General features: G+C 44.0%; 3 protein-coding genes across 5 annotated transcripts; all 3 read right to left on the reverse strand.

Moving 5' to 3' along the window:
• Positions 1-3,154: 3,154 nt before the first annotated feature.
• OTULIN (OTU deubiquitinase with linear linkage specificity) lies at positions 3,155-34,381 on the reverse strand. Its single transcript, XM_087815340.1, has 7 exons — positions 34,100-34,381; positions 25,770-25,846; positions 21,190-21,284; positions 16,850-16,993; positions 10,659-10,784; positions 7,936-8,205; positions 3,155-5,365 (listed from the first exon to the last, which is right to left on the reverse strand). The coding sequence occupies exons 1-7, from the start codon at positions 34,273-34,275 to the stop codon at positions 5,171-5,173; spliced, it is 1,083 nt and encodes a 360-aa protein (XP_087671466.1). The 5' UTR covers positions 34,276-34,381; the 3' UTR covers positions 3,155-5,170.
• A 25,638-nt stretch (positions 34,382-60,019) lies between these two features.
• Positions 60,020-83,120, reverse strand: OTULINL (OTU deubiquitinase with linear linkage specificity like). The gene is made up of 8 exons (XM_087815341.1): positions 83,055-83,120; positions 66,948-67,107; positions 66,830-66,861; positions 66,632-66,723; positions 65,648-65,797; positions 63,573-63,701; positions 62,384-62,653; positions 60,020-61,602 (listed from the first exon to the last, which is right to left on the reverse strand). Exons 1-8 carry the CDS (start codon positions 83,116-83,118, stop codon positions 61,429-61,431), a joined length of 1,071 nt encoding a protein of 356 aa, XP_087671467.1. The 5' UTR covers positions 83,119-83,120; the 3' UTR covers positions 60,020-61,428.
• A 29,251-nt stretch (positions 83,121-112,371) lies between these two features.
• On the reverse strand, positions 112,372-413,864 carry TRIO (trio Rho guanine nucleotide exchange factor). Of its 3 annotated transcripts, XM_087815342.1 has the most exons (57): positions 413,708-413,864; positions 314,203-314,277; positions 304,521-304,635; positions 298,290-298,482; positions 295,174-295,686; positions 293,564-293,686; positions 291,412-291,603; positions 282,232-282,363; positions 271,977-272,207; positions 260,600-260,722; positions 246,121-246,312; positions 238,107-238,276; positions 236,923-237,097; positions 232,838-233,033; positions 231,892-232,058; positions 229,517-229,636; positions 228,028-228,219; positions 227,424-227,573; positions 223,118-223,232; positions 221,069-221,184; positions 218,439-218,561; positions 214,562-214,756; positions 214,351-214,466; positions 213,504-213,570; positions 212,732-212,841; positions 211,715-211,784; positions 211,015-211,104; positions 208,095-208,187; positions 205,669-205,780; positions 203,812-204,002; positions 201,736-201,837; positions 198,168-198,310; positions 197,482-197,581; positions 185,463-185,706; positions 149,246-149,538; positions 147,654-147,824; positions 145,098-145,193; positions 139,592-139,740; positions 138,472-138,538; positions 136,556-136,659; positions 134,462-134,531; positions 133,454-133,543; positions 132,800-132,892; positions 132,010-132,060; positions 131,676-131,753; positions 130,597-130,788; positions 128,609-128,786; positions 125,998-126,809; positions 122,004-122,251; positions 120,546-120,684; positions 119,437-119,464; positions 119,072-119,234; positions 118,683-118,804; positions 118,087-118,165; positions 117,651-117,851; positions 115,249-115,387; positions 112,372-114,695 (listed from the first exon to the last, which is right to left on the reverse strand). In XM_087815342.1, the coding sequence occupies exons 1-57, from the start codon at positions 413,862-413,864 to the stop codon at positions 114,147-114,149; spliced, it is 9,315 nt and encodes a 3,104-aa protein (XP_087671468.1). In that variant the 3' UTR covers positions 112,372-114,146. The 3 variants fall into 3 exon arrangements, with proteins under 3 accessions (XP_087671468.1, XP_087671469.1, XP_087671470.1); XM_087815343.1 differs by lacking the exon at positions 145,098-145,193 and having other exon boundaries at positions 413,708-413,782; XM_087815344.1 differs by lacking the exons at positions 112,372-114,695; positions 115,249-115,387; positions 117,651-117,851; ... (3 more) ...; positions 119,437-119,464; positions 120,546-120,684 and having other exon boundaries at positions 122,239-125,456; positions 413,708-413,782.
• Positions 413,865-527,840: the final 113,976 nt, after the last annotated feature.

The following is a 527,840-nucleotide window of genomic DNA, read 5'->3' on the forward strand; positions in this document are numbered from 1 at the left end:
GGAGCACTTCCTATGGGTTTGGCATGTAAAGGCACTGGGCATCACAGGCCTGTCTTGGGGGTGCTGGAAAGTTAAAGCATTGGACCCCAAACTCCCCAAGTCCTCAAAGGCAAGCACTGAACCACAGCAACACAGCCAGCCTTCTGAGTTTTTATTTTCTGTTTATTTTTAGTTGTTTTTACAATCCTTAGTGGCCAGGGTTGCTAAAGGGGATCTACAGCGAAGCCACAGGTCATCTGGGCCTCTGTGAAGAAGAGATTCAGCAAGTCACAGAGGAAACTCTCACCCCGACCCAGGTGTCTCTCCACAGATGCAGGTGGGAGGCAAGGCCCCAAACTGACCAGAGCCTGGGGCCATGTTTTTCAGAGCAGGAGAATTTTTGACAAATGTTGACATTTTACAGTGTAAACAGAGACTTGGCTAAACAAGCCAAGACAAGCATGCCCAGGTTCACACCACATGTTCCTGCACTTTTCTCTCCCTTCCCAGTCCAGCCTGCAGAGGGGGAACCACCCCCTGGGCATCAGTCCCAGGGTTTCCTTTCCAAATTCGCATTATAGAAAGTTAGAAGCTGCTAAAGTGCAGGTGACAATACCAAAACATTTTAATAAAAGCAATGGAAACAAGCAGATAACTCATTAAATACATTCATTTTGGCTTTGTTCCCGTATCTAAATGCTCAGAAAAATCAAAGTGAACCGTGGACTGCTGTGCTCCTGAAAAGGAGGGGTACCATATTTTAGCACCATTTATGTGAAGGCATTGTTCAATATATAAAACCCTTAAATATGAAATTACTTTAAAGTTCATAATTAAGTTCAATCACAGGGAAACGACTATCAACTGACATTCCAAGCCCGACCGTTTCCTTGTATTACCCAGGCTTTGGCAATTTCATCCCTGACCCAGACTTACACCCAAGAAATCAACAGGACTGAGATAAAACTCCAGTCAGTGTTCTCCATTAATCGTCTGGCTATTAATGAGCGCTCAAAATATTTAAATATACAGGTGGCATAAGGCCCAGGAACAGACACATACACAACAAATGGTTTGTTGATATGACATTTCAATACAATTAATGTATTTCCAGACTTAATGGCCACTCTGTATAGTTTAATTATACAGGCTAATCCATTCCACCCTTCCCAGTCATAAATTTCAATTTACCATTAAAAAAATACAAATGGGACAGCTTCCCTCCACCATACCTAAGTCTGCTGGGCCCCCTGCTGTGAGGCCTCCTGCGCATAACACAGTCACAATGGGAGTGCAGACCAGCACAAGCACTTGCATACACGCACGTGCATGCATGCACATACAACACACACGCCCCTCCTGGGCATGGTGAGCCCACATTGCCCCCAATGCTACTGCCAACAGGGTGCTGGGCAGTCAAACCAGTTTAGTTCTGTGCTTTTCACAGCTCCAGCTTATAAATGGAATTACACAAGCATTAAAAAGAGGTGCCCACCTTTATTCTCCGTACAGCTCAGCACTGACTCCCTGGTCTCTCCATCCCCTCAGGAAAGATCAACAATGAGGTTTCCCTAAAGCATTAAATGTTACACTTCTGTTACATGGGGACTTATTAACTTTAGAAAAAAGGAATTTGCAGAACCCACGCATATAAGTCCCTCCACTCTCAGACTTTTATCCGTTTCTAACTGAAGCTCAGGTCTGTTGGGCATCTGCTGCTTTGTTTCTAAGCGGGATTTCTCATCTAAAATCAGTCCTTCTTCAGTTTACCTCTTACAGTTCCTTGGACCCTGCTTCTGCTGAACTATTTGGGGACTCCAGGTGTTTCTCACATTTCAGATTCACTTCACAGTAGTCACAGATCTTTTTTAAAAGGCATTTATTTTTATGTATGCCTGCAAGTGAGATGCCCTGGAGGTATATACTTCTGAAAATACTTTCTGGCTTTCCAGGGGAAGTATCTGCAAAGTGTTGCTTAAGAGAGAAAATAATTTAACTTTATTTTAACATCAGAAAAGTGACACAGCCAGGGAGACTACTGGAGTCCTACATATATGCCATGGTAAGGGCGGGAACTAGATCATTAAATGCAATACAGCAGCACTTCACAGTCATTATCTGGAAGATCTTTAAAAACTAAACTACGAGCTCACAAGGAAAACAACACCTTGGGGTGAGGGTGAGAGCAGGAGAATAACACAGTCTCTTAAAAAAAACCAAACCACACAACCACAAAGGTCGTTTCGTCGCAAAGGTCGCTTCTCTGTCAGAGGTGTTAGACTCATGTGGCCTCAGATTTTACCTGATAAGCTCTAGAATTGGAGGGGAAACAACTAATGAAAGAATGCAAAGGCAATGTCTGTTTCCCTTAATCAAAGAAAAATTTCATCAGGCATTAAGTGAATATATAACAGTATAATAGAAGTGTAAATGGCTATATAAAGAAAACAGGGTCAGTCTTGTTCTGTGCATTTAAAACATTTTCAGATATGCTGTATCCAAAGGAAGAGAAACTGCAAACATTTCAGATCAAATTCCCCCTACACCTAGATGGTAAGTGAAAGACCACACACTGGCCTTTTGTTCTCAACCGCTGCCATCACTGCTCCATGTGTATGAATGAAATGAATGGACGCTGTATATGTAGGTGAGGAGGGGGACCGGGAAGGAGTTCCGAAGGAGCAATGTTAATTCCATGGAACTTGTTAGATGGAAATTCTTTTAGGTTTAAATGCACCTTAAATGAGCTCAAAGGTGTAAGTCATGCCTGCTTAAGGGAGAGATCATCTTTCTGTTAAAATCATAGGGTCCAAAACTCTTGCAATAAACTCTTGGACTGAAAATAAGCACAGGGTAGTTCCCACTACCTTCCTTTTAGATAGTTTAATCATTTTAGAGATCCCTCTAAGTAATTATCCTCCTGAATCCATTTTGATCTGAATTTAATTTCCATTCTGCTCCTGTCACCTGACCAGCCCAAGACCAGGAACAAGAAATGGAATTAGGACTCTGGGTAACTGAAGTTGCATGGTGCAACAAAGAAATGTTAAAGTTGGCCAACCATCTATATTTCCTGAGGTTCTGTTTCATTGCAGCTTTGCTTCTCTCATGCCATGATCCCGCTAAGCCTGGACAACAGTCTGAGAGCAGTACAATAAGGCCTTGAGACAGAAAATAAGTTAAACTCATCCTTTTGAATTTTTATCAGTGTGGTGGTGAAGACCACAATTTCTGCACACACTCTAACAATATCATACACAGGAACAAGAAAAAAGTATAAAATGTAAACAATTAAGTTGCCCAGAAGTCCAGTTCAAGTTCACTGAGATTATTTTCAAAACTCAAAGACAAATGATCGTGTTATTATCATGAGTATCATTAAATTCAACAGTGGGTATGAACAAAGTCAGAGGAACACAGATCCCTACTGCTTTGTTCAACCTAAACATTAAAGCTTTTAAAAATATTCAAGAATGAATGGTACCTATTTCCTGTGTTACAACTACTAAAATGAAACATCAAAACCAACAAGAAGTCATTATTATTACTTGAACTTGGCTTCTAGGCACCTCCTATCCGAGGCACCATTGCATTTCACAGTGAAAAACACAAGCCTCTCTAATCCACACACATTTAGAGAATTTGATTCAGTGAATTAGCATCTACCAAAATGTGGTGACTATTACTGATGAGGTAATGGGGAACATACTAATGTAACAGTCTGCATAGTTCTGTGTGGCCTCTGAGTTTTCTGAACCAAGAATTTGAATTTTTAAGTGAAAGCAAAACTTAGATTTTTAAAAAAGGTTTGCCCCTCTGGAGAAAAAAACAGATTAGAAAGATTATAAACTTTATTAAATTGGACCAAATAAAAAGATTTAAGTTATTCTAAAGTAAAGCTCAGTACTTCAAGGAAACACCACCCCACAAATGCTGAGCCAATTCAGGAGCTGCTGATACAACCCTAAAGAGCGACATGTCTGGTTACTGGGAACAGTGTCCACAGTCCATGCCTCACATGGACAATTCAGGCCCTCATGCTGACCATGCTCAGCTAGGCTGCCCTATAACCACTATCTGGTCACCATGCTAGCCTGTGACCACGCAGGCAATCACTCACGGCCAGGAACACTGCCTCCCTCAGGCTTTCCATACCAAATCAAGGACAGATGTGGCTCAGCCATACTTTTGCACTCAGTTTTAGTCACTTCTGCTTATACTAACTCATGAAAAACCTTAGACACTGTGCTGCTACTCATCCCCTACCTGCAGATGAATTTGGCAATAGAAACACCCTAAAAAAACAGCATGAAAAGGGAACAGGAAGACCTGGATCCAGCTCATCCCACCCTGAACTCAAGTGCCTGAGCTCATTTGGCCTTGGCTTTCTCCTCTAAAAACGCAGGTAGGTCTCAGCACTGTTCTGACTATAATGGTGAATCTATGAGCACAGTAATAAAAGCTCCCGACACTAGAACTCAACTACAAGCAGCTACAGAGCACCACTTGCACCCAGCATCAGACCCGGTGTGGCTGTGGCCTCAACACCTGTCAAGTACTGGACTAGCAAGAATTTCCAGGTACTACCGCCTCCCTCCTGCTCCAGCTCCTGCTTCAGCCTCTGAATAACTCATTTTTGGACCCAATTCTTAATCTTCTATTAAATAATCTGTTTAGAACATCTTTAATTATTATGTAAATCCAAACCACTGCTTGACGAGACTATCAGAGGATGTTCAGACTGTGCCATTAACAGATCCCAGAAATACACTGCGTAAGCAGACTGCATAGGAAGGGCACAAGAGAGACCCATTACCACCAAAACAAAAAAAATTACTGTTCAAAAAGAAAAACTGAAAGCCAGTTTACTATTAGAGAAAGTTTGATTTGAGATATAAAGAATATTCCTCCCAAAATGAGTCTCCTGATACGAAAGTATTTATGAAAAAAAATGTAGTTTGCACCTTCCAACAGGTGTGCTCTGAAGGGCCCCACTAAAACATATTGCATCATGAGGGAAAAGCCTGGTTAACTCTTATTATCAAAAGTTAGTCTTCAGAATATCCCAGGCCACTTGACAGGGTCCAAGAGTTCGTGTAATTCATTCTAAGAGACCAGCAGGCCGAGGGTGGCGCCAAGGAACTGCGTGCACACCTTGGCCCCACTGCCAGGCTGTCCAGGTGCACGTCTCTCACAGACTAGTCTCCTCGCACACTCTCACGGGGATATTGTAGTGCCGATCGTCCTCGGCGATCAGGGTCACCACTGGCCAGTCCTTGGGTGGGTCTGTGGGGTAGACTGTAATGAACTCTTCAGTGCCGTACTTGGAGAGCCGGTACACCTGGATGGTGTGGCACACAGCATAGGCGAGAAGGAACATTTCAATCTGGGGGGAGACCAAACGAGTAAGTAGGGGGCAGCAACCATGAAAGATGCCACTTACCACCAGCTCCATCCCAGGTATCCCAGGCTATGACAGCTAAGCAAAAACCTTTCTTCTTCCCTGTGGGTCCAGCCCCAGTCCTCTTACATGTGGCCATTATAAACAAGCAAATCGCCAAGAATGGATCACATCATGTCTGATGAGGGACTTGTAACCAGAATTTATAAAGAGCTCTTACAACTCAACAACAAAAAAAATGACCAGTTTAAAAATTGAGCAAAGGATCTGAATAGCTAGTTCTCCAAAGAAGATAGGCAAATGGCCAATATGCACATGAAGAGTCATCAGGGGAATGGAAATACAAACCACAGTGAGACACCACTGCACAGCCTCTAGAATGGCTATGATCAAAAAGACAGATGTGGGGGAGTAACTGCTTACCACATATGTGTTTTTCTTTTGGGGCGATGAAATATTTTGGAATTTGATACAGGTGGTGGCCACACAGTGTAAATGTACTAAAGGTCACTGAGCTGTACACTTTAAAATGGCTATTTGGCCCCGCCAGGCATGGCTCAGCAGTTGAGCATCGACCTAGGATCCAGGAGATCACAGTTCAATTCCCGGTCAGGGCACATGCCCGGGTTGCAGGATCAATCCCCAGTTAGGGGCATGCATGAGGCAGCCGATCAATGACGACTCTCTCATCATTGATGTTTCTCTCTCTCTCCCTCTCCCTTCCTCTCTCTGAAATCAATAAAGATATATTTAAAAAAATAAAAAGGCTATTTGTATGTTATGTGAGCTTCACCTCAATAAAAAAGAAGCATGTGAGGATGTGGAGAAATGGGACTCTGAAACTCTGCTGGTAGAAAGGACAAATGATACAGCTGCTTTAGAAAATTGTGGCAGTTCCTCAAATCTCTAAACAAAGAACTGCCATATGATCCCACAATTCCACTCCTAGGCCTATACTCAAGAGAACTGAAAACATGTCCACACAAAAGACTTGTACATGAATGTTCATAGCAGGATTATTCATAATAACTAAAAACGGAAATGACCCATATACCCATCAACTGATGAGTGGGTGAATAAAACATAATATATCCATACAATGGAATAGTATTTGTCAATAAACAGGAATGAAGAACTGACGCATGATACAATATGCATGAGCCTTAAAAACATTAGGCTGTAAAAGAAGCCAGTCACAAAAGACCATGTATTATATGATTCCATTTATATGAAATGTCTATAACAGGCAAATCTATTGTGATGGAAAATAGGTTAGTGGCTGCCTAGGACTGGGAAGAATGGGGGATGAGTACTAATGGGTATGAGGTTTCTTCTAGGGGTGATAAAATGGCCTAAAATTAGACTGTTGTAATGGCTGCAAAACTCTGTAAACATAGTAAAAACCACTGAGCTGCACACTTTTAAAGGGTAAACTTTATGGTAGGTAAATTATATCTCAATAAAGCTGTTTTTTAAAAATTGGACTCTCCATAACAGCAGACCTTGTGGAGACCCAGAAAGGACTAACTTAGTCTGATATGCAAAACACACTTTACTACAAGTTATTAGCTACGTTCAGGAGACGTAGGTCATCTACATTACAAGTACAGATAAATTTTTAAATAATTATCTTCAATCCTGCCTGACCATCTCTTTGCTCTTTCCTACAGAACCAGGAATAGGCAAGCCAAAGAGTCAGCCATGGAAGTAGGAAGGTAGCACTTTGGAAGGATAACCTTAAGGCTACTTTAGTGGTTGGCTATTCCGCTAAAAAAAGACTAAAGCTTTTTAGGGCAACGTAATGAACTCACCAACGATAGAAAGTGCAAAGTGAGTCAACTGCTGGCTCACGGGACAGTACTACACTGGGTCTCTGTGTAAACTCCAAACTTAGCACATCTGTAAAAGGTCCAAGAGCAGGCTGCGCTCTACTGGCTAAGGTGACTCCATTTCTATATTTGTAGCTAATACAGCTACAGCTGCCAAGATTAAAAGAGGCCCTTTAGATGACTTTTTTTTTTTTTTTTGTAGACTACCAGAACCAAAGATACTGATCCCATCCACCGCCCTGCAGAAGAAAGCCCAGGCTGAGATAACCATGGTGGTTCTAAAATAGGTTCACAATTTTTTAAGTGTGGGGCAGACTTGCTAAAAAATATAATATGGTGTAAGTAATGGGGTATGACTTCCAAGAATAGATCATAAAAGACATTGTGGCTTCTTCCTGTCTTCTTGAACTACTTTCTGAGAGAAGCCAGTTGTCATGTTGTGAGGACACTCACGCAGCCCTATCTATAAAAAGCCCCACACGGCAAGGTATTATCACCTACCAGTGAGGGGCTGAGGCTTCCTTCCAATAGCCAGGTGAGTGAGCCATGTTGGACATGGATCCTCTAGCCCCACTCGAGTCCTCATATTGCAACCACCTGAGACCCCAAGCTAGAACCACCCAACTAAGCTGCTCCTGAATTCCTGACCCCAAAAAGCTGTGAGATAATGTTTGATGCTTAATGCTGGTATTTTGGGATAATATACTCCCAAAGGTAGTAACTCACCTGTTCGAGGCCACCAGTGTTTCCCACCTGGTTTAGATGGTTCCTCAGTAGCTGTCCAGGGTCACTGGATGTGTCCCGAGCAAACAGAAGCACAGAGAAAAATGGTACTTCCTTTCCCTTCTCTTTATCATCATATAGTTCAATGGCTCTGTGTAGCATTAAAAATTTTACAGCTTCATAAAGGCTATATTCTTCCTCTTCATTTGTGAACAGTTCATCACAAGCTGTCTGCCTTGCCTCAGCAGTCCTCAGGTCAGCCAAGCCTGCCCACTGCAATAAAAAAAAGTTACGTAATAATTACATTTTTGTTCTAAAAGTTCCTGGTATACTTCCATACTAGGAGCACAAAATCATTTTCAAAAGTAGGCAACCATGGGTCACGTACCAATGATCACAACGTTCAACTTTCCAATTCAAACAATGGTACTACTCTTCAGACCACACAAATTCCTCATTCAGCTTTTGCCCCATTAATTTGAAACAAAAGAACAATGTACTAAGGAGAAACACTGGGACTGTGGAATGGCAATTATGAACCCTAACTTCCCAGGCAATGTGACTGAATCAGTCAATCAGAAATATTCATGGAAGACCTAACGTGCGTGTGACCTAACGTGCGTGTGAGGCCTGGGGGTGAAGCTGTGAAGGGTAGCTGAAATTACTCCTCTCTGTAAGGGGCTTACAGGTACAGTTACCCAGAAACTCCAAGCCAACCTTCAAAAATGAAGATGGGCAAGGAAGACTGTGGGGTCTCCTGAGTATTAGTGTACTAAACTTAACCTTCTAACCTCTTAAAAATCTGCAGGTCTAGAAAATGAAAATTTTAAGGGCGCAGCTTATTGTTAAGGGCCTCCATTTACTCTTAGTGATCATCTAATAAATGCTTTACATTTCGTTTGAAAAATATATATATCTATATGTGAGTTTCAAATGAATAAATCCACTCAGGAAATTCTTATTAACTGCTGATTAAGAATAGAGAAGTGTTAGGTATTCAATCAAAACAGGCAAGCTCTGTATGTGGACGAGAAGACCCCATGTGCACGTCACTTTAAGCTAAAGGAAATGAGGACGAAAGGTGCCAACAGAACACTAGTCCTTACGAATCACCAGTAACCGCTGTTCCTCTGATACCCATTGAAATTTTAAATTCAAGAGTAAATTTTAATGGTAATCACTACACCACAGGACTCTCCAACATCTGGGTTGAAAGCTGGAACTTATTTTCCAGAAGTAGATAAGTTGCCAGTCAAGAGCACGGCTCTAGAGTCAGAGTCAGCATGGAATGAAGCCCTCGCCAGAGCAGCTGGTGGCTTTTGCAAGGCATTAACCAATTGCTGGGCCTTAGTCTTCTCATGGGATAACCATAGCAACAATACCTTGGTAGCTGTAATAATTAAATACATAAAACTTTTAGTCATGGCCTGGCCAATAGGAAGTGCTACTAATGTGGCTCAGATTATTAATGAATCATTTTTGTATTATTGTAAATTGAAATCACTTAAACATTCCCCAAAATGAGGATCTAGTTACAGCAGACACACTAAAAAAAGCAAAACTTGCAATTTCACAAGAACTTAAAAAGAGATAAAAAGGAACTCATCATCAGTGGCTGAGCTGTAGAGCCTTCCCACTCACTCACTCCCCCAGGGTCAGAGCCCTGCCCTCAACCCTCCACTGACCCAGAGACAGGGCAGCACAGGCCTTCAGCCCCCATGAATCCTATGCTCTGCTTAACAGGCAAGAACAATAAAATCCCTGTCCTTCTCTTCCTCCCATTTCCTTATCACTAGTGTTCCTTGGACAGTGTATTTTCCAGTAAATACTTCTTATGATTGTAAATACAAACTAGGTTCCAAGAAGTCAGGGTCCTTAGTTCATTCATCAACAAGGTATTTACCAAATGCCTATTATGTGTCAGGCTCAGGTCTAGGCACTGGTTATAAAGCAATAGTCTTTCATGGAGCTAAAAGTCTAATGGAGGTGGCATGGAGCTTACGGTACACGAATTCATGATCACTGAAAATACTGTAAGAAATATGGGCCAGCCCTGGCTGGTGTGGTTCAGCTGGTTGAGTGTTGTCCTGGATACTGAAAGGTCACCGGTTCAGTTACTAGTCAGGGCACATGCCCAGTTTACGGGCTCAATCCCTGGTCGGGGAGCATGAGGAAGGCAGCCGATCAATGTTTCTCTCAGATTGATGTTTCTCTCTCTCCCCAAAATCAATAAAAGCATTTTCTTTAAAAAAAAAGAAATGTGGACTAGAGTATTGCTGAAACTTGTTAGTATGACTTAGCACAAAGACTACATTTGTTACAGTTTCCTTTTAAGAAAGTTAAACAATTCATTAAATATATCTCCTCTGAGAATACAAGATGTTGATATTTCTCAATTTTGCCAAAGACCTCACTGGAAGAGTTTGTGTTCATCCAAAATTATTTTGCCTAAAAACCAGCCAAGGATGCTTGATAGTCCACTAGTGAGGACTAAGACGTGGTCTGCTGAGAGGGACAAGTGGTGATGGAAAGAGACTTGACTTGGTGTGGTGAGCACACAATATACAGATGATGTATTATAGAATTGTACACCTGAATCCTACATAATTTTATTAACCAATGTCACCCCAATAAATTCAAGAAAAAACAAAACAAGAAATGGTGTGCTGGGGCCATTAGGAGCAGGAGTTTGCGCTTCTCAGAGAAAGGAAAATCCATGTCCAAACCTTCTTCCTTAGCAGAGTGAGAGACTCCTTAATTTTATCAGCCAGGTCCTCGCTTTTCCCCTCAAATTTCAATCCAAGTTTCCACTGCTTGATCCAGCTGTATTTACTTATGAGTTTTTCTGGTAACTGCAGTATCAAAAAACAGAGAAGAAGAACGTTAACCTTCCAAAAAGTCCATCACACGTTCCAAGCTGTAAGAAACCACAAAGCCTACAAAACAGACCTTCATTTCCAGAATTCATCCTGCAAACCTGTCATGTGGTTTAGGATGGATCACCTAAATCTGGAGGTCAGGAACTCAGAAAGTACCACTGTAAGGAGGACAGCTAGCGTGAAATGGTAGTTCAGGTTGAGATACAGGGGCATAATCTACCTTGTGCAATGACCCCAGCCAAGAGCCCTACACAGCAATTTGTGAGAGTATGTAAAGGAACGTCTTCACAGAAACCTTCCGGTAGCCACTGGACTCGCTGGCAAACTCCCTAGCCCTCCCTAATGCCTGACTCTAAAAGGCATTTTGGAGCATGTGAGGTGGTTTAGGATTGAGTAAAAATCTGGTCCCTTCCTGATTAGAAAAATAAAACCTAATTTTGATATTAACACATATACTCAAAGTTTTAATATTCAATGAAGCAATATTGTATCTAGTTCAACTGCTTAGTATAGTAAGATTAAAAATACCACTGAGAGTAAGAAGCAGGGGTTAGGGGAGCTGTGACTGATGGCCTAGCTCATTAAAGAAGTGACAGCTAGCCCAGCTGGGCGTGGCTCAGCGGTTGAGCGTGGACCTGGGATCCAGGCGATCGGGGTTCGATTCCCGGTCAGGGCACATGCCCGGGTTGTGGGCTCAATCCATGATTCTCTCATCATTGATGTTTCTATCTGTCTCTCCCTCAAATCAATAAAGATATATTTAAAAAAAAAAAAAAAGAATGAGGACAAGTGGCATATAGTATGCTCTCAATAAATATTAAAAAAAAAAAAAGAAGAAATTACAGCTAAATTAATACTTCGCCTGTTTCCCTTTTTTCCTGGAGCATTTGATATTTTCCCCCAATCATGAGTGGAATCTGGAGTCTGAAAGGCAAGCTGCGACAAAACTTGATGGATGACAGCATGGGAACTCAGACTCTCCTAACAGTTTTGGGTGTGTCGGGAGAAAAATCCATATAATTAGGTTGGGCATAGGCATGTCATGTCACTGCTATAAAATTTATAAAGGAAACAAATATTCACCTCCAAGTAAAACATCACTAAAGAATAATTAATTCCTACAATATCCTATGTGGAACCTGAGCTTGTTTAACAGTTGTAAATAGTTTTAAATGAGATCATCTGTTCAGTTCTTCTGGAATCTAAGACCCTGATGACCCTTCCATAAATGATAATCCCAGTTTTACCTTCTCAATCTATAGCAATCACGTAAAACAAAGGTCCTTTCATCTCTAAAAAAACAAAACCACAATAGGAATGCAAATTCCTCTTGGGGTTACCACAGTGATGCTGATCCACATTCACTCACTAAGTGGTGGTGGTGGGGGGGGGAAGGCTCATCGTGACGACAAATGACCACCCACCCAAGAGCCACCCAGCTCCGTCGCCACACTGTCCTGCATTTCAGAATGTGGGGAACTGCTGCAAACCTTCAATTAGGTTCTCAGGTTTATCCAGAACCTAAAATGCCCTCAAGTGGCAACAAGCTGAAATCACAACTGGGCACAGAGAACTGCAAGTGAGCAGAATTCTGGCTACACAGATGTGAGCTAGGAACCCAGTAAAGGGAAGCCCAGAAGCCCACCTTAGCATCACAGGACACTGTGCAGGTATCTAAAGCATGCACAACACTCAAATGAATTACTCAGGAGACCCCAAAGATCTAATTACGCAGAGAGAAACCCAATAAAAGTCTGTCTCCTCGTTCCTTCCATGTATTGCCCAAAGTGTCGCTAGAGTAACTCTCCAGCACAGGTTGCATACTTCTGGGAGACAGTGGAGAAAGTCCAAAAAATAAGGTGTGAAAAAGAAACTACAAAAAGAAAAATAATTGAGGTGGAATTATTTATTCAGAAGAAAGCAGTGAATGAAACTTTAGCCATTCTTTTCTCCTACGCATAGAAAGTCTGGACTTCTGTTATAATAAGAGAAATCTGAGCAAGAAACAAAACTTAAACAAGAAATAATGATAGGAAATATTTAAGAATAAAGTAGGTAATTAGCTTAAGTATAATTTCATTTGTGACTGAACTATAAAAACAGCCTGTTTTTTCTAACAAGTGTCTATAACTCTTGAAATCAACACCATGATTAAAAGGATAGCAAATAAAAATGTGCCATCCCTAAAACTAACTCATAAAATGAGTTTCAACATACTGTACAGTCTAACCCACTCTAAGAAAACACTGTCACAGGTCCCACCCACTCAGAGACATTCTAAAACTTAGAAAACTTGGAAACCAAAGGAATCTACCTGAAGGACACCACCTCTCAGGGACCCAGGCACTGTTCCAAGAACAACCACACCAAGCACCTCCAAGGTTGGGGTCAGGATAGATAATCTGACTGCTGTCAAACACCAAAACTGGGATCTAACAGATGCAGAAACACATAGGGAGCCCAGGCAAGATGAAAGGAGGTGAGGGGCAGCTGAACTGTCCTGGGGCAAGGAGGACAAAGCCCAACGTTCCAGGCGGAGAAGGGAGTAAGGCAGAGGAGCAGAGCACGGGCAGAAAGCCAAGTGCAGGCCCTCTTCCACTGAGATCAGACTTGGGGGAGGGCCTCCTCGCCCAGCTCTCCCACATCCCTTTCATGCCCTGTTCTATGAGCGACGAAAGAGGGCAAAATGCTACAGAGAACACTTTTAAATACAGCTAGCTAAAGAGTGCGTGTTCCTGGGCAACAAAATACGGCTCCACTGGGATCACATGAATCCTTGATGGAATGTACACTGAAGTCAAGGGATGTTTAGCATAGATGTGGCCATGGGCGGAAGCTAGTTCTGGCTCTACAGATTCATGCAAAAACTTAGGTGTCCCAAGACCTGTCCAGCCCCAAAAGCTGAAGAGGTGGGTTACTTAAGCCAGCGCAGTTCAGTAGACCCTAACAACGCTGAAACTAGATTCCCTCCAACCTGCCTGCTGGAGCAACCTTTTTGTGTCCCCACAACTGGCCAGGTCTTCTAAAAGACCCATGGACACACAATAACCAGAGGTGTTGTGCCATGATCCGGCCAGGGCATATGACTGTCACTAGACACAGGGTTGTGGTCAAAAGAGGCCCTCAGCATTTCAGAAAGACTAAGGATCAGGGTAAACTGAGATAGATCCATTGTCATACTTATTGTGGGTCTAATCCAAGTAGTTAATATACCAAACCAACCCCACTATAACAAACAATTTATGCCAAGTTCTAACAGCAAGCAGGGTTTTACTTAATATGACACAACACAAGTTATTCTGCTATAGCAGAAGATGGGTAGGAAATAGCAACACTGACTTTCATACCAAGACCCCTGGAAAATTTTGTTTTGTAGCCATAGAATTATTTAAGTTTCACTAGATTTGCTTGTCTTAAGCATCTGTGTTAACAAATAAATATTAAGATGTTTACTTATTCCAGAGTTACACAAGTAATACCTGGAAATAGAGAGACTCCACTTCTGGGGTGAGTTGGTCCAGGTACCCCAAAACCCTTGGGCGAACTGCCAGCCTCAGTAGGCCACACCAACCCCTCCATCTATGCACTTAGTTCCTTCCACCCCAATGTCTATGGTCACGCTGCACTACCCACTCGCACTCAACCTGGCCCTTGTCAGTGAGGACAGGAGTGCAATGGCGTCCACAGAGGGCACGAGGGGGGGCAGGGAGGTGCTTAGAAACAGTTTGGTCAAGTGCAACCAAGTCTGGTACCCCTTCCTGCACTGGCATTTCATGTGAAGTATGTGGAGCATCTGTCACCTGCTCAAGTGATACAGCAAAACTGGCCCTGTAAAACAAAAAAAGGCTCAAACCAAGGCAAGCTGCTGAGGGCTGGAAGCCAACAGGAGCACAAGTCTTCTAGTAAGAGTAGAACAAGAAAAGAACAGTCATTTCTTCAGCTGACATTTAACAGAACTAACGTTTAATAAACTTAAATACTAAAGTCACAGGCAGGCATGAGGCACTTTCTGTGGCAAAGGCTTCTTGGCATTCAAATAAAGGTTAGATGACAAAAATAATACCACTGTGACCAATCAATCAGCTTATGCTCCCAAGAGAGAAACTCTATTTGTTGGCTGATATACACAGAAAAGGGAAGAAATTGGAAAGAGCACTTGAGAATTTAAAAGCTATTTCCACGTGACTCAAATCAGGAAAACCACCTTAAAGCCCCATTGCTCATACACACAACATATTTTAACAATGATCAGAAAGCAAGTACAGTTCACCTTGATTTTTAATACCCAAAGGCATCCTGTTAATAAAATAAAAGGGACATTGTGCTTTGCTTTTATGGGGCATATTTTATATGTTTAATTATGTAAAGCACTACTTGTACCAGAGTTTCTTGGAAAATATAAAAATTCAAATTCATTATGTCAAATCCATAAATCTAAACAGCCCCTTGGGGAAAAAAAGGCTTAAAGGAAAACTCAGCCTAAAATTGAGAAGGATTTTATATCATAATCTATTAAATTATGATTGTCAAACACTGAAGTTAATACAAAAAAGAGTGAAATCACTCATGTTTGCTTCCCTAACTGTGTCTTACAGGCACGGGCAGGTTTTGCCAAGTAATCAGCAAGTCTGAAGTTTTTCATTACTGAAATATGTCAGGATTTGCAAAGGATAAAACAGTCTAGTGGATCAACTGCTTCTGCTTCTATGTCAAAAAAAACCAGTAAGCTAATACTGAGTAACCTGCTTAAGATGACAAATATCTTTGCTTAGGAAAAAATAGCTTTCACAGTTTGTACAGGTGTGCTGATTTTATACCAGTTTATAAAATTGATAATCACAGGATGGGCAAGCAGTATCCTCCACTCACTGGTCCTGGTTTTGCCCACTGAGGGTGTGTGATCCCTCATCCACCTAACAGACTTCTAGTTAGCTTAGCTGGCTACCAGTTTTCTCTAAAAGTCCTCTTTATTCTAGGCCCTTTCAACTCCAAATACCCCAGCTCCTTCAATTGTTCCCAAAACGAGATGAATCATTTTGGTCACACTCCCATCTGTCCTGAGGATATAGGCACAGAGCTGCACTTGCTCCTTGAGATGGGAGCTGACCAGCCAGTTCAAGATGGGGCTGTCACTGTTTTAGAAGCTCTCCTTTTAAAGCAGGGCTTCCCTATCACTGCCAGCCATGCCGTCACGTGGGCTCATATGGGGCTTGCAACCAATTAAGATCCTCATGTCTTTTTTCCCCCCCCTCATAAGTTGCTGGTAAGGTAGATTTCCCACAGCTAGCACTCTGAGTTTTGTTTTTGCCTTTTTAAAAAATATAAGCACAAGATTTTCTTCTTATAGTTAATGTCATATTGTCAGTTCTGCTCAGTCATTCCTGTACAACAAACTCTCTTGGGATATCCTATCATCCAACCTATTATGTGACCTCATCTGATATGTGTCATGGACACATGACACAATGATATATGACTTCCTGGGGTGTCACTACCACATTTCAGATTTAAACCACTGAAAAGGGCCTAGCATGGGACACAGCCCCTGACCTTCACCTCTGCAGGAAGCCTCTCCCAGGGTGACATTAATCATCACTCTTTGAGTGCTGCTGTTCAACTACCTACTAAGCCAATCTTCCTAACACCACACAGAGGATGCTAGTTTCTTGAACTGGAGCTAGAATTACAGAAATGTGCATTCTAAAACCTCAGCAGGCTCTCAGAGTACAATGTACACCCCATTTAATTCAGACACCAAAACTGAAGTCAAACTGCTCCTAAGAGCTTTTTACAAACTCTAAACACCTGCTAATTCAGTTCAACTGTTCAAATAAATTTTATCATTTTTTTCTTCTGGGAAGTACTATTTTTGGTTGCTTTACTATGCAAAACCATCCCAACCACACAAAACCCAATGAACCTACATGCTGACGTCATACTGCAGGCATTTCTAGCACAGAGCACGGGCAAAAAAGGGAAGTTTTTCTCACAAAAACGATTTGAAACATTACAGACGCAAACCTGCAGCAGCAGCGTACCAGCGTGAGCTCCGGGTCCTGCAGCCAGGAGGGCAGCACCGCTGGCTGGCTCATCGCCTGGAACAGTGTGGCCCTCAGCGCACAGTAATTATCTCCGCGGACTCGCCTTATGGAAGTGAATTTCTGAGATACCTCTTCATAGCCCTAGGTGAAAGCATCAAAGAATTTAAAATGGTTGTTACTGACTTCAGGGAGAGTTTTATTCCTGTGGAAAAATGTGCCCCTGAAAGACTGGAATCAAGACTGGCTGAGTCCTATATGTAAAACAGTCTAATTCCTTTTTAATTAATCAAAAGATATTAACAAATGTTAGTACTGTACAAAATATTGGCATGTTAACAGATGTAACACACTAAAACATATAAATAATACACCAAGTATTATTATTATTATTTTTTAAATATATCTTTATTGATTTCAGAGAGAGGAAAGGAGAGGGAGAGAGAGAGAGAGAGAAACATCAATGATGAGAGTGTCATTGATTGAGCCCACAACCTGGGCATGTGCTCTGACCGGGAATCGAACCCCGATCGCCTGGATCCTAGGTCAACGCTCAACTGCTGAGCCACACCCGGCCGGGCTACACCAAGTATTATTAAAACACTAACCACTCCCAAAGTTGGAGTTATATATCTCTTTCTAAGCAACTGTTGCAACACATGTATTGATAACTGATTTCTGAAGGGTTTAATCTGTATTTAAATTGACCCTGAATTCTTTAATGAAGAGATAGGAAAGGAGAGAGAGGTATACTAACTTTGTATCTCCATATTAACACACACACACACACACACACACACACACCCTGCCCCCCCTTGAATTCTTTAATGAAGAGATAGGAGAGAGAGGTATACTAACTTTGTATCTCCATATTAACACACACACACACACACACCCCAAAATTCCAAATTTCCATGGTACATTTTAAAAAGTCTACATGCTTGGAAGTATCTGGATAATTCTGTTAGACTTGTTAAAAAGTGGATTTGTCATTCTTGTTCAGTCTGGAAGTGAAAAGAGGAAATGAAATGTTCAGTGACACGCTCATCACTCAAACACAGCCACTGAAATGGAACATTTTGAGGCATACTCCAAAAAAGAACACCATAAAATCCTAGTGACCTGGTCCATAGACACCTGCTCACCTGATTTCCCTGGGTGGGCACTGCTCAGGCATCAGTATCAACTTCAGTGCTCCCCGACCTCACTCACTTCCATCCTGTCCATCCTTTGTCCTGCTCTTCCTAGACAGTCACTAGAAACCTGCTTCCTACCCTGTACTCACACAAAGGAAGGAATATCACTCTCACTACACAGACTGTCATGCTGGACTCTCATTATTAGTTTTCAAGGTTCAAGTCACAGGACAATGTTCTCAGTGGATATGAAAGAACTTCTTTATAATAATAAAATTTTAAGAATCCCATTTTTTTAAAGTATATCTTTATTGATTTCAGAGAGAGGAAGGGAGATAGAGAGAGAGAGATAGAAGCATCAATGATGACAGAGTCATTGATTGGCTGCCTCCTGCAGGCCCCTGACTGGGGATCAAGCCCGCAATCCTGGTATATGCCCTGACCAGGAATCGAACCACGATCTCCTGGATCCTAGGTCGACGATGTTCAACAGCTGAGCCACACCCGGCCGGGCAAGGGTCCCATTTTTATGTAGTGGTTCAATCACTGTGACAAATAAGGGTCCATCAAGCAGACTCATGTCTACTAATGTGCATCTCTTCCCTACTGTGGAACCCCAATTGCCTTGAATATTCACAATGGCTAGTTCAAAAGCAACTGCACCTCTCCAAATGCATAAATTACTCAAGCTATTTCAGAGGTGAATCAAACTTTTAAAATTAAATTTGGATTTATATACACCTCCAAACGAATATCCAAAACAGCCTGGCCGGTGTGGCCCAATGGTTGAGTGCTGACCCAAGAACCAAGAGGTCACCTGTCTGATTCCCAGTCAGGGCACATGTCGGGGTTGTGGGATCAGTCACCAGTATGGGGCATGCAGGAGGCAGCTGATCGATGTTTCTACCTCTCTATCCCTCTCCCTTCCTCCCTAAAATCAATAAAAACATATTTGGAAGGAAAAAAAAAGAAGATCCAAAACAAAAATAGACAAATGAGGACTAAACAAAGAACAAAGACCCAATCTCTTATCCAGCTCTGAGATGCTCTAATTACTGCCATGGGTCCTGATATGACATTTTCTGAACTGATGTGCCTTTGATTATTTGGTCACTGAAAAGTCCAACGACAGGGTCAAATCTTTCTCTTGAAATAAAATGAGAGAGGAATGATTTTAGCATGAATTCCAAAATACGGAATATTTGGATAACTTAGGAGTCATCTTCAATTAAGGAACCTCAGGTGCCAGTTGTTAGAACAGATCCTTAAAGAGGCTGAGGTCATAAAATAAAATTTCAAGTCAGTGAAAGCATTTCCGGGGAAGATGAAAAAAATATAGGCACACCTCAGAGATATTGCAGGTTCAGTTCCAGACCACTGCAACAAAGCAACTATCTCAATAAAGTGAGTCACATGAATGTTTGGGTTTCCCAGTGCAGATAAAAGTTATGTTTACACTCTACTGTAGTCTATTAAGTATGCAAAGAGCATTATGTCTAAAAAAGCAATATATATACCTTAATTTAAAAAACCAAACTGGTAATTACCAGTCACGGGGATGTAAAGTACAGCATAGGGGATATAGTTAATAATATTGTAATAACTACGGATGGTGCCAGCTGGGTACTGGAAATATCGGGGGAACATTTTGTAAAGTATATAATTATCTAAACACTATGCCGTATACCTGAAACTAATACAAAATAATATTAAATGTAAACTGTAATTGAAAGCTAAAATTTTTTAAAAAGAATGAAAAAAAACCCCACCAGTTTATTGCTAAAAAAAAAAAAGCTAACCATCATCTGAGCCTGCAGGAAAAATCACATCAATACATCTGCTCAATGCAGGGCTGCCATAAACCTTCAATTTGTAAAAAAGGCAACAAAGCAAAGCACAGTAAAATGAAGTATGTCTGTATAGTTTAGATACCTGGCCTACTGGTTATCTAGTTTGATACCAGGCTGGAAGGTTGTTACGAAATCTGTGAGTGGCAGATATGCATATTCAGCAGATGGCCTCACAAATCTAAATGTTCTTCACCTCTGGCAGGAACTGAGAGTCCCTGTTATTTCATGATTGAGTTCTCTTACAAGGGACTGAGACACGAAGAGCCTACAGTCCAGACTTGCAGGGAGCAAAGATGACATTTGCTCTGAGCTTGAATAGCAGCAGCTACACTCTGAGTAAGATCAGCCCATTTCCGGGCAGCCTGGGCAGCTGAGGTTCCTGCTGAAAGAAGTGCAACACTTTGTACAAAAACAAGTTCTGAGGATAAGAACAAATGTATTCAAATATTTATAAATTTAAAATCCTAAACAATACAGTTATAAACAAAAAACATGTATTAGAAAAATTCCTACCAAATATGACAGATCAATATCTTTAATATACATGAATTGCACTCAAATTTATAATGTAAATACACCCAAGGGCAAAATGAGCAAAGGTTTCGAGAGGTGGTGGAAGTGTTAGATGGAAAGTGTCATTTCTGCAGCTCAGAAAGGTCGAATGGTAGCAGTTTCACACAGTTCACACTACTAAGGAATGTTTGAATCAGGATGCATTCATGGGCAACCAATAGGATGTGCTGCTCAGCTGGCTGTGCAATGGGAGTGAGTCAAGGGATGGGGGCCTGAGCAATGATCCAGACCAGTCAAAAGAGGACCACGGCATGGGAATCCCTAATGTCCCGCAGCCTTGGAGACTACCTTAGGGTCACCATCTATGCAATGCTGTTGGGAGGGAGCAGCTCCTGGGACACCCTAATGAGGGGAGTAGTTCCAGATTCTTGTGCATAGGGAGTGCAGGCCCATAAGACTGGAAGGCATGAAATCAAACCCAGGTGGGGGCAGTAGGGGATAGGACATCTTTTACCTCACCAGGCCAGAAGGGCATTCCCAAATGACCCTAAGAGAAAAAGCAATGGCTGGACCAATTCTAAACAGCACAGAGTCATTTCTGTGTTTTTCAAAGAAATCATTTTACTTAAATACTGATGCTGATTCTATTTTAATACTGTGACTCAAAAAAGTTCCTTATCTTTGGGGTCTGTTTTCTTATTTCTAAAATCAAACACCAGTATTTATATAGTGTAACAGCAGTTGTCATAATAAATGTCTAAAAATATAAAAGGACACACTAAATAATTACCTATGATAGACTATTTGAAAGGCTTGAAATATGTGCATCTAGGTGTCATACCTTTTTCATACATGTAGCTTTTTGCGTATTTCCCCTCCATTCTTTTTTGCAGTAGTCCATGATATCCATTTCAGGAGCCACACTTAATTTAGGTTCTGTTAAAGAGTCAAACAAAAGTGGGGAGGGGGAAATAATGAAACAAAGCATAATCAGAACAATGGTACTGCTTTATGTGGGGATTACTTTCTCTTTCACTTCATTTCAAAAAATCCAGAATCCCACCATTGTCCACCACCTGGTCTAGACCACTATCCCCTCATTCCTAGATAACCACAGAGGTCTCCCAATGGATCTGCCTTATCACCACACTCTACTAACTAGTCTCCACAGGGCAGCCAGAGTGATGCATTTTAACAATATCCATCACTCCTGGGTTCTGAGAGCTCCCAGGTATCTCATTCCAGGTACCTGTTCCCACATTCCAAGCAGGTCTCTGCTCACCTCTGAGCATATCATAATGTCTGTCACATACCTTCATTCTATATTTCTCTTACACTGTTCTGTTTTACTTCCTGGCACTAACACCCAACATATTTCTTTTTCTGTATTCCTCATCCTGCTTCACACCCACATCTACACTCACACCCAAAAAGAGCATAACAGGAGCTCCTTGAGGGCAGGGGCTTGTTTTATTTCTTGGCTGTGTCCTCAGCACCTGCAACTGCTTGAACGCAGGTGTCCATGAATACTGTTCTGAATCAATAACATGCAAAAATCTGAGCTATGAGAAAATACATCTAATGATTTGTAATAAGTTTTTTTCACCCATTATACAAAGAGATAACATTTCTATAACAAAACGTACATTTAACTGATTTTATTAATTTATATCCTGCCCTGGTCCCCAAAGACTACAAGTTATTGATAATAAGCCAGAAACTAATGGGGCTCTCAACATTAGTTGAACCACAGACCTCATTAGACTCTAACAAAACAAAATTAAAAGTACAACTTATGGTGATATAGTAAGAAAATGGCCTTTAGTTTTCTTTGTTGCCTGAGGTTTGATTTTGTGGTCTACGCATACGCATGCACACACGTATGTCTGTGTATGTTTTAGGAAAAAAGGGAAGTAAATAATCAGGCATATCTTGATTTCCTTTTTTTAAAATTATTGAAGAAGTAAATGTTAGAAAAAAATGAGGATATAGACACATAAGTACCTTACAACATATTCACTCCAGAGGAAGTTGTATGTAAAATTAAAATATTAGATTCGGCTCAACTCAACATTTACTGAGTGTCTAACACACATCAAGCATTGAGCTAGGAATATGAAGGCTTAAGACCAAGATTCTGCCCTGAATGGGTTTAAAGTCCACTGAAGAAAAAGACAACAGGCATTCACAAGCCAGGGTGTGATGGATGCTGAGATGACTGATTAGGAGCACAAAAGAGGAACCCCTAAGCCCTTCCTGCAGTTCAAGTAAATCATTTTTTTTAATGCAAAACATTAAGAACTGCCTATTTTTTAAAAATCTCATGTTGAATTCCTTTATAAAGAAAATAAACCTTGTATGTAAAAGGAGAAATAACACATATACAGACAATATAGATGCATGTATCTGTGGCATAAGTCAGGATTGGCTTACAAGTGAATCAGACCCCTGAACCATTATGTAGAGACCACAAATACCAATGCTGCACAGTCAATCTTCAAATAAAGAACTATCACTGTTGAAATTCAAGAACCACTTTTTGAATGTCTACTTATTAGAGGGAAGGGATGCCTTGTATCTACCCCTCCACTGTCCTCCCCACAAACCACGAGGAACTGCTAATGTCCAGAATCGAGGACATTTACTGGGCCATATTCTCCCACCAGGAGCACGCTTCCTGCTCAGGAGGGGCCTCCTCCATTGGAGCCCTCATTCCTGCACATGCCACGATGACACCTGCTCCCTGGGCAGGGTGGATAGGGCCAGGGGACCTCACCTAGCCAAAAAGCCAGCCACAGGCCACAATCCAGTGCTAAGTCAGATTCAGGTATGAGGCAGTGAGGGTGAGGAAATGGGGTACTGGCACAGCTGCTAGCATCAAAATGGTACTTTAATGCCCATCCTGCTGCTGTTTTTTGAGAGGAGGGCACCAACAGCCACTGCATGCCATCCTCTAGGCCAGGGGCTGGAGGTGCAAGACAGGCAGTGCCTGACCTCAATCAAGCAGCTTAGAGAGTACAATAGCTCCTTTCTTTGTTTAACTGCAGACTACATAGACTCCACCAGGGAAGAACATTCTAATGGAGAAAAAGGGAGGGGGGCTGAAACACAGATGGTAACCAGGAGATGAAGTAAACAAAGGTCTGGTCCTTCACCACCATGCACTGACAAAGACAAAGATCAGACTCTTGGAAGATGGGAAGTTAAAAGTTCTGTCACAACTACTCAAATTTACCATGCATAAAAGCCACCATGGACAATATGTAGACTAAGATGTTCTAATAAAACTTTATTTACAAAACCAGGTGAAACATCAAATTTGGCTAGGGAGCCACAGTACGCTCATCCTTGGAGAAGGTGAAAGAAACCTTTTCACTAACTTTAAAAGAGAACTTTAAGAAAACTTTGTCTTGACCTGGGCTCTGACATGGGGGAGAGGAAATCTCTCCTGAGAATTCATAACCACAGGCCGGCTCTCATACAGACACAGGGCATGGATTCAGATTTTCCACAAGACCCTGAAATCCAAGTCTAGAAATTCAGATAAGGTGGCCCAAGGCAGCTGACACCCTGGGTGCCTGGCAAAAATAAGGTCAAATTTTCTCACACTCAAGCCAAGTTGCACAAACTCTGTACACAGATACATGTAAGAGCTGAACTTACAATTCAAACTTTGAAGAAACAAGAAATAAGCAAAAATAGCAATTGGCATAATTAGACTTACAACCATGCAAATTAGGGGGGTGGGGGACAGAACTTTTCCAAAAAAGAAAGAAAAAGAAAAGAGATCTGAATAAACTATCCAGAATGCAACAGAGGCTACAAGATCAAAAATATGTGTGAAAGCCTGTGCAACTGGGAGCCTCGGATGAGTGAATGGGAGCTGGCAAATATCTAATTGGAGTTCTGGAAGGAGTAAATACAGAGAAATGGAAAAAGGCAATATTCATAAAGATAATGGCTGAGAATTCTCCCAAACTGATGAAAACTAGGTACCCAGGGATACAAACAAAAATCTCAAGCAATATGTTAAAAAAAATCCACACTTAAGAGTTATCAAGGGAAAACACCTAAGACAAAGAAAGAAGGAAAAGGCAAATTATCTACCAAGGGTTAGTATGGCCGCAGTGTTTTAACTACAACAGAAACCAGAAGACAAAGCAATAAAACCTTCAAAAAGATTAGAGAAAACATTAGTCATCTGGAGTTATTCAAGAAAGGAAATGAAATAAAAATTTTTTCAAACATACAGAGCTTCCCACCAACAGACCCTTACACAGCCACTTTCAAAGGAGGTTATTTCAAGAAGGCAATGAATAAACCTGGAGGGCTAAAATGCAAGAAAGAATATAAAGGGGTCCATTTTAATCTCAGACTAAAGCTGGAAATGACAAGGCCCACTGAAAAGCTAAACGGACTACAAAGGGCCATACGAGCGGAGGGCTATACTGGCAGACAGAAAGGAATCACAACAGAACCTTCACAATGAAGGACAAAGTAAGAAGTCTCTGCAAATGTAGCAGGAATACACAATAGCCAAAAATCACCTCCTCCTCAGAGATATGACTAATAAGGACTCTGTATGAGGAGTGAATTTTGTGCAACCATAGGAGAAGAAATCAAGCGTCCTCAGCAATTTCAAGGAGGACCAGAACAGTGTGGTCCAGGAACACATGTCACTGGACCCCTACAAAAACATCTCCTATGGCCATCAGTGAGGAGTTCCACCAATTCCTTGTTGAGCGAGACTTGAAAATTATCAACAAAACGTCACTTTGTATCATTTCTTCATAATTACACATATGGTAATACTTTTGTTAACCATAAAGTAAACAGAAGCTAGTTCTCAAGACAAACCAGTAGAACACACACATTACACTACATTAAGAGAGAAAATGCCACTTGAGCATCCCCACTTGGCTCCTGCACAAGGCTAGCCAGAGAAGTAAGGAGGTACTTCACACACAGCCCTACCTGCCATGCCCACAGTGGAGGAGGCCAGGATGTAATGTCTCACCCTAGCAGCAATGATGGGTCAAAGGGCCCTGGTTGAGGTGAGAAGAGCAGGTATGACTGAGAAGAAACATGGACACAAAATCATGAAACAATGAAAGAATTAGTGCTACTGATCCCATGACCATTCTTTCTTTGGTGTGAAGAGATTCAACAAATCCTCACAGGTGCAAAAATGACATAAATGTAAAGGACATAGAGAGAATACTTTCATTAAAATGTTAAAACCTCAGGAAATAGTACTCTCCAAACAGACTTTAGTAAGTGAATAATTGCATGCAAGTGAGACCTTATACATATTTTCTGGGAAGTACATCTTAATATTTTATGAAAATGGACAGACTGATTTAATAGCATTTTCTGCTATAAACAGTAAGAACTCTATAAGTAAAACAACTCCCAACATACCTGATAACCCTCTTTCATGTATAAGTAACTCTTTCTCCTTTTCTATTTCATCCGCGGCACGATACATGTCCTCCTCGCTGAAATCATACCAAATGAGACATTTCAAAAATTTGTTACACTGACATTTGCCCTCTTATCACAAATGCAGGTGTTTAAAAAATTAATAAGACATTTAAAGTTTAATTTTTTTCATATTACACAATAACAATTGGATAAAATACGGGTTTTTCATCTTAGATGCTCATGTTTCTATCATTCCACTTAAGAGACTTTTACTTTAAATGAGACATTTTAAATCATTCCATTTCCCACGTGACTCTGAGGTCACTTTAATGGTAATGTCTATTAATGCCTCTTCTACACATGTAAGCATGTTAGCATGTGTCTTATCAATGAAGCACTGTCAGATTCTATCAAGTTCCAAGAATAGGTATAGTGCTATTATAAGTATTTATACAGGAATGCAGGCCGATGGCCACTTCAAATGTCACAAGCAAACTTTACAATAGCTACTTTGAAAACAACAGGTGAGCATCAATTATTACAAATCCCCAAAGCTAAAAAAAATATTTCCCAAGGTTCCCCCTGCTCCCTGACCCTCACATTCAAGCAGCCACCTATGTTCCACTGAGCTTATCCCTTCTGTCCCACATACGCTTGCTGCTGCCACTGCTACTAACTTGGTGCTTATATAATCGCCTCCTAAAGAGTCTCTAGTCTCAGTTAGTGAACTAAAAAGAGCCTACTAAATACCAGAAAGGGAGATAACACTATTGGGTGCTAGACAAGGATGAACAATGGGACCTCTGGTTTTAGGATGCCTTCTCTTCCCCTCAACATCCACCACATGACAATGATGGGAAACAGAAACGCTATCCTTTGCTGAAACCACAAAACATGTGAAAGTACAAAAGTGGATGAAGGAGTAGAAAATGATGGAGGACAGAGCGCCTCATTGCCTGTGGAAGGGCATCTGCTGAAGGGAAGACCAGTAAACCCTGCAGAATCCCAGAAAGGCTTGGGATCTGGAGGTGCCAAGTACTTCAGAAAGCACAGGAGACACCCAGAGCTAAAAAGAAGGAAATTGGCTGATGTACACAAAACGAGTAATCAGACCTTCAATTCCCTATACTGCCTCCTGATGACAGCACACCACAACCCTCACACAAGATGGGAGGCTCAAAGCACAATGGAACACAGGAAGGGGGAGTTAATAAGGTCAATAAACAATATGGAATTAAGTGAACCACTGAAACACTCCCATCCCCAATTCCCTTAGTCGTCCCATCCCGTGTCCCATCTCCGTCCCCGTGTCGTTCCCCCCCCCATCCACAGCCTACTACAGCCGAATCTAACATACCTGCCTCTCTCCACCCCACTGAAACCTTCAATGCTCCCAAATAAGCAGCAAAGTCTAAAATCTGGACCTAACCCACCAGTCTAGCCAGTATTCCAGGATTCACTACACACACCCACACCTGTCCAAGGTTTCAGCCTTCTGCTTTCACACCTGTGACTGGCTCTGCCTATTCCCTCTGCCCGATAGACACACAGCCTAACACATCAGGACGTGTGCTTTGTGGTGACCCTGCTAGAGAGCCATGGATGGAACAGAAACCCAAAGTTAGAAGGCCAGGGTTTAACCACTCCTCACTAAAGCCCTTATTAGCCATATGTATAACCATGGAACTGAAGTAACTACACCTCTCAGCGCCTAAATTTAACCACTGTAAAGGACAATAAAAGTATCCACCTCAAAAGACTGCTGTGAGAAGAGACATGTAAAATACTCAGCACTCAAAAAAGTTAGCTATTCTTATAAATTCTCATACTATATCCATTGGTGCAAAAAGTGTTAATAAACATTTTGCCCAATGACCATTTCTCATCCCTTTTTTCTCTCTAAAATAAAGGTGATGGTGTATGTGTGCCTATTTTTTTAATGTTCTGGGGGTAAGGGGTCATATTAAGGAAAAGGTACTTTCCATGTACTCTGGCTCCAGTCAGATTTCAAGTAAAAGGTGTGATGTCACCCACAGAGCCTGTGCCAGAGTTCAAAGCAAACAGAAACCACATTCCCAGAGACTATACATCAAACACCTAAAATAAAAAGTGACTAAATATGTTAGTTCTTCTTTCACTAATTTAATGATACCTTTCAGCCACCTTCCTAGCTTTATCAAACATAAAACATTCTGATCCTATAAAACAGGCACTCAAGTGAATCACTTCAAAATATTATCAGAAGCATGTCTTTGGGCAAGCACTTCCCTAATTTTGGCCTCAGTTCTCTCATCTTCACAATGAGAAGACTGGACAAGATCTACATGATCTACATCAGCGATTTTCAACCTTTTTCATCTCTGGCACACATAAACTAATTACTAAAATTCTGTGGCACATCAAAAAATATATTTTTTGCCAATCTGACAAAAATAGGTATAATTTTGATTCATTCATACCAAACAGCTACTGTTGCGTTGGCTGTTGTCATTTTTTTTCTTTGATAACCTAAGGGAAAAGAGGTCTGTGCCCCTGGCTAAATAGGCAGGTATTGCATGTTTTAAAATTCCTTCGGCACACCGGTTGAACGTCGCTGATCTACATGTTCCTCTTCCAGTTCTTACTTCTAACAGACGAGGACTCTATGAGTTGCTACACATTCTACTTCGTACAAAGTACATTTGGCTCTACTTTGTCCTCTCCCTTTTCAATCTACAAAATAACCAAAGTGCAATCACAACACCAGTGTCCAGATGGGGTTCTCTGAACAAACATTTCTCAGTACAGCCACAATTACAAGCTCCCACAAAGGCCAACAGGAGAGGAACAGAAAGAAATCAAAGGGAAGACAGAAAGAGAAAGCGAGATTACTGAAAATAAAAAGGAGCGTTTCATGATATACAAAAGCAGCAAAGCAGGAATTGATGAATGAGGTCTAGAGTATATTCAAATACTTAGGCCACAACTAGATTTCATTCAGATCTTATGCACAAATGTTTCCTAACTTCCATAGCCATCAAGGACATTTGCTAGCTTTTCAAGGTCATCAAGGAAATTGTAATATGGCCTTTAAAGGCCACCTTAAAAATTATCCTAAAGTTGTATTGCCTTGGAGAGAAGGTAAATTTTAAATTTAAGCAATAAAGCTCAATCAATATGGTCAAAAAAGAAGACACTTAACAGTCAAAATGAGATATTTATCCAACATAAGGACAACCAACTGGAGAGAGCTAAGAGCAAGAAAAACTAATTTTATTTAAGAAGATACTTCACTCAATAAACATTTGCTTTTACTTTTTTAAGCATCAAAATATTAAAACTGAAAATAACAACAAAATGAAATTATATTTAAACCCATGAATCTGAAATAACTAAAGGTTTGAATTTTTGTTATGGGAAAGGAAAATAGTGAAACAATGATAGGAAAGGGATATTAAATGATAAGATAAAACACTGCAGTTTCGAAATTTGGCAATCTTTTGTAAGTGCCAAGTTGAGGCGGGGTGGGGAATGTCTACCATTTGGCACAAAAGAGGTCACTGAAGCCCACAGACTTAAACGATCACCACACCAGAGTTTCCTTCTAGAAAGCATACAGATACCCAGAAAAGTAGTAAAGAAAAGTAAGACAAAGTCGTAAATGTGACTTGATTTCATGGGGACCATGGCATGCAAGTCACAATTATACAGTTGAGTTAAATTTTAAATCCAAAATGTTAGCAATTCCTCCTTAGAAAATTTTTAGTTTAGCACCATAATGTTATTTTAAAGTGTATGTATTCAAGCTCCCATTTTCTCTTAAGCTAGAGGTAACATATTTCTTCTTAATATATACATATTTATTCTTAATATACATCATTAAGTTACATGACGTTGCATTCTAAATTATAACCTTCCTTTTGCTCTGTTCAAAGACTGCATAACAGTAAATTTTGAAAACTTAACTTAAAAATGCTTACTACATACATATAAAAAAAATACACTATTCCTAAGAACAAAAGCTATAAGCCAAAAAACAGCTCAGTGAAGCAGACAACCTTTCTGTGAAGCCAATTTTTCAATTTCTAATATCAGTAAAGATGTAATATAAAAAAAGTCAATGTTGACATATATGCAAAGCTAACAAGACAAGATTTTAATCACTCACCATTATGAACACTTGCATCAACTTCCCCTTACTTGTCTAAAAAAGCCAAACTGAGTATGACTTTGTTCAGCTCTCTGCACTTGAACACTGCAGTTCATGCTTAACGTGGCCTGCACTAGGAGACTAATGGCGCAGGCAGTGTTGGTGAGACAGTGTCAACCACTGTGACACCAATGCACCTTCCTACACAGGAAAAGCAAAGACCACTCAACCCAGCCTTCCTCCACCGCTTACCGGTTGTAGAGATGGGTGAACAACACATCAAATGCAGGAAAGTACCAGCACCCAGGCCAAAATTCCACCTCCCTTCTGCAACTGTACTTTCCATGACTGGCTCATGTGACTTCCAGAGGTATATGGGGACAACCCAGAACGCACAATGAGGTGTGAATCTCAGAGACATCTAAACTCTAAATCCTGAATCACGTTCTACATTCAGGTGGGGGAAGGGGCGGGAGGGAGTAGCTGTTATCCCATCAAATACAACCTCTAGGAGCTCCTAAGGTGTGAGGTGGGTGGGAAAACACATTGGCACAATAGTACATTTAGCAACACCCAAGAATAATAGTTTAACAATCTGTTGTTACTCATCGACACACTGGCACAATAGTATATTTAGCAACACCCAAAAACAATAGTTTAACAATCTGTTGTTACTCATAGACCCTTTGAGAAGCCACAGCTTTCATCAGAACCTCAGCCCAGAAAAACATACACAAAAAATTTTGCCTTCAATTTCAGAGCAGTTCATAGACATGCTCCCCCCAACCCGCCTATCACCACTCTGTGGACCCCAGATTCAAACCCTGTCCCACCATCAGGCAAGCAGGCAGAAGAGCCATGCAGTCTCACTTCTCAATTCTCTAAGCATGTCTGGCCTGGCCACCAACCATGTCCCAGGAGCATCTTGGTCCTCAAGGACTACAGTATGGATTAGCTTAGCTAAAGGCAAGAAGCAGACATAGCTTAAGTTTCAAATGCAGGAGTGGGGTGAGCGGGGGATAAAGCATAATAGACCTGCTGGTAAAGCAATGAGGAAGCATCAAAAAAAGCCAACTGAATCTGATCTGACCTGAGATGTCTTTAAATGGGACCCTAAGTCATCTTGTGAGCCATCCTCAGGGCTTTGAGGGGGGTGAGGGGGTGGAGATACCAGTCAACCACAGCTCTCAAAGGAGCTAAGAAGTAAAGAAGGAAGGGGGAGAGGGATGGAGGGAGAGATTTAGAATGTAGCTTATCTGTGTGGTGTTTATATCCCTCTCCCACCATTTCTCTCCCTTGTGAAATGCAGTGAGCTTAGTCTACAGCAGCAATTTCCAATCTTTTTCATCTCATAGCACACATAAACTAATTTTGCTGATCGGACCAAAAATAATAGGTTTAATTTTGATTCATTCACACCAGACAGCTATTGTTGTGTTGGCTGTTGTCATTTTTTTTTTAAACCTCACCCAAGGATATGCTTACTGATTTTAGAGAGAGGGGAAGGGGGGCTGGGGAGAGAGAAACATCGATGTTAGAAAGAACATCAAATGGATGCCTTCTGTACATGCCTTGACAGGGAATCAAACCTGCAACCTAGATATACAAGTCAACAATCCAACCAAGCCACACAGACCAGGGTGGTGGTTGTAATTTTTTTAACAATCTAAGGGAAAAGAGGTCAGTAGCCCTGACTAAATAGTCAGGCATTGCATGTTTTAAAAATTCCTGTAGCACACTAGTTGAAAATCACTGGTCTAAAGGAATCAGTATCTTACAATACTACCTAGGAAATGATCCAATGCTCCCATTCACATCACTGCAACCTTCAAAGAGTCATATCCCAAATGATTAATGGCTGCAAAGCTGGGCTATGGTTCATATTCCTAATTACTGTCTACTGATTGCATTAAAAATGACTGCAGGGTATCACAAAATACCTGCAGTTTTATGGTGTTTCATATACTCATCAGGTGCAAATATTTTACTCAATTCCTGTACAGGGCAAACCTGATTCTTTCGTTGAGAACAGTCTTGGCTCCAATGACAGAAAAACACAGTTTAAAAAGTATTTTAGGTTGTAATCCAGGCATTACACTATTTATTTAAATCTATACCCAAGTATTAGGCTACATATTCATCATGTAAGAACTGATATGCACACATTATATTGCAAACTATAAAATAAGCAGTTTATATGACGCAGTACAGTTTCTCTAGTCCTTAAGAAAGTATCACAAAGCAAACAGAAATAGCTTCACTGCCTATATAATAGGCAAGAAAGCTCAAAATATAAGATGTGATGTTCAGAAGTTGCTGACACCTGAAGTTATCTTCACCTCCTTTCCCTCGCTCCCCCTTGTTCTCTTATGAGAGTTAAAAGAGAGTAAGATCATCAAAGACAACAAAAGCAGGAAGAAAAAGAAATGAAGCTCTAAATAAACTGCAAATTGAAACATCTATTCCAGAAGAAAAATCTGAAGTTTGCTGTCATAAACCATGTCCCTCTGCTTGCTTTGCTGAGGGAGCCAGAAAGAGATGGGAGGAGGTTCCCACCCAGGCATAGGCTGGGTTTCTTAGATTCCTTTCCGCTCTAGGTCTATAATTCTACTGACAGGAGCCAGAATATGGCACAAAACCTTTTCATCAGGAAGGAGTGCTACTTCCACACCGTGGCACACTTCCCCAGGTACTCAGACTCAAAACCAAATCCATCAGGAAAAGTTGCCAAATAACTATGTATTCTTTCGGGAAGTCAGTCTCGCTTCACAGTTTCTGCATCACCCCAAGCTGCATGATGCTCAGTCCAATGCTGAGGAGCAGCATCTGAGAACCAGGGCCATTAAGCCGGGGCAGAAGTGTAGTAGTAGCAATTAGGAATCCCCATGGGCTGTGGAGGGAGAGGGGCAGAAGACCCTCTTCCTATTTTATCAGCTTAGGAGTGAGTCTGAGGTAGGTCTCCAATTCAGGCAGCAAAACTGAAGCCACAGGCCACATCAGCTCACACATGGGCCTGCTAGGTGCTTTCAACTAAAATATAAAATAAAATGCTACTATTTAAAAATCAGGCCATTTCATACAAAAGCCGGGATAGCTGGATTTTTTAAATACAGAAAAGCCAGCCACTATAGACTGAAATTTAACAGACTACCTCCAACAGAGATGCCCCCAGCTTTCCAGAACACCTACCTGGCCAGCTTTACTCAGGTTACCTGCCTCACTCCTGGGGGCAGGACTTTGAGACCTCCTACTCCAAATACTTCCCAGTGGCCATTAAGTGTGGATAATTACAACCCAAGGCGTTTGGGTGCTCAATAAATGAGAAACGTCATAGCCCATGGTAAAGAACTACGCAAAGGAGAGTTATTATAATACACTAGCTGCATAACAGGCCTGCAATGGACCCCTTTTTAGGAAATGCAAAACTATAGGAGAAAAAAGCATTTGAACACACTTTACAATTTAACTTTACAGTCACGCTATCTGTCAAACTGGTTATACGAGTGCTTTCCTCAATTTGGGAATTCAAAGACATTTATATGTGCGTAGAGCTTGGAAAGTGTGGGGAAAGTTTCAGTCTTCAAGTCTATATTCTGCTCCCACCCCCCTGCAGAAAGTATAAACGCTTCCGACTTACACGGCCTTCTTCACAGTTCTGTAGGGAACTGGCCTGACCGGCACTGCCTTCAGTATTTAAAAATAAAGGGGGAGCGGGGATATTCGGCGAAGCCGTTAAGGAGCAAACAGAACTGGGTCAGACTCCTTCCAAAGTCTACCCAACAGGTGGGACGCTCGTCAAGCAGCGACTTGCCTTCAAGAACACACATGTCGCGCGGCTCCACTTTCCCACCGAGTGAAGGAAAAATCCACTGGGTGCTGGTTTTAACATAATACGCTTCTCGGGTTCGTTTCCCAAGTTTCTGGAGCTTTCTTTAACTTTAGAGTTATGGAGATAGTCAAAGGGGGGAGGGAGGAGGCACTAGGTGACCATAACTGTGAGAGGGACCCTCCGGAAAACCATCTCTACTGAGACACTGGACACAAGTGTCTTTAAACGCCTCTGTCCCCGACCGCCTCACTTAGAGCCGAGGGTACCAAGGGCCCTCCGCCCGCCAGCCCCTAGCCCACCCCACGCCCGGCGCTCCCGAGGGGACCGAGCCCGGTGCCCCCTCCCACCCCGCCGCGCCCCGCGACTCACTGCTCGGCCGGGCACCCCACCGGGGCCCGCGGCTGCCCGCCGGCCGCCGCCTTCCCGCCCTCCCGCGCCGCTGCTCCGACCGGGCCCGGAGACACGGCCCCCGCCTCCCGCGCCAGCTTCTCGGCGCAGCTCGCGCCGGACCACGCGCCAGGCTGGGGCATGGTCCCCCGACTCATAGGGTTGCCGACCACGGCGGCGGCCGCGCCGCAGAGGGTCAGCTCCTCCGAGCGATCGGGGCGCCTCCCGTCGGGGCGCCCGGCCGTGGCCGCCGCCGCCGCTCTGCTGTCGGCGGGCTGGCTTCCGACGGTGCGCACGGCGCTTCCGCGCGCGTCACCGCCGCCCGCCCCGCGGCCTCTGACCCTTACGGAGGGGGCGCGGCCCGCGGGGGCGGAGAGTCGGAGGACGCGGGGCCTGCGCATGCGCCTCCTGGGGTCAGACGCGGCGTGGCCACTGCGCATGCTCTGCCCCCTCGAGCGGTCGCCGGGCCCCAGAGCTTGTGCGCGCGGCGCCTCCCTGGTCCTGGGTGCCGCCGGCAGCCCGCGGCTTAAGAGGAGGGAACGCTGGACGCGTAACCGGCCGCGTCCTCGGGCGGCAGGAGGACACCGGCCCGAGGTGTGAAGGGCGCTGCGTGTTCGCGCACCTTGCAGTCACCCCGGGCCTCCAGGTGTCGCCCTGCGCCGACCCGGTCTCCTCGGCCGTAGAGGGAGGTGGGCGACCGAGCGACGCCGGCCTTCCCTGAGCGACGGCCCGTCGCGCCCGGCCCGAGCCTGGAGAACCTCGGCCGTCGGTGTCGTCAGCGGGCTGGCAGTTGCGGTCCGTCCCCGGCGCGAGGGCGGGAAGGGCGAGCCTGTTCCCCGGACAGTTGAGCAAACAGCAGTGTGTGTTCTTGGGCTGTATTCTTTCAGGTAGAACATTTCATTTTAGAGGAACCGGAACAAAAGGGAAAGATGAACAGACGTCAAAGATCAGAAGGCGAAACGTTTCATCTCTGGGGAGGGAACAGGAGTAGCCTCTGAAGATGAGCAGCAGGCAGGGGTGCAAGGGGCGTCGTCAAGCAAGAGGCGCAGAACCGGGGTGCAGGCGGAGGCCCGGCGCAGAACCGGGGTGCAGGCGGGGGCCCGGCGCAGAACCGGGGTGCAGGCGGGGGCCCGGCGCAGCAGCCGGGGAACCTGCGCGCGTGGGGGCAGAGGTGGGGGGCGGTTCTACTCGGGTGAAACGGAAGGAGGATGCTGGGAACCAGGTCATGAAAACCACCTTGGGCTAACTAGGGAACTTGTGCTTAATCGCGGCTGAAAGACAGGAAGGATATTACTTTGGAAGATAACTTTGCCTGCAGTTAGAGGAAAGACTGGCGAAGGGCAAGCCTGGGAGACCAGCGTAGGGAGACTAAGTGGTAGCGGGCACCGAAGGGAGAAAACTGGATGGAAAGAATATTTGCATTTTAAGGCAAAGAATTATGGGTTTTTTTCTCTTTAATTTTATTTGAAATAGTAATAAATACACATGCTTAAAAATCAGAGCAAATAAAAGAATATGTGAATTATACATCTTCCGGATATTGAAGGATTATATTGGGTTGAATAATGTCCCCCAAATTCATGTCCACTTGGAACCTCAATGTGACCTTATTTGGAAATAGGGTCTTAGCAGATTGAATCAGTTAAGATGAGGTAATGCTGGAATAGACTGGGCCTTAAATCTAATGACTGGTGTCCTTATAAGAGGAGAGGATGCCGAGATATATAGACACAGAGGACTAAGGATGTGTGAAGATGGAACCAGAGACTAGAGTGATGTAGTCAAGAAATACTGGGAGCCAGTAGGAGCTAGGAAAAGGCAAGGAAAGTTTATTCCAAAGAGCCTTTGGAAGAAGCATAACCCTGCCAACAACTTGGTTTCAGATATCTAACCTCCAGAACTGTGAGAGAATAATTTTCTGTTGTTTTAAGCGACTCAGTGTGTGGTACTTGGCTATAGCACCCCCAGGAATCTAATACAGGGATCGAGATGAAGAATTACAAAGTGCTGTCAGGCCAAATTTATTGATATGGGCCCACTAAGATATTCTAGATACAACATTTTCCCCCAAAGAGTTAGGAAAGCTTAACTGTTTGATTGTCTTTTCCTGTCATGCATAATGTGAAACTGAGAAGTTAACCACAAGATGGCTTTGGGGACCCACTGGGCCCACTGTGAGAAGAACCTGAGTGAAAACTCCTTTCATCACTTGACTTCCATCCACCCAAAAGTGTCTACACTAAAGTGCCAGAACTGCCTAGGATACTGTAGAGGAAGCTATCAAAAGTCATAGGAAGATTGCAATATTGGAGTGGATTTTTCATGTTAAGACCTGCTCACTCACCTCAGGAGGGTCCCGAGGACATTACCCTTCACCATGACTATGAGAAATGAATTTGTTATGGGAGCCTTAGCATCCTTGAAGAAATACACAACTGCTTTTCTCTCTAGTCAGATATATCTTAAAATGGAAACTGCTATCATCAAACTGGGATTCCTAAAAGCAGTGAGAATTATGGGATCCCACAGTGTCAGGAACCAAGGGTTGCACTTAATTGCCAAAATCTAGGTGGATGTGGTTACTGTAACGGACAGTTGAACTAAAGCAGTAATCAGAAATGTCTGACAATTCACAGACTTGAGCCAGTTTATACCCCAGCATTCTCTGAATGAAGGGGAGGCAGGTCCTCTTGAGGAAGTACCCTGCTACATTGCCAAAAATGTATATTGTCAATCTCTTCCCCAGCCTTCCCTAAAATGTCCTATGGCCATCTACCAGGGCAACTGTGCATTGGGGGAAAGGAAATCAGACTTTGGGGGGATTAGTAGACACTACTAATTCGTGGAAACCCAAAACATCACTGTATCTACCTAACAGTAGGAACTTAGGGAGGTCAAGAGATCAATGGTATTTTAGCTCAGGTTCATCTCACAGTAGGCCCAGTGGGTTTCTGGAACACATCCTGTGGTTATTTCCCCAGTTCGAGGATGCATGATTAAAATAGGCATGCTCAGCAACTAGCAGAATCCCCACATTGGTACCTGACCTGTAAAGTGAAGGCTGTTATGATAGGAAAGACTGAATGGAAGGCACTAGAACTGTTTCTACCTGTAAAAATGTAAACCAAAAGCAATACCACATTCTTGGAGGAACTGTAAAGAGTAGCGCCACCACCAAGGATCTGAACGTTGCAGGGGTTGTGGTATCAACCACATACCTTTTCAGCTCACCTATTTGGCATGTGCATAGGACAGCTGGATCTTGGATAATGACAGTAGATTTTTATAAATCTGATTATGTGGTGACTCCAGTTACACTGCTTTCCCAGATGTGGTTTTGTTGCTTGAGTAAATCAATACATTTCCTAGTACCTGGTATACAGCTATTGATCTGGCAAATGCCTTTTCCCTCTACACTTGTTGAAAAAGACTGCCAGAAGGAATTTAATTCAACCGGCAAAGCAAGCAATACATTCTCACTGTCCAAACACAGGATAGAGCAACTCTTCAGCCCTATGTCATAATTTAGGCTGCAGGGATTTTCATCCCTCTCCCCCTTCCACAGAACATCACACGGGTCTGTTATATTGATGATGGTATGCTGATTTGTCCTGGCAAACGGGAAATAGCAATTACTGTACACATACTGGTAAGATATTTGCATACTAGAGGATGAGAACCAAATCCGCTCAAATTCAAGGGCCTTCTAATTCAGTGAAATTTCTGGGAACCCAGTAGTGTGGAGTATGTCAAGGAAAGGGGTAAGTTGTTCCATCTGGCCCCTCCTACTACTTAAAAAGAGGCACAACAGCTAGTGAGAGAAGAGAAAATTATAACAGGTCCAGCTGCTCTGCCACTTGGGTCATACAATCCAACAGATTTAATGGTGCTTGAAGTGGCAGTGGTGCAAAGAGCTGCTATTTGTAGTCTTTGACAAGCCCCAATAGGGAATCACACTGCACACCCTCAGGATTTTGAAGCAAAGTCCTGCCGTCCTCTGTGGGTAACGACTCTACTTTTGAGAAACAGCTTTTGGTTTCTCAAAAGAGACTGAACGTTTATCCATTTGCCCCCAACTCAACATGAGACCTGAGTACAGTGAAAAGTCATGTTAATAGATTGTAACCTTGATGTAATCTGATGAAAATGGCACTGCCCTTCTTTGATCTTCCCCCAAACCGTAGCCCCAGTATAATTATGAGAAAAACATCAGACAAATTACACATTCCATTAGAGAGGCATCCTACATAATAATTGACTAGCACTCTTCAAAACTGCCAAGGTCATCAAAAACAAAAAAAGTCTGAGAAATTCTCACAGTCAAGAGGAGCCTAAGGAGACATGAGAGCTGAATGTAAGGTAATGTCCTGGATGGGATCCTGGAACTGAAAAAGACATTAGAGTAAAGGAGGTCTGAATAACCTTGACTTTAGTTAATAATGTCTCAATATTGGTTATTAAGTGTAAAAATGTACCATATTAATGTAAGATGTTAAAAATAGGGAAAACTGGGTGCAGGGTATATAAGAACTCTTTACTATCTCCTCCATTTTTCTGTAAGTCTAACCACACTATTTAAAAAAAATAAAGCCTATTAAGAAAATATCAAACTCAATGGCCATGTTACAGTGTTAAACCAAGACAGTCCCAAATAACAAATAACTAGTTACATTGTCCTTATTTTGAACTTCAATGGAAAATTTTAAATTTAATTACTTCATCTTTTTAAAATTTCTATTGTGTATATGTTTTATAGTTTATAGCATACATAATACATAAAAACACAGGTACATGTGTGTACATATATATGTGTATATATATTGGGATATGCCAACAGTTTTTATTAACATTATAGAAATAAATTATTACAGAGCAAGTATATTGAACTAAGTAAGTAAAAACCTAAATTAGAATTTCTTAGAGGAAATTGTGAGAAGCCTATGAACTGTAATGTAATTATAACAATTAGCTTATTCTTATATCAATATCAATAAATAACAAAAATCTATAAGCTAAAGTAAAAGCCTATATAATAAAATTGCTAGAGACAATAACATTTAGTTTCCAGCTTCCCCTTACAATCAAACATTCCTAAATTAGATAACTAAAAGTTTTATAATGATATTATAACTTTTAAGTCCTTAGACTTGGTAACTTTTTTAAAAAATTTATCTTTATTGTTGAAAGTATTACAGGTGTCCCATTTTTCCCCCCAATTGACCCCCTCCACTTCGCTCCCACCCCCTCCCCAGGCCTTCATCCCGTTATTGACTGTGTCCATGGGTTATGCATATATGCATATAACTTCTTTGGTTAACCTCTTCCCACCCTCCAACCCCCTTCCCTCTTTCCTCTGAAATATGATCATCTGTTGCATGCGTCAGTGTCTCTGGACCTATTTATTTCATCAGATTCTTTTGTTCATTAGCTTCTTCTTAAAGAAGACCCTTCAACTTTTCCTGTAGTGCTGGTCTGGTGGTGATGAACTCCTTTAGTTTTTTCTTATCTGTGAAGCTCTATCTGACCTTCAATTGTAAATGATAGCTTTGCTGGGTAGAGCAATCTTGGTTATAGTTCCATGTTTTTCATCAGTTTGAATATTTCTTGCCACTCCCTTCTGGCTTGCAAAGCTTCTGTTGAGAAATCAGCTGACAGTCGTATGGGTGCTCCCTTGTAGGTAACTAATTGCTTTTCTCTTGCTGCTTTTAAGATTCTCTCTATGTCTTTAACCTTTGGCATTTTAATGATGTGTCTTGCTGTGGGCCTCTTTGGGTTCCTCTTCTTTGGGACCTCTGTGCTTCCTGGACTTGTAAGTCGATTTCTTTCCCCAGGTAGGGGAAGTGTTCTGTAATTATTTTTTCAAATAGGTTTTCAATTTCTTGATCTCCATCTTCCCCTTCTGGCACCCCAATAATACTAATGTTGAGCCTTTTGAAGTTTTCCCAGAGGCTCCTTATACTATCTTCATATTTCTGGATTCTTTTTTCTTTTTGCTCTTCTGGTTGGGTGTTTTTTGTTTCCTCATGTACCAAATTGCTGATTTGATTCTCAGCGTCCTCTACTCTACTGTTGATTCCCTGTAGATTATTCTTCATATCAGTTCCTGTAGCCTTCATTTCAAATTGGTACTTTATTATGTTATCGATTTTCTCCCTTATTTCCCTAATAGTCTGTTTAAACATCCTTATAACCAAAATTCTGAACTCTCTGTTAGCGTGCTTGCATCTATTTCATTTAGTTCCTCTTCTACAGATTTCTTCTGTTCTTTCCTTTGTGACATGTTTCTTTGCCTCCACATTTTGGCTGCTTCCAGGTGTTTCTATGTTTTAGGTAGAGCTGCCATGTCTCCTGGAATTGGTAGAGTGGCTTTGTGTAGTAGGTGTTCTGTAGGGACCAGTGGCTCAGCCTCCCCAGTCCCGAGCTGGGTCTTCTAGATGCTCCCCTGTGTGGGCTGTGTGCACTGTCCTGTTGTAGCTGAGCCTTGGTTGCTGTTGGCATCACTGGGAGGAACTGACCCCCAGGCCAATCAGCTGTGAGGACCAGCTGCAACTACAGCTGAAGAGCTGCTGTGCTGGAGACACCCCTAGGGAGCAGGGTTTCCTTCAGTGGGGCTTTGGTGGTCACCAAGCGTGCCCCTTGAGTATCACTCGTGGATGTGGTAGGGTTGTAATCTAGTGTGGTCGAGTCTGACCACCAGGTGCACTGCCTCTGGGGCCTCCCAGGAGGTGCAAAGTCAGCCTGTGCCAGTGCCTTGCCCAGGGCCACCCAGCATGAGCTACACAGCAAACCGTAGTTGGCTGCTCCTTGTGCTGGGCTTGGAGGTTCCCAGGAGAGGCCAAGCTATGAATCAATGCAGGCTGCCGCTAGTGCCAGGCCTGGGGCCACTTATCGAGAGGTATGGGGCACACTGAGGCCAGCTGCTGCTTGTTTGAGAGCTTTTAGGAAAGTCCTAAGCATGAGGCTCTAGAGGCCTTTTGCACAGAAAAGCCCCTGGAAATGGCCTGGATGAGTTGCAGGTGGGGAGGGGCGGGGCCTCCGGGAATCACGGGGCGGGGCCAAAGGTGTGAGTCAGGTGCTGGCGATTCAAACATGGCGCCTGCCTGCCGGCTGTGTGCGGGGAGGACTTGCCAAAGGAGCAACGGCCTCTGCCAGCCCTTCTGCGTGGGAGGAAGCCGCCCTCCACCTCTCGCCCGGATTTCAGGCAGGTTAGTTCCTCCCCGAGTGTCCCGGGTCCTTTCCGGCTGCTGCTCGGCGCTGGGCTCAGAGGGAGCGCATCTGAGGGAGTCCGTGCCGGGCCCTTTAGAGGAGCTGCTGGGGCTCCCGCAGCCTCCGCGACCCTCAGGGACAGTCCCCTCTGGTTTCACAGCCCCAAGGTGTGGGGATGTCTCTTCCCGGCCCTGGAGCCCTGGGCTGGGGGCCTGCTCTGTGGCTCCGGGAATCCTCCACCGCCAAGATTCCCTCCCGGGTTTAAATGGAGGCCCTGGGTGCGGGCCCACGGCCGCGTCTCCATGATTCAGCCCGATCCACGTGCGTCTCCGCCCCTCCTACTGGTCTCGGTGCTTGTTCAGCCAGATTTCAGGAGGTTCTGAGTGATGGTGGTTCTGTATTTTAGTTGTGATTTTGATGTGGTTGCGGGAGGCAGGTGCAGCTGTGACCTACGCGCCATCTTGTTCGGCACCGGTAACTTACATTTTTAATCATCTCAAATTGATATCGCTATTTCAGTCGCCTTACCTAGAATAGATAAAGCATGAAAGACTCATGGGTTCCTCTTTCTTGAACACGCTAACCCTTACTTACAGTAATTGTTCAGGAAGAACACTGCTGAGCCATTAGAGGGTTTATTTTGTTTGATTGACTTTTTAATTCTCTGTAAGGAACTTAGTACAAGTTGGATGCATATCTCCATTTTCAATACCATAAATATCATATTTTATGACAAAATCAAAACACCCTACATTATTACTTTATGGAATTCCCCACTGTCACAGAAATAAAAAATAGATTTCAATGGTATTCTGTACACCAATTTCAAGGTATTTACAGGAAAGGTACTTTTTGGTTTATTCTAGTTTCACAGGTTCACCTACTGCACTCAAGCTTGGAAGGAAGTATTGCTAGTTTCACACAGAAATTACTCCAGAAATACCCCCACTTATATGACGACCCTCTTTTGCTCTTGATTGTGGAATGCTCATTATTTTTTAATAGGATGGGAAGGGGGGACCTACTATGTCTTTGCAGTTCTGAGACTAGAAAAAATAAATTTATAGAGGAAAAAAATAGAAATAGTTCATTAGAAAACATATTTTACCGTAATATTAGTTTACCTGGAAACCCCCAAAACTGTCCCCAAGAGTTTTTCTTGGGAGAAGTACGGGTCATAATGAAATTTACTTTATCTTGAAAATGAAACCATTTTGTACACAAGCAGATGACAGAGAATGGAGTTATACAAAGACTTGGAATTCTGGAAAATATTAAACTAGTCATTGACCTCCAGCTAAACAGAAGTCCATCCTAAGGAAATCATCCAGGCATATGATAATCTTAATTTATTTGGAGAGCATCTGAAATGGAATTTCATACTCTTAAGAACCTCAATATCTGCTCTGGACTGAATTGTATCCCCCCCCAAAATTCTTATGTTGAAGTCCTAACCCCCGAGTAATGAACTATACTCAGCGTTAAGGACTGAATGTTTGTGCCCTCTTCCCCAAATTCATATGTTGAAATCTTACTCCCTAGTGGGATAGTATTAGGAGGTGGGGCCTTTGGGAGGTAATTAGGATTAAATAGGATGAAGAGGGTGGAGCCCTCATGAATGAGATTAGTGCCCTTATAAGAGTCAGGAAAAACCTTGCTTCCCTCTCCACTTTGTGGCAGATGAAGGTACAAGAAGTCAGCAGTCTGCAAAACAGAAGAGAACCTCACCAGAACTTGACCACGCTGGCACCCTAACCTAAGACTCCCAGCCTCCCGAACTGCAAGACATAAATTTCTGTTGTTTAAGCCATCCAGTATATGATGCTTTGTTACAGTAAACTGAACTAAGACATCTGGAGATAGGGTCTGTGAGGAGGCAATAAAGATTACATGAGGTCATAAGGGTGGACCCTAATCTGATAGGGCCAGGGTCCTTATAAGAATAGGAAAAGGCACCAGACTTCACTTTCCACCACAGGAGGACACAGAAGGCAACCATCTGCAAGCCGGGAAGAGAGCTCTCACCAGAGACCAAATCAGCTGGCACCTTGATCTTGGACTTCTCAGCCCCAGAACTGGAAGAAATGAATTTATGTTGTTTTAAGCCACCCAGTGTATGATATTTCGTCATGGGAGCCCAGGCGGCCTAGGGCAGTATCACAAAGTACTTTTTTACACTTACCTTTTAGGACAAGTATCTGGGTTACTTTGGAAAGGAAACCCACCATTCATACTGCACCCTGAAATTTAGAGATAGGGGGACAAATCATAGGAGACTGCTAAGAAAATAAAAGTAAGAAAGATTCTTTGTCAAGTCTGTGCCATAACATAGGAAATGTTCATCTCCCTAAGTAATCTGATGTTAGGTTGATAATTATTATATAATTCCATGTTATCTCCATCATACTCAAGGGGAAAGCATCACCCTATTACCAAAAACTCCCTCCTTGTGATAAGATAGTTGTCAACCTCATCTTTAAAAATTATATTGGGGGCTTTCTGGATCTTCTGCTAATCTTTTGCCTTGTGAATTTTTCTTTTCACTTGGTTCAGAATTTTAGGATAGTTCACTAGGTCTTCTTCAGGAGACAAAGATGTATAATTTCATTGTTATTGCATCATTGCCAAAGACCTTGGCAGCCAGAATCCACCTTAAAATAGTGGTCTCCACACTGAAGTGCTCTGTCTCTTGGGGTACACTAGAGCCACTTTATACAGCTGTGCAGTGGAGGCCATGGGGTAAAAGATACCTTTCACAGCTGTACGAGGGCATGGATAGGCCTGTTCTCCTTTCCAACCACTGCCTTCATCTTCACCATACTCTTATTTCACAAATGCAGAAGTCTTATTTCTCACCCATTCCAAATATCATTATGTAGTGTGTGTCTCAAGGATTGTATTATCCAATACTGAGCACCTGAAACGTAGCTGGTCAGAATTAAGATTTGCTGTTTGTGTAAAATACTACAGGATTGCAAGGACTTAGTAACAAAAAACAAAAAGAATATTACATATGTCATTTTTAATTTTTATATTGATTGAATATTGAAATAACATTTAGTAAATATCACATTATATACAATATGAATTTCACCTGCTTTTAGCTTTTTAAATATAATACTAGAAAATTTATTATCATCTATGTGGTTTACATTATAATTCTATTAAGGCTGTTTTAGAGCCTCAAAACAAGGGGACAATTTAAATCTTGCTTTCAGAGGCTTCCAACATAAAGCAACAAAAACTTGCACCCTGACCGGAGATCGAACCTGGGACCCCGGTGTATTGGGACAATTCAACCAAAGGAGCTACCCAGCCAGAGCTTTTTTTTCTCTCTTAAGAGAGGAAATTTTTGTATTTAGATTATTTGGCCAATGTATAAATTCAGATATATTGTAGAGTTGGGTTATAAAAATGATAACTTCACTCAAAGAAAGCACCTCTGTATATACCATCCCACTGAGTCAACACCTGAATGCCTTAGACACTTCTGGTGCCAACCCTAGCAATCTTCTCACTATGCCAAGTGATCCAAGATCCTACAGAAAGTGTTGATTTTAAGATAACCATGAGTGTCAGTCACTAGGTCCTAATTTCTCTTTTGTAGAATAAAGTAATTCACTGAATTGGTCTACCCTCAAGGCAATTAAGAGGCCAGGTAAAGAAACCTGCCTGGTAGGGAGAGGAAGATATGCACTTTAATAGCTATTTTCTTGCAAAATTAAGCAGTTAGTTGCAATTTACATAAATTGCTTTTCAGAATATTTATAGCCAAAGCTTTGTGGATAAGTCCAGTCATGGACACTAGGTGGCACCATAAGAACCTCTCCTGAACCAGTTCCTGGCAGCCCAGCAGCTCTTCCCCACCAGCTACAGCCTGAAGATTTTTAGCACAGTCTGGGAAGAAGAAAACTTAGAGAATGTTCTTCCTTTTCTGTGTAGAATCTATGTGTTTTCTTTCTAAGAGGTTGATCTTCTACCGTGAATAGTACATGGAAGAACAAAGACTCTCACAGCAAACTACAGCCAGCTTGGGTCAAACCAGGAGACTTGACCTGGTTTGCTCACACGAGATGACTGGTTTTCTTTTAGCAAGTCTGTTGCCCTCCACATGTGCATCTCATCAAGTGCCGGGGAGGACCATGCGAAGTCATGTATGAGAACCGCCGTGTGATAATTAAAAACCAAGTTTCTTCCACCTCCGCTGCCCTCCTTTCCCTACGAGGCTCACGTGCCCTGCTAACCCAGCCCCTGCCCACTCTACCAACTCCAAGACGACTCTCAGCAATTATAAAGGACCCTGACACCAGATGTATCCATTTCAACCTTCACTCAAACTGAAACTCTCAGTCTTTGTGTCCTCCACACCAATGATGTTCACCTTCTCTTCAGAGTTTAGTCCAATGGCTGCACCCAGGCCTTGTCATCATCTGGAATTAACCCCCCTTAAATCATCAGCTTTACATCCCACTCTGTGTCAGAAGTCACCTCCCTTTCCCCTCTCCCACTTGCTCCTCAAGCTCATTGAAGTTCATTGGGACTCCCAGCTCCTTCACTTCTTCCTTCTTTCCTGTTCATCAGCCCTCAGTTTGCACAAAGAGCCCCCCTTCTGGCCTATGCTGTTAACAGTAAGCAGCTGCTCTTTCATCAGCACCCACAGCTCCCTCATGGTCTAGTCGTCCAGTGCTACATCCCTGAGCACCCCCCGCCCCTTGCCAGCCAGGGACCAGTGCAGCCCTTTGTTTGAGGCAATGCAGAGTACTGAGGGGGTGGAGCACAGGCACAGAACTGAACTAATCCCTCTGAGCTTTGGGGCTTCTAAGTGATATGCATAACCCAGCCCAGAAGTTCTTAAACTTTTTGGTCTCTGAAAAACCTCTAGACTCTTCACACTCTTAAAAACTATTAAGGATCTGTCTTAACTATATTTTCTCACTTTCTGTATTCTTGATGCTGTAGCATCTAGGACCTTGCTGGCCCTGGACAGAATGCCCCTCCAAGGGCTAGCTAATTCCTGGAGATAAGAAACTATACCCCTGTGAGCTCACCTTCATATGCACACTAACCTATCTTCTAAAAACCGCAGTGGCATAAAAAATAGAACATAGGTCTTATGACTCCCCCCGCACAGGAATCATTTGGATAAAATATAAAAAGCACTCCAGATGACCTTAACTTATGACTTGAAGATACTAGGGTGAAACACATCAAAAGCTATATAAACTGGGTGGGAATCTGATATTTGTAAATGAAACTATTATATCACTCTCATTTCTGTCCAACAAAATAAGCATTAAAAATAAATATTAATAAATGTCATCTACCATTATCAACAAATTAAAATTTAAATGTTGGAATGGTTTTTCAGTTATATTGATAGCAATTATTGATTTTAGAGGGAGAAAGAGCATCCCCTTAAACTTAAGCACATAGTGGGAAACTGCAAATATAGAGGAGATGTATTTTCAGCTCAGGACTATGAGAGTTAGGAGATATTTTTTCAACTCAGTGAAGGTGTTGGATAAATACTGTATTTGGATCTTTTTAAGGGAATAAAACTGATCTCAGTTAACATACTAGATTCTTTTTCTTACTCTGCTTTTCACCAAGAGGAAAAACACTCTGGCAGAGGTAATACTTTCCAATTAAAAAATAGTTTCATCTCTTTCTGATCATATAAAAGGGATTATTTTCTTGCCAAGGAACAGAATTAGAAGACAGGAGCTTAACAGTTATTAGGCTAGAAAGTAGCTCTATGCTTCCACTTATTTTTTTTCTGGCTATCACTTTCAAGCAGTATAGTGAGAAAAGTACAGTAGTTGAGGCATATCTCTTCTCCTGCAGGGGAGAGATGTATATTCTGCATCATTCAGTTTTACAAGCAAGTCTTTTACCAGAGAACCTCTAAAATTTTTCTTTCATATGATATTTTCCAACAATTATGTTGTAAATGAGTCCTGCTTCATAATGAGCTACTCAGAGATAGATATTGGAATTCTTATTACATTCTATTAAACCCTTGGAGAGCTGCTGAGGGAAGAACTGGGAAGAATCAGAGAAGGATTGCAGTTTTGAAAATAGTCCTTTACATCATCAAGAAAGTGGAAAGATAACCCACAGAGCGAGAGAAAATATTTGCAAATGATATATTTGATAATGGACTTGCATCTGGAATGCAAAAAGAACTCTTTTACCATAACAATAAAAATCACCCAACTTTTAAAAAATGAGCAAAATATTTAAATAGGCCTTTTTCCAAAGAAGATAACAAGTGGCCAATAAGTACAGGAAAAGATTCTCAACATTATTAGGCATTAGGGAAATGCTAGTGCAAGTCAAAACCACAAGATACAATTTAACACCCACTAGGGTGACTAAAATCAAGAAGACAGATAATAACAAATGTTGACAAAGATATGGAGAAATTTGAATCTTGCTGGTGGAAATGCAAAATAGTGCAGCTGCTTTGGAGATGTATTTAGCAGTTCCTCAAATATTAAAAAGATTATGTAGCCTGGCTGGTACAGCTCAGTTGGCTGTTGACCTATGCACCAAGAGGTCGCTGGTTTGATTCCCGGTCAGGGCACATGTCCGGGTTATGGGCTTGATGTGATGTTTCTTTCTCATTGATGTTTCTATCTCTATCTCCCTCTCCCTTACTCTCTTCCTCTCTCTCTAAAAAATCAATAAAAACATTTTAAAAAAATATTATGTAGCCCAGCAATTCTACTAGGTATATACTGAAGAGAATTGAAAGCAAATGTCCACAGGAAAAAAAATGCATGTTCCTAGCAGCATAGCCAAAAATAGAAAGAATTTAAGTATTCACTGACTGATGAATTAATGAACATAATGTGGTATATCCATACAATGGATTATTGTTTATCAATAAAAATTAATAAAGTACTGATACATGTTACAACTTGGATAATTCTCAGAAACATTATGCTACATGAAAGAAGCCAATCCCAAAAGGCCACACATTGTATGATTCCATTTATATGAAAGTCCAGAATTGGCAAATCTGTAACGTCAGAAAGTAGATTCCTGGTTGCCAGAGGCTGAGGGGATGGGTTTCTCTCTTCAGTAATAAAAACGTTCTAAAGTTACATAGTGGTGATAATTCCACAACTTTGTGGATATACTAAAATCTGCTGAACTGCATACTTTAAAAAGGTAAATTTAGTGGTACATCAATAATAACTCAACAAAGCTATAATTTAAAAAATAGTCCTTAAAGCCAGTAGGAATAGTCCATGGCTCAGCAGCTGAGTATCAACCTAGGATCCAGAAGATCACTTTTCGATTCCCAGTCAGTTCACATGCCCAGGTTGAGGGCTCAATCTCCAGTTGGGGGCATGCAGGAGGCAGCCGATCAATGATAACTTTCTCATCATTGATGTTTCAGCTCTCTCTCTTCTTCTCCCTTCCTCCCTCTCTGAAATCAATAAAGATATATTTTAAAAACAAACAAAAAACTTGCCTTCCCTTTAAAAAAAACCTATAAAATAAAAAATAGTCCTTAAAATGTTTGAAAAGAAAAATGTTTTACAAATATAGCTCTTATTAATAATATTACCACTGGTAGTAGAAGTTTAAAAGAAAATGTGTGTAAAAATTGGTGAATGTTACCCTCTGACCTATTAGCAGCATGGCAGGTTCAGCACCAGGGACAGCTCCCCTGCAAGGGCGGTCTTTTAAAAGGTAGCATTCCAAACACTCCCAGGTCCTGCAGAAGTTTTCTAAAAGTGACATTTCTAGTATATACTTTTCTTCTCTTCAACACTGTCATGTACTATGTCAGCCATGGTTGTACATTTTGTGAGAATTTGACTAGGAGACAAAAGATCTACTACATTAATCTATTTAGCAAATTACATGGATTGTTAGGTGCAAGAAGCTACTCAGCATGAGGTATTAGGCAAGTCGCTTCTCTTAGCTTCATTTTCTTATCCAAAACGTGTGAATAATTACGCATGCATGATAAACCAAGACAATGTTTGTGAAACAACTCATGGCTTGCATGCAGGGTATTATTATTGAATTCTTAATATTGTCTTTGGTAATAGAAGCCTAGAAGAAAATATGTACAAAAATTGGTGAAGGAGATCCTCTGACCTATTTGCAGCATGCCAAGTTCAGCACCAGGGACAGTTGAAGTTACCTCATTGCATTATCAAGAAATTTATTTTATTCTGGGACATATAATACCTTTTGAAACCTAGACTAGTATCCTGGATATAATCAGATGTAAGATTAATTCTGTTAAGATGGGTGGAAATTTCTAAGAAACAACCTTGGATCTGACCTGATGATGGGCCCATTTCTAAGGATGAGGAAAGGATTAAAAGCTATTTATCTAGCCCTGGATGGGTGGCTGGGTTGGCTGGAGTGTCATCCCGTACACCAAAAGGTGGCAGGTTCAATTCCCGGTCGGGGCACTTAGCTGAGTGGCAGGTTTGACCCCCGGTTGGGGCGCATATGGGAGGCAACAGATGGATGTTTCTCTCTCACATCAATGTTTCCCTCTCTCTCTCTTCTCTCTCTAAAAATCAATAAAAACATATCCTCAGGTGAGGATTTTAAAAAGAAAAGAATAAAAGAATAAAAGCTGTTTACCCAATAAAAAATAAATAAATTCAAAGATGAACTTCAGCTAATGCATGACCCCTACACATATTTCTATATGATCAATCCTGTCATAACAATTTACCTGTAAGGTAGATGTTGATTCTAACCCCATAAAACACTTTTATAAAGGAATTCTATAAGATGTAGCATTCAAAATAAGAAACTATATAGAAAAGTGCCACAAATGTTTGAGCAGCAAAATTGTGTCAAATCATGTGACCTCATGAATTCATCTGTATGACTCTGATGGGGGAGGTAGACCAGATGATCTACAAAAATCGAACTAAATATGTATGGTTCAGTTTCACTGTTTTTTATTACTCTTCCTTACTCAAATGGTTCCATTTTAATTGTCATTTACCAATCTTACTCATATTTAAATATAAATATAACTAGCACAGGATGCTCTGAACTCTGCCAAATTCCATAAAGCCAGATGCCACTTACTTAAGAAGAAAAGAACCATAAAAAATAATTATTGATTTTTAAAGGGAACCAAGTGGAAGGCAGCCCTTTGATCTCTGGATGTCCATTATTTCCTTTGCTCTGGCTTAAGTAAAATGTTGTGTAAGAGGTCAAGTACATTTCCGTAGGAACCCTGGGGTTCTTTTACGCAAAAGTCATAAATAGTACTTCTCTCCCTGAGGAAAGGAAATGGTGTATCGTTTTGAGCAGCACAAACAGGATGATCTCCTGACATTCTGAGAAGTTGGGAGATGGATCTAGAGTCCAAATGTTTCAAAAAACAAAAGCTTCCCATTTTCATTCCGTAATGATTCTTTAATTTAATCTTTACCTTTTCCTTCAGCCCTCCTGCTACTGAGACCCTTAGGGGTCCTGAGCACCTCCCAGGAGGTCCTAGTGAATCCAGAGAGTGGGCAGGTGATGAGCCAGGTGCCCTCTTCCAGGACTTAGGTGAACGAATGATGTAGGTTCAAAGTAAGACTGGAGTCCATTGATTCCAGTGGAAGCCCCTGACCAGACCGCTCCTGCTATGGACCATCCCTGGAGTTCCTGCTCCTCCCTGCGGGAGCTGCCTCGATTCTGAGACTAATTTTCTGGTCTTCACAAGAATTTCTTCCCTTTAAGTCAGCCAAAGTCAGCTGCTGCTACTTGCAACCAAAGAACCTCGACCAGCTCATCTTTGGCTTCCAGTGGAGCTTCTTGCAGTGTTTAATGACTACTTAGAACACTGGCCGGTGCTGCATGCTATAACCAGATAAAATGCTAAAGCATTTCCAGGCCGAACTGTCTTGGGAGAATTATTGCACAACATGTCTTTGCTTTTCCTCCACAGAATGAGAGATTCAAAGAACACTATAAAACACTATATAAAAGGAAAATACCAACACTATTGTCATAGATCCTATTTAACACTTTTGTTAACATCTGTCATGCGTATGTTTCCATTTTGCCAGTCTCCTTCTATTTTTCCTCACCTTCCCCTCCTACTGCCCATAAATAAACAAATGTTAGCAGCCCAATATTTACTCTTCCACACTTTCTCCATTCTCAAACGATCATGAATGCATGTATCATAGAGATGGAGAGAGGTTTTAGTGGCTGTTTTCTATCCATTGAATCAAACTGAATCATGCTCTTATTATTACAAGTCTGCATGTGCTGTTTCAACTTCACAACACATCATGAAATTCCCTCCATCAGCTGAATCTAATTCATTCTTTTAAATTGGAGGGTTTATAACCATATATATTTAATGGTTGGGATTAAATCTATCATATTGCGGTTTGTTCTCTCTTCACCCCATCTGTCCTCTGCTTACTTTCCCCTTATTTCCTGCAATTAATCTGTTAGCTATAGATCTAGTATTAGTGGTTGTGCTAATGTTTACAACATATATCCTGAGCTCACCAGGTCTACTTTGAATACTAATATTGAATGTTTTCTAATAATCTTCTAACAGTATACTTCCATTGCTCCTCCCTCTGCGTAAATGTTGTTATACATGTCATTTATGCATAAGTTATGAACCCCAAAACATGTTTGTTATTTTTGCTCTCTAGAGGTAATTACTTTGAGAAGAAATTTAAAAATAAAATATTTTCATATTTACCCACATATTTACCATTTTTTATGTTTTTCATTCCTTTGTGTAGATCCAAGTTTCCATCTGGTTTTACTTTCTCTGCTTAAAGAACTTCCTTTACTATTACTTCTAGTGCATAAAAGGCAAATTCTCTCAGCTTTTGTTTGTCTTTAAAAGCCTTTATTTCACCCTAACTTTTAAAGGAGATTTTTGCTGGATGTAGAATTCTCTATTGACAGCATTTGTTTTTGTTTTGTTCTGTAACTTAGAGATGCCATACTATTGTCTTCTGACTTGTATCATTTTGGAAAAGAAACCTGCTCTCGTTTAAAATATATATATATCTTTGATTTCAGGGAGAGGAAGGGAGAGGGAGAGATAGAAACATCAATGATGAGAGTCATTGATCGGCTGCCTCCTGCACGCCCCCTGCTGGGGATCGAGCCCACAACCCAGATCCTAGGTCAATGCTCAGCCACTGAGCCATGCCTGGCCAGGCAAAACCTGCTCTCATTTTTATCTTTGTTCCTCTGTACATCATATGTCTTTTTTCTCTGGCAGATTTTAAGATTTTCTCTTTATCACTGTTTTCCAGCAATTTGATTATGATGTGCTTTGATTTTGTGTGTGTGTATGTTTATACTGCTTGGGATTCATTAAGGTTCTTAGATATGTGGGTTCATAGTTTTTATTAAATGTGAAATTTTTTTCAGTCATTATTCCTTCAAATATTTTTTTGTTTCCCTCTCCTCCCCTCCTGCCAACACACACTTTTCTGGGACTCTAATTACGCTTACAAGTATAATAAATCACTTGCATTTATTCCCAGGTCACTGAGGCCTCACTTATTCTTTTCTATCTTTTTTTCTGTTAGATTGAATAGTTTGCATTGCTGCATCTTCAAGCTAACTGATCTTTTCTCTTCCCAAGTCTGAACTGCAGTTAATCCCATCCAGTGTATTTTTCCGTTTCAGAAATTTTCATTTTCATCTCCAGACATTACGTTTGGTTCTTTTTTATAGCTTCACTCTCTCTCCTGATTTTATTTATATTACTTAAAGACCCTTAAATATATTACACATTTGTAATAGCTATATCAAAGACTTTGCATACTAATTCTATCATTTCTGTCACTGGTGGCTCATCTTCTATTGACTTTTTTTACTCTGGGTTATGAGTCACCTTTTGCTGATTCTTGGCATGTCTAGTAATTTTTTATTGGATGCTGAACATCTAATTAGGTTATGGAGTATCTGAATTTTGCTATCTTCCTTTAAAGAGCATTGGCTTTGTTCTATTAGGCAGTCACATTACTGGAAGATCAGGTTGGTTTGATTCTTTCAAGGTTTCTTTTTAAATTGTTTAGGGCTAGGTCTGGAGTAGCCTCTATTCTGGGCTAGTTTAGCCCAAGTACTAAGGTGTAACCCCTTGGGTCTCTTGAACAGTCACTTTGGAAATTGGTTCTTTTAAAGGCATAATGTGGAAGATCCCTGGCTTGACCTTGGCAAGAGATTCATAAAATCTTCTCTACATGATGGTGCAGCTTGAGACCAAAGAGTTGCTGTGAGGGAATGTGGAATGTGAGGGTGGCTGCAGCTGTATACAAGGATCAAACATATGGCTCATGCTGAGAAACAGAATACTCCTGTAAAGAAAAGCAGCTGTCAGACAGTCGGTCGTTAATCACAAGGTCAGTAATTCATGTGATACCCGATCCTCTGCATACATAAGGATTTGTCAGTTTTCTGGCCTGCCACATAAGTGATGCTGAACTCCCTGGTCCCTGTTGGGTTACACTGGCACTAAAGACTGCATTAATCTGACTATGCATCTCCTTGAGAGCCATCAGCCCAGAAATAGGAACTCGGAAGCATTGTTCTGCTTCTGAGGAGTTGTCCCTCATCAAGTGTCTTTGCATAGCTTCCTTTACTGTATAAACCTCTTTACATAGTTTTATGGAGAGATATTCCTTTCTAGTTCAGATTTAAAACTAAACTTTTTTCCCCATTTATTTGAAAAAAAAAACACCAACCCTTTGGTTAGTTTTTCATCACTGCTCCTTGTTCAACACAATTGATTTTGAAAATATCAGTATCTGGAGGTGGTTTAGGTATAAAGTGAGGGAGATGGCTTTGGAACCACTTGAAATTATTTCACTATATTTATTTACTTTCCCCCCCCCCAAGTTGGAGTAAGTCACTGTGGGTACAGCACCAACACTATTTTATAAAGCACTTGCATCTTTCCATGTTGATATTCAACTGAGGTTAGAATGAAGCTTTACATCTGCTTGCCTTGTTACTGTCATTTTTATAGCACCATTTAACACATTTACCCATTTGCTAGGTCATTAACTTGCAAGAAATATTTTATCTTCCCTGTATTTATTTTTTAAGCCCAAACTGCTGTTGGCTTAGCTTAGTTACATTGATAACCTTTAAACATAGGAGTTTAATATTAGTCTCCAACACAGGTTGGTCCAGAAATAAATGTAATGTATTATTCATTTATAATTCCAAGTTATCTTTTCTGGTATCCATGAGGTCTTCCAAAGGTTTCCCATTGTTTTTATTTACTTAATGTCTAGAAAACCACAAATGCAATCTGACCGATGATAGCCACCACCAGGTTTAACCTTCTAAGGGTTTGGGCACTCTGCTCTGTTCCTTGGCCCCATGCTGTATTTTAACAAATATAATATCCTGTAGAAATCATAATAGGCATGGGGAAAACAATATCTCATTACAGTAAACATAAAACTAACCCGTAATGGAGCTGTTGGGAATTCTGGGCAGGAGGTTCCAGACAATCAGATTTGACCTTTGTGCCTATTATGCTACTGAGTGGAGGAGCCAATTTCCACTGCCGGTCAGAACTTACCACCCATGGCACAAAGAGAACAACACATTAAGGAAGCCGTCATGGAACCTGGAGGAAGCAGACAATACCAAATCCACCTTTGCCACAGGAAGTTTGAGGACTGGAGCCAGAATGCTTTACGGAGCTGACCAACTGCAGGCCAAAAGCGTGGCTGAAAACGCACCTAGGTAAGATTTAGAGGACAAGGGGGAACTGTAATTCCCTTTCTATCAAAACGCTGCGGGAAAACTCACAGAACTTCGGTCTGCATTGTAAAAACAGCATAGGTGTACCTTTTTGGCTATTCAGTTGACCAACGGCAACAAACCTGCACACGAAGGGAATTAATCTGGGCACCTGTAACTTTTCTCCGAGGGCAACTTCGTGGGACGGCAACCTCGTGGGACTGCTACCTCAATGCCATCTGGCACTTGCCTTTGCTCTTCTCCAGTGAACCCATTAACATTTCCATCAGCGGGGGTGCTGCCTGGATGATGGCTAACCTTAATTAGGAACTAGACTCTTCATCCATCGCTGAAGGTCACTGGCGTGTGCACTTGAGCTATAAAAATCTCCACGCGCGTTATGTGTGGTCTGAGGCATGTCTTGCTCATGTCCGCTTCCCAGAAACTTTGAATCTGTGCTGCAGGCCCCCAGACCCTGACCACAGACGGTTGGCTAGAGTTGAGCACGTAGTTCAAGGGCCATGGGAGGGCTGAGCCAATGAGAGTCTACTTCTCAGAAATCTGAGCAGGGGAACTAAGGTGCAGTTTCCTTCAATGGTAGGAGCTGCCTTGTGTGCCAGGAAGGAGACAAGTAGGGGCTACAGGAGGAGAGAGACAAAGAGAGGAAAGGAGAGAGAGAACATGTACAGAGGGAGGCAGGGAACTGAGCAGTGAGTCCATCTCTCACGTGGATCATAGGGGAAACAGCTAGAAACCTTAATTCTTGGCTCTCTAGGTCTCAGGCAACTTCCGGACCTGGCCATACTTCCCACCCTGTCACTTTGTGGGGTTCTCCCTCGCAAACTCACTTAAGTGGTTTTCTCTCCTTACAACTCAAACTGCTTGAACAGAACCCAAAGTATGTTAGGAACTCTTATTTCTTGCATCTCTGGCAAGACTGATTTACACTCAGGCAATATTTCATACTAATCATAAAATAGCCACTTAAGCTTGTAAACATTTGTCTTTCACAATAAAAACCCACACAGGATTGGAATTAATGGATTTGCTCAAAACTTTTCCTTATTATAGACATTTAGCTTGTGCCTGTCTTCAGCCCATTTATGAGGCCGGCAAAGGCCAAGCACGGCGTTTGCCTTTCACAGGTGTGAAGACTGACAGGAACCGAGGTGTGATGGATGTGTCTGGGTTAATGGTCTGGTGGAGAAGAGACCATTACATGCCGCCTGTTCTTTACGAACTCCCTCCTATCCTACCTCCTGCCAAAATGTATTTTCCTGTGTTGGTGATAATCTTATGTAGGACTTCGTTTTTCCTGATTTCAGCTGTGCACCTTGGGCGTGTCCTTCTGTTTCTAACCTTGATAAACATCTGAGGTGGACTCAAGTGCTCCTGCAGTGGCTTTTCCTATTCAGGCTGCCCATGCCCTTGTTTCCTGTTTGCCACACCGGCCTGATGTTGGGTCCTGCGTTGCTGTCTCCAACTTGGGGCCTGCAAGGAGGCTCTGCAGTGTCCAGATTGGGGTCAGGCCTCTTCCCCAGGCAGCGGAACACGGCACGTGTGTTCCCTAAACATCCTAAGATTCTGTTCATTCTTAGGAGTTCGTGAACCCATAAATAATTTTTCATGAGCCATATTTGTTTAAGAACCTGTTTCTGGGTGAACTCAATGTCCTTGGTTAATTGTAACCTCACTAGATATACAGTGTTAGCAAAACTTGGTTTGACCGCTAACATTTGTTATGTCAGGGTATCATGAATTTCAGGAAGCTCCTCTTCCAGGACTACATCTAAAAACTTGCTCCCTTCACCCTGGCTAGGGTCATGGGTTCAATCCCAAATCAAGGGCGTGTACCTGGGTTGCAATTTGATCCCTGGCGCTGGTTGGGGTGCTTGCAGGAGGCAACCAATCATTGTGTCTCTCTCAAATTGATGTTTCCCTTTCTCTCTCCCCCACCCCTTCCATTCTCTCTAAAAGAAACCAATAGAAAAAAATGTCCTCCAGTGCGGATTAACGAAAACAAACAAAAACTTGCTCTCTTCAAGTCCTAGATCAATAAAAATAAATTTCAGGGGGAAATAAATCACATTATTAGATTTTTTGTTTCTTCAAGAAGTAACAGCTGAACTTGGCTCTCATTATAAACTTGCAGTTCAGAACTCGATATTTGTAGGAACAGTTATAGTTACAATGATATAAGGACCTACATCTCTTCTTCCCACAGCAGCTTGAAATCTAGTAAAGAAATAAAATGTGATGACGAAGATTTTTGCTAAGCACAAAGAACTGATATAAAAATGAGATCTTTGCTGATTTCTGCTAAGAGAATGTAGAAATCTGGGAAAGCCTCCTCAAATAAGTAGCATCCTACTGCAAATGTAAACTGATCCACGACCTCTCTGCTGAGCAGACCTTTTATGCAAGTGTTGACCTTAAACAAATAGACAGCCAAATATTCCCAGTAAAATGAATTTATTCAGGAACAACAAAGAATTACAATTCAGGACACACTTCTAATGGTGAGCCGTGTGCAAGTCCAGAGAAACAAAGGAGAGGAACGCTCTTTTTTGAACTTGGGAGGGGCTGCTGTAATTGAAGGTTTCACTGAAGGAAGCTGTAAGTTGGAACTATAGTGACTTCTAGCTTAGTCTAGATGGGTTGTAAACCCATTTCTGTATAAGTAGTTTATTTAAACCAGAACTGTGTTCTAAGAAGCATTCCTGAAGTACAGAAATATTTTTCCATTGAAATAGACTATTTGTAAACAAAGAATATTTGTTCCTAACTTGTAAGACCTCAGGCAGAACATCTAGATGGAACCATATAGAGGTCAGTAGTTAAAACTTTCAGCAGAGCATTTTAGTTTTGTTTTGCTCACCCACATGTTTGAAAAGGTGGGGTGAGGGTGAAATCAGCATTGCCAGAATGCTTCACGGACAGTGCATAACTTTCCTCCATTGCGCCTTATCACACATCAACAAATTTATAAGGGCGAGCACAAAAGTCTGAGACTTTCCTGGCCCCATTTCTTGTTATCACTGCCATCCCCAAAGACAAAATCTGGGAAGCAACTTGGGAACTACTACTAGTAGCCATCAAGTCCTGGCCTTTGTCCACTGTACACAGACTTCCTCTGGGGGCTGGCTCGTCTGTTGGACTGAGCTTCATGGGAAAGGACTCCAAGGATAGGTGAAGAGAAGCAGCTGGTGCAGACTAACAACTGGGGCGGGGACCTGAATGGCTGCTTGAATGCCCTGGAACTTTCATTATGTGACTCCAAGTAGACACATTTATGACTCCCTTAAAAAAGGAGCAGAGATGAGGTGACAGACACTGAAAGTGATGTTTGTTGTGAAATAGTTGTATCGTTGTAGGTAAGTAGGAAAGATAAAGATTTTTATCTCTTATCAGAAGCTACCTTTAGCTATGATTAAACATGTTGGACAGCCCTGGCCAGGCAGTTCAGTTGGTTAGAGCATTGTCTATGCACCAAGGTTGCAGGTTTGATCCCTGGTCAGGGCACATAAAGAATCAACCAGTGAATGAAAAAATAAGTGGAACAACAAATTGATCTGTCTCTTTCTCTCCCCCCCCCCCCCCAAAAAAAAGCAATTAAAAAAAATTTTTAAAGAGAAAAAATTCAGGTACCAGGTAGGAGAATTAAAAGTGCCTCGTATCAAAGAAGTCAGTCTTGAAGATAACCAAAGTTCTGAGGTGGGCGATGGTGACGGGTGCATGACAATGTGAAGGTACTTAATGCCACATCACTGTATATTTAAAAATGGTTAAAATGGTAAATTTTCCGTTATGCATATTTTACCACAATAAGAAAACTCAGTCTTGTACTAATATTCATATAACCCCTCAGTATGGACACACATGCCCAAAATTTGAGAGAAACATTCTAAAATCAGAAAAAGACAAGGGGATATGTTTTAATTTTTGCTATAATTCTCTCATCATTTAACACAAATAAGGTTAGAAAGACACTAAATGTTGGCATCACACAGGCAGTTCACCTCCAATTTATTGCTGGCATTTAAAAGTGGTGCTAATCTGTATGCAGTTCCTTCTAATTAGTTTGTTACATTCAATTTACAACAGAATTAGAAACAAAACACAACAAAAACACCCAGTATCTCCTCCCTTAAAATCCTCTGTTTTGATGCCTTTCCCAAAATAGCAACTATTTATAGGTCTTCTTTACTTTTTCCTTTCATTGTATTGAAATGTCCTGTTTTCACAATTTGGTCTTGCCCCTCTATCTAAAGAATTCTTGCCCCACTCTGCCCTGCCCCCCAACACAAGGATAGACATAATGGGTTGCTATGTCACAGAGCCATAGGTTGCGAGTCCCTGTGAAAGAGTTCTTCCTTTCAACCCTGGATGGACGTGGGAACAATTACATTGGGTAAGGAGATGCAAGGCGAGTGGTAACATACAAAGCCAGGTACGTCCCTGAACAGCTCCACTGGAGCCAGAAGTCTGGAGCAGAAATTCTAGGAGTATCAGTCACAGCCTGCTGCAGGCTCTCATCATGTCTGCTTGTCAACACAAAGGGCAGAGTTCATTTTTCTAGGTCACTGTAATGCTTCAAGGGGATAACTTTCAATAGTGTCAATTAAATGACAGGGGTTCTGCAAAACCATAGGAACTTCCAAGCAGGAAAGGACTGTAGAGATCAACTAAGAACTGCTGTTTTGTTTGTGTGGCTCTCAACGTAATGCAAAAAGCCCCTTGATCTGAGTTCTTACTCTCCAACTAGAAAACAAAATGACAACAGGCAGAACACAATGTACGATTAGACGTCTGGCTTATGTAATACATACAGGTGATTATCCCCATAAAGAGTCAATGTTATTTTCATACAAAGCAGCATTTGCCATACCTCTTTTTCATTTACGGTAGAAATTATATGAAAATGTGAGAAAATGTCATCCTCAAACACATTAAGGAAGCCGGTAGATCATTAGCCAAGATTTGAAAAGTTATTTTGTATTTATTGAAATTCACGACAGACTAGTAAAGTACCTCCAAAATAAAAATTACCAAAATAAACTAGAAAAGTATTTACAAAATAAAGATGAACCAAAAGTTAGTTTGCCCGAGTATTGTCTATTGTTGCTGTAACACAGTCCCCAAAACAGCAATTTCAACAACACAAATTTAGTATCTTACAGTTCTGGAGGTCGGAGGTCTGGCCCAGGTCTCAATAGGCTAAAATCACGGTGTTGGCAGGGCCGCGTTCCTTCTTGGAGGCTCCAGGGGGGATCCATTTCCTTGCCTTTCCAGCTTCCAGAGGCCACCTGCATTCCTTGGTTTGTGGCTCCTTCCTGCATCTTCAACACCAGCATGTCGCAGCTCTCTCAAGTGTCCTGCATTTATCATTTCCCCTGACTCTGACACTCTTCCAAGTCCCTCTTCCACTTTTAAGGACCCTTGTGATTACACTGGATTCACCCAAACCCAGAATAATCTCCCTGTCACCAGGTCAACAGATTAGTACCTTAATTCCACCTGCAACTTTGCTCTCCTCTGCCATTTAACCCAACATAGTCACAGGTTCTGGGATCAGGATGTGACATCTTTCTGGGAAAACAGGAGAAAGGGGGGCGTGATTCTATCTACCACACATTAAATACACTTGTCAATACACCACAGTTTAATGTTTTCATGACAGTTCAATAACTGTCATTCAGTTCCATAATCTACAGAATTTATCTTTTTTATCTATATAAAATGTATTAAACTGGCCAGATGCAACAATTAAAAAAATGTAAAGAGATGTAAAACAAATTGTACAAAATTACAAAGTAGTGGTTGTGTGTATGTGTTTCTATGTACACATGTGGGTATGTGTGTGTATATACATACACCCATAATTTTGCAGTTAATCAAGTGATTCTAGAAAGTTAATATGCCACAGGCCCTGGGAAGGTAATGCTCACAAAATAAAGCCATGTTTATAAGGATCCAAAACCAACTGAAGACAAGACCCTTGAAGAGCGTAAGCATTAGAAACAAATGCATTCTTTCCAGGTTAGTCTTTTTTCCTACCCATCTTCTTTTCTCCTTTTGCCTGTTGTTGTTCTTGTCCAAATTAAACGTTTTCATGCTCTTCAAGGCCCACTATGTGTGAAGTGACCACAAGCCCTTACGAACAAGGTCAAACCACAACCCACAAATATATTACTGCAGCTCCTTTGGAGAAAATCACCGAAAAACAAAGAAAAGCTACTTGTGCACTCTTGCATACTGTGTACCTGTAATCCTGGAGAAGGTCCTAATTCCTTCGTGACTGCAACACTAGTTTTAGTTTTCCAGAAACACTTTATTGGCAAGTGTGACCACTGTCATTGGCAGGTGCCCGGTCCTTGCTAGACTTAAAAGACGGGAATGTGGTAGTGGCGGTCATTCTCGGTCAGCAGGGAGATCTCCGGCCACTCCCTGAGTGGCTCCTCTGGGTAGCAGACTTCAAAGTCCCTGGAGTTAAACTTGAACAGTCTAAACACTTTTATCTTGACTTCAAGGGCATATCCAAGTATAAACATATCAATCTGGGGAAGAGATGAAAGAGAGGTCACAAATACGCATTTCCAAATTCCTGCCCTCCCACGAGCGTGGGGAGCCTGTTTTCCTGCAGCTTGTGAAACAACGTACTTGTTTACGGACCCACAAGAAGAGCCACTGCGTGGGCACAGAGTTAGGGACAAATGTCCACTACATGGAAGGCAGGGGAAAAGCAAGGGAGCATCTCTCTAGACTAGTATGAGGAAATCACAGGAAAAGCTGTTTGGAAAAAAATAAAGGAATGCTCATAATAAAATTACACTGTTTTCAAACCATTTTTATATGTTTTAAATCAGTTTGTGTAAAAAGTTCAGATGATTTTGTGCACCTCCTGGGAAAGCAAAACAAAACCTCTTTTATATGGGGATATAAAAGCATTTTCTGGGTTTAGAAAAAATTTAATAATTTCTACTTATCTGTGTAAGAACCAAATGCTTTCCCAAACCTTATCTCATTTTCCAACTGGAATTTCTCCTGGTTAACTTGTGTCGTGGGAAAACCTGTTAGCTACTGAGAGGCAGTGTCAAGGTCAGAAAGGCTCCCCAGCACTGCTGTTCTGCAGCCACAGGACTGGAAAGACACATAGCAGCCAGCCTAGCAGTGAGGCTTATTACTCTTCTTTTCCGCATTTCAGGGGCAGGAATACCAACTGACCACTCTGAGTAGCTGGTCTTATCACTGCTGCAAGCAAACACCAACTGCCTACGTGTTCAAGTATTGCCAATATCCTCTTTGATCAAACACACATGATTCTCTTGCCCCATGTACCTGTTCTAATCCACATGTGTCGCCTACAGAATTCAGGTGATTCATCATGAAGCTCAAAGGATCTGATGATGTTTCCCGGGAAAACAGGAGTCTGAAAAGGCTAGGAATGACCTTTTTCATCTTCATTTGTTCATAAACTTCAGTGACCTGATAGAGCATGATGAACTTTAAAGCTTCATAAAGCTTGTACTCCAGAATGGCATCGGAGAAAAGGATGTTGCACATGCTTCCTCTCTTGTGATAATCTTTAATTCCACTGAATTCGGCCCACTAAAAACAAAGACATAAAAATGAAACTTGGAAGGGTCAGGGCCAATATACACAACACTGCATGACTTATAAAGTACTTATAAAATAAAACAAAGATTAGCAGAAGGGAATGGAACTTACCTTTTCATTTTAGATCTTCTGACATGGATTTTTGAAACCATAAGTGCGTATTACTTTTACAATAACAAACTCATTTCAATGAGATATTTTTTTCACAAAAGCACCACCCGCTAGGCAAAGCACTAAGCAAGTCGGTTTCCTAGAACTGCTGAAGATGGCTGGGTTCCACAGAGGCAGGTCCGGCGGCCAGCAGCGCTGGCTGGCATTCCTTCACACAGTGGTGCCAGGCACAGTTGAAGGCCCTCCACGTGTATTATCTCCTGAAACCTCACCAGAACTGTACAGGGTAGATACTATTTCTATTCCACTTTTACAGATAAGAAAACTATGGCCCAGAAAGGTTATGGTGTTTCCCAAGGAGAATTCATTCCAACAGTTCAGAATCTGTTCTTAGTCAAAGACTGGAAAAACTATGAGTCACACTGTAACATCTTTGCTGTTGCCATGTTGTAAACAGGGCGCATTCCAGAAGGGCATTTCTGAGCACCTTGTCTGGAACTTCACCTCATTTTTCTGGGGAAACAAAGGTCCATGACTATTGAGGTTTCCTGGATGCCCACAAAAGGCTCCTTAGCCCATAAAGGGCCTAACTGTCACATAGAACAACACTGCTCTCTCGTTTGTCACGCGGAGAATGAAGATTAAGGAGAAGGAGCCATCAGTTACCAGCAGCAGGGTTCCTGCCCGCATTTCCTACCTAACTGACACGAGGCGATCTGCCTGACATCAGAGGAAAGCGGCTACATTTGGGATGGATGCTTGCATTCCTAGCCTTTTACCCCAGCTACCAAACACTCACCTGTGTTTTCAATAATTCCACACATTTGCGCAATTTTCCAAACACATTTGAACCTGTATAGTTCTCGGGACCAAAACTGTATTGCTGGATCCAATTACAACCTTGTGAAAAAAGCAGTTTTTCAGGAAGCTTGAAAAAGAAGATGCCAACAATGATTAGTATCTCAACATTTATTATACAATTTGGAATATGTCACAGCACTTAATCTCATCTCATTTAGCAATTCTCATTTAAAAAGACTACCACCACGGGTAAGGAGAAACATAGAGTTATTTTTAGATTTGTGGACTCTGTGATTTGGATCATATCCACAATTCACAATTTCACAATTGATGAAAACTTAAATATAAGATTAAGTCTATACAAATAATCTTTTTGGATAAAACATTTCCAAACTACCAAGATATATCCCTTTAAAACTTAATTTTAATCACTGTTAGAGCAACACAGTATGTCTGGGAAGATGTGGATTTTAGAAGGATGCCCATTGGGTCTCAAACCCAGCCCTGTCACTCACCAGCTGGGAGGTTACTCAACCAGCAGGTTATTTAATGGCTCAGCCTCATCCTCCACTGTAAATCAAGGAAAATTTTACAGGACTAGTTGGGGTTAAATAAGATTATGCGATACCCCAGAATCTGATCCATTGTAGGCACCCTATGCATTTCCCACCCAGCTCAGCTTGTACAGGCCAGGTCTCAGTTGTGGTCTCTGTGCTCAGCAAGAGCAGCAAGGCTAGCATATACCTGTCAAGTATTTGCTATAGAAAATGAAACTAATATAAACAACTCGAAATTTAAAATGTAAAGGAAATAGAACGTGTGTGTGTGTGTGTGTGTGTGTATGCATATACTTTATCTTGCTTTACTCAAATGTACATCTCAGATTAGGCATACTGCATTGAAAATAAAAATTCAGGTTATCACCAAGAAGGTACTGTCTTATGCTGTTAAGAAAATGAAAAAACAAGGCACAGACTGGGAGAAAATATCTGCAAATCACATATATGACAAAGCATTTGCATTCAGAATATGTAAAGAATTCTCAAAACTCAATAACAAAAACAATAAAAAATGGTCAAAAGATTTGAACAGACATTTCTCCAAAAAAATAATATGAATGGCAAATAAGCATAGTAAAAGATGTTCAATCTCGTAACTCATCAGCAAGTGCAAACTAAAAGCACAATGATACTAATGCACACCTATTAGAATGGCTGGAACAAAACAAAAACAAATAAACAAAACCCCCTGACACTACCAAGTGCTGGTAAGGATGTGGAGCAACTGGAACTCCGACACATTTGTGGTGGGAGTGCATCATGGCAGAGCAACTCTGGAAAACTGTTGGGCAGGTTCTAATAAAGTAAGCATACACCTACTATAAGACCCAGCAATCCCACCCTAAAGGAATGAAAACTTATGTTCATACAAAATCCTGTACGGGAATATTTATAACAGCTCTCTTCACAGTATCAAACACTGGAAACAATACAGATGTCTTTCAGCTGGTGAATGGATAAACAGTGACATTCATGTCAACCTACACCACTCAACAATAAAAATGAACCAACAACATATTCACGAAACCATCTGGATGAACTGCAAATGCACTATGCTAAGTGAAAGACCTTGATTCAAAAGGCTACACACAGGATGATTCCATTTATATCACATTCTAGAAAAGGCACTACAGGACAGAAGACCTATTAGTGGTTACTAGAGGCTGGGAGTGAGAGAGGAACCAACTATGAAGGAAAACAAGGGAATCTTTGGGGTAGTGGTTAAACACTGTATGTATTTGTAAAAAGTGAATTTTAGTAGACCACCTTACTTATAAAGGACAGATGCCCTTCTCAAGAAAAGATGAGGGCATTAAAAACAAACAAGTAAAACTGAGATGGTCTATTTGCAAACTGATGTGAGAGACAGAGGACCTGGTTAAAGGACCTCTCAGAGTCCCTTCAATCTCAGTACGCCCTGTGTACAGAGCCTCCCACTCACAGGAGACCCAGAGCAGCTATGTTACAGTTGTCATCAAGGTGACTCTCACATGTTTCTGGTGTGAGGACATACCTTAACAATGTCTTTTTCTTTCATCCAGGATGGAAAAGAGAGGCCCTGGCTGAATATCTGAAATAACACTGATCGTAGAGCATCGTAGTTATCTCTCTTTACTTGTCGAACACATTTAATATGACGCCGCCAAAACAGCTCCTCATAAGCCTATTAGCACAAGAAGAGAAAGTTTTTTAAGTCCACTGGATAAGAAATTAAGGAAAGTGGCCTGGCCGGGCGTGGCTCAGCAGTTGAGCATAGACCTAGGATCTAGGAGATCGAGGTTCAATTCCTGGTAGGGCACATGCCCGGGTTGTGGGCTTAATCTCTGGTTGGGGCCATGCAGGAGGCAGCTGATCAATGACTCTCATCATTGATGTTTCTATCTCTCTCCCTCTCCCTTCCTCTCTCTCTGAAATCAATAAAGATATACTGATTTCAGAGAGAGAGAGAGCTGTGTCTATGACCTCCCCTCTCACTGTGGGGAGGTCATGGACACAGCTTCATCAGTGAAAAATACTGTGTACTTTAAAACCATGCTAAGAACTACTTTAAATGTACCATTTTTTTTTTTCTTCTTTTGCTAGTGACAAGGTTGGGCAGCTTTGCTGGGGATATTTACCAAGACTTTACCAAGACTGATCCAATGGAAAATTCTAAAAATTCTCACAATATTTTTGCCAAGGGGCCTGATCCCTTCAAGGGCAGGAGTCTCCCCTGCTTGTGCAGAGGTTTCACAGGCCTGGCCAGGAGAGCTGAAAAGAGTTGACTTCAAGATTTCTGAAATCACAGGCTGAGTTTACCCCCATCCTCAAAGGCACTGGCTCTATGTAAAAGGCCCAAAACCAATATCTAGCAGCTGTTTGGCTTTTAAATTAGAGCCACAGTTGTCCCTCGTGTCACATTTGGTATCTCTGGATCCATAAAGCAGGATGGAATGTTTGTTTCCTGACTTTTTCACACACATTCTCCATCTTCCAGGACCTTTACAGACAGACACACCTTCCTCATCAGCTTGGCACGGGGAGTGTCCCCTTTCCATTCTCTTGCACAATAGCTGAGTAAATCAACTTCCGCCTCCACACTGAGGTTCCCTGAACCAAACAAATAATAAAAGGTAGTTAATTTTCCCTTTCCTCTTTCTTCGTGAACCCTCTCTGTACCTTAAAAATAAGGAAAGATACGTGTGAAAATACTTACTTTTGAATTTTCTTTGCAGATATCCACTCCACCTAAAAGATGAAGGAAACAATAATACCAAAATTCTACCTTCATGACAGGGATATTTTAGAAATTTGAAGATGATACAACCACCTACCATTTCAACCGGTGCCCTAAATGTAAGTGCAGCCTCCTGAAGTAGCAGAGGGTGGCCACCAGGAATGACACTGCCAACATCACGGACCCCTTTGCTATTCCCCACGCCATGTCTAAGGCTTGGCTTGTGACTAGTGTCCAGGAGTGAACTTGGTCATTGCCTACAAAAATTTAATTGAAAAAAATCACATCACAATGACACAGGTCAGCTTTAAGGGGGAAAAAGATACATTGGATAATTTTATTGTATCTGCAAAGTGTCTATGATTGATTTACATAAACATTTTTTTAAAACATTCAAAAATTCAACCTGAAAAATTAAAGAAATGCCTAGTTCTCCTATCATCAGTGTTGTATACAAGAATATCTGTTCCCAAAATTCAAGAGAAAGAGTGAACAGAAAGACTGTGGGTTTCAGAACCACTCAAACCTGAACTCACAGCCTGCTTCTCCCACTTACCTAGCTGTGTGACTGAGAAACCTGCCTTCTCTTACCTTGCCTTGCCTTAACTGTACAATAGGGGTAAACTATTGACCTCCCTGGGGAAAGAAGGAATGAAATGATTTAAGAGCCAGCACAGTGCACTATGCCCTGTGCTGAATATCTGTTGAATCCAAGGGCGATGCCAGGGATTCTGCAGGGCAGCGAGCACATGGGGGACAATCATACCAGGGGCGACCAGTGATGCCACCACCATCCACTTCTGCACACTTTGATATTCTTAAATCAGTACCAGCCATAACATGTGGCATCACCTTACCACTCAGAACTGGTGACTCAATCAGCAGGCACACAGACGTCATTTCCAGCAAGCAGCCCCTTAAAGAAGAGGCGAGAGGTAGAGAGAGATGTGCTGCTCATGGTACACGCTCCCATTCCTGATTTGACGAGAGGGAAACTTGACAGGCCTAGAGAGCTCAAACGGGGTACTTGCAATATTTTACTAAGTGCAGGAGATTCCTTATGACATTATGCTTGAGCATGCACAAATGAGGAAGAGGACTTCTGAACGACGGCCAAACATCCTGGGGTTTGTTGTGAAAGAGTTTCCTCCACAGTATGGGGTTGAGGAGAATTCCAGTGATTAACACAGTAAAAGCCTCATCAGTTTGGAATCTACACTTTCAGCATTTTTTTTCATCTTTGATGGTCATTTACACTCTCAATAAAGAATTTACCAGGAGATAAAGAAATGAAAAAAGTTACCTGGAAATAAAAATACATATTATTTCTATTATGTTACTTAACAGGACATTTTCAAACACAGGTGTTTATTGTTTAGAACTGATTTACTATTCATTATAGACTTATTCCCACACAGAAATTTAGTAAAAATTTTTATGGATTGTTTAAAAATGTAGAGCCATACTGCCTTTACATCTATAATTTAGACTTTTCATTAACTCAGGCTGATTTCCCAACTTTGAAAATTCTGATATATGCTAATATTTTAGTAAGTCCTTAAATTCATGTAAGAACTAGAATATTATCTGTGATACATAGTTTCTCCTATTGTAGTCATAAACATTTTCTAGAAGTGAATATTGCACAAGATTTTAGTTTTTTCTCTTCATATCAACATATCAAGCTATAAGCTGAACACCTTTTTATATCACTACATATAGTTCTACATTATTCTTTTAAAAAATCCTCACCCAAGGATATGTTTTTCACTGATTCCAGAGAGAAAGGAAGGAAGAGGGGGGAGAGAGAGAGAAACATCGATGTGAGAGAGACACATCAATTGGTTGTCTCCTGCACCCACCCCGACTAGGGCCGGGGATGGAACTCGAGACCCTTTGGTACACTGACCACTGTGCCGCACCAGCCAGGGTTCATGCTTATTTTTTAAAAGAGAAAACTCTGAGGGGGAGAAATGAAACGAGTGGTCAAGCCAGAATTTAGAGATGCCAGAAGCTGCATGCCTCATCACCAGGTTATCCTGACTTTGAAATATGTGGCTGAGGAAATCTTCAAAGCAGCTTTGCCACAGCAAGTAAAATAAAGCCATTAAAAAGAGAACTTAAAAAAATTTTCCTGCAGGTGTCAATAACAGGATGACAACTCATAAAAAGCAGACTGAGAGCATCATACATTAGGGGCCTAGCAAACACTTTCACGATCCCAACTTTGATGATCCCCTGAGTCAAATCTCATTTCCCCAAGTAGAGCTGAGAGTGAATCAAATTTTCCACGTCAGGGTCTTCGCCAGGGTCCCCCTTCTGCCAGCTGCCATGGAGAATTCGGCAACTGTTTGCTCATTTCCCCTCCCCCGCCCTGCGGAAGCCCTCTGCTCAACAGGGAACTGGCCTCGAGGGATGCCGACTGGACTAGCAGCAAGGGAGAAAAGGTTCCACCACCAGGGATTCAGCCATTCGACATAATAAAAAGAGGAGCCAGAATAAGGGCAAGAAACAAAGGGAGTGTGGGTGGCAGGAGGCTTTGGCAATGGGGACTCTCCAGGAAGTGAGGGCTGGTGACGCAGGAAACAGCATTGCCAGGAGTTACGGATTTGATCATTTTGAATGTTTGTCAAGTGACAAAATTGAAATTTCTTTTGGACTAGACCACGTGGGTGGTGGGTGAAATGAGGTGCTATACAAGCACCATGCGTTTCTATTATATTAGAAAGTGGATTAAGTAGGTCTCATACATTCCCCTCATCAGCAGCACCAAAACATGCCCAGAGATCCCCACCGCACTATCAGAAGTAACACTTAAATAAAGACAACCTGAGTAATTCCCAGAACCATCTGAAATCAACAAGGTGGCTATCTGAGACTAAAATCTAAGCTGTGACCTCAGACTATATATGGCAGATGAGACCACTGACTAGAACTGGGGGAAAAAAAAAAAAAGCCACCATTTCTTGTGGTAAAATTCTACTTAGAATTTTTTCCGTTCTCTATAATGTACCAAAGCTGAAATAATTCAAACATTCAAACAGGAAACCAAAAAGAAAAAAAACCCCTGAAAACAAAACTAAAGACACCGAAGAGCCGGAAACTGGGTGAGCATGTAGACAGCAGATCCAGGGGAGCCCTAGGCTCGCCCTCATGGAAACTCATCAACGTCTGGTTGACCTCCGAACTTCCACTGCTGTTCCAGGTCCTTTACCACCTCTCCTTCCCCAGGTCCGCCACACTGTGGCCCCTGCTGCTTCTCCCGATCTCAGGCAGCACAGCAGTGCATGGGGCTCTCTGCACAGCGACACTGTCACCTGCATCTAGCCCGGGGACCTTCTCCTGAAGCAGAGATGGTGGGTCAAGGGCTACCGAGGGGGCCACAGAGGGGAAAATTGGGCCTGAGCTAAAGGGCAACTTAATTTCAATGTCTAAGACAGCAGAGGGAATGAAGATATATGTATACATTAAAATCACCTTGTTAAGGAAATTTAAGGTAAAAAATACTAAATTTAATTTAATATACACAACAGATATTTCTTTCTACTGCAATGCCATGTTATGGTTAATTACCAGGAGATGGAAGAAAGAGTGGCCAAGAGACACGAGTGGATTAGGAAGCAGAGAGAGGGGGTGGGGAACGCGGCCATCCCCCAACAGCTGTAACTCTCCGTGGCCAGACAGTGGAAGGATGGAGGTGCGGGGGAGGTGGCGCGAATGCATCAAGGGAGTTGGGTAAACTCACACGTCTGTGGGCTGTGTCGTTGAGCACTGCTCCCTTTGAAAAACACTACTCCTTCTGGGTAATTCTGATCAAGGGAGGGAGGTGTTGCAGAGAGGAGTAAACTGAGGCCAAGTGGGCAGGGAAGGGCCTGCAAAGACCAACACACACACACACCCCCCCGCCCCCCCCCCCCCGCTCTTGCCCCTCCCCCTCTGCTTATACTTCTTCCCATGTGGGCTGGACGCTGGGCTGGCAGGCAGTGAGGTGACGTGAAAGACACACAGCCTGCCCTCAGGGAGCTCTGGGTTTGGTGGCATGATGCCTTCCCATCAGGAAAGGCTACCGGTCAGCTCCCTGGGGTCAGCACATCCTGGTGTCGGGGTCTGGCCAGGACACAGAGTAACACAAGGCCCTGTGATGCCCAGGTGGCAGGCAGACCTCCATTCCCCAGTGGGCCACCTCTCTCAGAGGTCAGTGTGAGACACTCAGAGGCTCGAGAATAAAGCGTATCACCCAATTAGTCCAAACAAATAAACTAAGCAATACGCCAACAGGATGACAGACCTGTGAAACAAATCCTGTTAGGTCATCAAGTTTCTAGATAATTTAGAGCACCGGAGGACTATTAGAGATTTTTAAAGGGTCAGCAGGGCAGTGTGAAAGACTGAGTTTAAATCCTCTTGGTTCTTGCAAAACCACAGGTCAATAGTGTTTATATCAGTTATGGGAGGAATATTCAGAAAAATATCCTCTTAATAAACCTTTGAAATGGTGAAGTCAAAAGACTTTCTATGCTTTTGTACTTCAGGTATTAGTTCTGCTCAATTAAGAAACAACAGTTTTCGCCTGGCCGGGCATGGTTCAGCAGTTGAGCGTCAATCTAGGATCCAGGCAATCGGGGTTCGATTTCCAATCAGGGCACATGCCCGGGTTGTGGGCTCGATCAATGACTCATCACTGATGTTTCTACGTCTCTCTCTCCCTCTCCTCTCTCTGAAATCAATAAAGATATATTTAAAAAAAATAAAAATAAAAAATAATAAAAGAAACAAGTTTTCTACTTAGTGAAGAACTATAACCAACTATAAGATCAGTATCACTGAGAAAGAGAACCAACCACCAAGTGAAAGGTTTTTATCTTGAAAGTCACCACCAATAAGTCATTCGGTGGCCCTGTCATGCCACCTACTTAAGCATGTAGCACAACCCCCACAGGACTGGGCTTGTTTTACCCAAGACTCCTGTGAAACTAGAAGTGTCCGTACTACAACAGAAAACTGCTCCTTGCCAAACACTGAGAGAAGTGTGTGTGTGTGTTTAATAAAATCATAAACTAAGTTTTTTTTCATTTACTGGGCACATCTTTAGGAGTGTTAAATGAAACCATCGTGTTAAAAGGTATAAGTTTGTCTAATCATGCGGAGGGATTTTAAAACCCACCCAACTATTAAAACAAAAGCTGTAGGTGGGATAAGCTTCATTTAAAGCAAGGTAATTCCTCCCTGGGAAATCCCAGAACTCCAGGATCACGTCAGCTGGCCAGGCAGGCTCCCTGGCTGGGCAGAGATAACTGGTTTGACAAAACAGGCCCGGGACTCTGTCTTCACTCTGTCACTTTCTAGCTGTGGGACCTCAAATTACTTAACCTCAGTGATCCCCCAAAGTCTCCCCAATGGTGGAGACTAACAGTGATGACCCAAAGTTGGAACAAAATGAAACACAGTAAGCCACGAGAGCGTGCTTGTCATTGCAAAGGTACCAAGCAGATGCAAACTCTCCAGAGTCCCTGCTACAATCTCCCCTCCATCTTGTCCTGGACCAGTGTTTACATGCCTCTCTGTGTGGACAGTCACTCCCTTCTGTGGGAGTCTATTTCCTTTTCTGGAATGTTTCCCTCTTTCCTAATCAAAATCTATCATTATTCTATGAATATAGATTAAGCTCCTCTTGCAGGCCAGGCACTATGCCAAGAGCTGATACTATAGTTGTGAACGCAACATACTGGACTCTTCTGGTGTCAGTTCACAGATGGACCCTACAGGTGTGTTTGGAGCACAATCAGGCCATGGCCCAGAGGAAAGGAATGAGCTCTGTCAGCAGAGGTAACATGGGAACCTGAGCTAGACCTGCATGGGACAAGGGACAGAGCTGAGACCCAGAGAATGGACAAGAGTTCACAAGGCCAGCAAAACGAGGAGAGGCTGGCCAGGCTCAGATCAGCAGGGCCTTTAGATGCTGTGAGAGAAGCTGATGTTTAACTGAAGAGCAAGGAAAGCCCCACAAGCGTTTTAAGCAAGAGGCTGATGTGATCAGATCTGTAACCACAATTTAAATCGTTATTGCTTGAGGTCATGAGACATGTCTGATTCCTCTTCTATAGGACAACCTTCTAAATCTTTCAGAGAATCACAGAATGCTTTGGGCTGCAGGCACTGGAATTCCACTTGTTCTCTAAGGCCTGGCTCTCACCAGCCCCTCAGCAGAACAACTCCCTCCCCCAGGTGCTCCCTCTGTGCTCCATCCACACTGCGGGTAGGTGTATTCATGACGTGTCCCCTACTGGCCTCAAAGCACCTCTAAGGTGAAAGCTGACTCTTCATTCACGGTGTACCTGGTCACATGCATCTTTGAGGTGAAGCAACTGAAGCCCAGAGAAAGCAAGAAGTCTGAACTTGAACCCACATGTTCTGACTTAAGGGCAGTGTGCCCTTTGATCTAACTATAAACATCACTGCCTTCGCTGAGTGACTCTCTTCCAAGAGTGCAAAACAATGAACAAGCACAACCTTAGAAGGCAGCTATCATTTCCACTGTGCCTTTTCTTCCCCTAGATTCAACATGCTATCAACCAGGTCCCACACGACATGGTTTAAACTATCCAAGACACTCTTCATTTCTCTTGTCCTAGTCACTGGTCTCTGAACTCATTCCACACTTAAATTAGACCCCAGAATACAATGTCCCAATGGCCCAACCAGAAGAGCATTCGGTAACGTGACCACTTCCTCACTCTCAGCAAGTCCTCTGTACAGGGTCAGGGGGTAAGAATTTTAGGTGTTGCCAACCATCTGGTCTTGGTTCTAACTACTCAAATCTGCTCTGACAGAGTGAAAGCAGCCATCAGACAATACACAGCCGGGCTGTGATCCAAGAGAACTTTATTTATGGACACTGTGATTTGAATTTCATATAAGTTGCACACGTCAGGAAATGGTATTCTTCTTTTGATTTTTTTCCAACCATTAAAATATGTAAATCCATTCTTAGGTCATAGGCCATATATTAACGCGCGCGCGCACACACACACACACACACACACACACACACACACACGAGTGGGACAGACGGGGCCTAGAGACTGTGGTTTGCAGAAGCTCCTTCCAGATGATACATTCCAGTCCACACAGCCTGTGACTGGATTAGTACTGTATAGCTGAGAAACAAAAACACACCATCAACCCACACTCAGCCTGCCCTCAACTTAAAAGAAAGCCTTTAGACCTTTTGCTGGAGTGTCTCCTCCTCTTCTGAAGCAGGGGAGAGGGCCGGGCTTTCATCCCAGCACCCTCACATTTCCAGGTGGAAGGGCTTTCCTGGAGCTCTGGCGCTGGCCTCCGCCCGGCCACTCTCTCACTTTACTCCTTCCCCAGGGAGAGCCACGATGGGCACATTTAGGAGAATCTGCTCATCTCAGCCCCCTCTTCCCAGATCTGCTTGCCTGTAGAGAGGTGCCCTTGGGCCTGGTGTCTCCCTAGGAGAGAGGCCTGGCCTTTTATGGGTAACTTTCGCTAGAGCGCTGCTAGCAAGCTAGTCTGGCCACACAACTAAGGCATGGATTTTATCAATGAGCTGACATTTAAAAATCTGACTCCTGTATCTACATTTCAGTTCATTCAGAACCTGGGAAGGGAAGCAAGGGATACCCGGGTCATGTGGGCAAGTTCCGTGCCTTTGGGACCCAGGAGCTGACTTATCTCCCTGCTAAATTTCATGTCACTGGATTGGGTTCACTGCTTCAACCCACTATGGCATTTGTGGCTCTCTCGCTCTTGTGCTCTCCTGCTTTCTTGCTCTCTTAGATGTTTAAGATTAAGCTTGTCTTCCACACCCTAATACAAATCATTTATGAACAATTCACTTATGAATTAGTTCTCTTTAGGAGAGAACTAAAGGGACACTCTGAGACAAGCCACTCTCCACTTTCACCCTGTGGTGATTTTTCCATTAATCAGAATCATTTGGGCTCTGTTGCTAATGGTTACTAATACCTCCCATTGGCTTTCCTTCTTCGATGCCATTTTCCACTTGTAGCCAGTGGTGATTCTTTGGGGCGGGGGGGGGGGGGGGCGGAAATGGGGTTGTTTTGTTTTGTTTTTATATTCAACAGATGTGTCATCTCCTATTTAACAATCTTTGTGGCCCTAGCCGGTTTGGCTCAGTGGTTTGAGCATCAGTCCGTGGACTGAAGGGTCTCAGGTTCAATTTCTGTCAAGGGCACATATCTCGGTTGTGGGCTCGATCCCCAGCCTGGTTGGGCATGTGTAGGAGGCAACCAATTGATGTGTCCGTCTCACATCGATGTTTTTCTCTCTCTCCCTTCTACTCTCTCTGAAAAGCAATGGAAAAAATATCCTCGGATGAGGGTTTAAAAAATAATAATAAAAATTTAAAAAAATAAAAATCTTCATGGCTTTTCTTACTTGTAGCAAAATCCCAAATCCTGGGAGCCAGTGAAGTGAGCTGGAGGCTCTGCACGAGGTAGGAGAGGGGCAACGGCACACTGCCTATTGCACCATTCTAGCCAGAAGCCTCAGGAGCTGGTACTTCTGGAACCAGGACCATTCCTCAGAACCATATGGGATGTCAGAATGGGCCTACCACTGTGGAAGCACATGGCAGAAGCTTCCCTACTCTACCCTCATCTTTACCTCTCTCCCCTCTCACGAAACCATCTACCTTTACGTGATCCTTTAGGTCTGCTCTCCTAAAGAGAAACTGGGGCTTCAAAACAAACTCATCAAACAGGAGTGCTTTTTACTCAAAGTCTATGAACCAGCAGCATCAATATCACCTGGGCACTGAGATGTACAGATCCTCAGGCAGAGTCGGTGTCTACCAAGATCCCCAGTGACTCACATGCACACGGAGTCTGAGAGGCACTGTCATGGAGCAGAGAATCACCTTGCCTGGCTCCCTCTGTGCATTTTCTGATGTACTGGGCTGAGGCCTAGGCACCCATTCCTTTTTAAGTTCCTGGTGATTCCAATGTATTGCTGGTGCCGAGAGACGCTGCTCTAGGGTAGGGTTTTCTCCACCCTTGGCCGTTTCTGTTATCTCCAATATGTTATCACATGTCAATTCTTTTGCAAAATTACAGTTCAGAGAAATCAGGCCAGATAAAGGAAAGTCTCACTGGTCATGTCATCCAACTGCACGTAAGTGTGGCCTGTGCTTTGTGCCCCTCTCCCTGTGGACCATGTGAGGGGTGACTTTTACAAGTCAATGGTTGTTTTTCCATGGCTGGGAGCCATGCTTATCTACAAAGGAACTTTGTTGAAATTAATAATAAAGAAACCCAACTATTAATGTGACCTCAGGGAGGGTGACTGAATCATCCTGGCTGGTCTGGGACTCCCCAGTTTTAGCACTAAAAGCTTCATGTTCTGGGACAGCCCTCAGTTCCAGGCAAACTGGGACAGGTGGTCACCATACTTCCAGGGCCCTCGGGGTCTGACCCAGACTTCCCAGTATCCTCTCACCCCTTCCTCTTCCCAGCTGCCTTCCTCCCTTACTCCTGCTACCTCCCATTCTCCACCTCTCAGCTCAAATGTCACTTCCTTGGGCAAAGCTTCTATGGGCCATTCCCAACCCCCAGACTTGGTCAAATCCCCGTTACATTCTTCTATAGCACATGGTGTCCTTTCCCCCCACAGCACTTGTCACAGTTTACACAAGTGAGTTTGTGTTTGATTAGTGTCTGTCTCAAGGACTAGAACTGTGTCTGTTCTCTCTCTGCTTTCTTGGTGCCTAAGTACACTATAGACTGTTAATAAATATTTGTTGAATAAATAAAATGAATACATGTAATCAGGATCTAGTCCATGTCTCCATATGGAGTAGAGATTGCCAGTGTCCATTCTCTCTGATACATAGGTACTTAGAATAAAGTATGTTCCCTCCTCCCTAGGTGCTGGATATAGCGATGTGAGTGAATTCTGACTAAGAAGTGTTGTGTGCAATTTTCAGAAGGCTCTGTTGAGAGAGGTGCATTCCTTGCCCTTGCTCCTCCAGATTAGCTGGAATGTAAGTGTGATGACTGATGTTCAGCAGCCATTTTGGGCTAGGAAGTAGCTGTGGGCATGGAAACATTGCATGGTAGAAACAAAGTGGAAGGAGTCTGGGTCCCTGATACCATGGAGCCCATTCCAGCCCTGGGAAGCCACCTCTAAGCTTTGTCATGGGAGAAACCCATTCACTTATTTGGAATTGTTTTTTATTCTACCATACCTAATCCTAGCTAATAGCCTTGATCTTGGTGGTCCCTTCTGAATTTTAACATGTATGTCAGAAACAGTGAGCCACCAGTATGTTTTCTCTTCCCTTAATTACACACACATCAATATAAAGCAGGAAGTGAGAATGTGAAGTGGTCTCCTAGTGGGATGGTTTCAAGGTAGTGGAACAAGCAGGCAACAGGGAGTCGGGAACTCTGGGTCTCGTCCTAGAGAGCTGAGCAACTCTGGACCTCAGCTTCCTCCCGTAGGAGCAAACATCAGGAGGCCAGGCCATTAACCACTATTTCCCTTCACCCTCTAAAGGCCTCTTCATGTTAACATGTCTCAGAGTTACACTGGAGGAGGTAGTCACGTTGGGGCACAAGGACCGGACTATAAGTAGCTGTGACACAACTGAAGTTCAACTAAACTCAAAACATTACTCAAAACTTGCACCACAGGAAAGATGCCCTGAGCACATACAATAGATAATAGAGACCTTGACAAATACCCCAACCTTTAGAAGTACATGCCTCGTTTTACAGATCTATTATGCCAGTTGACCTGAACCACAGTTTTGATAAGAGCCTTTTCTACAAGCATTTCCATGGAGGTGACCAGTTTCTAAAAAATAGCAAAAATAAAACGAAGATTGAGAAGCCTGGGTCAGAGGCAAGAGGGAGAACTGTACCTTCACATTTTGAATGAATCAGTCAACGAGGAAGACACTGGAATATTAAAGCATGACAAAATGACAGTACAAGGTAGGTCAGCAAGCACTGGCTATACAAGTCCTATCATGACAACCAGCTAAGCACCCAGAACTGAGTACTGGGATATACCATGGATAAAACTGGTCTAATAAACTCTCTCAGTTCAAGTGGTTCTTCTCTCTGCTTCAGAGTTCAGAGGAAGGAATCACTATGCCTCAGGCCTGCACTGCTTCAGGTGCAAAACTGAGACCGAACATTATACTAATAATCCATTAACTATGTTTGTTTCAAGGTGAGCAGTCAAACTAATCCTTAGCTACAAACTGAACTCCAAGTTCAGTTTTTAAATACCAAATAAAACGACAGAGCTGATCTCGTCCTTTGACATCAGTGCCATCCAGCCCTTCATGTCTAGATGGGCACTGATTATGTTCAGCCCACGCTGGCACTGGCTTGCCATCTCTTCCACTTCCCCTTTCCTATCAGCCGTTCTGCTTCCTCCACGGCATTTCAACCTGTCCTAGCAGTAGATCTGGACGGCACAGAACATTCAGTTCTTGTGTCACTTCAGAGACCACACAGGAAAGCTGAGGCCTTCTAGTCACAGGCATATTAAGTCAACAAATATGCCTATGATGTGCCAGGTGTGTTCTAAGACCTAGGGAAAGACTCTCTACCAGACAAGGAAGAATTTAGTTCACTTCTTTTAAATTTGGGATACTAAATGCTCCAAGGCACACTCCCTGCCTTGGCTTAGAGGAGACAGAAAATGTCCAAAGCATGTACCCTGATGAGCTTCCACCACCAGCTCCCCCGCCCACCTCGTTCCTGAGTCCCTCAGGAACTGGTCTGTATGTACTGAAGCTATCCCAGAACTACAGAGCACGGAGCTCATGTCCACTGCTTCTCTTTTCTTGACAGTCAACCCCTGACACTGAATGAGATTCTGCTTCTCTCTGAATTGGGGCAGGTCTCTCCTGAGAAACTGACTTCTAATTACTTTATTACGCACTCCTGCTAGAAGACTAACCTTAATATTCATTAAAAAACCAGTAACAGGGCAAGCACAGAAAGACTGAATAAGTTATTTTAAGTTACTGTGCATATATCATCCAACAATTCCACATAAACTCAAAGTCACAGTCACCTGGTTAAATCAACAACAAAAGACTTTCTATTCAATTCTGAATTGAGGCGTTAAGAGAGCATAGTGTTTTATGTGCTACAGATTCTGTGATTTGGGTCTAATACCTGGGCATCCCAGCAACAGTACTAACAGACAGTAGTCCTTGGTCTTCTAGAAATGGACATACAACATTTTACCATCCTCTGTTTTTAAACATGATGCCACCTGTCTATTCAATTAAATGTGAATGTAGAAAAATGGAGCATGGCTAGAAAAAAAGATTATCGGCAAAATGAGTGCATAAACAAAAGCTTTTCTCTGTTGATTTATTGTGAAGTGACATCTAAAAGTTCTTCCATTAAGTTCATTACAAATCAATAAATGTGTATACAACCTCAATTTTCAAAAATGGATTGTCCTAAGCAACTGAACATTACCACACGGTTCAAGTGGACAGGAGAGAAAGGCCAAATACACCGGTCCAATAACTCCTCTAAAAGTTATAGAGGCTCAAAGAGCCATGTATAAGGAGCTGCACACGAAGGAAGCCTTAGCTTGATAATGATAACTTTTTCGTAATCTCTCTTCTCCTGTTCCTCAGACCTGTTACCTTGAGCAACAATGGTATAAAGATGATAACCCAACTTTAATTTAGAACCGCTTAAATGTGATGCGGTAACCTTGGAAACTAGAGTGCTCTCAGGTATAAGCCTGCCCTGTTTCAGGAGACAGAAGCAGGCGGAGGCTAAGAACCTGTTGTGGGTGGGGTCACACCACCAGGGTTTGAATCCTGGCCACCACTTACTTACTAGCTGGAAACTCTGAGCAAATTCCATAACCATTCCGAGCGCCACAGAGTGGTGCTTTCAAAGACTACACAAGACTATCTGTGGGCAGTGTCTCCTTACCCAGTGCAAGAGAACTAAATGCCCAGTTATTGTGGCGGGGCCAACCCTGGTGCTAAAGGTGCATAGGACAGCACCCACCCACTTCAGGGAGCCAGGTAAAAGGTCATTTTCAATTTAATAATTGTGCCAATCAAGAATTTCAGCTTAGCGAAATCACATGGTACCAAAAGGTACATTTTATTCAGTATTTAATCCATCTAACAGAAATGCTAAGAGTAGAAGCATAAAGTGGGGCAAACAAGCTGCAAAAATATAAAACTAAGGACCATTTGTCTTTAAGCATTCTGCTGTGAGTGTGTGTGTTTTTAATTGCAGTGTTTGTTTTTTTCCTAAGCCCTCAAAATATTTTTTAAGGGAGGAAAATATTTCTCCTTAAAGTTATAACTAGCACACAAAGAACCACAGCTACACACCCCTCTCCCCCTTGGCACACATTGCTCACTGCCAGCGCCCCCTCTGCTCCTTGTTCAGCTCCTTAACAGTGAAGGCCTTGAGAGCACTAGAACAGGGTTCTAGACTAAGGGCACAATTCTACGCACCCCTTTGCAGTCTGTGTTGAGGAAGGAATGTTTGCGCCCCACCATCCTCATCACTCCGCTTGCTGCTGACTAGCCAGTAGGTTCCAGTTTGCCCTCTCCCTTTAACACAGAAGTGCTCACCAGGTAAACTCACCTGCCTGCCTAGTGCGGTACCTGTGATTCCACATGGGAACAGGCCAGACTGCTTATGGCAGGTCAGGAACAACTGCTTCATACATAGACAGTCATCCTTGAATGGCTTTGGAATAACAGAATTTGTGATATTAAGGAATACACCTTTTAATTAGCAGAGAAGTCTAGGTAAGAAGTGTGTGTGTATTTGTGGGGGGAGGAGGGTCTTGTACCAGTTTGTATGTGACTCAGTTTCCTAAAATGGGGATTAAAAATTACAACTACCTCATGTATACAGTAACGATAATAACAGCAGCTAACTCTGGGGTACTTACTGAGGGCCATGCACGGTTTTAAGCACTTTATAGGCAATAAAGGAGCTAACATACAAGCAGCACTCAAAAACATGTCATTACCATTATTTCTAAATTTTTGTTTAGCATTAGTCTTCTCTCCAAACAAAATCTTACCCAGAACAGCATATAAAACAGAAGGGTGGGGAGCAGAGCTGCTGGAGTGGAGGGATCTGGCTGTTGGGTCCCCCACTCCACACTGGGCATTCCTGCCCCTGCCTGCCAGCCAGCCCCTAGAGATCACCATGGAGTCCTGAGGCTTTCAAGAACACCACTTTTTGAAAACTCAGAGTCTCAGGTCTCCTCTCACGTTTCTACGAAATAAATGGACCGACAGTGGCAAAGAACCACAACTCACATAAAAACATTAAGAATGGCTACCAAAACCTGTCCATGCCTGCCCATTTTGTGAGTTTTCTTCTGCTATTGTTCGTTTGCTTTTTATTGTCAAGTATTCCTTGTTATCATTTGCTTTTATATCAAAAGCAAATCTTGGTTCCTCTCTTACCAAAAGAATTAGGGGTAGGTTAAAAAGCTGTGGCATCCTAGCTTTGACAAGTAATTTTAACACCCCCCCCACCCCCCCCAAATATCAGCAAAGAAAGGAAACTATGTTCTTAAGTTGTTGGAGGTTACGTTTGGGAGAAAAAAGTTTTCCATAACCTGATCCTTGATTCACATGCTTCCACTGCCACACACCAGCTGCAGACCCCACAGGCTGGAGCAGAGGAAAGAATTCTTGCTGGGTTCACAGTGCTGGCACACCTTGAACTTGGTACTTCGGAAGGAAAAATTCCTGGCAATTATGTTAAACCCAGAATAGGCACCGTTCCGCCTCCCAAAGCAGCTTTTCCCAGCTGTGACCCTACCTCCATTTCCAACTTTGCTTTCTCTGCCAAAATAAGGCAGGGAGAAGGGAAGAAAATAACATAATAAAAAGTTGAAATGAATACACCCACAGGAAATATTTCGCTAATTCTATAATAACCCAAGGTGCAGAAAGGTTGGAAAATGAGTTCATTCTCCAAACTTTTGAGAGTGGGAGGTAAGTCAATCACAGAATTCTAGACTGGGAAGGCCTTAGAGATCAGCTAGCCCAAGGCCCTCATTTTATAGGTGAGGACAGGGAAGTCCAGAGCCGTTGTGGCTTCTAGGCACACAGTCCTGGGCAAAATGATGCCTAAAACTCATGTCCTGACTCTCAGAAGGGTGCTGTTTCTACTTCACCCAAGAGCAAAACCCCAGCTGTTTGCTGTGTGAATCAAAAGCTCCTGCTGGGACCAAGAGCAGCAATTAATAAACAGACCTGACACCTGCCAATTTCCCCAAAACGCTGCAGTTCCTGGAGCCCAAACTCTGTGTTTGTGAACAGGCATTTTCCCAAAATTCACCAGTGGACTAACACCCCTGGAGTGGTCACCAGAGAATTACACAGAAAGGGAATGTGCCCAAAACTGAGCAGTCACGCTCATCTTCTCGGAGCTGGACTAGAACGATGGCAAGGAAAACAATCCCTCACTTCCAAGGTGAGGGCCCAGCCGCCACCGCGGAGGGCGGGCGCGCGGGCGGAGCCGCAGACTCGGGGGGCGCGCCCGAGCCCAGCAGCCCGACGCGCTCGCAACCTGCGCGCTGTGCTGCTGCTCTTGTCCTTCGTGACATTTCTGTTAAAAAAGCCAGTTTTCTGTTGCTCAGCGAGTCTCGACTGCCGCAAAGGTGTGGGCCACATCCTCTGCCAGCAAAGCGCGAAACTCATCCACTTCCCTCCGACGACAGTCAAGTTCTCAGAGGGGAAACTGAAGGGGAAACCGAAGGGGACACCGCCGCTCCTCGGAGACAGGGCCGGACCCCAACCGCTGCGCGGACCCTGCCCCCGCCCCCCCCCCACACACACGGCGGCTCTGTCTTTCGAGGAACCCGCCCTCCCCGCCTAGGCGGGCCGCTCGCAGCCCGGACCCAACAGCTCTGCCTCCCGGGGACGCTGTTCCGACTCGGGTGCGGCCCGGGCCCCCCACGGCCGCGCAAACCCTGCAGGGGCTGTGCGGACGCGCCCGCCTCCGCCGCGCTCGGGGCCCCGGGTCGCCCAGCCCTCCGAGCGCGGGCCTCGGACCCCAAACCCGCGGCTGCGCCCACGCAGAAGAGCGCGTCCCAGGCTCCCCGCGGTCCCCCGCCCGGCCCCGCCCCGCCTCGCCTCGCCTCGCCCTTCCCGACCCGACCCACCGCCCTGCCCGGGGCCCACCTGCGGCGAGAGTGCGAGGCCGTTCCCGCGCCTGAGCCCGCGGGGGGCTCCTCTGCGCCGCCATGCCGGCCGCGCGCTGCGGACGGGCGCGGAGCCTCGGCCGGTGGGTCAGTCAGCCGCGGCGGCCGCCCGCCGGCGCCGGGGATCGCTTCCCGGCGGCGGGCGGGCGCGGGAGGCACGGGAGGTGGACGGCTGTCGGCGCTCCCACCCCAGGCGCCTAGCGGCCGACGGGCGCGCCGCCCCACCAATGGCAGGCCGTGGTTGGGCCTGGGGGCGGGGCTAGAGGCGGGGGTGGGCGGGACCTCAGGTCGGCGTCTGGGTCTGGAGCCCCAGCTGCGAGGGGGCGTTGGATGCTCCGGAGTCGCGCGGCGGCGGCGGCTCCCGGGATGCAGGCGCTGCTCCAAGGGAAACAGCGTGGGAATTCCACCTGGGCGGATCCCGCCGTCTCCTGGGCACTTACCCCGATGGCCCACTGAGTGGGAAGGGAAGGAAGTAAACTCGGAGGGTGGAATGACTGCGGAGAGGAACCAGTGCCTTTTTTTTTCCTCCACTAAAAACAGCAGGATTCCCTTTTCTGACCCTTAGGTCAAGCCGCCGGTCCGTCTACGCCAAGGGAGGGCGAGACTGGAATCCAGATATAGCTGCTGGCCCGGGGCCTGTCCACTAGATTGGGCAAATTTTCTGATCTTCATGTCCCTCTGGGTCAGCAGAATGGGGTTATGCTTACTTAGAACGCGCGGTTTACTTTAGGAGCGGGAATGTGTGCGTTATTGGCAAAATTAATACTCTGATAAAAATGATTTAAAAAGGAAAAAATATGGGAGTAAGAAACGGTAAAAATAAACAGCCCAACAATAAAAAGACTCTCACAAAAAGGTTCTTTCGCCCCCAATTTCCTAGTCAGATGAATAACTCCTCTTTTTTTTTTCAAACAAAAAGGGAAGAAAATAGAACTCCAGTGAACACTTCCTTTTTTTCCCAATATACGCAAGTCCAGAGACAGACTTTCTTGTGCATGTTTTGGAATCTTTTTAAACAGAAATTTCATAACCAAAGAAAGATGTGGAAAATTCCCTATAATTGTAGGTGGCTCCAGTGCACTTAGGACAATGTCTACAAGTAACAGAATCACTTTCCGCCCTTTCAGGATCTCAGAGCAAATGATTAGCAGATCACAGGGCTTTTCGAATCCAGTAAATTTCTGAATCAGAGCAACAGCAATTAATATAACACTAGGCATTTACTGACAGCTGACATCAGGCCAGACACTTTGGTAATCCTTTTATGTATTATTTTACATATAATTTCACTTGATCCTCACACTTGCCCATGAGGTAGGTACTGTTATCATCTTCAGTTTATAAATAAGGAAACTCAAGCTCAGTAAATGTTAGTGCAGTGTTTGAACCTAGATCTGATATCTCAAACAACCTACCATTCTGCAACCATGACTCACAGAAGGTAATAAAAATGTTCCCAAACTCTGCTGCATGTTTAGGAAAAAAATCCCTTTTATCCAAATCAGATTTTAACATAGAGAGTAGTTTTCTACAGCCATAAACTGTGACTTTTGTGTATAGAGCCATGTTACTCACACAAAATGAATGACTTTAAATTGCTGTGCCTAATTAAAGCTAAACAAGGTTATGAGCAATGATGAGAACAATTGTCTGTTTTAGAAGCTGAAAATAGTAGGACTAATTTCTTGTGGTATAATAAAATTTACTTAAACTTAAGTCTTTAAACCACAACACAAATTAGCCAATAACTTCCCTCCTCCGCCCACAAGATAATATTTATGAACCCTATTGTTTGGACTCAGCCTAAAACTTTTTCCATTAATTCATGCTCAGGATTTCATGGTTTGCTGTTCATCGTCACTCCCAAAGCTGAGTGGGAGGCCTCTTAGTGTGGTACTTAAAGATCTAGACCTTGATGCCAGACTGCCTGGCTGGGCTGCATATTAGCCACCATCTTATGCAATTATTTAACCTTTTGTGCCTCAGTTTCCTCATTTGTAAAAAGGGTCACATAAGAGTATTTTCCTCATGGGGTTGTTATGGGGATAAAGATAAAGTGATTAAATATATGCAAGATCTTTAGAGTAATGCTTGGCATTACACTAAAGGGTGTTTATAGGGAGTTATTACATAATAAACACCCTATAAATATTAGCCAAATAAAGAGAATGTGACTACACATAGACATTTGTGATTGACTTTCTGAACTACCCATGTGTTAAAGATTTACCAAATGTCTTAACAATTACGAGGTTGATGATTTTTTTATAAAATACCTAGATTGTGAATGTTTTGAGGGCAAAAACTCTGATCTAGTGTCTAGGTTAGAGTTTGAATAGTGGTGAATGGTTAATTGAGAATATGGTGTGAGGCCAGCTAAAGATCACCTCAGACTCAGCAAAGACCTCTGTAGCAGTGGTCTCAGCTAAAATGTTGACACAAATAATTGCATTCACCAAACTGTTGACCTTACAACAACTGAAAACAAAGGCAGTGCCCAGCATTGTGCCTGGAAGCCACTTGATTGTGATGCTGGAGGGTTGAGAATGTGTGGCCGGGGCAATGGCTACTTCAGGAGTCACAAGAAGGATCCTGATATGGGTCAAATCTGAATAAAGAAAAAAAAAGGGGGGGGGGGCAAACAAACGAAAAGAAAGCCTGGTCAATAGTTCTTTGCAAATATTTTCTTAGAATTTTTGTTTTCACAAAGTTTCAGCCATTTGAACTCTCAAATTGGAACGTCAACCTCCAGAACCTTTGAAGACATTGCAAAATGTATTTTCTATTGCCATGCCAAACCCTTCATTTTACTCCAGGGTCACTCACGCATATCTGGGTCAGCCTCAGGCTAGGACAAGTTGACATGGGGAACCCTCTAGACCTCTGGGCAGTAATTGCAAGCTTCATTCCTCTTGAGAGTCTCCTTGGTTGACTGACCTCCACTTAAACATTGTCCTCTGATAGTGAGGTTGCCAGGAAGCTACTGGTCAGTTGCTACAATTCCTGTACCAAGAATGGTGCCTGGCACTTGGAAGTTACTTACTCAACATTCATTGAATAAAAATACGAGTAAACATCTGAGTGAAGGTAATGACTGGACTTAACTGCTAAGATCAGACATGGCTTTTCCCACCTGTCCTCTCTTCCAATTGTCCTTATCCAAATTCATTGTCCTTTTTGGTGTGTGGTGAAATATATATAATATAAATTTTACCATTTTAAGCATCTTTAAGTGTACAGTTGAGTGGTATTAAGTATATTCACACTGTTGTGCAACTGTCACCAACCACCCATCTCCAGAGCTCTTTTCACCTTCCCAAACTGACACTCTGTACCCACTAAACCGTAAGTCCATTCCTCCTCCCTCACCGCAGCCCCGAGCAGCCATCATTCTACTTTCTGTCTTTGACTACTTTCTGAATTTGACTACTCTAGGTACTTCATGAAAGTGGAATCATAAGGTATTTGTCATTTTGTGACTGGCTTATTTCACTTGGTATAATAATGTTTTCAAGATTATCCTATGCTGTGGCACATGTCAGAATTTCCTTCCTTTTTAAGGCTGAATAATATTCCATTGTATGTATGTGTCACATTTTGCTTATCTATTCATCCATCAATGGGCACTTGGGTTGTTTCCACCTTTTGGCTTCTGTAAATAATGCTGCTATGAACATAGTTGTACAAAAATTTCTTTGAGTCTCTGCTTTCAGTTCTTTTGGGTATAAACCCAGAAATGGCACTGCTGGATCATATGGTAAGTCTAAGTTTAACTTTTTGAGAAACAGCCATACTGTTTTCCATAGCAGAAAAGACTCTCACCAACAATGCACAAGGGTTTCAATTTCTCCACATCCTTCCAACATTTGCTATTTTCTATTTTTTAAGCTCTGTAATAGCCGTGCTAATGGGTGTGAGGCAGCATCTCGCTGTGGTTTTGACGTGCACTTTCCTAATGATTAGTGATGCTGAGCATCCTTTTACGTGCTTATTAGACATGTGTATATTCTCTTTGGAAAACTGTCATTTAAGTCCTTTAATTATTCATTGTCCTTGAAAACATTATGCCACAACTGTTGATATTCATAAAAATTAAAATTTGAGAAACCCTTATCTTTCTAGTTTCATTCTACATGGTCTCTAACCTATGTTGCTTCTTAATTACATGAAGTACCTGAATAACTACAAAACCTTTTATTCCAAAATCAATTAGGGGTAGTTTTTCTAATAAAGGACAATGTGGAGAGGTTAGTAGGTGATGAGAATGAAGATGAAGAAAATGCTGATGCTGGTGATGACAGAGTATAATTGAGCACTTATGTGGTGCCAGCCTCTGTTAAGTGCTCTACATGTATTAAGTAGTTCAACCCCCGCCCCCGCCCACTTGAGATATATACCATTATTATTCCTGCTGTACAAACAAAAACCCCCCCAAGGCACAAAGGGTTTAAAGCATCTGGTGCTAGGTCTTTCAGCTATTAAATGGGATTTGAACCCAGCTTCCAGGGCCATATGGAAAGTATCCTCTAAAAAAAAAAAATTACTTCTCAGGAACTCAATGATTTCCCAAAAGCCATGTCTGATCTTTTTCCTGGGTGAGCAGAGGCTAGGAAAACCAGTCCAGCTTGCAACATGCCAGCCCAGGGCACAGGTGAGGTGCCCCATGCCCCCATCACAGCATGAGGGTGGGCCAATGCTGCAATGGTGAACCTAGTGTGAGGCCGAGACCCATGCTGGCATTTCCCAACCAATGCTGAGAAATCCAGGCCAAGGCAGAGGCAGGGAAGCCAAGATGTGAAGCCTATCCAGACAGGGGAACCAGGAGAGTCCTTGAGGGGCCCACAGCGCAGGAGCAGAAGCAAGCCTAAGGAACCCCGAAGCTGCCCAGCAGGCACTGTCAGAAGCTCCCGTGACTCCTTCACACTGGGTCCTTTAAGCTGTTCAAGCTGGGGCCTCATGCTACAATTCAAAATGTGTTCCTTGGTGTGGGATTTAGTCTGCTATAGATATCATATCCATCACCTAAATGACAGCACTATCCTATTAGTCATTTACACCTTAGTGTCAACAAGCTGGGCTCTCCCTAAGAGCAGATGTTCATAAGGAGAGTGTGAAAAGAGCTCAGATGCTGGCTAGAGGGATAAAGGAGGCCAGCTGAGAGCCCTAAAGGGAACTGAAAGATGCAGGGTGGTGTGTGTGGAAAAGAACTTCATGATTTTGTGTAAGGGCAGACCAGAACTTAGCATTTCCTTAATTTTTTTTTTTTTTAAGAAAAGTAGACAGCTTCGCTGTTTCCCAAATTTCTCATGTCTGTCCTGCCTACAGTTTGCATAGAGCGGTGCTCACTCCGTCTTTGGCCTTTGACCTTGGTGTTTTCACTACCTGGGTCCTGGCTGACTCCCAGGGTTTTTCCAGACTCTGCTCAAACCAGCTCTCCTTTGGGAAGCATTTCTGGACCACCCACGATGAGTCAGCAATGCAGCTCCGCCACTGTTGCGTGTGTTCCCTGTCCCCACTGCATGCACGGAGGGTGCTGGGAGCTACTTGTCCAAGCCCTCCTCTCTCCCACACTTGGCTGTGAGGCCCTGAGGCCAGAGACAAAGATCTCTGTTTCCCCTGAGCGGCCTGCTCAGGGTCTGGTGGACACTCACGGGCACTTGCAAGTACAGAATGTACCCATTATTCCTCTCATCAAGGTGCGCTGCCCACTTTCCTCCTTGTCACCAGCTTCAGTGAGTCTGCAGGTAGAGCCCTTTCCTTTCTCTACAGATGGGCTCCGAGTACTCCAGACGTCCTTGGCAACGAATTCTCCTTCCGAAGGATGGCACTTCCTCCTTCAGCCTGGTAAGCTTTTTAAGATTGTAGGGACAGCAGGCCCTGCCTCATGAAATACACAAATGGAAAGACAAGTTTGTCGTATAATCTGAAGATCAAGTAAAAATATACGGAAAACTACAACCTCTAAGACTTTGAGACACCTCCCTGAGCTGGCAGTTCTGATTAACCAACAAAGCACATTTTGAAAATATATTTAGTTAAAAGAGGAACAAGCAAACAGCAGCCTTTGTGGCTTTGTCTATCCCCACCCTACCTCCATTTTTAGAAGTAAATCCAAAAGTAGGAAAGAAAACCAGATTACTCTTTTTTTCCGACTCACTGATTTCTCAGAATCCCCAGGCAGGTACACTTAGTTGACTGCTCTTCTAGCCTAAAATTTTGCTGCAGGTTGAAAATTTAAGAAAAAAGAGCTGGCAGAAGAAAGTGAATCTAGGAACCATCTTGATCTGGCTCCCCACCATCAATTACTTGAACAAAATTGGGAAATAACTTATCCGTTAAGCAAATAAAACCCATAGTGTCAAAACTATTGACTGAAACTGGAAAGACTCATTTTTGGGTTCTTTCAGGGGTTGGGGGATTTCTTTCCTCCTGTAGGGGTTGTTGCTGTGTCAATGGGGTCTTCTGCAGCCCTTTTGTCACTATAAGGAAAGAACCTGCCTGATGTTGACATGTGTATGAAGTGAACCAAGAGATGGAGAAAGAACCCTAGGACATTGTTTGAGCTCCTGGATTCAGCCATACCTGAAACTGTAATATTCCTATATCTTGCAGTTAGATGAGCCAAAAACTGCTCCTCCCCTATTTTTTTTTTTTTTTTTTTAGCTTAAGCCTATTTAAGATAGTTTTCTATCAGTTGCAACTAAAATAATAATAATACAGTGTATGCATTTATGTACAGGAAAATACTGGAAGAATAAACCCCAAAATATTAATGGTTGTTAGCATGGGTGATAAGATTAAAGGCTATTTTTATTTTCTTCTGCATACTTTTCAGTATTTTCCAAACTTCCCAAAATACATATCACTGGTATAATTTTTTATGTTACTGTAACACACAATCCCCTATGATACTAGGGAACTTTTCTGTGTTATAATCTTGCCTCATTTGTTGGTCCTTTTATCTGAGTAATAGTTGAGATTTGATATACCTTTTGATGTTTCTTGTGGAATGGGTCATTGCTCAGGCCCAAAATTCTATAATGGGGTGAGCAAACTTTCTGTAAAGAGCCAAACAGTAAATATTTGAGGCTTTGTGAGCCGTGGAAACCACTCAACTCTGCCATTAAGGCATGAAAGCAGCCCTAGATAATTCGTAAATGAATGAGCTTGGCTGTATCCCAATAAAACATTATGTAGGAACACCAAAATTCAAATTTCATATAATATTCACATATCACAAAATATCCTCCTTCTCTTGATTAATTTTCAACCCTTTATAAATGTAAAAAACCATCTCAGCTCACAAGTCATTCAAGGACAGGCCCACGTTTGGCCCGAGGAATGTAGTTGGTTGACCTCTGCTCTACTAATATCAGGATATCTGTCGTCACGTTCGCTTTTGGTGCAACTTGAATTTCTGTGGCTTTCTGGTTGAGTTTCCCTTAGGAATGATAATCCTACAATGTCTGGTGTGGTCTGGGTGTTCTTGAGGTTCGTGTCTTTGCGGGCATTTGTGTTCTTTCCTTCACTGTGATGTCCAGAGGGGTCCTCTTGCCCTTTCCACTCCTCTCGTTAGAGGAAGCAGTCCCACACCTCTGCTCAGGAGAGCGGCCATGTGGCGGTTCTAGGGCTTCTCAAGCCCTCTTTTGGAATCTGAGCTTGAAGCTAACGGACCTTAAAAGGATCTTTTTTTATTCGCTGCCAGATTGGCTTTTCACTCCACAATGATCCCTAAGTGGGAAAAGTTTATTGCTCTATCAAAAATATTAAACGATCAGCCAATGGTGATTTAAATCTTGGAAACACTATTCAATTTGGAGACATTTTTGAAATTTCATTTTAAGAAGGAAGAGAAAAATAGGATTTGCATTGATGGCTGCTTTGATGTACCAGTTAAGACTGGTTCCAGCTATGATTAACAACAAACCTAAATTATGGTGGACAAAATGAATAAAAGTCTCAGGTTGCAGGAAGCCCAGAAGTAGGAGTTGTTGTTGGTTCTACTTCTCTATCCTGTGTCTTTCTTGGTTCTTTTCTTTTTTTTTTTTTTTAAATACATTTTTATTGATTTCAGAGAGAGGGGGAGAGAGGGAGAGAAACATCAACAATGAGAGTCATTGATCGGCTGCCTCCTGCACGGCCCCTGCTGGGGATTGAGCCCTCAACCCGGGCATGTGTCCTGACCGGGAACCGAACCGTGATCTCCTGGGTCATAGGTTGATGCTCAACCGCTGAGCCACGTCAGCTGGGCTCTCTAGGTTCTTCCAACATGAAGGCTGCTGTCTAAGCACTGTTTTCAAATTCAGCAAAGGAAGAAAGAGAAGAGACAGCACCAGCTACATGTGTCCTTCGCAGAAGCCCTGGCAGATAGCAGCCTGTAAGCAACACTGACAGAAGGGCGTCATGTGGCGACCCAACTGCAGGGGAGGCTGGGAAGCAAGGGCTAGTCTTTTCCGTCTCTGTGGTGGGGGTGGCAGAAGAGACGCGAGTTAGGAAGAGCTGCTGGGTTGGCATAGCACTTATGTGATGCTCAATAATAAATCCCCATGGCAGGCAAAGCTGTTTTACCCGAGGCCAGGGGAATGGGCCACTCAAGGCAGCACAGACTTCATCTGTCTTGTGCAATGAGGAATCCCTAGCTCCTAGCACATTGCAATCACTCAAGGAATATTTGCAGAGTGAATGGATGCAGGAGTCAATGTCAAGAGCTCTTGGGAACTCCTTGTTGGTATGACCTGTTCTTTTTTGGACAAGGCACCAACAGAGAATCCTTTGGTTCTCTCATGCCCCTCTGATCTTCAAACACGGTTTAATCTGTACTATGTGACAGAAGGCCCTCACTCACAGCTCCGCCAGCTGTCTCTGCCCATAATTAAGCCTACTGAAATCCTACCTGTCCCTGAACGTCTTTCTTGACTGGTAAGGCAAGATGCACTGTTTCCATCATCTTGCCCAATTCGTAATGAAGCTTACTGAGTGGCTACCTAGAGCAAGAAATCCTAAGCCGCGTGAAGACAAAGAGGGTGAAGATAAAGGGGGGCTGGTACCGCAAATCTTCATGCAGCTCTTCCTATGTTACAGACACAATGCTGGGGATTTTACATAGGGTTATTGACACTTTGCTTATGAGTAAGAAAAAGGTCACACAATTAAGTATGAGCCTTTGAGGAACTCCATGAGTTAAATGAAACAAGATTTAAAAAAGGAAAAATTAAAATTACCAAATGCTGGAAATTGGTCAACAGCGGTTAACAGGGGTAGGTTGCCTGAGTACATTAGTCCCTTCTGCTCTAAAGTGACCAGAGGAATTAAAAGAGAAGGACACAGAAGATCAGAAGAAACACCCCCAGGCAAAAGCTGCAACACATTTTTGGAGGAGGAGAGGTAGATGGAACAGAGTCCCTGAGTTAGCAAAGAGAGAAAGCTGTCCCCTAAGATGCCCACTATGGAGACAACCAACAAGAATAACTGATAATAACCTTGATAATATGCAATGAATGATTGTTATAGTCCTGGTACTTCTCTGTGCTTTACATGCATCTTCTCACTTAATACTCACCAAGACCTCACAAAGTAGGTAAGATTATTATCCCCATTTTACAGATGAGGAAATGGAGGCACAGAGATATAACAAGATGCTTTGAAATTTGATCAGAGAACAAGAAAGAATTCTTGGAAATTAAAAATATGATAATCCAAATAAAGCGTTCAACAATGCCTCGCCTACAGTAAAAGTTTAATCAATGTTAATTATTGTTTTGGACACCTTACTTTCTGATTCCACTTTTCTCTTCCATTATTGCTTTGTTATGTACACCTAGGTCTAAGCCAGAGCACCCTTTATATTATAAGCTCTCATTGGACAGAGGGTAAGATGTTAGAATCTTGGATTATATCACAAACTCTAGTCTAGATCCCTCCTTTGAAGGGAATGGACACTGAGGTGAGGAGAAGCCCATCAATTTTCCTAAGGTCATGTAACAATTAGTGGGTACAACCAAGAATAGAGCCTTGGTCCCCTGGCTCCCCAGTTACTGCCTCTCCGCCTAATGACTTTTCTCGGTTCAGCAAAGCAGCGGATATGCAGGGTGTGTCGGCTCAGCCCCCTTCTTTCAGGGAACACCCACCACTCCCTGGTTCCATGATGTCTTAAAGGGAATGCTAATCACAGGGTCCATTAGAGCATCTTCATTGCTTCTGGTCAAGAAGGGGCCAATGTCTATATCCCAAACCCAAGGAGCCTTCCCTGGGTTTGGGATATAGACATTAAAATAAAGAAGTCACTTTTTACTGGGGTTGCTAGTATAGAGAAGGGAAAATAATCTTTTTCCTTTACTCATCTTAGGTTCCCTAGCTGGGGTCCTCTAAATCAGACTGGCCAAAGACAGATCAACAGGAAAGAACAAACAAGTTTATTAACAAGCACATTACTCACATACATGGGAAAACCCAGCAATGAGCGACCCAAAGTGGTGGCTAGAATTTGGGATTATATACAATCTGAGGCTAAACAAAGAAAGGGGTTTGGGGCCTCTGGGCCAGGGAGGTAAGTTACGGAAAGGTGGCCAGGGAAAGTTAGTGAACAGGGTTGTTTAGAAGGTTGTCATGCAGATTTCGGTCAGTGCCTTCTCCACTGAGAAGAGTTAAGAGTTCTCCTCTTCCAGGTACAGGGGCGGGAGGCATCTTGACAAATGGACATTTATAAATATAAATTTCCTTTACAAAAGGACAATTTGTGCCTTGTCTTTAGAGCTTTTCCTGCGTCTGCTGATTCTCAGAGGTCTTCAGCTTAAAATAATCCATGTGCCACAGAGGCATATTTTTGGGAGGCATATTCTGGTGCCCTTCACTCAGGAAGAATCTGCAGGGACAGTGACAATAGCCCCCTCACGGTATGAAGTGTGACGCCAGGCTGACCCAGGCTATGGAGACAGAGACAGAGAGCCTTGATAACACCCCCGAGCGTGGCCAAGGGCAGGCCCTGTATGACAGAAGGGCAGCCAGTCTAGATATTCATCAGACCAGTGGGGACAGGGAGGATTCCTGAAGGGAGGGCTCCAGGAAGAAAAATGGAATTGGTTATGTATGAATGTATTGGAACATCTGGAAAATAATATGGTAGGTACCTTAAAGCTGATGGCACACTTGGAAAAAAATTAAATATGGGTGCCTAGAAAACTAAGCAAGTGGACAAAAGGGAGGCAATAAATGCCAGGAAGAACAAACAGTTGTACAAGAAGGGAAACACCCTGCTTCTTGGCTCAGCAATAAGCAATATTGATATAGTTACAATAAGGTTAAAAAATTGTGACATATCATACCGGTAGGATAAAAGGAGATAAAAATGAGGGAAAGAGTAACAGACAAATTTTCATCTTGTAACAGGAAGTCAAAAAATAATGTCTAAAATGATAAAGAATAGAAAAGGGATATCATTTAAATATATGAAAAGAATTACCAGATGAACTAGGAAAAGAGCTCAAATTTTAGAACAAAAAGCTTGGAAGTTTTGCTGCTGTTTAAAAGCAAAACTATGTGGTTATTAAAACCATAAGTACTTACTATTATAGATATATATATAAATACGAAATATATAAAAACCATATATATTATTATTTTATATATAGTAAATATGTACATATATATTCATGTTATATTTTTCCAAAATATACATATTTCAAAAAAGTATATATTAAAATATAAGATAATCAGTAGTCCCTGAAAAACCATAAATGTGGGTTGTGTCATGACCTTAAAAATAAATCAATTATCTTATTCTATTAAAGTGAATCAGCAAATATAAACAAAAGAAACAAAGTACTATGCCTCCTTGAAACACAAGTCTCTGTGAATACAGTGAAATTTAATGATATAGAGAGAAGTAAAGGCAAGAAAAAAGCAGTTTTCATTAAAAGCAACCCCCTTACTACAAAGTGCTCAGAAAGCAAGGAGAAGTCTTTATCTTGATGGTGGCCCTGAACTCCAGCTAAGGGGGAGGCAGCCTGTGAGCAGAAGCCTGGTTCTGGCCCTGTGCCCTTTAGAACATCATGTTCAAGGACAGGGCTGGGATCTCAGTACATAAAATTTTAAGCATTTTAAAAATAATAGCTATGAACGTGTGTGCATGCATCTGTGCCAGAGAAAAATGAAGTTTCCATTTTTCAGGAACTCAGTATTCTCAAGTCTTCTTTCCTTGGCACAATTCTTGCGGCTAATTCCGTCCCTTTGATCCCAGCCCTGCCAGTAATGTGTGGGACATGTGTCATCCTATCAGTTCTACCCTGAAGGCTAAGAGAGAATTCCCAGAGAGAACTGCTTGGTTGCCTTTCTGCCCAGGCTGAAATCCCAAACCATGAGACGTTTGACTTAGGCCCTCCCTCCTGGGTCTAGAGCACCATTTGTAACCTCACCAGGAGGAGCTTTTCCACCCAGGAGACCACATGAGGGCAAAAGATTTGAATGAGAATAGCAGATCTATCCTGTGGAGTGTTGCCTACACGCTAACATATAAATCAGAACCACATGATTATAAATGACAGAATCCCAGTCAGAGCTAGCGCATATTAAAAAGGCAATTCACTGACTCTATTTACTGGGAAGTCCAAGGGGTAGCTCTGGCTCCAAGCGTAACTGTTTCCCTGTCATTACTCTCTTGGTGTCTGTCTCAGTCTACTTCTGTCTTCCTCTCCAGATCCAGGCTCATGGGATCCTTAGTACAGACAATAGCAAAGAAGATTCTCTCTTCCCCAGCAGCCATGGAGATCTTAATGGGTTGTGGTCCCCCAGTAGACACCACACACACATGCACATGCACACACACAGGCTTCTGGAACAATCACTGCATGAATTATTGCATGGACTCAGCCTGGATCATGAGGTCAGAGGAGGGGTGCTGGGCACTTGGTTTAACAGCCCCACCAGGTAGGGCATTAACAGTTGCCACAGTGGACAGGCCAGTTTGTTACCAGAGAAAGGAGAATTCATATTAGAAATCCATATTAAAACTATAGAAATCCATACTCCTAAAAATACATAACTTAAGCATAACTATGACTTACAAGTAATTACATACTTAATAAAGTGCTATTCTTGAATTAAGTAATTATCACTCCTTACCAGGAAATCAGTGAAATCCAATGCCAGGAACAAGCTGCTATCCTGGACCTTTTCAGACTTCCTCCCTTTGTCATTCTAACCCTGCAGCATTGGCTAATTCCCTATTCATTCCCATAAAGTCATCTTCAGAGCTCTTCGCTGCTAATGCTGCGGCCTGAGATTTTTCCTTCTCTCTGTCAGCAATGGCTCAGAGTACATAGCTGAGCTTCACTGACCGCATTTCTCTAACTCCTTACTCTGCCTACTCTTGTGAGCTGTCACCAAGAAACTGCAAATGCTGGAATGCAGGAAGTCAGCTTTTCTTCAAAGATTTTCATGATTTTTTTATATTGAGATCCTTGGTTTTCTGATAAGATCCTATGATTTCCCAGTTATGTTCTTGGACTCACGATGGCAGATTTCCAGTGGTGGCCGAGCACTATCTCCCATCCCAGTGACGTTCTACAATGCCACCTTGCCACCTTCCCATCAAGAGGTGGAGTCCTACCTCTTCTTGAATCTGGGCGTCTGGTGACTTTGTCGGCAGCACACAGTATTGGAAGTGACGCTGTGTGTCATGGTCAGTGATGTAGCCTCCCCTTGTTCTCTGGAATACTTGCACTTGGACCGCTCAGCCGCCTTGCAAGAAGTGTGACTGGCTGGAGCTGCCATGCTGGGAGGAAGCCCTGTTACATGGAGAGGCCCCTGTGAACACTCTGCGGGCAGGCCGTAGTCTCTGCTGCTCCCAGGCCATGCCATGCACCAGAGCGAGAGTGAACACACGTCGCGATGATGTCAGCTCCTGGCCGTCAGCCACACCAGCCTTTGAGCCTTCCCAGCTGAGGCTTCATACATCACAGAGCAGAGAAAGGTCCCTGCTGTGCCTTTTCCAAATGCCTGGCTCACAAAACCCATGCATGTAATAAAACGATGGGGATATCTTATGCAGCAATAGCAACTGTAACTACCACCTGAACAACTCCTCTGAGAGGCAGACCAAGAGCTCACAGCACCATGAAATTGTCCCACAGTTCTGTGGCATCCAGAAAGAACCCTTATGGAGAGTTACCAGATTCATAGATGGTGAATGCACAGAGCACAGAGCACGGGGGCTCTGGAGCCAGTCTCACGCTACACGCAAAGAAACTGAGACTGTCACCTTGAAAGCGAAGTTGAACAACAGTCCTTTGCTTTAGGGAGCAGAGTGTAGGCTGGTGATCTAAATAATGTCAGTCCAGTTTAGCTGGAATAGTATAAATCAGAGGCGGATGCATTTCACTGCTTAATGCCTTCACTAGGGGACAACCAGAAAGCTCATTAACCATCTCTATCCATGCTTCCATTCCACTATATTAAGAGCCACTTGAGGTACTGCTTGATGGATGGAGCTACCTCGGCCAAAGTGATGAGTCTTATGTTTGTGTGGGCCACTGGAATTCCTGGAGTCCAAGATGAGAAATTTAATTTATACACCACAGGTTGCCTGTCTTGGAAATGCATGTATCAGCTCACAAAATGAGCTGAACCAGGAGGCCTTGGTTAATGGGAACCAGATTAGCTTTGTCAGTAGGTCCTGTGACTTGGAGGTCAGACTCTGGGTGTGAACTCTGGTTGCACCATTGACTCTCCCTGCAACCTTGGGCAAGTCGCTCAGCCTTTCTGAGCCCCGAGGTCTCATCTGAAACATCAGAATCACAATAGTGCCTTTTTTCTTAGGGTGTTAACAGATGGAATGAAGTTGTGCATGTAAAGGATTGAAGCTTACTTGACACAGGGCAAGCATTCAATCATGTGGGCTATGACAATATGATATGAAATAATACTATGTGGTTGATATAACCATGTTCTCCTATAAATCATAATAGTGTCATGGCTAAGACACGTAAGCTTTGGATCCAGACCACCTGGGTTCAAAGACTGACTACCATTTGGAAGCTAAGTGACCTTAATTAAGCCACTTAACCTCTTTATTGCCTCAGTTTCTAACTCTGCAAAACAGAGATAACAGCAGAACCTACTCACAGAGTTGCTGGGAGTTAATTTATGTCAATCCTGGAGCCCATGCCTGGCACATAGTAATCACCCAATGACTTTTTTTTACTATAGTATTTTTACTATAAACAAGTCCTATGATTTACATTTTGAAGCCTTTCTTAGATCTAAAGGACCTGGCTTAAATTTAAGGCCAGAGATCAGAGTGGCGATGGTGTGGCACTGGCTTCCATCCCAGAGGCCTGAGGTCATGAGGCTCCAGAAACACTGGCTACATCTGCAAGGCTCATGCTCGGCTCCTTTGTGAGTATTGCCACAGACTCGAAAATGACACACTTTCCCATTCAACAGTCTAAAAAAGCCCCACAGTGATGCGTAAACAATCACAATATTTATGTTGTGCCACATAATGCAAAGCCAGGCTCAAAGAAATCTAGAACCCTGATCCTTTAGGAAGATGAGCTCCCACAATCGGCCCCCTGCCCTTCCCATCTCCCTCTTTTTCCTCCATCTTTGCTGATATATAATTGGCTTACAATACTGTGTAAATGTAAGAGATACAACGTGTTGATTTGATATACTGCAAAACGATTACCACCATAGGTTAGCTGACACCTCCATCCCCTCACATAATTACCATTTTTTTGGGGGGTGAGAACACCATCTCCCCTCTTTGCTCACATAAGGATACCTTTGCTTACTCCCTTTCAACCTTCCACATTTCTTCTTTATCCCCAAAAACTAAAGAGAACACTTAAATAAGGTCATTGCACTCCTGACCCATTTAGAGGTCAGAGTAGGTCTCACCACCTCACATTTTATGGTCAGCAGGGAAGAGAGTTCGGTCCCAGAGAGAGAGACGGAGAGTGGTGGACGACAACCTCCTGGATGACGTCTGAATGAAGAGGGTGTAGAACCCAAGTTTCCTATGGTTTTTACTTCAGGTTGGCAGCTTGACCTTCTACTTCTTGGCAAGCACATCCACGCCCATTCCGGATCCACACGGCAGCCAGTTCACCCTCGTCTGCTCTATTGTTCAGGCCCCAACCATCTGTCCTTTGCCAGGAGAGCAGCTTGGGCAAACAGAATCAGTGGGCAGGTGGGGCAGGAAAGAGCCCTAATTACCCCAACGGAAAACACTAGGCAAAGATGAAGGGCCTCAGGCTGGTTTATGACAGGGCAGGAGCGGGGAGCAGAGGTCTCACCCTGCAGGGCCCACAGGAAGCCGGGGAGAACCTGAGTTCACCACACGAGGCACGCCATTGGCTCTAACGGGTTTCCTTTGAAGCAAAGTCTCAGCACGTTACAGTAGCCACTCGATGAGAGGCCATAACATCAACGGTGGAGCAAGCGTTACTCCGTCCTGTTGCTAGATAGCCTTAGAACTAAACATGGAGATTTTTCTTTTTCTTTTTCTTTCTTTGCCTCCTTAAAAAAAAAAAATAACAGTAGTCAGTGGCCATAGAAATTCAGCTTTGCTTTTTCGGGTTGATCTGAGGCCTGCTTTGGCCAACTGGGCTCAGGCCCCAGTCCCTCTTCTGCCTCTCCCCTCCTGTGGCTGCCTACAGTCAGCTGGAGTCTGTGTGCGCACAGACACAACTCAAAACAACAACGTGCACAGAGGAAACACACTCTAATGCCTTTTCTTTTTGAAGATTTTTAGCTCTGCAAGTCAAAAAATTTAGAATTATGATGCTTGTACTAAGTTAAGGGTTTTCTGGTGAATTCTCTTCTGTCGCCCAGAGGTCAGTGGCAAGTGGGCAGTGTCTGTAGTTTGCAGATGCCTTCGGAGGACCTGGGGAGTCTGAGGTCATTCCCGTGTGGCTGGCACGGGCAGTCTTCTGCCAGGGCGGTCTTCCGTCTCTGCCGAGGAAGGCCAAGGAAAGGGAAGAGAGGCTCTAGGTACAGCAACCCAGGGGAGGGCACTGGCGAGACCCGGCATGTGGCGCCCCTCTCCTTCTTCCCAGCCAAGTTTGCAAAAGTGCAATTTCTCCAAGGGGTAGACTGAGGCTGATGCATGGAAAAGGAAGGACCCAGGCTTGCCTTACAAACAACGGGGGTTTCTTGGGCAACCTGTGTCCATAACAGTGGGGGTTCTGTGACATCATGTTTGTGGAACAACTAAATACAGAATCAAGAAAGGGACTCAGGTTCCTCTGGGATGAAACACTCTCTTTGAGGCTCACTCGCTCTCCTTAAGGTAAATACTGTGCTGACCTGAAGTTCTGGCTCTCCACCAGGGCTGTTTCTCCCTCCTCAAGGGGGTTCCCTTTCCCTTTCCCTTTTAACAAGGCAGCTTCGCGCAGGCTCCAGGCGCCAGGTCTCTTTCCTTCCCCTCCCGTCTGTTGGGACTTCCCTTATACCCCACCCTCCTTCCCTGTTTCGGCCTCAGGGCTCCCTCTCTGCCACTCCTTCCCTGTTCTCGCTGGTCCTCTCTGTAGAGCGGTTGACAGCCTGCTGTGGGTGGTGCTGGTGTGCATGACCCACAGGCCTGTCCTCGCCTCTTCTGCGGCCACCTGCCCTGCTCCTCAGCTGGCCCACTGCTCTGTCAGCCCTCATCTTCCCACAGTGGCATGGAGCAGCTCCTGGGTTGACATAGGCATGCCTCAGGGTTTGGGACACTCCCCAAGACCCTTCTATCTGAGCACCTCAGGGTTTGGGACACTCCCCAAGGCCCTTCTATCTGAGCACCTCAGGGTTTGGGACACTCCCCAAGACCCTTCTATCTGAGCACCTCAGAGTTTGGGACACTCCCCAAGGCCCTTCTATCTGAGCACCTCAGAGTTTGGGACACTCCCCAAGACCCTTCTATCTGAGCGCCTCAGGGTTTGGGACACTCCCCAAGGCCCTTCTATCTGAGCGCCTCAGGGTTTGGGACACTCCTCAAGACCCTTCTATCTGAGTGCTTCCTTCCACTCCCCCTCAATACCCTCCTGTGCCACACTGAGTGCGGCCAGAAGTGGGTCACTGGCCTGGAAGCTTCTGGCTTTTCCTCAGCCTCTCTGCAGGTACTGCACAGGTTCCTCAGGCCCAGCGGGGCACCACGCTCAGTCATTTCTAATTTGGCGGATGGATGTGACTGTGGCCTGGTGCCCACATGGGGCACCCAGCCTCTGAGAGGCAGTGAGCTCCCCAGCTGGCCTGGGGAGGCTGAGGACAGGCTTTCTGCTCAGAGGCTTCCTGCCCCGCTCCTCGCCCCTGCTCAATGTTTCTCCTCGGCCTCATCGCCATGGGATTTCCATCCCAGAAGCAGTGAGGTCTCTCTCCTTCCCTTCCTGTCTGTTGGGACTTGCCTTACACCCCACCCTCCTTCCTTGTTTTGGCCTCAGGGCTCCCTCTGTTTCTCCTGGAGGGAAATGGAGGAGTGGAGAGGAGAAACAACCCAGGGGACCAAGAGGAAAATTCATTAGTAGACATTTCAAAAACAGCTTTCTCGTTCCGTCATGGTGATGGACACTTGCCTAGTTCCCTAGTTGGTGAGGGAAAAGTCAGTGAGCCAGGAGGGGCTGGAGCCTGAACTACTGTATCTCTCTCCTGTGCACCCAGGAAGGCTCTGTGGCAGCTCAGGCGGGAGATCAGGACCATCGGCCATGCCCACGGCCTCAGGATAACCACGGGGTAACCACAGACGCCTCGCCCCCACACCTGGGCTGATGGGCCAAGGACCACCCCTGGCCTCAGAAACCTGAGTCCCGGAACGCCGAGTGGAGTTCCAACACTCCACACTGTGTGCTTAAATGAGGAGGGGGCGTGATTTAATCCAGAGCTTTCCTTTTCAAGCAAAGATCAAAAGTAGGTTTTATGGGAAGCTTCAAAAATTGTAGAGAGTAAAGAGTCCCCACTCTGACCCTTTCCTGCTCGGACTCCTCTTTGCCCGTGAGAAGCGTCTGGCGGATACCCGCGGCCAGGTCAAGCTGTCTCTCTAGACTTTCTAGGGCATTCTCCACCCCAGCCTTCTGGCAAGGGCCCCAGCAAAAGAAAATTGAGAAGTAACTGTGGAACATTGTCTGTTGAATTTCCTCTTTGAGGGGCTGCCTGTTGGTAAGCGGTTGCAAAACCAAGAGGAGCTCCTGGGCACTGCTGGGGGCTTTGAAAGTGCCATACCTAACGACCAGGGTCAGAGAAGCTGGCAGCATTGTGTTCACTTACATCGCTCAGACCAGCATTGCCATTATGCCATAAAATGTCTGAAAAAGGGGGCAGAATATACGATTCCCAGCTATGAGAAAGCATCCTGGGATGACCTCTAATTTAAGTATGGCCTAATGATTCACTCGTGATGGGCAAAATGCAATTGTAACTTTATATAATAGTGTAGCCCACAAAATACTAGTCATGTGGCAAAGAAAGCTGACATCCTCAGTGGTGCCCTGTATCCCTGCTGTTGGGAGGATGCATAACACTGTTACCCAGGATGTGACACAGAACCGCCAATTTCCATACAAGTAGTAAGGGGAAAGAAGCTGTACAAACCCTGGTGGTGTGGGGCATAAAGAGGAAAGTAAGGGCTGAACTAAAACAGAGCCTGCCTTCTGGGCACACCGGATGCCTGCAGACCTCCAGTGTGATCCGTAACAGAGCCGCACTGACTAACCTGTGTGCGATATTGTTTACGTTTGCATTAAACTTCTTAGGACTCCTGCAGCTGTGAGTGACAGAGACATAGCTCAGGCTGCCATAAACAAAAAAGGGAATTCATGGCTGATGTTACTAACACGTCTGGGTTGCTTTTGGCTTTAGACATGGCTGGGTCTGGTGTTTAAACCATGTCATCATCAGCCCACCACAGGAAATGCAAACAAACATTTAAATATCCACTGGGACAGAGGAGGTCCTTAAGCTACAAACTTTCCAAAGCTGGGTGTCTGGTGTGCGGAGCACATTTACCAGAGAAATAATGCTGTAATCAGCATTTGGGTCCTGGGCTGCCCACAGAAGTCTACTTAACCCACCAGGCGCCGAGCCCAGGCGATGGGGAGTCCTTGTCATGGAGAAGACCAGTAAGTGAGCAGAAGAGCAAAAGACCAGAGTTTTCCATCTTTGTTTCTGCCTCTAGAATTCACGTGTTGAAGAATGGTGGGCTGAATGGAGATTCATGAAGTCGATAGTGAAATAGTTTCTTTCTGTCTTTTATAATTCTGAAGGGAGCTTGTGGCTCTTGCAAGGACTTTAGTAACCAAAGTACTGATCCTGTGCAACGCCTACTCTCACCTGAAGGGGTGTGTGTGTGTGTGCGGGGGGGGGGGGGGGGGGGGGGGGCGGGGAGGCTCGCTGTATGGAGATGTATGAACTACATGCAGGTAGTTGCTCCACCACATCCAGCTGCAATAAATGCCACCTTCTTCCTTTTACAAATCACATCCCTAACTGGTCTGCACCTATAAGAGAAATGGCAAAAAAATCTACCTCCACCCCTGGCTGCTATGTAGAAATTCCTTGAACTAACGCTGTCTAAGAATTAGGGGGCAGAGCTTCCGGTGTTCCCTGCAAATAGTAACAACAGGACTGCTAACTATTGTCTGACACTGTTCTAGAGACTTTGTATGTGGTGACTCGTTTCATTCTCACAACAACCTGGGGGTAAGTACTATTACTATCCCCGTTTTACAAAAGTAGAAACTGAGGCACAGGACTTTTATTGACAGGTGGAACTTCCCCCCCATGCTGGCTGCCCCCTAGGCCTGGCCCTCCACCCGGGGCATTGGAAGCGTGGGCCCTGCGGGGCCCAGGCAGGTCAGGAGCCGCTCCCAGTCACCAGGGCCCTGCCCTTCACCCCAGGAGGCTCAGCTGCCCGTGGAGGGTGGAGTGGGACCAGCTGGGGAGATAAGGACAAGTGGCCACCGCCATGAGCAAAACCCAGACACTGGAATGTAAGAATATGGCAACGGTCAGCTACAGGTGTTTTACCTACTTTTAAGAATTGAAGATGCCCCAAACTGAATTTATAAAACCAACACAGGAGCTGCACTAGATGAAAGAACAGAGGTCATGCAATATAACATGAATAAAAAGTTAAAATTTGCAAACTAATGGAAACACATTCCAGGTTATTGATATTTAGTTCGCCGAATGATGCTACATTAGCATTTTAACCTATTAAATAAGCAGTTACTTCACAGAAATAAACCTGACTTTTTATATTAAAAAAAAGTCACTCACTGGCTGGAGTAGCTACTCAAAGAAGACCAGAGAGTAATTTTATTCAAAAGAATAGTAAAATTTTAAAATTGATTTACGTATTATAAAATACAAGAGGTACATTAAAAACTTACAGTTGAAAGTTGCCTCCCCCCCGCCCCCCCATCACTCTGCTACTGCGTTCCCTCCCCAGTGTTCCGGGTCCTTGCGAATTCTGCCAGGGGGCTCGGGGCTCATCAATGTATACAGTCTCCCCACTCCTTTTTTTACACAAATAGGGGCCCTCGCTACCCCATTCTACATCCACTTAAGAAAAATAAAAAAGATATATTTTGTAGAACATTCCATATCATTATGTCTAATTTCCTCAGGGAGTGAGATTGCTATAACAAATAGGAACCGGGAAAGCAAGCCAGGTGACACCCCATTTTCAAGGGCTGCAGGGAAGTAACTGGACTTACTGTGTTTGAATAACTTGGGACAGAACAGCTTCTCTAGCCTCACTGCTGTTAAACCCAGCAGGACACAGTGTGTTGGGATAAGTATTTATTAGCTTATAAATAGTGACTCCACCAAACCATAGGGGCTGTGTGGTTAGTGAGCTGAGCTTTAAAATCAAAGATGTTCACAAGTTGAGACACACAGGTCCTGCCACAGCCCCAGAGGAAGGATTTTGAACCCCAAGAGCATCCTGTGATATGGCTGGATGGGAAAAGATGTATGTGTGTGTGTGTGTGTGTGTGTGTGTGTGTGTGCGGGGGGGGTCAAACACAGACTCTGTCTCTGTCTCTGTCTCTGTTTCTCTCTCTCTGGAACTTCAATGGGTGGAATGTCAGGAGAATGAGGCAGTTAGAAGTGAGAGCGGAAACTTCTAAAGGAGCCTGAGGATCAGGACTGAACTTTTAGGATGTGAGTGCATAAGCCCCTGGGGCAGCAGGGGCCCCAGAGAGCTGTGCTGATGGTAGGGCCCTAGACAGCAGGTCCCAAGAGCTCGCTACTGAGTCCCCTGGAGCTGCCGTGAGCTCCAAGCAGCCCTCGATTCCAGTCTTCGGATGGTCCGTCTCCACAGGCGCCTGAGGCTGCGGGGCCACATTCCCAGACACGTGCACCCACGCTTAAAGCCCCTGTGGCTAGAGGACACAGAGTGAAGCTCTGTTCTTTGCATCTGAAAGCATGTGGCTCCCCCAATCCTATCCTGTGCCTTTGCTCAGGCTGGAGGCACCACAGGTCGGGCCATCCTGCCAGTTTGCTTGCAGCTTGAGCTCATCCCGTCCTTCATGGGAGGCTCCCAAGCTGCACTGGTGACTATGACATGCAGTGCAGGGGCTGATATTTGGGTTTTGTTTAGGTCTTAATGCGGTGTGAGGAGGAAGAATGAAATCCAAACTACAAGGGCACTATGAAAGCCAGGGGAATGTTCCAGGGATCTCCTTAATTAAAAACAGGAAGCATTTTCAAGAAGGCTTTTCCAAATAGAAGTGGGGTTTTAAAAACACCACCCTGAGGAAGTTTCCATCAGGGACTAGTGGTTCCCAGTGTGGGAAGTGACTCCCCTGTCCTTTTATTCTCCAGAGCGTGGGCTTCTGACAGCTCCGGCTCAGCAGTGTGGACTTACAGATCCGGACCGGGCCGCGCATGCAGTGTCTGCCGCTGGGTACAGAAGCCTGCTGGGGCTGCTCTGCACAAAGCCAGTTAGGCCCCATTTGTAGGTTAGCAGGGTGACCAGTGGTCCTGGGTTTCCCTGGACTAAGGGGTTCCCTGGGGTTCCCAAACTGGGGAAGCCCCAGGCAAACCAGGATGAACTGGTCACCCTAATATGACACTGAGACAGAAAGGGCTCCTCCATTCTCTCCCGACCACCCTACCCTCTGGGTCTCCCAATATGACTTCATCAAGAATATTGCTGCCCCTCTCCAAACCCGTCTTAGTTCTTGGACTGTCTCAACTCTAATGAACTTTCTGGGACTTCCTCTGCCAAATCACACCTTGCTGCTGGTAGAACTTCTGGCCAAAGAACATAGAGCTCAAATTCTAATTTTATCAAACATTTCATTGCAATTTTACTACCAATTCAACAGAGAAGGGCTACAGAGAGGGGGTGGCAAGTCTTTTGCTGTGCTGTGGGATGTGAATGCCCCTTTTCTCTCATTCCCAAGACCCTGGCTGTCTGTATAGTCTGGTAACATATTTCTTGAGAGTCTGGTCTCTGGCCAAAGGCCTTGATTTCCTTCCAAGTTGCTGCTGTAATTTATAGATTAACAAGTCTTTCCTCTCGCAGGACATTGTTTGATGAGCTGTGTACAGTGCTCTGTTTTGTTTATCTTGCAAGACTAACAAAGCCTGGCATGTTTACCTCACTTGAAGAAACGTGGCTGTGCGGAGACAGACAAAGGCCCGTCTGACTCATCGCAGCTCCCACGCTGACTCCTAACCCTGCCTCAAAAACTCCCAAATACTTATCTTGGGGTATACACGCTGGGGATGCTTTCTGTCCTTCCCAGCTGACTCTCCACTTTCATCTTTGTCACTTTAAAAACTCTGCATTGACGAGTGAAAATTAAGATTTCATCCTTGTGTCTGTTTTGGACCACATCGGCTTGACAACGGAGCAACAGAAAGGTCAATGACAGGGCCTTTCACCCACGTGGCCTGCTCAGACTTTCATGAGCATACACGGCCCTGAGGGAGCCTGTTCAAAAGCAGATTTGGATTCAATCGGTCTGGGATGGGGCCTGATATTCTGCATTTTTTTTCAGACTAAAATACGTTTTATTTAATTCTTTATTCATTATAGATATGCATGGAAAGCAATACTAGGCCATGAATGAAGTAATGAGAAATCATGAGGTAATGAGAAGGCTTAAGATCCATTCCTTTCGTAGATAGATCTCTTGAATTACTTCTGTCTTCAGAGGTTCACGTGTTTGGTGTACCTATGAATCGTGGGTCATGTGCAGTCCTGAATTCTTTTTCACCACGTGGGTTTTTACATTGACCGCTAAGCTTTACTCGTGCACCCCACAGGTTAAAAACAGCACGGTGCTCTTTACTTTTGGCTGAAAGGAAAAAATGGCTGGAACTTATACTCTCGATAGGCAATGGCATTCTGCATTTCTAAGCAGCTCCTTGGTGATGTTGATGCTAATGGCCCAGGGACCACATTTTGAGCAGTGACACAGTTGAGAATGACAGATGCCTAGGATGGAGGGGCCAGGATGAAGTTAACAATCAAATTCTTCGTAAGATGCACGTAGAATTAAACACCTACAGTCATCCTCTAGTCTAGACCATTGACTCTACAACTCGAGAGCTTCTGTTTCTTTACCCATTAACAGGATTAATTAAATGTGGTTAGGACAATGAAATGAAAATAACGTTTGAACCCATTCCCTACTCAGGGGTCCACACACACTGTCTTCCACAGTGCTTTAATTTAAAAACAAAATTAATCCTAGCAATTTTTCCAAGTTGACAGAGAAATTACCATATTGATTTAATAAATAGTATTGTATTCCCTTGTATGAATGCACCTTAATTTATTCGACTGATCCTAAAGGAACAATGCTTGAGCTGGTTTAGATTTATCTTTAGATGCTTTCAGAATGTCTTGAAAATTAGCCTTATCAATATTCCAAAAGTGACAGTGCAGGCCATGATGTTTGTGCTCACCTGGCATCCTGAGTAACACTCAGGCGCTGGCCTAGGCTCAGGGGTCACCCAAATAATGCTAATCTAGTTGGTTGGCTGAAACCATTCATTTACCAAGAAGTTAATCAAGAGAAAATGTTCTTAAAGCAACAGTGATATCAACAAGCTTATGGCTTCATCCCTCTGTCTCCCTCCCTCACCTACCACTCCCTCTGCCTTCTTTTCTTAACAGGAAAGTTGTAAGTGCCTCTGACATCGTCACGCTGATGATTCTCTGACCTGAGGGTCCAGCCCAGGCCTTTCTCCGAAGTACCAGGTAGAGAGTTGGGTGTAGAAGAGAAAAAATAGTAACTTTCCTCTGCCCTTCTGAATCCTTGGCTCAGACCCATGTAATAAAAGACAACTTAACAGGAGGAAAACAAACGTAAGTTTATTAACATGTAAACCTTATGTTACCTAGGAGATACTGAATAACTCCAGATGGCTTAAAACTCTGGCTTATATGGCATCTTCCCACAAAGAATAATAAACTTGTGGAGAAATGATAAGACAAAGAAACAGTTTTAGGCTTCCAAAAGCAACGATAAAGGCCAGTTAGTAAAACTTGTTGTGTAGATTCCTCTGGGGTCGACTCCAGGCTGATGGGGTCTGAAGTTTTCTCCAGTGATTAAATGTTGTCCTTCCTGGTAGGGAGGGGAGAGGGACACTTTTGCCAATGTATGCCCTGCTTTTAGGCAAACAGAGGGGAGGGCAGGGAGCTTTTCTTATATCTGTTATTTGTCAATTGCCTTCAGCTAAAAATAATCCTTATGCCAAAGTGGCGTATCCGATCCTCTTCCTGGTATGTGACCTGGAGCACAGGGGACTTTGCTGGAGATGCAAAGTTAGGAATTGCTGATACAGGGATGGTGTGGTATGTTGAAAAAAATGGTCCTCCAAAAGATATCTATGTCCTAATCCCTGGAACCTGTGGTTTCCTAAGGCAAAGATGTGATTAAGTTAAGGCTCTTGAGCTAGGGAGATTATCCTGGATTATCCACCTGGGCCCTAAATGCCAGCACAAGTGTCCTTATAAGAGAGAGACAGAGGGGATTTTACACACACAGAGGGGCAGGCATGGGGGTGGAGCAGAAAGATCTGAAGATGCTGGCTTTGAAGACTGGTGTGATGTGACCACAAGCCAAGGAATGGGGGAAGCTACTAGATGCTGGAAGGGGAAAGGAGTGCAGCCCTGTGGACACCTAAAGTTCAGCCCAGTGGCACTGAAATTGCACTGTTCTCCTCCAGAGCTGTGAGAGAAATGAACTTCTTTTGTTTTAGGCCACCAAGTTTGTCGTAATTTGTTAAAAAGTCACACGCAACTAATTGAGTGTTATACAAAGGATCAAGATCAATTGAGGTCACCTAGGGAAAGAGCCTGTGTCGCCAGAGAAGGTGGCCCCTGTCTGAGGTCTGAGCAAAGTCCCACAGAGGAGGAGATGGCCTCAAAGGGAAACAGGATGGGCCAGAGGAGTGTGGGGGAGTGGATTTTAACATCCGCACAGCTGTAATGCTTACACTCATTTATATTTCCCATTTTGCCCACTCAGTCATAAAATTGAAAAAGAAAATAAACACTGAGTCCTTCCCACCTTTGGTGAGCCTACTAGAATATTTCCTGGCTTGGCAGAGCGTAGTGCGGGAGATAATTTTCATGTTTGCAAAAGATTGAGGCTTTGTATCATTTCTTTTTTCACGTAAGAATTTGAAAATAAATATGAAAACCAGGTCATTACCATATCTTAACAATCCAGCCATGCAGGCAGTTCTCAAATTATCAAAAATCTGTTTTTATGTCACTTGCTCTGACAAATTCTTTCCTGTATGAGCACATTCACATGAGATAAACGTAGTCATAAAGAAACTGATGGATAGGGTAAAATCGAATAAAAGGTATTTTTTGGACATTCCATGTTATTTTATATTAGTTTTAGGTGTACGGCAGAGTGGTTAGACATTTATGTAACTTACGAAGTGACCCCCCGGCTTGATATGTCTAGTACCCACGTGGCACCATACATAGAGTAAAAGAAGTTTTAAACTTAAAAATAGAGCAGAGATGCATGTTTTCTATAAGCAGTAACTGTAAATGAGGCAATTCGTTTAAAATCTCAACTTTTGTTGGATTTTCATAAGAGACTTTGCCTTGCATAGCCTTTGACTTTCCTATTCTATGGGAGAAGGCAGGAAAATGCTCTGGGAAATGCAACAGTCACGAAAAGAGGCCTCTGACTGGGATTTCAACAGACTGAGAGCCACACAGAGAAAGATAAAACCCTAAAATTTTTTGAATTGCAAATGAGAAGTGGTCAATGGAAGAAAGAGATATGAGGAAGCAAATGTTCTGTCACCTCAAATTACTCCAGAATCCTTCCCTCCTCTTCTGACCTCTGGCCGTTGCCAGAGCAATTGGATGTTGGGACCCACCCTGGGGCTGCGGCCTGAAACTGTGCTCTCCCTTCAGGGCCTAGTGTGATCCTTTCTTTTGTTCCTTCAGAACTTCTAGAAGTTACCGGAGTCAATACTTTTCCCAGTCCTGCCCTGTGCACAGCTGTGCACGAGAGCCAGGGCCAGCCCCAGCCATTCCTGCTCGGTACCTTACTTACCTTCTGTCCCGTTATCCTTCCTGGACATTCCGCCTGGTTGTGGTGGAACAGGAGAATGCTAGCGCTGGTAGTTAGTAAGACTTCAACAGGAAACCAGTCAGCAGGAAAGGCACAGGACAGAAAACTGTGCAATGAACTCAAAATTCTGAACTTAAATACTTGTGTGTAGTTCCCCCTTTTATATGAGAAAAATCAGTCACTTTGAAAGTAAGATTAAGCAGTTATTTTATACCCATCTCAGGAGACCAATGTCGCAGAATCCTAAAACTAACAAAAAGAGATGCACTGACACCGGACTTCTGCTTCTGGAAGCTGGAGCAGAGACTTTTCCTACCCCACCCCCCACACCACTAAAACCCCTGGACATTCCACATGGAACACGCTCAAGAAGTCTGCAAGGTGAAGAGAAGAAACAGCCCACTGAGGGGCCTCGGGAACCCCAGGTGGCGAGTCCTATGGCATTTCTCCTCGCCTCTTCTCCCAATCTTGGAGCTGGAGGAGCTGCAAGTTGGAAATGCCAATGGATGCAGACAACTTAAGTCCAAACGAAACTCTGCTCTCTCTAGACAAAGGAGCAGGAAAGGGGCAGCCTTGGGAGACAGAAAGCTTTTAGACAGTAACCTCTCTACTCTAGCCAGACAACGCAGAAAACTGGTGGCTCGCACCTCCACCAGCAAAGACCAAGAGGGCGCCTGCATCTCCACCATTGCCAGGTTGTGATGGGGCACCCCGAACCCCTGGGTGCCCCACTGCTGCAAGTGGGATTTTTTGGGGAGCCTACATTTCCATATCCAATAACGGATTGGAAGACTCATCATAGTAAAAGGTATCAATTCTCACCAAATTCATATGATTTAATGCAATTTCTTTCACTTTGGGTGGTATATACATGTATAGAAATGTATTGAGCTATATACTTATGACTTGTATACTTGTAAGTTAAGTCACCCACACACATACCTCACTCCCACACTTGGAGCATTCTTTCAGTCCCACGAATTATTTTTGTCCCCCAAATTATCTCAAAAGGTAGTTGAAAGGATCTTTCCTTCCAGTGGTCTAATATCCTTTGGATTAATGCTTGCTAAAAGATGATGCTTATAACTTATTATAAATTGTGGTGGCCGTGTGACCCATTCTGGGGCCTGAGACCACACTCAAGTGCTGTTGCAGTGGACTGAAACCAACCTTGCATTTCTGTCCCCCAGGAGCCCACCAAGCCATTGGTGCATTAGGGAAAGTAAGTGTCCCATGCCCTGGCTTAGGGTCTCAGGGCAAATACTGTCCTTTCATGCCTCTCTTACCTTCAGGATTTCAGCAAACAGATGAAATGAGTCTTCTTCACGTCTCCCAGTACAAGGTGATGCCCTGTGGGGTTGGGGTCTTCACAGGTACAGGATCTTTGGTTTGCTTGGAACACTGGTGCTTGAACCTAAGCGCTTGGTTCTCTTCAATCCATCGGGATGTTTATTCCCTCTGCTCCGATTCTACATCCATCAAGAAACAGGGCACCTTAGATATTCCAACCAGTGTAGCCCCCCTGTGAATAGTTGACATTCTGGTTTATACACCATATGTCTGGGTTCTGAGAACCAGCCTGCAGGAGCCTCACCAACTCCCATTTCTGGCTGTGTTCAGCCGATTCCCAATCCACAATATTCCCCCCTGCAGTCTCCCACCCCAGGCCCATGAGAGGCCAATCCTTCAGTCTCTCCCTCAGATAGCTCTTTCTTTTTGATTCAACAGTGATCAATTTAAATAAAAGGCCTAACACAAAAATCAGGCAAATATGTTTAATTTTTTAAAATAACTGATGGCAAAATAAAATATTTACATCACATCATACTGTGTAAACATGTAAGGTCTCTGTACAAAGAAATATACATGCAAAATAATGTAAAAATTTAACTGAAATAATAAAAGAAACAATACACAAATAAAAGTTGTGAGGTTACGAATACACATCCAGTTTTGAATCCAAATTCTTTTAAAAAGTTTCTGTACAATTTTACAAGAAACAAACAAACAAAACCCAACAAAAGAATAAATAAAATACATTGGAAGTTGCAAAGCTTAACTACGCCACTTTATGGCTCAAGAAACAGGTGTCTGTCTGGCTTGGGAAGCGGGCGGGACTCTGTTTTAGTGTATTTCACACAATAAAGATAAAAAGACATCCAGAAAACGTCAAGCATGCCCAGATACCCAGCGTCTTTGTTGAAGGCCTCCCCACACCAGCGCTAATCCTGCCACAGTGACGCAGACATGGGACGCCAGCCTCAAGGCTGCTAGTGCTTAATTGGCTTTTATTTCTTACCAAAAGCTCAAAGTCCAGCCAATTTTGTACAGAAAGTTGAATGTCAAAAAGTCTAAAAAGTAGTAAATGTCCAGACTGATTTTGGGAAAAAATAATAATACTTTGGCATTCTGAATAATAGCATAATAAATTTTAAAACATTACCCTATTATCCAGTTTTATATTCAGAGTATGAAATCACTTTTTACAGTCCTCAAAAACCGACAAATTTCACGAAGAGTTAAGTCTCCTTGAACGAATGGCACAGGGCTGTGATCCCCCACCCCCCGCCCCACCCCAGACACACACACAAAACCATAAAGCTCACCGTACGAAGTATGTGCTTTTTCTATATATTTATTACAGGTACAACAGAGGTCTTCATAAATAGTTGCATAAAATGTTAAAGCCACAACATTGCACATGATATGAAATAAAACCAAAAAAACCCCAATGAGTGCATTTACAGTATTTTCATTTGACTGTATACTGCTCAACAATCTGATTGACGGTTTGGGGGTGGGGTAGCGGGGCAGTGCCCAACCCGATGTCCACAGTGGATGGGCAGAACCCTCTGACCCCCAAAGGAAGCCCAGGCAGAGGGCAGGGAGTGGGAGAAAGGCAGGTGGGGAAAGGACAGACTGAAGGCAGGACCAGTCTTATATACAAGTAAGGCCTACATTTCATCAGAGCAAAACAATTCATTCTATTTTTATGCAAAAGTCTGAGGTTGAATGCACGTTGCAGAAGCCTGGTCTGGCGTCCCCAAGAGACACGCACAGACCAGGCCTCTGGAAAAGCTCAGAGCCAGGTGGATGCCAAGCTCTGGACCAGACTGGGGGGACGGCCTCCGCTGGGGTGAGTCTTCCCCAGGTGTCCGGTATATCTCTGTTTTGTTCGTTAACACCAGTGGTTGAACATAGGCATTTCATTTCCTTGAATAAGTCTTGTAAAATGTTAAATTTGCAAAATTCTACTTGTGTTTGTTTAAAAAAGTTTTATTTTTTTGCAGAAACCTGAATAAAAGACTGTGACACAGCATTGCTGTCTCCGCTCTCAGAGTGCAAGAGAAGGTCCTCCACCCCAGCACGGCTGGCAGCCCGTCCCCAGCACGCCGAGCACAGCTCGCTCGGAGCGCGAGTTTCACACGATGAACGCACGGCAGCTGAGCAGTTGTGTTGGCTCGTGTTTCTTTTCGAAATTCAAATTAACAGCTGATTGGCAGGTGAAAGAGAATGAGAAAGAACTTCAGGACAGGTCAAACCCTAGGCAAAAGCCTGCTCTGCAGGAAGTTTTTAACGCTACGGATGGGTCGAACATCGTTCTGGTGTTTGCGCCGCTCAATGAAGGAGGTCAGTCTGGACGTGTCGAGGACGCCCGCGCCTTTGCCGTTGCCGTGGCCCGCCTGCAGCCACTGCTCCTGGAGGGCCAGCGCAGCCGAGGGACGCTTGGCAGGGTCCTCCTGCAGGAGGAAACACACGAAGTCCTTGGCCTTCTGGCTCACGCCTTTAAAGTAGTCATCTGGGAAACTAAAGTCTAGTCGGCAAATGTTCAGGCAGGTCTCTTCCACGCTGTCGTCCAGGAAGGGGGACACGCCACTGAGAAGTACATATGTGAGCACTCCAACGCTCCACGTATCCGAGGTCAGGGAGACCGGGTTCCCAAGGATGATTTCGGGGGCTGCGAATTCGGGGTTCCCCAGTAACTGGTGGATGTAGTAGGTGGTGTTGAGTTGGACAGCATCTCCAAAGTCGGCCAGTTTAATTGTCGGCTTGGCTGAACTCTGATCCACCAGGATGTTTTCGGGCTAGAAGACAGGACAAGGCAACTGTCATTTTCATCAGCTTTAACCTTAACCTTATGCCTGATGCTCACCAGAGCCTGTGAGGTCGACTGAAACAAGCTTGTCAAGTACAGAACAGGGTGACGCTCTTAGCACGCAGGCCCGCGGGAGGAGGGAAGAGCTGCAACAGAGGCGTCGCTGCCGCGATGTGGCTTAGACCAGCCCTCTCTGGAGGTCAGTGTGAAGCAGTGAGTGGGTTAAATATGCCCGTTTATGAAGCTGGGTGTTCATTTTCCCTCTCAGCACTGAGAGCAATACTCGCCCTTCCTTCCTCCATCAGCACGGAGCCAGCCCACCAGGCCAGCAAAACTCAGAACTTCCAGAAATCTCATGAAATGTATGAAGCTCATATCACTGAAAGCAAACTCTTACAAAAACAGAGATTGGAAATCAGTGTCCTCCAACGTGTCCCCAGTCCCCCTGGGGCACCTGGCCTGGATTCAGAGAATAAGGAAACAGGCTCCTGTAGGTCGTGGCCAAGCCGGGGTCAGACATGCTGTCCCGGGAGCCCACTCACCTTTAGGTCCAGGTGTGCGATCCTGCAGTTGTGAAGGTATCGGACGGCTTCCAGAACCTCCCCCAGATACGCCCTGATCTTCCCTTCGGTGAGGTTTCCCCATCGCACCACACAGTCCAGGAGACGTCCCTGGTCAGCCCTGCAGAGGTAGGAGGGTGTTCAATTGTCATCACGGTGCAGAGTCACTTTGGAGACCTTTCTGATCTGATACAAAACACACACACCATCTCTGTGCCCCACTGCTAATGTTCTACCAGCGTTTCAGGACTCTACCTCCACCTGAAAGCACAGCTGGATCGAGAGGGTGATTTCTTGTTAACATCACTGTGGAGATGCATGTGGGGGTCAGGACAGCTCAACCCTTAGAGGAAACTGGGAGGCTCCCACCCAGCTGGCTCCACTCAAACCCCACCTCCAGGATGTGCAGAAACCGCGTGGGAATCTGCTGAAGGAGGGAGTGAAGTGATACTACCCTCCTGAGCCTTAGTATCACCATCTGTATAATGGGTACAGATGATGTAAGTGGAGGCAGACAATAAGGCAATATAGTAAGTGCTGCACGATGGTCTCGAAAGTCTTCCTTCTGTGAATTCACTTCGAATATTTAAGAAAAACTTATATACAAAAAATAAATAAAAATAAATAAAAAACATTTACACAGAGCTGCCCACGTGCTGGAGACGAAATACTTTCTATCAATTCACTTAATCCTCTGAGTGTTTTATTGTCCCCATTTTACAGACGAGGAAACGGAGGCACAGAGAAGGTATGTAACTTTCCCAAGGTCGCACAGCTCCTAAGTGAAGGCTGGAGCTGCAATGAGGTGGTGTGGCTCCGGCCTTTATGAACATTGGTCTATGGTGCCCTCTTTGTTTTCAAAACAGAAACTTATAGGAAGACCAGCCACTTGTCTGGTAATGGAGAGTAATCAAGGAGAATTTGATAGTAATTTTATGAAGATAAATCCTATTAACGCTATGGTGAGACCAAAACATTTAGTTTCCCATCAAAAAGAACTGACAGCTAAATGCACCGAAACTTCTAAACCAGAAATGGAGGTCTCAGAGATTTTTGACGAAGACTTCAGGACAGTTCTTGTGAAAACCCCCAGGGAAGATGGGCGGTTCTTAGTAATCATGCTCTAGGGCTAGAAAGGACCCAGCCAGGCACTGAGGCCCACAGGGGCCAGGTCTCTTCTTGGACATCATTTTAGCCCCGCAACAACTGTCTGAAGTAGCTGAGGTTTTAAAGGATGACGAGGCCCCGCGTCCACAGACATGCCCTTTGCACAGGATGATCAGCCTCGGCGAGGGCCTGCCATCCTCCCTTCCACCACCTGACAGCTCTGCCACTCCAGAGACAGCCTGAGCGGGCCCATGACGACCACGTTCCAGCAGAGGTTTTGGTGGCGCAGCCCTGGGCAGGCAGACCCTCCTGAAACGTCCCCTCCCAGGCCTGCTGGTGCCACTCAGCCCTGCGTCAGCCTTGCCCTCTGAAGGCTGCGGGGTGGAGGCACTAACAAATTCTTAAATAAAAAAAACAAGAAGCAGAAAATAAGAACGCCTCCTAAAAAGGAGGAGTAGGATTAAACAAAAAGTAAATGCTGAGATGTGTCACAGACCAGAATGTTCTAGGGGCAGGGCTTCCCAGTGCCGGCCTTACTGATAGTTGGGGTGTCCTGTGCCCTGCAGGACATGAGCAGCATCCCTGGCCCCCACCCTCTAGATGCCAGCAGTACCTCTATCCTGAGTTGTGACACTAAAAAGTCTCCAGACACTGACAAATGTCCCCTATGGGACAAAACTGCCCCAGTGGAGGACTCTCAGCTCACAGCTCTTACACTCTTTCTTTTGAAATAACAACCATTTACTGAGATGGCCCACAGGGCCCAGTACCTCAGGGACCAGTGGGGCTGCTCTGGTTGGAGGTGACCCTCCAGAAGGTGATCTTTGGGCGAGGAGCATCTTCCCAACCCTAACTTCTAATCACCCCTCAGCGGGGGTGGGCAGGAGCTCTGAAGGGCAGGACTGGCCCCGGTGCTGAGCTTAATGCCTGAAGCATCAGACAGAGCAGGAGGCAGGGAGCCTACCCCAGGGTGTGCATCGTCAGAGGCCTGGAGTTCTCAGCACCCTTAGGGACCAGGTAGCGTCTCCAGGTTGGTTGAGACCCAGCAGGAGCTGGATGGTGATGCTAGACTTGCTGCTCCCTCATGGGACAGCACATACTAAAGACTGTTTTCCTTCTACATTTACTGGAAAGCTCTAAAACTGTTGTCTGAAAGTAGACATATATTTTAGAAGTTCTGTGGATCCTAAAATCCTGATTTCTACCTGAAACCACAATGAAACACTTGAAGTTGAGGCAGAGGGTTACAAAGAGGAGGAAAGTCTGGGTGTACACACATTTCCAAAACCAGGACGTAGCTGGTGGGGGTCTCGAAGGTGTCAAGGAGGCCGACGAGGAGCGGGTGCTGGACGTTCTGAAGGACGCCAAGCTCGTGGGTGACCTGGTCACGCTTCATCAGCTTCTTGTTCACAAACTTAGTGGCCACGGCTCGCTTGGTTCCTTTCTGATCACATTTCTTAACGACAGAGAATCTGCCCCTGGAAAACAGGTTGAAAATGTGGCACTGGGTCAAAATTCTCTTGGAACCTAAACTGCGAATGTCTCTGTTACATCCTCAATGTTTAGTAGTGAACAGGGTTTACAGGTTGCATTGCAAATGTAATACCTATAACTTCCAATGCTGGCAAACACACAGTTTCTCTTTATTAGTCTATTGCTACAGTGAGTTACATCCCATTCTGTTGCTCTGTTGAGAGGGGCTCCGGATCGTACCTGCCAAGCTCAGCCACTTCGCTGTAGAAGGAGTCAAAGTTGTCTTTCCAGGTCACCATGATCCCATCACTCCCTGGACCTGTAAGAGAGCACCTGCCCTGAGCTCCGTTTATGCAGCAAAGAAGTCTACAGACCTTGAGCTCAAGGAAGGGACAGGAGGACACACCCAGCAGAAAGGATGTTAGGGTCCGAGACAGGCACAGAGCATGCAGGGGCCTCAACCACACTCCGCCTTCCCTTACTTCCCTTTCACTGGTATCCACACGAACCAACTTAGATTAGACTCTTGGAGCCAAAGCGTGAACTGAGTAATTATACCAAAGAGAAACTGGATACAAGAATGTGTTTTGAGAACTCAGAGCACAGAAGGCACCTTGTTCCAACCCAGAGGCTCAAGTGACCATGGCCGTGGTCAGAGGCCTGACCTTGTGAGCGGTGCCCAGAGGTCAGCCACCCTGGGACGTCCCAGAGAATGCAGTTTGCTACTTGCAGCTCTTGTTTGAAAGGCCCACAGTGACACATTGTCCTATGTTTCTGGCTGTGTTGGGGGCAGGGGGACTCTAGACTTGAGTTTTCAGCTCAGGAGTGCGGCTCACCTAGAACCCTCAGGCTGGCCGAACACGAGGCGGAGCCCATGTCGTTCACAGCGACACACGTGTAGATGCCGTCGTCTTCTGTGGTCACACCGACGATCTTCAGAGCTGCCTCTCCCAAGTCACTGCCGCACAGGTGGGAACAAAGCTGTGTCAGAAAGGCCCAGCCTCCCAGTTGGCAGCCCCTAACCTCTCTCCTTCAGGGTCACAGAAAAGTAGGAGCTCAAGGACTGGTGAGGAATTTCAAATGCAGTTTTAATTTTAGTTGCACACCCGGATATGAAATGTTCCCCATGGGCAGTGTCCTAGTGCAAAAGGCGACCATGGGTCTCGATGATGTCGCTCACAGTGACACTAGCCTGCGAAACCGACCCGTGAGTGAGCCTTCTCACCTGTAGGAGATGCTGTAGTGGCCGTCGTTGTTCAAGGTGTTGTGTTCAGGGCCCTTCCAGGTGATCGAGGCCTTTGGGCGTCCACAAACTCGACATCTAAGAACAACGGTCTCCCCTGTCTCACACGTGACCTCACTCAAGGGAATGACGAATTCTGGGGGAACTGCAGGAGAAAGGAGTCAGGACTGTGGGTCCTCTGGGCTGCGCCCCACGCCCCCCACAGCTTCCCTAACACATAGATGGGACCTCAGGTGCTGCCTGAGGAGCTCCACAGAAAACCCGTTTCCCCAGGCTATGCTTGAGTGTTCTGAGACATGCCCCTGGACCACAACCTGTAAGACCAGAAGGAACGACTGTACACTCACCGTCATAAATGTAGTTGGGATTGAGAAGCTGAAAGGGAAAAAGCACACAGGTATTAACCCAAAACACAGCCTATTTTGAGATACAGGACTTTCATTCCAAAGCTACAATTATTGTTGAAAGAAGAGCAGAAATATGACTTAGTTGGCCCCATTTCATTCACAATCAACCACATTTTCACTCCTTTAAACACATGTGAAGCTTCCTGTCGTAAGAATTTGGGTGAATTTAAAACACAAGTGCTGCTTAAACTCAGAGATGTACAGTTTTCCCATCCCATGAGCTGAGTCCAGCCATCCCTGGACCCCTTCCTTCTGCAGAGTGGCCTGTGTCCTGACCCAGGGTCCCCAGATTCCCATTAGGGGGTATTTTCTTTTTCTCCAGGCACCCCCCATCGCCCCACTTAAAGCAATGTGATTATAAAGAGTGAAGCTGATTGGAGCCAGGAATTTTTTTTTTTTAAATCCTCACCCAAGGATATGTTTTTATTGATTTTCAGAGAAGGGGGGGAGGAGAGGCACATAGACTGGTTGCCTCCCATAAGTGCCCTGACCTGGGATGGAACATGCAACCTAGGTATGCGCCCTGATCAGGAATCGAACCCACAATCCTTTGGGGTACAGGACAATGCTCCAACCAATTGAGCCACCAGGCAGGGTGAGCTAGGGAAATTTGCTAGAGTGAATGAACTTGTTCCTCGGCATCTAGTCACTTCCCCTGTGGTCTGAGGAGGGCACTGAAGGAAGTCTGAGCCACAGCTGCTTTGCACTGTCTGCTTCCGAGAATCTAGTCTCTGCTTCTACTGGAAACCTAACAGTGCCCTTTGTAAAAGCCAGGCATGCACCTGGCGAGGTGTCCACGTGTATACCTGCCTCCTTAGAATACACGCGTGTGCCTGTGCCAGCCAGCACCATCCCCAAGAGCCCTCTGCAAAGCCCCACAGGATCTGCCGGCGGGGCAGAGGGAGGCGGCGTGGTGGGTGCCAAGCAAGCCTGGGGCCCTGGTCAGGAGCTGCTTCCCTCCACAATGCTCTGGGGCCAGCGCCAGCACCTCCTGCCGCCCAGGAACGACACAGACTCTGACATGGGTTCCGGGAAATGCCTGTACTCACCTTCACAGATACCTTGTTGCTGAGCCCTTCCCGTGATTTCCGATAACCGTTCTCTAACTTGCCTTCCCGTTTGCCGTCTTTATCTTTTTTCTCAGATTTTTTCCTTAAACGGAGTGCTGTGTGCCAAGATGTTGACTTCCTAGGGGGAAATCAATGCATTGTTCGTATTCTGCCTTTCCCATGTTCAGCAAATGATTCCAGAAAGCGCTGGAGAAAAGCGGACTACTCAACTTATGCAGGCATAATAGGGTGGCAGAGAAAACTGCAGTAACAGTGATCTCTGCTAAGAACACTTTCCTGTGATTCTCAATAACCAGGAGATAAAACCAACACTTGCTTAAATCAAATTTTAAGGATTAAAATACAAAGGTGCCTGTGATGGTTAACTTCACTGGATGATCAGCAATTTGGTCAAACATTATTCTGGGTGTTTCTGGATGAGATTAACATTTTAATTAGTAAAGTCAATTGCTCTTCATGCAGTGGTGGGCCTCATCCAATCAGCTGAAGGCCCAACTAGAACAAAAAGACTCGCCTCTTTGAGCAATAGGAAAAACTCTGTAGCAGAATGCCTTCAGATTTCATGTGCACTATCAGCTCCCTGGGTCTCCAGCCTGCTGGCCCACACTGCAGATTTGGACTGGTCAGCCTCCATAACCGCATGAGCCAATTCCTTACAATAAACCTCCTCTCTCTCTCTCTCCATGCACACACACTTGATTCCATTTCTCTAGAGAACCCTAATATAGGGCCTAAGAATATTTTTGGAGGAAACAAAGTATAAAATTGGAATTCTTAACCAATGTACTAGAATAAAATATTTCTGTGTATCAAGGGAAAACAAGACAAGAGATTGTCATGGGAGATCCACTCTCTGTAGCCTGAATTCAAGCCCGGCCTCCCTGGGGGTGGGTGAGGGGGGTGATGAGGGGCTTGAGCTGAGCCCAGACGCACAGCTTGGGACTGGGGTGCCATGCTTCCCAGAAGCCATGGGCTAGCCTTGACCACCACCAGAGATATTCAAGGAGAGGGAAGTTTTTTATTTAATCCAGCACTTCAGTTTTCTTTTTTAAAATAATACTTAATGAAGAAAAATTGTTTTCAAGTTTCTTCACTGAATTAACCTTCCAGTGTACATAAGGTAAGATACTTTATATCTTTACCTGCAGCGTACAGAACGAGTAGCTTCATTGATGTACACCAAGAATGAGTTAGGTGTCCCCTGCCTCCCGACATCCAGGGACTAAAATATCATCAAGGTCTTTCTAGTGCCTCGAAAAAGTCATGTGCGTGAGTGCAGGTAATTAGAAGGACCCACAGAACAAGTCTGAGATGGAAGGCCATCTTCACTTTGGAGGTCCATGCAGTGCTTGGTGAGGAACTTGAACTAAGAGAAAGGAGCAGGGCTCTCTCTCAGTGAGCTCCAGCCTCCTGGGGCCCTGCCCCCCAGGCACTCACTTGAGGGTCCCGTCGGGGTTCTCCAGGATGACTGCGCTGGTATGGCCCAGGACGAAGCCTGGAATCCAGCCCTCGGCTGCGGGGCACTGGTCCGTGGCGGCTCGGAACACCAGAAACATGTTCTGTTGATTGCTGGCCAGAATCTGAACGACCTCTCCTTGATAGACGCTGATCTCATCCTCCTTCACTGCCGTGTAATCGTGTGTCACCAGCATGGTGGAGATGTTGCTACTGCTGCTACTTTCACTCTGTAGAGGGAGAGACGGAAAGAAGAAAAGGCAGAGGGGACCTGAAATGAGGCTGGTAACGTGAACTCGCTCGTCAGCGTGGGTCAGGGCACGGCTCACCACACGCGGGACTCTCTTTAGCTACCTTTGTGCTTTTTCAATAACTGAAAGCCGGAGTTTCTCTATAAAGCAATTTAGGAGCAATCTAAAAAAAAAAATCAGTGCAATATGACACTTTGCATTTGGAAGCTTTTATTTCAGTCCGTTTTAGCCCCGACTCCTTGCACCTTCAGAGGAACGGCTCAGGTCTCGTGTTCATGCCACACTCGTTACACCTACGTCACAGGAATGCCACTGTGACCACCATGCTCATTTAAAAAGCGTTATTAAGAGCTGTCAACAGCAGCCCTTCAGCCCACTGCCTGAGCCTCACGATTCAGGTGTCCCAAAGGCACTGCCGCGTGAACACAATACCACAGAAGATCTCTGACCACCGCCGGCCGCCATGAGACTGAAGCTTCGGGAACAGACCCTCGCCAGTGAAAGCCGATCCCACACTTATCCTGCAGCCCAGCAGCACCCGATCTCCTGGGGTCACTACTGTGTCTTCTTCGGTGTCCAGTACCGCGACTGACACGCAGCAGGCACTCGATACGCATTCAGTAACTCAGTCAATGAGGCAAGGCGGCAAAAGTAAGACGACGATAATTTCTGAAGGCCACCTACCCGGGCCCACAAGCTGAGTGGTACTGGCTGGCAAGTAGGAGACAAAATGGCAGTATTTGTCATTTGTCCCAGGCTGTCATCTACCAAGTGACCTATTTATTCCAGGGGAGTAGGAGGAGGGAGCTGAGACCACTGCCAAATGCTGAGCTATATCCTGCTCAACTCCCTCTATCAAGAGTGGGGACATGGGGAAGGCACCGGGTGCCCTGCTCCCGTTGGCCTGTTCTCAGAGGCTTCTACCAATGATGCCGTCTAGACGTGCGTGGATCCCTGGGCCTCTGCTGGGCTCTTGGATGCCTGGGACAGATCCTGGGTCAGTGCAGATGTGACTGTCAGACAACCCTGCCACACGCCTGTCAGTCCTGGGCTACTGTCGGGATGGCCGGGGCAGATGGCTGACCGCTGTCAACCAGCCAGCACACTGGAAATCCGGGGGCCAGGCTCTGAATCTAGGCCGTGGGGATGTTTAAATGGAACACACCGGAGGGCCGAGCTGTCACTCCTGTCTCATCGAGGGCACTGCTGTGAGTTCCTGCCCCTCACGGAGGCCTGCGCTGTCCTTGCTGAGCTCTGGCCTGTGCATACTCATTTATACAGTTTTATCCTTTTAGTGTGTATTTTAGTGTTCTGGATTATATAGCAACAGTCAATAGTTTTGGGATTAAAAAGCCAAATTTACTACAAAACATAAACAAAAAGCAACCTCTGTGGCACAGCCGCCTCTCATAATTTGAGTATTTTCCCACAATCATAATAGCTATTGGTATTTTCTGAATACTTCCTATTACCAGGCTAAGTATTAGGCATCTAAAATCCATCTAATTTTACTCTCAACCACCTCGCCAGTGGGCAGCATCATCACCCTCACGGAGCGGGAGGTTCGGGGTGCGCACGCGTCACCTGGCCTGAGAAAGGCAGGGCCGCGCTTCTACTGCTGCCACGGTGGGCGCATGCAGGGAGGCTGTGCATCCACACTTGGGGGCTGGCGCACCCATCCCTGTTCTCTGCAGAACTTTCCAGAAGGTGCCCAGATAGAGGAGGAAGTAGAACCTGGGACATGGGTTAGGCACAACTGCTTGGCTGTGACCGCAGACAGCTCCACAGAAGTGGTCAAGAGGAAGGAGACAGCTGCCAACCAGCCAAGGGGCCGGGCAACGATTCCTTTTAAATGAAATATTTGAGTCCAGGGGCCAAATCCCCACCTGAGGCCTCTTGTTTCTGTAAGGCATTCTCACTTATCAACTCACCAAAATTTCCATGTTACCTGCCACGTAAAAAAAGTGCGAGGCAGAAGAGGCAACTTTTGCAGCCTACGCCGGGCTGGATGATGATGTGCCACACGTGACGGTGCCTTTGTCTCAGAGTGAACACCCGGGAGGGAGCCGGGTGGTGCCACTGTGCGTGGGCATCACGGGCACCCAGAGACCAGCACAGGCTCCTGAGCTGGAGCCCCTGGGCGTTCATTCTGAAACACAGGCTCGGAGAACTCTTGGGTGCTTAGGGGAAAGTGAGGAGCCCACGCAGAGGATGGGCTCACGTGCTGCTCCCTGGCTGATTTCTTAGCGGTCACAGCTGTGAGACAGGCTGCACCTGAGTGTTCAACGAGGCGCATCACTGGGCCCTCTGCACCTTCTCCTCCGGCCGAGACCGAGCGCGTTCTGACGCTCACCTGCCTACGGAGCACTGCAGACCTGACAACGGGGCCCAGTACTCTGCAGGACGCGGGAAGGTGCCCGTGACACGGATACTGGCGATGGCCACTGCAGAGGATGCCTGCCCAACCACTTGTGTTCGAGAATAAGACTCAGGGTAAATAAATGTACCAAGACCCACTTCCTAACATCTTCCTCAATTAAATACAGAGTTTCACAAAATACATAACAACAAATAGGAGGAAAGGATAAGGCAAGTCGACCCGAACAGGAATTAACAGAAGTTCAGAGGAGAGACAGACATGCATAAGCCAGATTTTCTTTTTTATAAAGAGAGACACACACCCTTTTAGGGAAATGTATTTAAAAATTTATAAAGCAATCAAACATACACTCATTAGAACAGTTGTATCCCCTCACGCATGCCTTCAGGAAGGTGTTAAGGGTCAGGCCCTCCTCTACCGTGTAGGAATCAGTTGGGTAGGAGTGAGGCCACAAAATGGGGGGAAAACCCACCACAGCAACCCTTCTGCTTGAGATCACAACAGAGGTGACAGGCAAAATGAGGGTGAGGATGCCCGGAGCGCTGCAGTCCGCATTGCGCCCCCTGCTGGACAGAATGCCGACACGCTCCCACGCCAGCCTCCTTGGCCTCTGCTCCAGCTGCTGGCAGGAGCCCCATCTGCAGAAGCCCTAAAGCAGTCTCTCTCTTCCAGAGTGAAACTGTGGGGGGAGCAAATACTTCCACTGGAGAGATTCCTTCCCCCCATTTTGTCAGCTTAGTTTGCTTTGAGAAGCTGTTGGAAGTTTTCTTGAGGGCTTTATTTTCAGCAGATGAGTCAAAAATGCTGCAAAGATAATTTAAGGCGTAAAAGAGCACGACCAAGCAATGAGCAAAAAGCTTATAAAGTATAGGTTTCAAATTAAATAGGAGGTAGACAGCAGGGACACTGACCCCTCAAAAAAACGTGTGTGAGGAAGGCAGGGACAAAAAGGAAGTTCCCAGAGAGTCTGCTGGTCGGAAAACGGAAAAGACGTACAGATGATGCATTCAGAAGGTTAATGATCGGCTTTCCCACATTAAGGAGACACAAAGCAGAGAGCGAGTTAGTAGAGATGAGAACAGCGCCGTCCTGGAGCAGGAGGGGTTAGGAGGTGTTGGTGTGGGCTCGGGCTGGGGCCTGTCCAGGCCTGCAGGCGGCAGACACGCACACACAGAGCTACATGTGCGTCTACGTGGTCAGTGCACAGAGGACCGGAGGAGTTGATTACTGCAGTGTGGCACGGAGAGCCAGGAGTTAGTACGGAGCGGCAGCGACGGGAGGTTTAGAAGAGCTGGCGGGACAGAGGCAGTGGGGCGGGCGGGCGAAGGCTGCCAGGCGCTCTTACCCCATTGCTCTGGGTGGACTGCACGGACTGCTCACTGGCCGAGGAGCACGTGCTCATGCGGTCTGTGTCCTTGCTGGGCGCTGAATGGCGGTGCGCCTGCCGCTGGAGGGAGTCACTGTCCCCTGGGAAGGTGAAGGAGCCCGGCCGGCTGGCGGGGGAGGCGGGAATGGAGCTCCAGAAGGAGCCCCCCTTCTGCAGGGGGCTGCTGGGGGGAAAGGGCTCCTTGCCCAGTGGAGAAGGGAACATGGTGGAGAGAGGAGAGTTCAGCGGCGAGACAGCCCCGGGCCTGGGCTTTCCCAGGGGCAGGGAGCCCAGGCTACCCCGCGAGCGGCCGTCCTCTGGGTGGGCCCGTGCCTCCTTGGCATTTCCATCCTGGTTGGCACCTGCAGTGTTCCCAGTGGACTTCCTGGGGCTCTCAATCACCTTCATCTTGGGGATCTGCTCCGCTTCTCTCTCTGGACCTTCGGACTGGCCGCTGGAGGGGTGCCTGCTGAGCTGGCTGGGGCCGGCCTCCAGGGTGAGGCTGCTGCTGGGAGGAGGCAGTGAAGGGCCGGGAGTGGACATACCTGACATCTTGTCTGCCTCTGCCTGGCTTGAGGCTGCAGAGGAGACCAGCACAGGGGAGTGGTGTCGGACAGGCTGGGGGATCCGGGAGGGTCTGCTTCTGCTTGAGCTGGGGAGGCCGCTGCAGCTGCTGGGGCCACTGCTGTGGTTGCTGCCACCACTGCCAACGCTGGGGGCCCCGCCTCCACTGCCCCCACCGCCGCTGCCCCCGCTGTGGTTCCTCTGATACTCGATTGGTGATGTCAAGGCTGTAAAATATGCAAGACAGAGTAGAAAAAATCAGTGCATCGAGAAAAGCATTGTCACGGGTCAAAGAAAAAGGAAAGTGGTGTAATCCATGGGAGTGCTGGCTGTGACCCCCCAGCTGGTGTAGGGTAATCCATCACCATCCTCCTCATGACCTGTAAGCACTGGCCCACCCTGGAGGCAGCAGACGGACACCACCCACCATAAGGAAAAGGCTTCAGTGCTACCGTCTGTCTATGAACAAGGTAAACGGACTCCATGGAGAGAAGCAGGCATGTGTGCGTGGGCGGGAGCAGGAGGTGAAGGGGGCAGAAGGACAGAGTGAATGAGGACAGGGTGCGGGAGGCTTTAACTGCCCAGGAGCAGCAAGCAAACCCTCAGCCTCCTTGCCAAGTGGAAAGGAGTCAAATTGGCTGGAGGATCCCAGGCAAATTGCCAGTGTCACCGGGAGGCCCCGTGCTGCCAGGGAGACTCGCCTGGGACTTTACAGATACCAGCTGGCTCCTGCGTGGGGGAACGTTTAGTCCAGCTGCCGCAAAGAAGAACCTGGCTGGGATCTGAGGAATGCCTTGGTCGCCAGGGAGGAGGTGGGGGCATGGACCACCTCTATTTTGCAGATTGGACATGAGAGACAAGAGATGTAAAAAAGCTCCACAAACTCCCTTGGGTGATGAAGCCACCTGTCTCCCAGCTATAGTGATTTAGTTTGTTACACAATCTTTTGCAGGAAACCTCAGGAAACAGGCCAAATAAGATATATGGAAACGCTAACACAAATTCTGGAAGTGTAAAAACCTTTGAGAATACAATAATCAGACAGGCCCCCTTCCTGCCTGGGAGGCATCAGAGGCATGTGTGAAAAGCATCCTGGAACCAAATGACATTTCACAAACTCTGTCTGCCATGGCCTCTCACAAGAATAGGGGGAGGGGAAGGGGTGCTGCCTCGCCCAGAGCTCCCGCTCCATTCCTGATCTTGTCCAGTCCTCTGATACTGGTATTACCGTAACCTAGACTGAGGGTCCAGTGAACTAAACTGCTTGGCTGATTCATGCTGGCAATTTGGAGGCAGTTCATTTTACTTGAAAGAAGAAGGATCGCCCTGACCGGTGTGGCTCAGTTGGCTGGAGCGTCCTTCTGTGCATCGAAGGGTCGCAGGTTCAATTCCCGGTCAGGGCACATGCCCAGGTTGTGGGTTCGATCCCCAGTCGGGGTGCATACGAGAGGCAACCGATCAATGTTTCTCACATCGATGTTTCTCTCTCCCTCCCTCCCTTCCCTTCCCCCCTCTCTAAAGTAAATAAAAAACATATCCTCAGGTGAGGATTAAAGAGAGAAGGTAAAAGTTTAGAGATTTCCCAATAGTTACATGCCACAGACTGGTATTTAACACAGCACTTAACAACGCATTAAAAGAGATCTCACTGCATTTGCTCTACTCGCATAAGAACCGTCGTCCCCTGACCCCATACATCTAACTCTAACTGCAAATGTAAAATATGATTGGTCTACAATCTGGACAGGAGCTTGGAGTTAACACCCAGGAAGCTCATTGCTATGTGGCCCCAAATGCCGCGTGACCTTGACTTCCTCTTCTGTAAAATGGGATTAGGAGTACTTGCCACACAGAGTCGCTGTGAAGAGGGAATGAAGCAATATGTGGACAGTGCTGAGAATGGTGCCTGACAGTGAGGGCTAAGCCAGGCCTGTCATTATCATTTGTATGTGGCAAGAGCGAGAAGAGGAATAGAAACGTGTACATTAGGAAAAGAAAACATGCCCTGTGACAGAGCACACATTACCATTTAAAAAGTTGCGCTGGTTTTCTAAAATTTGGTTGATTTCATGGATCCATGTTTGCCGGACACTCGGACTGGATGAATGCAAAACGAAGGTCTCCACCACGTCACCCGTCCTCGATGTCAGAGCAAATTTACAGGGATCATTTTCCACGTTTTCTTCTAGGCAAAGGCAACTCACCTGGAAAACATTAGAGTGTTACTCCAAATGGCCCAAAGGTGGAAGCAACCCTGGTGTCCATCAACAGATGAACGTTGATGAACGAGATGTGGTCTCTCCACAAAATGGAACATTATTCAGTCTTAAAAAGGAAGGACATTCTGACACATGCTACCACCTGGATGAACCCGGAGGACATTAAGCTCAAGTGAAAGGAGCCAGTCATCAAAAGACAAACACGGTTATGATTTCACCAGACCAGGCCCCTAGAGCAGTCAAATTCAGAGAGAGAGAAAGGATGGTAGTTATCTTGCCTGGGGAAGGTGGAACAGGGAGTTAGTGTTTAATGGGTATGGAGTTTTAGTCAAGATGAAAACAGTCCTGGAGAGGGAGGTGGTGATGGCTGCTCAACATGTGAATGTATTTAATGCCACTGCGCTATATACTTAAAAATGATTAACATGGTACGTTTTATGTTATGTGTATTTTACAGTAAAAAGAAAATAAGGCACATTTTTTTCCTACTGGTGAGGTGCAAAGTAAATTTCATTCTAGGTAAAAATTGAAACAACCTCACTTTGGTACATGGGGATTACCAGGAGTTTAACTAGTAGCTTGAACAATTAACTAGAAATGTAGGTCTGGGATTACCTGTTTTCAAAACTCCTATACAGTGACCCAGTGTTTGTCACTTCCCCAGGAAGGAAATGACACCATTTAAACATCTTGATTAATATAACACATGCTATAAAGTTACATGTGTTAACTTTAATTTTGGCATGTAAAAGTTAACATGGCATGTAAATGATGTAAAACAATTTTCCTGAAGCAGAATATGTAAATCAGCGTATAAAGAGAATTTCTATGGTGAGAGTGATTTTCTGTCAAGAGACTTATGGAGAGAATGGGTGAGAAGTGCAGGTGATGGACGGGTGCCCAGTGATGTCCATGGGGGCGCCTCAGATGGCTGGGGAGGGATGGGCCGGAGGGTGGTGTGAGATAGGAGGGGGCCTGCAGCCCAGCTTCATGCTGCCTGGCTCTAAGGCCTCTCATGTGTGGTGGGCAGAAGGTCTTCCCCCAGGCCAAAGAGGGTGCACACAGTGAGGCTGCGAGAGGTCGCAACAGATGCCTAAGTGGGGAGCTGGATGGAAGAGGGCGTGGCATCAACCTGTGCGCTGAGGCCTCAGGGCTCGGAGAGTCTAAGGGGGACCCTGTCAGCTTAGGGCAGCGACCCTAACACAAGAAAGTATGTCTCCCTTCTGACCTTGGGACCTGCACAGCTGCAGAGGCAGAAAGAACTGGGTGTGTGTGTGTTTGACTGTATCTCCCATCTGCTGGGACCCCACGCCTCCTCTTCTGCTTTTCTCTATCTCATTCTTGGTTCCTTGGCTTGTCCCCTTTATAGGAGGACTCAGGGCCATTAGCAATTAGTTTGTCTTTTTCTCCTATCAGAGAGCAAGCCACCCCAGGGCACCCCTGCAGCCCCAGCCATGCACTGAGAGTCCCTGTGGAAGGCAGGAAAGAACAGGCCGCAGGGCCAGCTCTCTGCTGAGGTCAAAGAGCAACATGCCAGCTCTGCCTCTGAACTCTGTAGCACGAACCCAGCGACAACAAGTCTTCATCGTGGAAAAAAGGCTGGCTGTGGTCACACAGAAGCATGGCAAGACATCACCACTGGAGAAGGCAGACAGGAGATGGGTGCTGTGAATCTAAAGGCTCTCAAATGCCAAATATTTAGTAAACAAAATATCAGGGCCTGTCATTAAAAGGAGACAGTCAGTCCGAGCTACGGGCAGCTGTGTTCACGCGAGAGAAGACACGCACGCACTACCTTGATGCTGTTCTTGAACAGGAACCCTGGCATGGAGAAGCCCCTCTTCTTGTCCAGTGGCTCACTGAAAATGACGATCTGCTCGAAGAGGAAAACCCGCCTCTCTTTGCAGCGAGGCAGAAGCCCTGCATCTTGGTCTGTGACCAAGAACGTGTCCTGTAAGAGCAGCTTGCCCTGGGCAACAATTTTACCCTAAAACGAGGAAATGGGGGGGGGGGGGGAGAGAAACAAACGTTGCATTCTAAGTTGAGATATAGGAAGTTCTGTTTTCTCTAGAGTCCCTCCCGCAAAATCCTACCTATTTCTATTAATTTATAGAGCTTAAAATTTTCTCTTATTAGCATGAGTTCTTAGCCTCAAAGAGAACAGTTATCAAGATGAAATTCTTGCCATCTTCCATATAAGCCACTGGCTTCAGTTACAATTACACTGATTGTGGACCTCAAGTGTCCAGTTCCCCCAGGAAGAGTGGCTCTCCAGGCACGGTCCCTGCACCCACGGGGCCAGCATCCACTGGCAGAACCCAGGGAGAGATGCATGGATCCGTGTTTTCAGAAGCTCTCCAGGAGGTTCTGCGTGTGCTTTTTTGAGAACCACAGCAAAAGAACTTCAACCCCAATCCCTAGTACAACAGCAGGTAATAACCTGCTTCCCTCTCCTCACTTAGCTGCCAGATTTTAAAAAGTTGCTGGTTCTGAAATACCTTGAGGATACTAACAGGTAATATGTAATGTGAGTCGTCTGGTGACTCAGGGAAGAGTTAGTTAGACTAAGATGAACACAGGGACCCTGAGGACAAGCTCCGGATGACTGATGGGCAGCAGAGGGCCCAGGAGCAAAGCAGGGTCTTGTCTGTTTCCTCCACGAGACGCTGGGCTTTGAGCAGAGAAAGGCCCCAAAAAGCAAATCCAATGCTCCAAAAAGGGGTTGAGAGAAAAATATCAACCAGGTTGAGGTAAAGTGAGAGAAGACAGAAAACCAAGCAGAAAGGATCCGCTTCCCACACACGTAGATAAGTAATCTGATGGAGGGGAAGGTGACGGAAGCCAGAGGGGCAGGTTTAAAGGACAGTGCATTACATCGAATCCTTGCAGCCGTCCGACGTTCATCATGTCGTTGCACCGCTTTGGCACTATGCACATGACTTCCACGGCTCTCTGGGGGCGGGACAAAGCAGTCAGTGTCAACTTCTTTTGGGGAAAAGCTGCTGTGCCAATCCCCAACCACATCTCCAAGTTCAAGTTCCCCCCCTCCCGCCCACCAGTGTGCAGAGGAAACAGCCAGGTGGTGGCAAGACCCACTGTCACCCGCTGCAGCAGCCCCTCCCAGGGACCGGCCCCTTCAGGACAGGCTGCTTCAAGACATGTGGGGACAGCCTGGGGGAGACCTGGGTGGGCCAACAGGGTGTCGTACCTCTAGTTCTGATGTATCCAGGCTGGCTTTTTTGGAATACTTGAGGAAGTCCTGCAAGGGAAAGGGAGAGGACATGAGCAGGTGATGATCGCAGCAGCAGTGAACCTTTTGATCACTGCCAGGCACTGGGTTCACACTTTAGCTGTTTTCTCTTTCCCCTCCCAGTAACACAAGGAAAAGGTACCCCACATAGATGTCAAGCTGCAGAAAAGCAGTCAGACCAGCCCTATCTAAGCAGGTGAGGGTTCCTGTTTCAGCTCAAAACAAGCTCTTTTCTCTCTTTAGAGGCAGTTTCTAACTTTTATATGTGAAAGAAATCTCAGTACATTTAAAATGTCACTTTTATCATGGAAAACTGGCGATGCCTTTAGCTGTGCTGAGGAATTTAAATCAATCAAGGGCTGTTGCTCAGCCAACAGGGAGGGAACAGGCAGGGATTAAAAATTTAATTTTACCCAAGGCTCCAGGATTAGAAAATATGTAAGGTCAACAGAGCTGAAGAAAAATCGTTAGTATTCAAAGGTCTGTTGTGGGGGGAAAAAGGTCACTTTCACTGACATTTTGATTCAGAACTTGATGTAAATGAAAAATTGAGAAAACAGTGTGAGGTGTCCTATTAAATAAATAAATAAATAAACCTATTCTGAAATATTTAAAATCAGAAATAATAAGACTGCTTTCAATTTTTTTACAGAAAAGACTCCTCACCTGCCAAACCCTTCCTTCTCCCAGGACTGCGTCTTATCTCACAAAACTCCTGGAACCAGATGTGCACCCGGCGAGTCCTTACCTTCAGTAACAGCTGGTACTTCATAATTCTCTGCACCGGTTTGATTAACAAATCTGTGAGTTGCAACCTATGGCCAAGGCGCTGCTTTAGGTCCTGTGGTTTTAAAGGAGAAAAAAAGATGTGTTGTCCTTTAAAAAAGGGCAATTTTTTAGTCCTTGCGCTTGTCAGAAATGCTAACTACACCAGAGTAAAAGCACTAAGAGGCCATGCTGCACAAAAACCAACTAGCATATACTAACTTCTTAGAATGTCCGAAGTTTACACTTTAACCTTTCTGAGCTGTTTTTCAAACAGTCTTTTATGCTTATTTAAAGACTTGCTTTCAATTGCCTTCTTTTACTCAAACATATATTTCAGTTTTAAAATAAAAATTTAGATCATGAATTACTCTGAATTTGTAATGAGCCTTGGGTTTAAAATGGATTTTTAAAAAAACCCCTATTTTCACAATGACCCCAGTCTTCTGAATGCTAAGGGATGTGATCACAGATTGAATTCATATTTTTCTAATTTATAGGAAAGAAACACAGGTTCAGAACTCTGAAAATTGAGGTTAATTTCCCGAATATTCCTGGGTAACAGTTAATATTTAAAGTTTTGAAAAGCAACTACAACAAGAGATTCAGAAAGACTTGTCTTTATCTTAGATCTTACCTCAAAAAAGGTATCAATGTATTCTGAGACAATGTGCTCAGACTTTGGTTTATTTTGACAATAAACTATGTACATGTGCAACCTTCTCTCCTAGGAATAAAAAGGGCAAACAGACAGGTTAAAACAATGGGAAGTTCATCAGAATATAAGAGCACATGCACATTTCAGCACATTTAGAAAGGAAATGTTCTTAAAACAAAACTGTGTGGTTTAGACTCTTGGGAGCACATTCCAGGTTCATGACACAGATCAGCCCTCTCCTTCGTGGCTCCAAAACCAGACCTCCTTTATTGCTCCCTCGGATATATAACCCTCACTCTACCTGGCAAATACTGGAGGCAGTGAAGGAACACAGTTCTTAACATTAGAGGAGGAGCTACTCCCACCCCTTCAAACCTGCCAACGGTCCCAGGACGCCTGGCTGTTCTTAGTAGGGTGGAAAAGCTCTTTAGTCTCAAATACGAAGGCGGGGAAAGCAGACAGTGAGCCATCCTCAATCTGGTGAACCTCCATGTGTGGTGTGTGCACCCCTGGGGTCCCTGAGCCCTTTTAAAATTATTTTCCAAATAATATGAAGAAGCCCTTGCCCTTTGCACTGTGCTACCATTTGCACTGATGTGCAAAACCAATGGTGGGTGAGACTGTGGGCATCTTAGCAAATCTTCGTCACCACCACATTTGCAATAAAAATAAAGAAAAAGCCAGTTTCACCTCACAATGTCCTTAAGAAGAAATAAAAATACATTTTATGAAAACTCAGTCATGGATATGCATCTTTTTGACATTCTTGTGACACAGTGGAGGTCCTCCTAGACTCTGGCTGCGTGCGACGGGTGTCTCGAGGAAAAGCACAGGGTGAGAGCTTTGATTCCAACTCTGACACCAAGCAGTTTGCTTTATCCCTAACATAAGCACTCGTGTAAACTGCAAGTTTGCCTTTAGTCTGACAAACCAATTACTAAACATGACAATATCAGAGCAGCATATAAACAACAGTATTATACTTACATGTTTCACAAAAAGGGATCCTAGCTTTTCTGGATCTTCAAGGCACTTCTCCAACTCTCCTAAAAAAAAGCTGAAACAAGAGAAGTATTACAACCATTTCCAATTTGGCCTAATTTTAGATTGTGGTTCATATTTTCAAAGCGGTCTGTTTGGACATGAGCTGCTGTGAAGTGTAAAGTATTTACTTAACAGATGAAATGTACACAGCAAACCCTGTGTTAGGACAGAAAGCAAAGAGACACACAGTTAAAAAAGACAAAGCAGAATGACAGCCTCCCTTAACTGGCAGCCTTCCCTTCCTCTGGGCAATTACCACTCTTGCCTGTTTTTTTTAAAGGACACAAGCAATTATATCTTGGCTGAATACTGAGAGAAAAATAAATGTTTCAAAGAAATTTTTATTTCCAAACACTTGGTCCATGTACCTCTGAGTTTCATATTCTTCTATTATAATTTTTAAGAGGCTCAAATTGAGTAACATATAAAATACTGGATGTAATCTGTGACAGTTTTATGAAGTTTTCTCAAATATTATCAAAATCACCTTCTAGGTCATAAATACTAGTTCCATTCAGATCAAAACTGTGTATGATCACAGAAAGAAAACAGCTGTGGACGTGTTCATCTTCTGGGCTGTAGTTGTTTTGTAAGATGTAGGCCCACCTTATTATCGTTTACATGTGTTGATATTTATACTTGCTATTTTATTAACCTGCAAATCAATCCATTATGTGTTGGATTGTCTACCTCTGGGTTATCCCCTAGTTCCTCAGATGTGACAGAAACAATCCCTGGGTGCCAACTTCTCTATCTGGTCAGCCAGGACCACTGTGTTATTTTCTCTTCCCTGTCACAGTTGAAAACCAGCACTGGGAGTAGAAGTCTAGATAATAACACCAAATATCCCTTTTTAAATTCACTGTAGACTTTCAGTAAGTCTACAATCTATAGAGCCATAGTTACAGTGCTATTTCTAAAGTTGATCAATTATTTATCTGAATCCAACTGAACTAGATATTATAGGAGATAAAAAAATTAAGACCCTCCACCTGGGTTCAGGAGTTTTACATTCCATTGGGAGAAATAAATATTGAAATAATAAAGCACCACTCCATGGTAATCCCTCCTTATACCTGCAGAGTATGTTCCAGTTAGAAAAGCACCTTCACATGTGTCATCTGCAAGGAGGAGCGAGTGCTCTGCCTGGAGTGAGCAGGGCTCAGGGAGAAGTGAGCATCTGACTGGGTTTAGAAGGTGATGATAGCGTGCACGAAGCTCAAGGGCGGCTATGCACTTATAGACAGGAAGGTAGGAGGCCTGTCCACGTAACGGAACAGAATAGTACAGCTGGAACATTCCACAACAGCATCAGCCATTGGCATGAAACAATCCCCAAGTGATTAAGGATTTTTAAAATTAGGAGCAAGGTGAGCCGAAGGGGCAGATGTGCTCTGGCAGGGTGAGGCAGCTGCTGTGGTGTCAGCCCCCACACGGACCTCCTCCTCATTAGGAGGGGTGTGTCAATATACTGGGATCCAGTTTGATTTTCATGGGCAATCATGTCTACTTTTTCATTAAAACTGAGCAGGAAAAATGAGCATCTTCGAGACCCTCTAAAAGTAATCGGTATTTATTTGAAAGGTGGCTGCAATTCTTTAGAAACATTTACTGAGGCCTACTCTATGCAGAGGACGTTCTAAGTGCTTCACGTATATTAACTCAGTCCCTCTTCACAAAAATCCCATGATGGGGGTCACACTCTGACCCATATTGTGTCGCTGGAGACGGTGGGACATAGAGGGGAAGCCCAGGGCTCAAGGTCAGGCTCGGCACCCCCTGGATGGACCCCCTGGATGGACCAGCATGAAGGAGGTAAGACTCTTCCTCAGGCCATGAAATGCTAGCACAAACCACCTCGGCCCATCAATGTTTTCTTTGCACCAGCTACCGCCACAGCTACACAGGCAATGAAATGAAATGACCCAATGACTATCCATCCCCACTTGCTGATATGCCACAGTCTGACAGGTGACACTGTGTGCACACAGGTGACGATGTGTGCACACCCCCAAGCGTGATGTGGATTTTACGTACTCTCTGTGCCAGTCATAAATCTGATGGATGTTGCCAAACACAATCTTGTCTTTCCCCTTCATGTCATCAGGAACACCATCTTCTTTCATAAGTGCCATGTAGCCCTATAATTATTTAAAAATAAGTTTATTGCATTGAACCAAGTAATGGTTTAGTAACAGGACAAAACAGACATATACCATGTCTTGTAACCAATTCTTTATTTAAAAACAAATAAAAATCCTATATGAAAAGTGTCCTTCACTGGCACTTGAAATACAGCTGACCATTGAACACAGGGATTTAGGGGTGCCAATCTCCATGCACTCAAAAATCCCCGTAAACTCGACTCCTCAAAAACTTAACTACTAATAGCCTATAGTTGACCAGAAGCCCTAACAATAACATAGTCGATTAACACATATTTTCTATGTTGTATGTATTATATACTGTATTCTTATAGTAAAGTAAGCTAGAGAAAAGAAAATCATAAGAAAGAGAAAATACATTTACAGTATTTGATGAAAAACAATCCGCATATAAGTGGACCCCTGCAGTTCAAACCCATGTTGTTCAAGGATCAGTGTGTACATTTAAATAAAATGGACACTGTTGAATTCAGTGTCATGATTTTCTCTCACTGACCTGTCTGGCATGCATAATCACAGTTCTTCCAAGGAACTGAAGAAGTTTAAATAAATGTAGGTGGTTCCATAAAACAAATCTTATCATAAATATTAAATATTTGGCCAGAAATATTTCCTCTGTTCTCAGTATTTCTCATGTAAACAGATTTTCTTTTCTTTTTGGATTATTTACATAATTTGTTAAATCAGGATTTAACAATATTCTTTTCATAAACTGTTTTAACAATGGCTGACTAACATGTTGCTAAAATGTGGTTAAAACTCTATTTAGCGCACATAGAATTCAGCCTATACTAGAACCTCTTAAGTATTCAAGTGACTTATTTTGCTGTTAATGATGACTGTAGACAAAGCAAGTATGGTAACTTCTTTCAATTACACAATTAACTTATTAGCCGTGACTTTTAATAGAACGTAGACTCCAAAAGCATTGTCCCACACATATTTGCAAAGCTGAAAGAATAAGTGGTAAGATTTTATACTATAAAAATAGCTTATTGATGAGCTGAGTTTATGAAGATGATCATGCCTGAACTTAAAGGCAGGGAAAAGCCTGTAGGTGGTCCTGGATCCAGTATGAAAGGCAGTGGTTTTGTGATGGTTACATAGGACACAGCAACTTCTTGGCAATGAAAATGGTGAGATATTTGTTCTGTGAAAACTATAAGCAAAAGGTCAGGTGTATCCACCGACCATTCTCTGAATGATCGATTCAGGATGGAACTGAATCCATAGTTGGACACATTGGCTTTGTCAACTAGTGACGTTCTCATTTCTGTGGTGATACCCACGCTTGTAAAATAATTAAAGGCAAGACTCCCATATAATAAATACACTGGTTAGATATCATAATTTTAAAACTTAATTATTATTTTTAAATAGGTCTTTACTGATTTCAGAGAGAGGAAAGGAGGGGGAGAGAGAGAGACAGAAACATCAATGATAAGAGAGTCATTGGGGATTGAGCCCGCAACCCGGGCATGTGCCCCGACCGGGAATCGAACCCCGATCGCCTGGATCCTAGGTTGACGCTCAACCGCTGAGCCACGCCCGGCCGGGCTAAAACTTAATTATTAAAAAATGATTACATCAGGTACATTAGGCAAAAAGAGGCCTTTAAAAGTGAATACAGATTAAGATAATAGGCTAAACTTTATTTTTCAGAAATACTTTTTTTTGGTCACAAATGTCTTTAAAGCTTTTGAGAAGGTGTCGGTGTTAAACTGTAACATGACACTGCTTTGTAGACTCTGGGGGCCGATACAGGTAATCAAATCTCTGGAAACATACCTCCACCACATAGCCGAGGTCGCGCACATAGTCACGTTCTGTCTCCACTAATTCTTGCAAAACATAGCTAGAAAGAGAGGACAAGTGTTTACAATCCACTCTTCATTTCTACAGGAATTCTTTCACACATTTGCTTTTGTCAGGGCAGACAACCCAGGACTGTCAGAAACATATCAGACCAGCACAACCGAGTCTCCAATGCTGAGTGTCCCAATTCTGACAGGTTCACGTGGGTGGCCCCTGACAGTGGGAGGTCACAAGACCCTTTGCATCCAGGGTGAACTCTGGCCACCGGACCCTGACCACATATACGAACAACCAAGAGAAGCACAGACATAGGTTGTTATAACAGCGTCACACTGTGGGAAGCAGGGGTTTTTTCTTGTTTGTAATGATTAATCACTGTAAGCTTCCTTGGGCATACAAGAAAAAAACTTAACACAGAAGTATTTCTCTGTGTAAGGTTAAGTAACCGCTTAAGGCCACTCATAACTGGAGACAATTACTTAATCAGCAGGGCACATCCTTAGTTGGCCTGAAGTCATTCCTTCATTTGTTCATTCATTCATTCAACCACCCAACACCGACTAAGCGCCTCCTATGTGCCACCATCATTCTCGGTGCAGGGACACAGCCCCCATGCCGCTTACCAGTTTTCCTCTTCTCCAAAGGCAAGTTTAAACCTAATATTCATCAGGACTCTTTTTTAGTTTCTTTCACTGTAAGATGCTTTACTAGAACTGAGAAACCCTACCACTAATGTATATTTGGAAAATATTACAGTTTTGGGGACTGTATTTATGTTGCTTTCTTTTTCCTTCACAACTGTGTATACAATAGAAAGTATAGAAGTTCCTCACCTGGGGTGACAGGAGATATTCTGGTCTCGAATTATTTTTATTTAAGAATAAATATATAAATGAAGCAATAAAGACTGCGGCACCGGCCGACTGAGCCCCGCGGAGGCCGGGGTGCTTTTCAAGCACATGTACAATTACTCAGAGACCCTGGATCTCCTCGCTGAGCTGAGTCAGACAAGAATCCCAGCCACAGTTCTGGAGGTGACAATGATAGGAGGAAAGCCATCCAAACGACGACAATGAAAACATTTGTGTCTTACTGCCGCCTCTTTAGGGAGCTGGACTTCCTCTCTTCCATCTCATCGATCGGCGAGGACGAGGAGAGAAGGGAATTGTCTGACGGGTTGAAGGAGGGGCTGCTACTGTCTCCCTGGTCAACTAGGAGGGAGCTGGGACGATCCTCCAGTGCCTGAAAGAAATGACATCACCAGTCACGTTTCTGCCTCAGTCACCAGAGCTGACATCAGGGTAAGAAATCTCATGCGCGGGAGATACAGAAGACCTATCGCAAAATTAGAAAATCTATGTTTGTGAAATTATGCAGTATTTAATAACCCTCCCAACATTTTTTAAAAAATTGAGTAGGAAAAGCTCGACCAAAGAGGAAAGTTAGAATGAAAAAAATAGTAAATTTACATATACTGACATAGTCTATTCCCCATTACAAATAGTTAGAAAAATATACAACGTGTTTACATCAAAGGACTGCACCATTTCAAATCCAGCGATTTTCTTTCCGTTATATTCCTGCCAAATGAAAGTGTGATTGTTCCAGAAATGTGTGGAATTGCCTCGATCAGGCCGGCTTGCCCGGGACACACCCACCCATGTGCCGTGTCAGTGGGCTACGGGAGCAGCATCAGCCATTCGTATTTTAGACAAACTTGGTTTGTTTCTTGCTTATCTATAAAGCCTGGACTCTTACTTCGGCGCATACAGATCACTCAGCTAAAAATGATGTCCATCTTTGGGGCACCTGTACCTTCCTTTCTGTCTCTTCTGGAGGAAGCAGCTGTCATGCTGGCCTCAGCTGTTTATCGAACCCCCCGGCCCCCTAGTTTTTAGTTTCTGCAGGTGATTGTTTTTGTTGTACCTACTGTAGAATCTCGAGCAAAGCTTTGTGGGTGATTAAATCTCAGTTAAATATTGGTGGCTTCTCTCCCCGGTTTAGTGTGACAATGATTTGCAATCGATTACTTTCTAATTGGCACATATTTTCTTTCTTAGCCTGAATTCACAAAGTATAGGTTATAGTTTTTAAAATTTCCAAAGCAGGCCAGCTGGACATACAGAGATGACCAGGAAGTATTTAGAGACTGAACTGGGAAAATGTGGCTCAATACAAACTGCAAGAACACATTTCCTATCAAATGAAAACCTCTAATGCTTGTCCTGTTTTCTCCCCTTGAGAACAGCCTGGCGCTGACTCCATCACTATGCACAGCTTGGAAGACACAGTCCATCTGTGCAATCTTGTTCACACATCCACGGAGCCGTGGAAACACCAACCGCTGCTCTGACTTGCGACAAACAGTGGAGGAACCCGGTTTAATGAGAAAATCGCACTCTCATTTTAAATAAATAGCGATTGACCTTTGCTGGAAGCAAGCGTCGTGCAGCAAGCAGCGGAGGCTGGCCGTGCTCGTGGTTCTGGACGTCTCTGGCAGGAAGCGAGTCTGGGGTGAGGGGGAGGGAGCTCTGTCTCCTGTCTAGACTTCGGACAGCTGAAGCTCGTTAGGTTAACCCTGTCCACTTGGATGGTGAGGAAGAAAGACGAGAAATGCCCCAGATGTGCCCTCTCGCACAGGAGCGAGCGAGGAGGTCGTCCTGGGCTTCAGCGATGTCCATGAGGCCCGTCTTCTGCAGCGGGTGGGTGGGTGGCAAGGCTGTCTGGACCAAGACAGGGAGCCAACAGGTTTTCTCTGGCTACCTGTCCTCAGGTGTGGCTGGTCCAGGCCTGGGTGGGCACTCAGAGAGAGACCTGGGTGCAGACCCCCGACGGGGCGGTCACATTCACGCTGCCCACTCCCTCCACGTGCCCGCTGGCCTCTTACGCCGCAGTGTGCGAGGAGAAGGCTGCCTCGGGCCCGCAATGACCGGGCCCCACAGACTCAGATAAATGACCTGTGAAATCCTCTGGGCCTGGCATTGTCTGGACAGGTAGGTTCCTGTCAACGTTCTCTGTTTCTTAGATGAAGACAGGTCTGCGTAGCTATTCTCTTTTCTGAGGTTAGTTTTGGTAGATTACAGCTTCTTAACAACTGCCCATTTCAGCCAGGTTTTCAAATTTACTTTCAAAGAGTTGAACGAAATAATGTCATGACTGCCTCAGTTTTCTCAGCCTGTCGCTCCCCTATAATTTACTTTGTGAATCTGTGCTTTCTTCCTATTTTCTTCAGGTTACCTGATATCTTTATTTTCTGAAAGAACACACTTTTTGGTTTTAGTTATTACTCTATTGTTCTGTTCTCCAGTGAGTAGCCTCTGTTTTATCTCTATGCTCATTCCTTCTGCTTTCTTTTGTTCTTCCGCTGCTACCTTGTTGACTTTCTTAGTTTCCATTCTTTCTTGTACCTCCCTTTACATTTAGGTTAGTGAGACGAAAACCCCAAAGTCAAGTTCAGTCGCGTGGCTGTCTACTGCTATCGCCGTATTGCTGACCTTTAGGAAAGACACACCGCCTTTCAATTACTTGGATCGGGAGTGTGGAGAAAGGTACAAACCCAGGGAAGTTTTCTGGGTGGTTCTGACTTTTCAGACTGAATCGTCAGGTTTGGGGTCAGGAGGTTCAGTTCCTTGAATACGTCTCTAACAGCTGAGCACCCCCCCCAGTCCAATGGATTAACACACAGCTTCTGATGCCAAACCGTTCAGTGCCTGAATCCTACTGTGAAGACGCTCCAGCCTGAGATCACCCACGAGAAAACGCACACGGTGACTGAGGGTCTGCAGCACGTGGTTGGAAGGGCAGGAGCAGCGCAGAGTCACAGGATAGGGTGAAGAATATAAAAACGATTCGAGAGTTTTTATCAACAAAAAGTGGTTCCCGTGAGCCATGAGAGGATTAGTGACAGGACGTCAATACAGGGTTATGATTCTCTTGGACCAGAAAAAGAGGCAGAATGTAGATTACATCCCGGGGAAGAAGAAAGGATGAGCTCGTCATAGAAAGCATAAGCGGGGCTGTCCAACAGGGAAAAGGGGCAGCAGTCAATGCCCAGGCGACGGGACCTTGTCAGGAGCTTAACCGACCGCACTCCATTCCCGATCCCGTTTCCAGCTGGAGACAGGCTCCGAGGGGCTGCGGCAGTAGGTCGGAGAGTCTGAACCCAGGCCTTCCTGCCTCCAAAGCCTGTGCCCTTATCACACGCCAACAACTTTAGGTCTGTTAACCTCAGAAGACACATAAGTGAGTAGAGCTGAAAAGAGGGAATAAACCAGTGAGGGCGGAAAGAGACAAGCCACAGAACCCCTCTCCATTTGGAAGTCCATCTAAATTAATTCTTATGAATCTCAGACCACTTAAAACGGGATGCAGTTTAAATATGTGCAGAATAATGACTAGCACGCTGACAAAGTGTGGCCTTAGAGCATTCCTCGGGAAAACTCCTTCAGTTCACAGACAAGAATGATTTTCATGGTCATATAATTGATGTGCATGAATGGCTGTTTTTAAAATGTTTAAGGATGCTTGAAACTCTAATCAACTTGTCTCCCAAGGAGACAACCAGGATGTGGTTTAGCTCAATTCCTACTGACATGGTTCCCAATTCCTGACCGGTGGGGCCTAGTCCTTGAGTTATCTGCCAACTCCTAGCAGATTCCTTGACTAACTTCCTAACTTCCAGCCTACCCTTGACGCCCACTGCATCGTTTTCAGAACACAGCACGACTGCCGGGGGGAATCCAGGCATGGCAGGGCAATGCGGGTCTGAATTTCTCATGGTACAATTCCCACCTGTCCAAGTTAACCAGTTTCATTAGAAGCTGGTTAGGAGTGGGAGAAGAAATTGGAAAGATATATATGGTACTTAGTTAATACCAGACTGAAGGACAATAAGTTTCTAACTTTAAAGACGTATATACCCTTCGATCTAGCAACTGCAGTGCTAGAGATCTACTCTATAGATATAATCACACACAACAACTGTGAATGCTTATACAGTGAAAAACAGAAAAAAACTTAGTATATATTAGTATGAAATGTACTTAAATATAGTATAATCATGTCTCTGCCCCTTACTAGCTCGCCAAATTTTTCAATATTCTGTGTGCCTCAGTTTCATGCCTCGGTAACATGGGATAACAACCACGTGTGCCTACCTCAAAGGGCTACTGTGGGAGTATTTAAATTAAAACATGCTTCACACTTAGAAAAGTACCTAGATTAGAAAAAGCCCTTGGTGGTACTATCTCTGTATCCATACAACAGAATATTATACAGCTACTAAAGGGCTGAGATAAACCTGTATGTACTGCCCTGAGAAGATCTTTAAGATACATTAAGTCTTAGAATCTTAAAAACAGAATGGATCCATTTTGAAAGAAAAAGGATGCACACACACCTTCCCATATATGTTTGTACCACGAGAGAAACATATCAAACTGTTCATAGTAGTTACCTGCAGAATGGATTGGTGGGAGAAGCTGAGGGCTTTTATTTTGGGAGAAGTGACATTTAAAAGAAGTTAAATAACTTTACAGGGCTGGTACAATATTCTAGTCTCAAAAGTTGTTGCCATTAATGGTTTTTCCATTTCATAGTTAGGAAAACTGAAGAAACACAGAAATTAATTTATTGAATCAGTTAGAAGCAATGCACATCTGTCTAACTTCAAAGAATCAACACCTGATTTGGGGCTTTTATAAACGAATCCATGCTGATTGATGGAAAATACAGGTCATAAGAAATAAAGCCCTCACATAACAATCACAACCCTTCTCTCTTACACACTGTGACTCCAACTGAAAGATCTCAAAGAGAGCAAAAGGAAAGTGTCAGCCAAACTGAGTAACCCCCGACCCTGGACACACCTTCAGATAAGACTGGGACTAACCACACAGGTTATGAGAGTGCCTGCGTTAAGACAGTGTGGGTGAAAACAAGGATTAACCTTAGCTCTTGGCCCATGGAATGTCCCGTCTGATAAGGCTGTCTCTGTTTACCTGGGGGCTTTGGGCCAAGGCTGGCTATGCTAACAATGTGACTTCTGGTGGGGGCTCTGAGCCACGTGCTATCTTGATCTCTTGGGGGGTGGGTAGGGGACAAAGGTAAACCATGCAAGCGGACAATCTTATATATGTGACTGAGCCCAAATAAAATGCCTCAGTACCAATGCACGGGTAAGTGCCCCTGGTTGGCAATACTCTGTACATACTGTCATACACTGTTGCCAGGAAAAGTTAGCGGTGTCCACGTTCACTTCACTGGGAGAGGACAACAGGCAGCTTGAACCTCGCATCTTCCTGGACTCTGCCCTACACCTCTGTCCTGGCTGATTCTAATCTGTGCCCTTTCACGGTAATAAACCGCAACTGTGGCTTTTCTGAGAGTCCTCCAAGTGAATTATTGAACCTGAGGATGGTCTTGGGGACCCCTACACTGGCAGGTGGTCAGAAGTGAGAGTGGTCTTGGGAACTCCCAACTGAGCAGGAAGCCACAGACACATTCTGCAGCCCAGAGCAATACATGGACGAGGGCACATGCACCTGGGGCAGCACCTCGGAGCAGCTTCCAAACCTCAGACTTTCTCTGGGAAGCCTTACCATCTTGCTTTTCACGAGTTCCTCAATTGCACTGACAAGCTCGGCTGCACTCGGCGTTTCGGAGCTGGTGGGGCGGACTAATAACCGAGAAGAGGCCTATGGAAGAAGTTAAGAAAAGAAAGGGGGGGAGGGGAATGCCTTATGTTAGTCACTGGACAGACAGTAAATTCTCCTGCAAGCTCAAGCTCTATTTAAAAGTAATTCCAGACAAAAAGACCACAAGTTTGTCTTTGTTTGCATTTATTTAAAGTCATCCTTTTAAATTTACAATATTCTGACATGAAATGTTAAATAAAACCTGTCTGGGACACATGTGGAAAGCAGACAATGTCTGTTTTTAACCCGCAGTCATGTAACATCATAACGTTTTTCAGAGAGGTGACTGGGGAGGGGAAACTCTAACTGTAACTTTTGCAACTGCTGGGTAGGCTATTGGCGAAGGAGAAAAAATATAGAATCTGATCAATGGAAGAATGAAAGGCTTAAGGTCTAATGAGTGAATTCTTAAATAATCAGGAAACAAAACAAGATACTAAAAATGGCTTTACTGTGCTTATGGGGTTAAAAGGAGGAAATGAGAAAGAAAAGGAACCAGGGTGCGCTGACCAGACAGGGCGGAGGGGGGACGAGCTCACCATTTCCTGTGCCATCCACTTCCCCAATGATTAGTGCAGAGTACAGAAGAGCTGGGCCTCACAAGCTATCAGATGCCGTTTACGGCCAGAACCAGGGTGCACGGGGTGACATAAGGGATCTAGGGGAAGGGCTACTGCGTTTGAGTTCAGTAATTAGCAAACACAGTGTGTTTGCAGATTACTTGCGCCGCTTGCTGACTGGAAACTAGGAGGGGGCGTAATATGAGCCTCGCTTCATATTAAGGACAGCGGAGACGCATGCGACACACAGCTGCTGTCCTAACAATGCACTTCTCACAGCGGACAGATACGGGTTTGTACATTTACAAGGAGGCTTTTGCATGTGTGGATTCGGGTATGTGCTTTGCAAAACAAATGTTGGCTTGGTCTAATGAAATCTGGAATATGAGGTGAAGAAAACAAGGAAAAAAATTCAAATGGAGAGGTAAGGAAACTGAGCGAAAACAGACACAGAACACAAATCAACATAATGCTGCCATGAAAGTTTACAAAAAGAGAAAACAGAACAAAACAAAATATTAGTCACAAGATAATATACTCTCAGGGAACATCACTATAGATTTCTGTAAGTGAAGAATTGCTGCTGATAATACCCAACAAGGTAACCCAATAATCAATAAATGATTTTAGCAAACAGAAGAATAGTGTGTAATCCACTGTTTAAGTGGAGAAAATACTCTTATTTGGTAAATAACCAGGCCTAGCACTTCACTTTTGGCTAATCAGCCAGATTTAAGAAATTTCAGCTTTCTGCTTTTAAGAATGGTATAGCTTAGAATATACAAAACAGCTTAGGAATTGTTAGAGAAATGACACAGTCCCATTTCCTGATGAATCCGCTCTGTGCAGTGTGTGGGGGGGGTGAGGTCCTCTCTCATCTCAGGTCCCACCCACCCCAACAGTGCGGAGTATGGACCTCACACGCCCCAAACTCCAGACTCCAAACCAAGCTACATTCTCCAGTCAAGGCCTGCAGCTCCCTGACTGTGCTGAGCGCCACAAGGGGTGGAGGAGGTCAGTTCTGCAGAGAAGGGGCCTTAGGTGAAGACTCATGTGTGACCTGCCTTGGCAACTGTCCATCACCGTCAAAAAGCAGGTGATTCAGCAAGTGGTCGTGATAGCATTGAGGGAGTAAGGGGAGGAAAAAGGGGAAGAATGGGGAAAACTGATGAAAACATGCTTTATTCCTAAAACTTAGCTATTGCCAAAAATAAAAAATTTTTAAAAAATCACGTCATGACATCATAGCACAGATTTCAACACCTGACAATTTGGAGGAGCACAACGGGCCAGGATGCGAGAGGACCTGCAAGCCAGTCATCAGGTTTCCTTTCTGATATTTTGGGTTCTACAACTGGGATATATAAAATAATTTTAGATTATGTAGGAACTCAAAAAAACCCACAAAAACAGATGGACTTGGCTTGAAGCCTCCGCATGTATCCAAGGAGGCGTTTCATGGCTCTGAACTTGGGATATCTACCCCCACACTCCAGTGTGATCCTGATTTGTGGCTTGTTGGAAAAAGGAATTGGACAGCAGCACAATCTCCTGTGAACACAACACCCCTGTGCAAAAACACCTAACAGAGAGAACAAGATGGCCTAATGCTCAACGGGGAGGCGGTCACGCAGCTGGCCCGTGACTCCTCTGACTGCTCTCTCGGGGACCCGTCAGGACAGTAAAAAAAATGAACCTTACTTTAAAAGTGGCAATTGCTGAAGCACCGTTAAAAATGCACTGAACATATTTATACAAGTGCATGTGTGTGAGAAACTGCACGTTGTCCTACCACTTAGTCTAACCGGGCTTTGTCACCCACAAAGTTTCTGGGGTGAAAGCCGGCGGGATCTGCCTAGAAGAGCAGCACATTTCCCAGGTGCCCGTGCACAGCCCCTACCTTGTCGTCCTGCGAGTCCGGCTGGAGCAGGCTGTGCTGCTGGATGGCCATGGGCGGCGGCAGGGGCACGGCGTCGGCGCCCTCCTCCCCTTCTTCCTCTCCACAGCTCTGCATGCCCGAGGACGAGGACTTGGAGAGCGTGCCGCTGCTCAGGCCCTCGTTCCGGCCCCTCTGAAACGGAACCAGCAGTCGCTCGTCATACTCTAGGTCGCGACTGTCCACGTCGGTTCCCAGAGACGAGCCCTAAGCGGTTAACTGGAAAAATACAGCCTGGACAGAACCTCAGACGGCAGATCGCAGCAACAGTCTCTTTCCAACCCTGACGGTAATTTCTCGTTCCTTCCTGCAACCCAACCACCCTGCCTGCCAACTTGGACGAGAGAAGGGCCGCGGAGTGTGTTTTTTGAAGGAACTGCCAACGGTATCCGTTAGGCTCTGAACACAACTCATCTTCTAGAAGGAAAAAATAAACGTTCAAAAATCCGAACCGTAACTCTCATGGCGGCTCAGGTCCTCTGCCACTTTCATTCACTTTTGGTATCTTGCTAGAATAAAATTCATGGAAATAATAATGGCATGAAGAAAAATGCAATCCAAGGTGCACTTTAAGAATCTGAATTATCCCATTAATATTCCTCTGTTCTTACTTTTAGAAAAGATTTTGGTTTTATTTCTACTAAGAGGACACAGATTTAGAATAAAGTTGAGGGCATAATGAACCACACACTCCTGCAACCCCCCGGCAAGGCAAACCCAGGAGAAAAGCAGCAGAACACCCGTATCTGTGAAATAAATTAAGTGGCAGAGCTTGTCCTTCCTCTCTGCCTGCTCTTTTCTTTTCGAGTCTCTGAGAGATTTGGGTGGGTCTAGTTAAAAACTCTGCGGGCCCCTCCCTGACACCACCAGTGCTTTAGGCCCCACTGGGGATCACGAAAGAATTTTGTTTAAAGTATAACTTAAAGCCCTCGTCCCCAACAAGAGGAAATGAAAAAAATTGCTGCCTGACCGACATACATTTATCTTTGGTGTCAGGGGAATAATGCAGTGTCTACTACTGGGTGAGCAAAGTAAATTAACTGGGTATTTTCTATTCAGGACAGAGGTAAGGGTGACTGTGAGGAGGGCAGAGAAATAACTGGAGGGTGCAAACACTTCTCTAGTCTGGCCACGTCTGGAACTGGTGCTTCCCCTGCAATGTGCTGCCACCAGGGTTCCGTGCCAACCTCAGGGGCTGCTGAAATCGGCGGCAGCACTGACGGGCACCTCTGGCCTTGGCCCTGGTGGAATGACGAGGAGAAGGGCTGAGGCAGCTCAGCACCCACTTGCTCCACAGTCGGCCCGGGCGCCCAGGCCTTGGGAAGGAAGCTCACGGTCCTCTGATTTCTAACAGAAGCCACATGGAGGTTCTGACCCTATAAACCTGGGAGCAGCTCCTCCCAGAGCTTGTCCCCACTGAGTCTAGTGATCCGCACACAGAACCGAATGAGAGCAGTCACAGACCAACGACTAGGCTACACCCGGAGGAGAACACGCTAGAGGGTTCTGGGGTGGCTTCCAGGGTGTGGCCCGCTAAGCCGGAGCGCGGCTCTGACCTCTTCGACGGTCTCGTCCTGCGGGGTGGCCGCGCTGTCGTCCGAGTCCTTCTGCGAGCCGGCGTCGGCGCTCTTGCGGACCTCCCTGCTCTTCTTGTGCTTGTGCGCCAGCTTCTTCACGTGCCCGTCGGCCTTGCCGCTGCTCAGCCGCCGCACCGGGCTCGTCAGCCACTTGCGCAGCGTGTTGCCCGGGCGCTTGGGGCCCGGGGAGCTCTGGGCCCCCATCATGTGGGGTTGAAGGGAGGCCACAGAGGCAGGCGGGCTGGCATCGTTACTGGAGACGGAGAGTGAGTCTGGAGGGACGAGAGAGAGAGACAGCAAGAGTGACGGAGCAGCCCGCAGTCCTCGCAGCGGCCAGGTGGAGCCATTTGCCAACAAGCCCCAGCAGCGCCCAGTGCGCGCGGAGCTCGGCTGGGCTGCTGCAAGCTGGCCCGCTGGTGAGCCTACAGGGTGGAACGCCCCACAGCAGGCCCATCCCTCACGCACACGCTTTTCAAATGTTTACCCAACTTGAGTTGTGCTAGAGACGATTTTTCTCAAGATGTACTGCCCCCTCCACGAAACCCCAACTCTCCAAATCCAGTATAATTTTCAGATTTAAAATGTCATTATCACTTAAAATGTCACAGACATTGGAGGACAGAATGTTTATTTCCCCCCATTTTCCTGATAAACAAAAACCAAGAAAGAATGGTTTAAAGAAGAACTCAAAGGAAATTAAAAACAAATCCTGTTGGATAAATGTATTCGTCGTCTGACTCACTCCCAGTGAAAAAAAGTAAGACTCAATTAAGTGAACATATTTGTGTGTGTGAGTGTGAGTCAGTATACATTAGACCTGGTCAGACTCTGACAAATGGCAGCCTTCTGGGAAGTTCAGTGCTGAGGGGACAGCGGCTGTGGCAACGCTGACGGGTGCACTGGGACACCAGCCACGGCCCCTGCTCACAGCCCGAGCTGGGAGCCACACAGGCGTGTGCGTCTCTGCTCTCAGCCTCAGCAAAGCTACTTCACATGTTGGAGTAAATACCAGCAACAATTAACAAAACATTTTTAGAAGAACTATGTGAAGAGGAGGAGTTCTTCCTCAAATAACCAAAATGCTGCACAGAAACTATGTCCAAATGAATCCTCTCATTGGATCTCAAAAATTAAATACCGTCAACCCTGAGCTGATGATTTTTCAGGAGACAAGAAGATATAAAGCAGCTCAGGTACCAGCTGGCACTCAGCAGACCCATGCAGTTCTGTACGAGGCGCTACTATAAAACACTGAAAACCAGGGACCTTGGGCACTGGCCCTCTCCTGATGCTCGAACCCGGGCTGCGACCACAGTGAAATGGAACAAATGCTTTACTCTGGGAAATGGAATGAGGAAGACGACCATTCGCTACGCTCGTTGTTTTCTGAAACCTTTTGAAGTCTTAATAAATGAAAATAAGTCGCTGGGAAGACTCTTTCCCACAGACACCTGTATTAGTTGTATTTACCCCTGTGGCCTACAGGCCTTTATGGGAGGCAGTTAAGAAGTAAGGGAGTTAATTCCTCCCAATCCTGTGATTACAGTGAGAGTCAGCAGCCGTTTCCCACTGGAGCTCCAGACGCCGGGACTAGACAGCGGATCCCCGTCTAATTGCCGGCCCCCTGCCCCCCGGCCCAGCCTCGCACGGCAGAGGGTGTAATCCTCCATACACAGATGAGGCGTTTCGAGCAGCATCTCTCATTCTTAAAAACTGAGCTTTTCTCAGGGGCCGGCTTTGGTTCAAAACTAATCAAAGTAGCATTTTATTGAAGCGTAATGACCTTTCCCCTCTATGCAGACAGATATCTGCGTGTGTACATATACATCACACATGTTTTTATTTTATTCATTTTAAAATGAGTTAATAAAACATTTCCACATCGGTCTCATCCTCCTCGGGCACCACCTGGATGAGGTAGGGGAGAATGATACCATTAAGCGGATATTCACAAAGTACTTTTGAGGGACTTTCTCAGGTGCTGACAAAGGGCAAACGAAGCAGACAAGGTCCTTCATCTCAGGAGCGCTTAGTGACAACAGGAAAGACCACAGGAAATGAAGGGTTTGGATAATTCACATGCTAGATGATAATTTATTCAACTAAAGGTTTTTTTTTAAGTACTAACATTAGCAAGACATGGTGACCTATTTCACAGGCATTAAATGTGCTGGACTCAGAGCCACGCAATGTACTTGCCACTGGACAGAGATGAATACAACCCGCTTCCTCCCTCATGAGGTTCACCACATAGTTTTCTGGGATCACACAACTATCATACAGGCAAGAAGGGACACACGCTACAAGCGAGTCTAAACCCTGTCAGAGGCTGAGAGAAATGGAACCAGGTGGAGTGACCATGGAGGGCTTCGCGAGGGAGGTGGCACTGAAGACGGCCTTTGAATGAGCTGGGCCTGACACCCATGTACTAGAGAATGCAAGCTCCAGGAGGGCAGGGGCCTCGTCTGTCTTGTTGCGTGATGTACTCCTAGGGCCTCACATACAGTAGGTGCTTACTGAGTACCGAATGGGAACATCAGAAATCTTCAGCTTAAAGAAACAGAGCAAGCTGACTCACAGTCCGTATTTTAAGGACAGTCATTTCTTCAATGTATTTGCCTTCAGTTGAGTGATTGCATAAGACAAATACCCATGAGGTTGGTGCACAGGTGGAGGTGGGGAGCCATCCTGGACAGGCTGAGATGGGATGAGCTGTCACTGATGGAGAGCCCACGTGTCCTGTATGAAGTGGGGGAAGCAGGAAAAAGACCGAGGGCCATATACTTTAATAAAACTAAATCAATTACAGGTCTGAACACTCACAAGCAGAGTTGTCAGACATCAGAAGTCAAGAAATGAACTTCACATGTAGTCTGTGCCTAAAAATCAGAATTTGGGGGATTTGGCATGGGAGCAATGCAGTACACAATATGAATCCTAAGCAAAAGAGGATGCCTACCAGGAATCCCGAGACAGTCTCCTTGCCCACCAGAACTTGGAGGGTTACAGAAAAGTGAGAGAGCTCTTAGGGCGAGCAGTGTGGGCAGAGCATCCCCTGAGGGCACAGACCTCTCCATCTGGCCAGCAGACCCAGCAGGCCTTTCTAGGCAGGAGGGAAGGACCTGCAGCTTGTTAGTAATGCTTTGGGGACCTGCTGGCCTTAGGAGGAGGATTCTCAGGGTATTCTAGCCTTGCCTGGCAAAGGAGCTGGTGGTTGTACAAGTTGGCTCAAAAGAAAAAGAAATTAGAGACATTTCCTAGCTTCTCTCTGTGGGCTCAGCTGCAAGGGATCTGGTTCTCTGCACTTTGGAAAGAAGGTTCAAAAGAGATCTTCTCATCTGGCAGGTCGAGCACTGTAAACACGGTAGCGGCCTGAATGGACCATCCTAGGCCCAGGAAGCGGGCTGAGCTGCCCCAGGTCAGAGCTCAGGAGAGCCAAGGCAAACTGATGCTCTCTTCCTGAGCTGCTTTTCATCAAATCACGTAAGTGACACCATTTCACTTTACCGGAACACTTCTGACTTACAGAAATGCTAGCAGCAACGATAAACTAAGGAGGGAATTTTTGCCAAGTTTTAGATTATATCTTGAAAATCAATTTTGTTTCAGAAGTCTGAAGTTTCTTCATCTGTCTGTAAGATCATGAGATATTTTGTCTAGTGTTGATTTGAGACATTAATCACAATTCTGGTGATTAAGGAAAAAAAAAATCACTGACAGCAAAATAGATAAATTACTCCTCTTTCTACTTTATTTTTAATAGTAATGTTCAATTCTTCAAGCTTTTGACACTCTCTGAAAGAACAGTATTATATTTTTTTTCTTTTCAATACATAAACTCCTTTTGCCCAAATCAATGGATTGTAATAGTCCACTCACTTGTATGCTTTCTACTGGATTGTGATGTAATGCGTAAAGCAGGACTTTAAAAAAAACTTAAAAATTCTTTAAATACAATCATTATTAGAATGAAATAAAATGATTGCTACTGTTTTTAGTTATCTGAAGAACAGACTTTGCCCAGTAGACCAACTGCCCTGTTGCTTATTTTAAATTAAACAAGAAGTCCTAATAAAATTCAGTAGAATTGAGGTCTGTGGTGCTACTGGGATAAGGTTAAGTGTAAATCACACAACACACACAGCTTTGGAAAGTCTCTTTAGGAAGAGCTTAAATTACTGCACCCTGGTGACTTTCCCAGGAGAGCTCCGACGGCTGAGATGTGCTGTCTGCAGAGTCCTGACCAGGTATAAGTGCTGCTCAGCAGCCCCCTTCCTCTGAGACCTCACCTTTCTGCTCAGAACTGGACTGTGGAAGCTCAGGCCAATTCCAGGAGTGACCCTCAGGTGGAGAGCCAATGGCCAGAGCTCTACATAACCGCACATGGCAGTTCCTTCCCAGCTGGGTACCTGTCAAGACAGGAAGCCAGCCGTGCCTGTGACTCCAGGCTTCACGTTGGTGGGCGCTGGGTCTGGTTTGTTTACAACCACAGGCCCTGCTGCCAGCAGGCTGCGTGGCACAACCCTGGAGCCTTATAGGTGTATGCTGATAAATGATGGGGTGGATGAGTGAATGGAGGCCCAGCTACAGACTATCCCCCAACCTCAGCATACTGCCTGATGACTCAAGTCACCACGTGCATGGTACTGTCCAAGCTTGTAAATGACTTACTTACGAATGGTAATTCGGATAGATCAAGGCCATTCTTGTAACGACCTGTGCTATGTGATGCTTTTGTGCAAGACAGAGCCAGGCTAGGAGCCTCCTGGTGAGGGTGGTGTGCAGGAATATCACCCGTCACGTGAGGCGTGGACACGGGAAGGAAGGCAGTGCAGGGCGAGCTGACCTAAGATATAATGGAAGACTCATTTGTCACTCTCTTACCTTCCCCTCAACAACTACCTTTTAGGAAGAAACAAAGACTGACCGCTCAGTACTGCGCTTCCCACTATCTGACTTTCACGTCTACAGGATGCCCGCAGCCCACGCCATGCCATGTTTGGGAACGTGCTTTCCCCCTCTCAGCTCGGGGAGGCTCCCCTGATTCAAGTCCAGATGGAGGGTTAGTGAAGGATGTGAGAGCAATGCTGGACCCGTCAAGGGTCTTCTGAGCCCAGCTCTCCCACTCAACAGCCGTGACCTCAGGCCAACATTCTGGTATCTGAATTTCCTCATCTCACAGGGCTGTAACAGGATCACATGAAATATGGGAACAAATGAGCTTTACAAACTGCAAAGTGCTGTGTACAAATGTAGGACTGTTGCCTTCTCCAGGACTCCCTGGTCTGCCAGAACTTACTACACTGTATTCATGCAAACTGTGAGTACCCAGAACACAGGGCTTGCTTTAATTGTTTTTGTAATCATGGGTCTAGCATGCTCAGAAACATGCAAAATCATTTCTAGACGTGGAAGGACGAATGAAGCAACCTAATGAATTACTTCATTCCGTTTCTATTTTTTTAAAAAATAACTTGTCCCTTATTAAGGGGACAAAGAAAACTTCAGCATAAAGAGATATGATCAGAACATCAAAGCCATTTAAAAAGATACTCAAGTGTGCATGAGAAAGTCGTCTGTGATCTACCCGAAGCCTGAGAGAGAGAAGTCAGTCAAAGTCGATCCTGCCTTATTCTGAGGGGAAAACAACCCCGAGGAGATGGCTTCTTGGCTGAAGTCAGAGTTCACACAAAGTCCAAGCTAGATTTCTTCTTAAAACAATGAAAAAGCTAAAGAAAGGAGGGCAAAGCTGAGCCCTGACCCTCAGCCCCACTCGTGAACACACACACACACACACACCCCCACACACACCCCCACACACACTAAAACTGCTGGGAGAAGAGAACTCGCCTCTATTCCCAGACTGTAAATTTGAGACATCTGTGATTAATAAAGCACTTTAAAAAAACTGTAAGAAGAAAAGGAAAAGGGTCCGTATCCTGCTGGCTGTAGTCTACAGAGGATCAAGTTCCACTTTAACCCTCTCCTCGTTTTCAGAGTGGTAAAGTCTTAAAGATGTTTCTTAGTGTTCTGGGGTAAAAATGGGATTGCTGCGCAGGGCTGTCCACCGAATTACTAACTCCAGCCTCTGAGTCCGACTGTGTAGCCCAATCTGCCCATTTCCTTGCAGGGCTCGGTTGTATCTCCTCCCTTTCAGTATTCACAGCACACAGGCTCCAGCAGGGCAGAGATTTTTTTTAATTGATTTTTTTTTTTTTTTTAGAGAGAGGAAGGGAGAGGGAAAGAGACATAGAAACATCAATGAGAGAGAAGTATCGATTGGCTGCCTCCTGCACGCCCCCTCCTGGGGATCAAGCCTACAGCCGGGCATGTGCCCTGACCGGGAATCCAACCAGCAGCCTCTCGGTGCATGGGATGCTGCTGAATCCACTGAGCCACACTGGCCAGGCCAGGACGGCAGAGATTTCTGCTGCTTTGTTTATGCTGTATCTTTAGAGTTTCAAGCCTGCTTTTACCTTAATGTGTTCACTTTACAGATTCATGGTCATTAAAAGCAAGGGAGCTGAGGGTCAATCCCACAGGGTGGGTCATGCATTGGGCGGGGGGTGGGTATCTTACAAGGCCTTCATTTCCTGATTGTGAAATGACTGATTCCTCACCAGGCTGCTGGGGGAAGGGAACAAAAAGGATCTTTGTAAACTGGGTAGCCTAACACGCAGATGGAGCAATACTCACATTTTTTCATAGAAAAAGAAATAGCAGAAGACAAGGAAGAAAGCAGGACAAAGTGGAGCTGGGAGATGTGGAAGACAAGCTCCTCTGGGCCAACAGCAGGAAGACAGACTAGTCGAGACAGCCAAGGCCCGGTCCCTGTGGATCGCTGGTGTCACAGGGCTTCCCTAGTCCTTCACTCCACATACTGTCAGCCAAACGCACACACGGGACCCGCGCTGATAGCCGTGTTGCGTCTGATGAGGCGAGGCCTCCACACAGATGCGTGCATTCGACACTGGGAGATTTCCAATAAACAGCTGTCTCACATTTCAGATTCTCCTCCAGAGTCTCCAACAACAATCAGCTAGCTTGTTTTAAAGAAAGATATTCCCATCTTTCTGTCCATTGTAGGTGCTCAAAAATACCTGTTAAGGTAACAATGCAGGGATGTCCTGGCACATACACTCTGACCAGGAGAAGCCCAACTAAGAGCTTGGCACACGTATAAAACAAGGGGCTGATTTACAATTCTGGTTGTGAGGACTTAGAGAAATGCTTATTTACCAGTTATTGTGATGTGCAAGAGAAAGGTAATTCCATCAGACTATGTTAGAACAGACTGGGCAGGATTTAATCAGGGGACCTAGCCTAGTAAACCTTTGTCAAGAATACAATGCTGCAAATGTTTTTATTTAGGAACTTCTTCTGTCAACCAGGAAGGCTGAAATGTACATGTGGCAATCAGATCTATAAATCACTTATAAAGCAAAAAGCAAGAGAGTTGTTAGCTTAGGATTGCTGACTGGTTGGTTCAAATATTCTAGAGCAAATGATTTTTCTGAGTCAATGACTGTCCCCTCTACGCTTTTCAAACTGGATCTTAAGCTCCTGCTTAAGGTAACCTTTTTTTGGAATAAAAACAAAATAGACCATAACTAGAAATCCTCTTGAGGACTACATAAAGAGGGAATCTGTACATTATTATTCCAGATGCATTTCCAGGGATCGCACCATCCCTTAATTTTAGTGACTACATTGCCGCAACACGGTAGATGTAGTGACTGACCTGTCCAGATATGGTTATACTTCTGGTGGTTTAGAAAATAGAAGCAGGTCTTTTTAGGATATTTCCCAAATTTAAATCTATGTCCTATTTGTGAATGAGTATCTGAAAACTTGACTGGTGTCTGGTTTTTCATTCTGGCTACCTCACTCGGACAGGTTTCGTTTGGTCTCTTCTGTGTGAGAGTCAGCGATTCTTTCTTTGTTCCTAGGCAGACTACAAACGCATCAGGGGCTGAAAAGCAGCCTGGGGTTGGGCACTGCATCCCCAGTGAGTTACTGCTTCTCTGCACACCTCTGGGTTCAGGTGTTCTAGGGTCCCAGGGCCTAGCTCTGGGCTGTAACTGACATGCAAGTTCATTTTGACACAGGAAAGAATCTTTAAAGAAAGTCAGAAGCTGTGGAGAAGCAGCGGGCACTAGTCTGCAGAGAGAAAGGACTGAAAATGTGGCAAGAGAACAATGGATGCAGATTTTACACAACTTCACAATTTGCTGAAACAGTTCACAGTTGGTCCTTAATGCAAAAATGTAAACGCTGTGTTTGCTTCCAAACAGAAAACATGGAGGAGAAAGATAAATTTCCCCAGTTTTTTGTGTTTTTTTTTTAAAAAATAATCCCTAGATTCAACCAGAGTCCAGCATAGCAGGGCCCACGGCTCGGGCTGTAATGAAGAACACATGGTCTTTGCCGCCTGCACATAAATGACCAACACATTCACATTCCCTGTGCGGCCCCTTCCCAACTCACAGGGGAGCCTTCACTTGCAGCCCCCCTCCTGGACCCTGAATGAAAGAGCACAATGTAATCACTGGTATTAATTAAAACAGCCTCCACTAGAAACAACTGGACTCAATTAGAAACAATTGCTCTACCTATTTGTGAAGGTTGAAGGCAAGAGTGAGGCCGCAAGCACACACAACAGTTTCCCTGTTTCGAGCTCTAGCCTTGGGGGCCATGTTATGAAAAGAAAACGGCCTCTTCACCACCACCTAACAAGGAGCATTAGAGAAACAAGGTTTGTAAGGTCCGCCTAACCTCACAGAACGTACAAACAGGGGTCACACGTGCAAATCTGCCCCCAAAGAATCTCTAAATGCTGTTTACCGTTAGGGTGGTTTCTGAAAAGAGCTAAAACATTACACAATCATTGGGAAATGTGGCAGTGTCAACAAATGCAAAACTCCAAGCATTGTTTTTCCTCTCAAACTCATGCTTGCGAGGGGAATGCTAACCTGTCAGAATTTCTAGTCAGGAAACAATCTCATTTTAAAGGTCTTTCTCCATTTGAATTTCACCACGTGCATTTCCAATAAAGAAAAGTAAAGAAATTAAATAAAAAATGAAAGCAGATGGCATAATCCTTTGCTTGGCCAATCTGATAAACAGCATATCGCATGCTGCCAAAGCGGGAATCTGAAGGCACCTCCAAAATGAAATAATGAGGAGAGAGGCATGACTGATAGTGAATCACAAGAATGGATTAGTTCTGATTAACGTAAGGACTTTAATACAAATCACTGCAGTGAGCTATCCAGGCCCTGAACAAAACAGGACCTGGCTCATCTGCTGGGTCAGGAATGCTCGAGGCACCAGTGGATCAGGCTGTGAGTTTCCAGAAAACAATGAGCTTGCTGGCTGTCATGTCTTGTGACTAGACACTGGGAGAGGGCAGCTATAGCAAGAGGCAAGCAGCCCCTAGCAAAGCTGGAGGGTGGGGACGACATCCTCCAGGCACTGCTGAGATGGGACTTGCCTACCTGACACCCCTCTCGGGTGGGACAGGCGAAACCAGGCACACCTGGGTCAGCAGCTCGCCAGGCACAGACATTCACACACTGTTGAAACCACACGGATACAAAACACAGCTATGTTGTCAAAGTTCTCTTTAAACTCTGCTTTCTGTCGGAGCCTACTTTCTAGCATGACTCTCCCCCCAGCACAAACACTGTCTTTGTTCAAGGAGAGTTCCGGGCCCATGATCCTGTCTTCTTGGAATGACAAGGCCATTTTCTCTGCTTTTTATGAGCCAGCCCTTGAAATATATTTTTGGGAGATGAAGAGCAGGCCTTTTCTGCAACCGAAAGTCAAAGCTGTCACAAAAGGAAAAGAAATTCCCAAGGGAGGAGATCTGGGCTCATTCCTGACTTTTACCCAAGGAGAAAAGCAGATGTTTCAAGATATCCTTGTTGAATGAAAGAAAGACAACTTTTCAAAAAATGACATAAAAACGAGACTGGAAACTACACTCAGATCCTGTCCGCCGCAGGCATTTATGGCTAATAGGGCTCTCTGATCCTCCCAACCTGGCCTCATACTCCAAATGCACGGGTGACGGGCCCATCAGAGTGACTGGCTTGGGGACGTCAGGACGGTGAAGGGAGGTTTCGCATCAGCCCTCGCAGGAAAGCTCTCCAGCCAGTAAGTACATGGCCCTACTGCCCACATGGAGCCCCATGGTGGCACTGCTCCAGGTGAAGTCCTGGGCGGCGGGAGGGGCTGGGGCTGGCCTGACACCCACTGCGGGCAGGGGCAGAGGGGGAAGAGGCCTTGACACCTCCCCTGGTTCCACCCTCTACAGGATAAAGCAAAAGGTGCAAGCCCGCGTCCAGGCTGCTTCCCCAGGCTCTGCAGGAGAGGGCACTGAGTGTGACCACGGCCTCCCAGGCCCCGCCACACAGGCAATTAATGACATCCTGTGGCGTGCTGATCTTGGCCCGGGTCTGCTTAAAGGCTCAGCAACCAGGAAAACCTATGAATGCTCCTCTATTCAGCTGGCTTTTCCAGAGGCTGAGACCCTCTGTGTTCCTAAGAAGTCAAATGATTAATATCACTCACACAAAGAAAGATTATTTAAAAACAAATTCCGTGTGTTTGCCAGATTACTCAGTATCTAGTATACTGCTGACTCAGGGACAGTGAGGCTGCTCTGTGATAAAACACTGTGCTCTAGATCCCCCATTTCTTCATTTGGGAAGTCACTCCAAAGGCAATGCAGTAGCCACTCTTGTCCTGCATTGATAACTGTCCTTTAAGAGAACAGAAAAGTTAATTTGAGGGGAAATGGGCGATCACAGGATGCTCCCACAACTTTCCTCTGTCTGATTCTACCTCACTTAAGAGGTTCAGACACTGCTAAAGACACAAATGTGTAACCTCTGGGCACAGTGATTCCAGATACTAAACACAGTGTTAGGCATGGAAGTTCCAATCCATCTGAAGGGGCTACATGGAACGACATTCTTCCAACAAACCCTGATGCTTTTGGTTAATGGCTTATTATTACTCATTTAAAAAAGTGAATCAACTAGGTTACCTTCTTAAAGAAGAAATGAAAGATTTTTTTTTTTGGGGGGGGGTGTGATTTGTAGATTTTTAAAGTTGGAAGTTTCTTTAAATGAAGACAAAGGCATCCGTGCAAAATGGTTTAAAAAAAGGACATTCTGCAGTTAGCAGTTTAAACCACGTGACTGATTTGTTTTAGGTGGTGACAGCTTTCTTGTCATTCATACACAAATTTATTATTTTAAATTAAGACCACATTAAGAATGCCAACATGCCCAAGTCTTTCCCCTACATTCTAGAAAATGCATGAGTTGCATAAGAATGTACCTCACCGAAGTATGCTATAAACCATGCAAACTTATAAATGTTTTCATAAGCCACATATCTCCTTTCACAGAGCCATACACTCATTTTTATACAGCATTAAGTGAAAACAAAATTGGCCTTGGAATGCTCTGCAGTGAGCCTGCCAGGCCCTATCACTCTTCATGTCATCTGCCCGCAGGTTAGCTGGAGTTTCAGCCTCCAGGGATGGAATATTAGTTTAGAAAGAGTTACAGCTGTGGAGAATCAGGAAATGGATGGTCTCCCCCTGCCCCAAACCACAAAGCAAATATCTAGTACATTATATTCTGGGGTCCCCGGTGGTTTGGCTCAAAAACAAAGAAATGAGAAGCCCCGACCAATGAGGAATTCCTTTCACAACTATATTTTAGTAGCACCTCTACCAAAAGCAAAAGACTGCTCTAATTAAAGCTAAGCACTTGAAAAGGGGATTAAAACGTTAACCACACAGTTGAGAAGGGAAAAAGCCCAAGGTGTTCACTTCCAAGAATGCAAGGGTTAAGCATTGCAACCCCCTAACCTCATCTAAATTTGATTTTATGACATCCTGCCCCCCATCCCCTACAAGAACTGAACTGCATGGAATCCTAGTCCTCGAATTATGCTTCTGTAATTTCCTGAGGACTGCCCACACTCCTTCCACATATTGAAACAACAACAGCCAAAAACAGACATAAGCCAGGGCTGGAGCAACTGCTTCTGGTTATTCACATATGCAACGTGGGGTCTGAAATCTCACACGCGTGATGTACCCGGGAATGACCAAGTCCAGGACATGGCAGCGTCTAAGACGCCCCCGCAGCTCCGCACCAAGTGGGCCTTCCAGGAGCTTGTCACCAGGCAGCTGAGTAACTACAGTGAGAAGGAAGGAAGGAGGCAGGGAGGCCTGGAGCTATTCCAGGGAGGGACAAAGCAGGCACAGAGACAAAGGGAATGAAAAGAATGCCGCAGCTAGTAACGCCAATTATCGCACAAGTCCTGTCTCTGGCTTTAATTAGTGCCCGGTGTGACAGAGTGGCAGTGCCAGGGCAGCAGGGAGGGAAGGAGGGAAGCAAGGGTAGGAAATAACCAAGCAGCCTGGGCCTGGGGAGTGGGGGCGGCGGAGGGCTGGGTAAGCGCTGTGTGTCGGCTTGCTTTCTAGCTGGAGGAAGACAAAGGAGAAACATCCAGTTTTTAGTGCTACGTCATAATCAGCACATTCCCTTCTTGTTATCAAAGACTCCTTACTCAACCTCACATGGGCGTCTGGGCCTTTGGGCCACTTCTTCCTGTAACCCATCAGCTTTAAGAGACAAAAGGGAAAGAGCTGCCTTTGTTCCAGAAGTTTTTTGGTAGCTGTAGCCTTAGGGAGGAGAGTAACTCTAGTCTTCATGCTGATAGCGGAGAGGGCCATTTTCTTACAATATGAATTGGTATTCATTTTAACATGATGCAACAGTAGAAGCTTTCTTCAACTGTGCATTTGAGAAAGTGGACAACAGAAAGGATTGAGATGACTTCTTTTAGTCAAATTTAAAAGTGTAATAAAGATGCGCCACTTTGCATAGAAAAAGACTAGAAGAAAATGGGTCTAAATATTATCAGTGGCAGCCTATGGGGGTAATTTCCCCCTATGCTGCTTCATATGACTGTGAATTTTCCAATTTTTTTTTTTTTTTTTTTTTACAATTAGCATATAGTTTCAGAGAAACTACATATTTTGGGAGATGAGCTTTGTTCATGTTTGTATGGTTTTGTGTGAGACTGGTAAAAAATGAAGAGCATGTAGGCTGTGGGACCTCCCCAGCACCCCCCTCCCCCACCTCCAGTCCTTGGAGAGAAGAAGAGGAAATGGAGGGAGCCCCCTGGACCGATTCCATGGCTCATTACCCAGCGCTCCCAGGCAGGCTACACTGGGTTTATGGACTTGCTCACTCACCCCGAGGCCAACTTTCAGCACCTGGAGGAAATTCTTCAGAGTAAAGAGCCATAAATTCGTGTTCCCCTGAAGCCTGGCTGAAGGGAAATACTTAGAAAGACCACATACCAGAGAAAGATCACAGCTGAAGAGGAGGAGGCCTCCTGTCTGGAGAGCAGGAGGAATTCCAGAACCAGGAAAGGTCACTTCCTCTGAAGGCTTCTAACCTGTAGCCTCCAGGTTGCTGGGGCACTGTGAGGGAACTTTCCATATTAACTTCAAAAAGTTTTAATATTTCAAATTTTTATATTCACCCTAAATAAGGCCAAATAATGTAAGTTTCTTTGCTTTTGGGCTGGAAATGTACATAAATTCAGTGTTCAACAAACACTGCTTCCCCTCAAATTGTCACCATAAGCTCAGAGTGATAATTAAATACAGCTTTGAGCCCGGCCGGGCGTGGCTCAGCGGTTGAGCATCACCCTAGGATCCAGGTGATCAGGGTTCGATTCCCAGTCAGGGCACATGCCTGGGCTGCGCTTGATCAGCGACTCTCTCATCACTGATATTTCTCTCTCTCTCTCCCTCTCCTTTCCTCTCTCTGAAATCAATAAAGATATATTTATAAATAAATAAATAAATAAATAAATAAATACAGCTTTGACCAGCAAAAACTGAGAAAACAAATTAAAATCATTTTAAAATTTCAGTTTGCTTAAAAGGAAACTAAGCATACCTTTTTTTGGGGGGGGGGGGCGCGGCAGATCGGAAAACTGCGGATGAGTGACATTAACAAGGATTCAGCCAAGGTCACACTGGCAGGGGTGAGCCAAAACGAGAACACTGGTGGTCTGACTTCTGCAGTAACACACTATTCACATTGTATTATGCATATTGTGTCTTAAATTGTGACTCATTAAAAAAATACTGAAATAGCAAGAACTATTTGGGATAGAATTTAGTTTGTACAGTAACTTGTGTGAAACAACCAGTCTTCACAGCTGAAACAATACAATAGTGTGCGGAGTACTTGCGTGGTTTTGGTTCACTCACAGGAAGCCAGGTCCTGTGCACCGGTGTCCCTGGTGTGAAGTGCTGCTAACCTACGTGCATGCTTCCAGAATGGGCTCAATCCTATGGTTCTGCAAAGAAACGTCTTTCCTACATTTAGTCTTAGAAATGTTTTCCTTTAATTTGTAAGAACAAGAATTGCATCAAAGAGAGTCCACATTCCTCATCAAAAAAACAAAAACCAGAGAAGACTTGCAGAGAGCTCCAGAACGATAAGGCAGGCCGTTCACCCTGTACATGGTTCTGTTTCATGTCAGAGAAGACCACTGCGTTACATTTTCCCTTACTCGGGGGACCATGTCCAGCACTGAACAGATTCCACGTGTCCTATCAAAGGGCACATTTATTTCAGAACGAGAACAAATGTAATAGTTCCATTATCTTTGCAGTATAACTGGGCTCTCCTGTTGGAACCCTCTTAAAAGATAATTTATAGTTCTCCTTGACCTTCCCGGCTCTTAGCAGTAAAACTCTCCAGGCTACGGCTGTGTAAGTTATTGGTAATGGCAGCATCTGCAAATAAAAACACACTTCCATGCATGTTATCCCGAGCAAGACTAATTCACATTTGGACAAGGGGAACGCCCCGATGAATATGTCAGAAAGCAGAAAAATGGTCTGTTCCCAAAGTACTCCAACAAATGAACCCCCAGATTACTTGTGGGTATAAAGAAAAGGCTTTGCAACCACCCTCTATGATTTACTGGGCATTTTAAAATTCCTTTAGGATTTATTTCTGGAATATTACTCAAAGTACTTTTTTCTTTTCAAACGAATGCATATATATTTCCCCATAATCAACTTAATAAGTGGAATTAGACTGTATTAAAATATCACTCATATAACATGGCATTTAGGAAATTGTCCTGGAATTACTATGCAGGTTTGGAAAGAAACAGTCGTATTTCTCCAGGAGGGGAAAAAAAATTTGAACTAGAGTTCTGCTTTTTCTCATCTATTCTTTACTGTAAAGAGATTATTGGTGTTTTTTTTTTTCCATGAAAATTCCAGTGGACATCAATTTCTTTCCAAATTTGTGTTAGCTTAAAATTTTTGTGGTGACCGCTTGGATAACATCACCTGGAGTTTCCGTTATAGTTTGCGAATTGCCAGAACAAAAATATATCCACAGAAAACCAAAAATATACTAGCAGAGCTATCCTCAGTGTCAGTTTAATAGTGTCCCTGCAGAAGAATGCCCAAGGGACTAAAATACTGCTATGCCTCAAATTCCCTCTATAAGAAGAATGCTGTTTTCTTAAAACCCATTGCTTCTTGACAAAACTGCTCGTTAAAATATTTTAGCCTCGCCCTGCCTGGGGAGCTCCACTGGTTAGAGCGTTGTCCCAATAACGCCAAGGTTGTGGGTTCCATCGCTGGTGAGGGCACAAACAAGAATCAACTAATGCATAAATAAGTGGAACAACAAATCAGTGTCCTCCCTCCCTCCCCCTTTCTAAAGTCAATCAATCAATCAATCAATCAATCAATCAATCAATCGTGGCCTAAACTTCAGGGATGTTTATAATACATCGAGGGGAACTTTCTTATTGTTATTCCCATTCTGCAGACAAAGAAATGAAGTTCACAGACATAAAGTAACTTTCTAGACACCTGGAGCAGTTGAGTGGCTGACATAAAATCAGACTTTTGATGTTATCAGTTGTTCTTTTCACTGCATAGATGTCATTATTTTCAGTAAAGAGATCACATGGATCATCTGCTTTCACCAGCCCTGTGCAGAATTCCTAGTCACGGTGTCACTCACGGGCCTGCCCAGCCTGAACACCTCCAGAGGCCATTCTCAAACAGTTTAATTAGCATAAATATAAAAAATGTTACAGCCAGTGACTTTTTAAAATTTTTAATTTGTTAATCTTCACCTGAGGATATGCTTTTTCAAAGGGAGCGGAATAGAGGGAGGGGGTTTGAGGGGAGAGCAGCACATCAATGTGAGAGACACATTGACTGCTTGTCTCCCGCATGCACCCCGACTGGGGGCGGGGAGTGGTTGAACCTGCAACCGAGGTACATGCCCTTGACCAGGAATCAAACCCGCAACCCTTTGGTACGAGGCCAACATTCTAACCACTGAGTCACACCAGTCGGGACTGGTCAGTGACTTTTAAAAATGTTTTGATAGCTTGGTGAACAAAGAAATACAAGAAATGTTATCAAGAACAATGTTTATACCAGCAAGTTTAATATTCACACAGCCAACGCTTACTCCCTTCGGGGCCCATTAATCAGAGATAATTTCGTTGTTTTCCTCTGGTATTTCACTCGCACACATGCCAACAGTGCCACTTCCCCTTCACATCTGAAAGCACAGTTTCTGAGCCCCACTCTTCCTCCGACCCCTTCTTCCCCAGGGTCGCGCTCCTCCTCAACGCCTCCCCTGCTGAGCTCACAGTAACCTGGTGTCCCCTGTCTCGCCAGAGCCCACGGATCGCTCCCTCCTGCGCCTGCGAATCACGGCTGGCAGAGTGGAGGCAAACGCTGGAGTGCACCAGGTCAGGAGTGAAATCCCGGTGGAAGCCACCCCTGCTGGATGCAGGAGACAGCCCTGAGCAGCTCATTCGGACGGCTGCACAGCCTGGACAGATGTCAGAGGTTACTGCTGGAAAGCCCGCCTCCTCTGCAGCGTTGCAGGAGCTCTGTGCAGACCCACAGACCTAATTCCTTCCCCAACTTCATTCTTTTATATCCCACAGCCTTTTTCTCAAACGGAGGGAAGCTTATTTACTTGGCAGGAATCATGTTTTCTTGCCTGACTCCGGTTCTGTGCACAAAGCCAGAGCCTGGCACACACACTCCCTTGAAATACACTGGTGGTTACCAGGAGACCCCTGCCCCCATGTAACTTTATATTATCTTATTATATGGCCGCAGTTCTTAAGAGAAGGAACCAGACAATCTAAATATAAACGCAGGACACTGCCATTTTCTTGAATATTCTGAAAAATTCCTAACAAAATTAAACCTAAAACAGACATAAGGCCAACTAAAATCCTAAGGCGGCAGTTGGCAGCTTAGATTACTTTAGATTGCCTACGTGCTATTTATGAGAAAAAAGGGGAAAAATAAAAAACAGTCCCCGGGCATGAAAAGCGCCTCACAGCCCAGCAGTCAGCATATGACTGCACCGGGCACGGTCCCCCGTTTCTCGTCCTGTTCCCAGAGGTCCCCACAAAACATCGCCACACAGCCCCCCTCACACAGTGGTCAGCAAACTACACACTTCAGGGTGAAGACACACAACATTTCAGAGGGGCACACAGCCATGGTCCCAGCAGCCACCCGGAAGGCGGCAGCGGGGGTGCATGTGCAGGAAGCATGGGTACCTAGGTCGAGGATCCAGTACTTGCAGGTGCCAGGCTGCCCGCCGCTGCGGTAGGCTGAGCCGACGGAGGACAGTGAGTCCAGTGGATCAACCGGCTTAATTCCGTTTGGCATGGTGCGTGCGGAGCTGGCTGCAGGCTGAAGGCGCTGCTCCCTACCCGATCTGTCCCTACGAGCAGCCAGAGTAAGCCGCTCTTCAGCAAAATCAGGTTCAACAGGCGCTCAGCCGCAGGCTGGAGTGGCCTCGGTGGCCGCACGGGCTGGGCTGGACCGGCAGCCCGGGGCCCAGCCACCGGCGATCTGCAGCTCCTCTCCTGGCAGCCGCTCCTCCGCCTGCCTCTCAGCTCTGCTGTGCAGTTGGGTTTCACATGTGGGACTATCCAGACGCCCTGGATTACATTCTACCACAGTGACTCTAATTGGAGCTCAAGGAAATTCTGAGGGCGCAGCGAGACCAGATGTTTCTCCTCCCCTCCACCAGCCAGAGCTGCGAGTTCCTTGCTCAGTGAGACGTCAGGTGACGGATCCTCGCCAGGCTTTCTGACCTGGGCTTTGTGGGCGTCTGGACGGAGGTCTTCTCTGAGATGGACAACGAACAGTGCCTCCCGACGAAGAAACCGGTTACATCACTGCGCTACAATGTCACTCCTCGCTGATTAGAAACACATCTTCACTCGTCCTTACAAGCAGCAGCCACGCGAGTGGAAAGAAATACCCTTACTCGTGACATGTAAAGGCGTTCTTAGGAAGGTATCTTAGAAGCTCATTTTTGTCCTTTTTGGAAACTGGATATTTTCTTTAGCCGACGAACTCTTGCTCTTTATTTGAAAGTTTCATGTGTTCTCTCCCTGTCTCACACCGCACAATGCCTTGGAGGGACTATCCATTGTTTAACAAGCACCAAGCCTCACTTTTCAACTTCTATGGTAAGCGTGTGCACTCTTGTTTCTCATGAAATCAAGAAGCACACACAGCGCCCTCCAAATCAGACCGCGATGGCCCGTCTCCCGCTGAGGCAGTGGCCAGGAGTGTTCTATACATACCCAAGCTGTAAACGGCCCTCAGTGCCTTAAACATTTTCAGAGGAGGTGTATTTGCTGAAGCCTACACTTCTCTTAACAGAATCATGTGCTACCTTCTTGAGTTCATTTTATTAATAATTCTTCTCATTTCTGCTTTATCTAACCTGATAGGGTAAGTGATTTTCTGTTATATTATTGCTTTGCTGAGAAACATGTTCTTTTTTAGTTCCTTAGTTTAAAAAAAAAAGTTAAACTTGGGTTCTCCCTCCACCCTCTCTTGCAAAGTAAATTTTAAGAATTCTCAAACTAAAAAACGTGAAAACAGCATAGACTTCTACGTTCTTTCTCAGTTTAAGACAATAAACAACTATAAACAAGAAGAGAGTACATCCAGGGCATCCAAAGAAAGCTGTCTCAGGCACTGTGCTGCCTCCTGAGACAGCTCCAAAGTGGGGGCTGGCATTTACAGGCCCACGTTAGGCCGCATGTTCTTAAAAGACCAAGAGCAAAGCTTAAGTTGCTTCTCCCTATAGATGGTCCCGCGCAGGCCCAGATGGCGCAGGTACTTAGGCCAGAACCAAGCAGGAGGCGGAATTCTGTGCAGGGCACTTTTTATGCAAGAAAAAACAACTTTATTATCAAATAAATAATCATCTCCTCTTGTTAGCAAAAAAGCAGTAAAACTTATATCCTAAAGGAAATCAAGTTAACTGACATTCTAAGGCTTCTTTGCTACAACCTTTATTAAATATTTTACTTTGTCCATTTCCAAAAACACCGCTCGCCGAGCCAGGGCCATTAATTAAAAATAAAAAACAGCGGCCAGGGAAATTAATTATTTTATGTGTAATATGTGTCCTCTACGAAAGAGGAAGGGAATGATGCTTAAAACATGGATAAAATATTTTGGCTAAGACGTAGGGGAAATTTCCCCAGTGACTGCCCTCCTCTGATTTCAAGTCCACATCTGCCAGAAGGCAGCACAGAGGGAGCCCGGAGGAGGCCTTTCTCATCCTTCTTCCCACTCATGAAGTGTGAGGTTACAGGGTGTTTACTATGCAATACGGCACTTTATATGCAAGCAAAGATAAAGTGCACAAGTACAGGCACCACGGGGTCCTGACCGGGAGGGAGTGACAGCCTAACCCCGGGCTGGCACCACAGAACCTAGGGTGCCGAGGCCAGTGGGGGGGGGGGGGCAGTGGAGGCGACGGGGAAAGGGAGGAAGTCCTAACAGTGGGGAAGCTTCCCTTGGTGGCGTGACCGGGAATCTGTCCTAAGAGTCTGAACCAAGTTCAGGCAAGAAAGACCCAAGGGTGACCTCGGCGGACCGTGGGGAGGAAAGCCCGGTGGGAGCCGTGGCCCTGCAGGTGGGAAGGAGACGGCGGGAACTGGGGACTGCAGCGCACAGGAGGACGTTTTAAGGGAACTGCTAATGGGAGGGGCCGAGAAGCTCAAGGATGAGTGGGTGAGTGTATCTGCAGGGCGAGGGGACTGTCAGGTGGGGAAGGTGGTCAGAGATGTAAATGGCCAGGACCCAGGAAAGGAGGGAATGGAGAGGTCGGTCGAGAGCGGAGGGAGGAGAGCTGTGCGGTGAAGGAAGACACGCAAACTGAACGGGCGGCTTCAGGACAAACACGTTAGACATTTGGCAGAACAGGAGACACGCAAGGTAGCAATTTAAAAGTGCAGTTTGTGCAGGAAAACAAATTCTAGTTTTCGGTATTTTTATATGTTTTTGATATTTTCCTTTGATGGCTGGACATAGATTTAATAATGTCACAAAGGAAACAGAAGAGCCACTGCCGAAGACTGTGCTTTTAAAGCCATTTATAGGTAAGAAAGTTGAGTACCCTTGGAACCATGGTTATGTTTCACATAGCCCCAAAATAAAACAATCAAAATCAACTAGGTAGGATGTGGGGGGGGGGGAGTGTGGTCAAAATGGAAGGTAAACACCCCAACAAATGAACCCAGGGAAGCTCTGACCAAGCAGAGAGGGTGCGGGAAAGAGTTCACCTAAGGGACTTTGAAAAGCAGTGTTTTGATCATACCCTGTACAGCCAAAGACAAAAAGAACTGTAAGCTTGTCTCACAGAGGTACAGGTTAGCAGTGAGAACAGGTGATGAGTCTTTTAAGGTCAAGTCATTTTAGGTAAAAAAAAAAATTCAATTTCCAGAGGGAAAACGTGGGCTTCTAGACTAGGATTGAACAAATAAGTAAGTATATTTAGATGATGAAAAGCAGGCATCTCACTGTCAGAGAAAAAGGTTACAAGGCAGGCAGGCAGAGAGCTAGAACAAAGCCCATGCTGTTGGACAGAAGTTAGAGGTTTCAGTATGATACAAACTGATGTTTCTTTACATATATGCATACGGTCGGGGGGGGGGGGAGCTAGGATATGAACAGACATGTGTGTACATACATGTCTGCTGAGAAGACCTGCAAGTCCTGACATAATACAGCAATGAGCACACAGCACCTAGGTTTTAGTTTTTAATACAATTCTCCAATAAGCGGAACTAGGGCTCCATGGAGAAATGGATGATCCAGGACGGTGGCAAAGAAAACACAAGATAGCCATGGACACGTTGTATTGCCAGAAAGCAAGGAAGTGCTCCAAACATGATGGGGGGTGTCCAAGGTACACAGGGGCCCAACCGAAGGAGCTCCTGATGGCCACGTGGGAACAATTTGAGCAACAAAATAAACGACAACAGTGCTGGATTATGATCCATAAAATACAATAAATACCCGTGGCTCCACGCTGATATAAATAACTGAATAAATAAACGAGGCAAATGGACCACTCTTTCCTACAGCATTCCAGTTAATAAACTTAAAAGAAATGAGGAAAACAGAAAATCACCAGCAGGCAAACACCACAGTAATAACAGTTGCAGGTGAGAACCATGCTGCATGCTAACCTGAGGAGGTAACGGCAGGATAACAGAGTATCTGCACTGCACAGTATCCCCCACAAGGTACAGATTAATGACCAAGAGGAAAACAGGAGCTGCTCAGTGGGAAAACGCTGCAGACACTGCTGTAACCAGGCGATCGAGGTCACCACCACCAGCAATGAGACTATCAGGACCCACTCATGCCCCCTGAGGTGATGCTGAGAAGGTCACAACATCACCTTTATGGGATTCTTACCCAAATGCATAAACTCCATTAATCAGGAGAAGTATCAGATACACCTGAATTAGGGGACATCTTACAAAATAAAGGACCAGACATACTTCCAAAGTGTCAAGGTCATGAAAAACAAAACAAAACGGATGCTGGAACTACAACAGACTGAAGAAAACTAAATACGACATAGGTCTGGACTGGATCCTGAGCAGAAAAAACGACATTAAAGCAAAATACAAAATGATGCCTGGCTTTTAGCAGGGCTGCACCAGGGATAGTTTCCTGGTTTTTATCATTAAAACAGGGTCATGTGACACGTAACTCTGGGGGAGCTAGGTACAGGAATTCTTAGTACTATTTTTGCAACTTTTCTGTACATCAAAGATCATATAAAAATAAGGAGTTTTATGAGGCTAAATTATAACAGCCAATCTCAGTCTTATGAAAATAAGGGAATTTTTATTTAGACTGGTTGAAACAAATTATTTTGGTCAAAATTAGTGCCCCACCCCCTCAAAACCACTTTTCATATAACCTTCTTTTGTGATAATTATATCTCAAATATTTAAAATTAGAACTTCAATGTTCAAGTGCCTGTCATTTACCTGTCCAAAAAAATATAAGACAAGATCATTTTTGCCAAAGCAGGTCTCAAAAAATAAAAAATAAATAAAAAATAATTCTAGGACAGGTCCAGATACAAATGATACTTTAAAAATCAGGAGTAAAAATATACTTAAAAGAAAGCTATTTGTAAAACTAAAATTCAGATGGCCAAAGGACCTAAGGTCTTTGTATCAAGATTATAGCACTTTTTGAAGTGAAAACAAACACTAATAATCAGGCAGTTGACGTTAGGATGAAAAGTTCCCCTAGATCTTACAAACACATACAGATATAAAACAGTATCGGCTACATTTTAAGACTGAAGGTCAAATGGCGTAACTATTAGGGATATTATTCATAACTTCCTCTGAAAATCAGTCACGTTCAGTTGAGACTTGAAAGGCTATCAGTAATACTAGTAAGTTTTCAGTGGTCTCTCTTCAAGCTGGTCCTGACTCAGTTATTCACAGCGGAGGGGAGTTCTGCGGCTAGGGATGGGGGCACTGCAGGGGCTGGGGGCTTGGGGCGCCACTGGGCTTCACTGGCACCGGGCTCCGGGCGGTTCCGTCCAGCCTCCCAGCCCCGCTTCCTTCCCTGCGTTTCCTTTCTGCCCAGCGTGCCCGCAGCGCCGGCCTCAGCCCAGCTGCGCCAGGGGGATCGCGTTTCTCAGGTCCACGCACAAAGATACTCCTGTTCAGGGGACGTTTTGTGCAGCTCCTTACCCCACAGATAACGCCTCCCGCTCTGGAGGGAGGGGACTGCGTGACTAAATCCTGCTTCTGAGGGCTCCATTCACACATTACTTCCTGCTGCTCCCAGCACAGTGGCCAGCCCACAAAAGCACCTTTATTGGGCACTCTACCACTTCACCAGGGTGCCAAAAACCCGATAGGCTCCTTTTCATTGCTTTACTTACTATCTTTTCATGAGCGACGATGTGAGTTTTTCTTTCTTTAACAAAACAAACATTCAGATACGCCTTTTTCACCCTGTGCTTTAACTGGCTGTGTGACATTCTCTGTTTGCATCAGCACTGTGGACTGTTTGCAGAATGGCAATATGAGATGGTAACCTCACAAATGTGCTCCCTAAAAAAGTAACAAAAACAATAGTGTTCAAAAAATTAGAGCACTGTCGCCACCCCCCGAGAGTCCCAGTTCTGTTCACCTTGAGAGAGGGAGTGATGTCGGGCACATATCACTCAGGGAGGCATCAGGAAAGGGAGACCTGACAGGAGGCCTAGTTACCCAGGTCTTTCAAGGGAGCTGTGGGTGACCAAACATGCAGCTGATTCTGATTATTTTTTTGTTGGGAGTGGTGGGGAGAGGATATGGGTTGTGGAGCAAACAACTTCTGCTCCAGGGTGCAAAAAGCATTTAAAAAAATTGTTTTTACTTTGGGGATTGGTTCTTCCATTCATTGGCTCACAACAAGCCCACTGTGACTCGAGTTCTGGGCTAAACTAGGGGAGGAGAGAGAGGAGACAAGTGGCTCACAAGAGGGAAAAGAACAGGTTTCCATTGAGATGATTTCTTTGGAGGGTGGAAGGTGAATGGAATTTTCATATAATTCGAATCAGAAAGCTGAAAATAGATCCCTCTCAGAGCAAGGATTGATGGAGGGGCCAAGGCCTCTCAGGAATGGATGCAGCTCTAGGAAAGCAAACAGTCTTGCATATAGTGGACTTCGGAGACTGGCTTCTGGAGTAGGCTGCACCATAAATGATGAGGCCTGAGCAGCTGCGTTTCTCTTGAGGTTACAGCTTCCTCCCTGCATCCAAGGTCCCTTCCAGCTTGTCTAGGGAGCAGGGTACTCAGTGGTTTAGAGCTTGAGCCCTGAAGTCTTACTGCTGTTTTTAAAATCCCATTCTCTATCACCTACTAGACTTGGTCAAGTTAATTTCTGTGCCTCCACTTCTCACCATAAAGTAGGGGTGATAACTGCCATGGGGGTACCCTGAGGATTAAAATGTAGAGAAAGCAGCACTATACCTGGCTCCCTGTAAGCCCCCTGTACACCCTGTTATTACTATTAAGTTTCTAAGGCTCAAACAGTCCCCTAGTTATGGGCTGACTGTGTGTTGAAGTCCTAATGCCCAGCATGTCAGAATGTAACTCTACTGGATCTTTAAAGAGGTGATTAAGTTAAAATGAAGCTGTTAGGGGTAGGTCCTAATCTAATAGGATAGTGTCCTTATAGGAACAGGAAATTCAAGCAGAGACACCAGAGCTGTGCACACAGACAAAAGGCCACCTGAGGACACAGCAAGGAGGTGGCCGTCTGCAAGCCAAGGAGAGAGGCCTCGGAAGAAATGGACTCTGCCAACAACTTGATCTTGGACTTTTAACTTCCAAAACTAAAGACAAATTTCTGTTGCTGAAGCCATGCAGCTATGGCAGCCCAAGATGACTCACACCCCCGTTCCCTCCTCTGATAACAGTCTGCTCCATAATCCAGGACTGAAATGGTCTAATTACTTTTGAGACAGCAGGAAACCAATCTATCTCAAAGAACAGAACTTTAATATTCTTTCCTTCTAGTAAATTCAAAGTTCCTCAGACTCTGGAAAAGGGATGGGGGAGGGAAAGGATGGAAATGAACAAAAAGGACAACATTACAATTAAAAATAATATGGAATTCCAGAGCTGCCTTGAGCCTGTTTACTGTGCTCTCGAATGTTTGGAAGGGCCATCCAATAATAAACACCCTGAGTCCCTGTCCTGTGCTTGGCTGGGTTTTGGGAAAATGATAGCTCCCTTGAACAGCAGCCTGTGGAATGACCAAGCTGTCCAAAGTCTCCTAGTCCTGCTGGCCAGACCACAGAAGGCACCTCAACAGCTCAGGTGCCAAAGGGCCTCAGGAGGTTCCTGGGCAGCCGCTCTGATGCACACAGAACACAGAAGGGGGAGCCTGGACCCTTCTCCTACTTGAGGCTGGCTGTGGGGGTGAGAGTTCAAAGGTCAGCCTCCTTAACCCTCTGAGGGACCTCCAGCCCTCCACCCACCTCTCCTGTCCCATCTAAAGTCTTCCCATAGTGTCAGTAAAGGAGAAAGTTAGATTGGGGAGGGTTTGAAAAGGAGTACTTAAAAAAATTCACTGTGAAATGTTATGATAAGAAAATGAATCCTTCAGAAAGTACTCAGGGCATATGGAGATGCACAGGCCCATTATAAAACCACAGGCAGCACCGACTCATGAGTGTGTTGCTCACGGAGATGGTGGTTTGGACTCATAAGCAGCTTTGCAGGGATGGGAGACCAAATGCTGGCACTGCTAGAAGCTACTTATATACACACTGACGGCAGTGACTGGTTCTTTGGAGCCATCACATTCAGCTGTAAACTCCTCCTCTGCAGCCCTCTGACTGAATCTACAGTAAAAATGCAGACACTGGCCAAACAGTCTCCACATTAGTATTCCATGGCATGCCCCTGTACAGCCCTGCAGGAAAATGTCCATCAGGCTCTCACCTCACAGTCACCCAGGGACTCCTGGTTTAACTTATATGAACAATTGTAAGAGTAACCTTACTCAAAGGGGGCCGTTTTTTTTCTTTCTTTCAAGTATAAAATGAAATCAGAGCATTCAAGGGGTTTGATACAGCTCAAATATCATTAAAATATAAAAATTAAGATATATAAAAGTAAATCCCATCAATCCCACTTCTCGAACTCTATTTTATGGATACACCTGACCGCACATGAGATGCCTATGGCCGGTGATCCACTGCGGCATTCTTTATACTACAGTTAGCGAACTACACGTGAAGTACTGTCCATCCATGAAAAAGAGTGAAGCAGTCTCTGTACTGGTCTGGAGTCCTTTCTAAAAGCCATGGCCAAGTGAAGAAAAAGCCGGGGCCGAACACACTGCCTTTTCCATGAAGAAAATGGAGGGAGGAATGAATACGTTTATATTTGCCTAATAAAGTACCGAGTGGATGTTAGAAAGGAATAAAAATAGGCACTACACACGACACATGGGGTTGTGGGAATAAGTCTTCTCAGTTTATACCTTTTCATGGTTTTATTTTTGAACTGTGGAAAATGTCTAAAAGTGTTGAAATCTGGGTTTTCTTCTCTTCTTTAGAAAAGACGTCACTGAAATCGTACGCAGAAGTTCTGTACCTGTGTATGTTTTTCTGGGAAAGGGACCCTCAGCGTTCATCAGATTTGATCGGGGAACGTGATTAAAAACAATCAGTGCGGCTGCTTCAGGATCAGCCGGAACCAGGGCCGGCATCTTCCCTTCTCATCGCATTTTCAGCTCAGCTATCAGGATTTCCAGTCGAATCAATCAAAATCCTAGCTCTTTATGGGGAGGTTTGCTACAGGAATGCAAAATAATTACATCGTCTCGTGCTTCCCTGAAAGGAGAAGGCAGGACAGGGACAAAAGCTGAAACGCACGTTGCGTGTCTGGCACATGCTTCTCGGGTGCTGTTTCGCCAGGTGTTGCCAGAGCCACAGTCCGCTAAGTCCCGGAGCATATGCCAGCGGACTCGGACTGAACATGCAATTGTTTCCCTCCATGTATAGGATTTATTCATTTTCAAAATACTTCACGAAAACCAGTGCCCTGTACTTTTAAACTCTTACCAAACATACCATCTCCTTGTAATTTTTCACTGCTTCTCCAGACGCTAAATTAGAATGAACACATTTTAAAAGAGAACCCCCAGTTTGTCTAGTCAGTTGCAAAATCCAATCAATTCAAATGTCAGAAAGGAGGCAGTTAAAAAAGTAGAGTTCACAGAGAGGTAAGAGGTGGACCCCCCTGTCCAGTACCTGCAGCCAGCCCTGCCCAGCGTAAGGCATGCTCTTGTTACCCTTGTGATGTCTTCTCTGAATATAGATCTTTCTAAACACCTCGTCATGGCCACTTCCAGTCAAGCGTGGGAAGGCAGTTTTCTCATTGTTTATGACTCTGCTATATATATAATTTTGTGATCATCCAACATGGATAGTGTCAATACCTGCTCATGGTTTTTTCCTGTTCGAATAAACACTTTAATGTAAAGTTGGAACAGGAAGATACCTCCACCGTGAAGCTTTCAGCAGAGCAATGGCCCGCCTGTGTGGCTCCATAATTATATGCTGCACAGAAATCATTCCTTAATCACAGGTCTCGGGCTGATCCCTTAGCATTGGATACATGGGGCTCAGGAGGGACAACGGCTTTGTTCTTGGTGTGACTCCACATTTCTCCGATGCTTCCCACAGGGATTTACATTAGCAGCTGCTCAAGCAGACTAAAAACTGCTCTTTTCGAAGCTGATCTTTAAAAGTCTATAGTCTTCCATTATGTGTATTGTTAAAGAACACGCGGGCACACATAGGTTTGAAATGTCTGTGCCTGGGTGTTTTCTGATGAAGAGGAAGCAATCTGGCATTAAGCAAATGTCTAAATACACCAGAACCACAATAGAGTCAACAAAATTTTTTAACATCACTAAGTCTTGTTAATGCCCTACATTTTTTGAAAATGATTAAGTCACTTAAAAGTCACCACCAGCTCTAAGAGGTAGGACACTTGATTCACCTTTGGGACAGAGTGGTTCATGATCTGGGAAAGATGACATTTGCATTGAACAAACTTAAACCCAGTCATCCTCAACGTACTTTGGAGAAATACAAGAGGCCTTGGACCAGGGAGCTCCGTTTTTGGTCTCATAGGCTTCAGGGGAAGGTAGAGGGCACCCCAATCTCCAGAGCTGCTGCTTTTCTGCATGGTGGTGATGCTGGGGGTGGGGTTCGTGGAGAGCTCAGGATGAGGTGAAGTTGAACAGAGGCCAGGCTTCCTCTCAAAGGAGAGACTGACCCTGTCACTGGGCTGTCCTGGGCTGCTGCTGTCCCGGGAACAGGGAAGGGGGCTTGAACAGGGGCAAGGAATCTTCGTAACTGCCTGCACTCTGAGGAGGGAAACAGCTTTGATGTACCCTCTGAGCCGGGGGCCAGCCAAACCCTGAGGATGGGAGCAGGCTGGGAACACAGGTGGCAAGGCCCAGGCCTGAGGTTCCTGGGAGAGGACATACCACCATCTCAGTCCTCTTCCACCATCTGAGAATCTATGGTAATGTCCTGTCACCTCGTCCGGTTTGTATCACAGAGACCAAACGCCAGGGAGCTGAGGGGTGAGACCTGGCCATCTCCAAAGCCAGGAAGCAGGTCGTGCAGGGCAGCCACCAGCGAACAGGCAGAGCCACAACCTCGCAGAGTCTAGAGCAGGGGTGGGGAACCTCTTTTCTGCCAAGGGCCATTTGGTTATTTATAACATCATTCACGGGCCATACAAAATTATCAACTTAAAAATTGGCGATGAGAAAAGCTCCTAGATTTAATGAATTTCCAGTCCCACCTGTGGTTGCCTTGGCAGAGACAGACCAAATGATTTCACAGGCCATATGTGGCCCACGGGCTGGACGTTCCCCACTCCTGGTCTAGCTGGTTACACAGGGAGGCTCAGGAAAGGACGAGGGGAGGAAAGCAGCACTGGAGGGAGTATGACAGGGGCTCATACGGGAATCACGTCCTAATTTTATACTCACATAGTGGTTGTGCCAGTGGTTACCCCCAGACCAGATACAGAGCTTATTATCTCCCTGTACAGGGTGTGGGCACTTCCATTCATTTTAAGAAATAACAAGTGATTCTAAGGAGTAACCCTTGGTATAAATAGCAATGGCCTCAGGGAATATATCTACATAAAGCGTGTATCTTTAAAGTAAATCAGATCAGAGCTTGGCAAAGTGGACTACAATGAGCTGTACTCTTCTGCCCACCAGCACCCCGGCTGAGAGTACTCCAGCTGAGGAGCCTCCTCCCCTGGTGGGCCACATTTAAAGCTCCCTCGGGCCCCACTTTTCATTCTTGGTTTATCTCCCTCAGTGCTGGCTGTATGAGAAGGTTCTCTGCCCCTTCATCAATCCTGTTGTTTAAACCTGTTATTTGTATTTCATCTGTCACATTTTTAAGCCTGCACTATATCTGCACCCATCACTCCTATTAAAATCTGCTTTAAAGTAATTTCTGTGAGTTCCCACCTGGGTCTCTAGTGGTCCCTGGAGCGCATCGCCTGTGCCTTGAAATACTTGTTGTTTATTCCATTCCCCTCTCACCACCACAGGCTCACTGGATGAGTTTATTTTTTTTCCTTTAGGATTATTTATTTATTTATTTGGTGAGAAGGGGCAGAGAATGTCTGGTAGGGTTGAGGGACTAAGGAAAACACCCTCAGTTACTTAAGGTACCATAGCAAGGGGTGTGCACACGTTGTTTGTGTGCATGTGCATGTACCTGTGTACACATGTGTGAGGTGCAGGACTTGCAGGACATTAGGAAACTGGAATTTTACTCTATGACAATGATTCACTGAAGGAACTTAAGCAGGAGCTTCTATAATTGAATTTGTGTTTTAGTCGCAGTAAGAGGGGATGAGAAGTGGGGTTGGGAGACCTGGTGGGCAAGAGGTAATGGTGGCGTTGGAGAGAAAAGAGTATGTTTGAAATATATTATTTAGGTAATAGTAACAAAATGTGGGCACGCTCAAAAAATTAAAAATAGAATTATCCAGCAATTCCATTTCTGGGTATACTCCCAAAACAGTGAAAGCAGGGATCTGAAGAGGGATTTATACACCCATGTCCATAGCAGCAATATTCACAGGAGTCAAAAGGTAGAAGCAACTCCAGTGTCCATCAATAAACAAATGGAAAAATGAAGTGTGGTCTGTCCACACAATGGAATATTATTCAGCCTTAGAAAGGTGGCCATTCAGGCACATCCCACAACACGGATGAACCCGGAGGACATTACGCTCACTGAAACAAGCCGTTCACAACAAGAGAAATACTGTATGATTCTACTCATACGAGGTACCTGGAGTGGTCAAACTCATAGACACAGGAAGTAGGAGGGGCTGCCAGTGGCTGGGGGAGGGGGCATGAAGAGCTGGTGTTCAACGGGGAAAGAAGTTTCCTTTGGGAAAGGGTGCTGTGGAGGGATGGCGGTGATGGAAGCACAACAACGTGAATGTGCTTAGTGCCACTTGTATTCTTAAAAATGGTTAAGATGGTAAATTTAGTATTTGGGGTATTTTACCCCAATTAGAAAAAATGTGGTGGCCAGTGAAGAGAGCCTCAAGTGTGTTGGCCATTTTCTGGATGAACAAATGGGGCCATTTCCACTCTTGGAGAGGTGGCAGGAAGGGAATGTAAATATTACTAGTTTAGAGAAGAAGACAGTCAAGAGAGAGTCAAATATTATCTGGACAGAGGAGGGTGGATAGGAAAACCTTGGCAGAGAGTTCAGACAGATAAGGAGGCAGCCCAGGGTGGAGCCCAGAGGAAACCCTACGTTTCAGGTAGTTTCTCATGAAAATATCTCTCTCCTAATTTTAAGTTGGATTAAAGAAGATGCCATTTTATTGATAATGATCACATCACTGGATTTATAAAAGATGATTCCTGGGTCTTCTCTTCTATGAGTGCAGCCAGTCTGGTCAAGACAGAGACCCGATTTTGCCGGCGCCCACTTCTGGTAGGTACTGTGTGAACCAGAAAGCATGGAGGAGTATTTTCTGGTACCTGGTTTTCAGTAAACATATGGGCTGAGTTAGAGCCCCTCGGTGTAGAGGTGCAAGTGGCCGACAAGCAAGAGGTTTTATTTCTCATGTTTTTGTTCCCTTGTTTTTCTCATGAAGAATCTAGAGTGGAAAAAAAGCATGTTTTTTAACTTCCTCAAAATGAAATGCAAGTACTGAGCTATACGCTATCCAAAGGAGAAAAAACTTGATAATTATGAAGAAGTTTCAGAGTAAAGTTTTAAAGTGGGTATATTTCTTCTAAATATATCAAAAAACTAGCAAAAGGACCTCCTGCCATCTCACGGTAGGTTAAGAAAAAAGGCCAGGTTTGGAATTGGCCTCATAAAAGATATAAATTTAGAACATCAGAGCTGGTGAGGATCTCAGACATCATCACTGCCACCTTATCCCAGGCCCAGAACTGAAACGTCACCAGAGATGGAATCAGAACTCAGCTTCTCACATGAAGAACAGGCCTGTGAGTTGAACACACCATTCTCTTCTGAAAGCTTCAACCACAAATGTTACTCTTACTACTGAAAGGTCTTCTCTTAAAGTTGCAAAAAACAAGTCAGTGGGGGTGGAAAGTGACTTTCCAAATTCAACCCAAACTGTGCCAGTCCGGGTAATGGAGGAATTGGTGATAGGCTGTGTCACGACAGTCACATGGTGGTTTTTCTGATGTAATGGGCCTGGTGTGAGCATAGTAGAAGGAACACCTGAAGACTAATGATGGGTCCTTGTCTGACCCTTAAAAATAGCGAATGCAGTCAAAAGACTGCCTCTATGCACGTGCCCTGAAGAAAGTATAGATGCTACTTTGCCTAGGTTATTGACATAGACGATCCTACTTTTACTATCTTTCATTCCTATCACCACCAACTCTGGGCACGGCCGCCCATCCAGTGGCCCCTGCGCTGCTCTAGGTAAGCTTGTTGGGCCAGCACCTGAACCCTGGGGCTAACCCCCCAACACTATCCCACATGGTAGCTCTGGCTGTGAAGAAAGAGAAAAGCTGAATTACTCAGTGAAGAGCAGCATAAAAAAGGCGATGTTTTAAATTGGCCTTGTCTGAAATACAAACATTCCTGATATTCCTGTTTACTTTCTGTGACCGAGGCTAATTAAATAGAGGAAAGTGACAAGTTGGACAAGTTGAGACACTAGAAAAAAAAAAATCCCTGGGATTTAGTAAGCGATTAAAAATAATTATGTGGTACCTATTCCAGGAGTCAGTCAATGCCTCACACACAAGGGGCGGTGGGGTCAGAGCTCTCAATCCGGATGTTGGTCAGACTTGCTGGGGCACAAGTTACACTCTCATGTCTGGGCCCCGAACCCAGAGGTACTGATGTAACGGTAGGTGGTATAAACCACAAACACAAACAATACTGGATGAGCACAAGGATTTCCTGAATCCTTAGTGCATTTTAATGTGCTTGGTCCCTGTTCAGTTTGTGACTAAGCTGCTGTAGACAAGGGAGAGGGGTGGCCGGAGCAAGACGACAGTAAAGCACCCGCCTGCCCATCTAGAAGACTGTGCCTATGGCAATCTTCCGAGACTGGCCTTTCCACAAAATGGAGGGCATTTTTCAATGGAATAATGCTCACCGGAGTCGAGTTTCAGACACAAAAATAACTTCCTGAAAAACAAACTGTACCATTATATTTCTTGTTCATTTAAAATAAATTATATTTTTACCCTCTCCCCACATCACCCAGGGATATACAGCATGAAAAAAGAAAACTTGTGCTCATAAATTCCACATATTCTCATTGTCTCAAAATTCTAGCTGAGCTGCAAAACCACCAGGGAACCTGGGTGGGGCGCCCCTCGAGTACTGAGGGCTTCCTGGCTGATCTGAATTTATACTCATAGTCACAGTGCAATTCTTAAAATATCTTATTCACAATCAAAGAAATAAACATTTGACCTTAATAGGCATGTTTTTACATTTGCAATTTATAAAAATTTAAGTTGTTTGGCCTGGGATGTCTTAAGAAAATACTGAGGCGATAAGGCTGAGAAAATTCTGGAACTAGAGATAAGTAAATGTGCTGCTTCCTCCTGCCTGGAAGGTCAGAGTGGTATGAATCAAACACATTTAAGAAACTATCTTTAGAGATTAACAGCAAGTGACTAAAGACAAATATATAATGACAGTTTCCTAATGTATGTGAGTTTATTTTATTTCAAAGAATAGTTCATTGATTTTTAGAGAAGACAGGAGAAGAGAGAAATATCGATATGAGTGTATAATATTGATCAGCTGCCCCCTGCACACTCCCTACCGGGGATTGAGTCTGCAACTCGGGCAGCTGCTCTGACCAGGAATCGAACCAGCAACGCTTTGATGCACAGGGCTACGCCCAATCAACGGAGCCACCCCGGCCAGGGCTGTACGTAAGTTTTGAGGTATGTGAAAGGCAAGACCGCTTGTTCGTCTGACACAGGAGACGCATGGGGTGATGGACATCAGTTCTGAGACAAGGGCCATGTTTAACTCCTCAGTGCGGCGTTCTCACACGCAGCACAGCTCTCAAAGCGAAAGGGGCTCAAAGTGAGACGCTGAGCAAGCGGACACATGAGTCACACGCAAATCTATGACGTCGTAACGGCGTGCGCTCCTTTTTACATGAGAGCAGGAAGAAGGGCTGTGGGCTGAGCAGGGGCAGATCAAGGTCTCCTGCGTCCCCCGTGGCAGTGGCCTCTTGCTCCGAGCGTCTGCGTCTTTTGGACTTTACTCCTAGATCCTTGCCCCTTGATTTGATGAAGCCTCTCCTAGACGGGCACGCAGGGACAGGAGGCTCTGGCAGAGGTGTCAAAGAGCCCCAAGGAGGATTTCTCTCCCCACAGATCTACTTCCTACATCCTGATACTGCAGGGGAACAGATAGTCTTCCGTTTCCTTACATTATAGGAAAAATAATGGTGGAAAGAAGGAAAGAATGGATAAGGTCTGAGTCCCTACCTACTAACTCAATGCTAGCCCACAACGGTTGTATTCGATGAAGAAACACCTTCCTGGAAAGATAGAGCGTCAGTGGGTTTGTGAGGGGCAGAGTAACTTCTAGAATATCACAGAATATCAGAGAAAAAGGGCTCAGGGAACAAAATGTCACCTGAACTTAAAACAAGCAAAAAACCCAACCTCCATGAGAAGTTTTCAGGACAAACTCAAGTGTGATAAATACACAGTTCTTTCCTCTTTGCTGGCCTGCAACTGCGAACCCCAGGAAGTAAAGAACACGCCATGGGAAAGGCACATATAAAAAGAAATCTTCCAGAACAAGTGTTCTTGGTAGCATGCTAAGTTCACCAGGGCTCCTCTGTAGAACTGATTAGCTTTAGGAAAAAAAAGTTGGACTTTATTTTCAATTCAAAGTCAAGGATTTGAATGTATTACGCAACGCTAGAAACACTCTGGCAGTGGGCTGGTGGGCAGCTCTGCACAGATCTGTACTTGACCTCATGCACTAAACTCACAGACAGCTTCGCCAGCAATGAAAGCAGACACCTCGGCTTTTGGCCAAACTCTGAAAATTTTGTCTTTTTCTTTGGATCCCTGAAGAAATAACAGCTGAATTCTTCTAGTTTCTTACTGAGGTGACGATGAGGTCCTACGTAGGCCCCGAGGGATCTGGAACACGATTGGGCCCATCACTAAGGAGGCGAGCTCATCAGTACCTGTTTCCTACGAGGCTCTATTTAGCTCCAGGCCATGACTGACCCTCCGTGGCCTGAGGATGGACTCCAGGCCCACTGTGATGAGTGGAAAGAGGGCACAGATGGCAAATGGAGGGAGCAACTGGAGTGTTCCAAAATTAACAGAATAGGATTTGAACATGGCAGACTATAGTGTTCTTAACTCTTAGGAAAGGAAAACAAATGGCATCACCCCCAAATTTAGAGAAATCGGCCATTTGCCAATACTGCAAGAAAATGAAGACTGTGACATAATATGGTTCAAAGTACATAAATTCTACTCATTCTGCTCTATTTTAGCAGCTAGAGACCGACGTTTCTTAAAAAGGGCTTGAAGTCTCAAGTTAGCTTTTCACTAAGATGAAAGATTAAGCCAGCATGGTCCAACAGAAATACAGTGCAAGTTCATACAGAGTTTAAAATTTTCTAGTAGCCATAGTTTAAAAGTAAAAAGAAACAGGTAAAATTAATTTTAATAACACATTGTATTTAACCCACTCTATGAAGATATATTATCATTTCAACAAGTAATGGATATCAAATAATTACACATTCTTTTCTCAGACTAGGTTTTGAAACCCAGCGTGCATGTTACGCTTGTGGATCATCTCAATCCAGAACACCTCAACGGCCACACTTGCTGGACATTCAGGAGAAACAGACTCACGCCCTCCCTGGAAGCTCAGTTTTAATCCACCTGGACTGGACCCACATGGAAAAGTAGTCCTGTTAGTTACCTTTACCTAAAGGAGTCACCGCAGGTGCACCTGAAACTAATACAAAATAATAGTGAATGCCAACTACAATTGAAAAAATAAAGGAGTCACCGAAGAATGTGAAATGCTGTTTTATTCAAATACCCTGTTACTTCGGTTTGAAAGTGCTCCTTTCCAAGTCCTGTCTCTCCTCACAGTCGTAGGTGCAGAGCCCTAGCACTGAGCCCTGCCTCACTCTCGAGCCTCTCGTGGGGTCTAGCTCCACACCCTCTCCATGCAGGGAGCCTGGGGAGTTGGGGATGTCCTGAGACACTTTGCAAAGCTACAAAAATGGCACGGTTACACTCAGGGCCTGCGTGCTTGACTTTCTGGGATTCACACGAACAAAATAAAGAACCCACAGCATGAAAACCTGATAAGGAGATGCTGTTTTCAACGTTGCCTGGACAAGAACAGTGCCTTCCCTGTGTTCTCTGTGTATAAGTGACAATGGCCCAGAAAGAATAACCCCTTCTCCTTCTCCAAACTGGTATCTTATTACACCGTCGTGGGAAATGAGGTAATCTTTCATTATTTCTAAGCAACAGGAGAAATCCTCATTTCCACTTCAGCTCCTAATGGATTAAAGTGGCCCACAGGGCCTGAAGCACGAGACAAGAAGTCATACCTATGACACGGTAGCAGAGAAGCGGGGACAGAAGGACCAGTCATTCCCACGGGCACCTGCCGTCCAGCCCGCGGATTCCTACCTTTGTGGTTGAAGATGCCCTCCATTTCCATGCTGCTCCTTGAGTGGGCGATGCACAGAGAGCCGCAGGGGACCAGGCCTTCTGCCGCAGGGGACCGGTCGGTGGTCCGCACCAGACACCAGTCGGGCTTGTCATGGGGCCGCTCCAACACCTCCACGGTCTGGCCGCGGCGGATGGTCAGCTCGGTGCTGTTGCAGGCCGTGAAGTCGTGGATCACAACCGTCAGCTCGCAGCCTCCAGAGAGCTGGGGAGGGAGAGGGAGCGCGTCAGTGAGCCCGGGACACTGGGCTTTCCGTGCGGCTGTGAAGTGGGCCAGGGACTCGACTTTCCGCTCCACGGTTGGGTCAATGACAGCAAGAAGCACCTGAGGGACAGCTCTCCAGTTTCCCTGCCCCTTAATTCTCCCTTGGAATCACACAACAGTTATTTACTTTGTCACCTTCTAATGTGTGATTATGGTTTTCAGAGGATTTCACTGTAAGAATCTGATATGATTTTTCATGAGCATCCAAATCTTCTTGTGCCTGAGACAGTATTAGCCTCAGTAAGTGCTATATACTCATTTTTTAACTTTGGGAAAACTAATAAACATTGTGGTTGAAGGCCATTGGGGGATTATTGTGAAATGTGGTGATAAAATGGGAAGAGCTTGTTCCCAATTTGGTGTCTGAATGCTCGGCACTGCTGTCAGCCTGCAGGCTCTCCTACACATGGCAGGGAGACAAAAGGCGACAGGGCTCAAGATCCCACACGCAGGGCAGGGCAGGGCAGGGCAGGGCAGGGCAGGGCAGGGCAGGGCAGGGCAGGGCAGGGCAGGGCAGGGCAGACCTTTCTCTCTTCAAAACTCTTCAGGATACTCCTTAGTGACATTCACGACCCTCTGCCATCTGTCCCCAAACCTTTCCCAGGTTCTATTCCCACTTCATGCTTCCACGTGCTCCATGGACACTGGCTTACTTCCCAAACACCACGTTACTTTCTGGTCTGAAATTCCTTTCCCTTCTCTCACCTGAGCTCACTCTCATTTTTATACCAAAACTCCATTCTAAGGCCCTCTGAAGCACAACACAAATGCCATAAAGACACATGCCACTGTGATCTCACACGGGAAGCAGGTGCATGGCCTTTCCATGATCCTCTCCCTCTTAGACTGTATGCTCCCTGGGGACAGCTCATATATACGTTGAGTATTGTCTCTCTTACCATGACCAGCTCCCATCTTAGACTGTATGCTCCCTGGGGACAGCTCATATATACGTTGAGTATTGTCTCTCTTACCATGACCAGCTCCCATCTTTGGACTGTCACCTCTGGTCCTTCAATCCAGGCAGCCCCAGGAGGTCCATGCCTGTCTGTTCACTATTCCCCTGCACGGGTTCCTGAACCATCTCTCTATGCTGATTACTCCCAAGCAGCTACCCCCACCTGCTGTTTCCCCCTCCCTCCAAAACACTAAGTCTAGGATGTTATCCCCCTACCTTGGCCCCAATCTGTTTCTCTCCAGTGTTCCCCTTTGGGAAATGGTCTCACCATCAGTCACTCAAGCTAAGAAATCTCACGCTCTTTCCCTCATCCAGACTCTAGGATGTCTTTCTGGCTGCCTCCTTTCTCTGCACCACACCAATCACTCATGGATTTCTGCAGTGGCCTCCTGAGTGGCCCCGATGGGCTCCAGGCTCACCTACCAGGCCACCTCAGCACCACTGCCAGTTCTGCTTTAAAATGCAGAACCCTCCATTCAAACACGCCGTCCTCTTGTTCAGGAACCTCATACACACATTCCTTGGCCCAGGATTCAGGTTCCCGCACCGGGGCCCGGCCCACCCTGACAGCATGCCAGCTGCCTCTCCTCATGCCCTTCCCAGCCCAGTGACCGTGTCCTCCCTCTGAGGAGGGTCCCGCGTGCCTTGCGTTCACTGCATCCACGCCACCCATTCTGCTTCGAGCTCCCCATCAATCTCTCTGAGACACCACTCCTGCATCTACCATCCTTAGAATTTTTTTAATGAGAAAATTATGTCTCAATTCTGAAATGAGCCATGTCTTGGGTAACATATCGTGTCTGCCCTAGTACCAGAAGGCAGATTTGTCCATGGGGGCAGAGACTGGGCCTGTCATAGCCACCACTGAGCCCCCAGTGCCAACCAACAATGGCAGGCACAGGACTTGTGCAAGGAAGTTGTTGGGTGGCGTCTCCTAAAGCCCGCCTCTCACAGTGCTCTGTATCCAGCAAGCAAACATTTGTTGAAGTGAAGAAGGCAAAACAGATTTGCTCTAAAAAAAAAGCTCTGCATTTGACAAACCAAAACGAAACATGGGTTTTTTCCTCTGTGACTTCAAGAGCTATGTCTGCCTGTGTTTAACTGAGACATACCCAGTCTTCCTGATGGACATCAGCACAGAGAAGGCAAAGGACAGAAGAGTAGATGGCTGGGCTGAAGCGAGTAGGAGGAAAGGAATGGTGGGGCCACCTAATGGGGGACATCCTTGCTCCAGGAGGCCATCCAGCACCAGTCCCCTCGCAGAGAACTGGGACTTGAGCCTCCTGCTCAGGCTCACGGCCTGCAGGGTGCCTGGGCCGCCTAACCACGCCTAAGACTGCGCCTGCCAGCCCCCTGTCCTGCCCCATGCAACTCATTACCCTCCTGGTCTAACAGCCTGTGTCTCAGAGAAAGTTTATAATTTAGAATAAGAAACACATGTCCATTGGACAACCACAGAAACCGAAACAAAACAAACTCTTCCATAATAAAGCACAGATATCGACAAAACGAATCGTCTTTGCTAGGCCACAAAGGGGATTTTTCACAAGTGTTTAGTCCCCTTCTGCATTTTACAAATTGGTCTGTGAGAAAACCATGAAAACCTTACACATATCTGTGAACAACCAAGGAAGCTAATGTAGGAGGGTGAAAGGCAGAGAGGGGCCCAGTTTGGGGAAGCGTTTTCCTCGTAAAACCCCACGTGATGGAAATGGTTAATCCCTGTAACGAAAAGTAGGAATGTTCCCTGTTCCAGGGAAAGCGTGAGCAGTGAGCAAGTCCAGCGTGGGGTCCAGCTTGCCGAGGCCCCGCAGGACCTGCACCTCCTATGGGCCCTGTCCCGCCTGCCTGGAGTTCCTCAGCACAAGCCCTGACACTTGTCCACCCTGAGCCCTGGGAAATACCACTTGCAGACACATCACCAGTCCTCGGCCGGTTTCACTCTCAAGTCTTATTAATTTTTCGGACTGCTCAAAGCCACATGGTGCATTCTGTGGGTGGGGGAAGGGTGGGAAGGGAGAAGGGGGCTGCCCAAGGAGAATTAAGCTAAACCTTATTTCTGGCACTGGTTTTTTTAGCCCCTTACAGAGTAATCAAAAACTATTGGAAACATCTGTGTACTTGACAGAGCATGAGAAATGAAAGTCAAGCCCGTTCTGACGAAGAATTGCAGAGTTAAAATTCCTCTTCAAAGGCTTTAGAGAACTTATGAACAAAACTGAGTACCAGAAGATTGTTTTTAAACAGTGCTAAAATTATCATTTAAAAAAATATATATCTTCTTGGCTTTACCCCTAAGAATCAATTGACTTTTCCCACAAGAGTCTCCTGCATGCATCTTAAGGGAAGGTTAAATGCATGTTTTCTATTTCAGAGAAAAGACATCTGTGGATCTCTGTCTCAATGTTCACATTTGAACATTTTAAACTTATTATAAAACCTCTCTTTAAAACCAGGTTTGCAAATTTGAAAAAAAACACCACCTTTTTTGTATAAAAGACTTAAAATAACTCTTTTGAGGAAGCAATGAAAATCATTACTACATTTAAGAGGAATTGAATTCCCGTTAGGAAAACGGTCAGATAATACACTCTACATCATTAAGTTTGGCTGAGGTCTCACTGCTTTCAATAGCATTTCTACCCTCAGTGACCCAACTTCATTACTATGTTGAATTACAATTCCATTTATCTAGTTTAAAATTCACTTTTCCTTTCCAACCATGCCTTGTCAACGTTTTCAGAGTATCTTCTTTACTTCTGTATATTTTATAGACTTCTACCATGGGCTCCAGGCCACATACATGCATTTAGAAAATCTCAATTTCCACGACTCACATTAACGCCTGTGACATTCACACCAGAAGACAAATTTTGGGGGGAAAAACTTTCTGCTTTTCACCTTAAAAAAAAAATGTGGTGACTAAAAAACATGATAGTAAAATGGCCTTAATCAGACCATGGACCACAGACAGCACCAACGCCTCCTCTCCACCACCCACCCATGTCCCTTTAAATGGGCTGCCAAGGGGAACGCCCATGACTCAGAGCACAGACTACTCGCAGAATCAAACTAGGATCCTTTTGCCTGAATTCTCCCCAGAACTGACTGAAAATGAACAAACCCAACAGAATGAAATACTCCTCCCTGGTGGCAGGCACGTGAGCAGTAACTAGAACAGACCCTGGGACAGGGTTTCTCACCCCATCGTGCCTTGGAGCACCCCTCCCTGGCACACTACAAGGAGGCGGCTTGACGTGATGAGGGCAAATCCTTCTTGGAGACACTGGCAGACACCTGGCTATAACGGCCAAGCTCCCAGGACCTTTGGGGCAAGTCCTGGAGAGGGCTCTTTACGACGGGCCTGGCGATGACGCAGTCCGCTCCGCAAGTGATTCTACTTCAAGAGCCCAAGATCGATTGCAGGTGGGTGTCTGGATAATTTTCTGAGAGCAATTCAAAAGAAGAGGAGGAATGTGGTCTAATAAAAGCCATTTTCCCCTAAAGAACAAAGTGTATCAACTCCTGTGAACAGTCACATCCGGCAGCCCGACAGTCCAGTCATTCAGAGACCTCACAAAGGGCCTTGCGATTTTGTGGGTTTCACAGAGAAGACCGAAGGCTGATCACTTGGTCAAGGGGACTGGGGAGACAGCAATGATTACAAGGGAAAGGCAACAGGGGGGAGCGAGAACACCACTCCAAGGAAGTGAGTCACCCCCACGGTCTCGCCCGCCCGAGCTCCGGCTGGGCAACTTCACGGAGGCTCGGGCTTAAAGCAGCCGCAGCAGGCCCCGTGCTCACCCAAGGCCAAGTTCACAGACGTGTTCACCAAATGTGTCACTGTGTTTCCAACAGGACGATCCTGATCATCTCTCACACACTGGAGGTACATAAAGAAATCTGTGAGAACTGAAAAAGGTGATATATATGTTTTTTACCACCAAAAAAAAAATTAAAAATCTGTGAGAAAATCATTTTCAAAAGCAACTTACCCAACATTTTATCGAGAAAATAAAGTGAATAGAGCATTCAGGACCATCAACCTTCTGCTCTTTACCAAGGCAATCCCAGATTGGTTTTCTGACATGAAAACAATTCTTGGAAGGCTTCCCTCACTGTGTGATACACAGGAGGTGGAATGGAAAATGAGATGCAAGGAAGTTACATTTAAAAGACAACTAAAAAGGCAAACATTAAACATGAAAAGTTAAGCAAATCAGAGAGCCCAGCCATTATGCACCGGGCTTCAAGGATTCACAGAAGCCAATGTGGCTCCACGTCCCTCACTCGGAACACTTGAGAGTAAGAAACGCCAGCACGTGTCCACAGGTACCGCAGGCTCTTCTGCAGAAAGGGGGGTGAGGGTCGGGAAAGAGGCGGCAGGTGAAACCACCCCCGGCCCCCTTTATGTCACCAGACCCTGAAAAATCAAAAACTACTTAGGACAATTTAACCCAAAGAAATTCATTTACTACATTTCCTGAGTGAGCATGAAACTCTTCTACCCAGAAAAGTTAACGCGAATTGTCTCTTTCTGTCTGTAACGCAGGGACACCGATCTGAAGAATTAAGATTTGAGAGCCAGCTGACCAGCGGACTGGGCCCTCACGAGGACGAGCAGCTGGACTGAGCCACCCGCCTCAAGTCTGAGTCGAAACTGTGTCACCACCCTCAACAGCAACTCCAATCAGTGGTGTAAAATTTACATTAAAAAGCGCTTTTCAGTGCACCAATACTCTTGTAAACACGTTTGCTACGTCTACCCAACCTTTGTATTAAAAAACACCTTCCTTTGCTTAGATCTGAGGCATTTTCCTTTAGCATGGGGGGTTGTTTTTCTGATTAACTACGTTTATCAAAGACTATGTTCATTTTGCAGTTTTATGAGAGCATTTAAAAGCTGGTTAAAAATTACAAAAAGCCACAGTCACTTAAGAGAAACGGAAAACAAGGATTAGCCAAAGGAGAAAACAAACACCAGGTGCAGCCCATCGCCCGGCTGCCAGGGGCGGAGGGCTCTGACTCCTTTGCTCATTCTGGTGCTGAAGCACCTGTCCTGGCTGGCGCATGGGGCGAGCCCCAAGTATTTATGAATGAATGTAGCTACCTTGTCAACAGAATGAAGTCATTTCATGTGCATGTGGCCACGATGCAGCTGATTCGGTAGGATCAAAGGGGAGTAGCTGGGAAAATGTTTGAATCAAACATTTGATTAACTGTCTAATCTCTTCTTTAGTGACTGCCCATTCAATACGTGGCCAGCATCTTGCTGTTGAGGCACCAAAATGATTAAGCCCAGACACTAAGGCAGCAATTTATCCTTAGGACAGCTTCTGGCCCCTAAGTCCACTGCCAGCTGGAGTGCCCAAGTAAGAGGACAGAGGCCATTATGGACAGTAATCTGTGACAGCTAGTACTGACTGCCCATAACCTGAGAGGGGGGGAGGGGGAAGCAGTTTTAAAATGAAGACACAGCAACAGCTAATATTTATTCAGTGCTCAGTACATGCCAGGTGTGATTCTAAACACATTACACATTTTAAATGCGCACAGCTCTATGAGGTAACATTGTCCCCAGTTATAGATGAGGAAGCTGAGGCACAGAGAGGTGAAGTAATTTGCCCAAAGCCATCGGCTGCTTAGAAGCAGAGCCTGAGGTCTGGTTGGCGAGTGCTTTGTGGATCCTGAGCATCTGCTGCTTGATGTTAAACACTCTATGGAGCTACAGTGAGTCCTCACCTAACTCGCTGACAGGTCTTGTGACTTTAAGTGAAACGAGGTGTAATGAAAACAATTTTACCATAGGCTAATTGTGACAAGAGTTAGGATGATATCTCATGACCATTATAACTGAAGAATGTTGTTGACGGAAACGACGTTATCAAGGGCCTGCTTGCTCGTACCCCGTTACACTCCGAGAAGAGAAGGTTAACGACGTCCAGAGTATTATGTCTAAGATTAAAACTACGTGTCATCCTGTAGAAAGGTTCTGAATTAAATGACTCAATTTCATGCTTACATGGGGCAACCCTACATGAGGTCCTGGGATACCTGGGGAGCGCTGGCAGGGCCGGCAGCAGGTTGAGCACCTCCTCTGAGCAAAGGTGCCCTGTTGCTTCCTGCACCTTTGGCAAGAGGAGAGAGGGCTAAGCAAAGAGCCAGGGCTCACCTTCGCTCCTGTCTGCGCCATGTACACAGTGATGGAGGCTGAGTGACGGGGTGGTGTTCCCTAAGGAGGCCGGTGGCAAGTTTCTTTTGTCAAAAATGTGAATCAGCCAAATTTTAAAACGGATTGGCATTAACTGCTTTATACACTATCTCAACATTGCAATTTCTGTAAATCCAACCAGTTCCTGTGGTGTAGGTCACTTCACAGAGAAAGTTGACTGATTTTTTACATTACATGAAATCTCAAGTCCCCAGCAGGGTGCCATAGCTTTATTAAGAGTAACTCAATGCCCTGCCGGGCGTGGCTCAGTGGTTGAGCGTTGACCTAGGATCCAGGCGATCAGGGTTCGATTCCCGGTCAGCGCTCATGCCCGGGTTGCGGGCCCAATCCCCTGCCGGGAGCGTGCAGGAGGCAGCCGATCAATGACTCTCTCATCACTGATGTTTCTCTCTCTCTATTCCTCTCCTTTCCTCTCTCTGAAATCAATAAAGATATATTTTTTTAAAAAAAGAGTAACTCAAACCATTTATACTTTTAATTATGTGGACTCATATATTTATATTGTAATAGGCTCAGGACAGTACATGCCAAGTGTCAGTCTCCACTGAATTTCTCATTCCTTAAAAATGAGAACTGCATTGCCTTAGACCCAGCAGAGAGCTCACGCCTAGCCCGCTGACTCATGCCAGCTTTTCCACGGCTTTTCCAGACACTTCACCTTGCCTTGGTGATGTTTTTCATCTGTACCTCAAGATGCTCTGTTCTATAGTAGTCTATGTTTGATTCCATGTATTCTATTTTCCTCATACTATAAATTTTCATTATAAGAAATAAATCACAGGCTAATAAGGCAGAGAAAGGAAAAAGTTTAAAAATGCTTCTTTATTATACTGAAAAATACTTAGCTTCATATCCAGCTTTAGATACCGACGGGTAATTACATCCACATTCCGTTTCTGGCGTTAGCCCTCTAGCGCTGGGTGGCCCTGCGAGGCTCATCTAGCCCCTGTCACTTCCTCTCAGCCAGAAGACTGGCTCCACACTCTCCTCCCTACCTCTGGGGACAAGCTCAAGAAGAATGAGATAAGGGTCTGGCAAGCATTTGATTTCCTTGGAGCCCAAATTATATTTTCATAAGCTTTTTATTAGCATAAGTGCTATGAACATGGGCAAGAATCAGTGCTAAACTCACTTGTGGGACAAAGAGATGGCATCTTCTAAAGCTGGTGTTCTTAGAAGGGAATGTGCTCACGGGGGCATGTGGTTTGTATCTGTGAGCAGCCTACTCAGCGATTCTGACAGTGCTCCCTGGAAAAAGGGTGTCTCTGGGCCCCCCTCTTAACAGACGCCTCCCCAAATCTTCTGCGCCTCATCGGAGGATTACACAGCCCTGGGCAGATAACCCTTCCTTAGGAATCTCCAAGGGGCTGAGTCAAAAACATCCCCCCACCCAGTTTCTGAAATGGAACCAAATTCCATGATAACTAACTCACAACAGACATGATAAATTAAGTCCAAGAGGCAAAATTCAGTTAAGTAATTTCCCTCGTCGGATCTATCTACCCAGGTCATCGGAGGCTGTTCAAACTTGAAAAACGTACAGCAGAAAGGACCTTGAGACATATGAAAAGTTACTGCCATGGAGGGAGAGGAGGGGATTTTCTGGTTAAGCCTCGTTCAGAGAAACTGTGCATTTTAAAAAACTGACTCAGGAAAGAATGCAGTTTCCTAATGTTCAAAATGTATTCTCCTGAATCATCTACTGACCCCGAAATGCTCTACCAGGGAAGTAAAAAAGGGGGGCGGTGACGAGAAATCTCCCCAGCAGATGACACGAATGTGGGCGTGTGGGGCAGTGAACAAGCTCTTCTCTGTAGAGGGCCTCGTGGGTGTGTCCTGTCCCAACTCCAAAGCCTCGCTTATCTTCATTAGGCCGCACAGGCTGTTTATTCTCAGCCAAGTGCAGGTCCCGAGAGCTGAGGAGGGCCGCTGCAATTCTGTATCTCAGGAAGACACTGCATGCCTTCTTCACACCTTTGAGCTGATTAAGGACCTATGGTCTCAGTGAGGGGTAGTAAAGGACATACATGCCATGCCCACTTAAAAAAACCTGAGTTTTGGAGTGTCATTACTTCAGGACTGGTGAGAATCACGAGGACGTTAAGCTAGGTGCCGCTGAGTGACAGGCTGCGGTCACAGCTTCACTCAAGAGCGTCAGCAGGCGCCTCTGCGAAGCTCAGGTGAGGCCAGAGCTGCCTTCACAGAAGCAGCCCTGTAGGGATTACTGAGCTACAGAATGAAGTCCAAGATAGTGCACTGGATGAGATAAACAGAAACTGGTGAATTACCTCCACAGATAAAATATTTAATAGGCAGTTCTTTAAAATTCTAGTCCAGGCAGAATGATTAATTTCTGCAAACCTACACTTTTCTTAGTGATTTTTTCCCCCCTTGTTCATTGGATACACACAGAATTTACTGTTAATGGCAACGGCCCTTAGGATAATGCCTGATGTTTCTATAGGAGTTGTGCAGGCTCGGTTCCAGGTTCACATAAGTCTATTCACCCACAGCAGATCTGAAGCAGAACTAGCTACGCAATTCCTAACTCCAGGATAGAGTCTTATTTCTGTGCAAACTTCCTGTGGCCTCCAGTCACCCATGCCTCAGGGGACCAGGGCTGCACGGGGATGCTAGCACCCGAATTCTCTACATACGAGAAAGCACCTCGGGAGCCCCTTACTTCATCTGGGAGTCTTTTCCAGCCTTCCACCACCACCCATTTATATATAAACAGCATGAAAAGACAAAGTCAGCCTTTCTTCTTGGACTAATCTCCAGAAAAGTATTAACACACCTTCCAAAAGGCAGAATTTTTTACATTTATTTATCTCTTTGGCAGTGTCATCCAAATAACTTTAAAAAGAAATAAATTCTAAACTCATTTCTAGGTAAACCCAGACCAGATCTATGAGAATATGCCTGGTAAGAACGCGAATCTGGGGCTTGATGGGCCTGCAGCTGGAGGGGTGAATCTCCACCAAGGCAAGTCCGTGAAACGGTCTGAATGAAGACAGCCTTTCCCCTCAACCTGAGCTTCTATTAGTTCCCATGATTATTAAAAATTACTACAATAATTCTTAGGTAAACTGAGTATTTAAATTACTCAATCACCTCAATTACTTTTTTTTAAAAAAGAAAACATTCAGAATTACTCTAATGAAATGTTTCCAAGTTCAAACTCTATTTTCTTAACTCAGCGGCTCTGGGGTGAGGCTGCAGGGAGGGAAGCTATTAGGCACTAAAAGCCTGAACATGTAATCTGTCTTACTCCTCATTATGACCGCTGGCAGGAATATCTGCCGATGCTAATACTCTGAGCTCTGAACCGAATAAAATGAGGCACTCCTTTTATTTTTCAGTCCTTGTATTCTAAGCATTTGAAGCCCTGGGACTTATTATTAAGTGAACTCAAATAAGAAACTAATTACTCAAACTGGAAGGACTCTGAAAATAAAATCACTGTAGAAGAGCTGTATTTTAAAACGCACTTATTTGTGTTTTGGAAATTACATTTAAATACCATGAATTCTTCTGAAAAACTTAGTGAGAAAAGACCAAAGTCTGGGACTGTAAGAACTGCCATGTGAAATAACCCCGATATGGGACTCTCCTCTCTGTGATCAATCACTTCCAATGAAGGTGAGGTCAAGGCATGTCCTCCCTATGGGTGAGCGGGCTCTGGACATACTTTGCAGAGAGCTCCTGCCTCTCATGACCAGGATTAAGGTCTCACACAAGAAAGCATAGCTTGAACTACGCAGTGAGAAACCCAGGACTTCTGAGCCCCTATTCACCGTCAAATAACTTTTGGTTTTAGAATCTGGTCTTGCATTCTAGAAAAACAACAGAACAGGCGCTCATCTTAGTTGGAACAGAAGCCTTGCTTGAGATGAATGTCCCCCACCGGCGTTCACAGAGGACATCTGTGCATCGTGTGAGCCCAGGATTCCCAGCTCCTCCTGCTAATTTACTCTGGAGGCTTTTTGATTCCATCAAGACAGAATCATGGGATCCTGCATGCTGCCTCTGTGGACTCTGACACGAATCAGACCTGTCTTGCTAGCAGTCAGCACAGGTGCAGGCCCAGTCCAGGGCGCACTTCCTGTGTTCTGGAAGGGGCCTCAGGCCAAGGTGGAGAAGGCTGGTGTTCTGCTTCAACCAGAACAGCTCCATTTCTATGCACTAGGGCTCTGTGTAACATTATTTTAAAATAATAGGTTTTTCTGCTTAATATAAATTTTAAAAAGCTTTAATACACTGCCTGAGACACCCTGATAGAAAACCAGGTAATAGCACTGGGCAGGGCAAGTGATTAAGTTGAATTCTCAGGGTAAACGTCTTCCTATCCTGACAGCCCAAAGTCTTTGCCCCTGGTACCGGGTTCTGGCACTGCTCTTAGCACATAGCAGCTGTCTGAAAATGTTGATGACAGCTGTCACTTAGAGACAGAAAGAGGTTACTTCCTATGAGACCAAAGACTAGCCACATTCGAGCCCCCAGTGAAAGGTTGGCTGCAGCTCACCTTATCACTGTCCAGGGTGTTCTGAGACGTCCGGGAGGCGATTGAAATTGTATCAGGCTGGCTGCTGCCATCGCCTTGGCTGTCCAGATCTTCTCCGTCCCTGGAGATACAAGAAACTCTGAATTGCTGACTCTGCTGGATTTGTTTTCCAAGACTGGTGAAGACTGTCCATTGGTCATTGGAGAAGGAATAGATTTGTTTAAAGAGGTGCAATTGCTACTACTGCTGCCGTATTAACAAAGACTGGTCACCCTTTACTAGGCACAGGCTTCCTGCCAGGCACTGGGCTAAGTATCTAACATAGGTCATTCCACTTAATTCACATAATAATAAAATACAGGTGATACAATATTTCCAGTTGAGAAACAAGGAACAAATGTGTAGATACTGTAATGTGTCCACGGCCACATGCACGATTTACACACATGCTGGACTCACCCTGGGGTGAGAAAGGGAAAATGACCAGAGATTCGAACACAGCCCTTCACTTAATTTAAGGTGAAACAGGGTCTTGTCTTGACAAAGCAATTTCATTGCTAAGAACGTGATATATAAACTGTGTTTAAAAAAAACAATATTCCTCAAAATGTTTGAGAAAAACAATTTTTGAAAAATGTTGTGTTAACATGCCTTGTTCCTTCCCTATTAAACAAACAAACTTACCAAAACATCCCCTACACACTCACCTCCTGCCCTTCTGCCTCGTGGCCGGGGCTGTCTTGGGGATGTGAATGGGCTCCTTCAGGGCGCCTTTCAGGTGGATAGTCCTCTCCTGGATCACCTCCCGGATGTGCTTTATCCAGTCCTGCTTGTTTTCTATGCTGGAAGCCTGAACGAGGTGTGAGAATCCATCAGTGTACAGAGGGGCCCTTTCCGGATCCTGCCCTAACAACACACAGGTCTCCCACATTCCTGGCTTCCCATTTAAAAACAAATTTTCCAGCAGGAAAGCAACTGCAACCTATGTTTAATGTGCCACCAAATAAATGACCCTAGTTTTGAGTATTTTTTCATCAAAACCTTTTAATTTGATAGCATTTACGTTATTCTAAATCAATGGGTATTCTCATCATCAATCATTCCCTGGCCCCGAGAACTTTAAAGCACTCCTAGGAAAATAAGAAAACACAGCCACCCCAAACCAAAGCTTCTCTGAGGCTACTTAAGCCAAGAGGAGTGGTCAGGGGCTGGCGGAGCGTCAACGGAACCCACACAGACAACAGCCGCAGCCACATTTCCACACCTGCAGCCTCTCCTCGCTCCCGAAAGCACCGTCTGGAATGGGGTTCCCTTATCCTCGTGTGAAAATGAGGGACTGTGGTGTGGACACAGCAATGTCCTGGGTCACACCGCCAGCAGGTGAAGCAACTGCAGCTCCCAGAGCCCATGGCAGAGCCTGCTCCCCGAGCTCTGCATTTATCTACCTGTGGTTGAAAATCAGAATCAACCACTAGAATAAACGAGTGTATCCTACTGCCGATTCCACACGGTGGATTTGCCTCAGCTCCATTACAACTGTGGAGAAAGGTTCTCTGGACATGGGACGTGGGAGACTCTCAACAGGCATTTTAAAAAATACATATGTCTACTGATTTCAGGGAGAGAGAGATAGAAACACCAATGATGAGAGAGTCATTGATCAGCTGCCTTCTGCACCCCCCTACTGGGGATCGAGCCCGCAACCCGGGCATGTGCCCTGACCGGAACTGAACTGCGATCTCCTGGATCATAGGTTGATGCTTAAATACTGAGCCACGCCGGCCAGGCATCAAGCATTTGTTGAATTAACACACATGGTATTGCTTTGTCCAGATTTTTCTCTCTCACTGTGCCTCAAAGGAGGTAGTTTGTTTTTTCTTTTTAAATGTCCTGAGCCTTAGTAACAGTTTTTAATTTCCTTACAGAAAACATCAACCTCCTATGATATAAACATAATTCCCTGTAAATGATTAAAACAATCATCAGTGGGATTGTAGATGAGATCACAAAGGGAGGGGAACCCACCATTTCCTCCTGGTGGGCCTTGTTTTTGAAACTAGAAAGCCAAAGCCCATGGTGGGAAAGGAAATTAAAATTGAGAACTCTCTAAATAAAATGCTTTAACTGGAGAATGTGGCTTTAAAGTTATTGGGGGACAGTAAAGGGTAAGTAAAGGGTAAAGGAGTCTCTTGCTCCCATTCCGGAACCTGATGCCAGAAGTCGTCACACTGACTTCTCCTGGGGTAGGAGGCAGCGTGATTAGGGAACAGGGGAGTTTGTGCATGAAATAAGCGTCTCAGGGTAGAAAACTCTGAATACACAGATCTCCTGGAATTTAAATGCCTGATACAAATGTTTGGGAGGTTAAACAGGGAGAAGTAGCTGAGGAAGAACATCTGGCAGAGTCTGGGGACAACTAAGGAAAACTGTTACTACAGTTCAGAAAACCATAGCAGTCTTGTGATAAAAAGCAAGTTGATCATTACATTTATGGAGTGTAATTCTCCTAGTAGCCTCAATCTGTTTAAGGAAGGATTTAGAAATAAAATTCTCCCTTGCAGATTATACAAGTAAAAAAAAAAAAAAAGGCCACAGTTTTGTTTTACTACTAGGCCATCGCCATCATTGCCATGACCATGACCACCTCCATCACCACCACCATTCCACTGCCACCACCACCAAAACCACACCATTTTCTAACCATCACAATCTGCTCTACCACCATCTCTACCACAGCCACTACTGCTACCACCTCCACCGCCATCACTACCATCTCCACCACCATCTCCACCACCACCACTACCAAAATCTCCACCTCCACCACCTCCATTTCCACTGTAATCACCACCCATACCATCACCACAAAGCAATCTCTGAAATTAATGAAGACATCCTTTCATTTAGTCTCTCCTTGGGAGTCAGAAAAACATTACTCAAAATTCCCTAGAAAACTTTCATCTGGTAAAGCCCACAGGAAACCGTACTCTTCAGTTGCATCATGAGTATTTATTACATCCCAAATGAAAGTAACCCATAACTGGCTAAAATATCTGGCACTATTTCTTAGATACACCCTTTGGCATCTGTCACTGCAGCTAATCTGGATAAGCATTTAATATAAGTTGGAAGTTTTATGATCTTGAGAGTACTTAAAAATTTTATGCCTTAGAAAAGTTCAGTTATCTAATATTTGGCCAAAAGTGCAATTTATATTTTACAGGGCTTTATGCCAGTACTAACAAGAATACACTGCGTTGGTAATCACATATTCATTGCAAAAGAACTCATCATTTCTATGTGAGTAAACACCTTAAAACACAATGGTATAACAGTCAGTGGCTCTACAACAGTGACACACTGCTGAATAACTTGTGGTTGCTGGAAATACCATAGAGAGATTCAAAGGAATGTAAGAGACAAAATCGCTGACATGCAAGTTCACACACCAGAGTCCCATTAAGCTTTTGGCTCATCTCCCAATATTCTACAAATCTTTGTCTACATTTCCCCCAGAATATCCTTAAGTTGAGTATGGTCTTTCCAGACAGCTCAAAAAGATAGTTCCATCTGTATTTTCTCAAACACAGGAGGAGGGAAGTACATTAAGACACTCTTAGAGCCCTCTCCATTCCTAGGAGAGGGTAGTATAATCAAAACAGAGTTTGAATAAAACGTTCAGAGATATTTTCCTCCCCCAAAGACTGTACCTCAAAGCACCCTTCGTGGTCTGGAACACTTTAAATCAGAACATTATCAAAAACCCTGCACCTGGTCATTATCCCCCCTTTTCCTCTGCCCCCAAACTAGAAAGGCAAGGAGCCCAGGACCCCATGGAGACTCTTGGCATTTCAGCCTTGGAATTGTCAAAGGCCATCACACCTCCATCAGGTGCCCATTTTCCTTTGGAAACCAAAGGTCAAGTGTGCGATGGAAGCTGTGGGTCCCTATCTCTTTCCTCGTAGACTTAACTTCCTGCATCCCTGGGAATGAACGAATCTTTTTAAGACTGGAAGTACAGGAGACGTTTGAAGGCTTGCTCCATTTGATCTTCAGTAGGCAAGCAAAGGTTTGGCTCACGTTATTTCATCCCTGAAATACCAAACTGAATTTATTCTACTGTTCTTCTTGTGGTAATCACTAATCCCAACAGAACATAAAAGAAACACATAAAATGATATGAAAACCAGTTATGTTTCAACCACAGGACAGGAAAAAGCATTCACTGCTATGATAAACTTCTCACACAGCACATCCCCAAACTTTGAGTGAACGTACCTTAAGGACAATTTTATTATCTGAAGTTGGCGTCCTCCCCACCCACAGTGCAAATTTGCAAGGATCTCCTTCAACATGTTCTGTGACACCCAACTCTGAGGTCTGGATAAAAAGACAATTATATAATCAGATGAGAATAAAATTTGTGACTTATAGTCATGCTAGGTCATACACAACGCAGTTTGTTAGCATCAATAGGTAATCCTTAGCCCCTCACTTGAGTTAACACGAGCACATCCTGTTTTTAGGCTACAAACTACCAGTTTCATCTTTTTCATTTCCTCTGAGCACTTCTACTAGAGATTCTGACGCAAGTCAATAAGCAAATTCAGAGGAAGGAAAGCAAAATATCTGAAAATCCTATTATCTGGAGAATCAAGAGTTGACCAATTTCAACCTTATAAATAACAAAATGAGTTTGTTCTAGTTGTAGAAGAGCTGCCACCTTCCATGTTCAGCATTAATGAAGTAGCCTCACAGAGGGCAAATGGTGTTTTAACGGCTCAGTTATTTTCCAATCTGTTTATCAATAGCATTAACTTTTAGTATTTCACCAATAATCTTAAAGGGTAAAAGAGACAAAATTGCAATATATGCAGTTGTAATACTCAGAGCATGGAAGATGTAGATGAAGGCCAACATCTTCAGCCCCCACCTCCACCGCAATCATGTTCAATTCTAATGCCTTCTTCCCCCTCCAGCAAAGGAAGTGATTCATAACCCATAGCTCCAGAGGTGGCCTCGGAGGGAACCTCAACTTTCAAAAGATAAATTAAGTGAAGATGTATCAGCTTCTAAACAGACTAGCTTGGTCTCTGAGGATAGATTAAAGCCAGCTAGTGAAATTACTAGCCAGCACCGCTGCATTTTTTCTCTCCAGTTAGAACATGATCTAAAATGATGTAAGATGGCTGTGATCCAAAAGACAATCTCAAACAGGATGTCAGCCAAAGAAAGGGGTATGAAAACCATTAGCTTGAATGTGCAAATTCCAGATTATTATTAAGATGACTTCTATACTTGGTAGTATTTTATTACTTTGGGAATTTGATTAACATAAGGATACTATAAAAACATATAATATACAAAATATAACTTATCCAAGTTCCAAATATCTACCAATATTTATAAGCAATCTGCCATGCCTTGTATAAAGAAACCAAATTCTACTGCATTTTCCATTCTTTCCCCGATGGTGGTTTTTCCTTAGTTTTTCCAATCCTCCCACTGCCTGACCCTGCTGAGAAATTTTCTGATGACAGTCTTCTGAGATACTGCTCACGAAGGGAAGAAGGAAATATAGAACGCAGGGGACGACATCTGCCTGAGACTTTTCTGAGAGTCAATGTGACTTTTAGACAGACTGGTTTGGTGTGCTACTAATGAAAAAAAGGTAACAGGTATGTTTCTCTGGCCAGGAAATACTACGACAAGTTAGAAATCAAATGATCACTGTATCTACCAAGCACTCAAGGGCAACTGTCTCTAAATAGGTGGGACTGTGGATCTTTAAAACTATTTTTGCTTACATATATTTTTCTCCAGTAATCATATTTTGCTATTATAAACCCCACATATTTATTTATTCATTTATTTATTATAAATTTATTTTTAATGAAAAAAATATCCAATTTTCTCGTTAAGATCCCACAGTGAGACACCCAGTAAGGCTGCATAAGTCTATTCCAATGTTGGTGAATGAAAAATTAATTATAACGATACAAGAACTTAACTCATAGTCTGATATGATTATTTTATGTATTTATAAAGCTAGCTAAGGTACCCGGGAGATAAATGATTGAAATTCACTTACGAAGTATTTTCTTACCCTGTAGTTAGATTCCATGGACTATAGAAAAAAACAAGGGTTTTAAGTGTCGGAAAGCTCAAACTCAGGAGCGCCCTCTACTGGACTCAAAGCTGTCAAAGAATTTCACTGACGACGAAAACATGACAATTTTGGACTTTTCACATTTTAGGATAAACTGAAGGCAACAAACAGTAATATTTTTCTACCTAGAAAAAAGTTGCAATTGTGTTACCTTCCACCTTAAAACTCTGACTGCCGATACTTACAAACAATTTGCTTTTATAAAGGTACTTGCTTCTCCCGCTGGAATCTTTCACTTCTTTACTGAAGACCAAGGACATTTCAAAAAGGAAGAGGTGCCGTTCTCGACCCTTTCGAATTAAGGTTTTTGGGTCCCACACTTGGAAGGATTCCTGCAGGATGAGTTCTCCCTGAGACTCAATATTTTCATCAAACCCTACAACGTAAAAAGGAGGCGCAATCACGCTAAAGTAAAAGGACAGCACTGTAATTACTTACACCTTTGCAAAATGCCCGACAGTTAAATCTCAGATTTGCATTTTCCATTTGGGCCCCTGACTCGTCTCCCCAGCACTGGCCCATCTGACAAAGAATAAATCTTCCCAATACGAGACTTCACATATATTTTCCATTGTTTAAAAAAAAAAAAAAAAAAAAGCAGGGACTCCCCTTGGCTTTATTCAGTAACTTCTCTCCCCTTCAGGTGGCACCCTCACGGTGAGACTGGTGTAACTCCCTGCGTCCCGTCACCCCGCGCTCACAGCGCTCCCCACACAGACCTCCTCCTCCACTCACAGTGGCTCCCTGGCCCCCCGGACCCCCACCTATTCCAGCCTGTGTCTTGGTCCCCTGCTTCCTCAGCCTGGAACACCCTTCCCGGCCTTTCTGCAAGGCCCTGGCCTGCCTACCCATCTTTGGTGGGGTTCTCCTTCCTCCGAGAGCAACATTCTTCATGTGCATCAGTCATGCTCTGGCCACTGACTGGCTTTCGCTAATGCTCATTTCCTCCTGGAAGTGACCTGCTGTGTGATTCCTGGGGCAGGCAGGGGCTGCTAATTACCTCCCAACTTCCACTGCACCCCCTCTTCCTTAATAGAAGCCCCTTCATGGCCGCTCAAATGAGCACGACATTTTCCCAGCGCCCTCTGCAATTCGGGGCAGCCACGCACCTAGGCTCAGGCCCTGTGGGGAGAGTCAGGGGTAGCACCTCCAGCTGTTTCCCGCCCTCCCTCTCTCCCATTTCCTGCCAGATGGAAGGCTAACATGGTCTCAACACAGCCTGACCAAGCCAGCCAGGCAACATCCAAGGAGTGGAGAGAAAGGAGCCGGAACAGAGCCTGAGTCCCTGATGTAACGAAGGGCTGCCACGCCAGCTCAGGATTTTACATCAGAGAAAGAGGAAGCCGTGTCACTTGGCCTCTGATTTTTGGTCTCTGCCACAAAGAACAGCACCTCTGCCCTAACTAGTGTACTGCTCAGTGCTACCAGTGACAATGACACAGGTTGGCACAGCTTGTAAATATGTCTGTGTATCCTGAGAGTAAGAGTTAAGCTCTGCAACACAGAAATCACTTTCTTAAACAGGAGCGTTCACGGAAATTATAACTGCAACAAAAATGTTGAAGTGTATTTATCTGAACCTCTACCATGTTACACACCACATTCAACTGCATAAGCAGGTATGTGGGATCTGCTAGGTTCAAGGCTCCAGCAAGTGATGCAACGGACACAGAGATGGAGAAGCAAGAAGCTCTTTTAAGGATTTTATAATCTTGGGGGACTGATCTATCCTTCCTTCCACCCAGCCGCCTAACACAGAGACAAGGCAGGCGAAGGGAAGTGCCCGGAAGTGCTCCTGGGGTTGAGGGTGTGGAGAGGCAGTTCCCCAGTAACGGGACAAGGACAGGTGTTTAGGTGGAAGCATTTCATGTGATCTTTAAGGGAAACAGGAAAACCAATTCTTTAAAAAGACATTCACATCTACACTCTTAACTCCTAAGTAAACACAAAGGCGTGAAGCCAAGATTTTCAGGGCATGGGAGATCCATTTATGAACGTCAGAGGAAAGCAGGCACATGCACGGTGGGGGGGGGCTTCAGTACCTTCCAGCATGCTGAGGTGCATGGCATCGTTGGCCCGCTTGGGCACACTGAGCATTACCTCCAGGCCATCTTTAATCTCCCCTTTGCCTTCCTCACAGCACGTGAGGAGCTCCTGTGGAAGACCAAGACTGTGAATTAGCCAAAGACTGCAAAATTCTCTGCCACCAAGATCTCTGCAGAAATGAGTTTCGATTTTCAAGATAAAAAGCAGACTGTTGTCCACTGGGCACATATTCTCACAGAAAACTAATTATTGCCTCTGTGTCCAGTGGACAGAAGGGTCTGTCCTGGTCAAATCAGGACATTTCTTCACATCAGAGTAAACGGCGGGGGGGGGGGGGGGGGGAGGGTGTCATAATTCAAGATAAAATTGGTGTACACGTTAACTACCAAGTCTCAAAAATGACAAAAATATTTAATTAGTGGAGCAGAGTGAGCTACTATTGTAGCTGAAGGTCATGCCAGAGCCCAGCAAGTGCTGTTGTGCTTCCTACAGGCCCCAGGGTGACTCAGAATCTCCGGTGCCATTAACACAGGGCCATCGAACCTGGAACTGCCACACCATGTGGCAGGAACAGTGATGCTGCAGGAATCTACAGTGAAACGCATTTCCTGTGTGTGTAGGGTGTTTAGAAAAAGCTCCAATGGTCGAATTACACTCCTCAGGTGTGATTCCATCTCAGATCTCGGGGAACACCGTTATTAAATGAATGATAGCAAGGACAGCCGATTCTTATTTCTCTGGGCTCCAAGATACCTCACCCGTGTGCTAATGACTATTCATCAGTTAGCACCATGTCAACAGTGTTTTGTGTTGCAGTTTTCGACAGACAGCCACGGCAGTGCAGTCAGCTGTGGTCTTACATTGGATGGTTTAGAGTGACTCAGATACCTGACAGGCACCTTTACTCACAGCCACATGTTGTTTATCTATTATTTTGAATGGCAAGGCAAAAAGTGCTTTAGAAATGCAATGCACAGGGACACTACACTGCAGAAACTTTCCTCGTTGGGGATCCACACGGCTTATTCCTGTTCTATAGAATACCCCTGGGCAAAGTCCAGGAGGGTTATGAAGTAAAGTAGCAGCCTAGCAGTGAGGGACTAGATGTGAGGTCACCGAGGAAGAGATCTGTAGTGGAACCACATGCTAAAACAAAATCCTTAGATACTGAGGATGTCAAGAGATAACCTCCCTTTGTGGAATTAGGAAGCAAAGAGCAAATGCTAATATAGGTAACGTAGCTGCTGGCTCCTATTTCCTGTTTACAGCACCCACATGCTTCTTCTGCAGGGGTGGCCAGACAGTCCTGCAGTGAGATTCTGACACAGGAGTGCAGGAGGGCTATTCCCATAGGAAAGTTCCAGAATGGTGTCCCTTTCACAAGAGAATGGAGCCACTTCTTAACTGTTCCTGGAATTTTTCTTTTTTTTTACAATAAAAAGAGTAAAGAAGTGTTTCAGGTATTCATAACCTGATCTTCTGGATTTCAGTCTCACCTCCTATTGTTGTGCCAGGATTGAACCAGGGACAGTTGGATTCATAAAATACTCTTACAGGGATGGATGGATAGTTGATACATTCTGATGCTTAATTAATAACATCCACCAGCCAAGGAAATAGTAGGGTAAACATCATCAGATGGAGGCTGTTATTTTTCTTATAGTAAAGAAAATATGTATTGATTATGTATATAATGAATTCTTTGACATTCTTACCACAAGTTCTTTTTCTTTACCATCCTAATGTCAAGACTAATAGTTATTAGATTTTTACAAGTGTGACTTTAATTATAATCACTTGTAACCAAGAAAAAGCAGACGTCGGCGTGACTCAAATACTTGTGCCTTGTACGAACAATGTGCATAAATTTGTGTGGGACAAATGACTAGATTCGAGATAAAGGGGAGGAAGCTGCCAGGGGCAAGTTCTTCCTGGATTCATTGGGAAGCCTGGGCATCGGCCTGACCTGAGTGCAGAGCTGAGCCGAAGCGGGAGGGGTCCAGTGACGACACTGGGCACATCCCTCACCCTCAGAGGCAGGTCCCACCCCTGCACACTAACACTGTGTGAGGTCAGCTTAATACAGGCCAAGAGTACAGCACAGTGCCGGGTACCAAGTTAGCAAGCCATACTAGGGACAATGGCACAGAGGATCCAGGACTGACCATTTCTCTCTCTTTTCTCATTCTGTGTTCCAGACAAGGGTTGGTCAGTGGTGTTTAGGTGCACAATTGAGGAATATACTCTTATTTACCTGCTACACTGAGAAATTGGTCAGGGAAATAAATGGCAATGAATTAAAAAATAAAAACAATATGCTGGATGTTATTTTAAAAACTCAGGGTACTTCACAAAGAGAAAAATGTGAAGATAGCAATGTACCAGTCATAAAATCTACAGGCTGAAGATGCTTCATACGTACCTTTAAGAGGAGCTGGTACTTGGTTATCCGCTGAACTGGTTTAATAAGGTAGGAGGAGATGGAATTGGCTAACCCATGGCGCTGCTGTATCTCCTGAATTCAACAGAAATTACATACATAAGTAAAAGCACCGACTGAAAACTTACATCTCTTGACTCCCACAACAAATATACACATATTCTTTTCCTGTAAATATAAAGCAGAAATCACAGATTATTCTTTTGATAATGGTCATCCTAAACATGACAAATCTCAGTCAAGGTATCACTCTGAACCCAGAAGACAGCAGCTCTGACTCTGTCCTGCTGGCTCTCGGGTGCAGAGATTGAACAGGAGAAGTCAACAACCCCCTGCACTGTCCCCAGGGGCGGCACTGGCTCACCCTCTGTCCCATGTAGCTCCTGAAGCTTTGGCCACGTGTGCCGGGTCACAGACCACATCCCCCACAGCCCGACTCCCTACCAGAGGCCCCCTTCCCCGGGAACAGATCGACCCACTACCAAGGGGCTCTTCTCTCCCGGGCACCCTCATTCCTCAGCTACCATCTAGCCCAGAATTTCCACACCAAGCTACTGTATCTGCATTTTCTCAGTTCTTAGGATTCTTCTCAGAAGTTTTTAAAAAAATACTTATCATCCGAGAGCCTATGCTGCAAAATGGATTCAGAAACTACCCCATCGCTGTGTTCTCCATCTGTTTGTCATTAGATCAGGCTCCCCAGGAAAAGCACCAGAGGCTGATTCCCGGGAAATGCCAGCTGCACGAATCACCAAGTGACTTGTTCCCCAGGCATCAAGCAGATTAAATTAAAAACTGACGACTCTTCCTCTGGCTTCCAGATCATAAGTATAGTTTTCAAAGTTTCTTTTCAATGTGCAATGGTTTAAAAATGTGGGATCTGTGATGTAATGATGACACACACGTTCATCATCGAATAGCACTTATAAGGATTCCTTTTCTCATACAGTATAATTCAAAATCTTAAGGACAGGTCAGTGAGTTCTCACCCACTTGTGAGCAGCTCCCAAACCAAGATACAGGACACTTCCGCCATCACAGAGAGTTCTTGAGCCCCCTTCCAATCAGCCCCCCCACTCCCCCGCCACCACCAGGACGCAGCCCTTGTTCCGATTTCTATCACCACAGATTAAGTTTGCATCTTCTGGAAGTCCACAGCAAAGGAACCATGCAGAATGTATCGTTTATATCTAGCTGTTTTCCGCCCATGCTCTGGAGTTTAATCCATGTTGTTCACGTATCAGGGCTGATCCCTTTCCACTCCTGGGCAGTATTCCATCTCCTGAATACACCACATTGTACATACACAGCAGTGCCTTGTAACACACCTGTTCTAACAGCACCTCAGAAATGCATCTCCAATTCTTGCTGACATCCCTATGACCTTATCACAGTAGCAGGCGATTCAAAATCGGTTACGAGATCACAGCAGTCTTTCAAAATAACTGACAAAGACTTAATCCTGCTGAAATAAATGTTTCCCTTTTCTAAAATTTCTTTGCTTATAAAATTTTACTTTGGATGGGAGGGAGCAGAGTTGGGGGAAAAAGGGAAATCCAGCTCCCTGGTCAGTGGCATATCTAACTCCACGATTGATTTCCCCTTTGCATTTAAGTCATTTACACACAATCAAGTCCTTGCTGTTTACCTCCCTCTCTGTGAAGGCGGGCGCCCTGTGTACTCACTGCTCTCTGCTCAGCACCTCTGCCCCACCAGGAGCTAAACGAGCCCTTGACAGATGCACAGTAAGGCTGTACAAGGAAAACTACAGGTAAGCAATCTGTGAAATCTCTAACTTAGACAAACATCTGTGAAATCACTATGTTAGACAACATGATTTCCTGTATTCTTGAAGAGTTTTAGGGCAAAGGGTTGTTGTTGTTTTTTTAATGGCTGTGATTCCAAACATTAATGTGCCACATGCTCTCAATGCTTAGGCCTTAAATAAGTCTAACTCTGCATATAGCCACACGGTGTGGGGTTTCTCCTAATGGCAAAGACCTAGGGTCATGTGAAATACTGAAAAAGGCAGCGCTGGGCTGGAGCAGACTTTATATCTACAAAGGCAGTGATGTGTAATTGCTGGTCATGAGAATGACAACGGAGACAGGTCATCTAAATAGGGTTTCATCTCAAAGAGAGAAGCTGAAATGTGTTCTAATCCCCCAGATTTTGGAGAAGAGCAGATCCTCACACTTGGCCATGCACAAGCACACTTATGTCTAACATCCTGTGGCCTAGTGAGCCAACTACACATAACATTCAAAACTACCCCATCTTTTAACCAGAATTTACATGGCTCACATATGACTACGTTCTACAACCCAAAAAAACATTCTGCATGTTATACCATGAGGCTCCATTCCTCTTTGTACTAAATAACCACCCTGCAATATCTTTAAAAAAAAGAAAAAAAAAAAAGATTAGCTACATCTATGTTTACACCAATGAGAAGTCAATGAGTAAACCTCCCAGTGGCCTAGTGGTTACAGTGCTATTTGTAAAGTTTCACAGGTAGGCCACTTTTGGAAAATAATGTGAAATTAGAATAGGAAAAGAAATGATTAAAAAAGATTCAGTTACTTTTTTTTTAAGAGGGGAAAAGAAGATTATTTAATAGTTTACATCTTCTATGCATAATATTACATGTAAAAATTTATGATTATATAAAAATAGAAATGACACACACACATTTAAAACCTGAATTTCTTACAGATATGTAGCTTGAGAAGGAGCTTTTAAAAACAGAAGAAAATATAAGTATATCCCACCAAATATGTGATAGATAAAAATGAAAATACTGTCCCATCAATTAGGTGAAAGTTATGAATAATACTGCATTTTATGTATACCAAATACATCTTAGGAAATTTCAATGCTTCCTTGGTAACCTATGACTTACATCAAAATAGGATCCTGCGTGCTCTAGTATCAGCTGCGTAGAATCAGGCTTATTTTTGCAGTAAGTAACATACATCTGAAACTTGTCTGCCTATAAACAAAAAAAATTTAGAGTATCACTTTCAAATGGCAGTACATCAAAATATGATTAACTTTTATGTAGAAAAGAAGCTATGTGGATAAAGGATATTTAAGCCCCAAATTAAAGAAACCGTATTTTATAAAGAAATCTATTAAAATAAGAAACACATCCTGCTGACACCACACACCTCCAGAGGCCTCCCCTGACTCAGCAAGATGGGGTCAGGCAGGTCCTCTCTCTTCCCTCATAGTGGTGTGGGGAAATCCGGGCAGTGAGCTTAGATGGCGCCATCCCAGGTCACATGTCTGCCTCCCCTCTGGACTGGGAGATGCCCCCACCCCACCCTGGCAGGGCTGGGGCTCAGGTCCCCCTGTGAATCCCCTGGGCCATGCAGAGGTCTGGCACACTAGTCTCTTTCAAACCACCGCTACTGCCAATAACAAGCTCACTCTGCATCAATAACTAGCTGGGGAATGTGATTCTTCGAGACAAAGTCCATTTCTCTGTAGGCAGATACCAGCAAAAGATGGTGACAGAAAAGAAATGAACAATGTTCCTCCTAACTCCCTTCAAAGCCACCAAATAACAGTGAGACAACAAGAAGCCGAGGTTTCATTACCCAAGTGACAAAGCAATGCCCAACATCCTCTGGTAACTGCTCGTATTTTTCCAGCTCCTTCAGGAATATGCTGCAGAGAATACAAATGTTATAGTATTATTATGTTTTAAAATATTTTATTAGTGAAATATGCCAGAAATTAGACCAAGCATATCGTGACCTCAGGAAATTCCTGAATTTCATGATTATAATCAAGTGTAGTGAAAAATCTGTGCCCTCGAGATTCTGGGATTTAACAAAGTGTGTAGCTCTTAACTAGGGTCAGTTACTGTGACTTTCAGCTCACTGGTTTAGCATTTAAACTTTCTAACAGGAATTTTAACCCAGTGGCCCACTTCTGGGAAAGTGCCACTCAGTAGCTAGGGGCATAATGCAGGGATGGAAATACTCCCCCAGAAGAATCTAGATTTCAGGGCCCTTTGCCGGGGCAGGGGCCGAGGAGCGAGGAAGGCCCCACGAGCTCTGGCCTCGCGTCGTCTTGCCAGAGGTTACTGGACTGCACAGACTCTACCTAAAAGAGCTTCTGCTGCTTTTTAAAAATTTCTTAGAAATAAAACTGTACCTCCTCTGACCAATGGACAGCGCATTTCGTTTTGGACAGACTACACATCTGTTCCATACTCGGTTCCCACTTCCTTCTTATCCGAAGAGACCGAGCACCGGCCTGCACCGATGGGAACCTCTTCTTTCTTTTAACTCTAAGAAGTAACTTAAGTAGCAGATGATGACACAGCTCGAGAGGAGCTGGGGTCCTCACAAAAACCATTTTCACAGTTTTCTTAATCTTATTTCTACCGAAAGTGAACACAAATATAAAGTTGAGCCTGTATTAAAATAGTCTTTAGAATGTCAGTCTTTTTGAAGAAAGCCTGACAGGCTTCAATTGAATTTCGACTAAGTCACTGAAACCTGCACTTCCTTCCTTCGGAAACCCTGGTTTCTTGTTATGAAACGTCAGCGCAGTACCTGGCCTTCGAGAGTAACCAGCTATGGCTCCCGGGAGACGCCGCCACTCACTTGTTATGGAACTCGTAGATCTCCTGCATGTTCCCAAAGATGATGAGCTCTTTGTTCACGATGCCCGGCGGGATCTCCTCCACCCCGCTGGTCATTTCCCACAGGTAGGTCTGGCCGGGAGGGAAACAGAGGGATCAGACAAAAACCCAATACCAACTTTTCAAGAAACAGGTATTTCTGACATCTGTAGGAGTGGGCCAAGTCAACGTATACCTGAAAATATGTCTTAAGAATGGAATCTTTTAGACAAGCATGAAAAACTGAAAAAACAAACGAAAACACACACCTACAAACAACAAAAACAAAACAAACAAAAACCCCCACAAAATTCCTCAGTTGCTATAATACTTGAGAACAGTTGCTACACTTTCCAGCTCTAAACTTATTTTCAACTTTGAATTTTGGATTAACCTACTCCACAAGGTGCAACAAATAGTCATAGTACTGCTCAGGATTAGTTGCCAATTAGTTGCCAATCCTAATTAGTAGGCACATTTCTCTGAAGCTGCTGTGAAATTCTATACACAGAGAATGTCAGCCAGGCCGTCATGTGACAGATGGAATGAGAGGACTAATGCTGCACCATCGCCGCAACATGCAGAAAGCAAGCCCAGAACTTCACAGAAGTGCGGAAACCTCAAACTGGCTGCTTCAGCACACTGCAGATCTCAAACACAACTAAAATGTGTGATTATTTTAAGAATTCCTCATCAGTAAGAATAAATACAAGGGTACACTCAATCTACATAAACAAGCAAAAAAACTTACTTACATCCATACACTCTCGGAGATCTCTCACGTAAGCCTTTTCAGTCTGAATTAGCTCGGCCATGATGAACCTCAACAGAGGAAGACAGCAGATAGTTTAGTTCACAGTCAGGATACACTATCTACTTTTATGGTTTATGAAATAATAAAGCGGTTTAAAAATCATTTGTCAGTGATGTGTTTTGCAGAATTAAATTGTGAATAGATAGAATGATAGTATCCAGCCACCAATTTGGAAGAAATTCTGTTGAGGTACCTACAGGTCGGGGTTTCTCAACTCAGCACTACTGACACTCAGGGCTGAAAAATGCTTTGCTGGGGGCTGCCCTGGGCCTTGCAGGATGGTTAGCAGCCTCCCTGGTCTCCACCCACCAGATGCCAGGAGCAACCCCCCTCCCTACTGTGTGACAACCAAAAATGTCTCCACACATTGCCAACATCCCCCAGGGGACAAACTGCCCCTGACTGAGAATCACTGGTTCAGAGCAATCTTTTGTCTTATTAATATCTAGCATAGTTCACTCGTTGGCAACGTTTAAACACCTCCTCTTGTGCCGTCATTTCTTCTCCTTAGTATTACTACTCAGGACCTATTGATGACAGGCGACATGAATTGGTTTGTCAGCCCCATGTGAAATGGGAGTGCAGGGATAAAAACAAGATACCGTTTCTGAGGCAGGTGATAAGCGGACAGTGCACACAGTGGAGTGTGAGCTACAAAAACTAAGCACATCCCAGACAACAAGTCTTAATGCCATTCGGTCTCAGAGCACACCCAGCAGCCTGTCTGTCCGAGTGACACTCTGTTCACGCTTTCCATGAACCTGGCGGCTCCTTAAAGGCCGGCTTACTCTTTCCTGCGGGCGGACTTCCGCTTCTCCTCGTTCAGCTCGTGAGCAGCGTCCCGCAGCTTCACCTCCGACCCAGGGATGCTGGATGGAATGATATCTAGCTGAAGACTTTTACTCTGTGGGATGAGACAGCCAGTGAACTCGGGTGAGCTGAGTCACAAACAGGACACAAGAGCACCGTGATTGGTTCGGTTTGCACAAAGCCATTTACCGATTTGTTGGAATCTGAGGAAATCCCCAGGGCTTTCTCCAAAGAGGTCCTGTACTTCTCCATCCGCAGAGAGAAATCTCTGTACCTCTTATCCACGGCAGTGACACATTTCTTTATCTCTGCCGCGTGGGCATGCCCCTTTTCACAAAAGCCATCGGCCAGCTGTATCAATAGCTTCACCCTCTCTTTGGTTTGCTGCAAAAAAAAGCACCACAGGAAAGGACTGTGAAGCAAATACACCCAACTGCCTGAAACCAGAAACAGTGGCAACGCGCCTACAACTCAGCTCTGAACAGGAAAAAACTCATGATAGGAACTCAGACTGACGCCCCATCCATCCAGTTCATCTCCTTGACCCTAGACTGGCTAAGCTATCTTTCCTCAGCTCTCCCACAATGAATGGCACTTTTAAGACCTCGGATAAAAAAATCTAGACTTTCTTTCAACGTCTTCATCTGGTGGATGCTCCGGAGAAATCTATAAATGCATGTTCACTCGAAGTCCTCCCTAGAATCTATGACTATTCCCCTCTGAACGTACACGTGTTAGCTACAAAGACCCTCCCTGCTTTACGCAGCTCACTCTGCACCTCCTTAGACCAAAAGCCCTCCCAGGGCAGGAGCCGTCTGGATGGAGCTCCGGCAGCTGACCCTCCCTGAGACGCCTGCTGAAGCTCCGTGCATCGCGTGTCCACGGCTCTTCACTCGAGGGAGATGTGGAGGAAAAGTCACTGGTCAGGGAATGATCTCTAGAGGTATTTTACATTTGGTTCTGTTTCAGAACTCTCGCTTTAAAAAAAATTACTTCATTTTATATGTACATAGGAAAGATCTTTGATTAAGTGAAGTTATTTGTTTTGCAGGTATATCTCCTGCACCGTCCACGCATCTGGCACACAGTCGACATTCACCAAATACTTACTAGAAAAAAAAAAATTTGTATTAGGTTCTTTATGTAAGTGTGTATATGCCTGTAACTTTAATGGGCGTGGCAGTTAATTAATTAATTAATTAATTAATTAATTAATTAATTATTGTTGACACTCACGGCAGTTACTCTTACCAGCATAAATACATATGCTTCAAAAAACAGATGAAAACAAAACTCAAGGAACATTATCTCTGTGAAAAAAATCAATATGGTGGATTCTATAAAAGGTGTTTATTGGAAAAAGTCAGCAAGTTTCTAGGGCTTTTGTTTGGTGTGAAAATGAACTCTAGTAGAGTGAACTGAAAGGAAGATATCTGTTAAACAAACCTGGCTTGTCATCAGCAGGGGACCTTTCTGAAGATGCTAAGATAAGCCCAATTACAAGCCAAGGGAAGAAGTCCCAGTTTCAGATCTGGAAGCATAAGTTCCAAAAGGAATTAACCTGGAAACACTACTGAATTTTAATATCCAAGAGAATTAACATAGCTAATGCAGGATTTTTAAAAACTAGGTTCCCTAGACCAGGTTTCACTGCCGTGTGCCAAGACGTTAACCTGCTGAAAAGCACAGAAAGTGATGCTGTCCCACCATTTAAGCACAAACTCTCTAGGGGTTAAGAAAGCGACTTTGTGATTTAAGTGCTGGGGACAGAGAAGTGGAGATAAAGACAATGCAGCTTACTACCTACATTAAAATAGAAAAGAAAACACAGAGAGAAACTCCAGGAAGATTTATGTACACGTCTAACATACATCACAAAGCAGGCCCAATGCTGGCACGTGACACCCACAGGCTGGTCCTGAGTCAGGGACGTGTTTTAAATGCACTGAGTTGCAAATGAATCGCCCTGAGTCTCAGTGAGGAGAGGTTTTACGTCCAGGAACACCCTCAGTGTTACAGTGCTAATTACTGTACCAACTCGGCCGGAGGGCTGTCCTGTGAGAGCGAAGGATTCTCTATGTAACAGAAGAAAAGTGATTTCTCAGAAGATGGTATGATAGGGCAACAGAAGGCAAACAAGAACGCAGCCTGGTTTCAACAGGAGAAACTAAATGACACCTCCAAGCAGCCAGGCAGGCACTTCCTGACTGAGAGAAAGGCAGCCAGAAACCAGAGGGAAAAAAGTAAGAGGCGTCTTCTCAAAACCTACCAGATCCTCTATCGATACATCCAGTGAAGGAAACAGCTCTGTATATTTGTGAATCAGAAAGGTCAGGTGTCATCTATGATTTTAGATGCTTTTAAAAAATAAAATACAAGGGGGAAAAAAAAAAGCCCGCTACTGCTCATATTCCAAGTTTGAGGAAAAGGAAATTTAGGAATAATGGAAAAATTCCTTCATACACAATCCATTGGTGGACCAAAGCCGCCATGCTCAACTCCAGACAGGGACATTCACGCCCTGCTCTGTGTGCACGGCGCCCCCTGGAGTTGTGCAGTGACCGGGCTGCTGGCCACGCACAGCAGCCGGCAGAGGGGAGCCTTACCGGAGTGTGCAGTCAGTGGAAAGGAGCAAGTCTTACATCTACCTCTTCATGGCTTTATCAAAGGATATTCAGAGAAACAAACAGAGATCGTATCATGCATGTAATAACTATAATTTTTTACCCAACTACTAACAAAAGTGAGCATTGCCCAGCTGAAGGCGTGCTGCATCCGGGGAAGGGGAAGGCTGATCCTTACCTGCAGAGGCAGGCCAGGCAGCTCTCCTCCGGGCGCTCCCCCCGCTCTGCTGGGGAGGCTGGCCTCGCCTGCGCGCCTGAGCCCGTCCCCCCAGTGCTCACAGTGCCAGGTTTCCTCAGCAGCCCTGCAGCGGCCAGTCTGCCTGCAGCTCCACTAGGCTACATGTTTCTGCAGAGCAGAGACCAGGGGTTCCCAGCACCCAGCACCCTGACACTGAGTGAAAGGAAGTAACTTAGCGCTAGGGCTGGGGGGCTGGGAGCAGAGGGCTGGGGACAATAGGAGGAGTCAGAAACTGTTACAGAAAACATAAAAAAGTACAAATAAACATAATACAAAGTAGCTACCTTCACCCCAAATGATTTAAAAATACCTCCTTGATGTTTTCAAAGCCAAGTTAAGGGACACCCCCCCCCAATGTTTTTACTTCATAGGGATACTTCTTTTTAACCAAAAATATTACTTAGCTTGATAATCTATTTTCTACTCTTAAATCTATAGCTTTTTCTAAAAACTCAAAATCTATCATCAAAAACAGAGGTACTTCTGAAGGTATTATAATAAATGTATATTCAAAACCTCTGAAAAACAAAGAGGAAAATACTACCAGTTGAGAAGGAAACTATGAGAGTCTCAGGCTGTTTTGAGGTAAAGGAGTCGGCCTCTGCAGGTCAATGGCAGACTCTTAAATATTTGTTTAAAAATTAATATTTACTTACATATACTGCATAGGCCATAAAGGTGTATTTAATTACATTTTGATTTTCCGGGAGAAAACTGGAAGCGCCTCCAGTTTATAAACCCACTAAGGGCACTAACAAACACCCAGCTTCAGGGCTGGCTGAGCGGAGACAGTGCTACTGTAACAACTGTCACTGACTCCAGGGAAACACCCACAGGACACAGCCAAGTCGAGCTGGCAACACCAGAGAGTGCTTCATAAAACCGCAAGCACGCAGAACATGCCTTAGAAAAGAAATCAGGAGAGAGAAAGAGACAGTAACGAAAAGGACAAGAGAGATCAAAAGGAAGGAGATGGGAAGTGTCTGCAGAAACCAGAGGACAGATGAAGGGAAAACTGAAGGGCAAGCGTGAAAGGCAGTAAGAAGCATCACCTGGGTCACTGTTTCTCGCTTCGGAAGGAATTTCTTAAGTGATGTATTTGAGAACTACCTTATCTACCCAGGGCATCCTGGCCTAGGCTATGCCGTAAACCCCAAGCAGACGCGCAGGCCACCACACGGGCGTGCACGCGGACCTGACGGACCTTAGCAGTTATCTGAAACTCCTCGTGCTCCTTCAGCAGCTCCTGGGTGTGCTGAATGCTTGAACCCGTGGACGTGTGAGTGGACAGGTAGAACTCCCCGTTGTCATGGATCCATTCTAGAGCCTGGGGAAGGAATGGAAAGACGGTCATGGCTGGGCAGTGGTGACAGAGTCCAAAATCCTCAGTGTCTCGTGTGAATGTGAAGTCGCAGGCCAAGGCTGGCACGCATCAAGAAGTAGCCCCTCAACGACAGACACACGATTCTGAAAGAAGTAGCATAATTCTAAAACTTAAAAAAACTGACATTCTACAAAGCTGTAATTGTATCACTTATGTAACAATAAAAAGGTCAAGAGTTTCTTACAACCGTGAACCTAAAGTCACAATAAGAGAAATGACAACTAAGAATCTTTTTAGGTTCAATTTATTCAAAGGTCCTTGGTTTCTCCATTCACACGGCCAACGGTGCCTGAACGCCTACCGTGGAGCCAGGTGCTAGGTGAGGCGCCAGGGGATGAGAAGCTTGGGCCCTGCTGCTGTGGACATGAAGGGGAGAGAGGGGAAGGTGGGTACACAAGGGACAGGAGAGTGGGAGGCCTTGCTCAGGAGGGCGCTTGGCGGAGGAGGAATCAAAGCTGGAACCCGCGGGCCGGGAGGGACGGGATGGGGGGGATGGGGAGAAGCTGCGGGGGGGGCTGAAAGGAGTAGATGCCATGGGCCCGAGCTGAGAGGGGCAGGTCTACCACAGGGAGAGGCTGGCGGTGAGGGAGCCGGGGCCACCACAGGGAGAGCTGGCGGTGAGGCTACTGAGGGCAGGGGACTGCTATGTGGAAAGGGACTGGAGTAGAAGGAGCAACACGGCTTAGCAAGCTGGTTCAGAGGTTCAAACAGCACATGCCGGGTTCACCTGGCATGATGGCTCCGGGGTGAAGGGGAAGGCAGACCTCACACTCACAGGTTTGCACCTACAGGACTGAGGAAGGGGTAAAGGTGGGACAAGGAGGGGAAGACAGGACTCAGGAACCACACGCCCTGTAAGATGAGGGGAACTCGGGGGACGGGCCCTTCAGTCCAGTTCTGCCTTCCGTGAGGGCAGAGTGGAGCCCTGCCAAGGTGGCTGGAGTATCAGTCCAGACACCAAAGACGGAGGTCGGCCGGGAGATAGCAACAGAGGAGATAAGAAGAGAGGAAAGAGAAACAAGATCAGCTGAGCCCTGGAGAAAGTCAACATTCAGAGGCGGAGAAGGGAGCGGGGGCAGCAGGGCCTGGAGGAGCAGCAGAGAGCAGGGCCGCCAGGACAGAACCAGGGCCCGAGTCTCCTCTCCACCTCCAGTGAGGTGCGACCGATGAACCTCCGGCCGCCATCCCGAGAACTGCGATGCAGCAGGGGCCTCAAGAACAGTCCATCCTGAATAACTGACACTTACTATGGAACTGAGATCACGATATCTGACTTTAGGAAACAGCAACAATGCATTTTCTCTGTCAAGGGAATTATTTACAATTTTGTTCTGAATGATTCCTTGTCTTTCAACAGAGAATAAAGATATGTGAGAATTATGAAAAGTCTCTTAATTAGAAATAAAATCAGGCTGCCATAAATTTAAAACACGGTTGAACTGTTTTTAAATAAAATGATAAGAAAATGTAATTTAAATATTAATATACTACTGTTTGCCACCTCTGTTGGGAAAATGATAACTACATCTAGTAAAGTCAGCCAAGGCAAGAAAAAGCCAAGTCAGGATGCCAGGCTGGGGGACTGTGAACTCCAGTTTATCAGCCTGTGGGGACCAGGCTACCCACTGCGAGACCAACCGAATGTGCTCCCTCAGTGGAAGCCCCCTAAGGGAAAGATGCCATCTTTCTTAGGCCAGAAGAGTTCACTAAATGCCTGCTATGTGACAGGCACATAGTAGGCTGACAGGTGGATTCAGAAGGCGGTCCAGGTCTGATGTGGTTACCACTGTGACTCTCAGCTTCTTACATGGAGAACGTGAGACAGCTCAACGGATTCTTATGAAGGCCAAAGAGAAGGGAAAGGGATCTTAGTGCTCGTCAGGGGTGTGACAGGCTTTCCCTAAGATGACCTTCCATGATTGACTGTACAGGAGAAAGTACTTTATCCCAAAATGACTTCAGAAAGGCAGATACTTCAAACCCGTCCTCTAGACGTCTCTGCAGTAGCCAAATGCATGAATGTTTCTCACTATACTGAACTGTTAGAAATTGTCACAATATTTACTTAATTTTTGCTCGATTTATCTGAAGAGCAAAATATTATCTTCAACACATAAATGTAATGATATAAAAACCTGCCCACCATAGTATTTACACAAGTACAGAACCTATATTCCACGGCGATTTTTAAATTGTCATCATATATAACTTGTATTTTGCTGTATTAAGTATGAGCTAATGACAGTAGAGACAAGCTGAGCGGCACACTTGTTTAGGGCCTAAATCATCAAGTGACAGGTTTTTATGAGATTGTGGGGTTTTCTTTTTATCACAAACTGTTAACAACAAGGCATGACTATTTTGATCATTAGAAAGTGGCTCTGAAACTTCTGAACGGGAGGTCAGAACACAGGGTGGAGGGCACTGGGCGGCCCAGGGTGACCACTGACCTGCTTGGCACTTCGTTCAAAGACCACGTACTGCTGGCACTGGTCCAGCCGCCTCTTTCTCATGGTCCAGTAATGCAATACCCTGTTCTCCCGCTGGAAGAGTTCATTCAAGATATCTGAGGGAAGAAAGAGGAAGGCAATCAATGAAAATGCCTGCAAAACCCCACTCACTTTTATGTAAGGACTTTGCATGTAAATGCTGCTGCGACACAGAAGATGCTGCCTGCCTGCCCGATGTTCTTGAAGAGCATGTCAACCACACCGCTCCTCAGTCTCTGCCCCCAATTTATTATCTGATGATCGAGATCACTGTAAGGTGAAGGCTGGCCTCGAACACCTCAGGCTAGCTGGGTCAGTGGGCCATGCTATTGCCTCCCCTGCTGGGGCAATTTAACAATATCAGTATTAGATATTTTGTTCAAGACCATTAAAACTTTCCTATAGAAGGAATTTAGTACATATTAAAAGTATGCATTAAAGGATGTATGTCAAAACAGTGAAGGATTAGAAGAAAACAAAAGTTTGGTTTTTTTAAAAAAGATAAAAACAGAAACATAAGCCCTTAAGAGAAGGAAAGACATGAAGGAGACAGGCACAGGGCTGGAAAGTCCAAAAAACCCCGATCACATAAGACTGTTATGACCAAACAATAACCACCATAAAAATACTACACCAATAAAAAGCCAGGAAAAAGTACTGAGAAATATAAGACACCGACCTAATTTACTTAATAGTCAACAGAAAATGAACAATCCATTAGAAAAATAGCAGAGCATATACACATGAAGCTCAGGAGTGAGTCCACGGAACGTCCCTCACACACGCAGGCACCTATCAACCCGAACCACCTAGAAAGCATCCTAACATCTTCCATCAGAGCAGAGAGTGCAGCCAAAACCCGCAGCATTACTGAGAAATGGGAGAAAGGGGATGATTCTTCTGTGAGACGAGTCAAGTAAGTGGACTGCCAAGGCACATAACTTGCTGGCAATGAAGACTGTTTTCTGCTGAAAATGGCTGCTCCTGCTAGACGCTCACTTTCCCGAGAGAAAAGGCCACTGATTAATAAGTCTCGTCTGTAGGGCTCAGAGGACTGTACCAGCGCGAGAGAATTATTCTGACAACTGACAGATGAATCAGGTCAACAGGGAGCAGAATGGAATAGAGAAAGTTTTTGCCAATCCTGCTGTTCTAAAACAGCGTGAGATGAGTCATTAGTCAACTGGTTAGTGCAATTGTTTCCCTATAAAACTCAGCTGAAGGAGCCAGGCTGGTGACCTCAGTTTCCTCCTGTGTTTGGTACCGACTCCTGGCTCCTGATGGGATTAAAGCGGACAGAATGGTGCCTCAATATCAAGGCTGTTTTAAACAACTCTCATCATTTTCTCAGGATGCATTTCCATGTCATTTCAAATGAATTTGCAAAAACTATGATTACATTTAAGTTTAAAACTACATAACACCTGACTGCATTTTCTTTGTAAAATAATCAGAATCTACAGAGTAAAAACTATGACTCCTTTTCACTTTCAGCCCGACCAATCCTATTTATCATTTAGCACAAATTTCCCCAGACCTTTTTCTATGTATTCACATATACATTATATTAAAAAAAACATGGCTTTATAGATTTTATACTCAAATGATATCAAACTATATATTATTATTTGGGAATTTGTTTCTACTAACAATGCTTATATATATCAAATTAATAACAATTTACAGAAGTGATATTAGTATACTATTTCATGATTTAAACTTTTAAAAATATTTTCCTATAGATAACTCTGGTTTTCATTTTCCCTCCAATTTATAGTATTTTTACTTTAACAAAACAGTCAATGCCAACACATCGCCCTGGATTATGTGTTTCCTCCCTGTTTACATTCAACTGTATTCAATAAATTTCCAAACTATATATTTAAATGTTTTGTTATTAAGTGAAGATACTTAGTAAGAACTTTAATAATATGACACGGACATCTGACATGAAGGCCTGGATCAAGATTTCCGAGCACTTCCCGTCCAGCTCCTCCCCTCCACACTCACTCTTCACTTGCTGCTCAGGGGCTTTGATGTGCGTGACCATTCCCGGCATGTTCACACTGTTCCTGTGCAGGTACTTCAGGAAGACGTCTGCATTCCTTCTAGCAAGTGTGCAGGCCTAAGAACAACAGAGGGCAATGTGTCGTTAACTTGACTTACACAATACATATTTTGAGTCCGTATGGACGACATCGGGTGGCTCTAACATATGCCTTTAGTGAAAATGTTCACCTGGCCAACTTGTGGTTTGGAGAATACACCAGTTAAGTTGTATTTCAATTAAAAACATTCTGGCTTGGAGCCCTTGCTCTGATGAAGCCCGCTGCTCTGTTGTGAGCTGCCCGATGGAGGGGCCAGTGGGGCAGGGGGCTGAGGCAGCTGCTAGCCTGAAGCCAGAGAGAAAGTGAAGCCCTTCCCCAGGCCAGCCTGAGGTGACCACATCCAGGGCCAACAACCTTAATCACAGCCACATGAGAAATGCTGAGCCAGAGCATGCGGCTGAGCTGTGCCTAGATTTCTGCAGATGGCTGACAGTAAACATTTGAAGCTTTCCGTGTGGGGGTGTCTCAGTTGCATCTACTCACCCTGACCCCCGAGGATGAAGCAGCTGTGCTGACGCAGAGACGAGCGAGGAGGACAGATTGAGCTCTCAGGTCTTAGTGTGCCAATCCTTGGTTTAAGCCCCAGAGTTTTGGGGTGGTTTGTTAGGTGTGTTATTTGGGTAATAGATAACTGATATTACATGTTTATAAACTGAAGGGACCAAAATTCTGCCACAGGGAAGCTGCTTTTTGAGGATACTAATTTTAAGCTATTAAGAAACAGAGGACACAGAAAGAAGCTTTGATCCTTCCCGCTTTCCTGCCTAAGATTCAGACAGAGAAAGCTGCTTCAGGAAGGAAATTTTAGGATCTTCCCTCACTTAGTCTAATTTGAATTAAGTATGGCAAACGAGGGCTTCAGGTAGGTGCCTGACGTTAGCTGGAAACCCCGTGTCCCACTGTTTCTGAGTCACCAGCAAAGATTTTCCTGACGGATGTGGTCTGCTCTTCCCCACCCACCTGTAAATCACCCATTCTCCCTTCTCCGCTGTCCAAAAATGTCTTCTATATCCAATGTCGCCTCACTACCTGTGGAGCTGTCACAGATTTACTGTCTATATGACTCCCCATGCATGTATTAAATTTTTATTTTCTCTGGTTAATCTGTCTCTGATAATTTGGTTATTAGCCCAGCCAGAAGAATTTAGAAGATGGGAGGAAATGTATTAATATTTTGTAGCCTCCACAAAACCAAGTAAGTAATTTCATTAGTGTATTAAAAAGAGTTAAGACAAATAGGATATAAATATAAAATCGAAGGAAAAAAAACACAATTGTATTTGAGTTGGAAATATCTTGCACATTTCCTGTCCAATTCCTGGAGTTAATCTTTTCTTCAAACAGCTCTGCCTCCTTGCGGTAAATGGTACTGAGACCACACTGGGCATGAGGGGTGCACAGTATCATTGGGTTGGGCATGGTTTCTAGGCCTTTCCTGTAATGGAGCTAGAATACTTTTTTTTTTAATAAAGAGAAAAATACACCATGAGTCTCTACTGAAAAGTCTAAAATAAGCTGTCACAGCAAATATCAAGGAAGCTGGGGAAACTGCTGGGGTCATTGAAAAGGACATCTGCACCAAGCTGACGTGAAGGGGCTCCACTAAGGGAACAATTTGAATATAAAAAGATAAATGACAGCAAGGAATTGAAGCATACCAGATACATTAAAATCCATGAGGATAGTAAAAAATACCCCCAATTAATTGTATGTGGAAGTTGTTAAAGCAGTAAGTAATAGCTCATTATTCTGAAAATGGTAAGCAAAGGGAAAGAGTCAAACATTTACTGTGGCTTTTCTGCACACACTCTATTTTAGATTAACCAAACAGCTGAGGGGGTAATAATTCTAGCTAATCAAGGAGGAAGGAATGACAGAACATCACCGTTTTGCAGCTCCTGATGAACCATGTTACCACTGGCTGCTAAACCCATTAGCTGAAAGGCTGGTGGGGAGTGCAGAGCAGACGAACTGGACTCGCCATGTTTGGAGCACTGATAAATCCGCATATTGCAGAGACAAAAAGAGAAGTGGACCTTACGTGGCTCCTGATGTAGTTCATAGGAAGTGCAAGCACCATCCATCAGTTACGCTTAGTGCACACACACTCACATCTAAAGCTGATCAAGGCTCTCAACCCAACTATCAGAGATTTAGAGAATGCAGGATGGTGCTAAATAACTCCACAGGACACAATGACCAAAACTCAGAAAGCGAGAAACACCACAGTATGAATAACTTATTTCTTCAATTAATAAATGGTAATGAAAGTGAGGGTGGTATTTAGGTGGAGAGAGACTTAAGAGACATACCAATCAAATCAATTTTTGGACCTTGTTTGGATCTCGATTAAAACCATGTATAAAAAGATATTTGTGAGACAATCAGAAATTTGAACACTTTGATTTTACATGAAATAAGTTAACTAATAATTTTTAAGATTTGATCATGGTATTGTGGCTGTTTTAGAGAAGTATAATTTAATGTTTAGATACTCAGCAAAGTATTTTTTTTTTAATGTCTTTACTGATTTCAGAAAGAGGAAGAGAGAGAGAGATAGAAACATCAGTGGTGAGAGAGTCACTGATCGGCTGCCTCCAGCACGACCCCCACCGGGGATAGAGCCCAAAACACGGGCATGTGCCCTGACTGGGATTGAACCCTGATCTCCTGGATCATAGGTCAACACTCAATCGCTGAGCCACACCAGCCGGATGTTAGCAAAGTGTCTGCAAATAAAATGATGCTATATCTAGAATTTAAAACAATCCAGTGAAGGTGGGAACATGTCCGTATGTTAGGAATCACTGGAGCTGGGTGAGACGCATAGGGTTCACTCTCCATTCTCTCTGTATACATCTTTAAACTTCCACACTAAAATGTTAAGAGACATCCAATACAAAAACACTACAGAATTCTAGTGAACAAAGGAATCTGAACAGGCCTGGGATTATTTTTGTTTTACAATTTTACATAAATATCTTTCTTAATTATATTAACCAAATAGCATTCAATTTTGCTTTATACTAAATGGAGTCAGAGAAAGAGGTAACTTATGCTTCCAACTCAAAACACCTAACAGTGTCAGCATTTCATGAACTTAAATACAGCCACAAGCACGGCAGGGCTCTCAGGTCCTGTCTGAAATAGTTACAATCATTGGCTTAAGGGGAAGCTACAACAGTTTCCCACTGGTGGAAGATCAAAGCTAAGTACAGCAGGTAAGGATTTTCACAGTTACCCTTTTTCTCCCTGACTGAACAGTAACGCCCCCATCAGGACAGGCCATCGCCTTCAGAAGCAAAACAAATGAGTGAACATAACAGTGCTGGCAAGGTCAGAGGCTAAAGCAAGGAGAGCTAAACTTAGTAAAGCAACGAGGAAAAGCAAGCACCACGCCTGTTTTCAACAGGCCTGGGTGACAACAAGAACCTCAGAAAATCTGTTCTGGGAGTGAAAGAATTCAGCGTGGAGACATTCAGTGTCCGTGTTGCTAAACACTTCGGTCACTGTTTAAAGTTTGTTTCAAAGCACATCAGTAACTTAGGTACAAACATACAAGAAAATAAAAATAAACATGCACCCACACACAAAGCAGGTTTGGGAAATTCCTCGTTGAAAGCTTCTCAGAGTGAAAACTCATAGCCTGGCCTGAATGGAATGAAATTTCTCTTGCAGGAAACATTTCCTGAGTGAGTATTAGAAACTGATCCTATAAACCACAGGAGGTGCGCTCCTGCTTTGTGTCTAACTGGGCTCATGTATCTTCTGAGACACAGTCTTTGTTCCTGAAGAGGCCAAATTTCCAAAGGAAGATTATTTTAAGCTGTAGGCATTTTTGTTTCACCAAATCAATCAATCTCTCTCTGTTCAGAGACACTTGGAATTATGACTTTCACTCATTTTTTATTCACACAGATTTCCAGCTTTCTCTGTAAAAACTAGAAAGACAGTGTAAATAACAAAGACGTTTTTAAGATTTTCTCTGAACAATGAACTTATTGCTGATGTGATGTTACCCCATCACTTTCCCCATGAGCGGAGAGCTGTGAGGTTGAGAGTGATGGCCACAGTGCACGCCTGGCCTGTAGGGGTATCTGCAGTTCTCTGCCTGGTAGGCCAACCTCAAGACCACCTGCCGGAGAACCCTCCTGGACCTGTGTACACTGCTCAGGAAGGCATCTGACTCCCAGGAAGCAGGCTCATACCTTCAGGAATGCTTCCTTTTGTTCGAGGTGCTTGCTGATCATTGGGGTGACGTGATCAGTCTCGGAATTGGGGCCCAGTTTGTCGGCTCCTCCGCACCAGTCCTCTTCCCTCTTGTACTCCTGCTCCAGACTCTCAAGGACACTGCACACCTGCGGGCAGGAGAGAGGTCCAGGCTCAGAGGGACCGCTGGCACCTGAGGGCACAGATCTGCATCTTTGGGGGGCATTTTCAGCCAGGCTCTGGGCATGAAAGTGCAGCCCAGGACCCAGACCACTGGAAGAAAGTGGGCTCCACCTTACCTGAGGACAAATCAGGCCTTTCAGATAAGGACAACCTCCCCAAGTCTCCTGTCTCTCGGACAAGACTCAGGCCATACAATTAAATGAGAGGAAAAGTGGTGCTTTCTGGGCTACTTCCTGGCCTGCTGCTCTCTGATACCCAAGCTAAGCAAAAATCATCGTACTTCTAAAAATGCTTTTCTCTGCTAGGCTTGGACTTGACCGGTTCAACAATGATTGACGAGTTAGTGATTAAGTTGCCCAATAAAATCAAGCTCAAAATAACATGTCCGTTGGGAGCTCTAGGACCGACACCTCCCCCCACCTGCTCCGAGGTTTTGTAGAAGGCGACGGACGCGTTCACGAGCTTGAGGCGGTCTTCCATCTTGAGCATGAGCTGCTGCCAGTGCGAGGCCACCTTCTCGGCGCAGTCCCTGATCATATCCATGTCGTAGTGGTTGGCCTGCAGCATGGCCTCCGCCTTCTGCTGCACCTGCAGCGCACTCTGGTGTGTTTTCTAAGGAGAGAGAAGGGAAGGCTCATTTAACAGGGGCCACACATTGACTGGAGAGGAACTGGGAGGGCCACAGTTCTTGGGTTTCTGCTTGCTTGTATAGAAACAACCTCAGTTAATACTCATTAGGACTCTTCTAAAAACATGGCAGATAGTTTAGTTAAAAAGTTTTCATGCCTAGCAACGGCTGTGTTTCTCTTTAAACGACCTAATGAAGGATGGAAGTGAGACTTCCAGGGCTCCGTGGCAGGGTCCTCGGCCTGAGAAAGAGCAGGAGAAACCTTAACTGCCAGTATTCTAGAAGAGCTGCTGAAATGGCCCAAGTTAATTGTTCCCATTGATCCTTCTCATAAGAGCAGCTACAGGCAAGGGACCAAATGGAAAGAAAGGTGGCCAAAGAGAATGCTTCTTATTTATTTTCAACTTTAACTTTGGACTAGAGTAAAAAGTTTTCAAGAACTATTGATTTTTTTAAAAGGAAAAAAAATGAAAAGCTAAGGCTGAACCAACTGTTTTCTCTGGAGATCCTGCCATAATGAATCTGTCAGAATAACACAGCAGTTCAGCAAGGCCTCCTGCTCTCGTGTCCTCACTAGAAGGTTCTCTCAGTGAAATGACTGCTGCGCAGGGGAGCACATGGGTCTTTATGGACTCCGATTCATCTTTTTTCTTTCTTTTAACACCACCAAAATTTTGTATTTCACCAAAAAGGAGACAATGCTTCCATAAAACACTGTACCCGATACAGGCCACTGAGGTAAAGTCCCATGTGGCACTGACCACTCAAGGCAGGAAACGCTCCATGAGCAATGCCTTCACCCAGGGTGGGAGGAGTCTGTGGGCAGCACTGTTTACGGACAACAGGGGAGCATGACCTGTACCCAGTCTTGGTGAGCCTCCCAGAGAGCTCTGTTTTGCTGAGGCTGCTGACATAGCAGAAATGCGCCAATGAGGCCAGCAAAATATAAAAAGCCTTAGCTGAGATGCTAACTTGGGCTCCCTGGTGCCAGGTGTTCCTGCCCTGAGAAGATGCATCCTGCTAGACCCTCTCAGCAGGACCCCGGAGCCCCCCTGGCCTCCAGACCCCTGCTGCGAGGTTGTCCTAGCCAGCAGGCATAGCCTCACTGTAGTCACCAGGCTGTTGCCTTCTCCTGTGATGAACTGCAGACTTGTAAGCATTGCCGTTTGGGTCCTGTGGTACCCCATTTCAGCTGCCAGGGTCAGTGCCACGTGAGGGGGTCTAGCAGGCCTGCCTTCAGACTGGGAAGACCCTTTTCGGGGGCGGGCCGAGCACTCCTACCTCGATGGCATGCTGGAACTGCTCGTGCTCCCTCTGCAGCTGCTCCGCCTCCTGCAGCGAGCTGGCTGTGATCAGTCCTGCGTTCAACATCGACTCGCCGTTGCGGATCCAGCCCAACACCTGAAATGTTACACAGGGTACTCCAGCAGCGGCCCTTCCTGGGGCAGCCCATGGACCAGCAGTGACGTGATCCAAGCCAGCAAGGTGGCTGAGCTGTTCACATCAGCTACAAGGTGCTCGTTTCCTTATGACGCTTCTGCCCACAGCCTAATAACTGTCAGGAGTGTGTGATCATAAGTGCTGCACTTTTAACTGAATTCTGTTACTTTTAGTTGCAAATGGTAGCTGAAAAGGTAGAGGGTCCGGAGGATGGTTATTTAATCCACAGGTCAAAACAGGCTAAGGACCACAAAGAATTCTCTGAGAATAAAAAATGTACTTTTCATTCCTTTCAGTCCTAATGAAAATGCAAAATCGGCAAACTGCTTGATAAGGGAACTATTTCATATCAGAAACTGAAGTATGAATGACGCTATGCTATAATATTCAGGGTCAAAACATGAGAGTCTCTGCCTGGCCGGGCGTGGCTCAGCGGTTGAGCATCGGCCTAGGATCCAGGAGATCGGGGTTCAATTCCCGGTCAGGGCACATGCCCGGGTTGCGGGCTCAATCCCTAGTCGGGGGCGTGCAGCCGAGGCAGCCGATCAATGACTCTCATCATTGATGTTTCTACCTCTCTCTCCCTCTCCCTTCCTCTCTCTTAAATCAATATATATTTAAAATAAACAAACAAAAAAATCCCATGAGAGTCTCAACTTCGTACACAAAGAGAAGTAAATTCTGACTGCAGAAGCCAGACTACAGAAGGTCATTTCAGGTAGTTATTTGTGGCAGAGACCAATCATTAGCTCCCTAATACCTATTTTCCTTGTCTCCTTTACTCAGAAAACCCCAACTTCTGAAGACAGCTTAAAACCACTTCTCAGCCCCTATTACAGCTTGGTCATAGATATGACTTAAGTCTAGCCACTGAGGTCAAAGCAGCCGCCTCTGGGGGATTTTGTGAAAACACTTTTCTGCTACATGTGTTGCCTCCTTCTTGTTATGCTCCCCCTTCCTGATGCCCCCCATGGAGGTGGTCAGGGCTACAGCAGCCACCTGGGGAGCATGAGCAAAAGGTGACCTATCATCAAGATCCCAGCCTAATAAAGCAAAGGGCGACTGGATGAACGCAAGCAGTCTTACCACCTTCTGACTTGTTATGTGGGGAAAATAATTTTTTAAGCCACTATTTTTGGACTCTGTTACATATTAGGCAAATGCAATTCCTAGTGAGTACATCAGTCTATTCCTTTATTTCCTAGACAAATTGTTTTATTTTTGGAAAGAAGGAACACTTTATTAACTGGTCTTTAAAGGGCAGGACACACACTTCATCTCAGGTACTCTTTTAAAGACTTCTGTTTAATAATACATCTGCTTTAATGTGAGTGCTGCCCACTTACATACCACACCTTGCTCATGGCCTAGAGTGGGGGGGATGTATGGCCCTTGGGCCATCGACAGCCCCCAAAATCATTTGGTCTGACCCTGTCAAGGCCTCACCAAAGAGAAGCAGTTCCCGCCATCACATTACGGGTGAGTTAATAAAATGTCTGACAAAATATAGCAGTCTAGTTTTTAAGTTGATAATTTGGTATGGCTCATGAATGCTGTTATAAATATCCAAATGGCCATTGGCAGAAAAAAGGTTCCCCACCCCTGCACTAGAGGCACCTTAAGTTCCCTTTGATAAGCTAACATGAGCTTTTCTGTGCATCCACCATAAAGCGACACTGTCCCTGCATCAAGCCAGCATCACTGGTGCTTTCCCTGCTTATGAGATAAAGCATCTCGTGCATGCTGACTATATGTAGGCCTGGAATCCCACCGGTGCTGAGCCAAGAGCAAGCTCTTCCAAATGCTCCCCTTTATTTTGCTGTGCTACCTAGGATGTGGTGATACAGAAAATACAGGAAAGCTCTAATCATACACAGCCTATGATCCAGTCCAGACTCATAACTGTATACTGGACAGAAAAAGCATAGTCATTTAGAGCAGGAAGCAAAATGTACAGGGTTCTGAGCAAGAGAACAGCAACAAAACAGGCTAAATGGACGTTCCTCTCAAGTGTGGTACCTACTGGGCAGCAAAGCCTTTCCCACAGCTGTCCAGGCAGAGGCTCAGTTTCTACCCATTCAGTGAGGGAGTGTTATGTTATGTATCAGGACAGCCGTGTTCTGAGCAGGGAAACCCTTTCCCAAGGCTTCCAGGTCCGAATGACCGGCTCCTTCATCAAATGCACTCAGCTGGCTCTCCACCCAGCTCGGGTTTACCTGTTTCACTTCTGCCTGCAGGTGGCGAAGCTGCACGCACTGCTCCAGGTGCTTCCGATGCTGCTCTGCCGCCAGGTCCAGTTCCTGCTGCTTCTCGTGAAGAAACTCCAACAAGTCCTGGACCCGCGTGGCCATGTCTACGTCTCTATCGCAAAGCAGCTCCACGCCTGTGGACAACAGAGGGAGATGCTAGAATCCAACTAGCATTTCAGTTTGTTTTGAAGGGGAGCAGGCCAGTCTCTGTGTGAATCATCTGCCCAGCTGAGGGCCAGGCCATTACTCTGAAGGCCAAGTTTAAGGAGGCCCAGCTGGCAGCGGCATGTTCACACCTGCCTTGCAGCAAGCGAATGTGTCTCAGAGAATGTACCTGACATGTTAAAGCCAAATGTTATAATATTTAGCCAACCACACTAAGCCCATTTCCTATTAGTCCACTTCTCCTACAATAACCGTGAAAATGTAACGTCCTTTATAAATGAGGCTTGTTTTTGTTGTTATCTGCTGTATACCTAGTCTACTTTTAGGAAGCATTTAAGAATATGATTTGTGTAAGATGAGTAATGTAAAATGCAAGTGGTTGCTAAGTTTCTAACACGACAGACTTCTCTACGTTTTTGAGCCTATACTGCCATCTGCTGGTAAAATATAAATTAAGAAAAATATGAAGAATGAAAATATTTTGTTGGGATACATTTCATTCAGGGAGCTACAATAAATCATTTACAAAATTAAAGTTCATGCTACTTAAAATAACACCTAAGAATATTAAGGGTAAGTGCACTGACTAATGTTAAATGTGACTGTATTATGGGGGGAGGCAAAATGTTTTCTTTTAAAGAGAAGTTATCTATAACATCTGTACCATAGGGGCCAACTGAACTAAGTGGGGTGAATTCCAAGGGGATCTGAAGAGCCCCCAGCTGACGTGAATGGAGCGTGCTCTTACCAGAGGCCTGCACCTCGTTGACATACTGCAAAAGGTCTTGCCCTTGGTGGATGACATCAAAGGTCAGGTTGTTCATGGTCAGCGCCTTGTCTGCGTGGTGCTGGAGGCGCTGTTCGGCTATCGTGAGATCTTCCGTGTCGAAGTCATTCATTTGCTGAGAGAGCTCATCGTTCCAGGACTCAAGGTCTGAGATGATCTGACAGAGGAAAGTCTCCGCTTAGGATCAAGACTCAAAAAATAAATATCTGTCGCAATGGCTTCCGTGCCGAGTAAGGGAGAAGGAGACTCATGTGATCATGTCGAAAGGACACAGAAGCCAACTGAAGGGCCCCCACTGTCCAACGACAGGACAATTAGAGAATTAGCAACACACAGACACAAAATTACCACAATTGAATAAAATATACAAAAAACCATGAATTCCTAATGATGTTTAAGAAGAAGACCTAAAAGCCAGCAATCAGGTGAAAAACTCTTTGGTTCCGATTAGAGGTAGACAGGGAACTAATCTTTATCCTAAAAATTGTTAACTCTAGAAGAAAATTATTTAAGCTTATAATGGTGAAGGAAAGTGCCCCTTTAAGGATAAATCTAACAATTAAATGTAGAAAGCATAATAAAGTTAGAACATTTTATTTTAATTTTTTTTAATTCTAGGAAACTGGGTAATGATCAGTGCATAGCAAACCATCCTGAGAAAGGCGGATGGGGAGCCGAACAATGGAAGAATCAGGCTGCCACCTCCTTAACCCACAAACCAACCTCAGCTTCCCTGACGGGGCAGGACCGGGCGGGACATGCCCTCTGACAGGAGCGATGATGATGCACCGCCTGTGCAGCATTCTTGCACACAAACAGAACCTGAATTCTCATGAGGTCTTTCCATCTAACTGCCACGTTTACAGGAAATACCAGGGCAAGAAAAACAGTTCAACAAGCTGGAAGAAATCAAGTGAGCAAACGCGGAGTGTGGGGCCCGACAACTGATGGAGTTATTTAGCCAAGTCAGGCAGGGAGGGGGAAAAAGGGCAGATGGACAGATAAATGTAGATGAACAGACGGAGCAGCAAATGCAGCCCCTAACCGTGGTGCCCGCGGAATCTGCGCAGAGGCCGCGTACAGTAAGGCGATCAGGGATGACTGCGAGATCCGAGGCGGTGGTGAATCGTGGTTATGTAAGAAAAGGGCCTTATTTTTCAGGAAAGTCTTTAGGAGTGAAATGATACTCTGGCCAAGAGTTTTCTCTAAAATGCTATGGCACCACAAAAACAAAAGAAGGGACACCTGAAGCAAGGGGGGCAAAACTGCTTGGAATTTGGGGGACAGGCAGTTCACTGCGCTATCCTCACTACTTTTGCGTAGGTTTAAAACTTTCATAATATACTATTTAAAAATTAAGAGTAAACGATAAAATCCAAAAAGGAGGAAAAAACTTCTTGTGGAAGAATATTATACAATACACTTCAATGGAAAAACATTTCCCATGGATCCTAATTCACTTTATCTACACGAGCAGTAAGCAAATCAGTGTGAAAATCTGTGAACAGGAGAGAGTGTACAGACTCCGGCTAGGAGATGGGAAGTCATAAAATGTTTTCCTGATTTATTCTTTTTGACAGGAGTCTGTATACGTGTATTACATTAGTTTGTTAAATTGTACTTAATTATAAATTAATAAATTTAAATAATGCCAAATTAGACATAAACCAAAAAGCCACTGAGGAAAAATATTGTTAAAAAGGAAAAAATTGACCATAACTTTAATCTTTATCTCTAAGGGAATTTTCTCCCTAAATGTTTGTTTTCTGGAGCTGACGGAGAGGACACTGGGTGGTGGTGGTGAGACACAGACTCAGTAATAATGTTTCATGGAGGAGAAAGCATCAGGCTCACATGACACTCGAAAGGCAACAAACAAAGATCATGTGCTAAGACCTGCAGGATTTGAAAACACTCCCTGGGCATAAAGAAACCCTGGCAACAGCCATGATCAGAGGATCATCAGGAAAAATCCCACCCAAAGTTTAGCATTACAGCTGGTTAACTGCACAAGGCCAGAAAAGAAATCTCTGCCAGAAACAAAGCTTGAGAAAGTGGAAATCAGTTTGGAATATTAATTCTTTGGTGAAATTGCTTTGAAGCAATTTTTAAAAATATATTGAAGGATTTTTAGAAAGTCTCAGTTTTTCTTCCTAAACACACATGTAGTCATGACTGCTTCCTGCACCTAACGTGTCGCAGGATGCTATAGTAATTATTTTGTTTTTCATTTAATAGAGCACATCTGGCACATCTGGAAGCTGAAATAGTAATGTTTTCTAAGCCACAGAAAATCTCCACCCACTTCTGAGAGATGGAAATGCTACTCCAACTGAAGTACAGATATGGGGGATTTTGAAAAATTAACCAAGTAACAGATGAATTTCTACCAACAGTATAACTCCATTCTTCCTATGGGTAGTCAGATGAGGCATTTTCCCAGATAAGAGAGAAAATCCCAGCCAAAACCTAGGCTGCTCAGATTTTCATGTTTCAGGATCATTTGAGAAAAAAAAGGTTCTAAGGATATAACGTGTTAAAAACTTTTAAACTGTATTTTAGCCACCCCGTGGCTGAACTGCAGGTTCAGTTTCCTCGGCTCAGGAAAATGCCTGCCCAGCCTGGCAGCCTGGCTTTACTGAGCCTACATGGAATGCTGCGCTTTCGTGTGGGGAAAACGTGCACTTTGGGTTACTGATCTCCATTTTAAAACACAGGTTCAATGAAGGTAGAAATACAGTGAATTATTTTCCCTCTTTAAAGTACCATTACTACAAGTGAAGCCAAATTTTCCCCCCAAATATCCAAATGTTCTGGGAGGAAAAACTTCAAATAATGCTTCTGATTACTTTGTGTTCCTTTAACTGAAACTATTTAATAAGCAGCTACATTTTAAAAAGCAATTCCTCTAAAGCAGAGGTCAGAGGAAAACAGGCTGCAGGCTGGGCCCAGGTGGGCGGGGCCTAGTCAGTCAAGGGAGCACCTTTCTCCACGGGGCTCTGCCTTTTTCCACGAGGTAGGAGTGGATTTAAGGGTCAAGACTCTAAGGGCAAGTTTCTGGGTTTTTTTTAAACCAGGGACATGTGTAGGGTTCATTAACTGATGATAATAATGAAGACAGCCAAGAAGGTTTTTCTTTCATGAAAACACTGACTGAAGTTTAGACAAGCAGCCACCACAGGGACCATAAGAGGCCTGCCCAGGGCCTGGTGTGGCGCCTGTACCACACATGCCACTCTGAGCTGGGCCCACAGACAGGCCTAAGGGAACACACGAGGCCCCCTTCAAGGAAAGAGTCTCCCCTCAGCTGATTAGGCCCCACCACAAACAGTAACTCACACAGTCTACCCTGAGCCCTGCCATCACCCTGCCTTTGCCGACACTTAGGGTCTGGCCCACGTGCCCTCAATATGGGGAGGGTATCCTCTATACATGAAGTGGGCAGTCCCAGGGACCTCCTGGGCACCTGTCACTGCCACTGCTCTAGGAAGCTAACCGGCCCCAGGAAACTGGCTCCCACTCCCCCAGACTGGAGTGAGTTTTGGTTCAGTTTCACAGACATGCTCGGTGTCATCCAATTACACTTCCTTCTGCTTGCACTTCATCAAGATCAAACAGAAGCTCTTCCCTGGCACAGAATTAACCACCACCCACATTTTGGTGAAGAAAAAGAAAAGAAACCTGAACTTCCTTCTCCTAGTCACACTTGTAAGGTGTAAAGGTTCCGTTTTAAGCAAGGATTTCAGACAATCTGAGAACACTTCTGTGGGGGAAAAAACTGGGTTTCCTACTCCCTAAGATGCCATCACCACAGGCCAAGCTTATCTCCACCCCTCACCCCCAGAAGAAGGGGGAGGGGAACAGAGTGGGAGGGAAGGAGAGAGGATGGCTGCCTTGAGCTGTGGCCCTGCTTCAGGGACAGGGACGTGCTGTGTGGTGACCCAGGGGAGGTTTTCCCTTCCTCTCTCCTCCTCACACAGAGGCTGAGGGCGAGGACACAGGAAGGGAGCGGACAGGGGACAGAGAGGGGACCTGGGGACACTCACGTCGATGGCGTCCCTCTCGAATATGCGCAGCTGCAGGAAGAGCTCGAGCTTGATCTTGCGCTCCTGGAACAGCTCCTCCATCTGGGCCTGGGCCTCGTCCAGCTGCTGCAGCACCGTCTCGATGTGGCTGATGGAGCTGTTGTGGGGGGTCTTGTTGCTGGAGATGGCAGAGTCCCTGGGAAGGAGCAGAGGAGGGAAACGGGATTTCAAAGAGACAAACAGGAATTGGAGGAGCAGGTCTCACATTGTCAGATACCAGATCCGGCAGCTCAGGACCTCGGGGGGAAGAAAGCTGGCAGGAAGCGGGACTGCTTGTCTCAGAAAATGGACTAGGAGCCCCTCCCGCAAAACAACAGCGGCTTCCTCCGCTGAGCAATGCTAACAGACCTGAGGATGCACTGAAGGATTTCTCCACGTTTTCTCACAGTCGCTCTTATTAGAAATCTAGTAATTACGGAAGGTCATTTTAGCAGAGTTTCATTTCTAGCCAGTTTTCTCCCTAAGTAGAGAAAATAGATACCTGTTTCCTATAAACGGTGGTTATATTAGCTATGAGGGGTTAAACTTTAATGCATCAATTGAGCCTCTATCAGGTAAACTGCCTGACTCTGCAAAGTGAACATCATGTGACGTTACCACCAACGAATCAATAAACTGGCCTCTGCGAGCAGTCGTGAGACTATATTTACGTAAACGGTCCCTGTGATCCAATGAAAGGAGCTTGCTTCCAGCCCCAGCATTGTCCCTGTCCTCCTGCCACAAGGAGCACCTGAGGGACAGGTGTCACCCCAAGGCCTGGCCGGGCTTCAGCTTTCAGAAGGGGGACACCCCACCACACTCGAGAGAAACAGGTTGCTCAGGGCCTGAAGGACACACTCCTAGGAGGTTTAAATAAAATTTCTAATAATTACTAGGTAGGTGTTAAGCAGAAATATTAATAAAAGCTTAATTCTGGGAAGGCTTATAGTGCTGTAATGGGAAAAATTATACAGAAAAAACGGTAAGGGAGAAAACAGAAGAGAAAGAAGGAGCTGCTAGTCTCCGTCACATTCATAGATGTTATTTGTTCTCTACCTAGCTGGACAGAGAATTATAGGCAATTGTTCCAAAAAGTGAGGGGAAGGGGAAATCGCTGGCAGGATTTCAAAGAGCCTGTGCTCAGACGGGGGGCAGGGCGGGCCCACCTCAGCTGCTGGATGAGGTCCTCCCCTTCCTTGATCACGTTGACGGTCACCTGCAGGGTCGTCTGCTGCTGCTGGCCAAAGCGCTTGATGAGGTCCTGCACCGCCTCCACCGACTCGGCGTACACGTCGTCCAGCAGCTCCTTCTGCAGCTCCTCCAGCCATGTCCACAGCTGGGGGGGGAGAGAGCAGTGAGGCCGGGGCAGTCCAGGCGGGAGACGGGGTGACGGCCTGGAGGGAAGCGGGCAGCCTGACCCCGGGGAGACGGGAGAAAGCGAAAAGTCCCCCACACAGTTGGACAGCCCGAAGAAAAGAGGCACAGGAAACGCAGTATCCCACCGCTGAGTGCTGAGAAATGACCGGGCAGAGAGCGAGGGCGACTGTCACAGAAAGGAAAAAATGAAAGGGACAGGAAGTTGCTCTTTCCAATTCTTCCTAGGCTCAATCTGGGTGCAAAGGAAATCAGAAAAGACCCCTCCAACATCTGCTACACATAACAGCCATTCTTTCAAGCATCGTCTGGATGGCTTTTTTCTAGCAAGGGCGTTACAGTCCATTATTAATTATTAAACCGCTGCAGACATGGGAGCTTCCTATGCCTCAGAAAAGGAAGCATATAAGGTGGTGAAATAAATGCATCCCCAGGCCTGGCAGGAGACCCGGATGTGGCACTACTAGGTAACCACGCCCAGCCAGGCAAGGCCGCCGGTCACAGCTCAGCCTGTCCATGAAGAGAGAGGGCACATCGAAACCACTACACACCTCACTGCCACTACCATTAAAATATGTCCGGGGACCTGGATGGGTAAAGACAGCCGGATTCAGGTCTGGTGGGAGCAGAGCACTCCACCTGCTGCTGAGAAGTTGATGGGGTCTCCAGGTCTCTGGGGAGCCGTCCAGTAAACCGAAAAAGACAATTAATTAAACTGAGCAGGCCCTGGGGGGCTTGGAAGTGGTTGGTGTGTGGAGAAAATGCTTCCACTCCCGTCAGCAGTGTGTGAGTGTTCCAGGCCCTTCACATTCTCACCAATACTGATGTGCTTGGTCTTTCTATTTTAGCCATTTTAAATGACTGGGGTGTCATCATGATTTTAGTGAGCAATTCCCCAATGACTAGTGATGGTACACCCACAAGAACCTTGTAGGAGTTCCTTTGTTGTTAAATGTATCTTCAGCTGGAAACAGGTGGCTCTGGTCAGGTCCGTGGGTCAATTTAAAAATAAGGGAAGTGCGGGCAAGGGACTTATTTTTTAATTAAGTTACTTGGGGTCCTAAATTTTATAAATAAAACATCTGTTAGCTTGTCTCATATTTTTTAACCATGTTTGTGTACAAGTCATCAAATTTCATACAATCCAAGAATTTTAATTAAAGGAATTTTAGAGATAGGCTGGCTCACCTCTTGGAGCTTACGGACAGGAAAAGAGGCCCCAGGTGATGAAGTAGCCTGTATAACACGCGCAACCCTTACTGGCAGTGCCACGTACTAGCAAAGTCAGTATCAGATAGGAGGCTCCTGATCTGGTCCCACTTTGTGTTGATACAGTTTTCTGACAAAAAAATGTCATCAATTCACCAAACATGGACTCATGTTCTGTACCATCTATAACAGTAAATAATCAATAACTTATCTTTGTAGGGTTTTTTTCGCTTTCCTCTAAATTCTCATGAACCTGGTGGCTACAACTATAAACAGCAGGCAGGATAACAGCATTATAACCAAGAGGAAGCTCTGATTTGCTCTAATATTCCCCATGAACATTTCCAGTTCCACAGGCCATATTGTGCAGTAGGAGCAGGATTTTGAATCTAAGAGATGCTTTAACAAGGCACTGGCACTGGTCCTAAGAGATCACTGCATTTCTCTGAGACTCACTTTGCTACATCAGGGACCCTCAGAGAGTTAATACTACCCTTAAGAAGTTATTAAGATGGCCAGAGACGGGGCGCAGGAGCACTGGGGGAATCAGCAATGCTCTGTACAAATTTAACTACCCTAAGCATACTGACACATTCAAATTAACCGAAGAGGCAAGGTTTGCTCAAAGAAACCAAGTGTGTGCCAGAGAGGCTGTTCTGAGCAACAGCGAATAGTTTACCAAAATAGGGCTATAATATTTTATCCAGTCAAAATATTTAACCCAAAACATCCACAATATGTGCTCTAACAGGTAGACTCTCTTTTAGCTGAAATGGTTTCATCAACTTCCTAGAAACCTGCCCTCCACATGCCAGGACAGGTGATAGGCCACTTGCTCCCAACAGAGAAAACCTTCCCAGCAGCCCTTGGCCACTGCAGCCTTCCCACCCTGATTCCTATTGTAAGACGGACATTTGTGGAAAAGTGGACCTTTGCAGCTGTTTCTCTGCTGAAAAAGAAAATAAAAAACCACTCCACTCCCTTCTCAATCTCAACTGTAAAAATATCTTCCACCTTAATACGCACGCTGCACTGAAGCTGCCCCACCTGGTCACTGTGTAAGGAACCCAGGGACAGGAGGATCCCCAGCACACCTGCCTCTGACTCAGCCCCAGTAGCTAACTGACAGGTAGACAATGGAGACACTTATGGAATGAATGCAGGGTACTGCGTAGTAAACTGCCGAGTCCTTAGAAAAAGTGCTCCCTCAGCGTTTGTGCTCATTCAGTGGAGATGAATGATTTAAGCAAATGCACACTGAAGAAAGACTTTCTCGCATGTAATCTAACATTAGTATCAATGAGAAGAAAGATAAAGGAGCCAGCTCTACTACAAATACTGACTGCGTCAGAGGGAGGGGTCTGACTGATACATCAGACCACACGCTGGTCCTCGAAGACTGAGGGCTGGAGCCAAAGTAGCCTCTAGTTTTAATTACACCACGCTTTTAAGAGCCAGCATCTCATAGCATTAGTAGAAATTAAATTTGTTGAGAAAACAGAAATGCAAGTTTTTAAATGCCCACTAGAAAAACACTGCAATATCAGCAAAACGACGTTAATTAAGACAGCTGGTAGAGAATTTGCAGGTTCTGGATAAGACACACCTCACATACAGGTGTCCCAACTACCCTCCCACTCCTATTTAAACAACCGGGTCAGGCCTCTCCTGCCTGGCCCAGTGTGACCCAGCGTGTGGGACAGGATATGAGGTGGGGTGCCTGCCTGTCTGTGTGGATGTGTCTGCAAAATTCCTCTTCTCCAGCAAACACTACCATTTTAAAAAACTACCATTAAATACTATTTAAATTATAGAACCATTTGAACATGACTTGCTTCTACACACTGTGATGAGAGGAGCATTTCAAAACCCACTCTTGAGGCACAAGGCACCCCTGTGCTTCCACAGGACGCCACTGATGTGGCGTAAGAGTTCATGTTTTATCCACAGATAACTCAAGTAAAACCCTTCTCATTAGCGGGAATATGGAATAACCATTAAGAGCATGGCTCTCAAGTCAGACTGAAGCTCAAATCCTGACTTATCCTGACTTAACATTTTCCACAGTGTGACCTCGGGCAAGTTCCTTACCTGGATCCAGGTGTCAGTTTATTCTATAAAACAGGCATGGTAATAAAGCCTACCTCACAGGCTGCTGGGAAGATGACATGAGGTGACGCTCCCAGAGTGCAGAAGAAAGCAAATGTTAGCCACTACCACTAATTTTGTTCTTGTAAGGAAAATTCTTCTAATAAGAAAAATCACCAAGTTTTCAAAGTCTTCTTTCTCTAGATATTTTAAAAAACATATCCAGGTTCCTACCAATTGTTCAAAATTCATCACTCAGTCTGGTCAATTTAACACCATCTCACATTTTAATCTTCTTACACCTAAAAATAGGTCAGTGTGAGGAAAGGTGCAGGAATTAGTCTGTCGGATTCTATAGAAATCACTTCCCTTGTTTCCAGGGGAAGTGCCATGAGTGAAACCTCTTCCTTTCCTCCTGGTAATTTTTTTTTTTTTAAGAACTAGCTTATTCCCTCAACATCCTGGAAATTTCAACACATGTTCACGGTGGAACGTGCTGGTCCGCCTGGTGGGCAGTGGGACCAGTGAAGGGGACAGCTGTGCGGGAGACCGCAGGGACTGGTGCCAGGATCAGGCTGCAGAGGGAGAAAACCCAGGTAGCAGGAGCCAGGTTACATCTAAACCCATGATGTTAAAGTGCCCAAAGGTCCTCTGCCTCTTTACAATTTTTCTGTTTGGTCCAACAGAAATATTCTCATTCAATTTGGAGAAAAGTCTCAGAGAAAAGGTCTTTTCTGATGTGAATTGGAGTTGAACTGATGCACTCGTAATGCAATAGGATTCCGGTAAAGTCTGTTTAAGCTTTGAAAATGGTACATATAGCTCCTAAAATAGCCTCTGCACAAAGCAACGAGAAAAAGTCTCTAGGGAGGGCCTGTGAAATTTTTACCATAAACTTCCTGAACCTGAAAAAAAACGCCTGCATGCTGTTAATTTACAATAAAAGAGAAATCTTTGCTCGACAGCAAGAGAGGAGTTGCACTCTATCAAAGTTCTCAGCGGCCTGGATTCCAGGCATAAAGCTGGCCCACAGCCTGGGGCGCCTCAGGCAGCCAGAGTTGGGCAATGCTGCCCCCTAGAGGCCCTCTGAGCTGTGGCCAGCATTCTCCAGAAGAGAACTTGAAGCCAGCCCACAAGTGGGCACAGGTGTGTACAGACTTGGGTCAAGGGCCTAGATCCACAGGGAAGGCTGGGCTAGGAAGACATGAGGGGGTTTGAGAAGAAAATTCCTATGACAAAGATGCAGGATAGCCTGGTCCTGGATCCAGTGTCCAGCTGAGTCTGACCCAGCTGCACCCTCCCCACAAACTCTGTGCTGGGTGGAACCTTAGGGAGGAACCTCACTCTGCTGAGAGAAAAGCCCTGAAAAAGCCCCTTCCTCACTAACTGGGGAGGGGAGACCCCACCAGCGAGGGCTGCTAGAGGACTCACTGGGGCGGGGGTCCCAGGAAGGACTGAGCTTCCAGCTGATTCAGTGGGTGGTAGAATTGGAGCCCCAAGATTTGGGGATTGCTCTAGGGGCAACCTCTCAGATGCATTATCCGTATGCAGGACACAAGTGTGCTCACAACACATCAGATGTGGGTCCTGATCCCCTGTGTGACCCTGGGAAATCCTTGGAGCTCTCTACCTTCAGCTTTCTCATCTATGAAATGGGATCATGTTAGCATATATGTCTTCCCTAACTGGCAAAGCCAGTTTGAGAGTCAATTACTGCAAGCACTTTATAAACAAGCTACTGCTGTGGGCATCTGTTTCCCCATCTTGTTTATGACTAAGATGACCATTCGGGTACCAGTGGGGATGGGTGAGCAGTAAGGCAGCGTACGAAGTACAGAAGTTGCAGCTCCCAGCAGGAGATGCAATCCAGGAGCAGAAGTAGGAAGAAGTTTCAATGGCAACTTGCAGGTGGAATTTCAGGAGGCACCCGCCATGAACCTAAAATGGGATCCAGTTTCAGGTATGAGAAGCAGAAATCAAAGGGGAACTGCTCCAGCCATGAGCAGCACAGCGCATTCTTCAGCCTGAAACGACCAACCATACTCTGGAGCACATGCCTGCTGCCCTGAAAGGAGGGTTTCAGCAGTACTTGGTCATTCTTGGTGCATCACAGATCTTGTCATTTTCGGATGGTGATAAAAGATCTCTTAATATGATGAAAGGGAATTTATGAAGGATGCATGGGCTGGGCAAATCGAAGTCAGTGTCATGAAATAATACCAATGAGAATAATATGTGTAAGAGGAGAAAAGGGGAAAAGCCAGAGCACACTAAGCGAGGACTGGAGGAGAGGCAGCTCCCAGTGCTCTGCACCCCAAGAAGGGATGAGAGCTCCCACTTCCTAGTAACCCTCCTCTGATCATAGGGCAAGGTCCAGCCAGGCTTCTCCCTGCTTCCCAGGGAGAGTGAGCACTGGCTGTACATAAAGAAGACTGCATGCTTAAGTGTCAGGCATAAAAATGGAGCCAGACTGGTATGCAAGACAAAAAAATCCCCAGGTGGCCAGGAGGCCTTTATTTTTGACTTCTGAGTAAAATGAAAGGTTCTTTTCCCAAGCATCACCCCAAACAAAAACTTGCCCCAGTTCAGTGTGTAAGTTTGCAGAAGCAGAACCAAAAGGCTCCTTTACTTAAGCCCAGCAAGAACTGTAGCCCGATCCAAACGAGAACAATCTTTCCTGGGAAATCATGGGTTCTGGGAATCAAGTGAACAAAAACCAATTCAGGGCCACTGAATAAACTCCAGAAATAAACCCTGGCAGACAACTCAATGTGACCACCTGGTGGCCTCAAATAACCCACAAATTTCAAAGGTAATTACTCATTAACTCAGGACCCAATTTTGAGAAGGAAGTTGAATAAGTACAAGTGGATGGAAATAATTATGCTTTTGCTATATTTGAAAATGGAAATATGTCCCTCTATCATTAAATCTCAGGACATATGCTAGAAATAAACATCGTTATTCCACAAATGACTGAGGATCTGCTGAGCTTGGTGGGGAGGCTAAGCAGTGGGTACAAAAGTAAGTGAGACAGTTCTGGTCTTCAAGGACTTTAAGTTCCACCTACCGAGAGAAACAAACCAATGTCTAAAACACGACATACACAAAAGCAGAAGTATGTGTTCCACGTCATTCACCTCCTGGATTAGAGTGGGCTCAGGAGACACTTTGGAATGAGCAAGTGAGTGAATGAGTGAGCAGCAGGAAATGCAGTCGAAGGAACAAGGACAGGTAACAAAGGGTAAAGAGAATCAGAGCTGATGTGAATAAAATGCCACCAGCAATACCAAAGGGCACAGAGAGATGAGGGGTGGATAACAAATGCAGGATACTGAGAGTTCCCCTGAAATAAACTCTAAATTTATACGAGACTGATCAAGAGTGCTGTCAAATACTATTTTTTTTTCTCTTTTTTATTGATTTCAGAGTGAGGAAGAGAGAGGGAGAGAGAGAGATAGAAACGTCAATGATGAGAGAACCACTGATCGGCTGCAGCCCGCAACCCGGGCATGTGCCCTGACCGGGAATCGAACCCTGATCGCCTGGATCCTAGGTCAACGCTCAACCGCTGAGCCATGCCTGGCTGGGCTCAAATACTATTTTAAAAACATGTTTTGAAAAGGCAGAGCACCGCTCTTCATCTTCTAAGAGGAGGTTAAGAATCTCATGAATTCCTTTCAGAGAAAAAAGAGAGAAAGGGGTCCTGGAAAACTTCCAATCCAAGTTTAAGGGTGAAACTGAGGCTGACGCCTCCATCAACCGCCTTCTGCATGCAACCTCAAGGTATAAAATATCTGCCAGCTTTGTGAAAAAATTTGCTCTTCTCTCTCTTCTCGGAAAGAATTGTTCTGTGCTCTGTCCTCTGGGGTGAGAGAGTAAAGAATCCAGAGATCTTGACACACTGAATCAAAGTGCTTGGTCTGCGACAAGACTTACAAGCACCCACCTTCTTCCAGGTGTGATTCTTAAAGAGAACTGCTGAGCTAACACCGAGCAGACATCACCAAAGCCAATTCGGCCTTAATTAACGCTGATGTCTTTGGTACATTCAGTATTCTGTAAAATTCACTTTTATTAGTATCTGAGAGTAGCCACACAGTGATAAAATCAGAAGGCAACTGTAACTAGAACCACATGACTGGCTCACACACAGAAGGGAAACCCAACAGCTCTGACCACAATGTGCACGCCGTCTATTTATGCTAAAACGGGTGCTCACCGCCTCTCCAAGTTAAGGGGATCTCCTTCAGCTCACCTCCTAATCCACACCTCTCCCCAACCCCAGCCCTCACGGGCCCAGCCCTGACAGATACAAGGCATGCAGGCGCCCGTGCTGCAAGGCAGGCCTGCAGGGAGGCCAGCTCCGTCCCCGTCCACGCCGACTGCCCAGCGGGGGGGGCAGGCTGACCGTGATCACCGCCCACCTCTGGTCCACTTGCTCACATCACACTCGCCTTCAAAGACCCCTGCAGTCACAGGCTGCATCTCCATCTCCCAGTGTCTTACCTCCTTCACGTGCGTGTGAAAGGACACTGACATGTCCAGCAGGATCTTCCGCTGCTCGACACGCCGCACGAAATCCTGTATCCGGTCTTCGAGCTGATGGGCAGCCTGATAAATCTCTTCGGGGTCACATTCCCCCGTCTGCGCCAGCTGCTCTGCGGCTTCCAGTAATTTGTCCGCGTTGGTGTATGTATTCTGCACAAGAGAAGAGCCAAGGAAACACAAGGTGAACATCACAAACCGGGCAGGCCGGGAGCCATGACACAGCCGCGGTCAGTCGCTCCTGATCGTTTCTGTGAGTCACACAGAAACACCCAACGGAAAGTTGACTTCAGTCCACTACATCCCTATCAGCAGCCCTATCACCCAGGGCGCTGAGCTTTTTGCGACTGCACAGCCAGGAGATAGCAGGAGCCACAGTGCCCGCTTCACTTTTCCTCCCAGTTCTGTGACCCTGGCGAGTTCCAGTTTTGTGTCTTTCACTATGATGGACCACTTATGATTATTCCAAGTGCAGGTGAATAGACTAACTTACACACTGGCAAATGTTGCTGCCCCTTGTCACATGTTTCTAAGTATTGGCACATTTTTCTGAGAAAAAAGAAGTAACTATAAGGCTATAAAGTAGCCAGAGTTTAAAAGAGTTTGAAGTGAAAGTAAACTGGTGTCTAAACCACTCTGAAAATTACTCCAGTTTTAATTCTTGCTAAAGGTCTCGGGTGATTCTGCACTGACTCCTCCAGCTGTGAAGGACCTCGTGGGCTCTGAGGGTTGGAAGGTCGTGAGGAATCAGCATTAATTTCCTGATTTTGATGGTGGGATTGTGGTTGTACAGCAGAATGTCCTTTTAAATACAAAATACACACGCAAGTAGCTGGTTCAGGGGAAGTAAGTTCTTTGTGCTATACTTCCTACTTTTCTGCAAGTTTAAAACATTTTAAATAGATGTAGTACACAGCATGACAGGTGTAAGGTGGTCTCCACAGTGATAACGACACACAGGTACAGAGCAAGTGCACCCAGTGCAGCAGTGTGGGGCTGGGGACAGTCATTCCTGGGCAGGCGGCGGTGTCACCAGAGCCTACAGGGATGATGAAGACCAGCTAAATGTCGGTCTGCCCTTCCCATCCCCATCCTCATGTGTCCCAGTCACCAACGCTTACTGTGCATCAGAAATGAGTGCCACTCTTGCCAGAGCTGTCCAACCCCAACCGCAGCCCTCTTATAGGTAAGGAAACTGAGGGCTGTGGGCAGCCACTGGGCTCAGGGACATGGCTGGCAGGTGGTAGATGGGGACTCTGAGCCTGTGTGTACCGCCCCGGGCTCGTCAGCACCTGGGGCTCCTCAACATCTAGCTCTGTTCACGCAGTGCTGTAACGCAGGGTTCCGGTCACCTCCTCCTCCCTGTCGATCTGAAAAACCATTTTTAGGGGGTCTTTTCATTTTTAGTACTATCCAAAGTCTCATGGGAATACTCTGCACTGTTAACAAAGGATCTCTCACAATTCTTTTTAGAAATAAATGATGGAAGAGATGTCAAAGAATCCCTTAAAATCTACTAATTATGGCCAGACTTGGAAACCGCCTGTGTACATTTTTACATGTTCTTTGGAATCAAATTATTTGAAATAATTTGAAAAGCACAGTCAGTTCCCAATCTAACAGCAGAACTTATAAAAGCACTGTTTTATATATATTGAGTTTTATATATTCTGTGACATAGTTAGAAGCTAAGTTATAATAATTCCTACATAAAGCAGAAACAGTGAAACTGCCCACTTCAGAGCTTTGTAAGAACAAAAGTATGTTTTATAAATGCCCCCCCTCTGCCCTGTGCAATTCCTTATGGCCCTGCACATCCTCCATGGCACGGTCTGGCAACCTGTCAACGATGACTGAGACAACAAGAAGCCCTCCACGAAGATTATCAAACCACCTTGTAGATGCAGAGGGACAGGAGGAAGACTCTAATACCAGGTGTGTCACTGACCCTGTGACCCTGAGCCTCAGGCTAGAGACAGGATGGATCAGCCCGCCTGACTGATGAAGGAGGGAGGAGTTAACCAGTGAATTAGGATTACTCTAATATAGTAATGAAGAGGAAAAGCATGACTGCCACTACCAACAAGAGTAATGACAGAAACTGTGGGAGCCCACAGGAACCTGAGGCACAAGACAACTGCATAGAATATGGGATCCTGGAGTAGGAGAAAAACCGAGCAAATCTGAACAAAGTATAGACTTCAGTTAATAATACATCAATACTGGGTCATTAATTGTAACAAAGATACCATGCTGAGAAAGATGGTAATAACCAGGGAGACTGGGGACAGGTATGGGAACTCTATGTCATCCTCACAATTTTTCTGTAAATCTAGAACTGGTCTAAAAAAGCTTATTTAAAAATATGTTTGTGTACACACCTAGCCCTTCCCTCCTGAGATGCTAGCACTCGGGCCACTGGGAGTGGCCTCTGGGCACAGAGCAGGCTCTCCCAGGGATGGTCAGCTATTAGCATCAAGAGCTCCTGCTAGAGGCTCTGCATGCATGCTGCCCATAGAGGTTCTCCGATCACAAGAGGCTGCAACAGGAGATGACTTTCAGAGATGATGGGTTTATGGGGATCCACGTTCCCCACTGCAGGACCTCATCCAGGTACCATGCTCTGCTCCTCTGGGCAGAGGCACAGCTCACGGTGTATCACGCGCTATGCTGTACACACACACTTTTAAAGAGCAGAACCCTGTCTTCTTGTTGATTGTCACTATGGCCATAAAGTCGCTGACCCCTCATGTGGATCTTCAGGTGACAGTGCCTCCCAACCAACAGCTAAACATTACACTTCTGAAAGCGTGCCACCCTCTTTGACAGCAGGTAAAGGCGTTTGCAACAATCAGTGTCCCAAAGGAACAAGTGCATGTCCAGATTATCTGGGACACTAAATAGCATTCATTTAGTCCCACTTCTCATTCTACCCTTGAAGAAATGAGCCAGCACAGAGGGTTCAATGGTCTTCCCTGGGCACACAGCATCAGGGCTGCTGGGGTCAATGTCAGCACCTGGCCTCTCTGGAGCCCAAGGCCACACTTTACACGAATAGCACCTACCCTCCATCCTTTAGCCAAGAGATCTCCATGTGTTAATAAACATACAGGCCACAAATGCCAACTTTGGAGCACTTACTCTGTGCCCCACAAACGGCCCTATAATGTGGACACTAGGTCACCCCATTTCACATGTGAGGAAACAGAGGCACAGAGAGGTGGAGTAACTCACCCAAGTCAATGAGGGGAGATGGGATTATTCAAACAACAAATGCTAGGCCAGGGTTCCTCTTATCAGGGACAATTTAGTCACTTACATTAGACTTAAAGAGAGGAGGGGTGTCAGCTAAGAAAGCCCATTTCAGAGTCTGAAGTAGGAGCCTAGACTTCTCTGCTCTCCTACCTGCCGTCCTGTCCCTGGGGGCATCTCTCCAGGCCAGTTCTGTATCTGTGAGTGGAGTAATTATCACTTCAGAAAAAGACTAAGGAGATAAGTAAGTACCCGGTCAGGGTGGGGCCCAAATGGCTTCCTCTTTTCTTAAGAAGCATATTAAAATTGCATAATTGCTAGGAGTCAGGAAACAGTGCTTTTCAAAGGCGGATCAGACCTTCCTCTCTCTACATCCTTGGGAGCTAAAGCCCCAAAATGGCCAGAGGCTATGGTGGAAAAGATGGGTTTTCTTGAGCTTAGAAAAAAATAGGGCAGGAGAAAAACCCAAGCATTTCAAGGCCTGAACTTAGGCCTTGCTAAAAATGTAGAAGCATACTATATATCTGCCTGCTGACCACATGGCATCCTCCTGACAAAAGCTGGACCAGGGAGTTAGAGCAGCTGCAGTGTCCTCTCCCAACCATGTCGTCTGACAAGGTCCAGACGTGGAGAGGAAGCTTCACGGAAGGCATCTTCTGGGCACAGCACGTGGCATGTGGGTGGGAGTAATGGGCTTAATGGGAATATCTCTTCTCCTCCTTGGAGGGGGATTTTGGGTTGTGAAATCAATAAGTAACCTGGGAATGGTAAACGATGTTCTCACTTCTGAAGAAATCCCGATTTCCCCAAGTCCAGTCACTATCACATGTGCCGGATGCTTTAACAAATTGTTATTAGAAGTAGCTAAGAAAATTCCCCCTGGCGCCCCCAGTAAGGAATTCATGGAGGAAGTAGGGAAAGCTGAGCTCACGCAGCCGCGGATACTCAAGTGCCTCCGCCTATGGTTGCAGGGTTAGTCGAGGACAGGAAAAGGCCATCGCCCCTCACCTGCTGTACAAGGACCCCCCTGGGTAGCACATAGACTAAATGGCAGATTGTGGCATCCCCCTGAAGGGGCGACCAGTATGGAAAGGCCACCAGCCCCTCCTCTGCCTTACACAGGTGCTTACAGTGAGAGCGGTATCAGAACAGTTAATGTAAACGGAAGGCATGTTCAGCAGGAGAACCTGCCCTTCCTGAAACGCGTGGCAAGGCAGCGGCCACGCCGGTGCTCGCTCCCAAAGGAACAAAAGCAAAGCATTCTTAAGCAGTTAATCCATAGCTATGGCAAAAGGCACTCTTTTCTTAGAAGAAAATGGCAAGAAGAATATAATAGCTTATGAATAGGTCCATAGTTAAAATATAACCATAAGAAGTAGTAACCACAGGCAAATATTATATAAAATATCTGTCTCACAAGCTAATATATTGCTGCTGCAGACAAAGCCACATCTATCACTTTATAGATCACTGATTTTTCCTTTCTCCTCTATTCTAAAAAATAAAAGTAAAAATTGTTCTGTTCTGATGAAATCGAAACTTGTACTATTATTTTCCTGCTTTGCTAACCACGGAAATATAATTGTAGCCAAAAAAGAAAGTATAAAAAATTATGTTGACTCTCAATAAAATGGAACAGTGTCACACCACCTCCGAGCCGTGTAGCCTGCTTATCTTCTGAAAATCTAGAATGAAGGTAAGTAAGGTTTCCTGCTTTCTAAATCCCACACTTCTTTATCCTGGAAGACAAGGTAATTACGTGGCGCATATAAAATGCTGTTGACAGAAATGGCTTCACGGGGAATAACTTCCTGACAGGTCATGTCTCTGGAAGGTAATTTGAACCCGACAGGACAGAAGGCCGTGGAGGCACTTGCAGAGTAGGCAGCTATGGGGAGATGCTATGCCAGAGATGTACTAATCAATTGTATAAGGGAAATCTGTGCCCTCAAAATCTGTCTCCCTTGAACCAGAGTTCTCTGGGCTTTACTGGCCTTTGCATTCATTGATTTTTCCATCTAAAAGGGAACACCAACGTGGACAACTATTTAGAAGACGACGCTCAGAGAGCAGCTTCCTTTCCGGCAGTCATCTGCAAAAAGCCTCACGTGGAAAGCATCCTGAATCTCTTTCTTAAAGCTCCTGCATGAAAATTCAACATGGCTGCGTATGCCACACTCTATAATTCATTAGCATGAATTCATTCAATAGGATATAGCTACTCACAACCACAGTACCAAACAAAGAAGGACTGGTCTTCAGATCAGAGCGGGAGGCCCTTGGCTCTGCAAAACTTGGTGCAAAAATGAAGCAAGTTCTTCCTTGTGTGGCTACAGCTTGGAAACAAAGCTTGAAGCCCGGACTGCAGGGAGGCTTGGGACCTGCAGAAGTTGTGCCCAATTGTGCTCACTTCCACCAAGCAAAGAGGAGGATCCTTTCAGGTTCCTCCTTCCCAGAACACTAGCATTGTTTTATGTAATAAATCTATATTTAGTACATTTTAAATGAATTCAACCATAAGACTTTCACCACTTCCTTTCTGAACCTGTTGTGCTACTTCATCATGTTACAACTCACTACTTTGAAGAAGCTGACTATTAAATAATGTATTAAATAAACTGCTAATTCAAGATTTCTAAACTAAAAACAATTTACAATATATTTTACAAAGGACTCTTCAAAACACAATGGCAAGAACCAAGCTAATCAACTTTAAACTTAACTATGAGAGGACCTTCTTCTCCCTAAACCCAAAATTTGCTTTACCTTTGTGAAGATGTTTCAGAAAATGAAATAAGCTCCTTATTAAACACTCCAGTACCTGTTTCCAGTTTTAAGGTGTCATTAAAGGCTATATTGTAAAAAACATACAATATAAATCTAAAATATGAACTTAGATCTCTGCCATAATCCCTTCATTATAATTTGTTTTGGGTCGAGCTAGAGAGCTGTCAACGAATGAAGCCACAAACCCAAGTGTAGTGTCACTCAATACTGAGGCCACTGTCTGTCTAGACCAAATCTACAGCACATGGTCTTAATAAAGCCAGGCTCCTAATGGAGCCACCTTACAGCCCAGATCTCTCCTGGCTTAAAATGCTATCCTCTCCCTCCTACCCCCATCCCATCTTTATTAAACAAGGGGGAGGGGCTACAGAGAAGTCCACCCTACTTTTTCAGGTCGTATGGTCCCTCCCCACCTTACTTCATTGTGGCTAGTTCCTGTCATAGAGGGCGGTCCCTCTACCTATCCGGCCTACTGGTGAATGCTGAGGCACAGCCAGCGCCTTCTAGAACCAGCCTGAAGTGGTTCAGGGTGTTCTCTGTGATGTACAAGGCCTGCATGCACACGCTGGAGTGAGGAGATTCTGGAGCTCCATCAGTGATGTCTGGGGCCTCTCACACAACAGGAGGTCGCCACGTTTATGGACAGAAAGGATTTTCCCTCTGAATCGAGCGGAGGGAAGTTATATGAGCAGCTGGGTCAACTTTTTAATTGCTGACATTATCACAGATGTCCTTCATTTACACCTCCCTTTACCCCCTCCCCCCTCAGCTCACCCTCCCCTTCCCCTGGCCTTGACCACATTGGTATCTATGTCCATGGGTTATGTATACATGTTCTTTAGCTATTCTCTTCACCTTTCGTGCCATCTGCACCCCACAGCTCCCTTCTGACATGTCATACTGTACCACCCATCCATCCGTGACTCTGGTTCTATTTTGTCAGTTTATTTTATTCATTAGATTCAACATATAAGTGAGATCATATGTATTTCTCTTTCTCTGACTGTCTTATTTCACTTAGCATTATTATCTCCAGGTCCAGCCATGTTGTTGCAAAAGGTAAGAGTTCCTTTCTTTTCACAGCTACGTAGTATTCCATTGTATAAATATACCACAACTTTTTTATCCACTCATCTCCTGATGGGCACTTGGGCTGATTCCAAGTGGCTATTGTAAATAACGCTGCTATGAACACAGGGGTGCATATATTCTTTCTGATTGGTGTTTGGGGATTCTTAGGACATATTTCTAGAAGTGGGATCACTGGGTCAAAAGGCAGTTCCATTTTTAATTTTCTGATGAAAATCCATACTGCTTTCCATAGTGGCTGTATCAGTCTGCAATCCCACCAGCAGTGTACTAGGTTCCCCTTTCTCCACACCCTTGCAGCACTTAATCTATGTTAATTTGTTGATGGAGCCATTCTGACAGGTGTGAAGTGATACCTCATTGTGGTTTTAATTTGCATCATCTCTCTGATGATTAGTGATGTTGAGTACTTTTTCATATGTCTCTTGGCCATTTATATGTCCTCTTTGGAGAAGTGTCTATTTAGGTCCTTTGCCCATTTTATAATTGGGTTGTCTTCCTGTTGTTGAGTTGTGTAAGTTTTTCATATACTTTGGAAATTAAGCACTTATCAGTTGTATCATTGGATAATATATTCTCCCATAAAGTGGGTTTCCTTTTCATTTTGTTGATGGTTTCTTTTGTTGTGCAGGAGCTTTTTAGTTTGATGTAGTCCATTTGTTTATTTTTCCCTTTGTTTCCCTTGTCCTAGGACATATATTGGCAAAAATACTGATATGAGAGATGCCTGATATTTTACTTCCTGTCTTCTTCTAGGATTTTTATGGTTTCATGACTTACATTTAGGTCTTTTATCCCTTTTGAGTTTATTCTTGTGTAGGGTGTAAGGTGGTGGCCTAGTTTCATCTTTATGCATGTATCTGTCCAATTTTCCCAGCATCATTTATTGAATAGACTGTCTTTATCCCATTGTATACTCTTGCCTCCTTTGTCAAATATGAATTGACCACAGAGGTGTGAGTTGATTTTTGGGCTCTCTATTCTGTTCTATTGATCTATATTATTATGCCAGTACCAGGCTATTCTTATTACAACGGCCTTGTAGTATAGTTTGATATCCAGTATTATGATCCCTCCAACTTTGTTCTGCTTTCTCAAGATTGCTGAGGCTACTTGGGGTCTTGTTTGGTTCCATATAAATTTTTGAAATATTTTTTCTAGATGTGAAATAAGCCACTGGTCTTTTAATAGGTAATTGCATTGAATCTACAGATTGCTTTGGGTAGTAATGACGTTAATTCTTCCAATCCATGAACACGGTATATGCTTCCACTTGTTTGTATCTTCCTCAATTTTTTTCTTCAATGTCTTAATAGTTTTCCGAATATAGGTCTTTTACCTCCTTGGTTAAATTTATTCCTAGGTACCTTTTTAGTTTGTTATTGTAATAGTAAATGGGGTTTTCTTAGTTTCTACTTCTGATAGTTCATTATTGGTGTATAGAAATGCCACAGATTTCTGGATATTGATTTTGTGTCCTGCTAATTTGCTGAATTCATTTATTAGACCTAGTAGTTTTTTGGTCGACTCTTTAGCATTTTCTGTATACAACATCACATCATCTGCAAAGGATGACAGTGTTACTTCCTCGTTTGCAATTTGGATGCCTTTTATTTCTTCTTCTTTTCTGATCGCTGTGGCTCGGGCTTTCAGTACTATTCTGAATAAGAGTGGTGAAAGCAGACATCCCTGTCTTCTTCCTGATATTAAGAGAAAAGCTTAGTTTATGTCTATTGAGTATGATCTCAGCTATAGGTTTTGCATATATGGCCTTTATTATGTTGAGGTATAACCCTTCTATTCCCACTTTGGTGAGCATTTTTATTATAAATGGGTGCTGGACTTTATGGAATGCTTGTTCTGCATCCATTGATATGATCATGTGATTTTTATCTTTCATTTTGCTTGTGATGTATCACATTTATCGATTGGCGAATATTGTACTGGCCTTGCATCCCCAGAATAAACCTTATTTGATCATGGTGCATCATCTTTTCAATGTATTGCTGGATCTGATTTGCTAATATTTTTTTGAGGATTTTAGCATCTATGTTCACCAGGGATATTGGCCTTTAATTTTTTTTCTTTGAAGTGTCACCTGGTTTTCAAATTAGGGTAATGCTGGCCTCGTAAAAAGAACTTGAAAGTCTTCCCTCCTTTTGAATCTTTTGGAATAGTTTGAGGAGGATAGGCGTTAGTTCTCTGAATGTTTGTTAAAATTCCCCTGTGAAGCCATCAGGTCTAGGACTTTTGTTTGCTGGGAGTTTTTTTTTATTACTGCTTTAATTTCATTAGTTATTATTGGTCTATTCAGGTTTTCTGATTCTTCCTGATAGAGTGTTAGAAGAATGCATTTTTCTAGGAATTTGTCCATTTCGCCCAAGTTGTCCCATTTGTTGGCATATACTTGTTCCTAATAAATCCTTTGTATTTCTGTGATGTCATTTGTTACTTCTTTCACTTCTGACTTTATTTATTTAGATTCTCTGTTTTTTGTTTTTTTTAAAATATATATCTTTATTGATTTCAGAGAGAGGAAGGGAGAGGGGGAGAGAGAGAAACATCAGTGATGAGAGAGTCATTGATCGGCTGCCTCCTGCACGCCCCCAAATGGGGATCGAGCCCGCAACCCAAGTATGTGCCCTGACTGGGAATCGAATAGCACTCTCCTGGATCCTAGGTCAATGCTCAACCGCTGAGCCACGCCCAGCCAGGCTCTCTTTATTTCTTGATAAGTCTGGTTAAAGGTTTATCTATCAGTCTTGTTTAACTTTTGGAAGAACCAGCTTTTGGTTTCACTGATTTTTATTGATTTTTTTTCTGTGTCATTTATTTCTGCTCTGATCTTTATTATTCCCTTTCTTCTACTTTTCTTCTACTTACTCTGGGCTTTTTCTGTTGTTCTTTCTCTAATTCTTTTAGGTGTAGGGTTAGATTGTTTACTTGAGCTTTTTCTTGTTTCTTGAGGTAGGCCTATAATGCTAGGAACTTCCCTCTCAGGGCTGCTTTCATTGTGTCCCATAGATTTGGGGCTGTTGTGTGTTCATTTTCATTTGTTTCCAGGTAATTTTTTATTTTTTCCTTGAGCTCATAGGTAACCCATTCATTGTTTAATAACATGCTAATTAGCCTCATTGCATTTGAATGTTTTTTGAGTTTTTTTATTGTGGTTGATTTCTACCTTGATGCCAATGTGATCTGAGAAAATACTTGATATGATTTCAATCTTTTTGAATTTGTTAAGACTTATTTTGTGTCTTAACACGTGGCCTATCTTTGAGAATATCTGATGTGCACTTGAGAAGAATGCATGTTTTGCTGCTTTGGGATGAAATGTTCTGTAAATGTCAATTAAATCCATTAGAACACGTGTCTTGTTTAGGGTCACTATTTCCTCACTGATTTTTTTAATCTGTAAGATCTATCCATTGATGACACTGGGGTGTTAAATTCCTGTACTATGACTGTGTCGCTGTCAATCTCTCCCTAAAGTCCACCAAGAGAGTTTTTGTGGTGGTTGTTTTTTTATATATATATTTAGGTGTTCCAATATTGGGTGCCTGTATGTTTACCAGAGTTATATCCTCTTGTTGGATTGATCCCTTTAATATTATGTAGTGACCTTCTTTGTCTCTTTTATGGCTTTTGTTTTGAAGTCTATTTTGTCAGAAATAAATATTGCTACCCCAACTTTTTTTTCATTTCCATTTGCATGGAATCTTTTTTTCCATCCCTTCACTTTCAGCCTATGTGAATCTTTTGTTCTGAGGTGGGTCTCCTGTAGACAGCATATATATTGGTCATGTTTTCTCATCCATTCAGCTACCCTATGTATTTTGATTGGAGCATTTAATCCACTTACATTTGAGGTTATTGTTGATAGGTATTTATTGTCATTTTTTTCTTTATGCCTATGTTTCTCCCTCTGTTTCTTCTTCTTCTAAAAGTAGTCTCTCTAGCATTTCTTGCAACGCTGGTTTCGTGGTACTGAACGCCTTCAGCCTTCTTTTGTCTGGGAAGCTCTTTATTTCGCCTTCGATTTTAAATGATAGCCTTGATGCATAGAGCAGTCTTGGTTGCAGGTTCTTGCTTTTCATTACCTCAAATACTTTATGCCAGTCCCCTCTGGCCTGAAGTGTTTCTGGTGAGAAATCTGCTGAGCCTTATGAAGCTCCCTTGTAGGCACTGTCCCTCTCTTGCTGCCTTTAAGATTCTCTCTATGTCTTTAACCTTGACTGTAATAGACTTTTGAATATCTACAATGAGCAATGGCAATCACTGCGTGCCCACTGTGTGCCAGACTGCCAGTGACAGTGGGCAATAAGCAGACAGAGAAAGGTAGAAGAGCACTCTTTTGAAACCAGCTGGGAATCTTAAAAAAATATAGTATCAAGTGATGTTCTTCAAGAGAGGAGACGGTCTGTAAATATTTGGTACCAAAAAGAATAGAACTAAGAGTGGGAGAAGTCGAAGATTGTGGGAAAAGGAGGACAGACTGAAGCGCTTAGATCCTGGCAGTACAGTGGGAAGGAAAGTGCGGACAGAGAGGGAACACTGAGATGTGAAAAACAGAAAATACAGATACGGTCAGGTGTGAGGTGGAGAGCTAGGAGCCTGCACCCCATGGTGGGTCTGCAAAGGAGAGAGGCCCACAGAGAGGAGGCTGGTTGCCTGCACACAGCTCCCCAGAGCCCACACTCCAGCCTTTAAGGCCACACGGTCATGTTGCCCAACAAACCCACCTGTTGTCTCCCATGCCTGCCTCTCACATCCTCTTCTTTGTCACCAAACTGAATTTTACTAATTTGTGGGTTGGCTTAGCCAGCAATAACTGCCAGGGAAAGCCCTCTGACAGGTGGCCATGCCTACTGAGGAAGTCTGGGTCTGCCTGTCTACCCACCCCTTGTCCCCTCTATCCCCCTGTGTCTGGCAGAATGCCTGACACATGACCGGTGATTATTTGAAAGCCAGAGGGGGAGAAAGTGGGCACAGATGTTTGCAAATCAGCAAAAGGTGTTTACATTTAAGGCTTATGCACAGCTCAGATTTAGCCTTAAGCCCTTTCAATTTAAGGAAAAGTGTGCCAGGTACCCTTGGAATCGCAGGGGCAATGAGCAGATGATAGGAAAAAACTGAAACTCAGGATGGGCGGAGGGAGGAGGTGAGCTCCTGCCTTTCTCTGAACCAGTGGTAAGAAGCAGACCATGGCTCAGGGCGCTGCCCTTGGCTTGCCCTAGAAACCTTAAGGCAGAGACGTTTCCTACCAAAAAATTCGTCTCACTCTTGCTGTCCCCATGAGAACCTGGGTTGACAGCTTCGATGATCGTCTTAGACCTCATGAAATAAGTTTACCAGGAAAACATAGGGCAGGATTAGCCACAGAAATTTCTCTAATTTAGAATGGAAGGAAGCACAGGAATTGGAGGGAGGGGGGTCGCTGGGTGCTGGACAGACATGAGGATGTTCAGTGGACCCGCATCCTCCATATCTGAGAGCACCGAGGAAGTGAGGATAGGCTGGGTGAGTGTGCTTTGTGGGGCAGGAGCCTCCATCTCCAGAGCGGGGTTGTTGACAGCCTCGCCTCTTAGGTTTTTTGGTGCCTGACGTCTCTGCTCATAGAATCCCAAATTTCACACCCTTCCTTAAGCTACATTGGCTACAGCAGTAGCTTATCTTATGAGGAAAATAATGGGGAGATAAAAGCACATTTTCCACATATTTGCTATAAGAGGAAGGCAAATATTTTCCAGCGAGTGTAAGAAGGGAGACCACGTGTAATGTAGATAAGAAAACCCAGCCGCATCCACCTGTGGCGAGGCTGCTGGACACGATCACCTCTTACTGTTTCCTGGGACTCAGGAGCAGGAAGGTTGGGATTCTCATTTTCACTCCACATACGGAGACGTGGAAGGAAGGTAACGTTTTGAAGGCATTCTCACCGAACAGGGCCTATGCGGTTTGTTTAGTTATCCCATAGTTCCAGCCAGTCAGCTCCCGAGTAACCAGGGATGTGACTGGCCCTCGGTCAGGCAGAACCTGCCGACTCAGCAGCCAGGGTTTACTGCCTTCACTTCTGCTTTATAGATTTTGAGACCGCAGCATCAGATGTATGCTGACACTCTCCCCTTATAACTGAACACTCTATTTCTAATGTTTTCATGCTTTTAAGTTGATTTAATATTACTATTCCTATACTAGTTTTTTATTTGTTTGTTTGCTATATTTGCCTGGTAGATCTTTTTCTAATACTTTATATATTTTCAGACTTCCTGGGTATTAATGTTTTAGGTGTGTCCTTTTAAAAGGTGTTCAATCAGATAAATCTTTATTTTTTTTAACAACTATAATCTATTTTGTGTTTACTGTAATTACTGATACTTATGGACAAATTACTACATCTTATTTTGTAATTTCTATCATGATTTTTGTTGTTCTCATTTCTTTTCCTTCCACTAGATCCATCTAGTGAGTTTTCAGTTATCCAATTTTCTATGTTTCTTTTCCCTTTATACTTACTTGGAAGTGATAGTGGTCACTTGAAAATGCTCACACACCCCTCATTTTGCAAACCTAGGAGAAACCACACCTCCTGCCGACCTCAGAGCACCTTTCCACCTCCTGTTGTAGAACTGGTCTGGTGCTTTAGCTCCATCTGATTGGTAACCACCCATCAAATTCACTGTCTTTTGTTTAAATGGTCAATGGTTGAGATTTACAGACATATTTACCAATATCTGTGCTCATTATTGACCCCGGTCCTTTCTTCTCACATTTACTTCCTCTCTAGGACCTTACTCTTCAGATAAGAAAGTTAACCTGAGAAACACTGAGAGACTCTTCCAAAGTCACACGGCTAGTCAGCGTTATGGCCAACTCTCGAGTTGCACAAATCCCACGTCTGAACACACCATAGCCTCTGCTTCCTGTTTCCTAAGCACACACATTTAAAAGAACTGGGAAAAGGGCAAGAAAAGCCAGCCCAACATTAGAGAACTGCAAGGACTGTTATTCTCTGGTTATGAACTGAAATTTCACAAACTAGTCAACAGACACTGGAACAATAAACATGGCACAAACATCCAAGATGTTTTTCTGTTTCAAGAATATCACATCTTTCAAAAAGGTCAACTGACCAAATCATCTTTTTGCCTCTGCAATGTCAGGTTCACTCTGAAATCTGAGCATCACCTCCTCTGAGTCACCTTCAAACACATGTAGCCAAAGCCAGCTCACCTCAGATGTGGCTAAAACAGTGATTGAAAACCAAGCACACAGGTACATATGGGAGGAAACAATGAAAGCCATGCTTTACCTGTGCTACTTCTTCAAAATCTTCATGCCGTTTCTGCAAAGCTCTGGCGCGATGAAGAGACTTCCCCACACCTGTGTGTTTGCTCAGAAATGCTTCCCCATGGTTCTCAATCCAATCCAGCACCTGCAAAGAAAACAAGTCATATGCCATAGAAACAATGCCCTGCCTTGTTCACAGTTTAGGGCTATCTACTGAACATATATGTTGTTGTCAAAACTCTATTAAAAAATAAAAGCAAAAGAGAGAAAAAAAGAAAGCATTTGTATACTAATCTAACACTGGTGAAAATTACATTTTCTATCAGCTTTCCACCACAGTTTTAATCAGCTCTTACTTTAAGCGTGTAAATCTATGTATAAATGTTACATGCAATGATAACTAATTTAAACCTCACCTCATTTTATGCATGATCAAGCCACCAACACTGACAGTATATGATAGTAGTTATCAAGCCACACAGGACCAGTTTAACCTTTTTATGAGGCTCAAAGCTACACAACTCAGGCAATTCAAGTTTAACTACAAAGTCGATGTTTTCCTGTCTGTTCTTTAGAGGACTTGAAACATATCAGTAAAACCTAAGAAAACAAAACACTTAAATGCCTCTGTCCTGGTCTTTGAGAATAATTTATTCTATAAACTAAGCTGTTGTGAAAGCTAAACATCCAATGGATTTAATTACTTAAGTTCCTGTTGAATCCACTCACTACAGAGAAAGAGTGAAAGTAAAGCATGTGCCCCGATGCTTTTAGCTCACAGTGGGGACTGAGTAGTTCATTGGCTCCTGGACTGGAGAGAAGGCTCACAATAACTAATACACTACATGACATCAAATATACATATTGTCGCTTTCTGATGGAGGGGAAGTAACTAGCAAAAATCTTAGTCAGTGCTGTCTTTGGCTAAAAACTAAAAACACTAGCTAAAAGATATTATTTAAATACAGTTGTTAATATGCTGCTCAAGTACTAAAGGCAGCCTTGAACTTGTATGTAAGTGAAAATGGTAACTATGCATATGGATCGAAATGACTTGGGACTGAAGAACCAGCTGGGCAGGCACAGCTAGGACGGTGGTCCAGAGGGCACCCTGGAAGCAGACCAGCCATAGCACCCCACTAAAGGGGAAATAGAAGGGGCCTTGATGTACGGTTCATTGCTACAAAGGGGATCCCTTGCCCTTTGTAACCTGCACTATAGAAGCCAGCTGTGCTGACAGGTATCTAGAAGAGAAGAGGCAATAAGGGCCAGAGCCCCCTGTCCAGGGCCAACGGGCCTTGTTCTCCATTGCTCCAAACCAGTGACCTTCCGAAGCCAAGGGTCTCATGGGGGGTCCTTCCCGCACAGGGTTTAGCAACATTTGCAGTAAACAGAATGGCTTGCGAAGCAGAATCAATCTCTGGTGGGCCTCTGTAAAGACCCTTGGTGAATCAGCAGAAGCTGAGAGCAGAAGTATGTGCATGTGGGAGGGTGGAGTGGGCATGGAGGCCACGCCTTGCAGTGGGTGCTCAGGCCAGAGCTACACATTTACCTTCCACTATAGTTCACTTCTGAAACTTTCTGTCAACACCACCACTCACCAGTCACCTGGGGTCACACCATCAGAGTAAGTCTTACTGGAACCATTTGTATTCTGTCTTACCAACTCAGTCCCCCAGTCCTCCTGAAAGCTCTCTCCTTCCCCGCTCCCTTCATTTCCAGCCCCCCTGTCCACAAACACAGGGTCTAGCTGTGTGCTCTTGGGAAAGTTCCTTATAGTTTCTGAGCTGCGGCCTCCTTACCTGTTCAGTGGTGATAACCAGGCGGGGCTGCAAGTGTTCAGTGATATCTAGGTTAAACACCTTAATATCAGAGAAGCAAATACACAGCACGTGTGTGTGTGTGTGTGTGTGTGTGTGTGTGTGTGTGTGTGTCTCCACCAATAAACCACAACCCAAGGCGGGCTTTCACCCAATTGTGAGTGCTTTGGTAGCACAGCTAAAAAGATTCCACTGCTTTTTTTCAGTTTTATTTTTATTGTTGAAAGTATTACAGATGTCCCCCCCTTTTCCATTGCTTTTTAACTACTGTGCTTAGTACATTCCTTTTCTTTCCAGAGAGAGAGAGAAACACCTTTAGTATTAGTATGACCATCAGAAGGTGGTGCTACACTCACTGCCTGACTTCAAGGCCAACCACAGGCTCTTAGTACACATTTTAAAACATATTTTAAAATTCACTCCTGAATTAATGTCCAATGACAACTTCAAGACATCTCAACCTCAAAGAAAGGATACAGTCAATGGAATGTGCCTCTGGGCAGGAGGCCAACAGCATGCAGAATACAAGGATAAAATACTTTAAGACTGAAAAGAATTTAGAGCTATATAAGTAACACCTATTCCTTAGTCCACATGTCCATCAGATCTGCATGAAGGACTGGGAGCCATTTTTCATTGTAATTATAGTATATTTTGTATCAATTGTAAAAAAAAAAAAGCAGCCGTGGGTAAGCAGCAAACCTGATTATTATTGGTAGCTCAATACAGACCTTAAATAAGGCACAATTTCAAAAAGTAAAAGGTAAACATTATTCTTGGTAGAAAGGGCTGGGAAAGCAAAATGCAGTATTATTTTTAAAATAATTATATTTTGTTTTTTAAGCCTAAGTAAAGTGTTTCAGGAAGCATAAGTTGGAAATGAACGCTATTATAAACCAACCGCTCAGGGTTATCATGGGCATTTTATTTTCATCAGTGGTTCCTTTAGACAAAATTGTAAACACCAGGTCAAATTATATTTCCAACAAATAAGAAAGCAACTCAAAGAAGAATGTACAAATTCCAAGAGCTTCATTAAAAAAGTAGCAGACAATTATGAAATCCAGCTCACCTTCAAAACCAAACTCCCTCATGGGCTTTAATGTCTTTTACAAGTTGGAGAACATTTCCTGGATTGCCAAGGAATCCTGAATCAGTAGACTGGTCCAAGGAGCACTTCTTAGGCATGCTTGTGGATTCTCTCCATTTAAAACATACATATATTTGCAAACCAGGGGGCTTCATCAACATTATCCAGCCAGCTGCCCCCAGACCTCAGCCGTGGCAGCAGCTGTCATCTCTGTGCCTTGTGACCTCGAGCCTAGGAACAAGGCCCACATACGATTTGCTGCTTTGCTGTCAGACTTGGGGAAAAGGGCAAAAGCTGATCCTTCCTGGCAGCCTACCTGGTTCAGGGCAGAAAGCAGAGCTGGGAGGACAACCCTGCCTTCCTTCTGTTCAGAGGATGTGGTAGATGATTCGTCTGTATGTCAGTGTCCTCTAATGGACACAGTGACAGCTTCCAGGTCAAGGTCACTCCAAAGTGAGCCACCAACATTTACATGTCTCTCAGCATCAAATGTCAGATGTGCAGAAAATCCTACGAATTGTTTAGCTTAATTTCCAGGTTGTAATTACAAGATTGAATGTGATGATGGTAAATATGACTATGCTCATTTCCAAACTAATAATGATATTGTTGTCTGCAGGCTAAGATGCTGTTTATAAAAACTAGATAAGATCTCTGACACTAAATAGCCAAGAACACATTACGCCACTCTATTTTTACTGGTAATTCAGGACCCAAAGGGTATTCAGAGAAAATATACAAACATCTGTCAATGCCAACTACTATTTGAAAGAGAAATACACAGTAACATTTTCTATCATAATAATGAGAAGCCCCTTCTAAGTCACATTTTATGCATATAAAAATAAAAACAAGTTCTTCTGATTCTATATTTATAGTAACTATGATTACATGAAGCAAATGAAAACCAAAAACTGAGAAAACAAAGGTACTTCTAAAATACTCTGAATTTTTTTTAATATAACATCAGATTTTTCCAGTTGCAAAGCAAGAATTTTCCCCATGCCCTACCCTACATTCCCTACCAAACCCAAGTTAACCTAGTTTCACCTATTTTGGTTACTTCCTTGTTCAATCTCTTCCCTTTTATTTAAATCACTGGAAATGCCAATGTAGATAGAAATGGACCTACTGTGTTTCTAGCTGTGCTTTTAAATCTTAAAGTGCTGCTGAAAGGAGCATTTAATCAGAACCTTCCTGATAATCAAATCAACTGTATGTCAGTGATTATAACAAAGGCTGACTGAAAACCTGGCACTGTCATTTCAAATTTAGTAAAAGTAAACAGGTGACCAAAAAGGAGGCTTTCCCTGAGATAATGTTAATTTTATTAGAGGCTGGTGTTTAGTATTGCTGTAAAGTGACCTAATATTATACTATTAATGTAACAGTTAAACTTACCCACAAAGTTTAAAATCACAAATGAAGAAATACTCCCTGGCCTCCACATACTCATCCTATCTCAGGCTGCCTGCTCCTTTTCCCCCAAAAGCTCCGAGCACATTTCACTCCTGAAGCCAGGGTCTCAGTCCTGTTCTCTCCTTCCCCGAGGAGGCCTGGCTATCTGGCCAACGGCACAGAGGACAAAATAAGTCCTGGGCCGGCTGGGAACTGCTAGTAGGTGTTCTCTCCCTTGCTTTCTCCGGTTCCAGGTATCTACTCCTAAGGTGATTGATTAAACTTCAAAAAAAATTTTTATTTAAGTCTCCTTAAGGAGCTATTTTCCTTCACACTGGTGGGTGGGTAGCTGCATCTTCTGAGAAAGCCCTTTCCCAGCCAGGAAAGCCCCACTTAAATTTCCCTTCCTAAGGAACAGGTCAGTTCAGTTTTACTCTCCGATTAGCTTGCAAGTGCAGCACCCCCTCAGGTCAAGAGCACTGAAGCATAAAAATGCACCAGGCTTCTGGGAGCCTCCGCCAAGTCACGACTCTTGAGGCTCCATTTTATTACCTGGAAAATGAGGGGCTTGGCCCGACATGATCACAAGGGCCTCTGGCTCCACATTCTACGATGTGCATGACATAATTTTTGCAGTGAAAAGAAACAGACACAAAACTCAACACGCATCGGTGGGCTTTGGGGGACTGAGGGAAAAAGGAGGAACTTCTTAGGCCAGCATTTACAGCTGCTGGGCAGTAAAGATGGGCTCCCCTGCACTCCCTGCCCCTTTCTTTATTTCTCGCCACTGGAGCCAAGAACTCTGTGTTTCTTCGTTTATTATTTCAAAAGTAAAAATAAGTTTGTTCTAAATATATATGATTATTCTTAATATTGATGTATCTATTTTTTAAAGTGGTTTCTGAAACACTCCAAAATATACTAAGCCTAATACTCACTTGGAAAAAGAAGCTATAAAAAACATACACCCAACAACAACACAAAACCCTCAGTCAAGTTACACCCTGCAAACACAGGACACAGAACCACAATGCCCTGCGTTGCAAGAGCTACTTTCACTTAACTGGCACACGCTCCTGTGAAATGCCACTCCATGCCCTTTCCTGGCTGAAAGGAGGCTTAGGTAACATCAGTGAAGAAGGGATGACAAAGAAGTTAACAGGCTTTTAAACTTTTGCATCATCCCTCCATCCATCCATCTTTTAAAAAAATAAATCACCGGTTCTCCTCGTATTACCCTAACTTTAATTACACAAGTACATGAAATTTCCTAAGGGGAAAAAAAAAACTTAGGAAGAAGAGGGAAGAAAAAAAGCAGGTAGGTTATTATTTATGTGAATAGTCTCACCTTAGATATTCTCATAAAACCTCAACCAATCCATCACTACCAACACAGGTTAATCCTTTTAGTAATTTTCTAAATGTTTCAAAACTATTTTTTTCATTCTCAGCTTAGAAATGAATAAAATTAGTCCAAAGTTGTCTGAGAAAAATCTTCCTGTTATGTCCAGATAATGTTATCTGAGGAACTAAAATTATCATGTGTAGATTAAGTCTACTTATTGAACTATATAAATAGATATATATACACAGGTTTGCATACGCGCATGTATGTAATCTTCCCACTAATCCCCAAGCACTTTCCTCTTAGGGACCCTGGCAATGTGGCTGGCACTCAATCAAAGGGAGTCCCAAGCTGCCTGGGGTTTGTTCTTGGCGCTGCCCAATCCTTATCATCTTGGCTCTGGAGCACTTGCATCCTCAAGGATTTGATGGCCTCAGCTCCCCACTCACTTCCGACTTACACCAGTGCCCTGGGCTCCTGCTTCCAGTTCCCCGGACTCACAGGCCAGCTCCCGTACTTGCATTCCTGTACTGTATCCGCTTTGGGGTGGAGAGCCGTCCATTTTCCCACTTTCCTAACTCCCACAGCTGAACTTTCAGCTTTGGTTACTAAGATCACTTTGACAGTCTTGTCTCTTCTGGTTTCACTAGGACAAAGGGTAACTAAAACCGGCTCTAAACGCACCAGAAAGATCATTGGTCAGCCTCTATCTGCTCTCAGCAGGTTACCAATCCCAAACACTTGCCCTCCAGTACTTCCTAATCCAAACTGAGAAACTCTCAGAAAAGACAGCAATCCTCTAAACCACTCTTATCAAAAGCCACAATCAGAGCTGGGAACACAGGGCTGTAAACAGAAAAGAATGTTCAACGGCTGGGTTATATAAGGATTCTTATGAGTGGGATGAGAAAAACCCACCTTCCTGATTTCATGAGCGAAGGACAAATGACGTTCAGGAAACTTCACTTAAGAGCGTGGTCCCGTGTACTTGGTGCCAACCTAGACAGAGCCCCCGAGTCAAGCATCATAGAAAGACGACTTTTACTGGCAAAGGACAGCAGCCTAGGACCCAGGGTGAACCTGTGAAATTGCTTCTCTGTAGACCTGAAAACTCTTTATCTGCCTCTTTGGCATATCCTGACTTCCCTCCCCCTTCTAGAAGTCCATTTTAAGACCCTCAGTTTGCCTTTAAGTGTCATATCCTGACTTCCCTCCCCCTTCTAGAAGTCCATTTTAAGACCCTCAGTCTGCCTTTAAGTGTCAAAATCTTTAATATTTTAAAGATCTCACCACACTTGCAAAATTCCCATGAACTGAGATTATCCCTTCCTTCCTCACCCACCCCTATCTCCCCAACATCCACCAAAGCTCCTGCTCTTCGGGCAGATCTCCCAGCTGGATCACTTGATTCCAATGTAAGGCTAACTCTTCCCTGTTCCAGAATAAATGAAGAAATGTTTAGCCCAAAAGAATCTTTTAGCAGAATTCCTTAAATGTCTTCATTAACTCACTCAACAAATACTGAGCATCTACCATCCCAGACACTTGGGAAACACCAGGAATAAAAACACAGATCACTGCCCCTGTGAACCTCACATTTCTGCTGAGACTTCTCCATGAATTGCATGGATGCCCACATGGGAACTTCATCTGTCTCCTCACCTGGAGTCTGACTTGTCACACTGCAACCAGAGCAACCTTTCTGAGGCAAATGGCTTCATGTCATCCACCCCCCTCTGCCCACAGCTCCAAGTCAAAATGCTCCACATACAGGCCCCTCACAACATGAACTCGATGTGGTGAAATGGGAAAAGCATTCACTCCTCAGCAGGTTGGCTGTGAGCATCAAGTGAGCACTAAGAGAGGAAAGGTGCGTACACGTGAGTGAGCACCCACCAGGCATCGAGGTGAACCCGCTGCCACACAGAGGTTCCCTCACAGCCACTCACACATCCCTCCAGGCCCTGGCACCAATTCACGCACTCGTTCGCTATGTCCCTGCAATGGTGTCCTAAATCTTACAGGAACATCTCGGAGGTCACCGTTCCTGCACCAGCCCCAGCTCGTGCCTCCCTTCTCTCCACACAGGCCACCTGCTGCTCTCAGATCAGGCCCTGCTTTTTCATCTCTCTGGAATTCTCGTTGCCCATTCCTCAACCTACTAACCTTCTACCCATCCTTCAGAGATCAGCTCAAACCTTGCCTCTCCCATGGCGATTTTCCTGGTGCCCAGCAGCTGCTGCTTGCACCTCTATTACAGGGCTCTTCACGTTCTGGATGAACAAGACCCCTGACTCTGGAGAGCAATACGGAGACGACTCCCAGGAACCTCCAAATTTGCACAAGTGGCTAATGCACAGATCTGTCCTGAGTGCGCATGCATGAGGCGGGAAGGTAACAGATGAGGGCACCTAGTTTTATTTATGCCCTCACTCTGGGTAATGCCTTGGTAGAAATGACTCAAATTTGTGCCTCAGCAAAAGTACATCTGACAATAGCCAAAGACCTAAGTGCTAACCATTAGCCATCTACTCTTCCTAGATTGTAACTCCTCGAGAAAAGGAACTTTGAGATAGCCAACATTTTCACCTCTGTACATCTCAGAATGTTACACATTCAATTAAGATACTTTGAAAAATAAAAATGAAGTGTGAATGAGAAGAAGCTAGAGTGGACTGGATTTGCTTGACCATCTTTTCAAAACATTAGTTAATAGCCCAACATTAACCTGGAGAGAGTTTTTCTAAGAGATAACTCAGCAGGGGTGACACTCACACACAAGAAGTCCTGCAGGGGAAGCCAGAGGCTTTTTAAGCGGAAGGTCTCCCTTTCTTGAGGGGCTTCTCTAAGGGAAACCAGCCTGCACAGTGTGGTCACCTCACCCACCTGTAGGAGTAACTAGCTCTCACCCACCCAAGGGCTGGTGAGCTGAACTGGTGAGTGGGAAAACGAGTTTGACAGCATCCTGCTTCCCAACTATCATCCTATTTGAATGAGTACAACAGAAATAAATTACCTTGTTATAGTAAAATAAAGCATACTCTCAACAGAAAAACGCTGCTTAGCAGTAACCGGGCCATTCATGAATTCAACCAAACATCCACAGAGGGTGGCTCTAACAGAACACAGAGAGCAGTGGGAGTGCACACTATCTGATCATCTGAGTATGGCACAAACAGCACTAATTTCATTTTTAAGTTCATGACAGAGGTAAATACTGGCTGGCAGCTAGCACATGCACGGGGCAAGTCTTCAGCAGGTCTTCCCACTCCCCCACCCCATCCTTTGATTTGGACAGATGCTAAGTGTTATGTAAAGTGGCTTCACCTGCCCCACACCACCACACCTGACTCCCATCCTAAACACCTTCCATACAGAAGTTACAAAATTGCCTTTGCTTGTTATAAAAAAAGATTAACCACTAAAGCAAAATTACTCATTTTAAAAATCAAACGCCCCTGCCACGTTCCCATCGGCCCCTTCCTTGGGGGTGTACTGTTGACAGTCTGGCATCTATAATTCCAAGTATTTTTTTTCACAGACAAATGCAGCCCCATTTGGGGGCTTGTTTTCATTTAAATGTCATCATTCCACACCTACTGGGTGGCGAGCTGCTTTCATTTTTTCTCTCAGCAAAATTTACAGATGCTTCCTCGTCATCCAAAACAACCAAACAAAAACGTGCAGCATCTCTAGTCAGCTTATTATATTCCTGGGGATTTTTATTGTTTTTGTCTTTACAAATTTATCAACGTCTAACGTGTTACAATTTTTTTTTCATTCATTCGCAGCTTTCCTCTCCTACTCAATGCTCAATATAGCAAAAATGCCCACCTGTTGCAATTTCTTGAGTTTCATAAACACAGTTTTGGTTCTGACATCTTAGGCACTCCTTCAAAGTAGAAGACTTTGCCTCGTCTTATCACCTTCGCTCCTGATTTACAAGTCAAGCCTACACAGCAATTTCCTGTTTGAGTAACAAGTCCAAACCATTCTCGACCATTTAATCAACAGAACCTTTCCCTTCCAGAGCACTTACCTGTTTTCGATGAAGGCTAACAGGGCCAGGAAAGCATTATGTGTTCCGCAGAACACTTTCTCCTGTTCACACCCCACCCAACCTACTGCGCTTGAGAGAAAAATCCAGCTGAAAGAACTGGCCTCATTATTGCCATAATTACCTTTCTAGCATAAAAATTAATATTTGCTGTTTTCAAATTCAAATGCATTAAGTACTTGGCGCCAAATGAGACTAGGCTGTGAGCTCAGCCTATCCCCACAGCCTGCCTTTGCTCATGCCTGCCCCGGACATAAACAGTCCGGGGAGCCATTAGAGGTGGGGGTGGAAAAGAGGGGGAGCCCCTGCTGCTGCTTCAGACACAAGTCCATAAAATGTGTCAGTCCACGGCTGTATAATGAATACTCGATCCAAGAACCAGCGAGGTAGGCAGGAAAATCCTTTAACAATTCCATTTAAACTCTTACTATTTCAGGGTTTGTGACAATTTTTGGACAATGAAGAAAAATTAGTACTCATGATTTCACCCTTACCACTTCAGTTCTCACAGTGACTCCTGGACTTCGACTCCTCCCCCCGCCCGCAATTAACTTCTTGGACTAAAACAAGGTTGTAAGGAAGCGTGACTCACATCCAACCGGCGGTTCCCGAGGCACTGTGCCCGGGGGACTTCAGAGAACTCAAAAACCGTCAGCAGGCTCGAAGCACAGTACGTGAAAATTAAAAATTATGGCACAGTTAAAAGAACTGTGAACTCACCAGATTCCCACTGCGAGAAGGGGTGGAGAATAAGCTGGAGAACCTGTGTTCAGAACACAGCTCGACTCCACAATCTCAGCCCATTCGGCAGCAAACCCACTCACCTCCAGATGATGCTCAGAGAGAGTGAAATCCGAGCTCCGGCAGGTCTGAACAGAGCACCGGCAGCGGCCGCGGGGAGGGTGGTTTGTCTATCACGGTGGCTTCCTGCCAACTCCCCGGGAAGCCTGAGCTCCCTTGCACCCCCCAGAATTCCTCAGCCCCGGAGCTGACGCCTCATTCACACCCCCGTTTCCCCCTCTACTTTAGAGCAAGGACACAGCGATTATCTTAATTATCACTAGAGCTAAATTGCATTTCATATTCCCCCACATTTAAATCCTCAAAACCCTGTAGCAGGACAGTCTTTCTCATTCCATAATAGGGAGAAAAACAGCATGGAGACTGGGTTTACTCTTACTTTTCTAACAACAACAACAAAGGGGATGTCGGCTGCTTAAGGAATGAAGAATCACAACCAAAAGTCCACTTATCATTCATTACACGACTATTTTTAAGCACCTACTGTGCCCCACAGGCTACCAGGTGGGAGCAGAAGCGTGATTAGCTCAGAGCTGAAGCGATGGAAGAGGACGGAGACCTTACACTGCAACAACACCCTGGTATAAGCACCACTGCACTATTCTCACAAATAACTACAACCGCAAATGACCTGTTCAAGAACAAAACTCAGAGTCTCCGTGAAGGCCCAGCACCATCTCACGTGTTCTGCGCATACGTGGGAGTGAGCAGCTGTAAACAGCCAGAGCGGGAGTCCTCAGGAGCTGCATGCATGTCAATGTGCATTTTGTTTTCTCCCCTTGTTATCTTCCAGTCACTCCATCAGCACATGGGCCCAGTGTGAGGACGCACTCACCTGACTCTCAATTTAGCACGATCACTCCCTAAGAGGAGCTGCAGACAACTCACCTGCTGGACGTCCTGCTGGAAAACACACAGCTGCAGCCGCTGGTGGAGCCGCACCTTGCGGTGCTGCCAGATGTTCTCCAGCTGCCGCTGGTGGTGCAGCACCTCGTGGATGACGTCGAGCACATGGTGCACGGCCTTGGAGTAGTTGGCAGAGGCTGTCAGGGAATCGGAGCTGCCAGGAGTCAAGGGCCGCTGGAGCTTGTCGAGGAGCGACTTCCCGTCCTGGCTCACCTGCCCGCAAAACAGAGGAGCCATAAAAAACCAGGGATTGCTCAGGATCTGCAGCTTTGCCCAGGCCACGCCGCAGACTCTGCCCTCAGACCAGTGTGCACACACAAGCATGCATATACACACTCCACACACACATAAGCCATAGTTTTATTCAAAGGCATATTTTATAAAGAACAAAATAAAGAACTCCATCAGTTATCCAATGACACCACAAAGCCAAATGTGGTAAAACACTGACTTAGAAGAACTCATTATCATAAAGCATTGTAGTAGATGCTGTTCTCGGTGAATAAACATAGTATTTTGCCTTAAATGACATAAGTCAGCTGATATAAAATTGCGTTGCTGGGATATTCTCAAATTAAAATTTAAAAGAAATACTTTTCTCTTGAGATACTGTTAGAAAAAATAATCACAATGGGGCAAAATTTTAATGTTGACTCTTGAAACCTCAGTTTAAAAAAAAAAAAATCAATAATTTATCAATAAGCAAGGAATATGTACCTAAACAGATTTCTGACGTAGATAGCAATTTTACTTCACAAAATAAAAAAAGTTCAAAAATCGAAATAGAATTACATGAAAAGCATTCCGACTAACCAAAGAAGTACGAAAAGATGAGGGTGGAATATGGAAAGAAAAGCATTATGTATTTTTTCATTTTTAAGAGGTTCTGAAGACAGGGATGGCTAAGCCAGATGTGGTAGAAACAACATGTCCCATCAGACAATAAAAAGGACGCGAGTAATTGGGCTGTGAGATTCAGGGGCTTCTTAAAGTAAGGCCTCATCACCGTGACCTCTGAGCTCAGACACTTCTGAGTCTGAAAACCTCAGTGGATTTCTATGGGAAGAGGAACAAACAGGAACCTTGTTCAACACCTTGCTGACTGGCTATTTTGAGCCAGAACTCACCCCTGCAGCCAGCTACTTTTCGGTCATGACCAGTCAGCAAGATGTTTAAAATTAATGTAAGTGCAGTGCACAGGAGTATCTCAGGACTGGTCAGCAAGGTTTGACAAACACAAACAGGGTTCAGAGGCCAGCCCTCCGGACGGGGGGGGGGCGGGTGAATGGGACTGGCTAACACAGGGAGCCTCTAGCAACCAGAATCTGGAGGCGAGAGAGAGGCCCGTGGAATTTCCTAATCTCTTCTTTTAATCCTCTTACAACGTTAAGTCATGCTGGAATGTAACATCCCCCCCACACCTGATTTTGAGATCTTTGCTGGAAGTGGTGACTGCTGCTTATGAAGGCTGCCCTTCGTAGGTTAAAATTAATCTAATACGTCAAGAGGGCAAAACTTAAGCAAAAACAAGCCAAGCTGACGTAAGCAAAGATAACAGGTAAAGAAAGGAAGAAACAAACAAACAAACCGAACCATGAGTTAGAGTCAGGCATGTGCAAAAGCAAAACAGTGGAAATGTGTGTCTTCTAAAGCAGGGACACCCCCAGAAGTCGCTGGAGTTTGCATGGGCATTTCTGAGACAGTGACTGTGAGAAGGGGAGGCACAGTGAGTGGCCTGGGCAGGGGCTTACTGTGATGGATTCAGGGACATGAGATTACTTCAACATGAAAATTGTCCTGCTTTCGGTAACTACCTGAGCTAGGAGCCATTTAACACATAAACATGAAGTTGTCTTTTCCTTTCCCTTGCCTACTCTAACATACACTGATTTTCCTGGGAGTGCAATTACCATGTTAACCACAGCAAGGCAGTGCTTGGTTTTCTTTGGGACTTTACGGGTCACTTACCATCTCAAAAGATCAGCACGGTAACAGCAGTCTCCGTACCTGAGTCACTAAATCTAATTCGTGCCCGGTTTGCACCTGTAGTAGCCATATTCACGATGGTTTTTATATTTATGGCCAGAACCTGAGTATCTAATTTTTCTCTCTTCTACTGTGCATGTATGTACTCAAGCATTTATAGACTGAAACACATTTTATCATAAGTCACCTTTCTTTTGTCTCTCACTTATACTGCAACATATATGTAATTTACATATGAACATATATAAATTTTATGTAAAGATAGATTATTACCCATACATTTTATTTCAGCAGCATCATATATTTTTGCTAAGCAATAGGCATGCAGCATCTCTCAGGATTGAGAAGCAGGGTTCCAACTCCCACATTTCACACTGTACAGAGCCTAGAAAAGGTTCCTAATATTTCCTCTATGTTTTAGTCCTTATAACATGCATAAGCAGGAAATGTACACCAGAGCCTATGATTTGGTGAACACAGAGCAGAAGGTGTGGCAGAAACTGAGCTGCCTCCTCAAAGTCACCTGCCCCTCCTCGACAGCCAAACCCCTACAGTCAGGAACAGTAACACCCCAGGTATAAAACTGTATTTCCCAGCCTTGCTTACAAAAAGCAGCGGTCAATGTACAGAAGAAAAAAATGTTGAATGGGACTTCCAGGGAAATGCTGAATAGAAGGCTGAGCATGCTGATTCCCCCTTGCCTCTCTCTCGTCCCTGACTCCAAGAACTTGGTGAAGATGGCTGGAGCTTCAGCAGCTATTCATGACCTTGAGGTAACCTTAAGGATGGCAGCCTACTTGCCAAAAGAGGCAAAACAAAAAGACAAAAGGATCCAGAGATCCCCTTACTATCAGAACTGCCACACCGGCCCTGGAGTGCCAGCCTTGTGAATTCTACACCAGCAGAAGGCAAGCCTCTTTCTTAAGCCATTGTTTTGGATCTTAAATCAGTAATAAATGGGTTACTAGCCCTCATCAAGTCTCCAAAGACATCCATGTGACACCATTAATATTCTACCGAGAAGGAACGCGTAATCAGAGCAAAAATATTCCAATGATTGCCTTTCTGTGGGTGTTGCTGTCACAGCTCGAGAGCAGACACTGTTACTGGGTGTAGGAGACCACGCCTGCTCATGGTGGGGGCTGGTGAGGAGCGGCCAAATGCAGAAGCACGCAAATACCTAACCATAAGGCAGCTCATGAAGCAAAGCCTGCCTTCTGGGAATTCCTAGGCAGGCATTAAAGTGTCTCCATTGGTGCCATTGCTGGTATTGTCACTCAGCAACAGAGATGGCAGCAGAAATAGCAGGAAAGACTCTGGGCAATAAAACAAGTTTGCACCTACCAAGACCAGACAGTGTGCAACTCCAAAGGCATGCTCAGATACCGCATTTCTCCAAAACACCTTCCAGAAATAATTCTGTTTTATTTAAGAGCAGCTTTCATGGATTTGTCAACTTAAAAGGTATTATTCAAGCACATAAAGGATATCATATACATTTTTGTAACTTTTAGCAAAATACCTTTGTCTTTGAAAGTACAGTGGTAGTATGTAGGGAAAAAATATGCTAGACTTTTATGAAGACTATTGTCCTATTTTATAGGAAGAGCTTTTTGAATGGTACAGAATAACCAAAAAATTACTAAAAGAATCTCTGAAAAGTACATAGAAGCCAAAATATTCATATACAATTTAAGTACTAAAACAAATAATACATCTAAGTTTATGGTATGTGATGCAGTTCTGATTTCTTAGCTATAGAACCAGGTGAATTAATTTATGTTTGTCTAACAATGTGTTTCTAGCTTTTAAGCCCTGTCCCCCAAAGGGACAGTAGCTGCAAAAAAGAAAATCAACCTTTACTATCAAAAAGCAGCAGTGACCTTCTGTAATTTTTGAGCAGATCAAACTGGCTCATTATTTCAGGTTTTGCTCTGTGTTTTTCTTAGAATACAGTGCTCAGGGGCTTGAATGGCCATGGAAGTTACATTTTACAAAGATTAACATTTTATAAACATGTGAACTAATAGGCTCAAATACCTAAATAAGAAAAACGGAAATACTAACTAAAGCAAAAGAAAGTGCTTATAATTTAAAAGTTTACCATATCAAAGGTATGTTTGTTCCTGATATTTCAAGGAAACTTAGCTATTTAAAACTTGTAACCAAAGTCTGCTTCTTGCATATTTACTTTTAATCACAGCTGCACCTAAGATTTGTCACTCGAATTCCTGTATGTCACCCTAAAAACGGTCACCAAACCTCACAGAGACTTGCCTCCTCTTATGTCTGGTACTTGGATCCATGTTTCCCATTGAATCAGATTGGAGCTAAGAGTCTGTAACAAGAATGTTCTTCCCTTGCACAAAGTAAGAATGTTGCTCTGAGCTAAGAGAACAACTTGGAGACTATTGTTCAAGGTTGCAGAAACCACCACCCAAAGACCAACTATGGCCTACGATATGGCAGTTAGGTCCAGATGTGGTGCTGCAGATCTAAAAGTGCTAAGAAATGTTCTTCCAGAGATATAACCCCAACCAGAAAAACACACATAGGCATGGTTAGAAATGACTAGACTTAGCCGGTCAAAAACAAACGGTGGTCCTTCAAAACTTTTTTGAAACAAGTGACACCATGTGCATTGACTCAAACCAATATCATCCGTTCTGATTCTTTTGCAGGGCTGCTAGCTACGGCCTGCAGAGCACACACCTCCCTGCTAAGCAAGGAAAAGGTTTCACAGCCACTACCATCCTTTCTATCTCTTATGTAACTATTCTCAAAAAAGGTTTCAGCAAAGCAGGAAAGAGTGATGACGTCAGCACGTGAGTACCCAGTTTATTTTGTAGGTAAGAGTGACACTCCTTGGCCAAACAGGTGAATGCCTGTCTGTTGAGTAAGGAGGTCAAACCTGTCTTAATAGGGCTACACTAAGAAGCTCCTACCAATAACACAGGCCGATGAGCTTCTGAAAAGCCCCGTGCTGTTATGGTCCTCTCCCATGCCTCGGGAGGCCTCCTGAGAGAGGGAGGCAGCATCCTCGCCTTCAGAGCTTTTGGCTCCCTTCTGCGATGGTCCTTTCCCTGGGCAAAGTTCTCAGAAATCAGCTTGTAGAGGTCCATCCTATTTCTTTCAGATATTAGGTTTCTTACCCAAAGCCAGGTGAATCTAACTGTGTTTGACTCTGACACCTCTACCCGGGATTACCAGAAAGGAAAAAACAAAACAAGACAGAAACCAGACACTGTTGGGGTAGATCAGCTAGTTAAGTCAGATGTGTGCAGAGAACACGTGTGTTCTGTAGATTCCACTTGGGCTTGACTTTTTTTGCTCTTGTATCTCAAGCCTTTGCAAGGCCTTGAGCTGAGTTTTGGAGAAAGGAGAGAGACTGCTGTGCGGTCTGTTGGCTCTGATGCTGTGCCAAACGTTGACTCAGGCACCTGCACACCTACAGCGATGCTGCAATACTTAATGAGGTTTTGTAACAACCGCTTCATAGACATTCCTCTGCAGCACAGTGGATGAGCTTCCACACACATCAGATACATGATTTTAGTAAGTTTACTATCCCAATGACTCATTTTAGTGTTGTTTTTCCCCCATGCTAATAACACAAATCACATCACCCATTTATCAGGTGCCTTAAAAAAGGAGCTCAACCAGCTTTGCAGACAGCAAATCAGTCATTTCCACAAGGCCTGCTGAAGTGTGCAATAGGTCGGCATATTTGTTAAACTGAGAAAAACTGATGCAGAAGCTAAAACCCTGGAGTCACACTGGATCAGTGTGGGCCAGACAATGTGGCACTTCACCTTCCTCTTCTAAGGACCCTGCCCACGCTGCAGAGCCCAGATCTTCAGCAGGGGTGTGGACTCAGCACAGTCTCACCTCACAATTCAGACACTTCAAGTTTAGGTCTACAGGATGTCATGGGCATACGGAGATATCAATCATTGGTATGAATTCAGTTAGTTGAGAAAGTAGTTGATGAGTATGCTTGCTTAAAATAAAATGTTGAAAATAACCCTCTATTTGCTGTTTCTAAAACTACAGCTTATCCTAGACGTTTCTATTGCTTCTCTCTCCTGGGATCAACTACAACAGACAACAGGAGTCCCAACCTGGAGAGCTGAAGCAAGCGAGCGTTTACAAGGTGCAGGCATGCTCCTGTTGCTAAAGCACAGGCAGAACGTGGGACAGGGCTAATTAAAACACAGAAAAGCAGGTGTTTGTGCCTTTGGAAAGCAGTGGTGGGGAGCTTTCCCACTGCAACTTTACATCATTGGAGATGGAAACTGCAGACACTATTTAAAGAGAAAAACTGGGGGATGGAGGGAGGGGACAGGGGAAAAGAGAAAGGAAGAGCAGGCCTTGCTTGTAAATTCCTACCCACACGTGACCCTGCATCCAGAGCAGGGGCAAATAAACATTCTGTGGAGGAGTGTCTCCTGAGCAGATCCACAGGCCTTTAGCACAGGGGAGGCTATGCCTCAGTGTGTGGTCTGTACAGCATCTGTGCTGGTCACTGAGTCACAAAGAGAGGCCCACTGAAAATGGAGATTCATGGGGAGGGTCTGCACTTTTAACTAGCATACCCAAGTAAGAAAACCACTGATTTAGGAAAGAAAAAAAAATCACTTACAAAACACAAGCAGCCCTTCCTTCCCATCTTTCTTCCCCTCCCCTCCCGGCATGGAGAAAATGGTGCCAGGGTCTGAGGCAGTGCAGGGTGGAGGGGCCAGGCGCTCTAAGGAAGGGGGGGCTCACAGAGGCCAGAGAGAAAGGTTGGGAGATTGCGCAAATGCACTAGTTAAACAAATGAGTTAATATACTGAGGATAAAGGGAGCCAGATTCGTGTCTGAGAAGGATGTATAAACAGAATGGGAAGAGCTGGAGAGAACCCTGAGGTATTGGATTAGAAATGAAAGACAGTAAGAACACAGCAGTTTTAAAGTAGAGAGACACACAGACAGGTGCAGCAGTAGTTGCAGATGTGTATAGACGGACGGATGAACAGACGGACGGATGGATGGATGAATATCTACACATGTTTCCTGACTGTCTGCTCAGAGGGCCTAGAAGCACTGACACCCACAAGCAAACAAGCCTTCTCAAGCCCCCAGATCTTAGTTTCTAAATACCACACAACAGCACAGGAACCAGGACTTGTTGGTGAGATGGTTGATCTCAGGTGAGGCAGGGAAAGGACAAGATGAGTCGGGGAACATCTTGTTATGCCAGAAAGAATGCTTAAATAATGATAAGGATACATAAAAACGACATAAAAAAGAGGCTCCTGCTGGCCAAATAAGGACAATTTAGGCATCACAATAGAGTATTGTATTGTAACCCATTGAATATAAGAAGATTCTATAAATCCATACTGAAATAATGAATGAATGAATGAATGAATGAATGAATGAATGAATAAGAAAGCTCTTCCTTACTGTAGAAAAGGCCACCTAGTAAATATAAGAGTGATGGAAACAGTGCCATCATCAGACAGCCATTATAGTGGCAACCGATATGAGCAGGAATTGCCAGTGGAAGCTGAGGCCACGAGAAGTCCGATGAGGCACAGATACTGTGTTATATCAGTGTATCTCTTAACAAAATGCTCACCAAAAACAAATTTTTCGATGGTGATTTTGCACTGGAGAAACCTTGCAGACATCAACCTTATCAAGTGGTCAAGGTTAACATCATCAGTCAAAGGATGGGTCTGTATCCTATGACCCTGCTGTGACACCCCAGCCAGCCCGTGACGAAAACTGAATGGGCAGGGAGACTGAGGGTCATCCTACTGAACGAAAGGCCTATATTACCCAAGACGTCAATGACACAAGGCAGGGAAAGACACTTCGTGTGAAGGAGACGTGGACACTATCATAATGCACATGCTGGACAGCATCATGGTCCAGGAAAGAGAAGGGCAGAGAGACATGGTTGGACAGTGGGAAACACGGATGGGTCTGCGGGCAGGATGGCAGTGTTGTATCGATATTGACATGATGACTGGAGAGAGAGGTAGGGAAGGAAAAGGTGAAGCAAATATAAAATATTAAAATTGGGTAATCTGGGTCAAGGGAGTGGGGGAGCTCTTCTGTTCCAACACGTCGATGGCCTGAAACGATTTCAAAATTTAATAATTTAAAAGGCAAAAAAAATTTATTCCATTCTACTGAAAGTCTTTTCCATTCCCCCCGTTTATATATTACTATGTCCTGGAGTGTAGAGAGCAGTTGAAACAAGTACGAGGACTAAAAATTGTGGTCTAAGACCCCAGATTGGGAAGCCACTTACTTGCCATCAAATTATTGTTACCAGTTTCAACTCCAATGAATCTGCATCACAGGTAAACAAGTTCCCAGGTCAAGATGCCCTTTTTCACAGAATGTAGTGGTAACAGTGAGAAAATTCTGCAATTCGTTAGCAGTACCCAGGGCAACAGGCAGACTGAACCAGCCAGCTGGGCCGGAGCATGACACTGGTCAGGTCATGCTGATTCTGAGGCAGGTCAGGCAGACAGAGACTGCAGCCCAGCTCCTGCCAACCCCTTGTGTGTGAGCGCTTCAGTCTCACAGCGGTGCGGAACCTACCACTGAAATCAAATCTGGCTCCTGGGAATGTCATTAGTAAGTAGATGTATGAGGGCCTCAGTACATGTGGACAACAGGGTCATTCACTTTCTACATCACAGGTCAAAATTAGAAGAGATGGCATACTCCAGGAAAGAGATGAATGCTTTTGAAACTCAAAATCTTCATGAATCAGTGTAATACATAATTACCGATCTATTCAATTTTCATTTTTACTATAAAAAAAGCTATCACTTATTTCTGTAGTTCCTAATAAATTAGATAATCAAACTAGCTAATAAACACTGGGTGCAAAATTAAGAAGCATATATAGAGATAACTATTTTTTAATTTTATGGACAACATAAAATAGTGCTAACAGATAAAAAGATCTTGTTAGGCACAAAGGTCGCGAGAGGAACAAACATGTAGATCTCAACTTCCATGGGAAGGAGGTTGACCATGTTCCAAAGCAAATGTCACAGTGCATACGACATCTGTTTAATTCACCCTTGGGCACTTGGGTCAGGAGACCTGGGCCCAAGGACATGAGCGTGGCAGCCTCGTGGGGAAGCAGGAAGTGCCAGGCTCAAATCAAATGGCCAGTTTCCTCCCCACAACTTTCACAAGTGGGTGTGGTTCACATCCAGGAAGACTTGGATTTAAAGATTTACTAAGCACCCACTCTGTGCCCAGCCCTCTGCCAGTGGGTTGGAAACACTGTCTCCGGGGAGCCGCCCGGCGATCTCTCACGTCAGCATACACAGTGCGACAGGTGCTCCTTAAAGGATGGAGCAACCCTGCGGAAAGCGAGCGCCCACAGAATTCCCACCCACTCCCCCGGCCTCAGGGACGGAACCCACGTGAGGCTGGCCTGAAGAGCCAGATGGCTGAGACGCGGACAAGAGTGGCACGTCTCGATCTACCTGCAGTTGACAGGAGGCAGCTGAGAACATGAAGCCGGCCTGGCTCGGCTCATATTCCAGCCCCACCTCTACAGCCCTGGGCCTGGCACAAGTCACTTCATCGCCGAGCCTCAGTTTTGTTTGTAACAGTGGGGTTAATAACAGCACATGCCCCAGAGTTGTGAGCAGTAAGTGATCACTAAAGTCCTTACAACAAAGCCTGGCACAGAAGGAGGTGGCAGAAATAAAACAGGGTAATTACATTAAATAATTTACCATAAAATAATAAAGAAAACACTACACTGAGATTTCTACAACAGCGAGTAGCTTTACTTACTTGACAAAAACAGTGTGTGCTTTGCAATCCAGAACGTGAGGCTGTGTCGGGTTTGCCTCTTTTCTAGAAAGCTCACTCAGGGAGATTAAATGGAGTTTGGGCAGACCGAAGAGAGCACAAATAGGTCCCTAAATACACGTAGACAAGAACACTGGGATTTCGTTGACATAAGATGAAAACCTAAGCCCTCTAAAGAAATCCACAAATGTCACAGGGCCATGAAAAGTCTACTCACTGCCTACCACCTGGTTTTCCTTACTAGCTTTCACCCCCTACTCAAGTCAAAAAGTTACAACAAAACTGAAGTTTCACTCAAAAATCAAAAGTTTTTTTTTCTAGGCTAGCCAAAACGTCCTTTTTGTTTTCCAGCTTTCGTGCTCTGACAGAAAAAAAATGCTGCTTTGCAAGTGTAGCAGAACGGACCACCTACCTCGGAATAAGCCAGGGTGATGTGCTCATATATCCCCTGGTGGTGGTGAATGGCGTCCTCCAGGTCCTGCAGCTCTGAGGGCAGGTCCACCTCGCCGCAGGCCTTACACCACGAGTCCACGTTGCTCATATACTTGGAAGGTTAAAAAAAGAATATGTTCATCAATGGTGATGTATAGTGAGAAGTGACTATTTTTCAACGTGGTTTTGAAATAAGTATAGTTGAGACATTCCAAGCACATGACTGAATCTCCATCTCAGATGGCTTTCTGTGAGTTCTCAAACTGATTCCTGGAATCCACCCCTGACTTTAGGTTCTGGCAGAACTGGGGCAGGGCCTAGGAACCCACATTTGAAATGATGACCTCAGGTAACCCTGTGGTCTAGGACCGCATCTGGAGAAGCTCTGCCCTGCATTATCTGTTTTGGGCATCCTGGTTAATCTTCCCACACTACATTTGAATTTACGTTTCTAACTGCCCTGCCCTGATAGCCATTGAGGGCCCTCTCAGCCTCAGCAAGACAGCAGGGTGCAATTCTCCAGGAGCTGTAGTCCAGCTGTCCTGCTTTCCTCTTACGTTAAATTGTTAATGGTTTCTTTTTTTAAAAAATATATCTGTCCAATTTTCCCAACACCACTTAGTGAATAAACTGTCTTTACCAACCTTCTTACACCATATACAAGAATAAACTCAAAATGGATTAAAAACTTAAATTTAAGACTCAAAACTATAAAACTCCCAGAAGAAAACATAGGCAGCAAAATCTCTGACATTTCTCTTACCTGTATTTTTTTCTGATATATCTCCTCAGGCAAAGGAAACAAAATAAAAAATAAAAAATGGGACTACATCAAACTAAAAAGGTTTTGCACTGCAAAAGAAACCATCAACAAAACAAAAAGACAACCTACTGAATGGGAGAAGATATGTACCAATGACACATTCGATAAGGAGTTAATATCCAAAATTTACAAAGAACTCATACAACCCAACAGCTAAAAATATAAAAAATAAAATAAAATAAAATAAAAATAAGTCCTATTAAAAATGGGCAGAGGACCTAAACAGACACTTCTCCAAAGAGGACATACAAATGGCCAAGAGACATATGGAAAGATGTTCAATGTCACTAATCATCAGAGAAATGCAAATTAAAACCACAATGAGATATCCCCTCACACTTGTCAGAATGACTACCATCAATAATAAATCAACAAACAACAAGTGCTGATGAGGATGTGCAGAAAAGGGAGCCCTAGTGCACTGCTGGTAGAAATACAAATTGGTGCAGGCACCACCACCATGAAAAACAGTGTGAAGCTTCCTCAAAATATTAAAATCGGAACTGCTTTATGACCCAGCCATTCCACTTCTGGGCATATTATCTGAAGAAACCCAAACACTAATTCAAAAGAATATGTGTACTTCTTTGTTCATTGCTGCATCATACAGAAGCAACTGAAGTGCCCATAAATAGAAGAGATTAAAAAAAAAGATGTTACATACAGGGTGGAGCAAAAGTAGTTTTACAGCTGTTCATATGGAAAGTAATACAATAACTAATAATAATACAAGAATAAACTGTTTCATATACTCTTAACTGTAACCCTACTTTCGCCCTACCCTGCATATCCAGGGGACTACTGGCCACGAAAAAGAACGAAATCTTACCCTATGAGATGGTATGAGCCAGGAGGGTATGAGGGCATCGTGCTAAGTAAAATAAGCCAGTCAGACAACTACCATACAATTTCACTTATATGTGGAATCTAAAGAACAAAATAAACAAACAAGCAAAACTGAAACAGACTCACAGACACAGAGACTAGATGGCTGCCAGAGGGGAGGGGTGTTGGGGGACTGGGTGAAAAAGGTGAGGGGATTAAAAAATACAGATTAGTAGTTACGAAACAGTCATGGGAATGTAAAGTAGAGCACAGGGGACATAGTCAATAACATTGTAGTAACTCGGCATGCTGTCAGGTGGGTACTTGAAATATCTGGGAGAGCACTTTCTAAAGTATATGACTGTCTGATCACTATGATGTACACCTAAAACTAATGTAAAATAATACTGGATGTAAACTATAATTAAAAAATAAAATGTTGCCCAGCTGGCATTGCTCAGCGGTTGAGCATCCACCTATGATCCAGGAGATCTTGGTTCAATTCCCGGTCAGGGCACGTGCCCAGGTTGAGGGCTCGATCACCAGCAGGGGGCAGGCAGGAGGCAGCCAATCAATGACTCATCACTGATGTTTCTCTCTCTCTCTTCCTCTCTCTGAAATCAGTAAAGACATATTTTTAAAAATAAATAAGTAATAAATAAAATGTTAAAAATGCTAATGGTAAAATACCTGACATCATTTACTTAACATTAGGAAGAGGAATAGGTCAATTTTTTTACCTTTTTAAAAGCAAATACAGGATTAAAAGAAGACCAAGTGAAGGCCTCCTAAACTCCTCAGCTGTGCCCTGGGATCTAAGTGTGGGCTGAGGAAGCAGCCGATCACTCCAGTCTTGCCCACTTTGCAAACAGAAGAGTGTCAGCTGCAGGCTGTAGAGCCAGGCTGCTGCCACTCCCCGCTCTCCGCAGTTTTCTCCACTGCCGCCCCCATATCCCCAGGCTTCATCAATATCTGAGAAACCGCTGCCAAATTTCCTAGGGAGATCCTATCAGCATCCATCACTGTAAGTGTCAAAGGCAAGCAGCAGAAGGCCCAATTAAGGATGTTAATTCAATTAAGCCAAATAGACAGGGACACATTTCCCTGGGCTTCACCTCTTTTTCTCCAGTTCTTCACTGTCTCTGCTTACCAGGGATGCAGAAGATGACTATTAAAATGGAATAACTGACCCACCACACAGGAAATGCGCTCAGGTTCTCTTAAAATATCTATATGAGAATGCCCTCCTGTGCACTTATGGTGTTTTTAGAAACTTGAAATAGACAAGTCATCCAAATAACAACTGTTTATAAAAATCCCTTTATCATTAATGTATTGGCTCAGAAAAATATCTGTATGCAAATCTTAGGGCTCGAGAGCAATTCATCTAGCTTTAAGTGTCATCTGATAGCAGGTGGTTTTTGATGGCTTCAAACATGACTAAACCAACATACACACAGGGAACATCCCCACTACCCCCCTGTATGGCGCCTGCCTAACACCCTCAAGGCAATGGAAGTAGTAATAAAATTACTTTACACCTCTCCCCCTCCGCACAGATACAGGTATGACTAATTAGGCATACTTTTATCTATTTCTGGGGTGGGGTGTTCTATAAATGTCAATTAGGTCAGATTGAATGATTCTAACTATTCTTGATCTCATTTCACTCTCTCCTCTTTGATTATTGCATTTACACCAATTGTTAAGTTATTATAAACTGTTTTCAATTATGAGTTGACTGAGGCTAACAAGCATCATTAATAAGTCATCAGGTCAAGTCAGTAATTAATGGCTCCTACACACTGGTCACTACAAAACAAGGCAGAGTTACAATATATCCAGAGGCTAAAACGCCTCCGATGTAACAGGGAAAGACAAGTTTTAGTTATACAATACTTCACAGTGAGCGGAAGTGTCAGATTAATATGTCAGTGTATCAAAATGACGACTGAAATATATTCAATTCCAACTTTTGAAGCAACCAATAAAGAGAAACATTCAAGATGTTTTATATATGCCTGTAGTAAAAGTAGTTCACTTATAATTTCTTAACGTATCCTGAAAGAGTAGTTGATTATATGTACTGAAAAAATGTAGCCAGGTTCTAAATGCATAGGAAAGGAAGGCTTACCACGTGGAAAGCTGGTGGGAGAAGGATTCTGCACATCTGAACTCACATGGTTAAAATATTCCAGTGACAGAGATAAATCTGGTTTGGTTCCCAGGGACTTTTGAGGAAGCATAATTTATTGTCTTTCATTTGTGAGATGGCAACCCTCAGTTCCAATGGGCAAGCCCTAAACCCTGAATGCTTTCTGAAGGGCCAATCACCCAAAGGATCTGAACCCAGATGCCACCAGAGCAGCAAGCCCGTTCAGAGAGCCAAGAAACAGGGTGTTCACAGGTCTTCCACAAAGAAAAGGTATGCTGGGGTCAAACCTGGTGTCAAAGTTCAACAGGCACCTATAGAACTGAACCTCTTAGAAACATGTAAAATGATAAATGTGCATTATGCATATGGGGGGAGCTGGTATGTTGTTTAAAGACTTCTCTGACCACTCTGTTACATTCCACCCCCCTCCCCCCATACACACACATCTGTATTACCGTCCTGGAAAATACAGTTTGGGATGGCACCACCTGGGGGACCTGTCTAACCCAGAGCCTTACACATCCTAAAGGACCACAGAAGGTGGCTACTGGGCTCCAGCAAGGTCAGAGCAGCCAGTTCAGTGTCTGATGCTTTAACTGCTCAGGAGACCAAACTATGTGAACACCCAGCATCTGGCTAGACCGAGGGCAAAGGCAGGAGGGTGCGAGATAATTAAATGCTTCTCCCTGAATTCAAATCAAGAGCCAGCATCAGAGCTGGGGATTCTGATGCTCAGCAGAATGGTGACTTTCAGATGAGGGAAGAGCAAGTAATATATAAGCTTCAAAAGGGGAGTTGGGGCCCGGCCAGGCGTGGCTCAGCGGTTGAGCACTGACCTAGGATCCAGGCGATCAGGGTTCGATTCCCGGTCAGGGCACATGCCCAGGTTGTGGGCTCGATCAATGACTCTCTCATCATTGATGTTTCCATCTCTCTCTCTCCCTCTCCTTTCCTCTCTCTGAAATCAATAAAGATATATTTTAAAAAAAAAGGGGGGGGAGTTGGGATCATTAATTAGCAGGCTGATTTTCATAAGCATTTATTCCACTAATCTCCATCTGCTGAGCAAGAGTAGGGCTTCCGGTGTGGGAGCAGCTCGGGCTTCTGGCCTGTTTTGCCTCCTACCACCCAGAGCTGGGGTCCTCACAGCTAGTGAATTTCACCCCTACCCACTTAAGTACAGGGCGCTATAGCTCCATTTAGAAGACAAAGGGACAGAAAATTCCCAAAATGTAAAGTTTTAAAATACTTATTTAAGAGAATTTTTCCTCTGGAATAATTAGGACTGGTTGAGGTTTATAGGCATATGTAAAATATATGACTTCAAGCTTCAGAGTGCTTTTATTTATCTCTAATTTCCTCACTTTCTGTTTTCATTTCTAGAAAATACTACCCTTCATTTTATTTCATCATTTCCACTCCCTGAGCTTTAACCCACACACTCCATTCTCCTGGGGCCTCTATGGGAGAGGGGCTTCCATCTCTGCCCAGGAAAATCACAGGATGGAGGGGGCATGTCCTCTGTTAGCCCAGCTCTGATGCTCCCTGAGTAAATGGAGAAGACAGGTTCAATTTGAACCAAAATAGGCCAGTGATCACTCTAAATATCTTACACCTGAATAATTTTTCATGAATACTTTTTTATTATCTACACACATATATCTATTTACTCCAATTCCTTTCTATGTAATGAGAATTTTGTTTCTGTTTTACTACAAGCCAAGAATTAGGCCTATGCTTTAAAGTAAAACAACATTAAAATGGGAAAAGTTAGATGTATATTATCTGCATAGAAATTCAACAGGGAATACGGAATCAGTATTAATTCCCTCTGAATTTCAACCCAGACTTATGATACAATTAGCCAGACCGTAACTGTAAGTCCTGTTTATAGTAAACGTTACTTCTGTAATTTTTATGGAACATGAAATTTTATAAGAATATTAATATAAGTGCTTGTTTCTAGAACAGTGTGATGTTATGTCAGGAACTGAAAGATTTTCATAGAGCTGATGAGAGTCCAAGCTTTGAGACCACAGGCAGATCATTCTCCAAATAGAATTTGAGACAGTACCAACAGCCCATTTACTTCACTGGCCTGATTTAAGTAAGAAATGAGATTTTGCGTTAAAGATCTGTAAGTTTGAAGAGCTATGCAAACATTGGCTGCTACTTTATTTTTGGCTATTATCAGATCAGAGGCTGTTAAAGCCTCAGATAAAATAAGGTGAGACTTACGGTTCCCTCTGAAGGCAGCCTCTATCAGCACTAACAGAACCCGCTGCAGGGGCTGGCCTGTGGCTATACCACATGACCCAAAAAGTGAATGCTGGAGCCTCTCAACACCGTCTACTGGCAAAACTGCCACCACAGAGGTCGTGTCTCCATACTGACACACTGGTACCTGACTGTACAGCCTTCCCTGGAGATGAGGACCTCAGCGACATCTCCGGAAAGCAGGACATCTACGAAATGTCATTCTCATCTAGTTTTAACCTCAAGGTTCGTGTTGATGAAACCACAGGCAAACAGCAACACCAGAACATCCGCAGTCAGAGGAGCGAGGCTGGGTGCTCAGCGCACACATGTCCCTCGCTGGCAGCTGAGTCTCGAGAGGCAGGGCTGCTTCCTTTCGTCAGACCATTTACCACAGGGTCGCATATTTGAGCCCTATGTCCCCCTGATAAAACTGAAATTCTTAATGAGAATTCTCGATGGCATTCAAAGAAGTGGCTGTGATGGACACCTAACTTATGACGTCCATGTTTCTGGTCCTTTCCCTACTGAGGTCAGGAAAACAGCTTAAGTGGAAGGCAAAGCATTTGAAAAGAAAGGCAAAGCTGACCTCATCCTGTGACCGCTCTCCTGGGAAGGGGAAAACTGTTAGTAAATAGGACCTTCCGGGCATCGGAATTTCAAGGGTCTTACTTTTATTCAGTGAAGGGGACAATACACAATGCATTTTTTACTTAAGGGTAAGGAAACACTTTCTGAAGACATGCTAATGTCCCATGGGTACACCTCATTTGCCTGGGCAGGCCTCACTGCCTCAGTCAAGGCCCAAAGATGCCAGGCCCCTGCTTCACCACGCCACTCTGTTCCTAAGCTCGGATTTGGCTTCTTGGCCATTTGATCTGCATGGAGACCCCAAGCATTGTTATTGTTTATGCAGGATACCAAGAAATCCTGTTCAATAATATATTCATCTAGCTTAGTTTCCTTCAAATCCATAACTTACAGCCACTCATTTTATCCAAGTAAAAACACCCCAGGCTCTTTCAACTTTGCTGCAAGTATGAAATTGTTAATAATAAAACATTGCGGGGAAAATGCCCCATGGCACTCACACTTCTAGATTATTTTCAGGCAGGTCAGAGCAGCAATTAATCTTCTGTGTGTATTTACAATTCCGAATCCTGCCATGTTTATGAAAGAGATTTTCCCCTATGTGTTGTTGTGCTTCAGACTAGCTGCTAGTCACCCAAGCGGCTGGTGCTGTTTCAAATTTATTCATATCATCTTGACATACCTTGCTGGGGGCCCCTTATCAATTTATACCCCCAACCCCAGTTCCAGGGGGTTGCTGCACCCATGCTAGGTTCCCACTCCAGCTGACACATGGGCGAGCAGCACACAGCTCATCTTCCCACTCACAATAATGCCCGGTGCACAACGCACCCCTGCACTGAACAATGACAGGGGCTAGAGCAGGTCAGAGTCCTGCAGGCAGTGCTGTTTCATCTTGAACAGGATTCCTACTACTTTAAAAGAGCTGGGGTTTTTGCTGTTGTTGTTGTTGTTGTTTTGGGGGGCTTTTATTTATCCTTTAATCATAAAACTAGTTAAATGCAGATGATTAGTAGGCAGAAAACTCTTACTACTGAAACCTGAAAGTCAGTCCCTTTTCACAGCTTAGCTTTTACACGAGGCGATCAGGATTTTTTCTCTTTATATTCCACTCGGTTTCACACTTTAAAGGTTTCTACGCCTGAGATCACTACTAATTACTGTCTTGCGCAACATTCTAGCTGCCTTGCCCAAAGCCCAGGCAAGCTGGGGCCTCTATCTTACCTCAACTGACTTCATTCCTCAACAGAGATTGTTTCTAGATTAAAGAGATAATATTTCCTTCTTAGAATCATCAGTGCAAATCCCCATAAATATAGTTTTCCCCAAAAAAGCTATATCAGTATTTTTTCTTTAAAATCAAGTAACTGTTTGCCTCTACCCCATGCGCCTTCCCAGTGGCTACAAGTTCCTATGCTCTCTGTCAACACCCTAAGAAAGAATTCCACAGTCCACACGCCTTCCACACTGACGTCTTGGTCACGGACACATCACTTTACCTTTGCTACTTTCAGAGTGCTTGTTTCGGCTAGTTTGTTTGCGGAAAGGATTGTGGAGGTGTGGGAATGTTACAAGCATACATTACATATTACCTCTTAAAGAAGGTATTTTGAAGAGCCCATCAGCCAATGAGCCAATGTGTCAGAATCCGTACAAATCCTTTAAAACTTGTGAAAGACACTGAAAACTGCCTGCCCAAAAGCCACTTTTCCATCCAGCCCTTGCTGGCAAAGCCTGCCTACTGCTGTGGGGGCTAAAAAACTGGATCTGCCCCTTCCACTCTCCTCTGCACCAGGGGTGTGGGTACACCCTAGTCCTGGACTATGGAAAGCACTGGGGTGGAGGGATCTGACAATAACTTTTCCCTGATAAAAGTGATGGTGACAACACTCACTGCCAGCCCTGCATTCGCCAGACACCACGCTGGAGGGGCTGGTGTTGGGAGCTGTGGCATACATCCTGTGACCACAAAGGGAAGGGGGAGCAGACCCAAGAGGAGCAGATCCCAGCCCTGCACTGTCATCTGGCGAGAACTCCCTACACTTTGTCACTTTGTTTTGAGAGGAAAGAAAAGCCCTGATGTTTAAACCTGACAGCGGGGCATTCGGTCATTTGCTGCCACAGCACCCTAAGGAGAATCCTGCGGTGCTAACAATGAGGAGAGGAGGAAGGGGAGGAGGGGGAGAGGGGAGAAGAGGGGTAAAGAACAGTGGCCACCATTCATTAGTACTCACCGGACACCAGGCACTGTGCAGGGCACCTAATACGAATAATCTCATTTACACGATAAAACACTCCTCTCAAGTAGAGACTTTTCCTTCCACTTTACAAATGAGGAAACTAAGGAACAGGGAGGTTATATCACCTGCCTAAGGTTGCACAGTAAGGAGACAGCTGACTGACTCCAGAGTTCAGGTTAAGTGCCACACAAAAGTCCTCCAACGATCTGGCCCCAGCACGGAGGTCGAGGGGAGGCAGCACTCCAGTCACCTCCCAGTGACAGCACTGACCTTTTCAGCCTTCTGGTGGAAGATGGAGGACATGTCCAGCAGGGTGCTGCGCTCGTCCAGCGCTGCAGCAAATGCCTTCCACTCCTGCTCCAGCTGATTGGCAATCTGCTTAATCTGCTGAGAGGCGTAGTGGCCGGACTCCACCAAGCGACTGGCCACTGACATAATCCGGTTTATGTTGACATACACGTTCTGAGAAAGGGGCAGAAAAAGGGGGCTCCTTAGGGGAAGGCAAACAGGAGGTATCTTTTAAAACACATAGATAGTATTTCCTGAAATATAGCCTATTCACTTAAAAGTTACCATATTTTTAATAGCAGAATCACCTGGTATAGAATAGTATACATATTTGCTGTCTACATTTCTATCACCTCTGAGTACTGGTTTCCATTTCTGTTCTTAAGGCTGCAAAATTCCATATCAACTGGCTAAAAGGCATATTGTTAGGACAGAGTAATCAAATGCACAAGTGTGTGCACACAAATACACTCTTACTCACTTCTTGGCTCCTGATCCTGAAAAGGGTCCAGATGGCAAAGCCTACTGACAAGCAGTCACCTAGAACTGCAGGAACCAAACATTTCTGCTTCTAACTAGAACCCAGAAACCACTAAATATGTACTTAGCAACCCTAGGCTATTTGTGTGAAAATAAGCTGTCCTTTCTACATAAACCCAAGTCATCTTTTCGGTGCCAACTGAAAATATTCTGTAAATGGATCCACTTTCTCCAAGGAATATGAACAGGGGCACAGAACAATGCTGTGTTCAAATTTTAAACCAGGCTTTTCTACTCTAGGGAAATTCCTATCTTCAGGTCCACCAGTGTACTGCACAAATAAGGGAGCAAAGCTTTAAAAAACACTGCACTTTTTGCAACGCAACTTTTCACTATGATATTTCCCTTTCCACCTTGGATCTTCTTTGAGGGTCAGATTACAACCAAGGCTGGGGTGGGGATACACACATTACACAGCCCCGGCTGTGGCTCTTCAAGTACTGAGGATATTTTGTGATGCATCAGAACATTGTTGCTCTCCATGGGTCCCTCAAAATCATGGACACAGCTATGGCTCCTCGCAGTCATGCCCCCACATCTCATTACCCTCACTGTCCAAACTCCTCTATATTTTTCCTCCCTTCTTTCCTTCCCACACTGATCCTTGGGGCCAGTCTCCCACTGCCTGGTACCTAGACCTCTGCAAGAACCTCGTGGTGGCTACCTCGTCTGCAGCCCACCCAAGAAAGTGGCTTAAAGGATTTCCTTGTTCATTCTTTACCTGTGCCTTCTTTTCCTCATCTTTTCCTCATTTCTGACCCAAGCCTGAACCAGACGGAGTCACCTAGATCTGGGATCGGAGAGCCATAGACCCCAGCCTCTGAGATGCTTTTCTGGACTGCACCTGCAGGTTAGAATCAACTAACAGATGGCCGGGTGTCAAGAGGGGCAGGGAGAGAGGACACTCTGTGATCTTGTGACAGCCAGTCAAGGCCACTCAGTGGGGAACTGGCCTCACTGGTTCGTGTGGCATTAACACTCTAACTAGTGTCCTTTAAGTCAAAAGCAGTACCTCCCCTTCTCTTCGCATGCTTTCTCTCTAGTGACAGGTAATTATGTTCACCAATTTTTGCTTTCTCTGTATCCTTAAAGGGGAAAATCAACCCCAAAGCTATGTTAGGAGAAGTTCAAGCAGATGCCCTGTGTCAGAATCCCAACAAAAGCTGTCCATTCGGATGTCTCTGCTGCAGGGCCTGCTGAGAGTGCTAACTGCCCCTCGAGCCCATTAAGTTTCCTGTGTTACTTTTATAGACTGTGCTCCTAGACTATAAAGCACTGGTCTGCGCACGGTACCTTTTCCTTACCTCCATTACTTCTGGCACAGATAAAGGAACACAGTGGCACACAGCAACCGACTATGACAGCACACGATTTCCTGCATTAAAAGTACCTCCACCTCCATTCTTACCAGCATTCCCTTTAAAATATCTGTGATAGCAGGGTGAGCATACTCCCCACACTGCTACCATCAAATCGGGAACTCTGAAGGCCCCACATGGCCTCCTGGCTGCATGCTGGGCCCTGATCCGTGTAAGTGCCTCTCCTTTGCTAAAATCCTTCCCCTTACAGGATACACCTATTCCAACAGTCTTACCATACAGTTCATAGCAAAGTGGTTGTGCTGTGTCTGAAGCTCCATTGCATGAGGGTGGCTGGTCCCAATCTCAGTATAGCTGTTCAGAAACAGGCCCTTGTTGTGTGTGATCCAGTCAAACATCTACCGGAATGAAAAAGACAACCTGAATCACTCCAGAAAGAGAAATGAACTGACATGAACCCAAGGACAGGGCCTAGCGCAGAAGAGGACACGTCCTCTAATAACCTCTCAGACACTTGGGCGTAGGAGATTCTTGACTTCTCAGAAGTCAGCACAGTTCTAACCTTGCAGGGCCTATAAGAAAATCTTATCTGACTGGTTCCTTTGACAGGTGAGGAATTAAGGAGCAAAGGTATTCAAACCCCCCAGGCTAATTACAATCTCTAATCTTCTGACTCTTAACCCAGCCCCCCAAGCTACACTGAACTACTTAGTGGGCAACAGTTCTCTTCAGTTAAAGACCTGTTAGGTAAAATTAAGGATTTATGGTCTCTGAGAGGGTTCAGCTATTCCCTCAGATTACTGATAGCAATTCCAAAGGCTAAAAGATAATGTTCTTTAATGCAAGAAGTATAAAAGAAACCTGGGCAAATGCAAACAGTCAAATTCACTGTGAAAATGAAAAGGACTGGGAAAACATTTAACAAAGACCTTTCTCTTAAGGCTCAATGGAGAGGCTACCCGGAAAAGAATGTCAATTACGTTGTCCACAGGGAAAGCATTTAAGGGACAAAAAAAGTCTATCTACTAGCATTGCTACTGTAACTTGAGCCAGAATCCCAGAGATGGTCACCCTGTTTTCCTAGTGAAAGGAAGATTCTCTAGTGTCTTTGACAAGGCAGCACTTAAAACCTAAGTACACTGGCGGGTATATTAAAAGCTTACCAAAGAATAGTACTGAATGGTCGCCTTTTGAAAGGTCCTTTTATATCAAAGATTTCTAATGTAGTTTTTTTTTTTACTTTACAGAACATTCTTCTGCCCATGAAGAAAATTCAATGAGCTCAAATTAAGAGTGATCGATTCACCTACACTCATGGCTTGCCACAGATTCCTATAAATAAATGCACTGTTTTCCCATGGCTAAGACCAAGGGAGCTGGTAACTGACAAGAATCCTTGCTGACTGGTTGGTCTGAATGGCACCCAAGAATAAAACATGAGAGCACAAAGAATTATTGCCCGTACCTCCCAGAAGCTATGATTTTTGACACATTATTCACTCTTTTTAAAAAAAAAAAATAGTAACAGATCTGAATGGCGTTCTGTCACTGGCTTTGTACGTGTGGAAGAGCATAATCATTGCTTTCAGTAACATAATCCTATAAAATGTTCACTCTTTTAGCTGAAGATACCATTCTCATCTGGTGTCAGTAATTAATAACTTGAAGTTTCTAAAATAGCACTGCACTGCACCATGCATAACACAGGAAAGCAGATTTCGGGGCGACCTCTGAACTGACACTCTCTCTCTAACCGATGCCGTGAGAGGAGCTTACCCTGCCCCAGCCCTTTCTCTTGACTGAACCAGCCTCCGCTGCTCAGACCTAACGATCCAGAAAGCTTCCCGCACGCCTCACCTTAGCATCCCTCTCCCATGCCCCTTACCTTCTCGGCATCCTGTTCAAACAGCCTCAACTGAAAGCACTGGTCCAGCTTCAGCTTCCGCACGTGCCACATCTGATGCAGATGCTGCCGCGTCGAGTGCAGCCGGTCCAGCATGGCAGACACCTTGGGGAGGAGGCTCTGCAGGTCCGCATTGCCGGAGCCCGAGTTCTTTTTGGGAAAGCTGTCGCTGCTCTGGATCCTCTGGAGCAGCTTCTGTCCCTCTAAGTCCAAGTCCTCTATGGGGGCCTTAACCACCTTCTTCTTCAGCTGAGAGTGTTCCTCGATCATGTTCCGAGCCCCTTCCAGGTCCTGAGGCAACTCCTTCTTGGCCAGGATGTCCTGAAGCTCCTCCAGCCGGGACAGCATGTGGGTTGCATTGCTAATGTAATCTTCAAAAGCCACTCTGATTTCAATCCATTCTTCATGGTTGTACTCTAAGCAGCCGTCGAACTCGGGAGTTAGCTGAGAAGGATCAACTACTTTGGTGAGGCCTTCTAAAGAGACCATGTTTGTCTTAAGGGAAAAAAATAGGTATGAGAAGATGAACCAGCTCTGTATGGTCTTATCATAAAGCAGTCTGCAATGCTTAGTCACAGATTTTCAAACTTATGCCTTGTTCTAGCCCCATAAAAAATAAATGTAAATAAAAGAAGCATTACGGTATCATAGGTGAAAATGAGCCCATCAGAGTAACACATATATGTTAGCAGGAATACCTAAAATTATAGAGTCTTATGTATTCCATGAGAGCTAAAGAAATTAGATTTCTTTCCAAGAATGTGGAAATTATCCCACTATCTTAGTCACATTAACCAGGAAATGTGTTAAATTGCCAAGTTGAGAGCAGACAATTCATAAATTTCCCTTTGGTCAATGCAGCCTTCCCCATCCATGTCACTCCACTATCTCATTCCCAAAAGAGAAATTTGCCGAAGCTTCCTGCTACCCATAATCAAGCTCACGTCTTGTTCATGGGCTCCAAAATGCCTTTGGAGCACCACCTCCCACCGAGGACACTAAATTGTGGGCTGCTTATTGATTGACCAATGCTATTCCAACCAGACCACCCTCATTATTCATCTTTCCTGAACACCACCTCCCATCAAATAACATCTGAGAGGACATGAGTGACTTATTTTTTTAATGTAGAAAATACACAAGGGTTTGCCAGAAAGCTGGCAGAGCTCTTCTCACAAAGGTAAAGACAGAAAATTTCTTCATTGCAAGAATCCACCAGATTCTGAGCAATGCAAGTGGTGTACATAATCTGTACTATGTGACCAAGTTTTAGTCAATTACAAGCTCAACAGGAAATCTTAACCTCACCCTAGTTGTCAAACTTGCTGCAGGATTATAGAAGAATTATGCCTCAAGGAAAGCATGGGAGAGTGGGGAGATTAAATGCAAAGACAAAAGTAAAGGAAGATTATTTGTGGCCTAGAACCAAAAGGTAAAAGTGAAAAGGGCTGGCTTAGCCACACCTGTCACCTCCAGCTCAGGGAAACCTGCATCTCTGTGCCGTTTGGTGTAAGAAGCTGCAAAGGCGGCAGAGCTAGAAAGCAGGGCTGCTTCTTACCAAGCACTTTTGCTGCAAGGTGACTATAAGTTCACTCCCGTCTCATTTGCCTGGACTTTTAACAACGTCCATGGAGGCAAACAAGTTCAACAGAAAAACTGGTATAGGTAACCTTAAAGGCCCGAAGGAGAAATCAAATTTAAACTAGCAAAAACTTGTGTGCATTATTTTGCCAAACCATTACTTCTGCTTAAAACACGTATAATTAAATACAACACACTTTAAATTCTGCATCAAGAAAATAGTAAGACCCAATAAATTGGTTCATGTTTCACCTAAATCCCTTGAATGTAGTTTCAAATTAAAACTAAATTCAGTTTTCATTTTGAAAATCAGTACCATGGAAAGAGATTTTAAAATTCAAGCAATACGCATGTGAAACACTTTGGAAAGTGAAATGTAACATAAAGCTTAAGGATGAATACTGGGTGATGTGTTTCATACTATTACTGCTGTTGAGGGGGACCAATGTTTTGCGACCTCAAAATATGCCTTTTGGGATTCTGATTTTAAGCTGATTATTAAAAAATGATAAACTCAGAAAGAACCTTTGACCCTTTACCTGCTTCAGACAGAAAAACCTGCTTAAAGTTAGAGAGCATCACCTTGGCATCACAATATAAACTACAGCTGGCAGACAGGGAAATTTATCAAAGCCTGTTTGTCAGACTCCCCTCTGTGATCCACTGGTTCCTGGGCAGTGCTGCAAGAACTGTTTACTGTGTGTTTGCTCCTTCTCAGCTACCTGGAAATTACCTGCTTCCCCACTGACATCCCAGACCCCCGCCTGCCTCTCCTTTGTCCAGAAGGGCATATAGACCTCCACTGCCCAATGCGTCTTCAGGTCTCACAGTCTCACGGCAACCCCACAAGTACATCCCTAATAAATTCTGGACATCTTCTGTTAGTCTGTCTCATGTTAAGTTGATTATGAGACCAGCCGGAAAACTTAGAATAGTGGGAGAAAAATTACTTCTTGCATCTCCACATTGTTTACCTTAAAATACATGAATATATTCACTGAACCCTAATGTTTGGGAAAGTTGCTAGAAGCAGCAATCTATGCAACGAAAAGTCATTGTAATTTATTATTAGAAAATATTCCAATTTTATTACAGAATATGTATGGCATGAACCCAGTTTCAAGCTGGCTGGAACACTTTCTTCCCATAATCTTCTCATTAAACTGCACCAAAGCCCTGTCAGAACCTTGGAAGCTGAAGCAGAAGTGATAGATAAAAGGAAAATAAGCCCATATTTTATACATTGTCTGCAAGACAGTGACCTTACGTACCACTCAAAACCAAGAGAACTGAAACTAAACCCACCTCGGGTAGAAGGATCCACTAGGATAACACTATAAATGAACTAATTTTGTTATTTCATGCAGTAACTAATTTTACATATGTACATAAGATATGGACATATCTTAATATGTGGTTTTAAAAATCTATTATGAGCCTAAAATGATGAAGAAAAAGTCATTTTTCGATAAACCAAATGCATGGTTGGAGCTGGTCTGGCCATACGTGGAAGTTACCTCAAATTCAAATTTAGAGCTGCCAAAATTAGTCCTCTGTTTCTGCCAAAAGTTGTCTGGCTTGATTATCAGTGCAACGTGAATGCAGCAGGGAAAGGACTCCTGCAGGATCTTCAGCAGAGGCTTGATGGAGTCCCACTTGGACCCACGCATGTCCACGATCACCGTGAAGCCTCGCTTGCAGACTTCTTCACTGGAGAGAGAGAAAACACATGCTCAAGCTGCGCAACTCTCACCACCTTTTCTGGGCAGAGTCCCGCCGGGCAACGCTGACTCTGCTTCCTTCCTCCTGATGTACTGGCAGGTGGGAACCAGAAGGGAAGGGGCGGCCGTCCCCCCACAGCCTGGCTGCAGGTCAGCACTGCGGGGGGGTCGGAAGGGGCATGGGAGGATATGGAAATCAATTCAGAAGGAGCCCTGGTCTCCCGCTCCCTTGTCATAAAATAGACTCTGGCTATATGTGCCTCAAAGAACGTGCTTCGAAGAATGTGCTTCGAAGAATGTGCCTGGAAACAGAGCTTCAACTTTGAAAACCTTTAAAACTGTGTTTTGTATTCATGGTTTTGCATCCTGTCTCTTTAGGAGAAACAGCTTTTTGTGTGTTAACTGATCACACGCTGCCTAGTAACTATTACAGCAAAGGCCTTGGTGAGCACAAAACGGGACAGACCCCTGGCAGTGTGCACAGAACCCAGGTAGAGGTGTCACACTCCCATGAGCAGCAGTCACCCAGGATTCCCCAACCACAGGCGTGAAAATCCCCCCCCAGTGTGATGGCGGCTAAGGTCGGAGCTTTCCAATGTCATACTTTGTTCCCTCTCACTGTCCCAGGACCCTGGTCTATCTCAGAGGTTCTCCACTGTGGCCCCCCAATCAATGGGGCCTGTGGCGCCCTTCTGGCAAAGTCCGGGGGGTCAATCTATTTTCACAGTAACATTGAGATTATTTGCCATTTTCACCCAGCTGCACTGACAGTGTAAAACAACAGTGGGAACCCTGCTGGCCCTTAGCACTGAGCAGGACAGAGCAAGGAGTCACCATGTTCCTCCTCTCCACGTGCTCACAGTATGAACAAACCAATCAAAGAGCCTTTTCTCTTATGAGTGACCTTGATGAGGCAACAAAAATTACTGATTTTATTAAATCTCAATCCCTGAGTACATGGTAAATACAAATAATATGCTTCTGTAATAAATAAGCAACAAGGGTCAGTGTCTTTAAAGACAGGTGAAAACCCTAGTCTCACTCAGCTGTGGCTTCGCTGTCACACGGCCACCCACTTAAGCACAGCCTTATCCACACTGGCACGTGGTGGACGCAGCACACGCAGCTGATGCTGGCGCAGACGTGAGCCAGGGGATGGCTGCCTGCGAGCTCTTCGGAAACACACCTAAGCCTCATGAGCACCCAATGGGATTTTAGGTTTTCACCCAACATAAATGTACTGGGACTATGGGAAAGGTATTTGACATTTTTCCTGCTTTATGTAATCACCCTGAGAAATTAGTCTAAATTAAAAACCCAGAAAACTAATTGCTATCATTAAGAGATGTTAAAAAGCCAAAAAAATTTAAAGTCAAAATTAAAATCAATTTCATACACTCTTGCATGAGTTCACTCCTCTTCCCTCTCCCTCTCTTCCCTCCACATGTACACACACACACACACACACTCAGACACACACTTCTTTTCCTTATCTTGATTCGTATCATTGGAGTAACTGATGCCCCAAATTCCACAGATGTAAAGTCCCTAAGACAACTACAGTACATGAGGCTTGTCACAAAAATATTCTGAAAAAGTCTGTGGGGACAGAGCCTGAATAGGTGGTGGCTGACACTATAAGGAACTTGCTATTGAAAGCCACAGAGAGAAAGCGGAAGGACCTAGCAGCCTAGCTTATCAATGAAATGTGGAGAACTACAGGAATGATCTGATTAACTTCAGAGACCTACTCCTATATGACTATGAACTGGAAAAGAGTTAACACTTGGCTCACACACCTCTCTGGGTGTTAAGTAGGTCCTGGGCCACAATCCAGCCACTACCCAAGGCCTCCTTCACAAATCCTAGAGGCCAACAGGGCTTCCAGAAATGTCTGAAAATCTCCCACGTCCTGAAATGAAGGATCCTCGACCTCCTGGGCTCTAATGGGGTTTGCAGTGTTGCAAGATCCCATTCTGCAGAAACATCAGGGCTCCAGGCGCCTGGGCAAGGCCAGCCCGAGCAGGAGGAAGCCTGCCTCCGCGGAGGTATTCTGCTCCAGGCTCCCACGCTCTGCTGCCACACAAAGACGGACACTGTGCAACCCTCACTGTGTGTTGTACTGTTTTATTAGTTGCTGTTTGGTAGACTGCGCTTTAAGCATCAGTCTTCACCATACTGACACAAATTCGCTGGCAGCCTGTCTTTCTCCTCACATAGTCCCACACAGTATGTACATTCAACTACAAAGCCCCTTCACTTGAAAGGGGCTTAAGACAAATCCTGACTAACTCCAAGCTTAACAACAGGACCAAGCCAAAGAAGGAGACAACCAAGAGGTGCCCTGAGCTTGCAGTTTACAGAAGGATTAGCTCCTCGCCTTCCTCCACAGGCAAATGTTAGCACCCAGTGAACAGGGCTGGGCTGGGAAAGCGCCTGTCATTGGTCAATCCTTGGTCAATCCACCTGTCTTTACCAACTTCTAAGTCAGTCATTATTAGGAAAATAATGACTTGCAAACCTCTCCGAGCCCAGTTCTGTTCGTGAGCAGCTGAGGAACAAGTGCGGTTGGCAACAGGAGATGGGCTACAGCTATTCCTCCGCCGTAAAGACTTCATTACCCAGTATTTTACTGGAAAGTGTGACTCATCAAGCAGTTTGGTTGGCAGTTTTATCAAAGAGCCTTGTTTTATCTGTGAGATACAGAAAATTCTGCTAAAACTGAAGTCCCTTCTCAATGCAGGTCTCCGAAGAAGAGAAATTCTACTCTCTTTAGCTCCTAGATAAAGAAAGTCCCTTCTTATATTTAAGTTCATGAATGGATCCATTAAAAGTCTCCACATTATTTCATTAGGGACCAAAGAGAGTGGGAGTGGTTTATCCATTCAGCTACTATAAATCATTTTAATGTTCTAGAACATAATTAGTATAATTCAAGCAATAAGAACAATAAAACCTAGAGATGTACCAAGAACGCTGTGATTTTCATCGTGGTGCAGGAATCCCCACTACACCAGTGAGAAGTTCTCCTACACACATGCACTGGAAAGTTTCCTTGCACAGGAATTACATGAAAATCGCTCTACTACTCCTTTTTTTAAAGGAGAGAGAGGAGAATGGAAGGTGACCCAAGTAATAAATTCTCAACTATTCACCTCTCAGATCACATTACTCTGAGGGCCACGTTCTGAGAGACACACAGACAACTTAGAGGCCATGCAGAAGGAAAACAAGACCGTCTGGCTCTAGAACGCGTGTCAAAGGAAAATCACTGAAGGCGAGGAGAAGAGCGAATCGGAAAGATGGAAATTACTGTACTACTTCGCAGGCAGCTACCGCACCTGAGGCGCTGCGCTGGGCGTGTACGTGAGTACTCTTACTCAATACTTACAAGGATCCAAAGAAGTATAGATTAGCATCACATTTTGTAGATCAGAATATGGATAAAAGTAATTAGTGCCTTGTGCCAGGCCACCGTCTGCCTCTGCCCATGCTTTCCAGGATGGCACGTGTCTCCACGTTCCGGAGGGTGCAGCCCTGTGACTGTCTGGCTGAGGGAGAGCCAGAGGCTACCTTCACATCGCAGGAAGTTTCGGGAGTAACAGGCAGGGGAAGAAATCTCATAGGCCCTCAGGACTACTTAAACCACTCTGAGGCTACAAGCAAGCCCACCAGTGCCCCCAAATTCACACACCATTAGTTTGCTGATGATCTTTATGGACCCTACTGTTGGGCTAAAACAGTGCTCACTAGAGGCAGCACAGCTCCTTTCTGGGCACTGTGGATCCTGGGCGGGCTCAGAGATGACTCATCCTGCCGCTACTTTATCCATTTGGACCACTGTGAAATGTTCCTCCATTATCACCTGGCAAATGCATCACTTACATGTTATTCTTACCTATTAATCAAGGACAAGCAAAGTGGCATTTCCTGTCACTTGAAACTGTAAATAGAAAAGCAAATCTAGGCAATGAAATGAAGCGACCACACTCAGTAGTCGGACAGTCACCCTATGCACTTAAGTGTTGATGAGCAAAACAATAGAATGTCTAGGATTTGTTATAAAATATTCCAGGGGGAAAATTAGAGAAAAACAAGATTGGCGAAACTTGCTAATTGTTGAAACTAGATGACAGGTATCTGATGTTTGCTACACTATTCTGTCTACTTTTGTGTATGCTCACAAATTTCCAATGACAAGGTGTTGTATTTTTTTTTAAGTGGGTCATCCAGGTGATCTAAATATACCTGAATCAATTTCTTGATAATATTTATACTCCTTTGTCTGCTTGGAATTCAGGCTGGGGTTTAGCTGTTTTCTAGAGAGCACAGTGCCATATCTTGGAACAGTGAAAACAGTGAGAAGCCCCAAACCACTAGAACTTAATGTGAATGAAATGAAAAGTAATTGTTTCATTTACAATCAGAACAGATTTCAAAACCAGAGAGCACGGTGCCAAAGTTACATACAGCAATTCAATTATATAATTTTTTAAAAAATCACCTGGATGATACCAAATTCAGCTTGTTTTTCATTAAACTATATGCCGACTATCATTTGGCTTGGTAAGACTTTTTCTTACATTGTCCTTTGTATTGCTCTGTTTCTTTTTCCATCGTTAGCATAGTACCAGCACATAAGAACTCAGTAAGTGGCAGCTATCAACTATATTGTTATTTAGAAATGACAGTGAGTCGTATATAACTTCTAAAACTCTTTCCAGCTCTTTGCTTTCAAGTTCAGCAGTCCAAGAAAATACCACAGTAAGAGGAAAGGGAAACACTTTCTGTGTAAGTAAGGCACTGTCACTTTGTCACTGATGATACAAGGTGACAGTTCTCCCATAAAGGACCCCCAAACAGAAAACCCAACAACTTCCTCAGCAGGTCAGACAGTCGCTTCATCAGCCGCAGCAGGGATGGGTTACAAAAGGGCACAGCTGTCCTCCCTGGTTGGTGCCACAAACCCTGTGCTGGGAGGACCTAGTACATTCACCTCAACCTTTAGATCCCATTATGCTGCTACTGACCCTCTTTTATTATTCTCTACATAACATGCTCCTTAAAGTTCCTAGCTCCTCTAGCCTGTATTATGGCCGACTTTTTTTGTGTTTTTTTACACATCCTAATTTAGTCCCTTAGGAAATGCCCTCCTTTAGCGTATGCCTTTCTGGAATAAAGATTCCCTTTTCTTCAGAGGGAAGCACCCCTCCAACGCTCAACACACAATCATCTCTTGTTCCAGGCGTGGCTATATCCTTAGATGATATCACAGTAGTATTCCGTTTTCCAAAAAGTAATCTGGACAATTAAATGGAGATATTAATGGGGGGGGGGTGTCTTTCACTGACTGTCAGCCAGCGCTGGAGGTAAAACCTCAGTAAGAGCAGAAACAAAGACTGTATATTCCTCAAGTACACACACGGGCCGATTCCTCTTTGTTCGTCCCCACTTCAGGTCTGTCTGGAAAATAAAGCTTCACCTGTTCTTGGTGTTCTTCAGCATCCAGGCTAAAAATCTCCCTGACCACCACGAACGGTCTCTCAGACTGAATGGGGGCTCCCAAACCTGAAGTCTTGTCATACTAGTTGGGAAGGATTTTAATGCCCCACCAACTTCATGCTACAAATCAACAGAATATTTGTAAGGAACCATAGCTCGGCATGAAGACAGTGGTATCAGAAACCGCTCTCCCTGGGCGTCCAGGACCCTGCGTCTTGGGATCAGAATCAACAACCACAAGTCGCCTTCATTTCTACCTCAGGCACCATGTCCTACTACCCCAGCCAGTGGGCATCCCAACCCCACCATCACCCACAAAGCTCTTCAAACATGCACCTCTCCTCCCTCACCCAGAAGTGTTGTAAGCATGACAGGATGTCACAATGTGCAAACGAGGAGAAAGAACATAGTTTTAACTTTATGCTACTCTGTCTGCTTGGAATCCAGGCTGAGGTTTAGCTGTTTTCTAGAGAGCATGGTGCCACAGCTCAGAACAGTGAGAAGCCCCAGCCCCCCGGGACTTACCTAGGGATACAGGCTAGATAGGAAATGAGTCTCCTGAGGTCCTCCTGTCGTATTCTGTCATGATTGCTGCGGGCGGGGAACGTTAAGATGGGACCTCCACGCTTATCTCTGCCACCTGAAAAACACACATGTGGAGCACACTCAGACAAAAACAAGAGCGGACAGGACACTAATGTGGCACCGGAAGTCCAACAGTGTCACCCTCCATTCACGAAAAGCTGCACCTCTATCAAATGCAAGGCCAGAAAGGACCGTGCAACAGGGCCAGGCTAGGTCACCCCTCCCGGGCCTCAGCAGAAAAAGTCCTAGCTCTGCACACCACCGGAGGATATCACAGAGGCCTTGTCCTTTCCTTCCAACATGTGTCCTCCTTTCTTCAGTTTTATGTTTGGAGAGAAAAGTTTTCACGCACATTTGCCTTGAACCACCACCCACATCCTCCCACCACCCACCACCCACCATCCCTCTCCTCCTACACATTGCTCCCCCTCCCCTCATATTTTAAGCTCTCCCTTTGCTATCACCCAAACTGGGATTTAAGTCTTGCAAGGGAAAAAACAAGAATGTTCTTCAAACCTCACGCTCGGGACTTTATGTAATCTGGATCCAGGGTGTCTTCCTTTCTCGAGGGCAGTAGCCAACCCCAGTGGCCAAGTTTTACCAATCTTTCACACAAAGCCACATATACAAAGAAAGGAAGGTGGGCTACTCATGCAAGAATTGTAAAGCAGAACTAAATTAGTCAAGGACTTTGGAAAATTACAACACATACTAAATACAAATCTCAGATGATGACTGGCCTTTGAAAGACGGGCAGCCATATTTCTAATTAACATAGACACAATTCTAGTGAAGTCTGCTGGTACCACTGACCATTTTCAGTGAAATTGTCACCTATATTTTATTAAGTCTATCAGGGTTTTCAGGAAAGAATACAGAAGGGAAACTGAGCCTTCCCAGGTGGATCCTCCATTTAGTTTTACAACTCTGGGCATCTCTCTTAGAAGTACAGCACTAAGATCTCAAAATTCAAGTCACAATATGCAACTCTTAATTGTTTTATCATCTTAATTACTTACCTCATCTGCACAGGTAAAATCAAAAAGCAAACAAAGAGCAATGACAGAAAGCCAGATTGTTTCCTTTTCAAAGGTCAAGAAAGTATTCAGCAGAAGCTATTTTAAAAATACATTTTACCAATATAGGCGTTTACAATTTCCTGGGATGGTTAACATGCTTTCTAAACAGGAATAAAACTTAATTCTGATCATTTAAAACGATCCACATGTACTGTTCAGTCACACAGCCTGGAAAAGTGTTATTTACAATTCCAATAATTCTGGTATTAAACGGGGAATACACTAAATCATAGCTACCAGAACATGCTGTGTGTAGTACCCAGTGGTTGATACACACGTTCTCATTTGATCACCACAATGACCCTATTAAGAGGTTTTATCATTCCAGCCATATAAGTAAAGATGCTGAAGCTCAAAGAGCTTCAATAAAGACAAAGGACTCTGCCAGCATGGTCACAGTGGGTCCTTCACCCTGGCAAGAATTTATATAATTTTTCAAACTAGAGGCTTTAGATATTTCTAAAGTAGTAAAAATGTCATAAGGACAACTAAACAATGAGTTCCTGGACTTTTTTATGAATGAAAGAATTCATTCAAAAAAATGAATGAGCCCTGGCTGGTGTGGTTCAGTTGGTTGAGCATTGTCCAATGCACCAAAAGGTCACGGTTCCATTCCCGGTTGGGGCCAAGCCCAGATTGCTAATTAGGTCCCTGGGGGGGGAGGGGAGGGCAGGAGGCAGCCAATCGATACTTCTCTCTCTCTCTCCTTCTCCCTTCTTCTCTCTCTAAAATCAATAAAAACATTTATTTTAAAGTGAGAAGCAGTTATAATGACTAGATTGTCATTACCAAGTAATCATCTAAAACATCATAGTATTTTTAGGGCAATATCAATGGCTCTGGTTTTTTGGAATACCTCTTGTCTCCAATATAAGACAGGAAACAATTTCAATATTTTAATTCCCCAACACCTTTCATTCTTTTCAAAAAGTAATCAATATCCTTAATCAAAAATATTATAGCTCAACACATTCACTCGACTCTTGGTAAAGAGAATTTCATCTAACATTTTTCTGGACCACTATTCCAAATTTTTTTAAATGCAACATAATGTTGGACTCAGTAGGGAAACGGAACGCCAGTGACCTGTGTTCAATTCTCCTTTCTCTAAGGTCATCGTGTCTCTTAATGCAAGCAAGGTAAGCTCTACCATGGTGTAAAAAGTAGAATCCAAACTCTACCCATCAGCAGGTGTCATGCGGGGAGTCAGCAGGCAGGCACACTGCACACGGCCACCTGCTCACTCCAGAGGTGAGAGCTGAACTAAGTGTATGCAGGAGTGTGGGCTGCTGCCCTGGTACTGCTTCACCTTTCAGCTAGAGATCTTCCCCACGCTGGAGTCCCCTGGAACTTACTAGCAGCTCATTCCCCAATCAGGCTCCCACTCGTGTCCTAAAGAAAGCTTACTGAAACCTATACGTGCATTTCAAAGTAAAGGGGGAAATTCAATTTGTCTTTTTTCCTTTTCCCAGAATAGAGCTTCAGAAAACTCTCTAGGGTAGTTTTAAACCTTTATCAAAAATCACTTGTGAAATAAAAATTGCATATTGCATATTCTCTATTTAAATAATTTAAAATTTTGTTTTCACTTGCTAACCTCCCTGCATTGGGGTGTATCTTCCAATCTGGGGTGTGTCACAGTCAGTGACAGGCCAAAATCACCCATCTGCTGACCCCTCCCAGTGAGGTAAAAAAATCAATACAGTAGAATCAATGAAATGTAGTACATGGTCTCTGAGCCCCAAGGAGCTTAAAAGCAATGCCACAGATTCTGTTTAGATTATAGGCCCCAAGATTTAGCTTGTTTGCCAATGTCACAGAAGTACCCAAATAAAAATACTGTTTGGATTATGAAGCAGAAAAGTTACAACTTTAAAGTTCTTGTTCCTGAACTAATAAATATAATAATAATGCAGCTTATAAAAGCATCATCTACTAGACATAGTAATATGTGTCTGATGTCAACCCACAGCCTCATGGTGAGGCGGGCAGGACAGATGTCAGTCCCATTTTATAGACAGGAAACTCAGCACCTTAGTTTGGACAATAAAAAGAAAAGGGCAGGAAATTCATTTCCTGCACCTACCAACGTCACAGGATGTCTATGTAGGAGAGTTTTACAGTCTCTGGACCTTCCTATGTCTGTAATCAAAAGCCAACAGCTCACGAGGGAGTATCTGCCTAGCCAAATGCGTGTTAGTCAAAAAACAAAAGAAAACAAAGAGCACTGTTTTTTTGTTCCTAATGACGCTGTTTTATTTTTCAGTACTTATAAAAACCACGTTCTCTCTACTCCTCCTCTCCCCATCTTTTATTTCTGTAAGGCACCTATCAGCTTCTAGTCAACTATATAACTTACACATTTTTTTGTTTGTCGGTCTCCCCAATAAGAATGGAAGCCCTATGAAGGCAGGTACCTTTGTTCATTCAATGACATCAGTCTACATTCTCGATGCCTAGTGAGAGACGGGCAGATAGAAAAGGTGCTCAATAGATGTCTGCTGTATGAATGGAATCTTCTTCTACATTCCACACAGAGTTAATTAAAAATACCTGCCATCAGGTATCGGGAAGTTAAAAATGGGACTGTCTGAACAGTCTGAGTCTTGCTGCTTCTGGTCATTCTGGGCCATGCTGCTCAAGAGACCAAGAGAGAAATGAGTCTCACTGGATTTAAGGAAGTAATTGTATACAGACATTTGTAGCTATAACGTGGGACCTTTTCAGCCTTCTTTTTAATATTGAAATAAACCTCAGTTTATTTATCGTCTGTGTTTCCTACAAGAATAAAGACTCTAAGAGGACTCTAGAGTTCTGGAAAGGCCTCTGATAGCAGCTGAATTTCCAGTCAGTCACTAAGGACTCAGACCATACTAGATACTAATAAAAATATACAAGATGAATGGGAGGTACCCCTTCCTTCCCTTTCCACAAAATGCTGAATTCTGCAAAACTGGAACAAGAAGAATTAAAGTAAGTAGTCACAATACTAATAGCAAACCTCTGGGCAATCCAATTCTACCTTACTGCCAATACCTCCACTTGCAAAGGTGAATGTTCACCTTGCCCCAAAAAAGCTATTCTAAAAAAGTAACCCAAGGTCCATCCACAGGCAACTGACTGAATAAACTGTGGAGTACATACACACAGTATAGTCACATACAACTGTAAAAGAAATGACTCTAGATGCACTGCGATATACTCTCTAGAGCACTGTTTAAAGTGAAACAAGAGGGACAGAGAAAATGGTGCATAATAATTACTGTTTATCTAAGGGAAGGGGGTATGAGAATAGATTGATGGATAGATAGAATGCTCTTATTTTAAAAGTATAAGAAATAACCCCAAACTAAAGAAAACAAAACAAAAATATGTTTCCTACGGGGGAGTAATGGTACAGGGTGAGAGAGGTAAAGAGAGAAACTAGATTTAACTAGTTTTTTTTAGATTTTAACCTTGGAGTGATGTACACATTTTACTTAATATTGAAGCAGATTAGGTGGCTGTTTTGGTGTGTTTTTTTAAGCCTTAAAAATAAAGCACAATGAAACAAATGATCCTGAGTTTCAAGTTGGTAGGAACTGGATTCACACAGAGAGGAACTATTTTATGTGACTTTAAAACACACCAATAGTACAGCACATTCCTACTGGTATATGCTCCTGGACAACAAAACAGAAGTCACACTGTGGCACAATAGTATTACAATGTAAATAAGCAATTATGTTCATGAGAGTAGGAACTAAGATTTTTAGCATAAGGAAAAGGAAATACACGTACATAATAAAAGAAAAAGAAAATATCTGTAATCCCAAATGTGAATTAAAAATTTTATTTTATTATACTTTTTAAAAGATTTTTAATTGAGTCCAGCTGGCGTGGACCAGTGGTTGAGCATCAACCTATGATGCAGGAGATCACCGTTCGATTCTCAGCCAAGGCACATGCCCAGGTTTCGGGCTTGATCCCCAGAGGGGGGTGGGGGGTGTGCAGGAGGCAGCCGATAGATGACTCTCATCATTGATGTTTCTATCTCTCCCTCTCTCCCTTCCTCTCTGAAATCAATAAAAACATATTTAATGTTTAAAAAGATTTTTAATTGACTTTTTTGAGAGAGAGGAAAGGAGAGGGTAACATCAGTGTTAGAGCAAAACATTGATTAGCTGCTCCTGGGGATCAAGCCCACTACACGGGCATGTGCCCTGACCGGGAATCAAACCGGCTACCTTTCCTTGCTCAGGAGGGTGCCCAGCCAACTGAGCCACAACAGCCAGGGATAAATTGAAAATTTTAGTATGAAGTTATGACATCTTTCCTCACTGGAAAAAAAAATACACACACACACAATTTCCTAGATGTGTTCACTGAAGAGACAGAAACAATCACCCCAGAAGAGCAGCGAGCTTCCCTAGCACCCAGCACCTTTCCCCACCAGAGGAACCAGGGGAGTTTAGAGAAATGGCTGGCTGGCTGCCCATGTGGAGCAGGAAACAGACAAGTTGGACATGAAACATTTGGTCACAGCAGCGTAGAGAAGCTGAAATACTGTGGTACAAGGACTCAGGAGCCACTCTGAAGAGGCTCCCACTGTCCAAAGATGAGAAAATTTTAACTTCTCCAAGAGAAAAAGAAATGTACAGTGAATTAAAACACATCAAATACATTTAAAATCATGAGTTCAAAATGATACTAAAAAAACCCCTCAACGGGTTTTTTAGTCTAAGATGTCTAATGGTCATCTTTCATTAGTCTGAAAACTGGTAAAGGACAAGAATCAGTCACTTATCCTGGGTTCTCAGGGTAGCCCAGAAACTGATGGTGCGACTCTTCTCCTCATGGAATATCCAAGTTGACAAATGAAGAAGAAAGGATATAGTTAGACCGTCAGCATTTTGCAGCCCTAGTAACATACTAGATCTGCACAATGATCATCAATAAATGCTTCACTAGACTCTCCCTGTAAAACTCCCAGTAGAACTACCCACCACCACCCATGAAGGATTTCTGCCTTCTTACCTGCAAAACCTAAGCTAAGTCTAATCAAGCCTCGAGACTTAGCTCCTAGTTACAAGCAATACAGGGAAAGGGGAACATGTTAAATGACCACCCAGGGATGCAACCAGCAAAATCTAATAAAATGTAGGAAAATTTACAGGAACACGCCTGGTTTCCTCACCTAATAAACATGAAGGGGTAAGACAGAAATAATGAGGAGGAAGAATCTACAAATTAAGAGAGACATCAGACATACCAACTAGTTGTGATGTGTGTCCTATAGAAAAAAATCACAAGCAGGGAAATGTGAATACTGATTGGCTTTTTATATTAAAAAATTACTACTCATTTTTAGGCCTGTTAATGGAAGTATAGTTTTTTTTAGCCTTATCTTTTACTGAACTAAATATTTATAAATAAAATGACACGATATCTGGAATTGACTTCAAAATTACTCACAGTGAAGGGAGGGAGGGGTAAACAGCAACATAGATGAAACAAGATTACTGACGCATACCATGGGTCCATGAAAAGTCACTACACTATCCTCTCCTGTGAGGGAGGTTGAAACGTTCCATGACAAAGTTAGGGGGAAAAGTGTTGGGAATTCTGGTAGTTGTCTGTGAGTTCTTTCAAGGCCCAAACCCTAGTGGCACAGGAACTACACATCATGGGTGAAATTACATATAAGACGTCATAGAGAACAGATATAGATGAGTATATATGTATGTGTAAACACATGCACATTCAATACATAATATATGCTACATTAAATATATATACTAGAAATATATGTAACGTATTATGTATATATATAATAAACATAAACTACACTTGACGTGCACACACACATACACATCATGAAGTAGAAACCACAGGGCACACTTCTTTCAGTGGCCCTCCTTCTGGCTTCAGGCATGAAGTTAGATATGTCATCTAACCTCATTTAATTCACCCTCTGAATGGAGAAAGTAGTATTTTGCTATCTTACTTAAGTGCAATGAGGATTACTTTTTAGAGTACCTAGAGATGAGACTGAGGATCAGAAATATCTGAGTTCAAGAAAACCTCACTGGTTTTTTAGATCGTGACCTAAAAAGTAGCTCATGGAATCACCGACACTTTGGCCTGCTTTTCAGAAGCCCTGGCTACTCACTTACATTTGATTTACGAAAAGCCACTCATATGGAGAGCTTTTACAAAAGTAGCATAATATCCCCTAATATTTTTAAAAATGGGGTCTTAGCAGAAAATTAGCAGTTGCCAGTGCAAGGGGTGGGGACTTGGGGAACTTGACGGGGGGTTTTCTGGGGGTTGATCAAAATGTTTTGGAATTAGACTGTGATGATGGCTGCACAATCTTATAAATCCACTAAAATCCACTGAATTGTACTATAAAAAGGTAGATTTTATGTTCTGTGAATTACTTCCCAACTAAAAAAAAAAAAGGGGGTTCACAGGTTAAGTTTTTTAAAAAGTTAACTCATTCTTTGTAAACCACTCCCCCCAAATTTTATCATACAAATAACCATTTGTTTCTAACTTTATGATTTTTTTTTTCCCTTTCCCCTTACTAAGTGAGATATCAGTAATCCTAAGGCAATCAGCAGTCAGTTCACACTAATGCAGCTTGCCAATTCTAGTCATAAATTAGAAAGTACTGTAAAATCGTGGTGGCGCTTACTAACTTCACCTCGTTAACACAGCTGGTGAAGTTCCACCACCTCTTATATTTTAAAACAGTTCCATATCAAATTTTTTGCAATGCAAACCTTCCCTCCCCACTAAAGATACCCAGCTTGAATTATGTCTGCAGAATTTAAGGTTTTAGCATAATTCATGACATAATTCTAAAAGATTAATGATTTCATTTCTTCAATTTGTTAAAGGATAGTTTTATTTTTAATACGAACTTAGATTTTAAAAATGCCATCTAATAATACATTGTGTATTAAATGCCTAAAAAAACAATGAATACAAATCAAAATCACCAATCTTAACCTTCCTCAGTTTTACATGTCTATCTCCAGGGCTTAACAAAAAAAGAAAGTGGAACAACTAGAGGTTTAGGAACAAAAGGGGGGACAGAAGGAACAAGTGGTCTCATCACAGATCCAAACTTTAAAATAAAAGCTGATGAACATGCGGGATCAGGTGTCTGTAAGCCTTTCTTATTGATGCCTCTTATATTTATAAGTAGAGTCTTTTCATTCTATTAACTTTAAAATCCATCTGTAAACTACAAAGTCAGGAGTTCACAAAACTGGCATGAGTCCATATTATGTAGCTTGTCAGGAACTGATTAGAAAACAGCAAAGGCTACTTTTAACAGTGAATTGCAAGCCAAGAGTTGTTTGCCTTTTCATTCTTTAACCATGTGTTCTCATCGATCTGAAGCACCTTCTTGTTTTCATGAACTTTGTATAATCTTCTGCTAACATTCCAAATGCATTATGCATTAGATTTACTTCAGCAAAATCATCAAACAGTGTCTGACAGGGGCCAAAAAATACTGCTAGACAGAAAGCAAGGTAAGAGTAACAAAAATACCATAGGAAATTGCGTCCTAAATATACACCAATCCCATGGGCCAAAAGGACACCCAAACCATATAAAAGCAGCTAGCAGTGTTATAAATTCAAAATAAAGTATTCAAGAGGAGACATCGATCAGCATCGTATGTCTGGTTTGGGAAGGATGACCAGTTATCAAGGGAAATACATCCAGGAAGACTGTCTAAAAGCATGTGACCGTCCACAGATTTACTTCCTTGTAAAACAGAGCAGAAAAATCTCTCAAACCTTTGCTTTTGTAACAAGTAAACTGGCACCAAAAAGGTGGAATACCCAATAGCTGTTCTGTTTCCCAAGGAGACAATCTCCAAAAACCCCTAAAGCTGACCCTGTATGTGCAGAGGGGAGGGCAGTCAAGTGGCCTAAAGCCTGGAGGACTGGTGCAGACTGTCACCACGCTACAGGAGGGCCAGGTGTCCCAAGCACAGGGTTCTACAGGTAAGTGGAGGACCCAGCTGGTAAAGACCACCAGGGTTTTCACAGTCCATGACAAGGGTTCTAGTAACTCCAGGACCAGAGTGGCCAAGGGAAGAGTCATGGATCCATGGGCGTCCTCACTTCCCCAAAGAGGAGGCAACAGGTAGCTACAAAGTACAAGAAACCAAGGTAAAAAATTCAGGACATGTCGACACACGGTCACATTCCCACCACTTTTGCTGAGATGACAAACTTTTAAAAAAATCAGTTGTTTTACCTAACTGATCAGGGCAAAGGAGCCAAATGTTTGTGACAGCCACAAACATTTGAATCACCAGTGTTACCTGACCTACACTGTGCCTGCCAGCAGAAGAAAATGCTTTGGGCACTAATTTCTCAGGAAAATACTACAAGAATAAAGCAGTTAAAAATCCACGGAAATACCAGTGCTCCTGTGGGTGTGGCAGGTGAGCTAGTTTAGTATTTCAGACTCTGCGTGATACTATGTCAGAAGTAGTCAGAGGATCAATAAAAGCAGGTCAGAAAGTTAAACTTTACCTGAAAGGTATGCAACTTTTTCCTTTAAAATTGGCAAAACATCCATAGCTTTCATTTCATCGTTTTTTCGAAACCCTGAAATACAGAAGAAAATAAAATTATCAGGTTGCTTGAATGATATTTAATTTTTTAACCATTCTATCCAATGCCAACACAGCAGCTTTCTTTACACCCATTAAACCGACTCTAGAAATATCATCGTTTGAAAACATTTTAATTCTGTGAAGGAAAGTCTCTGATCACAGCAATGATTTAATGTCAAGCAATGATTTGCCCACAGACCCGGAGGCTACTGTACGAAGCAGGCTCCTGGCCATTTCTAACAATCAAAATCTGGTCCCAAAAAGACAGGATATAAAATCAGTTCACATCATTTCAAAAATCTTCATTTTAATGTTGTAGATTAATATAAATACTGCTGTTTTGGCACACTAAAACCCCTAGGGGGAGCCCAACACCTCATCCTATCAGACCAGAGTCAAAAATAAACAGTGGCAGGGAGGAGAGAAGTGATTATAAATAGCTGGGGACTGGCCACAGCTCCCAGTTGGCTCTGTCCTTCCAGGCTTTCTGGGTCATGCCCCCCTGGAGGAATGTCATGTGGTAAGATGGCCCAGTGCCACCTGCTTTAGAGGGTGGCCAAGGCCCTCTTCTCACTTCAAACCAACTCTCCCTACACCCCTCAATACCTTAGAAGGCCAAGTGGAAATCTTGTGGAGAAACATGCACCAGGCAAGCTGGGCCAAGCCAACGTCCATTTAATAAGCAAAAGGAATTCTTGCAGCCCAAACATGTCCAGCCCAGCTCACCAAAGCGAATGCCCACATGGAAGTTTGAGGTAAAAAATGTCCATACTCATGATAGCATAGCCCCAGGATATTTCTCTTGGAGGTCTCTAACAGAGGCCATCTAGGTTCAAGGATGCTGGCCTGCTCATCAAAACTAGTAACTATGGTCACTGACAGAGCACTCTCTAGAAAAAAATAAAAGACTGCTGTCCCATCCCTATTTTCCTGTTTGTTTCTGCCAAAATAGTACAAGAAACGCATCCAAAATGTAAGCTTGGTACCAACCAATGCAAACACAGAGACCGGAAATTAGAAAGTAAACAAATGGAGCTTCCACTTCAGGTCTGTTTGAGGGGCTCTTATTGGGCCACCTCTGCCACAAATTAAATCTACAAAACACAACTCTCTCAAGGCACTGGAGAGTGACCAAAAGCAGAGAGAGACACTTGGGAAAAGGAAATGACATTAGGTGTATTTTCCCTATTAGGGCTTTTAGCCAGAGGACAGGGCCCAGTCTAAGCCACATGGAGCTGCTAATGTTAAGCGAAATAAGACAGGCAGAGAAAGACAAATATCACATGACCTCACTTATATGTGGAATCTAAAGAACATAATAAACTGATGAACAAAACAGATTCAGTGACATGGAAGCATGGATCACACTGACGAATCTCAGAGGGAAGGTGAGGGGGCGAGTGAGTGGGGCGAGATTCCCCAAAGAATCTACATGCATAGATGCATAACCCACGGACACTGACAACAGTGTGGTGAAGGCCTGGGGAGGGGAGTGGATGCAGAGGGGAAGAGGTCAATGGGGAAAAAAGGGGACATCTGTAATATTTTGAACAATTAAAAAAAAAGAATCAGGACACAGCTCAGAATGACCTCAGCAGCTGAAATTGAGAGAAGAAACTGTGGAAAGGAGAAAGGGAGGCCCCAAATTCAAAGTACAAAATTGGCCCAAATCTCTGTTCCCTGAGCCTCGTATGTGCTGGGCAGGCTCCAAGCAGCCTAAGCTCTAAGCTAAGGATGAAAGACCTGACCAAGGTTTGAGTTGTTGCCCACTGCAAAGGAGACGGAGTTTGTAGCTTGAGTCCAGCCAAAACAGCCTGCTAAACCAAGCTAGCAAACGACAAACACAGCACCTCTGGGAGGAATATAACCGAATCCAGTCTCTACAACATTATCATTTCCAGAAGCAAAGAATGACTATATTAATGGTGTGGTTTGATTTTTTTTAAAGTAAACCTTTCCTGTCCATAGAATGTATATACTAACAACCCAGTTTAATGGAATTAACAACGACACTGACAATCACCAGAGACTTTGCACAAAGTCGGCAGCAAACAAATCTTGATGAGGACCCTGAGGTCCAGGAGGCTCAGTGGTACCACCTAGCTGGTCATGAAAAGGCTTGATGCAACCCGGACCTCCAGATCACCAGGCCATTTGGCTTTCCAACATACCACGCTCTGTGCTGGCAACCTACCAAGCTTGTAAAACAGTGGCTATTTATAAAAGGCAAGACAAGAGCCAAGAGTTCTGGAATTTCATCCTTAAGGTTCCTTCAAAACTCTTGAATGGATGCAATCTGGTCTCAGCAATTCATTGCCAGTCATTGGGTAATTCACTGAACGTGCCTACGAGATTGATTACCTCCAGTTCCATTTGAGGTTGGCACAGGTGGCAGTAGGGCAAATGCAAAGAGAAATTAGGCACCACCTCGGGCCTCAAGGAGACAAGTTTACATATACCCATAGAAAAGGCATAGTATGAAAAGTTCCATAAGCAGCACAAAATGCTAGGGGACCCAGGCAAATATGGAAGCAGACAAAATTATAGAAATACTAGAAAGAATTAAGCCTTCGCTATAGATCCCAATCTATAGGACTTGAAAAGGATCCCCTTTCTATTACTACCAGATTAAGACAAGGCATGCTTCCTACCATGCCCACAGCTGCCCTGGCCAGGACACAGCACAGCCCTCTGAGAAGTATCACCACAAACTGCAGTCCTGGACTCCCACAGTCCAGAAACAGGAGCCCCACCTATGGGTCCAGCTCCCTTTCACACAACCCTCCACAAGGAGAATGTCCTAATCCCAGTGCTGGTGCCTCAAAAGAGGACTATGTGACTTCTAATAATTACAAAGCATTCCTGACCATTCCTGCTGACTCTCTGAACACACCCATTTATTAATACTCTTGATGGAGTGGATGATGAAAGTTAGAGCTGCCATGTTCCAGGCCACCCCACAGGAAGAATATCATATCGATGAAAAAAGAAGGCGAAGAAAACAAAACTTAAGAATGAAAATCGCAATTTCCTACATCGTACTATAAGCCACAAACTCATTCCCAGCTGTATTTTCAGCTTCTTAAAACTGTGGTTGCATTAGCCTATCAGTTCCTGAATTTCTCCCCTAAATAAAACTCAGTCTTTCTAGGAGGAAATGCTTGTGAATTGATGGCTAAACTGGTATTGAAATGTGTTATACCTGTATTGTGATTTATGCACATGTCCAAACACAGACTAGGATACTAATTCTAAACAGTTTTACCACCATGTTTTTGTTGACTATGTCACAGAAAAAAAGAGATGTTAACTTTATTAAAATTGTCAATTAAAAGTTTTTAAACAGAAAAGAAAATGGGGAAGGGGAAGCAGAAATATAAAACTAACCACACAAAGAAATTGAGTGTGTGGCTATTATGGCTGTCACCTAAACATTAATTTTAATCTCATTTCCATTTTAAAAAACAGACCCAATAAGAAAAAGACTGACAAAACATGTATGCATACTAAAGCCAGATTAAATACATCATGTAACTTTCAATTAAAAGCAAGAAGAACTCAGCCATGAAATAGCCTTAAATCAAAAAGGCAGATTCTGTACCATGCCCTGAAGAGCCATTTATGAAAACAGAGTGTAACTATAAAAACAAATTATAAAGAAATGGTTTCTGTGCTATTCCACTGATTCTAGATTACACTACAGAGAAGACAATTCCCACTGTCATCTCTTCTTGTGTGTTAAAGGATTTAGCTGTGGTTCCTAAACTTTAGGAACAAAGGTATGTGCCCAGAGACTATCCCGGGAAGCACACATCTCTCCTCCTACGCTCATGTCAAGGGAAAGGAACAGCAAAAGCCACCTTGGACTGATACTTCTGAGATCACAGATCACATCTTAGTGCCACAGACCAGGAGTCAGCAATAGTTTTACTTCTAAGTGTCACCAAGGGAGTTTGAATATGCCAGTAATAGGTGGAAGGGGGTACCACAAAGAGAATTCTGGTAAAAATTAGAAGAGAAAGGGCAGAAAAAGAAGAGCAACTTGAAAGGTAAATGGCCAAAGTAAGAGGGCATTTAGTTGTATGCATTTCTTGAATTACTGCAGATACCTTTTCCAATTACATAGAACTTACAGTGAAGTGCACAGAAAGATGGATGGTTTTTGTTACAAGTTAAAGAGCATTTTGCTACCTGAGACAAAAAATCCAATGTGAGTTTTCATGAAATGCTAGCTTCAGGGGACAGAGAACACAGCCCAGACTGCTGGCAGCCCAAGCTCATCTGTTGGGCCAGAGATGTTTCCTGGGGGCATCCTAAAGGCATGCAACAAGTGCTTTTCCAAACCAAGTCTACAGGAATCTGATAGACATATCTACCGTTACTCTCAGATCCTGAGATTAATATTTACTGAATACTACTGGGGGAAAAGGGTTTAGGTTAAAAATCACATTTTATCGCTGTTAATATAAATGAGAAGATAGTGCTTGGTGATTTTCTTTCCTCTTTCCAGTTCCAAGTCAACACAAATAATACCTTTTCTTAAAGCAAATTAATTTGAATATTTAGAGGTTTTAATATAGTCATTAAAAAAAATCTCAACTCCAAGGTTCAGCATGATATTACTTTTTAATTGCTAAAACTGATTCTGTTATCACCTTTTAAATCACTATTTAGTTCAGCAGCATGTCAATCTGAGATAAATTTTGAACTTCTGCTCCCAAATTGCTCATCTTTTTAAAACTGATAAGCATTATGTTGCCCATCAAGAGGTTAGTTTTCCTTGCTCTTCTTTAAATCAGCCTGCTGGCCAGAGGATGGCTGTTTTGTTCCCTGCTGTATCCCAATACTTAGGACAGGGCCAGGCACAGCATGGTCAATAGATATGGATGACTGATTGACTGAATAAACATACTTCCCCAGCTGCTTAGCCCTGAAGCCCCCCATTCAAGCACCTCAACGTTCCTCAGCACTTTCTATTTTAGGTTGTGAGATAGAAGCTCAGTGTTGCTCAGATGGCCACTCCTATAATATGATTTATAAGAAGGAAAATTAACCTCTCCGCCCTAGGAGGCAATATCTCACAAGTTATCATTCAACAATGGAAAATCTTTTACTGGAATCAATGGTCTGAAACTTCAACTATCTAATACCTCACTGGTCAAATCAATTTCTCATTTTTATCCCGAGACTCTGCAAGGAGGTGCTGTATTGTCACTGTTGACAGATACCTCTTGAAGCGAGTCACTGCTGACCAGAATGCTCACTCACGTGGTCGTTTCCTTGGTATTAGATTTCTTTTAAAACAAATAGAAAAGGAACAACAACCCTTCCCAATTTTCTTTTTTACTTAAGAAAAAAAAGCACCATAGAAGTATGTTCACAATGAGCAAACGCATTTATGTAGCACATTATTCTAAAAGTTCTTTGTTTTTACATTGTGGTTAAAAATTTAAAGTGAAATACATCAAGCGAGTTTAAAAATGAGTCAAAATTTTAAAAGAATCTTAAACTAAAACATAGGTTAATTTTTTAACCCCAAACTTCTCCCAGATACTAGCAATAACCATAGTTACTTTTTGATCATTTAAAAAGAGCCGGTGCCTTGTTCTGAACTGTCTGCCTCATCTCCTGCACCGGGATGTGTCCTTAGAAGACAATCCACAGGGCCAGCTGTGCTCCCCATCCATTTCAGAGACCCTGTCAGCTATACTGCTTTAGCATTTACTAAATGGGAATATGGAAAGTGAGAGAAACTGGGGAAAAAATCTTATAAAAACACAGGCTGTAGAGGAATAAAAATGTGTTGATAAGTAAAGCAGCACTTTGAAACAACAAAAAAAAAAGAAGCATTACATAGTAAGCAGGAGGATTACTGTTAGTACCAAGTCTTGGTGATAATTACGAAATTTTACTCATTCGTTTATCTGGGGGAAACGGGGGCGCCACGCACCCCTGCACACAAAGAACGGTGATAAATCTCTGCATCAGCGGCGCTGCGCATGCGCGGGCCCAAATGGAGGTGACGTCACCCCTCCCGGGCAGGAGCCCGCAGCCCCGACTCCCGGACCTTTCTCTGCAGTGCCCGCAGGATTAGTCACACATCCCAGGGAGCAGCGGCGCGTGAGGACAGCGCTGGTGCTATCAGGGGTTTCCGTCAGGCAAGCATTCAGACCAGTGTTGCATAGGAAGGAAGCATTTTAACTATCCTGGACCCTCTACGAAAATGTTTATGCGGGCAAAGACACAAGGTTATAAATCAAATGGTTTAAATGTCTTTTTTACTAACATAAAAAATTAAAACATATAATGCAATCCTTATATTATTTTTACATAAACATAGCTATAACCTTCACACACAGAATATTTATAAAATGCATATAAAGTGAATTACGTACTTATATCAGTAACATGGACATGTTCACAGACCGCCACACAGGAATATGAATGGAGTTTCATAGGGCAGCATTGTAATTTTTACTTAGAACCTTTATGGTTTAATAACTGTCAGACTGGTTGATTTACTCCTTCACAAAATTTGAGAAGCAATAGCCTGTGACATCATAACTTTAAGGAAGAAAAAGCAGCATACATCTGATTGATTCCAGGGAGTTAAGGGCATTTCAAGTTAAAATAGCTCCAGTTTTTAATGTCTTGGGCACAAAACACAGAGGACAAACCAAAATAACCAAAAAGATCATAACAAAAAGAAAGTCTTAAACTACAACATATACTTTAATATAAACGAAACAATCTGCAGAATTTTTAACTGTTAATGCTTTAATTATGTATTAACTGTGCATTAGAAGTTAATTAAAAAGCGTAACTCAAACCAACTGAAGGGAGTATTTCAACAGCCAAAAGAGGAGTAGTATAAAAGAGGAGTCTGCCTTCTTACGGAATCAGGAACCCAGATGTGCCATTCATCTGTGCTTCCCTGGGGACCAGCACAGGGCTAAGCACAGGGAAAACGTATCCTCGTGTTTGCCTAGTGCCAAAAGAAAGAATGAGTCCATCTGTCCGTCTGTGCCTGCAGAGCCTGTCAGGAGGTGCCCCTGGGAGAAGCTCACTCAGTCTGTCCTCTGGGACCCCAGTGATCCCATCCTAAGCTACATACATGCATGTACCTACATATGATTTTGTGATGCTGACCTGCTCCAAAGAAGACTGGCTTTACATAAGAAGCAGCTTCTCAGGAAAGCTGCTTAGACACTAAATTTGTATCAAACGAATCACCCTTATCCTCTATCAAATAAGAAAAGAAAAAAATTCTAATGTCCACATGTACTTTAATGCAGATCAAAATCATATTCTGTAAAATAAAGCTCTACTATAATTCTTTTCCTTTAGATAAATATACTTTTAATTATTACATAAGGTGCAGACAGGTTTTCAATACAGGCAAGTAGTATAAATTGGTGGTTTTAAACTTCTGTGTACACAGACTTGCCCTACATCGGGTGGCTTGAACATAACATACAATCTAGGGCCAGTGTTGAACTCAGTCTGTTCCAGAAAGCACCATACACGTGGGTCAGTTCTGTGGCACAGGTACTTGTGTTAGAAAAACCAGGCCCAGAGGGATCAGAATAGGAGGAGGTGTCCCAGAAGATATAAAATTCCTGGGGCGGAGACAATTGTGGTGGGTCTTGACTGCCTAGCAGGAAACTGTCATCACTAAAAAAAAAAAGACCCATCAGGAAGACTCCCTCTGATCCATTCGGCTACTCCCCTAAACATACATCCCATCATTTTACTCCCCTAAAATTCTTCAAATAAAGCCCAAACTCCCTGACATGGCACAAAGTCCCTCATGGTCTGACGTCTGCTTACCTCACTAGTTCCCCACTCATTACCCTCTCCTCACACCCAACTCACACCAGAAATTCCAATCACCCACAAGTAACACATACCCTTGCTCACCACTGAACTTCCACACACACTGCTCTCCCATGGGCCTAAAACACCCCCTCACCTCCCAACATGCACGTGATCACACACACTATTCATCTTCACAACTCCTCCTGAAAATCTCAGACAAGACCCCCCCCCTTCTGTGATACCTCCACTACTGGATCAGATCCCTCATCCTGCACTTCCACAGCACCCCACATCCTTACCCCACTGCGCAGTAATTATCTAAATACACATCAGTGTCCCCCTTTAGAAGGTGAGCTCCTAGAGGGAAGGGGCTGACCTGTGTCTTACTGCATAGTTCCAATGGCTGCCCAGCAAAGTGCTATAGCCCACACTCGAACCTTCATCCCCAGCTGGAAATTTTAAGTGGACATCTCCAACCTGGAGTTCTAAACAAAGTGCCCATCTCATCACAGAGAGCAACAGCTAACAACAATCTACTGGCTGTACACGGCCATTTAGAGGAGGCTAAGGTGACTGCATTAGTTCTTTGTCTAGTATGTTTGGTGACTAGTACATAAAATTACATTTACATATCCTTCACCTATATTTGAAAGTAGGAAACAAAACGCTGACTTGAGGGTATTTACAATGTAAGTAAAAGTTATTTTCTGCCCCAGCCACCCCACAAAAAATAATTAATTGACTGATTATAAAAAGTGTCCCTGATGAGAAGAGCAGGCTGTGCTTTGGGAGAACATTTGGTGGCTTCTCGCTCCACCTCCTCAACCACCAAAAGGAATGCAGAAACCACTTAACTGAAAAGTTACTTCCATTTGGATTTAATTCCACTATAAAATCACTAGAAAGATATACCTTTAATAACATCAGAGAATTTCTATCACCCAGTCCTCTGATGAAGCTTAGAGTTGGTGTTTTTAGTCACTGGGCACGAAGGATGTATTCACACACGGTTCTCTCTCAAGCCCTAGAGGTTTTCCCCCTAAATGGTATGTTCCTGATTTTAAAAAGCTTATATGGTCACCTAAAACAAAATATAACACACATGAGACCAACAGTGGCTTAACAATGTATATGCAACAAGCAAAGTCTGATGGACAAATAAATGTCTTGCAAATATGTAACACATGTTTTATATAGATAGATAATAGATGATGATTGCAAATATGTAATACATGTTTTATATAGATAGATAATAGATGATGACTGCAAATATGTAATACATGTTTTATATAGATAGATAATAGATGATGATTGCAAATATGTAATACATGTTTTATATAGATAGATAATAGATGATGATAGATAGATGATAGACAGATAACTGCTATAATTAATTAGACAAATCCACCTAACAGTGTTACCTTTTCCCTGGGCAGGTGGCTCAGTTGGTTGGAGCATCATCTTATACACCAGAAGGCTGCAGGTTCAATTCCCAATCCGGGCACATACCTAGGTTGCAGGTTCAATCCTGGGTGGGGATAAATACAGGAGGCAACTGATTGGTGTTTCTCTCTCACATCTCTCTCTCTCTCTCTCTGAATCAATAAAACATATCCTTGGGTGAGGATTTAAAAATATAAGTGTTCTCTTTGCCACTGCAATTTTGTATCACTGGCACTAAAACTAAGTCCTTGAACTAGGTTTCTTGACATAAAAAGGGTGCCCCAGACCATTTTGAAAGGGTTGGAAAACCCTTGCTGTAGAGGTTAAAGCCACAAAGCACAGCTGTGAATAATAATATAAATAATATGTTCAAAGATTAACACTGTGATGTTTTAATACTTAGAAACCCACTTGATAGCTTACAGACAGCTGCTCCACCTAAGTTGTTCAGCTCACCTACTTTGCTTTGACAGTTTTCGTCATGTTCCTCTGATTTAGCAGAAATACACTTGAAATACACTGTGATACATCTGATGCCTGGGGACTCGAGCAGGAGCAAGCTCAGTCCTGTTCTTCAGATGGGTACCAACCAACCAGCAAGAGACAGAGCCCAGGACAGCACTAGAATCCTAGTCACCCATAAGTAAGGACAACAGCCAAACACTGTACTTGGTAACTTGTTTTCAGGCTGAATTCCGAGTACAACCTACAGTTAAGTTTGAAGTTTTCTTCCAGATCCTCTATTTGGCATAACAAGATGTGACGGCTCCCAAGTATGTGAGCCCTGAGGCCATGCTGCTGGGAGAAGGGCCAGCCCCGCTCTGGTCCCAGGTAATGTGACCTGTTTTAACATTATACCAATGAGGGCAGCTTCAGCCTTTAGCACTCACTGGCTGTTAAGGTTAAAGCAACTTCTTTGGCTCCTGTTAACTCAGGTTGCTGGTGTCCTGCCTGAACCTTATTTCCCACAGGGGGGAAAAATTCTAGTAAAAAGGGCCCTAGCGTTTACCTTCCTATTGAATTCCTAATAAGAAATTTAAGAAACTACAAAAAGGACTGAGAAAAGTAATGGGTTTGCTAATGTGAAAAACAAAAGAAACTCATTTCCATTCTCACTACCTCTCCTCTCACCTCAAATTCCCTCTGGACACCTACAGACGTAGATTTTTAAAATTCTGCTTACAAGGGTGTTTATTAAACCAAATAATTTAGATATACTGATGAGAAAAACAAATTTTGACCAAAACATGGATTTAATGTGAACTGACTCATCTCATACTCGGTATTTTCATGCATATTCATTGATAAAGAGAAAGACGCAAATCACAAGGTGAAGAGGACATGGGTGCCCTAGAGGGCGGAGACCTTCTGAGAGGGGGCAGGGACACTGGCTGGGAAGGAAGTCACTGCTGGGGACTGGGTGGCCTTGAGGAGATTACCAGCCCACACCATCTCCTCCCTTACTTCCAGGTGAAAGTGGGAGCTCAATGAGCAGAAGCCAGCACAGGCTCAGGGGAACATGCCACAAGTGCTCAGGCAAGGCTGTGACCCTCACAGAAGGTGAAGCAGCTCCAACTGTGTGACCACATAACTCACCATCCCTGCTGGAACACTGCTGATGCCAGGGGCTGAAGCGACAGTGTCAACTGGGCCTGTGCTGAGGTCACAAGGCCTCCTCCTGCTTGTTAAGGGGTCCTCAAAATAAATGACCCTGGGAGGAGGAAAGGAGAGGGGGTAGTAGGGGAGAGATCAAACTCTCCAGCAGGTTGACTTCAGCAGACCTGCCCTGCAGTGCCCAAGCTGAGTGCCTGAGACTCAAAAGCTGTGTTCTTTGCAGGCTGGGGAATCTGTTTTCCTATCTCTAATCCCCTCATTGCTAAATCAGTATCTTATCTACTAGGAATCCCAGGGCACTTTTTTCTCTCTCGCAATTAACTCAGTATAGAAACGCAAATGGCACTGCAACAAGGATGTGTAAAATAAGGTGTGTGGTGCTCCTTCTCCAGCTCCCCCACCTGCAGGACCTCTGCAGTATCTGCAGAGACCTAAATTCACCTGTTTCCCAGGTGCTTATGACATGCAGGAGAGGACACAGGGTTACAAGCAACTTTCTTCCAAGGAAGACAAGAGACAGACACAAGAGGTGTGGAGAGGAATTCACACCTCACTTCCACCAGCATTCCACATACAGACATCACCTGAAAGTGACAGTGCCCCAACTTAAAACAAAACTTTTTGTCCAGGTACAAAGGTGTCTAGTGCAGAGCCAGGGCCTGAACCTCCCAGAGGGGGAAACCATGGGTGGGCGCTGAATCTCCCTGCACAGGTGGAAACGGAAATGGGATCCAATAATATCACCTGTCAGAACTGACTAACCAACAGCACACAGCACGCAAACTGTTATTACCACTGACATCCAAGGAAGTAGCTTATTCTCACATGTTTGCATTTGGTAAGTCCTTTAGATAAAGAATGTAGGGAAATTTCGCCCATTTACCTGCAATTACTGCATTTTATAACGAGATGCATCTTGACTCGGAAGAAAAAAAAAAAGAACAGAACTGAGACATGTAGTTATTGTCAAAAGCCACAAAAAAATTCTTATTTTTAAAAATTAACACAGTCATGACAGATTAACCTTGGCAATTTCCTTCTCCAGGGACTGACTATAAATAATTTAAGGAACTAAAAGCTACTCAGCAATCAGAACACTCGCCCGACTGAGTTTCCAGCAGTTTATCCCGACCTCGTGCGACACGCTTGCCCAGGGGCACCCCACCTGCACCTGAGCATTCCTGAGGTCCTGCTAGCCTATCCCCATCTATGGAAAGGGGCAAATGAGAATACAATTAATTCGAAATGACAGAGATTAGCCAACAAGCCAACTGAAGGGAACAAAGTTTTTTGGAAGAGATGCCACCTCCTCTCACTAGAATAGTGGCAACAAAAGCTTTAATAACCAAACAAGTGCTCCCTTTCTGACATCTTTTCCCTTCACACCCCTCGGCTGTCAGAAGCCTGTTCACTGGGGTTAGAATTCCTTTCCTCCTGCTCTGAAGGGGCCGGGGAAAGGGATAACAGCCGTGCTATGACTGGCCGCTTTCCCAGCCAGGGCTTGAGCTTGCTCTTGACCCCAGGATCTGGTGGAGATGCCAGGACAGGCTGGTTTGTTGCCCAGAGGGAAAAGGGCAGCTGGCTCCCGGGGCCAGGCCCTCCACCTGCACATACCCTGTGTCCAGGAAGTCTAACTCCAGGAGGCCGCACTCTGCCTCTATGACACTACCTGGCTCAGGCCTGAGGCCAGAAGGCACAGAGACCACGCTCTCCCGCCACCCTCACCTTCCACATTCAGTATCTTTCTTTAATATACAATCATCTCTCATTTTAATAGGGGGGCAAGAGCAAACAGGATTTTCCCATCTGACACGTGGTTAACACTGAAATGGCCAGCCAGTCGTGCTGCTCAAAAAGAGGCTGCCCTTTGTACATACACTGTCCCCAGCTGCCACACCCTCAGCCCACTCTGGTGAAGGCAGAACTCATTCGCAAATGAGTTTTTAAAGTAATGAAAACCACAGTTTTCCTTCTTTGTGCCTTGTGACAGCAAGCCCAGATGGTCCTGTGGAAGCTCAGCATGACATCAGTCCCTCTGCAATGGCACCACCTCAAAACCTCAAAACAGGAGGACAAGTGGGTGCCATTAGAGTAAATAACTTCTAAGAGCCCTGGTGGCTTTAAATATTCAATTATTCACTTTATGATAAAACAAAGGGCTTTTAAATCAATTTTTCTAATTCTTTCAGAAAAGAACGCCGCTGGTGTGCACAAAGGAGTGGTGTGTGCGTGTTACCTGCATATGTTTGAAACCACCACCACCTCAGAAGCCTTCTCTACACCCTGCTTGATGGTACCTTCTTCTGGCTCCAGACACACCACGAGGCTGACTTTTAGGACAGCCATTTCCTTGCTTTTCTGTACAGTTTGCCATTTATGAATCTACTGACACACAATATTACTTTGTTTGCTTGTCTTTGCGCCTCAGAGGAATATAATCACACTACATGCGCTCTCCTACAACGTGATTCCAGTTTGGATGGTTCATCTACATGGATGTGCACGCTGAGCTGTATTTAGTGCTCTGTTCTATGTCTATACCACAGACTTGTTCATGCAATCCTGTTAAGGGACATTTGTTCTGTCTCCCACTTTTGCTGTTGTAAGTGATGCCATGAACAGCCTTGTCCACACATCGCAAAGCACACTGCCAGGGCCTCCCCAGGCCTGGGTCGGAGGAGTTCATGCACCTTTCCGAGTTTAAGAGGTGAGGCCTCATTGTTTTCCCAAATCCTCTCTGGAGCTGTATTGCCTGTCAGATGAGTCTATGGTTTTGTGAGGAGATAACCACTTGGTAACTTTTACTAAAATGAGTTGAAGAAGAAAGCAAAAACAAGCATACTAAATGGGCAAAAGATTTGAAGTTAATTTGGAGTTCTAACCGCTCGGAGCTAACAGAACAATACACCAGATTTTCACATTTCACCCTGAAACTCTGACACTGAAAGAACAGGATACCCCAGATGTTTCCCCTTCTATTTCTATCTCAACTGAGTTCCCCTAATAGTTCCTCCTATTTAAAACTCCGCAGGACCAACTGCCAAAAAGGAACTGCTCCAGAGACCTGCACAGAAACTCCATCGCCAACCTCCGAATGGCCTGCGTTCCAAAACTTGGTTAGGAAACCGCTGTTACTCAATTTCAGGAATGCATCTCCCCAAAGACATAATGCTACAGGCTAGTCTGAGGGCTCAGGGGTTCCCACAAAAGACCCTAAAGGAATGGTCAAAGAATGGGTTAATCGTTTCTTGTGCTCTCCTGTCACCTTTTGTTATTCCTACAAGAGGTGACAACAGAAAGCCAGAAAGCACAGGATGTCCCTTGAGAGCTGCACCTTGGAATAGGCCCTACATCAAGAAGGGAGGTGAGTCCCTCAGTATCACAGGGGAGGCCACCTGAAGAACCCAGCCTGTAGCAGGCTAATGATGAACTGCAAATATGTTTAAGCCAAGGCAGAGACAGTGGCTGAGGGCAGGCAGTGCGGTGAGGTGGCCAGGCTCTGGCACAAGTGGCCGGGGGATGGTGAGAAAGGGCTAGATGGAGAATGCCCACAGACCGAAAAGCAATGATACCTGCCAACCGATGTGACGGAAAAGCAATGGCCTTGACCTACAGAAATGTCTCCACAGAGTCTTGTGCAAAAGTTGCTTAATTTTTAATGAGACAAAATCTTGTGCAAGACACAAAATTACCACAGGTGAGTATTCAGTCAGAAAGTGACAAAGCCAAACTGGTGTTTATTGTTTTTCCAGCATCTAATTGCATGGGACCTGGTTAAGGCTAAAGTAGGGTGGCTTGGGAAGGACTTCCTCTAACAGGTGGCCCCTTCGGAAGCCTGGGCTAAGGCTGCACTGACATCTCACAGGTGGGCCAAATGCGGTCCCGTGCCAGGTGCGGCATCCCCGTAAGTAAAACTACGCACCCAGTGAACAGAGGCTCCAACCACTGTGGCTGTTCCCCAGACCCTGCTCTCCTCAAGTCCTTGACCTCAGCTCACCTTCTCACCCAAGTGGCACCTCTGACTTCAGCAAGAAAAGCCAGGCTGTAAGACATGAGCTCACTCGATTTTTTTCCCTTCCACCTTCCAACAGTTCTACTGCTAACTTCCCTTCTGATTTCAGAGAACAAACAGGCAGTCTCTCCTCAAATAATCTCCCTCTGATGCTAAGGCTTCAGTTGGCACCTGCTTCATCTGTTAATTAGGCCGGTCCCACCCCTCGCCCCTCACCCCTGCAGATGGATTCAGGGCACAGGCTATCCACAGCAGGGGCAGTCCCCACCTCCTAGGCCACTGCAAGGATTCAAAGAGGTGACACCAATAAAACAGCAAAATCTGCTCAGCAGTGGTGCTCTGAGCATGTCAGCTCAACAAATAAAAGGGCCCACACCTCTGCTCCCTGCCACCCAGTCCTGAGCCTGCACTGTCCACAGGGAGAGGGAAGCGTCCCAGCTCAGGGTACAGCAAGGTTGCCCAGTGGCCACACATGCCAGACAAGTGCTCTCCTCAATATCCCATCACCTCAATCTCCAAATTCTCCCAATAACAAAGCACATTCAGAATCCAGGATTAAGGCGCTATGAAGTTTATTTATGCAGGAGTTAAGCTCTGTCCCTTTATGTGCAGCCCATAAATCCTGATCAAAATTAATGCTGAGAGAACTTAATAAGGTCCCCAGAGGAATGGGGCCCCTTCGATCAAAGAAACCTTGTAAGTCCTTAAATATTGCAGGTCGTGGCACATAACCACTGTAGTGACATCACCCAGAAAGCCAGGCACAAGGTGCAATGCTGTTTTGGTGTCATTAAGCCTCAGTGGATGGGGACTTACATACCCAGGGACTCTTAACAGCTGGCAAGAGAATCACTGGGGTCACCTGAGGAGAAAGAAGGCTCCACACCTAATCTTTCCTTTAAAGAAAAAAAATCACTGGGGCCAAATACAAAGTGCTCCCCTAGCCTGGCTCTGTCTTCTGTATGCACAGCAGCCCATGTCCCCGGCCACAGTTCCCTCCTCGGTGATGGTGGGTTTTAGAAGCTGCTGGTAAGTCTAATAAGCCAATGAAGAAAAGCATTTCACTCAGAGCTGAACAAATAAGGGTGAGGTCCACTGCAGTGACTGCGTAGCTGCAACTGCCCTAAGTCAACAGGATAGAGTGACAACCACAAGAAAGGACAGCCAAGAGGCAGTACATGGGGTTACAAAAATATGTGCTTCTATGTACAAGCAGCTGGACAGTAGTCTTCCTGTGCAGCACTCTCAGGTACAGGCTCAGGTGGGCTGCTGCCAGAGCTCGAGAGAAAGCCATGGGAGAAAGGGAAAGGCCCGAGCTGCATTCCACCCTCTAATAAATAGGTAAGTGGTTGCTAATGGCAACAGAGTCTTCCTCCCCCAGTTTTAAATCTGTGCGCACACACAGCCTCCACGGCGCTCTACGACATGCTACTCTGGTCATGTTTCTGTAAAAAAAAGCCACCCGTGGAGCACGAAGGCACATATGTGCAGAAAGAGGTGTGTGCACGGCCTGGCAAGGAGAAGTGAGACAGTGCAAAAGGAATGCGATTAATTCCAAATGCACAGTCCTTCCACGCAGATAAGCAGCTGGCAGCACAGAGGTATCCAAGTGAAGACAGTGACGGCATGCTCGGGCCACGTGGCCGCGGTGAAAAGATTACATCATCTCCTTTGTGCAAAGATGAGCGGCGGGCGGGCGAAGCAACTGCTGCTAGTTTAAGCGCCACACGGGGCTGCGATACAGCCGGCTGCAGTTTCTGTGAGTGAGTGACAACCGCCCTTATTTCTCCTTTGTGTCAAAAATAAAACACGCCCCAAAGACTGCAAAATCAAGCAGCGTGGATTCCCTAACAAATTCATATTCACCGTTTCCCTGTGCTTTCTCAAGAACACTGTTTCTTAACAGGATAATTCCAAAAACTGGAGAGGGAAAAGAATAGGTCTTTTTATAAACTAGTTTAAGAAAATCGGCAGAACATTCATTCATTCCAGGTCTACTCCGGCTTTCCATTCAGCGCAAGGTGGCACATTATGGGTTTATAGCTGGTCGCCATGTACTCTCCCACTGTGAGATGGAGCTGCCTTGGGCATCAGGGAGGGTGTCAAGTCTTTAAACCAGCCTCAGGCAGGGCTGTCACCAGGGCCAGAACTCTGCTCTGCTCCTTTTAAAATGATTCTATTACACAGGCCAGCCAGGAGTTGGTTCAGAATTACATTACCAAGAACCCTGCTCACAAAATGTGTCCTGTGAGCAAACGCCTGCCCTCCACTGAACCTCACCCTCAGCCCTGCAACAAAGTATTTGTGCCCAAGGGTCTGTCCAGCTGTTGACCTCGACACATGCAAATACAACCTCCATAAAGGAACAAATGAAGCCTGAACCACAAAAACACATTCTCCACCCGTAAGTCCCTGCTCCAAAGCCCAGAGAGTTCAGCTGTTTTTCAAGCCAAAGTAATAATGGCCTTGGCCTGCAGTGATGGGCAATCAGCACAGGGGTCAGCTTCTCCACTGGCTGCGTGTCAGCAGCTTCATAGGGACGGCTCTAGGACCCAGAAATCAGAAACCATTTTCCACCTTTCCACTTACAAGTCTGCTTTACCATTTCCATGTCTCTTCACATTTCCACTGCATCCTTCAATGTAGAAGCCACACAGCTACATCTGAGAAACAATGCACAGGCCAACCTGCAGAATATGTGTGTGTGTGTCCCACAAAAACTCTACCACAAAACTCAGCTAATTTCCCAAAACCAGTTTCAAATGATCAGGAATTTCTTCAATAACTTCAACTTCTGAGTTAACCTATAAGAATGAATTCCTTTAAAGATTTTATTTTTTTATCATAACAGGGTACACCCAAATAAAACTGTTTACTAAAATTTGAAAATAACCAAATTGCATGTTATTGAAATTTTTCATAATTTAGATGATCATTCCTAGAATTCCAAGGTTTATATCCAATGGGTTAAGGCAGCAGAATCCAAATCCCCACTGTGACGGTAACAGGACATCCCCATTGTCCTGGACTTGGCTCAGACAGAGGGCAGGAGGGGGAAGTACCCATGCATTCTAACAACAGACCCCAGACACATCTCTGTAGGGCCTCCTGGGGGGCACTCAGCCCAGCAGAGCCCTGGTGCCAGCTCTTTGCTCTGCAGGTAAGGGAAGGAGAGGGCTGCAAAGACAGTAGCTGGTTCCTTCCAGTTTGGGAGGGTACACGTACTGCTGGTGTGGGCAGAGGGACCAAGGAGAGAGGTGGGGTGCACCTCCAGGGGGAGATCTGGAGGGAAGTTGTAAAAAGGTCACCTGGGGTTTCAGAGACAGAAGCAGGGAGAAGAAACACAAAAGAATGACGGATAACAGCAGCCCAGGTCAAAAGAGATGTCATCCTTTCCTGTTCCCTGTGACGGGCCCACCTAGAGAGGCCAAAAGGAACAGGGGTTGAGGAGAGTAACTGGAGGTAGACAGACATCACCCCTTCCCTGTGGCTGATCTGCAGAAAAGGAAGGGGGGAGTTAGAGGCCTGAACTGGGGAAGAAGGGTTTTGAGTTGGACGAAAGAGTGACATTTTGGTTTAGACTGGTCTGGTCCCTTAATGCCTAGAGCAAGGGCTTCCTAATACCCAGAAGAGAACTGTCAGCTACAGGACCTGCCTGAGAAGTTATCAAGAGGTGGAGACAGGTGGGGCAAAGCCCAGCCCATTCCAGGTAGTACCGTCCCAGGTCCCAAAGCTCAGTGAAGTGGTGATGAGACTTTACAGACAGACTTGCTATTTTAAAATACTGACAAAGACACTAAGTTCCAGAAGCACATGGACCTCCCAGTACTGAATGATATTGAACCTGAGAGTTCTACCTAGTTTAATGCCTAGTAAATGAAGTTTTAAATTTAAGAGAAATGAGGTATCAAAACTTTAATACTGTTAATCCTGCAATTACGTTACATTTTATTTTTGTTTTAAAAAGGCACTGTTTATTCTGAACTTTAGCCTTCTGATTTAAATTGTTTCAAAGGGTACAATGAAACAGTATTGTTTACAGATTAAAAAAAAAAACAGTTTAAGTTGAGAGGGGAAGTAAAATTTGCAAGGGATTTAAGTAAATAAAGGGGCTGAATAATGTGTTTTCCCCATTACATCATTAATTAAGAGTTACCTTCCGGAAAGATCAAGCGGTGTTTAACACTCTATGCCTAAGTAGCTTCAATCTTTACCTGTTTGCAAAAGACTCCATATATCCAAAACTCAAAATAAGCCAACAAATTCCACAGCCTCATTTAACTGAAATGGCAATCATTTGACTAACTGGGCTTTAGGCAGGTCAGCCCCCTGGATGGCAGGGTGACAATCCAGTGGACTGGATTCTGAAGCACTGGGCAGGCTCTTCTGCCACTTGTTCCTCTCAATGACCTCTGTGTGCACAGAGAGCCTGCCTCACAATCAGCCCTGGGTGCAAAGCCAGTTACTGGGAAGGCTGTGGATCCGCATAGAGAAGCCCCTCCAGGCGGAGGCGTCGCCCATTCATGAGGACAGTTGTCACCAGCTCTGACGCACACCATCATTAAGCAATGACAAGCACAGCTCTTCAGAAAAGATTTCTGTTAGCAGCTGCCTCAAGAATAATCTAAGCCTTTCTTTTCTTAATCCAAATGTGGAGGAGGGGAGTGAAGGAACCACGAACACTGCCCTGAATGAGAAACGTTGTCATTGCAGAAAAGACAGCAGCCATTTGAACATTGTACACTGATCCCATCACACACACTCAGAAAGAATGTTCTGGCTGAAATGAGAACCTTCAGTGAAAGAAGGGCTCAGATGTCTGGGTGCACTAATGTGGAAATTATGCCAGCATTTTGACAGGTGCAAAGGAGCTTCCACAGTAACCCAAGTGCCCTGGACAACGCACACACCACAGAATGGCGATGTTAAGAGGTGAAAATGGTAAAACAATTGCCGGGGAACAGTATCAGAGATGCTTCATCACAACAAATGCTCTCTTTCCCAAAAGATTCACAGGCTTTTTCAAACTTTTCGTCAGTAATACGTTAGTGTTTGCTGCAGGGAATCTTGTGCATGTAGCTCTCCTAGTTAAATTTGCACACGCCCAAACCTCCTTCTCCCTGTGCTCCCAGCTGCAGTGACTGCAACTGCCCTGTAAGAGTGACACCTCACCCGGCCCCACCAAGAATCCCCGTCCCTGAACCGATGGCAAGGAGCACAGCGCAGTTTCCAAGGCCAGTGTCGAGGATGTAGCTTCTTGCTACTCAGGCTTCACTGGGGGGGTTGGGAGGAGGCAAATGTGGTCCCTTGGCCCATCAGAACTTCAAATCTATTTTAATGATTACTGCTTTTCTCTAATATTGTTAATATTATAATTCAGCGATATTACAGGGTCAGTCAATTTCTAGTACTAATTCTACAGGCAAACACTTTCTAGAATGTAAATAGCCATTTCAGAAAGGTTGCTTGCAAATATTCTATATACTCTGTGAAAACTCAACCTCCCTGGTAGCCTTAAAAGAAAGCATCAGTTTCTACATTCGCCAATCAAGAGGTAAGTCAGCTGCTTCTATGATGTCTGCCCCATTTGGGCAGACACGGCCAAACCCTAAATGAGAGCTCCAATGCATTTCTACGCCAAAAGGAAATCTCAACTTCAAAGTGTCTTCCCAAAACTGCAAAATAACCATCTTTAAGAAAGACCGGTTATATTGTTTACAGTATTAGGATCTATTTACATGAAAGGAACACCAATCCCCCTGTTACCAAAGTATCCTATTCAAAGACCTTAACATTTTTCCATGATGTTTTATTTTCCTTATTTTAACTAATGGACCAAAAGCATAAAACGCCAAATCGACTCACATCTGTCAGGCAGTGGCTAGGCGGCAGCCAACCCTGGGGATCCCCTCCCCAAGAGGGACCCCTGTGCACCCCCGCCCGGCTGCATGCAGGGGTATTAGTGTTAGGATAGCAGCTAGTTTGCTGAACAGCAAGTGGAAAGCTCTAAAGAGGCCTTTGTTATTCTTCTAAAAAATATCCTCTATTTGACGAATTAGGAAGCTCTAGGCTCCTGTCACACCCATAATGAAAACTGACCATACAAAACAAAAACTAATGAAAAATATACACAATTAAAGAAAAAAAACTGCCAGCCTACAAAAGTTGATATGGTCTTTTAATGCACCTAATTATTTTCATGGCATGTTTTCCTAATTAAATGTATGAAAAAAGCAAATACTGGGAAAAAGAGATTTGGCTGATATCCTCCTGCTGAAATTTTTTAAACTCAGAATACTACATTCATTATAAGGCATAATGTTTTCTCATTACCCTCTCTATTTGAAGGATATCTTCTCAAATATCATTTTCTAACTTAGATTCTCATAATAAAAGTGGCCATTAGAGCAGGCAGGTACACAGAAACTTCTTAAAATCAAGCACCACAAACAGAGAAAAATCGACCAAGGGCTCTGTGAGCTAAAAACAACTTGACGGGAGTAAGAAGCAAGTTTAGGAAACATAACCTTAAATCAAAATGAAATTTAAGTTTTTAAAAAACACTCCATTCCTCAGATGTGGGCTGATGCTGAAGGAAGGAGAAATGTGGATGAAGAGGAAAGGGGAAGTGACAGCAAAACACAAAGGAAACAAGCCTGAAGAGCCACAGTGTGGGAGCACCCGCACCCACCCCCACCCCCACCCCCACCCCCGTCACTGGGCTCCCCTTGCAGCTCCTCCTGAGCCCCTCCGCTGGGGGATGGGAGAGACAGTCCCCCCCAACACCTGCAGGCTTGCCCAGGGGCCCAGGGCAGGAGATTCCCCTGCTTGCTCATCACTGTGTGTCTGTTCCGAGAGTCTCTGCTGGAACTTACTGACAACGTGCTTCAAGTTCACCTGATGTTCACCTCCCCAGGTAGAGAGGACGGGGAGGGTATTTCCCATTTCTCCTTTATTTTCCAACAATACACTGTGTGGTGGGAATTTAAGGGATCACAGGGTAGATTAAAAGGCCACATTATTACCTTTTCCCCATAATATTAATTTGTGAAAGGCAGTGGATATAAAACCAAAAACCCCTCTACGCCTGGCAGACAACACTTTATTTTGCTCTTGTGAGGATTCCCCAAAAATCGACAAGACTTCAGATTTGCACAGAATGGTCTCTTTTGCGTTTTATGGTCAACAACTTTTATTCTATGTACAGGTTTTTATTATATACATGATACATATATGCATATTCTAAGGCCATATTAATATAGTGGAGAAAAGAACTTTCTATCAGTCAAGTGAAAACATCAAACAGAACAGTAGCATGTGATTAACAGCAAAGGAGTAAGACCACACTGCTTGAGTTCCAAACCTTGCTTTGCCACTTAGGAGCTGTGTGGCCTGGGATAAGTCACTTAACTTCTCTGAACGTGTTTCCTTATCTCTAAAACACTACATCCACCTTGCAGTGCTGTAGTGAGGATTAGAGTTAATACAAGCCCAGGTTAAACCAAAGCCTGGTGCATGCTAAGAGCCATAAGTGACCATGGCTGCTGCTGCTGTTATTATTATTGTTTAGAATGCTGTTAAAATAACAACCTACTTTTAATTTTAGTAAAAACTGTAATAGTCAAATATATTGAACTGCTACAAAAAAAAACTCTTCCAACCTTCCCATGGAACATAATTTGTCCCACATTTGGCAGTGACAGTCCATCAAATGTGTAAAACTAGAAGCAAATACAGTTATGGAGAGCGTGTGGGGTAAGGGCAAAGGGGCAAGACCCTGAAGTAAGCCAATGCGTGTTTCAGTTGTGAGGTTCTGCCATCTTCAGACTGTGCTGTTTAAAATGAAGTAAAATGTGAAGAACGCGACAGTTTCTCTGTATCCACAACAATATAAATGTAAACAGCCTATAATAGGATGGAGCTTTACTTCAATTAAGTAAAAGTCTCCAAAGACTTTTTTTAAGTGCACAGTCTTACGTAGGGACCAGCGGCTGGTTCTATCTACCCTCCCAGGCTGCTCCCACAGCATCCGATAAAGAAAACCCTAACTGAGTACTTGGTTTTACAACACACAGATTTTATGATCATACTAAACGCTCACTAAAAGATTACAAAATCTTCTGTCTACTCTGTAATTTCTACCTGGTTTCCCTAAAACAACATCATTTAATTCCCTATTACTATATAAGGCAAATTTATGATGTTCAAAGGATAATTCCCCTTACTATGAATCTGAATATGTATGAGGCGGGCCCCCCAAAAGGCCTACATTTGTAGTCAAAATGAAAGGAAGGTATTTGGAAAATACTCTTCTTTGAATAAAACCCTCAAATTGTTTTAGAAATCTTCACCAAAAATAAGCTCAGTGGAGGGGGAGCCTTAATTATAACACTTAGAAATAACAACACAGAATCAAAGTGGCATTTTTGCTCCTTCCAATGTTTTAAAATGCATTGCTATTTCCCTAAAAAACTATCACTAGTATTTTAATCACTCAGACACTCTAGGGACCCAAGAACAATTCTTAAATACTTCTGTTTCATGATGCATGAGAAAATATTATAAATTTCAAACCTTTATCATATTATATCCCAAAATGGGTTTTGTCAAACAGCTTTAATGAAGAAATCCCATATTGATAATAAAAATAAAAAAGAAAGTAGGGAGAAAAACGCAAGTTCAATATCCTTTCAAATTCAAACCAATTGGTAGATTTGTAGAATTTTACTAGATATTGATAACTGGGGTCTTGTTTTCTACGACTTAGGACTTTTCACCTTCAGTGAAATATCAGTAGTCTCTCTTGTCTGAAAGTCTACAGAAGGACCCCTTCCCCTCCCCCAGGACAGGCGTGCAGGCTGCCTCCTGTGTGTCAGAAGCACGTGGCAGGCAAGGCCACCCCTTACAGCTGAAAGGGTTTTGGAAAATGTCTGGCTGGTTAACAGATGCTTGGGTTTGGATTTCCTCCCAAATATGTTTTTAATGCTGATAATGTTTAAATGCAACTGTTCACAGCAAGGGAAAGAGTGAGGGGAATGAAAATCTGCTGTTATGTAAAAAGGGGGGAACAGCCTCAGGATAAGAGCTTAGATAAAATCGTGCAGTGATTTTCACACAAATAAACACATCAGGCGTTCCCGATCATCTTGTCACAAGAACTCCCTTTTCTTCATCTGTCCCCGCTGAGCTCATGATTTGAAAGTCTCCCTACTGAATGTATTTAGTAGATAATAACTGACCCCATTTTTAGAAACCATTTATCTGCTAGAATAAGCCAGTGCATTCCTAACAGCAAATACACTTCATGCTTCACTTGTTTACTAGAGTCTGATTCCAGAAACCTGTATTACTCCTATTAATTTTCATTATTACTTGAAGACTTATTACTCACAGAATAAAGACAAAATCCTGCAAAATAGTGAAATATAGGTTGCAAAGGAAAGAAAGCCAGGCAGAGTTTAGAAGGTACAGAGGGGGGGACAGGAAAACCTACGGAAAGATGGGCTCCTCTGGAACAATTTATAAGTTACGTGTGAATTACTTCACAATCAAGAAAATACTCCTCCTGCTCCTATCAAGGCCCTTTTCCCCAAAGCAGCCGCATTTTAAGGCCAGTCTCAAAGTTCACAAAGTTTTTCCTAGTGACTGAGGGATGGGAGTGCTGTTCCCTTAGACCAGGGACGGGGAACGGCCAGCCCATGGGCCGTACATACAGCCAGCGAAATCATTTGGTCTGGCCCTGCCAAGGCAACCGCAGGCAGGACTCAAAATTCAAATCCAGGAGCTTTTCTCATCGCCAATTTTTAAGCTGATAATTTTGTATGGCCTGCAAATGATGTTATATCCAAATGGCCCTGGGCAGAAGAAGGTTCCCCATTCCCTGCCTTAGACCCTATACAGTTCCCTATCTATCTTCAGTGTTTGCTAAACTAAATTTCGTTTCCATTATGAAGTCCATAGTCATTTATGTTCCACTACTGTCCCCTGCACAAAATGTGAAGGCAGACAATGATGGAAAGAATGTGGGGTTTTAGAGTCAGCTCAACCTGATCAGAATTCAGTTCTTCAACTGGTGGCCTTGGGTCTCAGAGTCCCCACCTGTGAAATGGGTGGTAGCACCTGATGAAGTCAGTGAGGATTAAATAAGGAATAAATTCTTATTCTGTACATTTCAACTAAATACAGGTGGAGGAATAGCAGGTGCATTCTTAAGGACACGCACAAAAGCACTGAGCAAGGCTGGGGCAGTGGGGTAGGAGGAGGTCTGTTTTGCTAACCAGACTAGAAAGCTACAAAGTAACTGTCAGATTTTCTATCAAAAACAAATATATAAGCATAATGTCAGAATGCCGTTTACATATTCTGGGACTATTCCTGTTCACTTAACATTTCAATTCTTACTATTTTTCTTTTTAGCTATACAAGCCACCCTGGGCATTCTGCTCTGTATCTCAAGTCCATGGCCAACAATTTCAGATTACATGTAGCCTTCTACCAGAATATGAAATACGGACCAACAAAAGCACCAGCAGCAGCAGCACACCATTCGCTGAGCTGGTAAATCTTAATTCTATGAAGTGCATGTTTTTATTCCCATCTTCCACGAGAAACAGGTTTACAGGGGCTCATTAATGGGCACAGGTGCCAGAGCTCGGGGACACGAAAGCAGGAACTTCTCAGCATCACACAGCACCATTCAGACCAAGCGGAAAACACCACAGTCGTGCTCCGGGCTCTTCACAAAACAACACTGCAAGACTCAACTTTAGGGACCGCTTTATGAATCAGAGAAAAAAAAGGAGCATAAAAAGTTGTATTAAATAAAATGGACAAATACTGAGCTCCCTTTTTAATACAGTCCTGAACGGTATGCACTTGGGAGTATAAAGGAGAACACTTCTCAACCATAACAGGAGACGGTGCCACACGGTCCCCCTGCCTGCACAAGCTGTGGGGTCATGGGACACAGCACACCTGAGCCCACATGGGGAGACAGCACTGCCGCCAGGAACCAGTCACAAACGTGGTACAAAAGATACTCAACTTCCAGTTTACTTAGCACTGCAACAGAGAAGAGACCCTGTCGTTGACATAAATGTTTTCAAGTAATAAGCAAATTAATTTAAAAGCTCTAATTGGCATTAAAAACACTGAAATGTTTCACAACCTAATTACCTTCTTACAGGAAGTCCTCCCCGGCATGCAGGTAGTCTCACCTCCAACACCTGCTGTACCCCTCCAAAAACAAAATCACTGTCATTTTTCTAACATTTACTCCTATTAAAACCCATTACATGCCCACTATTTCAAGAAATCTGACCCAGCCCAGCCGTGCATGGCTCAGTGATTGAGCATTGACCTAGGATCCAGGAGATCCCGATTCGATTCCCGGTCAGGGCACATGCCCAGGTTTCAGGCTTGATCCCCAGTCGGGGGCATGCAGGAGGCAGCCGATCAGTGACTCTCTCATCACTGATGTTTGTCTCTCTCCCTCTCCCTTCCTTTCTCTGAAATCAATAAAGATATATTTAAAAAGAAGAAAAAGAAATCTGACCCAAACTCAACTTTCTCACCTGTAAATCACTCTATATCTCTGACTTAATCCCAGCATTATAATCACTTTAAAGTTCATACAAAATAAAAAGGCAAACATATCTTATATAGCTCTTCCACATGCTCAGTTGATTGTTGTCAGGCAGGGTAGGGGCAGTGGCTATTTTAACTACTCAGAGTAACATCTTCAAAGGTAATCTTGCCCAATAAATAATAATAGTACTTATGCTAAGGAAGAAGAAAAACAGCTGGCTACCTACTTCAAATAAATCAAAACTAGGCAATTGGGTTTGGGCTGTTTGTAAGCTGTTTCCTTTTTCAACACCTAGCTATCAAGTACAAACCAGTATTAGAGGCCAAATGATTATTAATCAATCAGAGAGTCCAGGCGGGCATAAAGTTCAGGCATCAGTCAGTCATCTGAAGCATCATGCTGGTCAATGAATTCAATGACTGTGCAGAGGGTCTGATGTTTCAGATTCAACTGTGTCACTTCCATGTGCCAAGGCTACAACTGTTGCTGGTTTCCACCCAACAACTGCTGGTAGCAGCAGGTGTGTGCGCGCCATCTCCAGCACCCCACGTTAGCCCCCTTCCCAGATTCTGATTCTCTGACATTCAGAGTAGCATGCAAGTCACTTGCTACCAACCCTACATCACACACACCACACCTACAATGGCACCCCCAATACCACTATACCTGCTACATCTCAATCATTGTATCAACCACCACATTAGAACTAAAGGAAAGTAAGTCTCAATTCTGTCAGAGGGAAACAAAACTCTAATGCTGACAAGCAGGCAGGAGGTCCCATTCCTCTCAGCAGCTCATAAAGGTGCACCAAGTTATCGTTACAGCATAACTCGCAGAGGCCGGGACACTTCCCGGAGACCATCTTTCCCAAGTTATGAAAAGGCTGTTTTATGGGCAAATCCATAGAGAAAGAAAGTAGCTTAGCAGACAGATGCCTAGGACTTGAAGGGATGGTAAGATTGGAGGGATGAAGAGTAAGGGGAGCAGGGTTTCTTTGTTGTGTTAAAAATATTATAGTACTGACTGTAAGGATGGTTGTATAACTCTGTAAATATACTAAAAAGCCATTGAGTCATACACTTAAATGGGTGATTTTAATGCCATGTCGGATACATTCAATAAAACTGCTAAACAAAAAGGTTGTTTAGAAACATTACAGACATTCCTCCTAAAACATTATTCTGTAACTGATTAAATATACATGATGGGATGAAGGAGAGGTCATTCTGAGTAGATACTGTATAATTATTTCTTCTCTCCTAAAAACACACCAAGGTTTGGTATATTTAATAACTAAATAGTAATAATGTTTACTATTACTTCTGAGGCCAAATACTCCTCAGGAGAAATAAGTGAGTACAGTCTAAGGTCACTATTCCTGTGCCCAACACTTCTGTCTGGGGTACTGACTAGAGAGAGGGCTGCTCATGTGTTCGATACCTCTGCTGTGGAAAATAGTTAACTACAAGACTAAGGCCTGAAGAATATTCATACGGATTTTATAATGACGACAAACAACTTTTCTCCTTAGAAAGTTTTTTGTTGCATAAAAAAAGCAAACATTTTAAAGATTTTGAATCTTTGCATTAAAGAAAATACCTTTAATCACCATTAAGTTTTTAGTCTCTGGGCACCTTTGATGCTTCTAGGGGGAAAAAGTTTCATTAAACTGCCCTGTGAAGGGTCCAACCACCACAATTCCACATCATTTGGACTTGCATTCTCAGCTTGGTAAAATTAGCCTGGTTCCTACCATGAATAAATTAATTGTTAAGTAGCTGATCTAACAGACTGGGCCAGTTGGTTGAATCCTAAGTTTTGTGTTTCATCAGAAATGTATTGTTTTATCAGTGAGACCACAAAAAGCAAACATCCCCTTCCCAAAAGCTTTTGACAACTTTCCCGTGAACTCATTCCATAAATACATGCTTGTAGGTTAAAATGGGTCGACATAAGTGTTTCAATTTCATCACGGTTTTCATACTTTGGGTTTGGAAGGGGAAAAAAAATTCATTTCTCTAGAAGATTTCCAGTTTTTGTAAATTAAACCACATTTAGACCTAGCCAAATGATCACTGGCCAATATCCCACCTTTAAACCGCTAAAACTATTAACATTTTATATAGTCCTTTACAGCTTTCAAAGCATTTCCCAAACCAATTAGCTCACCTGATGACTAAAGCCAGTCTGTAAGATAAATACATTTATGGTTTACACTTTAGAAAGCAGGGGACTCAGGGGTCAAAGATGAGACATCACCTTTTACTGGAGCTAATGCAGCCTGGAAGCCATAACCAAATCCAGGTATTCTAACAGCTTTTCCCCCTGTACTCAACCCAGAGCCTGATTTCTTTTTTATCTGATCTATTTTACTTCTAGAATTTGTTAGTTCGAATAAATAAATTAGATTGTATCATAAGATGCTTAAAATATTTTTTTAAAGTATCAAAAAATCTGAAATGAAATGTTTTACAAGTAGCAAACTACACTTCCTAGGTTTTTGCCTTATATTCTGAATATGTTATGCGAGAACGGATTATATTTTGTCTTGGTTTTGGTTTTTCAGAAATACCATTTTCCCCCTAATTCCTTAACAGATCAGAGATTTCTCAAAAAGAACAAAATGTTCCTCAAGTCTTTGTTAATACTTTACTTAGATTAAATTTTCCAAATCACTGGACTATAATTTAGGGCAAAGTAAAATTCCTTTCTTTTATGTAATTTTTATAAAATAACATTTAAAAAGAAAAATAATGCATTTTAACCCAAAACAAACTAATCTTTTCTTATCAGCATGCTGCATTATAGACATTCCTTGAAAATAATCTAGCTTTGTAGATGAACTCAAAAAAATTTTTTTTAAGTCATTTCAGACCTTTTTACGAATAAAGTACTTTTAAATGCCCCACACCTGTTAAATGACTTGACATGACAATTCATACTTTCCACTTAACAGACTGCTTGCTGTGTCTGTTCCTATAAAATAGGCTAAATACACTTCATATCACAATCTGTAATCGCTACACTTCCCTTTACGTGTTGCAGTTAGAACAGGAACAATTTCACTACAATTGAAGACAGTGGCAAAACCCCAAACTGTACCCCTACCAGCTATGTGACCTTGAAGCCACTCAGCATCTCTCATCTTTAGTCTCTAGCACTATAAAAAGAGGCAAACAAGACCTACCCTGGCAGGATTGTAAGGATTAGATGAGATAACTCACGTACCTCTTATCACGGGGGCTGGCAGTCACTGCTGCTACTGCTGTTATAATTAAGTCCTTATGTTCTCAACTCAACTTTAACACCTGAGATCAGAATCTTTACCTGAATGATCTTGTACGTGGAGGTTCTCAACAAGTATCTGCTCCCAGCCCCCATGACCTATGATAGTATGAGTAAATAATCACAAAAAAACTAAGCCATTGGCTTATGTCTCTATAAGGCTCCAAAGGAATACAAGTCCCCAGGACCAGAAAGGATCCCCTAGTGGGTCTGCACTAAAATAACTTTCTATAACTTTGCATATTAAAAGTTTAAAATAGTGTGCAGTAATGACAGACTTTGTTCCTGTGTACTGTATGTTCTAACAGTATTATTAAATTAAACTCACAAGGGTGGAGAAAGAAGCTGGTAGACAGGACCAGAGGTCGACTGCAGAGAGTGCTGGGGTGGCAAGGAGGAGATGGAACTGCTTGGGAGGGAGGCAGCCCTGGAAGAGGTGCTAACAACACGCTTCCGTATCAGCCCCAAAGAAAGCTTGTCTCCCCTTCACTGACAGCCTGGAGAGTCCAAAAGCAAAATGTGTTACCCCCTGGTTTGAGAAAATTAAGCAGTGATTATGACTCATTACTGCTCAACTGTGAAATCCATAAAAGCCAACTGAAAATAGCCAACCTTGGTTCATAAAATATAACCTTGACTCATGTTTCAAACACAACAGTAGTAACACTGCTCCCCCTCCCAACACACACGTTAATACTCATATTCATAGATCTTCCAAGGTTTTGGGGGGATGGAAAAGGTAGGGGGCATTACTGAAAAATGGGCTTGTTTGTCAATGCTGAGTAAAGCAGGGGTCACAGAGTGAGGGACAGAGTTGTTGAAGCAAAATACATTTCCTGACTTTTGGACTGTTAAAATACCAAACAACAGTAAACATGGAAAACAATTCTTTGTTTCCCTTCGTTGTAACATGCAACACTCAGCAAGTAATTCAAAAGCACCATCAAGCACATTTCATCCTCAAGCAGCCTTATGTGACAGGTGCCAATGTAGCTCGTTTGCAGAATTATGATATGCATGAGCCTTTACTCCACTGCTTTCCCTCCAGCTCAAAATAAAAAAAATCAATAGAGAAGTGAGTGGTATTGGGGAAAGTGCATTGCAAATTTCAGTGCTTTAATTATTATTGAAACTAAATTATTTTCAACACACCTAACAAATTATAAAACTAGAGAATGATAAAAAGATAAATGACCAGGGGAAATGGGGTAAAGCTGGGGAGGGACGGAGGCATCGGGAAAAGACAGGAAAGTAGAATACAAGAAAGGGAGAAAAGACTCAAGAAAACAGCTGGGAAGTCCTGAGGAAGCTCAGACAGAGGGGAAACTGCTTTTCTCACCTCAGCACTGCCTCTGAGCTACCAGCGCACAGCGAAGTGCTGATCCAGACATTCAACCTTGTGATTACACTCTTCGTGGATCCTCACCTCCATGCTCCTTTGCGCTATTTTATATTTGGAAATCTAATGGGGGCATCTGTAATTGTCACAGTGATGGGGGACACCACTGACATTTAAAGGATGAGAGCCAGCAATGCTGGGCAGCCCCCCCAACACACACAAACACACACACAGGCACCCTCATTCAGGATCTTGCCTGACTTTCCAATGTCTTTGCCAGATATTCAAGGAAGTGAGAACCTAACTGCATTTTGTGCATAAACAGAAACAATTTGGGGGGCACAGTTTTTATACACAACAGTTTTCAGGAGAGCAACTCTCTTGTAAATGGAAGCAACTTCTACAGTACTTTGGTATGGAAATATAACAAGAGCCGTTCACTTCAGAAAAACATGTCACCAGCAGCAATGGGCTCATGGTATCTGAGTCTCCAAAACCCCAGCAGCAGTGGGCCCCCATGGAGCTTCTACATATGGCTGCAAACGTTATTCCACCTGCCAGAGTGCAGTGCTTCCAAAGGGTGATCCAAGGGCTAGCTCCAAGCCCACAGGCTCATCAGCACCCTCTGCACACAGATGAGGAGTTTTCGCCCCTTTAGGCTGACTTTTTATTTTTCCGCTGCAAGACTCAATGAAGGGAGCTGCTGGGCAAGTCCGATCTGCATCCTCGCAGCCGACTAGTCCTTGCAGTACCACTGTTCTAGGGCACAAACCTAAGCAGTGACATACTCGTCAGCGTTTATCAATGTCGCTTCATTTCTTCTTCATTAGTTAAAGCACTGCTTGATTTTTTAAATTATGTGTTAATTACATTTCAGGATAGCCCAGGGAGTATTACACAATATGCTATAAACAGGGGAGCTGGGTCAAGTGCAACTGGGCACCACCAGTGTAAAGAAAAAGCTCCCCTGAACCAGCCCTGAACACTGTCTTCCTAAAGGTACTGGAAACCTACCAAAAGGGGGCATGGTTATGTGGACTGTTTCAACGTGATGAAAATTACATCACCCAAAACCTAATGAAACTCCTGGCACAGGTTCTAGAGGCTGTCACTGATGTCCTACAGCCTTGCTTCTTTCAAAAGTATTGGAGAAAAAAAAGGGAGACCGCCCTCCTCCCAAGCCCTAGACAATACTGCAGGAAGGGACTGGCAAACTGGGAAAGGAGGCCCCCGGCCAGGCCTGGACTCTACTATGCTGCTTCTGAGCTACAACTGTGGGGCTGACTGGCTGCAACGGAGACCACATGGGTCCAAAAGCATAAAATACTTACTATCTGGCATTTACACAAAAAGTGCCAACTTTTCTTCTAGATCCAACATACCTTGATGTTTTATTTTTATCTTAAACCTATTTTAAATCTGTATAAATCAACATTATAAATTTAAACATTATAGGGGATATCTGAGATAAGCAAGATGGTTTGAAATTCCTTAAATAGAGCCGAGTTTTAGTCTCTTACTTTCCCTGAGAGCTCACATGACTGCAGGGAACAGGCCTGACCCAGGGAGGGATACAGTGAGGGTTCTCTCAGTCCTGAGGAGTGTCCGAGCTCAGGGAGCTTACTGCTGTGGTTAGAGTATCCCCTACATTCCCGGGCCATTTGTCCTCTGATTGCCACAACACTCTAGGACTCCTGATGGACTCACACATCCTTGGCTGCGGATCATTTGTCCACTTCAAAAATAGCTTCCACTCACCAACACGGTGTGGACCTCAGGAAGATCAAGTGGGAAACAAAGTCTCAACCTCTGGACAGTTCCACTGTCGTAGCTAACAAGAAGGGATTTCTGTCCCTGATACACCCACATAAAACATACCAGAACTGAAACTCTAGGGGCAGGAAATTGCATTAAAACAGACACAATTTTCCCCCAAACCTAAGCAGGTAATAATGAAAACAACCTCCGTTTTTTCCTTTTTCCCTTACTGGGGTACAGCCTTTCCTCCATTTGGAAATTGGCCATCAGAAACCCCGGCTCACTGTCCCCCGCCCCCACACACCCACACCCTCCTCTGACCAGGAGAGCTCAGATGTAAACTCCTAGGGGCCTCTCAGGGAATGCTTCGCTAACATCAACGTGAACTGTCCTCACCGTGAGCTTCTAATGCAACAAACACGATTTAGCAAAAAGCTGGATTCTAATCTTACTCATAAGACTTCTCCATCGCATGGAAAAACTAGCTTGATTCTCACACCATAATCTCTTAATTGAGACTGAAGAACAAAGCTAAAGTTGTTTCCCTAAATTTCATCTCTAAATCACACAGTGTAAATGTGTGACCCCTTACCATGACTGAAACCCTCCCAGTCTGATCTCATCGTATTGAGCACGCCATAATTTGCTTTCTTGTCCTTGGGGAAAAACCACGGGGGGTTCTATGTGTCTCTATACACAGGTCTTCCTTCCCAACCAAACCCCTCAGAGGTGCTATCTTTTACTGGCCATTTCTTACAGAGCTCAGAACACAGCAGTACTAAGGACGTGCTCCCCAACTGACTGCATGACACACAAAAACCAGAGTGTGCCACTTAGTAAAGCAAATGTGCAGTTTTAAAAACCACAAAGGAGGAAGCCCAGCAGGCACCCAGGGGCACAGAATAACCAATGACCTACTGGAGGATTCAATTTCACTCGGCACCAAAGGACGGATGTCCCTGTCCTTGACCGCGAAGGTCAAGAGTGGGCTGTTTATTGATTTTTTCCTCGTGCAGTGATTTACAGAAAACATCCTCATTTTAACTTTCCAAGCGGTGATCTCAGAGTCCACTTCCCTCACTTTTATGACACAGTAGGAGTTGCTGACATCAACACACTTCCTGAAGGCTGTAAAGGGGGGACTGCCCCAAATGCCTGAAATTCTTCCAGGACTGAGGGCTGGAAAATAAAACAAATCCGGCCTGCAAACCAAGTGCTCCCAGTGACAGTATTTCCAATTTCACCTGTTTTCCCCAAATTCGTCTCAAGTGCCTCAACTCTGGACATCCTGGGAGCTGTGAGTTAACTGCCAGTTCCCCTCGTTTTGAGGACACTTCTCTTTGCCCTGCCTTGCCTCCTTCTGATGCCATCAAAGCCAGGAACCAGCTAAGAGCACGAGCCTTGCCCTGCCATGAGGAACTCAAGGTTGACTTTTAAATTATACTCTCTCTCCTCCCTCCCCTCCCCCTGCATTCATCCGTTCCATCTTATTTATGGAGCACTATGGCAGGCAGATGGCCCATGACCCCTCCCAGTGTTGTGCCCCTTGTGTAGCCCCGTTCCGTTGAGCGTGGGTGGGACCAGTTAATATGATGTGCTGTCACTCCTGTGACAAGGCTCTTGGCTAATCAAAAGGGAGACTATCCTGGGTGAGCCGGACCAATCACTGAGGACTTGAGGTGAAGTGTCAGAGAGGTCGCCCCCATGGCCTGCAGAGCAAACTGCCACCTGGAGCATCCGGCCACGGGGCAAGGACCTGAGAGGTGATGAGAATGACCCTTGGCCAACAGCCAGCAAGGACACTGGGACCTCAGTCCTTCAGCCTCGATGAAGTGAACCCTGCCACGAGCCTGAATGAACTCAGAAGAGGACACCATGCTTCCGAGGAGATGGCAGTGTAGCCTCGATCTCAGCCTGGGAGACTCCGAGCAGAGAACCCAGCCAGCTAGGCTGTGTCCAGAGCTGACCTCCGAAATGGGAGATAATAAGTATGTTTTTAAGTGGTGACCTGTTAGGCAGCAACAGAAACTAACACGGACACCTCCTTAGAGTCTGTTCCACAGCGCTGATTCCACGTACTGTTCCTCCTGTGTCAGGGAGTGCACCAAACCCCCTCCTGCCTGCCCACCCGCCTCACCAGCCACAAAGCAGCCAAGGAGCAGTTTTGATCAGGGTGCTGAAGCCAACGACTCCACAGTGATTCTCCAAAACTCAAGGAAAACTTGGGGAAACTCCATGCTTCAGGCAGCCTGTGGGTTCTCGTTACAGAGAAGCATGTCAGTTCCTTTAGGCTTTCAAAAGCAATGAAAACTGCTCAGGGCTTCTACGTTGGACACAATGATGGAGCACAGCCCCTTTCGTTCTTAGAAATGAAGGAACTGAGGTTCAGAGACTTTGAACACTGAAAGGCCAGTAGCCCTTCTCACACACAATATTAAAAATACACAATGTGTATTTAATAAAACGTTATATATCTTAGCCCATGAACATTCTGGTATCCTTTCTTTTTCTCTTTCATTTAAAAACTGGCCGCGTGTTCTAGTTCTTGGCTCTTGATGATCTTCCATATTTATAATTTCTACATCCGTGCCTGCAGCGTTAGGGTCAAGACTCCAGAAAACAACTCAGAGGCAACCATTTCTGTCAGCTGACATACAGTTTAGCTACTGAGTCCTTTGACCTCACTTTTATATAAAGCTCATTTACTATTTCTTTTGCATCCACTGCCTGTTAGCAACTTATAGCTCATCCATAAAAACAAACGCCCACCCATCCTTCAGAAGTTACTCTATCCTTGAAAACTGTATGAAGTCAAACTGTTTCAGTGGTGCTGGCATTACAGACCGCATCGCCTTCCGTGTAACCTTTCTGTATCCTTCTTTATTCTGTCGTCACTAAAAAGTCACAGATGGACTTGGCTCTGTCTCCTAGGCTAACAGTCAGTTCTTCCTTATGCCAGGGGTAACCTAAGTGGTAAAATAAAACAGCTGATGATGGATCAGCTTTGCTGCTTTTTAAAAAATATTTTAAAAGACAGGTGCTAGAAGTTCTACTTAAACAATATATACAGTTGTCCATATGGAAAAAGACATGCAGGTTATGATTATTACAACAGCTTTATTAACTGTTTCATGTACTCGCAACTATAAACTTACTTTTGCCCATCCCTGTATAAGGTTAACCTGAAGATGATGCGAGGTTTTGGCTTCACATACTTTCTGAAAATGAAAAAAATGATGTTTCTTCCATTAAAAAAAAAAAAAATTAAGAAATGGAAAATAGATTAATATTAAGCAAAACTAAACATGTAAATTCTCAAAATGAAGGTACGATTCAGTGGGGTATCGGAATACAGCTGCAGGCTTGTTTGAAAACATTTACCCCATAAATACTATTTTCAGGCCAAATAAAGGCTCTGCTTCTATCAGTGTACTCTCCGGGATATCAAGCAGAAGGAACAAAAAATTTAATCACCTGCAGATCCAAGTCAAGGGTTTTGGTATTTTAAATGCTGAATAATTGTAAAATAGTACTTTAAGAGGACATATATCTCTATAATCCTACTTAGAATTAAGACTCAAATAGATGGGAATTTGAGCATAAAATGTTACACCTTTTAAGAAAGGACAACCACGTGCCAGAGAGACAGGAAGAGAGATGATAATCTGCGAATTAAAAATAAAGTGCCTGTTTAAGACCACGAAATGCGCAGCTCCACGGCACCCGCCCAGCTTCCCGGACACATGGCCATTTCCTCGTTCTCAGGAATCCCACTGGATGTAACTTCCCGCCCGCACCGTCAGAAGCACCCGCCTCCTTCTAAGAGAAAACCCTTCTCCCTTCTTTATGTGATGAGATGGACCTGAGGTTGTGCAGTCTCGGGTGTGGGTCCTCCAGCCCAGGGAAAAGGCTGCGATTCGACTTGCTTCCCTCTGCTGCCGCCAGCAGCTCTGGGAGCAGAGGCGGCCTGACCTGGAGGCTGCAGTGCCCCAGTATGATTCTGTCTGTCTCCCTGAGGGGCTCAGAACACACACATACATTTTGTTTAGCCACTCAGTGTCTCGATCAGGGTAAGACACAGGCAATATTACTTTTTTCAAACGATAAAAACCACAGGCTCTAAAGTCTGGAAGAGTTCTCTCTCAGGGCAAGATGCTGTCATATAACACCTGGTTTTACGAAGGCTGCAACCAGGCCCAACACATGAAGCCGTCGCCCAGATCCAGATCTAGAGGCAGAGCTGACCCAAGGTCCGGAGCAGGGACTCCGAGCACCACACAGACAGACGGTCCACCCCGGGGTCCACCCCTCTGTGCTCTTGCTTTTCATACCCCTACCTCTGATCACAGAGGGCATGGGTCTAAAAGGCCACCCTAGAACCAGCAGTAACAGTACTTGCTTCCAAGACAAAATGCTTCATGCCCAGTCTTCTCTCTAAAAATGGTCATATTTTAACAATCCTATTTCTTTTTCCCATGAGGGTGACTCCCCCAATCAGGACTATTTATCTTTCACATCTCGTTATCACCCGATTTCTTCCAAAGAAGGAGGGCTGATGTGGGCGTGAGTCCAGGCCATGTCCTTAGTGTTTCTGGGATGCCATAAAGTTACCAAATCAATGTGGCTGCAGTGTCCTTATTTGTTAAACGGGGGTTGAGGTGTCACCTCACACGACTGTTACGAGGTTTAGAATATAACATGGGAAGTGCCTGCACAGGCAGGTCAGTGTTTCCTGAAAGGTGGGCCCACAAACACATGCCTCAGGATCTCACAGGACACATTAGAATGCAGGATCCTATATCCGCCTTCTCGGTCCTGAGGAGGTCAGGAGCAGGCTGCACTCTACTTGGCTCCCTGGGAGACTCCAGCGCACGCCCAAGTGTGAGATCCACAGCCAAGGGTAGATTAAGGCTTTCTGGCATCTTTCATTATTGATGTTTGTCACAAAGTAGATGACTTACTGGCTGGTGTGTGGGCTAAGGATTGCAAATGATACAAAAATACACTGTGATGAGAAGGAACTCAGAGAAGTCTACTCTACTGGCTTCAAAACTTTACCAACCGGCCCACAATAAGCAATACATTTTACAATGCAACCCAATACAAGGACACACGAGTCACACATACTGAACATTAGTCTCACAAAAAAACTTTTGGTATGTGTAATGCACTGATATTTTTCTGTATTATTCCAGTCTAAGTTTTTTTGTGTTTTTTGTTTGTTTGTTTTTAATACTGGTAATAACCTATGGCTTGAAAAATACCCATCTATTCTATTTCTTTCAGAAATAGTTCATCATTAGTTCTCATTTAGAGCACCTGGTAAAATGCAGAGTCCTGAACCCTATCCCAAAGATTTGGGTGCCTCAGGTCCAGTGGGGTTCAGGCGCTGTTTTCACAGGTACTCCAGGTGATGCTGACACAAGTGGCCCATATCCAGGACTAAATGTGAGAAGGAGAAAGCTTGTCCTGGTGGATGAATCTTGGTTGACTTTATGAAAGTAACATTTTAAAACCCAACCTATGTGAGAATCTTCCCCCTACCCAGGAGACATATATTATACTTACATTTAAAATCAGCTAATTAAAGACATCTTTATTCCTTTAATTAAAAAAAAAGTTTTATTTCTAAAAGTAATTGAGTATTTTTTTAAATGTTTGACTTCAAACTTATGAAAGTCATTTAATATTTTACCAAACCTTAGACTCCAATAATTAACATTCGTAACATAAAAGACAGGGGAACATTCAGATCACCTTTTACAGGACTCTACTCAGTAGGGAGCCCGGTGGTGACCATGTGCCCATGGACATGCCCACCTGGCTGGCCCTCCCAGTGCTCTGGCCCCAGCGGTGCCCACACTTCTGGAATGTTACCCACATCTGAAATAGCTGCTCACGGTTTACCTTTACAGTTTTCTCATTAACTCGGTCAAGTGTGCCCTTGTCATCGTTGAGAAAAGACAATTTTCCTGTAAACCATAAATCTGATTTGAACAGCTGAGAGTGTGACTAAGCAGACGGCATTTGAGGTTGGCTGACTGAAGGAAGCAGCGGAATCCTAATTCCCAGCCTCTGAACACTTTATACCTGGGGGGGGGCGGCGGCAGATGACGATGATGCTGATGATGCCATGTGGATATTTAAATAAAATACTCTAGCCCCTCTTGAGGAGACAGGGAGATGAAAGGTGACTATAACTGCCTTGATTAACAGTAAGAAAGAGACCCAAAGGGAGACTTCAGGTATAGGGATGGAGTGTCCTTTCTGTGACCTCTGCCAGCAGTTATGTGACAGGACAGAGTTAGGGACACCTGGAAGGGTGAGCACTGCATGGCTGGGTATAGTGATTACATACTATACGGTGGCCAGCACTGTGGGTTCTGTTTGTTTTTAACTCCTGGCTCTGGGTAATCTTAATAGCAAATAGCAAGTAAAAAAAATGGGGGGATAAAGTATGTAAAATAGACAAAGCAGATGCATCCCTAGGGCACTCTCCATCTACACCACTTCACGCCCTGGTGCACACTGCCCGAGGGAGAATTCTCGACCTGGTCCTCAGCCCACAAGTCCTGGCCACCTGGCCCTGCTCTAAGAAGCCCGGTTCCCAGCGGGCTCTTCGTCGCACAGGGGATTTCTGATTGCATCTGCAGGTCCTGGGAGAGGTGCAGAGCAGGTAGGGCTGCCAGGTCCCCTTTCCCAGCCATGGGACCTACCGCATAGGCTGGCTACCTACCACATGAGGGTATTACTGGCATTTAAGTAACCAAGACATGAAGGCCAGTGATGAGAAAAGAGGAAAAGCAAATACACTGACCCAGCTCAGGACACTCTCAGGTAGTTTCCCCCAAATCACTGAATCATGTTAACAGTAAACACGCCTTTACCCTCCAGCTCCCGCACCAGCACGGGCCACACGGAACACACACAATTAGTGTGCTGTGTGATGCACGGGGTCTTTAAAATCCAAGAGCTGTGGCTGCACAGAAGTCTTCACTATGCATTGGAAAAAAGTCCATTCATCTAGATACCTCAGTGTTGCTAATATCATGAGAATACAGGTCACAGGTTATTTCTAAGAAACCTTCAACACTCCAGTGACCATTCAGTTCTTAATGGCTGGGGTACGTGACACCAACCCCAGCAGTCCACAAAAGGTGAAGCAAATCCAAGAAAGAAGATAAAAATCATCTTGTTGTTGCACACATCACTTCTTTTCAAATAATCATATAAACAAACAGGCAGGCAAAAATAACAACAATGATCGGACAAGCGTGAATCTATGGCTGGCAGCCGACAAAAGCAAGTCCAGGGTGCCACGCCCAGTCATAAACTCTGGGAGAGCAAACCGAGGCTGAAGTTTCCAGATCATGGGGCTAGATGCTGAGGGCAGACTCAGAGACTCTGCCAAACTCACAGGAAAAACAATGTTTCTGCAGGCTTTCTACAATACCAAAAAGGACAGTCACGATGACAATCCCAACAGCCCACCTCTGTCAGGTTCTTGCTATGTGCCCAGCTCTGCACATATTACCTCACTGAACCCTCATGATAACACCAAGTAGACACCATTGCTACTCCTTACAGAGGAGAAAACTGAAGCATAGAGAAGGTAAATTATATGCCCAAGATCAAACAGCTATTGAGTGGAGGGGATGGGTTCAATGCTGACTCCAGAACACATGTTTTTAATCACTTAAGTATGAATAAATTAAAAATAATCAAATCAATGTAAGTCAATGACCAGTTCTCAAAACTTGCCTCTATTCTCAAAACTCTATCTATTTAGAAAGAACAAAGCTAGTGATTTGGTTTCTCAATTCTACACACTTTGCAGTAGCTGAAGCAGAACTTAACCAATGTCACCGGTGAAACTGCAAATAAAGAGTTGGCATACAGGTGAGATCACTCACTTCACAGGATGATGGACCTTAAGAGCTAGAGAGACCTGAGAAGTCACTTAGTACTGAGTCTTCATTTTAAAGATGAAAAAACAAAGTTCAGAAAAGTTGAATGATGTTCTCAAGGTCACTCACAAAGATCACAGGTCTAAATAAAGTCAAAGGAAGGGAGGAAATCAAATTTTTATCACTAGCACATTCACTAGTAAAATAAAAAAGCATAATAAAGGGTGATCCACTTGCAGATGGAGATAGAATTTGTCATCCCCACCACAAGCATTAACAGTGTGCAGTAGCAAACACGAATGACAAATGAGCCTCAGAAGAATGTTGCTAAAGGAAGTGAGGCAGAAACAAACATTATAATTCAGCACTCTCCTAATTAGCATCATATTAAAAAGGTGCACGCTTTCTATTTAAGTTTGTTACAGTATTTTTTTATCTTAAAATAGTTATAAACAAGACCTGGGAACCCCAAAACTAAAAGCCAGGAAGACAAACTCCAAATCATCTTTTTTAATGGTAGAAGAGCATAAAATCTAGGCTATTGTACTTATGTAAATTCATTTCTCCAATCTTACTGAACGGAACATTCTTTTTTAAAATCACATAGGGTAAAAACCAAATATATAAATGATTAATTTTTCATAAAAAACAAATATTTCATCATTTTACTTTCTTCCAAGTCATTTTAAAGTCACTATAACACATTAATTTTTTTAATATAAAAGAAAAAAAAAATCACAATAACCGCTGCTTTGAAATCAGAGAGTGAGGCAAACGGATCTAAAACAGGATGTGTGTCGTCATCACCTAAGGTGTTTCCTTAACCTTGGTCAGAAATAGAACACACCCTTGTCTATACACATACATCAACTGATGTCACAGACGAATCAATAAGGCCCTGTATCATCAAACTGAAATATAACACTCAGGTTAATCCATCCATTAAAAAATAATTAGGTGAAAGAAAGTGACAATGGGATTGATTCTAGTTTGTAGGATAATAAATTTTCATTTCTTCTGCTGTCTTCTTCCAAACTTTCTGGGGAGCTATGGCAGATATAAACTTTAAATAATAGATTTTTCCTAATCTTTTCAAAAGACTGTGTGTTAGTCAGGTTAACCTGTGTTTCCAAACTCAGATCACCCTGTGCCCTTTCAGGAAACAGAAGGTAAGGAAACACCTGCTGAGCTGGCAAGCGTGGAGCCTATGGTGTTTAGCGTAGCCAAACACCTGTGAGACTTGGACAAACAGCCTCAGTTTCCCTACCTGTGCTATGAGGCATGGGACCACATATTCTCCAGTGGCCCTGCCTAGGTGACCAACAACATCTCCTTCCCTAGGGCCTGCAGGTTCATCTGATCACCAGTACTGGGGCTTACTGGCCTGCCAGGTTTGCTAGGGGACAACTAAGGCCAACAAGCCATTTTCAGCGTTAGTGATGGCCAGTCCCCCAGTCCTCTGGTTTCTATACACGTGTGATTGAAAGGTGAAGAAAACTAACCACTTTCCAGCAGGATGGCACTGTCCATGGTGACCATCCACACAGTGACAGGGCCCCCATCTGTGTGGTCTGTGCAGAAGCCTCCTTCACAGTGTGATCACTAATCATTTGGTCAGTTAATTTTTAACTAAGTCTGTTACAGTGGAAAGCCATTGAAAAGACACACATTAAAGATTCTGTTTCTTACAACCCCCCCAATTCCATATGGACACAATGCTGAGTCCACTTTAAGAGCCTGGCCCCTTGCTGCCGTCTCAGACCTGGGCTAAGGTCTTTCCTTTGACTATAAGGTCCTGATGGGCCATCTTCACTGGCTTTCTTGCATAAGCCCTACTATGCCAATGCTGGTATTCACTTTTAAATGAAGCTGGAATACAGAGATGCTCCAGAAGAAATCTAAGGGCAGAATGCGTACAGATATTTACAGACTCTCCCTTTCCACCACACTTAGTCTGTCTCTCCCACACTTAGTCTGTCGGCTTATTTTAACTGTTTTTGCCTTTATGAAGTTTTCCCAAATCATTCAGTTTAGCTTTTACAGAAGTAGTTTCTTTTCCCACTAATGTCTTAAACCTTGGTAATGTTTAATTAAATTATATGCTGACAGTAAAAGTACACCTGGCATAAACAGGTTTGGAAACTTGTCCGTAAGTGTACTATTAGGTTGTTGAGCAGTGGGAGTTAATTACATGGTTAATATTTGTGTTTTAAAAGGGAGGAAGAAGAGAAGGAAGGAGGAGGAGTGAGGGAGAAAAAAAAGAAATTTTCCTTCCCTGTCATTCCACTCACAGAACCCTGCTCCAGTGGAAACCACTGATACTCGTAAGTACAAAGCAGACTTGTTGCACTCATCCTTACCAGTGTCTGCGAGGTGATTTGTACAAAGTACAGAAGCCCCCAGGAGGGAGGACCTCTCACCTGCTCGGCATCCCCCTAACCTGCCCTGCCGGTGCTGCTCAAAGGTGTTCCACCCTGCTCAGGTCGGAGCAATGGACTCCAAATGAGCAGGTCAGGCTGCTCGTCTCAACCTCATACAAAACACACACCTCTACACTGTTTTCTTCATCCAAACATGGAGAAAATACAGCTTGCCCTCTTTGGCTTTTTGGTTGACAGAAGATAAATGAACCAGCATGGGCCCTGTACAAAAAAAAAATCATGAGAATCGCTTTCTCAAATTTTTTGACCCAAACGAAATACAATCTGTAAATTAAAAAATAGAGCAACGGGGTACCAAACCCCCTCTTCCTGGCTACAATCAGCACACTTTGTGTACCCTGGTTGGAAGACAGTCACTGCCTTTGTTCTCCCAATCTTTCAGGAAATTAAAAGATTAGGTCTTTTTCTCTAATAATACCAACAATTCTTACCTACCTGCCCCAGCCCTTCCTCAGCACTCCGGCCATTGTAATTGGCCCAGACTAGCATTTAAACTTCGGACGGGCCTCGTAAACCACCCCGCATGCCTGGGACACGAGTTCAATGACAGTGGCCGGCGTGTGTCTGCACAGGGAAGGAGGGCAACGCTAGTGCGTCAGCGCTGAGGACCTGCCCTCCGCGATGCTCACAGCTCCAGCTCTCACGAGAAACACCGAGCTCCTCTCAACACGAACACAGGAGGGCAAGACTTTATCCAAAAAAATCGCTTTATCCAAAAAAATCGCTTTATCCAAAAAATATTTTATCCAAAAAAATCAGTTTGTTCCTGCTCTATGAGTGCCTGGCATCGTGCAGTCCACGTTCCAACACTGGACTGTGGCAGCGAGAAGACACTTAGAGGACGGCAGGCGGCAGCCAGTGAGGGGAAAGGCCCTTTACCTTTTATCCCCGTCACAGATTAAGGACTCTACTGGTAATAGCAAGCTGCTGTTTACCAAAATAATGCTACTTTATTAATCATGTTTGCCAGTAGAGAAATATCAAATGCACCTTCGTGTTTCATGGTAATTCTATTTTATTTCCAGGAATCATGCGTCAGTCCTCTTCGCACGAGACCCCCGCCCCCAACACACACACCCCCACCTAGCTGTCCATAAATAATGTACTGACTGAGAACCTTTTAAGTGAAAAAGAAATGGAAGGACACAGCTGGCACCACTCCGACCTTCTCAGAATTTGGTAAGTCGGGGAAGGGGGGAATTCACAGAGGCCATGAGAGGCTGGCTGGAGGTGCAGCAGAGGCGGGTCCGCTGGGCTGGGCGCGACTCTTCTGAAGGAACCACAGCCCACGAACCAATCAACCTGGGCTCTGGGCCAACCCGGGCAAGCAGGAACCTTCCAGGCCCTCAGACACCTGCCTGTTGGTCCCTGAAAGCCGGGGCTGGTCCGTGCCACCTATTTCTCATTCCTTCCTGTCTGAGCACTCTACATAAGCATGAACAACACACTAGCCACTACCTTGCTTTTGAGTTACATTTCTCTTTACACTTTTTTAGTCCATTGAGAAATTTCCCTTTGTAGTGGGGATTTGATCAGAATACAATAAATAAATAATCCCCTATTCTGGTCCTTAAACACGAACTGTTGAACTCTGTACTCAAGTCTAGCAGACAGAGAGCATATGTGACAAAAATACTGTTCTTACTAATTTCTAAAGAATGGATCATAAATTTACACACAAAAAGCAGCACAACCAAGCTTGTACAGAAAAGTTCTATACATATCTCAGCTGATAAATGCTCCTTCTAATATTTTATACTTTCAGTCACACATGGCAGAACACACCATTGTTTCATGTTTTAAATTACTGTGTATGTTCTGTTATAGGTTAATTCACAGCCGGGGCAAGTTTACAATAGTCACAACTGCTCACGTTAGTACATTTAAAGTTAGTAGCAGCAAACCACTTCAGTCTATGGGCTTTATACCAAGTGTGTTCATAAACAGGCCTAAACTACCCATTATTTGCTGTTTTATATGTTAGCCCATGAACTTTCTGCAGCAGATCTTTGTGATGACTCCTTCTGAGCCAGTAAATGTCCACCTCGATTATTCCCCTTTTGAGGAAGTGATTTTGGGAGGTGTTATAAATAGGAATGATTGGCCTACCTACAGCCTACAGCACTCATTGGAAAGTTAGAAGAAAATACCATTAATATGACTTTCCCTCCCCTCAGTTATAAGGAATCCTCAAAAGCTCTACCTGTGCCCTTCGTGTCATGGCTACAAGTGGCCACCAGTAAACTCAAGCAATTCCTAAAAATGTCAAGGGAACAGACCCAAGGTTGGCCTAAGGGCTCATGAGAGGCTTACAGGGGCAGGAGTGGAGAGGGTAGCAGAAGAGAGAGGAGAAAGGCAGGAGATCGCGGGGCCAGGGAAAGGGTCAGGGAAGGCGCCAACGCAAGGCACAGAGGAGCATGCAGGCTTCTGGTGCATGGGTCGTTCTTTGATGTCCACCTCATTTTTGCTGGCTTCAAATTTTAAATTTTAATCTAATTTCAAACTACTGGACAGTAAGTAAGGCTAAACTGAGTAAGTTGACATACCATTTAAAATCATACCATTATAATGGCATTAAAAAAAAATGGGGGTGATATCTATGATTCATACTGAAACAAAAATATGACTATTTCCTTTTCCTTCCATGGTTTTTACCCCAAACAATTATGAAACAAGTAAACACTGTCTCAAAAAAGTGCTTAAAAGGAGATTTAGAAGAAGAAAAATACTGTGAAATGACCTCTCAACTGTCCCCACAGGTCTGGGAATTGAGACCCCTCGTCGGCTCTGATGCTGCTGCCTAAGTTAAAGGAAGTCTAGACACAGTGTCAGGGGCTAAATATACAGGGCAGCTGGCTCCCAATGGGGGTCGCCAAGGAGGTCCACAGCCCAGGGGGTGGCACCCTGGGGAAACCAGGACACACTGTGGTCAGAGTTCCCTCCACAATTGAGTATGTGGCCTCAGACAAGCCACCGCCGCTCTAGACACAGTTTCTTCATCTAGAAATGAAGAAGTCAAACAAAATACTGTCCTTTCAAGTGATAGGTGGTTTCTTTAAATAACCACCCCCTTCATACTTCCACCTTTCTACACGAAACTGCCCCCATCTAACTGAAGGGTCCACCAGCTCTTCCAGGAGAACTCGAACCCTCCTCCTCAGGTCCCCACATCCCACACACCTGATCCTAATGCCTTTGATCATTTGCTCCCTCACCTCACTGGGCTTGCCACCACCCTGGGCTCCCAAGGCGAGATGCCCCACATGGGGAGGAAGGGATCAGCCAGCATCCCTGGAGCACTGCAATGCTCCTCCCTCCCAGGTCCCTCCCTCCCTAAAGTCTGAGCCTGAAGAACCTTCCTAACACCTGAAAGACTAACTTGGCTGACAAGTTTTTGGTGTGTGTCTTTCTTTTTTAAGACCTTGGGGATGAAACTTACAGCTTTGCTCATAAGACATTTAAAGTAATTACACAGTAAAGCAAAAAAAAGGGGGGGGGGAGGTGACTATCAATAATGTCTTTGTTTCTAAGTAACAAACTACAAACAAAAGAAACAGTTGGTTTATTTAATTCTGCACATGTTCTTGGACAAGCACAACTAGCTAAGGGCAATTTCTTCTGTGAATTTTGTTAAACTTTTTCTTCTTAGAGCACACTTTCACTCATTGAAAAAAAAAGTTCTTCCAAACAGACAGTTCTTCTAGGCCATGGAGTTCAACAAAACGATGGCTGCCCTGGAGAACAGCACGAAGATTTCTCTGAAAGGGTGTCTGATGCAGTACCATTTACCCAAGCAGTGTGTGAGAATCAACTTGAATGACCCACAATCAATAACTGATTCAACACATGACTGTTCCTGGTATATATAGAAAGATGTTCATAATACGTTCTTTAAAACATGCCCTGAGGTATTTTAATAAAGAAAAATCTATTTATCATAAAATTCATTCATTGCTGCGGTCAGAACACCTGAATGTGGCCAGCTGGTCTGCCAGTTACAGGTTCTGAGACCTGAATGTCACACACCATCGCTGGTCCTCAGTCTCCCCTTCTGGAAAACAGGTATATCATCTACCTCTTAGAATCAATATTAAATAGCAACTGGTAAAGGTTTTTGTAAATTGCAACCTGTCAAATAAAACTGACTGCATTATCATTTAAACTATTTACCCATCTTAAAAGGACTGCTCAGTGAGTTTTAGTAAACGTATAGCTGTGCAACCATCACCACAGCTTTGGACCACTCCCATCACTCCAAAAGCCCCTTGTGCCTCTTTGCAGGCAATCCGCTCTCCTAACCCTAGGCCAAGGCAACCTCCAATCTCTACAGTTCTGCCTTCTTGAGAAAGTTCACGCAAATGGAATCATACAATACGTAGCATTTTGTGTCTGGCTTCTTTCACTTAGCATAATGCTGCTGAGGTTCACCCTCTTGGTGGCACGTGTCAGAAGTGTGCTCCTTATCACTGAATTTCATGGTATGAATATGACATGCCACGTCTTGTTTATCCACTCACCAGTTAACGGGCATTCAGGCTGTTTTGGTTTTGGCTATTAGGAGTAATGCTGCTGAACATTTGTATCAAGTCTTTGAGTGGACATGTTTTTGTTTCTCTTGAGACAGACAGAAGTGGAATTGTAGGCTCACATGGTAAGCATATGTTTAACCGTTTAAGAAACTGCAAACTGTTTTCCAAACTGACTGTACAATGTTATATTCCCACCTACAATTGACAAGGGTTCTATTTTCTCCAGAGCCTCATCCACACCTGGTAGGGTCAGTGTCAGGCTTTTTGTTACAGCCATTCGGGAAGTGAGTAGTGCTACTTCCTTGTGGTTTAAATTCCCACTTTCCTGGTGACTAATGACATCGGACATCTTCCCACGTGATTATTTGCCCTCCAGGTATCTTCTTTGTTGAAGTGTCTATTCAAATCTTGTTATCTTTGGTTGTTTGTCTTATTAAGTTGTAAAAGATCTTCATATAATCAGGACCTTTAGGGGATATATGGTTTACAAGTACTTCCTCCTGGTCTGTGGCTTATATTTTCATTTTCTTAATGGCATATTTTTAAAAGCAAAATTTTTAAATGTTGACATTGTTTATCAGCTCCTCCTTTTGTTGCTCCTGCTTTTTGTATCTTATCTAAGAAATCTTTGCTTAACCTAAAATTTTTCTTACACTTTCTCCTGGAAGGTTTTATAGTTTTACCTTTTGGTGGAGACAATACTACTGCAAAATGACCCCTTTAAAAATACGTAAAATATGATTCTATGTGCTTCCATGCAGATACATGCATACAAACATAAATAGAAAGAGAAACGCCCTAAACGGATATAAACCAAAACAGCAGATCAGTATACTTATGTTTTAGAGTTTTATTTTCTTCTTTTTTGACAGTGCACAGGAACAACATATAATAAAGTGGTTTGAAAATGCTACACTCCAAACTGCAGGCTCCATCTCACCCAGACAATGAATATGTATTAGTCATGCGCATGTTACACAAAGATATCATCAAAATGAGTGACAAATTTCAGAATCGAGGCAGCCAACTATCAGACGGCCTGCCTGTGTGCCAGAACAGAAGGGACATCGGAGACACCCTGGAGGTCAGCAGGCCGTCAGGGACCTCACAGAGCCTCATGGGAAGAAAGTGAGAGGAGTCAGACTCCTGCGGGTAACAAACATCTGGAGAGACTGGCTGCAAGCTGAGCGCAGAGACTGCAAACTTCTCAAGACTGTAGCAAGAATCCAGATGAACTGAGTACCATGTTCAGTCTTTTAAAAGGGAAAACTGGTATGTTCTAAAATACCAGTAATTCTTCGCGTTGTGTTTTTAACAACATAGTGGCCAGATGATAAAAATTAATGAGTTATTACGGAGTGAGATAGGCAGCTTTCCGTGAATTAAATTTAATTACAAACACAACTGGAAGATTCCTATTTTTGCCAGAAGCTTTCACCCTTCTATCTTTGGCTGACGAACAACAGATACAAGATGGGTCTTCACTGTGAACCAAATGTAACGAACAGCATATTTAATTGTAAGGTTACTGCAAATGCTGAGGAACTGCTGTTCACTGCCATGCATATTCTGAATGAAACAGCTGGCTGCTTCACTGCGCTGATGGATTTTTAATCCCTGTTTCTCTGAATCACATGTTCCCTTTTCCAAAGAATTTCCAATCCACAAAAGACACAGCCAAGGAAGCCTGGGATGGATGTGCTCAGCCAAGCCCACCTACTCGAAGCTCAGCCCCCAGAGCAGACGCTCCCTGCAGCTGCAGCTTGTGCAACAATGTTCTTTGCATAATTCTGGCAGTAGCTGATGATTCAGGACAACAAAACTCAATACCCTCCCCAATTCATGGGCATGCCCCTTTCACCACAAATACTGACACGCAGGAGGAAATGCCTGGAAGTAATCGTTTTAAAGAGGGCACACTGTGCCCACTGAGTTTCTAACTTTCTAACAAGTCTGATAAATACCCCTGATGAATGTTAATAAAACATGTGCAATGTTTATGTGGCTTCAGGGTCTGTTCTAGGCAGTTTACAATATTAAGCGATTTAATCGTCGTAACAAACCTATGTGTGAGGACTATGATTATCCATCCCCACTTTACAGTGAAGAAACTGAGGAAAGAGAGGTGAAGTCCCTTGCCAAGGTCAGGGTCACTACTTTAAATCCAGGACACCCTCAGGAGACCTCTCTGGCCACACTGTATCTGTTATTTTACCTCTGTGTTGGAAAATCAGAATGACCGTTTAAACTGAGACGGGGCTCATCACAGTGCTCAAGACAACCTCCTCCCCAAATCTCTATCATTCATTTCTCCTAATCTCTCTTTAATTAGATATATTTTCACTGCGCCTAAGGGAACATTCCTACCTGAGTCCTGCACTGACTATACAGTGACTGTCCACCTACAGGAGGTGCAAGGCTCATGGCTCAGCAGCCGAGCATCATAAAGAAAAGCCAGTGGGGTAAGGGATTGAGTCACATTTCTCCTCTGTACCCACAGACGGAGAAGTGGTGGCTCTCCTCCTTCCATGTACCCCACAGGCCTAGTAACCCGGAACCCCACCAGGCTCCCTCCACTAGGCTCCAAACTACCTATGCAGAAAAAAAGCAGGCTGGTGCCCTCAAAACTAGTATTTTATGGTGTGAGGTCAGGGTGAAATCTAATAGTAGTAAAAGCACAGGTGACACCTTTTTGGCTTCAAACAAAACACACACAATTCCAAATAAGTGTTTATTCCCCCAAAAAATAAAAAGCAAAAGCAACTTTCAAAAGTCTAAAGCTACTGGCAGGTTCTAATACTTTCACCAAGATATAGACACATTCAAGACATCCATCAAGATCCTAGAAAGAAAGCTCCAGTGCTTCCTACATTTGTTGCTTTTACTTAAAAGTACCAGATACCTCCTGAGATGTGATGTAACAACGGAGTAACAAAAAGGAAAAAAGGACCAGGTTTTGTTTCTTTGGTGCCAAAACCCGGGAATGAACCAGAAAGTACTAGTTTTACTGTACAATCAGTTGGAGCTCACTTTCCTCCTTGCTTTAGTACTCCACTCCTTTCTCCAACCATCGTCAGCCTGCACCCCCCCTTACCACCTGCTGGGGAGGTGACCATGCTGGGACAGCCTTGGTGCTAGCCCTGAGGGACCCCAGGCCCAGAGCTTCCCGCACACTGAGGAAAGAGACAAGGACAGGGGCACACTGCTCATGCCCCCGACTTTCCGAGACAGGGTGGATCCTGAGTCCCTCTGGGACTGTTACATTCTGAGGATATGAGAACACTGCTGGACGGTTCACCAACCAAACAAGTTTTACAAAGATTGCTTCTTAGAATTTATTGCATCTTATACTAAGACTATAAAAAGGTAATTTAAACATAAATCTCTGTCTTCATAATATTATTCCACCATTAAATACAAAACCATAAATATATGACCAGAAAACATGTTCTGCAAAATATCTTCTCCCTACCTGATTCTGAAAAATTACTGTCAGAATTAAGATGATGATTGCCAGGCTTTGGTAGTCTTTGGGGGAGAGGGGTGTGTCTGGAAACAAGGACTGAAGCTGTTTGTTTTTCCTTTTATTCTTATTTATTTTTAACAGAGATGCCAAAATAAATACTCCAGCATGGTTACCTTCAAAGTAATCACCGTGGGAAGCTACAGACTGACTCCAGCACACACTAGAGAATGGTGCCAGCGCTCTGGATGCTCTCTTTTCAAACTGCCTATGGCACATTCTCTGGAAAATTCTTAATGCAGTAAACTGTTATTCCTTCAGAACAAATTATAATTTGGGAAATAAGTAAATTATTCAGTGTCCAGTATAGGTGAAAGGAACAACAGAATTTGATTACTCCATTTAAGAAAAAGTTATGGCCCGGCCAGGCGTGGCTCAGCGGTTGAGCGTCGACCTAGGATCCAGGCGATCGGGGTTCGATTCCCAGGCAGGGCACATGCCCAGGTTGTGGGCTCGATCAATGACTCTTTCATCATTGATGTTTCTATCTCTCCCTCTCCCTCTCCTTTCCTCTCTCTGAAATCAATAGATATATTTTTAAAAAAAGAAAGAAAGAAAAAGTTATGAATGTGCCTGGTGTATCAGGTATCTGATTCCTGCACAACACACCTCTGCAAAACTTAGTGGCTCAGAACGACTTCTTATTTCTCCTAACTCTGTGGGCTGACTGGGTGGTTCTTAAAAATTATAAATAAAATCATAAATAAAAACAATAAATGACTAAACTGAAGATACATCATTTTATCGAAGAGGAGCCATGGTATTTAAAATTATTTCAACTTGTGTATAGGTCCTTAGAATAGCCTAGAAATGCTGCGCTGTCTCTATGCTGCTTGCACAGGATAACAGGACTTTTATTTTTATCTTTTTTTCTAAAGTTATCAAAGCAAAGTAAATGTGGCTGCCATTTTGGTCCACCTATACCTCTGGGCTCAGATTTGTAATCACTTCTGAGCTTTTGCTTTTATGTCATGTATGTTTGTGAATGAAGACCATCTATATTTTAAGAAAACTGAGCTATATGTTCAGTTAATAAGTGAGAACTAATTCATTAATATTTTCAAAGTAAATCTGACTACAATAAAAAGAACCTTTCCCTTTCCCCAAGGAAGGCCTGTCCTCCAACCACAGCTCCTCCCATTCCAGGAAAAGGTGCTATGACGAACAACAGCAGCCACATATAATCCTCCAAGTTAACAAACAGTGCAGTCAAATACCTTAAAAACTACAGGACAGGACCTGCACAAAGTGTTACACTCAAAACACAACAGATTTACCTGCAACCAACTCAGTATTAGAAGATCTACTTAAAAACCTGTTTTAACTTTTAAAAATACTGCTATGGCTTAGGTGCAATTTTAACTTTTGTTATATGGTAAACAGAAGCAAAATCTTCTTAAAACAAACAGGATACCTTGGCTGGTGTGGCTCAGTTGGTTGGGCATCATCGTGTGCACCAGGAGGTTGCTGGTTCCATTCCCAGTCAAGGGCACATGCCTGGGTTGCAGGCTTGATCTCCCAATAAGGGATGTGCAGGAGGCCACTGAGATCTATGTTGTGCTCTCACATCAATGTTTCTCTCTCTCTAAAAATCAATAAACTATCCTTTTAAAAAAAACACAGGAGATCAGAAATAAGTTTTCCTTTTGGATACACTAATCTTTGAAACAATAATGATTTTTAAAACATTTAAATGTGGACAAAATTTTTAGCTAACTATGAAAATGCAAAAACTCAGTTAACAAAAAAGAAGAAAAATTAACCCACTAAATGGTGATTTGTTCATACACTGGAACTGAAAATATTTAACATCAGCACCACCACCAAGCAGAAACCAAGAGGAGGAGAATTCTCTCATTGGACAAATGACTTTACTATGTATTATGAACCAAAACACCTAGTATCTTTCAGTGAAGACCTCCCAGGTGTACTGTACTTACGTCTGCCTCCCCCCAGCAACTCTACAGCTGTTAGATCCTTCAATCCCTACTTGTAGATCCTGCCTACCAATTTCTAGGTTGATCCAGGCCCCGTGGGGGAAATACTAAGCCCAACCCATTAAGTAAGCAGATAGGTGTTTATTAGACACTTACAATGTGCCACCACGTCTCAGGCCATGGCACTTTCGGACATGAAATGGACATCTAGTCCCTGTGCCAAGAAGCATGCCCATCCGACTGGGGAGACTAGAATGAAACATGTAATCAGGAATGAAACAGGAAGTATTCAATTCGGGTAACAAGTGCAATGAAAGACTAAGGACAGGATCCTATGCAGTATCTAATAGGGAGTTTCCTAATCTGAGGGCTCAGAGAAACCTCACAGCAAGTGACACTTACCTGTGGCCTAAGGGTAAAGAATGAAGGGAGTAGTGTGCTGAGGACAGGAGTGTCCTCCATACAGAAGGCAGGCACCTACGGATCACAGGGAGGGGAGGGCAGGGCCGGCGGACTGAAACACACACTATGCCAAGTCCTCCGTCCACAGGGTCTGCCTCCCCGAGAACACGTTGCCATAGCTGGTTCCTCCACCCAGAGGAGGGACAGAATCAGGGTCTGAATCACTGGCTAGTGGCAAGGGTGCTGCTATCCCGACGCTGCTCTCATCAGTCAGCGTACTGTGCTCTGACCCCTGGCTGATGCTGCTTCCAGTGGGTCCCCCTTCCTCGTGACCACTGACCTTGGGCACTCTATGGCGACCCCGATGTCGGCTACATTCTCTCCTTCAAATCTTCCTGGACCCATCCTAAAAGGCCCCGCCCCAACCCCTTGTCCCCAATTCCCTGTCTGGGCACAGGTACAGAAGGGAGAACGGCCAGACCAAAGGTGAAATACACTTTAAGACAACAAGTGGAAATGAGGCTCTGTTCAAGCCAGCAGAGTTCTGGCAGTGAATACGCCATCACTCCACAAATCTCCCGATCTGGGATAAAATGGGGAGTGGGAAGGGCAGGGAAGAGAACAAGAGAAGGTAATGAGATGCACAATGCCCCAGCCCCAGCCAACTCAGATTCCTCTCCATAGAGTCCAGTCAATAGAATGACATCCAGAGAAGAAATAATCCTCAGTAACAATAGTTTCTTCTCAGTAAAAGAAGCTGGAACTTGTCTGACTCTTTGAAGGTAGCATTTCATTATAATTTTCCAAGAACTAATAGGCTTAAATGATTCAACAAAGAATAATATTTTCTTGAAAGCAAGATAAGACAGCTTTATGCCTTTCAAAAGAAAGACACCATTCAAAAACATATTTGGCAATACTGCCTTGATCCAAATCTAATAGCACCAATTTTTTTATTAAATCAAGGCAAATTCTATTTATATAAATACCCGTGTCTTTAATGGAACCTATAAATATGAATATTTAACACCTTGAGATGCAGGTTCGGGGGGGGGGGTACTTTTCAAGAAAAGATTTTTCAATAGTTTTTAATAAATTGAGAGAAGTACCTGTCTGGAAATGATCTATTTGCTGCTATTCACAAAGGCTTGAGTCTGATTGGAAGAATAACTTTTTAAACTAACTCCTGTTTGGACAAGTACCTCCCAAGGCACTGAGCCACGTGGCCCCATGGAAACCAGTCTGATCCAGAAGGGCTCTGAGTTTACAGGTAGGTATAAGCACAAGCGGTCCTTGGGACAACTGTAGGCTTGACTGGGCAAGATCAAGAGGGTCAAGAGGTTCTAAGAGCCAGTCCCCAGGTTCACACAACCTAGTCAGGACCTCATACAAATGCCCTTATACTTATGGTTCTATGTCAGGAGTAGAATCACTCAAGCAATGTAGCTAGCCCACCAACCTCTTACAGTGCCCTGAGCTCCCATCATTATAGTTCCCTATTAAAGTTGTGTTGCTGCTTCCAGAAGGTCTCAATGAAACATAAGTATGTTAAAATGAGAACATTAACACCTTAAATGAAAGGATTGGGCCAGATGATCTGAAACCTCTTGAATCTACAAAACTCTGACTCTATACGAAGTATAATGGAGTATCAGGCAGAGAGTAGGGCCGAAGGGACTGAAGACAGGGCAAGGGTGCTTCACCATGTCAAGAAGAACCTCAGTGGCAGGGAGGGGGGACAGGCACAATATAGTGTTCACTGAAGAAATCAAATTACAAGGCAGAGTGTACAATATTACCAATTTTAATAAAATATATGCTATATACAACATGGAGATAAAACACTGAAAGTATATATTTTAAAACTTTACCAGTGATTGTCTTACAATGGAAGGATTATAGTGACTTATTTTTTATTTTTTTTTAATTTCCACAATGCATACTATTGATAAACAATTTTCTAGGAGTCTCTCACAATTATACACATCATGCCAACAGAGGCACTGACTATCTTTGTTCCAGACCATCATTACAAGAATATTTTGACAATGAATAGACTTATTAGAGATAGTGTCTCCCTTCAGAGCAAAGAGCAGCCATGCTTACAGTATATTTGGACACCCTAAGTTCTGGGTTCTTCTCCTATGATACACCCACTACATGCATAAGTGTCAGCTGGCCTTCTGCACGTCACCCTGTAGGAATTAGGGCTTGGAGAGCTGGTGCAAAAAAAAAAAAAAAAATGCTGGTGCTATGACTACTGTTACTACTAAGAATTATGAAAAGTTCTTTATCTGGGACCCAGGAGTCTCATGTCTTCTTCTAGCATTTATCAAACTGTAGCAGGTAAACTTCTTAGCTTGCAAGTAGGGTAAAAAAAACCTCAGCCCCTTCGCAGTTCTTTAAAAATATGTACTATTGTTACCATCTGAGATGCTTAGGCTAGAAACATTTTCTACTACCTGTAACCAAATGCCCTAGTGATATAATCTGTTTGGGGATCAGATCTTCAAACATTCTTTAAAAAAGGGGGGGAAGCCTGGCCGGGCGTGGCTCAGCAGTTGAGCATCAACCTAGGATCCAGGAGATTGCAGTTCGCTTCCCAGTCAGGGCACACGCCTGGGATGCAGGCTCCATTCCCAGTTGGAGGCGTCCAGGAGGCAGCCGATCAATGACTCTCTCTCATCACTGATGTTTCTCTCTCTCTCTCCCTCTCCTTTCTTCTCTCTGAAATCAATAAAGATTAAAAGAAAAAAAGGGGGGGAGTAAGGATCAAGAAATACCCCACCTCTATAAGACAGCACTACTGGACAGGATGAAGGGCATTCTCATTTCTACTACAGTCCTGTGTGGAGGACACTGTGCCTGCAGCTAAGGACAGAGCTGGGAACAGGACAGACAGGAAGCACTTCGATGCGTACAAGTATGTGACTACTGCCATAGTTAACTACAGTGAAGTGGGACCAGGTGCTCTGAAAGGCTAGGAGAGGGGAATCAGAGTAAGTCTGGGGGACCAGGGACGGTTTCGTGACATTCTACAGATGTCACTTGACGGTGCACAAGCAGACTTTCTTCTGGCAAGCATGTCTTCATTCCAGAGAGTTTACAAATTTAAATTATTGGCACAAATTTAGCAGGCTTCCATTCTTTCAATCCAAGTACATTTTTACAATTGCAGACTAACAGTGTAGTTTAATTATAAGGTGAGCACTAAGCAGCAGACTGGTCAGCATTTCATGACTACAGTCTGCCAAGAAACCAATTTAGAGTCCCTTGAAGTTATCTGTCATTAACCCCAGTCAAATGGACTTTGGTGACTTTTATACATAAAGCTTTGAAATATTATCCAATAAATGGCACATGCAAATTTAAGCTTAAGGCTCTTTAACAGTTCCTGTAGTAGTTAGAAGGCAGATGACAAACTAAAACAATATTAAGGGTTTTCTAAGACTACTGGACTCAGAGCCAGATCATCAAATTTCCTCTCAATTTACTCTGATATGGGGTAAGTCACTTAACCTCCCAGGCATCAGATGCCTCACCTGTCATAAGAAAGGACTAGAGCACAGACTATTATGACTTCTTAACTTCTAAAGGTAGAAAAATTATTTCAACTCCTTAGACTAGCAATGCTCCATTTTACGATGGAGGGCCTGGTGGCTATGATGTTCCCCAACTACACGACCACCTAACTGGTTACAAAGCATTTTTAAATTGACATATAGTGATTTCTCTCTTGTTTTTGACCACGAGAACCAGATCATAGTGAATTATTCCATCATTTGAAAACACTCTCTTGAACATAAAGAACTAACCAGCTTCAGAATACAGGCCACAGCTCTTCTAAAAGGAAAAAGGTTAATTTTTAGGTTTTCATATTTAAAAAGTATACATGAACAGAAAAGCTAGCCAATGTATCATCAGCTAGAAGAAAACATTTGAAGTCCACTAATTCTCAAATAAGCAGTTAAATTTAGTAACATATCTTTGCACTATTCTGTCTCTCTGTGCCCAAGGATATATTTTTTCCTAAACAAAAATAGAAGCAAATAACAATATTGCTTTATAAATTGCTTGATGCACTAAAGTGAATATCCTTCTGTGTCATGATTATTATTATTGTTGTATTACTCTACCACCTATATCATTTTTATGGCTGCATAAAAATATACAAAATAATAGTAAATGTTAACTGTAATTTAACATTTTTTTAATATTTTCATCAAAAATATGTATGCCACAATAAGCATGAGTTCAAAATTGTCATTAACAGACGCTGCATGGAAATGCAGTTTTGTAGACAAAATTTCCAAATCTGTATTCTTGTAATGAGAGAATCACTGACATAGATTTCTGAGTTACTTCCCAGCAGGGCCTCCATTTCAATTCTGCTGGTGAGCAGAAAGCTTTCTAAAACATCCAGAGTTCTCCAAATCTCCTAAGCTGTTGAGAACGATGCCATATATGGATGGCACTTTTCCTTAACTATAATCACTCTCTTGCCTTCAAAGTAAACCATGCCTTGCAAAGTAATCATTTCTAACTTGTAAACCATCATAAAAATAAATCAATACCGCACTCAAGATTTAAAAACTCTGATTTTAAGGGCCATCTGAACTCAGCTCCGAGGATAGGTAATGTCTACATGGAATTTCAGTTCAATCAGAGTAACAGCAAACCAGATAACAACCGTGAGCTGACTTCTCCTTCTGTGACGCAGACCTTCCCCTCTCCCAGTTTGGACCTGTAAATAGTCATGGAAAGGCCAATGTTATCTGTTTAGTGATTAAGTACAGTCCTACTATATCTTTTATTAACTGCTTTACAGACAACTCTGATTTATACCTGTTGTCCCACACAGTGATGATAACACTCCCTTTCATTCTTAAAAATATTCTGGTGTGTACAACAAATTACAGTCACGTCCAAGAAGCTGCTGAGGGCACTTCCTTCATATTTGAATGAGCTCATGCATGTATCACTCAGGAAGTGGGAGCATTCCCATTCCCGTCACCATCACTGTCATTACCACTGCTGTGAATGCTAAACATGTTCCTCTTCTTTAAATCAACCACATTGTCTCCAAAACTGAGAGGCATCCCTCTCTCTGAACTCCTGTCATTTTCACAGTGGGACGCATTAACTCCTAATTCTAGTCTTTATTTCTTTTCCTAAATTCCTTCTGTATGTTTTAACATTTTCCACACGCCATCATCCCCTAATATGTTTGGGGGGGAGGTAGGGGGGGAGAGAGCGCGAGCACATTAAACAATAACTGAGCTCTATTTAGTGTTGCTATTGAATTCAAAGAGGTTACTCAACAGAAGCAGAGCCACGAGCTTATGGAAGATGGTGAGAACCACAGAAATTCTGTACAAATAACTGTCTTTTCCAGTCTGCAACTCGGGACTGTGGCTTACTTCTCTAATCCTAATTACTGTCTACTTTACCATCAGAATGAGCTTCCCTGCTCATTCCACAAACGATTCAATCACCTAAGAAAATATTATAAATTATACTCTATGTGCTAATGATGGAAACAAGTGGACAGGTTGCTGTGACCAGTCTCCAAACAGTGGTAAAAGAATATGCACCCTGCAGGACGGGCAAGGGATTTGTGGTCATAACTTACTTCTCAGGATTTCTACAAAAATCATTTCGATGTTTATGGATGCAGAGTGCAACATACATATATGCCAAGTAGGTCAAATGGGCTTTTTTGATAAATATTATGAAAACTTGAATATCCCAGTCTTGCCCCACCAGGTGAACAGGACTGCTGGTCACCAGGCTGCTGCTTAGGGCCTCCTATGTCCCGTATCCTTCCTCCTGAGTGTGTGGGGGGGGGGGGGGTCCCCTGCAGAGGCTGAGATACTCCGTCTGCCACTGCTCCCTTTCCAGGAGAACTGGCTGGGCTAGTTAATTAATTATATATGTATCAATCTCAGGAGAAGGGTACTGTTACCTAAGTCAAGAGGGAAATCCTAGAAGCACTTGTGTGGCTACACACTGATTAAATTACTATGCAGCGTTATCTGGCTTTCTCTCTAAAAGCCACAGGTGTCAAATGAAGGGGTGTGTATGTAAATTTGTCCTGAGATACCTGGGAGTAGATGAGGCCAGCCATTCACTTCTTGAGCAGGAGTTTTTTAAAATCTGGTGAGCTCGCCCGGCCGGGTGTGGCTCAGCGGTTGAGCGTCGACCTAGGATCCAGGCGATCGGGGTTCGATTCCCGGGCAGGGCACATGCCCAGGTTGCGGGCTCGATCAATGACTCTCTCATCATTGATGTTTCTATCTCTCTCTCTCCCTCTCCTTTCCTCTCTCTGAAATCAATAAAGATACATTTAAAAAAAAAAAAAAAAAGAGAAAAAAAAAAAAATCTGGTGAGCTCTTCGAAGATGGGGGAACCAGGTATTTACAAAGGATTAGAAGTTCCACAAGTCACTGCCCTAGGCATCTGAGTTGGTCTTCAAATGAATAAATAAGGGGCAGACAGAGATGGCGAATTAAACTATTTAAACAGAAGTTGCATGTGCATGAATCATTTAAGCAGGCAGGCACTGAGTAAATGCAATGCCCCCACCCACAAAAGAGCATGTGTCTGCAGGAAGGCCACAAGTGTGAAGCCTGAGGGAGCCAACTCCAACCTCTCCTCCAACCAACTCAGATTTCTTACAGGAACAGACATATTCTGCACACACATATTTTTTAAACGATCTCTTATGAACAAAGAGGTTCACCAATATTGGTTTTTAAATATTTGTATAAGTGGTTGATTTTGTGAATGATGCTTAGTTGTCTAAATTTGGTATTTATTACCTTTGTCAACAACTAGGCTTCCTTATACAACTTCGTAGTTTTCCCACTAATCGGATGAGTCTGCCCTGTGCAGTTCTCCCTCTGGAGTGGCACCCCAACAGAGCCCAAGGCTAGCCATGACCACTGGGGTTGAGGAAGTCACCCCTTTCAGTAGTGTTTTCCCTCTTTTCAGAATGAGTAGCCTCTATCAGACAAAGCCTGTAAATCCCTCTCTTCATAGATCCATTCACAAACTACTGTGTACACTAGCTCTGGTGACCAAAGAAGACCAGTCATCTGTGCCAGATGTGAACTAACTTCTGAGGATGGTCTGAACAGCAGCCCCTTGGCTCTCAGCAATCCCAGGTGAACTGTCGCCCTTTAACACCTCAGCTGGCAGGCACAGCACAAAATGCATTCCTGAGAGCGTGAAGATGGATGGCATGCACACATGAATGTATACCGTGCCTCGATCCTGTGTACAACCTCAGATGGGAATTCTCCAGGCCACACTCTTACCTGTAATAAAGAGGAATCACCACTTTCCTGTTTTGCAAAATTAACCCTTTCCGGCCCTGTCCAATCCAATTCTACATAAACACTAGGTGTTTGGGAAGGGATAAAAGTTCCAAAAACATTCCATTTGTAGTTGGTCTAGTAATTTTAGTCCAAATTTGATAATAAATACAGCACTAGAGGTATTGCCTAATACCTTCATCAGACCACAAGAGCAGATGCACCAGCCCCTCCACGTGGTATTCAAAAGAAGGCAAATGCTACAAGTCCTGTACCAGTGTCCTCACTAACACTCAGGCTTAATGAAGAATAATTTCACATGTAGACACATTTTTAAAACTCTACTACAACAGAAAAAAATAACTTCAATACTAAAAATAGAAATAAACATAATCCAAAAGTCGTATGATTCCATAGCTCTTACACCAAACTGGCAATTTGCATACGTTTTTCAAGGGGAAACCAGAGCCAAACTTGTAACATCAGTAGTAAAACCCAAGACCAGCATTATTCATGGAAAAACATTCTCACTGCAGTGAGCCAAAGCTCAACTGCTAAAAATATATGCAATGGGCACACACGTGCATGGGTTTAAGGAAGTATTCATTTCACAGTATTTCCACTTGAACTACACATCACCAGATTCTCCCCACCCTGATGTCCCCAGGCACCATGGGGTTGGGTCCTCAGGAAAACCTGGAAACTGGTGAGAATTACAGCAGAAAAGCTGAAAAGCATCCATGGGTAAAAGGAGGAAAGCCGTATGAAACCAGAAGTTGTCACTGGGGGGCTTGCCACCTCCTTCCCAGCCCATGCAAAGGTCGTCAGCAGCGGTGCGGTGGAAAATGGCGAGATTGAGCCAGAAAAGTTACTCAGAAATAGGCAACACCTTTCCTGACATTAGACTCTGTGTAAGGCATGGAAAGTAATGGGTCTGATTTTATGCCACATAAAAAATAAATTGATTAATTTATACTCATGTCTACTAAGTTATTTGGTTTAAAACAGTTGTATCTAAATAGTTATGAGCATGGACCAGGACCTAGGTCCAAACCACCCTTTCCTCACCGAACTCGACACCTTGGGCTTACTTTACTCTGTACCCGCCTCCGCATCTGGGGAGGGGGCAACAGTGTACTCATGACCAGGTCATGCAGGCAAGGAGGACTGTCCTGGAACAGCAGATGGCACGGCGCCCGCCCCCAAGAAGGGGGGGCTGGGAGCATGATTATTCTACGATCACTTGAAACTGTATCACAAAATATTTACTCAGCTCAACCAACTACACTGTTGTCATTTTCGCCAAAATGTTTTTTAAACTCTTGGTTTTTTGTGTAACCCAGCAGATGTCACAAATGTATTCACAAATCTGAAGTTACGTACGGTCCGTCCCAATCATGTTCCAGGGTAACTTCTGTCTCTGAAGGCAAGGGAAAGAGAGGTTATCATTATGAAAAAAGCGAAGACAGATTCAAGCTTCCTACCAGCAAGACAGAGCAGTCTGTGCCCCCCTCCCCCTGCAAGGACTCGCTCAGCAGCAGAAAAAATGAAAACTGCAGACCAAACACATCTATCCCTGTGAGAAAGGCATAAGCTGTTCTTTTACTATTTTAATAATTCCTTTCTTCTCCCCTTCCCCTGTCTCATTCTGTGGTTGTTTTATAAGCAAACACATCACTTTAGTAATCAGGAACCCCCAGAAATGTTAACTTCTAAATAACAATACCCCTTAGAGGACTGCCTATAAAACAAACATTTGTATTATCTTTTACTCAATCGAAGTTCTACATGGAATCGATTTAAAATAAAAATTCAAATGTCAAATCCCATTACAAAGGTTCACTTCTGTTCATAAATTCAGAAACTCCAACAACAAAGCCATCATTTGTTCCGATTAAACAGGGCTGACAGGGACTGCCACACGCCCTCCTTGGTACAGTGAGTTTCAAAAACAGATTCAACGGCTCCCGCTGACCGAGAGCCAAGTGCACGCCGGATATCGTGCTAAGGACTGTGGGCAATAAAACCGACTCAAACAAAGCCCAGGACACAAATGTTTACAATTTCATGGCAACACAGAGGCGACGGCAATTCTCTCTGTGCCTCTACCACCACCAAAACAAGACACAAGCGCCCGGCGCCGCCTGCTTTTCCCTAAGCCTCCTTCACGCCCTGCGCCCCGGGCCCGGCCTGAGCTCCCGTCGATGCTGCCCGCTGCCCGCTACGGCGGCGCGGGACGGCACGCAGTAGGTCCCAGTGCTTACCAGCTTACTCTCTCACACTAGGGAGACACAGAGGACAGACCACGACTGATGTTCCACAGAACACTCCGGTGTCCCCACTCATCGCTGCAGGGGGCTCATGACTCCCACACAGACAGGGCCTGGTACTACCAAGCATTCCCGCTCTGTCCAATCTGCCCGAACAGTACTACACATTCATATAGAAATTTAAATAAACGTGGGCTTACCCACCAGGAAAACGGAGTGCTGGCTCTCACGGGCATGACAAAACCATGAGGCTTTATGTCCAAGAGTGTCCAACGGCAGACACGGGTCGCTGAGGCAAGAATGCGAGGCCGTCATTTCAGAAGGGAGCGCAAGCAAACCCAGACGCCTCAGTCCACCCAGGTGAGGTGGCCCTGCCCGCCCTCACCGCCGCTCGGAAAAGCACCACCCCGAATGTTCTGCCGCGGCACCAAGTATACAACCTTCACTTCATTTCAAATGAGTCCAAATTCAGACCGAGCCCTGGGACAACGTAAAAAACTATCCTGAACTGCTTTTATAGCTCTTTACTATCCTGGGGTGACTCAGTTATGTGTCCCAGAGGCCAGGTACTTTTATTTCTAAAAAAGGAATATGTCTGAGTCTTGGGGAGGCTGGCCCAGGGCTCTAAAGCTTGAGGACCAACCAGGCAAGAAAAACAAGGGAGAGGCCAGTTCATCTCTGGCTCCGGAAAAGTGATTTTAAGGACCAAAGGCTCGTTTAAAATATCACACAACTCAAATTTGCAATTTATTTTCCAGCACAGTCTCATGAATCTAGTCAACATTTAAACACTACTCAGTAGTGCTAATTGGATCTACCTCTTAAAAGTCTATTTGACAAGTTTTCAAAACACCCTGGTCCCAAGCTGCCTAAAAAAACATTTTCAAAGTGTTTACTAGGGCACAGCTAGGAATGAGTCTCCAGCAGCTCTTCCCAGACTGTGGCACTCAAAACGGCAAACAGTCTTCTCTGATTGGAAGAAAAGCCTCCACAGTCCACACCCCTAACCCCGTGTCCACCGCCCATAGGGAGCCTGTTCACTAGGGAAGGTTTGAAAAGCTTCAAGGAACCATAAAGCAAGGAAGTAACTGTTGTCTATATCACTTAGCAAATGAGGGAAATCAACCCATTTGTAAGAACAGCAAGAAAAATATGCTGCAGTATATTTTCTACAGATATATACTCAGACAATGAATTATTCCCCAACTGTCCAGTCTGGTTTATTGCAAATGCAGTGTGCCAAATATAAATGCAACGCCAACTCCTCCCCTGCTGAATCAAATCACCTGTAGCAGAAAGCAATTTACAGAATAACTGTGGACAGGCTCTATAAGCCATCAAATAATGTCACAATTATCTCTCCTGTTAAAGATTCTACTACTGGACACAAACTGTTTAACATACTCATAATTTCAGGTAAAGCAACATAAAAATTTTAGCAATGTTAAATGCAAGGCTTAAAACCTTACCTAGCAAAGGTGAAGTCTAAATAAATAGGGAAATGCTTTTTGTTTTGGCTGGCAGTAAGAAAATGCTTCATTTAAATTTCTGTTATGAAAAAACATGTCTTGAATTAGCCAAATTCAGGTAGGCCCACTTCTCATCAATTAAATCACCTTTGAAATATGTTGAAATGTTTCCCTAAGTGCCCAAGAAGTCCCTCACCTATAACCTCCCACCAATTTGGTCTTTTCCCCTCTGCCTTCTCCCAGTCATTATTTCCACTCATGTTTTGGCCCCTCCTCACCCTGTACCAGGTGTCTGCCATGAGAACAGCAATACCCCCAACTCCTCCCTGCTCTTCGGCCAGGAAGACATCTCTGCATCTGCACACACGGGGCAGGTGCGCATGGAGAAAGCTACACACGGGGCAGGTGAACATGGGAACGCACAGGGGGTGGGTATACCGGGGGGTGCGGTGCACACGCCAGTACACATGTGGGCCAGTATGCACAGGATGTGGGTCCCACACACGAGGACAGATGTGCACACAGGCAACTATGTGCGGGAAGGGGGTACACGGGGGCGGGGCAGGTAATCCACCAGGGTGTGGCACCCAATCTGGGCCTGGGAGCCCGCTCAGAGCCCAACATACCTGTTTTCACTGTCATGCTTAATCATTTTATGCTGGTCATGTCTTTCACCTGTTGGTCAGAGCAGGCCCACCATGAGCAGAAGGTCCAGCCCACTTAGGACTGAGAAGGACATGTACTGTCAGTGTTTTTATGTATTTACTTTTCAGTTGATGCTAATAGTCTTCAGGATTCAATTTCGATGAAAACAAAAGGACTAAGCTAGCTCTCTGTAATCCTCCAAAACTTTGTTTTGGGCTTTAAAAGGGGAAGGAAGGAAAGGGGAGAGAGAAAGATGGGGGGAGCAAAGGGGGCACTAATTTTATGGGGGAAAAGTGGAAAGATCCAGGAGTTCTGAATTCAGTCACTGAAAGTGAGTCAGCTGCCTCTGAGACCTGACAGTCCCCTTACATTTTAGGGAAATCCAGTAACCCTAGACACACACACACACACAATCTCACTTATGCCTACACTGTCCTACACCAGGATCTATTTATCATTTGCCTGAGAATCCTTTCCAAGGCTGGTTAAGCAAATTGCTCCATTTTCCACTAAAGCACATCAGCGAATCATTTTTTTCTTCCTTTACTCAGTATGCTACAAATTATAAAACACACTAAAGGTTTAATGACAGCTTTTTATTGGGGGGAGAGGAGATCACAACACTTTAAATTTTAAAAAAATCTCTGTTGTAAGATGCACAAAGATTTCAGAGAGTTGCAATTATCTATAGCAGTATCATCATCTCGGATACTGTTACAGATAGATACAAACACTGGAATTCATAGCAATGACTCAATGTCTAGGGCCATAAGAGTCTAAATTACAGGAATCCTGGGTGTAAAAGCCCTACGTACTGAACACTGGGCAAAGAAAATTTAAGTACATGGGGCAGAAGCTCAGAATTTTTAAATCATGACTAAAATCATGGCAACTTCTGCTACAATTAATTCTCACTAATTCAAGGTTTTAAATAAATGGTCTTTCCCCTTTCCAAATTATCTCTATTTTCTATGTCTATTTGTCATTTCACTATACTCATCAAACAAGGCAAAATTTAATACATGTGCTTTTTTGCAATTACACAAAAAAAGCAATACCCAACAGTCAACAAAAACTGTTATAATATTTAAATTACAAACAAGGTTAACGTAGGAAAAATGTTGGACAACTAATGGCCACAGGGTACATTCACACAAACAGATTAAAATGTACACCACTCAACCTCGAGGTCCATTTACACCTGGCCCTGTCGATGAGCCACTAGGGGCTGGGACGGATCCTGCAGAGGAGGCACCGGCCACCCTGCCAGGCCTGGCACAGAGGTCACACTGAGTAGGCGGCTCAGTGAAAGCTGGCTGCTCACAGGATGATCCGGTCTTTAGTTAGGATTCAGAACAGCAAAAGTGAGTTACCAACAAGATGACAACTGATGCAGAAAAGCATGGAAACCACAGGGAAAGCACAGTAATGCTTGAAGGGTGCCAAAATGAGGGATGAAAACCCACAAAGTGTCTGCCCTCACTCCCAACTAACCTAATTTTTAAAAAAATTTTTCTGAAATACCAAGAACTTCCCACATAGAGTATGTACTGAAAAGAAACATGATAGAATGCTTTACAGTGGAAATTCATTTCAGGGTCATTTAAAAGACGTTAAGATGCCATCTTTCCTCTGAAAGTACATGTGTTAATCATAAGAGGACATGAACAGGAAGCAAAGGAAAATGAGACTTCTCCAAACCAATGAAGTCCTGAATTATAACGGAGCACTCATATCAAGCACATGCGAACGCATCCCAGCACACCAAAGCCTTAGAACTTCCTCAATATGACAAAAACCGTAGGTTCAAAGCCTCAACAACATTGTCCAGTGCCTCTGGTGGATGGAAGGACAGTGAAAGGCACCCTGCAGAGTGGATGCTCTGACCCGATGCCTAGGTAGAGGCCACGGAGCAGGGGTGGCCTAGTAGCCACAGCTGTCCTTCTGCTAAGAGGACACACAAACCGTGTGCATATTCCCTTCAACTCTCCAAACACTGCTGCTGCTAAGGTGAGCAGCAAAGCTCTTCTAACATAAACGTATCAAAATTCCCACAGGATGAAGTCTGCGAGGCATTCCGCTAGCAACAGGCTGGATGTTCAGTAGACACGGGACCCAGCTCTCCGAGCGAGAAGCTGCTCTGGGAGGACCGCTGCTCGGGCTTAGAACTCTGTAGTCAGGTCAACAAGAAGTCTTCTGTAATAAGCCATTGAGCAGAGCGCAGGAAGAACTATGGGATTCATCTTTCCTTTACAAGCCATGTCATTTCGGGTAATATTAAAACAAAAAACAAACGCTTACCAGGAAAATAAATTCAAAGTAAAACTGTCACATTTTCTGAAGGTTAATTATAGTTGTCAGTGTCCCACAGGACTCCAGGACACCAACAAACAACTGCTAGAGATCCTGAAAGGTGAGCCAGCTGAGGGATTGGAGTGAGGAGCATAAATGCCTCTACTTGGCCTCCCTGCCCTAGAAGGAGGTAATGGCAACGTGGAGGCTCTCAACAGGATTTGTTCCCATTTTCTTTTATTTTTTATTTTTTAATTTATTGATTTTAGAGAGAAATATCAATTCACTGCTCCACCCAGCCACACACTCAGTGGCTGACTCATGCACGTGCCCCAACCGGGGACCAAACCTGCAACCTTGGCACACTGGGACAACACTCCAACCAACTGAGCTACCAGGCCAGGGCTATTTCCAATGTCCTTAATAATCCTCTAGAAAATCAGGGAAGGATTAAAAGAATCACCAGAATTTCCAATTCACACCTAGGGAGCACGTCACTGTCAGGAGAAATTAAGTGAATTCTTCAATGCTAGTGAGCTTTCCAACAGGTGACTTCTTAGAAAGAAAAACAAAATGTTGAGAAATCGTAAGATTAACCACAGAGAAAAAGGACATTAAATAGAACACTGCCCATATTTATCAACGATATTTTCTCACAGACCAAGCCTCTACATGTAAATTTCTAATTCTTACACTTCAATTCTTAATAAAATTAAGGCACGGAGTTAATACCATCGTTTAATCACATTCCCATTATTACAAGGGAGAGTTCTGGCCACATCTGTGGGTAAGACACTCTGAAACGATGACTGTCTCCTTGCTTTGAAAGCATCACATTCCACCCACGCTCCAACAACAGTTTCATCAGATATAAGTTTGTCCTGAGGTTAAAGTATCTCCAGCAGGTGATCCAGGGACCAAGGGGCCATTTCAGTTCGAGATGGTACCAGCACAGGTCACAGGGTCATCTGGTCAGATGTGTTCCCACCTCTTACTGAGCCTGAGTAGGGTAAAAGAAACAGCAAACAGAGGCACCTGCACACTTCACAGATGGGCCCCTCTCCTTGGAGCTTGCCAGAAATGACTTAGATAAGATAGACAAGTCCCAGTTATCAAATCCTCAACCACGGACCTTAGAGAAATCATTACTGTGCCAGGTGGAAAAAAAATACTCTCCAAAGATCTGAACAGGAAAAACTGAAAGCAGTAAGACAAAATTCAATGATATATGTAAAGACTTAAGTACAAATCAGGAAGGACCTGTATGAAAGGGATAAAGGGATAAAAAGCCTGGGCATCATGGGGAGTCCTGAAGGGAGCAAGTCAGCTGCCCTGCACGGGTTTCTAAGGTGAGACCTGGGGTTCTGTGACCAACTTCGGTACCACCCGAGGACAGTGAGGGGAAGTGTGGGTGTTTAAAGAAAGAGCTTGAGGCCAGGAGGGACCTGGTCACTCTCTTTGAGTATTTCAAGGGCTGGGCAGAAAAGAGCTTTTACAGTTCTGGACACCTGGATACCAATGGACAAAAATGGAATAAACTGAAGTTTTAGGGAAAGAGATTTCAACTTCTAAACAGTGTTGAGGTGGAAGAACAGTGGGGAAGAAACTAAAAATGAGGGACAAGGTGCTTAAAAATAAATGGTTATGCTTATAGTTAGGAACTGCTTCCCTGTCAAGTTCGAGGGTCTCTGGCTTGTGTCAGTCCTTCTGGACATTGGGTTCCAAGCCTCAGGCCAAGGAAATGGACAGGTGGCCCCGCTGGACTGCTGTGCTGTCTGCCTGGGGCTCAGGGAAGCTGACAAACACTGCAAGTTACAAAATGAATCCAACACTTATTTCTAGTCACCTTTTCTATTGCTCTGATGCAGTAAGAACCTACCAAAGCTTTTTTACCTTTTCAGCACTTTCTACCACATTTTAAAGCAGTTTAGAACAATGCGGTATTTTTTCAACAATGTTGAAAAATCAACATTCATTCCATACCAATTAAATGTCTTTCTTATAAAGCAGAAAAAGGCTGCCATGTTAGCTGCATGTCCTACAAAAAGATCAGCTGAGGCGTAAAGCGAAAAGTAGAACCAAACCCACACCTGCACAGCAATGCTCCACTGTTGCGTTTTGGGTTTTTTTTTGTCCATATAATGAAATAAAGAAAAATTCTAAAAGCAAATGTGTACAACTGAGTTTTCTTGCATGTTCTTTATACCTTAGCTTTTTTTATGAGGACTTTCACTGGACAAAATTAAATATTTTCACAGATGTAAACAAATAAGCCAACTGAAATAATTAAATTCCAAAGAAAATTAAAATGATCTACCAGTATTCTCATAGTCAAAGGTGAGACGGTTCTAATACATGTCCTACTTCTGTGATTATTCTTTTAAGCTAAAAATTACAGTACTACAAAAGTCCAGTTTAGGTTATATTTTTTTAAAGAAAGCAAACCTATTTATTTAGGAAAAGATACTGACAGCCGCCATTCACCTCAAAGCTCAGCACAGTGAAGGAGACAGAGTGGGAACGTCACTCATCCTCCTGTGCGCCCCACCCTCTTCAAAACAATTTTTTAACCCAATGAAAATAGAAAGCTCCAGGCAGCATGTAGTGATCAGTTTGGAAAATTCAGGCCACACAGACTGAAAATACCACCATGTAACCAGCTCTTTATTTAGGTTATTTCAAGAGGCTGTGCCAGAAAATAAGGGAATATAAGGCGCAGCCTGACTACACCTGCATCACCGTGAGTTGGTACTTTACCTAACATACCTTCGAAAATCAAGTGAATTTAAGATATATATGCAATATGTGCAAAAGTCCAGGTCATAAGAAAAAGAGATATTTTAACACACTACTTTTGTTTCTTTAAAAGCTTACACTACTGAAGCATTCTGAGGACAGAAAAGTTAAAATACTATATTTTAGTTTAACATGGTTTTAAGACTGCATTTAAAAGTGCATTTTAACCTACATCACAGAACAATTAAGAACAAATACAGCCCAATTCCTCTAACATACAGTGAAGGTACAAGGGCTTTTATTCGGGGAGTCTAAGTGCACAAGAACATTTTTTTCTTCATTTTGGGACAACTCAGGGGGGCTGGGGGGTGAGGGGGGATCAGACGGGATGCTGGCGAGGAGCAGGAGAGGATTCTGACCAAAATAACTCTTTGCCCACTTAAAACAGGACTGAAGCTAGAAAGCCTCTCCTCCCCCCTTCGTCTGTGACTGGGGAGGGAGGGTAGCACAAAGGCCCCCTCTGAGTTCCTGTGAAGCAGGGCAGGGTGCAGGCCAGGTCCTGAGTGTCGACAAATCCTGATTCAAAGCTCAAGTCACACTTAGCTCACAAACAAAACGGGTGATTCAACCACTCAGGAGGGGGTGAGGGCAGTCTGAATGTACTCCAGGTCTGTTTTTAAACAGACCACCATTGACAGGAGATCTGACTCAGCATCATCTCTTCTGACCAACTCTTCTTGGCCAACGGTCAATGCCGTTATGTGTCCAACACTGAATCAAACATCATTTTATCCAAGGTCAGGAATATGCACAAAGCACTCATCGGCTGGGAGTCATGAACAACTTAACATGACTCCCATCCTCTGCATGTGGAAATTCTAAAACTGTGGTCAGTAAGTAAGGTGGCCATCCATTCTGGTTGGACAGGGACAGTTCCAAAAAATTATCAGTGACACCCTCTTCCACTCTCACATGCATCTCTGTTTAGACCGTAAACTATATGATCAGCCTGTCAGTAAAGAATGTCAAGCTAAGGAAACATCAACATTGGACAGCAACACCCATCCTTTTAAACAGTGAGCAAGGACTGGGCTTCTCACTGCACCATAGAGCACAAGATGCAACCCTGGGCTTCTCAAGTTGAATCTCAGCAATAACTCCGCATCAGTCAACCGGAACATGGTACATTTTCTTGCTGCCCTTTTAAGTGGCAGCATTCCTGTGCTGACAACCTTCGATGCCCTCCCTTCAATGCCCTCCCTTTGATCTCAGGCACCAAGGGAGAGAGAGCCTCTGCTGTGTGGTCTTAGCACCACACACACAACTCGCTGCTTCTGCTTGGCAAACACAAAGCAGTAAGGGCCCAATGAACTTTCCGCCCTTTGTAGTTTTAAGGAAGAAAAGGTTAAAAGGAGTGAGGACATGAAGAATGACTTCATGGACTAGGAAAATCATTGGGGAGGAGTATTTGTAAATTAATAAAAATAAAAAGCATACACATATACAATAAATAATAGTACCCTATAATATCAAATGATAAATAACAGATAAAATAAAGTGGGAAAAGTAAACACTGATAAAATCCTTACAGCGGGCTACACAGAGTCAAGCTCTGGGACAGTCAGGGCAGGCTTTGTTTCTTTGTTTAAAGTGCAATAATGGGCCTGTGGCAATTCCGGGGGAAAGTTTTAGATGCAAAGCAGCCTCTCCTTCCTGCAGCCAAAACACTCAGAGGTAATAAAGCAGCAATCCATCAAGAGAAAGAAGGACTCCTAGGTGCCTGCCCCCAGTGACAAGGGAAACAGAAGAGTCCTAGGCAGGGAGGAGAGCAATTCTTCCTCCCCAAGGGGCTGGGATCTGGCCCCAGCAAAGGGAGGGAAGCCAGGTGGTCCAGAAATATTGATCCCCTTTTTCTCCCCCTCTTCTCCCTGTCAGCTGCCTTTTCCATTTTTATTTGTTAATGTACTATTTGCTAGTAAGCCATAGGCAGCAGTCAGAATCCTCACTTTCTAAACCCCAGGTTCCGGGAAAAGAGCTCCAGCAAGGAAGGGGCGTGCTAGGGTGGCATGTTTCAGGGCAGCCAGACACCCAGAACAAACATGAAATTCACACAAAGGCCAGAAGCGCCTGGCATTAAAAAGACCTCTGTGTTTGAAATTTTCCATAATAAAAATGTCTTTGTAGAAGGTATCTACTCATATTCTAGTTATTATAAAAAAAAAAAAAAAATTAAAGGGTAACTTTTAAACTTGGAAACCTTTAAACTTGTGAAATATAAGCTACTGAAAACAAAATGTAAATGGGTCAATTTATTTATAAAAGTTAAAAATAAATATTAATTTGTTTTCAACACTCGAACAGATTCCAGAGTAAGTCATGTACCCCACAGGGTGTCCCTGTGAGCTCACTACTGTCAAACTAGGTGCCTTCCTCTCTCCGAGCTCAGGGCAGAGTCTAGTCTGTGGGACAAATCTGTGCTATGCCAGGAAAAGTGGTGCAGAGAAAGAAGCACCATAATGGGTTGTTTGTGCTTATCTGCAAATATTCGTGTAAACACTAGATTTAATGGTCAGTGCTTCAGAAGACCACTACATTTATAAAATGAATATATCTAGTATCACCCCTGTAAATATGTGCATCAGATACTCAACAGCCATAAAGATGGGACTTAAAACCCAATTTTCAAGTGGCTACACTTTAAAATAGAATGAAATGCTTTGGCTATGTCCACTTAATTGGCATTAAGTAAAATTATTGTTAAAAGGTCCAATGAACCCAAATTGTAAAATCATATTTAAAAGCACAAATTGGAATTTTTAAGTCCTGTTTCAGGAAAAATTGGTAAAGAATGTACTTTTAAATAAGAACTAGGTCTGATATTTGTTATTCCAAAATGCATTAACCTCCAGGTATTCTTCACAAATCAGTACTTCCGATGCAAAGAGAGACACACCTTTACTGTAACATGACATTATGTGAACTTTTCTTTCATAACTTCTGTCTCCCCCAACACAGTAGTCTATGTATCTATATATACCATATATTTTCATGACCCTCAGAAATTGTGCCGAGCTCACAGTAAATGAGTATCCTACACGAGAGACAGGCTATCCTATTATACAAGAAGTTACCAATACAGTCATGTAATCTTCCATGTGATAAAATTGGTATTATTTAAGATGCCTGTGTAATAAATAGATATAAATAAAAATCTTAAAAATTAAAATGCCCAGGTAGATGTAAGTGACTTGACCTTGAGTCACACCTAGCCTTGAGAAACAAAGGCTCGTACAACATATCTTGCTTCCACATCTTGATCTAGTTTTATTCTGGTGTAGCTCTAAATTTTAATACTATAGTAATCTAGGATCTTCAGCTCCAAAGAATATATAACTTATGCAAAGGACAAACAAACAAAAAGTCCATTACTATACCTTAAAAGATAAAAGGAGGTAAGAACTGTGGAAAGGGAGAAAGGAGATCTAAGTAAAGAGTGGGGGAAATTGGAAAACACCCAGAAAATATTTGAGTCCTGACAGCCATAAAGAAAAAATTATGGTCTCAATTCCAGCTAGCAAGTTTTCAGGAGTAGCGTATATCTAACTAGTGGCAGTCTGGTGAGACTTAATGGATCTCTTCTCAGAATACTATTTTTAAATGTGTAAAAATATACACAGAAGCTTACACAGAAAGCCGATTACATCTTAAAGTTATCAAAAGATTTTAAAGTATTTTGTGCTTTTCACTACATATTAAATAAAAAGGTCTAGTAGTCAGTGTCATAACTACTGTCATTTCGAAGTAGTGATGAGCATAAATGATATTTTGAGATACCTGCAATAACTAACTAATGTAATTTGAAAACAGCTGTGACACCCACTGGTGACGAGTCACAGATACTGCCAGAACTACTGTATTACATTCATAATTGAGAGAACTACTGTATTCAGTTGGAGAGCTGCAAAGATAGAGATGTAATTGATTTCTTTCCCATCCAAGTTCATGGCTCTTGACTCTAGACCAAAATCTCTTAATCTAGACACTTTGCTACTTATTTGGCTTTTAATCTCTACCTTTGGAAGGAATGTCTTAGAAAGTCACCTAAGGACAGGTTCCTAACCAGGGAACCATATACTTCACAGCATCTTCACTTCTCTCAGGCAAGGGTTCGAGTGGCAGCCCTGTGTGTGCCATGTATGCCCCTGACCAGAGCTGACCAACTTCTCGAGGTTGCTAGTCAATCCCTTCTTCAACTACGAAAATGAGGTCAATCTGGCTGGGTAGGCAGACAAACAAGCAGACATAAAGTACAGCAGAGAGAGGGGAAGAAGAAACAGACCAACTTAGAGCAGCTATTTCCAAGCTCGCCAGCTCCCACTCCAGCAGCTCCTCTGGGGGGAAGGGAGGCCACACCACCTCTCTCCCTCCTGAACTGACTGAGAGGCTCCCACACCCTTATTATCAACTCTCTTCTTTGCTCCAACAACCAAAAGAGCCTTAACTAAGTCAGGCCCTGAAAGTACACACCAAACTGTGCATGTAACTACTCACATGTGAACTATTAAAAACCAGTCAGAGTATTAAACCAGTATGGATGGATGGCAGGCGACCAGAGCAAATTTTCCCAAAAATCAGCAACACGGTCAAGTGGATCTTTCTAAAAACTACATGAAGAATCTATGCCTAAGTGATGCTGAAGTGTCAGCAGACACATCTGTTTCACTTTCCACAGCAGCCTTCCTAAGCTTACCTGTAGTCCTTAGTGTTCACTGCTGTTTAATTTGGAAGCCTCATTACTGTATTTGCAGAGCACAGCCAAGACATAGGCATGTGGCTCTATATTTATGTTGACCCCTACAGGAGGGCAAGAGTCATAGGGACAGACGCTGCTCATTTATTATGTGTCTGTGTGTGCCTTGACGCTAGTGTTTTTGTTTTCAATTAGAAACAAGCTAATTTCTTCTTGCTCACTAACATTAGTCCAGGGAAGCAGTTTCAGGCTGAGAAATAATGCAGGAACAGCAATGAACTGGTCCTTGAACCCAGTGTGGTTTCAGATACACTTATGGCCTACAAAAAATGACTCTGATGCAACCTCCCTATCTCTGTGAGTGGTTTCTATCTGCACTCTACCAAGTGGTGATAAAACAGACGTAAGAACAGCTATTGGCTAAACCCTGCCTTTGTTCTCCATTATCCCAAATAACTTAGATGATCTCATTTTGACCTCAGGCTCTTCCACTAATGGTTTACATTCAAATGTTACAAAATTGAGCTAGGCAACACTACTTTAAATGGTGCAATTCTAGAGTTATTTCAAAATACTAAAAAGATTGGCATTCCTGTAGTTATAGTCAAGAGTACAAATACTACAGTGACCACTGAGACTGAGCCAGCGGGCTTTTCTCATAATGGTACTCTATTTTTGGCAAACTATTATAAAATACTGTTTCTTTTACAACAGTATAATAATTTGCTGTGCATACAGTTTTGCTAAACATAAATCAGTTCTTTCTTTGTGATCATGCAAATTAAAGTAGTACAAACCAGATATTTTATTTACTTATTTTCTTGGGCAAATTAGGCTTGGTTGGGTTTTTTGGACTTTCTCTTTATTGTTTATCACTCTAGGGTTTTAAGAATCTCTAATTGCCCCCCAAATATCTTCATAATATTAATTTTTGGACAAGTTGGATAGAATTTAAGATTTGCAATGCTGAAAGAGGGTCAAGTTTTAATAATTTCTCATTATTATAAATTGCTAATATTCCATTTTCATTTCATCAGATGCTGAAACTGTATATCAAGTTAAAAACTGGTAAGTATTTAAATTTTGTTTTAATATTTTTCATGCAAATGGTTGAAGAGTGATTATATATATAAAATTCTCCTTCAAGGACTTGAAATTAACTTCAAGGAAAGTTTGACTTTTCCTGACTGCTTAGCACGTATCAGATGCTCAATAAGTAATGCACGAATAAATAAAGGAGCATTAATGATTGTTTTAAATAATGGTTCAACTGAGGGGTGAAGGCTTTGGCGACCAGCTGAAGATTACCAAAAGCATATATGTCAAATTTTTAAGTATAACCAAAACTTTCTAACTACAGCATACACAAACTACTACCCTCTTTCCACTGAATGTATTTTTAATTATAAAGGAAAAAGCTAAATATTATCTACATTATAAAGCATTCCAAAGAACGTTTCTATTCTCTCTCTTTTATATGGCTAATATGAAACTTGAAAAACATTTCCAAAAAACATGTTACAGCAGGAATCTCGGGTTTGGGTAGAATACAGAAAAGGACCCAGGAGCATAGCAGAGTTCTGGAAGGCATTTCCCTAAGTCCCTCACACGTGGGCGGATTTCCCACCCTCGCACCCCCTTCTCCCTGGCCCCTATACTTCAAATGCTTTCCACTAAGTCACCTGAAACCCTGCTTTTCTCAACTACTTTCTCTTTCGCCTATTAAAAAAGCTACCATTTGTTTTTAATAAGCCCTTTCTAAAACGGTTTGTCTAATTACCAAATCACTCTACAGCTGGTGACAACACAACTGTATAACCCAAGTACTATCAACTTACAGACATTTTCAATCTAATCCTAAAACGCCATTAAGTACTTATCACTTTTAATTTCCAAAAGTAGATTTAAATCTACAGGTGGGTGATCCTTTTTTTAAGCACTCACTATGTATAAATCCAACATGAGAAATCACAACTAAGAAGTTTAGAAAACAATTTTATTACTACCACTGCACAGAATAAACAACGACAAGTTACACTGTGTTTCACAGATGTGCATTTATGGCAAGTGAAGCACTCCGGTTGAATACAACAAAGAACATGACAGACTTGATAAGCCAACATATAAAAAAATTTATGCAACAAGAGCAAGTTTCCCTGGGACTCAGTGGTAAAGTCAGAGCAATAACCCAAATTTTTCACGTCTGAAATAAAATCACTCATTTTAGTCACTATTAATACTACCTGGAATCAAAGGGGAGATATTCAGACACGCCAATTAGTGATCATCAGAAATGACATCGTCCTATGAAAAGAAAGGACAGGAAAATACAGGGACACTTTCTTAAAAATACAGCTCTTATACTGTCAGATAAAACGTGTGGGAAGAACATGATGTAAAAATAAAAATGGGGCCTTCCCAGCTTTAAATGAAAAAAGAATGAAAAAAGGCAGTCAATACCCACTAAGAATGTAACAGAGGCGATAAACAAATGCAGACCAGGATGTCTTCAATTTCCCTTTAATTCTGTCCTACACAAGGAAAAAGAAACTTAATCCATGCATTCACCTCAAATAACCTCATTAAAAAGTAAAACTCAAACAGTGGCAGTAAAAAATCTCATCCTCTAAGAGTAGCCTTGAGGACAGTGACTGCAGAAGTCACCTGGAGACCACCAGTGCGGGCAGTCAGATCTGGGTGGGAAAGTTGGCGAGGCCTCCTGCCCTGCTCCCATGCTATCCCCATCCCGGGGACAAAGGCCATGGCCTGCCCCAGGAGAGGCACTCCAGACTTGGGTTTCCTGGTGACATTTCCAACAATAAATTTGCATTTCAACACAGATTATTCCAAATATCAGGCTGCAGCATAAATCAGTAATTAAAAGGAAAACAGGAGGCACATAACAACATGGATGTAAACATTCCAACTGCAAATGGCAAGCCCTGGCACCACCACCAAGTCAAAGAAGCCATATGCACTGAAAACCTGAATGCTTGCTCAAAAGGCAGTATTCCAGATGAGAAGGATCAGAAGGTAGGCATCACCAGCACTTCTGGTGCAAGAAAACTATACCCAAACCACACAAAGGCAAGTCATTCTACTATGAAATATTGGAAATCAACCCTCTTGAAAATCAACTACAAGGAAAAATGAACAAATTTATACCATTCTGTGTGAGTCACATTCTGTTGCCAAATATTCCGATTCATTGGAGAATCTCCTATTTTAAAAATAGGAATAATTTATTTAGGGAGAGTCTCTACCTAGTTCACCAATGTGGGACCACCCTATTCAAGGGACTTCAGGGTAAATATAAGTGCATCTCTTGCATTAGGCTATGTTAACAGCACAGAAAACTTAGTCATGAATTAAAAGCACGGCGCGTGCACTCTCCATGGATGGGAAGGGCCATGAAATCAGAGAGAAGGCATTTCCCTGATTTCAGGATGGCATCTTGGGTGTGAGGCTGTGAATACGGGCACCTGTGAACACAGCCAGTTCTCAAAGCCATTCAGGCTTCCTTTCCACATTACTAACATAAGACAGAATCCTGAAATCTTTTCCAGGAATCATGCCAGGAATGACCACCACCCTTTAAAGGTATCTATGCCCAAGGTAAATGGCAAATCCCACCACAGTTGCTTCTCTTCTGACCTGCTGTGGTTTGAACACCTTCTCCATATCACACTAGCATCAGCTGATTCTGATATATAGGTAAAAAGCAGTCATCAATCATAGAAAAGAACTTAGGGGAGAGATTTAAGTAGCTCCCTATTAAGCACGAAGTGAATGTTGGGCAGGAAGGCAAAGCAAAATTACCTGTTTGGCTGCATAAGAACTAAGTAACCCTCCCTGGGTGGAATGCTGTGAATGGCTGGCTCCTCAGGGCACATTCGGAATCAAGGTGCTTCTCCAGGGCCAGGAGCTCCTTACAGGTCCGCACCTGGCCTTTCTCCGACACCCATCGCCCAACTCACACCTCATCTGGTTCACAGCAGGCTTTCCCTGAATGTCTGTGACACCTGGCGGAATTACTCACAGTCCAAGGCCCACCCAGAAATCAGTGCCTTGTAGTGCTCATTCTCAGGCCCTGCCAAAGGTGAAGCTTTGAACATTGGTCATCTCCCTTAAAATACGTTCTTCTTTAAAGGAGAGAGTGTTTTTGAAACCCTGCTTTGTTAGAAACATCTTGACCTATTTATGAAAAACTGGGTTGGCCTCATATTGATGTGTATAATTTTAAAAGGCCCTGTGGCCTGCTTTCAGATTCATGTAAATAAATCTTTTTAAGTCTTTAAAAGGGGTGGGGTGGGGGAGGGAAGTCCCAGAAATGAAAGTGAAGTATGGGAAAAGGGAAAGCCAAGAAGGGCCTAAACATTAACAGGCTTACGGAAAGCCCCCTATACAAACATTCCCAAGAGAAAATCTTACCACACGCTCTCTCCCCAATGTGACCTTTCCACAATCTGCTCATTGAGAAACTACCTCATCACAGATAAAAACATTCAGAGGCGACTAGACCTTACAGCTCAAAGGAAACCTGATAAAAGACGCTTCCTCACCCTCCACAGTCACTGATCAAACCCAGTAATCAGTCAGCAAACATTGATTAGGGCCTGCGGTGAGCCTGGCCAGAGCAGAGACGAGAATTTCATAGGAGTCACAAGTCCAAGCGCAAGAGGTCTGGGTCTTGAGGATTAATTATTAACAGTAAACAGCAGTCAGCAGATCAATGGCAGCAACGTGAATGCAGCCAAACAAGAAAGGACAGCCACTTCGACTTCGACCTCCCTGTGCTGCCTCTGCCCACACTCCACGTGCTCACTGCACACGCAGGATTTTGTACGGGAAAGGATGTAACCAGATCAAGCCATCTGGGCCTCTCGCCCATGTCTGCAGCCTCCTGCACTGGATACGGGGATACAACATGCATTCTGTCGTGCATCTGGCAAACATTTAGTAAGCACCAACTGTGTGTGGGACATGGGATACATATATGTGCTAAGATTTAGCCTCAATGTAAGTTACCGCTTAGAAAATAAAATATCAAGAAATTAGCGGCTGAGTCAAATGGAATTACAAGAATATGCCATAATTTAGGGATAGATTAAATTACCCCCAAAACAGGAACCATCAGGTTTATGTGCTAAAGCAAGTTTATTAGAATCATCATAAAATGCAAATTTTATATTAGATAAAATATGGGTAATGGGGGGGCCAAGCAGAGTGAAAATCAGAGTCAGGAGCCCCTGCCCAGTGAAGAGGCACAGGCATAGAGACAGGAGGGGACACACACATGTCTCAGAGAGGAAACAGGCCTTCGAGGGCCGGGTATGTAGGTGCCAGTGCATAACCCAGACTCTCCAGAATTCCTGCCCCAGAAATCAAACTCTTATCTCTCACTGCCTCCAGCACAGTACACCATGATCACTCTTGAGTGGTCAAAGAAAGATGAGAGAAACGAGGAAAAGGGAAGAAATGGGAAGGGGGCAGTAAAAAAAGAAGGGCAGTAAAAAAAGAAGGGCCCATTTAGTGGAAAAAGCTGTTTGTCAATTCAACAAGTCTGGAATCAGTGCATGTGCCCCTAGCAGCCACCAACTGTCCCATTCTAGCTGATTTTATCACCACTGAAAGCTAGAAAAAACAGAGGCACAAGGTGAAGGATGATACTGCTAAGTGGGGCATTGGTGACAGGGTCCAGGGCCTTTTTGAAAAGCTTACTTCTGGGTGGCAGGAGCTCTGTCTGGGAAGGGCTGTGGCTGTGAAAATGCCCTCTGGGTGAGTCACTCTCCTAAACAGAGGAAAGTCCCCCTGGAGGGCACAAGGAAACAGCCTCAGAAAGAGAGATGAGTGGTCAACAGGAAGGCTAAACAAAATATAGCTACTAGGAAGTATAAAGGGAGCAGGGTAAGGGTTGCTTTCATTCATTCCTTTTTCTTACCACCCTTCCTTACCTAGAGATGGCTAGCTCCACAACCACTATGCATCCAAGGACCAAGTGGAAAGGGCCAATCTGTTCTGCTGCCCATGGTTCTCCACCCTTAAATGCCCTAAGTGTTTCTAACCAGGAATTCAACAGGCAAAATGACTGGGACACTTCAGGGCACAGGGCCTATATGTGAAAAGCTGGATCTGGATCAAACATGCATACACTCCAATAAGAAAATTCCTCTGATAATCAAGGGAATAATTTTAGGGGATCATTAAGAGGAAAAAGACAATCACATCAACACCAGTGGGTTAGCTGAGAGGGACAAACAGGATTCATTCCAACTCTGACCAAAGGCAAAAGATTAGACTTCCCTACTAATTAGAAATAAGCTCATGAGAGCTACCCGTGACTCAATAAATCCAGCTGGCTGGGAGATGGTCATTGAGATCTTCGCAAAAGAATCTGAGAAAAACAAGAGCTTGGACTTGGACACCTTTCTGCCCTTGATGCAAATCAGATCCTGAGCAGGCTCTACTGTCAGTGTCACCTCATTATCATGACAGGTGGTTTTACAGAGCCAACTAACCTCCCCACAAGCCATGCATTTTGGTAATTGGGTAATTTCATCCCAATTCATTCAAGCCAGTCCTAACAGACAGGATAGTTCCCAGGAGGTTGAACCAATCTTGCCAAATGGTGTCCATGCTTATCAATGAAATTAGGGCTTAATCACACATTTTTTCCCTCACTCTTGTAATGGCTCTGGGCACTCTGATAAGATTGTTTTTCAGATGATTTTTCTGACATAATTACCAAAATTTTTGATAAAAATTTTTCTAGTACTGACACAGACGTGTTAAAGGACTTAAGTCATCTCAATGATTCATCCTGAAGAGGAATAACTATATTCAAGGGAGTCAGGTTCACAACTGACCTACGGGTTCCACCACTGAGTAGCATTAGAAGCCACCATCAGTACAAGCAGTACAAGCCAGTGATAAGTACTCATGCAGGCAGAGAAGGCCGGGAGAAGGGCCCTATGCTGCTAATGTTGGGACTCAGTTTAATACATACATCCACTTACAAGCAACTTAGAAATTTTCTGGAGACTAGAAATGTGCTTCTTAATTTCCTTTGCAAGTAACTGTTAATGTATGTCACATGAGAAATGAGTCATGAAAATGTCTGAAGGGACAGCCTGTTAAAATTCCTGAACACTTTAAGAACGTGAGAATTTAAAAAATCTAAAAACAGCTTAAACATATGTTTACTACAGGTAAGTTTTACTGAATTTTTTGGCTACTAGGATTATCACTTCCTTAGTTTGACATGACTTAGATATATATTCACTCTGGTCATTTACATATGGAAATTATAAGCAACTCTGTGCGTGTGTGTGCATGTGCGTGTGTATGCACGTATGTGCGTGTGCACGCGTATATATGTATGTGTGTGTATGTGTGTGTTTGTGTGTATGCACCAGACAGAACTCTAGTCAAGTTGCTGTTCCCTGCAAGAGACAAGGAATGACTGTCCTCAAGGAGAGATACAATCTTTAAGAGTTGCTCATCAGTCCACAGACTAGAAAAGGAAGAGGAAAATGTCCTTGTGGTCCTCTTGACAGAAATACCCTTCCCATGGCTGATCACATATAAAACATCCTGGAAGTGAATATGTTGCTTGAATCTATGTGACCTTGTAATTCCTTCATGAGCAAAGCTCTGAAACCACGTCCCACTTACTATCAAGCTAGGAGATAAAAATTATCCCAGACTGGTGCTATCAAAAAATAAGGGAGAATATGAATTCTATAAGTAGAACTGAAAAAAAAAGGCACAAATTACATGTGGGTTCTAAAAGCAGAGGGAAAGAGGGCACTCCTAAAATGCTTTAAATAGTCCCCCAACCTTACATCACTACCATTGAATACTGTGTCTATGGCATATGCAATACCCATTTAGAACCTTATATGAACTCTGGCATTTTTACAGGTGAAAGAACAAAGTAAGAACTGATAGTTTAAAATGTTCTCAAGTATCAGTACAACAAATATGGGCTAGGAAAGTGTTAAATTACAAGCCATCTGTTCTGATAATTTACGATGTGATTTCTCTCTTCTCCTTCAGCACTACATAACATCTCTATGGCAACACGGTGACTTCAAATGCGAGTTTGGAGGGCCAATTGTGCCTGCAGTCTGTTCACACAGAGCAAGCCAGACCGGTCGGTGAGCTCCTCAATGAGCTAGGATCTTCTCCTTCAGAAGGATGTCCCTGTCATAAATGGACTGAATTCACTTTCCGCATTCCCTCCAGATACGTAAATGAGATGATTCTGCAAACTACACGTATCATACCTTACAGACTGGCCCAGGTCTCGTAACCCACAACCAACACGTGTGCCTTGACATAACACAGTGGTTCCCAAAACCTCAGCTGTGCAGCTGAACTCCCAGCAGGGCTTTTTCAAAATACAGATTCTAGGGCCCTGGTCTGGCTACTAAATCAGAATCTCTGGGGATTCTGTAATTTTTGAAACCTTTCCAGGCAATTCTGATATGGTCTGGGTTAAGGAACCACAGGTGTAAATCACAACAAGACTCTACTTGGGGCCTGCCCTGGGCTGGTGGCTGAGCACCTCAGCCTCCCAAGGAACAACCACAACCTAAAGGAAGCAGAACCAAAAAGGCAGTCTCCACAGGGTGCCATGCCAACGCTGACAGTCCCTCGAGGCCGGGGCAGGACAGACAAGTGCAGTTTCCCAAAGGAAGTGATGCGTGAGCTGAGTCAGTTAGGAAACCAAGAAGAGGTGGGAACACCCAACACAAAGACAGGTTCCAGGACACGTACACGGAGCTGGGTACCTGAGATGCTGACAGGCGCAAGAAGTCTAGAAGCTTCCCAAAACAGAGGCCAGCCAAGCTAAGGTGGATAAACTGACCAGGTCTGAAACTCAAAAGTTCTAGTCTGTGATTGACTCCCTACCTGGCCTTGGTCACAAAGTATCACCAAAAGAAAAAGAGGATTTGAGGGTAGCAGGAAGAGAATTGAAAATGGTTCTGCCCTAGTCTTCACTGAAATCCTCTGTGACGATGGAAAAATACTACATACATCAATAAATGTGTGACAAATGAGAACTAATATACTGTCTCTTTAAGGGCACCTCAAATTTTATTTTCACCCTGAGAACATTTTCAATTAGGCAGACTTGAGCTAGCTGCTCACCTCTTATCATTTTAATTTCTACATTAGTCCCCAGCACATTTGTAAAAGAGGCCAAGAGAGAGAATCTGCCTAATCATCTTGTCTCTTTAGAATATAAACTCCCACTGGCTAGAATATTATTTTTGTCTTCTCCAGCTATACAGCAACTGGCATACTGACGCTGCTCAAAGGACAGGCAGCTCATTCATTACACGATGCCATGTACATTAAGTAATAACCATGAAGTCTTCTGAAGATGAAAACCACTTCAAGTGCTAAGTAACTCTGAGCTGGGCATTTGAAACTGAGCAACAAAGATGACAGACCAAACATCATAAAAGGTCACCGCCCAGCGGGAGAGCTCTTGTTCAGCCAGACCTCTGGTCCCTTTGCAGGCAAGCTCCAGAGCAGACCAAACCCAACCTGCTTGACATGCTTTTAAAACATATAATCAGGGGGAAAGCTTTCAATGTGCTAAAAGGAACAAAGTCTTCAGTGGTTCATTTCTTTCAGAGACCATGCCCAAAAGTCATTTCAAAGTCACACAAACTCTTCTTCTTTCTGAGGCATCTCCTTTTAAGTGAAGCTAAAATACTCCATAGGAAGTGCCAACTCAGTTCTAAAACAGGCACAATGAAAATTCTTGCAACGGAGCACATGTAGTTTTATGCAAATTAATAGTTTCTATGCAAATCAATACAGTTCCCGGCTTAGAGTCTAAGACGTACTCTAGGTCTTGGTCACATTCACGAGTGAGCAGAGTTGACGCAATGTTCAAGAACACAGAACTCACACTAGCAGGAGAACCTTGGCGTGGTCCTTACTAACAAGGCCATGTTCAGTAGGAGAGCCACACAAAGCTGCCTCCCCCTCCACCTTTCCCAGAAAGCTTACCAGGAAAAACAAAGTATCATCAGCTTGAACCACTCCAGACGTGCCCTTTGCTGTCCCCAAACACACCCTCAATGTGCCTTTGCTGCCCCAAATACTGGGAAGCAAAACCTGTCCTTTTCTTTTGGAAACTGACACTCCCTGAAATTTTCAATGGGATAGTTAATCTGAAGTTTTCTAAGAAATTACCAAATATACAATCAGGTCGCCACTGAAGCCCAATCAGATCTTATCCACAATGCCCTCTTCCATCCAGGACACCCACTTCCGGGGAGAAAGCCACTGTGCACCTGGCATCCTCACATCTGGCCCCAATAGCTACTGATGGGCAGTAAGTTCTAAAAACCCTCTCTGAGCTCCCTTCCTCCAGTATAACGTTAGCCATCACTGCCTACCGACCTTGCAGGGAGCTGTGGAAATCAGTAGCTGGTATGTAGTAAGCGCTCAATAAATAAAGCTATTTAGGAACTTGAAATATGTTGCCAGTTTAGCCATGACATTTTTTCTTTTTTGATTGATATATAACATATACTATAAAATTCACCCTTGAAAGTGTATAGTTCAGTAGTTTTTAGCATACTCTAAAGGTTGTGTAACCATCTCCACTAGCTAATCCCAGAACATCATCACCCCAAGACTTTCCCCAGAATGCTTGATCTACTAGCAGTCATTCCCACTCCCTCTCCTCATGACCTTTTACTCTCCAAATTTTCCAAATATCAAAACAAGTCTTTCTCCTTTAAAGTATCAACAAGAAAATTATGACTCTTCTTTCTTGCTAAAATGTCCAGTTGTAGAAAGGGCTTCTAGAACTAGAGGCCAAATTCTCCAGAACCTGATTTAACAAGCATGAGGACGTTCAGGGAAAATACAGAACACAATCTATGACACTGGGACTTTCTCGCGAAATCAAGGGCTTATGGTTCTATGTCATTGTTCAACATAGGAAAACATGGAGCAGCACTCACTCTGCCTGTCACATGAGATCTGCCCGCATCCACCATTCCACTTCTAGACCTGAGTGCACACACTTCCAGAAACCCGGCACTGCCGCAGAAACTACACAGCCACGTTAAATTTACTGCAGGTGGTTTCCGGGAAGAAACACTTAGTCAATGCAAGGCAGCGAGCAAGAGTGTCTCCAGTCATGACTCATGGCTGGCTCCAACCCGAACTCGCTCCTGCCCTCCTCGCAGAATGCAATGGATTCCTGAGAAAAGACGGCCCCACTCGTCCTGGTCCCACCACACACCCTCTCCATTCCCTCCCCTGCCTCCCATCCCTCAGTTTTATCCCAGCACCCGCCTTTTCTTCCTCTCCCCCAGGAATTAGTACATAAGTGAAGACGATAAACTTCCCCACAACAGGTGTCATCTTTATAAACTGTACATATTAGAAATTGATCTTTCCTTCTTGGCATCTCCTTTTTCAAATGTGAGCTTCTACGTCACCAGCCAGTGCGCTGTTGATGGAGTCTGGCAGCTCTTCTCTTAAACACGCCACTGGGGAGTCCCCGTGCATTACTTCATCTGTTTTCTTTGGATGACTGACAGGCACTGAGCTGATCAGAAGCTGACCACTAACTGCTGATCTGAACAGTTTGAACCGGAAGATGGAGGTTCGTTTATGGCACTGGTATGGGTTAGCATTCTGAAACGACTTTCTGCATATACTAGAATTGAGAAAATCCATAAAGATACTGAGGATAAAGGGAGCCTTCACGGTCAGAGAAGGGAATTACAAATGTGGAACAGGGAAGACTAAAATGCACCCCATGGTGTTGGACTGGAATCGAAGGCATGAGTATAAATTCATGGGTTTGATTATAAATAGGTAAGTACAGAAAGTTATGTGATCATCTATGGGATTATGTATACATGTGTGCATATATATGCTCATGTATGTATATATACACACCACACTTCCTAGCTCTGTACACTGAGACGTTGTAGAAGCAATGGTTCCTCTGTAGCAATGAGCCCAAATTGTGTTTCTAAATGCTGTTCTGTGCTAATGAACCAGGAATCCTTGGAGAAATGGCTAATTCCAGGGCTGGAGCAAGACAAGGACAACATAAGCCTAGAACATCTTATGTGTCGCAAAATAAAGTGCTCAAAAATGATGGGGACAGATCTGGATAAAGGTAAAGGAGTGAAGGTAAAGGAGTGAGGCTGAAAGGACTCCCACTGGCCCAATCTTGGACCATGTGAACATCAAACCAAATAATAACAGCAAAGAATTAAAACCTATTAAGTAAAATAGGAAACCATGATATATATATATATATATATATATATATATATATATATATATATATATATATGTAAGTACGTGGGGCTCAAGGAAAAACTCTTAAGGTAGAAAGCCAGTGAAAAATAGAAGAAATGGTAAAGTCAGAAAAATCACCATTTCCCAACCATCTGAGTAATAATCACTGATTCAGGTGAAACTCATCAATGGATGCTACATCCAGCGAATAAAAGTCAGGAAAGGAACAGGATTTGACAGTCTCAAATCATCTCCCCAAGAATCGCTAACTAATTACAGAGAGAAAACAGTGGAGAAACCTGGTCACCACTTGAACCAAATGACTAAACTGAAGCTCACGCACGGGACAGCTGGGTCCCTGACAGGTTCTGGGGAGGAGGAAGCCCCTCTGACAGGAACGCACAGCCTGAATCTTGTCATGAGAAACGATATAGCCCAAGCTGAGGGCAGTCTGCAAAAGAATTGCCTGTCATCTTCAAAAATATTAAAGTAACGAGAGACAGACTAGGGAAATGTTCCAAATTAGAGAAAACCAGAGACGACTAAATGTCACACTGGTCCTGAATAGAATCCTGGGCCACAAATATCAACTGCCAAAAGGATGTTCCTGGAACAATTGGTAAAACTGTATTAGAGTCAGTAGATTTAGATAATAATATTGTTTGTACCAAAATTAATTTCCTCATTTGGATCATTATTTAAGAGAATGTCCTTGTTCCTAGAACTACATATCAAACCACCATTTAGATGTAAGGGCATCATCACCTCTGCAACTTACTCTCAAATGGTTCAAACACAAAATAATATGTAAATTATACATAATATACACACATGTGCACAGGTACGTGTGTGTGCGCGCGCGCGCACTCCAGTATATGGGGGCGGGGGAAGATCACCGTGGTGAGACAGAACTGGGGAATCGGAGTCTGAGTTCCTGCTTCTTTACCATGAGGTGAGACTTTTCACAACAAACTTACCTCCCCCACACACAAAACGACAACCAACAAACTACATCTAATCAACAATGAAGACATGAATCAACACAACAGCAAAAATACAGTGAAATCTCAGTTAGACCAAGTTAACATGAATTTGAGCTTTGTACCTCCTTTGATAGTTTAAAATCAAAGATAAACTGCCCCAGCCGGGCAGCCAAGTGGGTTAGAGCACCGTCGTGATGCACCAAGGCTGCAGGCGCAATCCCAGGCAGGGCACATACAAGAAGCAACCAATGAAGGTGTAAGTAAGTGGAACAACAAATCGATGTTTCTCTCTCTCTGTGTTTCTCTCCCCCTTCCCCTCTCTCCAAAAATTGATAAAAACAGAAAAGATAAAGTACAACAGTGTGTCAAAAGCAGCCCACAATCTCACATGCAGCAGCACTCCAATCCTATTCTTTCAATTCCAGAATCTTTTAAAAAGAAAGAATTAAACAAACAACAACAAAACCCTACCTTGAAACTTATAGAAACTCTTTGAACAAACTAGGAGGAAACAAAAAGTGTAGATTTTTAGGGTACGATAAACCTCCCGGTGATATGACATCTACACCCAAGACATCAACATTTCAATCATTCTCTGACTGAAATACTGAAACTCCAAGGTAGACATGGACTTCCTCAGAGACACGGGGGCCATGCTGCCAGTGGGGTACAACGCTGGGAGGTCCGGGTGGGGGACAAGCCTGTGCAAGCATCCCACAAATCAGGCTACACGGTGAGGGGTCCGGATGAGCCATGACTGATGAAAATGCACCCCACAACAGGAAAAACCTAGGAAACATGCCCAAGAGTTACCTCACTAAAGAGAACAGTGAGAAAGAGCCCTGTTTCCCATGACTACACATCACCTTCTAAGTTTTGATGAATAATAGCAAAAAATGAGTGGCTGCAACAAAATAGCTATACAGAGAGACAACCTAAGAGCTACCACACCCACCTTAGAAAGCTGTCCCCAAAGGACGAGCTTAGCAGCCTCTGGCCCCTCCCCGCCCCACCCCACCCAATTCCCGTCCTGAGTGAGAAAGGAAGCCCTGGTAATCCTTATCATGTGTCATACACTACGACGGGCTGAAAAAATTCCCTCCCTGGCTGGCCTCTCCCCACAGACTTCCCACCCAGCACTGCAGTCCACGTGCACAGGCCAGGGAGGCAGGGACCCACACTGCCGCCAGGGCTCCTCCAGAGACGCAGGGCGTGGGGAGGCCAGGAAAGCCCACATAGCCACATGCCTCAAATAGAGAGCTGGGGTAAGCAGGGTTATTTATGTAGAAAGAAACATCAGTTTTAATTAGTTGAGAAGAGGAAAGGCATAGAAACGAAATTACAGGGCCTGGACCAACATGAGAAAAAGGCTTGCCTACCCTGGAATCTTCCACTCAACGTTTGTTTGGTGTGAGACTTGTAAATTACAGCTTCGATCTTCCACATACACAGATACACGCATCCACTTTCCAAGATTTGAAAATTGCGGCGCAGGGCCTCGCAGGATGCTGAGGGTCATCTCCACTCTCCCTGCGTTAGGGAGGGAAGGGCATCGGGGTTAAATTCCAGTTCCCCGCCCTCACAACAGTGCAGCCTGGGGCAGGGCGTGCTGCCTCACCAGCGGCTGGGATCTTTACCTAACACACAGAAGAATTCCCCTGCTGGATGTGGGGATTTGACTTTATACAAGAAAATGTATATAAAACACCTGCATGGTATCTGGAGTCATAGGCGCTCAGATGGTAGCCAGTGGTGGCAGTAGCAGAGTTAACAGTTAAGAGAGACCTTACCAGGTTTTCTTAAAGGACAGAATTGGCATTAATGGCATTTGAAGAAAATAAACATATTTTACAGGTCATCCCATGACCTTACAAGCAGGTTATTGCTTCCTGGATGCACTTAATTTACTCTCTTCTGGAGCATAATTCCAAAGGTGTTCTCTGACCCCTGCTGATGGAGGCCCTGGCCTTTCGCTGGAAGCAGCTGCTAACGATTCAGGTTATGGCAAGAGTACGGAGGCGTGGAAGACCCGTGGGCCACTGCAAGACTGCCCTTCATCCCTGTTTCCCCCAGAACAGCCCATATCCACACTAGGAGTCACAGGAAATTTACAGTGGCCCCCTCTCGATCCTGCATACGGTGTACAGTCAAGGTTTCCAGCAATTTGGTTCAGGGGACAGGTCCTACCTCACATACAGGCTGAGCCCTTCACTGAGTCAGGCAACCAGCAGAGGTGAGACAGGACCTAGTAAGTCCACGAGAAGAGGGAGATGCCTAACAATGAATCCTACAAGTTTTGCATCTCAGGACTGCAGTTAAATATCGGGAAAGAAAGAGGTATGCAGACCAGCTAACAACACGCTGAAACTTAATGACTCTCCCGTGAAGCCTCTCCCAGAAGCTGCTCTTACACAGGCAATCTATAGGGACATCGGAACTGAACTGTCACAAGAAAATGTATGGCCTGGAAACCACCAAATTAGCACCAGTTCTCAAGGCTCCTGAGCCCAAGATATATTAGAACAAGTGCAACAAAATGTAAATGGAGGGGAAATAACTCTGAAATTAAAGTGTGAAACATACTCCGCCTTTATGCAATCTGGCTTTCTGAGCTAGGAATGATCTCCTCAACGCCATCTATCATCAGTGTGGTACTAGAAAGGGCAGTGAGGGGATGGCAAGAATTCCTCTAATGATGAATTTAAAAAAAAAAAAAGGTACCTACAAACAAGAAACAACTATTCGTTTAGTATGAGACTAATGAGGAATTTATTCCTGTTATTTGGATGCCAAGATACAGAGATTTTATTGTGTGAGACTTGTTAAGTAGATATATTTATATCAACATTCTAGTCCAACTATTGTTCCCCAATAACTATGGGTACCTTCAGAATAAATAATAGAGGAATTGTACTTTTGGCCCTTATCATCTAAGTTAAACTGACGAAGTTATCCAGACACTAATAAAATGTGTGTGTCACTCCTGCAGGGCGTAGTGCACCTGCTGTGCAGAACAGGGATTAACTGAAAGTAAGTGCAAGGAAGGAAACGTACGGCTTTCAGAATCCAAATTACCCAGGAGTTCCTCCTCCGGGTGTGCAGCATTGCGGCTGAAAAAGAGGGGCGAGAAGGAAGGGATCCTTGAAGATGTGGATGGATGTACCAGGAGGAAGCGACGCAAACGGAGTGAGAGACGGAAAATGATTTTGTATACCATTTTTCAACCAACCTCTTACAGACGTTGCATGTGCATAATATCCCAATTAAAATTAAAATACTTTGCCCCAAAGCATACATGCATTTATACCCACTTCAAATATACCAGGAGACGTGGGTCCTTTAAAAGAGGTTTCCAGTACTAGTCTCTGATATTCGTTCCATCTTGCACTGAAACCACCTATTGCACAGAATCCCAAAGTGGGTGTTTTATGACTTTTCCAAGATCTGCACATGTACCTATGCATACACGGGGGAAAGACAGCAAGAAACTCTATCTAAAAATATCCAAGGATTATAGTTAAGTTTGAATGGTGCTTTTCTCAAGTTCAAGACCAGCTTTATTTTATGGTTATGAATGTTAAGTGAGGAAACTAACACTTTGTAAATTCATTCATTAACCATCAATACTGGGAAATAGGTAGCTGCAAAGTCAAGTATATACCTGAAGGCCCAAGAACAGAGGGCAAATAGTCACATAGATATTAATGCAGGAACAACCCCCACTCCTCCAAAGGAAACCTACCCCTAAAAATTCCTTCCTAACACCAGGAATGCTGAGACACTGCGGACCATCAGGCACGCGCTTTTCTTTTTCTATCTAGACAGCAGCAAATCTCACCTGACTGGAAAAATTTGAAGCATGAAACATGGTGACTGTTTATATCTAAAGATAGTTTTGTTTTTAAGTCTTCAGACTTGATTTATATGCCTTATGGATTCCCCAAGTTTACACTTCTTACAGAACCCAAGAAAAGGACATTTCCTTGTAACTATCATTAAAGTTTCCCTAGACTACCCCTAGAAATTATGAGACGTTTGTTCCCACACAGGGCAGCCTGAGAGATTATTGCTATCTTTCAAATCTACAGAAAATCTTTCCAAAACAACTGTTTTGCTCCAGTTTACCTAGAGAAATGACTTATACTGGATTTGGTTTTTGTTGGCATCTCATGCTTTTTATTTGTGTTTCCTTGATTCCTAGTAAAGCTGAGTACTTAACTTGTTGGCCACCTGTACTTCTCGGAATTATCTGTGTGCCTATTTCTCTTTTGAATTGTCTTATTGATTTGAGGAAACCCTTTTTTGTATTATGTATATATTTCTTTTTCTGATTTGTAATAAATGTTTACTCCCAGTTTGTTGTTAGCCTTTTTTTTAATGTTATGTTTTAAATTAACATACAGTAAAACTGGATATTTGGGGGAGGGTATAAAGTTCTATGAATTTGGATATATACAGCATGTCCCCCAAAAAAGTGTATGCACTTTAACAACTGATAGCTCAATTTTGAAAATAAAACCTGCCTTTATAATTATTTATTTTAATAAAAACTGCCTTTATAATTATTCAAAGTGTGTATATACATTTTTGGGACACCCTATAAAATCACCACAACCAGAGTAAGAACAGCTCCATCATCTCCCCAAATGCCCCTCATACCCTCACCATCCCTAACTCTTTACAATCAACCAATCTGTTCTCTCACTGCAGTTCTGTCTTTTTGAGAAGGTCACCTAAGTGGAATCATATAGTATGTATGGAGTCTTTGAGACTGCCTTCCTTCACCTCAGCAGTAACTGAGTGGGTGTAACAGTTTATCTGTTCACAGCTACATTGTTTTAATGCTAACAACACCAGCACACAGTCAAGGACCCCCAGCCCTTCCCAGCAGGAGGCCAGTAAAGGACCTCTTTCCTGGAACTGAGGTCCACACGGCCGCCCAAACCCTGCAGAAACCCCTCCTAAAGAGAAACCAAGTGCACTCCATCAGTGTCCACAACATGACTACACACTGTAACAAAATAAACCTGATTGACTCACATGGACACTACCAACCCAAAGTATCCTAGACCTAGAATCTATTCTTTGTTGACAGAGGTTTTGAATAACGCTTTCTGTCATTATAACTGCTAAAATGTACTAATTTATGACAAAGTCCAAATAGGGTAACGCTTTCAAAATACAAGATTTGCTCCACAGATTACTTCACAATCCTTCCCAACCAGACAGGAATGGATATGTGGCCAATCAAAACAGTAACCTAAAAACTCAAGTACATTTTTCACAAAAATGAGGTTATATCTTTCCACAGCACTTCTGGCATTGGACCAAATATTACAGAGTTGCTATGAAGAAACTCCAGAAGCTGCACCCTTCCTCCAGCTCAACAACCTTGGCCTCTTGGCTGAGAAGTCTGTACCTTTCCCTCTCCTGCCCCCGACACATAACCTTTCCCAGAGGGCAGGTGATTCATAATTTGGGTTTCAAGGGGCTTCCTTACGTGGAGAGGGAACACAAAAGAGGAAATTAGGTAACAACAATTCAGTAAGCAAATGAAGTGTTTCCATTAGGGAATGAGAAGTGAAAATGAGTATTTATGCACTTGCTAATCATTAAACATGGGAACCTGATTCCCCATAAACAAGAATGTCTGCTTAATAATGTCGAAAGGTTGGGGGACTACACTGGAAATTTGAGCCAGATGTCTGTTTCCTCTTTATAAACTGGCAGAGGTAGCAGAAAATCCGGGCTGGTAGGGGCTGGGCACCTCAGCCAGCAAGCAGACAAAGGCCCTGAGAGGCAGCACCTCCACTGTGGGCACAGGGCCCTGGCAGGCAGGGAGCAGGAGCAGTGCGTGCGGGGCCCCGCCTCATCCCTACTCCTTTTCTCCTTTTTGTTTCCTTGTCCTCAGTTCAGAGGTGCAGCCATAGAAATTCCAGAACGGCTCCAGCTGAATCATCACCAGCCAGCATTCTTACGTGCACGGGACACTGAGAAGACACCCAGTCCTTGCTCATGCCCTTGCCTCTGTTCTGCTCAATGCTCAGCAGCAGAGTCTAGAGCAGGGCCAGAGAGCTTCGTCCTGCACCATCTAACCCCTCTGACCCCCTTCTCCACCCCTGGGCCCACCTGCTCACTGCCCACGATCAGCTGAAACGGGGCAAGGACCCTGGAGAAGATGTAGAAGACAGCATCTCCATCCACAAGACAAGTAACAGTCACCCCTGTCAGTTCCCCCAAGTCCACTTAGCTGAACACTTGGGAAAGAAAGAAATGAGAAGGGACAGCACAGCATGCCTCTGCCTTCCACCAAAACAGCAGGATTCTCACTCAGATCCCTTCACTGTCCGCGGAGTAGCTGCTGTTCCTGCCAGTGGTGCTACTAAAAACTTGTCAAGACAATGCACTCAAGGAAATAAAAACCAATTCATTACAGGACTGAGGAGAAATGAAGGGGGATGTTCAGACTGCTTTTTATAGTAGAGCACAATTCATCCCTATCAACATAAGTGACTTCACTAGGCCGTAAAGTGTGGCTATTGATTAAGAATTTGACTTTTCTCTGGAATTCTGCCAAGAATATGAGATAAAATTTTATTTTCTCAGCAGAGGAGTCAAGTACATAAAATTAAAATAAGTATCAGATGCAGCTGATTTAGATGACAGCTTCAAACGTATCTTTTCACTTTCAGCCAAAAACAAACCCCAAATTTATCATAATATTTAAAAGGTCTAAAAAGACCATCTTAATCACCTACTTTAATATGCATTTGAAGATCATATTTAAACCACACACTTCACTTTCAACAGAACTTTTGGCTTCCTTTAAATCTTGGTTAATCGTTTAAATGGTTAAAATGGTTTCATTTAAATCTTCATTTGAGTGAGGGATGATTAAACTGCAAAGGGAAAAATACAGTATCACTGTCGATAAGTCAGTTTACAAGGCCTTAATGAAAAGTTTCTGTCAATGACTGTTTTACTGCTCTTTGATTTCTTGAAAGTCACGTACAGGATTCTTTTTTAGCTATCTCTCTGCTCTCCACTAAAACTGTGCCACTGAAAAAGGAGAAACTAACATTCACTATCAAATTACATTTTTTTCAGCTTCCCTTTTCAAAATATTGAGGGTAACAAAGACTGACTTCGTAATACAATAATTATTACTGGTGCTCACGGAGACCAAAGCTGCCAGGCTCTAAATACACACAGAAGTAGCCTGACAAGCTTGGAGGCAAGCTACTTAAGTGGTGTGAGAAGCGTAAATATGAAGAAATGCTTCCTTTGATACTCCATGAGGAAACTATCATATCAGAACATGGAAAGGTATGCATGCGGCTCCTACCCTAAGTGACAGACTCGATTTCCTTCACATATTCCACTGGAAAGAGAGGGGGCTGCTGCCAGGAGTCCAGAATAAGATTTAATTAAAAATAAACAAACGAAAAAGCACAACACTTTAGAAAAACCACAAACCTTTATTCTCTGCACATTCATTTAATGCCAACCTAAAACATGCCAGGCAGGTTAAAAATAATGCATTTATCTAAGCCCCCCCCCCCCACACACACACACACTTGCGAGGTTAAATAGAGAGCTCTGAAAGAATGATTTACTGCCACAAGACTAGAGCCCCAAAATAGATTGGCAATAAAAGTGATTGGTCCCAGTGGGGTTGAGAACTAATGTAAGCAAAGTCCTGGCCATGAAAGGCATCCGGGAACAAGGGCCCAAGCCAGGGGTGCTTCCCGGCCCCGACCCACCTCTACCAGAGTTCCACTCCAAGCAAGCCACTCAACCTCCCTAAAAGCCACCTGTAAAATAAAAAGCTGTAATAAATTAAATTTAAAAAAACACTGTACTGCCTTGTCTCTGTGATGCTTTGGTTTTTTTGCTTTTGCTTTGAAATCTGCTTTATCTTCTTTGGTGCTGATCTCTGCAAAGGCAGAAAGTGCGGTCTGAAATTCACTAACACCTGGAGGAAAATCTCAGCTGCCCCTGGACACACCATAGCCACATTTTTCAGCTCAGTTCAACACTAACTGACCTGCCTGCTAGTGACAGATCTATAAAAGGGGGATCGGGATTGATCAAATGAATAGGAAGTGTCTGCGCCAAGGACCTGGGTGGAGAGTGCAATGACAGACTGTGAGGTGGACCCCAGTGCCACAAAGCAGAGGGGAAAGGCAGTCGTTGCCTGAAGACCTGAACTACCCAAAGAAAAGTGGAGGAACCCCAGGATCTGAGACTGGCTCAGAGGGAACCCCAGAATCTGAGAGTGGCTCAGAGGGAACCCCAGAGTCTGAGAGAGTGAAACAGCCCCTGAGCCATCTCTCCAGATCCCTTTCCAAATGCAGGAGTCCTGTCCCCAGCACCCAACTCCGACCCCTGGCAGGTGGCAGCACCCCTGCTTAAGTACTTCCAGTAATGGAGAAATCACATGGCAGCCCATTCCAACTGCTTAAAAGTCCTATTAAACGAAAGTCTTTCCCCTTCTATCATTCAACTATAGGTACCAGTTTTCAGTGTGATTAAAAAGATAAAAATGTTATGCATATAAGGAATAAGAAGAAGACAGTGAGGTGACCGAGCAAACAGTTCAGGGCTGGAAAATGAAAGGCAGTGAGAAGCACCTTGTCTAGGTCACGTTGGCAATCGTAAGTCCCAGGCTCAAAAACACCCTGGAGAAATGCTCACCCCTAGAAATGTCCACCCCAATCAATGACAACCGATTTTCTGTGTTTCTACATTGTAGGAAAGAATGTCTCATTTTACTAACGGACTGACCTCTCCATTCAGCCATTCACATTCAATCGAAACTGCCCCGAGACTCCCGGCCTGAGCCATTCTACCAGCCCAGCTCCCCACCCAGGGTCCCCTTGCTTTCTGTCTTGACTGTCCAACCCCATCCCCACCCCCACCCCACCAATCCAAATGAATGGTCCCTCTTACCCTCTGCTAGACATCACTGCCCTAGATGCTGGAGCCAAGATCTAGGTCAGGAATTTAGAGCTGCCCAAAGGAGGGAGAAGCACTTTTAAAAGACGTTCCAGACTACCCCTGAGGTGGGACAGTGCAGCTGCTGCCTACGTAAAATCTGCTCTGGCTCCTGATTCCAAGTCAAAAAACTAAAGGGATGGTTTATCAAGTCATTTGGGACGGTGAAAGAAAGGAGCAAACCAGTGAGCAGCACTGTCTGGTTCTGCCCCAAAATGAACATGAGCAGGAGCCAGGGCTTGGGAGCCAGCTCGGCCCAGGCATGGCCACCAACAGACTTATCTCCCCAGGTAAATCCTAAGGGGCACCACACTGACACAGAGCAAGTTTTCTATGGGTGTCCAGTCCAACCTGCTGTCTTTGGGGGCTCTTACGAGCCTAAGAAATAATTTCTCTAATAGGTATAATAAAGATGCAAGAAAGTCTGGTCTCACAAGCACCATAAGTTCCATCTGCAGAGCACAGGAGCTCTTCTAACTGAGAGGAGCTGAATTCTGCACAAAATCTATTATTTTGTGACAGGTGGTAGAGTCAGAGAGAAGACAGGCTAGACTTTAGCCTCAGGGCGTGAAGGGAAGACGACCCAGTTCTGCTATTAAGAAGTAAGACGGGACTACTCGGTGGAGCTGGGTGCACAAAAACAGGCTTTCATTTCGAGTTCGTGTTTTCTTAAACCTTTGCTTTGCGCAGGGACCTCACGGAATGAGGGAGCACCAAGGAGCATATTAACCCCAAGCTGACATTGTAGAGTCGGCATATGTCACTCTCAGCCACAACCAATCTGTTAAACTGCCTCAAAAATAACCCTGCCTGGCGAAGACCAGGAAATCCAGGGGAAGACGGTACTAACCGCGGTTATCTACCGATACTGCTAACTTCTGCCTCTGACCATCGCCCTCCCAGTGAAAATTGCTCCTTGCGACCAGTATTAATTGCCAAACTGACCTCGCCGCATCTGGGACTGGGTTTTGAAAGAGGCCGCGGAGAAACTGGGCAGGCCGCGCCCCCCGCAGACCCGGCCTCGCCGCCCTCCCGGCGGCCGCAAGCAGCCCGCACGTGCCCCGCGCCCGCCGGCCCGCCCGCCTCCGCTCTCCAGCGCCCAGCCTGCACCCCGCGCCCGCCGCCCGCTGGACACCGCGCTCCAGGGTGCGGGCCCCGAGGCCGCGGCGCCAGCTCCCCGGCAGCCGCCGCACGCGCGAGCAGACCGGGCTGGGCGCGGGGACCGGGCCGGCGGGAGGCGGCGCAGCCTCGAGGGTCCCAGGGCCGCGCCGTCACGCCCCCCGCTCCTCCTCCGGGTCGCAAAGCTCGCCTCTGCCGCGGCCACCCCTCCTTGCCGGAGAGGCACCTGGCACCGCGTCCACCTCCAAGCCACCCAGGCAGTGCCCCCAGGAGCTCCCGCCCCGCGCCCCCCCCGAGCCACCATGTTCCCAGATGTCCCTCCCGGGCCGCCCCCGGAGACAATGGCTCCCCCGCCCCCAGGCCGGCGGCGCCTCATCTCGGCCGCCTCCCCCAAGCCCGGGCGGCGGGCGCCGTGGCTGCCCCGTTTCACAGAAGGGTAGACCGAGGCCGGGGAAGCGGCAGGCTGCAGGGCCGAGCTAAGAACTAAAGGGGTCGAGGGGGGACAGGTACCTATCCTATCGGCCACCGGGACGCGCCCGGACGCGAGCCCGTCTTCCCCGGCGCGGACCCGCCGCCCCGTCCGCTCGGCCTCCGGGCTGCAGCCTCCGCCCTCGTCGTCCCCGCCGCCCCCTCCGCGGCCCTCCCGCGAAAGAGACAAAGAGCCGGCGCCCCAACCCGTGGAGCTGCGGCCGCCGGGGTCGGGAGACCCGGAGATTTCACCCTGTGAGCGAGGGGCGGGCGAAGGGAAGGACGAGCCGGCGGCGCGCGGGGCGGCGCGGGCAGCGGGACTCCCCGGTGTAGGTCCGGGAGCCCCGGCGCGGGGCGCAGCGGCTCGGCCGAGAGCGCGCCGGGCCCGACGTGCGGGTGAGCACCGGGCGCGCCGGGGACCGCGCACCGCGCCCCGCGCCCCCGGCGGCGTCGGCCGAGCGCACCGGCGGCGCCGCAGCTGCACTCACCGGATCGGAAGAAGGCCGCGATGTCGGCCAGGTCCTTGGCCGCCTCCTCGGACCCCTCGCCGGCGCCGCCCCCGCAGCCCGAGCCCGCCGCGCTGGCCGCGGCGCTGGGGCCGGAGGACGCGGCGGAGGCGGCGGCGCCGCCGCTGCTGCCGCTCATGGCTGCGGCGGCGCCCGCGGCCGCGCCCGGCTCGGGCCCCGCGCCCCTAGAGCCACGCGCCGCCCGCTCCGCGCCGGGCCTGGCGGAGCTGAGCGCCCAGCTGCCCGCGCCCGGCGCGCGGACGCAGAGCCCCGGGGCGGCGGCGGCGGGCGGCGGCGGCTCGGCCTGAGGAGCGCGCCCACATAGACGAGGACTCCGCCCGGGAGCCGCGAGCTGGCCGCGGGGCGGGGGCGCGGAGCCACGGCCTCGGCGGCGCGGCCGGGACGCGGGCGGCAGCGCGCGCCGCGCGGGACACGCAGTCGCGAGGGCTGGGGCCGGGGCCGGCGGGATCTCCGCGATCACGGGCGCCGGCGGCAGCCGCGAGCCTCCATCTTGATTTCAACTGGGGAAGGAAGGAGGGGGAGGGGGGAAATCACGGCCGAGGGAACCCGGGTGAAAGGAAAAGGGAGAGCAGGGAAAGGAGAGGAAGGAAAAAAAGAGGGGCTTCGGCAATTTCCGGCGAACATCGTCAGGGGCCCGACGTGGGCTCGGGGAGGGCGGGCCCCGGCTGTGGGCGGGGCCTGGCGGGAGGGGCGGAGCCGCCCTGCTCGGCCGGGCTCGGGAGAGCGGCGGGCGGCCGCGGGAGCGCGGGGCCCGGCCCTCGGCCTCCGGCGGGCAGCGCCGACCTTTGGGAGGCGCCGGGAGGCTCGGGCCTGCCGGGGCGCCCCTCCCAGGCCCGGGCTCGCGTCCCCCGCCGGGCGCTCGCTCGCGCACCGCCAGCACCGTGCTCGCGGCGCTCGAGGCGTCTGTTACCGATCTCGCCCGCGGGCTCGGGACTCGCCCGGGCCCCCGCCGGCGCGGGCAGCGCTCGGCGCTCCGTGCTCGCTGATGGGCGAAGGGACCGGCCGTGGGAACAGGTCAGCTCCTCGCGAGCCTCTGCACTCCTTGGGGGGGTCTCCGCGTCTGTAAAATGAGATTCCGGACACTCTCCGCCGACATGCAGAGGGTGGGGACGGGGACGGGACTGGGGGACCCAAGGAAATGGGGAGCTGACCGCCAGGTTTAGGGAAGATCCTTGTCCAGCCAGCACGTGCAAATATTCAAGTTCAAAATCCCAAAGACGTGGCTGCAAGAGAGGTGATCGGAAGGGCTGTTGTCAGAAGTTAAAGGATCCAACATTGCAGAAAACAGGGAGAGACAGAAACAAGATTCATTTTTTAAACACTGGACGGTGGACCCGCTATACATGTACTGGAAACGGACAGAGGAATGAGTGGTGGACCGTGGGTCCAGGGTTTTCCCTTTGAGAGGGAGGTGACAGATAAGCGAGGGGAGGAAGCTCAGTGATCGCTGTGGGTTCAGGTCGAAGACATCAGTATGAATTCATACTTAGCCTAATTTAGATACAGATGGATGCATAAAAAGATTCACAGATATGCGCATACATAGATTTCCTTGCTCTGTCAGCTAAGTGGTCTTAGAAATAACGCTCCAGTAGCAATGAGCAGGCCTGGCACTCAGATCTTGTTTTTAACACCATTCTCCAATAAAACGAACGAGGCCTCCTGGGGGAAATGGCTGATTCTAGGACTGGGGCAAGAAATATGCAAGACCAACCTGGACTATCTTGTTCTGCCGGAAGGTAAGGAAGTGCTCCAAACAAGATTTTTTTTTAACCAGCAACAAAAACAATGAAGGGGGTCTGTCCAAGGCACCCAGGAGCCAATTGAGAGAGCGCCCAGTGGCCAAAGCTAGAACAATCTGAGCAAGGAAATAAAGAAAGCAATACTTGACTATAAACCAAAGTATAAAATAAATATCCATGAGTCCATACTGATGTAAATAAATGATTTAATGAGTAAATGGAGAGGAGATTCCAAAGCATTTATGCAGGCACTCTGCCCTCAATGAGATGGACTAGGACTCCCCTCTCCTTCACTCTAGGCTGCACCTTGTGACTTCCTTCCAAAGAGTACAAAATGGGAAGGGAGTGGGGAATAGCCTTAGGGACGGACGGAGAGACCTAACAAAACACTACTTTTCCAGGTGGTCAGCACTACTTTAGCATCAACAGTAATAAATCATGTGGATGGTGGGCACCTTGATATGACGTGATGAGAATGGCACCTCCCTCTGTGGTGCTCTTCCCCAAAACACACAACCCCAGTCTCAACATGAGAAAAATATCAGACAAGTCCCAAATGAGGGACATTCTACAAACTACCTAACCAGTACTCCCCAAACTCTCAAGTTCACCAAAAATAAGGAAATCAGAAAAACTGTCACAGCCAAGGGGAGTCCAAGAAAACATGACAACTAAACACAATGGGATCCTGGAACCAAAAAAGAAAATTAGGTAAAAACTAAGAAACTCTGAATAACACATGCACCTTAGTAATAGTGTACCAGTACAGATTCATTAATTGAGTAATGTGAGGAAACTGGTTGTAGGGTATATAGGAATGTACCATTTTCACAACTTTACTGCAAATCTAAATCTGTTGTAAAATAAAAAGGTTATTTAAATTTTTTTTCAATATGCGGTATCTCAAAATGAAAAAAAATGCAGGAGGTCCACATTTCACAGGCCATTAACTCAGGTGTGCTGACAATGTCTCTTTTTTTTTTATTTTTCTGTTGGGTAATTTCTTATCTCCAGCTCCCATTCCGCCTCGAGGCAGAAAGCTTAATCCTAGTTCAGGGAAAAATGATCTCCAGGACTTTTCTTCATCAGTTGAATGCTTTCCCCTCCTGCCTTCTTCCCAAGGGTGCAGCCAAGCTCCCAGAGGCACTGGTGAGGTTACAGCATGGGCTGGGGATGGAGAGGTTGCACATGGCCCTTGTCATCATGGGTTCATGCTGGCACCAGTGCTGATGTCTGTCCCATGTCTGTCCCCCTCCCTGACACTCCTGCCCGGACTGCAAGCAGTGCTGACCTTGCTGCCTTCTGTGGTGTGTCTGCCTCACCCAACCACTTGGCCTCTTCAGGTCTGCTGGCAGTCAGAGCTATTCTCAACCACTCAGGAAAACATTCAGCTGCTTACACGGGTGCTTGGGGAGGCCCCCACTCCCACTCTACCCCTGAAAGTGAGGCCTAGTTCTCTCTGCTCCCAAATCCCTCCAGCCCACCTGGGCCCAGGCTTTCTACCCATCGCCTCTCCCCCAAATTGCAGAATTACTCCCTCTGCAGGAAGAAAATCTCACTCCAGTTTCATCAGCTTTCTTCCAAATTTATTGTTTTGGGCATAACCTTTGTGTTCTGGGAGACTCAGCTTTAGTATTCAAAAACCCTTTCCCTCCAGTTATTCTCTCTGCTGGGAGTTCCAGGAGTGGTTTGAAATTCAGGAGTTCAAGTACCGACCTCGCTCTTTCACTTTGCATTCCTCCCGTAGTAACCCTGCTGTGCGGGCAGTGAATGCTGAGGCCCTCTCTGCTTCCTAAATGGTAGAGAAAGGTCAGGAATTTGAAACATAAAAACTGCTGGAGGTGAGGGGGGCAGGTTGTATATCATGCAGCCACAGAAAGATTGGCAATACTGATGGTACTTGGGAAATGACAATTGGAAAAGGCTCTGGTGTGGGAGGGTTCTCGGCCGAGGGCAAGTTCTGGGTACTGGGAGTTGGCTGGAAAGGGAATGTAACTGAGTGGTAACGGCCGCTAAGGGTGTTGGAGATCAGGGTAGGCACAGAATATGTGTATTTGGGTATGAAGAGCTCTCTAGGGTTGAGACCCAGATGTTGACCAATCCTTCTATCTCAAGTAGAGCCAGTTCCAAGAAAGAGACACAGAAGACTTGCTTCTGAGCGCAGGACATGCATGAAGTCTCATCCAGATTGCAACAAGATAAAGAACTGCACCCAGGTCGTGGTGTTTTCCCTTCTGCCATCTGAGCAGTGGAGGGGAACCGAAACAGGGTTCCATGACAGCTGCAGTTGGCCTGTCGACCCTACCCTACTTTCAAAATTCAGCTCAGATTTCATACCCTTTCATGGCGCTCCTGCGTAACTCAGATCGATCTATCCCTTCTCTGTGTTCCGCAGCACCAGTCGCTCTGCCAGTTGAGCGTTACTGCATTCCATTATTCACGTCATTTGTGTTTAATGTCTTGCCGACAAGACAAGGATATCCTTTGCAGTCAGTACACAGGCATCAGCATGTCTGCTGTGTGTGCCTAGAACTGTACCATGAAGCCAAAGAAAGAGCAAAAGCCAGCTGGCACAAACACTGCAAGTTGTCTACTCAACCTTTCTCTCCTTGGCAGAACCCATGTCCGGCTAATTTCCCAGCAATGGTGGCCGTGTGATAAGGTGCCAGCTAATGAGATATAAGTGAAAAAGCTTGGGCCAGGCTCACAAGAAAGTATTCAGACTCAGCATGTGCATGCCCTTTGCCCTTTGCCCTCTCTTCTCCAGAACCCAGACAAGATGCTAGAGGTAGAGAGCCCCCTGTGTGACAAGGAGAGGGTGCACATGAGGACAGAAGCACATGGTACAGATGGCTGAGTGAGCTGCCAACTCCGGACTTCTTGTTCCGTAGAAACATACAAGAAAAAAAAGACCCGAATTTAGTTAAGTGGCTACAAGTTGTGTGTGCAGCTTTGTGCAGCCAAACCAGCTCCTCATGGATAGACCAGTCATGGTTTTTGATCAGTGTTTCTCAAACTTTCCCACAAAAAAACAAAAACAAACAAAAAAACTCCTGAAGCTGGAGGAGGGTGAAGAGACAAATGAAAGTTGTATCCTTGAGGCCTGGGAGGGGAGCCCAAGCAGCCACCACAAGATGAACATGTTTTTAAAGTTGATGGCTTTTTCTTAGACGTGCATGTGAATTTCTCCTCCTTATACACTTCTATTTATTTTAATATATAAATAATGTCTTAACTCACTAGTTGCTTTGGATTGGATCATGCCACCCCCCCCAAAAAGATACATTGAAATATTATCCCCAAATACCTTAAAATACGAGCTTATTTGGAAGTAGGATCATTGCAGATATAATTAGTTAAGAGGAGGTCATACCTGATTAGGGGGAGCTCCTAATCCAATGTAACTGTGTCATAAGAAGATGGCCATGTGAGACAAACACACAGGAAGAATGGCACATGGAAATGGAAGATTGGAGTGAGGCATCTACAACCCAAGGAATGCCAAACCAGGAGATAGGCAAGGAAGGCTATCCTTACAGGTCTCAGAGAGAGCATGGCCTTGCGGGCACTTTGATTTCAGACTTCTAACCTCCAGAATTGAGGCAATAAACTTCTGTTGTTCTGAGCCACTACTGTGTGGTACTTACAGTTAGGGCAGTTTAGGAAATACAGAAGATAATCTAGTCTTCCAGATTGTTCAGTGAAACTGTCATTCAGAGGAGAGAGTCATAAATTGATCTTATAGATAATGTTTGATGGGTGCTTATGATAAAGGAAAACAAAGAATCCAGAGGGCCATCAAGAGTTTCAACTTGAGGGCTGCCGGAGTAAATTAATGTTAGTGAGGACATATGGAAATGTCCAGATGAAAACTTGAGGTATAGGCTCAACCTCTGGCCAGAGGTGGAACTCTAACTCTAAATTTGAGCTAAAGAGCATAAAGATACCTGAAGCTTCTAGACTTGACTAGTCTACCAAGGATGGAGCTGGAGCTGGGTTGTGATGCCATACAGTGGGGCCTCTGGTAGGGGTGTGACTCAAAATGCACTGAGTGTCCCCAGTTGGTGTTGGGGTGGAGTAAGAAGCATGTGGAGGGAAAAGAGCAGACCCACAGGGGCCTGAGCATCTGACTCAGCCAGGCCACACTAAATCCACTCACAAATGACTCCAAGTGAACCCAGCTTCTTGGATTCCTTTGACTTGGGGTGACCTCTACTAAGCCACAAAGCATGAACTGTCCTGGCCAGAGTCCTGCTGGCCCTGCCCTGATTGCATAGTCATAGGCATGGGCCTCGAGAATGGCTGACTGGCCGTGAGGGTTGATTAGTAAGAGTTTTTTAAGCCCCTTCACACTGGTATGTTTTCCAGCCATTGAGATACCGTCGAATACAGAAGTCAAGCAAAGAGGCCCCAGGTGGGAGATAGAAGAAGGAGTTAGGTGAAATGACCCTGGGGAAGGAACAGGGGATGGCATTTAGAAGCATTTGAGGTGCACCGGGGCAAAATGTGTGTGCGTGTGTGTACATGCACATGTGTCTTCACACACAGTTATGCCTACCTGCATTGGGCTGGGAGTTAATAAAGATCTTGATCTGGTAGCAGGGAAACACAGTAATACAGGAAGAAAAGATAAAGGCAGACTTGGCTTTGAAATGCGCTCGGATTTGGAGGTGGCAAGGTTTTATTATTACCGGTAAGTAAATGAGAAGAGTATATAGAAGAAGTGACAATATTTATATTTACTGCTTTGGCTTCAAATTGATCAACATCACAGGGTCATTGCTTACTAACAGCTGACTTTCTGTTCCTGCCTAGTGACTCAGAGTTCCAAATTGAGCCCCCAGCCCCAAACATTCAGAATCTGAAGCTCTACCAGGTTAGATTTATCCATTCTGATCCTGGCCAACTTTTGGTCTTGAAGATTTCTTTTTAGAGGATAAGTACTCCCAGGAGCAATAACACCTTAAACCTTTATCGCTTAATGCCTTATAGAGAAGATTAGTGGATTAGCCCCGGGTTGGCCTGGAGTAATGGGGGATAAAAGAAGGAAAAGGGAGGTGGAAGGCACCAATAAAAAACCACACCACCCACTTTGTCCTGGCTGGGTGACTAAGTTGGAGTATCCCAAACATCAAAAGGCTGCACGTTCCATCCCTGGCCAGGACGTGTATGGGAGGCAACCGGTCAATGTTTCTCACATCGATGTTTCTCTCTCTTTCTCTCTCCTCTCCCTTCCTCTCTCTCTAAAATCAACAAAAACATATCTTCAGGTGAGGATTAAAAAAAAAAAAAAAGCACCTATTTTGCTTTTGCCTAGAGCTGGTCTTACTGCTTCTGTCAAGTGCAGAACCTGAGAAAGGTCTGACCCTGTTTTGTTTTGTTTTGCAGGAATAGTGAAGATTTTTATATTTCAGGGTTATTGGTTGCTCACTGAAGGCCTCCCATCACACACAGGAAGCCATGTCAAGACTCCAAGTCCAGTTTGGGGCTTTTCTAGAAACCTTGGTTTATTTACGCTGTAAATATTTATTGAGCCCCTACTATACAGCAGACGCTCTTTAAAGCTACCGTAACCAAAATAAGCAAAAATGCTTGCCCCCACAGAGCTAACTTTCTCGAAGGGTGGAGAGAAAAACAATAAACAAGTAAAATACATAGTGGTCCAATGTATACATATGTACAATGGAGGAGAGTTGGGGGTGGGGAGTGGTAGGCAGCATTAGATGTGGCATTTGAGCAAAGATCAGAATGAGAGAATGAACCAAGTGGCTCTCTGGGGGACAGGGGAGGAAACAGCAAGTGCAAAGGCCCTGAGGCAACCCAGTGTGCTCACCTTTGTGAGGAATATAGGGGAGGACACTGTGGCTCAGATGGAGGAAAACAGGAGAAGCAGTAGATGAAATACAAGAACCTCATCATGTAAAAATCTTGTAGGTGCTTCTGTAGGGACCCTTTTCCTGAGATCACAAGGGAGGAGGGTGGGAAAGGTGGGTGTCTCTAACTAAAAGCACCTCACTGGAAAGGAGATCAGTTACAGTCTTCACAACCTCAGAGAAGCAAGGGCAGGAACTAATATCTCTTGCTTGAAATATATTATCTGAATTTTTTCAAGGTGGTGGGACTGGAATTTGAAGCACTTAAAGCCATGCTCTTTCATTTATTCACTCTCCCCATCCCAGTCCCCAACTTGGTGACATTTCAGATCCCTGGTCTTTTTGCCTTCCTGTCTCTTCCACTCTCTCTGACATCTAATTGGTGTCCATTTATATTTACCTTTCCTGAGCTAGAATGAAGAAGCCAGTGACAGGTGAAGGTGAGGCTACATTGAACCACAGGGAGCAGTAAGTCCCACATCACTACACCTCCCCAATCCAGAACTTTAAGAGCCACCCTAGACAGAATATGTCCAGGCTGTTTTACCCTGGAGCCCCGCCGAAATAATATTTTACATTATGTGCTCTGCCTTTACTGGGACTCATCTGCATTTGAAGATGCTGGCCTTATGTTATTTAATTTCCCTTTAATAAAGACCCCTGTGCTAGCTGTTTTAGAATTTGGTAGTAAGGGAATTGATCTCCGACAGTCAGTTGTGCTTCCTTTTACGAGCTAACACAAACTATGGAGCTCACCATGCTTCTCTTTATTCCTTGGAAGTCAAGATGCTTAGAATTAAGTTATGTGCTTATTCAAGACCCTGTATTATGGTGGTGAGTGAACAAGCCTGAGGAAGTTGGATATTCATGGTAATGGGGTGTTATTTGTCTCTGCAGGTGCCGAGGCTAGGGAAATCTGGGAGTCATGAAGGAGTACAACTAGGGAGGGGACATCTGCTCAGGAAGGGCTCTTCCTCTGGACCTTCTCCACACTTCAGTGTCACCCCAACCATTGCTCCCTTGATCATAATTCCAGTGACCTTCCCAAAGCACAGGGTGGGCTGTGCCACTCTCAAAAATCTTTGATTCACTCCCTGCCCTTTAGAGTGCTCTTCAGACTCTTTGCATGACATTAAAGAAGCACCTTATTAGTGTCCCAAACCTCAGAATCTCCCAGAGCCTTTATTTTAAATCTGCACTCTGGAGCCTGTTCCAAGCAGAATGTCCCAGGGTGTCCCAGGGGCCCCACAGTTCCAATGTCCTGATGTCCATACCTGGTGTAGGATTTGGACAGGAAGGCCCCTGGAAGGCCATGGTTTATTTAGACCAGGGCTTCAGCCACTTATACATATGGGGCTGGTGGGGTACAGCCAGAGAGCACCCACAGTTCCTGAGTCTTCCACCAGCCCTGTGCTCCCCATGGGGCCTCTGCTTTCTACCCGATGTGAGCACCCCCCCCCCCCAGTTCCACACCGTCTCACTGCTATTCAGAGTCATTTCCCCTTGTAATCCAATGGGACTTTTAATGACTGTCTTCCTCACTAGTTCCTTGAGAGTGGAGACTAGCCCATTTGTTGTATCCTTCATTGCTTTTCCTACACTGCTTCACAGGTTTAGAAAATGTCCAAAAAATGCCTGCTGAAATAGCAAGTTGCAAAATCTGCTTTTCATCACTTATTTTTAAGTAGGAATGTTAGTCAAGCTATTGCCTCCCACGAGACAATTTAAACCTTTGCTCCAATTACTTTTCTCCAATGATTATGCAACTGAATGTTTTAAAGAGGTTTCCCCCATAAGCAGGCACGGAGGAGGTGCGGGGAGCCTCGGGGGCCCTTTCCAGAGCCACGGGAACCACACCAGCGTCCTCGAACACCCCTGCAAGCCACAGTCCTTTCCTAACGCTCCCCTTGGAAAAGAAAGAAAAGAGCAAAGGAAAATCTACCAAACCAAGGCTTTTGAGTGGCCAGCTTTAACCCAGCCCAACCACTCTGCTTTTCTTAGCATCTCTCTTTTCCTTGCCCCTGATTATGGCCTCCAAACCAACAGCCAAAAATATAGGATGTGGGAAAACTTGAGAACGAGAGCAAAACCAGAATGTTTTCAGCTTTGGGGGAGAAAAAATCCTTTTGGGGGGATGGTGGTGGTGGTGGTGGTGGTGCTGCTGTTGTCTTCTTTCTTAAATTTCAAGACTTATCAGGCATTATCTAAATTGATCAGTAGATATTTATTAACCCCATTCTGTGCTAGGTATTGTGTCACTAACAATTTTATGCTGTGGATCATAATTTCCATTTCAGTGGTGTTTATTTCTTTAATTTAAACATCTGTGCCTGTAAAAAATGTTTTCTTCAAGGTGAGTGAAGATGATTCACCTTCCTTATGGGAGATTTTCATTCCGTGTTGGATTCTGCAGGAGCTTACCGTGTTCATTTCTCCCCTTGAAGGCTCGCGGGCTATAATTCCCAGACTTCTTTGCAGTTAAATGGAGCCATGTGACTACCTTCCTTCCAACAGAATACGCTTATGAACCTCTGTCCTCCACTCTCCAGACACATCAGCCTGGGAGGCCACATGTCCCAGATGCTGAGACTACAAGACGAAGCAAAGCCACCAACCTGTGGTAGACTAGGATGTGAATGAAATATGCTTTCAGTGTCGTTCTGCCTCTGAAACATGGGGCTCTATTTATTAGCTAAGATTTCTGTCATATATATTCTCTTTAATTTAGCGGAGTTTGGGTTTTGTTTGTGTCATCTGGTTGGTTTAAATTAAAGAGCTCTGAATCCCCTCTCTCCATTTTACGAATCCGGCTCAGTGAACAATCCTGAGAAGAAATGCACATGCCCTGGACACCGATGCTCTTTCCCACCTTTGCATCGTCTTTCCATGACCTGCCCCTGGGGTATCTCCTTGTGAGTCCACTGTCCCCAGCCTCACAAAACACCTTTGCATGGTTTCACTTTTTATCTTTCCCTGGGACGAATATCAGGACCTTATTACAGCAACTCAAGCTAGGGTTATCCTAAAATGCACTTATGAAATTAAACTGAACTCAGCAGACACTAGCTCTACCCTTTTGGGGTAGTCATTCTAACAAAACTTGAAAAAGTTGTGTAGCTCAGTGTCTTCACTTCCTCACCCTCTGCTCTCTCCCTAGCCTGTGGCAGTCTGGCTTTCCTCCCCACCACCCCAAGGAGCTCGCTGTCACCCAACAGACTCTTCCCAGTCCTCCATGTTATGGGTGTGAATGGGAGGGGTGAGCATAGGCCTGTTCCCTAGTCCCATTGTTTTCTTCAACGTGGGTTGACCTACCTGACTGGTGACTTTGACAGGGGGCACGGGGCAGGCCCGGGCTTGCTGCTCCTTGTATTTCTCTTGGGCGCAGCTGCTTCGGGGAGCTCGCATTGTGTCCTGCTCCCGTCCATGTCCCTGAGTGGGGAGGCCCACAGCACAGCGGTCCAACACCGCCTGTGCCTGGGTGAGTGAGGAGGCCAGGTTTCAGTACTGGGTGCCACATTACTGCCACACTCGTTAGCCACAGAGTTGGCTGTCAGCTTCACCAATAATGAAGGCGGTAGTCAGCCCTCCAACTACCTACTCCCTTGTTCATCTCTTACTCAGTTCAGAATTCATTTAGGGAAAACAGGAAACACTTATTAAACCCCCACAACCCTCGATATAGTCTACCAACTTCTCGGATGTCCACACAGAGCCCTGTATTTAACTCTATTGTATTCCATCACAGTGTATTGTAATTTCCTATTTACTTCTATCTCCCAACTGGATTGTATATTTGTGGTGTGCTCTGTGTTGCACCATCCAGACTTCCCTTCACTAAGAGATATGTTTCCCCAGCTGCTGGGAACACTGTCAGCAGACAGCTTTCAGCTGTCACCCTCTTCAGGGAGTGTCTTAGCTGTAGAAAACAGTCTTGCCCAAGGTCATGCCCGTTCCTGAAGCAGCCCATATTTAGATTGATTCATGGGTCTAAGGGCCTGGTCATCTCAGCCAAACTCAGGGCAACTCTGATGAGCTATTCTGACTCCTTGAAGTTGGCTGAGACTGTCACTGGGCCTGCCTTATAGTTGACAAGTATCTGACACTCTATTGTGTAATGAAAAAGTGCACAGGGCCATCCACTCAGATGTGAAAGGTCATTTTCTCTGGATGTGAGCCATGAAGGTAGAAATGAAGAAACTAGTTGTGTTGCAATAACCACCATGCAATTCTCAAAATAGGTAAAATGAAGTCTGTCTTAAGAAAAGCCCTTGCGAGATAATACAAATCTGTTCTCCCATCTCGCAGCGAGCTAGTTTCAGTTCAGGGCAAGGTCAGTTTCTGCTCCAAGGCTTATATTTTGGCTTTGGTCTCTGTGGCTGGCCCAGGGCCAAGTAACATCCATTTTCCTTAAATATTGTAACTGACTTTGGTATACTTTATATTTCAAAGATCTGTAGGTAAGGATTATACTTAAAACACTGTCATTTAATGAAGTAACAGATGTTGACATACTGAGTGATCATTTGATTTGAATTCAGGTCTTTTTAAAAAATAAGAAGTTCCTATCAATGGAAGGGAAAGCAAATGAGAAGACGGAACAACTATCTGAAAACCAGAAAACAAGGTCATGCTAAGGGCCTCCTTCGAGTTCTGTCATAGACACATCTTGAGACTCTCCAGTGTGAAGTAAATATTTCAGGGGGCGACGTGTCTGATTATTGTTGGAAGAAATAGAATAATGACAGAAATGCATGACTGCAGAAATGCAGGACTTCCAATCTGATGGGTGTGGAAGAGGTCCACTTAGCTCTTACTGACCTAGGAAACTTTTTCATTTTCAATGTAGGCATGAAGTGGGGCCTACATGGTGTCCTGCTTTACAGAAAGTCAGTGGGAAGCAGAAAGACAGATTCCTCCCAGGCTAGGCTTCTGAATAAAATGTGGCTAGTGTTTTCCTCCGGCCATAACCATGTCTCATATTTCTAAAGTGTGTCACTTTCTTACATTTCTTGGTGCACAGCCTTTTCGTGTGAATTCCTCCAGGTCAAGGACCAGTTCTGCATCTCCACACACATTCACTCCTTCAACTGCTGCTCAGCATCCACGTTGTTGTGCTGTGTTCAACCTGTGTCGGATATTAGAGAGAGAAAGAGAGACCAAGAGAGACACACAGAGAGAGGAAATCATCTCCCACATATTCTTTCTTTCCTCTTTCATTCTTTCCCCTCCCTCCCTCCCTCCCTCCCTCCCTCCCTCCCTCCCTCCCTCCCTCCCTCCCTCCCTCCCTCCCTCCCTCCCTCCCTCCCTCCCTCCCTCCCTCCCTCCCTCCCTCCTTTCTTTCTTTCTTTCTTTCTTTCTTTCTTTCTTTCTTTCTTTCTTTCTCTTTCTTTCTTTCTTCTGATATGAACACCTCCTCTGTTGTGTGCAACATGTATGGGAAGCAAAAAAAAAAATCATTCACAGATTCTCATTTGAATGAGATTAGAGTCTATTAGAGGTCGGGAGAAAGAACATATCAATAATAGGCTATAAGAAGAAAGTGGTAGTTGACCCAAGATATGCAATTTGGAGGAAATAGGGTCTTTCTGACCAGCAGAGATGACACCATCTAGACAGTGGCACCTCTTTTCTTGAGCAGGTGAGTGGGTATGTCCAGATCATGTCTCGGGAAGGAGACTTCCTGACTCTGGGGAGATCGACTTCTCCCTGAAGGGTGACAACTGACTTTCTCTTCTAAGCACGTGCTTTTTTTGACGTCACACTTTTCACAAACCATTTTTCTTCCAAACCTGATAGCAGCTGTCTGCCAATTGCAGAGGAGACCGAATTAGGTGGAGTGGGGAAAGCGAGCTTTTCAGTTAGACAGATCTGGCTTCCAATATTATATCTGCCACCTTCTAGCTTCTAGGCCCCTGAGTCAATTACTTAACTTTTCTAAGCCTACATTTTCTCGTCCATGAAAGGGGTCAATAAGCCAGTGTTCAGAGCCCAGGAGAATTACTGGACAGCATGCAACATTGTGCTTGACAAATCTGTATGGAGACATTGTTTTTCTATTACTTTCTTTCATCAAAAATCCCCAGCTGAGCAAGTCCCCAGTGCTATTTTCTGGGCCCTCCTTGACTGGGGCTGGTTTGTGTGTGGCGGTCGCTGGGAACTAGCTGGTGCACCTACAGGCTAGCAGATGCCAGGTTGATCCCTTGAGAAGCCCAGCCTTGGTTTTCAGCAATGGAAGGCATGAGGTGGGAGTGGGGCAGGAAGAGGACAGCCCTAGGAGCACTATCACAGATATAAGCATCCTTTCCATATATCAGCCTGATATCAGGACACCTGCCAAGACTCTTCCATGATAAATGTCTGTGCTTTTGCAATTTATTGCATCGTGAATGCCCAGCTCTGGCCCTCATCCCTCACGGTGCACACCAGCCTAAGGCCTCGGGGCAGTCCACATAAGTGAGCCTCCTTCAACCTAAGATGTCTTCAGCCTGCAAACTAGTCTCTCTTATCACAACTTATTTCAGGTGTCTCTTTAAGTGTGTTTCCTTAGAGGAGCTGTTAGGATATATTAGCCCCAGAATTCCATCCTTGGGCTCATAGTAGAGGTTTGTGGGTTCATTTTTGTTTAACCTGATTTCCCTTGCCTCTTCATAAGACATGTATTTTTAGGAACTGCCCCTTCAACCAGCCCTGAGTAAAAATAAAAAGCATTAGGCCGAGCCCATCAAGCATGAGGTCATTCCCAGTTTTAATCCTAGACTGTGCTAACTGGACCCCCATTAGTGTCAACATCCAGGCCTGACCCTTTGCCCTCGTGGCCCATGTCAGACACCACAGCTTTTGTCATGTGAGGGGTTTGATGAGCTGCAGAAACTGTTAAGAGAAAGCTGCAGACAGCAGCTTGGAGATAATTCTCTTTTCTAGTGCTCTTGGGATGCCTGTTTCTCTCTACCTACCACGTGCTTGTTTTCTCCATCCAGAGTGTTCTGCATATTGATGTCACATATCTGCCAGGGGCAGTGACAATGTCCCACCCAGTTATGAATAGTTCATATACTTTAAAAACGTGTTCTCCTTTTCCTAGGCCTTACCCAGTCGTGGGGTGAGGTTGCGGGGGGTGGAGAAAAGACGTCAGACTTTTGCGTATTTGTCCAGTCTGGAGGGTGTCCAGGTGGCTGCGGGGCAGTTTTCACTACAATTTACTACAATGTGCAGGGAGCTCTACACACAAGAGTGTGGCACATGGAGTAGATGCCAGCTCTGGGAGGGAGACGCCACAGAGAGCTAATGGCCCATTGTCTGGCCTGTCTCGTGGTCTCCTCAGGGACCAGGTCCTCTCTAGACAGAGCCCTGGCTCTTGGCAGCCGCCCCTCAACTGCTCTGTCAGCCATTGGCAGCCACTCCTGGGGACACAGGCTCTTCTGTGTCCCTCCCCACTGCAACTCCACCACGGGCCAAGAGACTGACCCCAGAATCAGCACAGCTTTCAACTCGAGCCTTTTGTAACTGAACAATGGTTAACTATGGCTCTCCGAGGACCTCAGAGGCAGCTCCTTTCTCAGTGGGATTTCCTCCTCTGCGGGCTTTCCCAGCTGTCTTTGTCTTTGGTCATGTCTAACAGATGTCTGTGGCCTTGGAGAGCCTTCTGAAAAAACCAGTGACAGCTAGACGTGGGCCCTTCCGGGAAAACTGCAGCAAGGCCCTTCCGGGGTCAGCTGGGGCCTTGGCACGACGAACGCTGGCCACTTGCCTCTCCCCGCCCATGTCCTTCACCAAAGGTAGCAGAGCATTTTCAGGACATGTAGGAGATGGCTTCTGTGCAGTCCCAGAGATAACAATCCAATTCCGAGGATTCCTCTTTTGGAGGCCTCCTGTAAACTTACAAAGAACTCCTCAAGCATGTGAAATATGAAACCACAGGCTAGGCTTATTGGTTTTTAACCAACACATTAACCTGATAGATCCAAACCAGTCATCCTTCAGAAATGAAACCAGTGAACTCACTGCCATTATGGTTTCACTGCCTCACACATACTTGGAATTCTTCTTTTGGAATTGTTTTCTGAATTAATCAACTCAATAATTAATAGTGAAAACGTGGCCAACAACCCATAGAACTAATAATAGAAAAGTAAGTAAAGAATAGCATATTGTATAGTCATTAAAATATTGTTTACATAGACTGTGGGACTATACTTATGGTAAAATATAAAGTAAGAAAGGACTATATGAATATACATTAATTATTTCAATTTAAAAAAAAATAAAGTAGACAAAGAGATATGACAGAAAGAAAATCCCCCCAATACAAATAGTAGTTGTATTAAGTCAGTGGAATTATAGGAGATTAATTCACTTTTTTCTACTTTCCAAGTTTTCAGCAGTGTGATTATACATCTATGTAATAAAAAATTGTATACTTTTAAAAAGTCCTATGGAAATCATTGCCTGAGACAGATTAATGTAATAGGCTTAGTAGAAAAGTCGGTCTTATTAATTTAAAACTGCAATTAGTTTGGATAAAATTTGCTGTTATGCCATTAATCGCATCTTCTCTGACATTTGGCTATTTCTAAAAATCAGATCTACTTTAAAAGGTGGTAAAATTTGCCACCACTGACCATTTTCACGAGACCACAGGTTTTTGCCTGTTTTGTTTAGTGATATGTCCCCAGGCCCTAGCTTGGGGCTTGGCACATAGTGAGACTCAGTAAGTATTTGCTCAATGCTGTAGGCTGTAGGCTGTGAAAGGAGCCAGGATGCAGGGCAGAGAATGGGGGCTGGAGAATAAAAAGGCCAGTAAAAGACATGGACCGCAAGACCTGCTGTGCTGACGACACTATGCGACGCACTCCAGGGCTCACCCAGGTCCCCTAGGTCCTCTCCATGTTGCTGCTTGTCTCTCCCAACTCCAATGTACTTTTGTTTCCCAAGGCTCACATCTGCCACTCTTCTTGGAGGACAGCCCTGGACTACAGATTTGCCTGTCAGTCACTGCCTGCGGGGGGATTCTTCCCCTAGGAAGCCTGTGCCCTGGATGAGATGGGCACCCATACTCCTGATTCTCCTGAAGGGTTAAGCTGAAGCTGCCCTTCCTGTGACTTTGCCTAAATCAGATCCTTCCTTGTCTCAGTCTACATCTGAGAAAAGATGACCCAAGACAACAATACTTCAGCAACAAGAAGAAAACTTAGCATTCGTGGGCTGCTTGTTACACATCAGGCACAGCTGTAATGGGTGAAATACAGGATGTCGCCATCCCCAGTTTCCACTCAAGGACACAGCGAAACAGGCTGGCTAAATAATCCGCCTTTGTACATTTGAAGACTTAGTCCCACCTTGAATTGGGTGTTTCCGACTGTTCCCCCTGAGGGGCCTGGGACTCCTTTCGCTGTCCCTTCTCCTGGTGTCAAGAATGACCTGTAAGAAAGCAGCAGAGACAAACCCACAGAGTGGAGTAGGTTAGGAGCTGCTTGGGGAGCATGGCTGGGTCACCTTGCCCAGTGTAGATGGAGCAAAAGCAGAATCAGGAAGGATCAGCAAGGAAGGCCCCACATATGTGAACGCAGAGGAAGCATTTAAAAGCCAGGCCCAGGTCTAGTTGCCAAGGGCATGCTGAGAAGGAGAGAAAAAGCAGGATCCTCCTGTGGAAGCTACATCCAGGCCTTTGTGGGCAGCCCTGGGGCCAGCTCCCAGAGACATCTCTTTTGGTCTTCAAAGAGCTGAAACTGGAGTGACGTGAAATGCCTGTTTCCTTTGGTAAGATAATTTTGCTTGTGGGTGAGGGACAATTTAATGTAAATCCAGAGCTATGTTAAAATATTCTTTTGGTTTAGCACAGGGACTATGCCTGGTCAATATTTGTTGGATCAGTAAGTAGACAAATAGATAAATATGAATGAACAGCGTTCCCTGAAGGCAAATGAGCTCTTTTAGAGGCCTGGGCCATTAGAAACAACGACACAGTACATTGAGAATGACAATCCTGGAGTTTCAGTCCAGTTCCTCACATGCCAACGGAAAACCTGCGGTGGGTGGCGATGTGCTGAGTTGTGTAGGGAAGGGATGCGCAGGTATGGGGAGGGAACGAGACAAGCCCAAACAGGACTGTGACTCCACATAGACAAGGTCAGAAGTGGCAGGCAAGAGTCCTGGGGGTGCCAAGAATAGCAGGGTTACACCCATTTGGCAGGGAAATCAGGATAGTCAATCCAGAGGGAATGCTATTTGAATTTGCCATGAAAGAAGTAATATTTCAATAAATGGGGATGTGGAGTGGAATCTGAGCTGGCGTCCGGGAGGCAGGAGAGGAGAAAGCAGAGATCAGGCTGGGAAGCACGTGGTGAGAAGTCTAGTTTGACTGGAACATGGATGTTGGAGAGAAATACTGGAACATAAGGTTTGAAAGAGGGGTTGATTGTGAGCTTAATAAAAAGAGTTTTTATTATTGTGATGGATTTGAACTGATCTATTTACATGGTCTTGCCTGGTTCTCATTGAGAGGCTGGGGACCTCCAAGGGTACACGAAACTATTGTGAATGTAAAACAAACAGGGGCAGCTTCACCCAGGCCCTGGACCCCATGAGCACTCTTATCATGGGGCCTAAATATGTGTTTGAATTAGAACAGCCTTAGAAGGTATAAAAGGGTAAGAACTAATAACAGTTAAGGCCAGAAATGTAACCTTGGCAACAGTTAAAAAAATAAATCGACTATTACTCTGTGCCCAATTAAACACAGAGTAACAGCGTGGAAATGGAAATTTATCTGCAGCTGGATAGCTTCATTGCAGGTTATGACAAAGCTGAGTGTGGTGGGTCATATTTTCCAAAAATGGCTTTGACAACAGCTCCCATCTCACATGCTTTTCAGCAATATGATCTTCCTGCTCCCCATCGGGAGGGGCAATCCGCTTCCCCACACCCTGGAATCTGGGTGGGCCCCCTGGTGCCTTTCATCAATAGGGTGCTGTCGCTGTCCTGAGCCAAGCCCTTTACTGGCCCGGCAGCCTCTGCTTCCTGCCCTTTGAAACACTCGCTCCTGGAATGCTTCTCTGGAAACCCAGCCACCAGGATGTGAGGAGCCCAAGTCACAGGGAGAGGATCGTATAGGTCACCAGCCCGCGCTGAATTTCATCACTGCGGCCATGGGAGTGGAGCGTATGGGAAGTCCAGCCCAGTGGGGTCTTCAGGTGACGTGACATCAGGCTGCAACTACATACGAGCCTTTGAGCAAGAACCACTCTGCTGAGCCCAGTCAACTCACAGAACTGCGAGAGATGATAATAAATTGTCACTTAAGCTGTTATGTTTTGGAATGGTTTGTTACTCAACAATAGATTCCTAGAACACCAAGATTAGAATACCTGTAGATACAGGCCCATGGTCGTGAAGGGGATGGGACAGTGGAATGTGCGTGGTCAGAGGATATCTGACCCCACAAAGAACAAGACGGCCCAGGTAAATGCCCACAGTGTGGGCGTGGGTGAGTGGGCAGAGGCTGGATGTGGCTGTCACCTTGAGCCCCAGCTTTTCTCATAAAATGGAAATAAATCCTCACCAGGTGTTATGAGGATTAAGCAAGAAGACATAAATAAAGGTACTTTACACACTGCGAGCCTTCCCCAGAAGTTACCATTATGAGTTTCTACAGATGGTCGGATGTTAACAATCTGTTAGTATCTGAAGATGCTGCATTATGAATGAGTTTCTCCTTGGAATGGTCTGCTCGTAGCAATTCCAAGTAGCACCTCTTAAATCATAATCATAGAGCCCCCTCACCCAGCAGTCCTGTAAAGTTTTCCACATTCATTTCTTCAGTCATTTCTTCATTCATTCAATAATTACTTGTGTGTCAAGTACATGCCACACAATGTTGTAGGCACTGGGCCTTGAGCAGTGAACAATCCTTGAACACCCCTTCCCTCGTGGAGCCTGCAGTCTAGTGTGAGGGGTTACGGTAATGCATTGCCAACAGTCTTAAACTATTGGGGGCATTGTGATTGGTAGTTAATTGTATGTGTTCGCCGGTCAGATAGAACTGGGTTCATACCCTGATTCCACTACTTACCAACTGTGCGACTTTGTGCAACTCACTTCAGCTTTCTGTGCCTCATTTTCTGCATCTGTAAAGTAAGCATCATCATCACCATCTCATCATCTTCATCATCATCATAATACCTATTTCACAGGGTTGTCTGAAGGACCAAGGGTGTTAATGCATGTGGAACAATGACTGAAACAGCAAAAGCTGTCACAATAAATACTATTAAAGATTATATTATCATTATAATTTTGTTTCTGTTAAATATTTCCTATATCTCTTCTTCTTTTATGATCAATAGCACGCTTTTTATTCCATTCAATTTGGTACTTTTTTCTTTCTTTTCTCTTTGTTGTGGAAAGGGGTATGATAAATGATTCATGATATTTGTTTACCTGCCAAAGTCATCCGTGACTTGCAAGTTTGAGAAATCTCATGTAAATTAGCCCCTAATGAGATTATAAAGCCACAGATTGTATTAGCGATTGTTTGGTCAATACTTGAATAAAAAAATCACCCAATTCTTATCTCCCTGAGGACGTAACCCCAAGAAGACCAAAAGGTAAGCAGGGAATTCCATAAAGCCAGTGAGAGGGAAGACTGCAGGTCCAGTGGACCCTGCCCACACTGTAGTCTGTGTGAGCTGTGTCCACTGGCCCACAACATATGGGTGCCCTCTGGAGTTATGTGACATGGAGGCCTCAGAGGACCTATTCAATAGAGTCAAGGAAAGCAGTACTGACTATACTTCCTCAAGAAACAAAGGCAGTTTTAAGGAGAAAGTAAAGATATTAAACTCTAAAGGTCATCAAGTTGGCTGTACTAGTGCATAAATAATGAAAATCTCGCATAGGAAGTTTTCTATTATGTAAAAGAAATCCCAAGACCCAAGATAGGCAGTTCAGCGTGGGTGTGACATCAACATCGTCATCAGATGTGAATGTTCCTTGTAACTTTCCTCCACCATCCTCAGAGCATGGCCTCTCTTTCTCAAGGTCTACCTCCAGAAACAAAAGGACTGCTGTGACTCCAGCTATCATGTCTCCATCCCAGGCAGAAAGAAGGAGGTATAGGAGGAAGAGTAAAAGAGGCACCCTTTCTAGCTGTGTCAGCCCTCTTTTAGAAACTTTTCCAGGGGCTCTGTTCAACAAGTTCCACTTACATCTCATTGACCACTTTAGAAGGGAGAAATTGTCCCTAGGGTGCTGAGCTCTGTTGGAAGGACTGTGCTGAACCTTCTATGATGAGGCTGAATGCTCCAGGGGAGCTGCAGTGAAAACCCTGTCCCTGCTAACACTTTGCCCTCTAAGCTCCTTTGAAGTGAAAACTCACCAGATATAATTTAAACTATCTCATGTCCTTAATTATCATGACACTTCAAATCTTGAGAGTAGGGACTCTCTCTGATTTCAAATAAAAATAATAAATATTTGAAGTCTTTGTCTTCTTCCTCCATTTCTGATTCCCTCCCACCCATCTTCCTACCTTATCCTCAAACCTGGATTCCTGGATTAATTTTTAATAACAATAGTTCAGGGAAGAATTACAGCTTCCCCAATGTTTTTAAGTTTCTATATCCCCTAGTGGGTTGCTTCACACATTCCACCCCTGAAATTTCAGACAATGCTTCCTGAGGGTCCTTCATATGAGTTTTATGTCACGAAGCCTGAAAAGTTAATGTTTCCTCTGAATGAGCACAGGACTTTCAGGTTCTAATCTTGGGATGTCAATCATTTTATTTAGATAATTAGTGTTTACACAAACTTATTCCCAAGTGACTTCTAGGTAATTTACAAAATTAGGTATAATTAAAAATAAAAATGTTGGAGATAGAAACAAAACAAATAGATTTAAAAAGGCAATTATCTTTCTTTTCTCTGACTTATAAAAAGGACATCAGGACACGATGCTCCTTCAGCATAATACTGTGTTGAAATGTAATGAATATTTCCAAGTGCTTTGAGATCCTGCCCTGAAAGGTGTTATAAGCTTCAAGGGCCATTGTTATTAAGCACTATCATTTGAACATAGCTTTAAGCATTTACATCCTACCTCTGATGTAATGTGAACTGTAGGCATAATCTTTAGATTCAAGGGACAAATAACTTCCTAATATAATAACACGTCCTGGCTCTTACTCCACCCAATAAATAATTACAGGAGAAACGAATAGGCTGTGTGCTGACACATGCAATAGCCACCAAGGATGGATTTTGCTTTCTTCCTTAATGATCTTTCTTGTAAGTACTTTTGTTTTTCTTGATTCTATTTTTTTTAATTTTTATTTTTTTCAATTTTAGTTTACATTCAGTATTGTATTAGTTTCAGGTGTACAGCATAGTGATTAGATAATCATATACTTTACAAAGTGTTCCCCCTGATATTTCCAGTACCCATCTGGCACCATACTCGGCCATAAAAAAGAAAGAAATCTTATAAGCACTTTTTTAAAGGTGCCAGTGTGACAACAGCCTTAAGAAGCTGGCAGCGTGGCCGGCTTCTTTAGAGAGGCGTTATCCAAGCCGACCTGGTGTTTGCATTGCCTTGTTGGTATACCTTTAAAGAACCTGGGCACAGAGAAGATCCTTTTAAGATATCATCTCTTGCTGACACTGCAGGAAGAGCAATAAATGGTGTCTATAGAGAAGAGCATTGTACAGGGACCAGGTCCAAAGTGTTTGGATTCTAGACTATTTCGTCACTAACTGGTTGTGGTCTCTTGAGAAAGTCACTTTGATCTTTCTGGACCTTACTTTTCTTCTATATGGAATGCAATGATCTCTTACAGCTTCATTAATTTATAAACTTGTGAGACACTGATCTTCATGAATTTTCTGTGAGATCCATCTGCCCACCATGTGAGACTGAGAGAATGGGTGGGGCTACCTTCTGCTCCTGGGACGGGACACGGTTTGTGTATTTCATGATGACTTCACTTCTGGTGTGTGATCAGCATGAACCGATGATTAACACTTGAGTCAAGCTGAATCCTTTTGTAGCTCAAATCTAGTACATAAAGAATAACTTTTTTTGGTAAATAGTTACAAAACATATTTTAAAAATCTAAATGGAGGGAAGAAGTGGTTGGTAATGGGAAGGAAGTGGAGAGAATGGAATTAATTTTTTAAAATTTCAACTAATCTCTGCTTATGAAAGGCAAGACATTCAACTTTGCATTCCTGGTTCCTGATTCACCAACACAGATTCAACACTCAACCTGTGGGTACATTTTATTGCTTTTTTAAAAATGAGGATGGAAATGGAGAGAGGTCCTTCAGGTGTAACTTTAAAAAATGAACAGGTTGTGTTTTAAATCATTAAGATTAGAAGCACTCAAATGGTTTTGTCTTTGTTATTAGGGCCCAAGGTACTGTGCTTTGGTTAGTGGAGATGACTCATAGCTTGTGAGTGATTTGAGGAAGGAGATAGCTGATCTATTGTTTTTATTTCTTTAATCCGTGACAGATTTCTGTAAACATATGGCTCCTTTAAAATCTCCAGAGCTACAGAAAAATCACTGATCTAGTGGGAGATTATGGGTACACCTCCCCCTACTGGGCATAATTTGCAGCTGCTTACCTGTATGGACCTTACCTGTATGGACAAAGGTGTGTGGGATGGTGGGAGGTTGGTTCCCCTGGAAATAGAAACCTTGGGATTCTAACTCTTGTTTGGGGGTAGGGAAGAATAAAGAGGGGTGTGTGTATGTATGTGTGTGTGTGCATGCACTTCTACCAGACAGGAAAAACATCATAGATAAAGGCATGGAGTCAGCAAATAGATTCCGGTTTAACTGGAGAAGACATATTGTGCATGAAGAATCATGAGAAAGCAGCTGGAAAGCTAGGCTGGAGTTAGTTGTGAAAGAATTTCAAAACAAACTATAAAATGGGGAGTCACTGAAGTAATTTTTTTTTAACTGAAGTTAATTTTGAATGGAGGAATTCACTTCCCCTTTTTTTAAAAAAAATCTCAGCATGCATTTGATGAGCATGTCCCATAAAGCCAGTCATTTGTTAAATGCTGTGCACAAGTGAAGATAAATCTCTGGATCCTGACCTCAAGCAACTTAGAGTTTAGTAGTTGAAATCAGGTAGGTACCTAAGTAACCGTAACACAAAGTAGAAAGTGGTGTGTCATCTGAAGTAAAACTAGGAAGCAAAAGGGATTACTTTCAGCAGTGAACTAGCCAAAATTTAAGAGAAGATAGTCATGGTGAAGGGAAAGCTGATCTTGGCTGTAAGGATATACTGGAGACTGGAACGAGAGAAGCCAGTTAGAGGCTACCAAATTTTTTGTATATCATGTCTTATATTGGATGTATACAATTTCATAATGTAACAATTAGAAATTGTATATATTCAATATAAGTTTAGATGGAATGAATATGGGTAAACCAATTGTGGTATATTTTATACAATAGAATACTGCTTAGCTATAAAAAGAACCAAACTACTGTACTGATTCAAGTAATAATAGGAATGGATTTCCAGACACTATTTGGAAAGAGACACAAAAGTGGGAAGACTGTATAATTCTGTTCATATGACGAAATTCTAGAACAGACAAAAGGAATCCATATTGATAGAAATCGGGTCAGAGGTTGACTAGGATGTGGTGGTGGTGTTGATTGAGTACAAATGAGCTCAAGGAAACTTTCTGGGGAGATATTCTGTATCTTAAATAGGGGCAGTGGTTACATGGATGAATACATTTATCAGAATTCATCCATTTCTACATAGAATATGTGAATTTTATTGCACATAGAGTGTAAATTATACCACAATAAAGTTTACTTAAAAATTAGGAAATAGTGAAACATAAGAAGTTACTATAGCTAGAAAGGTACTTAATTTCTAATTGGTCATTTCTAAACTGTGTAATTTTAATAAAGCAAGACAACCTACTCTAACAACAAATTGTGAAATTTATTCAAAACAAAACAAAACAAAAAGACATGGTAGAGACCTAGCCACTCTCACATATTTTCTGAAGGGATGAATGGATACATGGGAGTAAAGGCTATATTCAAAGAAATAATGACTGGAGAATTTTCCAGAACCGATGAAAGACACAAATCTACAGAAAGCAGGACATACACCAAGTATGGATAAATAAAAATGCTTATCTCTGTTCATAGATTAAATATAACACCCAAAAATAAGGAACACTAGGGATTTTAGAGGAAATAAAAAAGAAAAACTGGCAAAACTAGATGAACTGAGACAGCCAAATGGCAATAAGAAGATATACAAAGATTGATCAATCATTGCTCTAATTAAACCTTTCAAAATGCTTTCTAAATCTGCCCAAGCGTTCATATTCTTGATACTTTTATTTGAAAACCAGTCAAGTTTTCTCTTGTCTCTAAAAATAACTTTTCCAAATGAAGGTAGAATGAGAACTGTGAAATTGTAAAGAGAGTTACAGTAAGTTTGAGGAGCATTTTGATTTGCTCTTTCAGTGAACGTTGAAAGAACATTCCTTGAGAGGCAAAATTCCCCATAAAATCTTGCTAAAGAAATGAGTACAGTGGAATTTTTCCCCCCTTCAGCATTCAGGCAAGCTCTTTATAAAGCAGGAAAAATGTTATAAAAATGAAATTGAGATAAAAGACCACAAATAGATATGAAGGTGCTTAAAAATAGAATAGGGAATCTTGCCATGGTTTGGTGGTAATGGAAGTCGTTTACTTTGGACATCTGATTTTATTATTCTATAACCACTTACATAACTGTCTGCTTAAACCATGCATTTGTACATGTTCCTCATATGCATTCAGATTTAAGGAATCATTTTGTTTTCTATAAACAGATAAGAAGGACTAGGAGATAGATGATAGATAGATAGATAGATAGATAGATAGATAGATAGATAGATAGATAGATAGATAGATAGATAGATGATAGATAGATAGGTAGATAGATGATAGATAGATATGAATTCAGCACAAAGTATCTTCCTTTATCCCTGCCTGTGTCTAGATCCTTGTCTTCAGTTATTTCTGCCATTGGCAAAGAGCCCGGGGACCACAGGTTCATTTATTAAGCAAATTCCTTACTGATGACTCTAAGAAGGGATTTTGGTTATGTCTAATCTGGGAGAAATGTGGTAATTTCCATTCATCTGTTCAAAAGCTCAACTGAGGTTAGAGTGCAGATCAAGGTCACTCAGCATTCTAAGCAGGAGCCACTTGCTTCCTCTCCTCTAAAACAATTAGAGCTTCAGGGCACTACCTGCCTTTGAATTGATCTTCCCATAAAAGTGCATAGAGATGATATCTTTTTGTTTGTCTGTTTTCTTTTCAATAATTTCGTACTGTTCACTTACAGTTTAAGTACAATATTACATTAGTTTCAGATGTACAACCCAATGATTAGACATTTATATAACTTATGAAGTGATCATCGTGATAAATCTAGTACCCATCTGATAAGATACATAGTTATTACAATTTTATTGGATATGTTCCCTCTGCATTATTTTACATCCCATGACTATTCTATAACTGCCAATTTGTACTTCCTGATACCTTTACCCTTTTCACCCAGTCCCCCAACTCCTCTCCCGCCTGGCAACCATCAAAATGTTTTCTGTATCTATGAGTCTTCCTGTTATGCTTGTTCATTTATCTTGTATTTTGGGATCCACATTTAATTGAAATCATATGGCATTTGTCTTTGTCTGACTTATGTCAACATAATACCCTCCAGGTCTATCCATGCTGTTGCAGATGGCGGGATTTCATTCTTTTTTATGGCTGAATCATATTTCGTTGTATATGCACAACTTCTTTATCCATTCATCTATTGATGGACACTTAGATTGCGGCAACGAACATATAAATGATAAATATATATTTATTTTCATTTTTTTATTCATATTTTTGATTATTTATTTCTTCTTTTTCTTAAAGAAGACCCTTCAACAATTCCTGTAGTGCTGGTCTGGTGGTGATGAACTCTTTTAGCTTTTTCTTATCTGTGAAGCTCTTTATCTGACCTTCAGTTCTAAATGATAGCTTTGCTGGGTAGGGAAATCTTGGTTGTAGGTTCTTGCTTTTCATCACTTTGAATATTTCATGCCAATCCCTCTGGCCTGCAAAGTTTCTGTTGAGAAGTCAGCTGACAGTCTTATGCGAGGTCCTTTGTAGGTAACTAACTGCTCAGATGCCATTTCATCACAGTGTGTCAATTTTCTTTACTTCCTGTTTAAGAATTCCACTTTCATTGCTCATCAGCCAGTGGGATCATTGTGAGGAATTTACCTAATCATATCCTGTTGGTGGCAAGGAAGAAATGAATAAACAGTACATGCTCTTCTTAAAGATAAACCCTTAAATATTTGCACTTTTCTTACTACTGTAAAGAGATCCTTGAATTTATTGGGACCATGGACCACACTTTTGGAAGCATCTGCTCACAAATTGTTTTTTAATTTTTTTAGTGTTTTGCTTGTCCATTGTCCATTTGCATCAGTGAATGTGACCAACTTTAATGCATTAAGTGAATATTTTTTAGTGTAACATTTTAATTCTTGTAATGATTTTCTTAAACTATATTTTTGAGATTTTTTTGGTGGTTTGTCCAGAGCTTTCCATATACATGTTAATTTATCAGAATCTACTTCAGATTTATACCAACATAATTCCAGTTAGGTATAGAAATGTTACATTTCACACAAACATAATTATATAATTTGTGATCATTTGTGACAGCCTTTTTTCACTTGGCATAATGTTTTCAAACTTCATTCGTATCATAGCATGTGTCAATACTTCATTCTTTTTAAATTACTGAATAACATTTCATTTAAAACAGACCCAGAGTCTAAATCTATTCATCAGTAGATGGGCATTTGGATTGTTACCACTTTTTGGATATTATGAGTTAATCCTGCTATAAGCATCTGTGTGCAAGTTTTTGTATGAATATGTTTTCAGTTCCTTTGGGTATATACTTAAGAATGGGACTGCTGAGTCATATGGTAGCTCTATGCTTAGTATTTTGAAGGACTGCCAAACTATTTTCCAAAGCAGGTGCACCATTTTATGTTCCCACCAGCAATGAATGAGGGTTCTAATTTTTCACACATTCACAAGTGCTTGTTGTTGTCATCCCTTTTATTATAGCCATCATAGTGGGGGTGATGAAGTATCTTACTGTGGTTTGATTTGCATTTCTCTTATAACTAATGACATTGGACATCTTTTCAAACATCTTTTCATGTGTTTGTCGGCCATTTGTATATCTCCTTTGAAGAAATGTGTATTCAAATCTTTACCCATTTTAAAATAGATTTGTCTTTTTATTGTTAATCTCTAAGAGTTCTTAGTGCATTCTCAATATAAATACCGTGTTAGATGGGCCAGGTATATGACTTGCAAAAATTTTTTAAATTCTGTAGGTTTTCCTTTCACTTTCTTGATAGTGTCCATTGAAGCAGAAAAATTTTAATTTTGATGTAGTCCTATTTGTCCATTTTTTCTTTTCTTTCTTGTGCTTTTGATTTGCATGTAAGAAATCATTGTCTAATTCATGGTCACAAAGATTGACTTCTACATTTTCTTTTAGGAGTTCTATAATTTACCTCTTTGATTTAGGTCTATGATTAATTTTGAATTAATGTTTAGGTATACTGTGAGGTAGGTGTTCAATTTTTTTTTTTTTGGCATGTGACTATCCAGTTGTCTCAGAACCATTGTTGAATAGACTATTCTTCCCCCATTGAATTGTCTTGGAATTCTTGTTGAAAATCTATTGACCATAAATGTAAAGTTTTATTTCTGGACTTCAGTTCTATTCCATTGATCCATATGTCAATCCTTATGCCAGTGCCACAGTGTCTTGATCACTGTAGCTTTGTTGTAAACCTTCACATTGGGAAGTGTGTGTCGTCCAACCTTGATCTTTTCAGAATTGTTTGGCTGTCCTGGATCCCTTGCAGTTTCATATGAGTTTTATGATTGGTTTGGAAAAATAATTCAATTCGATTTTTGAAAGGAATTGCATTGAATCTGTAGATCAGCTTGGAAAGTATTGTCATCGTACCTGTATTAAGTCCTTTGACCCACAAACATAGGATGACTTTCCATTATTTAGATCTTTAATTTCTTCCCACAATGTTTTTTGTTGTTGTTTTTTTAAATTTATCTTTATTATTGAGAGTATTACAGGTATCCCATTTTTCCCAATTGATCCCCTCCACTTGACTCCCACCCCTTCCCCCAGTTATTGACTGTGTCCATGGGTTATGCATATATGCATATAACTTCTTTGGTTAATCTCTTCCCACCCTCCACCCCCCTTCCCTCCGAAATATGGTTGTCTGTTGCATGCGTCAATGTCTCCGGATGTATTTAGTTCATCAGATTCTTTTGTCCATTAGCTTCTTCTTAAAGAACACCCTTCAACTTTTTCTGTAGTGCTGGTCTGGTGGTGATGAACTCCTTTAGCTTTTTCTTATCTGTGAAGCACTGTATTTGACCTTCAATTCTAAATGATAGCTTTGCTGGGTAGAGCAATCTTGGTTGTAGTTCCATGTTTTTCACCACTTTGAATATTTCTTGCCACTCCCTTCTGGCCTGCAAAGTTTCTTTTGAGAAATCAGCTGACAGTTGTATGGGTGCCCCCTTGTAGGTAACTAATTGCTCTTCTCTTGCTGCTTTTAAGATTCTCTCTTTGTCTTTAACCTTTAGCATTTTAATTATGATGTGTCTTGCTGTGGGCCTCTTTGGATTCCTCTTCTTTGGGACCCTCTGTGCTTCCTGGACTTCTAAGTCAATTTCTTTCCCCAGGAAGGGGAATTTTTCTGTAATTATTTTTTCAAATAGGTTTTCAATTCCTTGGTCTCTTTCTGCCTTGTCTGGCACCCCAATAATATGAATGTTGGGCCTCTTGAATTTGTCCCAGAGGCTCCTTATGCTATCTTCATATTTGTGGATTCTTTTTTCTTTTTGCTCTTCTGGTTGGGTGTTTTTTGTTTCCTCATGTTCCAAATTGCTGATTTGATTCTCAGCGTCCTCTACTCTACTGTTGATTCCCTGTAATTTATTCTTCATTTCAGTTCGTGTAGCCTTCATTTCAAATTGGTACTTTATTATGTTATCGATTTTCTCAGTTATTTCCCTAACAGTCTGCTTAAACAACCTTATAACCAAAATTCTGAACTCTGTATCTGTTAACTTGCTTGGATCTATTTCATTTACTTCCTCTTCTAGAGATTTCTTCTGTTCTTTCCTTTGTGACATGTTTCTTTGCCTCCACATTTTGGCTGCTTCCAGGTGTTTGTTTCTATGTATTAGGTAGAGCTGCCATGTCTCCTGGAATTGGTAGAGTGGCTTTGTGTAGTAGGTGTCCTGTAGGGCCCAGTGGCTCAGCCTCCCCAGTCCCCTGAGCTGGGCCTTCTAGGTGCTCCCCTGTGTGGGCTGTGTGCACTGTCCTGTTGTAGTTGAGCCTTGGTTGCTGTTGGTGTCCCAGGGAGGAACTGACCCCCAGGCCAATCAGCTGTGAGGACCAGCTGCAACTATAGCCAAAGAGCTGCTGTTCTGGAGACACCCTTACGAATCAGGATTTACTTCAGTGGAGCTTTGGCGTTCACCTAGTGTGCCCCTTGAGTGTCACTCATGGATGTGGTAGGGTTGTAATCCAGCGAGGTCGAGTCTAACCACCAGGTGCACTGCCTCTGGGGCCTCCAGGGAGATGCAGTCAGTGCCTTGCCCGGGGCCACCCAGCATGAGCTACACAGCAAACTGTAGTTGGCTACTACTTGTGCTGGGCTTTGCGTTGTCCAGGAGAGGCCAAGCTATGAGCCAATGCAGGCTGCTGCTAGTGCCAGGCCTGGGGCTGCTTATCAAGCTTTATGGGGCCCATTGCTGCCTGTTTGAGAGATTTTAGGAAAGTCCAAAGCATGAGGTTTGAGAGGCCACTTGCACAGAAAAGCCCCTAGAAATGGCCTGGATGAGCTGCAGGTGGGGAGGGGCGGGGCCTCAGGAATCACGAGGCGGGGCCAAAGGTGAGTCAGGTGCTCGCCATTCAAATATGGCTCCTGCCTGCCGGCTGTGTGGGGAGGACTCACCAAAGGAGCCATGGCCTCTGCCAGCCCTTTTCCCCAGGAGGAAGCCGCCCCTCTACCTCTCGCCCCGACTTCAGGCAGGTTAGTTCCTCCCCGAGTGTCCCGGGTCCTTTCAGGCTGCTGCCCGGCGCTGGGCTCAGAGGAAGCGTCCGAGTGAGTCCGCGCCGGGCCCTTTAGAGGAGCTGCTGGGGCTCCCGCAGCCTCCGCGACCCTCAGGGACAGTCCCCGCTGGTTTCACAGCCCGAAGGTGTGGGGACGTCTCTTCTGGGCTCTGGAGCCCTGGGCTGGGGGCCTGCTGTGGGGCTGGGACCCCTCCCTCCTCCAGGAAACCCCCACCGCTGAGATTCCCTCCCGGGTTTCAACCGCGGCCCCCGGTGTGGGCCCACGGCCGTGTCTCCGATTCAGCCCCAACCCGCCCGTGTCTCTGCCCCTCCTACCGGTCTCGGTGCTTCTTCAGGTCCCTGGTTGTGGGGCTTCTGTTCCGCCAGATTGCAGGAGGCTCTGCGTGCTGGTGGTTCTGTGTTTTAGTTGTAATTCTGATGTGGTTGCGGGAGGCGGCGGGCGCAGCTGTGACCTACGCGCCGTCTTGTTTCTCCCCATCTACTTTTCATTGTAAGCTGATTTCTGAGCTTTCAGGACACTGCCTGGCACAGGAAGCGGCTGCCTGACAAATGCTGTTCCAACAATGTTTTATAGCTTTCGGAGTACAAATTTTGCACTTGTTTTGTTAAATTCATTCCCAAACAGTCTGTTTTTCATGCTATTGTAAATAGAATTGTTTTCTTAATATACTTTTGGATTATTCCTTGCTAGTGTACAAAAACATAATTGATTTTTGTATATTGATTTTTTATTCTCACTTTGCTGAACTTATTAGTGCTAATCATTTTTTAAATGAGTTCTTTGGATTCTGTACACGCAAGATCATGGCATCTGAAAATAGAGATCATTTTACTTCTTTTTTCCAATGTGGATACCCTTTATTTCTTTTTCTTGCCTAAGTGCTCTGACTAGGGCCTCCAGTATAAAGTTGAATAGAAGTGATGGGGAGGACATCTTTGTTAGATGGGCCAGGTATAGAAACCCGGGTACAGAAACTAGGGTACGGAAGATCACCAGGGCAGGAAGTCCCGGAGGCATAGCAAGGTGTGAAACTGGGAAAACAAGAACTTTGTCCCCAGGGTAATCTCTCCTCCCCCAGCATATCTCTGGTCATGTGGTTAGCATGTAGGCCTCAGTTGTATTTCAGCTCCAGGCCCAGATAAGCAATGAAACCAGACAAGTGGCAGTGTGGCTGCCTCAGGACCAGTGATATTGACTAATGACCCCCTGCCCTGGCATCAACCAGTCAGTGGAGGCCAGGACCCTGAAAGAGCGCACCTGGAGAGCTGATGAATATTCTATTGAGACCCTCCCCTGAGACGGCCCCTAAGGTTCCCTTCTGCAAGAAAGAGATAAATACAAAGGACTTTGGTGGGGAGCATGCCAGTTCCATCTCCATCCCTCCGAGGGGACCCCCACTAGACTTGCAACCAGGGGAGCAATGAGCAGTGGCAGCTCATCCTGGGCTTACCCCCTGAACCTGTCTCCAAGGCCCCTTCTCTCTCTGACTTCCCAGTGATCCAGAGCAGCCCAGCCTAGGCTTTTCTGTTGCCTTTTCTATGCTCTTTCTTAATTTACTGTCCCAAGTGTATTTTGCTGCTATCATGGACCCAATACCAACTTTTAAAATTTAAATATGTCTTTATTGATTTCAGAGAGAGGAAGGGAGAGAGAGAGAAACATCAGTGATGAGAGTCATTGACGGGCTGCCTCCTGCACGCCCCCTACTGGGGATGGAGCCCACAACCCAGGCATGTGCCCTGATCCAGAATCAAACTTCGATCTCCTGGATCTAGGTCAATGCTCAACTGCTGAGCCACACCAGCCGGGCCCAATACCCTTTGACTTAGTGTTGTGTAGCCCTTCCCTTTTGGTATCCCTACCCCCTTTCAATAAATTTAATTTTTCTTTATTCACCTGTCTGAGATGGCTATTTAGCCTACCCAAGCACCACCACCACCGACTGTTAACCTTTCAATCTTTGTCTCATTCCTAGTCTTGGGGGAAAAACTTTCAGTTTGTCTTCATTAAATCTGAAGCTAGCTCTGGGTTTCCCATAGGTACCTTTTATCGACTGGACGAAGTTTCCTTCTATTAGTAGTTTATTGACAAATTACCCTCTAACTGCTCTTTGTAAGAAAGTTGAATCAATTTTCATTTTAAAAAATTTCCTTCTCCCCTCACCCTTTTCCCATTTTTCATTCAATTTTTAATTTACCCAGAACATGTTTATTTGGCCTATATTCAATTATAAAGTAATTTTAAGAAATTACTCATGAAATTGATTGTCTAGTAGGGTATCTTCTTTCCTCACCCTCTGCAGGCACCACGGTTTCTCTCTCTTTTCCCTTCTTTCTCAGTATACGGTAAGTTACTAATAATTTATACTTAATGTAGAGCTAAGTCAAGGTATCATTGGCTGAGGGAGAGTGCATTTCAAACCTTCCTCTAATTGATGTATGAAAAACATTTTCCAGTCAGAGAATTTCAGACATCAGTAATGATCACTCAGGCTGTCACCTACTCTGGTTAAAAAAAATAAGCTGCCATTTGATCTGAAGTCATTTTTAGGAAAATGGTATTACAGAAGCTCATTTAGAGTTGCATAGAGTAATTCAGCCACTTCAACCTGATGTTCAGTTTCCTATCTGTTCATGTCAGCTAGTTTTTGAAACTAACCTCTTGAACTCTGAGTTTGGGTGACGTTCAGCCTGGTAACTAAATAAACGGTGGCATGAATGAAGTGGGCAAACGAGCTCTGTTGCTTCAGAGAGCTGCTTTATTTATTTATGTCCAACCTTCTTTTGGAAAGGATTTAAGGCCACTTATGTTAAGTGCTGAGGAAACTGAGATGCTGGGAGCGTGAGAGCAGGAGAGACAAGCTGCACCAGATCTACTCGGGGTGTGAGAACTCCCTGCTGGGGTTACCAGGAGATCCAACTCCATCCTGGAAATAGACGCTACCATCCAGCTAGCCAGGGAATGTGGAAGGCGATGGCATCCCCCCTTCAGTTAATCCTGATGAGGCCCTGGTTGGATGCTCTGTTGGTTAGAGCATCTTCCTGATTTGCCAAAGTTCTGGGTTCCATCCTGGTCAGGGCACATACAAGGAGCAACCAATGAATACATAAATAAGTGGAACAAATCAATCTCTCTCTCAAATCAATAAATTTAAAAAAATGAAAAATTAATGCAGATGAATTGATGCTGGTTTGAATCTCCTGGTACAATGACAGTGATGCTCTCATAAGTCCCGCACACAAAAGCAAGCCCACACCCTCCAGGACCCTGAGGGGCTAAGTGGTAAGGGAGAAGATCCACACAGCCTACGGGATGTGGCTCCAACTTTGTCCCCCTTTCCCATCCCAGGCATCTATCCGTCTCCAAGGGTGCAGAGGGGGATAAAGATTTCAAAGTCATCGCCGGCTAGAGCCCATGAGTGTGAAGGGATTTTAGGGGGAGAAAACTATAAAATCACACTCTCCAAATGTGTGTCTGGGAGGTCACGTGACTGAGATGTGGCGTAAGACTGCTCAGTTCCAGTCCTGGCTCTGCCACCCAGCCTGCTCCTGGCACAGGGGAAGCGCTCAGAAAACACCGCCTGTTCTCAGGATTGAAGTTGGCCTCTTGAGCGACTGGAGCGCAGTGCCTCACCACTTCTAAATCCTAGTTCAAAAAAGGAAAATAAACCTTAAAAATATGAAGAATAGGTCCTTAACTTACACCTATTAACAGTATATAGTAAATGTAAAAGGAAAGTTTATTGCAGTGCTAAAATGTTTACCAATGAAAAGTTCATGAATATTCATTTTCAGGTACCTATGCTTTAACATAGTGAGAATATTATGTATTCAGGTCTGGTTCAGTTTGACATATGTGATTACTATTTCATGTTTTGTTATTTATCAACCATACCAGATTATTTCCACTGACATGATTAATCTATGCTACCAATTGGTTTGGAACTAGGAGCCTAAATTCCAGATAGCATCATGGATTCTTCTTCTTTGACACGTTTCCATGACTTCTTTGATGTCAAAGGACTCAGCAATCAATCTGCATAACATTAGTGCCACTGGTCGGCTGATGAATTTTTTCTAATACATTTGACACTGCTGTGGGCTAACTTAAGCATTTTCTGAGTTTTTAATGAGGCCATGTCTTGCCTCATGACGCTGTCTACAGATGTACACTTGTTTCCTCGTCACCTCTGATATTATGGTTTACATCTCATTTAAAGCTTCTGCATTTGTTAAATAGGATTCCACTACAATGGTTGTAAAATCAAGTCCTGACTTCCTTTCTTATAAAAAGAAAAATGACCTTATATTTTACGAGGAAAACACTGGAGGCCACATAATAGGATCAGAGCTTTGTTATGAAGCCAACATTACAGCTGTTATGTTTTGTTTGTTTGTTTCTTATTGAAGATGCTTCTTGTGCTTGCTGCAAAGACAAATTAAGGAAGGGAAGCAGGGGAACACCTACATCTTTGAAACTTCCTCAGGCCTTAATCAATTCTTCTGTTTCAGACTCTGGAGCAAGGGTCCCTTTTTTCCAGCTAAGATGGCAGAAAACATGTATTTTTCGTGAGAGCATAAGAGTCTATGCATCTACTGAGGTTTCATTCCTATAAAATTAGGTCAAATATCGACTTTATTTACTTTTTCATAAGCCAGTGGGAGGTTCTTTGCATTCTGCTCTTTTAGGAAGAGTGTTTTTTTTCTCACCCTTTATTTCACACTCCCTTTGCTTTCTCTCTTTAACAAGAATATGAAACAAAAAAGAACATTTTTCTCTTTGCAGACACTATCACCAGAGCTATCTTTAACTTCAGTTTCTGCAAATATTCTGCCTCCTTTTTACAGGAGGGAAAAAAAATCAGTCTTTCATATCAGAAAATAAGGTTGTGTTGTGGGGAGTTCATCTTAGTGTATTTGTTAGAGATTTTAAAGGAGACAAAACCTCCAAATCTCATAGAATTTGATTTCCCACATCACCCATGTATGCAATAGCATGGCAGTGACTGAGCATTGCTCCATTATAATTCTTCTTTACCTCTCCCCTGCCCCGTTCCTCCTTATCTCATTTTGTATGGATATTTAGAACACTCTCCCAGAATAATTAACAGTGGATATTTCTTTTACCAGAAATTTGTGACCTCGCTCACCTCAAAGTAGATCAGCTGGATGATGCTGGCACTGTTGCGTAAATCAATGATAGTTACAGTCAAGGGGCTACTGCTGTGCGACAATTCTAGGCACCATTTTTGTTGTAGGATTTAGTCTCCAGGTACATGTAACTTAAAAAAAAAAGAAAAAAATCCCTTTGTTATTGTAAGAGAAAATGTTCCCAATATTTTAGCAAAAAAGTAGGATTATTTGCAGTAATTGGGGAAAACTAGCAAACACAACTTTTCTTTATATTTAAGTTGAAAATTTGCTTTGGATCTAAAATTTGAGAGCAGGTATAGTTTTTCATCTTGGGTTGAGAGTAAGACTAAAATCAGAGAACCAAAATATCTTAAGAAACTTAGGCTAGTGTGTCTTAGGCTGTGGATAAGTAAAAACGCTTGCTAGAAAATGTCCTTCAGTATTTACAGAATTGATTTTTCCATCTGACATTAGAGACTTGTGATTATTCAAGCACTGCCTCTGCTTCATACAGCTATGTATATTGAATATTTCTGATGGTTATTGAAGTTGAAAAATGGTAGTACCATTTAACCAGGCTGGTAAACCGAAAGGTTAATTAAACATGCCATGATTATCAATTACTAAAACATGAAGATAAAACACATTTACATTTTTTGCTATAATCATTTTTTATTTTATGATTCAGAAAGTATCTTGGGAGTTTTCAGGGTCGTGAATTATCATTATGAACGGCAAGGTTATTGATATTTGGAAATGCTCTTTCATGCAGGTGTGATGTGAGGCACCACAGCATCTTGGTTAGTGTAGCATCCTTGCTCCAACTCTTATTATCTGTGTGATTTCAGACAGGTTAGCTCTCTCAGTTACTCATTGCTATGTAACAAGTGACTTAAACTCAGTAACGTCTAATAACACGAGTCCATGGGTTTGCTTGGCGTTAGCTGATCTAGCCTGGGCTCACCTGGCCTTGAAGCTACAACTTAAGTCCAAGACTGCTTCTCATGTTTCTTATTCTTCTTGGGCCAGCAACACCTGCCCAAGACATGTTTTTTCTCACACTGATGACAGAAGCACAAAAATGCAAGCCCAACCGTGCAATCACATTTTAAGCTTCTACTCATGTCTTCCATTAACATCTCTTTATCCAAATTAAATCCCATGGCCCAAGCCCGACAAATATGGGATGGGGAACGTGCACTTTGCTCATGGAGGTTGGGAGTGTATGTGAACATTGATTGCGTAGTCATTTCATCTAACATATTTAACCTTTCTAAACCTCCATTTTTCTTATCAGTAAAATTCCAACTAAAGTAATTGCCTCACTGCAATGTGGTGAATATTAAATGAGACACTGTAAAGTACCTAAGTCAGAGATGATAACCAGTAGGATTTCCTGAGACGGCAGATATTACCACCATCCAAAGGAATGTGGTGGACTCATGGAAAACGTGATAGGAGGGGAGGCTAAGGCTCATCCAATATTCAAACAGGCAGAAGAGCTGCAAAGTCTGTACAGAGAACTTCACTCAGATCGACCAATCAGTGGCCTTTTACCACATTTGCTTTTCCTGAGCCATGTGAGAATCAATTGCAGATTTTATGCTTGTTTCTCCCTAAATACCTCAGTGTATATTTCCTAGGAACAGCCTGTTATACACAGTACAATATCATATTCAGAAAATTTAACATTGATTTAATATTATTACCTACATGTAGTCCATATTCAGTTTCAGGAATTTTATGGCAATCTCGGTCTGAATGCAGAGCTTATTCCAAAACCTCACATTGTACTTAGTCACCGTGTGTTTTTGTTTTGTTTTGCTTTGTTTTGTTTTACTCACCTTTACGGAAACAGTTCTTCAGCCTTTTAAAATCTGTCATGTCATTGTTTTAAGAAATATTATAGGTCAGTTATTTTGTAGACTGTCCCTCAGTTTTTTGTTTTTTGTTTTTGTTTTTAAATGTTTTCTCATAACTATGCATTATGGGCAAATACTTCACAAGTGATATGTTCTTCTCAGTGTCTCATCAGGAGACACATGGTGCTCGCTTGTCCCATTGCTGGTGATATTAACTTTGATCCCTTCATTAAGGTGGTGCCTATAAGGTTTCTTCACGAGAAATCACTGTTTTCTCCTTTATAATCTAAAAGTAATCTATTGTAAAGTACTTTGTGGCCATTGAAAATTTTTTCTTGAATCAGTTATTGCTATGATGGTTATAAAATGGTGATTTGTTTTTTCTACATTTATTAGTTAGCATTATGCTATGAGGAATCACTTTCCCTTCACCCCATCTATTTATTGAGTCAGTATGACTCTTTAGTGAATTTTTACTCTATTCCATGGATCAGAGAATATGACATAATTTTTATCATATTTTGATGTTCAGATTGTCCCACATCTGGCCAGTTTGGAACCACTTCAAGCTGGCTCCTCTGTCCTTTTGATCACATTCTCACTTTGGGGCATGACAAATTGTTCCAGACTCATGTCCTTTCTTGCTCTAGTCCTGGAATTAGCCATTGCTCCAAAAAACCCCTACTTTAATAGGATCTTTTGCCTCAGGCTGAATTATATTAATTCAAATGAAAATGTAGCCCACAAGCTCAGTAACTTAGGTTTAATAATTGTCATCAGCACCCTGAGGAACTATTCACTCAAACATGTTTTACTGACTTTTACATAAGAATTTCAAGTTGATGACATTATAAAATGTCAGAATTTGGCAAATTGAATAATGCACAGAAACTGTATTATTCATTAATTTACCACATCAAGTGCATTTAAATATTCAATATAACATGAAATGTGTAAACTGCAGATTCCCCACTAAACAAAATAGATGTCATGCTATCATATAATAGACATTTAATCCTGGAATTTTTTCCCCCCCCAGAAGAAAACTAAATAAATGGTGAGACACAGAGGTCATTGATTCTTGTGTATGCTGTTATCTGTGTACAGTAGAGATTCCAAAGTCCCTGCAAATGGTGTTTTTGTTTAATCACAAAGAATAAAATACACTGAAGAACCTCGACATTAGCTTGACTGTTGTAGGAGAAAGGTGTTATCTGTCTGAACGTAACACGTGAATTTGAGTGAACGTATTAGCAGCAATAATCATACGGCAGCATTAGTTAGAAACCTGGCTGGTATGCCTGCTCTTGAAACCTTCCTACTTGCCAAACAGCCCTGTCATCATAGGATCCAGGTAGGTGGTGGGTTAGTTATTTACAAATTGATTTTTTTTCTACCTCCTTCTACTTGCCCTCTTCTAGAGTAGCATTCTGTTTACGTTCCCATGGATGTCAAGCATAGCAGCCCTCTTCATCTCACATTCCTGCGGGGCTGGCTTCCCTAACACCACTGGACAAAGCACTGCTGGTAGCACTCATACCCTCTCCTTGTGACTCCCCAGCTACCGGCACAGAAGGGTTTGGAAGGAGCCGGGGGCATCAGCAGAGAATTCCAGCCCTGCCTCAGCCGAGGGGCGGCCCGCGGGCATCATTCCTCCAGCGTCCAGGGAGAAGGGACCTGAGCTTGCCCCTCAGGCTGCGGCGGGGGAAAGAGTGGGAGAGGGTGCAGGCATGACCACAACCCTCTTCTGGGCCCCTAAAAGTCCTTAAAAGACCATCTGTTAGTCCTAAACTGTGTGAGACTCCTTCCTGCTGGTGAATCCTGGGCACATTTTTTGTTTATAGTACTTTATCAGCAATTGTCATAATATGATTAATTTATATTGTTATTTGAGTACTTGTCTTATCTCCCTGCTTTCCAAGTGTTTATGGAAGCACCTCGACATCAGAAATGTCTCCAGCTGATCTATACACACCTCTTCCAGTCATTACATGATGAAAGTGCTTCATAAATACCATTTCTTGACCTGAAATTTTATTATACTCTTTATCCCCAATATCCAATTACGCAATGTATTCATCTGCAGGGGTTATTTTTTTCCCTAAAAATATTTCATTTTTAAACTGGCAACACTCCAGTTTCGACCATCATCATTCACGACTAATTGCATTGCTTTAGAAATGGCGATCAGGCACCGGAGTTTGTTTTAGCAAGAGGGAGCGATGGCGGCAGGGCTCCGGGCTGTGCAGATCCGAGCTGCCACCTCTATTCATCATCTGTTCGTTGGGAGTTGGGAGGTTCCACAGAGGCTCACAGAAACCACCTTTCTGAATTAAATGCCTCATTTATGCTTCTAGAATAGCAGCATATTTATTTATATCTGTTTGATTAACTTCATGAAGCCTTTAATCCCCAGAGCATAAGTGCTTACTACAGGCTCACTCATTTAAATGAATGATTAAAATAGGGATTGGAGTTTTCCTTAAAAAGAAATAACAGTTGAGCATAAACCAGAAATAAGAATTCTTTGTGTTGTGACCTCACTGTCCTTGAACCCAGGCCAGCTCTGGCTCCCAGGCTCTGGAGAGTGAACGATCTACTTGGACTCTCAGCTCTGCCCCTTTTTGACTATGCCATTCGAACAAGTTTCTTAACCTTCCTCTGCCTGCATTTCTTCATCTTTAAAATGGGCATTGTAACAGTTCATTGATTCCTCTTAACATTGTCGTGAGGCTTAAATAAGTAAACACGGATTAAAAGCTCACCATCGAGCTTGGTGCGTGTTAAGCACCAGTAACTATGAGCTGTTTGGTGAGAATGGGAGGTGTTCTGGGGACATATAGGCCATACATGTATGTGCCTACAGGCCAGGCTGTCCCAGGGATACTCTGCTATTTGGCTCTTCTCCTAATATTAAAAACAGCTGACAGCTCTGCTGGTTTGTTGAGGCTGGGGAGGGCTAAATTAGTCTTTTGGGGTTTGGAAATATTTTTGGGCTGAGGCTATAGGTTTATGGAATGGATTTCCCTCCCCTTGGGTCCCTGAAAATCTGGGAATCTTGGGGATTCCAGCTGCTGCCGGCAGGTGAGCAAGCTGGCCTCTGAGAGGACACAGAAGTAAGGAGAGCCAGGCCTAGGGATACGGGAATCAGGGGACTCACGAGGAGGAAAGCCACCAGGAGGACAACGAGGAGGCTGGAGGACCAAGGTACCAAATGTCAGACTTCTAGCAGAAGTGGGAAGATGCTGCGGATGACGGTCAGCAGGAGTCAGAGCTCCTAAAGACTTACTCCCTCGGCTTAAGTGCACATTAGGCAGATACCGGGTTTTACACTGCCAAAGCAGCGAGTTTCAAGAATGTTGTAAAAGCTCTTTTTTTGTTTCAAATCCTTAACCAAGGATATGTTTTTGTTGATTTTAGAGCGAGAGGAAGGCAAAGAGAGAGGAAGAAACATCTACGTGAGAGAAACATTGATCGGGCTTCCCATTTGTGCCCCGACTGGGGATCAAACCTGAAAACTGGATATGTGCACTGACCCAGAATCAAACCCACAACCTTTTTTTGGTGTATGGGACAATGCTCCAACCAACTGAGCCACTCGACCAGGGCTAAAAGCTCTTTTAAGGAGCCTTCCCACCCACCAATGTTCTGCAGCCTCGGGACTTCTTTCCCTGTGCTTTCCAAATGTAGGCTCGCCTGACTGTCTCTTAGTAGGCCCTGGGCCGCCAGATGCAAACTGAAGCCCAAAGACCACGAGAGGGAGTATGGCCCGCAGTACTGTTGGGAGTTGCCTTCTGGCCACCGGCCCAGCCCCTCTGGTTTCTCCTGCGTATTACCTTGGGGCTGGGATGCTTGGCAATCTATGGCCTGCCTGCCTGCCTAAGGAGACCGCTCCAGGGGTATTGATACTTGAAGAAACCTGAAAGCAGGTTTTGTTTTCCAGGCAATTCTGCAATAAGTGAGTGAGTGTCATAGGTTATGTTTGGTCATTCATTTTGTTTTCATTTCCTTGCTTATATTTGTTTGCTTCTCTTGGAGCTGTTATGCTTCAATGTATTTTGTTTTAGTTACTTGACTTCCTTGACATCTCAAACACTGTATTAATAATTAAAATCAAATATCGTCTCTCTTCTGTAAGAACAAAGATACCTGCACTTTTTTGCTCAGCAAATGGTTGCCACACTTACCTAGATGCCGTCTGCATTTTGAACACCTAGTTCCTTTGCCTCTGGTAATATGAAGGGAAACGAACATTTAGAATCCTATAGTGGATTTGTGGAAATGTTTCTAACTCTGCAATGCTAAATTGTTAAAATGGCGTGGCATGTGAACGATCTTGTGTCATAACACAAAATGAAAATCCTGCAGGCAATTGCTTTCCCTAATTCTGTTTGATTTTCTGAGAGCAGATACCATTATTCAAAGCACATATGAAATCATGCACCTGGGCGTTTAAATTTCAGATTGACTCTCCTACAGACCTGAGCCTGAGAAAAGGCTTCAGGGAATTCGCATTTCCCAGCATCAGATTTAATAACCCTGAAAAAGGGTTTGTGAACCCTGCTGTCCCTCACGGAGCTCAGTTGTTTTAAAGGGCACTACAAAGGAAATAGATTCTATTAAGGCGATTTCTGTTCCACTGACAAGGTTTTGCAAATTGTAATAGACATAAAAAATGAATCATGTGCTATGAGATGATCTGTAAGTTTTCTGTTAAATTTTTCTTCTGGTTTATGCTAGTTGACACTGCATATAAGTAGTGCCAAAAAAAGTCTTAGACAGTGGCTTGCTTTGGAAAAATAAAACCCAATCTGCGTGAAATCTGCAAAGGAAAGCTTCTTTCTGCCATCACTCTGCTCTTTCTTATGCATCATTCATTCTTCATGTGGCTTTCCTTGTTGCTTTCTGTTAGTTGCGGCATTCATGGCCCACGATGGCTCTTGTGAGAATTTGGAAGGACACACTGAGCATCTTTCTCTTGTATTTCCAGGGGAACTGTTCTAGAACAGTGGGGATCAGGGAAGCCCTCTCTAGAAGTGAATTTGTGCAGAGACCTGAAGAATGAGAGGGTGTTGGGCAGGCAAAGAGTTGGGCACAAGGACAGCATGGTGGAAAGAACAGCCTGTGGGAAGACCCTGAGTCAGGGCAGATGAAGGCCAGTTTGAGGGGAAAGTAGTGAAGGTAGGGATGCTCTTGGTGGCCTCTCCATGCTCTGTGGCATCCACCATTCTAGTGCATGGGATGGCTTCCCACAGCAGGCATCTGCAGTTCTCCATCGGGAGGGCTTCTCTGGCGTACTCATCTTATGGGAGGTACTCGGTAGAAAAGGTCCCTGCAAGTAGCCATTTGCCAATGGTGATGAGAGTTGGAGGACAAATGCCCCAGTTTCTTCGGGTGGGATAACTCTGAGGCAAGCCCCACTCCACCTCCTAACAGTCCCTAGCAGTCCCAGTTGTCTGCAGGGGTAACCAGCTCATGAACATATCAGTGAACCAATATTTTCCAAATGATCAATGCTTGATGGCTCACAATCACGTATGAGTGAAAGATCCACTCAAAGGTCAAGATAGCCCCATGGGTTTTAAGGAAATGGAAATGAAAAGGTCACTGACTGATATAATTTCACATTCCACAGTGCCACTAACCGTTAAGAAATGACCACATGCTGAGATTTGGTGTAGTATCAAAAACAGAATGTCCACAGTGATCTGAAATGCCTGTTAAAATACTTCTCCCTTTTCCAACTGCCTGTCTGTGTGAGTCCTAGTTGTCTTCAGATTTATCAACACAATATATCACAACGGATTGAATGCAGATGTGAGAATCCAGATGTCTTCTGTTGTCAGGCACTAGAGAGATTTGCAAAAATGTAAAACAATGCTTTTTTTTTTTTTTAACTAAAAATTGTTCTGGAAAATAGAATTAGTCTTTATAAACTTGTTTTTTCTATTAATTAGACATGTTACTTATATTGATGATGTTAATATGTAATGGTTTTATTATTGCTATTTAAAAATACATTCATAACTAAAAATAACATTTTCTCAGTTTAAATTTCTAATATGATAAGTATTGGTAGATATGACCTACATACTACAAAACCTTTTTGAGGTTCTTTATAACTTTTACAAGTGTGATGGGTTCCAAGATTTAAAAGTTTGAGGCCTGCTCATGTAGAGGCAGCTGGTTGCAGGACTGTGGATATTCTCACCAATTTGGTGGGGAGCCACTGAAGCATTTTAAGCAGGTAACTCCGACTCAGAGCAGATCTTAAAAGTCATTAACCTTGCATGTGCGTTTGTGTGTGTGACGAAAATATGTTAACAACTTCTGCAGCGATGGAAGGCAAACGGATCCTAATGGGGCATTTACAACCTGCTCCATCAAGCCCTGCTAGAGAGAGACACCTTCTCAGCTGATGTGCAGGGGTTTCGCTCCCTGCTATCAGTGAGGTTTCATTTCTTGGTCTTCAATTAACTGCCTGCAGGTCATCGGAGGCCTGCAGAAAGCAGTTAGTCACAAGCCACTTAACAAATACCCAGAAGGCACATTTCGGTGTAAGAGCTGATGGAAGGCACCTGAAAGAGATTAGAGAAGTCCTTATACTTGAGAAGTGTGGGGTCTGGGAGGGGAGGCCTGAATCCGCTTTTTCCAGGTGAATGATCACATCCTTCCCTCTTCTGGCTCGCTTGGACCTCACGGTACTGTTCTCTCCTTGCTCCCGACCCTCCTCTTTGCTCTGCAGAGCCGAGTCCAGTTGATCCAAAGAAGGGTGAGAAGGAAGACTTAAGTGGGGGAAGCTCGAAGGAGGAAGAAAAGCCTAGGGGAGAAAGGCCTTCTAGCTGAGCCATCCTTTTCAATGTGTTGAGAGCACATTATTCAAGCTCGCACGCTCTCCTAGCTGCTCGACTCCAGGGGGCTCCTTGTGAGTTTAGAAAACAATGTTTAATGGGGTGAGTGGGGAAGTGAGCATTTGTCTCACTGAGCAGAGGTCAGCCCCTGCGATTCCTGCAGGCTGGAGTGGGAAATAGAGGGAATTGTTGTAACATGGCAGGTGTCATGGGGAAGTGAATGCAAACTTTCGGGATTACAGCATGACTGGGTGACCAGGAGCGCACGTGCCAGCAGGACCCAGCCGCACGCGGAGCTGAGCTCCCTCCAGCGCAGGCAGGATCATGGCCTCTGCTGCGGGCTTCTGGCCCTGAAGCTTTGTACCTGGAAGGGAGCCTCCGCCTCTCTTCCTTTCAGGGAGCCAGCTGGCCTCTCGTCTGTCCCTTTCAGAGCTGTGTTTCAGAAACCCTTTCAGCGATAAGGAATAGGTTGTTTCTTTCTGAGCATGGGCAAATAAGAGTACCTGTTCCCCTGGAAGGGATGTGAAAGGGTGCGGGAGAAGTGGGGCTCCTTCCTCCTGGGGAGCAGTTTATCTCCAAGGGCATCATCAGAGTCCTGGAGGTTTGTCCCCCCTGGGAACATAGAACTAACACACACACACACACACACACACACACACACACACACACACACACACACACACACACACACACACACACACACACACACACACGTGTTAGGGATGTCGCCATCTCCAGCTGGGCTCTGGCTCGGATTCGGCCTGCCTGGAGCTTTCCCCTTTCTCTCTTCCAGGAGCAGTGCTGAACTTCCCGGCACTATCTTGCAGAGCTGGCATCAGAGTGGAAAGAAGCCTGCAGTATATGTTTCTGAAATTTGTTCCTCTCTCTGGATCCCTTTGCAAAAGGGGCGAAATCCCCAAATTGATATTTCTGGCTTGAGTTTGCTCCTTTGTCTCCTTTCCAGGCTTCATTACGTGAAAAGGCACCATTAGCTGTGGTAGTATCCACAAGACAGACAATTTTAGCAAAATGATCTGGTTTTGGAGATGGTGAATTGTGAAACTTTGCAAATTTTCTCCGAAGCAGAACGTATTCCTTTGGCTTCAACCTTTTCACATCCTGCTGGGGGAGTGAGAGGCAGAGCTGGACAGAGTGGTAGTTCTTGGGCTCCTGCCTGGGTAGCTTGGGGGCCAGGGCCTGTCCCTCCCCTCTGCACAGCCAGCAGGAGCTAGAAGTAGTGAAGAGGATGCCCAGGGTTTGTAATTCATATAAAGGGGCTGGGTGAAGGGGAGTAGAACGTCCTGGGGCAGGGGGGCATTGCTGGATGATGAGGGCCTGAGGAGAATGTGGTGTTTTGGGGTGCAGGGACAGTCTCATCGCCTCTGGAAGTCTAAGCATGAGGCCTCTTGGGGTTCCAGGGAGTGAGCTGCGTCAGGCCCTCCTGTTGTAGATTACATAGCAAACCCAGGCCCCTACCCAGGCTGGACTCAGAATTCAAGTGTGTGATGGGGGTGGGGCTGCCTTTGGGTGACATTTTTATTTACCACTTGGCTCAGATACTAAGATCCAATTCTTGGTGAAACTATTGCCCTCATTTTCAGAGGCATGGCACATGCCTTGGGGGGGAACCCCTCAGGCAAAGCTCTTTGCCCTTCTAGGGTTCTTAGAAAAAGAAATGCTTTGCAAATTTTCTCCAAAGCAAAACGTATTCCTTGGAAAGACAGAAATGCTGTGACCTCAAGGAAGATATAATACTCTTATTTCCTGGGAACAGAAGAACTTGCCTCAGAGTGAGACAATGGCCCATTCGTACAGGCCCGGTAGAGTTAGGTCATGTCTGGCTTTGATCACTAACCCCAAACTCTCAATGACCCAACCATTTCCTGTGCACCAAAACTTGCAGCTGCTATAACAGAATCCTGGCTCTTTAAAAGACAATGTGATGTAGAGCCAAGAGCCCAGTGTTTGAAGACAGACAACACCAAGAACGAATCCCAGACCTCCCATTCCCTGTGTTATGTGGCTCTTCCATTTATTCATCTTATAATGTCTATTCCACAGGTGGCAGTAAGGACGGGCTAAGACAATAGGTCAGCAGCCCTCAGCATGGGTTCTGCTTCCTGGTCCACACTGAATGCCTGGTAGCCTTTACATGTATATGAAGGATGGGGTTTGCGGTTTAATCATACAATTTATTAACCAAACCAAGACATTTTTGAGGATGAAAGGAAGGGCACGCTCTTAAAAATTGTGCCAGACAGCAGCAGACATGCAACACTGAAATGGCAGACCAGGACATGAGGTCTCTCTAGTTATAAAGAGACTCCATCGGAGGAGGCTCCGGCTGTGGCCCTAGATTTTTGTGGGAGTCATCGAGTAGTCCTGGGTGGCCAATGGGCAGTGAGAGAAATGGAAGACACCTGAATGAAGGCAGTGACAAGGCATCAGGAAACACCTGGGCAAAGTACTTGTGATTTGATCCAGGATGAAGGACGTTCTGATGAGCTATGGAGGTACAAAACGAGGAGAGGAGACGTGCTTAAACTGCAAAATGTGAGACTTATGACAGACCCAAGAAGAGTTTCCTGTTGCTGAGAAGGCATTTCTGAGCAGTGGTATTAGTGCCTTCAGGGGACTTTAAAAGCAGCTGGAGATCACTTCTTCCAAGGCAAAGACCTACCTGCCTCAAGGAAGCAAGATAAATGAGCAGATGTCTGAGCCCCTTCCATCTAGATCTGGAGATAAAACTAAACTGTTGGTTGTAGGAAATGTTCCAAAGGTGGGGAAAAAGTTTAAGCCAGAATTATTGAAAACATTTGTTAAAAACTAAAGCACAAAGCTTGAAGAAAATAAGGGGAAAACCCCAACATACATTTTGATGACTATTGGCACTGCAGAAAGAAATGAGTCTCATATTTTATTTACGTGGGGTTTAAGAAGAATTACTGTGCGAAAGAATCTTTCTCAACAGCTTTTCCTCACAAATGTTAAAAACAACTACAGTTTTTCTTGAATATGTATTTGAAGGAGATAATGCTATTTCATATATTAACTTAATCCAAATGTTTTCAGCTATAAATTAATTTCTACTGCAAAATAATACCAAAGCAAGCATCTATGTTATGCATTCTCATATTCAACAGACATTTATTTTTCTGGATTTTCTCTTTAAATTGCCCAAGGTTTTCATCGTTTTACAACAACAACAAAAAGATATTCTGAGTATTCATCAAACCAAAATGGGCAAGATAATTTCAGCCAATTAACAAGTAAATAGAAGATGACCTGGCTGATAGAAGGCTGGGATTCCAGTTCCAATCTTGGTTACACTATTAATGTGCTATAGAGCAAAGCGATTAACCTCTTGGGGTCCCAGGTAGGGTTCTGGTATCAGGACCCTTTCTCCTGCAAGTGATAGAAACAGGAATCAAAGCAGTTTAAGCAGTAAGGACATCTGCCATCTCACTTAGGAGGAAGGCTGGAGGCACAAAGGCTCTGGAGAGAGTTGATTCAGAACCGTCAAGGCCAGGTTCTCTCTGCCTGTGAGCTCTGCTGTCCCATATCCTCATCACTCTCAGGCTGGTGTGGGAACAAGAAGGCCATGGAAGTTCTAGGTGTTCCATCCAGACATGATAACATCTAGTACAGGCAGGACAAGAGATCCTTTCTTCCTGTGGCTTTTCTTGCATCGCCCTTAAGAAATTTCTTCACATCTCATTGGCTAGGTTGGTCACATGCTCATTGCTGAATCATTCACTGGCCTAAGGAATGGGGTTACTCTGATGAACTCAGACAAATCATCTGGGATGGAATAGATGATAGCAAGTCAACAACACTGTCCACTGGATGATGGTGTCTGATACGGGCTGGGAAGACCACCATGGCATGGATACTTCATAACTGGAAATACAATCTAAACATGCAAGGTGTCACTGTTATTTAACTATTCATAATGTATTTGCCATTCAAGTAAAAATTCCATAATGATAAAAGAGAACACATTAGAATGTCTAACATTTGTTCATCAGAAGAGTATGTTAGGTTATAGATTTTTCTTCCCTGAAATCTTTCAGGAAAGGACCATAGTTTGTAATGGTAAAATCAAAGAGACACTAAACAAGAGTTTCTATTACCCATCACATGCTAGGAGGGAACAGAGGGACCTCACACTTTAGACTCTAGTCTTGCATATGATGAGGTTCAGATTCGCATTATGAGGTACTATGCTTTTACAATAATCAGATCCAGGGCATGTGACTAGTCAGAGAGCCGTAGTCATGACTGTGAACTGCTTGGGTAGAGAAACAGAATATAAATCCTAGTTTCTCCACTTACTAATCCCAGACCTGCACATAAATGAATTTCCTTAACCCCTCTGAGCCTCAGTTTCCTGATCTATACAATGAGACTAACAATATCTGTTTCACTGAGTTGGAGGAATTTTATGAAATAATGCTGAAAAGCATTAATCATTGTGTCCATTGGAAAAGCAGATGCTCAATAAATGGTAGCCATATAGGAGATGTTTTCAAAGTACTATTTAATAATAATGATGGGACAACCTAGAAAACTTTGACGTCTCAACAAATTCAATAAATTGACGTCAATGGATATGCAACAAGCATCTACTGTGTGAAAGGTGTTGTGCCTCTTGATACCATGTTTTTATTTATAATAGTAGTTCTTGCCTACTAATGCCCTTTAAGTTCTTTTGGCTTTTTCCATTCTTTTCCATCTGGAGTCACAGTAGTCCCTAATGTATGAATGCTGGGAAGTAGGAACGATGAAAGTATGTTCAATTGGCAGGAGTGGAATAGTGTCGGGGGGAGGGGGAGGTCAACACTGAGCCTAAGAGTTAATGAATGGAGCCAATAGCAAAATAACTAAACATTGTTCTGTGATTCTGTGCACAGGCAGAGAGGAGTGAGTCTGGGTGTGTGTGTATGTGCTTTCATGCCCAGAAAAGAGATCTTTGGCCTGTATTTTTAAGTTAACTCTGTTGAGATCGGACTTTACATGCAGTAAAATGTCTCCATTTTAGGAATACACTTTGATGAGTTTTGACAAATGTATACTCATATGTTACGACCACCACAATCAAAATTTAGGGATAGTCCGTCATCCTAGAAAGTTCCCTAATGCCTTTCCCATAGCCTCAGGAAACCATTATTCTTCATGGTTCTCATACTGTGCCCAGGCACCCTGGGATGCTATAGTTCACTCAGGGCACCTTGACATTTTAAATTTTTGAGGAAAACACAGAGCCATCTCTTGGACACCATGAAAACCACTATTATGAAGTTGTCTGGACCTAACTACTTAATAATAGAAGTATTAGGTATTTTTTTTGGCTTAGGTGCCAGGAAAAAATTACTGAGACACTAATAATAACATTTTCAAAGCTCATCCACGTTGCTGCATGTATCATTACATCATTCCTTTATATCTCTGAGAATTATTTCAATGTAACACAGTTTCTCTAAAGAAAGCTACTATGAGTGTTCATATACATATTTTTGAGTAATATGTTTTCATTTTTCTTGGGTAGACATCTAGAAGCAGAATTTCTGGGTCATGTATTAGGTGGATGTTCAGTTTTTTTCAGAAACAGCCAAAATGTTTTCCAAAGCACAATTTTACACCCCCAGTTGCTCTACTTCCTTGCCAACGTGGAATTAATTTTAGCCATTCTAGTGGGTGTATGGTGCTATCTCATTGTGCTTTCCATTTGCATTTTCCTGATGACTAATAATGTTGAGAATCTTTTCATGGGCTTATTGGCCATTTGTATACCTTCTTTAGTAACAGCAGTTGAAATCTTTTGCCCATTTAAAAAAACTGGCTAGTCTGACTTCTTATGATTAAGTTGTAAAAATTTTATATGTCCTTAAGACAAGACCATTGTTTCTCCTGGTCTGTGGTTTGCCCTTTCATTTGTCTTAACGATATCGCTCACAACAGCCAAAAAGGGGAAACAACCCCAATACCCATTAACAGACAAATGGAAAACAAAATGAGGTATAGCCATAAAATGGAATATTATTCAGCTGTAAAAAAGGGAATAAAGTTCTGATACATGCTACAACACATAGGAACCTGGAAAACATGCCAAGTGAAAAAAGGCAGACACGTTAGGCACGTACTGTACAATCCCATGTGCTCTGTATAAAATAGCCAGAATAGGCAAATGCACGGAGAGAGAAATGGATTAATGGTAGCTAGAGGCTGGGGGCGGGGGCAAGTGGGGCATGACTGCCAGTAGGGTTTCTTTTGAGGTGCTAAACACATTCTGGAGTTGATGGTGGTGATGGTTGCACAACACTGTGAGCGCAGTCATGAACTGCAGGCTTTAAAACGGTAACTTTTATGTGATGTATATTTTACCACATTTAAAAATGTCCATAACAGTTTGGAGTATGATAGGGAAATGATTTTCCAGAAATATTCACATCTGGGCACGTCCCTGCTGATCACCCTACCCTTCTCCCTCTTTCTCTCCGGAGAAACACTGAGCTTTCTCCCGCGGAGGCTCGGCCAGGCCTGAAGCCGGCCCTGCGCTGCCGGCCCGCCTCCGATGGGTCCCGTCCACCCGGCCTGAGCGGACGGCCGCGCTCCCGCAGAGCCAGGCGGCTGCTGGGACCCCGGCTTCCCTCTGGGGGGCCCGGAGCCCTTGCTCAGTGTCCCTGGGGGCAGAGGGAGAGGGCGCGATCAACTCCACGACAGCCCTTTTTTCCAACCTGCGAGTTTCCTTGCTGACCAAGCCACCACTCAGTCCCTCACTGCTGTTGACTCTTCAACTTACTACTGCGTGTTCAGCTTTGGACAGTTTGTCTCCCTTGAAAAGAAACTGCCTAAGCTGCACTTTTGTTGTTGCTGGTTTTTTTAAAAACCTGGGTTCCTGCCAGGCTTTTTAAAGGGCCCGTAGAGATTTTCCCTGCGCATGCTTGAAAACACAGTTAAGGAACACAACAAATTATACCTACAATGCATCAGGCTTCCCACATAATTCATTTCATTCCCACATCGTCACTCATTTCATCTGCATGACAAGCCATGAGGTAGGTACAATTATTATTCCCATTGTACAGATGAGGCAAACTGAGGCACAATGAGGTCACTCGTCCAAGTCAACAGGCGGTACCGCTTTTAGACTATATTGTGGAGTAATTTCTTCAAACCTGTCTGGGCTACCTGCATTTTACGGGAAGCCCCTGGAGGGGGATGTCTCGGCATGAAGGGGTGGACTTTCAGTAAAGTGGCAGGCACTGTTGCAGGCAGCAGGAGAGAAATTTGGGGGCAGGGGACCTTCCAGCAGAACTCCTCTGTTTCAACTGACTTTGACATATGACAGAGAAGTTTAAAAAGTACAGCCTCTGGGGTCCTGCAGATCTGGGAACACATCCTGCCTCTATCGCTTAGTCACTCGGTGAATGACTTTGGAAATTCTTAAGCTGAGGACTGTTGGGCCAGGAGGGAGTTTTTCCTGAGGACATGAGTGTCTGGATAGGCTTTTGGATTCTACTAGGATTTCTCAACCTTGACCTTTGGGCCGCATAATTCTTTGTTGGGAGGCCTGCCCTGTGTATTGTAGGATGTTCAGCAGCATCCCTGGCCTCCACTCACTGGTTGTGACAATGCAAAGTGTCTCCAGCCGAGGCCGCATGTCCCTTGGGGGGCAAAATTGTCCCTGGTTGAGAACCACTAGATTAGATGACTAAAAGCCTCTTCCCACTCGGAGATTACTTTATGATTCTGTTGCATTCGCTCACCATGCAGAGCTGTTTTATGTAATGTCACTTCGTTAACAGGGAGTGGGATCAGAATTCGGAGTCACTGTTCAGATATGCAGAAGGGTTACCAGACTTCTGGAATTTGTTGTGAGCAGCCTTTCTTCCCAGTGGGAAAACCGTAACAATTTGCTCCATTTCCACTTAGAAAAGCAATCTTGCCGTGCGAGGTCATTCTGTATTTTCTGCTTAAAAATGAAAACCTCTTTTCAGTAAATTTCTGTCACCTCAAAGTTCAGAGTTCCTATCAGGGCTTTCCCACCTGCATAATTTCTCCTCTCACCCTCCTCCTCCCTGAGAAGCTCCTGGGGCAGGGAGAAGCTTCTGGAACATTGAGGCAGGCACTGGTTTTCTGAGCTGGCCTCGCAGGAGATGTGTGAATTCCTGCTTCGTCTTTGGGTGGGACCTCGTCTTATTTTCTGTGCACACTGATTGCTGCAGGGGAGCTCGGTGCACCCCCTCCCTGCTGCCTGAGCGCCCAGCCACAGCCTCCTTCTGGCTCCCAGGTCTGGGTTGTTGCTCCTGGACTTCTGCGTCTTCTTGCTCCAGGCCAGATGACTCTTGGCAGGCACCCTGATGAAATTCTCAATTACTGCTTGACCCCTTCAGGGCTATGGGAATGCCCCTGGATCTCCACTGTGCTGGGTGGTGTGTGGGTGACACTCTCAGGCCATTTTATCTCCAGATCTACCTTGTCACCATTCCTTCAGTCTATTCTCCTCCCTCCTCTCACCCTCATGTTCCAAGGCTTCCCCCTGCCTCAGTTCCAGGAGGAAAGCATGGCACAGTTCACTGTGCCTTTGTAGCCTCAATCTTGTGATTGCAATTCTGGAGAAAATGGTAACACAGCCATTTCTGTATTTATCTTGCAAAATTCAATTTTGAAAGTATTTAGAACTGACTTTATAACTCTGTCTAATGTCCCACTCTGACAATCCTTCAAGCCCACAGGGACCACAATCCACTGAATTTACCACCAGTAATTTATTTCATCCCTCTTGGGCCCTCAATTTCCTCTATATCCAGCTGAAAGTCCACCCTCAGTCAGTTGTAAACACTTCAGGCCCTTCTCTCTCTCACTTCATTGAACTCAGTTGATGTATTAGTCAGGGTTCTTCAGAGAAAAGCACCAACAAGTGTGTGTATCCATACAAAGAAATTTATTTCAAGGAATTGGCTCACGTGATTATGGATGCAGGCAAGTCCAAAATCTGCAAGGTGGCCTGGCTAGTGTTGCAGTTCAAGCACAAAGGCCACTTGCTGGAGAATCCTGTCTTGCTCAGGGGAGGCCAAACTTTGTTCCACTAAGGCCTTCAACTAATTAGATGAGGCCCACCCACATTATGAAGGGCAATCTGCTTTACCAAAGTCCACCAATTTAAATGTAAATTTCATCCAAAAACATTCTCACAAAATCATCCAAAGTAATGTTTGACCAAATATCTGGGCACTGGGGCCCAGCTAAGTTGACATATAAAATTTATCATCACAGTTGGCTAAACCACAACCCTGGTAAAACCCACTTGCTACCTGCTCTGACCATGTCTCCACATAGCTGGAGGTGGTGGGAGCAAGATGACCACCATTTCTCTCTGGAAATGAATGATCAGCTCAGCTACCCTCAATGCGGCCAAGTAATTATACTGTTTTCCCTGGTCCAGTCACTCTCCCACTCCTAGACAACTATTTCAAACCTCCTCCCCAGTTCTTAGTCTTAATGGATGACCTTGCTCCTCCTGTCCCAGAGAGAAATTTTGCAGGTCTTCACCAGCACACCTGCCTACCTACAGGCTGAATCTGTGCTCACATGCTCCCCCTTCTCCCCTCTTACCATGGGTGAGATGCCCACGCTGCCAACAAAAGCAACCCTGCCTTGTGTGATAGATCTTACCCCTCTCCTCTGCTCAAGGTCATTCTCCAACAATTCCTCCTCTCTCTCCTGCATCATCAGTTTTGTCCTTCCTCATTTATTCCCATTAGCACACACACTTTTCTTGACCTCGCTTAGAACTCCTGTTCTATTTCTCTCCATTTTATAGCACCACTTCTATTTTTGCTGTCTTCGGTCTCTCTCCTCCCATTCTCTTATCAATTTTTTATTGCGGTAAAATACACAAAATTTACCACTGTAATTATTTTAAAGTTTATTTAACTTTATTTTATTAAAATTATTTTATGTTTATGATGTGCAATCATCACCACTGTCTAGTTTTAGAACTTTCTCATTACTCCAAGTAGAAATCTTGTACCCATTAAGCACTTCTTCCCCATCCCATCTTCCTGAATCAGGTCACTGACAACCACTAATATGCTTGCCCCTATTGGATATTTTATGTAAATGGAGTCATACAATATATAGTCCTTTGTGACTGGCTTCTTTCACTCACCATAATGTTTTTAAGATTCATCTATGTTGTAGCATGTATCAGTACTTCATTCCTTTCAATAGATGAATTCTATTCCATTGTGTGGATATGCCACATTTTGTTTATCCATTCATCCATTGATGAACACTTGAGTTGCTTCTACCTTTTGTTAGTGAACATAGGTGTACAAATATCTCTTTGGGTTCTAGTGCCTGTCCTTAATGTGTTGCTTTGTTGGTTGGGGAGCAAGCTCTAAAAGGGAGAGTGTAAGCCACAGTCTTATCCAAAAACATGGGTCAGATGTGTTTCAAAATTCAGATTGTTTTTAAATTTTAGAAAGATAATTTAGTTTGTATGTGGTACATGGTACATTGTGTAGTACCTACAGCATCATTATAAACAGACTACAAATAGTGCCACATTAGTTTTAAATTTGGTTTTGTAACCAGATCTATTTGTCACAAGTTTATTTCCATTTTTTTAGACCTTTTTAGATTTCAGAATTGTGGATAAGGGATTGTAGACGTTTATCGAAGGTTATCAGTTTGGAGAGATAAAAAATAAACGTCTTCCCTTCTAATCCATTACTGTTCCCCATCTATGGTTTACCTCTGTACACAGTTTGGTAGAATTAATCTGTCAATTCAGGGAAGAAAACAGATTGAACTGAAACAACTGATGAAGTATTTGGTAGAGTTATTATGGCTAAAGGATCAAGTCAACAGGAGCTGTGGAGAGGGTGGAATTTGGACAAAAGTTATAGGGAGGAAATGAAACAGGCCATGTCAACTATTTGAAAATTATGATTCAAAGTTGAGGTCAGACATGTATTTATAGCATTTACTAAAGAAAGTTAAGAAGAATTTAACTAATGGTCCTTAGATGGATGAGAAAATATATTTGTTTTGGATTTAATTACCTCATAGGGATGGTTATACCACTTTTGAGAACTTATGCTATGTGAAGCTTTGTGTTAACACTTTAAATACATTCCCTTATTTAATCTTTATCAATCTCTGCAGTGTATCTTTTCCTGTTCCCAAGACAGGATATGCAATTTGTGGGGCTCAGTAAAAAATGAAAATGAGGGACCCCTTGTTCAAAAAGTACTAAGAGTTTCGAGATGACAAGAGCAGCGCATTAAATCAAGCTCAGGGCCCTTCTAAATGTGGGGCCCTGTTCCCCAGCACAGGTTGAAGGCCCTGAAGCCAGATGTCTGTCCCCATGCTTCATATGAGAATATTGAGACAGAGTGGCTGTGTCTGCTCAGGGTCAGACAGCTTGACACTGACAGTCAAAGCTCAGGGCAGGCCCTATTGGTCATTGTACCCCTGGTTCAGCTCAGGGTAGATGCTCAGTGAGTATTACAGGAAAGCAAATCAATCCAGAAAGTGCAAAGGAGTGTCTAGAACTTTTGTAAGTATTGTTAGGAGCACAAGAGAGAGTAAGCTAAACTCTGACAATACACTGTAATAGTTCATGTTAGTAAATCACTATAAATATGTAGGAAACACTGTCCTGACTTTCCCACCAGGCTTTTCTGTTTAATTCCTCTGGGATGGTAATGTGAGCCATATAACTTGTGAAGATTTCTCATTAAACAACTATTTGCCTAACTGGGGTAAATCAAACTAAATGCTAATTAGTATCTCCAAAGAGTAAAAATAGATCTCTAATCACTCACGTTATTGCTGAGCACAGAGAGCAGCAGGGGACTGTTTTCAGAACCTCAGTCTTATTTAACGTTTTCCCAATTTCATGCAAAGCCCGGCGTGCCGGTTGCATGGCAATAGCTGATACGCAGCTGAGATGCTCGAAGCTGGTTGATTTCCAGAGGCTGTTGTCCTGAGAAACCTAGTGGCTATAATTGTGCTTGTGCAGTTAGTTCTGGCAAAGAATTTCCTCTACAACTATGTGGCTAGAATTATGCTAGTGAAACTCAAGTGACAGCTGAAGACAGCAAGATGGAATGAGAATGGCCAAAGGTATGACAAATAGTCACATTCACCACATATTGTGACTTGGGGAATGACTTCGGCAGATGATGGCGCATTTGGACCTCTGTGCTCTCCTTCTGAAGGATGCCGGCGAGATGGTTCTGTGACAGCTGACACTACCAGCTGACCTTGTATCTGAGACTCCTGGCTTCACTGGTCTAAAATTAACATACTTCTTTTGCCTACCACTGACATGGGCCATCTTGGGGATCACTTAGGGTGCTCCAATAAAATTGGCGTAAACAATGGATTGGAATTCTATCATTGTTTTCCAACAAGAATGGAGGGAAGGAGCAGGGTGGGGGTTCAGCATCTTGGGGAGGTCACCTAGGACACCCAACTCTTCTCATGTTTAATTCCACCATCCTCAGGATATTGTTTCACCCTCAGTTTTGTCTTCTCAAAGTACCAAAAGTCATTTCCTTATTAAACTATGTCCACGTATAAGAACGGTGACTTATTTTGGGTTCCCCCAAAAGCAGAGCCTGATATCATTTATTTGGGAAGTGATCCAGGAAGCAGGAGTGAGGGATTGGGGAGCATGAGACAGGGAAGGAGGAAAGGCCAGTACAGGGCGTGTCATTGAGCTGCTGTGGGTGGCAGGAGCTAAGCTCTGCTGGGATCTCTTGGGAAGTGCACAGAGTGAGGTCAGCGTTGTCCACATGGAAGACAAGGCTCCTGGAGTCTTCCTCCACTGCCCCTGTTCCCCATGGCTAGGAGGGTTGAACTGTAGGTGTACAGGGCAGCCGGGAGCACCTTAGGAGAACACTCAAAGGCAAAAATGCAAAGACTCACGGTGTGTGGACTTGAGGTCAGGTGCAGTCAGCTCAGGGTGAGGAAGAGCTTCTAAGAATGCCCACCATTGTGATAAAAGGGCCTGAAATTAGGGGCCAGGAGTACGTGCTGCCTCCATATCTGAAACTGGGAGGGCAACCTCTCCTCTCCACTCTGCTCCCACAGATACAGCCCCCTAGCCAAACAACCCTTCTAATCCCAAAACCAAGCACAGTTCCTGCTCACTCTTGAGAATGGGCTTCAGTCTCCAACAGGCCCATAGAATTATTCAAACAAGGCCATCCCATTCTCCCTCGGCAGCCAGCCTCTAACTTGTGCAGATTTCTCATTAAACAACTATTTGCCTAATTGGGGTACTAGCCTCTTGTTGCAACTTGGCCTGCCTCCCACAGCCCACTTGCTCCCTCTGTTCCCCAGTGCAGCTCCCATGGGACTTGCATGGTGTGCAGTGCCCTCGTCACCTGGGGGTGAGTATACGTGACTAATGCACTGCTGTTGGTCTCATCTGTCAGGTGTTGTGTGTTCAGCCTGGGTGGGAATCCGGGGTGGGAATCCCTCCTGGGTGGGAATCCTTCCCTTCCCTTGGGGTGAAGAGATGATGAAAACAACTGTGGTTAGGAACCATGGCTGTGGCTGAGATCAAGGCCAGCTTGGGGGTGGGGGTGGGGTGCTGCGGGAGCCAGATGCATCAGCTACAGTGGGAAAGCAGAGAATTTTCCCTTTCTTGTCTCTTTTTATCAGGGTTGAAAATCTTTCCCAGAAGGTGTAGCAGTTGTCTCTCATGCCTTACTGGACAGAACTGAGCCACCTGCCTATCTCTGAACCAAAATCACTGGCAAACAGCAATAGTATTATGGTGACTGAGTGGGGACCCATCAAAGCTAGTTCCCTGTGGTGGTGGTGGGGCCCCCTGTCCATGAGCATATTTCCCCCTCAATGTCTGAATGAAATCAGGGTTCTATTAGAACAAAATAACAGAGGGATGGCTGTTGGGTAGTGATCAACAGTATCTATTCTCTTGATAATGGAGAAACCATTCAAGGATTTAATGCCAGAAATAGTGCCATCTCTATTACATTTTAACTCTAGTGACAGTTTGTAAAAGAGAACAGAGAGGCAAGAAATTGGGGCAGACCAACCAATTAGGGGGGCAATTGTGTGAACCGAGGACAGTGATCATAGCAAATGGCATGCAGTGTGGGATGTTGACCACAGCTGAGGAGGAAAAAAATCCTATCACAAGAGACAGAAGTTCATTGGTTCTCAAATGTTAGTGTTCTCAGCAATCACCTTGGCCCTGCCAGAGATTCTGATTCATAAGGTTGGGAGTGAGGCCCAAGAACGTGCAGTTTCAATTCACAGTCCCCAGGGAACTCTGAAGTAGGTGGTTGAGTATCACTTTCCCACTGAGTTAAAACCCTGGTCCCCCTAGGTGCAAGCACAGCGACACTCCAGTAGGTGTGGGAGGCAGGCTTAACCCTTCCTAAAGTTTCTTGGTCCAGCCCCTACTTCAGAATCCATACCATTGCAGATCAGGGTTCCGTTCCCCCGAGCTGGTGTGTCAGGAGTCCCCATCAGCACAGGCTCTGTGGCATCAATGACAAGCCTCTTACTCAAGCCGAAGCACTCTCCATTTTGTCCTGGTGCCTCCTGACTAGGCAGTGATCTGGAGTCCACCTGACATGCGTACCTGACCTTCATATACTGGATTGCTATTGCTGCGACTTCATATTGAAATGGTTAGTGGCTGACTTGGCTCGAGCCCAACGTCCTCCCACGCACAAGCTGCCTTCTTTCATTCGACAAGTATTTATTGGGTAGCCACGTGCCAGGTATTGTTCTAGGCCATGTGAATCCAACATGGAAACAAGTGGTCAGAGTCCCTACTCTCATGACATTTACACAACATGAGTCACAATTAAACAAATAGATACGTAGTCTAACGGGTTGAATTGTGTCTCCCTCAAATTATGCCCAACTTCTAACCCTACCTGTAAATGTGACCTTCTTTGGAAATAGGGTCTTTGCAGATGTAGTTAAGCATCTAAAGATGAGATTACCCTGGACTTAGGGTGAGCCCTAAATCCAATGACGGATGTCTTTATAAGAGGAAGGAGAGAGAGGTCTGAGGCCTAAAGGCAGATGGGAGAAGGTGATGTGAATATAGAGGCAAAGATTGGCCTGATGCTGCCTCAAGTCAAGGCACACCTGGATCCAGCTAAAGCTGGTGGAAGGAAGGATCTTCCTCAGAGCCTTTGGAGGGAGTGTGGCCCTGCTGACACATTGATTTAGGACCTCTGGTCTCCATAGCTGTGAGAGAGTGTCTGTTGTTTAAGCTCCCCAGTTAAATTACCAGTGGTAATTTGTCACAACAGCCCCTAGGAAACGAATACTCATGGTAAGTTGGGTAGTAATAAAAACTGGGAAGGAAAAATAAAGCAGGGTAAGAGGAAGGAGAGGGTTGGAGGAGATGCTACTCCAGGCAGAGTGATCAGGGACACACTAGTCCTCCCTCCTCCTCGTGTCTATTTCCTGGATCAGGGTCCCCTACCTCTTCATATTTCTCCTGCCCCAGCTGTGTTCGCAGAACTTGAGTTATGATTTCACCTCACACTCACTCGTCTGAAGATGCGGCTCAGTGGGGACTATGTTTACTCTCTGTAGAAAATACCTTTGGGTAGGTGCAGGGGACATAGACTCAGTGAGGGCCTGGGTGAAGGGCAACCTGGAGTGCAAGTGTCCCCTCCTCAATCCGGCAGCAGCTGCTCTGCACTGAGCCTTGCCGCATGGGGACGAGGCTACTTCCGTTGGAACTTCCAGTTTCTCAAGAGAAGCCAGAAATCTGATAAAAGTTTCTGATTGTTTTTGCATTTACTTAAAAAATTGAGGCAAAATTGACAACATAAAATTATCCATGTTAAAGTGGTCAGTTCAGTGCCATTTAGCCATTCACAATGTTGTGTAACCACCACCTCTATCTAAGTCCAAAACCTTTTCATCACTGGTAAAGGAAACCCCATTCCCTTGAAGTTGCCACTCACCATTTCCCCTACACCCAGCCCCAGGGAACCACCTACCTGCATTCCGCCTCTATGGGTTTATCTGTTCTGAATCCTTCCTATGAATGGAATCATGCAGTGAAACCTCAACAATGGGCAACGATAGCAGACACAATGTGGACCAAATAAACTGGCCCTCAGACATTGTTTCTTTGTTTTTTCTTAATTTTTTATTTTTCAATTACAGTTGACACACAATATTATATTAGTTTCAGGTGTACCCATAATGGTTAGTCATTTATATAACTTATGAAGTGATCCCCCTGATAAATATGGTACCCGGCTAACACCATGCCTAGTTTTACAATATTATTGACTATATTCCCTCTGCTGTACTTTATATCCCGGTGACTACTGGTAACTGCCAATTTGTACTTCTTAATCCCTTTACCTTTATCATCCAGCCAGATATTCCGTTTCTGACCTCTGCTTGGCCGTAGACAGGTGGCCCCTCATTTCAAAGTGATGAGTTGACTCGGCAGCTGTCCCTGTGGCCTGTGTACACCGACAATGCCAGGTGGGGTGTGTCTGGGAAGGTCTGCCCTGGGTAAGCAGTTTTGGTGGCTGTGCTCTGATTCCAGTCTTCTCCCCAGGAGGAAGCATGGCTGTGACCACCGGTGGCGCTGGAAAGGCAGCCCCTCCCTGCACATACATCTCCCCAAGGGGTTAGAAAGGGTGCTGCTCTCCCCTTGATGGTCCAGGCTAATGTGCCACTGGGTGAGAGAGGGCGCTCAGATGGCATCCAAACAGGAGGAGAGTGGGCTTGATCTCATAGCCACAATGGCCCATGTGTTCACGATCTTCCCTTTCCAACCTGACATTCTGTTCTGGAGAGCCAACTGTGTGCTCTGCGGGGAGGGGAGGTCACACTCTTCCTTTCTGTTTAAAGCAAGGGAAAGTTAGACTAAGGCTGTGCCTTTCACTCCCAGGGCCATTCATTCCTTTAGTGAGTGGTTATTGAGCACCTCTGGGTACCTGGTGGAATAGGGATCCATCACCTGTCAGCTCTCAGGTTATTAGTAAAGGGCGACAGAAAAATGTTTAAAAAATTCAGTGTTACCATGTGTGAGCAGCAAGGAACCATGGGGGTGGAAGTAGGAAAAGGTCTATTTTACCAGGAAAAGGGGGTTGGGAGGCATAAAATGTTGTATTTACTTCTCAGGCCACTGCACATGGTCCTGGAATTTGGTCTGTGCCCAGGAGCAGAGATGTGGGGGGCGGGATGGGAGGTTTGAAGTGGGGGGGCAGCAGGAGCCAGTGCTGGCTGACCTGTTCACTCAGTTCACCCGGCTCTGCACACAGGCTCAGGGCAGCTTCTGCCAAGAGGGGGTTCTTTTCCTAATTCCTTTGCCCCAGGAGCCACCTTTTAAAAATTTGCACCAAGGCACTCTTATAAGTCAGGCTCCTGGATTAGCATGGTTCTGCTTTTTGATTTGTACTTGGGGGTTCCATTTTGCAATGCCCTTGTTGTTTTTGTTATACAGGTATATATAGGAATGGCATTTATTATTGTTATAAATGATCCTTCTCTGAGCAGTTTATTAAAAATATGACTCCTTCTCTGGCTGGAGTGGGCTAGGTGTGGCGCTGCCTCCGGCGGGGTGCAGGACACAATGACTCACTTCGGTTCTTTTCCAACGTCTAATTCAATGAATTAGGTTTGCTTTAGAGCCATGAGTCATTTTCCCTGCTCGGTGACTCGCATGGCAGGGTGGTGAGATAACCAAGAACTCAGGGAGCCAACCGGTAGGTTTTGCAAAGGATTGAAAAAAAAGTAGACTTTCAAAGACTTGGGGGAAATCCAGAAGTGTGGAAAACGTCGTTATTGAAGAATACAGTTCCCGAAACAAGGAAAAACAGCTTCCAACGGTCACTGAGTTTTTCAGCTCCTCGCATTTCACTTCTGTGTGAGGAGGAAGCCTGACATCACCAGCGAGGTTTGCCGCGTCAGAAACGCTGCGGCCTGCGCTGGGCCCTGCTAATCCACAGCCTAGGTGACTGTCCTGTCCACTGCGGTTAGAGCAGTCCCCTCCCCGCTTAGCCACCCCCGGCTCCGGGCCGACACTGTGAGATGGATCTTACAGGAAATGCCGTTTTCATTGCAGCAGCAGCAGAAGGTAAACTTGAGTAACGTGTGAGAAAATAGCCTGTGCATCCGGGTGCTATTAAGTGTGCGTAAGGACAGTGGAGAAAACAGATGTTGTCTGTTTCCATTTCAAATCTGAGTCCAACAGTGACAAGGCTGTTGGGTGTGTAAAATGGAAACAGTAAAACTTTCAAAAGAATGCCTGTCCTGTTCGTCATAGGCTGTGCTTTTAGACAGCCCTTTTTTCTTTTCTTTTTTTTAAATCAGTGTTTGATAACTTTCAAAGAAAAGGTTATTTTATGCCTTTCAAATAAGCCCATTGAAAGCCTATTTGTCTGAAGTACGCATTTGCCACGATCTTTTGTGTGTGAGGGCAAAATAGCCATATGAAACATGAAAGACTTTGTTTAATTCTGACTATTTATTAGCCTGGCCCTCGGCTAATAATAAATTTGGCACCATGAAGGGAAGAAAATGACAAAACGAACCTGTGGCATATTCTAGTTATCTTCCGCTGTGTGCCAAACTACCCCAACACTTACTGGCTTAGAGCGAGAGCCGTTTTTATTATGCCTCGTGATTTTGTGGGTGAGGAGTCCGGGCAGGGCCCAGCTGCTCAGTTACTCTGCCCTGTGGCACTGACTGATGCCGCTCGGTGGTGGTCAGCTGGGGATGGGCCGGTCCAGAGGGTCCAACGCGGCTTCACTCATGAGTCTGGCACCTCAGTGGACGGCTGGAGGGCAGGCTCAGGGCGGCCAACTGTAGTGACCCTCCAGCATGGCTTCTCAGGGCCAACTGTCGGGCTTCCTAGAGCCTGCCTTTGAAGTCAGGGAGCATCACTATCCCACTCTGGTTTCCGATGCAGTCACAGGCCAGCCAGATTTGAGGGAAGTGGAAATAGCTCCTCCCTTTCAATGGGAAGAGGGCCAAAGAAGTTTTGGCCATCTTTAATTCACCACATGATGTAAGAGATAGATTTTCAGCTGGGCTCTCAGGAATATTTGGAAATTCTTTTTTTTTTTCTTTTTTAATATTTTTATTGATTTCAGAGAGAGGAAGGGAGAGGGAGAGAGACATAGAAACATCAATGATGAGAGCGAGTCATTGATCCACTGCCTTCTGCACGCCCCCCACTGGGGATTGAGCCAGCAACCTGGGCATGTGCCCTGACCGGGAATCGAACCACGATCTCCTGGATTATAGGTCAGTGCTCAACCTCTGAGCCACACCGGCCGGGCTGGAAATTATTATACTTTATGCAGATTGGATCCTTTGGTGACCCCCAAAGCAACTGTTCGAAATCTTTTCCCCTTCCTTTTCTCAAGCCTTCAGCCCAGCGCTCCTGAGTAGGAGATGGCTTTATTCCCACTCACCTGATAAAACACGGACCATCAGGCATTAACACAGTGATGTAAGGAAAAGCCTGGGTTCTTGAGCCAGAGAACTCACGTTCAAGAGGCATTGTTTACCATCCTTGAGACCTTGAGCAAGTTACTCAACCTCTCTGCCTCAGTTGCCTTGTCTGCAGAAAGGGGCTAATAATACCAAGATCACTGGGTGTTACTCATGAGATGTGCACAAAAAATGTTTTATACAAACCTTAGGAAGTGTAATTCAAATGTGGTTAATGTTGAGCCACATTCTGCCCAAACCTTTTTCAACGTGGGCTATTTTCCCGACACTGACATTTATTAGAACAAGTCACTAAAACTCTGAGAATTTTAATTATTTACAGTGTTGAAGAGATGATTAAACACAATGATGCCCCTGAAAGTCTCTGTAGCTGTCAAGTGCACTATAATGATGAGTAACATATTAACAGTACCGTCATCAGAGCTGGCTCATAACTGCTTCGTGTTCTACTTGGTCAGAAATGATTGCCCATTTCTCTGCCCACTGCTTATTTTCATGGTGCCCCTGATGTTAGAGATACTATGGAATGATGAATAGAGGAAAGAAACTTTTCAAGGATGGAAACAGAGAACCAGTTACATCCAAATAATTTATGTAGTCTAAGCATATGTGCATAATTCACTATTATAATGTAATAAAACCCAACCAAGTTGATCTGACACCTCTAATGATACACATAATCCTTGCTTTCGCTGCATCATAATTAGGCATAAAAAGTAAAATTTCACATAAATAACTGTAATTAGTATCACTTGAGTGCCACCAAAGCAGATTTGTAATCTATTCTTTTATTTTTTTTCTAGTATCCATAATTAGCAACACTACTAAGAGTTTTTCCTGATAATCTTACAGTTTATAGTCTATTTCTTTTCATTCATTCATTCATTCACTCTTTCATTCATTCATCACTCATTCATTCAACAAATGTTTATTGGGTGCCTACTGTATGCCAGGTAAGTGCTAGGTCCTGTAGATATAGCCCGAGACAGATAAGGCAAAGGGGGTCACTTCAATACAGCATTAACCCTCCCACAGTAGGATAGTTTAGCATTATAAGAGCATACAAAGGGCATATAATCTAGTTTTGGGGTTCCAGTGAGGACTCTCTGGAGGAGAAGATGAGTCCTAAAGGATTTAGCCAGGACGAGGGATTTGATAAGGGGAAGAATTGCAAAAGAGAGCACAAAACTGGGCTCAGAGATCAAGTGGGCATGGCCAGGGAGGAGTTGGGAGAAGCCAGGTCAGGACCGCTCTACTGGCCAAGTTGCCTGGTGTGGTCCTAGGAATGGAAATATTTAGGAGGTGGACTTGGTGACTTGCTGCATGGGGAGCCAAGGGAGAAGGGGAGCCAAAAAGTTTCACCACAGTTTTGGATGGTGAAAGAGGCATCTTTTCTAGGACAGGAGGAGGAGCAGCTTTGAGGGGAAGAAATTTGTCATGAACATGTTGAGTGAGTTTGAGATTTTTATGTAATATCCAAGAGGAACTGCCCTGCAGGCAGTTAATATATCCATCTAGAGCTGCATGTCCAAGATGGTAGCCGCCAGCTACTTGTTGCTATTTAAATTTAAATCAATTAAAAGGAAATGCAGTTCTTCAGTCATTCTAAGCAGATTTCAAGTGCTCAGTGGCCCTATAGAGCCAGTCGGTACCACACTGGACAGTGCAGACAGAAAACATTGACATCGCCTCTTTATTAAGGCTCTCATAACAAATTACCAAAAAAGGATGGCTTACAGCAAAAGAAATCCCTCCTCTCCCAGTTCTGGGGGCTCGAAGTCTGAAATCAGGGTGTCGGCGGGCCCTGCCCCATCTGGAAGTTCTGAGAAAGAGTCTGTTCCATGACTGTCTCAGCTTCTGGTGTTGCCAGCAGCCCTCAGAGGCCTGCAAGGCACACATATCACTCCATTCTCTGCTTCCATCTTCATATGGCATTCTTCCCCGTGTACCTCCAAATCCTTCTCTCCTTATAAGGCCACCAGTCACCAAATCTAGGGCCCCATCCTCATCCAATAGGACCTTATCTTAGCTTGATGACACGTGCAAATACCTCATTTTTAAAATAGGTCACATTCACACATATCTAGGGTTGGGACTTGAACACATCTTCTTGGGGAACACAATTCAACCCATAACAACTGCAAAAAATTATATTGGACAGCCCTGCTCTACAGTCTAGAGGACAAAAGAGGGAAATTGAAGCCACAGGAAAGGAACACATGGGACCGTGCAAGAAGTAGATGGAGAAAGAGAAGGGAAGCGTCTTACTAACATTTATGGAATGGGCAGTGGAAGAGCACCCACGAGGGGATTGAGACGGAGAAGGCCAGAGAGGTAGGTGTGCAGTAGGACACAGTTAACTATTATTGATATTAGCACACATTAGTAACCATTAATTATGCACATAACAGAATGCACATTCATACTAGTACATAATGATATAGTGAACACTTACATAGGGGTTTAGTATGTGCCTGGCATGGTCTTAAATTCTTTACCCAGATAAATAAAATTAATGGAAGTTTTACAATTGCCCTATAAGACAGGTAATCTTCTTACCCCCATTTTATAGACGATGAAACTGAAGCACAGAGAGGTCAGCATTTGCCCAAGGCTGCAAAGCTGGTAAGGGGTGATGTCAGGACTCGAGCCCCCGGCCATGTATTGGCCTATTTACCCTATCAGAGGTGGAGGGCTGATCCTCGATGGTGTTCAGGGCTCTTCCCTGGGAGAGACCAGGATGAGGAAGGGTGACCTGAGCCAGAGCAGAGAAAGGGATCTGAGCTGAAGGAAGGGATGCTGATGGAGGCCGCAGCTGATGGTGTCTCCTTTTCACTGAAGGTGAAATCCACCGTGGGAGGGAAGCGTGGAGGGTGGAGGTGGGGAGCTGAGAGACGTGGCGAAGGCTGGTAGCAGCTGCGGAGAGGGATGGGAAGGAAATCATGTAGTGATTAGGAAAATGATTGTCAAGAAGCATTCAGAACCCAGCTGTGAGGTGGAAAGCATAAATTTGTAGCGCAACCACTCAGCTCGGTTTTTGCCATCGGCATTTAGGCAGCTACAAAGCGGAATCTGTCATCTTGCCTTCAGCTCTTCGATCTACTGATCACGGCCCTAGTAAGTCCTCTGACTTACACTCTCCTGCCCCCTTCCTTCTAATAAGTCTGTGTCCAGTTCTCGGCTTCTGCCCTGAAGACTTGAGGCAAAATTTAGGATGTGAATTCCCCACTGAGGACCTCATCACGTGGGGAGCCCTGGGCAAGTGTGGTGGCTCTGGAGAACCAAGATCCCAGAAAGAATGGCATTAGGAAGCACAGGGGGTGAGAGGAAGGAGAAGAAGCCCACACCAAACCCAACTGTGTCCTCTGTCCCAAGTACTTAAGGCAACCCAAGCAATTACCATCCAGGGTCAACCTCCGTGTGTCCTTCCAGAAACATCTGAAAGGGGACCCCAAACACGGATTCCCAGGCAGGTTGAGCTAAATTGCTCTTCTTGCCCAAAGGTAAGGAATATTTACAGGCTTCGATGGGTGGAACGCAGACCCTGAAAGGGCAGAGGGGACGGCTGTGGCCCCTGAAGGTCCAGCATGTGCCCACAGACAAACAGAAGCCATTTTGGGGGCAGTAAGAAATCTTTCTTAGATCTTTTTGGGGTTTATAGTGTCTTAGACATGCTGCTGATTAAGTCCTGGAGGGTAAGCAAAGATTGCGCAGAGGAGGAGAAATTTCTGCAAATAATAGAGGCTGTGCAACCAGAAAGCGACGTCTGAGAACTGACCAGACTGAGGCAAGACAGCTGTGGGGTGCACAGAAACACCCCCTAGAAACAACACGAATCAGGACGGTGAAAAACCTGGCTGGGTCAGCACGGGAAACATTTTCTTACCCTCACATTGTTCCTGGTGAGGAAGTCAGAAATTACTAGCTCTAAGTTCATTTCCTCCGACTCTGTATCATTATCCTTTGGGGTGTATAATTATACTTAAGTCAACTGTATTGTAAACTACATTTAGTTTCCATCCATGGCGTGAATTCAGTCATTCTTACCAAGTCCATAAGTATTGTTATGGATAATTTTCTGAACTGGCTGGCTCCCTCCTATCTATCGAATTCAAGTTTCTAATTCCCAGAATGGTCAAAACAAGGGAATTTTTTGCCCTTACAAATGCTGCTCGTATGAGGTTGATTTCATTGTTAGCATTTTCACTCAAGAACATGTCTAACTAATCTGACCTTAAGTCACATGAAGCATTTCCTTCTCTCCTTTACAGTTTTATTGATATTTATATTTCACATACCTTAAAATCCACCCATTTATTCAGTTCAATGATTTTTAGTATATTCGTGGAATTGTGCAGCTATCACCACAGTCTAATTTTATAATAGTTTTCACACTCCAGAAAGACATCTCTTCCCATTAGGAGTCATTCTCCATCCCTTCTCTTTTCCTCCCCGCCCTAGGTCATCACTAATCGGCTTTCTGTCTCTATGGATTTGCCTATTCTGGACATCTCACATAAATGGAATCATACCATCTATTGTCTTTTGCGATTGGCTTCTTGCACTTAGCATTATATCTTCAACGTTCATGCATATTTTAATATAAATCAGTGCTTCATTCCTTTTTAATGCCAAATAAGATTTCATCGTGTATATAGACTGCACTTGGTATTCCATTCAGCATTTGGATGGATAAATACGATGGAATATTATTCAGCAATTAAGGTTATTTCCACATTTGACTATTATGAATAATGCTTCTATGAACACTTGTGTTCATGTTTTTGTTTAAACTTATTTTCCATTCTCTTGGGTCCTAGGCTAAGTCTATGGTCAGCATTTTGACCTATCAGACTGTTACCTGAAGTAGCCGCACCACTTTACATTCCCACCAGCAATGAATGAAGGTTCTACTTTCTCCACATCCTTACCAACACTTGTTATATCTGTCTTTTTTTAAAAAAAAAATCTAGCCATTCTAGTGTTAAGTGTTACCTTATTGTAGTTTTGATTTGCGTTTCACTAATGACTAATGAGGTTGAACATCTTTTCACATGTTCTCTCTGTCTCTTTATCTTCCCACCTCTTACATGTTTTTGAAATCCAAATATATACGTTTTATAAACCACAATATTATAAAGGATCTTGGAAAGACCTCTAAAATGACTGGGGAGGCGCTACTGGATTTCTCACACCCTAGACTGTTAAACTCTGCTAAAAAGAGGAAAGAAAGTTGAGAGGGCGAGTCTTTCATAAAATGGACCGATGCATTACTGAACTGCAGGGTCATCACCATTAGCTTCTTGTTGCAGAACAAATCAAACCAACAACGTAGCGAATGCTAACCCGAGTGGCATTTGAAGTTTGTAGTTGGGCTCAGCGTCCATATGTGCCCTTCCACCCATCACAGTTCTTGCACTTGATCAACCAGCTGTGCTTCTCAGAATTTTAAACCCCATGGAGTTAAAATATGCACACTCAAAGTGGCTTGAACATTAACTCTCTTCATGACATTTCCTCCTGTGGCACAGCCTTTTAAGCAAACCGAAATAATGCTGTAGTAAACTCAGAGCCCAGTATGCACATTCTAGTACCTTCTGCCCATGGAATTTGGGAAATAGGTCTTGCCACATTTTAAGGGACATGTTCCTCTTTGTGTTGATAAAATTGTTATTGGTGGACACAGAAACATGTTTCTTAGAACCAGAAATTTTAAAAATCTTTTTAATGAAAGCTAGTTTTTAAAAGATTGATAAAGTCACTGCGTTTCTATAATGAATCTGAGAACAGAGGATTCTGTATTTAACTTGAACCAGGTCTATTCTTTTCCCAGGATTTCGGCTCTCACTATTTATGATTCATGTAAAGTATGCACAACCACCTTAGCAATGGTTTAGAGGAAAATGAATGAACATTTTGAAAAAGTGAAGACTAAAAAAAAATTGTGTGATTACTCTCTGCAATAAATTTTCCCAAATATTGTATTCATTCAATAAATGGTTGTTTTGAAAAATTTTAAAGGAGGTTATATGTACTTATCACACTAAAGAATAAAAAAGAAATAAATAGAATAAATTAAAAATAAAAAGGAAAAAATGTTTAGATACCCTTCTTTCAACACTACCAAGGAAAGATGTGGTTGAGCAGAAACTAGAATAGAGTTGAGCATGTTAATTAGTGCTTGTGTGGCCTAACTCTCCTTTCAGCTGCTTGCACTGAAAGCATCACCTGCGTTACTAAGCCTCCCAGAAGCACAGACAAGGTCTTGGTTGCTTGAATTTAACCTTCTCAAACCTGCCCTAAAGGTAACGTAGGAGTTAACAAGGGGGAATAATTTTATTGCACTTTTTTTGTGATTTGGTCACTTACAGAATTTCTGTTAGAACATTTATTTATTTATATTGCTGTTGAGATATCTTTTTAGATAGCGCTCAAGGGCTCCCTGGGTGCTTGCAAAAACAAGCTGTGATAGTCTTGGGTGTCCTGGGATACTTTCTCCCTGAACCTGCTCAAACTCGACACCCTCCCAGCTCTACGTTGTTGTTTTCTCACCTCTCTGGAAACATTCTAGGTCTGAACCGAAAACTCCTTAGGACGAACTCTAACTTTCCCTCTGTGGCTTTGTGGACGCTGACTTTTCTACCCTTTTGAGGTCAGCTCCTCCTTGATTCGGTGCCCCTGGACCCCAGGCCTAGAGCACCCCACCAGCTCCCGCCCTGTCTTGGCCTGGTCAGCTGGAGTCCCCCGTGAAATCAGTGGGAAGAGAAAGAACAATTCACCTAAGAAAAAACTGAGAGCTATTTCCAAATATTTACACACACATGCACACACACCTGTATTTCTCACTAATTCAGACGAAAGAATGAAATTCAGGATGTAAAAAAAAAAGAAGTACAACGGTTATTACTTTTAAATGTATATAGCAATTAGGCTCAGGATAGCAAAGCCTTGCCTAGCAGCAGTCCTGAGGAAATCGTAGCTGATGAATACGTAAGAATGCTTTCCAATGAACGTATCAGTGATTTATGAGTACAGAGTTCTCTGGAGTACTTGTAAATATTTGAAAACCGTAATCACTTACAGAGGGATTCAACAGGCTAAACTGTTCCCCCTCGGATAAATATTGTGTACAAATTCATTTACTGAGCGAGTCCCTTCTTTACAATGAACAGACACACCATAGCCCAGCCCTTGATTGTGTTATTACAAACATCTAGTTTTGTGGAATCTGAATAATGTATGAGACTGTGTATGTCTGGCGTCTTGAGGGGGTCTATTCCCATTTTTACCTAAGATGCTGAATTAGAAGGAACTGGGCTTCCCAACAATCTCTCCATTCTTGACCTGGAGAGCAAAGCCCGAGGTTGAACAGTGGCTGTCCCAATAATACTAATGACAAGTGGCCTAAGATTTGATTCATTTAAGTTTTTAAAATTACACTAAAGTAAAACATTAATTTCATTTAAGTCTTTATATATTGCTTAAATCTTTCTCTTAAGGTCTAACTTTGTAATTAAATTACTGTGAAAAGAAGTTTTCCTATCCAGGCTGACCTTGCTCATCTGAATCTAAGAGTACCGACATACAGAGGATTATGGCAGCTTGACTGTCAGTCCGTCATGCAATGGAATGATCAAGAACTTGGTTTGAGAGAAGTCTGAAAGCTTAGTATGTTTGGCCATAAAGGAGAACAGACATATTCCTTGAACTAAAAGTGATTTCATTTGTTCAAGGAATTGAGTGGACTTTACAAACACTATTTCATTTGACAAAAAGGGCAGAGATTGTGTCTCACTCGCCTATTTCCCCGGCATAGCACCTGGCGAGTGCCTGCAGGACGCTTGGCTGAAGAAATGATGGAGTGTTTTGGTGAGAGGTGGGGGTCGAAAGGCTGAGAAGGTTTTTGCATCCTTGCAGCGGTCTCTCTTGGACCGAAGTGGACACCACTGGGGGTCTGCCTATTCCATGTCCTTCATCTCTCTAGTGGGGATGGGTCCCTAGGTCCTGCTGTCTTCACTGGCCAGAGCTCACTGGACCAGGGTGCGAGGTAGTTCCAAGACTCTCTCTCCAGGAATTGGGGTTCAGACATGCTAGTCAGTCCGTCTCTGCTGGGTGCTTCACCTCAGGACCTGCACACATGGGGCAACAGCCTCCTGCTTCTTGCCTGGAGAGGCAAAGCTCTGCAGGGGGAGCTCTTCAGAGGAGGGGCTTGCAGGCCACTCTGGGGAGAGACGGGGGAGCTGGCTGGATGCCTCTGGCCTGCCTCCAGGCTACGCCTCCTGCCCTTGCTCCTGAGATACACCCGAATCCTCCCTGTCCCTCGTCCTCTTTGCTTAAGCTCACTTGAGCGAGTTTCTGTCACTTTTCATCAGAGCAACTTGACAGAGATGAGGCATTTTGGAATTCCCTTTCCCTTTCTGGACTGAGTTTTTAGAAAGGAGAATATAGACTGTGAAGCATGTCAGAGGCATGTGACAAAGTCTCATCTTCATTGCAGGAGAAATTTTTTAAATGCCCAGCTCTAGGAATTATACAGCATTTCCCCTTCTGCTATTCCTCCCGCAGAAGGACCCTGGGACGGAGCGCAGTTCCATGGTATTTCTGTCTATTGGTGGCAGCCTATATACATAATGTTTTCCAAATTCAAATGGCAACTGAGGAAGAAAACTGTCGCAAACAAGGTACATAAATTTTCTGCAGACATAATTTATAACTCCTCCTGGGATGTAATTAGCATTCCTGAGCAATTTGCTGAGGTTAAGACATCCTCCTGGAAAGTTATGTGCCTGCCTACCTACCCTACTGACCACCTTTTGAAGAGTTTGAAGGTCAACAGGCATTATTTTATATTGTATCATATAAAAATATAATTCAAAAATTGAAAAGCATGATTCTTATATACATATAAAACAGCATGTGTCAAGATTTATTTAATTTGTTCATGAGAGATCCAGCTAGTTTAAGATTTTGGAATATGCTGAGAATCATCAATGGAAGATGGCTAAGTTAAGAATGCCAAGTCAGATACAAAACTGGTTAGTCCTATGTGACAATAAAATGGTGACTTCTCCCAGACAGAAATCATTTCACTTTACTGAACAGAAATCTACTAGTTACACTGCAACTTCAGAGTCTGCACCTTAAGCAACGGTAATAATTCAAACACAGGTGTGTTTCCCTGAAGAATTAAATAATCCTTAAGCAGGCCAGTTGTTAAATCATCCTTCACTCAGAGGCTGAAAGGTCACACAAGCTGATTTCTTTCTTATTTCCAAGGTTTTGAAAAATTTTCTCAACAGTCCCCCCCCCCTTTTTTTTTTCCTATAAATATCTCTAGCAGAAGGGATATTTTTGAATTGGCTGGCTCTTCTCTCGTGGAAAGTTTGAAATAAAACTTTGACACATGCTGTTTGCAATTTGGCTGAGAAAATGCTTTAACAATTCAATACTAAAAATTATGAGCAAGGTCATCCAAGTGCCAGAAAGCAGCTGTTTCTTTGATAGAGTATTGCATTTGGTTTTGATAACTGAGGCCATACCTGAAGGCCTAAACTAAAGTATACAATGTAAAGGCAATTTAAATAACAAGAAACCTTCATGCATTTATATCATTTTTATTTTCATCATTACTTTTTTCAAACAGTCAGGTAATGAATTGGTGCTATGTATTAAGCTATTGGTAGAAAATATTTGTTTTGATAAAACTGTAAATCCTTTTTGTGAAGACCTATTATGTTATTATAGCATTGTACCTTGGCAAAAATAAATCTAGTTTTATTCTATATATTTTATGCTAGCATTTAACACTTATTGAAATTGCACAACCCAAGTTACTTGTCACATTTTATTAGTATTAGATGTTGAGGTTTGTACACTGTGAGTAGTATAGTCTCCATTCTTAGATAGAAATACGGGGGTGGGGGGCAAGAGTAGGTTTCCAGTTGTGAGTATGCGAAACAGAGTTTATTCTTATACTCTTATTTATTAATTATTGCATTATTTTCCACATGAACAACTGTAAACCTACTTTTGCCCCACACTGTATTTTGGTAAACAGTGATCCTACATATATAAAGTACAATGGAAAAGTCTTTTCTGTTTCTTTTTTAGTGAATACAATTTTAGTTTAATCCTTTTGTGGCAATTTGACATTTTCTCAGATGGATAAAAAAAGCATTCATCCTGTGTGTTTAGCTTTCTATGTTACAAGATCTTATTTTTGGTGGAAAGTCTAAGTGTTAATTATAAAAATATTTGTATTTCTGAAACTTTGCAAATAATGGCGCTCTAGTGTTTGTTTTGCATCAGATTGCTGGTGAGTAACTGGTAACTGTTGAAAGGCTTTAAGAGCAAGGCTGAGGTTCCCTGAGGAAGAAGAAATCCTGCCTGTGGGCTGGGCCTTCAGCTCCTGCCCAGGCATCTCCAGCCTGACCCCCATAGCAGACCTGCCACCCCGCAGTGCCAAAGCCAGTTGGTTGAAATAGATCCCTCTCTCTCTCTCCCCCTCTCCATAGAGACACACCCACAGGCGCACACGCACACACACACGTGTGTATATATATACCCTACTGGTTGTGTTTCTCTAGTAGAACTCTGACTGTTAAACTTCTAAAACTCGCCAACCAGGCTAGGAACCAGCCCTCAGCCCCCCTTCCCTATGACAAAAACCTCCTTTTTGAAGAGCTTAACTTTTTAAAATTGGGCCCCACATCTGAGAAGGTTATATTTACTATGCTACTTTTAATCTCTCCTCCCTTACTTGTGTAATTGCTCTATTTATTAGAATTTCCAAATTTAATAAAGTACCTTGCACACATGATGGCCTCATGTGAATGTTGTTAAGGGGACTTAAAGGATGAGGCAGTTCTGAATGTATGCAAAAAAGGGGGGGAATGAAAAAAGAAAAAGAATGTATTGAAAGGCTATTGGGCAGCTCAGAATAGCTGAGAAAGTTGGACAGTGAGCTGGGAAATGTCCAGGAGGATCTATTAGCAGCAGCCAGGCCAGGAACGGGTCAGACATTGGCCACAAAACCAGCCTGTTTGAGGACATTGCTGCCTCCAGGACTGACTGCTGGGCTCACAGCTTAGGAGGCCTTTGCTGCCGCAATGGCCCAGAAACTCAGTGCAGGGTCACTGCTGCCACCCTCTGCCAGAATGTGTTCTCTACTGATCTATCCCCAAGTCCAAGGTGCGTGCAACTGATTGGTGACATCTGAGTCACATGCTGATGCCTTAGCAGTAAGGGGGCCTGGGAGAGTATTTGGTACTTTTGTTTCTATAAGGGAAGAAGAGTTCTTCTTGCTGAAAAATTCTCCAAATATAGGAAGGGGATTTTGATGGGGGTCACTCCAAACGGGCAAAGATCCACTACCGTGCCTTCTGGTGCCACCCCTCTGTGGAAGCCAGAGTGACAGTGACAGCCTATATGCCATGGAGCAGTCACGCTGGAACACCTGGTTGATGCCAGTGGAGAAACAGAGCTGAGTGGGACCAGGAAAAGCGGGCAGAGCAGTCAAGTGGCTGGAGGGGCCCTGGAGATGGTGCACTTAGGTCTTGTGGAACATAGAGGACCACAGGGAAAAATGGATCTGCCCACAGTGGCCTGGTCTACACCCACAGATCCTTAAAGGAGCATCTCTGAACGATTACTGTGGAGAGGAACTGTGCCTGCAGCCCTTCTCACTACCACCAGACACAAGCATCCCAAGGCTGGCTGGTTGCCCGGCATCTTTTCAACTTCCAGCAGGATTGACACCCACCTGAGCCTGGAGGCTTTGCTCAGTTCATCTTACCTACGTGGGATAGATATCCCTGTTCAGCATCCAAGGGTACTTTAAGCCCTCTTTTCTCCTATCTCCAAAACGGAGAGTGGGATTCTGGACACCCAGGGAGATGCTGGCAGTCATGGAGCAGAAGAGATGCCACCCACCCAGCATTTGTACTTGGGTGGAGCTGAACAAAACCAACTGGAGATTTTGTTCATGGATTGTTTGACCCCTGACACCTTCCTCCCTTCAGGTTGGGGTGGTTGTGAGTTCCCTCTACTTTGTGACAGTTCAATTTAGAACTCGTGTGTTTGTAAAATAAAATCAACCTACAAAAACCTTAATGGTTGGCGGTTTCCATATTATTTAACAATGTTTTCAGTTGTGGGGAACAAAAAACAGTCTACAAAACTCAAAACAAACAGTGGTTTAATTTTCCATATAACAAGGGAGTCTGGGAGTGACAGTTGCTATTGTTGGTTCAGAGACTCAATGATATTAAAGCTGTCATTTTTGTAATTGAAAGGGCTTTTCCCTCATGGTCATTGCAATGAACCAAATACTTGTGTTCCCCGCAAATTCATATGTTGAAACGCTAGTCCCAGTTCTATGGTATTAGGGGGTTGGGGCTTTAGGAGGGTCATAAGGGTGGAGCCCTCATAAGTGGGATTAGTGCCCTTATAAGAAGAGGCCAGGAAGCTAGGTAGCTCTCTTTACCCCATGTGAGGATGTAATGAGAAGTCTTCAGTCTATAACCTGGAAGAGAGCCCTTACCAGAGCAAGATTATGCTGGCACCTGAGCTCAGACTTCCAGCCTCTAGAATTGTGACAAAAATTTTTCTGTTGTTTGTAAGCCATGAAGCCTATGTCAGCTATCTGCCCAATACCTACTAACTGCTGGAATTAATCTTGAATATTCGTCAGAAGGGGGTCCTCTGAGAGTGATGCCTAAGGTTAGGAAGTCATGGACCAGGATGACCAGAGAAGGTCTGGGACCCAGGCTAGACCCAAGAAAGTCTGCTCTAGTTTGGGGATCCTGAACAACGGACACCCTTCTGGGAACAAAGAAGAATTTTTAGCAGCAAGAGAAGACCAAAATGTCCAGTTCACAGTTTTGCCTAAGATGACAGAGACCAGAGAGCTATGGAACTGTATTGACTTTATTAGCCCTGGATTTCTTTCTGAAACCTGCCGCATCTGTGTTGGTGTGCTGTTATCCCTGGAGGTGCCCTTTTCTTTCCCCACCGCCTTGTCTTCTGTACCTTCTGTCATCTTAATATAGTGTAGGGTTTAGTCACCAGGTGGAGACAAATTGCCAGGGCTCACAAGTTCAGTCTGTTCTTCTGGTTATGGGGCCTGGGGCAAGCCACTTCCTCTCTCTCTGTCTCCTCCGTAATATGGGGACAATTCGATAGTGACCAAGTTTGGAGGGTGTTCTAAGATAGAATGAATTAATGCACAATAATCACCTAGAAAAGTGTTAGCTCTCTCATTTCCCTTTCTCAGGTTTAGCCATTATGAACACCCTTTCTCCCTGGGGCTGTCATCCCTGACCAAGATGTTTTCACCTCTATTAAAATAATAACCCTTTTCTTGAGGACCTGGTTCTAAACTCTTCTAAGGTGATTATTAGGGTGTACAATTAACTCTGACAATATGCCAGTACGAGAGGCTGGCGGCGGCTGCTGTGCAGTCCCTGAGAGAGCAGGGAGATGGAACTCAGCTATCTTGAGTCCCAGGTCAGCGTTCTCTTTAGGCTAACACACAGGGCGTCACGTGGCAAAGACGCCCTTCGTGGGTCATGTTACATGAATGCCTACAAAGTCAGGTAGTTAAAATGTCATTTCTTTCCGCTCAATTTTGCCGTGAACCTAAAACTGCTCTAAAAATAGTTTATTAGTTAATAATAAAAAGGACAGAACATAAAGTCATTTCTGATGTTCTCAGTTGCTAAGGAGCATTTAGAGTTTATACTGATTAGGGGTTTTTTTCTCTGTAAGAATTTAAACACTGTTCAAGACTTGATGTGGTATTTAATAGTCCTTATGAGCAGATGTAACCCTCTCATTTCCATGGAAATTGGGGGCTGGATTTCTTAGAGTGTAATCTGAAGACCTGAACTCTTCAATGCCTTAGTCACCAGTCACATTGGCTACTGAGCTTGAAATGTGGCTAGTCTGAATTGAAACGGGATGCTAATGGTAAAGACACATGAGGTTTTGAAGACTAAGTATGATAAAAGAATGTAAACTATCTCATGCATAATTTTTATATTGATAATATGTTGAAATAATATTTTGGATTTGTTGGGTTAAATAAAACATTATTAAAACGAATTTCACCTGTTTCTTTTTACTTTTTAAAATGTGGCCCCTAGAAAATATAAACTTACACAGTGGCACACATATTTCTGGTGGACAGTCCTAACCCCACTGAGAGAGGAGAGCTGGCAGATACGAAATACATATGTTCTCCTTCGGAAAGTCTTAAGGCAGTTCCTGGGAACGTCACACGTGCCAAAGCAGCTATGGTTCCGACAGACAGGACTTAGGAAATGACCTTTGTCACCTCCACGTTAAAGCTCAAGGTCAAACATTTCCATGGAGTTCTAAGTGACGAAGAAGCAGTTAGAGGAACCGAAATAGGAGTCAAAACTGGAAGATGTGCGAATGACAGGTGAAACGTTGGAAATTCCATTTTGGCTTTGTTTCCCTCAAGCTAGAAAAGCCCCAAATCCCGCATTCAAACAAGTCCCAAGTAAGCGGAGTGGGCGCAGGCGAGAAGCAGCCCTGTGCTGAGAACCCGCACGCAGCTGGTGGGAACCGGCCCGGAAACAGCGTTTGCGCCCGGGCCGGCCCCGTGGCTGCGCCGGCAGCGGCCGGGGCGCGCGGACCCGGGAGGCGCCGCAGCGCCGGGAGCCGGGGGCGGGAGCCGGGTCCGGGCGGAGCGTTGCCCGTCGCCAAGGCAACAGCGCGAGCCGCAAACAGCCGCGCGAGCGGGGCGACCTGCGGCCGGAGCGCACGGACGCGGGGGAGCTGCGTGGGCAGAGGACGGCGACAGCGGCGGGGCCGAGCACAGCCCGCCCGCGACCCGCCGCGTGTCGCCGCGAAGCGCCGGAGCGCAGCGTCATGGACAAGCCGGTACTGTGCGCGCTCGGTCCCCGCGGCTCCCACGCCCGGCCCGGCCCCGCCGCGCATGCGCGACCGCTGGGCTCGGGGAGCTCCGGGTCCCTGGGGCCGCGCGGCCGTCTGGGGTGGGTCGGGCTTCTGGCCTGGGGTTCACCTCCAGGGCGTGGGGAGGGTCTGAATGCTCGTGCGGAGCTTGCAGGGCTAGCGTGGTTGGGTTTTGAGTTTTGCAGGTTTTCCGCAGCGGGTGGTGGCCACTCAGTGTCCCCGGGCAACCAACAAAATGCAAAGTGATAAGATAGGGTCGGGGACTCCTTCGCCTTTCTCGTTAACTCGCTGTTTGCCCTGTTCTCTGGCTGCGGGAAGGCAGCTGGTTGTCAGCAGCGTGGACCCGCGCAACCCACTGCCCCATAGCGAGCAGCAGGGAGATGCGGGTGGGGCGCGGCTGCTTCTGCGCCAAGTTTGTCGGCTGTTCTAGCTCCTGTTCGCCCCTGGGTTTCGACAGAAGCAAATGTTCAGTTCCCTTGGAGAGAGGGAGCGGGAAGGCGCGCAGGGAAAGCCCCCGGGCAGTTTCCTTGTGGCTTTTGCATTTGCCTCCAAGCGCAACAGGTGAGAAACGCCTGGAAGCTACTGCAAGCATTGAAGTCAGGTTTCGCTTCATTTGGTTTTGCTCGCATTCTCTTCTTAAAAATGAATATTGTGGAATGAAAAAAAACCCTCCAGGTATTTGTTTTAGCATTTACCATCAGGGGACAGTGTATATTGTATTTTTTCACTGAGCTACGCTATCTCTATCTGTATGACTGAAGCCATAGTGATTATGCTAATCAATAAAATATGCACTGTCATGACTTAAAAAAGGTAAATTTATATTTCGTTAATTAAGAGCAATGTATATAGTTTGTGTGAGTAATACTTCAAAGTTTTCCTCTTCGTGGATATTTATCTTGCTCAAAATTTGCTGTTTTATTCTTGTAAACATCTTGTTACGGTAGACACATTAATGTTCTTATTTTCATATGATTTATATCATAAGTACTTGGAATTTCCAACATATCTATTTCATGTTGCATAAGACAGTTCTCATTAGTTCTTTTTAGTCTTTTTAGTGACTTTTCCCCATTTTATGTCACCAATAATAGTGACCCAGAAATAATAGGTGAAATTGCTCCTTCTAATACCAGTAAACCAATGACAATTGTCTTAATTTAGAATCCACATATTATATAATCCTATATAAATTTATCAAGTTTTACCCTGTAAAGATATAAAACATGGCTATTAGCTTTATACCATGTTCTTATGTTTTATTAATTATGCTTGTCTTAAGATTTCAATGCTGTGCTCTTCTACTTTTCCCTTCGTCTGTTCAAATAAATTAAAATGATCAGATGTCTCTTGTTTAACTTCAGTAGTAATCTAGGACATTTAATTGATATATCTCTTTTTACCTACTGAATTTGCAAAAATAAAATGTTATTGAAGATTGTTTAATAACATGGGAAAATGTTCACAATACATGAAAAAAGTAGGCCACTAAAGCAACATTGTTCCAATTCTATAAATGAAGAAAAGGTATGTAAATATTTATAGAAAACAGAATAAATAAAAAAACATACACCAAAGCATTGATACTGATTATCCCTGGCTGGTGGCATTAAAGAGGATTTTATTTTTCTTTATTTAAAGATTTTCCATAATGAATATACATATAAATATATAGACAATTATATATTTAAATATAAATTATATTTAAATAAAACTACAAATATATAAATCATAAATTATATACATATAAATTGTGTAGTTACAAAAATTATAAGTAATAATACCCCCTAAATTTTTACACAACTTACTTCTCCCGAGACAAACTGAGTATCCTTGGTAAATATTTTCTGTTTTTTTTGTGTGTGCACTGGGTCACTTCTTTATAAATACTATTTACAACTCGTGTGTCTCCCCAGCTAAGCAAGCAGCCCTATTTTACCTAAATTGGAAACAGGTGGTGAGCATGCCCAGCTCAGGGTGAAGAGCAGCAAGAGTGAAACAAACTGTAGCTCAGTGCTGTTAGCCACACAGCATCATTTTCCTAACCCTCAACCCCACTGATGGCAGTTTAATGCCCCTAATCTGAGGCTGATGTGGAAAGGATAATAATTTACCATCAATGCTGCACATGTGGGTTTCTGTGGTTCCTTTACTTAGGAAAAACAGAAGCAAACGAATGCTGAAGCACACAGATGGTTGCATCCGTGAGCTGTCACCTGCGCAGAACTTGAAATTCCCTAGGGAAGTCCGAGGACCCTGTTTTGCTCCCATGTCTGAGGCTAGTGTCAGCATTAGCAAAAGGCTGCTCTGAGTATGGATATTTCGAGGAATTGGTTCCTGCTGCACAGGAAACAGTAGGAGGAAGTTTACCTGTAACATTTTCTCCGTTAGTCACGCTAAGCTCTTCCCTGGCACTGAGCACAGGGGCTGTTTATTTATACCTCTCGGCTGTTTGCTTTTGGCTTTACTTTTTGTAGCCTTACTTTTACAAACAGACCAAAAAAAACAAACCCCAAAAAGAGTGGAACAACTGCTCATACTCTACTTTGTTTATGAATAGAAACCAGTAGCTTCAACTCACCAGCAAACCCAAGGATATTTTGAATCCATTTAGAGAAGGCCTGTTATTGTACCTACCCCAGGTGGGGTAATAGAATTGTGATCAGATTTCCATGGGCCAACATTTCTGCCCCTGGGCAGGTAATAGGAAGAGTCAGAATGTCTTTCTTTTTGGAAGTAGCCTCCGGGTTGGGCCAACAGGGCTTGGCTATGGATGCGGGAAAAGCCCTCTGTGTTCACCCCTGGGAGTGGTTGTGGACTTGTTTGGAGTGCTTGGACAATGGGAAAAAGCAAGATCTTCCTCTTGGAGGTCTGAACACTGTGTGGGTTACTTCTGAGCCTCGTTTAGCCTATTTGGGGTAAAGGGTAAAAGAGTTGTGACGTGTGGGTGTCCTGAAATGTCCCTGTCATTGTTCATTATAGTAAAACAAAGCAAGGCGCAGCTCAGAGGGAGCCGTCATCGCTGACTCTGGCGATGGTCCCCAAAAGAGGGTTGACTAAGTGTCAGGAACTGTGCTGGGGACTGGGGAGACATCAGGGAACAAACAGATAAGAGTCCTTGCTCATGTGTACAGCTGACAGCCCAGTGGGAGAGACAGCTATGGAGAGGGCACAGAAGGGCCAGCAGAGCGGGCTAGGTCAGAGGGGGCAGAGCTCTCCAGCTAGAAGAGGTAGGTGATCCCTGTGGGGACCAAAGGCCTTGGCCACTGTGGGAAGGAGGCCAGTGTGGAAGGAGGCAGGAGGTGATGCGGCGGTGGTGGCTGAGGACCAGAGAGATTCCTGAGGATTGTCACTGAGAGGAGGAAAAAAGACCTTCTGTAAGCTCACATCATTTACAATTTAGTAATAAAGACATTGATGTATCTGACAAGGCAGGTTTTGATAAGTATCAGAGCAGAAGTGCTTATTATGTGTTATAAGCTGAATCGTGTCCTCTCAAAATTTATAGATTGAAGTTCTAACCCCCAGTACCTTGGAATATAACTGTATCTGGAGAAAGAGCCTTTACAAACGTAATTACGGTCAAATGACGTCAAACATGTGGGCCCTAATCCAGTATGATCAGTATCCTTGTCACAAGAGGAGATTAGGACACAGGTACTGAGAGACCGAGGGGCGACCATGTGAGGACACAGAGAAGAGGTGGGCATCTGTAAGCTAAGGAGAGAAACCTCAGAAGAAACCAAGCCTGCTGACACCTTGATCTTGGACTTCTAGAACTGTGAGAAAACCAATTTATGTTAAGCCACCAGTCAGTGATATTTTGGTGTGGTAGCCCAAGCAAACTAATACAGGATGCTAACCAGTTTACCCAAAACATCTCAGTTCATCCCAGTTATAGACTGGTGAGGCATGTGCTGGCATGATTTCCGTCTTACAGATGAGAAAATTGAGGCCAGAAGAGAGTTATTGCGTTGTGAAGACAAGCATGCCAAACGCTGTTGAAAATCCTAAATAAGTTAAAATGAAGAGGAATCATCAGCTCGACATGCATGTCATTGTCCTGGCATGAAGAGCACAGAGGAGATCAGTGTGGGACAAACCTCAAACTGGCCTCCAGCAGCCGCTTGGAGTCCCGCCTGAGGACAAGCTTGCGCCTGGGAGTCCCTGGAACATGCTCAGTCTGCCCACGTCGATCTAGGGTCGCCGACACTCACGTGTGATGGATGGATGCTGCTGAAGATGGTGTGTGGCAATGAACCTGTGCAGCTGTCCCAAGTGAACATAAGGACGTGAGCAGCTAGCCGCACAGGTAGAACAAGTGCTAGAGACAAATGTGATAATCGCAGCAGACTGACCAGCTAGATGTGCAGCAGTCTCGGGGCAAAGAGGCAGAGCCTGGCGAGACTGAGGTCATTCTTGCCCAGTCAGGTTCTGATTCCTTCTCCGTCTAAGCTTGTAAGTGGAGAAGACTGTCAGCCTCTGGTGGCTCCTTATGGCAGTAATGAAGAGTATGGTTACTAGCCTGGCCGGCGTGGCTCAGCGGTTGAGCATCAACCTAGGATCCAGGAGATCGCGGTTCGATTCCTGGTCAGGGCACGTGCCCAGGCTGTAGGGTCCATCCCCAGTAGGGGGTTGCAGGAGGCAGTCGATCAATGACTCTCTCATCACTGATGTTTCTATCTCTCTCTCCCTCTCCATTCCTCTCTCTGAAATCAATGAAGATATATTAAAAAAAATAAAAATAAGAATATGGTTACTAGAACTGAGCAGTAATTTTCAACTTTTTTCATCTCATGGCACACATTACTCAAATTCTGCGGCACACCAAAAAATATTTTATTTTTTGCTGATCCGACAGAACAATAGAGATAATTTTGATTCATTCACATTGGACTGCTATTGTTATGTTGGGTGTTGTAATTTTTTTTGTTGGAGGAAAAGAGGTCAGTGCACCTGACTAAATAGTCAGGTACTGCGTGTGGTAAAAATTCTTGGGGCACACTGGTCGTAAAATCACTGGAGTAGAGAACCTTCTTTACCGAGTCATAGCAGGCTTTGATTATATGTAGTTGTAGCTTATGCTTTTAAAACATTTGTTGAGAATGGACTATACAGTTCATTTTATTTATGCCCTTAACCTCTGAGGGGAAATACTTATGTTTACGTCTAGGCCAGTGTTGAGGGTATTAGGCAATTAAAAATGTTCATTAACCGAATAGTCTTTCCATCAGACTAAATTCTGTGTCATCTACATTTTGTTACCTTTACAGTTGATAACAGAGTGGGTGGGATATTTGATTTTTTTTTGCTGAGAAAATTAATCTTAGAAGCCTTGGGCATTCAGTACCCTTTTAACAGCCTTGTGCAGACCTAGAAACTTAAAAATGGGAAATCCCTTCCAGTCACTTCATGTCCCTTTAAAATATGTTCCACCCGCGTAAAGAGAAAATTCAGAGTAACAAGAACACAACATGTTTAACTTCTTTCTGCATGTGTTGTATTTGCATCAAGGTTACACTTGTTTATTAACTTCGTAGTGACCTTGGGTCCTAGTTTATCTTTGTTGGAATTCTAGATTCCGTGTTTTAAAGCTAAGCATGTGTAGGCAGGCACCGCTAAGGAAGAGTGGGCATCCATTGGCTAGTCCTTGAGGATGTTAATCATCCCCAGTGTTCCTGACTTCCATTGCCCTTTCATTGGCTTATATATGCCGTAAGGGTGTTATGGACAGCAGAAATACATCCAATCGCCACTTCTCAAAAGAGCTGTGGTGTTTCTGGGATAATGAAGGCAACTGAAGAAGTAACCAGGTCAGTGCCTAGCGGCCTCTGTCCTGATAGATGGTGTAGGAGGGGAGAGGCTGAGTAAGTTTCACCTTGGGAGTTTTAAGTAAGTCTTGGTAACTGTGTGCAAATATATACCCAGTGAACTAATATTTTAAACCTCATTATAAAGATTTAGAAAGGACTAATAATGTATTCTTACCTTCTTGATCGCCTTTTAGTTCTGGGAAAGAACACTAGCTGTGCGTGGAGTACCAATAATGCAGCAGTTCTTCACTGAGTGTGTTGCATAAGCACAGCTCCATTCCAGGGGAATCCCCTGATGGAAGATGTGTTCTTGCAGTGGAGTTTCTGAAAACTAGACTTTTACAGTCCCCTTTTTTATAGATTAAAAAATCAAGTTTTTAGGCCACTGACACCAAAGTGAAATAAAACGGCCCAGCACATCTAGCAAATTAGTGAATGTAAAGGTTAAAATTTTTATGCATTTTGGTCAAAAGCTAAAGAGCAAAGGTTAGGTGCAGATACTCTTTTAAAACAGTGATGCAAAGATTGTGAAAAGAGATAGCATGGGCTCAGTTTCATTCTCACCTCTCTCTGGCCTTCTCTGAATTTCCTAACTGTGCTGTGTGCTGCTTTGCGGGTCATCTGGGAATATGGTGGTCTTTTTGGTTGGAGTCTGAGGGATGCACTGGGGTTAGTATGCTTCTGGGGGAGAGCATGAGGATGACCAGTCATTTCAGGTAGAACATGGGGATTTTGGAGAATTCCAAGCAGTTCCAAACTGCTCAGCTCAGCTCAGCAATCCCTGTTCTTACAGCTCAAGTAGCAGCTGCCCCCCAGCCCGTCCTTTGTGGTGGCTCACTAGACAGACCCGCGTGCTGTCAAGTGGAATAGAAAGCTCCTTTAACAGGACTTGGCATCTGCAGTGACATGAACAATATTACTTTAAAACAATTTAATCCTCGACTATTTAAAAAATACCGGTTTCCTGGAAGGTAGGTAAGTGGGTGAGCTGAATGGGCAATAGGAGCTTTTGTCTCCTTTGTGAGTTTGTGACACTACTTTGTAGCTTTCTGGGCTTGGGTCTCCTTCTCCGAAGCAGCACTTGCTTTATTTGTATGAAGATTACTTTTTAAAAAGGTCTGTTAATGCCTGCTTTGTGGACTGGAGGATATTGCAATGAAATAAAGGCTTTTGCTTAATGCTTGTTACATATGACACTCAAACGTCTTTACAAAATGTAATCCTGACCATGTATTTAGGAGATAAAGACACATTCCCTGCTTTTGCATATGGGGATTTTTTTTTTTTTTTTTTTGCCTGAAGTCTGTATGGAGGGACAGAGGGAAAGAAATAGGTGTTTAGGTTTCATGAGTCTCAACATCTGCTTGTGCCCCTTCCTCAACATGTAAAATGAAAGCTTCCCCATCACACCCCTCTGCTGTCTTCCACCTCCCGGCTCCATTCTCTCACCATGCTTCACATTCCTCCACACTCTGCCTGTTCCCTTCTCCTCTCCTCCCCCCCCCTTCCTTCCTCTCCCTCAACCACTAACATCCCCCCTCCCCCAGAGCAGCAGCTGGCTGAACTGGCTGGGTGGTTTTGGCTGCAGACATAGGCTTCATTTATTCATTTGCTGCCCTTGGTCTTATCTTAATTTGGAGGGGTATATGAGTTTCCTGTTTAAACACACACATTTGAACAGTATGAACTAATATTTAAGCTTTGCCATTCTTTCAACTTGGGCATTACCCGCCCCCCTACCTTCTTTTACAATTCTGGTGGGTTTTTTTCAAGTTTAAAAAAAAAGATGACTTTCGTGCTAGTCAGGTTGAAGCATGCTCTAGAGAGGCGAAGTCCAGACTTGTGGGGTATGGATGGAAATCCAGCCCCTCTACACTCATTGTGCTCTGAGACAGGGAGCAGCCAGTGAGAAGTATTTAGGAAAAAAAAATTAAGGACCTCTGATTTAAGACATTTTACTTGCAAGTTTCTGAATTCTTGCAGTTTATTTGGGCTTAACCATTTCAGTGATTATCAATTTTTCAGTTTATACTTGTCCTTTTTTAAAAAAACAGATTCCTTTTTATAATAAAATTATGGAGGCATTAATCTATTTTGTAAAGTTTTCAAAAGGAAGTGTGTGTTTTTCCCTTATGGCACACAGGTTTTCCCTTTCCTCCCTTCTTTGCTTTCTATATTTTTCTTTGTGCTTTTTCTTCATTTTTGTTCTTGTTTTATTAGTTAAGAACCCAGAATCTGGAGCCAGACCTCTAGGCCTGAATTCTGGCCTCACCACTCATTAGCTGTGTGATCTTGAGTAGTTAACTCAACCTCTCTGTTCTTCAATGTTTGAATCTATAAAAATGGGGATTGTGATAATAGCTACTTCATAGGTATTTGTGTGGATTAAGTGAGTTGATATTTATAAAGTGCTTAGAAGAGGCCTAAGTAGAGAGTAGTGTTAGTAATTAAAATAAAAATAAAAATAAGACAGAAGTAAACCTAGGAAATATAGCTAAGCAAACAGAACATAAAAATCTGTAAGCCTTTCTCTCAGTCTTAGAAATAATCATTATCAATAGTCCCTTTCCCACATATATGTTCATGCAATATACTTATTTTTTAGTTAATTTTTTTTTTTACAAAAATTGATTCATACTGTTATGGGGTCTGATTTTTATTTTTATTTTGCGACGTCTAAACATGTTTCAGTTTCATTAAATGCTTTAATATGATTTAAAATGGCTGTATAGAATTCCATTGTATAGCTCTGCAGTAAGTTATTTTATGAATCTCTTGTTGTGAAGCTGGAAAATTTTGTTGTGAAGTTTTTTGTTTTAGTTTTGGTGGTGGTATCACAGTGTCCCTATGCTTGTCCCACTATCCTGCAAGCAGTAAGCCTTCCACTCCTTGGCTCTTCCACCTCCCTTCGGTCTCCAATGACCCTGAAATCACAGACACCTTTCCTGCCTTGGATTAACTTGAAAAATGCTGTTCTAGGAGATTTTGTTATAAAAACACCCTGTTTAAACAGCAAACCCCCCCCCCCATCCAAATGAAAGCAAAACCAAAGACCTTATCAAACACTCTAATAAAAATGCAGCCCTCTCACAAAAGAGAATCCTTGTGCACTGTTGGTGGGACTCTGATCGGTGCAGCCACTATGGAAAACAGGATGGAGTTCCTCAAAAAATTAAAAACCAGACTGCCTTACAACCCAGTGATTCCACTTCTGGGGATTTAGATGAAGAATCCCAAAACACTAATTCGAAAGAATATATGTACCCCTCTGTTCATTGCAGCATTATTTACAAAAGCCAAGCTACAGAAGCAGCCCAAGTGCCCACCAACAGACGAGTGGATAAAAAAGTGGTGGTACATTTATACAATGGAAAAGAAAAAAAAGAATGAAATCTTACCATTTGGGACAGCATGGATGGACCTAGGGTATTATGCTCAGTGAAGTAAGTCATCCAGAGAAAGATAAATGCCATGTGATTTCATTTATATGTGAAATCTAAAGAAGAAAATAAATGAACAAACAACTGAAACAGACTCAGAACTGGTGGTTGCCAGAGGGGAGGGGGTTGGGGTCTGGGTGAAAGAGGTGAAGGGATTAAGAGCAATTGGTAGTTACAAAATAGTCACGGAGAAAGAAATAAAGCACAGGAAATATAGTCAATGATATGGTAATAACTATGTATGGTGCCGGTTGGGGTACTGGAAATATCGAGGAGAACACTGTGTAAAGTATATGATTGTCTGACCACCAAGCTGTATGCCCCAAACCAATGCAAAATACAACTGGAAAAAAAAAAAAAAGCCTCCCTCTCAAGAATTGGAGGCTAGAGAAGTAGTAACAAAATACACAGAGCTAATGGACAAGTAAAACATTTTCCGTGGTTTAAATTTGTCCTACTTTTTTATTGCATTTACAATAAAACATTTTCCAACCTTTTAAATTTAGAGATTTCTTAAATTCTCAGATTATTGTGAGTAAATTACAGTTTGTCAAAGTACGGAATTCTTTTCAACCGGGCCAAGAGCAGTGAGCTGGCTTGAAGTCAAGGAACGGTGAAAGCTCACCACCTCGTGGCTGCCAGGGAAGTGGCACCCTGGAATTTGGCCTTTTTTGGTCATGGTTTCCAGGTGATAGGCTTATGTAGTTCATCACTGCGTGTCTCCAGGCAAAAGTAGTAATTGTTTGAGGAGTCCCACTGAAGCAGCTTGTTAAGTTCTCTCACGTTTGGAGGATAGTGAGGCATTAAACTTACTTTGTTTGCTAATAGAATCTTACTTTCATTCCCTTGTGTGAGGAATGTATTAGTGAGATGTTACTAATTTGTTTTCTGCCTGTGTTTCAGTTATAATATCCCATTGTACTTTCAGTTACCAGAAAGAAAACTAGCCACAAATTTTTCATCTCTAACATATTCAGCTTCTAAGTTTACCATAGACCTTGCAATTCCAACCTCCGTGGAATGAGTTCCTTAAAAAGCAGCATCCGGGGCATGGCTTTTTCTGACCAGTTTATTATTGGTGCAAACCCAGGGAAGCAAGGGTGCAGGAAAAGCAGAGGGAGGGAGGAAGGATGGGAGGAGCACACACAGGAGGGGTGTTATTTAGCTGGCCGCTTCCTGGAAGCGGTCGGTGGGCTGTCTGTCATGAACACGTGAACTAAGAATCTAGGAGAGGGAAGGAAGGGAGATTTGACCTTGGGCTCCACTTTCCCACTGGTGAATGTTTGCTTCATTGACATTAATCCCCCTGCTCTTCGGGTTGTGTGTTATGGGTGACAAGCAGGCTCCAGGTTTCTGGAGGCGAGAGGCCTGCAGTCTGGGCATGAAGCAAGAGAGGCTGTGGGGCTGTGGGTATGAGAGTTGGACACAGTGACAGCTGGGTTGGAACAAGTGGTCCAGGACTCCAGAGACAGGTGAGGCTGAGGGGTGAGGGGTGGTGCATGCAGGTGTGGGACTCAGCAGTTTTGCTGAATGTGCTCACAGGAACCTATCCAGAAACTATTGTTGTAGATTTAATATGTTTTTTAGTAAATGCTTCCTGCAGGATCCCATGCCCTTAGAGTAGTGATACCATGTGTGGGTTAGGATTCTTGTGGTTGCAAGAAACCTAAACCAACTAAAGCAGATAAAGGGAATGGTCTGAAACTAGGCAGGGTGGTCTCAGGAATCACAGTGCGGTGGAGACGATGCTGGGGCTGAGAAAGGGGCAAGAGCTAGGACCCGCAAGTAACCCAGACTCTCGTCTGCACACATGGATACTTGCTTTTTTCTTGTCGCTCTCTTTCTGAAGAGATAGTGTCCATAGTCTGCTTGTAGGCGGAAACCAGTCCATGGTTTCTGAGCTTTTATGGTCATAGTCACCCAGGAGAAGCCAGGAGGTGGACTTTCTCTTAGCTCTAATTCTAAATTGTAGGGCGGGAACCTCCCCAGTATGTCAGCTGTTCTCTGATGCAAACGAGAGCCCTGACCAAGAACACCTGGGCCATGTGAAATGAGTACCAGTGGCCTAGGGTAGAGGGGAGGTAACCAGGACAGAGGGGATTTACTGTGTTCTGGGCTGACATGACTGATCCATGATTTTCCGTCCCTGGGCTGCTGGGCTGCTCAGAATGCACACACACACTCCTGACGTTCATTTCATAGTGAATGCATTGCTTTCCCCCACCGCTCTGCTCCCCGCAGGAGACAACCTGAAATGTGTCCAGCTGTTTCACCCAGTGGTGGTGTCTGCACATGTCCTGGTGGTGGTCACTCCTTCCAGGTGGTCATAATCCAGGCCAGTGAGTGTCTTTACACCTGGGCCTAAGTGCTAAGTTATTTATTCATCCTCAAGACAGCTGACATAACATCATACAGGTGGGAGGTGGGGGATGGGGCTGCTGAAACCGAAATGCCCGGTCCAAAAACACTGAAAAGTGTGGAAGTCCCAGTGAAGCCACTGTGGACTCGTCACTGGTCCAGAGCTTAAGCCCCTTGTGGACAGGGGAGCGAAGGGGATGGCAGGTCAGGGATCCTTGTGGCCTCCTGTTGACCACTGGCCAGTGCTGTGAGCTCCTCGCAGGGTCTGTTGGCCCTGAGCTCTGCCCACTGGACGGCATTCCCTCTTTTGGGGCTCTCCTGGGAAGTTCCCTGTTAGGTGCAGGGTTCAAATGCTATGCAGCTTTAACAGGTGCGTTCACTTCCTGTGGCTGTTGTAACAAATGACCACAAACCTAGTGGCTTAAAACAAACTTACTATCTAACAGTTCTGTGGGTTAGAGGTGCAACACAGGGCTGGCTCTCAGGCTGAAAGCAAGGCATTGGCAAGGCTGCGTTCCTTTCTGGAGAATCTGTCCCTTCTCCAGCTTCCAGGGGAGCCCCCATTATTGGCTTGTGCCCCTCTCGAAAGCCAGCAACATCGAGTCTCTCTGATCATTCTTCCTCGGTCACATCTCTTCCTCCTGCCTGTTGTCCACTTTCAAGGATCCCTGTGATCACACTGAGCTCACTGGGAGAACCCAGGATCATCTCCCTATTTTTAAGGTCAGCTGACTAGCAACCTGTATTCCATCTGCACCCGTAATTTCCCTTGTCCATGTGCCCTAACATTTCCACACGTTCTGGGGGAAAAGACATATACATCTTTGGGGGGCCTTTAATCTGCCTGCTACAACCGGCGTTTTCTGTTGGTGCCAGAACTTGGGTCTGAAATTGTCTGAGGGATTGAGCAAGAGGCAGGCTTGGAGTAGTTCCAGTGTTGCCGCTTCCAGAAAACTTCAGCTGATTGCGATGTAGGTTTCATGTTTGAGGACTTTCCTTGCTTTCATTCAAAGCAGGAAATCCCGTCAGCCAGAGCTTGGTCATTCCCCCAACAGTTTCCTGCAGGCAGCCTGGGGACTCTGCCTGTTCCCATAGCCTGGAAGACCTCCAAGTATTGTCCAGGAGCCCTGGGGGCCACAAATCCTTTCAGGGCGTCCCTGAGGTTGAAACGATGTTTGTACTTATCCTGAAACATCTTGGGTGTGGAGTTACTTTCCAGTGGTTGCCGTGACGTGGCAATGTCATTGCTCCATGGCCAATGGAGCGTGCACTTGTGTATTCCTGTGTCTTCCATGCGTCTCTGTTTTAATTTTGAATGCTGTAAATAGCAGCAGGTATAACCCACGTACACATAGGCTTTGGGCCCTTGGTAATTTTCAAGAGTGCAAAGGGTTTCTGAGATGTAAGTTTGGGCCCACCGCCCCAGCCGTTTAACAACTTCAGCCTCCAAGCTTGGATGGGAACCAGAAGATTGGGGTGTTGCCTGGAGGGCTGCACCTGCTCATAAGCTCAGGTGAGGAATAAACTCTTGGAAGGTGTCCTCACCTTCATCCAGAATGGTGGTGGTGGTGGGGGAAACTTGCCTGCACTCCGCTGGTGGTCCTGGAACCCCGTTCCTGACCCGGGACAGGTGCTGGGTGAATGCATCAGCATCAGCTGAGAGTTAGGAAAATACAGCTTCCTGGGCCCTTTGTACAATGGTTCTGATTCAGTGGCTTTGCAGTAGGCTTGGCGATCTGTGTTTATACAGTGCGTCGGAGACGATTCAAGTACCTACCAGGTTTAGGAATGACTGCCTAGCCCTCCAGATGTGCCCTTCTTGGGAAGTCAGGAGGTAAAGGTGGTTTATGCAGATACCAGAAGCCTGAGAAAGATGGGGCGGAACCAGGTGGAAGAAGTTTAGGGTCTGAAATATTATCTGGAGGGTAGCTTTTCTGTTCTCCCCGGAGATCTGGTGTAATGTTGTGTGGATCTTTCTTCCCCATTGGCTAAAATAAGGGAAAGGGCAGAAACCCCCTGAAATACTACTGTAATTTACCTTTCATGAATCACCCTCCTGGAGGACTTCCCCAGCAACTTTCACATGCCCAGATGTGTCCAGATGTGTCTGAATCCCATTTGGTCTGGGCTGGGACCCAGGATATGGGTGTGAGAGATGTGTGATTTCCTCCACCCTCAAAGGAGAGTTTAGAGCTGCCTGTCTGGCAGTGCACCCCCAGAGGCAAGAAAGGGAAGGACTTAGAGCCAGGAAAGGGGAAGGGGGGGAGGCAAGAGAGAGAAAAGCCCAGCGAGGTCTGTGTGAGAGAAACCCTGGAACAGCTTCGGGGTGTGAGAGGTGAAATGTTGCTATGGGTTATGAGCCGAATCCCCTTTAATATTCTTGGAGATATTCAAGCAATAATTAGACCTTTTAAAACCACTTTTGGCTCTAGGACTCCAATACCTTATATAGGGAAGACTGAGCCATGTAGGCCCCAGCTTTTTTTTTAAAAAAATATATCTTTATTGATTTCAGAGAGAGGAAGGGGGAGAGAGAGAGAAACATCAATGATGTGAGAGTCATCATTGATCGGCTGCCTCCTGCGTGCCCCTGACTAGGGATTGATCCCGCAACCCGGGCATGTGACCAGGAATTGAACCACGATCCAAGGTTGGTGCTCAACTGCTGAGCCACGCGCGGCCAGGTGGCCCCAGCTTTTTAATTAAGCAGCATCGCAAATGCCTACTTGACCACAGAATGGTAGGAAAGTAAGGATGCTCTTCCATCAGATAGACCCTTGCTTTGCAGCTGGGCCACCTACAGAGAGATGCTTCTTAAAGCTGTGTTTTTCTCCTTTGTAAGATGGGGTCAAGCGGCCATGTAGGGTTGTTGTGAGGATCTAGTGAGTCTGTGAGACATGTGGAGTTTATTGCTTTTTCACACAGGATTTGCTCAGCCCAGGATACTAAGTTCCCCCCAGTATTCCCACTTTTCTGCCCTTACCATCATGTTAGTAGATCTGAATAGATTTTCTACTTCTCCTGAGCAAATGGAAATGTTTCCAGGACCTCTGACTCTTGGCATCATGTTCTTCGGAGGGGACTGGGCTAAGGAGGTGCTGACTACTGGGAACAGAGGTGGAAGAGGGGCGTGCTCCCCTGCCCTTCCCACTGGCTTTCCCAGGGAAGCTGAGAACCCGGAGGTGTAGATGGAAGCCTGGACCCAAGACCACTGCATGAGCGAGCAAGGCTGAGAAGTGACAGCTCCTCAAACGGTGCTAGAAATATTTATCCATTACCTTAACTAATGAATCCTAGAGTTGCAGTTATACCGAAATATGGGATATATTGCCTCCAAAATCCGGAGGCTCAATAACAACCCCATCAAGACTGCTAACTTGAGTGACACTTAGTAATAAAACGTTTACCAAACACCAATGCATCATCCATCTTAGCAACAGAATTGCTGGTGGGCTAGCCCCACCTTGTGGAGAAGACTAAAAGTGTTTTAGTGATAGACTGCTCAAGGTGAAGCAATCGAGGCAAAATACACTTGAATTTTAATATTATTATTCCTTTTTTAAAAAAAGTTGAAGTTTTATATAATCAGACCCAAGTACATTTTGTATGAAATATATAAATGTTGTTTTGTAGGTGATGAAGTCACTATATCAGGTGATACTCTGTAATTGCACTATTATCTTTTTTTTTTCTTTTTTTAAAGTAACAACTTCAGGGAGCTTACCTCTAGTTTCATGTCATTCAGTGCTTCTTAACCAAGAGCAATTTTGACCCCAGAGGACATTTGGACATGTCTGGAGGCATTGTCACAAGTGGGAAGATGTGCTACTGGTATCTAGTGGCTAGAGACCAGGGATGCTGCTAAATATTCCACAATGCAAGAATTAATTATTCAGCCCAAAATATCTATGTGCCAAGGTCAAGGAGCCCTGCTCTAAGACCACCCATCTCGACACAGATAGTGGTGTGGAACAGGAGCGTTAAAGGGACTTGTGGAAGGGATTGCCACTGCATCTGTCACATCTAGGGTGATAGCACTTCTTTCTGTTTTCATATGGAGAGGGTATTCCAGGAGAATCCAGACCTGGCAAAATGGAGGGTTCTGTTATTACCAAGAACACCTGCTTTGATTCTACACTTAGGCATTCTGGAAGTGACCACAGGAGAGTTCATGTGTCCACTGGGTCACAGCATGAGCTGATGCATCTACTGGGTGGCTGTGAGATAGACTTGAAGTCAAACACCATTTATTATTAACCCATACTCCCCCACTTTGTGGCCCACGATGGCATGTTTGCTAGCTCAGAGCTGGCTTCACTAATTTCCAAAGTTTTGGGAGTCTCCTTTCCCCAGAGCACAGGTGCCCTGCTCAGTGGCTGCCGCCATACAGCTCTGTATTCTTCGTGCTCCCTGTAATCATCAATTGCAGGGGATCTTGGGGCTTCTAAAGCCATGGCCTTCAATGCCACTTCATTCTATACAACCGCAAGTGACAATTTCAGTCACTGAATCATTCACCAATGTGAACATGACTGCTAGTGTCCCAGTGTCTGAAGGCAATTGGATCTGCACCGCCTTCAGACCTGAGCAAGTCAGGTAGCTAGGCTCACATTCCACGTTCCCTTGGGGAGCCGTTTCCTAAATTTCACTTCTGGTACCATTTAGTTGGTTACTCTTTGCAATGATAGGTATGAATATCCACTTTAGCTGGTTACAGAGCAAATGAATTAACCAAGGCGTATGGGTATTACACTGAATCATTGGGAGTTCTGAATAAATGGTGGGCTGAGCTTCCACTGCAGAACCGAGGGAAAGGTTGCCTCTCAGATGAGTAAGCTGCTCTCCTGCTTCTGGTTCCACGACCACATCACCTCTGTCATGACGTGCAGAATGGTTACTTCACACCCTGCCTCTTGCCTGCAAACTTAGTTCTGATTCAGTTTTATGCAAGTTCATCTGATTGGGACAACTTAAATTACATATGGAATCGTATCTGCAAGAGAGCTGCAAAGGAGTCAGGGAAATGTAGGTTTTGGTTTTCAAGTTACTGCAATACAAATAAATACTGGAAATGGATTAGCATGGATGTTGAATGAGTGAGTCTTCAATATCCACTGCAGAATGCAAAATGGAATGTTATACAAGGCTGGACTTCAGCAGGTAGGAACCAATACAGCCACCCTAATTGTTGAAAGGTTGAGTATATCTGTTGCATTTGGTAACCCTGCCTCAGAACCCTCCAGGGCCCCATGGTTGCTCCAGCCACTCTGTCCCCTTACTTGGAATCTTCAACTTTCTTCATTATCCAACAATTTAAGGCCCAATGATTGGCACAGAGCTATGGGCTAGCATCTGTTCTTTCTTTTGGTGTTCAAGTTTATCAGTGCCCCTAAATTTTTGCCTCTTGAAAGCCTGCTGCTTCTTCCCTCCCTCTGTGTACTCCAGAAGGACAGTCTGTGCCATACCGATACTCCCCAGGTCCTGGGAAGCCCCAGGCAGCGTACCATAGGGCTGCCCAGGGCCCTAGCAGCCTCCTACTGTCTAAAGCAGCTTCCCATGACTTCTGGGCCGTCCACATGTCTCCTCTTGGCCAGATGGGCTCAGAGGCGGTGGAAAAACAGTGGTGGTAGAACTGGCATGCCAATGGGCAAATGCCTGATGCCTGTCTGGGCCCATGAAACTATGAATGTGCACTCTTGTAGAAATTGGCCTCTTTAGGACTTTGGCTATAGGGAAGTCAGGGAAAGAGGGTGAGTAGTAATGGAGAACACCCAGGCACCAATTTGGGGTTTCAGGCTCCCTGGACATGATGGGTAATTCTGAGGCAGGAGGGACTTTAGAGGATGCATGGGACTTGTGGATGTGGTTTGGGGCCAGAGAAAGTAACTTTTCACCATCCCTGTTGAACTTTACTTCCATTCAATAGGACAGGTTCATTAAAACCAGTTTAAAATGCATTAAAGTTTCATGTGTTCTAATAAATGATTAATGATGTTAACCATCTATGGTCTATAAAAGAATATTATCTGGGAGTATGAAAGGTTTAATATATTTCTATTAAAACATCTTATCTGAACATTCTTTTACTAGAACACCCTTTTATTTTAGTTTTTCTGTTAATGTTGCCTGTATTTCTAACAGGTCTTGCTTTTTTAAAAATTTTAATACTGTTTTTGGCATACAGCTACTATATACTCACAATGGATTATACCTTTTATAAAAATAAAATGCCCGTCTTGGTCCAAATCTTTAAGGCTTTTGTATTTGATTCTACTTTGTGTGGCAGTAATATCGAAGCAGCTATTCATTTTCTCGGTGTGTGCTGTATCTTTATCCAGTCTTAAAAAGAACAATTACAGATCAATGGAAAGAAAATGACCAGGAGAAAAATAGGAAGGGACGTGAACAGACAATTCACAGAAGTAACAAAACCCCCCACAAGTATCTAGTAAATATTTTTTAAGTGTTCAGTTCCACAGTTGTCAAAGCGCTGCAGATGTACCAGCACTGCCGTCTCCTGAGTTACCATTTCTCATGCCGTGTCGGCAAAGATGAAACAAAATTAAATAAGCTTCTCGTGGGAATCAAAGGGTATCATTTTTAAGGAATAATTTTTTTCTAATAAGTTATTGATATAAATAATAAACAGATATCTACAGGGATTTGTACACAGAGTTATTGATTATAGTATTGTTTATAATAATAAAAATTGGAACCAGGCTAACAGTTAAAAAAAAGTATTGGCTAAATAAATGAAGGCCTATCTAATCAATATGATATTAATGGTGCTCAGAGTGTGGTGATACTTATGTTTTCCGCAATAAATGTATATTATTTTGATAATACAAAACTATATTAAAACATTAGTAATAGAATTGTTTAAAAGAATGGGGAAAGTCTGCAATAATGTCAACATTAAAATTTTTTATAAAAATATAAAATAAGGAAGATAGCTATTACATTTTTTAAAAAGAATTGTTTAAAAGAGGTAAAGGATCTTAAGAGAAAGACATTGTATTACCTTCTATATAAGAGGAATGATCAAAGTCATTCAAGGTGAATTCACTATGTAACTATTGATATTGTGATCACTATATGGATATATTTGCATGTTTTTCTTCTTTAGAGATTATTAAAAATTTTGCCTCTTCACTGTACCATCTTCCGTGCAGCGTGATGTGTTTTATAACAATTATTTCATTATTTGGTTTGGCTCTGTGCGATATAGATAGGCAACGTTTCTAAATCGGGATCCTTTGAAAGGGAAAGAAACCATTTGAACATGTAACAAGTTTCTTATGGCTTAGAATTATAAAAGAGGAGACTCTGCATCACCTTTCATTAAAGCATTCAGTAATTTCCCCGTCATTCTTCGTCTTTGTAAATATGAGACACAGAATGTAAATGATTGATAACCCCGATGTGCTTGGAGACCTGGGTTGGGTCTGCGTCTCCGTGGCCCTTCTGGCCGTGGGCGGGTGTTTTCCTTCGAGCCGCTGGGTGGCAGCGAGCCTCCACGAGTCAGCTGTCTGCAGAATCCCTGCTCCTCCGCAGGCTAACCTCATCGGTTAATGTATTGTGCTTGGAAGGAAAAAAGAAAAGAAACAACATGTAGTATCTCTGGATTAATCTCATTTTATTAACCTCTGAACATAAGGTTTTATAGAGTATAAGACTGAAATGCTGTAAACCTTGTAACTGGCATTCTGAGGATTTCTTTTCAAAAAGAAAAGAAAACCCGATAAGCCTAAGCCTCTGGGTTGCAGGCACAGTGTTCCTTTCAGGCATTGATAGATCCATTATTAATAGTAGAGCTTTACCAATTTGACATTTGCACACTACAAATAATATTGCAACAGCAATTCCCTGTAAGGAAAATATTTGTAAACCTTAGCTGATGGCTCGGAGCAATGGCAAGTTTATGCTCAGTATATTGAAATTCACTCATAAATAATTCAGTTCATAAAATTTTGTTTGCAAGTCTATCCCATTTGATAATCACTCAGTAAAATGATATTTAAAAACAGCACCTGCTTGTATATTTCAAGGCAAGAAAACATGTGAGAATTGATCATGGTGTAAACCTCAAGCTTCAGCTAGGCTAACGGAGGGAAGCAGGAATGCAGGGTGAGCATTTATAAACCTTCCCTTAAACTAGGGGCACAGACCAGGAAAAGTGACACTTATAAGAGGGTCCAGAATTTGCCTTTTATACTCATCAATAACTCCTCTGCACACCCCAAACACCACTCTCACTGCCCATAGCTTCTAATTTCAAAAAAAGAAGAAAAAAAAGAGGCAGCTAATAGAATGAGAACAACAACAGCATGAAAAATGACACCTTCAAGAGGGTTAAGAAATAGAGGTGTTACTCCACGGGAGGAGTGGAGAGCCCTTCATGCTGGTGGAATCGGGAGAGGGCCAGATTCAAGGCAGTGCGTTAAAGGAGTGAAGACCCCGGCTGGGTCCCTCATGAATCCAGTAGCTGCACCAATCTGGGCTTTGGCCAGGGGGTTGGGTGGGCGGGGAAATCGTGGAAACCTCAGGCAGGCTAAGAGGAAAGCCAAGAACAGAGGGAACAAGTACTCTCTTTGAACCAGAATTGGGAAGGGACAGGAGGAAGTGAAATGGTGGTATGGCACGCTGATGTCAAGAGTGGACACAGGGCAGCTCTTAGTGAATCCCCAGAGCCTACGGACCCTGCATGGTCCTCACGTGTGGGGATTTGGAAGATGCCTGAAGATGCTGACGGATGGTCTTCCCAGAGGGATCACTGCGGCAAGGGGTGGAGTGACCTTAGAGCCAAGGACTGAAGTTTGGACTCTCAGACTGGGCAGTGAATAGAGATCGCAGCTGACTCCAGGGGGTCGTCCGGGCCTGATGGCTGAGGTGGGCCTACTCCTCAGAGGAAGACAAAACTCCCTGGGAGAACAGACCGAAGGTGTAATGCTGGAGGCAGCGTGGCCACAGCCGCCTCTGTCAGAGTCAAGACACCGTGACTGATGTCAGCCCGAAGGCCAAGGGCCTGGCACCAGTGCTAGGAGGATCCAGCCAGGGGAAGCCTGGAAAGTGGGGGAAACTTCATTTACAGGTTTTTTTTATTGCAGTAAAGTATTCATAACATAAAATTAACCCTTTTAACAAAAAAAATTAGAGGTGTTACTTAACAAAAAGAAATAATGTTGGTTTGTTACTGTATACAGTATAGGTGATTGAAAAATTTATCCCATTTTATATATATATATATATATATGTATATCACCTATTATGTGCTAATCACAATATTCAAAACCCTTGTTTAAAAGAATCCTAGCAGAAATTATATCTAGAATGTAATTATTATTCAGGATGAGAACTACTAGAATCAAGGAATGAGCAATAGAATTTCAGAGAAGGAAACCCTGAGATTCAAGAAAGAAGAGACGTGGGAACAGGTTCTTGACACAGGGATGGGACTTGGGCACGGGAGGAGCAAGTGTGTTTCAGATGGATTCTGAAGGCTACGTTTAGAGATCAGTGTGCACCCCCCTCGGCGAGCGGGGACAGGTGGTGTCCTTGCACCAGGCGGTGGTTTGTAGGGAGGGCAGGAGGTGGCTCGAAGCTCTTTTCTTCAGTGTTGCACACTCTTAGCGAGACTGCTCCTGCCCTTTAGGTCTTTTCCCTATATTTTAGAATACAATTTTAATATTGAAATAAGAGTTTTGAACTGATCTTAATGAGATTCAATGTCTACAAAGGTTGAATGGAGCTAATTAGGGAAAAAAACTAAATTGACTGCTTACCACTTGGAAAACTTTCTGCAAGACAAACTTTTGTGACTTAAAAATGTTTTCCATTTAATGAATTTTCTTTAAGAAAAATTAAAAGAGAAATGTAATTCCCCAAAGGGGAAAAATGGGCTTCAGCTGCAGTTCTTCACTTGTTATTGCCTCACCATTTCTTTAGGAGACTGCTGCTTTCAGGCTTTGTGTTTTCTGGGGTAGAAAAGCAATTTCTCCTATTGCTCTGCCTCACTGAATGAATGAACTTCCTCAGTTTCTGTTTTTTTAGCCTTTGTTATTACTGATAATCAGCCACGGGGCCTGTCCTGTTGTTTCCCTCCCAGTGTTTGGGGGGGAAGCCCTCTGACCACACGGCGCTCCCTCGGTCTGCCTCAGCCTAATGATGCTGGTGTCATCCGAATTTGTTTCAGAAGGATGCTCAGGATGGCGAGGCATTGGTGCCGATGTGGAGGAGGTTTGGCTGAGAGAGGATTTTCCTTCGGGCCCTCGGGTAGGAAAGGAGGGAGCCTGAAGCAGATGGGGAGGGCAGGAGAGGAAGAAGAAGAACCAGAGGGGAGGTGGCTGGGCCTCACTGGGGAAGCTGCCGCTGTACACACGCAGGGTAGTTTCGTGGGGAGCAGGGAGACTCTGTTCTAGAATTTTCTGTTGGAGCAGAGTCAAGTGTTAACCCTTTGCTTTGGGAAAGGGGGAGGCAGAAAGTGGGAAGGCAGAAAGTATTTCCTCCAGGCTGCTCTAGCTGACTTTCAGAACGCTTACGTCAGGTAACTCGTTTCCCTTTATTTTCTTTTATCATGAAAGGAAAACAGTATAGACTTGTGTTTTTAGCTTTAAATGCTTTCTCTTTAATTTTTAGGTATGCTTTATTTAGCTTATTTAGACTAACTTAAAAACTGAGCTTTATGAAAAGTCCTTATCTTAACTCTTACTGCATATTAAGGGTATATTTAGCAGCCTGGATTCCCGTGGGCCTTGATAGGTGCTTACAGTGTCACACTTTTTGTTGACACCGTAGTTTCATTTCCTTTGCTAGGTTATGAACTCTTTGTAGCTTATACTTGAATAATTTGTGTTGGGTGTGTCAGAGAAGCTCAATAAATACAATGGTGGTTGACTTTGATGAGATTAGTAAGATATACTAAAACATTTTCTTAAAATCTTAAGAACTTCCTAAGTCAACACCTAAAATATGGAATTAATTTTCTTACCACCTAGGAAAGGAATTATGTCATAGGTTTGATTCTTAGGGTCTTTCTTTGCTCTCTTTGGTTCCTTTTAAACAGGAACCTCCCCACATTTTTAATGATATAGTACTTGAAAATTAAAACAATTCAAAAGTGGTAATTGCTCCGATTAATTTCTCATCTAATACTAAATCACCAGGCAAGGGCTATATTTTCAAAATCCTTGCCTTATCCTGCCTTTCATATCTAGATACATTTATGTTCCTAACCTAGAGTTTACTTCCATCAATGAAGTTGATTTATGTAATGAATTGTACCATTTCATTTGGATGCTTGAATCTGCCTGGGGCTAACTGTTTTCAGTGGCAGAGTTAATAATAGATGGAAAAACAGGAAGCTGCCAATTCTTTAAGAAGCAGGAACTAGACATTGCATTATAAAGCTAATGTTAAATGTACTTATGACAAGAAATACATGTATATATTAATGTAAATTGGGCACCCTTTTATCTCTGCTCCATCAGGAAAGTTGTGATGCCAGTTTTGGTGAGAAGTAAGCACTGGAAATCCTCCTTAAAGCAGCTTTGAAAGAACGTTTGGTCTGCATAGCATTTACATAATGTAGTTTTGTTAGTAATAAAACAAATTTATTCTCTATGTATGTGGTAATGGAGTGTGCTTACTCTCTGAAATGATATTTTTGCTGTTGAAGGAGACAGTAGTGTTTGAGATTTGCCTTGTGAAATCTATAGGTGGTAATGACATTTATTACAGGCTGTGTTATGGTCTTTAAGGAAGGTGACATATAGAAAATACCAACAGGTAAATAAGTTGTATTATTTTTTCTTCCTTGGCAATAGAAATTCTGTTTTGTGGGTAGCAGAGTAACTCATTTGTGATGGTGGGTAGTATGGGATTTAAAGACCTAATTAGCTCCTGGATGAGGTTATAAATGGGACTGTTATTCATTCATTTAATGAGCAGTACGAAGACCCAGAAATATAGATGTGACAGACAGATCCATCCCTGACCTCTTAAGAGTTTGCTGTGGTATTGGTGGAGGTCAGAGGTCACCAAAAGTAAAGCATCTGAACCTCCCCTTGAACCGATCTTCTGCCAGCTACCCTCTTTCTAAGGTGATGAAATAATTCTTGGTTCTGGCTGGAAACATCTTCCTTTGATGTCTCCTCAAGTCTATCCTTAAGTTTTTCAAAGAGGGATAAAACATTCTTTTCAGAAATTACTGCTTGGTTTCCGACGAGTGGGTTTTCTGTATCTGATCACATTCTTGTGATGAAAAGTTTTTTTGCCTCACAAATCATTGCATTTCATTTTCCCGCCAGACCCCTTGGCATGCATCCTAATTATTGGTGTTTGTAAATATGTCTTGGTTATTTTTATGGGTTTGTACTTATGATAAAAATAATAAGAAACTGGGATTTGCAAAGTTAAGGTATCGTAAGTTATGCAGTTTCTCAGGTTGGCTGATTAATGTGCTTCAGAGGGGGTGACATCAAAAGCCCTGGGCTTGGGTTACTCTCTGTTGGCTTTAGAAGATGTCCCTTGAGTGCATTAACTAATCATTCCTAACATTATACTGAATGGCAACTGATTCACTTTTCTCTTTAAATATTTCCATAGGAAAGGAACAGATATTGAGGTTACCATTTCATGATATTTTAGCACAAGAGAAAAGCAGGGGAACAAAATGCAAGGTTAAGGAGAATTGTTATATTTGCTGGTCAACCTAACTCTCTACTTTTTTCTTTCCCTGTTTAACAAAAACACATAGAACTGCAATGATGGCAGATAGCCCTCAGAACGATCCCACAGTGAAACTTGGTCTCTGACCCTCAGTTCTGCAGCTGTGGTCTTGGGCTCCTGCAGGCTTGCATGTGTCTGTCGATGGGAGTCAGGAGCAGGTGGATATGGGCTGGGGCTTTCTCAGTGTTAGTCGCTGCCCGTTGCTGTCTTCAATACCAAAGACCAGATCTCCCCCCCCCCAAAGATTATATCTTGGTATGGGCAGTGACTTATGCAATGAAATATAAGTTTTTTTCTTTCTATTATAATTTTTTATTATGATAGAATAAAGAAAAAGGTACTGGATGTTTTTGGTCTTGCATATACTGATGTTCATGTTTCCAACATGAAAAGACCAACGGGAAAAGTAAAGAAGCAGAGCTTTCTTTGCATGTCTTTAGTCCTCTAGTTTCCAAAATGTACTTTCTCTAGATTATCCCATTCCTGTACGAGTTATTCTGATTCGTCACTTTACCCAAGATTCCAAACTTGACTAAACAGAATCGGCTTGGACAACCGTGCCCTCCGGCATTACCAGCTGTCCAGTTCCATCTCTCCGTTCCTTTCTCTTCCTTCTTCAACCAGCATATCTCTGCAGCGGTAGCTTAGAGTAGCGAAAGGGTAGACGAGACAAGAGGATTTGTCTCTTTTTATTGAGCCTGTTTGTTTGTTTTGGGTGGCGTGGTGACCCTGCTTCCGCCCCTGTCGAATCCCTTCTTCCCTCGCGCCCCTACTGCTGACTTCAGTCCTTCCGCTGCAGCCCTTCCTGTGTGCAGCCACCAGCGTCATCTTCCAAAACGAGACTTCCATCAGTTTACTCTCCAGTGACTCCCTAATGCCTGCGAGGCCAGCTACCTTAGGTCGGCACCCGCAGTTCAGCCCCCACGTGCCTTTCAGAGATAAGTCGTCATATTCCTTTACAGCCACAGCACCAGGCTCCCTCTCCCCTCTCCCCTCTCCCCTCTCCCCTCTCCCCTCTCCCCTCTCCCCTCTCCCCTCTCCCCTCTCCCCTCTCCCCTCTCCCCTCTCCCCTCTCCCCTCTCCCCTCTCCCCTCTCCCCTCTCCCCTCTCCCCTCTCTCCTCTCCCCTCTCCCCTCTCCCCTCTCCCCTCTCCCCTCTCCCCCTCCCTCTCTTCCTCTCCCCCTCTCTCCCCCTCTCTCCCCTCACCCCCCTCTCTCCCCCTCTCTTCCTCTCTCTCTCTCCCTCTCCCTCCCTCTCCCCCTCTCTCTCCCTCTCTCTCTCTCCCCCCTCCCCCCCCCTCCCTCCCTCTTTCTCTCTCTCTCTCTTTTGAGTTCCAACCTCCATGCTTTGCTCTTCATATCTTCCCAGTATGTTCTGTCCTACCTTTTCTGGTTTGAATCTTAACCTTCTTCAAGGCTTGACTTAAATCCTTCTTTTCCAAGAGGTTTTCTTTGACCATCAGGTAGCTTAAAACTGTATTTCATCTGCTCTAAGGCATCATCAGATAAAAAGGCACAGCGCTGTTTCATTCACCACTAAGAAAACCAACTGTCGGTTGAACTAGGATGCATTGCTTTCTTCGAATTTTATTTTCACTGAAAACCTCTTTTAGACCTGCTTAAACATAGATTTAAACAAATTAGTAGGTTAAGAAGTTTCTAAAACTCCTTCACATCCAGGGCCTGATTTTTCTGGGATTGTCTTTTATCAGCAGTCTCCTGTTCTGTAAGTTGCCATGCTGGTGTTTTCCTGATCTTTCCAGAAGGTGTCAGTGGAATATTTTCAGAAAACAACTAGGACACACATTCCTTCCTCAAACGGATCTTCAGTGGTTTGTTGACATGTCCCTGTGCTGCAGTGGCCCGTCATGCCTCCTGGAGAGACAGCTGAGTCTGCACAAACCCGGCACTGACAACTATGTCATGATTGCTGCCAACCAACAGCGGTTATAAGGGGACATTGAATATCAGATGCACCCAATTTCAATGCGGTGAAAAGTGAAGAACATGTTGAACTTAGGAAGGATGAAATATGGTCCTTTCTCATCCGCTGCACTCACTCGCCATTTCATACGCTGCCCTTCTATCACTGTTTACAAGGCCATTAGATTGATGAATGACTTTGATTCTGCTGGGGCTCAGTAAGATGTTCTTAGAGATGCAGATCTATCAAAGATGTGTAGACGGTAACTGACAAAACTTGGATCTCCTCTTTTCTTGGGATACACTCAGAAATCTAAAGCCAAATTTCCAAACAGCTCTAGGCTAGAATTTGTGGTTAGGTTAAATCCTTTGGGAATTTGTCCCCTACACTGATATTGCCACTAACTGTGGTCAGAACTTTTTTGCAACTAAAAAAAATAGGTAGTTGTATTTTTCATTTATTAGGTGCCTGTGAGGATTCAGGAGTTCTCAGTATATTTAAAACATCACAAGTCTGTGAGGCAGGTGGGTTATTTGTAACTGAGGGAACTAAAGCTCTGACGTCACACAGCTAAAAGAGTACAAAGCTAGGATTCAAATCGAGGTCTGTGTGGCTCCAATGCTTGCACTTTTCTATGATGCCACATGGCATGGGTTGTACATACAGGGCTGCAAGGCCCAAAATAGGTGACTCACCATAATTCACGGATGAGTTCAGGAAATTTCACAATTTGGAATATAAGTATAAAAAGGTAATAATTCAGAACATAGATCCAGGGGAAGCGTGCCCCTTATTTTCTCTTTTATGGCACTTTCCACAATTTATAACTATATTTTATTTACAATTACATATTTATTTATATGTTATTGGTTTACTGTCTTCTCCCAGTGAAGGCAGGGATGATGATTTCTCATTGACTCTGCAATGTACGTTTTTCACATTTTAGCATCTGTGAATTCAGGCTGCATCTTTAAATTGATGCATTTAAGTTTAACTGGCAGCGGTTTCTTTTTTCTCTTTGAGTGTTACATAAAATAATTATGCATCTTATAATTAATTTTTAAATGTTTGATTCTGTGTATGTTTTAATTAGCTGCTCTATGCTTAGTGCATAGTATAGTGGCAGGTCCCACTCACAAACATTTACTGAATGAATGAAAGTGGAATTTTGAACTTTGCCTGAAGGAACTTGGATTCCTGTTTCCTATAGGACGCCCATTGTCCACTCTTTTTTCCTTGTTATGTCTGACTTAACATTTGTGTATGGCCAGTATTCTCAGCCTGGAAGGGTGCACTGTCTGAACAGGTGGGGCTGGAGAGCTCCTCAGCTTGAGTTCCTGGAGGCGGAGTCTTGTCAGCTGAAGCTGGTGCCTGGTAGAAACTATTGGCAGGAAATCTCTCCTTAGTCGTCGCTGAGCAATGTTTGATAACTCTTCTCCAATGACCAGAAATCAACTTTATTCCAGGCAGGCACTTAGCAGGCAGGTGGTCAGATGTATATTCAGGCTTGTGCTTTGCTTTGTTGGTGCTGTTTAACCACAATTCTCAGGGAGCCTTATTCATGTTTGGGAACTTCAAGGGGATCCCTTATGACACCTACTGCCTCCACTTTGCCCAAGAAAGGTTTACATTCAGGCGCAGAGAATGGAAGACTTTGCAGTTTACTGGGAAGCCTCGAGGGAGCCATGGTTACACCTGCCGAACACAAAAAATGAATGCCATCAGCCATCTGTGGAAATCTTCCAGAAAGTAACCCAAGAGATAATGCTGCCTATGGGCTGCTTATGAAATGAGGATGGTGCCTAAAATACCATCAGGGAAGCACCTGATTTAAATGAAAGATAAGCAGTGATATAATGAATTGGATCCTCTGTCCTGAGGTCATGTGCTGAAAGAGGATTCTTGGGACTGAGACTGAGATGCTGAGCAGGAAAAGGAGAAAACCCTGGGACTCGCTGATGACCTTCCAGCACCTCCCAGAGGAGAGTGACTCCAGCGTCAGTACCCATCTTCATTATCATTAGAACGGAAGACAGCCGCTTACCAATACCGAGAAGCTGGTTGAAAAAACATCCCATAAACAAACTCTAATTTCTTGTGCTTGACTTCTTTGCTTACCAAATAATCCAGCAGGTATTGAATAACATTGTGTTACAGCGTTGTTGATGAGATGCTGTAGGAACTCCTTCTATCAATGAGCCTATGGTAAAATTGGTTTTGTCATATGTTGTTTTGCCTAAAGTTACAGAACCTATTAATGATGTTAAGTGAGGACTTAACTGCATTTAGGTTTAGATGTTGTCTCTTTATTAACCCTACACATGGAGGCCGTGTCCCAGTGTTGGCTGTTGATTAGATGAGTCTCCCAAGTTCAGATACCAAATTAGTATCCAAATTAGCAGTAGGTGTCAATACCAAATTAGCATCCCGGGTTTCGAGTCAGTCTCTTGTGAGATTGATTGGGAGGATATTGGCAGGATGAGGTCCCTATTTCCTGATTATGTTGGATGACTTCACGGGATACTTGTTCCTGGGCCTTGAGCTCTAAGGACTAAATCCTGCATTCAACAACCCAGCCTTCAGTGTCCTGCCTTTTATACACCTTAATGAGAGAAATCGTACATCTTGCCTCTGGTCTCCCATCGCGCCTTCACAGTAAGGATGGTCAAGATGTTTAGCCACATAGAATAAAAAACCTTCGTTTATTTGTATGTGCAACTGTGTGAGCACAAGTAATTTATGGACATCATTTGCTATTTGCATTTGAAATAGGCTGCTTGTTTTTTATGGGGAGAAAATGGCTCCTTTGGGTCACAATTAGCCTGTCTGACAATTAGTCACAATTAGTCACAATGCTGGCAGTAAAATCGTGCACATTAAGTTACTCAGAAAAAGTAAGACTGAATATCTTGAGCAATTTATTCAAAGCTGTGGCTTCTCTGATTTGTATTTTGATATGGTTTAAAGTTTCTCAGTGTTCAAAGAAATTAGTCAAATATCTCCCTTGACTCCAAGCTTATTGTTAGGCAGTGTATGGAATTAAACGAACACCAGAAGCTGTGTTGCAACCAAGGAGTTCAAATGCTTTGATTGGCCGATAAACATGATTAAGAGACATGTTTAAACTGTACAGCATATAAACAGTATCACCCTAACAACACAAGGCTTTGGAACAGAGAAGAGGCCCAAGGGAGAGACTAGAGCAAGAACACTTGAATAGTCTAGGTGTACTTTTATTTTTTATTCTGCGTATCAGGTGAATAATACATGCAAATTAGAAATGTAAAAGTGAACTTCAGGTCCTCCGGGGGACTTTTTGTTTGAAAGTCTGTTGGATGCTGAGTAGGTCTAGGAGATAGAAGAGATCAGTCTGGAAAAGTCCAGGAACTGAGCAGATTGCAGGGATGTTTAGGATCGGTAGGAGGCAGCTCTGGAAGCAGAGCGTCACCCGCGTGTTAACGGTAAGGAGCTCTCGTCTGTAAGCTTGCATGTGCCTTTGAGCATCCTCTCACACCTGTGTGGAAAATACCTTAAAAAAGTTCAAAGGTATACATGGATGAAATTGTGAGAGGCATTTTTGTCTACTAATTTTTGGGTAGTGATTAAGGCTACACGTTAATATTTCAAATTTAAAACAAGGGTATTTGTTTGCATCCTTAAGCTTTCCTGCACCTTGCCACCTAAACTGTAACTGCTTGTAGAAATACATGCTGCATCTTTTGGGACGATGCTGGCCCGAGGGAAAAACACATTCAGGGTGCTTTGGTCACTGCATTCTTTGAGACCCGTGAGCTTCTGCGGGGATGGGCGGCCGTTAAGGCAGATTCTAGGCTGCGATTTTTCTAGGGTCTGTGAACACGCGCGCCCCCCCCCCCCCATGCTACAGGTCTGGAAATGAAGTCACAGACCAGAGATGCAAGGATGTGCCTTTGGAGTCACATTGAAGGAGCGTCCCTAGCTCAGGGCTCCGCTCCGCAGCTTTTTATTATGGAAATGCAGACAGGGTGATTGGGACCCTCTTCCACTGCCAATTCATGTTGGGAGCACATGGAGGTTTCCTGGGACCCCCTGGTCAGCCAAGCCCGTGCTTCCTTGGGGCTTGAGTACTGTTTCTTTTATGCATCCCCAATAGCCCAGATGATCCCGCCAGGCTTGCGGTCTGCAAAACAGCAAGAATGCTCCCTCTGCATTTCCTGAGCACTGCGCCACCAGCCCCCCTCCGCGCCCGGAGCCCCATATTCTGATTCATTCTTCCCAGGTTACTGTCTTCCACCAAGCCCCTGCACTTGTTTGCGAGCACTTACTCTTTTAAAAATATGAAAGTACATTTGGTATACAACATTATATTAGTCTTTAGGTTAGTGATTTGACATTTACGTACCTTGCGATGTGCTCACCACACTTAGTCCAGTAACCATCTGTCACGGTGCAAAATTACCGCACTGTTCTCGACTACATGCCCCTTCACCTTCTTACCCCTCCACCCCCTCCCTTATGGCAACCGCCAGTTTGTTCTTTGTTTCTATGAGTCTGTTTTTTTGTGTGTGTTTTGATTTTTTTAAAAAAATTTCATAAATACATGAAATGATGCAGTATTTGTTTTTCTCTCTCTGACTTATTTCGTGGAGCATAATGCCCTTTAGGTCCAGTCATGCTGTCACAAATGGCAAGATTTCATTCTCTTTTATTCCTGAGCAATATTCCATTGTATATGTGTACCACATCTTCTTTATGCATTCATCTATTGATGGACACCTAGGTTGGCTAGGTGTGTTGGCTGTTGCAAATAATGCTATTTTAATAATACTATCGTATCTTGGCTATTGTAACTAATTGTAAATAATGCTGGAATGAACATAAGGGTGCATATGTCTCTTTGAATTAGTGTTTTTATTTTCTTTGGATAAGTACTCAGTGGTGGAATTGCTGGGTCATATGGTATACCTATTTTTGTTTTTCGGAGGACCCTCCATACTGTTTTCTGTAGGGGCTGCACCAGTTTGCAGTTCCCTTTTCTCCACACCCTCGCCAACACTTGTTGTTTGTTGACTTTTCGATAATAGCCATTGTGACAGGTGTGAGGTGGGGTCTCACTGTGGTTTTCATTGGCATGTGCCTGATAACTAATGATATTAAGCGTCTTTTTGTATATCTGTTGGCCATCTGTAAGTTTTCTTTGGAGAAACGTCTCAGCATGTCCTCTGACCGTTTTTGATTGAATTGTTTATTTTTTTTGTCTTCTGAGAAGACTCCCTGACGGCTCCCTTCCCTGTGCCCTCAGCACTTCACTTTTTCGTCTGTGAGAAGCCTTGTCACATCACTGAAGTGAAGTGACATTTGTCTTCATGTCTCTTTCCCTCACTAGATTGTGAGTTCTTGGAGGAGAGGGGTGGCATTCTCTCCATTTGTGAATAGCCTCCCCTTGACACAGAGCCTGGTACTAATGCACCTTAGTTTATGCTTGTGCAATAAATTGAATGAATTAAACTTTTCACATGCCTAAAAAAATTTCCTGTACTTTACCACCAAGTCTAAAATACTAAAATCGATGATAAAACCTTGAGTATAATTAATGAATTAGTTTCTTCTTCAGCGCAAGCTACCTTTGGGGAAAAAGTTAAGTTTTTTTGGAGGCTTCATTTATATATTTAGGATGCTGGTTCTGTTCACTCCACTGAAGTGTGATATTAACAGAATTACTCTAATGCTACAGTATATTATGTAAATAATGACTGCATTTTCTATGGAGTGCACTGATATGATGAAGTACTAAATTATAATGTGGTGACCTACAATAATCAATGACAAAGGTCCCAAAGCTACTTAACTTAAAACTATAAATCTGTATATATTTAACCTTGGTCTGGAACTGTTACTGTAATCTATATTATAACTAGGTTATTGTAACATCATAATTGACTTTTTCCAGACTTACATGCAAATAACAACTAAATGTGCCATAAGCTCTATGGGTTTGGAAAAGTCAAGCCAGGTCTCCTTTTTGTTGTTTAATAAACACAAATGCTTTTAAATGAAAAAACTTGAAATATTTCTGTATATATTCACTGACTTATTTGCAAAATATAGCCCAGATATGATAGCTACTTTTTTTCTGCTTTTCTCACAGATGAATACTGTTTAGGACCAATTTACAAGTATACAAAGGAAATGAATTTCAGACTATAGGTTCTGAGTTTTTCCTTCCTTGAAATTAAACTGAAATATATAATTTCGCTGGTTGACTTCGTTGACTTTTAGGAAAAAAAATGACTTGAAAGATTTCTGAAGTCACCTAAAATTTGACTGAAATTCACCTAATTGCAGCTGGCTTTGAAATGGAGACCAGCTGGCCCCCTGTTGCAGGGGTGTGTATGCTCCTGTTTTGCCCTGTATGTATTGTGTTAGGGAACACTGTTGCTCATCAGATTTCAGATTGCTAGGTTTCCCTAAACAGTGATTCTCTGGGGGCAGAGACTGTGTGGGGGAGAGGGCTGATCCTCTGGGAGGTGCACCCCTTCCCCCACTGAGAAACTCTGCAGGGAGGCTGCCATTGTTCCTGGGGTGTGCACAGTAGAAGCTAAGAGGAAAGGAACCCGTGCTGTCAGGTATCTTTTGCAAGCTGAAAGGATGTCCGTTTTGTTATTCTCTGGCAAAATAGCCAAACCAGTTTCAATATCCTCTGTTAATCAAGCCCAGACGTGCTCAGCCTGGGGAACACATTTCACATACAAAAGGTCAAAACAATTTCCTTGGAGTGTCAGGAAGTGTATGGCTCTAAGATTTAGCTGTAGAGTGAGGAGAAGGCACATACTGTTTGTTATGGCCCAAGTGAGCACCTTTGAGCCTGACCGAGTTAATGCCCAAGATGCCCGTATAGTAATCCTGCCATCGCTATACCCGGAAAGAATGTGACTCTAAGTGCAGACTTACCCACTCCACAAACATCTGCTGAATGACTGCTTGGTGCCGGGCTCTATGCTCCATGATGTGGCAAGAAAGAGCCCTTCCAGGCCTCGTGGAGTTTGGGGCTGAAGGTTGTTCTTCCTACCAATTTTGCACAACTCTAGTAATGAGGAAAAGAAAAGAGGTCTGGGGTTGAAGTGACCCAAGATTTACACCCTTGAACTTCATCTAATAAGTTCCTCCCTCAAGTGAGAAGCTGGTTGTACTGATTAGTTGTGATCAGTTCATACCACGATCTGCTGGGAGCAGTGTGTTCAGGGGGCTGCACACTGGAATCGCCAGAAGAGCTTGTGAGAAAAAGCAATGCCAGGGCCCGCTCAGGACAACAGAAGTCACAATTTCTTGGGGGAGGGAGCCCCGGCATCAGTATTTTAAGCACCCAGGAGATTCTATTGAGCAGCCAGCTTTAAGCACTCCAGTTTATTGTGCTGAATAAAGGAAGTTGAGAATGTCACCCTTGTGTCCTAGAGTATAATGTGAATAGTGACATAAATACATGTTTTTTATTATATGGATGAATGCACTTGAATTATTTGTTCCCTGCTGCCAGAGGGGCTCTTGGAATTCTACAAGAGTGTTATTTCTGATCTTGGAGTAAACCGCTGTGGAGTTGGGGAAGATAGAATATATGGCCATGTGAAGGTCCGCTGAGTCTCCATCAGGTCTAGACCTTCGGTGTGCAGACAGTACCCTCTGGGTTAGAATTTGGATGACGAAGTGTTGCAGGAAGAGGAGGCTGTGGTGATGGGGATCCCCCTACACTAGTTTTTGGGTTGGCTTGGGTGGAAAGTCCACATGTAGTAAAAGGTAAAGAGGGGCCTTTATTTGCTTGGAAAGAATGACAAGTAAGAGAGTTAGTAAGTGGGGAGAATTGGGGTCCCTGAAAACTATAGCGAGCATAGACAAGACTCCGGAGCTTCCCCTTAGGACGACACCAGGAGAAGCGACGGGGCCTGCTTGTCTCTGCGATGCAGGGGAGCGCAGCCCTGTGCGGCACAGGAGGCGCCCCTGCGCACCTGCTGCCAGCGGCTTCGCCAGCCCGGACGTCTCCCGAGCAGAAACCACTTTGCTGAAGTGCTCTTCCTGCGGGAGGGAGGCGCGCTCCCGCAGCTGCGCCCGGCACCTGAAGAAAGGGAATGAAAGGCGCAGAGGAAAGGCCTGCGGGAGAGTACACTCGGGAGCAGAGAGCCGTTAAGTTGGGGCTCTCCCAGCGAATTAAAGAGCAGGCCTGGGGGGTGGGGAAGCGCCAAGGAGCAGCCTCTCCCGGAGGAAACCGCCCCGTGGGTTGGAATGAAAAAGAGGGAAGCTTTTCTTTTGTTGGAAGACATGGAAAATGGGTTAACTTTGTAGACAGGGTTCTAAGTGGAAATGAGTGGGATAACTGCTTCCCTCACTTTTCTTAATTCTTCATATTTAAATAGGATGTAGGCTGAGCGAGGTCAGTTGTATTTGCTGAGAATTGAGAGGGAGCCAGACTCCACATGAATGGGGGAATTTCCTGCCTTGGTTTATGCTGGAATCACAACAGCATCGAAGACCTGGAGCTTATTGACTGTATTCTAAGCCTGAAATCGTGGACTCTTATTGAGCTGAAATAGATTGTTTCAGCCCTTAATTACTTGAGAACGACTTGTAAAATGATTAATTTGGTTAATTTATCCATTGATTAGGTATCAGTGGAGTGTCTACGATGTGGCAGGCACTGTCCTGGGCCCTGGAGATATTGCAAAAA

The sequence above is a fragment of the Miniopterus natalensis genome, chromosome 3 (genome assembly GCF_054644295.1).
Source record: "Miniopterus natalensis isolate mMinNat1 chromosome 3, mMinNat1.hap1, whole genome shotgun sequence".
NCBI lineage: Eukaryota > Metazoa > Chordata > Mammalia > Chiroptera > Miniopteridae > Miniopterus > Miniopterus natalensis.

Excerpts from the sequence above, each read along its gene's own strand:
- OTULINL (XM_087815341.1), bottom strand. The coding sequence starts at position 83,118 with ATGGCGGCGCAGAGGAGCCCCCCGCGGGCTCAGGCGCGGGAACGGCCT. Across the intron at positions 63,702-65,647 it reads AAGAAAAAGACATTGTTAAG|CTTCCTGAAAAACTGCTTTT; the intron begins GTATGTCCTCAC and ends TTCTTTTTCAAG. Across the intron at positions 62,654-63,572 it reads TGGAATTATTGAAAACACAG|TGGGCCGAATTCAGTGGAAT; the intron begins GTGAGTGTTTGG and ends CTTTGTTTTTAG.
- TRIO (XM_087815342.1), bottom strand. The coding sequence starts at position 413,864 with ATGAGCGGCAGCAGCGGCGGCGCCGCCGCCTCCGCCGCGTCCTCCGGC. Across the intron at positions 132,061-132,799 it reads AGTACCAGCTGTTACTGAAG|GACTTCCTCAAGTATTCCAA; the intron begins GTAAGGACTCGC and ends TTTCCCTTGCAG. Across the intron at positions 119,465-120,545 it reads GCAACAAGGTATCTGTGAAG|CTTCTCAATCCCAACTACAT; the intron begins GTGAGTACAGGC and ends TTTCCCTTTCAG.
- OTULIN (XM_087815340.1), bottom strand. The coding sequence starts at position 34,275 with ATGAGTCGGGGGACCATGCCCCAGCCTGGCGCGTGGTCCGGCGCGAGC. Across the intron at positions 16,994-21,189 it reads AAGCTACATGTATGAAAAAG|GGCTATGAAGAGGTATCTCA; the intron begins GTATGACACCTA and ends GCTTTCACCTAG. Across the intron at positions 10,785-16,849 it reads AGGACCCGGAGCTCACGCTG|TTACCAGAAAAACTCATAAG; the intron begins GTACGCTGCTGC and ends TTGATACTGCAG.